The 555835-nt window shown below is 43.1% G+C and overlaps 2 long non-coding RNA genes and 1 other non-coding gene across 3 annotated transcripts; 2 read left to right on the top strand and 1 right to left on the bottom strand.

Moving 5' to 3' along the window:
- Positions 1-6456: 6456 nt before the first annotated feature.
- TRNAP-UGG (transfer RNA proline (anticodon UGG)) lies at positions 6457-6530 on the bottom strand. Its single transcript has one exon. It is a non-coding gene; the product is annotated as a tRNA-Pro (tRNA).
- A 189080-nt stretch (positions 6531-195610) lies between these two features.
- On the top strand, positions 195611-301177 carry LOC143630618 (uncharacterized). The gene is made up of 2 exons (XR_013153206.1): positions 195611-195733; positions 301079-301177. It is a non-coding gene; the product is annotated as an uncharacterized LOC143630618 (long non-coding RNA).
- A 10734-nt stretch (positions 301178-311911) lies between these two features.
- LOC143630619 (uncharacterized) lies at positions 311912-487224 on the top strand. Its single transcript, XR_013153207.1, has 3 exons — positions 311912-312011; positions 444473-444610; positions 487181-487224. It is a non-coding gene; the product is annotated as an uncharacterized LOC143630619 (long non-coding RNA).
- Positions 487225-555835: the final 68611 nt, after the last annotated feature.

Raw genomic sequence — 555835 nt, forward strand, 5'->3', positions numbered from 1 at the left:
GGCTATAGGGTATAATTATGGATACAATTCTTTCGTAGGATCTTAAAATATTGTATGGAGGTCATCAAGATCAAAAATCTGATCTGATTCAATGGTTCGACCCATAGTCATTTTTTTCTCCTGATCGGTGAACATATCCTTTTGGCAATACTGGCAAAAATTCGAACGGGCCGCGGGGTGGCTATAGAGCATAATTGTGGATCCGATTCTTTCGTAGGATCATAAAATATTGTATGGAGGTCACCAAGACCGAATTTCTGATCCGATTCAGTGGTTCGACCCATACTCAGTTTTTTCTCCGGATCAGTGAACATACCCCTATGGCAATACTGGCAAAATTTCGAACGGCCCGCGGTGTGGCTATAGGATATAATTATGGATACAATTCTTTCGTAGGATCTTAAAATATTGATTGGAGGTCATCAAGATCGAAAATCTGATCTTATTCAATGGTTCGACCCATAGTCATTTTTTTTTCCTGATCGGTGAACATATCCCTTTGGCAATACTGGCAAAATTTCGAACGGGCCGCGGGGTGGCTGTAGGGCATAATTGTGGATCCGAATCTTTCGTAGGATCATAAAATATTGTATGGAGGTCACCAAGACCGAATTTCTGATCCGATTCAGTGGTTCGACCCATACTCAGTTTTTTCTCCGGATCAGTGAACATACCCGTTTTGAAATACTGGCAAAATTTCGAATAGCCCGCGGTGTGGCTATTGGTTATAATTATGGATACAATTCTTTCGTAGGATCTTAAAATATTGTATGGAGGTCATCAAGATCGAAAATCTGATCTGATTCAATGGTTCGACCCATTGTCATTTTTTTCTCCTGATCGGTGAACATACCCCTTTAGCAATACTGGCAAAATTTGAACGGGCCGCGGGGTGGCTATAGGGCATAATTGTGGATCCGATTCTTTCGTAGGATCATAAAATATTGTATGGAGGTCACAAAGACCGAATTTCTGATCCGATTCAGTGGTTCGACCCATACTCAGTTTTTTCTCCGGATCGGTGAACATACCCCTTTGGCAATACTGGCAAAATTTCGAATGGGCCGCGGTGTGGCTATAGGGCATAATTATGGATCCGATTCTTTCGTAGGATCTTAAAATATTGTATGGAGGTCACCAAGACCGAAAATCTGATCCGATTCAGTGGTTCGACCCATACTCAGTTTTTTCTCCGGATCGGTGAACATACCCCTTTGGCAATACTGGCAAAATTTCGAACGGGCCGCGGGATGGTTATAGGACATAATTGTGGATCCGATTCTTTCGTAAGATCATAAAATATTGTATGGAGGTCACCAAGACAGAATTTCTGATCCGATTCAGTGGTTCGACCCATACTCAGTTTTTTCTCCGGATCAGTGAACATACCCCTTTGGCAATACTGGCAAAATTTCGAACGGGCCGCGGGGTGGCTATAGGGCATAATAGTGGATCCGATTCTTTCGTAGGATCATAAAATTTTGTATGGAGGTCACCAAGATCGAATTTCTGATCCGATTCAGTGGTTCGAACCATACTCAGTTTTTTCTCCTGATCGGTGAACATACCCTTTGGCAATACTGGCAAAATTTCGAACGGGCCGCGGGGTGGCTATAGGGCATAATTGTGGATCCGATTCTTTCGTAGGACCATAAAATATTGTATGGAGGTCACCAAGACCGAATTTCTGATCTGATTCAGTGGTTCGACCCATACTCAGTTTTTTCTCCGAATCAGTAAACATACGCTTTTGGCAATACTGGCAAAATTTCGAACGGCCCGCGGTGTGGCTATAGGGCATAATTATGGATACGATTCTTTCGTAGGATCTTAAAATATTGTATGGAGGTCATCAAGATCGAAAATCTGATCTGATTCAATGGTTCGACCCATTGTCATTTTTTTCTCCTGATCGGTGAACATACCCCTTTAGCAATACTGGCAAAATTTGAACGGGCCGCGGGGTGGCTATAGGGCATAATTGTGGATCCGATTCTTTCGTAGGATCATAAAATATTGTATGGAGGTCACAAAGACCGAATTTCTGATCCGATTCAGTGGTTCGACCCATACTCAGTTTTTTCTCCGGATCGGTGAACATACCCCTTTGGCAATACTGGCAAAATTTCGAAGGGCCGCGGTGTGGCTATAGGGCATAATTATGGATCCGATTCTTTCGTAGGATCTTAAAATATTGTATGGAGGTCACCAAGACCGAAAATCTGATCCGATTCAGTGGTTCGACCCATACTCAGTTTTTTCTCCGGATCGGTGAACATACCCCTTTGGCAATACTGGCAAAATTTCGAACGGGCCGCGGGGTGGTTATAGGACATAATTGTGGATCCGATTCTTTCGTAAGATCATAAAATATTGTATGGAGGTCACCAAGACAGAATTTCTGATCCGATTCAGTGGTTCGACCCATACTCAGTTTTTTCTCCGGATCAGTGAACATACCCCTTTGGCAATACTGGCAAAATTTCGAACGGGCCGCGGGGTGGCTATAGGGCATAATAGTGGATCCGATTCTTTCGTAGGATCATAAAATTTTGTATGGAGGTCACCAAGATCGAATTTCTGATCCGATTCAGTGGTTCGAACCATACTCAGTTTTTTCTCCTGATCGGTGAACATACCCTTTGGCAATACTGGCAAAATTTCGAACGGGCCGCGGGGTGGCTATAGGGCATAATTGTGGATCCGATTCTTTCGTAGGATCATAAAATATTGTATGGAGGTCACCAAGACCGAATTTCTGATCTGATTCAGTGGTTCGACCCATACTCAGTTTTTTCTCCGAATCAGTAAACATACGCTTTTGGCAATACTGGCAAAATTTCGAACGGCCCGCGGTGTGGATATAGGGCATAATTATGGATACGATTCTTTCGTAGGATCTTAAAATATTGTATGGAGGTCATCAAGATCGAAAATCTGATCCGATTCAGTGGTTCGACCAATACTCAGTTTTTTTTCCGGATCAGTGAACATACCCCTTTGGCAATACTGGCAAAATTTTGAACGGGCCGCGGGGTGGCTATAGGGCATAATTGTGGATCCGATTCTTTCGTAGGATTATAAATATTGTTTGGAGGTCACCAAGACCGAATTTCTGATCCGATTCAGTGGTTCGACTCATACTCAGTTTTTTCTTCAGATCAGTGAACATACCCCTTTGGCAATACTGGCAAAATTTCGAACGGGCCGCGCGGTGGCTATAGGGCATAATTGTGGATCCGATTCTTTCTTAGGATCATAAAATATTGTATAGAGGTCACCAAGATCTAATTTCTGATCCGATTCAGTGGTTCGACCCATACTCAGTTTTTTCTCCGGATCAGTGAACATACCCCTTTGGCAATACTGGCAAAATTTCGAACGGCCCGCGGTGTGGCTATAGGGTATAATTATGGATACAATTCTTTCGTAGGATCTTAAAATATTGTATGGAGGTCATCAAGATCGAAAATCTGATCTGATTCAATGGTTCGACCCATAGTCATTTTTTTCTCCTGATCGGTGAACATATCTCTTTGGCAATACTGGCAAAATTTCGAACGGGCTGCTGGGTGGCTATAGGGCATAATTGTGGATCCGATTCTTTCGTAGGATCATAAAATATTGTATGGAGGTCACCAAGATCGAATTTCTGATCCGATTCAGTGATTCGACCCATTCTCAGTTTTTTCTCCGGATCAGTGAACATACCCCTTTGGCAATACTGGCAAAATTTCAAACGGCCCGCGGTGTGGCTATAGGGCATAATTATGGATACGATTCTTTCGTAGGATCTTAAAATATTGTATGGAGGTCATCAAGATCGAAAATCTGATCCGATTCAGTGGTTCGACCCATACTCAGTTTTTTCTCCGGATCGGTGAACATACCCCTTTGGCAATACTGGCAAAATTTCGAACGGGCCGCGGGGTGGCTATAGGGCATAATTGTGGATCCGATTCTTTCGTAGGATTATAATTATTTTTTGGAGGTCACCAAGACCGAATTTCTGATCCGATTCAGTGGTTCGACTCATACTCAGTTTTTTCTTCAGATCAGTGAACATACCCCTTTGGCAATACTGGCAAAATTTCGAACGGGCCGCGGGGTGGCTATAGGGCATAATTGTGAATCCGATTCTTTCGTAGGATCATAAAATATTGTATGGAGGTCACCAAGATCGAATTTCTGATCCGATTCAATGGTTCGACCCATAATCAGTTTTTTCTCCGGATCAGTGAACATACCCCTTTGGCAATACTGGCAAAATTTCGAACGGCCCGTGGTGTGGCTATAGGGTATAATTATGGATACAATTCTTTCGTAGGATCTTAAAATATTGTATGGAGGTCATCAAGATCGAAAATCTGATCTGATTCAATGGTTCGACCCACAGTCATTTTTTTCTCCTGATCGGTGAACATACCCCTTTGGCAATACTGGAAAAATTTCGAACGGGCCGCGGGGTGGCTATTGGGCATAATTGTGGATCCGATTCTTTCGTATGATCATAAAATATTGTATGGAGGTCACCAAGGCCGAATTTCTGATCCGATTCAGTGGTTCGACCCATACTCAGTTTTTTCTCCGGATCAGTGAACATACCCCTTTCGCAATACTGGCAAAATTTCGAACGGCCCGCGGTGTGGCTATAGGGCATAATTATGGATACGATTCTTTCGTAGGATCTTAAAATATTGTATGGAGGTCATCAAGATCGAAAATCTGATCCGATTCAGTGGTTCGACCCATACTCAGTTTTTTCTCCGGATCGGTGAACATACCCCTTTGGCAATTCTGGCAAAATTTCGAACGGGCCGCGGGGTGGCTATAGGGCATAATTGTGGATCCGATTCTTTCTAAGGATTATAAATATTGTTTGGAGGTCACCAAGACCGAATTTCTGATCCGATTCAGTGGTTCGACTCATACTCAGTTTTTTCTTCAGATCAGTGAACATACCCCTTTGGCAATACGGGCAAAATTTCGAACGGGCCGCGGGGTGGCAATAGGGCATAATTGTGGATCCAATTCTTTCGTAGGATCATAATATATTGTATGGAGGTCACCAAGATCGAATTTCTGATCCGATTCAGTGGTTCGACCCATACTCAGTTTTTTCTCCGGATCAGTGAACATACCCCTTTGGCAATACTGGCAAAATTTCGAACGGCCCGCGGTGTGGCTATAGGTTATAATTATGGATACGATTCTTTCGTAGGATCTTAAAATATTGTATGGAGGTCATCAAGATCGAAAATCTGATCTGATTCAATGGTTCGACCCATAGTCATTTTTTTCTCCTGATCGGTGAACATACCCATTTGGCAATACTGGCAAAATTTCGAACGGGCCGCGGGGTGGCTGTAGGGCATAATTGTGGATCCGATTCTTTCGTAGGATCATAAAATATTGTATGGAGGTCACCAAGACCGAATTTCTGATCCGATTCAATGGTTCGACCCATACTCAGTTTTTTCTCCGGATCAGTGAACATACCCCTTTGGCAATACTGGCAAAATTTCGAACGGCCCGCGGTGTGGCTATAGTGCATAATTATGGATACGATTCTTTCGTAGGATCTTAAAATATTGTATGGAGGTCATCAAGATCGAAAATCTGATCCGATTCAGTGGTTCGACCCATACTCAGTTTTTTCTCCGGATCGGTGAACATACCCCTTTGGCAATTCTGGCAAAATTTCGAACGGGCCGCAGGGTGGCTATAGGGCATAATTGTGGATCCGATTCTTTCTTAGGATTATAAATATTGTTTGGAGGTCACCATGACCGAATTTCTGATCTGATTCAGTGGTTCGACTCATACTCAGTTTTTTCTTCAGATCAGTGAACATACCCCTTTGGCAATACTGGCAAAATTTCGAACGGGCCGCGGGATGGCAATAGGGCATAATTGTGGATCCGATTCTTTTGTAGGATCATAAAATATTGTATGGAGGTCACCAAGATCGAATTTCTGATCCGATTCAGTGGTTCGACCCATACTCAGTGTTTTCTCCGGATCAGTGAACATACCCCTTTGGCAATACTGGCAAAATTTCGAAAGGCCCGCGGTGTGGCTATAGGGTATAATTATGGATACGATTCTTTCGTAGGATCTTAAAATATTGTATGGAGGTCATCAAGATCGAAAATCTGATCTGATTCAATGGTTCGACCCATAGTCATTTTTTTCTCCTGATCGGTGAACATACCCATTTGGCAATACTGGCAAAATTTCGAACGGAACTGAACTAAGAGCGCTTTCTTATCATAAAAGAGAATACTGTAAAGAAAAAAGAAAAGAATTGGCCCCAATACATCTTGTATGCATACTATATAGTGTCATTGTATGCATACTATATAGTGTCATAAGAATGAAAGATTCTATATGATATGTCCATTGTGAATTGATCTTAAAAAATACCTCATTACTGCTCAAAGGAGAAGTAATAGGTAGGGATGACAGGATTTGAACCCGTGACATTTTGTACCCAAAACAAACGCGCTACCAAGCTGCGCTACATCCCTTCCGTTGGTCTACAGTGTCATTGTAGAGAATTCCTGTCTTGTTTTCCACATCGTTATCTCCTCTATTAAAACCTAGAATTTTTCTTTTCATTTCGTATTTTTGGTCTCATTTAACATATAATAATAGCAAAGACTTCTATCTATATGAAATATGGAACGGAACCCGAAGGAAAAATAACTGAGTCTTTTTGGGGAATATTGGAGAAGAAAAGGACGTTTTTTCTGTATTTAACAAAAAGTAAATCTTTTTTACTAGATAATTGTACATTTAAATATGTATTATCTTATTGATTACAATAAAATGAAAAAATAAAGGAGGTTTTTCAATGCGAGATCTAAAAACATATCTTTCCGTGGCACCGGTACTAAGTACTCTATGGTTCGGTTCTTTGGCTGGTTTATTGATAGAGATTAATCGTTTTTTCCCGGATGCGTTGACGTTCCCATTCTAGTTATTGGCGCGGGACGGAATAAAGAATATTAGAGATACAATTAAATATCAGCCCCCTCTTTTCTCTTTTTTCCCTTTTTTAGAAGAAGGGAGGAAAGAGAAAGAATAAAAGTGCATTCAACAGCTGTGAGACTCGGGTTCTGGTTGGAATGAAATGAATATTTCATTCTATGGAAGTCGAATACAAATAGTGGTTCTAGGGAAAGAGTATTATACAAGATACTTATATAAAATATAAAATGCTGTACTGTGATTTGAAAGTTTAGAAATCTTTCTATCTTATTTCCGATATTGAGTGTAGTGAAATCTTGCATAAGAGGATAGCAAGTTACAAATTCTATTTTGTTTTTTCCTTCCTTTCTTCTTTTTCGTTTCGGATTGAAAGAGGAAGAGTTGAGTAAATGAAAAATCCAAAGGAGGTTGATGGCCAAGGGTAAAGATGTGCGAATACCGGTTCTTTTGGAATGTACCGCTTGTGTTCGAAACGGTGTTAATAAGGAATCAACGGGCATTTCCAGATATATTACTCAAAAGAACCGGCACAATACGCCAAATCGATTGGAGTTACGAAAATTCTGTCCATATTTTTTCAAACATATGGACAGAATCGTTCTCAACAGTTTGTGTAGCCATAAATCCTATTTTATTCATTGAAATATATTGACTTTGTATACCATCCCATTGTAAATAAACGATCTTATCATAGATCCATTGTGGTCTTGAAAAAATCCTTTGGCAATACTGGTAAAATTTTGAACGGGCCACGGGGTGGCGTGAGGACATTATTATTGATCTGATACTTTCTTAGGGTCATAAAATATTGTATGGCAGTCTCATTGACCGAATTTATGATCCGATTCAGTGGTTCGACCCATCCTCAGTTTTTCCTCCGGCTCGTGTACTACTCACTTTGGCAATACTGGCAAAATTTCGAACGGGCCACGAGGTGGCGTGAGGGCATAATAATTAATCCGATTCTTTCTTAGGGTCATAATATATTGTATGGCAGTCTGCTAGACCCAATTTATGATCCGATTCAGTGGTTCGACCCATACTCAGTTTTTTTCCACCGACTCGTGTACTACCCCATTTGGCAATACTGGAAAAATTTCGAACGGACCACGGGGTGGCGTGAGAGCATAATTATTGATCCGATTATTTCTTAGGGTCATAATATATTGTATGGAAGTTTCCTAGACCGAATTTATGATCCGATTCATTGGTTATACCCATCCTCAGTTTTTCCTCCGACTAGTGTACTACCCCCTTTGGCAATACTGGCAAAATTTTGAACGGGCCACGGGGTGGCGTAAGGGCATTATTATTGATCTGATTCTTTCTTAAGGTCATAAAATATTGTATCGTAGTCTCATTGACCGAATTTATGATCCGATTCAGTGGTTCGACCCATCCTCAGTTTTTCCTCCGGCTCGTGTACTACCCCCTTTGGCAATACTGGCAAAATTTCGAACGGGCCACGGGGTGGCGTGAGGGCATAATAATTGATCCGATTCTTTCTTAGGGTCATAATATATTATATGGCAGTCTCCTAGACCCAATTTATGATCCGACTTATTGGTTCGGCGCATTTTAAGTTTTTCCTCCGGCTCGTGTAGTACCCCCTTTAGCAATACTTGCAAAATTTCGAACGGGCCACGGGGTGGCGTGAGAGCATAATTATTGATCCGATTATTTCTTAGGGTCATAATATATTGTATGGAAGTCTCCTAGACCGAATTTATGATCCGATTCATTGTTTCTACCCATCCTCAGTTTTTCCTCCGACTCGTGTACTACCACCTTTGGCAATACTGGCAAAATTTTGAACGGGCCACGGGGTGGCGTGAAGGCATAATAATTGATCCGATTCTTTTTTAGGGTCATAATATATTGTATGGCAGTCTCCTAGACCCAATTTATGATCCGATTTATTGGTTCGACGCATTCTCAGTTTTTCATCCGGCTCGTGTACAACCCCCTTTAGCAATACTGGCAAAATTTCGAACGGGCCACGGGGTGGCGTGAGGGCATAATAATTGATCCGATTCTTTCTTAGGGTCATAATATATTGTATGGCAGTCTCCTAGACCCAATTTATGATCCGATTCATTGGTTCGACTCATCCTCAGTTTTTCCTCCGACTCGTGTACTACCCCCTTTGGCAATACTGGCAAAATTTCAAACGCGCCACGGGGTGGCGTGAGGGCATATTAATTGATCCGATTCTTTCTTAGGGTCATAATATATTGTATGGCAGTCTCCTAGACCCAATTTATTATCCGACTTATTGGTTCGCGCATTCTAAGTTTTTCCTCCGGCTCGTGTACTACCCCCTTTAGCAATACTGGCAAAATTTCGAACGGGCCACGGGGTGGCGTGAGGGCATAATAATTGATCCGATTCTTTCTTAGGGTCATAATATATTGTATGGCAGTCTACTAGACCCAATTTATGATCCGATTCAGTGGTTCGACCCATACTCTGTTTTTTTCCTCCGACTCGTGTACTACCCCCTTTGGCAATACTTGCAAAAATTCGAACAGGCCACGGGGTGGCGTGAGAGAATAATTATTGATCCGATTATTTATTAGGGTCATAATATATTGTATGTAAGTCTCCTAAACCGAATTTATGATCCGATTCAGTGGTTCTTCCCATCCTCAGTTTTTCCTCCAGCAAGTGTACTACCCACTTTGGCAATACTGGCAAAATTTCGAACGGGACACAGGGTGGCGTGAGGGCATAATTGTTGATCTGATTCCTTCTTAGGGTCATAATATATTTTATGGAAGTCTCCTTGACCGAATTTATGATCCGATTCATTGGTTCGACCCATCCTCAGTTATTCCTCCGACTCGTGTACTACCCCCATTGGCAATACAGGCAAAATTTTGAACGGGCCACGGGGTGGCGTGAGGGCATAATTATTGATCCGATTCTTTCTTAGGGTCATAATATATTGTATGGCTGTCTCCTAGACCCAATTTATGATCCGATTTATTGGTTCGACGCATTCTAAATTTTTCCTCCGGCTCGTGTACTACCCCCTTTGGCAATACTGGCAAAATTTCAAACAGGCCACGGGGTGGCGTGAGGGTATAATAATTGATCCGATTCTTTCTTAGGGTCATAATATATTGTATGGCAGTCTCCTAGACCGAATTTATGATCCGATTCAGTGGTTCGACCCATACTCAGTTTTATTCCTCCGACTCGTGTACTCCCCCCTTTGGCAATACTGGCAAAATTTCGAACGGGCCACGGGGTGGCGTGAGGGCATAATAATTGATCCGATTCTTTCTTAGGGTTATAATATATTGTATGGCAGTCTACTAGACCCAATTTATGATCCGATTCAGTGGTTTGACCCATCCTCAGTTTTTCCTCCGGCTCGTGTACTACCCCCTTTGGCAATACTGGCAAAATTTCGAACGGGACACGGGGTGGCGTGAGGGCATAATTGTTGATCTGATTGCTTCTTAGGGTCAAAATATATTGTATGGAAGTCTCCTTGACCGAATTTATAATCTGATTCATTGGTTCGACCCATTCTCAGTTATTCCTCCGACTCGTGTGCTACCCACTTTGGCAATACTGGTAAAATTTTGAACGAGCCACGGGGTGACGTGAGGGCATAATAATTGATCCGATTCTTTCTTAGGGTCATAATTTATTGTATGGCAGTCTCCTAGACCGAATTTATGATCCGATTCAGTTGTTCGACCCATACTCAGTTTTTTTCCTCCGACTCGTATACTACCCCCTGTGGCAATACTGGCAAAATTTCGAACGGGCCACGGGGTGGCGTGAGAGCATAATTATTGATCCGATTATTTCTTTGGGTCATAATATATTGTATGGAAGTCTTCTAGACCGAATTTATGATCCGATTCAGTGGTTCGACCCATTCTCAGTTTTTCCTCCGGCTCGTGTACTACTCCCTTTGGCAATACTGGCAAAATTTCGAACGGGCCACGGGGTGGCGTGAGGGCATAATAATTGATCCGATTCTTTCTTAGGGTCAAAATATTTTGTATGGCAGTCTCCTAGACCGAACTTATGATCCGATTCAGTGGTTCGACCCATACTCAGTTTTTTTCCTCCGACTCGTGTACTACCCCCTTTTGCAATACTGCCAAAATTTCGAACGGGCCACGAGGTGGCGTGAGAGCATAATTATTGATCCGATTATTTCTTAGGGTCATAATATATTGTATGGAAGTCTCCTAGACCGAATTTATGATCAGATTCAGTGGTTCTACCCATCCTCAGTTTTTCCTCCGGCTCGTTACTTCCCCCTTTAGCAATACTTGCAAAATTTTGAACGGGCCACGGGGTGGCGTGAGGGCATTATTATTGATCTGATTCTTTCTTAGGGTCATAAAATATTGTATGGTAGTCTCATTGACCGAATTTATGATCCGATTCAGTGGTTCGACCCATCCTCAGTTTTTCCTCCGGCTCGTGTACTACCCCCTTTAGCAATACTGGAAAAATTTCGAACGGGCCACGGGGTGGCGTGAGGGAATAATTATTGATCCGATTATTTATTAGGGTCATAATATATTGTATGGAAGTCTCCTAGACCGAATTTATGATCCGATTCAGTTGTTCGACCCATACTCAGTTTTTTTCCTCCGACTCGTGTACTACCCACTTTGGCAATACTGGCAAAATTTCGAACGGGACACGGGGTGGCGTGAGGGCATAATTGTTGATCTGATTCTTTCTTAGGGTCATAATATATTGTATGGCAGTCTCCTAGATCCAATTTATGATCCGATTCATTGGTTCGACTCATCCTCAGTTTTTCCTCCGACTCGTGTACTACCCCCTTTGGCAATACTGGCAAAATTTCAAACGCGCCACGGGGTGGCGTGAGGGCATATTAATTGATCCGATACTTTCTTAGGGTCATAATATATTGTATGGCAGTCTCCTAGACCCAATTTATGATCCGACTTATTGGTTCGCGCATTCTAAGTTTTTCCTCCGGCTCGTGTACTACCCCCTTTAGCAATACTGGCAAAATTTCGAACGGGCCACGGGGTGGCGTGAGGGCATAATAATTGATCCGATTCTTTTTTAGGGTCATAATATATTGTATGGCAGTCTACTAGACACAATTTATGATCCGATTCAGTGGTTCGACCCATACTCTGTTTTTTTCCTCCGACTCGTGTACTACCCCCTTGGGTAATATTTGCAAAATTTCGAACGGGCCACGGGGTGGCGTGAGAGAATAATTATTGATCCGATTATTTATTAGGGTCATAATATATTGTATGGAAGTCTCCTAAACCGATTTTATGATCCGATTCAGTGGTTCTACCCATCCTCAGTTTTTCCTCCGGCTCGTGTACTACCCACTTTGTCAATACTGGCAAAATTTCGAATGGGACACAGGGTGGCGTGAGGGCATAATTGTTGATCTGATTCCTTCTTAGGGTCAAAATATATTGTATGGAAGTCTCCTTGACCGAATTTATGATCCGATTCATTGGTTCGACCCATCCTCAGTTATTCCTCCGACTCGTGTACTACCCCCATTGGCAATACTGGCAAAATTTTAAACGGGCCACGGGGTGGCGTGAGGGCATAATTATTGATCCGATTCTTTCTTAGGGTCATAATATATTGTATGGCTGTCTCCTAGACCCAATTTATGATCCGATTTATTGGTTCGACGCATTCTAAATTTTTCCTCCGGCTCGTGTACTACCCCCTTTGGCAATACTGGCAAAATTTCAAACGGGCCACGGGGTGGCGTGAGGGTATAATAATTGATCCGATTCTTTCTTAGGGTCATAATATATTGTATGGCAGTCTCCTAGACCGAATTTATGATCCGATTCAGTGGTTCGACCCATACTCAGTTTTTTTCCTCCGACTCGTGTACTCCCCCCTTTGGCAATACTGGCAAAATTTTGAACGGGCCACGGGGTGGCGTGAGGGCATAATAATTGATCCGATTCTTTCTTAGGATCATAATATATTGTATGGCAGTCTACTAGACCCAATTTATGATCCGATTCAGTGGTTCGACCCATCCTCAGTTTTTCCTCCGGCTCGTGTACTACCCCCTTTGGCAATACTGGCAAAATTTTGAACGGGCCACGGGGTGGCGTGAGGGAATAATTATTGATCCGATTATTTATTAGGGTCATAATATATTGTATGGAAGTCTCCTAGACCGAATTTATGATCCGATTCAGTGGTTCGACCCATACTCAGTTTTTTTCCTCCGACTCGTGTACGACCCCCTTTGGCAATACTGGCAAAATTTCGAACGGGACACGGGGTGGCGTGAGGGCATAATTGTTGATCTGATTCCTTCTTAGGGTCATAATATATTGTATGGAAGTCTCCTTGACCGAATTTATGATCTGATTCATTGGTTCGACCCATCCTCAGTTATTCCTCCGACTCGTGTACAACCCACTTTGGCAATACTGGTAAAATTTTGAACGAGCCACGGGGTGACGTGAGGGCATAATAATTGATCCGATTCTTTCTTAGGGTCTTAATATATTGTATGGCAGTCTCCTAGACCGAATTTATGATCCGATTCAGTGGTTCGACCCATACTCAGTTTTTTTCCTCCGACTCGTATACTACCCCCTATGGCAATACTGGCAAAATTTCGAAAGGGCCACGGGGTGGCGTGAGAGCATAATTATTGATCCGATTATTTCTTAGGGTCATAATATATTGTATGGAAGTCTTCTAGACCAAATTTATGATCCGATTCAGTGGTTCGACCCATCCTCAGTTTTTCCTCCGGCTCGTGTACTACTCCCTTTGGCAATACTGGCAAAATTTCGAACGGGCCACGGGGTGGCGTGAGGGCATAATAATTGATCCGATTCTTTCTTAGGGTCAAAATATATTGTGTGGCAGTCTCCTAGACCGAATTTATGATCCGATTCAGTGGTTCGACCCATACTCAGTTTTTTTCCTCCGACTCGTGTACTACCCCCTTTTGCAATACAGGCAAAATTTCGAACGGGCCACGAGGTGGCGTGAGAGCATAATTATTGATCCGATTATTTCTTTGGGTCATAATATATTGTATGGAAGTCTCCTAGACCGAATTTATGATCCGATTCAGTGGTTCTACCCATCCTCAGTTTTTCCTCCGGCTCGTTACTTCCCTCTTTAGCAATACTGGCAAAATTTTGAACGGGCCACGGGGTGGCGTGAGGGCATTATTATTGATCTGATTCTTTCTTAGGGTCATAAAATATTGTATGGTAGTCTCTTTGATCGAATTTATGATCCGATTCAGTGGTTCGACATATCCTCAGTTTTTCCTCCGGCTCGTGTACTACCCCCATTGGCAATACTGGCAAAATTTCGAACGGGCCACGGGGTGGCGTGAGGGCATAATAATTGATCCGATTCTTTCTTAGGGTCACAATATATTGTATGGAAGTCTCCTAGACCCAATTTATGATCCGACTTATTTGTTCGGCGCATTTTAAGTTTATCCCCCGGCTCGTGTACTACCCCCTTTAGCAATACTTGCAAAATTTAGAACGGGCCACGGGGTGGCGTGAGGGCATAATAATAGATCTGATTCTTTCTTAGGGTCATAATATATTGTATGGCAGTCTCCAAGACCCAATTTATGATCCGATTCAGTGGTTCGACCCATACTCAGTTTTTTTCCACCGACTCGTGTACTACCCCCTTTGGCAATACTGGAAAAATTTCGAACATGCCACGGGGTGGCGTGAGAGAATAATTATTGATCTGATTATTTCTTAGGGTCATAATATATTGTATGGAAGTCTCCTATACCGAATTTATGATCCGATTCAGTGGTTCTACCCATCCTCAGTTTTTCCTCCGGCTCGTGTACTACCCACTTTGGCAATACTGGCAAAATTTCGAACGGGACACGGGGTGGCGTGAGGGCATAATTGTTGATCTGATTTTTTCTTAGGGTCATAATATATTGTATGGCAGTCTCCATGACCGAATTTATGATCCGATTCATTGGTTCGACCAATCCTCAGTTATTCCTCCGACTCGTGTACTACCCCCATTGGCAATACTGACAAAATTTTGAACGGGCCACGGGGTGGCGTGAGGGCATAATTATTGATCCGATTCTTTCTTAGGGTCATAATATATTGTATGGCTGTCTCCTAGACCCAATTTATGATCCGATTTATTGGTTCGACGCATTTTAAATTTTTCCTCCAGCTCGTGTACTACCCCTTTTGGCAATACTGGCAAAATTTCGAACGGGCCACGGGGTGGCGTGAGGGCATAATAATTGATCCGATTCTTTCTTTGGGTCATAATATATTGTATGGCAGTCTCCTAGACCGAATTTAAGATCCGATTCAGTGGTTCGACCCATACTCAGTTTTTTTTCTCCGACTCGTGTACTACCCCCTTTGGCAATACTGGCAAAATTTCGAATGGGCCACGGGGTGGCGTGAGAGCATAATTATTGATCCGATTATTTCTTAGGGTCATAATATATTGCATGGAAGACTCTTAGACCGAATTTATGATCCGATTCAGTGGTTGTACCAATCCTCAGTTTTTCCTCCGGCTCGTGTACTACCCCCTTTGTCAATACAGGCAAAATTTTGAACGGGCCACGGGGTGGCGTGAGGGCATTATTATTGATCTGATTCTTTCATAGGGTCATAAAATATTATATGGCAGTCTCATTGGCCTAATTTATGATCCGATTCAGTGGTTCGACCCATCCTCAGTTTTTCCTCCGGCTAGTGTACTACTCCCTTCGGCAATACAGGCAAAATTTCGAACGGGCCACGGGGTGGCGTGAGGGCATAATAATTGATCCGATTCTTTCTTAGGGTCATAATATATTGTATGGCAGTCTACTAGACCCAATTTATGATCCGATTCAGTGGTTCGACCCATACTCAGTTTTTTTACTCCGACTCGTGTACGACCCCCTTTGGCAATACTAGCAAAATTTAGAACGGGACACGGGGTGGCGTGAGGGCATAATAATTGATCCGATTTTTCTTAGGGTCATAATATATTGTAAGGCAGTCTCCTAGACCCAATTTATGATCCGATTCAGGGGTTCGACGCATTCTCAGTTTTTCCTCCGGCTCGTGTACTACCCCCTTTAGCAATACTGGCAAAATTTCGAACGGGCCACGGGGTGGAGTGAGGGCATAATTATTGATCTGATTCATTCTTAGGGTCATAATATATTGTATGGAAGTCTACTAGACCAAATTTATGATCTGATTCAGTGGTTCTACCCATTCTCAGTTTTTCCTCCGGCTCGTGTACTACCCCCTTTGGCAATACTGGCAAAATTTCGAACGGGACACGGGGTGGCGTGAGGGCATAATTGTTGATCTGATTCCTTCTTAAGGTCATAATATATTGTATGGCAGTCTCCATGACCGAATTTATGATCCGATTCATTGGTTCGACCCATCCTCAGTTTTTCCTCCGACTCGTGTACTACCCCTTTTGGCAATACTGGCAAAATTTCGAACGGGCCACGGGGTGGCGTGAGGGCATAATAATTGATCTGATTCTTTCTAAGGGACATAATATATTGTATGGAAGTCGACTCAATTTAGGATCCGATTCAGTGGTTCGACGCATTCTCAGTTTTTCCTCCGGCTCGTGTACTACCCCCTTTAGCAATACTGGCAAAATTTCGAACGGGCCACGGGGTGGAGTGAGGGCATAATTATTGATCTGATTCTTTCTTAGTGTCATAATATATTGTATGGAAGTCTCCTAGACCAAATTTATGATCCGATTCAGTGGTTCTACCCATCCTCAGTTTTTCTCCGGCTCGTGTACTACCCCCTTTGGCAATACGGGCAAAATTTCGAACAGGACAGGGGGTGGCGTGAGGGAATAATTGTTGATCTGATTCCTTCTTAGGGTCATAATATATTGTATGGCAGTCTCCATGACCGAATTTATGATCCGATTCATTGGTTCGACCCATCCTCAGTTTTTCCTCCGACTCGTGTACTACCCCCTTTGGCAATACTGGCAAAATTTTGAACGGGACGCGGGGTGGCGTGAGGGCATAATTATTGATCCGATCCTTTCTTAGGGTCATAATATATAGTATGGCTGTCTCTTAGACCCAATTTATGATCCGATTTATTGGTTCGACGCATTTTAAATTTTTCCTCCGACTCGTGTACTACCCCCTTTGGCAATACTGGCAAAATTTCGAACGGGCCATGGGGTGGCGTGAGTGCATAATAATTGATCCGATTCTTTCTTAGGGTCATAATATATTATATGGCAGTCTCCTAGACACAATTTATGATCTGATTTATTGGTTCGACGCATTCTCAGTTTTTCCTCCGGCTCGTGTACTACCCCCATTAGCAATACTGGCAAAATTTCGAACGGGCCAAGGGGTGGCGTGAGGGCATAATTATTGATTTGATTCTTTCTTAGGGTCATAAAATATTGTATGGCAGTCTCCATGACCGAATTTATGATCCGATTCAGTGGTTCGACGCAACGTCAGTTTTTCCTCAGGCTCATGTTCTACCCCCTTTGGCAATACTGGCAAAATTTTGAACGGGCTCCGGGGTGGCGTGAGGGCATAATTATTGATCAGATTCTTTCTTAGGGTCATAATATATTGTATGGTTGTCTCCTAGACCCAATTTATGATCTGATTTATTGGTTCGACACATTCTCAATTTTTCCTCCGGCTCGTGTACTACCACCTTTATCAATACTGGCAAAATTTCGAACGGGCCACGGGGTGGCGTGAGGGGCATAATAATTGATCCGATTCTTTCTTAGGGTCATAAAATATTGTATGGCAGTCTCCTAGTCCGATTTTATGATCCGATTCAGTTGTTCGACCCATACTTAGTTTTTTTTCCTCCGGCTCGTGTACTACCCCTTTGGCAATACTGTCAAAATTTCGAACGGGCCACGGGGTGGCGTGAGAGCATAATTATTGATCCGATTATTTCTTAGGGTCATAATATATTGTATGGAAGTCTCCTAAACCGAATTTATGATCCGATTCAATGGTTCTACCCATCTTCAGTTTTTCCTCCGGCTCGTGTACTACCCCCTTTAGCAATACTGGCAAAATTTCAAACGGGACACGGGGTGGCGTGAGGGCATTATAATTGATCCGATTCTTTCTTAGGGTCATAATATATTGAATGGCAGTCTCCTATACCAAATTTATGATCTGATTATGTGGTTAGACCCATCCTCAGTTTTTCCTCCGATCCGTGTACTACTCCCTTTGGCAATACTGGCAAAATTTCGAACGGGCCACGGGGTGGCGTGAGGGCATAATAATTGATCCGATTCTTTCTTAGGGTCATAATATATTGTATGGCAGTCCCCTAGACCCAATTTATGATCTGATTTATTGGTTCGACGCATTCTCAGTTTTTCCTCCGGCTCGTGTAATACCCCCTTTAGCAATACTGGCAAAATTTCGAACGGGCCACGTGGTGGCGTGAGGACATAATTATTGATCTGATTCTTTCTTAGGGTCACAAAATATTGTATGGCAGTCTCCATGACCGAATTTATGATCCGATTCATTGGTTCGACCCATCCTCAGTTTTTCCTCCGACTCGTGTACTACCCCCTTTGGCAATACTGGCAAAATTTTGAACGGGCCACGGGGTGGCGTGAGGGCATAATTATTGATCCGTTTCTTTCTTAGGGTCATAATATATTGTATGGCTGTCTCCTAGACCCCAATTATGTTCCGATTTATTAGTTCGACGCATTCTCAGTTTTTCCTCCGACTCGTGTACTACCCCCTTTAGCAATACTGGAAAAATTTTAAACGGGCCACGGGGTGGCCTGAGGGCATAATAATTGATCCGATTCTTTCTTAGGGCATAATATATTGTATGGCAGTCTCCAATACCGAATTTATGATCCGATTCAGTGGTTCGACCTATACTCAGTTTTTTTCCTCCGACTCGTGTACGACCCCCTTTGGCAATACTGGCAAAATTTCGAACGGGCCACGGGGTGGCGTGAGAGAATAATTATTGATCCGATTATTTCTTAGGGTCATAACATATTGTATGGAAGTCTCATAAACAGAATTTATGATCCGATTCAGTGGTTCTATCCTTCCTTAGTTTTTCCTCCGGCTCGTGTACTACCCCCTTTGGCAATACTGGTAAAATTTTGAACGGGCCACGGGGTGGCGTGAGGGCATTATTATTGATCTGATTCTTTCTTAGGGTCATAAAATATTGTATGGCAGTCTCATAGACTGAATTTATGATCCGATTCAGTGGTTCGACCCATCCTCAGTTTTTCTTCCGGCTCGTGTACTACTCACTTTGGCAATACTGGCAAAAGTTTGAACGGGCCACGGGGTGGCGTGAGGGCATAATAATTGATCCGATTGTTTCTTAGGGTCATAATATATTGTATGGCAGTCTCCTAGACCCAATTTATGATCCGATTCATTGGTTCGACCCATCCTCAGTTTTTCCTCCGACTCGTGTACTACCCCCTTTGGCAATACTGGCAAAATTTTGAACGGGCCACGGGGTGGCGTGAGGGCATAATTATTGATCCGATTCTTTCTTAGAGTCATAAAATATTGTATGGCTGTCTCCTAGATCCAATTTGTGATCCGATTTATTGGTTCGACGCATTCTCAGTTTTTCCTCCGGCTCGTGTACTACCCCCTTTAGCAATACTGGCAATATTTCGAACGGGCCACGGGGTGGCGTGAGGGCATAATAATTGATCCGTTTCTTTCTTAGGGTCATAATATATTGTATGGCAGTCTCCTAGACCGAATTTATGATCCAATTCAGTGGTTCGACCCATACTCAGTTTTTTTCCTCCGACTCGTGTACTACCCCCTTTGGCAATACTGGCAAAATTTCGAACGGGCCACGGGGTTGCATGAGAGCATAATTATTGATCCGATTATTTGTTAGGGTCATAATATATTGTATGGAATTCTCCTAGACCGAATTTATGATCCGATTCAGTGGTTCTACTCATCCTCAGTTTTTCATTCGGCTCGTGTACTACCCCCTTTGGCAATACTGGCAAAATTTTGAACGGGCAACGCGGTGGCGTGAGGGCATAATAATTGATCCGATTCTTTCTTAGGGTCATAAAATATTGTATGGCAGTCTCTTAGACCGAATTTATGATCCGATTCAGTGGTTCGACCCATCCTCGGTTTTTCTTCCGGCTCGTGTAATACTCACTTTGGCATTACTGGCAAAATTTTGAACGGGACACGGGGTGGCGTGAGGGCATAATAATTGATCCGATTGTTTCTTAGGGTCATAATATATTGTATGGCAGTCTCCGGGACCCAATTTATGATCCGATTCATTGGTTCGACCCATCCTCAGTTTTTCCTCCGACTCGTGTACTACCCCCTTTGGCAATACTGGCAAAATTTTGAACGGGCCACGGGGTGGCGTGAGGGCATAATTATTGATCCGATTCTTTCTTAGGGTCATAAAATATTGTATGGCTGTCTCCTAGACCCAATTTATGATCCGATTTATTGGTTCGACGCATTCTCAGTTTTTCCTCCGGCTCGTGTACTACCCCCTTTAGCAATACTGGAAATATTTCGAACGGGCCACGGGGTGGCGTGAGGGCATAATAATTGATCCGTTTCTTTCTTAGGGTCATAATATATTGTATGGCAGTCTCCTAGACCGAATTTATGATCCAATTCAGTGGTTCGACCCATACTCAGTTTTTTTTCCTCCGACTCGTGTACTACCCCCTTTGGCAATACTGGCAAAATTTCGAACGGGCCACGGGGTTGCGTGAGAGCATAATTATTGATCCGATTATTTGTTAGGGTTATAATATATTGTATTTAATTCTCCTAGACCGAATTTATGATCCGATTCAGTGGTTCTACTCATCCTCAGTTTTTCATTCGGCTCGTGTACTACCCCCTTTGGCAATACTGGCAAAATTTTGAACGGGCAACGAGGTGGCGTGAGGGCATAATAATTGATCCGATTCTTTCTTAGGGTCATAAAATATTGTATGGCAGTCTCTTAGACCGAATTTATGATCCGATTCAGTGGTTCGACCCATACTTAGTTTTTTTTCCTCCGGCTCGTGTACTACCCCCTTTGGCAATACTGGCAAAATTTCGAACGGGACACGGGGTGGCGTGAGGGCATAATTGTTGATCTGATTCCTTCTTAGGGTCATAATATATTGTATGGCAGTCTCCATGACCGAATTTATGAACCTATTCATTGGTTTGACCCATCCTCAGTTTTTCCTCCGACTCGTGTACTACCCCCTTTGGCAATAATGGCAAAATTTCAAACGGACCACGGGGTGGCGTGAGGGCATAATAATTGATCCGATTCTTTCTTAAGGTCATAATATATTATATGGCAGTCTCCTAGACCCAATTTATGATCTGATTTATTGGTTCGACGCATTCTCAGTTTTTCCTCCGGCTCGTGTACTACCCCCTTTTGCAATACTGGCAATATTTCGAACGGGCCACGGGGTGGCGTGAGGACATAATAATTGATCCGTTTCTTTCTTAGGGTCATAATATATTGTATGGCAGTCTCCTAGACCGAATTTATGATCCAATTCAGTGGTTCGACCCATACTCAGATTTTTTTCATCCGATTCGTGTACTACCCCCTTTGGCAATACTGGCAAAATTTCGAACGAGCCACGGGGTTGCGTGAGAGCATATTTATTGATTTGATTATTTGTTAGGGTCATAATATATTGTATGGCAGTCTCCTAGACCGAATTTATGATCCGATTCAGTGGTTCTACTCATCCTCAGTTTTTCATTCGGCTCGTGTACTACCCCCTTTGGCAATACTGGCAAAATTTTGAACGGGCAATGGGGTGGCGTGAGGGCATAATAATTGATCCGATTCTTTCTTAGGGTCATAAAATATTGTATGGCAGTCTCCTAGACCGAATTTATGATCCGATTCAGTGGTTCGACCCATACTTAGTTTTTTTTCCTCCGGCTCGTGTACTACCCCCTTTGGCAATACTGGCAAAATTTCGAACGGGACACGGGGTGGCGTGAGGGCATAATTGTTGATCTGATTCCTTCTTAGGGTCATAATATATTATATGGCAGTCTCCATGACCAAATTTATGATCCGATTAATTGGTTTGACCCATCCTCCGTTTTTCCTCCGACTCGTGTACTACCCCCTTTGGCAATACTGGCAAAATTTCGAACGGGCCACGGGGTGGCGTGAGGGCATAATAATTGATCCGATTCTTTCTTAGGGTCATAATATATTATATGGCAGTCACCTAGACCCAATTTATGATCTGATTTATTGGTTCGACTCATTTTCAGTTTTTCCTCCGGCTCGTGTACTACCCCCTATAGCAATACCTGCAAAATTTCGAACGGGCCATGGGGTGGCGTGAGAGCATAATTATTGATCCGATTATTTCTTAGGGTCATAATATAATGTATGGAAGTCTCCTAGACCGAATTTATGATCCGATTCAATGGTTCTACCCATCTTCAGTTTTTCCTCCGGCACGTGTACTACCCCCTTTAGCAATACTGGCAAAATTTCGAACGGGCCACGTGGTGGCGTGAGGGCATAATTATTGATCTGATTCTTTCTTAAGGTCATAATATATTGTATGGCTGTCTCCATGACCGAATTTATGATCCGATTCATTGGTTCGACCCATCCTCAGTTTTTCCACCGACTCGTGTACTACCCCATTGGCAATACTGGCAAAATTTCGAACGGGCCGCGGGGTGGCGTGAGGGCATAATAATTAATCCGATTCTTTTTTAGGGTCATAATATATTGTATGTCAGTCTCCTAGACCCAATTTATGATCCGATTTATTGGTTCGATGCATTCTCAGTTTTTCCTCCGGCTCATGTACTACCCCCTTTAGCAATACTGGCAAAATTTGGAACGGGCCACCGGGTGGCGTGAGGGCATAATAATTGATCCGATTCTTTCTTAGGGTCATAATATATTGTATGGCAGTCTCCTTGACCGAATTTATGATCCCATTCAGTGGTTAGACCCATACTCAGTTTTTTCCTCCGACTCGTGTACTACCCCCTTTGGCAACACTGGCAAAATTTCGAACGGGCCAAGGGGTGGCGTGAGAGCATAATTATTGATCCGATTATTTGTTAGGGTCATAATATATTGTATGGAAGTCTCCTAGACCGAATTTATGATCCGATTCAGTGGTTCTACTCATCCTCAGTTTTTCTTTCGGCTCGTGTACTACCCCCTTTGGCAATACTGGCAAAATTTTGAACGGGCAACGGGGTGGCGTGAGGGCATAATAATTGATCCGATTCTTTCTTAGGGTCATAAAATATTGTATGGCAGTCTCCTAGACCGAATTTATGATCCGATTCAGTGGTTCGACCCATACTTAGTTTTTTTTCCTCCGGCTCGTGTACTACCCCTTTGGCAATACTGGCAAAATTTCGAACGGGCCACGGGGTGGCGTGAGAGCATAATTATTGATCCGATTATTTCTTAGGGTCATAATATATTGTATGGAAGTCTCATAGACCGAATTTATGATCCGATTCAATGGTTCTTCCCATCTTCAGTTTTTCCTCCGGCTCGTGTACTACCCACTTTGGCAATACTGGCAAAATTTCGAACGGCCCACGGGGTGGCGTGAGGGCATTATAATTGATCCGATTCTTTCTTAGGGTCATAATATATTGTATGGCAGTCTTTTAGACCGAATTTATGATCCGATTCAGTGGTTCGTCTCATCCTCAGTATTTCCTCCGGCTCGTATATTACTCCCTTTGGCAATACTGGCAAAATTTCGAACGGGCCACGGGGTGGCGTGAGGGCATAATAATTGATCCGATTCTTTCTTAGGGTCATAATATATTGTATGGAAGTCTCCTAGACACAATTTATGATCCGATTCAGTGGTTAGACGCATCCTCAGTTTTTCCTCCGGCTCGTGTACTACCCCCTTTGGCAATACTGGCAAAATTTCGAACTGGCCACGTGGTGGCGTGAGGGCATAATAATTGATTTGATTCTTTCTAAGGGTCATAATATATTGTATGGCAGTCTCCTAGACCCAATTTATGATCCGATTTATTGGTTCGACGCATTCTCAGTTTTTCCTCCGGTTCGTGTACTACTCACTTTGGCAATACTGGCAAAATTTCGAACGGGCCACGGGGTGACGTGAGGGCATAATAATTGATCCGATTATTTCTTAGGGTCATAATATATTGTGTGGAAGTCTCCTAAACCCAATTTATGATCCGATTTATTGGTTCGACGAATTCTCAGTTTTTCCTCCGGGTCGTGTACTACCCCCTTTAGCAATATCGGCAAAATTTCGAACGGGCCACGGGGAGGCGTGAGGGCATAATTATTGATCCGATTATTTCATAGGGTAATAATATATTGTATGGAAGTCTCCTAGACCGAATTTATGATTCGATTCAGTTGTTCTACCCATCCTCAGTTTTTCCTCCGGCTCGTGTACTACCCTCTTTGGCAATACTGGCAAAATTTCGAACGGGCCACGGGGTGGCGTGAGGGCATAATAATTGATCCGATTCTTTCTTAGGGTCATATTATATTGTATGGCAGTCTCCTAGACCGAATTTATGATCCGATTCAGTGGTTCGACCCATCCTCAGTTTTTCCTCCGGCTCGTGTACTACTCCCTTTGGCAATACTGGCAAAATTTCGAACGGGCCACGGGGTGGCGTGAGGGCATAATAATTGATCCGATTCATTCTTAGGGTCATAATATATTGTATGGCAGTCTCCTAGACCCAATTTATGATCCGATTTATTGGTTCGACGCATTCTCAGTTTTTCCTGCGGCTCGTGTACTACCCCCTTTAGCAATACTGGCAAAATTTCGAACGGGCCACGAGGTGGCGTGAGGGCATAATAATTGATCCGATTCTTTCTTAGGGTCATAATATATTGAATGGCAGTCTCCTAGACCGAATTTATGATCCGATTCAGTGGTTCGACCCATACTTAGTTTTTTTTCCTCCGGCTCGTGTACTACCCCTTTGGCAATACTGGCAAAATTTCGAACGGGCCACGGGGTGGCGTGAGAGCATAATTATTGATCCGATTATTTCTTAGGGTCATAATATATTGTATGGAAGTCTCATAGACCGAATTTATGATCCGATTCAATGGTTCTTCCCATCTTCAGTTTTTCCTCCGGCTCGTGTACTACCCACTTTGGCAATACTGGCAAAATTTCGAACGGCCCACGGGGTGGCGTGAGGGCATTATAATTGATCCGATTCTTTCTTAGGGTCATAATATATTGTATGGCAGTCTTTTAGACCGAATTTATGATCCGATTCAGTGGTTCGTCTCATCCTCAGTATTTCCTCCGGCTCGTATATTACTCCCTTTGGCAATACTGGCAAAATTTCGAACGGGCCACGGGGTGGCGTGAGGGCATAATAATTGATCCGATTCTTTCTTAGGGTCATAATATATTGTATGGAAGTCTCCTAGACACAATTTATGATCCGATTCAGTGGTTAGACGCATCCTCAGTTTTTCCTCCGGCTCGTGTACTACCCCCTTTGGCAATACTGGCAAAATTTCGAACTGGCCACGTGGTGGCGTGAGGGCATAATAATTGATTTGATTCTTTCTAAGGGTCATAATATATTGTATGGCAGTCTCCTAGACCCAATTTATGATCCGATTTATTGGTTCGACGCATTCTCAGTTTTTCCTCCGGTTCGTGTACTACTCACTTTGGCAATACTGGCAAAATTTCGAACGGGCCACGGGGTGGCGTGAGGGCATAATAATTGATCCGATTATTTCTTAGGGTCATAATATATTGTGTGGAAGTCTCCTAAACCCAATTTATGATCCGATTTATTGGTTCGACGAATTCTCAGTTTTTCCTCCGGCTCGTGTACTACCCCCTTTAGCAATATCGGCAAAATTTCGAACGGGCCACGGGGAGGCGTGAGGGCATAATTATTGATCCGATTATTTCATAGGGTAATAATATATTGTATGGAAGTCTCCTAGACCGAATTTATGATTCGATTCAGTTGTTCTACCCATCCTCAGTTTTTCTTCCGGCTCGTGTACTACCCTCTTTGGCAATACTGGCAAAATTTCGAACGGGCCACGGGGTGGCGTGAGGGCATAATAATTGATCCGATTCTTTCTTAGGGTCATATTATATTGTATGGCAGTCTCCTAGACCGAATTTATGATCCGATTCAGTGGTTCGACCCATCCTCAGTTTTTCCTCCGGCTCGTGTACTACTCCCTTTGGCAATACTGGCAAAATTTCGAACGGGCCACGGGGTGGCGTGAGGGCATAATAATTGATCCGATTCATTCTTAGGGTCATAATATATTGTATGGCAGTCTCCTAGACCCAATTTATGATCCGATTTATTGGTTCGACGCATTCTCAGTTTTTCCTGCGGCTCGTGTACTACCCCCTTTAGCAATACTGGCAAAATTTCGAACGGGCCACGAGGTGGCGTGAGGGCATAATAATTGATCCGATTCTTTCTTAGGGTCATAATATATTGAATGGCAGTCTCCTAGACCGAATTTATGATCCGATTCAGTGGTTCGACCCATACTTAGTTTTTTTTCCTCCGGCTCGTGTACTACCCCTTTGGCAATACTGGCAAAATTTCGAACGGGCCACGGGGTGGCGTGAGAGCATAATTATTGATCCGATTATTTCTTAGGGTCATAATATATTGTATGGAAGTCTCATAGACCGAATTTATGATCCGATTCAATGGTTCTTCCCATCTTCAGTTTTTCCTCCGGCACGTGTACTACCCCCTTTAGCAATACTGGCAAAATTTCGAACGGGCCACGTGGTGGCGTGAGGGCATAATAATTGATCCGATTCTTTCTTAGGGTCATAATATATTGAATGGCAGTCTCCTAGACCGAATTTATGATCCGATTCAGTGGTTCGACCCATACTTAGTTTTTTTTCCTCCGGCTCGTGTACTACCCCTTTGGCAATACTGGCAAAATTTCGAACGGGCCACGGGGTGGCGTGAGAGCATAATTATTGATCCGATTATTTCTTAGGGTCATAATATATTGTATGGAAGTCTCATAGACCGAATTTATGATCCGATTCAATGGTTCTTCCCATCTTCAGTTTTTCCTCCGGCACGTGTACTACCCTCTTTGGCAATACTGGCAAAATTTCGAACGGGCCACGGGGTGGCGTGAGGGCATAATAATTGATCCGATTCTTTCTTAGGGTCATATTATATTGTATGGCAGTCTCCTAGACCGAATTTATGATCCGATTCAGTGGTTCGACCCATCCTCAGTTTTTCTTCCGGCTCGTGTACTACTCCCTTTGGCAATACTGGCAAAATTTCGAACGGGCCACGGGGTGGCGTGAGGGCATAATAATTGATCCGATTCATTCTTAGGGTCATAATATATTGTATGGCAGTCTCCTAGACCCAATTTATGATCCGATTTATTGGTTCGACGCATTCTCAGTTTTTCCTGCGGCTCGTGTACTACCCCCTTTAGCAATACTGGCAAAATTTCGAACGGGCCACGAGGTGGCGTGAGGGCATAATAATTGATCCGATTCTTTCTTAGGGTCATAATATATTGAATGGCAGTCTCCTAGACCGAATTTATGATCCGATTCAGTGGTTCGACCCATACTTAGTTTTTTTTCCTCCGGCTCGTGTACTACCCCTTTGGCAATACTGGCAAAATTTCGAACGGGCCACGGGGTGGCGTGAGAGCATAATTATTGATCCGATTATTTCTTAGGGTCATAATATAATGTATGGAAGTCTCCTAGACCGAATTTATGATCCGATTCAATGGTTCTACCCATCTTCAGTTTTTCCTCCGGCACGTGTACTACCCCCTTTAGCAATACTGGCAAAATTTCGAACGGGCCACGTGGTGGCGTGAGGGCATAATTATTGATCTGATTCTTTCTTAAGGTCATAATATATTGTATGGCTGTCTCCATGACCGAATTTATGATCCGATTCATTGGTTCGACCCATCCTCAGTTTTTCCTCCGACTCGTGTACTACCCCATTGGCAATACTGGAAAAATTTCGAACGGGCCGCGGGGTGGCGTGAGGGCATAATAATTAATCCGATTCTTTTTTAGGGTCATAATATATTGTATGTCAGTCTCCTAGACCCAATTTATGATCCGATTTATTGGTTCGATGCATTCTCAGTTTTTCCTCCGGCTCATGTACTACCCCCTTTAGCAATACTGGCAAAATTTGGAACGGGCCACCGGGTGGCGTGAGGGCATAATAATTGATCCGATTCTTTCTTAGGGTCATAATATATTGTATGGCAGTCTCCTTGACCGAATTTATGATCCCATTCAGTGGTTAGACCCATACTCAGTTTTTTCCTCCGACTCGTGTACTACCCCCTTTGGCAACACTGGCAAAATTTCGAACGGGCCAAGGGGTGGCGTGAGAGCATAATTATTGATCCGATTATTTGTTAGGGTCATAATATATTGTATGGAAGTCTCCTAGACCGAATTTATGATCCGATTCAGTGGTTCTACTCATCCTCAGTTTTTCCTTCGGCTCGTGTACTACCCCCTTTGGCAATACTGGCAAAATTTTGAACGGGCAACGGGGTGGCGTGAGGGCATAATAATTGATCCGATTCTTTCTTAGGGTCATAAAATATTGTATGGCAGTCTCCTAGACCGAATTTATGATCCGATTCAGTGGTTCGACCCATACTTAGTTTTTTTTCCTCCGGCTCGTGTACTACCCCTTTGGCAATACTGGCAAAATTTCGAACGGGCCACGGGGTGGCGTGAGAGCATAATTATTGATCCGATTATTTCTTAGGGTCATAATATATTGTATGGAAGTCTCATAGACCGAATTTATGATCCGATTCAATGGTTCTTCCCATCTTCAGTTTTTCCTCCGGCTCGTGTACTACCCACTTTGGCAATACTGGCAAAATTTCGAACGGCCCACGGGGTGGCGTGAGGGCATTATAATTGATCCGATTCTTTCTTAGGGTCATAATATATTGTATGGCAGTCTTTTAGACCGAATTTATGATCCGATTCAGTGGTTCGTCTCATCCTCAGTATTTCCTCCGGCTCGTATATTACTCCCTTTGGCAATACTGGCAAAATTTCGAACGGGCCACGGGGTGGCGTGAGGGCATAATAATTGATCCGATTCTTTCTTAGGGTCATAATATATTGTATGGAAGTCTCCTAGACACAATTTATGATCCGATTCAGTGGTTAGACGCATCCTCAGTTTTTCCTCCGGCTCGTGTACTACCCCCTTTGGCAATACTGGCAAAATTTCGAACTGGCCACGTGGTGGCGTGAGGGCATAATAATTGATTTGATTCTTTCTAAGGGTCATAATATATTGTATGGCAGTCTCCTAGACCCAATTTATGATCCGATTTATTGGTTCGACGCATTCTCAGTTTTTCCTCCGGTTCGTGTACTACTCACTTTGGCAATACTGGCAAAATTTCGAACGGGCCACGGGGTGACGTGAGGGCATAATAATTGATCCGATTATTTCTTAGGGTCATAATATATTGTGTGGAAGTCTCCTAAACCCAATTTATGATCCGATTTATTGGTTCGACGAATTCTCAGTTTTTCCTCCGGCTCGTGTACTACCCCCTTTAGCAATATCGGCAAAATTTCGAACGGGCCACGGGGAGGCGTGAGGGCATAATTATTGATCCGATTATTTCATAGGGTAATAATATATTGTATGGAAGTCTCCTAGACCGAATTTATGATTCGATTCAGTTGTTCTACCCATCCTCAGTTTTTCCTCCGGCTCGTGTACTACCCTCTTTGGCAATACTGGCAAAATTTCGAACGGGCCACGGGGTGGCGTGAGGGCATAATAATTGATCCGATTCTTTCTTAGGGTCATATTATATTGTATGGCAGTCTCCTAGACCGAATTTATGATCCGATTCAGTGGTTCGACCCATCCTCAGTTTTTCCTCCGGCTCGTGTACTACTCCCTTTGGCAATACTGGCAAAATTTCGAACGGGCCACGGGGTGGCGTGAGGGCATAATAATTGATCCGATTCATTCTTAGGGTCATAATATATTGTATGGCAGTCTCCTAGACCCAATTTATGATCCGATTTATTGGTTCGACGCATTCTCAGTTTTTCCTGCGGCTCGTGTACTACCCCCTTTAGCAATACTGGCAAAATTTCGAACGGGCCACGAGGTGGCGTGAGGGCATAATAATTGATCCGATTCTTTCTTAGGGTCATAATATATTGAATGGCAGTCTCCTAGACCGAATTTATGATCCGATTCAGTGGTTCGACCCATACTTAGTTTTTTTTCCTCCGGCTCGTGTACTACCCCTTTGGCAATACTGGCAAAATTTCGAACGGGCCACGGGGTGGCGTGAGAGCATAATTATTGATCCGATTATTTCTTAGGGTCATAATATAATGTATGGAAGTCTCCTAGACCGAATTTATGATCCGATTCAATGGTTCTACCCATCCTCAGTTTTTCCTCCGGCACGTGTACTACCCCCTTTAGCAATACTGGCAAAATTTCGAACGGGCCACGTGGTGGCGTGAGGGCATAATTATTGATCTGATTCTTTCTTAAGGTCATAATATATTGTATGGCTGTCTCCATGACCGAATTTATGATCCGATTCATTGGTTCGACCCATCCTCAGTTTTTCCTCCGACTCGTGTACTACCCCATTGGCAATACTGGCAAAATTTCGAACGGGCCGCGGGGTGGCGTGAGGGCATAATAATTAATCCGATTCTTTTTTAGGGTCATAATATATTGTATGTCAGTCTCCTAGACCCAATTTATGATCCGATTTATTGGTTCGATGCATTCTCAGTTTTTCCTCCGGCTCATGTACTACCCCCTTTAGCAATACTGGCAAAATTTGGAACGGGCCACCGGGTGGCGTGAGGGCATAATAATTGATCCGATTCTTTCTTAGGGTCATAATATATTGTATGGCAGTCTCCTTGACCGAATTTATGATCCCATTCAGTGGTTAGACCCATACTCAGTTTTTTCCTCCGACTCGTGTACTACCCCCTTTGGCAACACTGGCAAAATTTCGAACGGGCCAAGGGGTGGCGTGAGAGCATAATTATTGATCCGATTATTTGTTAGGGTCATAATATATTGTATGGAAGTCTCCTAGACCGAATTTATGATCCGATTCAGTGGTTCTACTCATCCTCAGTTTTTCCTTCGGCTCGTGTACTACCCCCTTTGGCAATACTGGCAAAATTTTGAACGGGCAACGGGGTGGCGTGAGGGCATAATAATTGATCCGATTCTTTCTTAGGGTCATAAAATATTGTATGGCAGTCTCCTAGACCGAATTTATGATCCGATTCAGTGGTTCGACCCATACTTAGTTTTTTTTCCTCCGGCTCGTGTACTACCCCTTTGGCAATACTGGCAAAATTTCGAACGGGCCACGGGGTGGCGTGAGAGCATAATTATTGATCCGATTATTTCTTAGGGTCATAATATATTGTATGGAAGTCTCATAGACCGAATTTATGATCCGATTCAATGGTTCTTCCCATCTTCAGTTTTTCCTCCGGCTCGTGTACTACCCACTTTGGCAATACTGGCAAAATTTCGAACGGCCCACGGGGTGGCGTGAGGGCATTATAATTGATCCGATTCTTTCTTAGGGTCATAATATATTGTATGGCAGTCTTTTAGACCGAATTTATGATCCGATTCAGTGGTTCGTCTCATCCTCAGTATTTCCTCCGGCTCGTATATTACTCCCTTTGGCAATACTGGCAAAATTTCGAACGGGCCACGGGGTGGCGTGAGGGCATAATAATTGATCCGATTCTTTCTTAGGGTCATAATATATTGTATGGAAGTCTCCTAGACACAATTTATGATCCGATTCAGTGGTTAGACGCATCCTCAGTTTTTCCTCCGGCTCGTGTACTACCCCCTTTGGCAATACTGGCAAAATTTCGAACTGGCCACGTGGTGGCGTGAGGGCATAATAATTGATTTGATTCTTTCTAAGGGTCATAATATATTGTATGGCAGTCTCCTAGACCCAATTTATGATCCGATTTATTGGTTCGACGCATTCTCAGTTTTTCCTCCGGTTCGTGTACTACTCATTTTGGCAATACTGGCAAAATTTCGAACGGGCCACGGGGTGACGTGAGGGCATAATAATTGATCCGATTATTTCTTAGGGTCATAATATATTGTGTGGAAGTCTCCTAAACCCAATTTATGATCCGATTTATTGGTTCGACGAATTCTCAGTTTTTCCTCCGGGTCGTGTACTACCCCCTTTAGCAATATCGGCAAAATTTCGAACGGGCCACGGGGAGGCGTGAGGGCATAATTATTGATCCGATTATTTCATAGGGTAATAATATATTGTATGGAAGTCTCCTAGACCGAATTTATGATTCGATTCAGTTGTTCTACCCATCCTCAGTTTTTCCTCCGGCTCGTGTACTACCCTCTTTGGCAATACTGGCAAAATTTCGAACGGGCCACGGGGTGGCGTGAGGGCATAATAATTGATCCGATTCTTTCTTAGGGTCATATTATATTGTATGGCAGTCTCCTAGACCGAATTTATGATCCGATTCAGTGGTTCGACCCATCCTCAGTTTTTCCTCCGGCTCGTGTACTACTCCCTTTGGCAATACTGGCAAAATTTCGAACGGGCCACGGGGTGGCGTGAGGGCATAATAATTGATCCGATTCATTCTTAGGGTCATAATATATTGTATGGCAGTCTCCTAGACCCAATTTATGATCCGATTTATTGGTTCGACGCATTCTCAGTTTTTCCTGCGGCTCGTGTACTACCCCCTTTAGCAATACTGGCAAAATTTCGAACGGGCCACGAGGTGGCGTGAGGGCATAATAATTGATCCGATTCTTTCTTAGGGTCATAATATATTGAATGGCAGTCTCCTAGACCGAATTTATGATCCGATTCAGTGGTTCGACCCATACTTAGTTTTTTTTCCTCCGGCTCGTGTACTACCCCTTTGGCAATACTGGCAAAATTTCGAACGGGCCACGGGGTGGCGTGAGAGCATAATTATTGATCCGATTATTTCTTAGGGTCATAATATATTGTATGGAAGTCTCATAGACCGAATTTATGATCCGATTCAATGGTTCTTCCCATCTTCAGTTTTTCCTCCGGCTCGTGTACTACCCACTTTGGCAATACTGGCAAAATTTCGAACGGCCCACGGGGTGGCGTGAGGGCATTATAATTGATCCGATTCTTTCTTAGGGTCATAATATATTGTATGGCAGTCTTTTAGACCGAATTTATGATCCGATTCAGTGGTTCGTCTCATCCTCAGTATTTCCTCCGGCTCGTATATTACTCCCTTTGGCAATACTGGCAAAATTTCGAACGGGCCACGAGGTGGCGTGAGGGCATAATAATTGATCCGATTCTTTCTTAGGGTCATAATATATTGTATGGAAGTCTCCTAGACACAATTTATGATCCGATTCAGTGGTTAGACGCATCCTCAGTTTTTCCTCCGGCTCGTGTACTACCCCCTTTGGCAATACTGGCAAAATTTCGAACTGGCCACGTGGTGGCGTGAGGGCATAATAATTGATTTGATTCTTTCTAAGGGTCATAATATATTGTATGGCAGTCTCCTAGACCCAATTTATGATCCGATTTATTGGTTCGACGCATTCTCAGTTTTTCCTCCGGTTCGTGTACTACTCACTTTGGCAATACTGGCAAAATTTCGAACGGGCCACGGGGTGGCGTGAGGGCATAATAATTGATCCGATTATTTCTTAGGGTCATAATATATTGTGTGGAAGTCTCCTAAACCCAATTTATGATCCGATTTATTGGTTCGACGAATTCTCAGTTTTTCCTCCGGCTCGTGTACTACCCCCTTTAGCAATATCGGCAAAATTTCGAACGGGCCACGGGGAGGCGTGAGGGCATAATTATTGATCCGATTATTTCATAGGGTAATAATATATTGTATGGAAGTCTCCTAGACCGAATTTATGATTCGATTCAGTTGTTCTACCCATCCTCAGTTTTTCCTCCGGCTCGTGTACTACCCTCTTTGGCAATACTGGCAAAATTTCGAACGGGCCACGGGGTGGCGTGAGGGCATAATAATTGATCCGATTCTTTCTTAGGGTCATATTATATTGTATGGCAGTCTCCTAGACCGAATTTATGATCCGATTCAGTGGTTCGACCCATCCTCAGTTTTTCCTCCGGCTCGTGTACTACTCCCTTTGGCAATACTGGCAAAATTTCGAACGGGCCACGGGGTGGCGTGAGGGCATAATAATTGATCCGATTCATTCTTAGGGTCATAATATATTGTATGGCAGTCTCCTAGACCCAATTTATGATCCGATTTATTGGTTCGACGCATTCTCAGTTTTTCCTGCGGCTCGTGTACTACCCCCTTTAGCAATACTGGCAAAATTTCGAACGGGCCACGAGGTGGCGTGAGGGCATAATAATTGATCCGATTCTTTCTTAGGGTCATAATATATTGAATGGCAGTCTCCTAGACCCAATTTATGATCTGATTTATTGGTTCGACGCATTCTCGGTTTTTCCTCCGGCTCGTGAACTACTCCCTTTGGCAATACTGGCAAAATTTTGAACGGGCCACGGGGTGGCGTGAGGGTATAATAATTGATCCGATTCTTTCTTAGGGTCATAATATATTATATGGCAGTCTCCTAGACCCAATTTATGATCCGATTTATTGGTTCGTCGCATTCTCAGTTTTTCCTCCGGCTCGTGTACTACCCCCTTTAGCAATACTGGCAAAATTTCGAACGGGCCACGGGGTGGCGTGAGGGCATAATGTAAGGCCCCGAACCCGGTGCCCTACTTTAGCGTCGGATTTACTCATAAACACAGTTCTTACAAATCAGAGTTTATTAAAACCTTTCGCGGAATATAAAACGTCAATCATTTGTCACAAAACATTAAATCTTTTCTTTGATACCATAACACAAAACTTTATATTTAAAACATCTTTACTTCTTTCTTCAGATGCCAGCCGTTCAATCCATGCCGTGTGTCATCCTCATGCTAACTCTGTAATCAGCTCACCTGCGTGCATACTAAAAGTCAGCTACGCTGAGTGAGTTCTAGTTAATCAAGCAACTTATCATACAGCCACTTCATACAATATTTACGTATCCGAAGACACATAGTCCACTGTCTAACATGCCACTGTTTAACCACTTAACTACCCCTATAGCTTAACCTCTTAATTACCCCTACCGCTTAGCCACTTGTGCCACTTTATGCCACTTATGCCACTTATGCCACTTTATGCCACTTTGCCACTTGTGCCACTTATGCCACTTGTGCCACTTTAATAACGTATAACGTTATGCCACTTTAATAACGAAAGCACGTATAGGCTTACCCTACCACGTACTGTCGTTATGCCCCTAACACTCTTACTAAACTTGCCACTTCTAACACGTTCTACCTCTACTTGTCTACAACACACTTCCTAGCATTTACATAATAAGCATGTCACATTAACAATCATACACACATAATAACGAGATATTATAAGGGTCTGGTCCCTAACATCACAGATATTATAAGGGTCTGGTCCCTAGTTTTCGAATATTAGAAGGGTTCGATTCCCTCTTCATTACTATACAACCATACATCATACCTCGAGTATTATTAGGGCTCGGTACCCTTTTCGTAACCATACAACCATACGTTATCATTTCTTTCTTTTATCATCACTATCGTGTTCATACACATAAACATACATAACATACTTACCTTATTCTTAGCGCTGCAAACTGACAGCACGTGCAATATCCGAAGATCGTTCACGCACCATCAAGCAATCATTCATACATAACATTCCTACCTTATACATAGCTTTACAACCTGACAGCACGTGCAATATCCGTAGGTCGTTCACGTACCATCAAGCAATCATTCATACAGTTCACATTATCCATATAAGGCATACACTTATCTCTTAGGATAAGTGTATTAACTATCACATTGAGTATGCACACAGCCCCGAAAACATAACACATAAGTGGGGCTAGAAACTCACCTGGATCCTGTTACGCTCGCCGTTGATCGTAATGCCTTTCTTTAACTGGGCTCGGCTAACTGTATAATATTTACACATATCAATTAACTACTACTACTCGTTTTGTATTTCTATCTATAAATGACCCACAATGAACGGGGGTCCGGGGGCAGCGCCCCTGGCAGCGGGGTTCTAGGGGCGGCAGCCCCTAGCGGGGTCCAAGGGGCAGAGCCCCTGGCTGGGGTTAAGCTGCCAGGTCAGCTTGGAAAAATTTTATTTACATTAACTGTCTTAACACATTTTCCATTAGGTTTTTAATTTATTTTCTAAACGAACTTCACTTCAGGCGAAGTTAAACCTTAGGCGAACTTGGCTTCAGGCGAAGTTAATCCTCAGGCGAAGTTAAACCTCAGGCGAACTTAGCTTTTAGGCGAAGTTATCCTTAGGCGAACTTGGCTTCAGGCGAAGTTATCCTCAGGCGAACTTGGCTTTTAGGCGAAGTTATCCTCAGGCGAACTTGGCTTTTAGGCGAAGTTATCCTCAGGCGAACTTGGCTTCAGGCGAAGTTAAACCTCAGGCGAACTTAGCTTTTAGGCGAAGTTATCCTTAGGCGAACTTGGCTTCAGGCGAAGTTATCCTCAGGCGAACTTGGCTTTTAGGCGAAGTTATCCTCAGGCGAACTTGGCTTTTAGGCGAAGTTACGCTTGAAGGCGAAGTTACGCTTGAAGGCGAAGTTCATCAGGCGAACTTAATCTTGCAGGCGAAGTTATCGCGCTGCAGATCTGTTTTGCCCATAACTCCTTCGTTTCTTAGCCAAATAACTCGATTTTGGTACCCACGGAATCGTATGATCAGCGCCTACAAACCCCAACCATCAAATCGGCCTAAAATCGACGTTTTAGGGGTCCGATTTGGGCAGTAAGGTTTCGGGTCCGGTTAACCCGTCAAATCCTAACCATTTTCAGTAAAATTAGCTTTGCGGGATTAGTTCTTACCTTACCAACTCAGATCTATCAACAAATCTCGGGTCTCGGCTTCGAATCTTGATCGGTTAGAATGTGTGTGTTTTGAGTGTGTATGGAGTGTGTGTTGGGGAGTTGGTGAGAAATGAAGATATTTTGGGATTTTGGGGGTATTTATATCCCTGAAATCCCATTCTCATTTAACCCATCTCAATTAACCCAAGTCCACAACCCGCATCCATTACCCAACACTAGCCCGACCCATACCAACTCCTATTATATTATTTATTTCCCGATAACCCGAGTAAACTTTCCATCTATTAATAAGTAATATAACTAATATTACCTTAGAAATTTCGGGATGTTACAAGTCTTCCCTCCTTAAAGAGGTTTCGTCCCCGAAACCTAACTTATTCCCTATAAAAGGAAAACTTCTTACATTTACACGCTATATGCCTTCGCTTTTGAGTTATCCCTCTTACTCCTGACTTGTAGTCATCGAGCGGTGATCATGTGTTTTAGCTATTACGGTAGCTTGTCCATGAAGCCCTCGATGTACATAGTCTCGTATCGCCTTCCCGAGGAACCTTGTTTTATATAATAACGCTAACCCCTAAAGCGACGCTTTACCCTCACACAACTAATTTTCATAACTAACATGCGTTTAAGATAAATCCATAGATCGTTCATACAAAAGCACAAGAGATCACAAGTACATCATAACATAAAAGGAAATCATTCAAACTTGCTAAACGAACATAGGTTCAACTGTAACATAAAACACTCTTTAACTACTAAACATAAAACAACTGTGACATGCCATTTATTCTCCTGCAACCTCCTCAGCAGCTAATAGACCATCCCTTCACGCGTTTCCTCTTCCTTCCCCCACTGCCACGGCTTCTCTACACTCTCTAGCTATGTGACCCGACTTACCACACTTGTAACACTTCTGGTCCTCGGTGCATTCACGGGAGATGTGCCCATTCCTCCCACATCGGTAGCACTGATTCGGACCAGCCTTGCATTCCCCCAAGTGCATTTTTCCGCACACCTTGCATGCTTCCCTTCCTGCCATCTTAGGTGTCTTTCCCCCTGCACGCCCCACGACGTATCCAGCTCTTTTAGTTCCTTTCCCCTTTTCCTCATCTTCCACTCTCACATCATCCGCCGCCAGATCATCATAGACCATCTCCGCCAACTCGACCGCAGACTCAAAGGTGACAGGTTTGCTTGTCCTGACTAACATGCGGACTCTCTGTGGTAATCCCCTCACGTAACACTTGATTCTCTTAGCCTCAGTGTTCACCATGTCAGGTACCAACCTAGACATGCGGTTGAATTCAGTAGTATACTCACGATGTGTCAAAGTCCCAGCTTTCAAGTTTAGGAACTTCATCTCCGCCCTTTCAACCTCGGCGTCAGCACAGAACTTCTTCATCACCAGGTCCTTTAGGTCATTCCATTCCATTGCCTTGATCTCTTCACGGGTCTTCCTCTGCTCCACACTCTCCCACCAATACATAGCCTCATCTTCAAATGATTGGGTGGCATAACCGACAGCTTGGTCAGGACGGCACTCGCTAATGCGGATAACCTTATCCATAGTGGTTATCCATTGGAGAGTAGCGATTGCGTCTCCCAACCCAGTCAGCTTCGGCGGGTCGCATCCTTTGAAGGACTTATAGCTGCACCCACCTTGTCCTCTTCTCCTATCATCGACTTTCACAGACTTATCCTCGCTCGAGGCCCCTCTTTCTCCTTCCCCAACCTCCTTACCATCACCCCCTGCCCCTTCAGCAGTTCGCTCTCGGCTTCCAGCAGATCCTTCGGGATTCAGGTTCTTCACTGCAGCAACTACAGCTTGAACAATGGCTGCTTGAACTGCAGGGCTAAGTTGAACTTCTTCGTTGTTGTTCTGGTCTCCTCCAGCTGCGCTTCCTTCATCATCGGTGTGGGAAGCTTCTTCTACCGAGGGTTGCCGGACAACACGAGGCCTGCCACGACGTCCAGTGCGACCCCCAGTTTCAACAAATTCTCCAGCTCCAGCCATTAGTATTCTAAAGGGGAAAACACAAACATCGTCACTCAAGGAACCGTTTAGTACAAGGATGGTAAGGCTAACAGGTAATAACAGTGGCCAGTTGTGATTAGCTGATCACGTTACTTTCTGTGTCCTATACACTTCCTTTTATGAGTCTATTCGTGCTGGTTCTACTTAAGCAGTTAGTCAAAGTAAACAATCAATTATTCCTATCCCTGCCGTTCACATATCTTTCCTTTCTCATTAACATATATCATTTAATCATACACCTTACCTTTACTGATCTTGCTTGAGCGACACATGGCATTCTTGAACTGGCATCTTCTTTCCTTTCTTACTTAAATCCCATTTTCTGTTCGAGTCTAAGCATGTAGGATGCTTAAATCTCTCGAACTTATGCTCTGATACCAACTTGTAAGGCCCCGAACCCGGTGCCCTACTTTAGCGTCGGATTTACTCATAAACACAGTTCTTACAAATCAGAGTTTATTAAAACCTTTCGCGGAATATAAAACGTCAATCATTTGTCACAAAACATTAAATCTTTTCTTTGATACCATAACACAAAACTTTATATTTAAAACATCTTTACTTCTTTCTTCAGATGCCAGCCGTTCAATCCATGCCGTGTGTCATCCTCATGCTAACTCTGTAATCAGCTCACCTGCGTGCATACTAAAAGTCAGCTACGCTGAGTGAGTTCTAGTTAATCAAGCAACTTATCATACAGCCACTTCATACAATATTTACGTATCCGAAGACACATAGTCCACTGTCTAACATGCCACTGTTTAACCACTTAACTACCCCTATAGCTTAACCTCTTAATTACCCCTACCGCTTAGCCACTTGTGCCACTTTATGCCACTTATGCCACTTATGCCACTTTATGCCACTTTGCCACTTGTGCCACTTATGCCACTTGTGCCACTTTAATAACGTATAACGTTATGCCACTTTAATAACGAAAGCACGTATAGGCTTACCCTACCACGTACTGTCGTTATGCCCCTAACACTCTTACTAAACTTGCCACTTCTAACACGTTCTACCTCTACTTGTCTACAACACACTTCCTAGCATTTACATAATAAGCATGTCACATTAACAATCATACACACATAATAACGAGATATTATAAGGGTCTGGTCCCTAACATCACAGATATTATAAGGGTCTGGTCCCTAGTTTTCGAATATTAGAAGGGTTCGATTCCCTCTTCATTACTATACAACCATACATCATACCTCGAGTATTATTAGGGCTCGGTACCCTTTTCGTAACCATACAACCATACGTTATCATTTCTTTCTTTTATCATCACTATCGTGTTCATACACATAAACATACATAACATACTTACCTTATTCTTAGCGCTGCAAACTGACAGCACGTGCAATATCCGAAGATCGTTCACGCACCATCAAGCAATCATTCATACATAACATTCCTACCTTATACATAGCTTTACAACCTGACAGCACGTGCAATATCCGTAGGTCGTTCACGTACCATCAAGCAATCATTCATACAGTTCACATTATCCATATAAGGCATACACTTATCTCTTAGGATAAGTGTATTAACTATCACATTGAGTATGCACACAGCCCCGAAAACATAACACATAAGTGGGGCTAGAAACTCACCTGGATCCTGTTACGCTCGCCGTTGATCGTAATGCCTTTCTTTAACTGGGCTCGGCTAACTGTATAATATTTACACATATCAATTAACTACTACTACTCGTTTTGTATTTCTATCTATAAATGACCCACAATGAACGGGGGTCCGGGGGCAGCGCCCCTGGCAGCGGGGTTCTAGGGGCGGCAGCCCCTAGCGGGGTCCAAGGGGCAGAGCCCCTGGCTGGGGTTAAGCTGCCAGGTCAGCTTGGAAAAATTTTATTTACATTAACTGTCTTAACACATTTTCCATTAGGTTTTTAATTTATTTTCTAAACGAACTTCACTTCAGGCGAAGTTAAACCTTAGGCGAACTTGGCTTCAGGCGAAGTTAATCCTCAGGCGAAGTTAAACCTCAGGCGAACTTAGCTTTTAGGCGAAGTTATCCTTAGGCGAACTTGGCTTCAGGCGAAGTTATCCTCAGGCGAACTTGGCTTTTAGGCGAAGTTATCCTCAGGCGAACTTGGCTTTTAGGCGAAGTTATCCTCAGGCGAACTTGGCTTCAGGCGAAGTTAAACCTCAGGCGAACTTAGCTTTTAGGCGAAGTTATCCTTAGGCGAACTTGGCTTCAGGCGAAGTTATCCTCAGGCGAACTTGGCTTTTAGGCGAAGTTATCCTCAGGCGAACTTGGCTTTTAGGCGAAGTTACGCTTGAAGGCGAAGTTACGCTTGAAGGCGAAGTTCATCAGGCGAACTTAATCTTGCAGGCGAAGTTATCGCGCTGCAGATCTGTTTTGCCCATAACTCCTTCGTTTCTTAGCCAAATAACTCGATTTTGGTACCCACGGAATCGTATGATCAGCGCCTACAAACCCCAACCATCAAATCGGCCTAAAATCGACGTTTTAGGGGTCCGATTTGGGCAGTAAGGTTTCGGGTCCGGTTAACCCGTCAAATCCTAACCATTTTCAGTAAAATTAGCTTTGCGGGATTAGTTCTTACCTTACCAACTCAGATCTATCAACAAATCTCGGGTCTCGGCTTCGAATCTTGATCGGTTAGAATGTGTGTGTTTTGAGTGTGTATGGAGTGTGTGTTGGGGAGTTGGTGAGAAATGAAGATATTTTGGGATTTTGGGGGTATTTATATCCCTGAAATCCCATTCTCATTTAACCCATCTCAATTAACCCAAGTCCACAACCCGCATCCATTACCCAACACTAGCCCGACCCATACCAACTCCTATTATATTATTTATTTCCCGATAACCCGAGTAAACTTTCCATCTATTAATAAGTAATATAACTAATATTACCTTAGAAATTTCGGGATGTTACACATAATTATTTATCTGATTCTTTCTTAGGGTCATAAAATATTGTATGGCAGTCTCCATGACCGAATTTATGATCCTATTCAGTGGTTCGACGCAACCTCAGTATTTCCTCTGGCTCATGTACTACCCCATTTGGCAATACTGGCAAAATTTTGAACGGGCCACGGGGTGGCGTGAGGGCATAATTATTGATCTGATTCTTTCTTAGGGTCATAATATAATGTATGTTGTCTCCTAGCCCAATTTATGATCCGATTTATTGGTTCGACACATTCTCAGTTTTTCCTCCGGCTCGTATACTACCCCCATTAGCAATACTGGCAAAATTTGGAACGGGCCACGGGGTGGCGTGAGGGCATAATTATTGATCTGATTTTTTCTTAGGGTCATAATATATTGTATGGCAGTCTTCATGACCGAATTTATGATCAGATTAAGTGGTTCGACCCATCCTCAGTTTTTCCTCCGGCTCATGTACTACCCTCTTTTGCAATGCTGGCAAAATTTCGAACGGGTCACGGGGTGGCGTGAGGGCAAAATAATTGATCCGATTCTTTCTTAGGGTCATAATAAATTGTATGGCAGTCTCCTAGACCGAATTTACGATCAGATTCAGTGGTTCGGCCCATCCTCAGTTTTTCCTCCGGCTCGTGTACTACTCCCTTTGGCAATACTGGCAAAATTTCGAACGGGCCACGTGGTGGCGTGAGGGCATAATAATTGATCCGATTCTTTCTTAGGGTTATAATATATTGTATGGCAGTCTCCTAGACCCAATTTATGATCCGATTTATTGGTTCAACGCATTCTCAGTTTTTCCTCCGGCTCGTGTACTACTCCCTTTGGCTATACTGGCAAAATTTCGAACGGGCCACGGGTTGGTGTGAGGGCATAATAATTGTTCCGATACTTTCTTAGGGTCATAATATATTGTATGGCAGTCTCCTAGACCCAATTTATGATCCGATTTATTGGTTCTACGCATTCTCAGTTTTTCCTCCGGCTCGTGTACTACCCCCTTTTGCAATACTGGCAAAATTTCGAACGGGCCACGGGGTGGCGTGAGGGCATAATTGTTGATCTGATTATTTCTTAGGGTCATAAAATATTGTATGGCAGTCTCCATGACCGAATTTATGATCCGATTCATTGGTTCGACCCATCCTCAGTTTTTCCTCCGACTCGTGTACTACCCCCTTTGGCAATACTGGCAAAATTTTGAACGGGCCACGGGGTGGCGTGAGGGCATAATAATTGATTCGATTCATTCTTAGGGTCATAATATATTGTATGGCAGTCTCCTAGACCCAATTTATGATCCGATTTATTGGTTCGACGCATTCTCAGTTTTTCCTCAGGCTCGTGTACTACCCCCTTTAGCAATACTGGCAAAATTTCGAACGGGCCACGGGGTGGCGTGAGGGCATAATTATTGATCCGATTATTTCATAGGGTCATAATATATTGTATGGATGTCTCCTAGACCGAATTTATGATCCGATTCAGTGGTTCTACCCATCCTCAGTTTTTCCTCCGGCTCGTGTACTACCCCCTTTGGCAATACTGGCAAAATTTCGAACGGGCCACGGGGTGGCGCGAGGGCATAATAATTGATCCGTGTAGGTTCCCAGCCGGATCTACATGGAATATCTCGTTCTACGTAGGTGCGGAATCCCTACGTAAGACGTTACGAGTGTAGAAGACGATATACGTTAACACGATTAAACACACGTTACAATAAACAAAGACACGTTGTATTGCAACTGGAAACACGTGATATCAATCCCAAACTCTGGACAACTCATTACAACTCGATCTATCAATTTATTTCTAAACAAGCCGTAACCTAGCAGCTTATAAACACGACAACTTCGCCTAGCATGTTTAGGCGAAGTTGTCCACAACTTCGCTTACTCATCAAGTTCGCCTATATCAGCGAACTTGTGAGCTAACTTCGCTTAATACAAAATACTAATCCAACTAACTCGATTACAGACACTATATACTGAACTACTGACATCATGTACCAACAGACTCCCCCTTGGCAGTAGCTTCATATCTTTATCTTCACACACGTGTCTTGTAATCTTGAACAATCTTGGATCTTTCGTCTTCAAGCATGAACTCCTTCTCGTACACATACCAAAACAACTCTTTGATATTTCTTCGCTTCGTCTTTCCAAGCAGGAATATAAAATATCTTCTTCTCATTCAGCACCTGCAGATCAGCTTGAGACAAGTTCACTAGATGCATCGGATCATATACTCTCAGCAGCTCTTGTTCATCTTCGTCCTCCATTACTGCTTCAGCTGTTTCACAATCTACATACCACCACTTCAGATCTTGTTGGTGCATGTTTTGTAACAGATGATCTTTTGTGTTTGTTAGAATTGAGAGCAACGGTCAAAGGGGAGTCTGTTGGTGCATTTTGTGACCGTCGCTATGCAATTCTGATCAGCGGATACGATGTACGAAGTTAGGACAACTTCGCCATAGGCGAAGTTAGAACAACTTCGCCATTGGCGAAGTTGTAACAACTTCTGCCATAGGCGAAGTTCGAAAAACTTCGCCATAGGCGAAGTTGTAACAACTTCGCTTACAGGCCCAAGCCCATGAAGTTTTATATATATATATATATATGTGTCTTGGTTAGGTTTGTAAATCCAGAAATTAAGAGTTTTGTGTGTTAAGTTCAAGTAGATAAAGAGAAACCGAGAGAGAGAGTCGTGTGGGACGACCCGAGGTAGAGCTCACCTCGGGTCGGCCGTCATTTGTTTTCATGTTTGGTTTGTAAGTGTTTCAGTTATTATAAAAGATTTGCAGATTTTTTTATCCCATTCGTGTGTTTGTTCGTGTATGTGTATGTGTGTAATCGTGTTCTTCGTCTTCTACACCATTAAACGAATCTAGGAGGATTCCGCACTCCTAGACATCGTGCGGATCTCGTATCGATCGGCGACGCCCCGCGGGGGACCTACAAGTGGTATCAGAGCCTTAGGCTCTTACGCTATGGTTCGAGATCTGCGTTATGGTGTTTCTGGCACGTTTCTGATGCGTTTCTGGCCAATCAGCGCCGCAGGCGAAGTTATGGGGATCAGGCGAAGTTGTCGCTTAAATTTTAGGGTTTAGGCGAAGATATAAGGTTAAGCGAAGTTATTCAGAACTTCGCCTACCTCACAAGTTCGCTTATCTCAGGCGAAGTTATCTGTCAGGCGAAGTTTTGGTCAGGCGAAGTTATGGACATGCGAAGTTAAGGAGGAGCGAAGTTGACTTTAGGCGAAGTTAAAAAAAAAATGTTTGGAGTTTTCGTCTGTATGGCCAGGTGTACACGATTATTGTGAGACCGGAGATGTTGTTCCGTCAACGAGTGAAACTTGTTATCTCTTGGTCTTACGTGTGAACAAATACGTGTCAACTCTGGATATGGAGTTGAGGTTGTGAATGGGATATTGATTGAAACTGGATATTGACACATATTTGGGTGTTTGTGGGCAATGAAATTGTTGTTGTTCGAGGTTGACCAACTGAAGAAAGTCAAATTGAACTGAAGGTTTTCGTCATTACTGGATTGCGGTCAGAGCATATTATTTATGTTATTTTCAAGGCGTTCGAGAATTGGATCCTGAAACGTGATGCTTATTTATTAAAGTGAAAATTCTGGAACAAGTTGGATTTAATCGGGAATTAAAGTGTTTATGTTCTTGATCGTTATCCCTGGTGATTGAAGATGCTTCGGATTAATTAATGGTCATGTGTGTTAGATTCTGTCAAGGTGGTTTTGTGATGAAATTGATCACTTGATGTTGAGTAGTTGAAGATTAAACCTTATCGTATGCGGACTTGTTGGTGAAGTTGTGGAGGGAGCCCAACTTCACGTGTTGGTGAAGTTAGAAGAACTTCACGTGTTGTGAAGTCAGAAGGACTCACGTGTTTGGTTGAGATGATTAATTAGGCACGGGGATGCATGCATTTCAAAGACCTCAATCTATATAGTCGGAGAAGCTTACACTGAAGGGGAGATCGGATATGGAAGACGCTGGGTGATTGGTAGATTTGTGAAGCTACAAGACAGTTTCAGACACGGCTGGTTGAAGAGCAAACAGAAGATCAACAGTTAAGAGGGAGTCAGCCACCGACTTTGCCTACCTTCTCAAGTTCGCTTATCTCAAGCGAAGTTACCATTAACTTCGCCTACTTCACAAGTTCGCTTACCTAAAGCGAAGTTATCTACAACTTCACCGAATCAGGCGAATTTAAAAAGGAAGCGAAGTTCAGAATCAGCGAAGTTCAGACTTAAGCGAAGTTATCCACAACTTCGCCTACTGTACTGCTTAAAATAAAATTTTTATTTTTTGAGTTTCTTTGGGTTTCGTGAAAGATGTCTTCAATAAACATTACGGAACTGGTGAAGATGGAAGTGGAAGCAGGTTCGGCCACAAAGGCACCAAAGATGCTTAAGAAAACCGATTATGTAGCGTGGAAAGATCGTTTTGAACAATATGTTAAGTACCAAGATGCTAAAATGTGGGTATGCATACAAGATGGTTACATTCCACCTACTGCTGAGTATGAGGGTCGTGATTAGATAAAGAAATACAAAGAGATGGAAGAAGAAGAGAAGAAAATGTATGAGGCTGAAAGCAAAGCTCATGCAGCAATAACAATGGCTCTTCCACAAGAGATTCTACACACCTTCAGAAAGTATAAGACTGCTAGAGAGCTTTGGGAAGCTCTTGAAAACCGTTTTGAGGGTAATGTGGGAATTCGTGCTTCAAAGATTAAACTACTTAAAACCCAATTCTCGGTCTTCAAGTACTTGAAGAATGAATCACTGGATGATATCATCACTAGATATTATCATCTGATGACCGAACTCAACAATTATTCAATTGCTTACAAAGAAGATGAAATTGTTGAAAAGCTTCTTGATGCTCTCCCACCGAAATGGGAGATGCACACTGTGTTGATGAGAGAAGACAAAGACTTTGCTTACTATGACCTGGAAACAGCAGTTAACAAGCTACGAACTTTTGAACTAAACATGGTTCGAAAAGAGACACCTACTGATCAGGTTCAAGATCCAGGAATGTATGGTGCAAAGGTTAATACAAGTTCAAGTTCGAAGTCTGATTCGTCTGCTTACTACTCAAAGGGAGAGTCGGGCGCTAACTCAACACATGAAGGTCATGTATCTCTCAACATGAATGGTGATGTGTGCTTTGTAGCTGGAGGATCAAATGCTTCTAACCCTCAAGCAACCAAGAGTAGTTTTACCCCAAGTGTTTCGAACAACAACTACTCAAGGATGCCCATGAGTGTTAAATCTGCTGAATAGCAGTTTGCTCTCTATGCATCTTTCATTGCCTCGTATGAAAATTACATTCAGGGTAAGATTGTTGATCCTGCAACAATGGATGAAGACTATGATCAGATCGATGCTGATGATCTGGAAGAGATGGATCTGCAGTGGCAGATGGCTATGATTGTGAGAAGGGTTAAGAGGTTTATGAAGAAGACAGGAAGGAAGTTTGTTGGTGAGAGACCTGGTTTTGACAAGTCAAAGGTGCGCTGTTACAACTGTCAACAGAATGGCCACTTTGCGAAGGAGTGCGCGAATGAGAGAGTTGAACGTAGTCAGAACAGGTCGACACACCAGAATGGGGGTGGTAATGATAATAGAGCCATGATTTCCAGACAGAATGGGGAGTATAACTGGAATCTGCATGTTGAAGATGTGTTCGAACAGGCCAATTTGGCGAACATCGAAACTGAAGATTGTGAGAAAGTGACTGGCGAAAGTGAGGCTTACATGGCAGAAACTCAAAATGAAGCTTACATGGCAGATGTGAAAGACCGGCTCACCGAGGTAAGTACTAAACCCCCTTGCACTAAATGTGAAAATATGTCTGAACAATTGACAACTATAACTGATCAGTATGTTAGTTTGGATGCTCAATTTAAAACCTTAAAAGAAGAACATCATTTCACTAAATCTAGAGAAAATAGTTATAAAGTAAAAATAAAAGCTAGTGAAAAAGATATTAGAAGTCTTAAAGCAAATCTAGCTAAAAAAATTAAAGTAATTGATCTGAGCTATGAAGTGTTAGAAGAAAAAACCAAACTAATAGCTGAAAGGGATAAACAGATAGTTGATCACCAGGTGAAAGTGGTGGAACTAAACAGGAAACTTGAGAAATTCAGAAATTCCACCGCTATACTTGATCACCTCGTTAGTGATCAAGGTTCCCCAGTTAAAAGGGGAGGAATTGGTTATCATGAAGTTCCACCACCTTACAATCATAATTACACTTATGATCCTAGTAATCAGAAATCTGTTGATGTTGATTATAGTCAGACAGTTCCGGTTAAGGTAACTAGTAAAGAACCAGAAGTTACTAAAGGCGAAACAAGTAAGCCTGTTTCGAGTGTTAAAATTTCTGCTCCTAGTCCTGTCTCATCAAACTCGGACAAGTCATCAGAGTCGAGTGAGACAAAAGAAAAGGCAGTGTTACCAAAAAGTGGAGAGAAAAATAAAACAACTGGAAAGAAATCTCCACTAAACCCGTATGTCCTACCATATGTGAGACAAACGGGCAGTAATGCAGCCTCATCATCTAAAACAACTGTTGAAAAGAAAGTTGAACACAGGAGTTGTTTCAGATGTAATCAATTAGGACACCTAATTGCTGATTGCCCTCTGAAGCGGAGATTCAGAGGTGTGAGGCCTTCAAAAACTGAAAACAGAACTAACAGTAACTACAATAGTGGTAAAACTAAATCAGGTTTTCAAAGAAAAAGATCTCAGTTTTTCACTGCTAACAACCAAACCATAAGTAATAGTTCATTTAATTCTCGAAGGTTTGGATGGCCTCATAATCAAACTCCAAGAAGGTATCCTTTTAGGACTTACAGGAATTATTCTGAAACTAACTTTGGACAGCCAAGGTACGGGATGTATCGACCCAAGACCAATAGGTCTTGGGTCCCCAGATTTTAATCATCTGCTTTGAGTGTGCAGGAACAGTCTGAAAGGACTGTGAACAACAGGTGGGTTGTCAACAGTGGCCGTTCCCTGCACTTGTTTGGTAACAAGAAATTGTTACGTGATTGGAAAGTTATACAAAAAGAAAGAGTAAGTGTTGAAAGTAAAAGTGAAAAGAGTACTTCAGACGTTGATATGAGAGAAAGGATGAACACTCAGACGCCAACTATCGAAGAAGAGAGCTTCACGCATAACTCAAGGGTTGATTCTCTGATTAAATTTGCCGACTTGTTTACTAAAGGGTTTGACAAAAATCGTTTTCAAAACCTTGTTGAGCTGAATGGGATGATCAATCCCGAGTAACCATGTTTTGTGATTTTATCTTTATTAAAAAAAAAAAAAATGTCACTATCGCTTAGAATTATGTCGGTTGCCTCAGTTTGAAGGACATATCTTCGGATATGTTTGGTCCTCATTTCTACTTGTTGAATATAAGGATAGCCATTAACCAGATGACTGAAAGTGACCGGGGCGGTTTATGATGTGTTTTTATTCTTTCGCTGAAAATTAGTCGATCATACTTAGTTAGAAGGACACATACTTGTATGTGGTCGGTCCAGCTGACCAGCTGATCCATTGGATCTTCGGGATAGCCGTTTACCTGAAAACTTCAATTTGATCGGGGCGATTGAAGTTAAAAAATTTTACGGGAGATGAAATTATTTTTCAAGTCTACTACTTCGTAAGAAGTTCCTTTACTATGTTTAACAGAAAATTGATCCAACCTTGAAAAGTGATAGATATACTGATTCTGTGTGCTTAACTAGTGAAGTTATTAGGCCTAAAAGACTTTAGAACAGTCATTGTATGTCAAGGTAGCTTTTTATGGTGCGTAAAAGTAGAAGTGATACTAACTAAATCTACTCGATTTTACGTGGAAACTTCTTAACAGTTATGCATGTCTCCATATATATCTTTCCGAATGATAGGCAGAAAAGCGATTACCCAGTCATACACGAGCCCGTGAGTGTTCTGATTTCCGTGAAGATAGCGTGTCAAGATACTGCAGTGATCCAGATTCGGGACTTGCAGTAGTTTACTACTCTGAAGTCTGTGTAAATACTTAAAATAAAAAAAAAATTGAGTTATTGAGACATTATAGAGTTCATAATGATAAGACTTCTCAATCAAGATGCAAGATAGAGAACGGGAAGCAGAGTCCAAAGATCGAAGAGTTCCTACTATTTAATCAGACACTACGGGTCGAGGTCAACTCGGGGTGACTTGGGGAAAGCCAAATACGCTTTGAGAATAGATAGGAGGCATCATAATCTCTGAGTTGTTGCCCACTTAAGTTTTGAGCTTAATTGAACCTAACCCGTATCACAGAAACGATGAAAACCATTTTATGTTAATTACCTGCTTACAACCTGTTTCTTTATGTCATAATACAGCTGAACACGGATCTATGTGACAGTCACGTAGTTAGTAGGATTCCTGTTCGGATCTTTTCTAAAACATGGTAGTCCCTATCGAGACTGAAATTTGATCCCGTGTACTTTATTTTTAAACTTTTTTCTGCTTATGTAGTTGTATGCTTTTATACCTGGTTACTTGGTCTTGATCGTATCATTTAACACTTTAAAGGTTGTTTTTAAAACTTAATTGTAAATTGTTCAAATTATAGGGGTTTGTTTTGAAAATTTTAATATCGGCGAAGTTGCCCATAACTTCGCCTGCAATAGGCGAAGTTATCCACAACTTCGCCTGTATAATTTTGACCCTATATAAAAGAAATTAAAGGTCAAACTGGTTCATTATTTTCAAAACCCAGCGAACTTAACCTCTAAACCCACAGCGAACTTATCGATCTTCATCTGTGTTCTTATTCCAGTTTCTAATCCGTGCTTAAAGGTGTGTAGGGTAATCGAATCGATTAATCATGTTCATTAACGTTTATCATCGGTCGATTCGACCCGTTTCACGTCCTCGTTTTTCGAACCCTTAACAACCGACGTATCTTTACGTGTTCATAATCAATCTAATCGTCCAAATCGTCATTAAATCAAGTTTTACGAGATCCGCAAGCTCAAAATTGACCAAATCAAGTCGTTCGATAAACCTAACTGATGCCGTTTCATATTCGGCGAAGTTACAGTTTAGGCGAAGTTGTCCGTAACTTCGCCTGAGGTTTAACTTCGCCTGATAATTACATTTGAAACAGTTTATGAGGCGATGTTGTGGTTAGGCGAAGTTACCATTAACTTCGCCTGGACCTTTTTACTTAACAGTTAACAGACGAAGTTAAAGTTGAAGCGAAGTTGTTTCCCAACTTCGCCCCACCTTTAACTTTGCCTATACAGAAAAGATCACAACTTCGCTCATGGTAACAGGCGAACTTGTGATTTGCTTTGTCGCTTATCTAACTTAGTCTGTTTGGTGCAGATATGGCTGCTATAGGTGGTGCAGGCGGTGATGACGGTGGTGATAACCAAAGACAGTTCTTCCCGGGTCACAACATGTATATAACATTAGACCCGGAGGCGAGCGGAGTTGATGATTTCCTAGAAATCATCACATTCCTACTACGCTCGCGTATATTCCACGCTATTACGACAACATTTCCAATATCCTTGCCAAACATTGAGGATTTTTGGTAGGCCGTGGAATATGATTGTAGGGTCGAGCCCCCGGTGATGCGAGCAACAGTCAACAATCACATTGTTCAGTTCTCATCTGAACAAATCCGGGCGGCTTTACGTTTTGGAGATGAGACAAGAGATGACCCGACAGATTTTGTAGCTCCTTTCCGTGATGGAGCGTTTTTGAGGATGGGATACTCAGGTCCCTTGGGAGATACGCAGAGAAGAAAGGGGTTTCGGCTTGACCAGTGGCGCTTTCTCATGCATGTCATGATTGTTTGCATGTCAGGGAGAAAGGCGGGCACTGATGGCATGCAGTCGGCTATGACTGCTCTGACTTATAACAAGCGTTACAGCTTTAGTCAGATGGTCTTCTACGAGATCGATCGACAACGAAGAGCGGTGGCGCGTGAGAGATTTATCATGTATCCAAGATTTCTCCAAATGATCTTGAATCATGTTGCTCCAACGCTACCTCAGCGCCGCCCAATCCGATACGTAGAAAGTGTGAGCAAAAGGATCTTTGCCCAATGCAGATCCTCCAGTGCGAGGAGCAAACCTGAGCTCCGTCCTCGACATACTCCACTATTCGGGTACTTAATCAACCCGGGGTATGTGCCTGCTCGTGGGGACGAGTTTCGGGACCCGGCACCACAATAGGCAGGAGCACCTCAAGCTATACCTGCTGCTCCTGTTGTGTCACCGGAGGAGAACATAGACCTTGACGCAGAGTTTGGCGGTCAGGGATTTTTTGACATGGAGATGGTTGATCCAGAGGAGAATGTACAGGTCTCAGTTGAACGAGCTTCGGGTGTGAATGTTACTAGGGCAGCTACAACGGTGGCTGACTCAGATTCTGATGATGAATTGGCCGAAGCGAGACGGATTTTGGTAACACATGAACGGACTCATGGGAAAAGAAAGAGAACTGATGATGATAGCGAGTCAGACTATGAAGAAGAGGTACAACAGTTGATTCGGAGATCAAGAAGGGAACGGGCAGGTGCAGGATCGGGAGCCGGTGAGAGCTCGAGGGTGGAATGTCTCACTCAACCAGCACTGTCCGGTATGACAATGGTTCCCTCATCATTACAGGTTACAAGGCCAAGCGCCACGGACATTCCCGTGGTGGCTACCTCATCCTCATTTGGCCTGCCACTCACTTCATTTCAACTATCGGCTCCGGAGATTGTCTCGTTGCCACCTCCAACTCTTACTCCAACGGAGGTCGTGGCACATTATATTGAGTCGATGGTTGTGGCCACTGCAGGGTTATCGGTGACGATACCACCTGCGGTTACGTCTACTTCTGAGGTCCCGGATACATCGGCAATCCCTCCTCAGTACACTCACGATATATCTCATATGAGGTTTGATTTTGATGCAACCCTATCAGACTCTGAACGAATAGCAGCACTTGAACGGGTCGTGGCAGAGCCGTCAAGGATTAATCTTATCCAGACCCAGGCTATTCAACGCCTAGTTGCAGTGAATCAGATGCAGTCGTCCCTGCTGGTAGAACATGGAAAAATCATAGATGCTCTGAAGAAGTTCTTGGCATCTCAGGGGGAGACGAGCTGTAAAGGCGATGAGTTGAGGACCAAGAGGAGAAATGATCGAGACGATGATCCCAATGCATCGAAAGGTGCAGGTGGTGAGTTGCCAAGAACTGTACAAGCTCTTGGGACTTCCACAACTCAGGGGGAGTCGACAACTGCAGCTGGTGGTGATGATGTGGTGGTAGTGGAGGTTGAGGAGATGGATGATGACTTTATGTGTGATGATGATGTATTACCGAGTGATGAGATAGAGAAGATTGGTGAACAGATTGTGATTGATGATGAGATAGAAGAGGGAGAGATAGTAGAAGAGAATGTAGAGCATGAGATTCCAGAAGTCGATAACGCAGATATGAGTAAAGAGATGGGAAATGATGAGACTGAATGGGAAGAGCAGCCTAGATGGAAAGAAGGCTATGCTCAGTGGTTCGTCAAAACGAAGAAACCAGCGGTCCCTACTATGTTTAAGAAGACTTACAACATTAGAGGCTATGCTGAAGTGAGAAAAGGGATTATTTGCTGGATATACGATGAGCAGTTGAGGCTCTTCGTGATTAAAAGATATGATGGTATTCAGTACTTCAAAAGAATGTTGAGATCATTGAACACACTGCCAGAATGTGAAGTGAAAGACTTAGCCAGATTGGGATTGATAAATCGAAGTGATGATAATATGGCTAGAGTCATCGGGAAGATAGTATGGAAGGAGAATATAAAGGAAAAGAAGTTTGAGCTGTTGAAACCTCAAAAGGGTAAACTTATCGAAGACAAAGATAGAGGGTTGAGAGCAGATGGCAAGCCTTGGATGATTATGAAGTATAAACCGATCCGGTGCTTGAAAGAAGTGTCGATGAAACAAATGCCCAAGGATGTGCTCAAAGAGTTGAAGTGGTGGTATGTAGATTGTGAGACAGCTGAAGCAGTGATGGAAGACGAAGATGAACAAGAGCTGCTGAGAGTCTATGATCCGATGCATCTAGTGAACCTGTCTCGAGCTGATCTGCAGGTGCTGAATGAGAAGAAAATCTTTTATATTCCTGCTTGGAAAGACGAAGCGAGGAAATATCAATGAGTTGTGTCGGTATGTGTACGAGAAGGAGTGAGTGCTTAAAGATGAAGATTCAGGATTGTTGAAGATTACAAGACACGTGCTTGAAGATAAAGATATGAAGCTACTGCCAAGGGGGAGTCTGTTGGTACATGATGTCAGTAGTTCAGTGTCTAGTGTCTGTAATCGAGTCGTTTGGATTTGTGTTTGTATGTAAGCGAAGTTAGCTCACAAGTTCGCTGATACAGGCGAACTTGTGAACTAAGCGAAGTTAGTGACAACTTCGCCTGAACATGCCAGGCGAAGTTGTCGTGATATATATGTCCTAGGTTACGGCTTAAGAAGGAGGGATTCAATCAGTGTATTCAGTTTACGTGTAACGAGTCCAGTATTAGTGATTGATATCACGTGTTTTCCGGTTGCAATATAACGTGTTTGTGTTTATTGTAACGTGTGTTTAATCGTATCGTCTTCTACGCTCGTAACATCTTACGTAGGGATTCCGCACCTACGTAGAACGAGATATCTCGTGTAGATCCGGTTGGGAACCTACAGATCTTTCAGCACATCCTTGGGCATTTGTTTCATCGGCACTTCTTTTAAACACCGGATCGGCTTATACTTCATGATCATCCAAGGCTTGCCATCTGCTCTCATTCCTCTATCTTTGTCTTCAATAAGTTTTCCCTTTTGTGGTTTCAACAGCTCGAACTTCTTCTCTTTTATACTTTCCTTCCAAACAATCTTCCCGATGACTCTAGCCATGTTATCATCACTCCTGTTTATTAACCCCAATCTGGCTAAGTCTTTCACTTCACATTCTGGCAATGTATTCAATGATCTCAACAGCCTCTTGAAGTACTGAACACCATCATATCTTTTAATCACAAAGAGCCTCAACTGCTCATCATATATCAAGCATATAATCCCCTTTCTCGATTCAGCATAACCTCTAATGTTGTAACTCTTCTTGAACATAGTAGGGACCGCCGGTTTCTTCGTTTTTACGAACCACTGAGCGTAGCCTTCTTTCCATCTTGGCTGCTCTTCCCATTCCGTCTCATCACTTCCCATATCTTTACTCATATCTGCCTTATCAACATCCGGAATCTCATGCTCAATATTCTCCTCTACTATCTCTCCCTCTTCAATATCATTATCAATAACAATCTCTGCACCAATCTTCTCTATCTCTTCAACCGGCAATACATCATCATCACCTATAAACTCATCATCCATCTCCTCAACATCCACGACCACCACCTCATCACCTGTACCGCCCGCTGCACTTGTTGACTCCCCCTGAGATGTGGAAGTCCCAAGAGCTTGTTCAGTTCTTGGCAACTCTCCACCTGCACCTTTCGATGCATTGGGATCATCGTCTCGATCATTTTGCTTCTTAGTCCTCAGCTCATCGCCTTTACAGCTCGTCTCCCCCTGAGATGCCAAGAACTACTTCAAAGCATCAATGATTTTGCCATGTTCTATCAGCAGGGACGACTGTATCTGATTCTCTGCAACGAGGTGCTGAATAGCATGGGTCTGGATAAGATTTACCCTTGTTTGTTCTGCCATGACCCGTTCAAGCGCTGCTATTCGTTCTGAGTCGGATAAGGTTGCATCGAAATCAAACCTCAGATGTGATATATCTTGAGTGTACTGAGGAGGGATTTCCAATGTAACCGGGACCTCAGAAGTAGGCATAAACGTAACTGCAGGTGGCAACGTAACTGACAACCCTGCAGTGGCTACAACCATCGACTCAATAAATCTTGCCACGACCTCCGTTGGAGTAAGAGTTGGAGGTGGCAAGGATACAATCTCCGGAGTCGATAGTTGGAATGTAGTGGGTGGGAGGCCGAATGAGGATGAGGTAGCCACCACGGGAACGTCCGTGGCGCTTGGCCTTGTAATAGGTAACGATGAAGGGACCATAGTCATACCGAACAGTGCGGGTGGAGTGAAACGTACCACCCTTGAGCTCTCACCAGCTCCCGAACCTGCACCTGCCCGTTCCCTTCTTGATCTGCGAACCAACTGATGTACTTCTTCCTCATAATCTAACTCGCTGTCATCATCGGTTCTCTTTCTTTTCCCATGAATTCGTTCTTGAGTTACCAAAATTCGTCTCGCTTCAGCCACATCATCATCAGAATCAGAATCAGCCACCGTTGTAGCTGCCCTAGTCACATTCACACTCAAAACCTGTTCAACCGAGACCTGTATATTTTCTTCAGGGTCAACCCTCTCCATATCAAAGAATCCTTGACCGCCAAACGCAGCATCAAGGTCTACATTGTCCTCCGGTGACACAACAGGAGCAGCAGGTATAGCTTGAGGTGCTCTAGCCTGTTGTGGTTGAGGATCCCGAAACTCGTCCCCACGAGCTGGAACATACTCTGGGTTGATCAAGTACCCAAATAGTGGAGTATGTCGAGGACGGAGCTCAGGTTTACTCCTCGCACTGGATGATCTGCATTGAGCGAAGATCCTTTTACTTACACTTTCCACGTATCGAATCGGGCGACGCTGAGGTAACGTGGGAGCAACATGATTCAAGATCATTTGGAGGAATCTTGGATACATGAGAAATCTCTCACGCGCCATCGCTCTTCTTTGACGATCAATCTCATAGAATACCATCTGACTAAAGCTGTAACGCTTATTATAAGTCAGAGCAGTCATCGCCGACTGCATGGTCGCGCCCATCCCATCAGTACCAGCCTTTCTCCCTGACATGCACACGATCATCACATGCATGAGAAAGCGCCACTGGTCTAGCAAGAACCCCTTGCGTCTCTGAGTATCCCCCAAGGGACCAGAGTATCCCATTCTCAGCAACGCTCCATCTCGGAATGGAGCCACAAAATCTGTCGGATCATCTCTCGTTTCATCTCCAAACCGCAAAGCCGCCCGGATCTGTTCAAATGAGAACTGAACAATCTGATTGTTGGCCGTTGCTCGCATAACCGGGGGCTCGACGCGACAGTCATACTCCACTGTCTGCCAAAAATCCTCAATGTTTGGCAAGGATATCGGCAGTGTTGTGGTAATCGCGTGGAATATACGCGAGCGGAGTAAGAACGTGATGATCTCGTGGAAATCATCAACACCGCTCGCATCCGGGTCTAATGTTATGTACATGTTATGCCCCGGGAAAAACTGTCGTTGGTTATCTCCACCTTCATCACCACCTGCACCACCTGCTCCAGCTACAGCAACCATTTCTGCAACAAAAACAGACTAAGTTAGAGAAACGTCGAGGCAAATCACAAGTTCGCCTGTTACCATGAGCGAAGTTATGATTTATTCTGTATAGGCGAAGTTAGAGGTGGGGCGAAGTTGGGAACAACTTCGCCTCAACTTGAACTTCGCCTGATAAATGTTAAGTAAAAAGGGCCAGGCGAAGTTAATGATAACTTCGCCTAACCACAACTTCGCCTCATAAACTGTTACATAATTAATTTTCAGGCGAAGTTACGGATAACTTTGCCTAAACTGTAACTTCGCCGAATATGAATCAGCAACAGTTTAGTCTGTTCAATCGACGTGTAGTTGGTGAATTTGGAGATTGCAGATCTCGTAACACATGTTTTTAACACGATCTAGACGATTAATATGTTTACGACCACATGAAAAAAATTTGAAAATCGGGTGTTAAGGTTTCGAATAAACGAGGTCGTGAATTGGGTCGAAACGACCGATGATTAACGTCAATGATAGCAAATATTTGATACTACAAGCCTACACACCTTTAATCACGGATTAGAACTGAGAAAAAAAATAACACAGATGATCGATGCTTATAAGTTCGCTTAGGGTTACGGAGGTAAGTTCGCTGGTTTATGAAAATAATAAACTGTTTGACCTTAAAAATCCTTTATATAGGGTCAAGGTTAGACAGACGAAGTTATGGATAACTTCGCCTATTGCATGCGATGTTATGGATAAGTTCGCCGGAATAAAAATTTACAAAACAAACCCCTATAATTTGAACAATTTGCAATTAAGTTATAAAACATCCTTTAAAGAATTAAATGATACGATCAAGACCAAGTAACCAGGTATAAAATCAAACAACTACATAAGTAGAAAAATATTTTAACTATCAAGTACACGGGATCAAATTTCAGTCTCGACAGGGACTACCATGTTTTAGAAAAGATCCGAACATGAATCATACTAATTAAGTGACTGTCACACAGATCCGTGTTCAGCTGTATTATGACATAAAGAAACAGGTTGTAAGCAGGTAAATAACTTAAAATGGTTTTCATTGTTTCTGTGATACGGGTTAGGTTCAATTAAGCTCAAAACTTAAGTGGGCAACAAATCAGAGATTATGATGTCTCCTATCTATTCTCAAGGCGTATTTGGCTTTCCCCAAGTCACCCCGAGTTGACCTCGACCCGTAGTGTCTGATTAAATAGTAAGTACTCTTCGATCTTTAGACTTTTCATCCCGTTCTCTTTCTTACATCTTGATTGAGAAGTGTTAACATTATAACCTCTAGAATGTCTCAATAACACACATTTTTTTTTTAAGTATTTACACAACTTCAGAGTAGTAAACAACTGCAAGTCCCGAATCTGGATCACTGCAGTTTCTTGACACGCCATCTTCACGGGAATCAGAACACTCACGGGCTCGTGTATGACTGGGTAATCGCTTTTCTGCCTATCATTCGGAAAGATATATATGGAGACATGCACAACTCTTAAGGAGTTTCCACGTAAAATCGAGGAGATTTAGTTAGTATCACTTCTACTTTTACGCACCATAAAAAGCTACCATGACATACAATGACTGGTCTAAAGTCTTTTAGGCCTAATAACTTCACTAGTTAAGCACACAGAATCAGTATATCTATCACTTTCCAAGGTTGGATCAATTTTCTGTTAAACATAGTAAAGGAACTTCTTACGAAGTAGTAGACTTGAAAAATAATTTCATCTCCCTTAAAAAAAAATTTTAACTTCTATCGCCCCGATCTAGTCAAAGTCTTCAGGTAAACGGCTATCCTGAAGATCCAATGGATCAGCTGGACCGACCACATACGAGTATGTGTTCTTCTAACTAAGTTTGAACGACTAATTTTCAGCGAAAGAATAAAAACACATCATAAACCGCCCCGGTCACTTTCAGTTATCTGGTTAATGGCTATCCTCATATTCTACAAGTAGAAATGAGGACCAAACATATCCGAAGATATGTCCTTCAAACTGAGGCAACCGACATAATTCTAAGCGATAGTGACGTTTTTTTTTTTTTCAATAAACACGAAAAACACGGTTACTCGGGATTGATCATCCCATTCAGCTCAACAAGGTTTTGAAAATGAGTTTTGTCAAACGCTTTAGTGAACAAATCAGCGAAATTATCTAACGTATCAACCTTTTCGAGCACAATCAGTTTCTTCTCAGCACAATCCCGTATAAAATGATGACGGATGTCAATATGTTTAGTTTTGCTATGCTTTACGGGATTGTTAGTTACTGAGATAGCAGCAATGTTATCTATGCAAATAGGAGTATGAGTGAAATTCAGACCATAATCGCGCAATTGTTGTTGTATCCAAAGAACCTGGGAGCAGCAGTTGGATGTTGCCATGTATTCTGCTTCACAGGCTGAAATGGCGACTGAGGTCTGCTTCTTGCATTGCCATGACACTAATCTGCCTCCAAGAAACTGACATCCACCTGTTGTTGACTTCCGATTCTGATTGCACCCTCCATAATCAGAATCCGTGTAGGCGACCAACTCCAAGTCTCCTCCTTTCGTGTACCACAACCCCAGCTTAGGTTTGCCTTTGAGATAGCGCAATATCCTCTTCGCACCCTTCAAGTGAGATTCCTTTGGGTTTGCCTGAAAGCTTGCACAAAGACAAACTGCAAACATAATATCAGGTCTAGAAGCAGTTAAGTACATTAAAGAACCTATTATTGCCCGATATTGGGTTGGGTCCACGTCTGCATCATTGTCTGAATTAGCACCCAATTTATGGTTGACGCAGACTGGAGTATCAAATGGAGTGCTGTCCTCCATCTTGAAGCGTTTGAGTACATCATGGACATACTTAGTCTGATGAATGAACATCCCATCTTTCTTCTGATCAACCTGCAGTCCTAAAAAGAAAGTTAGTTCACCCATAGCACTCATTTCAAACCTCTTTTTCATGATGGCCTCAAACTCCTGACACATGGCGACTTTTGATGCAGCAAAGATGATGTCGTCCACGTAGACTTGCACCAGAAGAAAGTCGCTTCCTTTTCTCTTAAAGAACAGTATGCTATCGATGATTCCCCTTTCAAACTCATTCTCAAGCAAGTAGTCGGATAGTGTTGAGTACCAGGCACGAGGGGCCTGATGTAGCCCATACAGTGCTTTACTTAGCATGTATACGTGATCAGGAAAGTCTGGGTCAGGAAAACCCGGAGGTTGCTCAACGTACACAACCTCATCGACTTTACCGTTAAGGAACGCACTCTTCACGTCTAACTAAAATACCTTCATCTCCTTGTGTGCAGCAAATGCCAAAAACAATCGAAAGGCTTCCAATCTCGCCACTGGAGCAAACACCTCATTGTAATCGATCCCCTCTTGCTGATTAAAACCTTTTACAACCAGCCTCGCCTTGTTCCTGATAATTATCCCTTTCTTATCTCTCTTGCATTTGAAAACCCATTTGGTGCCAATCGCATGCACATTCTTCGGTTTTGTAACCAAGTTCCATACCTCCATATTTTTGAACTGGTCTAAATCTTCTTGCATGGCTTCGACCCACGAGCTGTCCTTGAGAGCCGTTTGATAGTTCTTTGGTTCAATCTGGCTGATGAAGCAGGTGTACAAGCATTCGTTAATTATGCCTGTATCTTTAATGCTTGTATAAACACAGGTGTGCTCATTCAAGCTTTGTCTTGTTTGTACACCGTCGAACAGATCACCTATCACGTTCTCCAAAGGGTGATTTTTGTGAACTCTCGTAGTCGGAACCGAACTGACTTGCAGATTGTCTTCCAGGTTCGAAGGTAGCTCATCAATGGGTGATTGTTGTTGAGAGTGAAACGGATTGAAGAATTCCTCTTCTGTAGAGGCAGCAGGGGTATCGACAGCATTTGACGAGGAAGGCTGACATTCATCGTACTGCAGTCGTTGCACAAAATTGTCTTCCTCATCGTAAAGCATCTTCGTAGCAATTCTCTCATCAACTTCTGCACAATCCAAGTAAGGCATATTAAAAGATTTAAAAAGCCTATCATAGTCGAAAACCCCAGCGGGTCCCGTGCTTGGTTTTGGTGATTTGTAACTTGTGATATCAGTGTTACACACCACCTCAACCTTGTTGGTCGATGTATTAAAGACTCGTCTGTTGGGAGTCCCAACAACATATCCGACTAAAATACCTTCGTCGGCTATTTCACCAAATTTAGAATTTGTCTTTAATATCGAACACGGGGACCCGAATGGTTCGAGACCACTCAAGTTGGGCTTTCTCCCATGCATAAGTTCATAACATGTTTTATTCAATCTTTTAACAGTTAACACTCTATTAAGGATATAGCAGGTTGTAGCAACAGCTTCAGCCCAGAACACCACAGGAAGTTTCGAATCAGCCAGCATGGTTCTGGCTCCTTCAATTAACGTTCTGTTCTTCCTCTCAGCCACTCCATTTTGTTGCGGAGTATACGGAGCGCTGTACTGGTGTTCTATCCCTTTCTGTAAGCAGAAGATCTCCATCTGATAGTTCTTGAACTCAGTCCCATTGTCACTCCTGATGTATTTAACTCTTTTCCCCATAATATTCTCAACCTTGGTAATCAAATTTATTACCATCTGAACCGTTTCATCCTTTGATTTCAGGAAATATACCCAAGAATATCGAGAGAAATCATCAGTTATCACCAAGCAGTATGATGTTCCTCCTAGGCTTTTTACATTCACAGGACCGAAGAGATCCATGTGAAGTAGATCTAGGGTACTGACTATTGAATTAACCTTCTTGGTGTGATGGGATTTCTTGTGTTGCTTTCCCTTTTTGCACGATAAGCATTGGTCTTCAAAGTTGAAATTCTTCAAGGGAACACCCAGCACCAGCCCATTCTTGACAACGTAGTTCATTTTTCGAAGATGAATATGCCCCATTCTTCGATGCCATAACTCGGACTCCGATTCAGTTGCTTTTGACAGAAGACACGATTCTTCTGTTGCCATCTCCGTCGACCTCATGTCCATAACATACGTATTCTTTTCTCTTGGAGCCTTCATTACTATCCAATCCTCTGGTATCTTGAAACCAGGATATAGCACGATCGCTTCATTCTTGGTAAAGTGCACAGTGTAATCTTTGTCACAGATCTGCGATACACTCAGCATATTATGCTTCAGTTCTTCAACGAAATTCACTTTCTCTAAAGTCATTTTTCCATTAGTCACCGTCCCAATTCCTGTAATCCTTCCTCCACTCTCTCCAGCAAAACTCACTCTTCCTCTCTGAACAGGTTTCCATTCGTGTAACAAACTCTTGTTACCCGTCATGTGCTGGGAAAAGCCGCTATCCACAACCCATAGATTGTTTGCAGCCCTGTTCAACTGTTCCTGCACGATTAAAGCAGAGGATTAAAATCTGGGGACCCAAGACCTATTGGTCTTGGGTCGATACATCCCGTACTTTGGCTTTCCAAAGTTAGTATCAGTATGATTTCTGTAAGTCCTAAAAGGATACCTTCTTGTAGATTGACTATGAGGCCATCCAAACCTTCGTGAATTAAATGAATTATTACTTATGGTTTGGTTGTTAGCAGTGAAAAACTGAGATCGATTTCTTTGAAAACCTGGATTAGTCCAATGTCTGAACTTTGATGAGTTTTCATTTTTACCATTATAGTGATTACCGTTAGTTCTATTCTCAGTTTTTGAAGACCTCATACCTCTGAATCTCTGCTTCGGAGGGCAATCAGCAATTAGGTGTCCTAATTGATTGCATCTGAAACAACTCCTGTGTTCAACTTTCTTCTCAATAGTTGTTTTAGACGTTGAGGCTGCATTACTGCCCGTTTGTCTCACATAAGGTGGGACATACGGGTTTAGTGGAGAATTCTTTTAAGTTGTTTTATGTTTCTCTCCACTTTTTGGTAACACTGCCTCTTCTTTTGTCTCACTAGACTCGGATGTCTTGTCCGAATTTGATGAGACAGGACTAGGAGCAGAAATCTTAACATTAGAAACAGGCTTACATGTTTCGCCTTTACTAAATTCTGGATTTTTAATCGTAACCTTAACCGGAACTGTCTGACCAAAATCAACATCAACAGATTTCTGATTACTAGGATCATAAGTATAGTTATGATTGTAAGGTGGTGGAACTTCATGATATCCAATTCCTCCCCTTTTAACTGGGGAACCTTGATCACTAACGAGGTAATCAAGTATAGCAAAGGAATTTCTAAATTGCTCAAGTTTTCTGTTTAGTTCCACCACTTTCACCTGGTGATCAGCTATCTGTTTATCCCTTTCAGCTATTAGTTTGGTTTTCACTTCTAACACATCATAGCTAAGATCAATTACTTGTATTTTCTCAGCTAGACTGGCTTTAAGACTTCTAATATCTTTCTCACTAGCTTTTATTTTTACCTTATAACTGTTTTCTCTAGCTTTAGTGAAATGATGATCTTCTTTTAATGTTTTAAATTGAGCATCCAAACTAACAAACTGATCAGTTATAGTTGTCAGTTGTTCAGACAGATTTTCACATTTTGTACAAGGGAGTCTAGTACTTACCTCGGTGAGCTGGTCTGTCACTTCTGCCATGTAAGCTTCATTTTCTCCAGTTACTTTCTCACTTCCTGCAGTTTCGATGTTCGCTAAATTGGCCTGTTCGAACACTTCCTCAACATGCAGATTCCAGTTGTATTCCCCGTTCTGTCTGGATATCATAGCCCTATTCTCACTACCACCCCCACTCTGTTGTGTAGACCTGTTTTGACTGCGTTCTACACGTTCATTTGTGCACTCCTTCGCAAAGTGGCCATTCTGTTGACAGTTGTAACACCGCACCTTTGACTTATCAAAACCTGGTCTCTCACCAACAAACTTTCTACCTGTCTTCTTCATAAACCTTTTAACCCTTCTCACAATCATCGCCATCTGCCACTGCAGATCCATCTCTTCCAGATCATCAGCATCGATCTGATCATAGTCTTCGTCCAAAGTTGCAGGATCAACAATCTTGCCTTTAATGTAATTTTCATACGAAGCAATGAAAGATGCATAGAGGGCAAACTACTGTTCAGCAGATTTAACACTCATGGGCATCTTAGAGTAGTTGTTGTTAGGAACACTTGTGGAAAAACTACCCTTGGTTGCTTGAGGTTTAGAAGTATTTGATCCACCAGCTACAAAACACACATCACCATTCATGTTGAGAGATACATGACCTTCATGTGTTGAGTTAGCGCCCGAGTCTCCCTTAGAGTAGTAAGCAGTTGATTCAGACTTCGAACTTGAACTTGGGTTAACTTTTGCACCATACATTCCCGGATCTTGAACCTGATCAGTTGGTGTCTCTTTTCGAACCATGTTAAGTTCAAAAGTTCGTAGTTTGTTGACTGCTGTTTCCAAGTCATAGTCGGCAAACTCTTTGTCTTCTCTCATCAAGACAGTGTACATCTCCCATTTTGGTGGGAGAGCATCAAGAAGCTTTTCAACGATCTCATCTTCTTTGTAAGCAATGGAATAATTGCTGAGTTCGGTCATCAGATGATAATATCTCGTGATGATATCATCAAGTGATTCATTCTTCAGATACTTGAACACCGAGAATTGGGTATTAAGTAGTTTAATCTTGGATGCACGTATCCCCACATTACCCTCAAAACGGTTTTCAAGTGCTTCCCATAGCTCTCTAGCAGTTTTATACTTCCTGAAGGTGTGAAGAATTTCTTGTGGAAGAGCCATAGTTATCGCAGCATGAGCTTTGCTTTCAGCCTCATACATTTTCTTTTCTTCTTCTTCCATCTTATTGCATTTCTTTATCTGTTCACGACCCTCATACAAAGCAGTTGGTGGAATGTATCCATCTTGTATGCACACCCACATCTTAGCATCTTGGTACTTAACATACTGTTCAAAACGATCCTTCCACGCCACAAAATCGGTTCCCTTAAGCATCTTCGGTGCCTTAGTAGCTGAACCCGCTTCCACTTCCATCTTCACCAGTTCCGTAATATTTATTGAAGTCATCTTTCACGAAACACAAAGAAACCCGAAAAACAAAAATTTTATTCTTAACAGTACTGTAGGCGAAGTTAAAGTTAACTTCGCTTAAGTCTTATCTTCGCTTGAATTCGTAACTTCGCTCCCCTTTTTAAATTCGCCTGATTCGGCGAAGTTGTAGATAACTTAGCTTGAAATAAGCGAACTTGAGAGGTAGGCGAAGTTGTGGATAACTTCGCTTAACCTTATATCTTCGCCTAAACCCTACAAACAGTAGCGGCAACTTCGCCTGATGAACACGATGATTTTGCAGGTTTGATTTCTGGATTTTGCGAGGTATACGAAAGTGTAATGGGTTGTTTATGATGGTGGGAGGTGAGTAGGACACAAAAACTCGGTAAACTCGTCCCGCGAATAGTCGAACGGAACGATTTCTACACCCGAGTGATAATCCCGAGCCACACAATCACGAGCAAAAGCTCTGATACCAATTGTAGGTTACCAGCCGGATCTACACGGAATATCTCGTTCTACGTAGGTGCGGAATCCCTACGTAAGACGTTACGAGCGTAGAAGACGATATACGTTAACGAGATTAAACACACGTTACAATAAACAAAGACACGTTGTATTGCAACTGGAAAAACGTGATATCAATCACAAACTCTGGACAACTCGTTACAACTCGATCTATCAATTTATTTCTAAACAAGCCGTAACCTAGCAGCTTATAAACACGACAACTTCGCCTAGCATGTTTAGGCGAAGTTGTCCACAACTTCGCTTACTCATCAAGTTAGCCTATATCAGCGAACTTGTGAGCTAACTTCGCTTAATACAAAATACTAATCCAACTAACTCGATTACAGACACTATATACTGAACTACTGACATCATGTACCAACAATCCGATTCTTTCTTAGGGTCATAATATATTGTATGGCAGTCTCCTAGACCGAATTTATGATCCGATTCAGTGGTTCGACCCATCCTCAGTTTTTCCTCCGGCTCGTGTACTACTCCCTTTGGCAATACTGACAAAATTTCGAACGGGCCACGGGGTAGCGTGATGGCATAATAATTTATCCGATTATTTCTTAGGGTCATAATATATTATATGGCAGTCTCCTAGACCCAATTTATGATCCGATTTATTGGTTCGACGCATTCTCAGTTTTTCCTCCGGCTCGTGTACTACCCCCTTTAGCAATACTGACAAAATTTCGAACGGGCCACGGGGTGGCGTGAGGGCATAATTATTGATCTAATTCATTCTTAGGGTCATAAAATATTGTATGGCAGTCTCCATGACCGAATTTATGATCCGATTCAGTGGTTCGACGAAACCACAGTTTTTCATCCGGCTCATGTACTACCCCCTTTGGCAATACAGGCAAAATTTTGAACGGGCCACGGGGTGGCGTGAGGGCATAATTATTGATCTGATTCTTTCTTAGGGTCATAATATATTGTATGGCAGTCTTCATGACCGAATTTATGATCCGATTCATTGGTTCGACCCATCCCCAGTTTTTCCTCCGACTCGTGTACTACCCCCTTTGGCAATACTGGCAAAATTTCGAACGGGCCACGGGGTGGCGTGAGGGCATAATAATTGATCCGATTCTTTCTTGAGGTCATAATATATTGTATGGCAGTCTCCAAGACCCAATTTATGATCCGATTTATTGGTTCGACGCATTCTCAGTTTTTCCTCCGGCTCGTGTACTACCCCCTTTAGCAATACTGGCAAAATTTCGAACGGGCCACGGGGTGGCTTGAGGGCATAATTATTGATCCGATTATTTCATAGGGTCATAATATATTGTGTGGAAGTCTCCTAGACCGAATTTATGATCCGATTCAGTGGTTCTACCCATACTCAGTTTTTACTCCGGCTCGTGTACTACCCTCTTTGGCAATACTGGCAAAATTTCGAACGGGCCACGGGGTGGCGTGAGGGCATAATAATTGATCCGATTCTTTCTTAGGGTCATAATATATTGTATGGCAGTCTCCTAGACCGAATTTATGATCCGATTCAGTGGTTCAACCCATCCTCAGTTTTTCCTCCGGCTCGTGTACTACTCCCTTTGGCAATACTGGCAAAATTTCGAACGGGCCACGGGGTGGTGTGAGGGCATAATAATTGATCTGATTCTTTCTTAGGGTCATAATATATTGTATGGCAGTCTCCTAGGCCCAATTTATGATCCGATTTATTGGTTCGACGCATTCTCAGTTTTTCCTCCGGCTCGTGTACTACCCCCTTTAACAATACTGGCAAAATTTCGACCGGGCCACGGGGTGGCGTGAGGGCATAATTGTTGATCTGATTCTTTCCTAGGGTCATAAAATATTGTATGGCAGTCTCCATGACCGAATTTATGATCCGATTCATTGGTTCGACCCATCCTCAGTTTTTCCTCCGACTCGTGTACTACCCCCTTTGGCAACACTGGCAAAATTTCGAACGGGCCACAGGTGGCGTGAGGGCATAATAATTGATCCGATTCATTCTTAGAGTCATAATATATTGTATGGCAGTCTCATAGACCCAATTTATGATCCGATTTATTGGTTCGACGCATTCTCAGTTTTTCCTCCGGCTCGTGTACTATCCCCTTTAGCAATACTGGCAAAATTTCGAACGGGCCACGGGGTGGCGTGAGGGCATAATTATTGATCCGATTATTTCATAGCGTCATAATATATTGTATGGAAGTCTCTTAGACCGAATTTATGATCCGATTTAGTGGTTCTACCCATCCTCAGTTTTTCCTCCGGCTCGTGTACTACCCCCTTTGACAATACAGGCAAAATTTCGAACGGGCCACGGGGTGGCGTGAGGGCATAATAATTGATCCGATTCTTTCTTAGGGTCATAATATATTGTATGGCAGTCTCCTAGACCGAATTTATGATCCGATTCAGTGGTTCGACCCATCCTCAGTTTTTCCTCCGGCTCGTGTACTACCTCCTTTGGCAATACTAGCAAAATTTCGAACGAGCCACGGGGTGGCGTGAGGGAATAATAATTGATCTGATTCTTTCTTAGGGTCATAATATATTGTATGGCAGTCTCCATGACCGAATTTATGATCCGATTCATTGGTTCGACCCATCCTCAGTTTTTCCTCCGACTCGTGTACTACCCCCTTTGGCAATACTCGCAAAATTTCGAACGGGCCACGGGGTGGCGTGAGGGCATTATTATTGATTTGATTCTTTCATAGGGTCATAAAATATTGTATGGCAGTCTCCATGACCGAATTTATGATCCAATTCAGTGGTTCGACGCAACCTCAGTTTTTCCTCCGGCTCATGTACGACCCCCTTTGGCAATACTGGCAAAATTTTAAACGGGCAACGGGGTGGCGTGAGGGCATAATTATTCATCCGATTCTTTCTTAGGGTCATAATATATTGTCTGGTTGTCTCCTAGACCCAATTTATGATCCGATTTATTGGTTCGACACATTCTCAGTTTTTCCTACGGCTCGTGTACTACCCCATTTAGCAATACTGGCAAAATTTCGACGGGCCACGGGGTGGCGTGAGGGCATAATTATTGATCTGATTCTTAATTAGGGTCATAATATATTGTATGGCAGTCTCCATGACCGAATTTATGATCCGATTCATTGATTCGACCCATCCTCAGTTTTTCCTCCGACTCGTGTACTACCCCCTTTGGCAATACTGGCAAAATTTCAAACGGGCCACGGGGTGGCGTGAGGGCATAATAATTTATCCGATTCTTTCTTAGGGTCATAATATATTGTATGGCAGTCTCCTAGACCCAATTTATGATCCGATTTATTGGTTCGACGTATTCTCAGTTTTTCCTCCGGCTCGTGTACCACCCCCTTTAGCAATACTGGCAAAATTTCGAACGGGCCACGGGGTGGCGTGAGGGCATAATTATTGATCCGATTATTTCATAGGGTCATGATATATTGTATGGAAGTCTCCTTGACCGAATTTATGATCCGATTCAGTAGTTCTACCCATCCTCAGTTTTTCCTCCGGCTCGTGTACTACCCCCTTTGGCAATACTGGCAAAATTTCGAACGGGACACGGGAAGGCGTGAGGGTATAATAATTGATCCGATTCTTTCTTAGGGTCATAATATATTGTATGGCAGTCTCCTAGACCGAATTTATGAGCCGATTCAGTGGTTCGACCCATCCTCAGTTTTTCCTCCGGCTCGTGTACTACTCCCTTTGGCAATACTGGAAAAATTTTGAACGGGCCACGGGGTGGCGTGAGGGCATAATAATTTATCCGATTCTTTCTTAGGGTAATAATATATTGTATGGCAGTCTCTTAGACCCAATTTATGATCCGATTTATTGGTTCGACGCATTCTCAGTTTTTCCTCCGGGTCGTGTACTACTCCCGTTGGCAATACTGGAAAAATTTCGAACGGGCCACGGGGTGGCGTGAGGGCATAATAATTGATCCGATTCTTTCTAAGGGTCATAATATACTATATGGCAGTCTCCTAGACCCAATTTATGATCCGATTTATTGGTTCGACGCATTCTCAGTTTTTCCTCCGGCTCGTGTACTACCCCCTTTAGCAATACTGGCAAAATTTCGAACGGGCCACGGGGTGGCATGAGGGCATAATTATTGATCTGATTCTTTTTTAGGGTCATAAAATACTGTATGGCAGTCTCCATGACCGAATTTATGATCCGATTCAGTGGTTCGACGCAACCTCAGTTTTTCCTCCGGCTTATGTACTACCCCCTTTGGCAATACAGGAAAAATTTTGAACGGGCCACGGGGTGGCGTGAGGGCATAATAATTGATCCGATTCTTTCTTAGGGTCATAATATATTGTATAGCAGTCTCCTAGACCCAATTTATGATCCGATTTATTGGTTCGACGCATTCTCAGTTTTTCCTCCGGCTCGTGTACTACCCCCTTTAGCAATACTGGCAAAATTTCGAACGGGCCACGGGGTGGCGTGAGGGCATAATTATTGATCCGATTATTTCTTAGGGTCATAAAATAATGTATGGCAGTCTCCATGACCGAATTTATGATCCGATTCATTGGTTCGACCCATCCTCAGTTTTTCCTCCGACTCGTGTACTACCCCCTTTGGCAATACTGGCAAAATTTCGAACGGGCCACGGGGTGTCGTGAGGGCATAATAATTGATCCGATTCTTTCTTAGGGTCATAATATATTGTATGGCAGTCTCCTAGACCGAATTTATGATCCGATTCAGTGGTTCGACCCATCCTCAGTTTTACCTCCGGCTCGTGTACTACACCCTTTGGCAATACTGGCCAAATTTCGAACGGGCCACGGGGTGGCGTGAGGGCATAATAATTGATCCGATTCTTTCTTAGGGTCATAATATATTGTATGGCAGTCTCCTAGACCCAATTTATGATCCGATTCAGTGGTTCGACCCATCCTCTGTTTTTCCTCCGGCTCGTGTACTACTCCCTTTGGCAATACTGGCAAAATTTCGACGGGCCACGTGGTGGCGTGAGGGCATAATAATTGATCCGATTCTTTCTTAGGGTCATAATATATTGTATGGCAGTCTTCTAGACCCAATTTATGATCCGATTTATTGGTTCGACGCATTCTCAGTTTTTCCTCCGGCTCGTGTACTACTCCCTTTGGCAATACTGGCAAAATTTCGAACGGGCCATGGGGTGGCGTGAGGGCATAATAATTGATCCGATTCTTTCTTAGGGTCATAATATACTCTATGGCAGTCTCCTAGACCCAATTTATGATCCGATTTATTGGTTCGACGCATTCTCAGTTTTTCCTCCGGCTCGTGTACTACCCCCTTTAGTAATACTGGCAAAATTTCGAACGGGCCACGGGGTGGGGTGAGGGCATAATTATTGATCTGATTCTTTTTTAGGGTCATAAAATACTGTATGGCAGTCTCCATGATCGAATTTATGATCCGATTCAGTGGTTTGACGCAACCTCAGTTTTTCCTCCGGCTCATGTACCACCCCCTTTGGCAATACTGGCAAAATATTGAACGGGCCACGGGGTGGCGTGAGGGCTTAATAATTGATCCGATTCTTTCTTAGGGTCATAATATATTATATGGCGGTCTCTTAGACCTAATTTATGATCCGATTCAGTGGTTCGACCCATCCTCAGTTTTTCCTCCGGCTCGTGTACTACTCCATTTGGCAATACTGGCAAAATTTCGAACGGGCCACGGGGTGGCGTGTGGGCATAATAATGGATCCGATTCTTTCTTAGGGTCATAATATATTGTATGGCAATCTCCTAGACCCAATTTATGATCCGATTTGTTGGTTCGACGCATTCTCAGTTTTTCCTCCGGCTCGTGTACTACCCCCGTTAGCAATACTGGCAAAATTTCGAACGGGCCACGGGGTGGCGTGAGGGCATAATTATTGATCTGATTCTCTCTTAGGGTCATAATATATTGTATGGCAGTCTCCATGACCGAATTTATAAACATTTTCAGTGGTTCGACGCAACCTCAGTTTTTCCTCCGGTTCATGTACCACCCCTTTGGCAATACTGGCAAAATTTTGAACGGGCCACGGGGTGGCGTGAGGGCATAATAATTGATCCGATTCTTTCTTAGGGTCATAATATATTGTATGGCAGTCTCCTAGACCCAATTTATGATCTGATTTATTGGTTCGACGCATTTTCAGTTTTTCCTCCGGCTCGTGTACTACCCCCTTTTGCAATACTGGCAAAATTTCGAACAGGCCACGGGGTGGCGTGAGGGCATAATTTTTGATCCGATTATTTTTTAGGGTCATAAAATATTGTATGGCAGTCTCCATGAACGAATTTATGATCCGATTCATTGGTTCGACCCATCCTCAGTTTTTCCTCCGACTCGTGTACTACCCCCTTTGGCAATACTGGCAAAATTTCGAACGGGCCACGGGGTGGCGTGAGGGCATAATAATTGATCCGATTCTTTCTTAGGGTCATAATATATTGTTTGGCAGTCTCCTAGACCGAATTTATGATCCGATTCAGTGGTTCGACCCATCCTCAGTTTTTCCTCCGGCTCGTGTACTACTCTCTTTGGCAATACTGGCAAAATTTCGAACGGGCCACGGGGTTGCGTGAGGGCATAATAATTGGTCCGATTCTTTCTTAGGGTCATAATATATTGTATGGCAGTCTCCTAGACCCAATTTATGATCCGATTTATTGGTTCGACGCATTCTCAGTTTTTCCTCCGGGTCGTGTACTACTCCCTCTGGCAATACCGGAAAAATTTCGATCGGGCCACGGGGTGGCGTGAGGGCATAATAATTGATCCGATTCTTTCTTAGGGTCATAATATACTATATGGCAGTCTCCATGACCGAATTTATGATCCGATTCAGTAGTTCGACGCAACCTCAGTTTTTCCTCCGGCTCATGTACCACCCCCTTTGGCAATACTGGCAAAATTTCGAACGGGCCACGGGGTGGCGTGAGGGCATAATAATTGATCCGATTCTTTCTTAGGGTCATAATATACTGTATGGCAGTCTCCATGACCGAATTTATGATCCGATTCAGTGGTTCGACGCAACCTCAGTTTTTCCTCCGGCTCGTGTACTACCGCCTTTAGCAATAATGGCAAAATTTCGAACGGGCCACGGGGTGGCGTGAGGGCTTAATAATTGATCCGATTCTTTCTTAGGGTCATAATATATTGTATGGCAGTCTCCTAGAACGAATTTATGATCCGATTCAGTGGTTCGACCCATCCTCAGTTTTTCCTCCGGCTCGTGTACTACTCCATTTGGCCATACTGGCAAAATTTCGAACGGGCCACGGGTTGGCGTGAGGGCATAATAATTGATCCGATTATTTCTTAGGGTCATAAAATAATGTATGGCAGTCTCCATGACCGAATTTATGATCCGATTCATTGGTTCGACCCATCCTCAGTTTTTCCTCCGACTCGTGTACTACCCCCTTTGGCAATACTGGCAAAATTTCGAACGGGCCACGGGGTGTCGTAAGGGCATAATAATTGATCCGATTCTTTCATAGGGTCATAATATATTGTATGGCAGTCTCCTAGACCGAATTTATGATCCGATTCAGTGGTTCGACCCATCCTCAGTTTTTCCTCCGGCTCGTGTACTACTCCCTTTGGCAATACTGGCAAAATTTCGAACGGGCCACGGGGTGGCGTGAGGGCATAATAATTGATCCGATTCTTTCTTAGGGTCATAATATATTGTATGGCAGTCTCCTAAACCCAATTTATGATCCGATTTATTGGTTCGACGCATTCTCAGTTTTTCCTCCGGCTCGTGTACTTACTCCCTTTGGCAATACTGGCAAAATTTCGAACGGACCACGGGGTGGCGTGAGGGCTTAATAATTGATCCGATTCTTTCTTAGGGTCATAATATATTGTATGGCAGTCTCTTAGACCGAATTTATGATCCGATTCAGTGGTTCGACCCGTCCTCAGTTTTTCCTCCGGCTCGTGAACTACTCCATTTGGCAATACTGGCAAAATTTTGAACGGGCCACGGGGTGGCGTGAGAGCATAATAATTGATCCGATTCTTTCTTAGGGTCATAATATATTGTATGGAAGTCTCCTAGACCCAATTTATGATCCGATTTGTTGGTTCGACGCATTCTCAGTTTTTCCTCCGGCTCGTGTACTACCCCCGTTAGCAATACTGGCAAAATTTCGAACTGGCCACGGGGTGGCGTGAGGGCATAATTATTGATCTGATTCTCTCTTAGGGTCATAATATATTGTATGGCAGTCTCCATGACCGAATTTATGATCCGATTCATTGGTTCGACCCATCCTCAGTTTTTCCTCCTACTCGTGTACTACCCCCTTTGGCAATACTGGCAAAATTTCGAACGGGCCACGGGGTGGCGTGAGGGCATAATAATTGATCCGATTCTTTCTTAGGGTCATAATATATTGTATGGCAGTCTCCTAGACCCAATTTATGATCCGATTTATTGGTTCGACTTATTCTCATTTTATCCTCCGGCTCGTGTACTACCCCCTTTAGCAATACTGGCAAAATTTCGAACGGGCAACGGGGTGGCGTGAGGGCATAATTATTGATCTGATTCTTTTTTAGGGTCATAAAATACTGTATGGCAGTCTCCATGACTGAATTTATGATCCGATTCAGTGGTTCGACGCAACCTCAGTTTTTCCTCCGGCTCATGTACGACCCCCTTTGGCAAGACTGGCAAAATTTTGAACGGGCCACGAAGTGGCGTGAGGGCATAATAATTGATCCAATTCTTTCTTAGGGTCATAATATATTGTATGGCAGTCTCCTAGACCCAATTTATGATCCGATTTATTGGTTCGACGCATTCTCAGTTTTTCTCCGGCTCGTGTACTACCCCCTTTAGCAATACTGGAAAAATTTCGAACGGGCCACGGGGTGGCGTGAGGGCATAATTATTGATCCGATTATTTCTTAGGGTCATAAAATAATGTATGGCAGTCTCCATGACCGAATTTATGATCCGATTCATTGGTTCGACCCATCCTCAGTTTTTCCTCCGACTCGTGTACTACCCACTTTGGCAATACTGGCAAAATTTCGAACAGGCCACGGGGTGGCGTGAGGGCATAATAATTGATCAGATTCTTTCTTAGGGTCATAATATATTGTATGGAAGTCTCTTAGACCGAATTTATGATCCGATTCAGTGGTTCGACCCATCCTCAGTTTTTCCTCCGGCTCGTGTACTACTCCCTTTGGCAATACTGGCAAAATTTCGAACGGGCCACGAGGTGGCGTGAGGGCATAATAATTGATCCGTTTCTTTCTTAGGGTCATAATATATTGTATGGCAGTCTCCTAGACCCAATTTATGATCCGATTTATTGGTTCGACGCATTCTCGGTTTTTCCTCCGGCTCGTGTACTACTCCCTTTGGCAATACTGGCAAAATTTAGAACGGGCCATGGGGTGGCGTGAGAGCATAATAATTGATCCGATTCTTTCTTATGGTCATAATATACTCTATGGCAGTCTCCTAGACCCAATTTATGATCCGATTTAATGGTTCGACGCATTCTCAGTTTTTCCTCCGGCTCGTGTACTACCCCCTTTGGCAATTCTGGTAAAATTTCGAACGGGCCACGGGGTGGCGTGAGGGCATAATTATTGATCTGATTCTTTTTTAGGGTCATAAAATACTGTATGGCAGTCTCCATGACCGAATTTATGATCCGATTCAGTGGTTCGACGCAACCTCAGTTTTTCCTCCGGCTCATGTACCACCCCCTTTGGCAAGACTGGCAAAATTTTGAACGGGCCACGACGTGGCGTGAGGGCATAATAATTGATCCAATTCTTTCTTTGGGTCATAATATATAGTATGGCAGTCTCCTAGACCCAATTTATGATCTGATTTATTGGTTCGACGCATTCTCAGTTTTTCCTCCGGCTCGTGTACTACCCCCTTTAGCAATACTGGCAAAATTTCGAACAGGCCACGGGGTGGCGTGAGGGCATAATTATTGATCCGATTATTTCTTAAGGTCATAAAATATTGTATGGCAGTCTCCATGAACGAATTTATGATCCGATTCATTGGTTCGACCCATCCTCAGTTTTTCCTCCGACTCGTGTACTACCCCCTTTTGCAATACTGGCAAAATTTCGAACGGGCCACGGGGTGGCGTGAGGGCATAATAATTGATCCGATTCTTTCTTAGGGTCATAATATATTGTATGGCAGTCTCCTAGACCCAATTTATGATCCGATTTATTGGTTCGACGCATACTCAGTTTTTCCTCCGGCTCGTGTACTACTCCCTTTGGCAATACTGGCAAAATTTCGAACGGGCCACGGGGTGGCGTGAGGGCATAATAATTGATCCGTTTCTTTCTTAGGGTCATAATATATTGTATGGCAGTCTCCTAGACCCAATTTATGATCCGATTTATTGGTTCGACGCATTCTCGGTTTTTCCTCCGGCTCGTGTACTACTCCCTTTGGCAATACTGGCAAAATTTAGAACGGGCCATGGGGTGGCGTGAGAGCATAATAATTGATCCGATTCTTTCTTATGGTCATAATATACTCTATGGCAGTCTCCTAGACCCAATTTATGATCCGATTTAATGGTTCGACGCATTCTCAGTTTTTCCTCTGGCTCGTGTACTACCCCCTTTGGCAATTCTGGTAAAATTTCGAACGGGCCACGGGGTGGCGTGAGGGCATAATTATTGATCTGATTCTTTTTTAGGGTCATAAAATACTGTATGGCAGTCTCCATGACCGAATTTATGATCCGATTCAGTGGTTCGACGCAACCTCAGTTTTTCCTCCGGCTCATGTACCACCCCCTTTGGCAAGACTGGCAAAATTTTGAACGGGCCACGACGTGGCGTGAGGGCATAATAATTGATCCAATTCTTTCTTTGGGTCATCATATATTGTATGGCAGTCTCCTAGACCCAATTTATGATCTGATTTATTGGTTCGACGCATTCTCAGTTTTTCCTCCGGCTCGTGTACTACCCCCTTTAGCAATACTGGCAAAATTTCGAACAGGCCACTGGGTGGCGTGAGGGCATAATTATTGATCCGATTATTTCTTAAGGTCATAAAATATTGTATGGCAGTCTCCTTGAACGAATTTATGATCCGATTCATTGGTTCGACCCATCCTCAGTTTTTCCTCCGACTCGTGTACTACCCCCTTTTGCAATACTGGCAAAATTTCGAACGGGCCACGGGGTGTCGTAAGGGCATAATAATTGATCCGATTCTTTCTTAGGGTCATAATATATTGTATGGCAGTCTCCTAGACCGAATTTATGATCCGATTCAGTGGTTCGACCCATCCTCAGTTTTTCCTCCGGCTCGTGTACTACTCCCTTTGGCAATACTGGCAAAATTTCGAACGGGCCACGGGGTGGCGTGAGTGCATAATAATTGATCCGATTCTTTCTTAGGGTCATAATATATTGTATGGCAGTCTCCTAGACCCAATTTATGATCCGATTTATTGGTTCGACGCATTCTCAGTTTTTCCTCCGGCTCGTGTACTTACTCCCTTTGGCAATACTGGCAAAATTTCGAACGGACCACGGGGTGGCGTGAGGGCTTAATAATTGATCCGATTCTTTCTTAGGGTCATAATATATTGTATGGCAGTCTCTTAGACCGAATTTATGATCCGATTCAGTGGTTCGACCCGTCCTCAGTTTTTCCTCCGGCTCGTGTACTACTCCATTTGGCAATACTGGCAAAATTTTGAACGGGCCACGGGGTGGCGTGAGGGCATAATAATTGATCCGATTCTTTCTTAGGGTCATAATATATTGTATGGAAGTCTCCTAGACCCAATTTATGATCCGATTTGTTGGTTCGACGCATTCTCAGTTTTTCCTCCGGCTCGTGTACTACCCCCGTTAGCAATACTGGCAAAATTTCGAACTGGCCACGGGGTGGCGTGAGGGCATAATTATTGATCTGATTCTCTCTTAGGGTCATAATATATTGTATGGCAGTCTCCATGACCGAATTTATGATCCGATTCATTGGTTCGACCCATCCTCAGTTTTTCCTCCGACTCGTGTACTACCCCCTTTGGCAATACTGGCAAAATTTCGAACGGGCCACGGGGTGGCGTGAGGGCATAATAATTGATCCGATTCTTTCTTAGGGTCATAATATATTGTATGGCAGTCTCCTAGACCCAATTTATGATCCGATTTATTGGTTCGACGCATTCTCAGTTTTTCCTCCGGCTCGTGTACTACCCCCTTTGGCAATTCTGGTAAAATTTCGAACGGGCCATGGGGTGGCGTGAGGGCATAATAATTGATCCGATTCTTTCTTATGGTCATAATATACTCTATGGCAGTCTCCTAGACCCAATTTATGATCCGATTTAATGGTTCGACGCATTCTCAGTTTTTCCTCCGGCTCGTGTACTACCCCCTTTGGCAATTCTGGTAAAATTTCGAACGGGCCACGGGGTGGCGTGAGGGCATAATTATTGATCTGATTCTTTTTTAGGGTCATAAAATACTGTATGGCAGTCTCCATGACCGAATTTATGATCCGATTCAGTGGTTCGACGCAACCTCAGTTTTTCCTCCGGCTCATGTACCACCCCCTTTGGCAAGACTGGCAAAATTTTGAACGGGCCACGACGTGGCGTGAGGGCATAATAATTGATCCAATTCTTTCTTAGGGTCATAATATATAGTATGGCAGTCTCCTAGACCCAATTTATGATCTGATTTATTGGTTCGACGCATTCTCAGTTTTTCCTCCGGCTCGTGTACTACCCCCTTTAGCAATACTGGCAAAATTTCGAACAGGCCACGGGGTGGCGTGAGGGCATAATTATTGATCCGATTATTTCTTAAGGTCATAAAATATTGTATGGCAGTCTCCATGAACGAATTTATGATCCGATTCATTGGTTCGACCCATCCTCAGTTTTTCCTCCGACTCGTGTACTACCCCCTTTTGCAATACTGGCAAAATTTCGAACGGGCCACGGGGTGGCGTGAGGGCATAATAATTGATCCGATTCTTTCTTAGGGTCATAATATATTGTATGGCAGTCTCCTAGACCCAATTTATGATCCGATTTATTGGTTCGACGCATACTCAGTTTTTCCTCCGGCTCGTGTACTACTCCCTTTGGCAATACTGGCAAAATTTAGAACGAGCCATGGGGTGGCGTGAGGGCATAATAATTGATCCGATTCTTTCTTAGGGTCATAATATACTCTATGGCAGTCTCCTAGACCCAATTTATGATCCGATTTATTGGTTCGACGCATTCTCAGTTTTTCCTCCGGGTCGTGTACTACTCCCTTTGGTAATACTGGAAAAATTTCGAACGGGCAACGGGATGGCGTGAGGGCATAATAATTGATCCGATTCTTTCTTAGGGTCATAATATATTGTATGGCAGTCTCCTAAACCCAATTTATGATCCGATTTATTGGTTCGACGCATTCTCAGTTTTTCCTCCGGCTCGTGTACCCCCGTTAGCAATACTGGCAAAATTTCGAACGGGCCACGGAGTGGTGTGAGGGCATAATTATTGATCCGATTATTTCATAGGGTCATAATATATTGTATGGAAGTCTCCTAGCCGAATTTATGATCCGATTCTGTGGTTCTACCCATCCTCAGTTTTTCCTCCGGCTCGTGTACTACCTGTTAGCAATACTGGCAAAATTTCGAACGGGCCACGGGGTGGCGTGAGGGCTTAATAATTGATCAGATTCTTTCTTAGGGTCATAATATATTGTATGGCAGTCTCTTAGACCGAATTTATGATCCGATTCTGTGGTTCGACCCATCCTCAGTTTTTCCTCCGGCTCGTGTACTACTCCCTTTGGCAATACTGGCAAAATTTCGAACGGGCCACGGGGTGGCTTGAGGGCATAATAATTGATCCGTTTCTTTCTTAGGGTCATAATATATTGTATGGCAGTCTCCTAGACCCAATTTATGATCCGATTTATTGGTTCGACGCATTCTCGGTTTTTCCTCCGGCTCGTGTACTACTCCCTTTGGCAATACTGGCAAAATTTAGAACAGGCCATGGGGTGGCGTGAGGGCATAATAATTGATCCGATTCTTTCTTATGGTCATAATATACTCTATGGCAGTCTCCTAGACCCAATTTATGATCCGATTTAATGGTTCGACGCATTCTCAGTTTTTCCTCCGGCTCGTGTACTACCCCCTTTGGCAATTCTGGTAAAATTTCGAACGGGCCACGGGGTGGCGTGAGGGCATAATTATTGATCTGATTCTTTTTTAGGGTCATAAAATACTGTATGGCAGTCTCCATGACCGAATTTATGATCCGATTCAGTGGTTCGACGCAACCTCAGTTTTTCCTCCGGCTCATGTACCACCCCCTTCGGCAAGACAGGCAAAATTTTGAACGGGCCACGACGTGGCGTGAGGGCATAATAATTGATCCAATTCTTTCTTAGGGTCATAATATATTGTATGGCAGTCTCCTAGACCCAATTTATGATCTGATTTATTGGTTCGACGCATTCTCAGTTTTTCCTCCGGCTCGTGTACTACCCCCTTTAGCAATACTGGCAAAATTTCGAACAGGCCACGGGGTGGCGTGAGGGCATAATTATTGATCCGATTATTTCTTAAGGTCATAAAATATTGTATGGCAGTCTCCATGAACGAATTTATGATCCGATTCATTGGTTCGACCCATCCTCAGTTTTTCCTCCGACTCGTGTACTACCCCCTTTTGCAATACTGGCAAAATTTCGAACGGGCCACGGGGTGGCGTGAGGGCATAATAATTGATCCGATTCTTTCTTAGGGTCATAATATATTGTATGGCAGTCTCCTAGACCCAATTTATGTTCCGATTTATTGGTTCGAATCATACTCAGTTTTTCCTCCGGCTCGTGTACTACTCCCTTTGGCAATACTGGCAAAATTTAGAACGGGCCATGGGGTGGCGTGAGGGCATAATAATTGATCCGATTCTTTCTTAGGGTCATAATATACTCTATGGCAGTCTCCTAGACCCAATTTATGATCCGATTTATTGGTTCGACGCATTCTCAGTTTTTCCTCCGGGTCGTGTACTACTCCCTTTGGCAATACTGGAAAAATTTCGAACGGGCCACGGGGTGGCGTGAGGGCATAATAATTGATCAGATTCTTTCTTAGGGTCATAATATATTGTATGGCAGTCTCCTAAACCCAATTTATGATCCGATTTATTGGTTCGACGCATTCTCAGTTTTTCCTCCGGCTCGTGTACCCCTGTTAGCAATACTGGCAAAATTTCGAACGGGCCACGGAGTGGTGTGAGGGCATAATTATTGATCCGATTATTTCATAGGGTCATAATATATTGTACGGCAGTCTCCTAAACCGAATTTATGATCCGATTCAGTGGTTCGACCCATCCTCAGTTTTTCCTCCGGCTCGTGTACTACTCCCTTTGGCAATACTGGCAAAATTTCGAACGGGCCACGGGTTGGCGTGAGGGCATAATAATTGATCCGATTCTTTCTTAGGGTCATAATATATTGTATGGCAGTCTCCTAGACCCAATTTATGATCCGATTTATTGGTTCGACGCATTCTCAGTTTTTCCTCCGGCTCGTGTACTACCCCCTTTAGTAATATTGGCAAAATTTCGAACGGGCCACGGGTTAGCGTGAGGGCATAATTATTTATCTGATTCTTTTTTAGGGTCATAAAATACTGTATGGCAGTCTCCATGACCGAATTTATGATCCGATTCAGTGGTTCGACCCATCCTCAGTTTTTCCACCGGCATATGTACTACCCCCTTTTGCAATACTGGAAAAATTTTGAACGGGCCACGGGGTGGCGTGAGGGCATAATAATTGATCTGATTCGTTCTTAGGGTCATAATATTTTGTATGGCAGTCTCTTAGACCCAATTTATGATCCGATTTATTGGTTCGACGCATTCTCAGTTTTTCATCCGGCTCGTGTACTACCCCCTTAAGCAATACTGGCAAAATTTCGAACGGGCCACGTGGTGGCGTGAGGGCATAATTATTGATCCGATTATTTCTTAGGGTCATAAAATAATGTATGGCAGTCTCCATGACCGAATTTATGATCCGATTCATTGGTTCGACCCATCCTCAGTTTTTCCTCCGACTCGTGTACTACCCGCTTTGGCAATACTGGCAAAATTTCGAACGGGCCACGGGGTGTCGTGAGGGCATAATAATTGATCCGATTCTTTCTTAGGGTCATAATATATTGTATGGCAGTCTCCTAGACCCAATTTATGATCCGATTCATTGGTTCGACCCATCCTAAGTTTTTCCTCCGACTCGTGGTCTACCCCCTTTGGCAATACTGGCAAAATTTTGAACGGGCCACGGGGTGGCGTGAGGCATAATTATTGATCCGATTCTTTCTTAGGGTCATAATATATTGTATGGCAGTCTCCTAGACCCAATTTATGATCCGATTTATTTGTTCGACGCATTCTCAGTTTTTCCTCCGGCTCGTGTACTACTCCCTTTGGCAATACTGGCAAAATTTCGAACGGGCCACGGGGTGGCGTGAGGGCATAATAATTGATCCGATTCTGTCTTAGGGTCATAATATATTGGATGGCAGTCTCCTAAACCCAATTTATGATCTGGTTTATTGGTTCGACGCATTCTCAGTTTTTCCTCCGGCTCGTGTACTACCCCCTTTAGCAATACTGGTAAAATTTCGAACGGGCCACGGGGTGGCGTGAGGGCATAATTATTGATCTGATTCTTTTTTAGGGTCATAAAATACTGTATGACAGTCTCCATGACCGAATTTATGATCCGATTCAGTGGTTCGACGCAACCTCAGTTTTTCCTACGGCTCATGTACTACCCCTTTTGGCAATACTGGCAAAATTTTGAACGGGCCACGGGGTGGCGTGAGGGCATAATAATTGATCCGATTCTTTCTTAGGGTCATAATATATTGTATGGCAGTCTCATAGACCCAGTTTATAATCCGATTTATTTGTTCGACGCATTCTCAGTTTTTCCTCCGGCTCGTGTACTACCCCCTTTAGCAATACTGCCAAAATTTCGAACGGGCCACGGGGTGGCGTGAGGGCATAATTATTGATACGATTATTTCTTAGGGTCATAATATAATGTATGGAAGTCTCTTAGACCGAATTTATGATCCGATTCAGTGGTTCGATCCATACTCAGTTTTTCCTCCGGCTCGTGTACTACCCCCTTTGGCAATACTGGCAAAATTTCTAACGGGCCACGGGGTGGCGTGAGGGCATAATAATTGATCCGATTATTTCTTAGGGTCATAAAATATTGTATGGCAGTCTTCATTACCGAATTTATGATCCGATTCATTGGTTCGACCATCCTCAGTTTTTCCTCCGACTCGTGTACTAACCCCTTTGGCAATACTGGCAAAATTTCGAACGGGCCACGGGTTGGCGTGAAGGCATAATAATTGATCCGATTCTTTCTTAGGGTCATAATATATTGTATGGCAGTCTCCTAGACCGAATTTATGATCCGATTCAGTGGTTCGACTCATCCTCAGTTTTTATTCCGGCTCGTGTACTACTCCATTTGGCAATACTGGCAAAATTTCGAACGGGCCACGGGGTGGCGTGAGGGCATAATAATTGATCCGATTCTTTCTTATGGTCATAATATATTGTATGGCGGTCTCTTAGACCGAATTTATGTTCCGATTCTACGGTTCGACCTATCCTCAGTTTTTCCTCCGATCCGTGTACTACTCCCTTTGGCAATACTGGCAAAATTTCGAACGGGCCACAGGGTGGCGTGAGGGCATAATAATTGATCCGATTATTTCTTAGGGTCATAAAATATTGTATGGCAGTCTCTATGACCGAATTTATGATCCGATTCATTGATTCGACCCATCCTCAGTTTTTCCTCTGACTCGTGTACTACCCCCTTTGGCAATACTGGCAAAATTTGGAACGGGCCACGGTTTGGCGTGAAGGCATAATAATTGATCCGATTATTTCTTAGGGTCATAATATATTGTATGGCAGTCTCCTAGACCCAATTTATGATCTGATTTATTGGTTCGACGCATTCTCAGTTTTTCCTCCGGCTCGTGTACTACCCCCTTTAGCAATACTGGCAAAATTTCGAACGGGCCACGTGGTGGCATGAGGGCATAATTATTGATCTGATTCTTTCTTAGGGTCATAAAATATTGTATGGCAGTCTCCATGACCGAATTTTTGATCCGATTCATTGGTTCGACCCATTCTCTGTTTTTCCTCCGACTCGTGTACTACCACCCCCTTTGGCAATACTGGCAAAATTTTGAACGGGCCACGGGGTGGCGTAAAGGCATAATTATTGATCCGTTTCTATCTTAGGGTCATAATATATTGTATGGTTGTCTCCTAGACCCCATTTATGATCCGATTTATTAGTTCGACGCATTCTCAGTTTTCCTCCGGCTCGTGTACTACCCACTTTAGCAATACTGGCAAAATTTTGAACGGGCCAAGGGGTGGCGTGAGGGCAAAATAATTGATCTGATTCTTTCTTAGGGTCATAATATATAGTATGGCAGTCTCCTAGACCGAATTTATGATCCGATTCAGTGGTTCGACCCATACTCAGTTTTTTTCCTCCGACTCGTGTACGACCCCCTTTGGCAATACTGGCAAAATTTCGAACAGGCCACGGGGTGGCGTGAGAGCATAATTATTGTTCCGATTATTTTTTAGGGTCATAATATATTGTATGGAAGTCTCCTAGACCGAATTTATGATCCGATTCAGTGGTTCTACCCATCCTCAGTTTTTCCTTCGGCTCGTGTACTAACCCCTTTGGCAATACTGGTAAAATTTTGAACGTGCCACGAGGTGGCGTGAGGGCATTATTATTGATCTGATTCTTTCTTAGGGTCATAAAATATTGTATTGCAGTCTCATTGACCGAATTTATGATCCGATTCAGTGGTTCGACCCATCATCAGTTTTTCCTCCGGCTCGTGTACTACTCACTTTGGCAATACTGGCAAAATTTTGAACGGCCCACGGGGTGGCGTGAGGGCATAATAATTGATCCGATTCTTTCTTAGGGTCATAATATATTGTATGGCAGTCTCCTAGACCCAATTTATGATCCGATTTATTGGTTCGACGCATTCTCAGTTTTTCCTCCGGGTCGTGTACTACTCCAAGTGGCAATACTGGAAAAATTTCGAACGGGCCACGGGGTGGCGTGAGGGCATAATAATTGATCCGATTCTTTCTTTGGGTCATAATATATTGTATGGCAGTCTCCTAGACCCAATTTATGATCCGATTTAATGGTTCGACGCATCCTAAGTTTTTCCTACGACTCGTGTACTACCCCCTTTGGCAATACTGGCAAAATTTTGAACGGGCCACGGGGTGGCGTGAGGCATAATTATTGATCCGATTCTTTCTTAGGGTCATAATATATTGTATGGATGTCTCCTAGACCCAATTTATGATCCGATTTATTGGTTCGACGCATTCTCAGTTTTTCCTCCGGCTCGTGTACTGCTCCCTTTGGCAATACTGGCAAAATTTCGAACGGGCCACGGGGTGGCGTGAGGGCATAATAATTGATCCGATTCTTTCTTAGGGTCATAATTTACTATATGGCAGTCTCCTAGACCCAATTTATGATCCGATTTATTGATTCGACGCATTCTCAGTTTTTCCTCCGCCTCGTGTACTACCCCCTTTAGCAATACTGGCAAAATTTTGAACGGGCCACGGGGTGGCGTGAGGGCATAATTATTGATCTGATTCTTTTTTAGGGTCATAAAATACTGTATGGCAGTCTCCATGACCGAATTTATGATCCGATTCAGTGGTTCGACCCATCCTCAGTTTTTTCTCTGGCTCGTGTACTACTCCCTTTGGCAATACTGGCAAAATTTCGAACGGGCCACGGGGTGGCGTGAGGGCATAATAATTGATTCGATTCTTTCTTAGGGTCATAATATATTGTGTGGCAGTCTCCTAGACCCAATTTATGATCCGATTTATAGGTTCGACGCATTCTCAGTTTTTCCCCCGGCTCGTGTACTGCTCCCTTTGGCAATACTGGCAAAATTTCGAACGGGCCACGGGGTGGCGTGAGGGCATAATAATTGATCCGATTCTTTCTTAGGGTCATAATATACAATATGGCAGTCTCCTAGACCCAATTTATGATCCGATTTATTGGTTCGACACATTCTCAGTTTTTCCTCCGGCTCGTGTACTACCCCCTTTAGCAATACTGGCAAAATTTCGAACGGGCCACGGGGTGGCGTGAGGGCATAATTATTGATCTGATTCTTTTTTAGGGTCATAAAATACTGTATGGCAGTCTCCATGACCGAATTTATGATCCGATTCAGTGGTTCGACGCAACCTCAGTTTTTCCTCCGGCTTATGTACTACCCCCTTTGGCAATACTGGAAAAATTTTGAACGGGCCACGGGGTGGCGTGAGGGCATAATAATTGATCCGATTCTTTCTTAGGGTCATAATATATTGTATGGCAGTCTCCTAGACCCAATTTATGATCCGATTTATTGGTTCGACGCATTCTCAGTTTTTCCTCCGGCTCGTGTACTACCCCCTTTAGCAATACTGGCAAAATTTCGAACGGGCCACGGGGTGGCGTGAGGGCATAATTATTGATCCGATTATTTCTTAGGGTCATAAAATAATGTATGGCAGTCTCCATGACCGAATTTATGATCCGATTCATTGGTTCGACCCATCCTCAGTTTTTCCTCAGACTCGTGTACTACCCCATTTGGCAATACTGGCAAAATTTCGAACGGGCCACGGGGTGGCGTGAGGGCATAATAATTGATCCGATTCTTTCTTAGGGTCATAATATATTGTATGGCAATCTCCTAGACCGAATTTATGATCCGATTCAGTGGTTCGACGCAACCTCAGTTTTTCCTCCGGCTTATGTACTACCCCCTTTGGCAATACTGGAAAAATTTTGAACGGGCCACGGGGTGGCGTGAGGGCATAATAATTGATCCGATTCTTTCTTAGGGTCATAATATATTGTATGGCAGTCTCCTAGACCCAATTTATGATCTGATTTATTGGTTCGACGCATTCTCAGTTTTTCCTCCGGCTCGTGTACTACCCCCTTTAGCAATACTGGCAAAATTTCGAACGGGCCACGGGGTGGCGTAAGGGCATAATTATTGATCCGATTATTTCTTAGGGTCATAAAATAATGTATGGCAGTCTCCATGACCGAATTTATGATCCGATTCATTGGTTCGACCCATCCTCAGTTTTTCCTCCGACTCGTGTACTACCCCCTTTGGCAATACTGGCAAAATTTTGAACGGGCCACGGGGTGGCGTGAGGGCATAATAATTGATCCGATTCTTTCTTAGGGTCATAATATACTATATGGCAGTCTCCTAGACCCAATTTATGATCCGATTTATTGGTTCGACGCATTCTCAGTTTTTCCTCCGGCTCGGGTACACCCCCTTTAGCAATACTGGCAAAATTTTGAACGGGCCACGGGGTGGCGTGAGGGCATAATTATTGATCTGATTCTTTTTTAGGTTCATAAAATACTGTATGGCAGTCTCCATGACCGAATTTATGATCCGAAACAGTGGTTCGACCCATCCTCAGTTTTTCCTCCGGCTCGTGTACTACTCCCTTTGGCAATACTGGCAAAATTTCGAACGGGCCACGGGGTGGCGTGAGGGCATAATAATTGATCCGATTCTTTCTTAGGGTCATAATATATTGTGTGGCAGTCTCCTAGACCCAATTTATGATACGATTTATTGGTTCGACGCATTCTCAGTTTTTCCTCCGGCTCGTGTACTGCTCCCTTTGGCAATACTGGCAAAATTTCGAACGGGCCACGGGGTGGCGTGAGGGCATAATAATTGATCCGATTCTGTCTTAGGGTCATAATATATTGGATGGCAGTCTCCTAAACCCAATTTATGATCTGGTTTATTGGTTCGACGCATTCTCAGTTTTTCCTCCGGCTCGTGTACTACCCCCTTTAGCAATACAGGTAAAATTTCGAACGGGCCACGGGGTGGCGTGAGGGCATAATTATTGATCTGATTCTTTTTTAGGGTCATAAAATACTGTATGACAGTCTCCATGACCGAATTTATGATCCGATTCAGTGGTTCGACGCAACCTCAGTTTTTCCTACGGCTCATGTACTACCCCTTTTGGCAATACTGGCAAAATTTTGAACGGGCCACGGGGTGGCGTGAGGGCATAATAATTGATCCGATTCTTTCTTAGGGTCATAATATATTGTATGGCAGTCTCATAGACCCAATTTATAATCCGATTTATTTGTTCGACGCATTCTCAGTTTTTCCTCCGGCTCGTGTACTACCCCCTTTAGCAATACTGCCAAAATTTCGAACGGGCCACGGGGTGGCGTGAGGGCATAATTATTGATACGATTATTTCTTAGGGTCATAATATAATGTATGGAAGTCTCCTAGACCGAATTTATGATCCGATTCAGTGGTTCGATTAATACTCAGTTTTTCCTCCGGCTCGTGTACTACCCCCTTTGGCAATACTGGCAAAATTTCTAACGGGCCACGGGGTGGCGTGAGGGCATAATAATTGATCCGATTATTTCTTAGGGTCATAAAATATTGTATGGCAGTCTTCATTACCGAATTTATGATCCGATTCATTGGTTCGACCATCCTCAGTTTTTCCTCCGACTCGTGTACTAACCCCTTTGGCAATACTGGCAAAATTTCGAACGGGCCACGGGTTGGCGTGAAGGCATAATAATTGATCCGATTCTTTCTTAGGGTCATAATATATTGTATGGCAGTCTCCTAGACCGAATTTATGATCCGATTCAGTGGTTCGACTCATCCTCAGTTTTTATTCCGGCTCGTGTACTACTCCATTTGGCAATACTGGCAAAATTTCGAACGGGCCACGGGGTGGCGTGAGGGCATAATAATTGATCCGATTCTTTCTTATGGTCATAATATATTGTATGGCGGTCTCCTAGACCGAATTTATGTTCCGATTCTGCGGTTCGACCTATCCTCAGTTTTTCCTCCGATCCGTGTACTACTCCCTTTGGCAATACAGGCAAAATTTCGAACGGGCCACAGGGTGGCGTGAGGGCATAATAATTGATCCGATTATTTCTTAGGGTCATAAAATATTGTATGGCAGTCTCTATGACCGAATTTATGATCCGATTCATTGATTCGACCCATCCTCAGTTTTTCCTCTGACTCGTGTACTACCCCCTTTGGCAATACTGGCAAAATTTGGAACGGGCCACGGGTTGGCGTGAAGGCATAATAATTGATCCGATTATTTCTTAGAGTCATAATATATTGTATGGCAGTCTCCTAGACCCAATTTATGATCCGATTTATTGGTTCGACGCATTCTCAGTTTTTCCTCCGGCTCGTGTACTACCCCCTTTAGCAATACTGGCAAAATTTCGAACGGGCCACGTGGTGGCATGAGGGCATAATTATTGATCTGATTCTTTCTTAGGGTCATAAAATATTGTATGGCAGTCTCCATGACCGAATTTTTGATCCGATTCATTGGTTCGACCCATTCTCTGTTTTTCCTCCGACTCGTGTACTACCACCCCCTTTGGCAATACTGGCAAAATTTTGAACGGGCCACGGGGTGGCGTAAAGGCATAATTATTGATCCGTTTCTATCTTAGGGTCATAATATATTGTATGGTTGTCTCCTAGACCCCATTTATGATCCGATTTATTAGTTCGACGCATTCTCAGTTTTCCTCCGGCTCGTGTACTACCCACTTTAGCAATACTGGCAAAATTTTGAACGGGCCAAGGGGTGGCGTGAGGGCATAATAATTGATCTGATTCTTTCTTAGGGTCATAATATATAGTATGGCAGTCTCCTAGACCGAATTTATGATCCGATTCAGTGGTTCGACCCATACTCAGTTTTTTTCCTCCGACTCGTGTACGACCCCCTTTGGCAATACTGGCAAAATTTCGAACAGGCCACGGGGTGGCGTGAGAGCATAATTATTGTTCCGATTATTTTTTAGGGTCATAATATATTGTATGGAAGTCTCCTAGACCGAATTTATGATCCGATTCAGTGGTTCTACCCGTCCTCAGTTTTTCCTTCGGCTCGTGTACTAACCCCTTTGGCAATACTGGTAAAATTTTGAACGTGCCACGAGGTGGCGTGAGGGCATTATTATTGATCTGATTCTTTCTTAGGGTCATAAAATATTGTATTGCAGTCTCATTGACCGAATTTATGATCCGATTCAGTGGTTCGACCCATCATCAGTTTTTCCTCCGGCTCGTGTACTACTCACTTTGGCAATACTGGCAAAATTTTGAACGGCCCACGGGGTGGCGTGAGGGCATAATAATTGATCCGATTCTTTCTTAGGGTCATAATATATTGTATGGCAGTCTCCTAGACCCAATTTATGATCCGATTTATTGGTTCGACGCATTCTCAGTTTTTCCTCCGGGTCGTGTACTACTCCAATTGGCAATACTGGAAAAATTTCGAACGGGCCACGGGGTGGCGTGAGGGCATAATAATTGATCCGATTCTTTCTTTGGGTCATAATATATTGTATGGCAGTCTCCTAGACCCAATTTATGATCCGATTTATTGGTTCGACGCATCCAAAGTTTTTCCTACGACTCGTGTACTACCCCCTTTGGCAATACTGGCAAAATTTTGAACGGGCCACGGGGTGGCGTGAGGCATAATTATTGATCCGATTCTTTCTTAGGGTCATAATATATTGTATGGATGTCTCCTAGACCCAATTTATGATCCGATTTATTGGTTCGACGCATTCTCAGTTTTTCCTCCGGCTCGTGTACTGCTCCCTTTGGCAATGCTGGCAAAATTTCGAACGGGCCACGGGGTGGCGTGAGGGCATAATAATTGATCCGATTCTTTCTTAGGGTCATAATTTACTATATGGCAGTCTCCTAGACCCAATTTATGATCCGATTTATTGGTTCGACGCATTCTCAGTTTTTCCTCCGGCTCGTGTACTACCCCCTTTAGCAATACTGGCAAAATTTTGAACGGGCCACGGGGTGGCGTGAGGGCATAATTATTGATCTGATTCTTTTTTAGGGTCATAAAATACTGTATGGCAGTCTCCATGACCGAATTTATGATCCGATTCAGTGGTTCGACCCATCCTCAGTTTTTCCTCCGGCTCGTGTACTACTCCCTTTGGCAATACTGGCAAAATTTCGAACGGGCCACGGGGTGGCGTGAGGGCATAATAATTGATCCGATTCTTTCTTAGGGTCATAATATATTGTGTGGCAGTCTCCTAGACCCAATTTATGATCCGATTTATTGGTTCGACGCATTCTCAGTTTTTCCTCCGGCTCGTGTACTGCTCCCTTTGGCAATACTGGCAAAATTTCGAACGGGCCACGGGGTGGCGTGAGGGCATAATAATTGATCCGATTCTTTCTTAGGGTCATAATATACAATATGGCAGTCTCCTAGACCCAATTTATGATCCGATTTATTGGTTCGACACATTCTCAGTTTTTCCTCCGGCTCGTGTACTACCCCCTTTAACAATACTGGCAAAATTTCGAACGGGCCACGGGGTGGCGTGAGGGCATAATTATTGATCTGATTCTTTTTTAGGGTCATAAAATACTGTATGGCAGTCTCCATGACCGAATTTATGATCCGATTTAGTGGTTCGACCCATCCTCAGTTTTTTCTCCGGCTCGTGTACTACTCCCTTTGGCAATACTGGCAAAATTTCGAACGGGCCACGGGGTGGCGTGAGGGCATAATAATTGATCCGATTCTTTCTTAGGGTCATAATATATTGTGTGGCAGTCTCCTAGACCCAATTTATGATCCGATTTATTGGTTCGACGCATTCTCAGTTTTTCCTCCGGCTCGTGTACTGCTCCCTTTGGCAATACTGGCAAAATTTCGAACAGGCCACGGGGTGGCGTGAGGGCATAATAATAGATCCGATTATTTCTTAGGGTCATAATATACAATATGGCAGTCTCCTAGACCCAATTTATGATCCGATTTATTGGTTCGACGCATTCTCAGTTTTTCCTCCGGCTCGTGTACTACCCCCTTTAGCAATACTGGCAAAATTTCGAACGGGCCACGGGGTGGCGTGAGGGCATAATTATTGATCCGATTATTTCTTAGGGTCATAAAATAATGTATGGCAGTCTCCATGACCGAATTTATGATCCGATTCATTGGTTCGACCCATCCTCAGTTTTTCCTCCGACTCGTGTACTACCCCATTTGGCAATACTGGCAAAATTTTGAACGGGCCACGGGGTGGCGTGAGGGCATAATAATTGATCCGATTCTTTCTTAAGGTCATAATATATTGTATGGCAATCTCCTAGACCGAATTTATGATCCGATTCAGTGGTTCGACGCAACCTCAGTTTTTCCTCCGGCTTATGTACTACCCCCTTTGGCAATACTGGAAAAATTTTGAACGGGCCACGGGGTGGCGTGAGGGCATAATAATTGATCCGATTCTTTCTTAGGGTCATAATATATTGTATGGCAGTCTCCTAGACCCAATTTATGATCTGATTTATTGGTTCGACGCATTCTTAGTTTTGCCTCCGGCTCGTGTACTACCCCCTTTAGCAATACTGGCAAAATTTCGAATGGGCCACGGGGTGGCGTAAGGTCATAATTATTGATCCGATTATTTCTTAGGGTCATAAAATAATGTATGGCAGTCTCCATGACCGAATTTATGATCCTATTCATTGGTTCGACCCATCCACAGTTTTTCCTCCGACTCGTGTACTACCCCCTTTGGCAATACTGGCAAAATTTCGAACGGGCCACGAGGTGGCGTGAGGGCATAATAATTGATCCGATTCTTTCTTAGGGTCATAATATACTATATGGCAGTCTCCTAGACCCAATTTATGATCCGATTTATCGGTTCGACGCATTCGCAGTTTTTCCTCCGGCTCGTGTACACCCCCTTTAGCAATACTGGCAAAATTTTGAACGGGCCACGGGGTGGCGTGAGGGCATAATTATTGATCTGATTCTTTTTTAGGGTCATAAAATACTGTATGGCAGTCTCCATGACCGAATTTATGATCCGATTCAGTGGTTCGACCCATCCTCAGTTTTTCCTCCGGCTCGTGTACTACTCCCTTTGGCAATACTGGCAAAATTTCGAACGGGCCACGGGGTGGCGTGAGGGCATAATAATTGATCCGATTCTTTCTTAGGGTCATAATATATTGTGTGGCAGTCTCCTAGACCCAATTTATGATACGATTTATTGGTTCGACGCATTCTCAGTTTTTCCTCCGGCTCGTGTACTGCTCCCTTTGGCAATACTGGCAAAATTTCGAACGGGCCACGGGGTGGCGTGAGGGCATAATAATTGATCCGATTCTTTCTTAGGGTCATAATATACAATATGGCAGTCTCCTAGACCCAATTTATGATCCGATTTATTGGTTCGACGCATTCTCAGTTTTTCCTCCGGCTCGTGTACTACCCCCTTTAACAATACTGGCAAAATTTCGAACGGGCCACGGGGTGGCGTGAGGGCATAATTATTGATCTGATTCTTTTTTAGGGTCATAAAATACTGTATGGCAGTCTACATGACCGAATTTATGATCCGATTCAGTGGTTCGACGCAACCTCAGTTTTTCCTCTGGCTTATGTACTACCCCCTTTGGCAATACTGGAAAAATTTTGAACGGGCCACGGGGTGGCGTGAGGGCATAATAATTGATCCGATTCTTTCTTAGGGTCATAATATATTGTATGGCAGTCTCCTAGACCCAATTTATGATCCGATTTATTGGTTCGACGCATTCTCAGTTTTTCCTCCGGCTCGTGTACTACCCCCTTTAGCAATACTGGCAAAATTTCGAACGGGCCACGGGGTGGCGTGAGGGCATAATTATTGATCCGATTCTTTCTTAGGGTCATAAAATAATGTATGGCAGTCTCCATGACCGAATTTACGATCCGATTCAGTGGTTCGACGCAACCTCAGTTTTTCCTCCGGCTTATGTACTACCCCCTTTGGCAATACTGGAAAAATTTTGAACGGGCCACGGGGTGGCGTGAGGGCATAGTAATTGATCCGATTCTTTCTTAGGGTCATAATATACTATATGGCAGTCTCCTAGACCCAATTTATGATCCGATTTATTGGTTCGACGCATTCGCAGTTTTTCCTCCGGCTCGTGTACACCCCCTTTAGCAATACTGGCAAAATTTTGAACGGGCCACGGGGTGGCGTGAGGGCATAATTATTGATCTGATTCTTTTTTAGGGTCATAAAATACTGTATGGCAGTCTCCATGACCGAATTTATGATCCGATTCAGTGGTTCGACCCATCCTCAGTTTTTCCTCCGGCTCGTGTACTACTCCCTTTGGCAATACTGGCAAAATTTCGAACGGGCCACGGGGTGGCGTGAGGGCATAATAATTGATCCGATTCTTTCTTAGGGTCATAATATATTGTGTGGCAGTCTCCTAGACCCAATTTATGATACGATTTATTGGTTCGACGCATTCTCAGTTTTTCCTCCGGCTCGTGTACTGCTCCCTTTGGCAATACTGGCAAAATTTCGAACGGGCCACGGGGTGGCGTGAGGGCATAATAATTGATCCGATTCTTTCTTAGGGTCATAATATACAATATGGCAGTCTCCTAGACCCAATTTATGATCCGATTTATTGGTTCGACGCATTCTCAGTTTTTCCTCCGGCTCGTGTACTACCCCCTTTAACAATACTGGCAAAATTTCGAACGGGCCACGGGGTGGCGTGAGGGCATAATTATTGATCTGATTCTTTTTTAGGGTCATAAAATACTGTATGGCAGTCTCCATGACCGAATTTATGATCCGATTCAGTGGTTCGACCCATCCTCAGTTTTTCCTCCGGCTCGTGTACTACTCCCTTTGGCAATACTGGCAAAATTTCGAACGGGCCACGGGGTGGCGTGAGGGCATAATAATTGATCCGATTCTTTCTTAGGGTCATAATATATTGTGTGGCAGTCTCCTAGACCCAATTTATGATACGATTTATTGGTTCGACGCATTCTCAGTTTTTCCTCCGGCTCGTGTACTGCTCCCTTTGGCAATACTGGCAAAATTTCGAACGGGCCACGGGGTGGCGTGAGGGCATAATAATTGATCCGATTCTTTCTTAGGGTCATAATATACAATATGGCAGTCTCCTAGACCCAATTTATGATCCGATTTATTGGTTCGACGCATTCTCAGTTTTCCTCCGGCTCGTGTACTACCCCCTTTAACAATACTGGCAAAATTTCGAACGGGCCACGGGGTGGCGTGAGGGCATAATTATTGATCTGATTCTTTTTTAGGGTCATAAAATACTGTATGGCAGTCTACATGACCGAATTTATGATCCGATTCAGTGGTTCGACGCAACCTCAGTTTTTCCTCTGGCTTATGTACTACCCCCTTTGGTGTTAGGACCGATCGGGAGACGGTTTCCCAACGATTCTCGGGGGCAACGTGTTAGAGTGCGGAATCCTACTAACACGGCGACTCGGTGGTAATCAACGACACAAACGGTAGCAATTCCTAGGATGATATGACGACCAGGTGCGGAGGAAAGGACCGAAGGGGTTGACGGGCAGAGAGGATTTCCGGGGAACAGGTCGGCTGTGTATGTGTGTTATGTGTGCTCTTTTTTCTGAAAATCCCTAAGTAACGTTTATATATCGAAGACTCATTCGATCGGATGAGTCTCTCATTCGATCGAGTGAAGCTTTGTTCGATCGAATGAGCCTGGTTCGATCGAATCAACCTTTTGTTCGATCGAACCAGTTTTCGTTTGACATTTACAATACGTTAACTAGGTTTCACTATCTTTAGTCTCACGCCGACCTACCCTGATAGAACTGGGGACATATATATGACATTTCATGTCCTAACAAACTCCCCCTTGGAGCCAGTTCTATTTATGTTTTAACCAATCGAGATTTCTTGCTCGACTGCAACTCCCCCTTGGAGTTATCTCTCCCTCTCTGTCCTCAAAGCTAGTGGTGCCCTCATTGCATCCACCAAACTCCTGTCTTCATGGAGTTATCTCACGATCCAATGGTGCAGTCCGTCAGACTTACCATAGGTTCCACATATCATGAGATGCTGTCAAATGGAATATAAGATTAACATTTAAGCACAGTTGTAGTAGATTATCAAACATGAAAGTAAAGCATAATCTAGCACAATATTCCAAAGTATATTAAAATCACTCCAAAAACAATTACAACCAGAAGATAAAACTTTGAATTACAAAGAAACCAAATAAACAAAACATATAACAATTAATCACTGGTTCCCTGTGTATATTTCTTCTGTTGTTCCTTCCAGTTAGATCCTGCATGTATGTCATAGGCAAAACAGATCCTAATGACATTTCTGTACTTTAGCGCTTGCTCCATGTCATCGGGGGCATAAAGAATTTCTGTCTTGTATAGAGTAAAAACATCCTCCCTTGACAAGTTGGTGAGCCACATAGGATCAAAAATGCGGATTGTGCTCCAATTACCATTGTCGTTGAGCACTATAACTGCTTCATGTAGTCTTCCGTCGTAGTACCAATGCCTGAACGATTTGTAGAAGTCCTGCTTCATCTTTCGTAGCGGAATCTTCTTCATTGTAAGTGGTGGCATGTACTTCAAAATGACTTTCGGCCTGTTGGTGATCGGATCGATCTCCTTTTTACTTGTATAACGCTTTGGCCTTTGCGGTGTAATCAATCTCCATTTTGAGTTGTATTCCTTTCGTAATACACTCTGATAGTACGATGCGAATGGAGATGAGCTTGCGTATAGCATGTCCAGGTAATTAAGACGATTAAGATCGTAAGTTGGAAGAGTCTTCAAGTCTGTGATTCGTTGATAGTACTCAACCCCCTTTTCCCTTTTGACAGCTACGCAGTTCAGGTCTTTCAGACACGCCCAAGCTAGGATTTCTCCAGAGGTTCTCCGACCCTTAGTATCATATGACTTTGTGTGAGGAATGGTCGGTTTCGCTTGGCGTTTAGACCTGATCTTTTCAAGAATAGCATTGAACGCTTTCTTGCATTCTTCTGTTTTGTCTTTAAATTCGGCTTGATCGGCTTCAGACGGCTGTTTCATAGCATTTGACCTTTCGTCAGCCTTCTTCTGCACTTCCTCCTCGTTTACGTTTTGAAAGAAGCTTGATGAGTTGGGAATATCGTCAGTTTGCGACGTGTAGTATTCAGGATATTCTTCCCTTGTCAAGTCTTCTATTTCGACATCTTCGAAGTGAGGAGGATCGACTTGTGTCGGATCAGCGGCCGTCGGTGATGGTGAGTCGGTTGAAGCAGCTGCAGCAGATGTGGATTCTGTTGAAGGCAAGGCCAGAACTTTGCCTGTTTCTTCGTTTGAAAACTCGAACATTTGCTCTAGCTCTTCTTCCGTGAAGTTGTGCGAAATCTCACCTTCTTCCAAGTCTCCACTTGAGAAGATTTGCTGTTCATCTGGGTTGTCCAAGAGATACGTGAAAAACTCCGCTGCTGTTTTTGACTGCAGCGGTTGGACATTTGATGTATCAGCATCACCTGCTTGATTAATAATCACAACACAGTAACAAAAAAAATTTTTTTTAAATAAACATATGTAATATCATAAACGTTAAGTACAAAACAATTACATATGACAATGGAATATAAATAAGGATTACAAGATTTAAACATTAAAATCCTCACTACATTCACTCAAAAATCACTCAGTTACCTTCACCTTCATCATCATCTGAGTTCAGCTCGTCGGTGTCCACATCAACATTAGCTGGACCTTCCAGACGAAGAACGTCTCCTTTAAGCTCAGTCACCTTAGCTTCAAGGTTTCTGTTTGACTCCACAAGGCTTTTATTGGACTCTACCAGGCTTTGATTTGACTCTTTGAGCTCTGTGATAGCAGATCCCTGTTCAGCAACAGTAGCAGTGAGCTGAGTGTTCTCAATCTTCAACCTGTCGTTGTCAGCTTGAAGTTGAACCATTTGTTCATCTCTGATTCTGTTATGCTCTTCCTGCTGTGTCCTGAACATGAACATCTGCATCATCGCCTTGTGCAGGTCGGCAATTTCAGAAGCGACCTTGGGAGGGAGGGAGATCTCCTGTTGAGGTTGAGGAGGAGGTGGCGGTGCGGACTGAGGTGTTGGAGGAGGAGCTTGTTGTGCTGGAGGAGCAGTAGAAGAGGTCCCAACTGATGGTAACATTGCGGGACGAGGTTGGCTGGGAAATAAATTCCTGTACTTTCGAGTAACCTTCCTCTTTTGTCTCTTCGCCGGCCTTTCTTCACCTGTCGGTTGATCAGCAGGCTGCTCCTCAAACACTACTTCTTCACCGGTTTCCAAATCTTCAACATTTAAGTAGGTATCAACTTCCTTCTCTGCATCAGTCCTGGTGTCCTCAGGGACTACTTCGTCTTCAGTGTCTGATTCATCACTGGTTTTCTGATACGGAAGGTCCTCGACATCTGAGTCACTTGAGGTGTTCCTCCACTTCCTCTTTGGTGGAGCCTGATAAAACGGATTCGCCACATGCCCAAAACAACGTTTGTGTGGGGGCCTTGTTGGACGATCCTTGTACGACTTGAGACGGTTCAAAGTCTCATTCTTCATGTGGTCTAGCTTTACCACATCTCCGTCATTCTCTTTCAACAGCCCCGGTGCCTGGTCATCAACTATCATCTGCACAAACCTCGGGTACCGTAGAAACTTCTCACCCGCCCCTTGTTTTATGGTGATGTTTTCCACCATGTGACTGAATGTCATTTGAGAGAAATTGAAGGGGCGGTTCATCACGAGTGCTGCCACGGTGAATTGCATGCTCTCCCTTATCTTATCAAAACTTGTACGTTGAGGACCCAGACAGTGCATCACCACGTGCGCCAGATATTTGAATTCTGGGCACAAATTTGCTTTGAGAAGCAGACCGGCATTGAGATCGCCGTCATACTTCATGCGTGCGAAACATCCTCTCGTTGCTGCAGGATGTAATGTGGTCGGGTCAGAGTCTGTATCTGCAAACCCGCAGACATCTCTAAGAATCTGGGCAGAAACAACAATTTGATGCCCTCGGACTGTGGAGCGTATCACCGACGGCTCGACGGACTTGTCGTGCGTGGCGTTTCTCCAAAACTCCTGTTGAACCGACATTATCGGCTCAACGATCCTTGAGATAGGAATGAAGATCCTTGACCTCTTTAAAAACTTAATCATCTGCGCAAAGTCCTTGCCGTGACTTGATTTTTCATCTAAAAATGCCACAATGTTGTGTTTGATCGACGTTTTGTACGGAGCAATAACCTGTGCAGCTTCAGCCATTGAATCTGTATACATAGACATGTTAAAACAGACAGATATCTAAAAGACTGAATTTGTTAAAAAATTTTTTTTTTTTTTTTTTTTTTTTTTTTTTTTTTTTTTTTTTTTTTTTTTTTTTAACTTCTGGACTGGTTCGATCGAATTATAAAGGATTCGATCGAATGAACTAATCATCCGATCGAGTGAGACATATATTCGATCGATTTAGACTGGTTCGATCGAATGGACTCATTCGATTCCTTCAACCAGAACCCAGATTTCAACGAGACCCGAATCGGTTTTTCGACCGATTAACCACAATCAACATGTGCGAAACATTGAAAGATGTTGTTTACATGTTTTCCAATGACCCTCATGACCCGAAAACTAAAAAAAAACTCAGTTTTATTGTCGGGACCGTTTCCGACACCAAAAACGGCCCGAAAACCTATCGAAACGCGGACGAAAATCAATAAAACTTACATTTTTGAAATCTACGCGAAAAAGTGAATAAACTGGTCGGATCAAAAAGAGGTTTTAGCACGATCGATTTTGAGAGGGAAATTTCAAATTCTTTTCGGATGAAAATGTCCGATCGAATGACTTCTGCTATTTATACAGATTTTTTGACTCATCCGATCGAATAAACTTGTTCGCTTGACTCATCCGATCGAATGAGACACACTATTCGATCGGATGGATTTCTTCCCTCAAACTGATTTTTCACAATAACTTATCCGATCGATTTGGCACATTCGATTGACTGACTCGATCGAATGGCTACATGTTCGATCGAATGAGGAAAAGTTTTAGAAAAATTTGACTTTTAAACTTCTTATTCCCCGTCATCGATCACGGTGCTTTTGAACCTGCAAGAAAACTTAAACTTTTGACATTTGGTTAGTTAGCATAGAAATTTTCCGATTTTGTGAGCTCAGTTCCTGTAGAACATAAAGATCATAAAACGTTAGTAAACACACAGAAAATATCAGGTCCAACCAACTTCGGTTTTATTGCAACTTCTTCCTTCTCTCATTACACACTTGGTTGCGCAGATAAACGTTTAGCAACCTGCATGAGTTTTTCTTTCATTCCTACACACTGAATAAACATTTAGTAGGAACAGACAGGAATCAGACTACCTGTCACAATGATTTCTCATCGACTTTCAAACATTAAGAATAAAATAAAATAACCAAAAATAAAATCTTAATTATTTATTTACAGGGAGGGACAGGGATCAGACTACCTGTCACAATGATTTCTCATCGACATTAAAGCAGAATAAAATTAAAGAAAAATTAATTCAAATTAAAAATGTTTTTGAATTTTTGTCTTGTTTCTTTTTATAATATTCAAACTGAAATAAACATCTGTACAAAAATTTAAAACACATTATTTTTGGTTGAGAAGGATCTATAATAAGAAATCATACAGACGTATATGACTATCTACTGAGACTTTTTGAGATTTTTTTTTTTTTTAATATACGAAGTTGAACAAGACATAATGAATATTCTTTTTGTGAGAAAGATCCGAACAGGAATCATACTAATTAAGTGACTGTCACATAGATCCGTGTTGAGCTGTATTATGACATAAAGAAACAGGTTATGAGCATGAAAATAACTTAAAATGGTTTTCATCGTTTCTGTGATACGAGTTAGGTTCAATTATGTCTCAAAATTTAAGTGAATAACAACTCAGAGATTATGATGCCTCCTATCTATTCTCAAAGCGTATTTGGCTTTCCCCAAGTCACCCCGAATTGACTTTGACCCATAGTGTCTGATTAAGGTTGTAAGTGTCTTCATCTGCTTCCCGTTTTCTTTCTTACTCCATGATTGAGAAGTCTTGACATTGTTAACTCTAGAATGTTTCAATAACTCATAAAGAATCATTTTTTTTTTTTTTTTTTTTTTTTTTTTTTTTTTTTTGTGAATGTTACATAGACTTCAGAGTAGTAAAACAATTGCAAGTCCCGAATCATGCACTATCTTTACGGGAATCAGAACACTTATGGGCTCGTGTATGACTGGGTAATCGCTTTTCTGCCTATCATTCGGAAAGATATATATGAAGACAAACAAAACTCTTAAGGAGTTTCCACGTAAAATCGAGTAGATTTAGTTTGTATCACATCTACTTTTACGCACCATAAAAAGCTACCATGACACACAATGACTGTTCTAAAGCCTTTTAAGCCTAATAACTTCACTAGTTAAGCACACAGAATCAGTATATCTATCATTTTCCAAGGTTGGATCAATTTCTCATTTTCTGAATATAAATGAATGTCTTTAAAAAAACGTTTAAATTATTTCGCCCCGATCAAGTCAAAGTCTTCAGGTAAACGGCTATCCTGAAGATCCAATGGATCAACTGGACCGACCACATACGAGTATGTGTCCTTCTAACTAAGTATAACCGACTATTTTTCAGCGAAAGAATAAAAACCATCAAAACCCGCCCCGATCACTTTCAGTCATCTGGTTAATGGCTATCCTCATAATCTACTAGTAGAAATAAGGACCAAAACACATCCGAAAATGTGTCCATCAAACTGAGGTAACCGACATAATTTTAAGCGATAGTGATGTATAAAAATTTAATATAAGAAAAATGAAAATAAGCTGTACAGAAATAGCAAATCTTTTTGATGTCTCAGTATGATAGCGTCTGTGTACTATCACCTTTCTTGTAACAAGATCAACTTCTCAAAATTTTGAAAAATTTTTTAATGTTTTTGGGTTTTTGTATTTTATATTGTTTTTGGTTTTTCTTGAACCTTTTCTCCCCCTAGAATTTATAAAAAACAAAATCTTTTTGGATTTTTTTTTTAAATTTTTAAGAAAAGAAAAATGAAAACAATTTAAATGATATCTTCAGGAACATCATCTGATATACGTTTAACGCCGTTGATCTCTAGTAAATATAAAAACCGTGGTTTATCAAATGCTTTAGTGAAGAGATCAGCGCGTTGTTCCTGAGTGGGGATTTTTATCACATCGATTAACTTCTTTTCGTAGCAGTCACGAAGGAAGTGATATCGAATTTCGATGTGCTTCGTTTTGCTAAAATGAACCGGATTTTTGGTAATTGAAATTGCAGCAGAATTATCAATATATATGGGAGTAGTAGAGCATTCAATACCGTAGTCACGCATTTGTTGCTGAATCCAAATAACTTGAGAACAGCAACTGGCAGCCGCAATATATTCCGCCTCAGCTGTTGAAGTGGAGACTGACGTCTGCTTTTTGCATTGCCACGTTACTAAACGACTTCCAAAGAACTGACATCCTGCTGTTGTTGATTTGTAATCGAGTTTACAACCACCATAATCCGAATCACTATACGCATGAAGATCAAAGTTGTCATCATAAGGATACCAAAGACCCCAATCTGGAGTACCCTTCAGATAACGCAAAATTCTTTTGACTGCAATCAGATGGGAGACCTTCGGCTTTGACTGGTAACGTGCACAGAGACACGTAGCAAACATTATGTCTGGCCGAGAAGCAGTCAGGTACATTAGAGATCCGATGATCCCTCTATAGTGAGTTGGATTGATCAATTCACCCTTCTCGTCAGGATTAATCCCGTGATTAACCTCTAAAGGAGTTCTCTGTGAAGAAGAACTCAACATCTCAAACCGTTTCAAGATGTCATTGACGTATTTTGTCTGGTGAATGAAGATACCGGAATCTTTTTGATCAACTTGAAGTCCTAAGAAGAACTTCATCTCACCCATGGAGCTCATTTCAAATTTTTCTTTCATCACTTGTTCGAACTCCTTACAAAGTGTTTTATTCGTGGACCCGAAGATGATGTCGTCCACGTACACTTGTACCATAATTAGATCTCCTTCTTTTTCTTTTGTGAATAGCGTGCAGTCAATGGTTCCCCTTCTAAACCCGTTGTTCAGAAGGTGTTTGGATAGTTCTTTATACCAAGCTCTCGGGGCTTGGTGAAGACCGTACAAAGCCTTGTTGAGCAGATAGGCTTTGTCCTTGTGATATGGGTCTTCAAAACCTGGAGGTTGTGCCACATATACGGTCTCTTCGATGTGACCGTACAAAAAGGCACTCTTGACGTCCATCTGATATACTTTGAATTTCTTGAAAGATGCATACGCCAAGAACATCCGGATTGCCTCCAAACGAGCAACCGGAGCATATACCTCATTGTAGTCTAGGCCTTCGATTTGCCTAAACCCTTGGACCACCAGCCGGGCTTTGTTGCGAACAATCACTCCACGATCGTCACGTTTACATTTTAGTACCCACTTAGTGCCAATTTTCTTCTGACCTTTGGGGAGATCCACCAGCTTCCACACACCAAGTCTTTTAAACTGCAATAATTCCTCTTGCATGGCTGTGACCCAGTTGGGATCTTTCAGCGCATCGGTGGTGCTGTGTGGTTCTTCTTGTGCTAAGAAGCATTCATGGGCATTAAGAGCAACTAATCCTGACTCCATCATTTCTGTGTAGAGACCAAAATTCAGCTGTCGACGAGTTTTGACACCCTGTTGAATGTCCCCTATAATGTTGTCTTGTGGATGATCACGTTCAGTCCTAACAACCGGATTGTCAGGAACGACAACATTTTGTTCCAAGTTAGTTAAGTTCGGCTCAGGAACTGGAGCGGTTTGTTCCATGTTGTTTGTGTTCAGCTCAGGAACTGGAGCGAGTTGTGGTGCTGCCTCTGAAGTAGACGTTAGAGGCGGATCTGTGATAGACACATCTTGATTTGACGAGGACGGTTGTGAAATAACATGTGTCGGTGCCGGTCGTACAAAGTCTGTTGGTGTTTCATCTTCAGATTCGGAATCAGATGACTCAAGAACTTGTTCTGTTGACTCTGTGGAAGAAGACGTTGACGGACCAGGATGAGATGAGCGTTGCTGTGATTCATCAGGAGGTGCATTTTGCGCCTCATACATCATTTGAATAGCAACATCATTCAGATTGAATGACTTGACCCATTTGTCAAAGTCAAACAACCAGTCTTCACCTGTCCCTTTGGCTGGTTCTGTGTAGCGTTGAACATCGACGTGGTACCATTCTTCAACCAATTTTGTTGATCGGTTGTAGACCCTTTTGAGAGGAACGCTATAACCCAGAAAGTAACCCTTAATAATCTTCTCCTCGAACTTGTTATCAACTTGCCTTTTGAGTAACGTGCAAAGAGCCCCAAATGGTTCCAGGTGCTCTAAGTTAGGCCTTCGACGTTGAAGAAGCTCGAAACTAGTCTTGCCGTGGCGCTTGACAATGCCAACCCGATTCAGTGTGAAACAGGCGTTGGCAATTGCCTCATTCCAAAACGTGACTGGCAACACTGAGTCAGCTAACATGGTTCTTGCTGTCTCGATTAACGTACGGTTTTTCCTTTCAGCAACCCCGTTCATTTGTGGAACATACGGAGCACTGAATTCTTGAACGATGCCTTTTTCTTTGCAGTAAGTATCAACGTTTGCGTTCTTAAACTCTGTACCGTTATCTGACCGAATTCTTCGAACCTTCAGCTTGTATTGCGACTCAAGAGTCGTGACTAGCAGACTAATACACCCAAAAGTTTCAGACTTCGCTTTTAGGAAAAACACCCATGAGAATCTTGAATATTCATCAGTGACCACTAGACATTATGAGTGCCCAGCAATACTTTTGACGCTGATTGGGCCAAAAAGATCCATATGTAGAAGTTCCAACGGCATATCAATGGAGTGGAAACTCTTAGACTTGTGGGACCTTTTTCGTTGTTTTCCGGCTTTACACTGAACGCATGAATCAGGGAGATGAAAACTTCTTAGATTGACTCCCTCAACCATTCTATTGTGCACCAGCTTGTTCATGTTCCTGACGTTTATGTGTCCCATCCGTTTATGCCAAATGACAGTATCACGTTCGGATGCCTTGGACACAAAACATGTTGCAGTTGGAGATGATGACCCTGCCTTAGCCATATCCAGAATGTAGAGATCACTCTGGCGTGCGGCTGACATTAGAACTTTGTCTTCAGGAAAGTTGACGTCCTTAGACAAGATGTGGCAGTCTCGTTCATCAAACATTACTTTGAAACCTTTGTCGCAGATTTGACTTATGGACAACAGGTTGTTCTCCAACTCTTTGATGAAATTAACTTTCTCAAACGAAACTCGCCCATTAGACACAATTCCTTGGGCCGTGATAAAACCTCCTTGATTTCCTGCAAAGGAAACTGCACCTCCTTTTATTTGTCTGACATTTGAAAGAAGATTCATGTTTCCAGTCATGTGCCTGGAAGCTCCTGAGTCTATGATCCACATGTTGAATCTTGGATCATATAGAGCAACCTGCACACAAAGACAAAAGGTTTAAATATCATTGGAAACCCAAGCCCTTAAGGTCTTGGGTTTTCCATCTTCATCACGAATGAACAATTCAATCCATTTACCCTCATTAACACTGTTTTCAGATTTGACGTTGTTATCAACAGTGTTAGTTTTCTTTGGTTTCCAAAAGTCAGTCTTCTTCTCAGCATGTTTGAGATAGCTGGTTGAAGACTGAGTTTCACTTGTCGAAGTGGAAACACTTGGATCTGAGGGGTTTGGGAATTGGTGTGGTGAGGTTGGCTGAGGTTTCCGAGGAGAAACCGACCTCGGTGTGTGAAACCGTTCTTGACCTTGAATGTCAATGGTCGGTCTCCTCCTAGGAGGTGACTTGACATACCTCGGATCCGGAGTCGATATGTACTGCTTAGGATCCGTGTACTTATAGCAAAATCTTGCTATATGCCCTACCTCTCCACACGAAAAACAGTAGTTTCTCCCCCTTTGACTTGGTGGAGAGAAATAACTCTGGTTTTGTCTGTTATCATAGTACCCCCTGGATTTGACATTTTGGGGTGGAGTTTGTCTAGGAGGGTGTTTTGGGAAATTATGTTTTTCATTAACGTTACCCTCCTTTACAAACTGGGTACTATGTTCCACATAGACTTTCTCAGATTTAGGATTAAACTTTTTCTTCTGAGAACTTCTTGTTGTTGTTGCCTTTGACATAGATGGTGGTGGGCCCGATTTAGTTGTAGAACCTAAGTCTGTGGCATCAACATTTTGTTTGGACTCAGGAGCCGGGTCAATGACTTCTTTACCCTTAGACTTAGAAATTTGGTTTGTGTCCTCGGGTATATAATCATTTGATTCATCATCCGGCACAGCTCCTGGTGTGCTTGCAAATTGATTCAGGATCGGGGGTGGGACATTGTTGTATCCCACTCCTTTTTCCTTTTTGCCTCGGAACTCGGGAATAATGTGATCTAATAAATAAGATGAATTTGAATAACTTTTTAATTTGAAATTTAATGATTCAAAATCAGCTTTCAAGTTTTCCAATTCTTTTTTCAAAACATTATTCTTATTTATGTGAAAATTGATAGAATCTTGTTGATTAAGAACACATATTTCAAGTTCCTTGTTCTGACGCTTAAGGCCATCAATCTTTTCTTTAAAAACAGACTCTTTCTGCTTCCAAGCCTTATTCTGTGCAAGCGCGTCAGTCAGTTCCATTAAAGATCTTGAGGCTGCTTGTTTGTAAGCCTCGAGATCTTCAATTCTCTCTTTTAGAGATTGAATTTCTTGTTCATACAACTCACATTTTAAGCATTTAACATTTACAGATTTAGGAGTTGAAGGGTTAGAACTTACCTTGGCATTTGATGAAGTGTCTGCCATGAACGCGGAGCATAGTTTCCCCGCTCTACCCAAAAACGATGGAGAAGTTACTTTAATTTCTGCTTCTTTGACTTCTTCATCCTTAGCAGTCTCCTTGTGAATTGTTGAACTTTGAGATGTTTGAGGAGTGTTTGACTCGTTCTCATGATCCTCTTTCATCTCCGTAACTACCACTTCAGCCTCTGCATCTACTACTTGAACTTCAGTAGCTGGTTCCTCGACTATATATGCTTCGTTTTTCGAGGAAACCACAGACCCAGAATCTGAGTCTCCATCTAGATCAGCCATATTTATGTTGAAGTTCCAAGTTTCACCCTCATCTCCTTGAACTGCAAGAGCAGTTTCATTGTTGATGTTGTTGGTTGCTGTTGGGTTTTGAGGGACCAGTTGTCTCTCAAGATTGACATTTGCAGCAGCAGCCGTAGGAGTGGATGTTGAAGAAGTGGTTCGGAAAGGGTATTGATGACCTTCCCGTCTGGGCTTCGAACACTCCTTGGCGAAGTGACCAAGTTCACCACAGTTGTAACATTTGACTTTGTTTTTGTCAAAGCCGAACTTGGATTTGTTGTTGATAGTGAGGGCCTGACCGGTTTTCTTTGTCCATTTCTTGGCCCTTCGGAACGCACTGCCAAGTGCCCACATAATATCTATGCGTTCCATGTCGTCTTCATCCAATTGTTCGTAGTCATCGCTGTCCAGATGACTATTTCCCAACTTTCCAGCTACCATCAAACTGTATGACTCTATAATCGTACCCAGAGTTGCCATGTGTTCTTTGGCAACCTCAACAGTTACAGCTCCCAAGCCCTCTGTATTTAACGTTGCTTTTTCCATGGGCTTGGTTCCGGAGTTTGTACTTGCATTACCGGGAGTTGACGGTGGTGGAACAGACGATCTTGTTTCAGTCCCCTTTGAATTCGACACTGAGGAGACGAAAGCAGTCTTGATCGGTGCATGATCATTTACATCTGACAACGGAGATTTTGACATGTATAACGATTTGTCAGGTGTTGATCTTGGCTTTCTTGAGGAGGCTCTCAGTTCAGCATCCTCTTGTCTGATCTCTTTAATGAAATCAGAGAGAAGAATTGTTTCGAGTTGGTGACTTCTTCTCATCACCGTTAGAAAGGTGCTCCAACTGGGTGGGAGACCTTGTGCTAGACATCTCACTTTCTCAGTGCCAGTAGTTCTAACGTTGTAGGCCTTGAGCTCAGACATGAGATGATAAAATCTCGACAGCAGTGACTCGATATCTTCTCCTGATTCCGGACCAAACAAATCGAATTCACGCTTTAGTTCCCTAGCGTGAATATCTCTCAGTGAATCCGACCCTTCACATCTTTCAACCAAGGCGTTCCATAGTGTTGACGCTGTAGTGAATTGGTTGAACTGGTGAAACAAATCGCTGGAAAGGGCTTGTGATAGTAGTGAGAAAGCCTTCTTTTCAGCTTCAAATGCTGTCTTCTGTTCATCAGACAGCCTGAAATAGCTTAAAGCTTCACCATCGTCGTTGGTCGGATGAACCCAAGCTGTTTGAACAGCTTCCCATAATCCAGGATTCACACCGGTTATGTGAATCTGGAATCTAGTCTTCCAAGTGTTGAACTCGTTTAACGCCATTAGCTTAGGAGGCTTGTTATAGCTTCCCGATTCCGAGTCACTTTCGAGGATTGACTGGATCCTCTTGGTTGTGCTTGTACTTGAAGACATGTTTGCTTAACTCCGAGAAGACTGAAAAACACTTAAAATTTGCTAAGTGTTGAAAAAACAGTCTGCTGATCGAATGTGTTGTATTCGATCGGATGAGTGGTCTATTCGATCGGGTGTGAGCTGACTCGATCGAATGTCTGTTTGGGTTAAGGTTCTGGTGTTATGAGGCTGATTCGATCGAATGGGAACTTTTTCGATCGAATAGGGTGTTAGGTTCGGTCGGATAAGTATCTGGTTCGAACGAAACGGGTTGTGTATCTTGTTCGATCGATTGGGAACTAGTTCGATCGAATGGGGTCTTGGTTCGGTTCTGATGTTGACTTAGTCGATCGGATGGGTTATGACAATCGAATTTGACACTGATCGAATGGGTTGATCAAATGGGTGACTAAGTCGATCGGTTGGGTACTGGTTCGATCGAATGATTGGGACTTATTCGATCGAACGAAGGGAGCGTATGTTGAGGCGGGAAAAGCTGGTTCGGTCAACGTTTAAACTTGTTCGATCGAATAGGAGGGCTATTCGATCGAATGGGTTCCAAAAATAGACTGATTCGATCGGGAAATCTGGATTTTCCAAAATTAGAAGATTTTGACGAAAATTCGGATTTTGAAACAAAAACAAGAAATCTTGACGATCGAGGACCACTTTATGACTATTTTTAAACTTATAACATAAACACAACTTAATTCCAACCCAAAAACGGATCAAAACAACCAAAAACTCGAAGAACACGAAGAACGCGAAGAACGTTCTTGACGAAAACCCGAATTTTAACACGAAATCCTTTGATCAAAAACCAAAATATGACAATATTAACTGTTTTTGACACAAAACCGATGAACACAAGACCAAAAACCAAGATTTTACCGGAAATTTTACGTAAAAATAACGAATTTGACTCTAAAAACGCAATTTTTACCACGAATCTACCGAGAATCAAGAACCAAAGGCTCTGATACCACTTTGTTAGGACCGATCGGGAGACGGTTTCCCAACGATTCTCGGGGGCAACGTGTTAGAGTGCGGAATCCTACTAACACGGCGACTCGGTGGTAATCAACGACACAAACGGTAGCAATTCCTAGGATGATATGACGACCAGGTGCGGAGGAAAGGACCGAAGGGGTTGACGGGCAGAGAGGATTTCCGGGGAACAGGTCGGCTGTGTATGTGTGTTATGTGTGCTCTTTTTTCTGAAAATCCCTAAGTAACGTTTATATATCGAAGACTCATTCGATCGGATGAGTCTCTCATTCGATCGAGTGAAGCTTTGTTCGATCGAATGAGCCTGGTTCGATCGAATCAACCTTTTGTTCGATCGAACCAGTTTTCGTTTGACATTTACAATACGTTAACTAGGTTTCACTATCTTTAGTCTCACGCCGACCTACCCTGATAGAACTGGGGACATATATATGACATTTCATGTCCTAACATTTGGCAATACTGGAAAAATTTTGAACGGGCCACGGGGTGGCGTGAGGGCATAATAATTGATCCGATTCTTTCTTAGGGTCATAATATATTGTATGGCAGTCTCCTAGACCCAATTTATGATCCGATTTATTGGTTCGACGCATTCTCAGTTTTTCCTCCGGCTCGTGTACTACCCCCTTTAGCAATACTGGCAAAATTTCGAACGGGCCACGGGGTGGCGTGAGGGCATAATTATTGATCCGATTCTTTCTTAGGGTCATAAAATAATGTATGGCAGTCTCCATGACCGAATTTACGATCCGATTCAGTGGTTCGACGCAACCTCAGTTTTTCCTCCGGCTTATGTACTACCCCCTTTGGCAATACTGGAAAAATTTTGAACGGGCCACGGGGTGGCGTGAGGGCATAGTAATTGATCCGATTCTTTCTTAGGGTCATAATATATTGTATGGCAGTCTCCTAGACCCAATTTATGATCCGATTTATTGGTTCGACGCATTCTCAGTTTTTCCTCCGGCTCGTGTACTACCCCCTTTAGCAATACTGGCAAAATTTCGAACGGGCCACGGGGTGGCGTGAGGGCATAATTATTGATCCGATTATTTCTTAGGGTCATAAAATAATGTATGGCAGTCTCCATGACCGAATTTATGATCCGATTCATTTGTTCGACCCATCCTCAGTTTTTCCTCCGACTCGTGTACTACTCCTTTTGGCAATAATGGCAAAATTTCGAACGGGCCACGGGTTGGCGTGAAGGCATAATAATTGATCCGATTCTTTCTTAGGGTCATAATATATTGTATGGCAGTCTCCTAAACCGAATTTATGATCCGATTTATTGGTTCGACGCATTCTCAGTTTTTCCTCCGGCTCGTGTACTACCCCCTTTAGCAATACTGGCAAAATTTCGAACGGGCCACGGGGTGGCGTGAGGGCATAATTATTGATCCGATTATTTCTTAGGGTCATAAAATATTGTATGGCAGTCTCCATGACCGAATTTATGATCCGATTCATTGTTTCGACCCATCCTCAGTTTTTCCTCCGACTCGTGTACTTCCCCCTTTGGCAATACTGGCAAAATTTCGAACGGGCCACGGGGTGGCGTGAGGGCATAATAATTGATCCGATTCTTTCTTAGGGTCATAATATATTGTATGGCAGTCTCCTAGACCGAATTTATGATCCGATTCAGTGGTTCGACCCATCCTCAGTTTTTCCTCCGGCTCGTGTACTACTCCCTTTGGCAATACTGGCAAAATTTCGAACGGGCCACGGGGTGGCGTGAGGGCATAATAATTGATCCGATTCTTTCTTAGGGTCATAATATATTGTATGGCAGTCTCCTAGACCCAATTTATGATCCGATTTATTGGTTCGACGCATTCTCAGTTTTTCCTCCGGCTCGTGTACTGCTCCCTTTGGCAATACTGGCAAAATTTCGAACGGGCCACGGGGTGGCGTGATGGCATAATAATTGATCCGATTCTTTCTTAGGGTCATAATATACAATATGGCAGTCTCCTAGACCCAATTTATGATCCGATTTTGGTTCGACGCATTCTCAGTTTTTCCTCCGGCTCATGTACTACCCCCTTTAACAATACTGGCAAAATTTCGAACGGGCCACGGGGTGGCGTGAGTGCATAATTATTGATCTGATTCTTTTTTAGGGTCATAAAATACTGTATGGCAGTCTCCATGACCGAATTTATGATCCGATTCAGTGGTTCGACGCAACCTCAGTTTTTCCTCCGGCTTATGTACTACCCCCTTTGGCAATACTGGAGAAATTTTGAACGGGCCACGGGGTGGCGTGAGGGCATAATAATTGATCCGATTCTTTCTTAGGGTCATAATATATTGTATGGAAGTCTCCTAGACCGAATTTATGATCCGATTCAGTGGTTCAACCCATCCTCAGTTTTTCCTTCGGCTCGTGTACTAACCCCTTTGGCAATACTGGTAAAATTTTGAACGTGCCACGAGGTGGCGTAAGGGCATTATTATTGATCTGATTCTTTCTTAGGGTCATAAAATATTGTATTGCAGTCTCATTGACCGAATTTATGATCCGATTCAGTGGTTCGACCCATCATCAGTTTTTCCTCCGGCTCGTGTACTACTCACTTTGGCAATACTGGCAAAATTTTGAACGGGCCACGGGGTGGCATGAGGGCATAATAATTGATCCGATTCTTTCTTAGGGTCATAATATATTGTATGGCAGTCTCCTAGACCCAATTTATGATCCGATTTATTGGTTCGACGCATTCTCAGTTTTTCCTCCGGCTCGTGTACTACCCCCTTTAGCAATACTGGCAAAATTTCGAACGGGCCACGGGGTGGCGTGAGGGCATAATTATTGATCCGATTATTTCTTAGGGTCATAAAATATTGTATGGCAGTCTCCATGACCGAATTTATGATCCGATTCATTGTTTCGACCCATCCTCAGTTTTTCCTCCGACTCGTGTACTTCCCCCTTTGGCAATACTGGCAAAATTTCGAACGGGCCACGGGGTGGCGTGAGGGCATAATAATTGATCCGATTCTTTCTTAGGGTCATAATATATTGTATGGCAGTCTCCTAAACCGAATTTATGATCCGATTTATTGGTTCGACGCATTCTCAGTTTTTCCTCCGGCTCGTGTACTACCCCCTTTAGCAATACTGGCAAAATTTCGAACGGGCCACGGGGTGGCGTGAGGGCATAATTATTGATCCGATTATTTCTTAGGGTCATAAAATATTGTATGGCAGTCTCCATGACCGAATTTATGATCCGATTCATTGTTTCGACCCATCCTCAGTTTTTCCTCCGACTCGTGTACTTCCCCCTTTGGCAATACTGGCAAAATTTCGAACGGGCCACGGGGTGGCGTGAGGGCATAATAATTGATCCGATTCTTTCTTAGGGTCATAATATATTGTATGGCAGTCTCCTAGACCGAATTTATGATCCGATTCAGTGGTTCGACCCATCCTCAGTTTTTCCTCCGGCTCGTGTACTACTCCCTTTGGCAATACTGGCAAAATTTCGAACGGGCCACGGGGTGGCGTGAGGGCATAATAATTGATCCGATTCTTTCTTAGGGTCATAATATATTGTATGGCAGTCTCCTAGACCCAATTTATGATCCGATTTATTGGTTCGACGCATTCTCAGTTTTTCCTCCGGCTCATGTACTGCTCCCTTTGGCAATACTGGCAAAATTTCGAACGGGCCACGGGGTGGCGTGAGGGCATAATAATTGATCCGATTCTTTCTTAGGGTCATAATATACAATATGGCAGTCTCCTAGACCCAATTTATGATCCGATTTTGGTTCGACGCATTCTCAGTTTTTCCTCCGGCTCGTGTACTACCCCCTTTGTCAATACTGGCAAAATTTCGAACGGGCCACGGGGTGCCGTGAGGGCATAATTATTGATCTGATTCTTTTTTAGGGTCATAAAATACTGTATGGCAGTCTCCATGACCGAATTTATGATCCGATTCAGTGGTTCGACGCAACCTCAGTTTTTCCTCCGGCTTATGTACAACCCCCTTTGGCAATACTGGAAAAATTTTGAACGGGCCACGGGGTGGCGTGAGGGCATAATAATTGATCCGATTCTTTCTTAGGGTCATAATATATTGTATGGAAGTCTCCTAGACCGAATTTATGATCCGATTCAGTGGTTCAACCCATCCTCAGTTTTTCCTTCGGCTCGTGTACTAACCCCTTTGGCAATACTGGTAAAATTTTGAACGTGCCACGAGGTGGCGTAAGGGCATTATTATTGATCTGATTCTTTCTTAGGGTCATAAAATATTGTATTGCAGTCTCATTGACCGAATTTATGATCCGATTCAGTGGTTCGACCCATCATCAGTTTTTCCTCCGGCTCGTGTACTACTCACTTTGGCAATACTGGCAAAATTTTGAACGGCCCACGGGGTGGCGTGAGGGCATAATAATTGATCCGATTCTTTCTTAGGGTCATAATATATTGTATGGCAGTCTCCTAGACCCAATTTATGATCCGATTCATTGGTTCGACCCATCCTAAGTTTTTCCTCCGACTCGTGTACTACCCCCTTTGGCAATACTGGCAAAATTTTGAACGGGCCACGGGGTGGCGTGAGGCATAATTATTGATCCGATTCTTTCTTAGGGTCATAATATATTGTATGGATGTCTCATAGACCCAATTTATGATCCGATTTATTGGTTCGACGCATTCTCCGTTTTTCCTCCGGCTCGTGTACTGCTCCCTTTGGCAATACTGGCAAAATTTCGAACGGGCCACGGGGTGGCGTGAGGGCATAATAATTGATCCGATTCTTTCTTAGGGTCATAATATACTATATGGCAGTCTCCTAGACCCAATTTATGATCCGATTTATTGGTTCGACGCATTCTCAGTTTTTCCTCCGGCTCGTGTACTACCCCCTTTAGCAATACTGGCAAAATTTTGAACGGGCCACGGGGTGGCGTGAGGGCATAATTATTGATCTGATTCTTTTTTAGGGTCATAAAATACTGTATGGCAGTCTCCATGACCGAATTTATGATCCGATTCAGTGGTTCGACCCATCCTCAGTTTTTCCTCCGGCTCGTGTACTACTCCCTTTGGCAATACTGGCAAAATTTCGAACGGGCCACGGGGTGGCGTGAGGGCATAATAATTGATCCGATTCTTTCTTAGGGTCATAATATATTGTGTGGCAGTCTCCTAGACCCAATTTATGATCCGATTTATTGGTTAGACGCATTCTCAGTTTTTCCTCCGGCTCGTGTACTGCTCCCTTTGGCAATACTGGCAAAATTTCGAACGGGCCACGGGGTGGCGTGAGGGCATAATAATTGATCCGATTCTTTCTTAGGGTCATAATATACAATATGGCAGTCTCCTAGACCCAATTTATGATCCGATTTATTGGTTCGACGCATTCTCAGTTTTTCCTCCGGCTCGTGTACTACCCCCTTTGTCAATACTGGCAAAATTTCGAACGGGCCATGGGGTGGCGTGAGGGCATAATTATTGATCTGATTCTTTTTTAGGGTCATAAAATACTGTATGGCAGTCTCCATGACCGAATTTATGATCCGATTCAGTGGTTCGACGCAACCTCAGTTTTTCCTCCGGCTTATGTACTACCCCCTTTGGCAATACTGGAAAAATTTTGAACGGGCCACGGGGTGGCGTGAGGGCATAATAATTGATCCGATTCTTTCTTAGGGTCATAATATATTGTATGGCAGTCTCCTAGACCCAATTTATGATCTGATTTATTGGTTCGACGCATTCTCAGTTTTTCCTCCGGCTCGTGTACTACCCTCTTTAGCAATACTGGCAGAATTTCGAACGGGCCACGGGGTGGCGTGAGGGCATAATTATTGATCCGATTATTTCTTAGGGTCATAAAATAATGTATGGCAGTCTCCATGACCGAATTTATGATCCGATTCATTGGTTCGACCCATCCTCAGTTTTTCCTCCGACTCGTGTACTACCCCCTTTGACAATACTGGCAAAATTTCGAACGGGCCACGGGGTGGCGTGAGGGCATAATAATTGATCCGATTCTTTCTTAGGGTCATAATATATTGTATGGCAATCTCCTATACCGAATTTATGATCCGATTCAGTGGTTCGACGCAACCTCAGTTTTTCCTCCGGCTTATGTACTACCCCCTTTTGCAATACTGGAAAAATTTTGAACGGGCCACGGGGTGGCGTGAGGGCATAATAATTGATCCGATTCTTTCTTAGGGTCATAATATATTGTATGGCAGTCTCCTAGACCCAATTTATGATCCGATTTATTGGTTCGACGCATTCTCAGTTTTTCCTCCGGCTCGTGTACTACCCCCTTTAGCAATACTGGCAAAATTTCGAACGTGCCACGGGGTGGCGTGAGGGCATAATTATTGATCCGATTATTTCTTAGGGTCATAAAATAATGTATGGCAGTCTCCATGACCGAATTTATGATCCGATTCATTGGTTCGACCCATCCTCAGTTTTTCCTCCGACTCGTGTACTACCCCCTTTGGCAATACTGGCAAAATTTCGAACGGGCCACGGGGTGGCGTGAGGGCATAATAATTGATCCGATTCTTTCTTAGGGTCATAATATACTATATGGCAGTCTCCTAGACCCAATTTATGATCCGATTTATTGGTTCGACGCATTCTCAGTTTTTCCTCCGGCTCGTGGCTTTAGCAATACTGGCAAAATTTTGAACGGGCCACGGGGTGGCGTGAGGGCATAATTATTGATCTGATTCTTTTTTAGGGTCATAAAATACTGTATGGCAGTCTCCATGACCGAATTTATGATCTGATTCAGTGGTTCGACCCATCCTCAGTTTTTCCTCCGGCTCGTGTACTACTCCCTTTGGCAATACTGGCAAAATTTCGAACGGGCCACGGGGTGGCGTGAGGGCATAATAATTGATCCGATTCTTTCTTAGGGTCATAATATATTGTGTGGCAGTCTCCTAGACCCAATTTATGATCCGATTTATTGGTTCGACGCATTCTCAGTTTTTCCTCCGGCTCGTGTACTGCTCCCTTTGGCAATACTGGCAAAATTTCGAACGGGCCACGGGGTGGCGTGAGGGCATAATAATTGATCCGATTCTTTCTTAGGGTTATAATATACAATATGGCAGTCTCCTAGACCCAATTTATGATCCGATTTATTGGTTCGACGCATTCTCAGTTTTTCCTCCGGCTCGTGTACTACCCCCTTTAACAATACTGGCAAAATTTCGAACGGGCCACGGGGTGGCGTGAGGGCATAATTATTGATCTGATTCTTTTTTAGGGTCATAAAATACTGTATGGCAGTCTCCATGACCGAATTTATGATCCGATTCAGTGGTTCGACGCAACCTCAGTTTTTCCTCCGGCTTATGTACTACCCCCTTTGGCAATACTGGAAAATTTTGAACGGGCCACGGGGTGGCGTGAGGGCATAATAATTGATCCGATTCTTTCTTAGGGTCATAATATATTGTATGGCAGTCTCCTAGACCCAATTTATGATCCGATTTATTGGTTCGACGCATTCTCAGTTTTTCCTCCGGCTCGTGTACTACCCCCTTTAGCAATACTGGCAAAATTTCGAACGGGCCACGGGGTGGCGTGAGGGCATAATTATTGATCCGATTATTTCTTAGGGTCATAAAATAATGTATGGCAGTCTCCATGACCGAATTTATGATCCGATTCATTGGTTCGACCCATCCTCAGTTTTTCCTCCGACTCGTGTACTACCCCCTTTGGCAATACTGGCAAAATTTCGAACGGGCCAAGGGGTGGCGTGAGGGCATAATAATTGATCCGATTCTTTCTTAGGGTCATAATATATTGTATGGCAATCTCCTAGACCGAATTTATGATCCGATTCAGTGGTTCGACGCAACCTCAGTTTTTCCTCCGGCTTATGTACTACCCCCTTTGGCAATACTGGAAAAATTTTGAACGGGCCACGGGGTGGCGTGAGGGCATAATAATTGATCCGATTCTTTCTTAGGGTCATAATATATTGTATGGCAGTCTCCTAGACCCAATTTATGATCCGATTTATTGGTTCGACGCATTCTCAGTTTTTCCTCCGGCTCGTGTACTACCCCCTTTAGCAATACTGGCAAAATTTCGAACTGGCCACGGGGTGGCGTGAGGGCATAATTATTGATCCGATTATTTCTTAGGGTCATAAAATAATGTATGGCAGTCTCCATGACCGAATTTATGATCCGATTCATTGGTTCGACCCATCCTCAGTTTTTCCTCCGACTCGTGTACTAACTCCCTTTGGCAATAATGGCAAAATTTCGAACGGGCCACGGGTTGGCGTGAAGGCATAATAATTGATCCGATTCTTTCTTAGGGTCATAATATATTGTATGGCAGTCTCCTAAACCGAATTTATGATCCGATTTATTGGTTCGACGCATTCTCAGTTTTTCCTCCGGCTCGTGTACTACCCCCTTTAGCAATACTGATAAAATTTCGAACGGGCCACGGGGTGGCGTGAGGGCATAACTATTGATCCGATTATTTCTTAGGGTCATAAAATATTGTATGGCTGTCTCCATGACCGAATTTATGATCCGATTCATTGGTTCGACCCATCCTCAGTTTTTCCTCCGACTCGTGTACTTCCCCCTTTGGCAATACTGGCAAAATTTCGAACGGGCCACGGGGTGGCGTGAGGGCATAATAATTGATCCGATTCTTTCTTAGGGTCATAATATATTGTATGGCAGTCTCCTAGACCGAATTTATGATCCGATTCAGTGGTTCGACCCATCCTCAGTTTTTCCTCCGGCTCGTGTACTACTCCCTTAGGCAATACTGGCAAAATTTCGAACGGGCCACGGGGTGGCGTGAGGGCATAATAATTGATCCGATTCTTTCTTAGGGTCATAATATATTGTATGGCAATCTCCTAGACCCAATTTATGATCCGATTTATTGGTTCGACGCATTCTCAGTTTTTCCTCCGGCTCGTGTACTGCTCCCTTTGGCAATACTAGCAAAATTTCGAACGGGCCACGGGGTGGCGTGATGGCATAATAATTGATCCGATTCTTTCTTAGGGTCATAATATACAATATGGCAGTCTCCTAGACCCAATTTATGATCCGATTTTGGTTCGACGCATTCTCAGTTTTTCCTCCGGCTCGTGTACTACCCCCTTTAGCAATACTGGAAAAATTTCGAACGGGCCACGGGGTGGCGTGAGGGCATAATTATTGATCTGATTCTTTTTTAGGGTAATAAAATACTGTATGGCAGTCTCCATGACCGAATTTATGATCCGATTTAGTGGTTCGACGCAACCTCAGTTTTTCCTCCGGCTTATGTACTACCCCCTTTGGCAATACTGGAAAAATTTTGAACGGGCCACGGGGTGGCGTGAGGGCATAATAATTGATCCGATTCTTTCTTAGGGTCATAATATATTGTATGGCAGTCTCCTAGACCCAATTTATGATCCGATTTATTGGTTCGACGCATTCTCAGTTTTTCCTCCGGCTCGTGTACTACCCCCTTTTGCAATACTGGCAAAATTTCGAACGGGCCACGGGGTGGCGTGAGGGCATAATTATTGATCCGATTATTTCTTAGGGTCATAAAATATTGTATGGCAGTCTCCATGACCGAATTTATGATCCGATTCATTGGTTCGACCCATCCTTAGTTTTTCCTCCGACTCGTGTACTACCCCCTTTGGCAATACTGGCAAAATTTCGAACGGGCCACGGGGTGGCGTGAGGGCATAATAATTGATCCGATTCTTTCTTAGGGTCATAATATATTGTATGGCAATCTCCTAGACAGAATTTATGATCCGATTCAGTGGTTCGACCCATCCTCAGTTTTTCCTCCGGCTCGTGTACTACTCCCTTTGGCAATACTGGCAAAATTTCGAACGGGCCACGGGGTGGCGTGAGGGCATAATAATTGATCCGATTCTTTCTTAGGGTCATAATATATTGTATGGCAGTCTCGTAGACCCAATTTATGATCCGATTTATTGGTTCGACACATTCTCAGTTTTTCCTCCGGCTCGTGTACTACTCTCTTTGGCAATACTGGCAAAATTTCGAACGGGCCACGGGGTGGCGTGAGGGCATAATAATTGATCCGATTCTTTCTTAGGGTCATAATATATTGTATGGCAGTCTCCTAGACCCAATTTATGATCCGATTTATTGGTTCGACGCATTCTCAGTTTTTCCTCCGACTCGTGTACTACCCCCTTTAGCAATACTGGCAAAATTTCGAACGGGCCACGGGGTGGCGTGAGGGCATAATTATTGATCCGATTATTTCTTAGGGTCATAAAATAATGTATGGCAGTCTCCATGACCGAATTTATGATCCGATTCATTGGTTCGACCCATCCTCAGTTTTTCCTCCGACTCGTGTACTACCCCCTTTGGCAATACTGGCAAAATTTCGAACGGGCCACGGGGTGGCGTGAGGGCATAATAATTGATCCGATTCTTTTTTAGGGTCATAATGTATTGTATGGCAGTCTCCTAGACCGAATTTATGATCCGAATCAGTGGTTCGACCCATCCTCAGTTTTTCCTCCGGCTCGTGTACTACTCCCTTAGGCAATACTGGCAAAATTTCGAACGGGCCACGGGGTGGCGTGAGGGCATAATAATTGATCCGATTCTTTCTTAGGGTCATAATATATTGTATGGCAGTCTCCTAGACCCAATTTATGATCCGATTTATTGGTTCGACGCATTCTCAGTTTTTCCTGCGGCTCGTGTACTACCCCCTTTAGCAATACTGGCAAAATTTCAAACGGGCCACGGGGTGGCGTGAGGGCATAATTATTGATCCGATTATTTCTTAGGGTCATAAAATAATGTATGGCAGTCTCCATGACCGAATTTATGATCCGATTCATTGGTTCGACCCATCCTCAGTTTTTCCTCCGACTCGTGTACTACCCCCTTTGACAATACTGGCAAAATTTCGAACGGGCCACGGGGTGGCGTGAGGGCATAATAATTGATCCGATTCTTTCTTAGGGTCATAATATATTGTATGGCAATCTCCTATACCGAATTTATGATCCGATTCAGTGGTTCGACGCAACCTCAGTTTTTCCTCCGGCTTATGTACTACCCCCTTTGGCAATACTGGAAAAATTTTGAACGGGCCACGGGGTGGCGTGAGGGCATAATAATTGATCCGATTCTTTCTTAGGGTCATAATATATTGTATGGCAGTCTCCTAGACCCAATTTATGATCCGATTTATTGGTTCGACGCATTCTCAGTTTTTCCTCCGGCTCGTGTACTACCCCCTTTTGCAATACTGGCAAAATTTCGAACGGGCCACGGGGTGGCGTGAGGGCATAATTATTGATCCGATTATTTCTTAGGGTCATAAAATATTGTATGGCAGTCTCCATGACCGAATTTATGATCCGATTCATTGGTTCGACCCATCCTTAGTTTTTCCTCCGACTCGTGTACTACCCCCTTTAGCAATACTGGCAAAATTTCGAACGGGCCACGGGGTGGCGTGAGGGCATAATAATTGATCCGATTCTTTCTTAGGGTCATAATATATTGTATGGCAATCTCCTAGACAGAATTTATGATCCGATTCAGTGGTTCGACCCATCCTCAGTTTTTCCTCCGGCTCGTGTACTACTCCCTTTGGCAATACTGGCAAAATTTCGAACGGGCCACGGGGTGGCGTGAGGGCATAATAATTGATCCGATTCTTTCTTAGGGTCATAATATATTGTATGGCAGTCTCGTAGACCCAATTTATGATCCGATTTATTGGTTCGACACATTCTCAGTTTTTCCTCCGGCTCGTGTACTACTCTCTTTGGCAATACTGGCAAAATTTCGAACGGGCCACGGGGTGGCGTGAGGGCATAATAATTGATCCGATTCTTTCTTAGGGTCATAATATATTGTATGGCAGTCTCCTAGACCCAATTTATGATCCGATTTATTGGTTCGACGCATTCTCAGTTTTTCCTCCGGCTCGTGTACTACCCCCTTTAGCAATACTGGCAAAATTTCGAACAGGCCACGGGGTGGCGTGAGGGCATAATTATTGATCCGATTATTTCTTAGGGTCATAAAATAATGTATGGCAGTCTCCATGACCGAATTTATGATCCGATTCATTGGTTCGACCCATCCTCAGTTTTTCCTCCGACTCGTGTACTAACTCCCTTTGGCAATAATGGCAAAATTTCGAACGGGCCACGGGTTGGCGTGAAGGCATAATAATTGATCCGATTCTTTCTTAGGGTCATAATATATTGTATGGCAGTCTCCTAAACCGAATTTATGATCCGATTTATTGGTTCGACGCATTCTCAGTTTTTCCTCCGGCTCGTGTACTACCCCTTTAGCAATACTGATAAAATTTCGAACGGGCCACGGGGTGGCGTGAGGGCATAACTATTGATCCGATTATTTCTTAGGGTCATAAAATATTGTATGGCAGTCTCCATGACCGAATTTATGATCCGATTCATTGGTTCGACCCATCCTCAGTTTTTCCTCCGACTCGTGTACTACCCCCTTTGGCAATACTGGCAAAATTTCGAACGGGCCACGGGGTGGCGTGAGGGCATAATAATTGATCCGATTCTTTCTTAGGGTCATAATATATTGTATGGCAGTCTCCTAGACCCAATTTATGATCCGATTTATTGGTTCGACGCATTCTCAGTTTTTCCTCCGGCTCGTGTACTACCCCCTTTTGCAATACTGGCAAAATTTCGAACGGGCCACGGGGTGGCGTGAGGGCATAATTATTGATCCGATTATTTCTTAGGGTCATAAAATATTGTATGGCAGTCTCCATGACCGAATTTATGATCCGATTCATTGGTTCGACCCATCCTTAGTTTTTCCTCCGACTCGTGTACTACCCCCTTTGGCAATACTGGCAAAATTTCGAACGGGCCACGGGGTGGCGTGAGGGCATAATAATTGATCCGATTCTTTCTTAGGGTCATAATATATTGTATGGCAATCTCCTAGACAGAATTTATGATCCGATTCAGTGGTTCGACCCATCCTCAGTTTTTCCTCCGGCTCGTGTACTACTCCCTTTGGCAATACTGGCAAAATTTCGAACGGGCCACGGGGTGGCGTGAGGGCATAATAATTGATCCGATTCTTTCTTAGGGTCATAATATATTGTATGGCAGTCTCGTAGACCCAATTTATGATCCGATTTATTGGTTCGACACATTCTCAGTTTTTCCTCCGGCTCGTGTACTACTCTCTTTGGCAATACTGGCAAAATTTCGAACGGGCCACGGGGTGGCGTGAGGGCATAATAATTGATCCGATTCTTTCTTAGGGTCATAATATATTGTATGGCAGTCTCCTAGACCCAATTTATGATCCGATTTATTGGTTCGACGCATTCTCAGTTTTTCCTCCGGCTCGTGTACTACCCCCTTTAGCAATACTGGCAAAATTTCGAACGGGCCACGGGGTGGCGTGAGGGCATAATTATTGATCCGATTATTTCTTAGGGTCATAAAATAATGTATGGCAGTCTCCATGACCGAATTTATGATCCGATTCATTGGTTCGACCCATCCTCAGTTTTTCCTCCGACTCGTGTACTACCCCCTTTGGCAATACTGGCAAAATTTCGAACGGGCCACGGGGTGGCGTGAGGGCATAATAATTGATCCGATTCTTTTTTAGGGTCATAATGTATTGTATGGCAGTCTCCTAGACCGAATTTATGATCCGAATCAGTGGTTCGACCCATCCTCAGTTTTTCCTCCGGCTCGTGTACTACTCCCTTAGGCAATACTGGCAAAATTTCGAACGGGCCACGGGGTGGCGTGAGGGCATAATAATTGATCCGATTCTTTCTTAGGGTCATAATATATTGTATGGCAGTCTCCTAGACCCAATTTATGATCCGATTTATTGGTTCGACGCATTCTCAGTTTTTCCTCCGGCTCGTGTACTACCCCCTTTAGCAATACTGGCAAAATTTCGAACGGGCCACGGGGTGGCGTGAGGGCATAATTATTGATCCGATTATTTCTTAGGGTAATAAAATAATGTATGGCAGTCTCCATGACCGAATTTATGATCCGATTCATTGGTTCGACCCATCCTCAGTTTTTCCTCCGACTCGTGTACTACCCCCTTTGACAATACTGGCAAAATTTCGAACGGGCCACGGGGTGGCGTGAGGGCATAATAATTGATCCGATTCTTTCTTAGGGTCATAATATATTGTATGGCAATCTCCTATACCGAATTTATGATCCGATTCAGTGGTTCGACGCAACCTCAGTTTTTCCTCCGGCTTATGTACTACCCCCTTTGGCAATACTGGAAAAATTTTGAACGGGCCACGGGGTGGCGTGAGGGCATAATAATTGATCCGATTCTTTCTTAGGGTCATAATATATTGTATGGCAGTCTCCTAGACCCAATTTATGATCCGATTTATTGGTTCGACGCATTCTCAGTTTTTCCTCCGGCTCGTGTACTACCCCCTTTTGCAATACTGGCAAAATTTCGAACGGGCCACGGGGTGGCGTGAGGGCATAATTATTGATCCGATTATTTCTTAGGGTCATAAAATATTGTATGGCAGTCTCCATGACCGAATTTATGATCCGATTCATTGGTTCGACCCATCCTTAGTTTTTCCTCCGACTCGTGTACTACCCCCTTTAGCAATACTGGCAAAATTTCGAACGGGCCACGGGGTGGCGTGAGGGCATAATAATTGATCCGATTCTTTCTTAGGGTCATAATATATTGTATGGCAATATCCTAGACAGAATTTATGATCCGATTCAGTGGTTCGACCCATCCTCAGTTTTTCCTCCGGCTCGTGTACTACTCCCTTTGGCAATACTGGCAAAATTTCGAACGGGCCACGGGGTGGCGTGAGGGCATAATAATTGATCCGATTCTTTCTTAGGGTCATAATATATTGTATGGCAGTCTCGTAGACCCAATTTATGATCCGATTTATTGGTTCGACACATTCTCAGTTTTTCCTCCGGCTCGTGTACTACTCTCTTTGGCAATACTGGCAAAATTTCGAACGGGCCACGGGGTGGCGTGAGGGCATAATAATTGATCCGATTCTTTCTTAGGGTCATAATATATTGTATGGCAGTCTCCTAGACCCAATTTATGATCCGATTTATTGGTTCGACGCATTCTCAGTTTTTCCTCCGGCTCGTGTACTACCCCCTTTAGCAATACTGGCAAAATTTCGAACAGGCCACGGGGTGGCGTGAGGGCATAATTATTGATCCGATTATTTCTTAGGGTCATAAAATAATGTATGGCAGTCTCCATGACCGAATTTATGATCCGATTCATTGGTTCGACCCATCCTCAGTTTTTCCTCCGACTCGTGTACTAACTCCCTTTGGCAATAATGGCAAAATTTCGAACGGGCCACGGGTTGGCGTGAAGGCATAATAATTGATCCGATTCTTTCTTAGGGTCATAATATATTGTATGGCAGTCTCCTAAACCGAATTTATGATCCGATTTATTGGTTCGACGCATTCTCAGTTTTTCCTCCGGCTCGTGTACTACCCCTTTAGCAATACTGATAAAATTTCGAACGGGCCACGGGGTGGCGTGAGGGCATAACTATTGATCCGATTATTTCTTAGGGTCATAAAATATTGTATGGCAGTCTCCATGACCGAATTTATGATCCGATTCATTGGTTCGACCCATCCTCAGTTTTTCCTCCGACTCGTGTACTACCCCCTTTGGCAATACTGGCAAAATTTCGAACGGGCCACGGGGTGGCGTGAGGGCATAATAATTGATCCGATTCTTTCTTAGGGTCATAATATATTGTATGGCAGTCTCCTAGACCCAATTTATGATCCGATTTATTGGTTCGACGCATTCTCAGTTTTTCCTCCGGCTCGTGTACTACCCCCTTTTGCAATACTGGCAAAATTTCGAACGGGCCACGGGGTGGCGTGAGGGCATAATTATTGATCCGATTATTTCTTAGGGTCATAAAATATTGTATGGCAGTCTCCATGACCGAATTTATGATCCGATTCATTGGTTCGACCCATCCTTAGTTTTTCCTCCGACTCGTGTACTACCCCCTTTGGCAATACTGGCAAAATTTCGAACGGGCCACGGGGTAGCGTGAGGGCATAATAATTGATCCGATTCTTTCTTAGGGTCATAATATATTGTATGGCAATCTCCTAGACAGAATTTATGATCCGATTCAGTGGTTCGACCCATCCTCAGTTTTTCCTCCGGCTCGTGTACTACTCCCTTTGGCAATACTGGCAAAATTTCGAACGGGCCACGGGGTGGCGTGAGGGCATAATAATTGATCCGATTCTTTCTTAGGGTCATAATATATTGTATGGCAGTCTCGTAGACCCAATTTATGATCCGATTTATTGGTTCGACACATTCTCAGTTTTTCCTCCGGCTCGTGTACTACTCTCTTTGGCAATACTGGCAAAATTTCGAACGGGCCACGGGGTGGCGTGAGGGCATAATAATTGATCCGATTCTTTCTTAGGGTCATAATATATTGTATGGCAGTCTCCTAGACCCAATTTATGATCCGATTTATTGGTTCGACGCATTCTCAGTTTTTCCTCCGGCTCGTGTACTACCCCCTTTAGCAATACTGGCAAAATTTCGAACGGGCCACGGGGTGGCGTGAGGGCATAATTATTGATCCGATTATTTCTTAGGGTCATAAAATAATGTATGGCAGTCTCCATGACCGAATTTATGATCCGATTCATTGGTTCGACCCATCCTCAGTTTTTCCTCCGACTCGTGTACTACCCCCTTTGGCAATACTGGCAAAATTTCGAACGGGCCACGGGGTGGCGTGAGGGCATAATAATTGATCCGATTCTTTTTTAGGGTCATAATGTATTGTATGGCAGTCTCCTAGACCGAATTTATGATCCGAATCAGTGGTTCGACCCATCCTCAGTTTTTCCTCCGGCTCGTGTACTACTCCCTTAGGCAATACTGGCAAAATTTCGAACGGGCCACGGGGTGGCGTGAGGGCATAATAATTGATCCGATTCTTTCTTAGGGTCATAATATATTGTATGGCAGTCTCCTAGACCCAATTTATGATCCGATTTATTGGTTCGACGCATTCTCAGTTTTTCCTCCGGCTCGTGTACTACCCCCTTTAGCAATACTGGCAAAATTTCGAACGGGCCACGGGGTGGCGTGAGGGCATAATTATTGATCCGATTATTTCTTAGGGTAATAAAATAATGTATGGCAGTCTCCATGACCGAATTTATGATCCGATTCATTGGTTCGACCCATCCTCAGTTTTTCCTCCGACTCGTGTACTACCCCCTTTGACAATACTGGCAAAATTTCGAACGGGCCACGGGGTGGCGTGAGGGCATAATAATTGATCCGATTCTTTCTTAGGGTCATAATATATTGTATGGCAATCTCCTATACCGAATTTATGATCCGATTCAGTGGTTCGACGCAACCTCAGTTTTTCCTCCGGCTTATGTACTACCCCCTTTGGCAATACTGGAAAAATTTTGAACGGGCCACGGGGTGGCGTGAGGGCATAATAATTGATCCGATTCTTTCTTAGGGTCATAATATATTGTATGGCAGTCTCCTAGACCCAATTTATGATCCGATTTATTGGTTCGACGCATTCTCAGTTTTTCCTCCGGCTCGTGTACTACCCCCTTTAGCAATACTGGCAAAATTTCGAACGTGCCACGGGGTGGCGTGAGGGCATAATTATTGATCCGATTATTTCTTAGGGTCATAAAATAATGTATGGCAGTCTCCATGACCGAATTTATGATCCGATTCATTGGTTCGACCCATCCTCAGTTTTTCCTCCGACTCGTGTACTACCCCCTTTGGCAATACTGGCAAAATTTCGAACGGGCCACGGGGTGGCGTGAGGGCATAATAATTGATCCGATTCTTTCTTAGGGTCATAATATACTATATGGCAGTCTCCTAGACCCAATTTATGATCCGATTTATTGGTTCGACGCATTCTCAGTTTTTCCTCCGGCTCGTGGCTTTAGCAATACTGGCAAAATTTTGAACGGGCCACGGGGTGGCGTGAGGGCATAATTATTGATCTGATTCTTTTTTAGGGTCATAAAATACTGTATGGCAGTCTCCATGACCGAATTTATGATCTGATTCAGTGGTTCGACCCATCCTCAGTTTTTCCTCCGACTCGTGTACTAACTCCCTTTGGCAATAATGGCAAAATTTCGAACGGGCCACGGGTTGGCGTGAAGGCATAATAATTGATCCGATTCTTTCTTAGGGTCATAATATATTGTATGGCAGTCTCCTAAACCGAATTTATGATCCGATTTATTGGTTCGACGCATTCTCAGTTTTTCCTCCGGCTCGTGTACTACCCCTTTAGCAATACTGATAAAATTTCGAACGGGCCACGGGGTGGCGTGAGGGCATAACTATTGATCCGATTATTTCTTAGGGTCATAAAATATTGTATGGCAGTCTCCATGACCGAATTTATGATCCGATTCATTGGTTCGACCCATCCTCAGTTTTTCCTCCGACTCGTGTACTACCCCCTTTGGCAATACTGGCAAAATTTCGAACGGGCCACGGGGTGGCGTGAGGGCATAATAATTGATCCGATTCTTTTTTAGGGTCATAATGTATTGTATGGCAGTCTCCTAGACCGAATTTATGATCCGATTCAATGGTTCGACCCATCCTCAGTTTTTCCTCCGGCTCGTGTACTACTCCCTTAGGCAATACTGGCAAAATTTCGAACGGGCCACGGGGTGGCGTGAGGGCATAATAATTGATCCGATTCTTTCTTAGGGTCATAATATATTGTATGGCAGTCTCCTAGACCCAATTTATGATCCGATTTATTGGTTCGACGCATTCTCAAATTTTCCTCCGGCTCGTGTACTGCTCCCTTTGGCAATACTAGCAAAATTTCGAACGGGCCACGGGGTGGCGTGATGGCATAATAATTGATCCGATTCTTTCTTAGGGTCATAATATACAATATGGCAGTCTCCTAGACCCAATTTATGATCCGATTTTGGTTCGTCGCATTCTCAGTTTTTCCTCCGGCTCATGTACTACCCCCTTTATCAATACTGGCAAAATTTCGAACGGGCCACGGGGTGGCGTGAGGGCATAATTATTGATCTGATTCTTTTTTAGGGTAATAAAATACTGTATGGCAGTCTCCATGACCGAATTTATGATCCGATTCAGTGGTTCGACGCAACCTCAGTTTTTCCTCCGGCTTATGTACTACCCCCTTTGGCAATACTGGAAAAATTTTGAACGGGCCACGGGGTGGCGTGAGGGCATAATAATTGATCCGATTCTTTCTTAGGGTCATAATATATTGTATGGCAGTCTCTTAGACCCAATTTATGATCCGATTTATTGGTTCGACGCATTCTCAGTTTTTCCTCCGGCTCGTGTACTACCCCCTTTTGCAATACTGGCAAAATTTCGAACGGGCCACGGGGTGGCGTGAGGGCATAATTATTGATCCGATTATTTCTTAGGGTCATAAAATATTGTATGGCAGTCTCCATGACCGAATTTATGATCCGATTCATTGGTTCGACCCATCCTTAGTTTTTCCTCCGACTCGTGTACTACCCCCTTTGGCAATACTGGCAAAATTTCGAACGGGCCACGGGGTGGCGTGAGGGCATAATAATTGATCCGATTCTTTCTTAGGGTCATAATATATTGTATGGCAATCTCCTAGACAGAATTTATGATCCGATTCAGTGGTTCGACCCATCCTCAGTTTTTCCTCCGGCTCGTGTACTACTCCCTTTGGCAATACTGGCAAAATTTCGAACGGGCCACGGGGTGGCGTGAGGGCATAATAATTGATCCGATTCTTTCTTAGGGTCATAATATATTGTATGGCAGTCTCGTAGACCCAATTTATGATCCGATTTATTGGTTCGACACATTCTCAGTTTTTCCTCCGGCTCGTGTACTACTCTCTTTGGCAATACTGGCAAAATTTCGAACGGGCCACGGGGTGGCGTGAGGGCATAATAATTGATCCGATTCTTTCTTAGGGTCATAATATATTGTATGGCAGTCTCCTAGACCCAATTTATGATCCGATTTATTGGTTCGACGCATTCTCAGTTTTTCCTCCGGCTCGTGTACTACCCCCTTTAGCAATACTGGCAAAATTTCGAACGGGCCACGGGGTGGCGTGAGGGCATAATTATTGATCCGATTATTTCTTAGGGTCATAAAATAATGTATGGCAGTCTCCATGACCGAATTTATGATCCGATTCATTGGTTCGACCCATCCTCAGTTTTTCCTCCGACTCGTGTACTACCCCCTTTGGCAATACTGGCAAAATTTCGAACGGGCCACGGGGTGGCGTGAGGGCATAATAATTGATCCGATTCTTTTTTAGGGTCATAATGTATTGTATGGCAGTCTCCTAGACCGAATTTATGATCCGAATCAGTGGTTCGACCCATCCTCAGTTTTTCCTCCGGCTCGTGTACTACTCCCTTAGGCAATACTGGCAAAATTTCGAACGGGCCACGGGGTGGCGTGAGGGCATAATAATTGATCCGATTCTTTCTTAGGGTCATAATATATTGTATGGCAGTCTCCTAGACCCAATTTATGATCCGATTTATTGGTTCGACGCATTCTCAAATTTTCCTCCGGCTCGTGTACTGCTCCCTTTGGCAATACTAGCAAAATTTCGAACGGGCCACGGGGTGGCGTGATGGCATAATAATTGATCCGATTCTTTCTTAGGGTCATAATATACAATATGGCAGTCTCCTAGACCCAATTTATGATCCGATTTTGGTTCGTCGCATTCTCAGTTTTTCCTCCGGCTCATGTACTACCCCCTTTATCAATACTGGCAAAATTTCGAACGGGCCACGGGGTGGCGTGAGGGCATAATTATTGATCTGATTCTTTTTTAGGGTAATAAAATACTGTATGGCAGTCTCCATGACCGAATTTATGATCCGATTCAGTGGTTCGACGCAACCTCAGTTTTTCCTCCGGCTTATGTACTACCCCCTTTGGCAATACTGGAAAAATTTTGAACGGGCCACGGGGTGGCGTGAGGGCATAATAATTGATCCGATTCTTTCTTAGGGTCATAATATATTGTATGGCAGTCTCTTAGACCCAATTTATGATCCGATTTATTGGTTCGACGCATTCTCAGTTTTTCCTCCGGCTCGTGTACTACCCCCTTTTGCAATACTGGCAAAATTTCGAACGGGCCACGGGGTGGCGTGAGGGCATAATTATTGATCCGATTATTTCTTAGGGTCATAAAATATTGTATGGCAGTCTCCATGACCGAATTTATGATCCGATTCATTGGTTCGACCCATCCTTAGTTTTTCCTCCGACTCGTGTACTACCCCCTTTGGCAATACTGGCAAAATTTCGAACGGGCCACGGGGTGGCGTGAGGGCATAATAATTGATCCGATTCTTTCTTAGGGTCATAATATATTGTATGGCAATCTCCTAGACAGAATTTATGATCCGATTCAGTGGTTCGACCCATCCTCAGTTTTTCCTCCGGCTCGTGTACTACTCCCTTTGGCAATACTGGCAAAATTTCGAACGGGCCACGGGGTGGCGTGAGGGCATAATAATTGATCCGATTCTTTCTTAGGGTCATAATATATTGTATGGCAGTCTCGTAGACCCAATTTATGATCCGATTTATTGGTTCGACACATTCTCAGTTTTTCCTCCGGCTCGTGTACTACTCTCTTTGGCAATACTGGCAAAATTTCGAACGGGCCACGGGGTGGCGTGAGGGCATAATAATTGATCCGATTCTTTCTTAGGGTCATAATATATTGTATGGCAGTCTCCTAGACCCAATTTATGATCCGATTTATTGGTTCGACGCATTCTCAGTTTTTCCTCCGGCTCGTGTACTACCCCCTTTAGCAATACTGGCAAAATTTCGAACGGGCCACGGGGTGGCGTGAGGGCATAATTATTGATCCGATTATTTCTTAGGGTCATAAAATAATGTATGGCAGTCTCCATGACCGAATTTATGATCCGATTCATTGGTTCGACCCATCCTCAGTTTTTCCTCCGACTCGTGTACTAACTCCCTTTGGCAATAATGGCAAAATTTCGAACGGGCCACGGGTTGGCGTGAAGGCATAATAATTGATCCGATTCTTTCTTAGGGTCATAATATATTGTATGGCAGTCTCCTAAACCGAATTTATGATCCGATTTATTGGTTCGACGCATTCTCAGTTTTTCCTCCGGCTCGTGTACTACCCCTTTAGCAATACTGATAAAATTTCGAACGGGCCACGGGGTGGCGTGAGGGCATAACTATTGATCCGATTATTTCTTAGGGTCATAAAATATTGTATGGCAGTCTCCATGACCGAATTTATGATCCGATTCATTGGTTCGACCCATCCTCAGTTTTTCCTCCGACTCGTGTACTACCCCCTTTGGCAATACTGGCAAAATTTCGAACGGGCCACGGGGTGGCGTGAGGGCATAATAATTGATCCGATTCTTTTTTAGGGTCATAATGTATTGTATGGCAGTCTCCTAGACCGAATTTATGATCCGATTCAGTGGTTCGACCCATCCTCAGTTTTTCCTCCGGCTCGTGTACTACTCCCTTAGGCAATACTGGCAAAATTTCGAACGGGCCACGGGGTGGCGTGAGGGCATAATAATTGATCCGATTCTTTCTTAGGGTCATAATATATTGTATGGCAGTCTCCTAGACCCAATTTATGATCCGATTTATTGGTTCGACGCATTCTCAAATTTTCCTCCGGCTCGTGTACTGCTCCCTTTGGCAATACTAGCAAAATTTCGAACGGGCCACGGGGTGGCGTGATGGCATAATAATTGATCCGATTCTTTCTTAGGGTCATAATATACAATATGGCAGTCTCCTAGACCCAATTTATGATCCGATTTTGGTTCGTCGCATTCTCAGTTTTTCCTCCGGCTCATGTACTACCCCCTTTATCAATACTGGCAAAATTTCGAACGGGCCACGGGGTGGCGTGAGGGCATAATTATTGATCTGATTCTTTTTTAGGGTAATAAAATACTGTATGGCAGTCTCCATGACCGAATTTATGATCCGATTCAGTGGTTCGACGCAACCTCAGTTTTTCCTCCGGCTTATGTACTACCCCCTTTGGCAATACTGGAAAAATTTTGAACGGGCCACGGGGTGGCGTGAGGGCATAATAATTGATCCGATTCTTTCTTAGGGTCATAATATATTGTATGGCAGTCTCTTAGACCCAATTTATGATCCGATTTATTGGTTCGACGCATTCTCAGTTTTTCCTCCGGCTCGTGTACTACCCCCTTTTGCAATACTGGCAAAATTTCGAACGGGCCACGGGGTGGCGTGAGGGCATAATTATTGATCCGATTATTTCTTAGGGTCATAAAATATTGTATGGCAGTCTCCATGACCGAATTTATGATCCGATTCATTGGTTCGACCCATCCTTAGTTTTTCCTCCGACTCGTGTACTACCCCCTTTGGCAATACTGGCAAAATTTCGAACGGGCCACGGGGTGGCGTGAGGGCATAATAATTGATCCGATTCTTTCTTAGGGTCATAATATATTGTATGGCAATCTCCTAGACAGAATTTATGATCCGATTCAGTGGTTCGACCCATCCTCAGTTTTTCCTCCGGCTCGTGTACTACTCCCTTTGGCAATACTGGCAAAATTTCGAACGGGCCACGGGGTGGCGTGAGGGCATAATAATTGATCCGATTCTTTCTTAGGGTCATAATATATTGTATGGCAGTCTCGTAGACCCAATTTATGATCCGATTTATTGGTTCGACACATTCTCAGTTTTTCCTCCGGCTCGTGTACTACTCTCTTTGGCAATACTGGCAAAATTTCGAACGGGCCACGGGGTGGCGTGAGGGCATAATAATTGATCCGATTCTTTCTTAGGGTCATAATATATTGTATGGCAGTCTCCTAGACCCAATTTATGATCCGATTTATTGGTTCGACGCATTCTCAGTTTTTCCTCCGGCTCGTGTACTACCCCCTTTAGCAATACTGGCAAAATTTCGAACGGGCCACGGGGTGGCGTGAGGGCATAATTATTGATCCGATTATTTCTTAGGGTCATAAAATAATGTATGGCAGTCTCCATGACCGAATTTATGATCCGATTCATTGGTTCGACCCATCCTCAGTTTTTCCTCCGACTCGTGTACTAACTCCCTTTGGCAATAATGGCAAAATTTCGAACGGGCCACGGGTTGGCGTGAAGGCATAATAATTGATCCGATTCTTTCTTAGGGTCATAATATATTGTATGGCAGTCTCCTAAACCGAATTTATGATCCGATTTATTGGTTCGACGCATTCTCAGTTTTTCCTCCGGCTCGTGTACTACCCCTTTAGCAATACTGATAAAATTTCGAACGGGCCACGGGGTGGCGTGAGGGCATAACTATTGATCCGATTATTTCTTAGGGTCATAAAATATTGTATGGCAGTCTCCATGACCGAATTTATGATCCGATTCATTGGTTCGACCCATCCTCAGTTTTTCCTCCGACTCGTGTACTACCCCCTTTGGCAATACTGGCAAAATTTCGAACGGGCCACGGGGTGGCGTGAGGGCATAATAATTGATCCGATTCTTTTTTAGGGTCATAATGTATTGTATGGCAGTCTCCTAGACCGAATTTATGATCCGATTCAGTGGTTCGACCCATCCTCAGTTTTTCCTCCGGCTCGTGTACTACTCCCTTAGGCAATACTGGCAAAATTTCGAACGGGCCACGGGGTGGCGTGAGGGCATAATAATTGATCCGATTCTTTCTTAGGGTCATAATATATTGTATGGCAGTCTCCTAGACCCAATTTATGATCCGATTTATTGGTTCGACGCATTCTCAAATTTTCCTCCGGCTCGTGTACTGCTCCCTTTGGCAATACTAGCAAAATTTCGAACGGGCCACGGGGTGGCGTGATGGCATAATAATTGATCCGATTCTTTCTTAGGGTCATAATATACAATATGGCAGTCTCCTAGACCCAATTTATGATCCGATTTTGGTTCGTCGCATTCTCAGTTTTTCCTCCGGCTCATGTACTACCCCCTTTATCAATACTGGCAAAATTTCGAACAGGCCACGGGGTGGCGTGAGGGCATAATTATTGATCTGATTCTTTTTTAGGGTAATAAAATACTGTATGGCAGTCTCCATGACCGAATTTATGATCCGATTCAGTGGTTCGACGCAACCTCAGTTTTTCCTCCGGCTTATGTACTACCCCCTTTGGCAATACTGGAAAAATTTTGAACGGGCCACGGGGTGGCGTGAGGGCATAATAATTGATCCGATTCTTTCTTAGGGTCATAATATATTGTATGGCAGTCTCTTAGACCCAATTTATGATCCGATTTATTGGTTCGACGCATTCTCAGTTTTTCCTCCGGCTCGTGTACTACCCCCTTTTGCAATACTGGCAAAATTTCGAACGGGCCACGGGGTGGCGTGAGGGCATAATTATTGATCCGATTATTTCTTAGGGTCATAAAATATTGTATGGCAGTCTCCATGACCGAATTTATGATCCGATTCATTGGTTCGACCCATCCTTAGTTTTTCCTCCGACTCGTGTACTACCCCCTTTGGCAATACTGGCAAAATTTCGAACGGGCCACGGGGTGGCGTGAGGGCATAATAATTGATCCGATTCTTTCTTAGGGTCATAATATATTGTATGGCAATCTCCTAGACAGAATTTATGATCCGATTCAGTGGTTCGACCCATCCTCAGTTTTTCCTCCGGCTCGTGTACTACTCCCTTTGGCAATACTGGCAAAATTTCGAACGGGCCACGGGGTGGCGTGAGGGCATAATAATTGATCCGATTCTTTCTTAGGGTCATAATATATTGTATGGCAGTCTCGTAGACCCAATTTATGATCCGATTTATTGGTTCGACGCATTTTCAGTTTTTCCTCCGGCTCGTGTACTACCCCCTTTAGCAATACTGGTAAAATTTCGAACAGGCCACGGGGTGGCGCGAGGGCATAATTATTGATCCGATTATTTCTTAGGGTCATAAAATATTGTATGGCAGTCTCCATGAACGAATTTATGATCCGATTCATTGGTTCGACCCATCCTCAGTTTTTCCTCCGACACGTGTACTACCCCCTTTGGCAATACTGGCAAAATTTCGAACGGGCCACGGGGTGGCGTGAGAGCATAATAATTGATCCGTTTCTTTCTTAGGGTCATAATATATTGTTTGGCAGTCTCCTAGACCCAATTTATGATCCGATTTATTGGTTCGACGCATTCTCAGTTTTTCCTCCGACTCGTGTACTACCCCCTTTAGCAATACTGGTAAAATTTCGAACGGGCCACGGGTGGCGTGAGGGCATAATTATTGATCTGATTCTTTTTTAGGGTCATAAAATACTGTATGGCAGTCTCCATGACCGAATTTAAGATCCGATTCAGTGGTTCGACGCAACCTCAGTTTTTCCTCCGGCTCATGTACCACCCCCTTTGGCAATACTGGCAAAATTTTGAACGGGCCACGGAGTGGCGTGAGGGCATAATAATTGATCCGATTCTTTCTTAGGGTCATAATATATTTTATGGCAGTCTCCTAGACCCAATTTATGATCTGATTTATTGGTTCGACGCATTTTCAGTTTTTCCTCCGGCTCGTGTACTACCCCCTTTAGCAATACAGGTAAAATTTCGAACAGGCCACGGGGTGGCGTGAGGGCATAATAATTGATCCGATTCTTTCTTAGGGTCATAATATATTGTATGGCAGTCTCCTAGACCCAATTTATGATCCGATTTATTGGTTCGACGCATTCTCAGTTTTTCCTCCGGCTCGTGTACTACCCCCTTTTGCAATACTGGCAAAATTTCGAACGGGCCACGGGGTGGCGTGAGGGCATAATTATTGATCCGATTATTTCTTAGGGTCATAAAATATTGTATGGCAGTCTCCATGACCGAATTTATGATCCGATTCATTGGTTCGACCCATCCTTAGTTTTTCCTCCGACTCGTGTACTACCCCCTTTGGCAATACTGGCAAAATTTCGAACGGGCCACGGGGTGGCGTGAGGGCATAATAATTGATCCGATTCTTTCTTAGGGTCATAATATATTGTATGGCAATCTCCTAGACCGAATTTATGATCCGATTCAGTGGTTCGACCCATCCTCAGTTTTTCCTCCGGCTCGTGTACTACTCCCTTTGGCAATACTGGCAAAATTTCGAACGGGCCACGGGGTGGCGTGAGGGCATAATAATTGATCCGATTCTTTCTTAGGGTCATAATATATTGTATGGCAGTCTCGTAGACCCAATTTATGATCCGATTTATTGGTTCGACACATTCTCAGTTTTTCCTCCGGCTCGTGTACTACTCTCTTTGGCAATACTGGCAAAATTTCGAACGGGCCACGGGGTGGCGTGAGGGCATAATAATTGATCCGATTCTTTCTTAGGGTCATAATATACTATATGGCAGTCTCCTAGACCCAATTTATGATCCGATTTATTGGTTCGACGCATTCTCAGTTTTTCCTCCGGCTCGTGTACTACCCCTTTAGCAATACTGGTAAAATTTCGAACGGGCCACGGGTGGCGTGAGGGCATAATTATTGATCTGATTCTTTTTTAGGGTCATAAAATTCTGTATGGCAGTCTCCATGACCGAATTTATGATCTGATTCAGTGGTTCGACGCAACCTCAGTTTTTCCTCCGGCTCATGTACCACCCCCTTTGGCAATACTGGCAAAATTTTGAACGGGCCACGGGGTGGCGTGAGGGCATAATAATTGATCCGATTCTTTCTTAGTGTCATAATATATTGTATGGCAGTCTCCTAGACCCAATTTATGATCTGATTTATTGGTTCGACGCATTTTCAGTTTTTCCTCCGGCTCGTGTACTACCCCCTTTAGCAATACTGGTAAAATTTCGAACAGGCCACGGGGTGGCGCGAGGGCATAATTATTGATCCGATTATTTCTTAGGGTCATAAAATATTGTATGGCAGTCTCCATGAACGAATTTATGATCCGATTCATTGGTTCGACCCATCCTCAGTTTTTCCTCCGACACGTGTACTACCCCCTTTGGCAATACTGGCAAAATTTCGAACGGGCCACGGGGTGGCGTGAGGGCATAATAATTGATCCGATTCTTTCTTAGGGTCATAATATATTGTTTGGCAGTCTCCTAGACCCAATTTATAATCCGATTTATTGGTTCGACGCATTCTCAGTTTTTCCTCCGGCTCGTGTACTACCCCCTTTAGCAATACTGGTAAAATTTCGAACGGGCCACGGGTGGCGTGAGGGCATAATTATTGATCTGATTCTTTTTTAGGGTCATAAAATACTGTATGGCAGTCTCCATGACCGAATTTAAGATCCGATTCAGTGGTTCGACGCAACCTCAGTTTTTCCTCCGGCTCATGTACCACCCCCTTTGGCAATACTGGCAAAATTTTGAACGGGCCACGGAGTGGCGTGAGGGCATAATAATTGATCCAATTCTTTCTTAGGGTCATAATATATTGTATGGCAGTCTCCTAGACCCAATTTATGATCTGATTTATTGGTTCGACGCATTTTCAGTTTTTCCTCCGGCTCGTGTACTACCCCCTTTAGCAATACTGGTAAAATTTCGAACAGGCCACGGGGTGGCGCGAGGGCATAATTATTGATCCGATTATTTCTTAGGGTCATAAAATATTGTATGGCAGTCTCCATGAACGAATTTATGATCCGATTCATTGGTTCGACCCATCCTCAGTTTTTCCTCCGACACGTGTACTACCCCCTTTGGCAATACTGGCAAAATTTCGAACGGGCCACGGGGTGGCGTGAGGGCATAATAATTGATCCGATTCTTTCTTAGGGTCATAATATATTGTTTGGCAGTCTCCTAGACCCAATTTATGATCCGATTTATTGGTTCGACGCATTCTCAGTTTTTCCTCCGGCTCGTGTACTACCCCCTTTAGCAATACTGGTAAAATTTCGAACGGGCCACGGGTGGCGTGAGGGCATAATTATTGATCTGATTCTTTTTTAGGGTCATAAAATACTGTATGGCAGTCTCCATGACCGAATTTAAGATCCGATTCAGTGGTTCGACGCAACCTCAGTTTTTCCTCCGGCTCATGTACCACCCCCTTTGGCAATACTGGCAAAATTTTGAACGGGCCACGGAGTGGCGTGAGGGCATAATAATTGATCCAATTCTTTCTTAGGGTCATAATATATTGTATGGCAGTCTCCTAGACCCAATTTATGATCTGATTTATTGGTTCGACGCATTTTCAGTTTTTCCTCCGGCTCGTGTACTACCCCCTTTAGCAATACTGGTAAAATTTCGAACAGGCCACGGGGTGGCGCGAGGGCATAATTATTGATCCGATTATTTCTTAGGGTCATAAAATATTGTATGGCAGTCTCCATGAACGAATTTATGATCCGATTCATTGGTTCGACCCATCCTCAGTTTTTCCTCCGACACGTGTACTACCCCCTTTGGCAATACTGGCAAAATTTCGAACGGGCCACGGGGTGGCGTGAGGGCATAATAATTGATCCGATTCTTTCTTAGGGTCATAATATATTGTTTGGCAGTCTCCTAGACCCAATTTATGATCCGATTTATTGGTTCGACGCATTCTCAGTTTTTCCTCCGGCTCGTGTACTACCCCCTTTTGCAATACTGGTAAAATTTCGAACGGGCCACGGGTGGCGTGAGGGCATAATTATTGATCTGATTCTTTTTTAGGGTCATAAAATACTGTATGGCAGTCTCCATGACCGAATTTATGATTCGATTCAGTGGTTCGACGCAACCTCAGTTTTTCCTCCGGCTCATGTACCACCCCCTTTGGCAATACTGGCAAAATTTTGAACGGGCCACGGAGTGGCGTGAGGGCATAATAATTGATCCGATTCTTTCTTAGGGTCATAATATATTGTATGGCAGTCTCCTAGACCCAATTTATGATCTGATTTATTGGTTCGACGCATTTTCAGTTTTTCCTCCGGCTCGTGTACTACCCCCTTTAGCAATACTGGTAAAATTTCGAACAGGCCACGGTGTGGCGCGAGGGCATAATTATTGATCCGATTATTTCTTAGGGTCATAAAATATTGTATGGCAGTCTCCATGAACGAATTTATGATCCGATTCATTGGTTCGACCCATCCTCAGTTTTTCCTCCGACTCGTGTACTACCCCCTTTGGCAATACTGGCAAAATTTCGAACGGGCCACGGGGTGGCGTGAGGGCATAATAATTGATCCGATTCTTTCTTAGGGTCATAATATATTGTTTGGCAGTCTCCTAGACCGAATTTATGATCCGATTCAGTGGTTCGACCCATCCTCAGTTTTTCCTCCGGCTCGTGTACTACTTCCTTTGGCAATACTGGCAAAATTTCGAACGGGCCACGGGGTGGCGTGAGGGCATAATAATTGATCCGATTCTTTCTTAGGGTCATAATATATTGTATGGCAGTGTCCTAGACCCAATTTATGATCCGATTTATTGGTTCGACGCATTCTCAGTTTTTCCTGCGGGTCGTGTACTACTCCCTTTGGCAATACTGGAAAATTTTCGAACGGGCCACGGGGTGGCGTGAGGGCATAATAATTGATCCGATTCTTTCTTAGGGTCATAATATACTATATGGCAGTCTCCTAGACCCAATTTATGATCCGATTTATTGGTTCGACGCATTCTAAGTTTTTCCTCCGGCTCGTGTACTACTCCCTTTGGCAATACTAGCAAAATTTCGAACGGGCCACGGGGTGGCGTGAGGGCATAATAATTGATCCGACTCTTTCTTAGGGTCATAATATACTATATGGCAGTCTCCTAGACCCAATTTATGATCCGATTCAGTGGTTCGATCCATCATCAGTTTTTCCTCCGGCTCGTGTACTACTCACTTTGGCAATACTGGCAAAATTTTGAACGGCCCACGGGGTGGCGTGAGGGCATAATAATTGATCCGATTCTTTCTTAGGGTCATAATATATTGTATGGCGGTCTCCTAGACCCAATTTATGATCCGATTCATTGGTTCGACCCATCCTTAGTTTTTCCTCCGGCTCATGTACCACCCCCTTTGGCAATACTGGCAAAATTTTGAACGGGCCACGGAGTGGCGTGAGGGCATAATAATTGATCCGATTCTTTCTTAGGGTCATAATATATTGTATGGCAGTCTCCTAGACCCAATTTATGATCTGATTTATTGGTTCGACGCATTTTCAGTTTTTCCTCCGGCTCGTGTATTACCCCTTTAGCAATACTGGTAAAATTTCGAACAGGCCACGGGGTGGCGCGAGGGCATAATTATTGATCCGATTATTTCTTAGGGTCATAAAATATTGTATGGCAGTCTCCATGAACGAATTTATGATCCGATTCATTGGTTCGACCCATCCTCAGTTTTTCCTCCGACTCGTGTACTACCCCCTTTGGCAATACCGGCAAAATTTCGAACGGGCCACAAGGTGGCGTGAGGGCATAATAATTGATCCGATTCTTTCTTAGGGTCATAATATATTGTTTGGCAGTCTCCTAGACCCAATTTATGATCTGATTTATTGGTTCGACGCATTTTCAGTTTTTCCTCCGGCTCGTGTACTACCCCCTTTAGCAATACTGGCAAAATTTCGCACGGGCCACGGGGTGGCGTGAGGGCATAATAATTGATCCGATTCTTTCTTAGGGTCATAATATACTCTATGGCAGTCTCCTTGACCCAATTTATGATCCGATTTATTGGTTCGACGCATTCTCAGTTTTTCTCCGGCTCGTGTACTACCCCCTTTAGCAATACTGGCAAAATTTCGAACGGGCCACGGGGTGGCGTGAGGGCATAATAATTGATCCGATTCTTTCTTAGGGTCATAATATACTCTATGGCAGTCTCCTAGACCCAATTTATGATCCGATTTATTGGTTCGACGCATTCTCAGTTTTTCCTCCGGCTCGTGTACTACCCCCTTTAGCAATACTGGCAAAATTTCGAACGGGCCACGGGGTGGCGTGAAGGCATAATTATTTATCTGATTCTTTTTTAGGGTCATAAAATACTGTATGGCAGTCTCCATGACCGAATTTATGATCCGATTCAGTGGTTCGACGCAACCTCAGTTTTTCCTCCTGCTCATGTACCACCCCTTTGGCAATACTGGCAAAATTTTGAACGGGCCACGGGGTGGCGTGAGGGCATAATAATTGATCCGATTCTTTCTTAGGGTCATAATATATTGTATGGCAGTCTCCTAGACCCAATTTATGATCTGATTTATTGGTTCGACGCATTTTCAGTTTTTCCTCCGGCTCGTGTACTACCCCCTTTAGCAATACTGGCAAAATTTCGAACAGGCCACGGGGTGGCGTGAGGGCATAATTATTGATCCGATTATTTCTTAGGGTCATAAAATATTGTATGGCAGTCTCCATGAACGAATTTATGATCCGATTCATTGGTTCGACCCATCCTCAGTTTTTCCTCCGACTCGTGTACTACCCCCTTTGGCAATACTGGCAAAATTTCGAACGGGCCACGGGGTGGCGTGTGGGCATAATAATTGATCCGATTCTTTCTTAGGGTCATAATATATTGTATGGCAGTCTCCTAGACCCAATTTATGATCTGATTTATTGGTTCGACGCATTCTCAGTTTTTCCTCCGGCTCGTGTACTACTCCCTTTGGCAGTACTGGCAAAATTTCGAACGGGCCACGGGGTGGCGTGAGGGCATAATAATTGATCCGATTCTTTCTTAGGGTCATAATATATTGTATGGCAGTCTCCTAGACCCAATTTATGATCCGATTTATTGGTTCGACGCATTCTCAGTTTTTCCTCAGGGTCGTGTACTACTCCCTTTGGCAATACTGGAAAAATTTCGAACGGGCCACGGGGTGGCGTGAGGGCATAATAATTGATCCGATTCTTTCTTAGGGTCATAATATACTAAATGGCAGTCTCCTAGACCCAATTTATGATCCGGTTTATTGGTTCGACGCATTCTCAGTTTTTCCTCCGGCTCGTGTACTACCCCCTTTAGCAATACTGGCAAAATTTCGAACGGGCCACGGGGTGGCGTGAGGGCATAATTATTGATCTGATTCTTTTTTAGGGTCATAAAATACTGTATGGCAGTCTCCATGACCTAATTTATGATCCGATTCAGTGGTTCGACGCAACCTCAGTTTTTCCTCTGGCTTATGTACTACCCCCTTTGGCAATACTGGAAAAATTTTGAACGGGCCATGGGGTGGCGTGAGGGCATAATAATTGATCCGATTCTTTCTTAGGGTCATAATATATTGTATGGCAGTCTCCTAGACCCAATTTATGATCCGATTTATTGGTTCGACGCATTCTCAGTTTTTCCTCCGGCTCGTGTACTACTCCCTTTGGCAATACTGGCAAAATTTCGAACGGGCCACGGGGTGGCGTGAGGGCATAATAATTGATCTGATTCTTTCTTAGCGTCATAATATACTATATGGCAGTCTCCTAGACCCAATTTATGATCTGGTTTATTGGTTCGACGCATTCTCAGTTTTTCCTCCGGCTCGTGTACTACCCCCTTTAGCAATACTGGTTAAATTTTGAACGGGCCACGGGGTGGCGTGAGGGCATAATTATTGATCTGTTTCTTTTTTAGGGTCATAAAATACTGTATGGCAGTCTCCATGACCGAATTTATGATCCGATTCAGTGGTTCGACGCAACCTCAGTTTTTCCTCCGGCTCATGTACTACCCCTTTTGGCAATACTGGCAAAATTTTGAACGGGACACGGGGTGGCGTGAGTGCATAATAATTGATCCGATTCTTTCTTAGGGTCATAATATATTGTATGGCAGTCTCATAGCCCCAATTTATAATACGATTTATTTGTTCGATGCATTCTCAGTTTTTCCTCCGGCTCGTGTACCCTTTTAGCAATACTGCCAAATTTTCGAACGGGCCACGGGGTGGCGTGAGGGCATAATTATTGATACGATTATTTCTTAGGGTCATAATATAATGTATGGAAGTCTCCTAGACCGAATTTATGATCCGATTCAGTGGTTCGATCCATACTCAGTTTTTCCTCCGGTTCGTGTACTACCCCCTTTGGCAATACTAGCAAAATTTCGAACGGGCCACGGGGTGGCGTGAGGGCATAATAATTGATCCGATTATTTCTTAGGGTCATAAAATATTGTATGGCAGTCTCCATGACCGAATTTATGATCCGAATCATTGGTTCGACTCATCCTCAGTTTTTCCTCCGGCTCGTGTAGTACTCCATTTGGCAATACTGGCAAAATTTCGAACGGGCCACGGGGTGGCTTGAGGGCATAATAATTGATCCGATTCTTTCTTATGGTCATAATATATTGTATGGCGGTCTCCTAGACCGAATTTATGTTCCGATTATGTGGTTCGACCTATCCTCAGTTTTTCCTCCGATCCGTGTACTACTCCCTTTGGCAATACTGACAAAATTTCGAACGGGCCACAGGGTGGCGTGAGGGCATAATAATTGATCCGATTATTTCTTAGGGTCATAAAATATTGTATGGCAGTCTCCATGACCGAATTTATGATCCGATTCATTGATTCGACCCATCCTCAGTTTTTCCTCCGACTCGTGTACTTCCCCCTTTGGCAATACTGGCAAAATTTCGAACGGGCCACGGGTTGGCGTGAAGGCATAATAATTGATCCGATTCTTTCTTAGGGTCATAATATATTGTATGGCAGTCTCCTAGACCCAATTTATGATCCGATTTATTGGTTTGACGCATTCTCAGTTTTTCCTCCGGCTCGTGTACTACCCCCTTTAGCAATACTAGCAAAATTTCGAACGGGCCACGGGGTGGCGTGAGGGCATAATTATTTATCTGATTCTTTTTTAGGGTCATAAAATACTGTATGGCAGTCTCCATGACCGAATTTATGATCCGATTCAGTGGTTCGACGCAAACTCAGTTTTTCCTCCGGCTCATGTACCACCCCTTTGGCAATACTGGCAAAATTTTGAACGGGCCACGGAGTGGCGTGAGGGCATAATAATTGATCCGATTCTTTCTTAGGGTCATAATATATTGTATGGCAGTCTTCTAGACCCAATTTATGATCTGATTTATTGGTTCGACGCATTTTCAGTTTTTCCTCCGGCTCGTGTACTACCCCCTTTAGCAATACTGGCAAAATTTCGAACAGGCCACGGGGTGGCGTGAGGGCATAATTATTGATCCGATTATTTCTTAGGGTCATAAAATATTGTATGGCAGTCTCCATGAACGAATTTATGATCCGATTCATTGGTTCGACCCATCCTCAGTTTTTCCTCCGACTCGTGTACTACCCCCTTTGGCAATACTGGCAAAATTTCGAACGGGCCACGGGGTGGCGTGAGGGAATAATAATTGATCCGATTCTTTCTTAGGGTCATAATATATTGTTTGGCAGTCTCCTAGACCGAATTTATGATCCGATTAAGTGGTTCGACCCATCCTCAGTTTTTCCTCCGGCTCGTGTACTACTCCCTTTGGCAATACTGGCAAAATTTCGAACGGGCCACGGGGTGGCGTGAGGGCATAATAATTGATCCGATTCTTTCTTAGGGTCATAATATATTGTATGGCAGTCTCCTAGACCCAATTTAAGATCCGATTTATTGGTTCGACGCATTCTCAGTTTTTCCTCCGGGTCGTGTACTACTCCCTTTGGCAATACTGGAAAAATTTCGAACGGGCCACGGGGTGGCGTGAGGGCATAATAATTGATCCGATTCTTTCTTTGGGTCATAATATATTGTATGGCAGTCTCCTAGACCCAATTTATGATCTGATTTATTGGTTCGACGCATTCTCAGATTTTCCTCCGGGTCGTGTACTACTCCAATTGGCAATACTGGAAAAATTTCGAACGGGCCACGGGGTGGCGTGAGGGCATAATAATTGATCCGATTCTTTCTTAGGGTCATAATATACTATATGGCAGTCTCCTAGACCCAATTTATGATCCGATTTATTGGTTTGACGCATTCTCAGTTTTTCCTCCGGCTCGTGTACTACCCCCTTTAGCAATACAGGCAAAATTTCGAACGGGCCACGGGGTGGCGTGAGGGCATAATTATTGATCTGATTCTTTTTTAGGGTCATAAAATACTGTATGGCAGTCTCCATGACCGAATTTATGATCCGATTCAGTGGTTCGACGCAACCTCAGTTTTTCCTCCGGCTTATGTACTACCCCCTTTGGCAATACTGGAAAAATTTTGAACGGGCCACGGGGTGGCGTGAGGGCATAATAATTGATCCGATTCTTTCTTAGGGTCATAATATATTGTATGGCAGTCTCCTAGACCCAATTTATGATCCGATTTATTGGTTCGACGCATTCTCAGTTTTTCCTCCGGCTCGTGTACTACCCCCTTTAGCAATAGTGGCAAAATTTCGAACGGGCCACGGGGTGGAGTGAGGGCATAATTATTGATCCGATTATTTCTTAGGGTCATAAAATAATGTATGGCAGTCTCCATGACCGAATTTATGATCCGATTCATTGGTTCGACCCATCCTCAGTTTTTCCTCCGACTCGTGTACTACCCACTTTGGCAATACTGGCAAAATTTCGAACGGGCCACGGGGTGTCGTGAGGGCATAATAATTGATCCGATTCTTTCTTAGGGTCATAATATATTGTATGGCAGTCTCCTAGACCGAATTTATGATCCGATTCAGTGGTTCGACCCATCCTCAGTTTTTCCTCCGGCTCGTGTACTTCTCCCTTTGGCAATACTGGCAAAATTTCAAACGGGCCACGGGGTGGCGTGAGGGCATAATAATTGATCCGATTCTTTCTTAGGGTCATAATATATTGTATGGCAGTCTCCTAGACCCAATTTATGATCCGATTTATTGGTTCGACGCATTCTCAGTTTTTCCTCCGGCTCGTGTACTACTTCCTTTGGCAATACTGGCAAAATTTCGAACGGGCCACGGGGTGGCGTGAGGGCATAATAATTGATCCGATTCTTTCTTAGGGTCATAATATACTATATGGCAGTCTCCTAGACCCAATTTATGATCTGGTTTATTGGTTCGACGCATTCTTAGCTTTTCCTCCGGCTCGTGTACTACCCCCTTTAGCAATACTGGTAAAATTTCGAACGGGCCACGGGGTGGCGTGAGGGCATAATTATTGATCTGATTCTTTTTTAGGGTCATAAAATACTGTATGGCAGTCTCCATGACCGAATTTATGATCCGATTCAGTGGTTCGACGCAACCTCAGTTTTTCCTCCGGCTCATGTACTACCCCTTTTGGCAATACTGGCAAAATTTTGAACGGGCCACGGGGTGGCGTGAGGGCATAATAATTGATCCGATTCTTTCTTAGGGTCATAATATATTGTATGGCAGTCTCATAGACCCAATTTATAATCCGATTTATTTGTTCGACGCATTCTCAGTTTTTCCTCCGGCTCATGTACCCTTTTAGCGATACTGCCAAAATTTCGAACGGGCCACGGGGTGGCGTCAGGGCATAATTATTGATACGATTATTTCTTAGGGTCATAATATAATGTATGGAAGTCTCCTAGACCGAATTTATGATCCGATTCAGTGGTTCGATCCATACTCAGTTTTTCCTCCGGCTCGTGTACTACCCCCTTTGGCAATACTTGCAAAATTTCGAACGGGCCACGGGGTGGCGTGAGGGCATAATAACTGATCCGATTATTTCTTAAGGTCATAAAATATTGTATGGCAGTCTCCATGACCGAATTTATGATCCGATTCATTGGTTCGACCCATCCTCAGTTTTTCCTCCGACTCGTGTACTACCCCCTTTGGCAATACTGGCAAAATTTCGAACGGGCCACGGGTTGGCGTGAAGGCATAATAATTGATCCGATTCTTTCTTAGGGTCATAATATATTGTATGGCAGTCTCCTAGACCGAATTTATGATCCGATTCAGTGGTTCGACTCATCCTCAGTTTTTCCTCCGGCTCGTGTACTACTCCATTTGGCAATACTGGCAAAATTTCGAACGGGCCACGGGGTGGCGTGAGGGCATAATAATTGATCCGATTCTTTCTTATGGTCATAATATATTGTATGGCGGTCTCCTAGACCGAATTTATGTTCCGATTCTGTGGTTCGACCTATCCTCAGTTTTTCCTCCGATCCGTGTACTACTCCCTTTGGCAATACTGGCAAAATTTCGAACGGGCCACAGGGTGGCGTGAGGGCTTAATAATTGATCCGATTATTTCTTAGGGTCATAAAATATTGTATGGCAGTCTCCATGACCGAATTTATGATCCGATTCATTGATTCGACCCATCCTCAGTTTTTCCTCCGATTCGTGTACTACCCCCTTTGGCAATACTGGCAAAATTTCGAACGGGCCACGGGTTGGCGTGAAGGCATAATAATTGATCCGATTCTGTCTTAGGGTCATAAAATATTGTATGGCAGTCTCCATGACCGAATTTATGATCCGATTCATTGGTTCGACCCATCCTCAGTTTTTCCTCCGACTCGTGTACTACCCCCTTTGGCAATACTGGCAAAATTTCGAACGGGCCACGGGTTGGCGTGAAGGCATAATAATTGATCCGATTCTTTCTTAGGGTCATAATATATTGTATGGCAGTCTCCTAGACCGAATTTATGATCCGATTCAGTGGTTCGACCCATCCTCAGTTTTTCCTCCGGCTCGTGTACTTCTCCCTTTGGCAATACTGGCAAAATTTCGAATGGGCCACGGGGTGGCGTGAGGGCATAATAATTGATCCGATTCTGTCTTAGGGTCATAATATACTATATGGCAGTCTCCTAGACCCAATTTATGATCTGGTTTATTGGTTCGACGCATTCTCAGTTTTTCCTCCGGCTCGTGTACTACCCCCTTTAGCAATACTGGTAAAATTTCGAACGGGCCACGGGGTGGCGTGAGGGTATAATTATTGATCTGATTCTTTTTTAGGGTCATAAAATACTGTTTGACAGTCTCCATGACCGAATTTATGATCCGATTCAGTGGTTCGACGCAACCTCAGTTTTTCCTCCGGCTCATGTACCACCCCTTTTGGCAATACTGGCATAATTTTGAACGGGCCACGGGGTGGCGTGAGGGCATAATAATTGATCCGATTCTTTCTTAGGGTCATAATATATTGTATGGCAGTCTCATAGACCCAATTTATAATCCGATTTATTTGTTCGACGCATTCTCAGTTTTTCCTCCGGCTCGTGTACTACCCCCTTTAGCAATACTGCCAAAATTTCGAACGGGCCACGGGGTGGCGTGAGGGCATAATTATTGATACGATTATTTCTTAGGGTCATAATATAATGTATGGAAGTCTCCTAGACCGAATTTATGATCCGATTCAGTGGTTCGATCCATACTCAGTTTTTCCTCCGGCTCGTGTACTACCCCCTTTGGCAATACAAGCAAAATTTCGAACGGGCCACGGGGTGGCGTGAGGGCATAATAATTGATCCGATTATTTCTTAGGGTCATAAAATATTGTATGGCAGTCTTCATTACCGAATTTATGATCCGATTCATTGGTTCGACCATCCTCAATTTTTCCTCCGACTCGTGTACTACCCCCTTTGGCAATACTGGCAAAATTTCGAACGGGCCACGGGTTGGCGTGAAGGCATAATAATTGATCCGATTCTTTCTTAGGGTCATAATATATTGTATGGCAGTCTCCTAGACCGAATTTATGATCCGATTCAGTGGTTCGACTCATCCTCAGTTTTTATTCCGGCTCGTGTACTACTCCATTTGGCAATACTGGCAAAATTTCGAACGGGCCACGGGGTGACGTGAGGGCATAATAATTGATCTGATTCTTTCTTATGGTCATAATATATTGTATGGCGGTCTCCTAGACCGAATTTATGTTCCGATTCTGCGGTTCGACCTATCCTCAGTTTTTCCTCCGATCCGTGTACTACTCCCTTTGGCAATACTGGCAAAATTTCGAACGGGCCACAGGGTGGCGTGAGGGCATAATAATTGATCCGATTATTTCTTAGGGTCATAAAATATTGTATGGCAGTCTCCATGACCGAATTTATGATCCGATTCATTGATTCGACCCATCCTCAGTTTTTCCTCTGACTCGTGTACTACCCCCTTTGGCAATACTGGCAAAATTTCGAACGGGCCACGGGTTGGCGTGAAGGCATATTAATTGATCCGATTATTTCTTAGGGTCATAATATATTGTATGGCAGTCTCCTAGACCCAATTTATGATCCGATTTATTGGTTCGACGCATTCTCAGTTTTTCCTCCGGCTCGTGTACTACCCCCTTTAGCAATACTGGCAAAATTTCGAACGGGCCACGGGGTGGCGTGAGGGCATAATTATTGATCTGATTCTTTTTAGGGTCATAAAATACTGTATGGCAGTCTCCATGACCGAATTTATGATCCGATTCAGTGGTTCGACGCAACCTCAGTTTTTCCTCCGGCTTATGTACTACCCCCTTTTGCAATACTAGAAAAATTTTGAACGGGCCACGGGGTGGCGTGAGGGCATAATAATTGATCTGATTCTTTCTTAGGGTCATAATATATTGTATGGTAGTCTCTTAGACCCAATTTATGATCCGATTTATTGGTTCGACGCATTCTCAGTTTTTCCTCCGGCACGTGTACTACCCCCTTTAGCAATACTGGCAAAATTTCGAACGGGCCACGGGGTGGCGTGAGGGCATAATTATTGATCCGATTATTTCTTAGGGTCATAAAATAATGTATGGCAGTCTCCATGACCGAATTTATGATCCGATTCGTTGGTTCGACCCATCCTCAGTTTTTTCTCCGACTCGTGTACTACCCACTTTGGCAATACTGGCAAAATTTCGAACGGGCCACGGGGTGTCGTGAGGGCATAATAATTGATCCGATTCTTTCTTAGGGTCATAATATATTGTATGGCAGTCTCCTAGACCGAATTTATGATCCGATTCAGTGGTTCGACCCATCCTCAGTTTTTCCTCCGGCTCGTGTACTTCTCCCTTTGGCAATACTGGCAAAATTTCGAATGGGCCACGGGGTGGCGTGAAGGCATAATAATTGATCCGATTCTTTCTTAGGGTCATAATATATTATATGGCAGTCTCCTAGACCCAATTTATGATCCGATTTATTTGTTCGACGCATTCTCAGTTTTTCCTCCGGCTCGTGTACTACTCCCTTTGGCAATACTGGCAAAATTTCGAACGGGCCACGGGGTGGCGTGAGGGCATAATAATTGATCCGATTCTTTCTTAGGGTCATAATATATTGTATGGCAGTCTCCTAGACCGAATTTATAATCCGATTCAGTGGTTCGACCCATCCTCAGTTTTTCCTCCGGCTCGTGTACTTCTCCCTTTGGCAATACTGGCAAAATTTCGAATGGGCCACGGGGTGGCGTGAAGGCATAATAATTGATCCGATTCTTTCTTAGGGTCATAATATATTATATGGCAGTCTCCTAGACCCAATTTATGATCCGATTTATTTGTTCGACGCATTCTCAGTTTTTCCTCCGGCTCGTGTACTACTCCCTTTGGCAATACTGGAAAAATTTCGAACGGGCCACAGGGTGGCGTGAGGGCATAATAATTGATCCGATTATTTCTTAGGGTCATAAAATATTGTATGGCAGTCTCCATGACCGAATTTATGATCCGATTCATTGATTCGACCCATCCTCAGTTTTTCCTCCGACTCGTGTACTACCCACTTTGGCAATACTGGCAAAATTTCGAACGGGCCACGGGGTGTCGTGAGGGCATAATAATTGATCCGATTCTTTCTTAGGGTCATAATATATTGTATGGCAGTCTCCTAGACCGAATTTATGATCCGATTCAGTGGTTCGACCCATCCTCAGTTTTTCCTCCGGCTCGTGTACTTCTCCCTTTGGCAATACTGGCAAAATTTCGAATGAGCCACGGGGTGGCGTGAAGGCATAATAATTGATCCGATTCTTTCTTAGGGTCATAATATATTATATGGCAGTCTCCTAGACCCAATTTATGATCCGATTTATTTGTTCGACGCATTCTCAGTTTTTCCTCCGGCTCGTGTACTACTCCCTTTGGCAATACTGGCAAAATTTCGAACGGGCCACGGGGTGGCGTGAGGGCATAATAATTGATCCGATTCTTTCTTAGGGTCATAATATATTGTATGGCAGTCTCCTAGACCGAATTTGTGATCCGATTCAGTGGTTCGACCCATCCTCAGTTTTTCCTCCGGCTCGTGTACTTCTCCCTTTGGCAATACTGGCAAAATTTCGAATGGGCCACGGGGTGGCGTGAAGGCATAATAATTGATCCGATTCTTTCTTAGGGTCATAATATATTGTATGGTAGTCTCTTAGACCCAATTTATGATCCGATTTATTGGTTCGACGCATTCTCAGTTTTTCCTCCGATCCGTGTACTACTCCCTTTGGCAATACTGGCAAAATTTCGAACGGGCCACAGGGTGGCGTGAGGGCATAATAATTGATCCGATTATTTCTTAGGGTCATAAAATATTGTATGGCAGTCTCCATGACCGAATTTATGATCCGATTCATTGATTCGACCCATCCTCAGTTTTTCCTCTGACTCGTGTACTACCCCCTTTGGCAATACTGGCAAAATTTCGAACGGGCCACGGGTTGGCGTGAAGGCATATTAATTGATCCGATTATTTCTTAGGGTCATAATATATTGTATGGCAGTCTCCTAGACCCAATTTATGATCCGATTTATTGGTTCGACGCATTCTCAGTTTTTCCTCCGGCTCGTGTACTACCCCCTTTAGCAATACTGGCAAAATTTCGAACGGGCCACGGGGTGGCGTGAGGGCATAATTATTGATCTGATTCTTTTTAGGGTCATAAAATACTGTATGGCAGTCTCCATGACCGAATTTATGATCCGATTCAGTGGTTCGACGCAACCTCAGTTTTTCCTCCGGCTTATGTACTACCCCCTTTTGCAATACTAGAAAAATTTTGAACGGGCCACGGGGTGGCGTGAGGGCATAATAATTGATCTGATTCTTTCTTAGGGTCATAATATATTGTATGGTAGTCTCTTAGACCCAATTTATGATCCGATTTATTGGTTCGACGCATTCTCAGTTTTTCCTCCGGCACGTGTACTACCCCCTTTAGCAATACTGGCAAAATTTCGAACGGGCCACGGGGTGGCGTGAGGGCATAATTATTGATCCGATTATTTCTTAGGGTCATAAAATAATGTATGGCAGTCTCCATGACCGAATTTATGATCCGATTCGTTGGTTCGACCCATCCTCAGTTTTTCCTCCGACTTGTGTACTACCCACTTTGGCAATACTGGCAAAATTTCGAACGGGCCACGGGGTGTCGTGAGGGCATAATAATTGATCCGATTATTTCTTAAGGTCATAAAATATTGTATGGCAGTCTCCATGACCGAATTTATGATCCGATTCATTGGTTCGACCCATCCTCAGTTTTTCCTCCGACTCGTGTACTACCCCCTTTGGCAATACTGGCAAAATTTCGAACGGGCCACGGGTTGGCGTGAAGGCATAATAATTGATCCGATTCTTTCTTAGGGTCATAATATATTGTATGGCAGTCTCCTAGACCGAATTTATGATCCGATTCAGTGGTTCGACCCATCCTCAGTTTTTCCTCCGACTCGTGTACTACCCCCTTTGGCAATACTGGCAAAATTTCGAACGGGCCACGGGTTGGCGTGAAGGCATAATAATTGATCCGATTCTTTCTTAGGGTCATAATATATTGTATGGCAGTCTCCTAGACCGAATTTATGATCCGATTCAGTGGTTCGACCCATCCTCAGTTTTTCCTCCGGCTCGTGTACTTCTCCCTTTGGCAATACTGGCAAAATTTCGAATGGGCCACGGGGTGGCGTGAAGGCATAATAATTGATCCGATTCTTTCTTAGGGTCATAATATATTATATGGCAGTCTCCTAGACCCAATTTATGATCCGATTTATTTGTTCGACGCATTCTCAGTTTTTCCTCCGGCTCGTGTACTACTCCCTTTGGCAATACTGGCAAAATTTCGAACGGGCCACGGGGTGGCGTGAGGGCATAATAATTGATCCGATTCTTTCTTAGGGTCATAATATATTGTATGGCAGTCTCCTAGACCGAATTTATGATCCGATTCAGTGGTTCGACCCATCCTCAGTTTTTCCTCCGGCTCGTGTACTTCTCCCTTTGGCAATACTGGCAAAATTTCGAATGGGCCACGGGGTGGCGTGAAGGCATAATAATTGATCCGATTCTTTCTTAGGGTCATAATATATTATATGGCAGTTTCCTAGACCCAATTTATGATCCGATTTATTTGTTCGACGCATTCTCAGTTTTTCCTCCGGCTCGTGTACTACCCCCTTTAGCAATACTGGTAAAATTTCGAACGGGCCACGGGGTGGCGTGAGGGCATAATAATTGATCCGATTCTTTCTTAGGGTCATAATATATTGTATGGCAGTCTCCTAGACCGAATTTATGATCCGATTCAGTGGTTCGACCCATCCTCAGTTTTTCCTCCGGCTCGTGTACTTCTCCCTTTGGCAATACTGGCAAAATTTCGAATGGGCCACGGGGTGGCGTGAAGGCATAATAATTGATCCGATTCTTTCTTAGGGTCATAATATATTATATGGCAGTTTCCTAGACCCAATTTATGATCCGATTTATTTGTTCGACGCATTCTCAGTTTTTCCTCCGGCTCGTGTACTACTCCCTTTGGCAATACTGGCAAAATTTCGAAGGGGCCACGGGGTGGCGTGAGGGCATAATAATTGATCCGATTCTGTCTTAGGGTCATAATATACTATAAGGCAGTCTCCTAGACCCAATTTATGATCTGGTTTATTGGTTCGACGCATTCTCAGTTTTTCCTCCGGCTCGTGTACTACCCCCTTTAGCAATACTGGTAAAATTTCGAACGGGCCACGGGGTGGCGTGAGGGCATAATTATTGATCTGATTCTTTTTTAGGGTCATAAAATACTGTATGACAGTCTCCATGACCGAATTTATGATCCGATTCAGTGGTTCGACGCAACCTCAGTTTTTCCTACGGCTCATGTACTACCCCTTTTGGCAATACTGGCAAAATTTTGAACGGGCCACGGGGTGGCGTGAGGGCATAATAATTGATCCGATTCTTTCTTAGGGTCATAATATATTGTATGGCAGTCTCATAGACCCAATTTATAATCCGATTTATTTGTTCGACGCATTCTCAGTTTTTCCTCCGGCTCGTGTACTACCTCCTTTAACAATACTGCCAAAATTTCGAACGGGCCACGGGGTGGCGTGAGGGCATAATTATTGATACGATTATTTCTTAGGGTCATAATATAATGTATGGAAGTCTCCTAGACCGAATTTATGATCCGATTCAGTGGTTCGATCCATTCTAAGTTTTTCCTCCGGCTCGTGTACTACCCCCTTTGGCAATACTGGCAAAATTTCGAACGGGCCACGGGGTGGCGTGAGGGCATAATAATTGATCCGATTATTTCTTAGGGTCATAAAATATTTTATGGCAGTCTTCATTACCGAATTTATGATCCGATTCATTGGTTCGACCATCCTCAGTTTTTCCTCCGACTCGTGTACTACCCCCTTTGGCAATACTGGCAAAATTTCGAACGAGCCACGGGTTGGCGTGAAGGCATAATAATTGATCCGATTCTTTCTTAGGGTCATAATATCTTGTATGGCAGTCTCCTAGACCGAATTTATGATCCGATTCAGTGGTTCGACTCATCCTTAGTTTTTATTCCGGCTCGTGTACTACTCCATTTGGCAATACTGGCAAAATTTCGAACGGGCCACGGGGTGGCGTGAGGGCATAATAATTGATCCGATTCTTTCTTATGGTCATAATATATTGTATGGCGGTCTCCTAGACCGAATTTATGTTCCGATTCTGCGGTTCGACCTATCCTCAGTTTTTCCTCCGATCCGTGTACTACTCCCTTTGGCAATACTGGCAAAATTTCGAACGGGCCACAGGGTGGTGTGAGGGCATAATAATTGATCCGATTATTTCTTAGGGTCATAAAATATTGTATGGCAGTCTCCATGACCGAATTTATGATCCGATTCATTGATTCGACCCATCCTCAGTTTTTCCTCTGACTCGTGTACTACCCCCTTTGGCAATACTGGCAAAATTTGGAACGGGCCACGGGTTGGCGTGAAGGCATAATAATTGATCCGATTATTTCTTAGGGTCATAATATATTGTATGGCAGTCTCCTAGACCCAATTTATGATCCGATTTATTGGTTCGACGCATTCTCAGTTTTTCCTCCGGCTCGTGTACTACCCCCTTTAGCAATACTGGCAAAATTTCGAACTGGCCACGTGATGGCATGAGGGCATAATTATTGATCTGATTCTTTCTTAGGGTCATAAAATATTGTATGGCAGTCTCCATGACCGAATTTTTGATCCGATTCATTGGTTCGACCCATTCTCTGTTTTTCCTCCGACTCGTGTACTACCACCCCCTTTGGCAATACTGGCAAAATTTTGAACGGGCCACGGGGTGGCGTAAGGGCATAATTATTGATCCGTTTCTTTCTTAGGGTCATAATATATTGTATGGTTGTCTCCTAGACCCCATTTATGATCCGATTTATTAGTTCGACGCATTCTCAGTTTTCCTCCGGCTCGTGTACTACCCACTTTAGCAATACTGGCAAAATTTTGAACGGGCCACGGGGTGGCGTGAGGGCATAATAATTGATCCGATTCTTTCTTAGGGTCATAATATATTAAATGGCAGTCTCCTAGACCGAATTTATGATCCGATTTAGTGGTTCGACCCATACTCAGTTTTTTTCCTCCGACTCGTGTACGACCCCCTTTGGCAATACTGGCAAAATTTCGAACAGGCCACGGGGTGGCGTGAGAGCATAATTATTGTTCCGATTATTTTTTAGGGTTATAATATATTGTATGGAAGTCTCCTAGACCGAATTTATGATCCGATTCAGTGGTTCTACCCATCCTCAGTTTTTCCTTCGGCTCGTGTACTAACCCCTTTGGCAATACTGGTAAAATTTTGAACGTGCCACGAGGTGGCGTGAGGGCATTATTATTGATCTGATTCTTTCTTTGGGTCATAAAATATTGTATTGCAGTCTCATTGACCGAATTTATGATCCGATTCAGTGGTTCGACCCATCATCAGTTTTTCCTCCGGCTCGTGTACTACTCACTTTGGCAATACTGGCAAAATTTTGAACGGCCCACGGGGTGGCGTGAGGGCATAATAATTGATCCGATTCTTTCTTAGGGTCATAATATATTGTATGGCAGTCTCCTAGACCCAATTTATGATCCGATTCATTGGTTCGACCCATCCTAAGTTTTTCCTCCGACTCGTGTACCCCTTTGGCAATACTAGCAAAATTTTGAACGGGCCACGGGGTGGCGTGAGGCATAATTATTGATCCGATTCTTTTTTAGGGTCATAATATATTGTATGGATGTCTCCTAGACCCAATTTATGATCCGATTTATTGGTTCGACGCATTCTCAGTTTTTCCTCCGGCTCGTGTACTGCTCCCTTTGGCAATACTGGCAAAATTTCGAACGGGCCACGGGGTGGCGTGAGGGCATAATAATTGATCCGATTCTTTCTTAGGGTCATAATATACTATATGGCAGTCTCCTAGACCCAATTTATGATCCGATTTATTGGTTCGACGCATTCTCAGTTTTTCCTCCGGCTCGTGTACTACCCCCTTTAGCAATACTGGCAAAATTTTGAACGGGCCACGGGGTGGCGTGAGGGCATAATTATTGATCTGATTCTTTTTTAGGGTCATAAAATACTTTATGGCAGTCTCCATGACCGAATTTATGATCCGATTCAGTGGTTCGACCCATCCTCAGTTTTTCCTCCGGCTCGTGTACTACTCCCTTTGGCAATACTGGCAAAATTTCGAACGGGCCACGGGGAGGCGTGAGGGCATAATAATTGATCCGATTCTTTCTTAGGGTCATAATATACAATATGGCAGTCTTCTAGACCCAATTTATGATCCGATTCATTGGTTCGACGCATTCTCAGTTTTTCCTCCGGCTCGTGTACTACCCCCTTTAACAATACTGGCAAAATTTCGAACGGGCCACGGGGTGGCGTGAGGGCATAGTTATTGATCTGATTCTTTTTTAGGGTCATAAAATACTGTATGACAGTCTCCATGACCGAATTTATAATCCGATTCAGTGGTTCGACCCATCCTCAGTTTTTCCTCCGGCTCGTGTACTACTCCCTTTGGCAATACTGGCAAAATTTCGAACGGGCCACGGGGTGGCGTGAGGGCATAATAATTGATCCGATTCTTTCTTAGGGTCATAATATATTGTGTGGCAGTCTCCTAGACCCAATTTATGATCCGATTTATTGGTTCGACGCAATCTCAGTTTTTCCTCCGGCTCATGTACTGCTCCCTTTGGCAATACTGGCAAAATTTCGAACGGGCCACGGGGTGGCGTCAGGGCATAATAATTGATCCGATTCTTTCTTAGGGTCATAATATACAATATGGCAGTCTCCTAGACCCAATTTATGATCCGATTTATTGGTTCAACGCATTCTCAGTTTTTCCTCCGGCTCGTGTACTACCCCTTTTAACAATACTGGCAAAATTTCGAACGGGCCACGGGGTGGCGTGAGGGCATAATTATTGATCTGATTCTTTTTTAGGGTCATAAAATACTGTATGGCAGTCTCCATGACCGAATTTATGATCCGATTCAGTGGTTCGACGCAACCTCAGTTTTTCCTCCGGCTTATGTACTACCCCCTTTGGCAATACTGGAAAAATTTTGAACGTGCCACGGGGTGGCGTGAGGGCATAATAATTGATCCGATTCTTTCTTAGGGTCATAATATATTGTATGGCAGTCTCCTAGACCCAATTTATGATCCGATTTATTGGTTCGACGCATTCTCAGTTTTTCCTCCGGCTCGTGTACTACCCCCTTTAGCAATACTGGCAAAATTTCGAACGGGCCATGGGTGGCGTGAGGGCATAATTATTGATCCGATTATTTCTTAGGGTCATAAAATAATGTATGGCAGTCTCCATGACCGAATTTATGATCCGATTCATTGGTTCGACCCATCCTCAGTTTTTCCTCCGACTCGTGTACTACCCCATTTGGCAATACTGGCAAAATTTTGAACGGCCCACGGGGTGGCGTGAGGGCATAATAATTGATCCGATTCTTTCTTAGGGTCATAATATATTGTATGGCAGTCTCCTAGACCCAATTTATGATCCGATTTATTGGTTCGACGCATTCTCAGTTTTTCCTCCGGCTCGTGTACTACCCCCTTTAGCAATACTGGCAAAATTTTGAACGGGCCACGGGGTGGCGTGAGGGCATAATTATTGATCTGATTCTTTTTTAGGGTCATAAAATACTGTATGGCAGTCTCCATGACCGAATTTATGATCCGATTCAGTGGTTCGACCCATCCTCAGTTTTTCCTCCGGCTCGTGTACTACTCCCTTTGGCAATACTGGCAAAATTTCGAACGGGCCACGGGGTGGCGTGAGGGCATAATAATTGATCCGATTCTTTCTTAGGGTCATAATATATTGTGTGGCAGTCTCCTAGACAAAATTTATGATCCGATTTATTGGTTCGATGCATTCTCAGTTTTTCCTCCGGCTCGTGTACTGCTCCCTTTGGCAATACTGGCAAAATTTCGAACGGGCCACGGGGTGGCGTGAGGGCATAATAATTGATCCGATTCTTTCTTAGGGTCATAATATACAATATGGCAGTCTTCTAGACCCAATTTATGATCCGATTTATTGGTTCGACGCATTCTCAGTTTTTCCTCCGGCTCGTGTACTACCCCTTTAACAATACTGGCAAAATTTCGAACGGGCCACGGGGTGGCGTTAGGGCATAGTTATTGATCTGATTCTTTTTTAGGGTCATAAAATACTGTATGGCAGTCTCCATGACCGAATTTATAATCCGATTCAGTGGTTCGACCCATCCTCAGTTTTTCCTCCGGCTCGTGTACTACTCCCTTTGGCAATACTGGCAAAATTTCGAACGGGCCACGGGGTGGCGTGAGGGCATAATAATTGATCCGATTCTTTCTTAGGGTCATAATATATTGTGTGGCAGTCTCCTAGACCCAATTTATGATCCGATTTATTGGTTCGACGCATTCTCAGTTTTTCCTCCGGCTCATGTACTGCTCCCTTTGGCAATACTGGCAAAATTTCGAACGGGCCACGGGGTGGCGTGAGGGCATAATAATTGATCCGATTCTTTCTTAGGGTCATAATATACAATATGGCAGTCTCCTAGACCCAATTTATGATCCGATTTATTGGTTCAACGCATTCTCAGTTTTTCCTCCGGCTCGTGTACTACCCCCTTTAACAATACTGGCAAAATTTCGAACGGGCCACGGGGTGGCGTGAGGGCATAATTATTGATCTGATTCTTTTTTAGGGTCATAAAATACTGTATGGCAGTCTCCATGACCGAATTTATGATCCGATTCAGTGGTTCGACGCAACCTCAGTTTTTCCTCCGGCTTATGTACTACCCCCTTTGGCAATACTGGAAAAATTTTGAACGGGCCACGGGGTGGCGTGAGGGCATAATAATTGATCCGATTCTTTCTTAGTGTCATAATATATTGTATGGCAGTCTCCTAGACCCAATTTATGATCCGATTTATTGGTTCGACGCATTCTCAGTTTTTCCTCCGGCTCGTGTACTACCCCCTTTAGCAATACTGGCAAAATTTCGAACGGGCCACTGGGTGGCGTGAGGGCATAATTATTGATCCGATTATTTCTTAGGGTCATAAAATAATGTATGGCAGTCTCCATGACCGAATTTATGATCCGATTCATTGGTTCGACCCATCCCCAGTTTTTCCTCCGACTCGTGTACTACCCCCTTTGGCAATACTGGCAAAATTTCGAACGGGCCACGGGGTGGCGTGAGGGCATAATAATTGATCCGATTCTTTCTTAGGGTCATAATATATTGTATGGCAATCTCCTAGACCGAATTTATGATCCGATTCAGTGGTTCGACGCAACCTCAGTTTTTCCTCCGGCTTATGTACTACCACCTTTGGCAATACTGGAAAAATTTTGAACGGGCCACGGGGTGGCGTGAGGGCATAATTATTGATCTGATTCTTTTTTAGGGTCATAAAATACTGTATGGCAGTCTCCATGACCGAATTTATGATCCGATTTAGTGGTTCGACGCAACCTCAGTTTTTCCTCCGGCTTATGTACTACCCCCTTTGGCAATACTGGCAAAATTTCGAACGGGCCACGGGGTGGCGTGAGGGCATAATAATTGATCCGATTCTTTCTTAGGGTCATAATATATTGTATGGCAGTGTCCTAGACCCAATTTATGATCCGATTTATTGGTTCGACGCATTCTCAGTTTTTCCTCCGGCTCGTGTACTACTCCCTTTGGCAATACTGGCAAAATTTCGAACGGGCCACGGGGTGGCGTGAGGGCATAATAATTGATCCGATTCTTTCTTAGGGTCATAATATATTGTGTGGCAGTCTCCTAGACCCAATTTATGATCCGATTTATTGGTTCGACGCATTCTCAGTTTTTCCTCCGGCTCGTGTACTGCTCCCTTTGGCAATACTGGCAAAATTTCGAACGGGCCACTGGGTGGCGTGAGGGCATAATAATTGATCTGATTCTTTCTTAGGGTCATAATATACAATACGGCAGTCTCCTAGACCCAATTTATGATCCGATTTATTGGTTCGACGCATTCTCAGTTTTTCCTCCGGCTCGTGTACTACCCCCTTTAGCAATACAGGCAAAATTTCGAACGGGCCACGGGGTGGCGTGAGGGCATAATTATTGATCCGATTATTTCTTTGGGTCATAAAATAATGTATGGCAGTCTCCATGACCGAATTTATGATCCGATTCATTGGTTCGACCCATCCTCAGTTTTTCCTCCGACTCGTGTACTACCCCCTTTGGCAATACTGGCAAAATTTCGAACGGGCCACGGGGTGACGTGAGGGCATAATAATTGATCCGATTCTTTCTTAGGGTCATAATATATTGTATGGCAATCTCTTAGACCGAATTTATGATCCGATTCAGTGGTTCGACGCAACCTCAGTTTTTCCTCCGGCTTATGTACTACCCCCTTTGGCAATACTGGAAAAATTTTGAACGGGCCACGGGGTGGCGTGAGGGCATAATAATTGATCCGATTCTTTCTTAGAGTCATAATATATTGTATGGCAGTCTCCTAGACCCAATTTATGATCCGATTTATTGGTTCGACGCATTCTCAGTTTTTCCTCCGGCTCGTGTACTACCCCCTTTAGCAATACTGGCAAAATTTCGAACGGGCCACGGGGTGGCGTGAGGGCATAATTATTGATCCGATTATTTCTTAGGGTCATAAAATAATGTATGGCAGTCTCCATGACCGAATTTATGATCCGATTCATTGGTTCGACCCATCCTCAGTTTTTCCTCCGACTCGTGTACTACTCCCTTTGGCAATAATGGCAAAATTTCGAACGGGCCACGGGTTGGCGTGAAGGCATAATAATTGATCCGATTCTTTCTTAGGGTCATAATATAATGTATGGCAGTCTCCTAAACCGAATTTATGATCCGATTTATTGGTTCGACGCATTCTCAGTTTTTCCTCCGGCTCGTGTACTACCCCCTTTAGCAATACAGGCAAAATTTCGAACGGGCCACGGGGTGGCGTGAGGGCATAATTATTGATCCGATTATTTCTTAGGGTCATAAAATATTGTATGGCAGTCTCCATGACCGAATTTATGATCCGATTCATTGGTTCGACCCATCCTCAGTTTTTCCTCCGACTCGTGTACTACCCCCTTTGGCAATACTGGCAAAATTTCGAACGGGCCACTGGGTGGCGTGAGGGCATAATAATTGATCCGATTCTTTCTTAGGGTCATAATATATTGTATGGCAGTCTCCTAGACCGAATTTATGATCCGATTCAGTGGTTCGACCCATCCTCAGTTTTTCCTCCGGCTCGTGTACTACTCCCTTTGGCAATACTGGCAAAATTTCGAACGGGCCACGGGGTGGCGTGAGGGCATAATAATTGATCCGATTCTTTCTTAGGGTCATAATATATTGTATGGCAGTCTCCTAGACCCAATTTATGATCCGATTTATTGGTTCGACGCATTCTCAGTTTTTCCTCCGGCTCGTGTACTGCTCCCTTTGGCAATACTGGCAAAATTTCGAACGGGCCACGGGGTGGCGTGATGGCATAATAATTGATCCGATTCTTTCTTAGGGTCATAATATACAATATGGCAGTCTCCTAGACCCAATTTATGATCCGATTTTGGTTCGACGCATTCTCAGTTTTTCCTCCGGCTCATGTACTACCCCCTTTAACAATACTGGCAAAATTTCGAACGGGCCACGGGGTGGTGTGAGGGCATAATTATTGATCTGATTCTTTTTTAGGGTCATAAAATACTGTATGGCAGTCTCCATGACCGAATTTATGATCCGATTCAGTGGTTCGACGCAACCTCAGTTTTTCCTCCGGCTTATGTACTACCCCCTTTGGCAATACTGGAAAAATTTTGAACGGGCCACGGGGTGGCGTGAGGGCATAATAATTGATCCGATTCTTTCTTAGGGTCATAATATATTGTATGGCAGTCTCCTAGACCCAATTTATGATCTGATTTATTGGTTCGACGCATTCTCAGTTTTTCCTCCGGCTCGTGTACTACCCCCTTTAGCAATACTGGCAAAATTTCGAACGGGCCACGGGGTGGCGTGAGGGCATAATTATTGATCCGATTATTTCTTAGGGTTATAAAATATTGTATGGCAGTCTCCATGACCGAATTTGTGATCCGATTCATTGGTTCGACCCATCCTCATTTTTTCCTCCGACTCGTGTACTACCCCCTTTGGCAATACTGGCAAAATTTCGAACGGGCCACGGGGTGGCGTGAGGGCATAATAATTGATCCGATTCTTTCTTAGGGTCATAATATACTATACGGCAGTCTCCTAGACCCAATTTATGATCCGATTTATTGGTTCGACGCATTCTCAGTTTTTCCTCCGGCTCGTGTACTACCCCCTTTAGCAATACTGGCAAAATTTTGAACGGGCCACGGGGTGGCGTGAGGGCATAATTATTGATCTGATTCTTTTTTAGGGTCATAAAATACTGTATGGCAGTCTCCATGACCGAATTTATGATCCGATTCAGTGGTTCGACCCATCCTCAGTTTTTCCTCCGGCTCGTGTACTACTCCCTTTGGCAATACTGGCAAAATTTCGAACGGGCCACGGGGTGGCGTGAGGGCATAATAATTGATCCGATTCTTTCTTAGGGTCATAATATATTGTGTGGCAGTCTCCTAGACCCAATTTATGATCCGATTTACTGGTTCGACGCATTCTCAGTTTTTCCTCCGGCTCGTGTACTGCTCCCTTTGGCAATACTGGCAAAATTTCGAACGGGCCACGGGGTGGCGTGAGGGCATAATAATAGATCCGATTCTTTCTTAGGGTCATAATATACAACACGGCAGTCTCCTAGACCCAATTTATGATCCGATTTATTGGTTCGACGCATTCTCAGTTTTTCCTCCGGCTCGTGTACTACCCCCTTTAACAATACTGGCAAAATTTCGAACGGGCCACGGGGTGGCGTGAGGGCATAATTATTGATCTGATTCTTTTTTAGGGTCATAAAATACTGTATGGCAGTCTCCATGACCGAATTTATGATCCGATTCAGTGGTTCGACGCAACCTCAGTTTTTCCTCCGGCTTATGTACTACCCCTTTGGCAATACTGGAAAAATTTTGAACGGGCCACGGGGTGGCGTGAGGGCATAATAATTGATCCGATTCTTTCTTAGGGTCATAATATATTGTATGGCAGTCTCCTAGACCCAATTTATGATCCGATTTATTGGTTCGACGCATTCTCAGTTTTTCCTCCGGCTCGTGTACTACCCCCTTTAGCAATACTGGCAAAATTTCGAACGGGCCACGGGGTGGCGTGAGGGCATAATAATTGATCCGATTCTTTCTTAGGGTCATAATATATTGTATGGCAGTCTCCTAGACCGAATTTATGATCCGATTCAGTGGTTCGACCCATCCTCAGTTTTTCCTCCGGCTCGTGTACTACTCCCTTTGGCAATACTGGCAAAATTTCGAACGGGCCACGGGGTGGCGTGAGGGCATAATAATTGATCCGATTCTTTCTTAGGGTCATAATATATTGTATGGCAGTCTCCTAGACCCAATTTATGATCCGATTCAGTGGTTCGACGCAACCTCAGTTTTTCCTCCGGCTCGTGTACTGCTCCCTTTGGCAATACAGGCAAAATTTTGAACGGGCCACGGGGTGGCGTGATGGCATAATAATTGATCCGATTCTTTCTTAGGGTCATAATATACAATATGGCAGTCTCCTAGACCCAATTTATGATCCGATTTTGGTTCGACGCATTCTCAGTTTTTCATCCGGCTCGTGTACTACCCCCTTTAACAATACTGGCAAAATTTCGAACGGGCCACGGGGTGGCGTGAGGGCATAATTATTGATCTGATTCTTTTTTAGGGTCATAAAATTCTGTATGGCAGTCTCCATGACCGAATTTATGATCCGATTCAGTGGTTCGACGCAACCTCAGTTTTTCCTCCGGCTCATGTACCACCCCCTTTGGCAATACAGGCAAAATTTTGAACGAGCCACGGGGTGGCGTGAGGGCATAATAATTGATCCGATTCTTTCTTAGTGTCATAATATATTGTATGGCAGTCTCCTAGACCCAATTTATGATCTGATTTATTGGTTCGACGCATTCTCAGTTTTTCCTCCGGCTCGTGTACTACCCCCTTTAGCAATACTGGCAAAATTTCGAACGGGCCACGGGGTTGCGTGAGGGCATAATTATTGATCTGATTCTTTTTTAGGGTCATAAAATACTGTATGGCAGTCTCCATGACCGAATTTATGATCCGATTCAGTGGTTCGACGCAACCTCAGTTTTTCCTCCGGCTTATGTACTACCCCCTTTGGCAATACTGGAAAAATTTTGAACGGGCCACGGGGTGGCGTGAGGGCATAATAATTGATCCGATTCTTTCTTAGGGTCATAATATATTGTATGGCAGTCTCCTAGACCCAATTTATGATCCGATTTATTGGTTCGACGCATTCTCAGTTTTTCCTCCGGCTCGTGTACTACCCCCTTTAGCAATACTGGCAAAATTTCGAACGGGCCACGGGGTGGCGTGAGGGCATAATTATTGATCCGATTATTTCTTAGGGTCATAAAATATTGTATGGCAGTCTCCATGACCGAATTTATGATCCGATTCATTGGTTCGACCCTTCCTCAGTTTTTCCTCCGACTCGTGTACTACCCCCTTTGGCAATACTGGCAAAATTTCGAACGGGCCACGGGGTGGCGTGAGGGCATAATAATTGATCCGATTCTTTCTTAGGGTCATAATATATTGTATGGCAGTCTCCTAGACCGAATTTATGATCCGATTCAGTGGTTCGACCCATCCTCAGTTTTTCCTCCGGCTCGTGTACTACTCCCTTTGGCAATACTGGCAAAATTTCGAACGGGCCACGGGGTGGCGTGAGGGCATAATAATTGATCCGATTCTTTCTTAGGGTCATAATATATTGTATGGCAGTCTCCTAGACCCAATTTATGATCCGATTTATTGGTTCGACGCATTCTCAGTTTTTCCTCCGGCTCGTGTACTGCTCCCTTTGGCAATACTGGCAAAATTTCGAACGGGCCACGGGGTGGCGTGATGGCATAATAATTGATCCGATTCTTTCTTAGGGTCATAATATACAATATGGCAGTCTCCATGACCGAATTTATGATCCGATTCATTGGTTCGACCCATCCTTAGTTTTTCCTCCGACTCGTGTACTACCCCCTCTGGCAATACTGGCAAAATTTCGAACGGGCCACGGGGTGGCGTGAGGGCATAATAATTGATCCGATTCTTTCTTAGGGTCATAATATATTGTATGGCAATCTCCTAGACCGAATTTATGATCCGATTCAGTGGTTCGACCCATCCTCAGTTTTTCCTCCGGCTCGTGTACTACTCCCTTTGGCAATACTGGCAAAATTTCGAACGGGCCACGTGGTGGCGTGAGGGCATAATAATTGATCCGATTCTTTCTTAGGGTCATAATATATTGTATGGCAGTCTCGTAGACCCAATTTATGATCCGATTTATTGGTTCGACGCATTCTCAGTTTTTCCTCCGGCTCGTGTACTACTCTCTTTGGCAATACTGGCAAAATTTCGAACGGGCCACGGGGTGGCGTGAGGGCATAATAATTGATCCGATTCTTTCTTAGGGTCATAATATACTATATGGCAGTCTCCTAGACCCAATTTATGATCCGATTTATTGGTTCGACGCATTCTCAGTTTTTCCTCCGGCTCGTGTACTACCCCCTTTAGCAATACTGGTAAAATTTCGAACGGGCCACGGGTGGCGTGAGGGCATAATTATTGATCTGATTCTTTTTTAGGGTCATAAAATTCTGTATGGCAGTCTCCATGACCGAATTTATGATCCGATTCAGTGGTTCGACGCAACCTCAGTTTTTCCTCCGGCTCATGTACCACCCCCTTTGGCAATACTGGCAAAATTTTGAACGAGCCACGGGGTGGCGTGAGGGCATAATAATTGATCCGATTCTTTCTTAGTGTCATAATATATTGTATGGCAGTCTCCTAGACCCAATTTATGATCTGATTTATTGGTTCGACGCATATTCAGTTTTTCCTCCGGCTCGTGTACTACCCCCTTTAGCAATACTGGTAAAATTTCGAACAGGCCACGGGGTGGCGCGAGGGCATAATTATTGATCCGATTATTTCTTAGGGTCATAAAATATTGTATGGCAGTCTCCATGAACGAATTTAAGATCCGATTCATTGGTTCGACCCATCCTCAGTTTTTCCTTCGACTCGTGTACTACCCCCTTTGGCAATACTGGCAAAATTTCGAACGGGCCACGGGGTGGCGTGAGGGCATAATAATTGATCCGATTCTTTCTTAGGGTCATAATATATTGTTTGGCAGTCTCCTAGACCCAATTTATGATCCGATTTATTGGTTCGACGCATTCTCAGTTTTTCCTCCGGCTCGTGTACTACCCCCTTTAGCAATACTGGTAAAATTTCGAACGGGCCACGGGTGGCGTGAGGGCACAATTATTGATCTGATTCTTTTTTAGGGTCATAAAATACTGTATGGCAGTCTCCATGACCGAATTTATGATCCGATTCAGTAGTTTGACGCAACCTCAGTTTTTCCTCCGGCTCATGTACCACCCCCTTTGGCAATACTGGCAAAATTTTGAACGGGCCACGGAGTGGCGTGAGGGCATAATAATTGATCCGATTCTTTCTTAGGGTCATAATATATTGTATGGCAGTCTCCTAGACCCAATTTATGATCTGATTTATTGGTTCGACGCATTTTCAGTTTTTCCTCCAGCTCGTGTACTGCTCCCTTTGGCAATACTGGCAAAATTTCGAACGGGCCACGGGGTGGCGTGATGGCATAATAATTGATCCGATTCTTTCTTAGGGTCATAATATACAATATGGTAGTCTCCTAGACCCAATTTATGATCCGATTTTGGTTCGACGCATTCTCAGTTTTTCCTCCGGCTCATGTACTAACCCCTTTAACAATACTGGCAAAATTTCGAACGGGCCACGGGGTGGCGTGAGGGCATAATTATTGATCTGATTTTTTTTAGGGTCATAAAATACTGTATGGCAGTCTCCATGACCGAATTTATGATCCGATTCAGTGGTTCGACGCAACCTCAGTTTTTCCTCCGGCTTATGTACTACCCCCTTTGGCAATACTGGAAAAATTTTAAACGGGCCACGGGGTGGCGTGAGGGCATAATAATTGATCCGATTCTTTCTTAGGGTCATAATATATTGTATGGCAGTCTCCTAGACCCAATTTATGATCCGATTTATTGGTTCGACGCATTCTCAGTTTTTCCTCCGGCTCGTGTACTACCCCCTTTAGCAATACTTGCAAAATTTCGAACGGGCCACGGGGTGGCGTGAGGGCATAATTATTGATCCGATTATTTCTTAGGGTCATAAAATATTGTACGGCAGTCTCCATGACCGAATTTATGATCCGATTCATTGGTTCGACCCATCCTTAGTTTTTCCTCCGACTCGTGTACTACCACCTCTGGCAATACTGGCAAAATTTCGAACGGGCCACGGGGTGGCGTGAGGGCATAATAATTGATCCGATTCTTTCTTAGGGTCATAATATATTGTATGGCAATCTCCTAGACCGAATTTATGATCCGATTCAGTGGTTCGACCCATCCTCAGTTTTTCCTCTGGCTCGTGTACTACTCCCTTTGGCAATACTGGCAAAATTTCGAACGGGCCACGGGGTGGCGTGAGGGCATAATAATTGATCCGATTCTTTCTTAGGGTCATAATATATTGTATGGCAGTCTCGTAGACCCAATTTATGATCCGATTTATTGGTTCGACGCATTTTTAGTTTTTCCTCCGGCTCGTGTACTACTCTCTTTGGCAATACTGGCAAAATTTCGAACGGGCCACGGGGTGGCGTGAGGGCATAATAATTGATCCGATTCTTTCTTAGGGTCATAATATACTATATGGCAGTCTCCTAGACCCAATTTATGATCCGATTTATTGGTTCGACGCATTCTCAGTTTTTCCTCCGGCTCGTGTACTACCCCCTTTAGCAATACTGGTAAAATTTCGAACGGGCCACGGGTGGCGTGAGGGCATAATTATTGATCCGATTCTTTTTTAGGTTCATAAAATTCTGTATGGCAGTCTCCATGACCGAATTTATGATCCGATTCAGTGGTTCGACGCAACCTCAGTTTTTCCTCCGGCTCATGTACCACCCCCTTTGGCAATACTGGCAAAATTTTGAACGAGCCACGGGGTGGCGTGAGGGCATAATAATTGATCCGATTCTTTCTTAGTGTCATAATATATTGTATGGCAGTCTCCTAGACCCAATTTATGATCTGATTTATTGGTTCGACGCATATTCAGTTTTTCCTCCGGCTCGTGTACTACCCCCTTTAGCAATACTGGTAAAATTTCGAACAGGCCACGGGGTGGCGCGAGGGCATAATTATTGATCCGATTATTTCTTAGGGTCATAAAATATTGTATGGCAGTCTCCATGAACTAATTTAAGATCCGATTCATTGGTTCGACCCATCCTCAGTTTTTCCTTCGACTCGTGTACTACCCCCTTTGGCAATACTGGCAAAATTTCGAACGGGCCACGGGGTGGCGTGAGGGCATAATAATTGATCCGATTCTTTCTTAGGGTCATAATATATTATTTGGCAGTCTCCTAGACCCAATTTATGATCCGATTTATTGGTTCGACGCATTCTCAGTTTTTCCGCCGGCTCGTGTACTACCCCCTTTAGCAATACTGGTAAAATTTCGAACGGGCCACGGGTGGCGTGAGGGCATAATTATTGATCTGATTCTTTTTTAGAGTCATAAAATACTGTATGGCAGTCTCCATGACCGAATTTATGATCCGATTCAGTAGTTTGACGCAACCTCAGTTTTTCCTCCGGCTCATGTACCACCCCCTTTGGCAATACTGGCAAAATTTTGAACGGGCCACGGAGTGGCGTGAGAGCATAATAATTGATCCGATTCTTTCTTAGGGTCATAATATATTGTATGGCAGTCTCCTAGACCCAATTTATGATCTGATTTATTGGTTCGACGCATTTTCAGTTTTTCCTCCGGCTCGTGTACTACCCCCTTTAGCAATACTGGTAAAATTTTGAACAGGCCACGGGGTGGCGCGAGGGCATAATTATTGATCCGATTATTTCTTAGGGTCATAAAATATTGTATGGCAGTCTCCATGAACGAATTTATGATCCGATTCATTGGTTCGACCCATCCTCAGTTTTTCCTCCGACTCGTGTACTACCCCCTTTGGCAATACTGGAAAAATTTCGAACGGGCCACGGGGTGGCGTGAGGGCATAATAATTGATCCGATTCTTTCTTAGGGTCATAATATATTGTTTGGCAGTCTCCTAGACCGAATTTATGATCCGATTCAGTGGTTCGACTCATCCTCAGTTTTTCCTCCGGCTCGTGTACTACTCCCTTTGGCAATACTGGCAAAATTTCGAACGGGCCACGGGGTGGCGTGAGGGCATAATAATTGATCCGATTCTTTCTTAGGGTCATAATATATTGTATGGCAGTGTCCTAGACCCAATTTATAATCCGATTTATTGGTTCGACGCATTCTCAGTTTTTCCTCCGGGTCGTGTACTACTCCCTTTGGCAATACTGGAAAATTTTCGAACGGGCCACGGGGTGGCGTGAGGGCATAATAATTGATCCGATTCTTTCTTAGGGTCATAATATACTATATGACAGTCTCCTAGACCCAATTTATGATCCGATTTATTGGTTCGACGCATTCTAAGTTTTTCCTCCGGCTCGTGTACTACTCCCTTTGGCAATACTGGCAAAATTTCGAACGGGCCACGGGGTGGCGTGAGGGCATAATAATTGATCCGACTCTTTCTTAGGGTCATAATATACTATATGGCAGTCTCCTAGACCCAATTTATGATCCGATTCAGTGGTTCGACCCATCATCAGTTTTTCCTCCGGCTCGTGTACTACTCACTTTGGCAATACTGGCAAAATTTTGAACGGCCCACGGGGTGGCGTGAGGGCATAATAATTGATCCGATTCTTTCTTAGGGTCATAACATATTGTATGGCGGTCTCCTAGACCCAATTTATGATCCGATTCATTGGTTCGACCCATCCTTAGTTTTTCCTCCGGCTCATGTACCACCCCCTTTGGCAATACTGGCAAAATTTTTAACGGGCCACGGAGTGGCGTGAGGGCATAATAATTGATCCGATTCTTTCTTAGGGTCATAATATATTGTATGGCAGTCTCCTAGACCCAATTTATGATCTGATTTATTGGTTCGACGCATTTTCAGTTTTTCCTCCGGCTCGTGTACTACCCCCTTTAGCAATACTGGTAAAATTTCGAACAGGCCACGGGGTGGCGCGAGGGCATAATTATTGATCAGATTATTTCTTAGGGTCATAAAATATTGTATGGAAGTCTCCATGAACGAATTTATGATCCGATTCATTGGTTCGACCCATCCTCAGTTTTTCCTCCGACTCGTGTACTACCCCCTTTGGCAATACTGGGAAAATTTCGAACGAGCCACGGGGTGTCGTGAGGGCATAATAATTGATTCGATTCTTTCTTAGGGTTATAATATATTGTATGGCAGTCTCCTAGACCAAATTTATGATCCGATTTATTGGTTCGACGTATTCTCAGTTTTTCCTCCGGCTCGTGTACCATTTGGCAATACAGACAAAATTTCGAACGGGCCACGGGGTGGCGTGAGGGCATAATAATTGATCCGATTCTTTCTTAGGGTCATAATATATTGTTTGGCAGTCTCCTAGACCCAATTTATGATCCGATTTATTGGTTCGACGCATTCTCAGTTTTTCCTCCGGCTCGTGTACTACCCCTTTTAGCAATACTAGTAAAATTTCGAACGGGCCACGGGTGGCGTGAGGGCATAATTATTGATCTGATTCGTTTTTAGGGTCATAAAATACTGTATGGCAGTCTCCATGACCGAATTTATGATCCGATTCAGTGGTTTGACGCAACCTCAGTTTTTCCTCCGGCTCATGTACCACCCCCTTTGGCAATACTGGCAAAATTTTGAACGGGCCACAGAGTGGCGTGAGGGCATAATAATTTATCCGATTCTTTCTTAGGGTCATAATATATTGTATGGCAGTCTCCTAGACCCAATTTATGATCTGATTTATTGGTTCGACGAATTTTCAGTTTTTCCTCCGGCTCGTGTACTACCCCCTTTAGCAATACTGGTAAAATTTCGAACAGGCCACGGGGTGGCGCGAGGGCATAATTATTGATCCGATTATTTCTTAGGGTCATAAAATATTGTATGGCAGTCTCCATGAACGAATTTATGATCCGATTCATTGGTTCGACCCATCCTCAGTTTTTCCTCCGACTCGTGTACTACCCCCTTTGGCAATACTGGCAAAATTTCGAACGGGCCACGGGGTGGCGTGAGGGCATAATAATTGATCCGATTCTTTCTTAGGGTCATAATATATTGTTTGGCAGTCTCCTAGACCGAATTTGTGATCCGATTCAGTGGTTCGACCCATCCTCAGTTTTTCCTCCGGCTCGTGTACTACTCCCTTTGGCAATACTGGCAAAATTTCGAACGGGCCACGGGGTGGCGTGAGGGCATAATAATTGATCTGATTCTTTCTTAGGGTCATAATATATTGTATGGCAGTGTCCTAAACCCAATTTATGATCCGATTTATTGGTTCGACGCATTCTCAGTTTTTCCACCGGGTCGTGTACTACTCCCTTTGGCAATACTGGAAAATTTTCGAACGGGCCACGGGGTGGCGTGAGGGCATAATAATTGATCCGATTCTTTCTTAGGGTCATAATATACTATATGGCAGTCTCCTAGACCCAATTTATGATCCGATTTATTGGTTCGACGCATTCTAAGTTTTTCCTCCGGCTCGTGTACTACTCCCTTTGGCAATACTGGAAAATTTTCGAACGGGCCACGGGGTGGCGTGAGGGCATAATAATTGATCCGATTCTTTCTTAGGGTCATAATATACTATATGGCAGTCTCCTAGACCCAATTTATGATCCGATTTATTGGTTCGACGCATTCTAAGTTTTTCCTCCGGCTCGTGTACTACTCCCTTTGGCAATACTGGCAAAATTTCGAACGGGCCACGGGGTGGCGTGAGGGCATAATAATTGATCCGACTCTTTCTTAGGGTCATAATATACTATATGGCAGTCTCCTAGACCCAATTTATGATCCGATTCAGTGGTTCGACCCATCATCAGTTTTTCCTCCGGCTCGTGTACTACTCACTTTGGCAATACTAGCAAAATTTTGAACGGCCCACGGGGTGGCGTCAGGGCATAATAATTGATCCGATTCTTTCTTAGGGTCATAATATATTGTATGGCGGTCTCCTAGACCCAATTTATGATCCGATTCATTGGTTCGACCCATCCTTAGTTTTTCCTCCGGCTCATGTACCACCCCCTTTGGCAATACTGGCAAAATTTTGAACGAGCCACGGAGTGGCGTGAGGGCATAATAATTGATCCGATTCTTTCTTAGGGTCATAATATATTGTATGGCAGTCTCCTAGACCCAATTTATGATCTGATTTATTGGTTCGACGCATTTTCAGTTTTTCCTCCGGCTCGTGTACTACCCCCTTTAGCAATACTGGTAAAATTTCGAACAGGCCACGGGGTGGCGCGAGGGCATAATTATTGATCAGATTATTTCTTAGGGTCATAAAATATTGTATGGAAGTCTCCATGAACGAATTTATGATCCGATTCATTGGTTCGACCCATCCTCAGTTTTTCCTCCGACTCGTGTACTACCCCCTTTGGCAATACTGGCAAAATTTCGAACGGGCCACGGGGTGGCGTGAGGGCATAATAATTGATCCGATTCTTTCTTAGGGTCATAATATATTGTTAGGCAGTCTCCTAGACCGAATTTATGATCCGATTCAGTGGTTCGACCCATCCTCAGTTTTTCCTCCGGCTCGTGTACTACTCCCTTTGGCAATACTGGCAAAATTTCGAACGGGCCACGGGGTGGCGTGAGGGCATAATAATTGATCCGATTCTTTCTTAGGGTCATAATATACTATATGGCAGTCTCCTAGACCCAATTTATGATCCGATTTATTGGTTCGACGCATTCTCAGTTTTTCCTCCGGCTCGTGTACTACCCCCTTTAGCAATACTGGTAAAATTTCGAACGAGCCACGGGTGGCGTGAGGGCATAATTATTGATCTGATTCTTTTTTAGGGTCATAAAATTCTGTATGGCAGTCTCCATGACCGAATTTATGATCCGATTCAGTGGTTCGACGCAACCTCAGTTTTTCCTCCGGCTCATGTACCACCCCCTTTGGCAATACTGGCAAAATTTTGAACGAGCCACGGGGTGGCGTGAGGGCATAATAATTGATCCGATTCTTTCTTAGTGTCATAATATATTGTATGGCAGTCTCCTAGACCCAATTTATGATCTGATTTATTGGTTCGACGCATTTTCAGTTTTTCCTCCGGCTCGTGTACTACCCCCTTTAGCAATACTGGTAAAATTTCGAACAGGCCACGGGGTGGCGCGAGGGCATAATTATTGATACGATTATTTCTTAGGGTCATAAAATATTGTATGGCAGTCTCCATGAACGAATTTATGATCCGATTCATTGGTTCGACCCATCCTCAGTTTTTCCTCCGACTCGTGTACTACCCCCTTTGGCAATACTGGCAAAATTTCGAACGGGCCACGGGGTGGCGTGAGGGCATAATAATTGATCCGATTCTTTCTTAGGGTCATAATATATTGTTTGGCAGTCTCCTAGACCCAATTTATGATCTGATTTATTGGTTCGACGTATTCTCAGTTTTTCCTCCGGCTCGTGTACTACCCCCTTTAGCAATACTAGTAAAATTTCGAACGGGCCACGGGTGGCGTGAGGGCATAATTATTGATCTGATTCGTTTTTAGGGTCATAAAATACTGTATGGCAGTCTCCATGACCGAATTTATGATCCGATTCAGTGGTTTGACGCAACCTCAGTTTTTCCTCCGGCTCATGTACCACCCCCTTTGGCAATACTGGCAAAATTTTGAACGGGCCACAGAGTGGCGTGAGGGCATAATAATTTATCCGATTCTTTCTTAGGGTCATAATATATTGTATGGCAGTCTCCTAGACCCAATTTATGATCTGATTTATTGGTTCGACGAATTTTCAGTTTTTCCTCCGGCTCGTGTACTACCCCCTTTTGCAATACTGGTAAAATTTCGAACAGGCCACGGGGTGGCGCGAGGGCATAATTATTGATCCGATTATTTCTTAGGGTCATAAAATATTGTATGGCAGTCTCCATGAACGAATTTATGATCCGATTCATTGGTTCGACCCATCCTCAGTTTTTCCTCCGACTCGTGTACTACCCCCTTTGGCAATACTGGCAAAATTTCGAACGGGCCACGGGGTGGCGTGAGGGCATAATAATTGATCCGATTCTTTCTTAGGGTCATAATATATTGTTTGGCAGTCTCCTAGACCGAATTTATGATCCGATTCAGTGGTTCGACCCATCCTCAGTTTTTCCTCCGGCTCGTGTACTACTCCCTTTGGCAATACTGGCAAAATTTCGAACGGGCCACGGGGTGGCGTGAGTGCATAATAATTGATCCGATTCTTTCTTAGGGTCATAATATATTGTATGGCAGTGTCCTAAACCCAATTTATGATCCGATTTATTGGTTCGACGCATTCTCAGTTTTTCCTCCGGGTCGTGTACTACTCCCTTTGGCAATACTGGAAAATTTTCGAACGGGCCACGGGGTGGCGTGAGGGCATAATAATTGATCCGATTCTTTCTTAGGGTCATAATATACTATATGGCAGTCTCCTAGACCCAATTTATGATCCGATTTATTGGTTCGACGCATTCTAAGTTTTTCCTCCGGCTCGTGTACTACTCCCTTTGGCAATACTGGAAAATTTTCGAACGGGCCACGGGGTGGCGTGAGGGCATAATAATTGATCCGATTCTTTCTTAGGGTCATAATATACTATATGGCAGTCTCCTAGACCCAATTTATGATCCGATTTATTGGTTCAACGCATTCTAAGTTTTTCCTCCGGCTCGTGTACTACTCCCTTTGGCAATACTGGCAAAATTTCGAACGGGCCACGGGGTGGCGTGAGGGCATAATAATTGATCCGACTCTTTCTTAGGGTCATAATATACTATATGGCAGTCTCCTAGACCCAATTTATGATCCGATTCGGTGGTTCGACCCATCATCAGTTTTTCCTCCGGCTCGTGTACTACTCACTTTGGCAATACTGGCAAAATTTTGAACGGCCCACGGGGTGGCGTGAGGGCATAATAATTGATCCGATTCTTTCTTAGGGTCATAATATATTGTATGGCGGTCTCCTAGACCCAATTTATGATCCGATTCATTGGTTCAACCCATCCTTAGTTTTTCCTCCCGCTCATGTACCACCCCCTTTGGCAATACTGGCAAAATTTCGAACTGGCCAAGGGGTGGCGTGAGAGCATATTTATTGATCCGATTATTTTTTAGGGTCATAATATATTGTATGGAAGTCTCCTAGACCGAATTTATGATCCGATTCAGTGGTTCTACTCATCCTCAGTTTTTCCTCCGGCTCGTGTACTGCCCCCTTTGGCAATACTGGCAAAATTTCGAACGGGCCACGGGGTGGCGTGAGGGCATAATAATTGATTCGATTCTTTCTTAGGGTCATAATATATTGTATGGCAGTCTCTTAGACCGAATTTATGATCCGATTCAGTGGTTCGACCCATCCTCAGTTTTTCCTCCGGCTCGTGTACTACTCCCTTTGGCAATACTGGCAAAATTTTGAACGGGCCACGGGGTGGCGTGAGGGCATTATTATTGATCTGATTCTTTCTTAGGGTCATAAAATATTGTATGGCAGTCTCATTGATCGAATTTATGATCCGATTCAGTGGTTCGACCCATCCTCAGTTTTTCCTCCGGCTCGTGTACTACCCCCTTTGGCAATACTTGTTAGTCCCGGTGCTGATCGATACGAGATCCGCACGAGGTCTAGGAGTGCGGAATCCTCCTAGACTCGTATATGGTGTATAGACGAAGAACACAAACACGTACACGATCAAATACACAAACAAATACAAGAATGGATAATCAAATCTGCAGATTCATATAATAATAAAACACGTTACATACCGTAACATAAACAGAAACACGACTGACCCGAGGTGAGCTCTACCTCGGGTCGTCTCACACGACTCTCACTCTCTTGCTCTCTCTTGACACTCAAACTGTAACACACACTCTCTGAATTACTGGATTCACTCTACATAACCTAACACGACACATGTATATATAGACAATCTTCACGGGCTTGGGCTTCAGTAGGCGAAGTTGTTCATAACTTCGCCTAGGGCGAAGTTGTGATAACTTCGCCTAAGGCAGAAGTTGTTACAACTTCGCCGTTGGCGAAGTTGTTAGAATTGAGAGCAACGGTCAAAGGGGAGACTGTTGGTGCATTCTGTGACCGTCGCTATGCAATTCTGACCAGCGGATCGTCACAGGCGAAGTTAGCACAACTTCGCCTAGGCGAAGTTATAACAACTTCGCCAACGGCGAAGTTGTAACAACTTCTGCCTTAGGCGAAGTTATCACAACTTCGCCCTAGGCGAAGTTGTTCATAACTTCGCCTAGGGCGAAGTTGTGATAACTTCGCCTAAGGCAGAAGTTGTTACAACTTCGCCGTTGGCGAAGTTGTTATAACTTCGCCTAGGCGTAGTTGTGCTAACTTCGCCTGTGACGATCCGCTGGTCAGAATTGCATAGCGACGGTCACAGAATGCACCAACAGTCTCCCCTTTGACCGTTGCTCTCAATTCTAACAAACACGAAAGATCATCTGTTACAAAACATGCACTAACAGACTCCCTCTTAACTGATGATCTTCTGTTTTGTTCATCAACCAGCCGTGTCTGAATCTGTCCTGTAGCTTCACAAATCTACCAATCACCCAGCGTCTTCCATATCAGATCTCCCCTTCAGTGTAAGCTTCTCCGACTATAACGATTGAGGTCTTTGAAATGCATGCATCCTCGTGCCAATAGATCATCTCAACCAATCACGTGAGTCCATCTGACTTCACCAACACATGAAGTTGGGCTTCCTCCACAACTTCACCAACTCGTCGGCATACGATAAGGTTTAATCTTCAACTACTCAACATCAGGTGATCAATTTCATCACAAAACCACCTTGACAGAATCTAACACATGACCATTAATTAATCCGAAGCATCTTCAATCACCAGGGATAACAATCAAGAACATAGACACTTTAATTCCCGGTTAAATCCAACTTGTTCCAGAATCTTCACTCGTATAAATAAGCATCACGTTTCAGGATCCAATTCTCGAACGCCTTGAAAATAACATAAATAATATGCTCTGACCGCAATCCAGTAATGACGAAAACCTTCAGTTCAATTTGACTTTCTTCGGTTGGTCAACCACGAACAACAACAATTTCATTGCCCACAAACACCCGAATATGTGTCAATATCCAGTTTCAAACAATATCCCATTCACAACCTCAACTCCAAATCCAGAGTTGACACGTATTTGTTCACACGTAAGACCAAGAGATAACAAGATCACTCGTTGACGGAACAACATCTTTGGTCTCACAATAATCGTGTACACCCGGCCATACAGACGAAAACTCCAAACAATAATTTTTTTTTTTTTTTTTTTTTTTTTTTTTTTTTTTTTAACTTCACCTGGCCATAACTTCGCCTGGCCATAACTTCGCCTGTTCATAACTTCGCCTGGCCATAACTTCGCCTGTTCATAACTTCGCCTGTTCATAACTTCGCCTGTTCATAACTTCGCCTGGCCATAACTTCGCCTGGCCATAACTTCGCCTAAACCCTAAAATTTAAGCGACAACTTCGCCTGAACCCAATAACTTCGCCTGCGGCGGCTGTTCGGCCGAAAACGCACAGAAACGTGCCAGAAACACCAAAAACGCAGATCTCGAACCATAGCGTAAGAGCCTAAGGCTCTGATACCACTTGTTAGTCCCGGTGCTGATCGATACGAGATCCGCACGAGGTCTAGGAGTGCGGAATCCTCCTAGACTCGTATATGGTGTATAGACGAAGAACACAAACACGTACACGATCAAATACACAAACAAATACAAGAATGGATAATCAAATCTGCAGATTCATATAATAATAAAACACGTTACATACCGTAACATAAACAGAAACACGACTGACCCGAGGTGAGCTCTACCTCGGGTCGTCTCACACGACTCTCACTCTCTTGCTCTCTCTTGACACTCAAACTGTAACACACACTCTCTGAATTACTGGATTCACTCTACATAACCTAACACGACACATGTATATATAGACAATCTTCACGGGCTTGGGCTTCAGTAGGCGAAGTTGTTCATAACTTCGCCTAGGGCGAAGTTGTGATAACTTCGCCTAAGGCAGAAGTTGTTACAACTTCGCCGTTGGCGAAGTTGTTATAACTTCGCCTAGGCGAAGTTGTGCTAACTTCGCCTGTGACGATCCGCTGGTCAGAATTGCATAGCGACGGTCACAGAATGCACCAACAATACTGGCAAAATTTCGAACGGGCCACGGGGTGGCGTGAGGGCATAATAATTGATTCGATTCTTTCTTAGGGTTATAATATATTGTATGGCAGTCTCTTAGACCGAATTTATGATCCGATTCAGTGGTTCGACCCATCCTCAGTTTTTCCTCCGGCTCGTGTACTACTCCCTTTGGCAATACTGGCAAAATTTCGAACGGGCCACGGGGTGGCGTGAGGGCATAATAATTGATCCGATTCTTTCTTAGGGTCATAATATATTGTATGGAAGTCTCCTAGACCCAATTTATGATCCGATTCAGTGGTTCGACCCGTCCTCAGTTTTTCCTCCGGCTCGTGTACTACCCCATTTAGCAATACTGGTAAAATTTCGAACGGGCCACGGGGTGGCGTGAGGGCATAATTATTGATCTGATTATGTCTTAGGGTCATAATATATTGTATGGCAGTCTCCTAGACCGAATTTATGATCCGATTCAGTGGTTCGACCCGTCCTCAGTTTTTCCTCCGGCTCGTGTACTACTCCCTTTGGCAATACTGGCAAAATTTCGAACGGGCCACGGGGTGGCGTGAGGGCATAATAATTTATCCGATTTTTTCTTAGGGTCATAATATATTGTATGGCAGTCTCCTAGACCCAATTTATGATCCGATTTATTGGTTCGACGCATTCTCAGTTTTTCCTCCGGCTCGTGTACTACCCCATTGGCAATACTGGCAAAATTTCGAACGGGCACGGGGTGGCGTGAGAGCATAATTATTTATCCGATTATTTCATAGTGTCATAATATATTGTATTGAAGTCTCCTAGACCGAATTTATGATCTGATTCAGTGGTTCTACCCATCCTCAGTTTTTCCTCCGTCTCGTGTACTACCCCTTTGGCAATACTGGCAAAATTTCGAACGGGCCACGGGGTGGCGTGAGGGCATAATAATTTATCCGATTCTTTCTTAGGGTCATAATATATTGTATGGCAGTCTCCTAGACCGAATTTATGATCCGATTCAGTGGTTCAACCCATTCTCAGTTTTTCCTCCGGCTCGTGTACTACTCCCTTTGGCAACACTGGCAAAATTTCGAACGGGCCACGGGGTGGCGTGAGGGCATAATAATTGATCCGATTCTTTCTTAGGGTCATAATATATTGTATGGCAGTCTCCTAGACCCAATTTATCATCCGATTTATTGGTTCGACCAATCCTCAGTTTTTCCTCCAGCTCGTGTACTACTCCCTTTGGCAATACTGGCAAAATTTCGAACGGGCCACGGGGTGGCGTGAGGGCATAATAATTTATCCGATTCTTTCTTAGGGTCATAATATATTGTATGGCAGTCTCCTAGACCCAATTTATGATCTGATTTATTGGTTCGACGCATTTTCAGTTTTTCCTCCGGCTGGTAAAATTTCGAACAGGCCACGGGGTGGCGCGAGGGCATAATTATTGATCCGATTATTTCTTAGGGTCATAAATTATTGTATGGCAGTCTCCATGAACGAATTTATGATCCGATTCATTGGTTCGACCCATCCTCAGTTTTTCCTCCGACTCGTGTACTACCCCCTTTGGCAATACTGGCAAAATTTCGAACGGGCCACGGGGTGGCGTGAGGGCATAATAATTGATCCGATTCTTTCTTAGGGTCATAATATATTGTTTGGCAGTCTCCTAGACCGAATTTATGATCCGATTCAGTGGTTCGACCCATCCTCAGTTTTTCCTCCGGCTCGTGTACTACTCCCTTTGGCAATACTGGCAAAATTTCGAACGGGCCACGGGGTGGCGTGAGGGCATAATAATTGATCCGATTCTTTCTTAGGGTCATAATATATTGTATGGCAGTGTCCTAGACCCAATTTATGATCCGATTTATTGGTTCGACGCATTCTCAGTTTTTCCTCCGGGTCGTGTACTACTCCCTTTGGCAATACTGGAAAATTTTCGAACGGGCCACGGGGTGGCGTGAGGGCATAATATTTGATCCGATTCTTTCTTAGGGTCATAATATACTATATGGCAGTCTCCTAGACCCAATTTATGATCCGATTTATTGGTTCGACGCATTCTAAGTTTTTCCTCCGGCTCGTGTACTACTCCCTTTGGCAATACTGGCAAAATTTCGAACGGGCCACGGGGTGGCGTGAGGGCATAATAATTGATCCGACTCTTTCTTAGGGTCATAATATACTATATGGCAGTCTCCTAGACCCAATTTATGATCCGATTCTGTGGTTCGACCCATCATCAGTTTTTCCTCCGGCTCGTGTACTACTCACTTTGGCAATACTGGCAAAATTTTGAACGGCCCACGGGGTGGCGTGAGGGCATAATAATTGATCCGATTCTTTCTTAGGGTCATAATATATTGTATGGCGGTCTCCTAGACCCAATTTATGATCCGATTCATTGGTTCGACCCATCCTTAGTTTTTCCTCCGACTCGTGTACTACCCCCTTTGGCAATACTGGCAAAATTTTGAACGTGCCACGAGGTGGCGTGAGGGCATTATTATTGATCTGATTCTTTTTTAGGGTCATAAAATATTGTATGGCAGTCTCATTGACCGAATTTATGATCCGATTCAGTGGTTCGACCCATTATCAGTTTTTTCTCCGGCACGTGTACTACTCACTTTGGCAATACTGGCAAAATTTTGAACGGCCCACGGGGTGGCGTGAGGGCATAATAATTGATCCGATTCTTTCTTAGGGTCATAATATATTGTATGGCAGTCTCCTAGACCCAATTTATGATCCGATTCATTGGTTCGACCCATCCTTAGTTTTTCCTCCGACTCGTGTACTACCCCCTTTTGCAATACTGGCAAAATTTTGAACGGTCCACGGGGTGGCGTGAGGGCATAATTATTGATCCGATTCTTTCTTAGGGACATAATATATTGTATGGCTGTCTCCTAGACCCAATTTATGATCCGATTTATTGGTTCGACGCATTCTCAGTTTTTCCTCCGACTCGTGTACTGCCCCCTTTAGCAATACTGGCAAAATTTCGATCGGGCCACGTGGTGGCGTGAGGGCATAATAATTGATCCGATTCTTTCTTAGGGTCATAATATATTGTATGGCAGTCTCTTAGACCGAATTTATGATCCGATTCAGTGGTTCTACCCATACTAAGTTTTTTTCCTCCGACTCGTGTACTACCCCCTTTGGCAATACTGGCAAAATTTCGAACAGGCCAAGGGGTGGCGTGAGAGCATATTTATTGATCCGATTATTTTTTAGGGTCATAATATATTGTATGGAAGTCTCCTAGACCGAATTTATGATCCGATTCAGTGGTTCTACTCATCCTCAGTTTTTCCTCCGGCTCGTGTACTACCCCATTTAGCAATACTGGTAAAATTTCGAACGGGCCACGGGGTGGCGTGAGGGCATAATAATTGATTCGATTCTTTCTTAGGGTCATAATATATTGTATGGCAGTCTCTTAGACCGAATTTATGATCCGATTCAGTGGTTCGACCCATCCTCAGTTTTTCCTCCGGCTCGTGTACTACTCCCTTTGGCAATACTGGCAAAATTTTGAACGGGCCACGGGGTGCCGTGAGGGCATTATTATTGATCTGATTCTTTCTTAGGGTCATAAAATATTGTATGGCAGTCTCATTGATCGAATTTATGATCCGATTCAGTGGTTCGACCCATCCTCAGTTTTTCCTCCGGCTCGTGTACTACCCCCTTTGGCAATACTGGCAAAATTTCGAACGGGCCACGGGGTGGCGTGAGGGCATAATAATTGATTCGATTCTTTCTTAGGGTTATAATATATTGTATGGCAGTCTGTTAGACCGAATTTATGATCTGATTCAGTGGTTCGACCCATCCTCAGTTTTTCCTCCGGCTCGTGTACTACTCCCTTTGGCAATACTGGCAAAATTTCGAACGGGCCACGGGGTGGCGTGAGGGCATAATAATTGATCCGATTCTTTCTTAGGGTCATAATATATTGTATGGAAGTCTCCTACACCCAATTTATGATCCGATTCAGTGGTTCGACCCGTCCTCAGTTTTTCCTCCGGCTCGTGTACTACCCCATTTAGCAATACTGGTAAAATTTCGAACGGGCCACGGGGTGGCGTGAGGGCATAATTATTGATCTGATTCTTTCTTAGGGTCATAATATATTGTATGGCAGTCTCCTAGACCGAATTTATGATCCGATTCAGTGGTTCGACCCGTCCTCAGTTTTTCCTCCGGCTCGTGTACTACTCCCTTTGGCAATACTGGCAAAATTTCGAACGGGCCACGGGGTGGCGTGAGGGCATAATAATTTATCCGATTTTTTCTTAGGGTCATAATATATTGTATGGCAGTCTCCTAGACCCAATTTATGATCCGATTTATTGGTTCGACGCATTCTCAGTTTTTCCTCCGGCTCGTGTACTACCCCATTGGCAATACTGGCAAAATTTCGAACGGGCACGGGGTGGCGTGAGAGCATAATTATTGATCCGATTATTTCATAGTGTCATAATATATTGTATGGAAGTCTCCTAGACCGAATTTATGATCTGATTCAGTGGTTCTACCCATCCTCAGTTTTTCCTCCGTCTCGTGTACTACCCCTTTGGCAATACTGGCAAAATTTCGAACGGGCCACGGGGTGGCGTGACGGCATAATAATTTATCCGATTCTTTCTTAGGGTCATAATATATTGTATGGCAGTCTCCTAGACCGAATTTATGATCCGATTCAGTGGTTCAACCCATTCTCAGTTTTTCCTCCGGCTCGTGTACTACTCCATTTGGCAATACTGGCAAAATTTCGAACGGGCCACGGGGTGGCGTGAGGGCATAATAATTGATCCGATTCTTTCTTAGGGTCATAATATATTGTATGGCAGTCTCCTAGACCCAATTTATCATCCGATTTATTGGTTCGACCAATCCTCAGTTTTTCCTCCAGCTCGTGTACTACTCCCTTTGGCAATACTGGCAAAATTTCGAACGGGCCACGGGGTGGCGTGAGGGCATAATAATTTATCCGATTCTTTCTTAGGGTCATAATATATTGTATGGCAGTCTCCTAGACCGAATTTATGATCCGATTCAGTGGTTCGACCCATACTCAGTTTTTTTCCTCCGGCTCGTGTACGACACCCTTTGGCAATACTAGCAAAATTTCGAACGGGCCACGCGGTGGCGTGAGAGCATAATTATTGATCCGATTATTTCTTAGGGTCATAATATGTTGTATGGAAGTCCCCTAGACCGAATTTATGATCCGATTCAGTGGTTCTACCCATCCTCACTTTTTCCTCCGGCTCGTGTACTACCCCTTTTGGCAATACTGGTAAAATTTTGAACGGGCCACGGGGTGGCGTGAGGGCATTATTATTGATCCGATTATTTATTAGGGTCATAATATATTGTATGGAAGTCTCATAGACCGAATTTATGATCCGATTCAGTGGTTCGACCCATCCTCAGTTTTTCCTCCGGCTCGTGTATTACACACTTTGGCAATACTGGTAAAATTTTGAACGGGCCACGGGGTGGCGTGAGGGCATATTAATTGATCCGATTCTTTCTTAGGGTCATAATATATTGTATGGCAGTCTCCTAGACCCAATTTATGATCCGATTTATTGGTTCGACGCATTCTCAATTTTTACTCCGGCTCGTGTACTACCCCTTCGGCAATACTGGCAAAATTTTGAACGGGCCACGGGGTGGCGTGAGGGAATAATTGTTGATCCGATTATTTATTAGGGTCATAATATATTGTATGGAATTCTCCTAGACCGAATTTATGATCCGATTCAGTGGTTCGACCCATACTCAGTTTTTTTCCTCTGACTCGTGTACGACTCTCTTTGGCAATACTGGCAAAATTTCGAATGGGACACGGGGTGGCGTGAGGGCATAATTGTTGATCTGATTCCTTCTTAGGGTCATAATATATTGTATGGAAGTCTCCTTGACCGAATTTATGATCCGATTCAATGGTTCGACCCATAGTCAGTTATTCCTCCGACTCGTGTACTACCCACTTTGGCAATACTGGTAAAATTTTGAACGAGCCACGGGGTGGCGTGAGGGCATAATAATTGATCCGATTATTTCTTAGGGTCATAATATATTGTATGGAAGTCTCCTAGACCCAATTTATGATCCGATTCAGTGGTTCGACCCGTCCTCAATTTTTCCTCCGGCTCGTGTACTACCCCATTTAGCAATACTGGTAAAATTTCGAACGGGCCACGGGGTGGCGTGAGGGCATAATTATTGATCTGATTCTTTCTTAGGGTCATAATATATTGTATGGCAGTCTCCTAGACCGAATTTATGATCCGATTCAGTGGTTCGACCCGTCCTCAGTTTTTCCTCCGGCTCGTGTACTACTCCCTTTGGCAATACTGGCAAAATTTCGAATGGGACACGGGGTGGCGTGAGGGCATAATTGTTGATCTGATTCCTTCTTAGGGTCATAATATATTGTATGGAAGTCTCCTTGACCGAATTTATGATCCGATTCTATGGTTCGACCCATACTCAGTTATTCCTCTGACTCGTGTACTACCCACTTTGGCAATACTGGTAAAATTTTGAACGAGCCACGGGGTGGCGTGAGGGCATAATAATTGATCCGATTATTTCTTAGGGTCATAATATATTGTATGGAAGTCTCCTAGACCCAATTTATGATCCGATTCAGTGGTTCGACCCGTCCTCAGTTTTTCCTCCGGCTCGTGTACTACCCCATTTAGCAATACTGGTAAAATTTCGAACGGGCCACGGGGTGGCGTGAGGGCATAATTATTGATCTGATTCTTTCTTAGGGTCATAATATATTGTATGGCAGTCTCCTAGACCGAATTTATGATCCGATTCAGTGGTTCGACCCGTCCTCAGTTTTTCCTCCGGCTCGTGTACCCTTAGGCAATACTGGCAAAATTTCGAATGGGACACGGGGTGGCGTGAGGGCATAATTGTTGATCTGATTCCTTCTTAGGGTCATAATATATTGTATGGAAGTCTCCTTGACCAAATTTATGATCCGATTCAATGGTTCGATCCATCCTCAGTTATTCCTCCGACTCGTGTACTACCCACTTTGGCAATACTGGTAAAATTTTGAACGAGCCACGGGGTGGCGTGAGGGCATAATAATTGATCCGATTCTTTCTTAGGGTCATAATATATTGTATGGAAGTCTCCTAGACCCAATTTATGATCCGATTCAGTGGTTCGACCCGTCCTCAGTTTTTCCTCCGACTCGTGTACTACCCACTTTGGCAATACGGGTAAAATTTTGAACGAGCCACGGGGTGGCGTGAGGGCATAATAATTGATCCGATTCTTTCTTAGGGTCATAATATATTGTATGGAAGTCTCCTAGACCCAATTTATGATCCGATTCAGTGGTTCTACCCATCCTCACTTTTTCCTCCGGCTCGTGTACTACCCCTTTTGGCAATACTGGTAAAATTTTGAACGGGCCACGGGGTGGCGTGAGGGCATTATTATTGATCCGATTATTTATTAGGGTCATAATATATTGTATGGAAGTCTCATAGACCGAATTTATGATCCGATTCAGTGGTTCGACCCATCCTCAGTTTTTCCTCCGGCTCGTGTACTACACACTTTGGCAATACTGGTAAAATTTTGAACGGGCCACGGGGTGGCGTGAGGGCATATTAATTGATCCGATTCTTTCTTAGGGTCATAATATATTGTATGGCAGTCTCCTAGACCCAATTTATGATCCGATTTATTGGTTCGACGCATTCTCAGTTTTTACTCCGGCTCGTGTACAACCCCTTTGGCAATACTGGCAAAATTTTGAACGGGCCACGGGGTGGCGTGAGGGAATAATTATTGATCCGATTATTTATTAGGGTCATAATATATTGTATGGAAGTCTCCTAGACCGAATTTATGATCCGATTTAGTGGTTCGACCCATACTCAGTTTTTTACCTCCGACTCGTGTACGACCCTCTTTGGCAATACTGGCAAAATTTCGAATGGGACACGGGGTGGCGTGAGGGCATAATTGTTGATCTGATTCCTTCTTAGGGTCATAATATATTGTATGGAAGTCTCCTTGACCGAATTTATGATCCGATTCAGTGGTTCGACCCATACTCAGTTATTCCTCCGACTCGTGTACTACCCACTTTGGCAATACTGGTAAAATTTTGAACGAGCCACGGGGTGGCGTGAGGGCATAATAATTGATCCGATCCTTTCTTAGGGTCATAATATATTGTATGGAAGTCTCCTAGACCCAATTTATGATCCGATTCAGTGGTTCGACCCGTCCTCAGTTTTTCCTCCGGCTCGTGTACTACTCCCTTTGGCAATACTTGCAAAATTTCGAACGGGCCACGGGGTGGCGTGAGGGCATAATAATTTATCCGATTCTTTCTTAGGGTCATAATATATTGTATGGCAGTCTCCTAGACCCAATTTATGATCCGATTTATTGGTTCGACGCATTCTCAGTTTTTCCTCCGGCTCGTGTACAACCCCATTGGCAATACTGGCAAAATTTCGAACGGGCACGGGGTGGCGTGAGAGCATAATTATTGATCCGATTATTTCATAGTGTCATAATATATTGTATGGAAGTCTCCTAGACCGAATTTATGATCTGATTCAGTGGTTCTACCCATCCTCAGTTTTTCCTCCGTCTCGTGTACTACCCCTTTGGCAATACAGGCAAAATTTCGAACGGGCCACGGGGTGGCGTGAGGGCATAATAATTTATCCGATTCTTTCTTAGGGTCATAATATATTGTATGGCAGTCTCCTAGACCGAATTTATGATCCGATTCAGTGGTTCAACCCATCCTCACTTTTTCCTCCGGCTCGTGTACTACCCCTTTTGGCAATACTGGTAAAATTTTGAACGGGCCACGTGGTGGCGTGAGGGCATTATTATTGATCCGATTATTTATTAGGGTCATAATATATTGTATGGAAGTCTCATAGACCGAATTTATGATCCGATTCAGTGGTTCGACCCATCCTCAGTTTTTCCTCCGGCTCGTGTACTACACACTTTGGCAATACTGGTAAAATTTTGAGCGGGCCACGGGGTGGCGTGAGGGCATATTAATTGATCCGATTCTTTCTTAGGGTCATAATATATTGTATGGCAGTCTCCTAGACCCAATTTATGATCCGATTTATTGGTTCGACGCATTCTCAGTTTTTACTCCGGCTCGTGTAATACCCCTTTGGCAATACTGGCAAAATTTTGAACGGGCCACGGGTTGGCGTGAGGGAATAATTATTGATCCGATTATTTATTAGGGTCATAATATATTGTATGGAAGTCTCCTAGACCGAATTTATGATCCGATTCAGTGGTTCGACCCATACTCAGTTTTTTTCCTCCGACTCGTGTACGACCCTCTTTGGCAATACTGGCAAAATTTCGAATGGGACACGGGGTGGCGTGAGGGCATAATTGTTGATCTGATTCCTTCTTAGGGAAATAATATATTGTATGGAAGTCTCCATGACCGAATTTATGATCCGATTCAATGGTTCGACCCATCCTCAGTTATTCCTCCGACTCGTGTACTACCCACTTTGGCAATACTGGTAAAATTTTGAACGAGCCACGGGGTGGCGTGAGGGCATAATAATTAATCCGATTCTTTCTTAGGGTCATAATATATTGTATTGCAGTCTCCTGGACCGAATTTATGATCCGATTCAGTGGTTCGACCCATACTCAGTTTTTTTCCTCCGACTCGTGTACTACCCCCTTTTGCAATACTGGCATAATTTCGAACGGGCCACGGGGTGGCGTGAGAGCATAATTATTGATCCGATTATTTCTTAGGGTCATAATATATTATATGGAAGTCTTCTAGACCGAATTTATGATCCGATTTATTGGTTCGACGCATTCTCAGTTTATCCTCCGGCTCGTGTGCTACTCCCTTTGGCAATACTGGCAAAATTTTGAACGGGCCACGGGGTGGCGTGAGGGCATACTAATTGATCCGATTTTTCTTAGGGTCATAATATATTGTATGGCAGTCTCCTAGACCGAATTTATGATCCGATTTATTGGTTCGACGCATTCTCAGTTTTTACTCCGGCTCGTGTACTACCCCTTTGGCAATACTGGCAAAATTTCGAACGGGCCACGGGGTGGCGTGGGAGCATAATTATTGATCCGATTATTTCTTAGGGTCATAATATATTGTACGGAAGTCTCCTAGACCGAATTTATGATCCGATTCAGTGGTTCTACCCATACTCAGTTTTTTTCCTCCGACTCGTGTACGACTCTCTTTGGCAATACTGGCAAAATTTCGAACGGGACACGGGGTGGCGTGAGGGCAATATTATTGATCTGATTCCTTCTTAGGGTCATAATATATTGTATGGAAGTCTCCTTGACCGAATTTACGATCCGATTCATTGGTTCGACCCATCCTCAGTTATTCCTCCGTCTCGTGTACTACCCACTTTGGCAATACTGGTAAATTTTGAACGAGCCACGGGGTGGCGTGAGGGCATAATAATTGATCCGATTCTTTCTTAGGGTCATAATATATTGTATGGCAGTCTCCTAGACCGAATTTATGATCCGATTCAGTGGTTCGACCCATACTCAGTTTTTTTCCTCCGACTCATGTACTACCCCCTTTGGCAATACTGGCAAAATTTCGAACGGGCCACGGGGTGGCGTGAGAGCATAATTACTGATCCGATTATTTCTTAGTGTCATAATATATTGTATGGAAGTCTCCTAGACCGAATTTATTATCCGATTCAGTGGTTCGACCCATCCTCAGTTTTTCCTCCGGCTCGTGTACTACACACTTTGGCAATACTGGTAAAATTTTGAACGGGCCACGGGGTGGCGTGAGGGCATATTAATTGATCCGATTCTTACTTAGGGTCATAATATATTGTATGGCAGTCTCCTAGACCCAATTTATGATCCGATTTATTGGTTCGACGCATTCTCAGTTTTTACTCCGGCTCGTGTACTACCCCTTTGGCAATACTGGCAAAATTTTGAACGGGCCACGGGGTGGCGTGAGGGAATAATTATTGATCCGATTATTTATTAGGGTCATAATATATTGTATGGAAGTCTCCTAGACCGAATTTATGATCCGATTCAGTGGTTCGACCCATACTCAGTTTTTTTCCTCCGACTCGTCTACGACCCTTTTTGGCAATACTGGCAAAATTTCGAATGGGACACGGGGTGGCGTGAGGGCATAATTGTTGATCTGATTCCTTCTTAGGGATCATAATATATTGTATGGAAGTCTCCTTGACCGAATTTATGATCCGATTCAATGGTTCGACCCATCCTCAGTTATTCCTCCGACTCGTGTACTACCCACTTTGGCAATACTGGTAAAATTTTGAACGAGCCACGGGGTGGCGTGAGGGCATAATAATTAATCCGATTCTTTCTTAGGGTCATAATATATTGTATTGCAGTCTCCTAGACCGAATTTATGATCCGATTCAGTGGTTCGACCCATACTCAGTTTTTTTCCTCCGACTCGTGTACTACCCCCTTTTGCAATACTGGCATAATTTCGAACGGGCCACGGGGTGGCGTGAGAGCATAATTATTGATCCGATTACTTCTTAGGGTCATAATATATTATATGGAAGTCTTCTAGACCGAATTTATGATCCGATTTATTGGTTCGACGCATTCTCAGTTTTTCCTCCGGCTCGTGTACTACTCCCTTTGGCAATACTGGCAAAATTTTGAACGGGCCACGGGGTGGCGTGAGGGCATACTAATTGATCCGATTTTTCTTAGGGTCATAATATATTGTATGGCAGTCTCCTAGACCGAATTTATGATCCGATTTATTGGTACGACGCATTCTCAGTTTTTACTCCGGCCCGTGTACTACCCCTTTGGCAATACAGGCAAAATTTCGAACGGGCCACGGGGTGGCGTGGGAGCATAATTATTGATCCGATTATTTCTTAGGGTCATAATATATTGTATGGAAGTCTCCTAGACCGAATTTATGATCCGATTCAGTGGTTCTACCCATACTCAGTTTTTTCCCTCGACTCGTGTACGACTCTCTTTGGCAATACTGGCAAAATTTCGAACGGGACACGGGGTGGCGTGAGGGCATTATTATTGATCTGATTCCTTCTTAGGGTCATAATATATTGTATGGAAGTCTCCTTGACCGAATTTATGATCCGATTCATTGGTTCGACCCATCCTCAGTTATTCCTCCGTCTCGTGTACTACCCACTTTGGCAATACTGGTAAATTTTGAACGAGCCACGGGGTGGCGTGAGGGCATAATAATTGATCCGATTCTTTCTTAGGGTCATAATATATTGTACGGCAGTCTCCTAGACCGAATTTATGATCCGATTCAGTGGTTCGACCCATACTCAGTTTTTTTCCTCCGACTCGTGTACTACCCCCTTTGGCAATACTGGCAAAATTTCGAACGGGCCACGGGGTGGCGTGAGAGCATAATTATTGATCCGATTATTTCTTAGGGTCATAATATATTGTATGGAAGTCTTCTAGACCGAATTTATGATCCGATTTATTGGTTCGACGCATTCTCAGTTTTTCCTCCGGCTCGTGTACTACTCCCTTTGGCAATACTGGCAAAATTTTGAACGGGCCACGGGGTGGCGTGAGGGCATAATAATTGATCCGATTTTTCTTAGGGTCATAAAATATTATATGGCAGTCTCTTAGACCGAATTTATGATCCGATTCAGTGGTTCGACGCATTCTTAGTTTTTACTCCGGCTCGTGTACTACCCCTTTGGCAATACTGGCAAAATTTTGAACGGGCCACGGGGTGGCGTGAGGGAATAATTATTGATCCGATTATTTATTAGGGTCATAATATATTGTATGGAAGTCTCCTAGACCGAATTTATGATCCGATTCAGTGGTTCGACCCATACTCAGTTTTTTTCCTCCGACTCGTTCTTTGGCAATACTGGCAAAATTTCGAACGGGCCACGGGGTGGCGTGATGTCATAATAATTGATCCGATTCTTTCTTAGGGTCATAATATATTGTACGGCAGTCTCCTAGACCCAATTTATGATCCGATTCAGTGGTTAGACCCATCCTCAGGTTTTCCTCCGGCTCGTGTACTACTCCCTTTGGCAATACTGGCAAAATTTCTATCGGGCCACGAGGTGGCGTGAGGGCTTAATAATTGATCCTATTCTTTCTTAGGGTCATAATATATTGTATGGCAGTCTCCTAGACCCAATTTATGATCCGATTTATTGGTGCGACGCATTTTCAGTTTTTCCTCCGGCTCTTTGGCAATACTGGCAAAATTTCGAACTGGTCACGGGGTGGCGTGAGAGCATAATTATTGATCCGATTATTTCGTAGGATCATAATATATTGTATAGAAGTCTCCTAGACCGAATTGATGATCCGATTCAGTGGTTCTACCCATCCTCAGTTTTTCCTCCGGCTCGTGTACTACTACCTTTGGCAATACTGGCAAAATTTCGAACGGGCCACGGGGTGGCGTGAGGGCATAATAATTGACCCGATTCTTTCTTAGGGTCATAATATATTGTATGGAAGTTTCCTAGACCGAATTTATGATCAGATTCAGTGGTTCGACCCATCCTCAGTTTTTCCTCCGGCTCGTGAACTACTCTCTTTAGCAATACAGGTAAAATTTCGAACGTGCCACTGGGTGTAGTGAGGGCATAATAATTGATCCGATTCTTTCATAGGGTCATAATATATTGTATTGCAGTCTCCTAGACCGAATTTATGATACAATTCAGTGGTTCGACCCATACTCAGTTTTTTTCCTCCGACTCGTGTACGACCCCCTTTGGCAATACTGGCAAAATTTCGAACGGGCCACGGGGTGGTGTGAGAGCATAATTATTGATCCGATTATTTCTTAGGTTCATTATATATTGTATGGAAGTCTCATAGACCGAATTTATGATCCGATTCAGTGGTTCTACCCATCCTCATTTTTTCCTCCGGCTCGTGTACTACCCCCGTTGGCAATACTGGCAAAATTTCGAACGGGCCACGGGGTGGCATGAGAGCATTATTATTGATCTGATTCTTTCTTAGGTTCATAATATATTGTACGGCAGTCTCATTGACCGAATTTATGATCTGATTCAGTGGTTCGACCCATCCTCAGTTTTTCCTCCGGCTCGTGTACTACTCACTTTGGCAATACTGGCAAAATTTCGAACGGGCCACGGGGTGGCGTGAGGGCATAATAATTGCTCCGATTCTTTCTTTGGGTCATAATATATTGTATGGCAGTCTCCTAGAACCAATTTATGATCCGATTTATTGGTTCGACGCATTCTCAGTTTTTCCTCCGGCTCGTGTACTACCCCCTTTAGCAATAATGGCAAAATTTCGAACGGGCCACGGGGTGGCGTGAGGGCATAATAATTGATCCGATTCTTTCTTAGGGTTATAATATATTGTATGGCAGTCTCTTAGACCGAATTTATGATCCGATTCAGTGGTTCGACCCATCCTAAGTTTTTCCTCCGGCTCGTGTACTACTTCCTTTGGCAATACTGGCAAAATTTCGAACGGGCCACGGGGTGGCGTGATGGCGTAATAATTGATCCGATTCTTTCTTAGGGTCATAATATATTGTATGGAAGTCTCCTAGACCCAATTTATGATCCGATTCAGTGGTTCGACGCATTCTCAGTTTTTCGTCCGGCTCGTGTACTACCCCCTTTAGCAATGCTGGCAAAATTTCGAACGGGCCACGGGGTGGCGTGAAGGCATAGTTATTTATCTGATTCTTTCTTAGGGTCATAATATATTGTAAGACATTCTCCTAGACCGAATTTATGATCCGATTCAGTGGTTCGACCCATCCACAGTTTTTCCTCCGGCTCGTGTACTACTCCCTTTGGCAATACTGGCAAAATTTCTAACGGGCCACGGAGTGGCGTGAGGGCAAAATAATTGATCCGATTCTTTCTTTGGGTCATAATATATTGTACGGCAGTCTCCTAGACCCAATTTATGATCCGATTTATTGGTTCGACGCATTCTCAGTTTTTCCTCCGGCTCGTGTACTACCTCTTTGGCAATACTGGCAAAATTTCGAACTGGCCACGGGGTGGCGTGAGAGCATAATTATTGATCCGATTATTTCATAGGGTCATAATATATTGTATGGAAGTCTCCTAGACCGAATTGATGATCCGATTCAGTGGTTCTAACCATCCTCAGTTTTTCCTCCGGCTCGTGTACTACTCCCTTTGGCAATACTGGCAAAATTTCGAACGGGCCACGGGGTGGCGTGAGGGCATAATAATTGATCCGATTCTTTCTAAGGGTCATAATATATTGTATGGAAGTCTCCTAGACCCAATTTATGATCCGATTCAGTGGTTCGACGCATTCTCAGTTTTTCCTCCGGCTCGTGTACTACCCTCTTTAGCAATACTGGCAAAATTTCGAACGGGCCACGGGGTGGCGTGAGGGCATAATTATTGATCTGATTCTTTCTTAGGATCATAATATATTGTAAGACAGTCTCCTAGACCGAATTTATGATCTGATTCAGTGGTTCGACCCATCCTAAGTTTTTCCTCCGGCTCGTGTACTATTTCCTTTGGCAATACTGGCAAAATTTCGAACGGGCCACGGGGTGGCGTGATGGCATAATAATTGATCCGATTTTTCTTAGGGTCATAATATATTGTATGGAAGTCTCCTAGACCCAATTTATGATCCGATTCAGTGGTTCGACGCATTCTCAGTTTTTCCTCCGGCTCGTGTACTACCCCCTTTAGCAATGCTGGCAAAATTTCGAACGGGCCACGGGGTGGCGTGAGGTCATAGTTATTTATCTGATTCTTTCTTAGGGTCATAATATATTGTAAGACAGTCTCCTAGACAGAATTTATGATCCGATTCAGTGGTTCGACCCATCCTCAGTTTTTCCTCCGGCTCGTGTACTACTTCCTTAGGCAATACTGGCAAAATTTCTAACGGGCCACGGAGTGGCGTGAGGGCATAATAATTGATCCGATTCTTTCTTTGGGTCATAATATATTATATGGCAGTCTCCTAGACCCATATTATGATCCGATTTATTGGTTCGACGCATTCTCAGTTTTTCTTCCGGCTCGTGTACTACCTCTTTGGCAATACGGGCAAAATTTCGAACTGGCCACGGGGTGGCGTGAGAGCATAATTATTGATCCGATTATTTCATAGGGTCATAATATATTGTATGGAAGTCTAATAGACCGAATTGATGATCCGATTCAGTGGTTCTACCCATCCTCAGTTTTTCCTCCGGCTCGTGTACTACTCCCTTTGGCAATACGGGCAAAATTTCGAACGGGCCACGGGGTGGCGTGAGGGCATAATAATTGATCCGATTCTTTCTTAGGGTCATAATATATTGTATGGAAGTCTCCTAGACCCAATTTATGATCCGATTCAGTGGTTCGACGCATTCTCAGTTTTTCCTCCGGCTCGTGTACTACCCTCTTTAGCAATACTGGCAAAATTTCGAACGGTCCACGGGGTGGCGTGAGGGCATAATTATTGATCTGATTCTTTCTTAGGATCATAATATATTGTAAGACATTCTCCTAGACCGAATTTATGATCCGATTCAGTGGTTCGACCCATCCTCAGTTTTTCCTCCGGCTCGTGTACTACCCCCTTTGGCAATACTGGCAAAATTTCGAACGGGCCACGGGGTGTCGTGAGGGCATAATAATTGATTCGATTCTTTCTTAGGGTTATAATATATTGTATGGCAGTCTCCTAGACCCAATTTATGATCCGATTTATTGGTTCGACGTATTCTCAGTTTTTCCTCCGACTCGTGTACTATTTGGCAATACAGACAAAATTTCGAACAGGCCACGGGGTGGCGTGAGGGCATAATAATTGATCCGATTCTTTCTTAGGGTCATAATATATTGTATGGCAGTCTCCTAGACCCAATTTATGATCCGATTTATTGGTTCGACGAATTCTCAGTTTTTCCTCCGGCTCGTGACTACCCTTTTGGCAATACTGGCAAAATTTCGAACGGGCTACGGGTTGGCGTGAGAGCATAATTATTGATCCGATTATTTCTTAGGGTCATAATATATTGTCTGGAGGTCTCCTAGACCGAATTTATGATCCGATTTAGTGGTTCTACCCATCCTCAGTTTTTCCTCCGGCTCGTGTACTACCCCCAATGGCAATACTGGTAAAATTTTGAACGGGCCACGGGGTGGCGTGAGGGCATTATTATTGATCTGAATCTTTCTAAGGGTCATAAAATATTGTATGGCAGTCTCATTGACCGAATTTATGATCCGATTCAGTGGTTCGACCCATCCTCAGTTTTTACTCCGGCTCGTGTACTACTCACTTTGGCAATACTGGCAAAATTTCGAACGGGCCACGGGGTGGCGTGAGGGCATAATAATTGATCCGATTCTTTCTTAGGGTCATAATATATTGTATGGCAGTCTCCTAGACCCAATTTATGATCCGATTCATTGGTTCGACCCATCCTTAGTTTTTCCTCCGACTCGTGTCCTACCCCCTTTGCAATACTGGCAAAATTTTGAACGGGCCACGAGGTGGCGTGAGAGCATAATTTTTGATCCGATTCTTTCTTAGGGTCATAATATATTGTATGGCTGTCTCCTAGACCCAATTTATGATCCGATTTATTGGTTCGACGCATTCTCAGTTTTTCCTCCGGCTCGTGTACAACCCCCTTTAGCAATACTGGCAAAATTTCGAACGTGCCACTGGGTGTAGTGAGGGCATAATAATTGATCCGATTCTTTCATAGGGTCATAATATATTGTATGGCAGTCTCCTAGACCGAATTTAAGATACAATTCAGTGGTTCGACCCATACTCAGTTTTTTTCCTCCGACTCGTGTACGACCCCTTTGGCAATACTGGCGAAATTTCGAACGGGCCACGGGGTGGCGTGAGAGCATAATTATTGATCCGATTATTTCTTAGGTTCATTATATATTGTATGGAAGTCTCCTAGACCGAATTTATGATCCGATTCCGTGGTTCTACCCATCCTCATTTTTTCCTCCGGCTCATGTACTACCCCCGTTGGCAATACTGGCAAAATTTCGAACGTGCCTCGGGGTGGCGTGAGAGCATTATTATTGATTTGATTCTTTCTTAGGTTCATAATATATTGTACGGCAGTCTCATTGACCGAATTTATGATCCGATTCAGTGGTTCGACCCATTCTCAGTTTTTCCTCCGGCTAATAATTGATCCGATTCTTTCTTAGGGTCATAATATATTGTATGGCAGTCTCCTAGAACCAATTTATGATCCGATTTATTGGTTCGAGGCATTCTCAGTTTTTCCTCCGGCTCGTGTACTACCCCCTTTAGCAATAATGGCAAAATTTAGAACGGGCCACGGGGTGGCGTGAGGGCATAATAATTGATCCGATTCTTTCTTAGGGTTATAATATATTGTATGGAAGTCTCTTAGACCGAATTTATGATCCGATTCAGTGGTTCGACCCATCCTAAGTTTTTCCTCCGGCTCGTGTACTACTTCCTTTGGCAATACCGGCAAAATTTCGAACGGCCCACGGGGTGGCGTGATGGCATAATAATTGATCCGATTCTTTCTTAGGGTCATAATATATTGTATGGAAGTCTCCTAGACCCAATTTATGATCCGATTCAGTGGTTCGACGCATTCTCAGTTTTTCCACCGGCTCGTGTACTACCCCCTTTAGCAATGCTGGCAAAATTTCGAACGGGCCACGGGGTGGCGTGAGGGCATAATTATTTATCTGATTCTTTCTTAGGGTCATAATATATTGTAAGACAGTATCCTAGACCGAATTTATGATCCGATTCAGTGGTTCGACCCATCCACAGTTTTTCCTCCGGCTCGTGTACTACTCTCTTTGGCAATACTGGCAAAATTTCTAACGGGCCACGGGGTGGCGTGAGGGCATAATAATTGATCCGATTCTTTCTTTGGGTCATAATATATTGTATGGCAGTCTCCTAGACGCAATTTATGATCCGATTTATTGGTTCGACGCATTCTCAGTTTTTCCTCCGGCTCGTGTACTACCTCTTTGGCAATACTGGCAAAATTTCGAACTGGCCACGGGGTGGCGTGAGAGCATAATTATTGATCCGATTATTTCATAAGGTCATAATATATTGTATGGAAGTCTCCTAGACCGAATTGATGATCCGATTCAATGGTTCTACCCATCCTCAGTTTTTCCTCCGGCTCGTGTACTACTCCCTTTGGCAATATTGCCAAATTTCGAACGGGCCACGGGGTGGCGTGAGGGCATAATAATTGATCCGATTCTTTCTTAGGGTCATAATATATTGTATGGAAGTCTCCTAGACCCAATTTATGATCCGATTCAGTGGTTCGACGCATTTTCAGTTTTTCCTCCGGCTCGTGTACTACCCTCTTTAGCAATACTGGCAAAATTTCGAACGGGACACGGGGTGGCGTGAGGGCATAATTATTGATCTGATTCTTTCTTAGGATCATAATATATTGTAAGACAGTCTCCTAGACCGAATTTATGATCCGATTCAGTGGTTCGACCCATCCTCAGTTTTTCCTCCGGCTCGTGTACTACCCCCTTTGGCAATACAGGCAAAATTTCGAACGGGCCACGGGGTGTCGTGAGGGCATAATAATTGATTCGATTCTTTCTTAGGGTTATAATATATTGTATGGCAGTCTCCTAGACCAAATTTATGATCCGATTTATTGGTTCGACGTATTCTCAGTTTTTCCTCCGGCTCGTGTACTATTTGGCAATACAGACAAAATTTCGAACAGGCCACGGGGTGGCGTGAGGGCATAATAATTGATCCGATTCTTTCTTAGGGTCATAATATATTGTATGGCAGTCTCCTAGACCCAATTTTTGATCCGACTTATTGGTTCGACGAATTCTCAGTTTTTCCTCCGGCTCGTGTACTACCCTTTTGGCAATACTGGCAAAATTTCGAACAGGCCACGGGGTGGCGTGAGAGCATAATTATTGATCCGATTATTTCTTAGGGTCATAATATATTGTCTGGAAGTCTCCTAGACCGAATTTATGATCCGATTTAGTGGTTCTACCCATCCTCAGTTTTTCCTCCGGCTCGTGTACTACCCCCTTTGGCAATACTGGTAAAATTTTGAACGGGCCACGGGGTGGCGTGAGGGCATTATTATTGATCTGAATCTTTCTAAGGGTCATAAAATATTGTATGGCAGTCTCATTGACCGAATTTATGATCCGATTCAGTGGTTCGACCCATCCTCAGTTTTTACTCCGGCTCGTGTACTACTCACTTTGGCAATACTGGCAAAATTTCGAACTGGCCACCGGGTGGCGTGAGAGCACAATTATTGATCCGATTATTTCATAGGGTCATAATATTTTGTATGGCAGTCTCCTAGACCCAATTTATGATCCGATTCATTGGTTCGACCCATCCTCAGTTTTTCCTCCGGCTCGTGTACTACTCACTTTGGCAATACTGGCAAAATTTCGAACGGGCCATGGGGTGGCGTGAGGGCATAATAATTGATCCGATTCTTTCATAGGGTCATAATATATTGTATGGCAGTCTCCTAGAACCAATTTATGATCCGATTTATTGGTTCGACGCATTCTCAGTTTTTCCTCCGGCTCGTGTACTACCCCCTTTAGCAATACTGGCAAAATTTCGAACGGGCCACGGGGTGGCGTGAGAGCATAATTATTGATCCGATTATTTCTTAGGTTCATAATATATTGTATGGAAGTCTCCTAGACAGAATTTATGATCCGATTCAGTGGTTCGACCCATCCTCAGTTTTTCCACCGGCTCGTGTACTACACACTTTGGCAATACTGGCAAAATTTCGAACGGGCCACGGGGTGGCGTGAGGGCATAATAATTGATCCGATTCTTTCTTAGGGTCATAATATATTGTATGGCAGTCTCCTAGACCCAATTTATGATCTGATTCATTGGTTCGACCATACTCAGTTTTTCCTCCGACTTGTGTACTACTCCCTTTGGCAATACCGGCAAAATTTTGAACAGGCCACGGGGTGGCGTGAGGGCATAATAATTGATCCGATTCTTTCTTAGAGTCATAATATATTGTATGGAAGTCTCCTAGACCCAATTTATGATCCGATTCAGTGGTTCGACGCATTCTCAGTTTTTCCTCCGGCTCGTGTACTACCCTCTTTAGCAATACTGGCAAAATTTCGAACGGGCCACGGGGTGGCGTGAGGGCATAATTATTGATCTGATTCTTTCTTAGGATCATAATATATTGTAAGACAGTCTCCTAGACCGAATTTATGATCAGATTCAGTGGTTCGACCCATCCTCAGTTTTTCCTCCGGCTCGTGTACTACCCCCTTTGGCAATACTGGCAAAATTTCGAACGGGCCACGGGGTGTCGTGAGGGCATAATAATTGATTCGATTCTTTCTTAGGGTTATAATATATTGTATGGCAGTCTCCTAGACCCAATTTATGATCTGATTTATTGGTTCGACGTATTCTCAGTTTTTCCTCCGGCTCGTGTACTATTTGGCAATACAGACAAAATTTCGAACAGGCCACGGGGTGGCGTGAGGGCATAATAATTGATCCGATTCTTTCTTAGGGTCATAATATATTGTATGGCAGTCTCCTAGACCCAATTTATGATCCGATTTACTGGTTCGACGAATTCTCAGTTTTTCCTCCGGCTCGTGTACTACCCTTTTGGCAATACTGGCAAAATTTCGAACGGGCCACGGGGTGGCGTGAGAGCATAATTATTGATCCGATTATTTCTTAGGGTCATAATATATTGTCTGGAAGTCTCCTAGACCGAATTTATGATCCGATTTAGTGGTTCTACCCATCCTCAGTTTTTCCTCCGGCTCGTGTACTACCCCTTTGGCAATACTGGTAAAATTTTGAACGGGCCACGAGGTGGCGTGAGGGCATTATTATTGATCTGAATCTTTCTAAGGGTCATAAAATATTGTATGGCAGTCTCATTGACCGAATTTATGATCCGATTCAGTGGTTCGACCCATCCTCAGTTTTTACTCCGGCTCGTGTACTACTCACTTTGGCAATACTGGCAAAATTTCGAACGGGCCACGGGGTGGCGTGAGGGCATAATAATTGATCCGATTCTTTCTTAGGGTCATAATATATTGTATGGCAGTCTCCTAGACCCAATTTATGATCCGATTTACTGGTTCGACGAATTCTCAGTTTTTCCTCCGGCTCGTGTATTACCCTTTTGGCAATACTGGCAAAATTTCGAACGGGCCACGGGGTGGCGTGAGAGCATAATTATTGATCCGATTATTTCTTAGGGTCATAATATATTGTCTGGAAGTCTCCTAGACCGAATTTATGATCCGATTTAGTGGTTCTACCCATCCTCAGTTTTTCCTCCGGCTCGTGTACTACCCCTTTGGCAATACTGGTAAAATTTTGAACGGGCCACGGGGTGGCGTGAGGGCATTATTATTGATCTGAATCTTTCTAAGGGTCATAAAATATTGTATGGCAGTCTCATTGACCGAATTTATGATCCGATTCAGTGGTTCGACCCATCCTCAGTTTTTACTCCGGCTCGTGTACTACTCACTTTGGCAATACTGGCAAAATTTCGAACGGGCCAAGGGGTGGCGTGAGGGCATAATAATTGATCCGATTCTTTCTTAGGGTCATAATATATTGTAGGGCAGTCTCCTAGACCCAATTTATGATCCGATTCAGTGGTTCGACGCATTCTCAGTTTTTCCTCCGGCTCGTGTACTACCCTCTTTAGCAATACTGGCAAAATTTCGAACGGGCCACGGGGTGGCGTGAGGGCATAATTATTGATCTGATTCTTTCTTAGGATCATAATATTTTGTAGGACAGTCTCCTAGACCGAATTTATGATCCGATTCAGTGGTTCGACCCATCCTCAGTTTTTCCTCCGGCTCGTGTACTACCCCCTTTGGCAATACTAGCAAAATTTCTAACGGGCCACGGGGTGTCGTGAGGGCATAATAATTGATTCGATTCTTTCTTAGGGTTATAATATATTGTATGGCAGTCTCCTAGACCCAATTTATGATCCGATTTATTGGTTCGACGTATTCTCAGTTTTTCCTCCGGCTCGTGTACTATTTGGCAATACAGACAAAATTTCGAACAGGCCACGGGGTGGCGTGAGGGCATAATAATTGATCCGATTCTTTCTTAGGGTCATAATATATTGTATGGCAGTCTCCTAGACCCAATTTATGATCCGATTTATTAGTTCGACGAATTCTCAGTTTTTCCTCCGGCTCGTGTACTACCCTTTTGGCAATACTGGCAAAATTTAGAACGGGCCACGGGGTGGCGTGAGAGCATAATTATTGATCCGATTATTTCTTAGGGTCATAATATATTGTCTGGAAGTCTCCTAGACCGAATTTATGATCCGATTTAGTGGTTCTACCCATCCTCAGTTTTTCCTCCGGCTCGTGTACTACCCCCTTTGGCAATACTGGTAAAATTTTGAACGGGCCACGGTGTGGCGTGAGGGCATTATTATTGATCTGAATCTTTCTAAGGGTCATAAAATATTGTATGGCAGTCTCATTGACCGAATTTATGATCCGATTCAGTGGTTCGACCCATCCTCAGTTTTTACTCCGGCTCGTGTACTACTCACTTTGGCAATACAGGCAAAATTTCGAACGGGCCACGGGGTGGCGTGAGGGCATAATAATTGATCCGATTCTTTCTTAGGGTCATAATATATTGTATGGTAGTCTCCTAGACCCAATTTATGATCCGATTCATTGGTTCGACCCATCCTTAGTTTTTCCTCCGACTCGTGTCCTACCCCCTTTGGCAATACTGGCAAAATTTTGAACGGGCCACGGGGTGGCGTGAGAGCATAATTATTGATCCGATTCTTTCTTAGGGTCATTATATATTGTATGGCTGTCTCCTAGACCCAATTTATGATCCAATTTATTGGTTCGACGCATTCTCAGTTTTTCCTCCGGCTCGTGTACTACTCCCTTTAGCAATACTGGCAAAATTTCGAACGTGTCACTAGGTGTAGTGAGGGCATAATAATTGATCCGATTCTTTCTTAGGGTCATAATATATTGTATGGCAGTCTCTTAGACCGAATTTATGATCCAATTCAGTGGTTCGACCCATACTCAGTTTTTTTCCTCCGACTGTTGTACGACCCCCTTTGGCAATACTGGCAAAATTTCGAACGGGCCACGGGGTGGCGTGAGAGCATAATTATTGATCCGATTATATCTTAAGTTCATAATATATTGTATGGAAGTATCCTAGACCGAATTTATGATCCGATTCAGTGGTTCGACCCATCCACAGTTTTTCCTCCGGCTCGTGTACTACTCACTTTGGCAATACTGGCAAAATTTCGAACGGGCCACGGGGTGGCGTGAGGGCATAATAATTAATCCGATTCTTTCTTAGGGTCATAATATATTGTATGGCAGTCTCCTAGACCCAATTTATGATCTGATTCATTGGTTCGACCCATACTCAGTTTTTTTCCTCCGACTCGTGTACGACCCTCTTTGGCAATACTGGCAAAATTTCGAACGGGCCACGGGGTGGCGTGATGTCATAATAATTGATCCGATTCTTTCTTAGGGTCATAATATATTGTACGGCAGTCTCCTAGACCCAATTTATGTTCCGATTCAGTGGTTAGACCCATCCTCAGGTTTTCCTCCGGCTCGTGTACTACTCCCTTTGGCAATACTGGCAAAATTTCTATCGGGCTACGAGGTGGCGTGAGGGCTTAATAATTGATCCGATTCTTTCTTAGGGTCATAATATATTGTATGGCAGTCTCCTAGACCCAATTTATGATCCGATTTATTGGTTCGACGCATTTTCAGTTTTTCCTCCGGCTCGTGTACTACCCCTTTGGCAATACTGGCAAAATTTCGAACGGGCCACGGGGTGGCGTGAGGGCATAATAATTGATCCGATTCTTTCTTAGGGTCATAATATATTGTATGGAAGTCTCCTAGACCGAATTTATGATCAGATTCAGTGGTTCGACCCATCCTCAGTTTTTACTCCGGCTCGTGTACTACCCCCTTTAGCAATACTGGAAAAATTTCGAACGGGCCACGGGGTGGCGTGAGGGCTTAATAATTGATCCGATTCTTTCTTAGGGTCATAATATATTGTATGGCAGTCTCCTAGACCCAATTTATGATCCGATTCATTGGTTCGACCCATCCTTAGTTTTTCCTCCGACTCGTGTCCTACCCCTTTGGCAATACTGGCAAAATTTTGAACGAGCCACGGGGTGGCGTGAGGGCATAATTATTGATCCGATTCTTTCTTAGGGTCATAATATATTGTATGGCTGTCTCCTAAACCCAATTTATGATCCGATTTGTTGGTTCGACGCATTCTCAGTTTTTCCTCCGGCTCGTGTACAACCCCCTTTAGCAATACTGGCAAAATTTCGAACGTGCCACTGGGTGTAGTGAGAGCATAATAATTGATCTGATTCTTTCATAGGGTCATAATATATTGTATGGCAGTCTCCTAGACCGAATTTATGATACAATTCAGTGGTTCGACCCATCCTCATTTTTTCCTCCGGCTCGTGTACTACCCCCGTTGGCAATACTGGCAAAATTTCGAACGGGCCACGGGGTGGCGTGAGAGCATTATTATTGATCTGATTCTTTCTTAGGTTCATAATATATTGTACGGCAGTCTAATTGACCGAATTTATGATCCGATTCAGTGGTTCGACCCATCCTCAGTTTTTCCTCCGGCTCGTGTACTACTCACTTTGGCAATACTGGCCAAATTTCGAACGGGCCACGGGGTGGCGTGAGGGCATAATAATTGATCCGATTCTTTCTTAGGGTCATAATATATTGTATGGCAGTCTCCTAGAACCAATTTATGATCCGATTTATTGGTTCGACGCATTTTCAGTTTTTCCTCCGGCTCGTGTACTACCCCCATTAGCAATAATGGCAAAATTTCGAACGGGCCACGGGGTGGCGTGAGGGCATAATAATTGATCCGATTCTTTCTTAGGGTTATAATATATTGTATGGCAGTCTCTTAGACCGAATTTATGATCCGATTCAGTGGTTCGACCCATCCTAAGTTTTTCCTCCGGCTCGTGTACTACTTCCTTTGGCAATACTGGCAAAATTTCGAACGGGCCACGGGTGGCGTGATGGCATAATAATTGATCCGATTCTTTCTTAGGGTCATAATATATTGTATGGAAGTCTCCTAGACCGAATTTATGATCCGATTCAGTGGTTCGACGCATTCTCAGTTTTTCCTCCGGCTCGTGTACTACCCCCTTTAGCAATGCTGGCAAAATTTCGAACGGGCCACGGGGTGGCGTGAGGGCATAATTATTTATCTGATTCTTTCTTAGGGTCATAATATATTCTAAGACAGTCTCCTAGACCGAATTTGTGATCCGATTCAGTGGTTCGACCCATCCTCAGTTTTTCCTCCGGCTCGTGTACTACTCCCTTTGGCAATACTGGCAAAATTTCTAACGGGCCACGGGGTGGCGTGAGGGCATAATAATTGATCCGATTCTTTCTTTGGGTCATAATATATTGTATGGCAGTCTCCTAGACCCAATTTATGATCCGATTTATTGGTTCGACGCATTCTCAGTTTTTCCTCCGGCTCGTGTACTACCTCTTTGGCAATACTGGCAAAATTTCGAACTGGCCACGGGGTGGCGTGAGAGCATAATTATTGATCCGATTATTTCATAGGGTCATAATATATTGTATGGAAGTCTCCTAGACCGAATTGATAATCCGATTCAGTGGTTCTACCCATCCTCAGTTTTTCCTCCGGCTCGTGTACTACTCCCCTTGGCAATACTGGCAAAATTTCGAACGGGCCACGGGGTGGCGTGAGGGCATAATAATTGATCCGATTCTTTCTTAGGGTCATAATATATTGTATGGAAGTCTCCTAGACCCAATTTATGATCTGATTCATTGGTTCGACCCATACTCAGTTTTTCCTCCGACTTGTGTACTACCCCCTTTGGCAATACCGGCAAAATTTCGAACGGGCCACGGGGTGGCGTGATGGCATAATAATTGATCCGATTCTTTCTTAGGGTCATAATATATTCTAAGACAGTCTCCTAGACCGAATTTGTGATCCGATTCAGTGGTTCGACCCATCCTCAGTTTTTCCTCCGGCTCGTGTACTACTCCCTTTGGCAATACTGGCAAAATTTCTAACGGGCCACGGGGTGGCGTGAGGGCATAATAATTGATCCGATTCTTTCTTTGGGTCATAATATATTGTATGGCAGTCTCCTAGACCCAATTTATGATCCGATTTATTGGTTCGACGCATTCTCAGTTTTTCCTCCGGCTCGTGTACTACCTCTTTGGCAATACTGGCAAAATTTCGAACTGGCCACGGGGTGGCGTGAGGGCATAATAATTGATCCGATTATTTCATAGGGTCATAATATATTGTATGGAAGTCTCCTAGACCGAATTGATGATCCGATTCAGTGGTACGACGCATTCTCAGTTTTTCCTCCGGCTCGTGTACTACCCCCTTTAGCAATGCTGGAAAAATTTCGAACGGGCCACGGGGTGGCGTGAGGGCATAATTATTTATCTGATTCTTTCTTAGGGTCATAATATATTGTAAGACAGTCTCCTAAACCGAATTTATGATCCGATTCAGTGGTTCGACCCATCCTCAGTTTTTCCTCCGGCTCGTGTAGTACTCCCTTTGGCAATACTGGCAAAATTTCTAACGTGCCACGGGGTGGCGTGAGGGCGTAATAATTGATCCGATTCTTTCTTTGGGTCATAATATATTGTATGGCAGTCTCCTAGACCCAATTTATGATCCGATTTATTGGTTCGACGCATTCTCAGTTTTTCCTCCGGCTCGTGTACTACCTCTTTGGCAATACTGGCAAAATTTCGAACTGGCCACGGGGTGGCGTGAGAGCATAATTATTGATCCGATTATTTCATAGGGTCATAATATATTGTATGGAAGTCTCCTAGACCGAATTGATAATCCGATTCAGTGGTTCTACCCATCCTCAGTTTTTCCTCCGGCTCGTGTACTACTCCCCTTGGCAATACTGGCAAAATTTCGAACGGGCCACGGGGTGGCGTGAGGGCATAATAATTGATCCGATTCTTTCTTAGGGTCATAATATATTGTATGGAAGTCTCCTAGACCCAATTTATGATCTGATTCATTGGTTCGACCCATACTCAGTTTTTCCTCCGACTTGTGTACTACCCCCTTTGGCAATACCGGCAAAATTTCGAACGGGCCACGGGGTGGCGTGATGGCATAATAATTGATCCGATTCTTTCTTAGGGTCATAATATATTGTATGGAAGTCTCCTAGACCGAATTTATGATCAGATTCAGTGGTTCGACCCATCCTCAGTTTTTACTCCGGCTCGTGTACTACCCCCTTTAGCAATACTGGCAAAATTTCGAACGGGCCACGGGGTGGCGTGAGGGCATAAGAATTGATCCGATTCTTTATTAGGGTCATAATATATTGTATGGCAGTCTCCTAGACCCAATTTATGTTCCGATTCATTGGTTCGACCCATCCTTAGTTTTTCCTCCGACTCGTGTCCTACCCCTTTGGCAATACTGGCAAAATTTTGAACGAGCCACGGGATGGCGTGAGGGCATAATTATTGATCCGATTCTTTCTTAGGGTCATAATATATTGTATGGCTGTCTCCTAAACCCAATTTATGATCCGATTTATTGGTTCGACGCATTCTCAGTTTTTTCTCCGGCTCGTGTACAACCCTCTTTAGCAATACTGGCAAAATTTCGAACGTGCCACTGAGTGTAGTGAGGGCATAATAATTGATCCGATTCTTTCATAGGGTCATAATATATTGTATGGCAGTCTCCTAGACCGAATTTAGGATACAATTCAGTGGTTCGACCCATACTCAGTTTTTTTCCTCCGACTCGTGTACGACCCACTTTGGCAATACTGGCAAAATTTCGAACGGGCCACGGGGTGGCGTGAGAGCATAATTATTGATCCGATTATTTCTTAGGTTCGTTATATATTGTATGGAAGTCTCCTAGACCGAATTTATGATCCGATTCAGTGGTTCAACCCATCCTCATTTTTTCCTCCGGCTCGTGTACTACCCCCGTTGGCAATACTGGCAAAATTTCGAACGGGCCACGGGGTGGCGTGAGAGCATTATTATTGATCTGATTCTTTCTTAGGTTCATAATATATTGTACGGCAGTCTCATTGACCGAATTTATGATCCGATTCAGTGGTTCGACCCATCCTCAGTTTTTCCTCCGGCTCGTGTACTACTCACTTTGGCAATACTGGCAAAATTTCGAACGGGCCACGGGGTGGCGTGAGGGCATAATAATTGATCCGATTCTTTCTTAGGGTCATAATATATTGTATGGCAGTCTCCTAGAACCAATTTATGATCCGATTTATTGGTTCGACGCATTCTCAGTTTTTCCTCCGGCTCGTGTACTACCCCCATTAGCAATAATGGCAAAATTTCGAACGGGCCACGGGGTGGCGTGAGGGCATAATAATTGATCCGATTCTTTCTTAGGGTTATAATATATTGTATGGCAGTCTCTTAGACCGAATTTATGATCCGATTCAGTGGTTCGACCCATCCTAAGTTTTTCCTCTGGCTCGTGTACTACTTCCTTTGGCAATACTGGCAAAATTTCGAACGGGCCACGGGGTGGCGTGATGGCATAATAATTGATCCGATTCTTTCTTAGGGTCATAATATATTGTATGGAAGTCTCCTAGACCGAATTTATGATCCGATTCAGTGGTTCGACGCATTCTCAGTTTTTCTTCCGGCTCGTGTACTACCCTCTTTAGCAATACTGGCAAAATTTCGAACGGGCCACGGGGTTGCGTGAGGGCATAATTATTGATCCGATTCTTTCTTAGGATCATAATATATTGTAAGACAGTCTCCTAGACCGAATTTATGATCCGATTCAGTGGTTCGACCCATCATCAGTTTTTCCTCCGGCTCGTGCACTACCCCCTTTGGCAATACTGGCAAAATTTCGAACGGGCCACATGGTGTCGTGAGGGCATAATAATTGATTCGATTCTTTCTTAGGGTTATAATATATTGTATGGCAGTCTCCTAGACCCAATTTATGATCCGATTTATTGGTTCGACGTATTCTCAGTTTTTCCTCCGGCTCGTGTACTATTTGGCAATACAGACAAAATTTCGAACAGGCCACGGGGTGGCGTTAGGGCATAATAATTGATCCGATTCTTTCTTAGGGTCATAATATATTGTATGGCAGTCTCCTTGACCCAATTTATGATCTGATTTATTGGTTCGACGAATTCTCTGTTTTTCCTCCGGCTCGTGTACTACCCTTTTGGCAATACTGGCAAAATTTCGAACGGGCCACGGGGTGGCGTGAGAGCATAATTATTGATCCGATTATTTCTGAGGGTCATAATATATTGTCTGGAAGTCTCCTAGACCGAATTTATGATCCGATTTAGTGGTTCTACCCATCCTCAGTTATTCCTCTGGCTCGTGTACTACCCACTTTGGCAATACTGGTAAAATTTTGAACGGGCCACGGGGTGGCGTGAGGGCATTATTATTGATCTGAATCTTTCTAAGGGTTATAAAATATTGTATGGCAGTCTCATTGACCGAATTTATGATCCGATTCAGTGGTTCGACCCATCCTCAGTTTTTCCTCCGGCTCGTGTACTACTCCCTTTGGCAATACTGGCAAAATTTCTAACGGGCCACGGGGTGGCGTGAGGGCATAATAATTTATCCGATTCTTTCTTTGGGTCATAATATATTGTGTGGCAGTCTCCTAGACCCAATTTATGATCCGATTTATTGGTTCGACGCATTCTCAGTTTTTCCTCCGGCTCGTGTACTACCTCTTTGGCAATACTGGCAAAATTTCGAACTAGCCACGGGGTGGCGTGAGAGCATAATTATTGATCCGATTATTTCATAGGGTCATAATATATTGTATGGAAGTCTCCTAGACCGATTTGATGATCCGATTCAGTGGTTCTACCCATTCTCAGTTTTTCCTCCGGCTCGTGTACTACTCCCTTTGGCAATACTGGCAAAATTTCGAACGGGCCACGGGGTGGCGTGAGGGCATAATAATTGATCCGATTCTTTCTTAGGGTCATAATATATTGTATGGAAGTCTCCTAGACCCAATTTATGATCCGATTCAGTGGTTCGACGCATTCTCAGTTTTTCCTCCGGCTCGTGTACTACCCTCTTTAGCAATACTGGCAAAATTTCGAACGGGCCACGGGGTGGCGTGAGGGCATAATTATTGATCCGATTCTTTCTTAGGGTCATTATATATTGTATGGCTGTCTCCTAGACCCAATTTATGATCCAATTTATTGGTTCGACGCATTCTCAGTTTTTCCTCCGGCTCGTGTACTACTCCCTTTAGCAATACTGGCAAAATTTCGAACGTGTCACTAGGTGTAGTGAGGGCATAATAATTGATCCGATTCTTTCTTAAGGTCATAATATATTGTATGGCAGTCTCTTAGACCCAATTTATGATCCAATTCAGTGGTTCGACCCATACTCAGTTTTTTTCCTCCGACTGTTGTACGACCCCCTTTGGCAATACTGGCAAAATTTCGAACGGGCCACGGGGTGGCGTGAGAGCATAATTATTGATCCGATTATATCTTAAGTTCATAATATATTGTATGGAAGTCTCCAAGACCGAATTTATGATCCGATTCAGTGGTTCGACCCATCCACAGTTTTTCCTCCGGCTCGTGTACTACTCACTTTGGCAATACTGGCAAAATTTCGAACGGGCCACGGGGTGGCGTGAGGGCATAATAATTAATCCGATTCTTTCTTAGGGTCATAATATATTGTATGGCAGTCTCCTAGACCCAATTTATGATCTGATTCATTGGTTCGACCCATACTCAGTTTTTCCTCCGACTTGTGTACGGTACCCTTTGGCAATACCGGCAAAATTTCGAACGGGCCACGGGGTGGCGTGAGGGCATAATATTTGATCCGATTCTTTCTTAGGGTCATAATATATTGTATGGAAGTCTCCTAGACCGAATTTATGATCAGATTCAGTGGTTCGACCCATCCTCAGTTTTTACTCCGGCTCGTGTACTACCCCCTTTAGCAATACTGGCAAAATTTCGAACGGGCCACGGGGTGGCGTGAGGGCATAATAATTGATCCGATTCTTTCTTAGGGTCATAATATATTGTATGGCAGTCTCCTAGACCCAATTTATGATCCGATTCATTGGTTCGACCCATCCTTAGTTTTTCCTCCGACTCGTGTCCTACCCCTTTGGCAATACTGGCAAAATTTTGAACGAGCCACGGGGTGGCGTGAGGGCATAATTATTGATCCGATTCTTTCTTAGGGTCATAATATATTGTATGGCTGTCTCCTAAACCCAATTTATGATCCGATTTGTTGGTTCGACGAATTCTCAGTTTTTCCTCCGGCTCGTGTACAACCCCCTTTAGCAATACTGGCAAAATTTCGAACGTGCCACTGGGTGTAGTGAGGGCATAATAATTGATCTGATTCTTTCATAGGGTCATAATATATTGTATGGCAGTCTCCTAGACCGAATTTATGATACAATTCAGTGGTTCGACACATCCTCATTTTTTCCTCCGGCTCGTGTACTACCCCCGTTGGCAATACTGGCAAAATTTCGAACGGGCCACGGGGTGGCGTGAGAGCATTATTATTGATCTGATTCTTTCTTAGGTTCATAATATATTGTACGGCAGTCTCATTGACCGAATTTATGATCCGATTCAGTGGTTCGACCCATCCTCAGTTTTTCCTCCGGCTCGTGTACTACTCACTTTGGCAATACTGGCAAAATTTCGAACGGGCCACGGGGTGGCGTGAGGGCATAATAATTGATCCGATTCTTTCTTAGGGTCATAATATATTGTATGGCAGTCTCCTAGAACCAATTTATGATCCGATTTATTGGTTCGACGCATTCTCAGTTTTTCCTCCGGCTCGTGTACTACCCCCATTAGCAATAATGGCAAAATTTCGAACGGGCCACGGGGTGGCGTGAGGGCATAATAATTGATCTGATTCTTTCTTAGGGTTATAATATATTGTATGGCAGTCTCTTAGACCGAATTTATGATCCGATTCAGTGGTTCGACCCATCCTAAGTTTTTCCTCCGGCTCGTGTACTACTTCCTTTGGCAATACTGGCAAAATTTCGAACGGGCCACGGGGTGGCGTGATGGCATAATAATTGATCCGATTCTTTCTTAGGGTCATAATATATTGTATGGAAGTCTCCTAGACCGAATTTATGATCCGATTCAGTGGTTCGACGCATTCTCAGTTTTTCCTCCGGCTCGTGTACTACCCCCTTTAGCAATGCTGGCAAAATTTCGAACGGGCCACGGGGTGGCGTGAGGGCATAATTATTTATCTGATTCTTTCTTAGGGTCATAATATATTCTAAGACAGTCTCCTAGACCGAATTTATGATCCGATTCAGTGGTTCGACCCATCCTCAGTTTTTCCTCCGGCTCGTGTACTACTCCCTTTGGCAATACTGGCAAAATTTCTAACGGGCCACGGGGTGGCGTGAGGGCGTAATAATTGATCCGATTCTTTCTTTGGGTCATAATATATTGTATGGCAGTCTCCTAGACCCAATTTATGATCCGATTTATTGGTTCGACGCATTCTCAGTTTTTCCTCCGGCTCGTGTACTACCTCTTTGGCAATACTGGCAAAATTTCGAACTGGCCACGGGGTGGCGTGAGGGCATAATTATTGATCCGATTATTTCATAGGGTCATAATATATTGTATGGAAGTCTCCTAGACCGAATTGATGTCCGATTCAGTGGTTCGACGCATTCTCAGTTTTTCCTCCGGCTCGTGTACTACCCCCTTTAGCAATGCTGGCAAAATTTCGAACGGGCCACGGGGTGGCGTGAGGGCATAATTATTTATCTGATTCATTCTTAGGGTCATAATATATTGTAAGACAGTCTCCTAAACCGAATTTGTGATCCGATTCAGTGGTTCGACCCATCCTCAGTTTTTCCTCCGGCTCGTGTACTACTCCCTTTGGCAATACTGGCAAAATTTCTAACGGGCCACGGGGTGGCGTGAGGGCGTAATAATTGATCCGATTCTTTCTTTGGGTCATAATATATTGTATGGCAGTCACCTAGACCCAATTTATGATCCGATTTATTGGTTCGACGCATTCTCAGTTTTTCCTCCGGCTCGTGTACTACCTCTTTGGCAATACTGGGAAAATTTCGAACTGGCCACGGGGTGGCGTGAGAGCATAATTATTGATCCGATTATTTCATAGGGTCATAATATATTGTATGGAAGTCTCCTAGACCGAATTGATAATCCGATTCAGTGGTTCTACCCATCCTCAGTTTTTCCTCCGGCTCGTGTACTACTCCCTTTGGCAATACTGGCAAAATTTCAAACGGGCCACGGGGTGGCGTGAGGGCATAATAATTGATCCGATTCTTTCTTAGGGTCATAATATATTGTATGGAAGTCTCCTAGACCCAATTTATGATCTGATTCATTGGTTCGACCCATACTCAGTTTTTCCTCCGACTTGTGTACTACCCCCTTTGGCAATACCGGCAAAATTTCGAACGGGCCACGGGGTGGCGTGAGGGCATAATAATTGATCCGATTCTTTCTTAGGGTCATAATATATTGTATGGAAGTCTCCTAGACCGAATTTATGATCAGATTCAGTGGTTCGACCCATCCTCAGTTTTTACTCCGGCTCGTGTACTACCCCCTTTAGCAATACTGGCAAAATTTCGAACGGGCCACGGGGTGGCGTGAGGGCATAATAATTGATCCGATTCTTTCTTAGGATCATAATATATTGTATGGCAGTCTCCTAGACCCAATTTATGTTCCGATTCATTGGTTCGACCCATCCTTAGTTTTTCCTCCGACTCGTGTCCTACCCCTTTGGCAATACTGGCAAAATTTTGAACGAGCCACGGGATGGCGTGAGGGCATAATTATTGATCCGATTCTTTCTTAGGGTCATAATATATTGTATGGCTGTCTCCTAAACCCAATTTATGATCCGATTTATTGGTTCGACGCATTCTCAGTTTTTTCTCCGGCTCGTGTACAACCCTCTTTAGCAATACTGGCAAAATTTCGAACGTGCCACTGAGTGTAGTGAGGGCATAATAATTGATCCGATTCTTTCATAGGGTCATAATATATTGTATGGCAGTCTCCTAGACCGAATTTAGGATACAATTCAGTGGTTCGACCCATACTCAGTTTTTTTCCTCCGACTCGTGTACGACCCACTTTGGCAATACTGGCAAAATTTCGAACGGGCCACGGGGTGGCGTGAGAGCATAATTATTGATCCGATTATTTCTTAGGTTCGTTATATATTGTATGGAAGTCTCCTAGACCGAATTTATGATCCGATTCAGTGGTTCAACCCATCCTCATTTTTTCCACCGGCTCGTGTACTACCCCCGTTGGCAATACAGGCAAAATTTCGAACGGGCCACGGGGTGGCGTGAGAGCATTATTATTGATCTGATTCTTTCTTAGGTTCATAATATATTGTACGGCAGTCTCATTGACCGAATTTATGATCCGATTCAGTGGTTCGACCCATCCTCAGTTTTTCCTCTGGCTCGTGTACTACTCACTTTGGCAATACTGGCAAAATTTCGAACGGGCCACGGGGTGGCGTGAGGGCATAATAATTGATCCGATTCTTTCTTAGGGTCATAATATATTGTATGGCAGTCTCCTAGAACCAATTTATGATCCGATTTATTGGTTCGACGCATTCTCAGTTTTTCCTCCGGCTCGTGTACTACCCCCATTAGCAATAATGGCAAAATTTCGAACGGGCCACGGGGTGGCGTGAGGGCATAATAATTGATCCGATTCTTTCTTAGGGTTATAATATATTGTATGGCAGTCTCTTAGACCGAATTTATGATCCGATTCAGTGGTTCGACCCATCCTAAGTTTTTCCTCTGGCTCGTGTACTACTTCCTTTGGCAATACTGGCAAAATTTCGAACGGGCCACGGGGTGGCGTGATGGCATAATAATTGATCCGATTCTTTCTTAGGGTCATAATATATTGTATGGAAGTCTCCTAGACCGAATTTATGATCCGATTCAGTGGTTCGACGCATTCTCAGTTTTTCCTCCGGCTCGTGTACTACCCCCTTTAGCAATGCTGGCAAAATTTCGAACGGGCCACGGGGTGGCGTGAGGGCATAATTATTTATCTGATTCTTTCTTAGGGTCATAATATATTCTAAGACAGTCTCCTAGACCGAATTTATGATCCGATTCAGTGGTTCGACGCATTCTCAGTTTTTCTTCCGGCTCGTGTACTACCCTCTTTAGCAATACTGGCAAAATTTCGAACGGGCCACGGGGTTGCGTGAGGGCATAATTATTGATCTGATTCTTTCTTAGGATCATAATATATTGTAAGACAGTCTCCTAGACCGAATTTATGATCCGATTCAGTGGTTCGACCCATCATCAGTTTTTCCTCCGGCTCGTGCACTACCCCCTTTGGCAATACTGGCAAAATTTCGAACGGGCCACGGGGTGTCGTGAGGGCATAATAATTGATTCGATTCTTTCATAGGGTTATAATATATTGTATGGCAGTCTCCTAGACCCAATTTATGATCCGATTTATTGGTTCGACGTATTCTCAGTTTTTCCTCCGGCTCGTGTACTATTTGGCAATACAGACAAAATTTCGAACAGGCCACGGGGTGGCGTGAGGGCATAACAATTGATCCGATTCTTTCTTAGGGTCATAATATATTGTATGGCAGTCTCCTAGACCCAATTTATGATCCGATTTATTGGTTCGACGAATTCTCAGTTTTTCCTCTGGCTCGTGTACTACCCTTTTGGCAATACCGGCAAAATTTCGAACGGGCCACGGGGTGGCGTGAGAGCATAATTATTGATCCGATTATTTCTTAGGGTCAAAATATATTGTCTGGAAGTCTCCTAGACCGAATTTATGATCCGATTTAGTGGTTCTACCCATCCTCAGTTATTCCTCCGGCTCGTGTACTACCTCCTTTGGCAATACGGGTAAAATTTTGAACGGGCCACGGGGTGGCGTGAGGGCATAATAATTGATCCGATTCTTTCTTAGGGTCATAATATATTGTATGGCAGTCTCTTAGGTCGAATTTATGATCCAATTCAGTGGTTCGACCCATACTCAGTTTTTTTCCTCCGACTCGTGTACGACCACCTTTGGCAATACTGCCAAAATTTCGAACGGGCCACGGGGTGGCGTGAGAGCATAATTATTGATCCGATTATTTCTTAGGTTCATAATATATTGTATGGAAGTCTCCTAGACCGAATTTATGATCCGATTCAGTGGTTCGACCCATCCTCAGTTTTTCCTCCGGCTCGTGTACTACTCACTTTGGCAATACTGGCAAAATTTCGAACGGGCCACGGGGTGGCGTGAGGGCATAATAATTGATCCGATTCTTTCTTAGGGTCATAATATATTGTATGGCAGTCTCCTAGACCCAATTTATGATCTGATTCATTGGTTCGACCCATACTCAGTTTTTCCTCCGACTTGTGTACTACCCCCTTTGGCAATACCGGCAAAATTTTCAACGGGCCACGGGGTGGCGTGAGGGCATAATAATTGATCCGATTCTTTCTTAGGGTCATAATATATTGTATGGCAGTCTCCTAGACCGAATTTATGATCCAATTCAGTGGTTTGACCCATACTCAGTTTTTTTCCTCCGACTCGTGTATTACCCCCTTTGGCAATAATGGCAAAATTTCGAACGGGCCACGGAGTGGCGTAAGGGCATAATAATTGATCTGATTCTTTCTTAGGGTCATAATATATTTTATGGCAGTCTCCTAGACCCAATTTATGATCCGATTCATTGGTTCGACGCATCCTCAGTTTTTCCTCCGGCTCGTGTACTACCCTTTTGGCAATACTGGCAAAATTTCGAACGGGCCACGGGGTGGCGTGAGAGCATAATTATTGATCCGATTATTTCTTAGGTTCATAATATATTGTATGGAAGTCTCCTAGACCGAATTTATGATCCGATTCAGTGGTTCGACCCATCCTCAGTTATTCCTCCGGCTCGTGTACTACTCACTTTGGCAATACTGGCAAAATTTCGAACGGGCCACGGGGTGGCGTGAGGGCATAATAATTGATCCGATTCTTTCTTAGGGTCATAATATATTTTATGGCAGTCTCCTAGACCCAATTTATGATCTGGTTCATTGGTTCGACCCATACTCAGTTTTTCCTCCGACTTGTGTACTACCCCCATTGGCAATACCGGCAAAATTTTGAACGGGCCACGGGGTGGCGTGAGGGCATAATAATTGATCCGATTCTTTCTTAGGGTCATAATATATTGTATGGCAGTCTCCTAGACCGAATTTATGATCCAATTCAGTGGTTTGACCCATACTCAGTTTTTTTCCTCCGACTCGTGTATTACCCCCTTTGGCAATAATGGCAAAACTTCGAACGGGCCACGGAGTGGCGTGAGGGCATAATAATTGATCTGATTCTTTCTTAGGGTCATAATATATTTTATGGCAGTCTCCTAGACCCAATTTATGATCCGATTCATTGGTTCGACCCATCCTCAGTTTTTCCTCCGGCTCGTGTACTACCCTTTTGGCAATACTGGCAAAATTTCGAACGGGCCACGGGGTGGCGTGAGAGCATAATTATTGATCCGATTATTTCTTAGGGTCATAATATATTGTGTGGAAGTCTCCTAGACCGAATTTATGATCCGATTTAGTGGTTCTACCCATCCTCAGTTATTCATCCGGCTCGTGTACTACCCCCTTTGGCAATACTGGTAAAATTTTGAACGGGCCACGGGGTGGCGTGAGTGCATTATTATTGATCTGAATCTTTCTAAGGGTCATAAAATATTGTATGGCAGTCTCATTGACCGAATTTATGATCCGATTCAGTGGTTCGACCCATCCTTAGTTTTTACTCCGGCTCGTGTACTACTCACTTTGGCAATACTGGCAAAATTTCGAACGGGCCACGGGGTGGCGTGAGGGCATAATAATTGATCCGATTCTTTCTTAGGGTCATAATATATTGTATGGCAGTCTCCTAGACCCAATTTATGATCCGATTCATTGGTTCGACCCATCCTTAGTTTTTCCTCCAACTCGTGTCCTACCCCCTTTGACAATACTGGCAAAATTTTGAACGGGCCACGGGGTGGCGTGAGAGCATAATTATTGATCCGATTCTTTCTTAGGGTCATAATATATTGTATGGCTGTCTCCTAGACCCAATTTATGATCCAATTTATTGGTTCGACGCATTCTCAGTTTTTCCTCCGGCTCGTGTACTACCCCCTTTAGCAATACTGGCAAAATTTCGAACGTGTCACTGGGTGTAGTGAGGGCATAATAATTGATCCGATTCTTTCTTAGGGTCATAATATATTGTATGGCAGTCTCTTAGGTCGAATTTATGATCCAATCATTGGTTCGACCCATACTCAGTTTTTTTCCTCCGACTCGTGTACCCCCTTTGGCAATACTGCCAAAATTTCGAACGGGCCACGGGGTGGCGTGAGAGCATAATTATTAATCCGATTATTTCTTAGGTTCATAATATATTGTATGGAAGTCTCCTAGACCTAATTTATGATCCGATTCAGTGGTTCGACCCATCCTCAGTTTTTCCTCCGGCTCGTGTACTACTCACTTTGGCAATACTGGCAAAATTTCGAACGGGCCACGGGGTGGCGTGAGGGCATAATAATTGATCCGATTCTTTCTTAGGGTCATAATATATTGTATGGCAGTCTCCTAGACCCAATTTATGATCTGATTCATTTGTTCGACCCATACTCAGTTTTTCCTCCGACTTGTGTACTACCCCCTTTGGCAATACCGGCAAAATTTTGAACGGGCCACGGGGTGGCGTGAGGGCATAATAATTGATCCGATTCTTTCTTAGGGTCATAATATATTGTATGGCAGTCTCCTAGACCGAATTTATGATCCAATTCAGTGGTTTGACCCATACTCAGTTTTTTTCCTCCGACTCGTGTATTACCCCCTTTGGCAATAATGGCAAAATTTCGAACGGGCCACGGAGTGGCGTGAGGGCATAATAATTGATCTGATTCTTTCTTAGGGTCATAATATATTTTATGGCAGTCTCCTAGACCCAATTTATGATCCGATTCATTGGTTCGACCCATCCTCAGTTTTTCCTCCGGCTCGTGTACTACCCTTTTGGCAATACTGGCAAAATTTCGAACGGGCCACGGGGTGGCGTGAGAGCATAATTATTGATCCGATAATTTCTTAGGGTCATAATATATTGTCTGGAAGTCTCCTAGACCGAATTTATGATCCGATTTAGTGGTTCTACCCATCCTCAGTTATTCATCCAGCTCGTGTACTACCCCCTTTGGCTATACTGGTAAAATTTTGAACGGGCCACGGGGTGGCGTGAGGGCATTATTATTGATCTGAATCTTTCTAAGGGTCATAAAATATTGTATGGCAGTCTCATTGACCGAATTTATGATCCGATTCAGTGGTTCGACCCATCCTTAGTTTTTACTCCGGCTCGTGTACTACTCACTTTGGCAATACTGGCAAAATTTCGAACGGGCCACGGGGTGGCGTGAGGGTATAATAATTGATCCGATTCTTTCTTAGGGTCATAATATATTGTATGGCAGTCTCCTAGACCCAATTTATGATCCGATTCATTGGTTCGACCCATCCTTAGTTTTTCCTCCGAATCGTGTCCTACCCCCTTTGGCAATACTTGCAAAATTTTGAACGGGCCACGGGGTGGCGTGAGAGCGTAATTATTGATCCGATTCTTTCTTAGGGTCATAATATATTGTATGGCTGTCTCCTAGACCCAATTTATGATCCAATTTATTGGTTCGACGCATTCTCAGTTTTTCCTCCGGCTCGTGTACTACCCCCTTTAGCAATACTGGCAAAATTTCGAACGTGTCACTGGGTGTAGTGAGGGCATAATAATTGATCCGATTCTTTCTTAGGGTCATAATATATTGTATGGCAGTCTCTTAGATCGAATTTATGATCCAATTCAGTGGTTCGACCCATACTCAGTTTTTTTCCTCCGACTCGTGTACGACCCCCTTTGGCAATACAGGCAAAATTTCGAACGGGCCACGGGGTGGCGTGAGAGCATAAATATTGATCCGATTATTTCTTAGGTTCATAATATATTGTATGGAAGTCTCCTAGACCGAATTTATGATTCGATTCAGTGGTTCGACCCATCCTCAGTTTTTCCTCCGGCTCGTGTACTACTCACTTTGGCAATACTGGCAAAATTTCGAACGGGCCACGGTGTGGCGTGAGGGCATAATAATTGATCCGATTCTTTCTTAGGGTCATAATATATTGTATGGCAGTCTCCTAGACCCAATTTATGATTTGATTCATTGGTTCGACCCATACTCAGTTTTTCCTCCGACTTGTGTACTACCCCCTTTGGCAATACCGGAAAAATTTTGAACGGGCCACGGGGTGGCGTGAGGGCATAATAATTGATCCGATTCTCTCTTAGGGTCATAATATATTGTATGGCAGTCTCCTAGACCGAATTTATGATCCAATTCAGTGGTTTGACCCATACTCAGTTTTTTTTCCTCCGACTCGTGTATTACCCCCTTTGGAAATAATGGCAAAATTTCGAACGGGCCACGGAGTGGCGTGAGGGCATAATAATTGATCTGATTCTTTCTTAGGGTCATAATATATTTTATGGCAGTCTCCTAGACCCAATTTATGATCCGATTCATTGGTTCGACCCATCCTCAGTTTTTCCTCCGGCTCGTGTACTACCCTTTTGGCAATACTGGCAAAATTTCGAACGGGCCACGGGGTGGCGTGAGAGCATAATTATTGATCCGATTATTTCTTAGGGTCATAATATATTGTCTGGAAGTCTCCTAGACCGAATTTATGATCCGATTTAGTGGTTCTACCCATCCTCAGTTATTCCTCCGGCTCGTGTACTACCTCCTTTGGCAATACTGGTAAAATTTTGAACGGACCACGGGGTGGCGTGAGGGCATTATTATTGATCTGAATCTTTCTAAGGGTCATAAAATATTGTATGGCAGTCTCATTGACCGAATTTATGATCCGATTCAGTGGTTCGACCCATCCATAGTTTTTACTCTGGCTCGTGTACTACTCACTTTGGCAATACTGGCAAAATTTCGAACGGGCCACGGGGTGGCGTGAGGGCATAATAATTGATCCGATTCTTTCTTAGGGTCATAATATATTGTATGGCAGTCTCCTAGACCCAATTTATGATCCGATTCATTGGTTCGACCCATCCTTAGTTTTTCCTCCGAATCGTGTCCTACCCCCTTTGGCAATACTGGCAAAATTTTAAACGGGCCACGGGGTGGCGTGAGAGCATAATTATTGATCCGATTCTTTCTTAGGGTCATAATATATTGTATGGCTGTCTCCTAGACCCAATTTATGATCCAATTTATTGGTTCGACGCATTCTCAGTTTTTCCTCCGGCTCGTGTACTACCCCTTTAGCAATACTGGCAAAATTTCGAACGGGCCACGGGGTGGCGTGAGAGCATAATTATTGATCCCATTATTTCTTAGGTTCATAATATATTGTATGGAAGTCTCCTAGACCGAATTTATGATCCGATTCAGTGGTTCGACCCATCCACAGTTTTTCCTCCGGCTCGTGTACTACTCACTTTGGCAATACTGGCAAAATTTCGAACGGGCCACAGGGTGGCGTGAGGGCATAATAATTGATCCGATTCTTTCTTAGGGTCATAATATATTGTATGGCAGTCTCCTAGACCCAATTTATGATCTGATTCATTGGTTCGACCCATACTCAGTTTTTCCTCCGACTTGTGTACTACACCCTTTGGCAATACCGGCAAAATTTTGAACGGGCCACGGGGTGGCGTGAGGGCATAATAATTGATCCGATTCTTTCTTAGGGACATAATATATTGTATGGCAGTCTCCTAGACCGAATTTATGATCCAATTCAGTGGTTTGACCCATACTCAGTTTTTTTCCTCCGACTCGTGTATTACCCCCTTTGGCAATAATGGCAAAATTTCGAACGGGCCACGGAGTGGCGTGAGGGCATAATAATTGATCTGATTCTTTCTTAGGGTCATAATATATTTTATGGCAGTCTCCTAGACCCAATTTATGATCCGATTCATTGGTTCGACCCATCCTCAGTTTTTCCTCCGACTCGTGTACTACCCCCTTTGGCAAGTACAGGCAAAATTTTGAACGGACCACGGGGTGGCGTGAGGGCATAATTATTGATCCGATTCTTTCTTAGGGTCATAATATATTGTATGGTTGTCTCCTAGACCCAATTTATGATCCGATTTATTGGTTCGACGCATTCTAAGTTTTTCCTTCGGCTCGTGTACTACCCCCTTTAGCAATACTGGCAAAATTTTGAACGGGCCACGGGGTGGCGTGAGGGCATAATAATTGATCCGATTCTTTCTTAGGGTCATAATATATTGTATGGCAGTCTCTTAGACCGAATTTATGATCCAATTCAGTGGTTCGACCCATACTCAGTTTTTTTCCTCCGACTCGTGTACTACCCCCTTTGGCAATACTGGCAAAATTTCGAACGGGCCACGGGGTGGCGTGAGGGCGTTATTATTGATCTGATTCTTTCTTAGGGTCATAAAATATTGTATGGCAGTCTCATTGATTGAATTTATGATCTGATTAAGTGGTTCGACCCATCCTCAGGTTTTCCTCCGGCTCGTGTACTACCCCCTTTGGCAATACTGGCAAAATTTCGAACGGGCCACGGGGTGGCGTGAGGGCATAATAATTGATCTGATTCTTTCTTAGGGTCATAATATATTGTATGGCAGTCTCCTAGACCCAATTTATGATCCGATTTATTGGTTTGACGCATTCTCAGTTTTTCCTCCGGCTCGTGTACTACCCCCTTTAGCAATACTGGCAAAATTTCGAACGGGCCACGGGGTGGCGTGAGGGCTTAATAATTGATCCGATTATTTCTTAGGGTCATAATATATTGTATGGCAGTCTCTTAGACCGAATTTATGATCCGATTCAGTGGTTCGACCCATCCTCAGTTTTTCATCCGGCTCGTGTACTACTCCATTTGGCAATACTGGCAAAATTTCGAACGGGCCACGGGGTGGCGTGAGGGCATAATAATTGATCCGATTCTTTCTTAGGGTCATAATACATTGTATGGATGTCTCCTAGACCCAATTTATGATCTGATTTATTGGTTCGACGCATTCTCAGGTTTTCCTACGGCTCGTGTACTACTCCCTTTAGCAATAATGGCAAAATTTCGAACGGGCCACGGGGTGGCGTGAGGGCTTAATAATTGATCCGATTCTTTCTTAGGGTCATAATATATTGTATGGCTGTCTCCTAGACCGAATTTATGATCCAATTCAGTGGTTCGACCCATACTCAGTTTTTTTCCTCCGACTCGTGTACAACCCCCTTTGGCAATACTGACAAAATTTCGAACGGGCCACGGGGTGGCGTGAGAGCATAATTATTGATCCGATTATTTCTCAGGATCATAATATATTGTATGGAAGTATCCTAGACCGAATTTATGATCCGATTCAGTGGTTCTACCCATCCTCACTTTTTCCTCCGGCTCGTGTACTACCCCCTTTGGCAATACTGGTAAAATTTTGAACGGGCCACGGAGTGGCGTGAGGGCATTATAATTGATCTGATTCTTTCTTAGGGTCATAAAATATTGTATGGCAGTCTCTTAGACCGAATTTATGATCCGATTCAGTGGTTCGACCCATCCTCAGTTTTTTCTCCGGCTCGTGTACTACTCACTTTGGCAATACTGGCAAAATTTCGAACGGGCCACGGGGTGGCGTGAGGGCATAATAATTGATCCGATTCTTTCTTAGGGTCATAATATATTGTATGGCAGTCTCTTAGACCGAATTTATGATCCGATTCAGTGGTTTGACCCATACTCAGTTTTTTTCCTCTGACTCGTGTATTACCCAATTTGGCAATAATGGCAAAATTTCGAACGGGCCACGGGGTGGCGTGAGGGCTAAATAATTGATCTGATTCTTTGTTAGGGTCATAATATATTGTATGGCTGTATCTTATACCGAATTTATGATCCGATTCAGTGGTTCGACCCATCCTCAGGTTTTCCTCCGGCTCGTGTACTACTCCATTTGGCAATACTGGCAAAATTTCGAACGGGCCACGGGGTGGCGTGAGGGCATAATAATTGATCCGATTCTTTCTAAGGGTCATAATATATTGTATGGTTGTTTCCTAGACCCAATTTATGATCCGATTTATTGGTTCGACGCATTCTCAGTTTTTCCTCCGGCTCGTGTACTACTCCCTTTAGCAATAATGGCAAAATTTCGAACGGGCCACGGGGTGGCGTGAGGGCTTAATAATTGATCCGATTCTTTCTTAGGGTCTAATATATTGTATGGCAGTCTCCTAGACCGAATTTATGATCCGATTCAGTGGTTCGACCCATCCTCAGTTTTTCCTCCGGCTCGTGTACTAATCACTTTGGCAATACTGGCAAAATTTCGAACGGGCCACGGGGTGGCGTGAGGGCGTAATAATTGATCCGATTCTTTCTTAGGGTCATAATATATTGTATGGCAGTCTCCTAGACCCAATTTATGATCTGATTCATTGGTTCGACCCATACTCAGTTTTTCCTCCGACTTGTGTACTACCCCCTTTGGCAATACCGGAAAAATTTTGAACGGGCCGCGGGGTGGCGTGAGGGCATAATAATTGATCCGATTCTTTCTTAGGGTCATAATATATTGTATGGCAGTCTCATAGACCGAATTTATGATCCAATTCAGTGGTTTGTCCCATACTCAGTTTTTTTCCTCCGACTCGTGTATTACCCCCTTTGGCAATAATGGCAAAATTTCGAACGGGCCACGGGGTGGCGTGAGGGCATAATAATTGATCCGATTCTTTCTTAGGGTCTTAATATATTGTATGGCAGTCTCCTAGACCCAATTTATAATCTGATTCATTGGTTCGACCCATACTCAGTTTTTCCTCCGACTTGTGTACTACCCCCTTTGGCAATACCGGCAAAATTTTGAACGGGCCACGGGGTGGCGTGAGGGCATAATAATTGATCCGATTTTTTATTAGGGTCATAATATATTGTATGGCAGTCTCCTAGACCGAATTTATGATCCAATTCAGTGGTTTGACCCATACTCAGTTTTTTTCCTCCGACTCGTGTATTACCACCTTTGTCAATAATTGCAAAATTTCGAACGGGCCATGGGGTGGCGTGAGGGCATAATAATTGATCTGATTCTTTCTTAGGGTCATAATATATTTTATGGCAGTCTCCTAGACCCAATTTATGATCCGATTCATTGGTTCGACCCATCCTTAGTTTTTCCTCCAACTCGTGTACTACCCCCTTTGGCAATACAGGCAAAATTTTGAACGGGCCACGGGGTGGCGTGAGGGCATAATTATTGATCCGATTCTTTCTTAGGGTCATAATATATTGTATGGCTGTCTCCTAGACCCAATTTATGATCCGATTTATTGGTTCGACGCATTCTCAGTTTTTCCTCCGGCTCGTGTACTACCCCCTTTAGCAATACTGGCAAAATTTTGAACGGGCCACGAGGTGGCGTGAGGGCATAATAATTGATCCGATTCTTTCTTAGGGTCATAATATATTGTATGGCAGTCTCCTAGACCGAATTTATGATCCAATTCAGTGGTTCGACCCATACTCAGTTTTTTTCCTCCGACTCGTGTACTACCCCCTTTGGCAATACTGGCAAAATTTTGAACGGGCCACGGGGTGGCGTGAGAGCATAATTATTGATCCGATTATTGTTAGGGTCATAATATATTGTATGGAAGTCTGCTAGACCGAATTTATGATCCGATTCAGTGGTTCTACTCATCCTCAGTTTTTACTCCGGCTCGTGTACTACCCCCTTTTGCAATACTGGCAAAATTTTGAACGGGCCACGGGGTGGCGTGAGGGCATTATTATTGATCTGATTCTTTCTTAGGGTCATAAAATATTGTATGGCAGTCTCATTGATCGAATTTATGATTCGATTAAGTGGTACGACCCATCCTCAGTTTTTCCTCCGGCTCGTGTACTACCCCCTTTGGCAATACTGGCAAAATTTCGAACGGGCCACGGGGTGGCGTGAGGGCTTAATAATTGATCCGATTCTTTCTTAGGGTCATAATATATTGTATGGCTGTCTCCTAGACCGAATTTATGATCCAATTCAGTGGTTCGACCCATACTCAGTTTTTTTCCTCCGACTCGTGTACGACCCCCTTTGGCAATACTGACAAAATTTCGAACGGGCCACGGGGTGGCGTGAGAGCATAATTATTGATCCGATTATTTCTCAGGGTCATAATATATTGTATGGAAGTATCCTAAACCAAATTTATGATCCGATTCAGTGGTTCTACCCATCTTCACTTTTTCCTCCGGCTCGTGTACTAGCCCCTTTGGCAATACTGGTAAAATTTTGAACGGGCCACGGGGTGGCGTGAGGGCATTATAATTGATCTGATTCTTTCTTAGGGTCATAAAATATTGTATGGCAGTCTCTTAGACCGAATTTATGATCCGATTCAGTGGTTTGACCCATCCTCAGTTTTTCCTCCGGCTCGTGTACTACTCCCTTTGGCAATACTGGCAAAATTTCGAACAGGCCACGGGGTGGCGTGAGGGCATAATAATTGATCCGATTCTTTCTTAGGGTCATAATATATTGTATTGTTGTCTCCTAGACCCAATTTATGATCCGATTTATTGGTTCGACGCATTCTCAGTTTTTCCTCCGGCTCGTGTACTACCCCCTTTAGCAATACTGGCAAAATTTCGAACGGGCCACGGGGTGGCGTGAGGGCATAATAATTGATCCGATTCTTTCTTAGGGTCATAATATATTGTATGGCAGTCTCTTAGACCGAATTTATGATCCGATTCAGTGGTTTGACCCATACTCAGTTTTTTTCCTCCGACTCGTGTATTACCCCCTTTGGCAATAATGGCAAAATTTCGAACGGGCCACGGGGTGGCGTGAGGGCTTAATAATTGATCCGATTCTTTGTTAGGGTCATAATATATTGTATGGCTGTCTCTTATACCGAATTTATAATCCGATTCAGTGGTTTGACCCACCCTCAGTTTTTCCTCCGGCTCGTGTACTACTCCATTTGGCAATACTGGCAAAATTTCGAACGGGCCACGGGGTGGCGTGAGGGCATAATAATTGATCCGATTCTTTCTAAGGGTCATAATATATTTTATGGCTGTTTCCTAGACCCAATTTATGATCCGATTTGTTGGTTCGACGCATTCTCAGTTTTTCCTCCGGCTCGTGTACTACTCCCTTTAGCAATAATGGCAAAATTTCGAACGGGCCACGGGGTGGCGTGATGGCTTAATAATTGATCCGATTCTTTCTTAGGGTCTAATATATTGTATGGCAGTCTCCTAGACCGAATTTATGATCCGATTCAGTGGTTCGACCCATCCTCAGTTTTTCCTCCGGCTCGTGTACTAATCACTTTGGCAATACTGGCAAAATTTCGAACGGGCCACGGGGTGGCGTGAGGGCATAATAATTGATCTGATTCTTTCTTAGGGTCATAATATATTGTATGGCTGTCTCCTAGACCCAATTTATGATCTGATTCATTGGTTCGACCCATACTCAGTTTTTCCTCCGACTTGTGTACTACCCCCTTTGGCAATACCGGCAAAATTTTGAACGGGCCACGGGGTGGCGTGAGGGCATAATAATTGATCCGATTCTTTCTTAGGGTCATAATATATTGTATGGCAGTCTCCTAGACCGAATTTATGATCCAATTCAGTGGTTTGTCCCATACTCAGTTTTTTTCCTCCGACTCGTGTATTACCCCCTTTGGCAATAATGGCAAAATTTCGAACGGGCCACGGGGTGGCGTGAGGGCATAATAATTGATCCGATTCTTTCTTAGGGTCTTAATATATTGTATGGCAGTCTCCTAAACCCAATTTATAATCTGATTCATTGGTTCGACCCATACTCAGTTTTTCCTCCGACTTGTGTACTACCCCCTTTGGCAATACCGGCAAAATTTTGAACGGGCCACGGCGTGGCGTGAGGGCATAATAATTGATCCGATTCTTTATTAGGGTCATAATATATTGTATGGCAGTCTCCTAGACCGAATTTATGATCCAATTCAGTGGTTTGACCCATACTCAGTTTTTTTCCTCCGACTCGTGTATTACCCTATTTGGCAATAATGGCAAAATTTCGAACGGGCCACGGGGTGGCGTGAGGGCATAATAATTGATCTGATTCTTTCTTAGGGTCATAATATATTTTATGGCAGTCTCCTAGACCCAATTTATGATCCGATTCATTGGTTCGACCCATCCTTAGTTTTTCCTCCGACTCGTGTACTACCCCCTTTGGCAATACAGGCAAAATTTTGAACGGGCCACGGGGTGGCGTGAGGGCATAATTATTGATCCGATTCTTTCTTAGGGTCATAATATATTGTATGGCTGTCTCCTAGACCCAATTTATGATCCGATTTATTGGTTCGACGCATTCTCAGTTTTTCCTCCGGCTCGTGTACTACACCCTTTAGCAATACTGGCAAAATTTTGAACGGGCCACGGGGTGGCGTGAGGGCATAATAATTGATCCGATTCTTTCTTAGGGTCATAATATATTGTATGGCAGTCTCCTAGACCGAATTTATGATCCAATTCAGTGGTTCGACCCATACTCAGTTTTTTTCCTCCGACTCGTGTACTACCCCCTTTGGCAATACTGGCAAAATTTTGAACGGGCCACGGGGTGGCGTGAGAGCATAATTATTGATCCGATTATTGTTAGGGTCATAATATATTGTATGGAAGTCTGCTAGACCGAATTTATGATCCGATTCAGTGGTTCTACTCATCCTCAGTTTTTACTCCGGCTCGTGTACTACCCCATTTGGCAATACTGGCAAAATTTTGAACGGGCCACGGGGTGGCGTGAGGGCATTATTATTGATCTGATTCTTTCTTAGGGTCATAAAATAATTGTATGGCAGTCTCATCGATCGAATTTATGATCCGATTAAGTGGTACGACCCATCCTCAGTTTTTCCTCCGGCTCGTGTACTACCCCCTTTGGCAATACTGGCAAAATTTCGAACGAGCCACGGGGTGGCGTGAGGGCTTAATAATTGATCCGATTCTTTCTTAGGGTCATAATATATTGTATGGCTGTCTCCTAGACCGAATTTATGATCCAATTCAGTGGTTCGACCCATACTCAGTTTTTTTCCTCCGACTCGTGTACGACCCCCTTTGGCAATACTGACAAAATTTCGAACGGGCCACGGGTTGGCGTGAGAGCATAATTATTGATCCGATTATTTCTCAGGGTCATAATATATTGTATGGAAGTATCCTCGACCGAATTTATGATCCGATTCAGTGGTTCTACCCATCCTCACTTTTTCCTCCGGCTCGTGTATTACCCCCTTTGGCAATACTGGTAAAATTTTGAATGGGCCACGGGGTGGCGTGAGGGCATTATAATTGATCTGATTCTTTCTTAGGGTCATAAAATATTGTATGGCAGTCTCTTAGACCGAATTTATGATCCGATTCAGTGGTTCGACCCATCCTCAGTTTTTCCTCCGGCTCGTGTACTACTCCCTTTGGCAATACTGGCAAAATTTCGAACGGGCCACGGGGTGGCGTGAGGGCATAATAATTGATCCGATTCTTTCTTAGGGTCATAATATATTGTATTGTTGTCTCCTAGACCCAATTTATGATCCGATTTATTGGTTCGACGCATTCTCAGTTTTTCCTCCGGCTCGTGTACTACCCCCTTTAGCAATACTGGCAAAATTTCGAACGGGCCACGGGGTGGCATGAGGGCATAATAATTAATCCGATTCTTTCTTAGGGTCATAATATATTGTATGGCAGTCTCTTAGACCGAATTTATGATCCGATTCAGTGGTTTGACCCATACTCAGTTTTTTTCCTCCGACTCGTGTATTACCCCCTTTGGCAATAATGGCAAAATTTCGAACGGGCCACGGGGTGGCGTGAGGGCTTAATAATTGATCCGATTCTTTGTTAGGGTCATAATATATTGTATGGCTGTCTCTTATACCGAATTAATGATCCGATTCAGTGGTTCGACCCATCCTCAGTTTTTCCTCCGGCTCGTGTACTACTCCATTTGGCAATACTGGCAAAATTTCGAACGGGCCACGGGGTGGCGTGAGGGTATAATAATTGATCCGATTCTTTCTAAGGGTCATAATATATTTTATGGTTGTTTCCTAGACCCAATTTATGATCCGATATATTGGTTCGACGCATTCTCAGTTTTTCCTCCGGCTCGTGTACTACTCCCTTTAGCAATAATGGCAAAATTTCGAACGGGCCACGGGGTGGCGTGAGGGCTTAATAATTGATCCGATTCTTTCTTAGGGTCTAATATATTGTATGGCAGTCTCCTAGACCAAATTTATGATCCGATTCAGTGGTTCGTCCCATCCTCAGTTTTTCCTCCGGCTCGTGTACTAATCACTTTGGCAATACTGGCAAAATTTCGAACGGGCCAAGGGGTGGCGTGAGGGCATAATAATTGATCTGATTCTTTCTTAGGGTCATAATATATTGTATGGCAGTCTCTAGACCCAATTTATGATCTGATTCATTGGTTCGACCCATACTCAGTTTTTCCTCCGACTTGTGTACTACCCCCTTTGGCAATACCGGCAAAATTTTGAACGGGCCACGGGGTTGTGTGAGGGCATAATAATTGATCCGATTTTTTCTTAGGGTCATAATATATTGTATGGCAGTCTCCTAGACCGAATTTATGATCCAATTCAGTGGTTTGTCCCATACTCAGTTTTTTTCCTCCGACTCGTGTATTACCCCCTTTGGCAATAATGGCAAAATTTCGAACGGGCCACAGGGTGGCGTGAGGCCATAATAATTGATCCGATTCTTTCTTAGGGTCTTAATATATTGTATGGCAGTCTCCTAGACCCAATTTATAATCTGATTCATTGGTTCGACCCATACTCAGTTTTTCCTCCGACTTGTGTACTACCCCCTTTGGCAATACCGGCAAAATTTTGAACGGGCCACGGGGTGGCGTGAGGGCATAATAATTGATCCGATTCTTTCTTAGGGTCATAATATATTGTATGGCAGTCTCCTAAAACGAATTTATGATCCAATTCAGTGGTTTGACCCATACTCAGTTTTTTTCCTCCGACTCGTGTATTACCCCATTTGGCAATAATGGCAAAATTTCGAACGGGCCACGGGGTGGCGTGAGGGCATAATAATTGATCTAATTCTTTCTTAGGGTCATAATATATTTTATGGCAGTCTCCTAGACCCAATTTATGTTCCGATTCATTGGTTCGACCCATCCTCAGTTTTTCCTCCGACTCGTGTACTACCCCCTTTGGCAATACATGCAAAATTTTGAACGGGCCACGGGGTGGCGTGAGGGCATAATTATTGATCCGATTCTTTCTTAGGGTCATAATATATTGTATGGCTGTCTCCTAGACCCAATTTATGATCCGATTTATTGGTTCGACGCATTCTCAGTTTTTCCTCCGGCTCGTGTACTACCCCCTTTAGCAATACTGGCAAAATTTTGAACGGGCCACGGGGTGGCGTGAGGGCATAATAATTGATCCGATTCTTTCTTAGGGTCATAATATATTGTATGGCAGTCTCCTAGACCGAATTTATGATCCAATTCAGTGGTTCGACCGATACTCAGTTTTTTTCCTCCGACTCGTGTACTACCCCTTTGGCAATACTGGCAAAATTTTGAACGGGCCACGGGGTGGCGTGAGAGCATAATTATTGATCCGATTATTGTTAGGGTAATAATATATTGTATGGAAGTCTGCTAGACCGAATTTATGATCCGATTCAGTGGTTCTACTCATCCTCAGTTTTTACTCCGGCTCGTGTACTACCCCCTTTGGCAATACTGGCAAAATTTTGAACGAGCCACGGGGTGGCGTGAGGGCATTATTATTGATCTGATTCTTTCTTAGGGTCATAAAATATTGTATGGCAGTCTCATTGATCGAATTTATGATCCGATTAAGTGGTTCGACCCATCCTCAGTTTTTCCTCCGGCTCGTGTACTACCCCCTTTGGCAATACTGGCAAAATTTCGAACGGGCCACGGGGTGGCGTGAGGGCTTAATAATTGATCCGATTCTTTCTTAGGGTCATAATATATTGTATGGCTGTCTCCTAGACCCAATTTATGATCCGATTTATTGGTTCGACGCATTCTCAGTTTTTCCTCCGGCTCGTGTACTACCCCCTTTAGCAATACTGGCAAAATTTTGAACGGGCCACGGGGTGGCGTGAGGGCAAAATAATTGATCCGATTCTTTCTTAGGGTCATAATATATTGTATGGCAGTCTCCTAGACCGAATTTATGATCCAATTCAGTGGTTCGACCCATACTCAGTTTTTTTCCTCCGACTCGTGTACTACCCCCTTTGGCAATACTGGCAAAATTTTGAACGGGCCACGGGGTGGCGTGAGAGCATAATTATTGATCCGATTATTGTTAGGGTAATAATATATTGTATGGAAGTCTGCTAGACCGAATTTATGATCCGATTATGTGGTTCTACTCATCCTCAGTTTTTACTCCGGCTCGTGTACTACCCCCTTTGGCAATACTGGCAAAATTTTGAACGGGCCACGGGGTGGCGTGAGGGCATTATTATTGATCTGATTCTTTCTTAGGGTCATAAAATATTGTATGGCAGTCTCATTGATCGAATTTATGATCCGATTAAGTGGTTCGACCCATCCTCAGTTTTTCCTTCGGCTCGTGTACTACCCCCTTTGGCAATACTGGCAAAATTTTGAACGGGCCACGGGGTGGCGTGAGGGCTTAATAATTGATCCGATTCTTTCTTAGGGTCATAATATATTGTATGGCTGTCTCCTAGACCGAATTTATGATCCAATTCAGTGGTTCGACCCATACTCAGGTTTTTTCCTCCGACTCGTGTACGACCCCCTTTGGCAATACTGACTAAATTTCGAACGGGCCACGGGGTGGCGTGAGAGCATAATTGTTGATCCGATTATTTCTCAGGGTCATAATATATTGTATGGAAGTATCTTAGACCGAATTTATGATCCGATTCAGTGGTTCTACCCATCCTCACTTTTTCCTCCGGCTCGTGTACTACCCCCTTTGGCAATACTGGTAAAATTTTGAACGGGCCACGGGGTGGCGTGAGGGCATTATAATTGATCTGATTCTTTCTTAGGGTCATAAAATATTGTATGGCAGTCTCTTAGACCGAATTTATGATCCGATTCAGTGGTTCGACCCATACTCAGTTTTTCCTCCGGCTCGTGTACTACTCCCTTTGGCAATACTGGCAAAATTTCGAACGGGCCACGGGGTGGCGTGAGGGCATAATAATTGATCCGATTCTTTCTTAGGGTCATAATATATTGTATTGTTGTCTCCTAGACCCAATTTATGATCCGATTTATTGGTTCGACGCATTCTCAGTTTTTCCTCCGGCTCGTGTACTACCCCCTTTAGCAATACTGGCAAAATTTCGAACGGGCCACGGGGTGGCGTGAGGGCATAATAATTGATCCGATTCTTTCTTAGGGTCATAATATATTGTATGGCAGTCTCTTAGACCGAATTTATGATCCGATTCAGTGGTTTGACCCATACTCAGTTTTTTTCCTCCGACTCGTGTATTACCCCCTTTGGCAATAATGGCAAAATTTCGAACGGGCCACGGGGTGGCGTGAGGGCTTAATAATTGATCCGATTATTTGTTAGGGTCATAATATATTGTATGGCTGTCTCTTATACCGAATTTATGATCCGATTCAGTGGTTCGACCCATCCTCAGTTTTTCCTCCGGCTCGTGTACTACTCCATTTGGCAATACTAGCAAAATTTCGAACGGGCCACGGGGTGGCGTGAGGGCATAATAATTGATCCGATTCTTTCTATGGGTCATAATATATTTTATGGTTGTTTCCTAGACCCAATTTATGATCCGATTTATTGGTTCGACGCATTCTCAGTTTTTCCTCCGGCTCGTGTACTACTCCCTTTAGCAATAATGGCAAAATTTCGAACGGGCCACGGGGTGGCGTGAGGGCTTAATAATTGATCCGATTCTTTCTTAGGGTCTAATATATTGTATGGCAGTCTCCTAGACCAAATTTATGATCCGATTCAGTGGTTCGACCCATCCTCAGTTTTTCCTCCGGCTCGTGTACTAATCACTTTGGCAATACTGGCAAAATTTCGAACGGGCCACGGGGTGGCGTGAGGACATAATTATTAATCCGATTATTTCTCGGGGTCATAATATATTGTATGGAAGTATCCTAGACCGAATTTATGATCCGATTCAGTGGTTCTACCCATCCTCACTTTTTCCTCCGGCTCGTGTACTACCCCCTTTGGCAATACTGGTAAAATTTTGAACGGGCCACGGGGTGGCGTGAGGGCATTATAATTGATCTGATTCTTTCTTAGGGTCATAAAATATTGTATGGCAGTCTCTTAGACCGAATTTATGATCCAATTCAGTGGTTCGACCCATCCTCAGTTTTTCCTCCGACTCGTGTACTACTCCCTTTGGCAATACTGGCAAAATTTCGAACGGGCCACGGGGTGGCGTGAGGGCATAATAATTGATCCGATTCTTTCTTAGGGTCATAATATATTGTATTGTTGTCTCCTAGACCCAATTTATGATCCGATTCATTGGTTCGACGCATTCTCAGTTTTTCCTCCGGCTCGTGTACTACCCCCTTTAGCAATACTGGCAAAATTTCGAACGGGCCACGGGGTGGCGTGAGGGCATAATAATTGATCCGATTCTTTCTTAGGGTCATAATATATTGTATGGCAGTCTCTTAGACCGAATTTATGATCCGATTCAGTGGTTTGACCCATACTCAGTTTTTTTCCTCCGACTCGTGTACTACCCCCTTTGGCAATAATGGCAAAATTTCGAACGGGCCACGGGGTGGCGTGAGGGCTTAATAATTGATCCGATTCTTTGTTAGGGTCATAATATATTGTATGGCTGTCTCTTATACCGAATTAATGATCCGATTCAGTGGTTCGACCCATCCTCAGTTTTTCCTCCGGCTCGTGTACTACTCCATTTGGCAATACTGGCAAAATTTCGAACGGGCCACGGGGTGGCGTGAGGGCATAATAATTGATCCGATTCTTTCTAAGGGTCATAATATATTTTATGGTTGTTTCCTAGACCCAATTTATGATCCGATTTATTGGTTCGACGCATTCTCAGTTTTTCCTCCGGCTCGTGTACTACTCCCTTTAGCAATAATGGCAAAATTTCGAACGGGCCACGGGGTGGCGTGAGGGCTTAATAATTGATCCGATTCTTTCTTAGGGTCTAATATATTGTATGGCAGTCTCCTAGACCAAATTTATGATCCGATTCAGTGGTTCGACCCATCCTCAGTTTTTCCTCCGGCTCGTGTACTAATCACTTTGGCAATACTGGCAAAATTTCGAACGGGCCACGGGGTGGCGTGAGGGCATAATAATTGATCTGATTCTTTCTTAGGGTCATAATATATTGTATGGCAGTCTCTAGACCCAATTTATGATCTGATTCATTGGTTCGACCCATACTCAGTTTTTCCTCCGACTTGTGTACTACCCCCTTTGGCAATACCGGCAAAATTTTGAACGGGCCACGGGGTTGCGTGAGGGCATAATAATTGATCCGATTTTTTCTTAGGGTCATAATATATTGTATGGCAGTCTCCTAGACCGAATTTATGATCCAATTCAGTGGTTTGTCCCATACTCAGTTTTTTTCCTCCGACTCGTGTATTACCCCCTTTGGCAATAATGGCAAAATTTCGAACGGGCCACGGGGTGGCGTGAGGCCATAATAATTGATCCGATTCTTTCTTAGGGTCTTAATATATTGTATGGCAGTCTCCTAGACCCAATTTATAATCTGATTCATTGGTTCGACCCACACTCAGTTTTTCCTCCGACTTGTGTACTTCCCCCTTTGGCAATACCGGCAAAATTTTGAACGGGCCACGGGGTGGCGTGAGGGCATAATAATTGATCCGATTCTTTCTTAGGGTCATAATATATTGTATGGCAGTCTCCTAGACCGAATTTATGATCCAATTCAGTGGTTTGACCCATACTCAGTTTTTTTCCTCCGACTCGTGTATTACCCCATTTGGCAATAATGGCAAAATTTCGAACGGGCCACGGGGTGGCGTGAGGGCATAATAATTGATCTGATTCTTTCTTAGGGTCATAATATATTTTATGGCAGTCTCCTAGACCCAATTTGTGATCCGATTCATTGGTTCGACCCATCCTCAGTTTTTCCTCCGACTCGTGTACTACCCCCTTTGGCAATACATGCAAAATTTTGAACGGGCCACGGGGTGGCGTGAGGGCATAATTATTGATCCGATTCTTTCTTAGGGTCATAATATATTGTATGGCTGTCTCCTAGACCCAATTTATGATCCGATTTAATTGTTCGACGCATTCTCAGTTTTTCCTCCGGCTCGTGTACTACCCCTTTAGCAATACTGGCAAAATTTTGAACGGGCCACGGGGTGGCGTGAGGGCATAATAATTGATCCGATTCTTTCTTAGGGTCATAATATGTTGTATGGCAGTCTCCTAGACCGAATTTATGATCCAATTTAGTGGTTCGACCCATACTCAGTTTTTTTCCTCCGACTCGTGTACTACCCCCTTTGGCAATACTGGCAAAATTTTGAACGGGCCACGGGGTGGCGTGAGAGCATAATTATTGATCCGATTATTGTTAGGGTAATAATATATTGTATGGAAGTCTGCTAGACCGAATTTATGATCCGATTCAGTGGTTCTACTCATCCTCAGTTTTTATCCGGCTCGTGTACTACCCCCTTTGGCAATACTGGCAAAATTTTGAACGGGCCACGGGGTGGCGTGAGGGCTTAATAATTGATCCGATTCTTTCTTAGGGTCATAATATATTGTATGGCTGTCTCCTAGACCCAATTTATGATACGATTTTTGGTTCGACGCATTCTCAGTTTTTCCTCCGGCTCGTGTACTACCCCCTTTAGCAATACTGGCAAAATTTTGAACGGGCCACGGGGTGGCGTGAGGGCATAATAATTGATCCGATTCTTTCTTAGGGTCATAATATATTGTATGGCAGTCTCCTAGACCGAATTTATGATCCAATTTAGTGGTTCGACCCATACTCAGTTTTTACTCCGGCTCGTGTACTACCCCCTTTGGCAATACTGGCAAAATTTTGAACGCGCCACGGGGTGGCGTGAGGGCATTATTATTGATCTGATTCTTTCTTAGGGTCATAAAATATTGTATGGCAGTCTCATTGATCGAATTTATGATCCGATTAAGTGGTTCGACCCATCCTCAGTTTTTCCTCCGGCTCGTGTACTACCCCCTTTGGCAATACTGGCAAAATTTCGAACGGGCCACGGGGTGGCGTGAGGGCTTAATAATTGATCCGATTCTTTCTTAGGGTCATAATATATTGTATGGCTGTCTCCTAGACCCAATTTATGATACGATTTATTGGTTCGACGCATTCTCTGTTTTTCCTCCGGCTCGTGTAGTACCCCCTTTAGCAATACTGGCAAAATTTTGAACGGGCCACGGGGTGGCGTGAGGGCATAATAATTGATCCGATTCTTTCTTAGGGTCATAATATATTGTATGGCAGTCTCCTAGACCGAATTTATGATCCAATTCAGTGGTTCGACCCATACTCAATTTTTTTCCTCCGACTCGTGTACTACCCCCTTTGGCAATACTGGCAAAATTTTGAACGGGCCACGGGGTGGCGTGAGAGCATAATTATTTGATCCGATTATTGTTAGGGTAATAACATATTGTATGGAAGTCTGCTAGACCGAATTTATGATCCGATTCAGTGGTTCTACTCATCCTCAGTTTTTATCCGGCTCGTGTACTACCCCCTTTGGCAATACTGGCAAAATTTTGAACGGGCCACGGGGTGGCGTGAGGGCATTATTATTGATCTGATTCTTTCTTAGGGTCATAAAATATTGTATGGCAGTTTCATTGATCGAATTTATGATCCGATTATGTGGTTCGACCCATCCTCAGTTTTTCCTCCGGCTCGTGTACTACCCCCTTTGGCAATACTGGCAAAATTTCGAACGGGCCACGGGGTGGCGTGAGGGCTTAATAATTGATCCGATTCTTTCTTAGGGTCATAATATATTGTATAGCTGTCTCCTAGACCGAATTTATGATCCAATTCAGTGGTTCGACCCATACTCAGTTTTTTTCCTCCGACTCGTGTACGACCCCCTTTGGCAATACTGACAAAATTTCGAACGGGCCACGGGGTGGCGTGAGAGCATAATTGTTGATCCGATTATTTCTCAGGGTCATAATATATTGTATGGAAGTATCTTAGACCGAATTTATGATCCGATTCAGTGGTTCTACCCATCCTCACTTTTTCCTCCGGCTCGTGTACTACCCCCTTTGGCAATACTGGTAAAATTTTGAACGGGCCACGGGGTGGCGTGAGGGCATTATAATTGATCTGATTCTTTCTTAGGGTCATAAAATATTGTATGGCAGTCTCTTAGACCGAATTTATGATCCGATTCAGTGGTTCGACCCATCCTCAGTTTTTCCTCCGGCTCGTGTACTACTCCCTTTGGCAATACTGGCAAAATTTCGAACGGGCCACGGGGTGGCGTGAGGGCATAATAATTGATCCTATTCTTTCTTAGGGTCATAATATATTGTATTGTTGTCTCCTAGATCCGATTTATTGGTTCGACGCATTCTCAGTTTTTCCTCCGGCTCGTGTACTACCCCCTTTAGCAATACTGGCAAAATTTCGAACGGGCCACGGGGTGGCGTGAGGGCATAATAATTGATCCGATTCTTTCTTAGGGTCATAATATATTGTATGGCAGTCTCTTAGACCGAATTTATGATCCGATTCAGTGGTTTGACCCATACTCAGTTTTTTTCCTCCGACTCGTGTATTACCCCCTTTGGCAATAATGGCAAAATTTCGAACGGGCCACGGGGTGGCGTGAGGGCTTAATAATTGATCCGATTCTTTGTTAGGGTCATAATATATTGTATGGCTGTCTCTTATACCGAATTTATGATCCGATTCAGTGGTTCGACCCATCCTCAGTTTTTCCTCCGGCTCGTGTACTACTCCATTTGGCAATACTGGCAAAATTTCGAACAGGCCACGGGGTGGCGTGAGGGCATAATAACTGATCCGATTCTTTCTAAGGGTCATAATATATTGTATGGTTGTTTCCTAGACCCAATTTATGATCCGATTTATTGGTTCGACGCATTCTCAGTTTTTCCTCCGGCTCGTGTACTACCCCCTTTAGCAATACTGGCAAAATTTCGAACGGGCCACGGGGTGGCGTGAGGGCATAATAATTGATCCGATTCTATCTTAGGGTCATAATATATTGTATGGCAGTCTCTTAGACCGAATTTATGATCCGATTCAGTGGTTTGACCCATACTCAGTTTTTTTCCTCCGACTCGTGTATTACCCCCTTTGGCAATAATGGCAAAATTTCGAACGGGCCACGGGGTGGCGTGAGGGCTTAATAATTGATCCGATTCTTTGTTAGGGTCATAATATATTGTATGGCTGTCTCTTATACCGAATTTATGATCCGATTCAGTGGTTCGACCCATCCTCAGTTTTTCCTCCGGCTCGTGTACTACTCCATTTGGCAATACTGGCAAAATTTCGAACAGGCCACGGGGTGGCGTGGGGGCATAATAATTGATCCGATTCTTTCTAAGGGTCATAATATATTGTATGGTTGTTTCCTAGACCCAATTTATGATCCGATTTATTGGTTCGACGCATTCTCAGTTTTTCCTCCGGCTCGTGTACTACTCCCTTTAGCAATAATGGCAAAATTTCGAACGGGCCACGGGGTGGCGTGAGGGCATAATAATTGATCCGATTCTTTCTTAGGGTCATAATATATTGTATGGCAGTCTCCTAGACCCAATTTATGATCTGATTCATTGGTTCGACCCATACTCAGTTTTTCCTCCGACTTGTGTACTACCCCCTTTGGCAATACCGGCAAAATTTTGAACGGGCCACGGGGTGGCGTGAGGGCATAATAATTGATCCGATTCTTTCTTAGGGTCATAATATATTGTATGGCAGTCTCCTAGACCGAATTTATGATCCAATTCAGTGGTTTGTCCCATACTCAGTTTTTTCCTCCGACTCGTGTATTACCCCCTTTGGCAATAATGGCAAAATTTCGAACGGGCCACGGGGTGGCGTGAGGGCATAATAATTGATCCGATTCTTTCATAGGGTCATAATATATTGTATGGCAGTCTCCTAGACCCAATTTATAATCTGATTCATTGGTTCGACCCATACTCAGTTTTTCCTCCGACTCGTGTACTACCCCCTTTGGCAATACTGGCAAAATTTTGAACGGGCCACGGGGTGGCGTGAGGGCATTATTATTGATCTGATTCTTTCTTAGGGTCATAAAATATTGTATGGCAGTCTCATTGATCGAATTTATGATCCGATTAAGTGGTTCGACCCATCCTCAGTTTTTCCTTCGGCTCGTGTAATACCCCCTTTGGCAATACTGGCAAAATTTCGACCGGGCCACGGGGTGGCGTGAGGGCATAATAATTGATCTGATTCTTTCTTAGGGTCATAATATATTGTATGGCAGTCTCCTAGACCCAATTTATGATCCGATTTATTGGTTCGACGCATTCTCAGTTTTTCCTCCGGCTCGTGTACTACCCCCTTTAGCAATAATGGCAAAATTTCGAACGGGCCACGGGGTGGCGTGAGGGCTTAATAATTGATCCGATTCTTTCTTAGGGTCATAATATATTGTATGGCAGTCTCTTAGAGCGAATTTATGATCCGATTCAGTGGTTCGACCCATCCTCAGTTTTTCATCCGGCACGTGTACTACTCCATTTGGCAATACCGGCAAAATTTCGAACGGCCCACGGGGTGGCGTGAGGGCATAATAATTGATCCGATTCTTTCTTAGGGTCATAATATATTGTATGGATGTCTCCTAGACGAAATTTATGATCCGATTTATTGGTTCGACGCATTCTCAGTTTTTCCTCCGACTCGTGTACTACTCCCTTTAGCAATAATGGCAAAATTTCGAACGGGCCACGGGGTGGCGTGAGGGCTTAATAATTGATCCGATTCTTTCTTAGGGTCATAATATATTGTATGGCAGTCTCCTAGACCGAATTTATGATCCAATTCAGTGGTTCGACCCATACTCAGTTTTTTTCCTCCGACTCGTGTACGACCCCCTTTGGCAATACTGACAAAATTTTGAACGGGCCACGGGGTGGTGTGAGAGCATAATTATTGATCCGATTATTTCTCAGGGTCATAATATATTGTATGGAAGTATCCTAGACCGAATTTATGATCCGATTCAGTGGTACTACCCATCCTCACTTTTTCCTCCGGCTCGTGTACTACCCCCCTTTGGCAATACTGGTAAAATTTTGAAAGGGCCACGGTGTGGCGTGAGGGCATTATAATTGATCTGATTCTTTCTTAGGGTCATAAAATATTGTATGGCAGTCTCTTAGACCGAATTTATGATCCGATTCAGTGGTTCGACCCATCCTCAGTTTTTCCTCCGGCTCATGTACTACTCCCTTTGGCAATACTGGCAAAATTTCGAACGGGCCACGGGGTGGCGTGAGGGCATAATAATTGATCCGATTCTTTCTTAGGGTCATAATATATTGTATGGTTGTCTCCTAGACCCAATTTATGATCCGATTTATTGGTTCGACGCATTCTCAGTTTTTCCTCCGGCTCGTGTACTACCCCCTTTAGCAAAACTGGCAAAATTTCAAACGGGCCACAGGGTGGCGTGAGGGCATAATAATTGATCCGATTCTTTCTTAGGGTCATAATATATGGTATGGCAGTCTCCAAGACCGAATTTATGATCCAATTCAGTGGTTCGACCCATACTTAGTTTTTTCCTCCGACTCGTGTACGACCCCCTTTGGCAATACTGGCAAAATTTCGAACGGGCCACGGGGTGGCGTGAGAGCATAATTATTGATCCGATTATTTCTTAGGGTCATAATATATTGTATGGAAGTCTTCTAGACCGAATTTATGATCCGATTCAGTCGTTCTACCCATCTTTAGTTTTTCCTCCGGCTCGTGTACTACCCCCTTTGGCAATACTGGTAAAATTTTGAACGGGCCATTGGGTGGCGTGAGGGCATTATTATTGATCTGATTCTTTCTTAGGGTCATAAAATATTGTATGGCAGTCTCATTGACCGAATTTATGATCCGATTCAGAGGTTCGACCCATCCTCAGTTTTTCCTCCGGCTCGTGTACTACTCACATTGGCAATACTTGCAAAATTTCGAACGGGCCACGGGGTGGCGTGAGAGCATAATTATTGATCCGATTATTTCTCAGGGTCATAATATATTGTATGGAAGTATCCTAGACCGAATTTATGATCCGATTCAGTGGTTCTACCCATCCTCACTTTTTTCCTCCGGCTCATGTACTACCCTCTTTGGCAATACTCGTAAAATTTTGAACGGGCCACGGGGTGGCGTGAGGGCATTATAATTGATCTGATTCTTTCTTAGGGTCATAAAATATTGTATGGCAGTCTCTTAGACCGAATTTATGATCCGATTCAGTGGTTCGACCCATCCTCAGTTTTTCCTCCGGCTCGTGTACTACTCCCTTTGGCAATACTGGCAAAATTTCGAACTGGCCACGGGGTGGCGTGAGGGCATAATAATTGATCCGATTCTATCTTAGGGTCATAATAAATTGTATGGATGTCTCCTAGACCCAATTTATGATCCGATTTATTGGTTCGACGCATTCTCAGTTTTTCCTCCGGCTCGTGTACTACCCCCTTTAGCAATACTGGCAAAATTTCGAACGGGCCACGGGGTGGAGTGAGGGCTTAATAATTGATCCGATTCTTTCTTAGGGTCATAATATATTTTATGGCAGTCTCCTAGACCGAATTTATGATCCAATTCAGTGGTTCGACCCATACTCAGTTTTTTTCCTCCGACTCGTGTACGACCCCCTTTGGCAATACTGGTAAAATTTTGAACGGGCCACGGGGTGGCTTGAGGGCATAATAGTTGATCCGATTCTATCTTAGGGTCATAATAAATTGTATGGAAGTCTCCTAGACCAATTTATGATCCGATTTATTGGTTCGACGCATTCTCAGTTTTTCCTCCGGCTCGTGTACTACCCCCTTTAGCAATACTGGCAAAATTTCGAACGGGCCACGGGGTGGCGTGAGGGCTTAATAATTGATCCGATTCTTTCTTAGGGTCATAATATATTGTATGGCAGTCTCCTAGACCGAATTTATGATCCAATTCAGTGGTTCGACCCATACTCAGTTTTTTTCCTCCGACTCGTGTACGACCCCCTTTGGCAATACTGACAAAATTTTGAACGGGCCACGGGGTGGCGTGAGAGCATAATTATTGATCCGATTATTTCTCAGGGTCATAATATATTGTATGGAAGTATCCTAGACCGAATTTATGATCCGATTCAGTGGTTCTACCCATCCTTACTTTTTCCTCCGGCTCGTGTACTACCCCCTTTGGCAATATTGGTAAAATTTTGAACGGGCCACGGGGTGGCGTGAGGGCATTATAATTGATCTGATTCTTTCTTAGGGTCATAAAATATTGTATGGCAGTCTCTTAGACCGAATTTAAGAAACCGATTCAGTGGTTCGACCCATCCTCAGTTTTTCCTCCGGCTCTTGTATTAATTCCTTTGGCAATACTGGCAAAATTTCGAACGGGCCACGGGGTGGCGTGAGGGCATAATATTTGATCCGATTCTTTCTTAGGGTCATAATAAATTGTATGGCTGTCTCCTAGACCCAATTTATGATCCGATTTATTGGTTCGACCCATCCTCAGTTTTTCCTCCGGCTCGTGTACTACCCACTTTAGCAATACTGGCAAAATTTCGAACGGGCTACGGGGTGGCTTGAGGGCGTAATAATTGATCCGATTCTTTCTTAGGGTCATAATAAATTGTATGGCAGTCTCCTAGACCGAATTTATGATCCAATTCAGTGGTTCGACCCATACTCAATTTTTTCCTCCGACTCGTGTACGACCCCCTTTGGCAATACTGGCAAAATTTCTAACGGGCCACGGGGTGGCATGAGAGCATAATTATTGATCCGATTATTTCTTAGGGTCATAATATATTGTATGGAAGTCTCCTAGACCGAATTTATGATCCGATTCAGTGGTTCTACCCATCCTCAGTTTTTCCTCCGGCTCGTGTACTACCCCCTTTGGCAATACTGGCAAAATTTTGAACGGGCCACGGGGTGGCGTGAGGGCATAATAATTGATCCGATTCTTTCTTAGGGTCATAATATATTGTATGGCAGTCTCCTAGACCGAATTTATGATCCAATTCAGTGGTTCAACCCATACTCAGTTTTTTTCCTCCGACTCGTGTACTACCCCCTTTGGCAATACTGGCAAAATTTCGAACGGGCCACGGGGTGGCGTGAGAGCATAATTATTGATCCGATTATTTCTCAGGGTCATAATATATTGTATGGAAGTATCCTAGACCGAATTTATGATCTGATTCAGTGGTTCTACCCATCCTCACTTTTTCCTTCGGCTCGTGTACTACCCCCTTTGGCAATACTGGTAAAATTTTGAACGGGCCACGGGGTGGCGTGAGGGCTTAATAATTGATCCGATTCTATCTTAGGGTCATTAAAAATTGTATGGATGTCTCCTAGACCCAATTTATGATCCGATTTATTGGTTCGACGCATTCTCAGTTTTTCCTCCGGCTCGTGTACTACCCCCTTTAGCAATACTGGCAAAATTTCGAACGGGCCACGGGGTGGCGTGAGGGTTTAATAATTGATCCGATTCTTTCTTAGGGTCATAATATATTGTATGGATGTCTCCTAGACCCAATTTATGATCCGATTTATTGGTTCGACGCATTCTCAGTTTTTCCTCCGGCTCGTGTACTACCCCCTTTAGCAATACTGGCAAAATTTCGAACGGGCCACGGGGTGGCGTGAGGGCTTAATAATTGATCCGATTCTTTCTTAGGGTCATAATATATTGTATGGCAGTCTCCTAGACCGAATTTATGATCCAATTCAGTGGTTCGACCCATACTCAGTTTTTTTCCTCCGACTCGTGTACGACCCCCTTTGGCAATACTGACAAAATTTTGAACGGGCCACGGGGTGGCGTGAGAGCATAATTATTGATCCGATTATTTCTCAGGGTCATAATATATTGTATGGAAGTATCCTAGACCGAATTTATGATCCGATTCAGTGGTTCTACCCATCCTCACTTTTTCCTCCGGCTCGTGTACTACCCCCTTTGGCAATACTGGTAAAATTTTGAACTGGCCACGGGGTGGCGTGAGGGCTTAATAATTGATCCGATTCTATCTTAGGGTCATAATAAATTGTATGGATGTCTCCTAGACCCAATTTATGATCCGATTTATTGGTTCGACGCATTCTCAGTTTTTCCTCCAGCTCGTGTACTACCCCCTTTACAATACTGGCAAAATTTCGAACGGGCCACGGGGTGGCGTGAGGGCTTAATAATTGATCCGATTCTTTCTTAGGGTCATAATATATTGTTTGGCAGTCTGCTAGACCGAATTTATGATCCAATTTCAGTGGTTCGACCCATACTCAGTTTTTTTCCTCCGACTCGTGTACGACCCTCTTTGGCAATACTGACAAAATTTTGAACGGGCCACGGGGTGGCGTGAGAGCATAATTATTGTTCCGATTATTTCTCAGGGTCATAATATATTGTATGGAAGTATCCTAGACCGAATTTATGATCTGATTCAGTGGTTCTACCCATCCTCACTTTTTCTTCCGGCTCGTGTACTACCCTCTTTGGCAATACTGGTAAAATTTTGAACGGGCCACGGGGTGGCGTGAGGGCATTATAATTGATCTGATTCTTTCTTAGGGTCATAAAATATTGTATGGCAGTCTCTTAGACCGAATTTATGATCCGATTCAGTGGTTCGACCCATCCTCAGTTTTTCCTCCGGCTCGTGTACTACTCCCTTTGGCAATACTGGCAAAATTTCGAACGGGCCACGGGGTGGCGTGAGCGCATAATATTTGATCCGATTCTTTCTTAGGGTCATAATAAATTGTATGGCTGTCTCCTAGACCCAATTTATGATCCGATTTATTGGTTCGACGCATTCTCAGTTTTTCCTCCTGCTCGTGTACTACCCAATTTAGCAATACTGGCAAAATTTCGAACGGGCTACGGGGTGGCTTGAGGGCATAATAATTGATCCGATTCTTTCTTAGGGTCATAATAAATTGTATGGCAGTCTCCTAGACCGAATTTATGATCCAATTCAGTGGTTCGACCCATACTCAGTTTTTTCCTCCGACTCGTGTACGACCCCCTTTGGCAATACTGGCAAAATTTCGAACGGGCCACGGGGTGGCATGAGAGCATAATTATTGATCCGATTATTTCTTAGGGTCATAATATATTGTATGGAAGTCTCCTAGACCGAATTTATGATCCGATTCAGTGGTTCTACCCATCCTCAGTTTTTCCTCCGGCTCGTGTACTACCCCCTTTGGCAATACTGGCAAAATTTTGAACGGGCCACGGGGTGGCGTGAGGGCATAATAATTGATCCGATTCTTTCTTAGGGTCATAATATATTGTATGGCAGTCTCCTAGACCGAATTTATGATCCAATTCAGTGGTTCAACCTATACACAGTTTTTTTCCTCCGACTCGTGTACTACCCCCTTTGGCAATACTGGCAAAATTTCGAACGGGTCTCGGGGTGGCGTGAGGGCATAATTATTGATCCGATTATTTGTTAGGGTCATAATATATTGTATGGAAGTCTCCTAGACCGAATTTATGATCCGATTCAGTGGTTCTACTCATCCTTAGTTTTTCCTCCGGCTCATGTACTACCCCCTTTGGCAATACTGGCAAAATTTTGAACGGGCCACGGGGTGGCGTGAGGGCATTATTATTGATCTGATTCTTTCTTAGGGTCATAATATATTGTATGGCTGTCTCATTGATCGAATTTATGATCCGATTCAGTGGTTCGACCCATCCTCAGTTTTTCCTCCGGCTCGTGTACTACCCCCTTTGGCAATACTGGCAAAATTTCGAACGGGGCTCGTGGTGGCGTGAGGGCATAATAATTGATCCGATTCTTTCTTAGGGTCTTAATATATTGTATGGCAGTCTCCTAGACCCAATTTATGATCCGATTTATTGGTTCGACGCATTCTCAGTTTTTCCTCCGGCTCGTGTACTACCCCCTTTAGCAATAATGGCTAAATTTCGAACGGGCCACGGGGTGGCGTGAGGGCTTAATAATTGATCCGATTCTTTCTTAGGGTCATAATATATTGTATGGCAGTCTCTTAGACCGAATTTATGATCCGATTCAGTGGTTCGACTCATCCTCAGATTTTCCTCCGGCTCGTGTACTACTCCTTTTGGCAATACTGGCAAAATTTCGAACGGGCCACGGGGTGGCGTGAGGGCATAATAATTGATACGATTTTTTCTTAGGGTCATAATATATTGTATGGAAGTCTCCTAGACCAAATTTATGATCCGATTCAGTGGTTCGACGCATTCTCAGTTTTTCCTCCGGCTCGTGTACTACCCCTTTGGCAATACTGGCAAAATTTCGAACGGGCCATGGGGTGGCGTGAGAGCATAATTATTGATCCGATTATTTCATAGGGTCATAATATATTGTATGGAAGTCTCCTAGACCGAATTAATGATCCGATTCAGTGGTTCTACTCATCCTCAGTTTTTCCTCCGGCTCGTGTACTACCCCCTTTGGCAATACTGGCAAAATTTTGAACGGGCCACGGGGTGGCTTGAGGGCATTATTATTGATCTGATTCTTTCTTAGGGTCATAAAAAATTGTATGGCAGTCTCATTGATCGAATTTATTATCTGATTCAGTGGTTCGACCCATCCTCAGTTTTTCCTCCGGCTCGTGTACTACCCCCTTTGGCAATACTGGCAAAATTTCGAACGGGCCACGGGGTGGCGTGAGGGCATAATAATTGATCCGATTCTTTGTTAGGGTCATAATATATTGTATGGCAGTCTCCTAGACCCAATTTATGATCCGATTTATTGGTTCGACGCATTCTCAGTTTTTCCACCGGCTTGTGTACTACCCCCTTTAGCAATAATGGCTAAATTTCGAACGGGCCACGGGGTGGCGTGAGGGCTTAATAATGTTGGTGCATAAATGTCAGTAGTTCATAGTCTAGTGTCTGTAATCGAGTCTGTAATGTTATTTATGTTTTTGTTTAAGCGAAGTTGTTAACAAGTTCGCCTAGGCGAACTTGTTGAACAAGCGAAGTTATGGATAACTTCGCCTGAACATATCAGGCGAAGTTGTCGTGTATTTATATATAGGTTACGGCTTGTTATGTAGGAGGTTAATCGTGGAGTTAGTCGTTTTGGTTAATCGAGTTCATTTGTAACGTGAGGACGAGAGTCTGTATCAGTGATTCATATCACGTGAGTTCAGTTATTAATATATAACGTGTTTCGGTTATTCGTGTGTGTTTGTTTGGTTTGCTTTCTACGCTCGTAACGATCCACGCAGGGATTCCGCACCTGAGTAGACCGGGATATCTCGTGTGATCCGTCAAGGGAACCTACAATTGGTATCAGAGTATTTGCTCGATTGTGTGGTTCGGGATATTCACGCGGGTGTAGAAATCGTCCCGTTTCGACTATTCGCGGGACGTGTTTTCTGTGTTTTTGATCATTCTTACCTCCTACCATCGTGTTCAAGCCTTTACACCGTCAAAAACCTCGTTAAAATCCGATTTACAGATCTGCAGAAACTTCGTGTTCATCAGGCGAAGTTGCCGTCACTGTTCGTAGGGTTTCGGCGAAGATATAAGGTTAAGCGAAGTTATCCACAACTTCGCCTACCTTCTCAAGTTCGCCTAATTCAAGCGAAGTTCTCTATAACTTCGCCTACCTCTTAAGTTCGCTTACCTCAAGCGAAGTTAAGAATCAGCGAAGTTAATCAGCAGTGTTATCAGCGAAGTTCTTCAGCGAAGTTCTCTACAATTTCGCCTACTTCAAGCGAAATTATCCGTAACTTCGCCTACAGTACTTTAATAAAAAAAAAAAAAATTCTTAATTTATCACGTTTCTTACTTTTCGGGAAAGATGTCGTCAATCAACATCTCTGAGTTAGTGAAGATGGAAGTTGAAGCAGGGTCAGCTACCAAGGCCCCAAGATTGCTGAAGGGAATCGATTTCGTTGCATGGAAGGATCGGTTCATACAATATGTCAAATACCAGGATGCAAAGATGTGGGTATGCATCCAGATGGTTATATTCCACCAGTTATGGAGTATGAAGGTCGTGATCAAATTAAAAAGTATAGTAAAATGGAAGAAGAAGAGAAAAAGATGTATGAGGCCGAGAGCAAGGCTCATGCTGCTATTACTATGGCTCTTCCACAAGAAATCCTTCATACGTTCAGAAAGTATACGTCAGCAAGAGAGCTTTGGGAAGCTCTTGAGAACAGATTTGAAGGGAATGTAGGAATCCGGGCTTCAAAGATAAAATTGCTCAAAACCCAGTTCTCAGTCTTCAAGTATTTGAAGAATGAATCCTTAGATGATATTATCACTCGATATTACCATCTGATGACTGAATTGAGCAACTATTCAATTTCCTACCGAGAAGAAGAAATAGTTGAGAAGCTTCTAGATGCTCTCCCACCAAAATGGGAGATGTACACTGTGCTGATGAGGGAAGACAAAGACTTTCCCACATATGATCTAGAAACGACAGTCAACAAGCTCAGAACCTTTGAGCTTAACATGGTCAGGAAAGAGACACCTATGGATCAGGTTCAAGATCCAGGTATGTATGGAGCTAAAGTCAACACTAGCTCAGGATCGAAGACTGAATCTGGTGCCTATTACACAAAGGGAGAGTCGGGCCCCAACTCATCACATGAGGGGCATGTGTCAGTTAACACAAATGGGGATGTTTGCTATGTAGCAGCTGGATCGAGTGGTTCTCAACCCCAGGTAAGCAAGAGTAGTTGCTCTCCAAGTTCTCCCAGCAACAACTACTCCAAGATGCCTATGAGTGTCAAGTCTGCTGAAGAGCAGTTTGGTCTCTATGCTTCTTTCATTGCTTCCTATGAGAACTACATTCAAGGGAAGATTGTTGATCCAGCTATGTTGGATGAAGATTACGATCAGATTGATGCTGACGATATGGAAGAAATGGATTTACAATGGCAAATGGCCATGATCGTGAGAAGAGTAAAGAGGTTTATGAGAAAGACCGGAAGGAAGTTTGTCGGTGGAAAGCCGGGGTTTGACAAGGCAAAGGTGAGATGCTATAATTGTCAACAAAATGGTCACTTTGCAAAAGAATGCAGGAATGAGCGTGTGGAACGAAGTCAGGGTAGGTCTCCACAGCAAAGTGAGGGTAGAAAAGATTATGGTGCCATGATGTCCAGAGAAGATGGTGAATACAACTGGAACCTGCTTTCTAAAGAAACTTTTGAGCAGGCAAATTTGGCAAAGGTAGAAACTGAAGAAAGTGAGAAGGTTACCGGAGAAGAAAAAGCGCTTATGGCAGACATTAATGACCAGCTCTCCGAGGTATGTTCTAAACCAACTTGTTCAAAATGTGAGAACTTGTCTGAGCAACTAGAAACCATAACTGATCAGTATGTTAGTTTGGATGTTGAATTTAAAACCTTAAAAGAAGATCATCACTTTATTAAATCAAGAGAAAATAATTATAAAACTAAAATAAAAGCTTGTGAAAAAGATGTTAAAAGTTTAAAAACAAAACTTGCTGAAAAAATTGAAGTGATTGATTTAAGCTATGAAGTTTTGGAAGAAAAGACCAAACTAATTGCTGAGAGAGAAAAACAGATTGCTGACCACCAGGTGAAAGTGGTGGAACTGAATCGAAAACTGGAGCAGTTCAGAAATTCTTCTGCTATTCTTGATCACCTTGTTAGTGATCAAGGTTCCTCTGCTAAGAGAGGAGGAATCGGTTATCATGAGGTTCCACCACCGTACAATCACAATTACACTTTTAACCTTAGTGTTCAGAAATCTGTTGACTTTGAGGTTGCTCAGACAGTGCCAATTAAAGTAACTGTTAAAGAACCAAATGTTAGTAGAGGCGAAACAAGTTCGCCTGTTTCTAGTGTTGAAATTTCTGATCAAAGTCCAGTCTCGTCAGTTTCGGATAAGTCATCCGAGTCTGGTAAGGCAAAAGAGGAGGTTGTGTTACCCAAGAGTGGAGAAAAAGATAAAACAAATAAAAGGAGTACTCCACTAAACCCGTACGTCCCACCATATGTGAGACGAACGGGCGGTAATATAGCCTCGACATCTAAAACACCGGTTGATAAAAAGGTTGAGCATAGGTGTTGTTTTAGATGTAATCAATTAGGACATCTTGTTGCAAATTGCCCTCTGAAGCAGCGATTCAGAGGTGTAAGGCCTACTAAAGCTGAGAATAAACCTAATAGTAATTATCATGCTTCTAAAAATGAAAACCACTTAAAATTCAAAAATGTGACTAATTCAGGTTTTCATAGAAACAAATCTCAGTTTTACACTGCTTATAACCAAACCACAAGCTATAATTCTTTCAATTCACAAAGGTTTGGTAGGCCTCACTATCAACCTAAAATGAGATATCCTAATGGGACTTACAGGAATTACCGAGATACTAACTTTGGAAAGCCAAAGTTTGGGATGTATAGATCCAAGACCAATTGGTCTTGGGTCCCTAAATTCTAATCTTTTGCTTTATTGTGCAGGAACAGTTGAACAGGGCTGCCAACAATCTTTGGGTTGTAGATAGCGGCTGTTCCCGGCACATGACGGGTAACAAATACTTGTTACACGATTTGAAACCTGTTCAAGGAGGGAGAGTGAGCTTTGCCGGTGAAAGTGGTGGCAAGATTACTGGAATGGGAACGGTGTCAAACGGAAAGATGACTTTGGAGAAGGTTAACTTTGTAGAAGAATTGAAGCACAATCTGCTGAGTGTGTCGCAGATCTGTGATAAGGAGTACACCGTTCACTTTACAAAGAATGAGGCGATCGTGTTGAAACCTGGTTTTCAGATACCAGAGGAGTGGATTGTGATGAAGGCTCCACGTGAAAGAAATACATATATTATGGATATGAGATCAACTGAAATGGCCACGGCAGAATCATGCCTTATGACAAAAGCAAGTGAATCAGAGTCCGAATTGTGGCATAGAAGAATGGGGCACATTCATCTTCGGAAGATGAACCACATTGTCAGGAATAGACTTGTGCTGGGCGTTCCCTTGAAGAATTTCAATTTTGAAGATAAATGTATAGCGTGCAAGAAGGGAAAGCAGCACAAGAAATCCCATCTCACCAAGAAAGTCAATTCAATTGCCAGTACTCTGGAGTTGCTTCACATGGATCTCTTCGGTCCCGTGAATGCAAAAAGTCTAGGAGGAACTTCTTATTGCTTGGTGATCACTGATGACTACTCACGATATTCGTGGGTGTATTTCCTGAAATCAAAAGACGAAACGGCTCAGATGGTGAAGAATTTGATTACCAAAGTTGAGAACGTTATGGATAAAAGGGTTAAGTTCATCAGGAGTGACAATGGAACGGAGTTCAAGAATTTTGAGATGGAGATCTTCTGCCTTCAGAGAGGGATTGAACACCAATACAGCGCTCCGTATACACCACAACAGAATGGAGTGGCTGAAAGGAAGAATAGAACATTAATTGAAGAAGCCAGAACTATGCTGGCTGATTCGAAGCTTCCTGTGGTGTTTTGGGCTGAAGCTGTTGCTACAGCCTGTTATGTTCTGAATAGAGTCTTAACTGTTAAAAGACTTGGTAAAACGTGTTATGAGCTTATGCATGGGAGAAAGCCCAACTTGAGTGGTCTTGAACCATTCGGGTCCCCTTGTTCGATTTTGAAGACAAATTCTAAATTTGGTGAAGTAGCCGATGAAGGAATCTTAGTCGGTTATGTTGTTGGGACTCCCAACAGACGTGTCTTCAATACATCGACCAGCAAGGTTGAGGTGGTGTGTAACACCGATATCACAAGTTACCAACCGCCAAAACCAAGCAACGGACCTGCTGAGTTTTTCGACTATGTTAAACTTTTTAAGTCTTTTAACATACCATATTTGGATATTGCTGAAGAAGAAGAGAGAGTTGCTACGAAGATGATCCTTGATGAGGAAGAAAATCTATTGCAAAGACAGCTGATCGATAAATGTCAACCGTCCTCATCAAATGCTGTCGATACCCCTACTGCCTCGACTGAAGAAGAATTTTTCAATCCATTTCACTCTCAGCATGAAACAACCATTGACGAGCTCTCTTCTAACTTGGAAGACAATTTTCATGTTGGTTCTGTTCCGACCACGAGAATTCATAAAGATCACCCTTTGGAGAATGTGATTGGTGATGTGTCCTCCAGTGTACAAACAAGACGTAGCTTGAATGAGCACACCTGTGTTTACACAAGCATCAAGGAGACAGGGATAATCAACGAATGTTTGTACACCTGCTTTATCAGCCAGATTGAGCCGAAGAATTATCAAATGGCTTTAAAGGACAGCTCGTGGGTCGAAGCCATGCAAGAAGAGTTGGCTCAGTTCAAGAAAATGGAAGTATGGACTTTGGTTGAAAAACCGAAGCATGTGCATGCGATAGGCACAAAATGGGTGTTTAAGTGCAAGAGAGATGAGAAAGGGATTATCATAAGAAACAAGGCGAGGCTAGTCGTGAAAGGATTTAATCAACAAGAGGGGATTGATTATAATGAAGTGTTCGCTCCTGTCGCAAGGTTGGAAGCCATTAGATTGTTTTTGGCGTTCGCTGCTTATAAGAAGATGAAGGTATTTCAGTTGGATGTGAAGAGTGCGTTTCTGAATGGGAAAGTTGATGAGGTAGTGTATGTTGAGCAACCTCCGGGTTTTCCTGACCCAGACTTTCCTGATCACGTGTACAAGTTGAGCAAGGCATTGTATGGACTACATCAGGCACCTCGTGCCTGGTATTCAACTTTATCAGATTACTTGCTTGAAAATGGTTTTGAAAGAGGGAAGATTGATAGCACGTTGTTCGTTAAGAGAGAAGGAAGCGACTTCCTGCTGGTGCAAGTCTACGTGGATGACATTATCTTTGCTGCATCTAAAGTCTCCATGTGTCAGGAGTTTGAGGACGTCATGAAGAAAAGGTTTGAAATGAGTGCTATGGGTGAACTAACTTTCTTTTTTGGATTGCAGGTTGATCAGAAGAAGGATGGGATGTTCATTCATCAGACCAAGTATGTCCATGATGTGCTCAAACGCTTCAAGATGGAGGACAGCACTCCATTCGACACTCCAATCTGCGTCAATCACAAATTGGGTGCTGAGTCAGACGGTGATGCAGATGTGGACCCAACTCAGTATCGGGCTATTATAGGTTCTTTAATGTACTTAACTGCTTCTAGGCCTGATATAATGTTTGCTGTTTGTCTTTGTGCTCGTTTTCAGGCAAACCCAAAAGAATCTCATCTGAAGGGTGTGAAGAGGATACTGAGGTATCTCAAGGGCAAACCGAAGCTGGGGTTGTGGTACCCGAGAGGAGGAGACTTGGAACTAGTCGCTTACACAGATTCTGATTATGGAGGGTGCAATCAGAGTCGGAAGTCAACAACTGGAGGATGTCAGTTTCTTGGTGGCAGATTGGTGTCGTGGCAATGCAAGAAACAGACTTCGGTCGCAATTTCAACCTGTGAAGCAGAATACATGGCAGCATCCAACTGCTGCTCCCAGGTTCTTTGGATTCAACAACAGTTGCGCGACTATGGTCTGAATTTCTTACTTACAACTATTTGCATTGATAACACAGCTGCTATCTCAGTAACTAACAATCCCGTGAAACATAGTAAAACTAAACATATTGACATACGTCATCATTTTATATGGGATTGTGCTGAGAAGAAACTGATTGTGCTTGAAAAGGTGGATACGCTTGATAATTTCGCTGATCTTTATACTAAAGCGTTTGACAAAACAAGATTTCAAAACCTTATCGAGCTGAATGGGATGATCAATCCCGAGTAACCATGCTTTTCTTGTTATATTTAAAAAAAAAAAACGTCACTATCGCTTAAAATATGTCGGTTACCTCAGTTTGAAGGACTTGTCTTCGGATATGTTTTGGTCCTCATTTTCTACTTGTAGATTTTGAGGATAGCCATTAACCAGATGACTGAAAGTGACCGGGGCGGTTTATGATGAGTTTTCAGTCTTTCGCTTAAAATTAGTAGATCATATTAATTAGTTAGAAGGACACATACTAGTATGTGGTCGGTCCAGCTGATCCATTGGATCTTCGGGATAGCCGTTTACCTGAAAACTTTGTTTTGGTCGGGGCGATTAATGTTAAAATTTTTTATTTTTTTTTAAAAGGGGAAATGAAATTATTTTTCAAGTCTACTACTTCGTAAGAAGTTCGTTAGCTATGTTTAACAGAAAATTGATCCAACCTTGGAAAATGATAGATATACTGATTCTGTGTGCTTAACTAGTGAAGTTATTAGGCTTAAAAGGCTTTAGGACAGTCATTGTATGTCATGGTAACTTTTTATGGTGCGTAAAAGTAGATGTGATACAAACTAAAACTACTTGATTTTACGTGGAAACTCCTTACGAGTTTTGCATGTCTTCATATATATCTTTCCGAATGATAGGCAGAAAAGCGATTACCCAGTCATACACGAGCCCGTAAGTGTTCTGATTCCCGTGAAGATAGCGTTTCAAGAAACTGCAGTGATCCAGATTCGGGACTTGCAGTTGGTCACTACTCTGAAGTCTATGTAAATGTTTATCATAAAAAAAAAACAAAAAAAAAAAAAAAAAAACTTATGAGTTATTGAAACATTCTAGAGTTCAACATATCAAGACTTCTTAATCATGGAATAAGAAAGAGAACGGGAAGGAGATGAAGAGTAATTACAAACTTAATCAGACACTAAGGGTCGAAGTCAATTCGGGGTGACTTGGGGAAAGCCAAATACGCTTTGAGAATAGATAGGAGGCATCATAATCTCTGAGTTGCTGCCCACTTAATTTTTGAGCTTAATTGAACTTAACTCGTATCACAGAAACGATGAAAACCATCTTAAGTTATTTACCTGCTTACAACCTGTCTCTATATGTCATAATACAGCTAAACACGGATCTATGTGACAGTCACGTAATTAGTATGATTCCTGTTCGGATCTTTTCTAAAACGTAGCAGTCCCTATCGAGACTGAAATTTATCCCTTGTACTTTAATTTTTTAAAAAAGTTTTTTCGTACTTAGGTAGTTTATGATTTTATAACTGGTTACTTGGACTTGATCATGTTATTTAATTCTTAAAGGGAAGTTTTAAAAGTTAATTGCAAAATGTTCAAATTATAAGGGTTGATTTTGTAAATATAGGCGATGTTGTTAAACAGGCGAACTTGTGAATAACTTCGCCTAGGCGAAGTTAACCGTAACTTCGCCTGTATAACTTCACCCCTATATAAGGATTATCAAAGGTCATCAGTTCATTATTTGAAATATCAGCGAACTTATCCTCGAACTTCACAGCGAACTTATCTCCGATTTTCATCCGATTATCTTTTTTCCGATTTCAATCAGTATTCAAGGTGTGTTTGGGTTCTATATCTTATACTCGATGTTCGATGTTGTTAATCCTAGGTTGTTTCGACACCCGGTTAACGACCTCGGACGTTCGAAACCTATACCCGATTTCAAAACTTGTTTTACGTGTTCATGAGCAAACTGATCGTCCGGATTACTTTCCTATCATGTGTTTTAGTCTCCTTAATCGTCTAAATTGGCCGAAACACCTGATTTTCGATGTTTGAATCGATCTCACTGTCGCCGATTCAGATTCAGGCGAACTTAAGGTTTAGGCGAAGTTATCCGTAACTTCGCCTGAGGCTCAACTTCGCCTGAGGCGATGTTGTGGTGAGGCGAAGTTGTCATTAACTTCGCCTGGACCTTTTAAATTTTTAAATTATTAGACGAACTTAAAGATGAAGCGAAGTTGTTCTCAACTTCGCCTCAACTTTAACTTCGCCTATACAGAAGTTATCACAACTTCGCTCATGGTGATAAGCGAACTTGTGTTAAACCTTAACGTGTATCTAACTTGGTTCGTTTGTTGCAGATATGGCTGCTGTTGCCGGTGCTGGAGGTGCTGGAGGCGATGACGGAGATAACCAGAGGCAATTTTTTCCGGGTCACAATATGTACATTACCTTAGACCCGGAAGCGAGCGGAATTGAAGACTACCGGGAGATAATCACATTCCTCCTTCGCTCGAGGATATTCCACGCTATCACGACGACACTGCCGATATCCTTTCCCAATATCGAGGACTTCTGGCAGACTGTGGAGTACGATTGCCGCGTTGAGCCCCCGGTTATGCGAGCAACCGTCAACAACCACGAAGTTCAGTTCTCGTCTGAACAAATACGGGTGGCGTTACGTTTTGGAGAGGAGACTCGGGACGACCCAACTGACTTTGTGGCTCCGTTTCGTGATAGAGCATTCCTACGAATGGGCTACTCTGGTCCATTAGGTGATACCCAGAGGAGGAAGGGTTTCCTTCCAGATCAGTGGCGCTTCCTCATGCACGTCATGATTGTGTGTATGTCTGGGAGGAAGGCGGGTACTGACGGAATGGGTGCGACCATGCAGTCAGCAATGACTGCTCTGACTTATAACAAACGTTATAGCTTTAGTCAGATGGTCTTTTATGAGATCGACAGACAGAGGAGGGCGATAGCTCGTGAGCGGTTCATAATGTATCCAAGATTCATCCAGATGATCTTGAACCATGTGGCTCCAAATTTGCCTCGACGACGCCCAATAAGATACGTGGAGAGTGTGAGCAAACGTATCTTTGCTCAATGCCGTACTTCGAGTGCGAGGAGCAAGCCTGAACTTCGTCCAAGGCATACTCCACTCTTTGGGTTCTTAATAAACCCGGGGTATGTGCCAGCTCGGGGGGATGAGTTCAGAGACCCTCAACCACAACAGGCAGGAGCAACTCGAGATGTACCTACTGTGCCTGTGGTGGCGGCTGAGGAGGATTTAGACCTTGATGCTGCATTTGGCGGCCAAGGATTCTTCGACATGGACCGTTTTGATCCACAAGAAGAGGTGCAGGTCTCTGCTGCACAGGTTCGGGAAGTGCGTGTTACTAGAGTAGCTACGACGGTGGCTGACTCAGATCTTGATGACGTTATGGATGAGGCGAGGAGGATGTTGGTGACTAGAGAGAGGACGTTAGGGAAGAGAAAGAGAACGGTGGATGACAGTGAATCAGAAGAAGAGGAAGAAGATATCCACAAGTTGATTAGACGTTCAAGACGGGAGAGGACAGGTGCAAGTATGGGAGCTGGAGAGACTTCAAGGGTTGTACGTTTCGCTCCATCCGCACTGTCAGGTATGTCGATTATTCCTACGTCTGTACAGGTTACAAGCGCCGCGGATGTTCCCGTGGTGGCTATATCAGCTGTCGGCATCCCATCCATCACACTACAGACGATGACTCCGGAGATTGTGTCGTTACCACCTCCAACGCTTACTCCTTCAGAGGTGGTGGCACAATTTGTAGAGTCTACCGTTGTTGCAACTGCAGGGTTGTCGGTCACGATACCACCTGCGGTTACGTCCACAACTGCTTCTGATGTCCCGGTTACATTCGAGATCCCTCCTCAGTATACTCAAGATACATCTAACATGAGGTTTGATTTCGATGCAACCCTCTCAGACTCGGAGAGAATAGCTGCACTTGAACGGGTCGTGGCAGAGCAATCAAGGATAAACTTTATCCAGACCCAGGCTATTCAGCGCCTTGTGGCAGAGAATCAATTACAGTCGTCCCTCCTGGTTGAACATGGGCGAATTATAGATGCTATGAAGGAGTTCTTGGCATCTTTGGGGGAGACAGGCTGTAGAGGCGATGAGTTAAGGACGAAGAAGCGTTTTGATAGAGACGATGATCCCAATGCACCGAAAGGTGCAGGTGGTGAGTTGCTGTAGGTTCCCTGGACGGACCACACGAGATATCCCGATACACACAGGTGCGGAATCCCTGTGTAGATCGTTACGGACGTAGAACACAAACACACGAACACACTGTTGGGTTTTATACAAGTTTATCAAAGTCAAGTTAACCACATTTAACTAGAAAACGCAACGGAAGCTTATATTTTAAAACTTGTTATTGAACATACCATTATGTAAAACTAAAACCCAAAGCCAAAGATCAATATTACAAGAACAAAATGCTCACATAATGTAAATGTACCTCTTTTTACCTTTTGAAGAAGATGTAGATGGATGAAGAAGATGATGTCTTCAAATGGCAAGGTTGCAAAGGAGAAACCCTCAAGCTTTGTATACCCCAAGCTTATGTAGCAACAACACCAATTTGTGCTAGGATTTGAACACCAATTTGAAGCTCACAAAACTCCCAATTTGAGCCAATATGGCCGTGAGTTTTTGAGAGAGAAAGGAGAGTGTTTTTGACTTGATTCAACTCTTGAATAATAACAAAACCCAAGACCCAAAATGCATGTATGGGAAAATGGAGGATTAAAAGGAACCAAAGAGTTTGATTGGGTAAAACCACCACCCCACATGGGTGGCCGGTTTTGTTTGTTTTCCTTTTTTTTTTTTTTTTTTTTTTTTTTTGTTTTGTGTTTTAACATTTAAAACATCTCCATCTCATATTTTATAAAACTAATTTTATAAAACATACATGCTATCTTAATTATTTAACCAATTAAATAATTAATTTATATAAACAAATTATCCAAATAATTTATTTAAATCCTCAAGTGTGTTTGTTTAGAAAACCAATTTTCTAAACGCGTAGTGTTCGGTATTCGTTCAAATGATCAAATCATTAAAAGAATACATTTGGTGTTGTCTAGCTTGTTATTGGGTATGACCCGACTTGGATCAAACACAGTTAGCCACATTAATATAAATATGTGTCTCGGGCATACGTAATTCCAACAATCTCCCACTTGCACGAGATACATAGAAAATTAATGCAAGTGGTGAATACCGCCTAACAACAGTTCACCACCCCTAATGTGTTTGACGAAGTGCCATTCAATAACATCATCCCTTCAAGTCCCTTACTTGATATGATTTAGGTGAATCTATCATTATATCCCTTTGTTACTAGATGTCATGTTGGATCTAAGAGACATAGGCGATCATTCTCTTTACAATTCAACTTTATCAGGCCTTAGACATCTAAACTCTCAACACATAAGAGGAACAAATTCCTTCTTGACTGTATACGCCTCTCACTATCACTTTTATACTCCACCTGAGCTCATCCTTATGTACCATCTTTTACGAATAGCGAAGGGGAGAGTCAAAGTGTAATACTCGGTGAAAATCAAGACCCAATATACATCTCAGGTCTAAGGATAATATGAAATTCTCCTTTACTCAAGATTACTAATGATCAAGTCAATCGACTCCATGTAGTAATATTGAGAGCGGGTCAGTCCAATATTTGTATCCCACAAATATCTATGAACTTTGGCAGCAAACCTATGCTCCATATTCATTTCTTATGAATATCCACCAAACCTAGTTCATAATAGTCTTGCTTCATATTTGTTCCCACAAATGTGATCGACTACGGACTTTTAGAATAAGATAACTTATTCATGGATTAAACATGCAAAATTAGAATTTAACTCAAGATTCCATAATCATATAAAAGAGTTAAATTACAAAAGTCTTTTAAACTTTAATACAAAATAGATCAAATCCAATTACTAGAATATCGAAGTCCTAAGCCACTCGCATGACGCTCATGTTTAGGTCTTTCTAGGAGCTTCGTGAATGGATCCGCAAGATTTTGATCAGTTCCAACTTTGCGAATACATATCTTTCCCTTTTCAACTTCATCCCTTATGTAGTTGAATCTCCGCTCTATGTGCCTTGTCTTTTGGTGCGAACGAGGTTCCTTGATTTGTGCAATCGCACCCTCGTTGTCACAAAAGATTTCTAGGGGGTCTTGAATGGAAGAGACCACCCCTAGATCGGTAATGAATTTCTTCAACCATGCAGCTTCTTGAGCTGCCAATGAAGCGGCGATGTATTCTGATTCTGTAGTGGACAATGCTACCACTTCCTGTTTTGAGCTCTTCCAAGAGACAGCTCCTCCATTAAGAGTGAACACATACCCAGATTGTGATCGAGAATCATCTCGATCAGTTTGGAAGCTCGCATCCGTGTAACCTTTTATAGCGAGTTCCTCCTCACCAGATCCATATATCAGAAACATATCCTTAGTTCTCCTAAGGTATTTCAATATGCTCTTAACAGCCATCCAATGACTGTCTCCTGGATTCTGTTGGTATCTGCTTGTCATGCTCAAAGCGCATGACACATCCGGTCTAGTACATATCATCGCATACATGATGGATCCTATAGCAGAAGCATATGGGATTTGTTTCATCGTCTCTTGCTCACCCTTTGAGCTTGGACATTGAGCTGAACTCAATATGGTCCCTCTTTGAATAGGTACAAAACCTTTCTTGGAGTTTTCCATCTTGAACCTTTTCAAGATCTTATCAATGTATGTACTTTGGTTCAAACCTATCAAGCGCCTTGACCTATCCCTATAGATCTTTATTCCCAAAATATAGGCAGCTTCACCAAGATCCTTGATGGAAAATCTGCTTCCAAGCCAAGCCTTAACGCTTTCCATGGTTGGAATGTCATTTCCAAATAGTAGAATGTCATCGACATACAATACTAAGAAGGTAATTATACTCCCACTAGCCTTTTTATACACACAAGCATCATCAGCGTTCTTGATGAATCCAAAATTTTTGATTTCTTCATCGAAACGATGATTCCAAGTTCTAGATGCTTGTTTCAATCCATAGATTGATTTCTTTAACTTGCATACTTTATTAGGATGTTTCGGATCGACAAAACCTTCAGGCTGAACCATATAGACATCTTCCTCAAGATATCCATTTAGGAAAGCGGTCTTGACATCCATTTGCCAAATTTCATAATCATAATGTGCAGCTATGGCAAATAATATCCTAATAGACTTAAGCATTGCCACAGGCGAAAAAGTTTCATCATAATCAACCCCTTGAGTTTGAGTGAAACCCTTAGCTACAAGTCTTGCTTTATAAGTATCCAAGTTTCCATGCATATCAGTTTTCCTTTTGAAAACCCACTTACTTCCAACAGCTTTGGAGTTGAGTGGTGGTTCAACCAATTCCCAAACTTGGTTGTCATACATGGATTGCATCTCAACGTTCATGGCTTCAAGCCATTTGTCACAATCATTCTTGGACATTGCATCACGGTATGTGGTCGGTTCATCCGAATCTACCACGTAGCAACCTTCTACAAAAAATCCATATTTTTCAGGTGGATTGCTAATTCTACCAGATCTGCGAACGTTTTGTGTGTTTTGATCAACCACTTGATCACTTTCAACAACCTCTTGTTGAGTGCTAGTATCAACCAATTGTGTATCATCTTGTGATTCTTGATCCTCATCAAATTTCACTGTTCTACTATTAGTTCCTTCCTCAAGGAACTTAGTTTCCAAGAACTTACCCTTTCGAGCAATAATAACATTTTGCTCACTAGGATCGTAAAAGTAATATCCTAAATCATCTTTAGGATAACCTATAAAGATACACTTAGTGGATCGGACTTCTAATTTGTTTGGGGTGTATTGCTTTACATAAGCTTTACAACCCCAAACTCTTAAGAATGATAGCGATGGAGCCTTTCCATGCCATACTTCAAAAGGTGTCTTCTCCACTTTCTTGGTTGGAGCCATATTCAATATGCGAACAGCGGAAAGTAAAGCATAGCCCCAAAATGATAGAGGTAAAGTGCTTCTAGCCATCATCGATCGAACCATATCTAATAGGGTACGATTTCTCCTTTCAGACACACCATTATGTTGTGGTGTTCCAGGTGGAGTAAGTTGTGAAATAATTCCACAACTCTTAAGATGATCTTGAAAAACACCACTTAGGTATTCACCTCCTCTATCACTACGAAGTACTTTGATTGTTGTCTTAAGTTGTCTTTCTACTTCAGTTTTGAAGTCTTTGAACATTTCAAAAGCTTCATCTTTGTGTTTCATTAAGTACACATAACCATATCGACTATAATCGTCAATAAAGGTAATGAAGTATCTTTCACCATTCCTAGTCATTGGTCTAAAAGGACCACATACATCCGAATGTATGATACCCAATAATTCTTTTGACCTTTCAAAAGTTTTATTAAAGGGTTGCTTTGTCATTTTGCCTTGTAAACAAGATTCACATACATCAAATGAATCAAACTCATTGGTTTCTAGAATACCACTCTTGCGAAGAGTTTGCATGCGATTCTTGCTTATATGTCCAAGGCGACAATGCCAAAGATAGGAATCACCCAAGTCCTTCTTGAGTTTCTTGGTGTTGACATTATACATTGAACTATTATGTGACATACCACTTTGATCTATTTCATATATACCATTCATGGGTATAGCTTTAAAATAAAATATGCCATTCATCAAAACATGAATATCATAATCAATAAACTTAAGATCAAAGCCACATTGTTTTAAAAGAGACACGGAAATAATGTTTCTCCTTAACTTAGGAGCATACAAAACATTCTTCAAAATTACTTCCAAACCACTTGGAAGCTTTAATATGTAGTCTCCTTGGGCTTGGACTTCAACTCTTGCTCCATTGCCCATAAAGAGACTAATGTCCCCTTTGTTGAGTTGTTTACTTCTTTTGAACCCCTGCAACAAATTGCAAATGTGAGTTCCACATCCGGTATCAAGTACCCATGTATTTGAAGAAATAACATTTAGTTCAATATGTATAGTAAAGATAATACCTGAGGTATGCCCCGCATCCCTCTTATCTTTTAACGCATTGAGATAGGTCGGACAATTCCTTTTCCAATGACCTATCTCTCCACACTCAAAGCATGGATCTTGCGCCGCAACCTTTTGCTTCTTTTCCTTCGGTTTGATGGGCGTGATGGCTTTCCTCTTTCCCTTTCCTTGGACGTGGCCCTTGCCCTTAGCAACACTTGCTTTGGGGTTGGAGTTATGTCCCCTTTTCCCTTCATTGATTGTTAGAACGGGTAAAACCCTTTTACCCATTCCCGCTTCGGCCGTTCTTAGCATTGCGTGAAGCTCACCAATGCTTTTGTCCCACCCGTTCATGTTATAGTTCATGACAAAGGTTTCAAACCTTTTGGTCAAAGAGTTGAGAATCAAATCCGTAGCCAACTCATTAGAGACGGGACAATTCAACCTACGAAGCTTTTCAATGTAGCTTTTCATTTTTAGGACATAAGATGAGACGCTTTGGGTTTCCTCCATACGACATGCATGAAACGCTCGAACCGTTTCGAAACGTTCCGCTCTAGCTTGTTGAAGGAACATTTCCTTCAATTGAGTTATCATGTCGTATGCCCCATGATGCTCGAAATCCTTTTGGATTTCGGGAATCATAGTCCCTAACATGAGGCAAGAGGCTTGCACCGAATCTTTGGTGTACTTGACCCAATCGTTATACGCCTCCTCATCTTCCACGTTAGGCTCATCGGGAATGGGATCGTCTAAGACATATGATATCTCTTCTTGTTTGAGAACTATTCTCAAGTTGCGATACCAATCCATAAAGTTATTATGGTTTAGACGATCCTTTTCAAGGATGGTTCTTAAGGATAGGTTACGGGTGTTATGGGTAGAGGTGTTTGCATTGTTAGCGGCCATCTACAAAATTTAACAAAGTTTTATTTTAGTATTATAAACAATTTAATTATTAATACCCTTTTATTCCAAATTTTAAAATAATAATTAAATTCTAGAATCCAACGATAAATCAAATTTCGGTTAGGTGACCTTTATCCCGTTATTTGATTTAACAAGGTAGTCAACCTTGACAATTGCAACCCTTTGCAACTTCTAGAGGTATGGGACCATTCGAAATCCTTATTTCGTGTTGGCATGTTTATCCCATCAACACCATTGGACCCCATGCTTAGGTGACCTTTATCACATGGTTTCCAATTCAAGTCGTCCTACTTGTATAAACATGTAAGATTAACATACAAGTGGTTAGGTGACCTTTATCCCACAAATATGTTAATATTACCTTAAGTATATTAGTTTGCTCTAAAATGGTTAGGTGACCTTTATCCCATTTAAAGTTTCCTAATACGTTAAGTGTCTTACAAAAGGATGGTGTTAGACTTGTTTCCTTGGTAATTATGAAAAAGGGATTTTTAAGTTTTCCAATATTCTAGTATGAAAAACATTATGCCATATCCTAACATGCATTTAGAAATATGGCGATTTTGAAAACCAATTTTCAAGGTTCTAGTTATAATAAAACCAATTTTATTATATGTGAGTAATCGCTTAGTTTTAATAAACCCATTTAATTAAACTAATTGACGCGATATTACCAAATATATATTAGAACCCGTTTTATGCTTGTTGTCGTTCCTATGTGACGGTTTGGATATCCTAATATCTATCAACCACACATTACATAAAGTAAAACAAACAACCAAGCATACACATGCAAAATATAGTCATAACCGAAAACCGCTAAATTTGACCATACTTGTTAGCCGAAACAAGTATAGGTCATAGGTCACACCTAAGGGATAAAACATGACACAAGGATGGAATGTTGACTCCCACTTGATCTTGCATCCAAATGCTTCAAGTATCCTTTCCAAGTTGTTGTGTTCTTGTTGGGCTTGTTAATGGGCTCCAAACTTCCAAAAGTCTTCTTGGGCCCAAGAGTGAAATTTATGGGCCTAATGGGCTTGAATCCCATGATGGGCCGGTGAGGCCCAACAAGCCCAAAATTTCGGTCCAAGGCCCAAATCCACTAATTCTTGCATCTTCAATTTTTACAAAATGTATCCTAATACATATTTTTCTAAAAAAAGAAAATGCAACTAATCTATTTATTACAAACCAACTTATGAATAAATAAATTACACAAGACTAAGATTATGAATTATTACAACCATATTGAATAATAAACATAATCAACATACACAAACAACAATCAACACATCCAAGGTCTAGGTTTCGGTTATGACACATCCAAACATACCAAATGTTCTAAGCATGCAACCTAAGCAACCAATGCCCAAAATCACCAAATAAAATCAGCCCCCCCCCCCCCCCAAGAGGCTACGGCCCAAATTATTATTATTATTTTTTTTTATTTTCAACATCCAAATGTTATTAATGGTTTCCTAAGATCTTTCATGCATGTCAAGATCTTATAAATCCATGAGGGGTAAAATCCACCAAAATTTCGGACCCCTTTTTCACCCATGAAAAAACCGAAATCTATGAACATGTAAGAAGCATAAGTCCTTGTAACCGGCTCTTGATGCCATTGTTGGGTTTTATACAAGTTTATCAAAGTCAAGTTAACCACATTTAACTAGAAAACGCAACGGAAGCTTATATTTTAAAACTTGTTATTGAACATACCATTATGTAAAACTAAAACCCAAAGCCAAAGATCAATATTACAAGAACAAAATGCTCACATAATGTAAATGTACCTCTTTTTACCTTTTGAAGAAGATGTAGATGGATGAAGAAGATGATGTCTTCAAATGGCAAGGTTGCAAAGGAGAAACCCTCAAGCTTTGTATACCCCAAGCTTATGTAGCAACAACACCAATTTGTGCTAGGATTTGAACACCAATTTGAAGCTCACAAAACTCCCAATTTGAGCCAATATGGCCGTGAGTTTTTGAGAGAGAAAGGAGAGTGTTTTTGACTTGATTCAACTCTTGAATAATAACAAAACCCAAGACCCAAAATGCATGTATGGGAAAATGGAGGATTAAAAGGAACCAAAGAGTTTGATTGGGTAAAACCACCACCCCACATGGGTGGCCGGTTTTGTTTGTTTTCCTTTTTTTTTTTTTTTTTTTTTTTTTTTGTTTTGTGTTTTAACATTTAAAACATCTCCATCTCATATTTTATAAAACTAATTTTATAAAACATACATGCTATCTTAATTATTTAACCAATTAAATAATTAATTTATATAAACAAATTATCCAAATAATTTATTTAAATCCTCAAGTGTGTTTGTTTAGAAAACCAATTTTCTAAACGCGTAGTGTTCGGTATTCGTTCAAATGATCAAATCATTAAAAGAATACATTTGGTGTTGTCTAGCTTGTTATTGGGTATGACCCGACTTGGATCAAACACAGTTAGCCACATTAATATAAATATGTGTCTCGGGCATACGTAATTCCAACACACACGACAACTCAAGCTACAATAAATCTCGTGTGATCCGTCCAGGGAACCTATATAAATACACGACAACTTCGCCTCAGGCGAAGTTGTCCATAACTTCACGTGTGATCCGTAGGGACCGTTGAACAGGGTGGGGCGAAGTTAAAGGTGGGGCGAAGTTGTGATAACCCGTCACCTGTTTATAATCTTTTTACCTAGATTCTAATCCTTTGCTTTATTGTGCAGGAACAGTTGAACAGGGCTGCCAAATCTGATATCTCGTGTGATCCGTAGATATCAGAGCGTCAAATCTGATATCTCGTGTGATCCGTCCAGGGAACCTATATAAATACACGACAACTTCGCCTCAGGCGAAGTTGTCCATAACTTCGCTTGGTTAACAAGTTCGCCTAAGCGAACTTGTCAACAACTTCGCTTAGTTAACAAGTTCGCCTAGGCGAACTTGTCAACAACTTCGCTTTAAACAAAAAAATACATAAACAATATTACAGACTCGATTACAGACACTAGACATATGAACTACTGACATTTATGCACCAACAGTTGCCAAGAACTACTCAAGCTCTTGGGACTTCCACAGCTCAGGGGGAGTCTGCGGGTGCAGTTGGTGGTGATGAGGTGGTGATGGTTGATGATGATGATGATGTGATCGATGGGTTGAAAGAATTGGATGATGATATGCTAGAGGATGATGTGATGTTTGATGATGATGTGCTGCCTATTGAGGAGATTGAGAAGATTGGAGCACAGATTGTGATTGAAGATGAGATTGAAGAAGGTGAAATAATTGAAGAAAATGTTGAACATGAGATCCCAGATGTTGAGAAAGCCGATATGGGTACTGAGATGGAAAATGATGAGACTGAGTGGGAGGAGCAGCCTAGGTGGAAGGAAGGCTGTGCTCATTGGTTTATTAAAACTAAGAAGCCTGCTGTTCCAACCATGTTCAAGAAGAGTTATAATATCAAAGGCTATGCTGAGTCGAAGAAAGGAATTATTTGTTGGCTATATGATGAACAGATAAAGTTGTTTGTGGTGAAACGTTTTGATGGGATTCAGTATTTTAAAAGAACGTTGAGATCTTTCAATACATTGCCGGAATGTGAGGTGAAGGATTTGGCTAGATTGGGGCTGATCAATAGAAGCGACGATAACATGGCAAGGGTTATTGGGAAGATCGTGTGGAAAGAAAGCATAAAAGTGAAGAAGTTTGAGTTATTAAAGCCACAGAAGGGAAAGCTAGTGGAAGATAAAGAAAGGGGGATGAGAGCAGATGGCAAGCCATGGATGGTAATGAAGTATAAACCGATTCGATGCATTAAGGAGGTTCCAATGAAGATTATGCCTCAAGATGTGTTGAAGAATCTTAAATGGTGGTATGTTGATTGCCAGACTGCTGAAGCCGTGATGGAAGACGAAGACGAACAAGAGTGCTGAGGGTGTATGATCCGATGCATCTTGTTAACTTATCGAAAGCTGATCTGCAAGTGTTGAATGAAAAGAAGATATTCTATATTCCTGCTTGGAAAGACGAAGCGAGGAAGTATCAGCGAGTAGTCACAGTATGTGTTAGAGAAGGAGTTCATGCGTGAAGATTACAAGACAAGTGCTTAAAGATCAAGATATGAAACTACTGCCAAGGGGGAGTCTGTTGGTGCATAAATGTCAGTAGTTCATAGTCTAGTGTCTGTAATCGAGTCTGTAATGTTATTTATGTTTTTGTTTAAGCGAAGTTGTTAACAAGTTCGCCTAGGCGAACTTGTTGAACAAGCGAAGTTATGGATAACTTCGCCTGAACATATCAGGCGAAGTTGTCGTGTATTTATATATAGGTTACGGCTTGTTATGTAGGAGGTTAATCGTGGAGTTAGTCGTTTTGGTTAATCGAGTTCATTTGTAACGTGAGGACGAGAGTCTGTATCAGTGATTCATATCACGTGAGTTCAGTTATTAATATATAACGTGTTTCGGTTATTCGTGTGTGTTTGTTTGGTTTGCTTTCTACGCTCGTAACGATCTACGCAGAGATTCCGCACCTGAGTAGACCGGGATATCTCGTGTGATCCGTCCAGGGAACCTACAAATAATTGATCCGATTCTTTCTTAGGGTCATAATATATTGTATGGCAGTCTCTTAAACCGAATTTATGATCCGATTCAGTGGTTCGACCCAACCTCAGTTTTTCCTCCGGCTCGTTTACTACTCCCTTTGGCAATACTGGCAAAATTTCGAACGGGCCATGGGGTGGCGTGAGGGCATAATAATTGATCCGATTCTTTCTTAGGGTCATAATATATTGTATGGCAGTCTCCTAGACCCAATTTATGATCCGATTTATTGGTTTGACGCATTCTCAGTTTTTCCTCCGGCTCGTGTACTACCCCCTTTAGCAATACTCGCAAAATTTCGAACGGGCCACGGGGTGGCGTGAGGGCATAATTATTGATCTGATTCTTTGTTAGGGTAATAATATATTGTATGGCAGTCTCCTAGACCGAATTTATGATCCGATTCAGTGGTTCGACCCATCCTCAGTTTTTCCTCCGGCTAGTGTACTACTCCCTTTGGCAATACTGGCAAAATTTCGAACGGGCCACGGGGTGGCGAGAGGGCATAATAATTGATCCGATTCTTTCTTAGGCTCATAATATATTGTATGGCAGTCTCCTAGACCCAATTTATGATACAATTTATTGGTTCGAAGCATTCTCAGTTTTTCCTCCGGCTCGTGTACTACCCCTTTGGCGATACTGGCAAAATTTCGAACGGGCCACGGGGTGGCGTGAGTGCATAATTATTGATCCGATTATTTCATAGGGTCATAATATATTGTATGGAAGTCTCCCAGACAGAATTAATGATTCGATTCAGTGGTTCTACCCATCCTTAGTTTTTCCTCCGGCTCGTGTACTACCCCCTTTGGCAATACTGGCAAAATTTTGAATAGGCCACGGGGTGGCGTGAGGGGATTATTATTGATCTGATTCTTTCTTAGGGTCATAAAAAATTGTATGGCAGTCTCATTGATCGAATTTATGATCCGATTCAGTGGTTCGACCCATCCTCAGTTTTTCCTCCGGCTCGTGTACTACTCCCTTTGCCAATACTGGCAAAATTTCGAACGGGCCACGGGGTGGCGTGAGGGCATAATAATTGATCCGATTCTTTCTTAGGGTCATAATATATTGTATGGCAGCCTCCTAGACCCAATTTATGATCCGATTTATTGGTTCGATGCATTCTCAGTTTTTCCTCCGGCTCGTGTACTACCCCCTTTAACAATACTGGCAAAATTTCGAACGGGCCACGGGGTGGCGTGAGGGCATAATTATTGATCTGATTCTTTGTTAGGGTCATAATATATTGTATGGAAGTCTCCTAGACAGAATTTATGATCCGATTCAGTGGTTCTACCTATCCTCAGTTTTTTCTCCGGCTCGTGTACTACCCCCTTTGGCAATACAGGCAAAATTTCGAACGGGCCACGGGGTGGCGTGAGGGCATAGTAATTGATCCGATTCTTTCTTAGGGTCATAATATATTGTATGGCAGTCTCCTAGACCCAATTTATGATCTGATTTATTGGTTTGACGCATTCTCAGTTTTTCCTCCGGCTCGTGTACTACCTCCTTTAACAATACAGGCAAAATTTCGAACGGGCCACGGGGTGGCGTGAGGGCATAATTATTGATCTGATTCTTTGTTAGGGTCATAATATATTGTATGGCAGTCTCCTAGACTGAATTTATGATCCGATTCGGTGGTTCGACCTATCCTCAGTTTTTCCTCCGGCTCGTGTACTACTCCCTTTGGCAATACTGGCAAAATTTCGAACGGGCCACGAGGTGGCGAGAGGGCATAATAATTGATCCGATTCTTTCTTAGGGTCATAATATATTGTATGGCAGTCTCCTAGACCCAATTTATGATCCGATTTATTGGTTCGACGCATTCTCAGTTTTTCCTCCGGCTCGTGTACTACCCCTTTGGCAATACTGGCAAAATTTCGAACGGGCCACGGGGTGGCGTGAGAGCATAATTATTGATCCGATTATTTCATAGGGTCATAATATATTGTATGGAAGTCTCCTAGACAGAATTTATGATCCGATTCATTGGTTCTACCCATCCTCAGTTTTTCCTCCGGCTCGTGTACTACCCCCTTTGGCAATACCGGCAAAATTTCGAAGAGAGCATAATTATTGATCCGATTATTTCTTAGGGTCATAATATATTGCATGGAAGTCTCCTAGACCGAATTTATGATCCGATTCAGTGGTTCTACCCATCCTCAGTTTTTCCTCCGGCTCGTGTACTCCTCCTTTGGGAATACTAACAAAATTTCGAACGGGCCACGGGGTGGCGTGAGGGCATAATAATTGATCCAATTCTTTCTTAGGGTCATAATATATTGTATGACAGTCTCCTAGACCCAATTTATGATCCTATTTATTGGTTCGACGCATTCTCAGTTTTTCCTCAGGCTCGTGTACCCTTTTGCAATACTGGCAAAATTTCGAACGGGCCACGAGGTGGCGTGAGGCCATAATTATTGATCTGATTCTTTCTTAGGGTCATAACATATTATATGGCAGTCTCCATGACCGAATTTATGATCCGATTCATTGGTTCGACCCATCCTCAGTTAGTCCTCAGACTCGTGTACTACCCCCTTTTGCAATACTGGCAAAATTTTGAACGGGCCACGGGGTGGCGTGAGGGCATAATTATTGATCCGATTCTTTCTTAGGGTCATAATATATTGTATGGAAGTCTCCTAGACCGAATTTATGATCCGATTCAGTGGTTCGACCCATCCTCAGTTTTTCCTCCGGCTCGTATACTACTCACTTTGGCAATACTGGCAAAATTTCGAACGGGCCACGGGGTGGCGTGAGGGCATTATTATTGATCTGATTCTTTCTTAGGGTCATAAAATATTGTATGGCAGTCTGATTGATCGAATTTATGATCCGATTCATTGGTTCGACCCATCCTCAGTTTTTCCTCCGGCTCGTGTACAACCCCCTTTGGCAATACTGGCAAATTTTCGAACGGGCCACAGGGTTGCGTGAGGGCATTATTATTGATCTGATTCTTTCTTAGGGTCATAAAATATTGTATGGCAGTCTCCTAGACCGAATTTATGATCCGATTCAGTGGTTAGACCCATACTCAGTTTTTTTCCTCCGACTCGTGTACGACCCCATTTGCCAATACGGGCAAAATTTCGAACGGGCCACGGGGTGGCGTGAGAGCATAATTATTGATCCGATTATTTCATAGGGTCATAATATATTGTACGGAAGTCTCCTAGACAGAATTTATGATCCGATTTAGTGGTTCTACCCATCCTCAGTTTTTCCTCCGGCTCGTGTACTACCCCCTTTGGCAATACTGGCAAAATTTCTAACGGGCCACGGGGTGGCGTGAGGGCATAATAATTGATCCGATTCTTTCTTAGGGTCATAATATATTGTATGGCAGTCTCCTAGACCCAATTTATGATCCGATTTATTGGTTCGACGCATTCTCAGTTTTTCCTCCGGCTCGTGTACTACCCCTTTGGCAATACTGGCAAAATTTCGAACGGGCCACGGGGTGGCGTGAGAGCATAATTATTGATCCGATTATTTCATAGGGTCATAATATATTGTATGGAAGTCTCCTAGACAGAATTTATGATCCGATTCAGTGGTTCTACCCATCCTCAGTTTTTCCTCCGGCTCGTGTACTACCCCCTTTGGCAATACTGGCAAAATTTCGAACGGGCCACGGGGTGGCGTGAGAGCATAATTATTGATCCGATTATTTCATAGGGTCATAATATATTGTATGGAAGTCTCCTAGACAGAATTTATGATCCGATTCAGTGGTTCTACCCATCCTCAGTTTTTCCTCCGGCTCGTGTACTACCCCCTTTGGCTATACCGGCAAAATTTCGAAGAGAGCATAATTATTGATCCGATTATTTCTTAGGGTCATAATATATTGCATGGAAGTCTCCTAGATCGAATTTATGATCCGATTCAATGGTTCTACCCATCCTCAGTTTTTCCTCCGGCTCGTGTACTCCCCCTTTGGGAATACTAGCAAAATTTCGAACGGGCCACGGGGTGGCGTGAGGGCATAATAATTGATCCGATTCTTTCTTAGGGTCATAATATATTGTATGACAGTCTCCTAGACCCAATTTATGATCCGATTTATTCTTCGACGCATTCTCAGTTTTTCCTCCGGCTCGCGTACTACCCCCTTTTGCAATACTGGCAAAATTTCGAACGCGCCACGAGGTGGCGTGAGGCCATAATTATTGATCTGATTCTTTCTTAGGGTCATAACATATTATATGGCAGTCTCCATGACCGAATTTATGATCCGATTCATTGGTTCGACCCATCCTCAGTTAGTCCTCAGACTCGTGTACTACCCCCTTTTGCAATACTGGCAAAATTTTGAACGGGCCACGGGGTGGCGTGAGGGCATAATTATTGATCCGATTCTTTCTTAGGGTCATAATATATTGTATGGAAGTCACCTAGACCGAATTTATGATCCGATTCAGTGGTTCGACCCATCCTCAGTTTTTCCTCCGGCTCGTATACTACTCACTTTGGCAATACTGGCAAAATTTCGAACGGGCCACGGGGTGGCGTGAGGGCATTATTATTGATCTGATTCTTTCTTAGGATCATAAAATATTGTATGGCAGTCTGATTGATCGAATTTATGATCCGATTCATTGGTTCGACCCATCCTCAGTTTTTCCTCCGGCTCGTGTACAACCCCCTTTGGCAATACTGGCAAATTTTCGAACGGGCCACAGGGTTGCGTGAGGGCATTATTATTGATCTGATTCTTTCTTAGGGTCATAAAATATTGTATGGCAGTCTCCTAGACCGAATTTATGATCCGATTCAGTGGTTAGACCCATACTCAGTTTTTTTCCTCCGACTCGTGTACGACCCCATTTGCCAATACTGGCAAAATTTCGAACGGGCCACGGGGTGGCGTGAGAGCATAATTATTGATCCGATTAATTCATAGGGTCATAATATATTGTACGGAAGTCTCCTAGACAGAATTTATGATCCGATTCAGTGGTTCTACCCATCCTCAGTTTTTCCTCCGGCTCGTGTACTACCCCCTTTGGCAATACTGGCAAAATTTCTAACGGGCCACGAGGTGGCGTGAGGGCATAATAATTGATCTGATTCTTTCTTAGGGTCATAATATGTTGTATGGCAGTCTCCTAGACCCAATTTATGATCCGATTTATTGGTTTGACGCATTCTCAGTTTTTCCTCCGGCTCGTGTACTTCCCCCTTTGGCAATACTGGCAAAATTTCGAACGGGCCACGGGGTGGCGTGAGGGCATAATAATTGATCCGATTCTTTCTTAGGGTCATAATATATTGTAAGGTAGTCTCCTAGACCCAATTTATGATCCGATTTATTGGTTTGATGCATTCTCAGTTTTTCCTCCGGCTCGTGTACTACTCACTTTGGCAATACTGGCAAAATTTCGAACAGGCCACGGGGTGGCGTGAGGGCATAATAATTGATCCGATTTTTTCTTAGGGTCATAATATATTGTATGGCAGTCTCCTAGACCCAATTTATGATCCGATTTATTGGTTCAACGCATTCTCAGCTTTTCCTCCGGCTCGTGTACCCTTTAGCAATACTGGCAAAATTTCGAACCGGCCACGGGGTGGCGAGAAGGCATAATTATTGATCTGATTTTTTCTTAGGGTCATAAAATATTGTATGGCAGTCTCCATGACCGAATTTATGATCCAATTCATTGGTTCGACCCATCCTCAGTTTTTCCACCGACTCGTGTACTACCCCCTTTGGCAATACAGGCAAAATTTTGAACGGGCCACGGGGTGTCGTCAGGGCATAATTATTGATCCGATTCTTTCATAGGGTCAAAATATATTGTATGGTTGTCTCCTGGACCCCATTTATGATCCGATTTATTAGTTCGACGCATTCTCAGTTTTTCCTCCGGCTCGTGTACTACCCCCTTTATCAATTCTGGCAAAATTTTGAACGGGCCACGGGGTGGTGTGAGGGCATAATAATTGATCCGATTCTTTCTTATGGTCATAATATATTGTATGGCAGTCTCCTAGACCCAATTTATGATCCGATTCAGTGGTTCGACCCATACTCAGTTTTTTTCCTCCGACTCGTGTACGACCCCATTTGCCAATACTGGCAAAATTTCGAACGGGCCACGAGGTGGCGTGAGAGCATAATTATTGATCCGATTATTTCGTAGGGTCATAATATATTGTGCGGAAGTCTCCTAGACAGAATTTATGATCCGATTCAGTGGTTCTACCCATCCTCAGTTTTTCCTCCGGCTCGTGTACTACCCCCTTGGCAATACTGGCAAAATTTCTAACGGGCCACGGGGTGGCGTGAGGGCATAATAATTGATCCGATTCTTTCTTAGGGTCATAATATATTGTATGGCAGTCTCCTAGACCCAATTTATGATCCGATTTATTGGTTTGACGCATTCTCAGTTTTCCTCCGGCTCGTGTACTTCCCCCTTTGGCAATACTGGCAAAATTTCGAACGGGCCACGGGGTGGCGTGAGGGCATAATAATTGATCCGATTCTTTCTTAGGGTCATAATATATTGTATGGTAGTCTCCTAGACCCAATTTATGATCCGATTTATTGGTTTGACGCATTCTCAGTTTTTCCTCCGGCTCGTGTACTACTCACTTTGGCAATACTGGCAAAATTTCGAACGGGCCACGGGGTGGCGTGAGGGCATAATAATTGATCCGATTTTTTCTTAGGGTCATAATATATTGTATGGCAGTCTCCTAGACCCAATTTATGATCCGATTTATTGGTTCGACGCATTCTCAACTTTTCCTCCGGCTCGTGTACCCTTTAGCAATACTGGCAAAATTTCGAACCGGCCACGGGGTGGCGTGAAGGCATAATTATTGATCTGATTTTTTCTTAGGGTTATAAAATATTGTATGGCCGTCTCCATGACCGAATTTATGATCAAATTCATTGGTTCGACCCATCCTCAGTTTTTCCACCGACTCGTGTACTACCCCCTTTTGCAATACTGGCAAAATTTTGAACGGGCCACGGGGTGTCGTCAGGGCATAATTATTGATCCGATTCTTTCATAGGGTCATAATATATTGTATGGCTGTCTCCTAGACCCCATTTATGATCCGATTTATTAGTTCGACGCATTCTCAGTTTTTCCTCCGGCTCGTGTACTACCCCCTTTATCAATTCTGGCAAAATTTTGAACGGGCCACGGGGTGGTGTGAGGGCATAATAATTGATCCGATTCTTTCTTATGGTCATAATATATTGTATGGCAGTCTCCTAGACCGAATTTATGATCCGATTCAGTGGTTCGACCAATACTCAGTTTTTTTCCTCCGACTCGTGTACTACCCCCTTTGGCAATACTGGCAAAATTTCGAACGACCACGGGGTGGCGTGAGAGCATAATTATTGATCCGATTATTTCTTAGGGTCATAATATATTGTATGGAAGTCTCCTAGACCGAATTTATGATCCGATTCAGTGGTTCTACCCATCCTCAGTTTTTCCTCCGGCTCATGTACTACCCACTTTGGCAATTTTGGTAAAATTTTGAACGGGCCACGGGGTGGCGTGAGGGCATTATTATTGATCTCATTTTTTCTTAGGGTCATAAAATATTGTATGGCAGTATCATTGACCGAATTTATGATCCGATTCAGTGTTTCAACCCATCCTCAGTTTTTCCTCCGGCTCGTGTACTACTCAGTTTGGCAATACTGGCAAAATTTCGAACGGGCCACGGGGTGGCGTGAGGGCATAATAATTGATCCGATTCTTTCTTAGGGTCATAATATATTGTATGGTAGTCTCCTAGACCCAATTTATGATCCGATTTAATGGTTCGACGCATTCTCAGTTTTTCCTCCGGCTCGTGTACTACCCCTTTAGCAATACTGGCAAAATTTCGAACGAGCCACGGGGTGGCGTGAGGGCATAATAATTGATCCGATTCTTTCTTTGAGTCATAATATATTGTATGTCAGTCTCCTAGACCCAATTTATGATCCGATTCAGTTGTTCGACCCATACTCAGTTTTTTTCCTCCGACTCGTGTACTACCCACTTTGGCAATACTGGCAAAATTTTTAACGGGCCACGGGGTGGCGTGAGGGCATAATTATCGATCCGATTCTTTCTTAAGGTCATCATATATTGTATGGCTGTCTCCTAGACCCAATTTATGATCCGATTTATTGGTTCGACGCATTCTCAATTTTTCCTCCGGATCGTGTACTACCCCCTTTAGCAATACTGGCAAAATTTCGAACGGGCCACGAGGTGGCGTGAGGGCATAATAATTGATCCGATTCTTTCTTAGGGTCATAATATATTGTATGGTAGTCTCCTAGACCGAATTTATGATCCAATTCAGTGGTTCAACCCATACTCAGTTTTTTTCCTCCGACTCGTGTACTACCCCCTTTGGCAATACTGGCAAAATTTCGAACGGGCCACGGGGTGGCGTGAGAGCATAATTATTGATCCGATTATTTGTTAGGGTCATTATATATTGTATGGAAGTCTCCTAGACCGAATTTATGATCCGATTCAGTGGTTCTACTCATCCTCAGTTTTTCCTCCGGCTCGTGTACTACCCCCTTTTGCAATACTGGCAAAATTTTGAACGGGTCACCGGGTGGCGTGAGGGCATTATTATTGATCTGATTCTTTCTTAGGGTCATAAAATATTGTATGGCAGTCTCATAGACCGAATTTATGATCCGATTCAGTGGTTCGACCCATCCTCAGTTTTTCCTCCGGCTCGTGTACTACTCCCTTTGTCAATACTGGCAAAATTTCGAACGGGCCACGGGGTGGCGTGAGGGCATAATAATTGATCCGATTCTTTCTTAGAGTCATAATATATTGTATGGCAGTCTCCTAGACCCAATTTATGATCCGATTCAGTGGTTCGACCCATACTCAGTTTTTTTCCTCCGACTCGTGTACTACCCCCTTTGGCAATACTGGCAAAATTTCGAACGGGCCACGGGGTGGCGTGAGAGAATAATTATTGATCCGATTATTTCTTATGGTCATAATATATTGTATGGAAGTCTCCTAGACCGAAGTTATTATCCGATTCAGTGGTTCTACCCATCCTCAGTTTTTCCTCCGGCTCGTGTACTACCCACTTTGGCAATACTGGCAAAATTTCGAACGGGACACGGGGTGGCGTGAGGGCACAATTGTTGATCTGATTCCTTCTTAGGGTTATAATATATTGTATGGCAGTCTCCCTAACCGAATTTATTATCCGATTCATTGGTTCGACCCATCCTCAGTTTTTCCTCCGACTCGTGTACTACCCCAATTGGCAATACTGGCAAAATTTTGAACGGGCCACGGGGTGGCGTGAGGGCGTAATTATTGATCCGATTCTTTCTTAGGGTCATAATATATTGTATGGCTGTCTCCTAGACCCAATTTATGATCCGATTTATTGGTTCGACGCATTCTCAGTTTTTCCTCCGGATCGTGTACTACCCCCTTTTGCAATACTGGCAAAATTTCGAACGGGCCACAGGGTGGCGTGAGGGCATAATAATTGATCCGATTATTTCTAAGGGTCATAGTATATTGTATGGCAGTCTCCTTGACCCAATTTATGATCTGATTCAGTGGTTCGACCCATACTCTGTTTTTTCCTCCGACTCGTATACTACCCCCATTGGCAATACTGGCAAAATTTCGAACGGGCTACGGGGTGGCGTGAGAGCATAATTATTGATCCGATTATTTCTTAGGGTTATAATATATTACATGGAAGTCTCCTAGACCGAATTTATGATCCGATTCAGTGGGTCTACCCATCCTCAGTTTTTCCTCCGGCTCGTGTACTACTCCCTTTGTCAATACTGGCAAAATTTTGAACGGGCCACGGGGTGGCGTGAGGGCATTATTATTGATCTGATTCTTTCTTAGGGTTATAAAATATTGTATGACAGTCTCATTGACCGAATTTATGATCCGATTCAGTGGTTTGACCCATCCTCTGTTTTTCCTCTGGCTCGTGTACTACTCCCTTTGGCAATACTGGCAAAATTTCGAACGGGCCACGGTTTGCGTGAGGGAATAATAATTTATGCGATTCTTTCTTAGGGTCATAATATATTGTTTGGCAGTCTCCTAGACCCAATTTATGATCCAATTCAGTGGTTCGACCCATACTCAGTTTTTTTCCTCCGACTCGTGTACTACCCTCTTTGGAAATACTGGCAAACTTTCGAACGCGCCACGGGGTGGCGTGAGAGAATAAATATTGATCCGATTATTTCTAAGGGTCATAATATATTGTATGGAAGTCTCCTAGACCGAATTTATGATCTGATTAAGTGGTTCTACCCATCCTCAGTTTTTACTCCGTCTCGTGTACTACCCCCTTTGGCAATACTGGCAAAATTCCGAACGGGACAAGGTGTGGCGTGAGGGCATAATTGTTGATCTGATTCCTTCTTAGGGTCATAATATATTGTATGGCAGTCTCCATGACCGAATTTATGATCCGATTCATTGGTTTGACCCATCCTCAGTTTTTCCTCCGACTCGTGTACTACCCCCTTTGGCAATACTGGCAAAATTTTTGAACGGGCCACGGGGTGGTGTGAGGGCATAATTATTGATCCGATTCTTTCTTAGGGTCATAATATATTGTATGGCTGTCTCCTAGACCCAATTTATGATCCGATTTATTGGTTCGACCCATTCTCAATTTTTCCTCCGGCTAGTGTACTACCCCCTTTTGCAATACTGGCAAATTTCGAACGGCCATGGGGTGGCGTGAGGGCATAATAATTGATCCGATTCTTTCTTTGGGTTATAATATATTGAATGGCAGTCTCCTAGACCTAATTTATGATCCGATTCAGTGGTTCGACCCATACTCAGTTTTTTTCCTCCGACTCGTGTCCTACCCCCTTTGGCAATACTGGCAAAATTTTGAATAGGCCACGGGGTGGCGTGAGAGCATAATTATTGATCCGATTATTTCTTAGGGTCATAATATATTGTATGGAAGTCTCCTAGACCGAATTTATGATCCGATTTAGTGGTTCTACCCATCGTAAGTTTTTCCTCCGGCTCGTGTACTTCCCCCTTTGGCAATACTGGCAAAATTTTGAACGGGCCACGGGGTGGCGTGAGGGTATTATTATTGATCTGATTCGTTCTTAGGGTCATAAAATATTGTATGGCAGTCTCATTGACCAAATTTATGATCCAATTCAGTGGTTCGATGTTGGTACATGATGTCAGTAGTTCAGTATATAGTGTCTGTAATCGTGTTAGTTGGTTTTGTTATGTATTAGCGAAGGTGTCTCACAAGTTCTCCTGATATAAGCGAACTTGTGGAACAAGCGAAGTTATCAACAACTTCGCCTAGTCTGTTAGGCGAAGTTGTCGATAATTATATATTCTATGTTACGGCTTGTTTTGTAACATGAGTCTAGTACGTGTAATTGTGATTTGGCTATAACGTGTTAAAGGAGTTGCAATACAACGTGTCTATTGAGTATTGTAACATGTCTTTGTACTTGGGTTTAACGTATATCGCATCTAACACTCGTATCGCCTTACGTAGGGACTCCGCACCTATGTAATACGAGATATTTCCGTGTAGATCCGGCTAGGAACCTACAATTGGTATCAGAGCTTTTGCTCGTGATTGTGTGGTTCGGGATTATCACACGAGTGTAGAAATCATTCCGTTCGACTATTCGCGAGACGAGTTTACGTTGAAATATCGAGTTTTTGAGTCCTAACCATCTCCCTCTATCAAATACAACCCATTACATCTCCACATACCTCACAATACGTCAAATTAAAACCTGCAAAAACCGTTTGTTCATCAGGCGAAGTTGCCGCCACTGTTCGTAGGGTTTAGGCGAAGATATAAGTTTAAGCGAAGTTATCTTTAACTTCGCCTATCTCACAAGTTCGCTTAAATTAAGCGAAGTTGTCATCAAGCGAAGTTAACATCTGGCGAACCTAAGAAGAAAGCGAAGTTAAGAGTTTTAGCGAAGTTAAGTATTCAAGCAAAGTTAATCTTAAGCGAAGTTAAGAATAACTTCGCCTACTGGGCACTGTTCAAAATAATAAAAAATTATTTTATACTTTCCTCGTGTTTTGAGTTGTGTTTCTTTCAGCGATGACTTCGATAAACATTACGGAACTAGTGAAAATGGAAGTTGAGGCCGGTTTAGCAACTAAGGCCCCAAAAATGCTAAAGGGTACCGATTTCGTGGCTTGGAAAGATCGGTTTGAACAGTATGTTAAATATCAAGATGCTAAGATGTGGGTGTGCATTCAAGATGGATACATTCCACCAACGGCCTTGTTTGAGGGTCGTGATCAAATTAAGAAGTACAATAAGATGGAAGAGGAAGAAAAGAAGATGTATGAGGCAGAGAGTAAGGCTCATGCAGCAATCACCATGGCTCTTCCACAAGAAATTCTACACACCTTCAAGAAATACAAAACTGCTAGAGAGCTTTGGGAAGCTCTAGAAAACCGATATGAAGGTAATGTGGGGATACGTGCATCCAAGATTAAGCTACTAAAAACCCAATTCTCGGTGTTCAATATTTGAAAAATGAATCACTTGATGATATCATCACAAGATATTATCACCTGATGACCGAACTCAGCAATTACTCCATTGTGTACAAAGAAGAAGAGATAGTCAAGAAACTTCTTGATGCTCTTCCACCGAAATGGGAAATGTACACGGTTTTGATGAGAGAAGATAAAGAGTTTGCCGATATTGATTTGGAAACAGCAGTCAATAAATTACGAACTTTTGAACTAAACATGGTTCGGAAAGAGACACCAACTGATCAGGTTCAGGATCCGGGAATGTACGGTGCAAAAGTTAGTTCAAGTTCAAGTTCAAGATCAGAATCATCTGCTTACTACTCAAAGGGAGACTCAAGCTCAAACTCAACTCATGATGGTCATGTGACTCTCAACATGGATGGTGATGTATGTTTTGTAGCTGGAGGAAGTAATTCTTCAAAACCTCAAGCCACAACTGGTAACTTTTCATCAAACGCTCAAACCAACAAATACTCACAGATGCCCATGAGTGTTAAATCAGCTGAACAGCAGTTTGCCCTCTATGCATCTTTCATTGCATCTTATGAAAATTACATCAAAGGTAAAATAGTCGATCCCGCAACTTTGGATGAAGACCATGATCAGATTGATGCTGATGATCTGGAAGAGATGGATATGCAGTGGCAGATGGTGATGATAGTAAGAAGAGTTAAAAGGTTCATGAAGAAAACAGGTAGAAAGTTCATTGGTGAAAGACCAGGGTTTGACAAGTCAAAGGTTCGATGCTATAACTGTCAACAAAATGGTCACTTTGCCAAGGACTGTACAAATGAGAGAGTCGAACGCAGCCAGACCAGGCCTGCACAACAGAATGGGGGAGATAGTGAGAATAAGGCTATGGTATCTAGACACAATAGTGGGTATAACTGTAACCTACAGGTTGAGGAAGTCTTCGAACATGCAAATTTGGTGAACATCGAAACTGCAGGAAGTGAGAAAGAGACAGGAGAAATTCAAGCTTACATGGCAGAAGTGAACGATCAGCTTTCTGAGGTAAGTCCTGAACTCCCATGTATGCAATGTGAAAATCTGTCTGAACAATTGAAAACCGTAACTGATCAGTTTATTAGTTTGGACGCTCAATTTAAAACATTAAAAGAAGATCATCATTACACTAAAACTAGAGAAAACAGTTACAAGGTAAAAATAAAAGCTAATGAAAAAGATATCAGGAGTCTTAAAGCCAGTCTAGCTGAGAAAATACAAGTAATTGATCTTAGTTATGAAGTCGTAGAAGAGAAAACCAAACTAATTGCTGAGAGGGATAAACAGATAGCTGATTACCAGGTAAAAGTGGTGGAACTGAACAGAAGAATTGAACAGTTTAGAAATTCCTCTGCAATGCTTGATCACATCGTAAGTGTTCAACATTCCCCAGTTAAAAAAGGGGGAATTGGATATTCTGAAGTTCCACCACCATATAATCATAACTATACGTATAATCCTAGTAATCAGAAATCTGTTGATGATGAGATTAGTCAGGCAGTTCCTGTCAAAGTTTCGATTAAAGAACCTGAAGTTAGTCAAAGCGAAACAAGTACGCCTGTTTCGGATGTTAAGATTTCTGTTCCTAGTTCTGTCTCATCAAATTCGGACAAGACATCCGAATCTAGTAAGATAAAAGAAGAGGTAGTATTACTAAAACGTGGGGAGGAATATAAGCCAGCTGAAAAGATTTCTCCCCTAAACCCGTTTGTCCCACCATATGTTAGACAAACGAATAGTAATGCAATCTCAACATCTGAAAAAACTGTTGAGACGAAGGTTGAACACAGGAGTTGTTTCAGATGCAATCAAATCGAACACCTAATTGCTAATTGCCCTATGAATCAGAGATTCAGAGGTATGAGGCCTCCGAAAACTGAGAATAAAACTAATAGTAATTACTATAATGTTAAGAATGTTAACGCTCCAAAATTCAGACATTGGACTAATCCAAGATTTCAAAGAAATCGATCTCAGTTTTTCCCAGTAAACAACTAAACCAACAATTATAACTCAGTTAATTCACTAAGGTTTGGATGGCCTCATAGTCAATTCTCAAGTAGGTATCCTTACATAACTTACAGAAATCATTCTCAAACTAACTTTGGACAACCAAGGTATGGGATGCCAGTTAACAGATTTAATCGACCCAAGACCAATAGGTCTTGGGTCCCCAGATTTTAATCCTTTGCTTTAATCGTGCAGGAACAGTTGAACAGGACTGTAAACAATCTGTGGGTTGTAGAGAGTGGCTGTTCCCGGCACATGACTGGTAACAAGAATTTGTTACATGAATGGAAACCTGTTCAAGGAGGAAGAGTTAGTTTCGCTGGAGAGAGCGGAGGTAGAATTACTGGTATTGGAACCGTAAAAAATGAAATTGGAAAAGGTGAATTTTGTTGAGGAATTGAAGCATAATTTGTTGAGCGTATCTCAGATTTGTGACAAAGAGTACACAGTGCACTTTACCAAAAATGAAGCAATTGTTCTGTATCTTGGTTTCAAGATACCAGAGGCATGGGTGGTGATGAAGGCTCCAAGAGAAAAGAACACATACGTCATGGATATGAGGTCAACTGAGATGACATCAGAAGAATCATGTCTTCTGTCAAAGGCAACTGAATCTTAGTCCGAGTTATGGCATCGAAGAATGGGGCATATACATCTTCGAAAAATGAACTACATTGTCAAGAATGGGCTGGTGCATGGTGTTCCTATAAAGAATTTCAACTTTGAAGATCAATGCTTATCGTGCAAGAAGGGAAAACAACACAAGAAACCTCATCACTCCAAGATGGTTAACTCAATTGTCAGTACACTAGACCTACTTCACATGGTTCTCTTTGGTCCTGTGAATGTAAAGAGTCTTGGTGGAACTTCATACTGCTTGGTAGTAACTGATGATTACTCGCGATACTCTTGGGTGTATTTTCTAAAGACAAAGGATGAGACGGTTCAGTTGGTAATTAACTTGATTACCAAGGTTGAGAATATTATGGGGAGAAAGGTTAAGTACATCAGGAGTGATAATGGGACAGAGTTCAAAAACTACCAGATGGAGCTGTTCTGCTTACAGAAAGGGATAGAACACCAGTACAGCGCCCCGTATACTCCGCAACAAAATGGGGTGGTTGAGAGGAAGAACAGGACGCTAATTGAAGGAGCCAGAACCATGCTGGCTGATGCTAAGCTTCCCGGGGCGTTCTGGGCTGAAGCAATTGCCACAGCCTGTTATATCCTTAATCGTGTTTTAACTGTTAAAAGGCTAAATAAAACTTGTTATGAACTTATGCATGGTCGAAAGCCAAACTTGAATGGTCTCGAACCATTCGGGTCCCCATGTACGATATTAAAGACAAACTCCAAATTTGGTGAGAAACCGACGAAGGTATTTTAGTCGGATATGTTGTTGGGACACCCAACAGAAGAGTCTTTAATTTATCGAACAACAAGGTTGAAGTGGTATGTAACACCGACATCACGAGTTACAAACCACCAATGCCCAGCACGGGACCCGCTGAAGCTTTTGACTATGATAGACTGTTTAAATCTTTTAATGTGCCTTACTTGGATTGTGCAGAAGTTGATGAGAAAATTGCTTCACAGATCATGTATGACGAGGAGGAAAATATTGTGCAACGTCCACGATACAATGAAAGTCAACCTTCCACACCAAGTACAGTTAATGCTGCTGCCGCCTCTACTGAAGAAGAATTCTACAACCCTTTTCACTCTCAACAACAATTGCCCATTGATGAACTCTCTTCGAACCTGGAAGATAATCTTCAAGTCAGTTCGATTCCGACTACTGGAGTTCACAAAAATCACCCTTTAGAGAACGTGATAGGTGATCTGTCTGATGGTGTACAAACAAGACGAAGCTTGAATGAGCACACATGTGTTTACGCAAGCATTAAAGAAACAGGTATCATTAACGAGTGGTTGTACACCTGCTTCATTAGCCAGATTGAACCAAAGAACTATCAAATGGCTCTAAAAGGCAGCTCGTGGGTCGAAGCCATTCAAGAAGAGTTAGCCCAGTTCGAGAAGATGGAGGTATGGAAATTGGTTGCAAAACCGAATAATGTGCATGCGATTGGCACAAAATGGGTTTTCAAATGCAAGAGAGATGAGAAAGGGATAATTATCAGGAACAAGGCGAGACTGGTCGTTAAAGGGTTTAATCAGCAAGAAGAAATCGACTACAATGAAGTGTTTGCTCCTGTGGCAAGATTGGAAGCGATTCATTTGTTTTTGGCATTTGCTGCACACAATGAGTTGAAGGTGTTCCAGTTAGATGTGAAAAGTGCGTTTCTTAACGGTAAAGTCGATGAGGTTGTGTACGTTGAGCAGCCTCCAGGTTTTCCTGACCCAAACTTTCCTGATCACATGTACAAGTTAAGTAAAGCGCTATATGGACTACATCAGGCCCCTCGTGCCTGGTACGCAACCTTGTCTGATTACTTACTTGAGAATGGGTTCGAAAGAGGAAAGATCGACAGCACGCTGTTTGTCAAGAGAAAGGAGGGAGATTTTCTTCTTGTTCAAGTCTACGTTGACGACATCATCTTTGCTGCATCAAAAGTCGCCATGTGTCAGGAATTTGAAGAAGTCATGAAAAGGAGGTTTGAAATGAGCGCAATGGGTGAATTAACGTTCTTTTTAGGATTGCAGGTCGATCAGAAGAAAGATGGGATGTTCATCCATCAAACTAAATATGTCCAAGACGTTCTCAAACGCTTCAAGATGGAGGACAGCACTCCATTTGATACTCCGGTTTGCGTCAACCCCAAGCTGGGTGCTGATTCAGACAGTGACGCAGATGTGGACCCCACCCAATATCGAGCAATCATAGGTTCTTTAATGTATTTAACTGCATCTAGCCCTGACATTATGTTTGCAGTTTGTCTCTGTGCTCGATTTCAGGCAATCCCAAAGGAATCTCACATGAAGGGAGTGAAGAGAATACTGCGGTATCTCAAAGGCAAGCCTAAGCTGGGATTGTGGTACACGAAAGGGGGAGACCTGGACTTGGTTGCTTACACGGATTCTGACTATGGAGGTTGCAATCAGAATCGGAAGTCGACAATCAGTGGATGCTAGTTTCTGGGAGGAAGATTGGGTGTCTTGGCAATGCAAAAAGCAGACCTCTGTAGCCATTTCTACCTGTGAAGCAGAGTACATGGCAGCATCAAACTGCTGCTCCCAGGTTCTTTGGATACAACAGCAATTGCGCGATTACGGTCAGAATTTCACTCAAACTCCTATTTGCATTGATAACACTGCAGCGATCTCAGTAACTAACAATCCCGTAAAGCACAGCAAAACTAAACACATTGACATTCGTCATCATTTTATACGGGATTGTGCTGAGAAGAAATTAATAGTGCTCGAAAAGGTTGATTCGTTAGATAATTTCGCTGATCTTTTTACTAAAGCGTTTGACAGAACTCGTTTTCAAAACCTTGTTGAGTTTAATGGGATGATCAATACCGAGTAACCGTTTTTTTCGTTTTTACTTAAAAAAAATAAAAAAAAATAAAAAAAAGAAAAGAAAAGAAACGTCACTAACGCTTAGAAGTATGTCGGTTGCTTCAGTTTGAAGGACATATCTTCGGATGTGTTTGGTCCTCACTTCTACCAGTAGATTATGAGGATAGCCATTAACCAGATGACTGAAAGCGACTGGGGCGGTTTATGTTGTGTTTTTATTCCGTCGCTGAAAAATAGTCGTTCATACTTAGTTAAAAGGACGCATATTCGTATGTGGTCGGTCCGGCTGATCCATTGGATCTTCAGGATAGCCGTTTACCTGATGACTTTGACTTGATCGGGGCGATAGAATTTAAATTTTTTTAGAGAGATGATATAATTTTTCAAGTCTACTACTTCATAAGAAGTTTCTATACAATGTTTATATGAAAATTGATCCAACCTTGGAAAGTGATACACAAACTATTTCTGTGTGCTTAACTAGTGAAGTTATTAGGCCTAAAAGACTCTAGAACAGTCATTGTATGTTATGGTAGCTTTTTATGGTGCGTAAAAGTAGAAGTGATACTAACTAAATCTTCTCGATTTAAAAGGACAACTCATTATAAGTTGTGTATGTCTCCATATATATCTTTCCGAATGATAGGCAGAAAAGTGATTACCCAGTCATACACGAGCCCGTGAGTGTTCTGATTCGCGAGAAAATGGTGTGTCAAGAAACTGCAGTGATCCAGATTCGGGACTTGCAGTAGTCTACTGTTTGAGGCTATGTAAATCATTAAAAAAAAATATTATTAAAGCCTTTTGAAGTCTATTATGTAATACTTATCAATCAAGAGGCAAGAACGAGAACGAGACGAAGACTCTAAAAGATCAAGATGTATTTACAGCTTAATCAGACACTACGGGTCGAGGTCAACTCGGAGTGACGTGGGGAAAGCCAAATACGCTTTGAGAATAGATAGGAGGCATCACAATCTCTGATGTGGTGTCCATTTATATTTTGAGCTTAATTGAACCTAACCCGTATCACAGAAGCGATGAAAACCATACTAAGTTGTTTACCTGCTTACAACCTGTTTATCTATGTCATAATACAGCTGAACATGGATCTATGTGACAGCCATCTAATTAGTATGATTCCTGTTCGGATCTTTTCTAGAACATGCTAGTCCCTATCAAGACTGAAATTTGATCCCGTATACTTTATTTCTAACTTTTTCATTGTATACTTTGTTTTATGGTTTAATACCTGGTTACTTGGTCTTTGATCGTAACATGTAACTCTTTAAAGGAAGTTTTTAAAGGAAAATTGAATAATGTTCAAACTTATAAGGGTCTGTTTTGCAAGTTTAAGAATAAGCGAAGTTGTGAAAGGGCGAACTTGTTACTAGGCGAAGTTAAGGGGTAAGCAAAGTTAACCCTAACTTCGCCTGTATAATGTTCAGCCAAAACTTGTAAATATTTACAAAACCCAGCGAAGTTATATTAAGCGAACTTGTGATATTAAACCCTCGGCGAAGTTAAATCTCGATTCAAACTTGTTGTTTATCTCCGTTTTTAATCCGTGATAAAGGTGTGTAAGGTCGAGTGACTTATACTTCGCATTAATGGTGTTAATCAAATGTCGTTTCGGTCCGATTCGAGATCTTGTTCTTGCAAACTTTTAAACACCTACTTTTCAAACTTATTTTAACGTGTTCGTAAATAATGTGATCGTCTAGATCTCTTTAGTATCATGTCTTTATTGTCCACAATCACCAATCTCACCAAATTCACTTCGTTTGGCCGTCTAAACCTTTGCCGTTTCAGTTCAGGCGAAGTTATAGTTTAGGCGAAGTTGTTCTCAACTTCGCCTATGGCTTAACTTCGCCTGTTACTTTATATTTTAATTAATCAGGGGCGAAGTTATGATTAGGCGAAGTTATCCTTAACTTCGCCTTGGGCTTAACTTCGCCTGAAGCCTTACTTTATTTAAAAGATTAATCTGTTGTCAGGCGAAGTTATTGTATAGGCGAAGTTGTGCTCAACTTCGCCCAATATCTAACTTCGCCTGTACACTAAAGTTTATCTTAACTTCGCTCATGGTAATAGGCGAAGTTATGCTCGGCTTTGACGATTCTCTAACTTAGACCGTTTGTGGTGCAGATATGGCAGCTGTAGCGGGAGCCGGTGGTGCTGGTGGTGACGAAGGAGGAGATAACAATCGTCAGTTTTTCCCGGGGCATAATATGTACATCACTTTGGACCCGGATGCTACCGGTGTTGATGATTATCGCGAGATCATCACTTTTCTTATCCGCTCACGTATCTTCCATGCTATTACTACAACTCTGCCCATCTCTTTACCAAACATAGAAGATTTCTGGCAGACGGTTGAATATGATTGCAGAGTCGAGCCCCCAGTTATGCGTGCAACGGTTAACAATCAGGAAGTGCAGTTCTCATCAGAACAGATACAGGTTGCTTTGCAGTTTGGGGATGAAACGAGAGATGATCCTACAGACTTCGTGGCTCCATTCAGAGATGGTGCTTTTTTAAGAATGGGCTATTCTGGTCCATTGGGGGATACTCAGAGACGCAAGGGGTTTTTGTTAGATCAATGGCGCTTTCTCATGCACGTGATGATCGTGTGCTTGTCTGGTAGAAAGGCTGGTACGGATGGGATGGGTGCGACGATGTAGTCGGCAATGACATCACTGACTTACAACAAGCGTTATAGCTTCAGTCAGATGGTGTTCTATGAGATAGACCGTCAGAGACGAGCGGTGGCGCGTGAGAGATTCTTGATGTATCCAAGATTTTTACAAATGATCTTGAATCACGTGGCTCCTACGCTACCTCAGCGCCGTCTGATTCGGTATGTGGAGAGTGTCAGCAAGAGAATCTTCGCCCAATGGAGATCATCAAATGCTAGAAGTAAACCAGAGCTCCGTCCTCGACATACTCCGTTATTTGGGTACTTGATCAACCCGGAGTATGTTGCAGCTCGTGGGGACGAGTTTCGGGATCCGGCACCGCAACAGGCTGGAGCACCTCAACCACCACCTGTGGTACAGCAATCTCTTCCTGCTGCTCCTGTTGTGGCACCGGAGGAACACGTCGACCTTGAGGCTGCTTTCGGCGGTCAAGGATTTTTCGATATGGAACGTGTTGATCCAGAGGAAGAGGTACAGGTCTCGGCTGCACAGGTTTCTAGTGTGGATGTGTCGATGGCAGCTACGACTGTGGCTGATTCTGAAAGAACTGATTCTGATTCCTCAGATGATGATGTTGCTGAAGCAAGTCAGATTCTGATTACTCAAGAAAGAATTCATGGGAAGAGAAAGAAAGACACAGATGACAGTGAATCAGACTTTGAGGAGGATTTACATCGGTTGGTTCGTCGAGCGAGAAGGGCAAGAACGGGTGAAGGATCGGGAGCTGGTGAGAGCTCGAGGGTGGTTCGTTTTTCTCCACCCGCACTGTCTGGTATGACTATGGTCCCTACATAGTTGACAGTTACAGGACCAATCACCTCGGGTGTTGCCGTGTTGACTACCTCATCCTCCTTTGGCATACCACCCACTACATTTCAGCTCTCGGCTCCAGAAATTGTGTCCTTGCCACCTCCAACTCTTACTCCATCGGAGGTCGTTGCCAGATTTGTTGAGTCGACACTGGTTGCCACTGCAGGGTTGTCTGTTACGATACCACCTGCGGTTACTTTTACGCCTGTTTCCGATGTGCCGGTTACCTTGGGAATCCCTCCTCCGTACGCTAAAGACATTTCACATATGAGGTTTGATTTTGATGCAACCTTATCTGACTCGGAAAGAATAGCAGCTCTTGAAAGGGTCGTGGCAGAACAGTCGAGAATAAATCTGATCCAGACTCACGCTATTCAGCGCCTTGTTGCAGAGAATCAGATTCAGTCATCTCTCCTGATTTAGCACGGTAAACTTTTTGATGCCTTGAAACAGTTCTTGGCATCTCAGGGGGAGACGAGCTGTAAGGGTGATGAGCTAAGGACGAAGAAGAGTAACGATCGAGACGATGATCCCAATGCATCTAAAGGTGCAGGTGGTGAGTTGCCAAGAACTGAACAAGCTCTTGGGACTTCCACATCTTAGGGGGAGTCTACTGGTGCAACTGGTGAATCGGGGGGTGATGATGTGGTGGTAGTGGATGCTGAGGAGGTGTTGGATGTTGAGGACGAAGGTGATGATGATGTGTTACCGAGTGAAGAGATTGAGAAGATAGGGGATGATATTGTAATTGATAGTGAGATTGAAGAGGGAGAGATTGTGGAAGAAAACGTTGAGCATGAAATTCCCGAAGTTGATAAGTCAGATATGGGTCAAGATATGGGAAGCGATGAGACGGAATGGGAAGAGCAGCCAAGATGGAAAGAAGGCTACGCTCAATGGTTCGTAAAGATAAAGAAACCAGCGGTTCCTACTATGTTCAAGAAGAGTTACAACATCAGAGGATATGCTGAATCGAAGAAGGGGATTATTTGCTGGTTATATGATGAGCAGTTGAGGCTGTTTGTGATTAAACGTTTTGACGGAGTTCAGTATTTCAAGAGGTTGTTGAGATCGTTGAATACCTTGCCGGAGTGTGAGGTGAAGAACTTAGCCAAGTTGGGGTTGATAAACAGGAGTGATGATAATATGGCTAGGATTATTGGAAAGATCGTGTGGAAAGAAAGCCTAAAAGAGAAAAGGTTCGAGTTATTAAAGCCGCAGAAAGGAAAGCTCGTTGAAGATAAAGATAGAGGTATGAGAGCTGATGGCAAACCTTGGATGATAATGAAGTATAAGTCAATCCGGTGTTTAAAAGAAGTGCCGATGAAACAAATGCCCAAGGATGTCTTAAAGAATCTGAAATGGTGGTATGTTGATAGTGAAACAGCTGAAGCGGTGATGGAGGATGAAGATGAACAAGAGTTGTTGAGAGTGTATGATCCTATGCACTTGGTGAATTTGTCTCAAGCTGACTTGCAGGTGCTGAACGAGAAAAAGATATTCTATATTCCGGCATGGAAAGAAGAAGCCAGGAAATACCAGAGAGTCGTCTCTGTCTGTGTAAGACAGGGAGTTCATGCTTGAAGACGAGAGAGACTCGAGTTTTGGGATTACAAGACACGTGATTGAAATTAGAGATATGAAGCTACTGCCAAGGGGGAGTCTTTTGGTACATGATGTCAGTAGTTCAGTATATAGTGTCTGTAATCGTGTTAGTTGGTTTTGTTATGTTTTAGCGAAGTTGTCTCACAAGTTCGCCTGATATAAGCGAACTTGTGGAACAAGCAAAGTTATCAACAACTTCGCCTAGTCTGTTAGGCGAAGTTGTCGATAACTATATATTCTATGTTACGGATTGTTTTGTAACATGAGTCTAGTACATGTAATTGTGATTTGGCTATCACGTGTTAAAGGAGTTGCAATACAACGTGTCTATTGAGTATTGTAACGTGTCTTTTTACATGGGTTTAACGTATATCGCGTCTAACACTTGTATCGCCATACGTAGGGATTCCGCACCTACGTAATACGAGATATTTCTGTGTAGATCAGGCTAGGAACCTACATTCGACCCATCCTCAGTTTTTCCTCCGGCTCGTGTACTACTCCCTTTGACAATACTGGCAAAATTTCGAACGTACCACGGGGTGGCGTGAGGGCAAAATAATTGATCCGATTCTTCCTTAGGGTCATAATATATTGTATGGAAATCTCCTAAACCCAATTTATGATCCGATTTATTGGTTCGACGCATTCTCAGTTTTTCCTCCGGCAAGTGTACTACCCCCTTTAGCAATACTAACAAAATTTCGAACGGGCCACGGGGTGGCGTGAGCGCATAATTATTGATCTGATTCTTTCTTAGGGTCATAAAATATTGTATGGCAGTCTCCATGACCGAATTTATGATCCGATTCATTGATCCGACCCATCCTCAGTTTTTCCTCCGACTCGTGTACTACCCCCTTTGGCAAATACTGGCAAAATTTTGAACGGGCCACGGGGTGGCGTGAGGGCATAATTATTGATCTGATTCTTTCTTAGGGTCATAATATATTGTATGGCTGTCCCCTAGACCCAATTTATGATCCGATATATTGGTTCGGCGCATTCTCAGTTTTTCCTCCGGCTCGTGTACTACCCCCATTAGCAATACAGGCAAAATTTCGAACGGGCCACGGGGTGGCGTAAGGGCATAATAATTGATCTGATTCTTTCTTAGGGTTATAATATATTGTATGGGAGTCTCCTAAACCGAATTTATGATCCGATTCAGTGGTTCGACCCATACTCAGTTTTTTTCCTCCGACTCGTGTACTACTCCCTTTGGCAATACTAGCAAAATTTCGAACGGGCCACGGGGTAGTGTGAGAGCATAATTATTGATCCGATTATTTATTAGGGTCATAATATATTGTATGGAAGTCTCCTAGACCGAATTTATGATCCGATTCAGTGGTTCTACCCATCCTCAGTTTTTCCTCCGGCTCGTGTACTACCCCCTTTGGCAATACAGGCAAAATTTTGAACGGGCCACGTTGAGGCGTGAGGGCATTATTATTGATCTGATTCTTTCTTAGGGTCATAAAATATTGTATGGCAGTCTCTTTGACCGAATTTATGATCCTATTAAGTGGTTCGACCCATCCTCAGTTTTTCCTCTGGCTCGTGTACTACCCCTTTTGGCAATACTGGCAAAATTTTGAACTGGCCACGAGGTGGCGTGAGGGCATAATAATTGATCCGATTCTTTCTTAGGGTCATAATATATTGTATGGCAGTCTCCTAGACCCAATTTATGATCCGATTTATTGGTTCGACGCATTCTTAGTTTTTCCTCCGGCTCGTGTACTACCCCCGTTAGCAATACTGGCAAAATTTCGAACGGGCCATGGGGTAGCGTGAGGGCATAAATATTGATCTGATTCTTTCTTAGGTCATAAAATATTGTATGGCAGTCTCCATGATCGAATTTATGATCCGATTCATTGATCCGACCCATCCTCAGTTTTTCCTCCGACTCGTGTACTACCCCCTTTGGCAATACTTGCAAAATTTTGAACGGGCCACGGGGTGGCGTGAGGGCATAATTATTGATCTGATTCTTTCTTAGGGTCATAATATATTTTATGGCTGTCCCCTAGACCCAATTTATGATCCGATTTATTGGTTCGGCGCATTCTCAGTTTTTCCTCCGACTCGTGTACTACCCCCATTAGCAATACTGGCAAAATTTCGAACGGGCCACGGGGTGGCGTAAGGGCATAATAATTGATCTGATTCTTTCTTAGGGTTATAATATATTGTATGGGAGTCTCCTAAACCGAATTTATGATCCGATTCAGTGGTTCGACCCATACTCAGTTTTTTTCCTCCGACTCGTGTACTACTCCCTTTGGCAATACTGGCAAAATTTCGAACGAGCCACGGGGTAGTGTGAGAGCATAATTATTGATCCGATTATTTATTAGGGTCATAATATATTGTATGGAAGTCTCCTAGACCGAATTTATGATCCGATTCAGTGGTTCTACCCATCCTCAGTTTTTCCTCCGGCTCGTGAACTACCCCTTTTGACAATACTGGCAAAATTTTGAACGGGCCACGTTGAGGCGTGAGGGCATTATTATTGATCTGATTCTTTCTTAGGGTCATAAAATATTGTATGGCAGTCTCTTTGACCGAATTTATGATCCTATTCAGTGGTTCGACCCATCCTCAGTTTTTCCTCCGGCTCGTGTACTACCCCTTTTGGCAATACTTGCAAAATTTTGAACTGGCCACGAGGTGGCGTGAGGGCATAATAATTGATCCGATTCTTTCTTAGGGTCATAATATATTGTATGGCAGTCTCCTAGACCCAATTTATGATCCGATTTATTGGTTCGACGCAATCTCAGTTTTTCCTCCGGCTCGTGTACTACCCCCGTTAGCAATACTGGCAAAATTTCGAACGGGCCACGGGGTAGCGTGAGGGCATAAATATTGATCTGATTCTTTCTTAGGGTCATAAAATATTGTATGGCAGTCTCCATGACCGAATTTATGATCCGATTCATTGGTTTGACCCATCCTCAGTTTTTCCTCCGACTCGTGTACTACCCCCTTTGGCAATACTGGCAAAATTTTAAACGGGCCACGGGGTAGCGTGAGGGCATAATTATTAATCGGATTCTTTCTTAGGGTCATAATATATTGTATGGCTGTCCCCTAGACCCAATTTATGATCCGATTTATTGGTTCGACGCATACTCAGTTTTTCCTCTGGCCCGTGTACTACCCCCTTTAGCGATACTGTCAAAATTTCGAACGGGCCACGGGGTGGCGTGAGGGCATATTAATTGATCTGATTCTTTTTTAGGCTTATAATATATTGTATGGCAGTCTCCTAAACCGAATTTATGGTCTGATTCAGTGGTTCGACCCATACTCAGTTTTTTTCCTCCGACTCGTGTACTACTCCATTTGGCAATACTGGCAAAATTTCGAACGGGCCACGGGGTGGCGTGAGAGCATAATTATTGATCCGATTATTTCGTAGGGTCATAATATATTGAATGGAAGTCTCCTAGACCGAATTTATGATCCGATTCAGTGGTTCTACCCATCCTCAATTTTTCCTCCGGCTCGTGTACTACCCCCTTTGGCAATACTGGAAAAATTTTGAACGGGCCACGGGGTGGCGTGAGGGCATTATTATTGATCTGATTCTTTCTTAGGGTCATAAAATATTGCATGGCAGTCTCATTGACCTAATTTATGATCCGATTCAGTGGTTCGACCCATCCTCAGTTTTTCCTCCGGCTCGTGTACTACCCCATTTGGCAATACTGTCAAAATTTCGAACGGGCCACAGGGTGGCGTGAGGGCATAATAATTGATCCGATTCTTTCTTAGGGTCATAATATATTGTATGGCAGTCTCCTAGACCCAATTTATGATCCGATTTATTGGTTCGACGCATTCTAAGTTTTTCCTCCGGCTCGTGTACTACCCCCGTCAGCAATACAGGCAAAATTTCGAACGGGCCATGGGGTAGCGTGAGGGCATAAATATTGATCTGATTCTTTCTTAGGTCATAAAATATTGTATGGCAGTCTCCATGACCGAATTTATGATCCGATTCATTGATCCGACCCATCCTCAGTTTTTCCTCCGACTCGTGTACTACCCCCTTTGGCAAATACTGGCAAAATTTTGAACGGGCCACGGGGTGGCGTGAGGGCATAATTATTGATCTGATTCTTTCTTAGGGTCATAATATATTGTATGGCTGTCCCCTAGACCCAATTTATGATCCGATTTATTGGTTCGGCGCATTCTCAGTTTTTCCTCCGGCTCGTGTACTACCCCCATTAGCAATACTGGCAAAATTTCGAACGGGCCACGGGGTGGCGTAAGGGCATAATAATTGATCTGATTCTTTCTTAGGGTTATAATATATTGTATGGGAGTCTCCTAAACCGAATTTATGATCCGATTCAGTGGTTCGACCCATACTCAGTTTTTTTCCTCCGACTCGTGTACTACTCCCTTTGGCAATACTGACAAAATTTCGAACGAGCCACGGGGTAGTGTGAGAGCATAATTATTGATCCGATTATTTATTAGGGTCATAATATATTGTATGGAAGTCTCTTAGACCGAATTATGATCCGATTCAGTGGTTCTACCCATCCTCAGTTTTTCCTCCGGCTCGTGTACTACCCCTTTTGGCAATACTGGCAAAATTTTGAACGGGCCACGTTGAGGCGTGAGGGCATTATTATTGATCTGATTCTTTCTTAGGGTCATAAAATATTGTATGGCAGTCTCTTTGACCGAATTTATGATCCTATTCAGTGGTTCGACCCATCCTCAGTTTTTCCTCCGGCTCGTGTACTACCCCTTTTGGCAATACTGGCAAAATTTTGAACTGGCCACGAGGTGGCGTGAGGGCATAATAATTGATCCGATTCTTTCTTAGGGTCATAATATATTGTATGGCAGTCTCCTACACCCAATTTATGATCCGATTTATTGGTTCGACGCATTCTCAGTTTTTCCTCCGGCTCGTGTACTGCCCCCGTTAGCAATACTGGCAAAATTTCGAACGGGCCACGGGGTAGCGTGAGGGCATAAATATTGATCTGATTCTTTCTTAGGGTCATAAAATATTGTATGGCAGTCTCCATGACTGAATTTATGATCCGATTCATTGGTTTGACCCATCCTCAGTTTTTCCTCCGACTCGTGTACTACCCCCTTTGGCAATACTGGCAAAATTTTAAACGGGCCACGGGGTAGCGTGAGGGCATAATTATTGATCCGATTCTTTCTTAGGGTCATAATATATTGTATGGCTGTCCCCTAGACCCAATTTATGATCCGATTTATTGGTTCGACGCATACTCAGTTTTTCCTCTGGCCCGTGTACTACCCCCTTTAGCGATACTGTCAAAATTTCGAACGGGCCACGGGGTGGCGTGATGGCATATTAATTGATCTGATTCTTTTTTAGGGTTATAATATATTGTATGGCAGTCTCCTAGACCGAATTTATGGTCTGATTCAGTGGTTCGACCCATACTCAGTTTTTTTCCTCCGACTCGTGTACTACTCCATTTGGCAATACAGGCAAAATTTCGAACGGGCCACGGGGTGGCGTGAGAGCATAATTATTGATCCGATTATTTCGTAGGGTCATAATATATTGAATGGAAGTCTCCTAGACCGAATTTATGATCCGATTCAGTGGTTCTACGCATCCTCAATTTTTCCTCCGGCTCGTGTACTACCCCCTTTGGCAATACTGGAAAAATTTTGAACGGGCCACGGGGTGGCGTGAGGGCATTATTATTGATCTGATTCTTTCTTAGGGTCATAAAATATTGCATGGCAGTCTCATTGACCTAATTTATGATCCGATTCAGTGGTTCGACCCATCCTCAGTTTTTCCTCCGGCTCGTGTACTACCCCATTTGGCAATACTGTCAAAATTTCGAACGGGCCACAGGGTGGCGTGAGGGCATAATAATTGATCCGATTCTTTCTTAGGGTCATAATATATTGTATGGCAGTCTCCTAGACCCAATTTATGATCCGATTTACTGTTTCGACACATTCTCAGTTTTTCCTCCGGCTCGTGTACTACCCACCTTTAGCAATACTGGCAAAATTTCGAACGGGCCACGGGGTGGCGTGAGGGCATAATTATTGATCTGATTCTTTCTTAGGGTAATAAAATATTGTATGGCAGTCTCCATGACCGAATTTATGATCCGATTCAGTGGTTCGACGCATTCTCAGTTTTTCCTCCGACTCTTGTACTACCCCCTTTGGCAATACTGGCAAATTTTCGAACGGGCCACGGGGTGGCGTGAGAGCATAATTATTGATCCGATTATTTCTTAGGGTCATAATATATTGTATGGAAGTCTCCTAGACCGAATTTATGATCCGATTCAGTGGTTCAACCCATCCTCAGTTTTTCCTCCGGCTCGTGTACCCCCTTTGGCAATACTAGCAAAATTTCGAACAGGACACGGAGTGGCGTGAGGGCATAATTATCGATCTAATTCCTTCTTAGCGTCATAATATATTGTATGGCAGTCTCCATGACCGAATTTATGATCCGATTCAGTGGTTCGACCCATCCTCAGTTTTTCCTCCGACTCGTGTACTACCCCCTTTGTCAATACCGGCAAAATTTCGAACGGGCCACGGGGTGGCTTGAGAGCATAATTATTGATCCGATTATTTCTTAGGGTCATGATATATTGTATGGAAGTATCCTAGACCGAATTTATGATCCGATTCAGTGGTTCTACCCATCCTCAGTTTTTCCTCCAGCTCGTGTACTACCCCTTTTGGCAATACTGGCAAAATTTTGAACGGGCCACGGGGTGGCGTGAGGGCATTATTATTGATCTGATTCTTTCTTAGGGTCATAAAATATTGTATGGCAGTCTCATTGACCTAATTTTTGATCCGATTGAGTGGTTCGACCCATCCTCCGTTTTTCCTCCGGCTCGTGTACTACCCCCTTAGGCAATACTGGCAAAATTTCGAACGGGCCACGGGGTGGCGTGAGGGCATAATAATCGATCCGATTCTTTCTTAGGGTCATTATATATTGTATGGCAGTCTCCTAGACCCAATTTATGATCCGATTTATTGATTCGACGCATTCTCAGTTTTTCCTCCGGCTCGTGTACTACCCCCTTTAGCAATACTGGCAAAATTTCGAACGGGCCACGGGGTAGAGTGAGGGCATAATTATTGATCTGATTCTTTCTTAGGGTCATAAAATATTGTATGGCAGTCTCCATGACCGAATTTATGATCCGATTCATTGGTTCGACCCATCCTCAGTTTTTCCTCCGACTCGTGTACTACCCCCTTTGGCAATACTGGCAAAATTTTGAACGGGCCACGGGGTGGCGTGAGGGCATAATTACTGATCCGATTCTTTCTTAGGGTCATAATATATTGAATGGCAGTCTCCTAGACCGAATTTATGATCCGATTCAGTGGTTCGACCCATACTTAGTTTTTTTTCCTTCGGCTCGTGTACTACCCCCTTTGGCAATACTGGCAAAATTTCGAACGGGCCACGGGGTGGCGTGAGGGCATAATAATTGATCCGATTATTTCTTAGGGTCATAATATATTGTATGGCAGTCTCCTAGACCGAATTTATGATCCGATTCAGTGGTTCTACCCATCCTCAGTTTTTCCTCCGGCTCGTGTACTACCCCCTTTGGCAATACTGGTAAAATTTCGAACGTGCCACGGAGTGGCGTGAGGGCATAATAATTGATCCGATTCTTTCTTAGGGTCATAATATATTGTATGGCAGTCTCCTAGACCTAATTTATGATCCGATTCAGTGGTTCGACCCATACTTAGTTTTTTTTCCTCCGGCTCGTGTACTACCCCCTTTGGCAATACTGGCAAAATTTCGAACGGCCACGGGGTGGCGTGAGGGCATAATTATTGATTCGATTCTTTCTTAGGGTCATAATATATTGTATGGTTGTCTCCTAAACCCAATTTATCATCCGATTTATTGGTTCGACACATTCTCAGTTTTTCCTCCGGCTCGTGTACTACCTCCTTTAGCAATACTGGCAAAATTTCGAATGGGCCACGGGTTGGCGTGAGGGCATAATAATTGATCCAATTCTTTCTTAGGGTCATAATATATTGTACGGCAGTCTCCTAGACCGAATTTATGATCCGATTCAGTGGTTCGACCCATACTCAGTTTTTTTCCTCCTACTCGTGTACTACCCCCTTTAGCAATACTGGCAAAAATTCGAACGGGCCACGGGGTAAATTGAGAGCATAATTATGGATCCGATTATTTCTTAGGGTCATAATATATTGTATGGCAGTCTCCTAGACAAAATTTATGATCCGATTCAGTGGTTCTACCCATCCTCAGTTTTTCCTCCGGCTCGTGTACTACCCCCTTTGGCAATACTGGCAAAATTTAAAACGAGCCATGGGGTGGCGTGAGGGCATAATTATTGATCTGATTCGTTCTTAGGGTCATAAAATATTGTATGGAAGTCTCCATGACCGAATTTATGATCCGATTCAGTGGTTCGACGCATCATCAGTTTTTCCTCCGGCTCGTGTACTACCCCCTTTGCCAATACTGCAAAATTTCGAACTGGCCACGGGGTGGCGTGAGGGTATAATTATTGATCCGATTCTTTCTTAGGTAATAATATATTGTATGGTTGTCTCCTAAACCCAATTTTTGATCCGATTTATTGGTTCGACACATTCACAGTTTTTCCTTCGGCTCGTGTAATACCACCTTTAGCAATACTGGCAAAATTTCGAACGGGCCACGAGGTAGCGTGAGGGCATAATAATTGATCCGATTCGTTCTTAGAGTCATAATATATTGTATGGCAGTATCCTAGACCGAATTTATGATCCGATTCAGTGGTTCGACCAATACTTAGTTTTTTTTCCTCCGGCTCGTGTACTACCCCCTTTGGCATTACTGGAAAAATTTTGAACGGTCCATGGTGTGGCGTGAGGGCATAATTATTTATCCGATTCTTTCTTAGGGTCATAATATATTGTATGGCTGTCTCCTAGACCCAATTTATGATCCGATTTATTGGTTCGACACATTCTCAGTTTTTCCTCCGGCTCGTGTACTACCCCCTTTGGCAATACTAGCAAAATTTTGAACGGGCCACGGGGTGGCGTTAGGGCATAATAATTGATCCGATTCTTTCTTAGGGTCATAATATATTGTATGGCAGTATCCTAGACGGAATTTATGATCCGATTCAGTGGTTCGACCTATACTTAGTTTTTTTTCCTGCGGCTCGTGTACTACCCCCTTTGCCAATACTGGCAAAATTTCGAACGGGCCACGGGGTGGCGTGAGGGCATAATTATTGATCCGATTCTTTCTTACGGTCATAATATATTGGATGGCTGTCTCCTAGACCCAATTTATGATCCGATTTATTGGTTCGACACATTCTCAGTTTTTTTTCCTCCGGCTCGTGTACTACCCCCTTTGGCAATACTGGCTTAATTTCGAACGGGCCACGGGGTGGCGTGAGGGCATAATTATTGATCCGATTCTTTCTTACGGTCATAATATATTGTATGGCAGTCTCCTAGACCCAATTTATGATCCGATTTATTGGTTCGACACATTCTCAGTTTTTCCTCCGGCTCGTGTACTACCCGTTTGGAAATACTGGCAAAATTTCGAACGGGCCACGGGGTGGCGCGAGAGCATAATTATTGATCCGATTATTTCATAGGGTCATAATATATTGTATGGAAGTCTCCTTGACTGAATTTATGATCCGATTCAGTGGTTCTACCCATCCTCAGTTTTTCTTCCGGCTCGTGTACTACCCCCTTTGGCAATACTGGCTAAATTTCGAACGGCCACGGGGTGGCGTGAGGGCGTCATAATTAATCCGATTCTTTCGTAGGGTCATAATATATTGTATGGCAGTCTCCTAGACCGAATTTATGATCCGATTCAGTGGTTCGACCCATACTTAGTTTTTTTTTCCTCCGGCTCGTGTACTACCCCCTTTGGCAATACTGGCAAAATTTCGAACGGGCCACGGGGTGGCGTGAGGGCGTAATAATTAGTCTGATTCTTTCGTAGGGTCATAATATATTGTATGGCAGTCTTCTAGACCGAATTTATGATCCGATTCAGTGGTTCGACCATCCTCACTTTTTCCTCCGGCTCGTGTACTACCCCCTTGGCAATACTGGCAAAATTTCGAACGAGCCACGGGGTGGCGTGAGGGCATAATAATTGATCTGATTCTTTCTTAGGGTCATAATATATTGTATGGCAGTCTCCTAGACCCAATTTATGATCCGATTTATTGGTTCTACGCATTCTCAGTTTTTCCTCCGGCTCGTGTACTACCCCCTTTAGCAATACTGGCAAAATTTCGAACGGGCCACGGGGTAGAGTGAGGGCATAATTATTGATCTGATTCTTTCTTAGGGTCATAAAATATTGTATGGCAGTCTCCATGACCGAATTTATGATCCGATTCATTGGTTCGACCCATCCTCAGTTTTTCCTCCGACTCGTGTACTACCCCCTTTGGCAATAATGGCAAAATTTTGAACGGGCCACGGGGTGGCGTGAGGGCATAATTACTGATCCGATTCTTTCTTAGGGTCATAATATATTGGATGGCAGTCTCCTAGACCGAATTTATGATCCGATTCAGTGGTTCGACCCATACTTAGTTTTTTTTCTTTCGGCTCGTGTACTACCCCCTTTGCCAATACTGGCAAAATTTCGAACGGGACACGGGGTGGCGTGAGATCATAATTATCGATCTGATTCCTTCATAGGGTCATAATATATTGTATGGCAGTCTCCTAGACCGAATTTACGATCCGATTCAGTGGTTCGACCCATCCTCAGTTTTTCCTCCGGCTCGTGTACTACTCCCTTTGGCGATACTGGCAAAATTTAGAACGGGCCACGGGGTGGCGTGAGGGCATAATAATTGATCCGATTCTTTCTTAGGGTCGTAATATATTGTATGGCAGTCTCCTAGACCCAATTTATGATCCGATTTATTGGTTCGACACATTCTCAGTTTTTCCTCCGGCTCGTGTACTACCCGATTGGCAATACTGGCAAAATTTCTAACGGGCCACGGGGTGGCGCGAGAGCATAATTATTGATCCGATTATTTCATAGGGTCATAATATATTGTATGGAAGTCTCCTTGACTGAATTTATGATCCGATTCAGTGGTTCTACCCATCCTCAGTTTTTCCTCCGGCTCGTGTACTACCCCCTTTGGCAATACTGGCTAAATTTCGAACGGGCCACGGGGTGGCGTGAGGGCGTAATAATTAATTCGATTCTTTCGTAGGGTCATAATATATTGTATGGCAGTCTCCTAGACCGAATTTAAGATCCGATTCAGTGGTTCGACCCATACTTAGTTTTTTTTCCTCCGGCTCATGTACTACCCCCTTTGGCAATACTGGCAAAATTTCGAACGGGCCACGGGGTGGCGTGAGGGCGTAATAATTAATCCGATTCTTTCGTAGGGTCATAATATATTGTATGGCAGTCTCCTAGACCGAATTTATGATCCGATTCAGTGGTTCGACCCATCCTCAGTTTTTCCTCCGGCTCGTGTACTACCCCCTTGGCAATACTGGCAAAATTTCGAACGAGCCACGGGGTGGCGTGAGGGTATAATAATTGATCTGATTCTTTCTTAGGGTCATAATATATTGTATGGCAGTCTCCTAGACCCAATTTATGATCCGATTTATTGGTTCTACGCATTCTAAGTTTTTCCTCCGGCTCGTGTACTACCCCCTTTAGCAATACTAGCAAAATTTTGAACGGGCCACGGGGTAGAGTGAGGGCATAATTATTGATCTGATTCTTTCTTAGGGTCATAAAATATTGTATGGCAGTCTCCATGACCGAATTTATGATCCGATTCATTGGTTCGACCCATCCTCAGTTTATCCTCCGACTCGTGTACTACCCCCTTTGGCAATACTGGCAAAATTTTGAACGGGCCACGGGGTGGCGTGAGGGCATAATTACTGATCCGATTCTTTCTTAGGGTCATAATATATTGAATGGCAGTCTCCTAGACCGAATTTATGATCCGATTCAGTGGTTCGACCCATACTTAGTTTTTTTCCTTCGGCTCGTGTACTACCCCCTTTGGCAATACTGGCAAAATTTCGAACGGGACACGGGGTGGCGTGAGGGCATAATAATTGATCCGATTATTTCTTAGGGTCATAATATATTGTATGGCAGTCTCCTAGACCGAATTTATGATCCGATTCAGTGGTTCTACCCATCCTCAGTTTTTCCTCCGGCTAGTGTACTACCCCCTTTGGCAATACTGGTAAAATTTCGAACGGGCCACGGAGTGGCGTGAGGGCATAATAATTGATCCGATTCTTTCTTAGGGTCATAATATATTGTATGGCAGTCTCCTAGACCCAATTTATGATCCGATTCAGTGGTTCGACCCATACTTAGTTTTTTTTCCTCCGGCTCGTGTACTACCCCCTTTGGCAATACGGGCAAAATTTCGTACGGCCACGGGGTGGCGTGAGGGCATAATTATTGATTCGATTCTTTCTTAGGGTCATAATATATTGTATGGTTGTCTCCTAAACCCAATTTATCATCCGATTTATTGGTTCGACACATTCTCAGTTTTTCCTCCGGCTCGTGTACTACCTCCTTTAGCAATACTGACAAAATTTCGAACGGGCCACGGGTTGGCGTGAGGGCATAATAATTGATCCAATTCTTTCTTAGGGTCATAATATATTGTACGGCAGTCTCCTAGACCGAATTTATGATCCGATTCAGTGGTTCGACCCATACTCAGTTTTTTTCCTCCGACTCGTGTACTACCCCCTTTAGCAATACTGGCAAAAATTCGAACGGGCCACGGGGTGGCGTGAGGGCATAATAATTGATCCGATTCTTTCTTAGGGTCATAATATATTGTATGGCAGTCTCCTAGACCGAATTTATGATCCGATTCAGTGGTTCGACCCATACTCAGTTTTTTTCCTCCGACTCGTGTACTACCCCCTTTGGCAATAATGGCAAAATTTCGAACGGGCCACGGGGTAACGTGAGAGCATAATTATTGATCCGATTATTTCTTAGGGTCATAATATATTGTATGGCAGTCTCCTAGACCAAATTTATGATCCGATTCAGTAGTTCTACCCATCCTCAGTTTTTCCTCCGGCTCGTGTACTACCCCCTTTGGCAATACTGGCAAAATTTCGAACGAGCCATGGGGTGGCGTGAGGGCATAATTATTAATCTGATTCGTTCTTAGGGTCATAAAATATTGTATGGAAGTCTCCATGACCGAATTTATGATCCGATTCAGTGGTTCGACGCATACTCAGTTTTTCCTCCGGCTCGTGTACTAACCCCTTTGCCAATACTGCAAAATTTCGAACTGGCCACGGGGTGGCGTGAGGGCATAATTATTGATCCGATTCTTTCTTAGGTAATAATATATTGTATGGTTGTCTCCTAAACGCAATTTGTGATCCGATTTATTGGTTCGACACATTCACACTTTTTCCTTCGGCTCGTGTACTACCCCCTTTGGCAATACTGGCAAAATTTCGAACGGGCCACGGGGTGGCGTGAGGGCATAATAATTGATCCGATTATTTCTTAGGGTCATAATATATTGTATGGCAGTCTCCTAGACCGAATTTATGATCCGATTCAGTGGTTCTACCCATCCTCAGTTTTTCCTCCGGCTCGTGTACTACCCCCTTTGGCAATACTGGTAAAATTTCGAACGGGCCACGGAGTGGCGTGAGGGCATAATAATTGATCCGATTCTTTCTTAGGGTCATAATATATTGTATGGCAGTCTCCTAGACCCAATTTATGATCCGATTCAGTGGTTCGACCCATACTTAGTTTTTTTTCCTCCGGCTCGTGTACTACCCCCTTTGGCAATACGGGCAAAATTTCGTACGGCCACGGGGTGGCGTGAGGGCATAATTATTGATTCGATTCTTTCTTAGGGTCATAATATATTGTATGGTTGTCTCCTAAACCCAATTTATCATCCGATTTATTGGTTCGACACATTCTCAGTTTTTCCTCCGGCTCGTGTACTACCTCCTTTAGCAATACTGACAAAATTTCGAACGGGCCACGGGTTGGCGTGAGGGCATAATAATTGATCCAATTCTTTCTTAGGGTCATAATATATTGTACGGCAGTCTCCTAGACCGAATTTATGATCCGATTCAGTGGTTCGACCCATACTCAGTTTTTTTCCTCCGACTCGTGTACTACCCCCTTTAGCAATACTGGCAAAAATTCGAACGGGCCACGGGGTGGCGTGAGGGCATAATAATTGATCCGATTCTTTCTTAGGGTCATAATATATTGTATGGCAGTCTCCTAGACCGAATTTATGATCCGATTCAGTGGTTCGACCCATACTCAGTTTTTTTCCTCCGACTCGTGTACTACCCCCTTTGGCAATAATGGCAAAATTTCGAACGGGCCACGGGGTAACGTGAGAGCATAATTATTGATCCGATTATTTCTTAGGGTCATAATATATTGTATGGCAGTCTCCTAGACCAAATTTATGATCCGATTCAGTAGTTCTACCCATCCTCAGTTTTTCCTCCGGCTCGTGTACTACCCCCTTTGGCAATACTGGCAAAATTTCGAACGAGCCATGGGGTGGCGTGAGGGCATAATTATTGATCTGATTCGTTCTTAGGGTCATAAAATATTGTATGGAAGTCTCCATGACCGAATTTATGATCCGATTCAGTGGTTCGACGCATACTCAGTTTTTCCTCCGGCTCGTGTACTAACCCCTTTGCCAATACTGCAAAAATTCGAACGGGCCACGGGGTGGCGTGAGGGCATAATAATTGATCCGATTCTTTCTTAGGGTCATAATATATTGTATGGCAGTCTCCTAGACCGAATTTATGATCCGATTCAGTGGTTCGACCCATACTCAGTTTTTTTCCTCCGACTCGTGTACTACCCCCTTTGGCAATAATGGCAAAATTTCGAACGGGCCACGGGGTAACGTGAGAGCATAATTATTGATCCGATTATTTCTTAGGGTCATAATATATTGTATGGCAGTCTCCTAGACCAAATTTATGATCCGATTCAGTAGTTCTACCCATCCTCAGTTTTTCCTCCGGCTCGTGTACTACCCCCTTTGGCAATACTGGCAAAATTTCGAACGAGCCATGGGGTGGCGTGAGGGCATAATTATTAATCTGATTCGTTCTTAGGGTCATAAAATATTGTATGGAAGTCTCCATGACCGAATTTATGATCCGATTCAGTGGTTCGACGCATACTCAGTTTTTCCTCCGGCTCGTGTACTAACCCCTTTGCCAATACTGCAAAATTTCGAACTGGCCACGGGGTGGCGTGAGGGCATAATTATTGATCCGATTCTTTCTTAGGTAATAATATATTGTATGGTTGTCTCCTAAACGCAATTTGTGATCCGATTTATTGGTTCGACACATTCACACTTTTTCCTTCGGCTCGTGTACTACCCCCTTTGGCAATACTGGCAAAATTTCGAACGGGCCACGGGGTGGCGTGAGGGCATAATAATTGATCCGATTATTTCTTAGGGTCATAATATATTGTATGGCAGTCTCCTAGACCGAATTTATGATCCGATTCAGTGGTTCTACCCATCCTCAGTTTTTCCTCCGGCTCGTGTACTACCCCCTTTGGCAATACTGGTAAAATTTCGAACGGGCCACGGAGTGGCGTGAGGGCATAATAATTGATCCGATTCTTTCTTAGGGTCATAATATATTGTATGGCAGTCTCCTAGACCCAATTTATGATCCGATTCAGTGGTTCGACCCATACTTAGTTTTTTTTCCTCCGGCTCGTGTACTACCCCCTTTGGCAATACGGGCAAAATTTCGTACGGCCACGGGGTGGCGTGAGGGCATAATTATTGATTCGATTCTTTCTTAGGGTCATAATATATTGTATGGTTGTCTCCTAAACCCAATTTATCATCCGATTTATTGGTTCGACACATTCTCAGTTTTTCCTCCGGCTCGTGTACTACCTCCTTTAGCAATACTGACAAAATTTCGAACGGGCCACGGGTTGGCGTGAGGGCATAATAATTGATCCAATTCTTTCTTAGGGTCATAATATATTGTACGGCAGTCTCCTAGACCGAATTTATGATCCGATTCAGTGGTTCGACCCATACTCAGTTTTTTTCCTCCGACTCGTGTACTACCCCCTTTAGCAATACTGGCAAAAATTCGAACGGGCCACGGGGTGGCGTGAGGGCATAATAATTGATCCGATTCTTTCTTAGGGTCATAATATATTGTATGGCAGTCTCCTAGACCGAATTTATGATCCGATTCAGTGGTTCGACCCATACTCAGTTTTTTTCCTCCGACTCGTGTACTACCCCCTTTGGCAATAATGGCAAAATTTCGAACGGGCCACGGGGTAACGTGAGAGCATAATTATTGATCCGATTATTTCTTAGGGTCATAATATATTGTATGGCAGTCTCCTAGACCAAATTTATGATCCGATTCAGTAGTTCTACCCATCCTCAGTTTTTCCTCCGGCTCGTGTACTACCCCCTTTGGCAATACTGGCAAAATTTCGAACGAGCCATGGGGTGGCGTGAGGGCATAATTATTGATCTGATTCGTTCTTAGGGTCATAAAATATTGTATGGAAGTCTCCATGACCGAATTTATGATCCGATTCAGTGGTTCGACGCATACTCAGTTTTTCCTCCGGCTCGTGTACTAACCCCTTTGCCAATACTGCAAAATTTCGAACTGGCCACGGGGTGGCGTGAGGGCATAATTATTGATCCGATTCTTTCTTAGGTAATAATATATTGTATGGTTGTCTCCTAAACGCAATTTGTGATCCGATTTATTGGTTCGACACATTCACAGTTTTTCCTTCAGCTCGTGTACTACCCCCTTTGGCAATACTGGCAAAATTTCGAACGGGCCACGGGGTGGCGTGAGGGCATAATAATTGATCCGATTATTTCTTAGGGTCATAATATATTGTATGGCAGTCTCCTAGACCGAATTTATGATCCAATTCAGTGGTTCTACCCATCCTCAGTTTTTCCTCCGGCTCGTGTACTACCCCCTTTGGCAATACTGGTAAAATTTCGAACGGGCCACGGAGTGGCGTGAGGGCATAATAATTGATCCGATTCTTTCTTAGGGTCATAATATATTGTATGGCAGTCTCCTAGACCCAATTTATGATCCGATTCAGTGGTTCGACCCATACTTAGTTTTTTTTCCTCCGGCTCGTGTACTACCCCCTTTGGCAATACGGGCAAAATTTCGTACGGCCACGGGGTGGCGTGAGGGCATAATTATTGATTCGATTCTTTCTTAGGGTCATAATATATTGTATGGTTGTCTCCTAAACCCAATTTATCATCCGATTTATTGGTTCGACACATTCTCAGTTTTTCCTCCGGCTCGTGTACTACCTCCTTTAGCAATACTGACAAAATTTCGAACGGGCCACGGGTTGGCGTGAGGGCATAATAATTGATCCAATTCTTTCTTAGGGTCATAATATATTGTACGGCAGTCTCCTAGACCGAATTTATGATCCGATTCAGTGGTTCGACCCATACTCAGTTTTTTTCCTCCGACTCGTGTACTACCCCCTTTAGCAATACTGGCAAAAATTCGAACGGGCCACGGGGTGGCGTGAGGGCATAATAATTGATCCGATTCTTTCTTAGGGTCATAATATATTGTATGGCAGTCTCCTAGACCGAATTTATGATCCGATTCAGTGGTTCGACCCATACTCAGTTTTTTTCCTCCGACTCGTGTACTACCCCCTTTGGCAATAATGGCAAAATTTCGAACGGGCCACGGGGTAACGTGAGAGCATAATTATTGATCCGATTATTTCTTAGGGTCATAATATATTGTATGGCAGTCTCCTAGACCAAATTTATGATCCGATTCAGTAGTTCTACCCATCCTCAGTTTTTCCTCCGGCTCGTGTACTACCCCCTTTGGCAATACTGGCAAAATTTCGAACGAGCCATGGGGTGGCGTGAGGGCATAATTATTGATCTGATTCGTTCTTAGGGTCATAAAATATTGTATGGAAGTCTCCATGACCGAATTTATGATCCGATTCAGTGGTTCGACGCATACTCAGTTTTTCCTCCGGCTCGTGTACTAACCCCTTTGCCAATACTGCAAAATTTCGAACTGGCCACGGGGTGGCGTGAGGGCATAATTATTGATCCGATTCTTTCTTAGGTAATAATATATTGTATGGTTGTCTCCTAAACGCAATTTGTGATCCGATTTATTGGTTCGACACATTCACAGTTTTTCCTTCGGCTCGTGTACTACCCCCTTTGGCAATACTGGCAAAATTTCGAACGGGCCACGGGGTGGCGTGAGGGCATAATAATTGATCCGATTATTTCTTAGGGTCATAATATATTGTATGGCAGTCTCCTAGACCGAATTTATGATCCGATTCAGTGGTTCTACCCATCCTCAGTTTTTCCTCCGGCTCGTGTACTACCCCCTTTGGCAATACTGGTAAAATTTCGAACGGGCCACGGAGTGGCGTGAGGGCATAATAATTGATCCGATTCTTTCTTAGGGTCATAATATATTGTATGGCAGTCTCCTAGACCCAATTTATGATCCGATTCAGTGGTTCGACCCATACTTAGTTTTTTTTCCTCCGGCTCGTGTACTACCCCATTTGGCAATACGGGCAAAATTTCGTACGGCCACGGGGTGGCGTGAGGGCATAATTATTGATTCGATTCTTTCTTAGGGTCATAATATATTGTATGGTTGTCTCCTAAACCCAATTTATCATCCGATTTATTGGTTCGACACATTCTCAGTTTTTCCTCCGGCTCGTGTACTACCTCCTTTAGCAATACTGACAAAATTTCGAATGGGCCACGGGTTGGCGTGAGGGCATAATAATTGATCCAATTCTTTCTTAGGGTCATAATATATTGTACGGCAGTCTCCTAGACCGAATTTATGATCCGATTCAGTGGTTCGACCCATACTCAGTTTTTTTCCTCCGACTCGTGTACTACCCCCTTTAGCAATACTGGCAAAAATTCGAACGGGCCACGGGGTGGCGTGAGGGCATAATAATTGATCCGATTCTTTCTTAGGGTCATAATATATTGTATGGCAGTCTCCTAGACCGAATTTATGATCCGATTCAGTGGTTCGACCCATACTCAGTTTTTTTCCTCCGACTCGTGTACTACCCCCTTTGGCAATAATGGCAAAATTTCGAACGGGCCACGGGGTAACGTGAGAGCATAATTATTGATCCGATTATTTCTTAGGGTCATAATATATTGTATGGCAGTCTCCTAGACCAAATTTATGATCCGATTCAGTAGTTCTACCCATCCTCAGTTTTTCCTCCGGCTCGTGTACTACCCCCTTTGGCAATACTGGCAAAATTTCGAACGAGCCATGGGGTGGCGTGAGGGCATAATTATTGATCTGATTCGTTCTTAGGGTCATAAAATATTGTATGGAAGTCTCCATGACCGAATTTATTATCCGATTCAGTGGTTCGACGTATACTCAGTTTTTCCTCCGGCTCGTGTACTAACCCCTTTGCCAATACTGCAAAATTTCGAACTGGCCACAGGGTGGCGTGAGGTCATAATTATTGATTCGATTCTTTCTTAGGTAATAATATATTGTATGGTTGTCTCCTAAACGCAATTTGTGATCCGATTTATTGGTTCGACACATTCACAGTTTTTCCTTCGGCTCGTGTACTACCACCTTTAGCAATACTGGCAAAATTTCGAACGGGCCACGAGGTAGCGTGAGGGCATAATAATTGATCCGATTCGTTCTTAGGGTCATAATATATTGTATGGAAGTCTCCTAGACCGAATTTATGATCCGATTCAGTGGTTCTACCCATCCTCAGTTTTTCCTCCGGCTCGTGTACTACCCCCTTTGGCAATACTGGTAAAATTTCGAACAGGCCACGGAGTGGCGTGAGGGCATAATAATTGATCCGATTCTTTCTTAGGGTCATAATATATTGTATGGCAGTCTCCTAGACCCAATTTATGATCCGATTCAGTGGTTCGACCCATACTTAGTTTTTTTTCCTCCGGCTCGTGTACTACCCCCTTTTGCAATACGGGCAAAATTTCGTACGGCCACGGGGTGGCGTGAGGGCATAATTATTGATTCGATTCTTTCTTAGGGTCATAATATATTGTATGGTTGTCTCCTAAACCCAATTTATCATCCGATTTATTGGTTCGACACATTCTCAGTTTTTCCTCCGGCTCGTGTACTACCTCCTTTAGCAATACTGACAAAATTTCGAACGGGCCACGGGTTGGCGTGAGGGCATAATAATTGATCCAATTCTTTCTTAGGGTCATAATATATTGTACGGCAGTCTCCTAGACCGAATTTATGATCCGATTCAGTGGTTCGACCCATACTCAGTTTTTTTCCTCCGACTCGTGTACTACCCCCTTTAGCAATACTGGCAAAAATTCGAACGGGCCACGGGGTGGCGTGAGGGCATAATAATTGATCCGATTCTTTCTTAGGGTCATAATATATTGTATGGCAGTCTCCTAGACCGAATTTATGATCCGATTCAGTGGTTCGACCCATACTCAGTTTTTTTCCTCCGACTCGTGTACTACCCCCTTTGGCAATAATGGCAAAATTTCGAACGGGCCACGGGGTAACGTGATAGCATAATTATTGATCCGATTATTTCTTAGGGTCATAATATATTGTATGGCAGTCTCCTAGACCAAATTTATGATCCGATTCAGTAGTTCTACCCATCCTCAGTTTTTCCTCCGGCTCGTGTACTACCCCCTTTGGCAATACTGGCAAAATTTCGAACGAGCCATGGGGTGGCGTGAGGGCATAATTATTGATCTGATTCGTTCTTAGGGTCATAAAATATTGTATGGAAGTCTCCATGACCGAATTTATTATCCGATTCAGTGGTTCGACGTATACTCAGTTTTTCCTCCGGCTCGTGTACTAACCCCTTTGCCAATACTGCAAAATTTCGAACTGGCCACGGGGTGGCGTGAGGGCATAATTATTGATTCGATTCTTTCTTAGGTAATAATATATTGTATGGTTGTCTCCTAAACGCAATTTGTGATCCGATTTATTGGTTCGACACATTCACAGTTTTTCCTTCGGCTCGTGTACTACCACCTTTAGCAATACTGGCAAAATTTCGAACGGGCCACGAGGTAGCGTGAGGGCATAATAATTGATCCGATTCGTTCTTAGGGTCATAATATATTGTATGGAAGTCTCCTAGACCGAATTTATGATCCGATTCAGTGGTTCTACCCATCCTCAGTTTTTTTTCCTCCGGCTCGTGTACTACCCCCTTTGGCATTACAGGAAAAATTTTGAACGGTCCATGGTGTGGCGTGAGGGCATAATTATTTATCTGATTCTTTCTTAGGGTCATTAAATATTGTATGGCAGTCTCCTAGACCCAATTTATGATCTGATTTATTGGTACGACACATCCTCAGTTTTTCCTCCGGCTCGTGTGCTACCCCCTTTGGCAATATTGGCAAAATTTCGAACGGGCCACGGGGTGGCGTTAGGGCATAATAATTGATCCGATTCTTTCTTAGGGTCATAATATATTGTATGGCAGTATCCTAGACGGAATTTATGATCCGATTCAGTGGTTCGACCTATACTTAGTTTTTTTTCCTCCGGCTCGTGTACTACCCCCTTTGCCAATACTGGCAAAATTTCGAACAGGCCACGGGGTGGCGTGAGGGCATAATTATTGATCCGATTCTTTCTTACGGTCATAATATATTGGATGGCTGTCTCCTAGACCCAATTTATGATCCGATTTATTGGTTCGACACATTCTCAGTTTTTTTTCCTCCGGCTCGTGTACTACCCCCTTTGCCAATACTGGCGAAATTTCGAACGGGCCACGGGGTGGCGTGAGGGCATAATTATTGATCCGATTCTTTCTTACGGTCATAATATATTGGATGGCTGTCTCCTAGACCCAATTTATGATCCGATTTATTGGTTCGACACATTCTCAGTTTTTCCTCCGGCTCGTGTACTATCCCCTTTGGCAATACTGGCAAAATTTTGAACGGGCCATGGGATGGCGTGAGGGCATAATTATTGATCTGATTCTTTTTTAGGGTCATAAATATTGTATGGCAGTCTCCATGACCGAATTTATGATCCGATTCAGTGGTTCGACGCATCCTCAGTTTTTCCTCCGGCTCGTGTACTACCCCCTTTGGCAACACTGGCAAAATTTTGAACGGGAGACGGTGTGGCATGAGGGCATAATTGTTGATCCGATTCCTTCTTAGGGTCATAATATATTGTATGAAAGTCACCTAGACCGAATTCATGATCCGATTCAGTGGTTCTACCCATCCTCAGTTTTTCCTCCGACTCGTGTACTACCCCCTTTGGCAATACTTGCAAAATTTCGAACGGGACACGGGGTGGCATGAGGGCATAATTATTGGTCTGATTCCATCTTAGGGTCATAATATATTGAATGGCAGTCTCCATGACCGAATTTATGATCCGATTTAGTGGTTCGATCCATCCTCAGTTTTTCCTCCGACTCGTGTACTACCCCCTTTGGAAATACAGGCAAAATTTTGAACGGGCCACGGGGTGGCGTGAGGGCATAATTATTGATCCTATTCTTTCTTATGGTCATAATATATTGTATGGCTGTCTCCTAGACCCAATTTATGATCCGATTCAGTGGTTCGACCCATACTCAGTTTTTTTCCTCCGACTCGTGTACTACCCCCTTAAGCAATACTGGCAAAATTTCGAACGGGCCACGGTCTGGCGTGAGAGCATAATTATTGATCCGATTATTTCTTCGGTTCATAATATATTGTATGGAAGTCTCCTAGACCGAATTTATGATCCGATTCAGTGGTTCTACCCATCCTCAGTTTTTCCTCCGGTTCGTGTACTACCCACTTTGGCAATACTGGCAAAATTTTGAACGGGCCACGGTGTGGCGCGAGGGTATTATTATTGATCTGATTCTTTCTTAGGGTCATTAAATATTGTATGGCAGTCTCATTGACCGAATTTATGATCCGATTCAGTGGTTCGACCCATCCTCAGTTTTTCCACCGGCTCGTGTGCTACTCCCTTTGGCAATATTGGCAAAATTTCGAACGGGCCACGGGGTGGCGTTAGGGCATAATAATTGATCCGATTCTTTCTTAGGGTCATAATATATTGTATGGCAGTATCCTAGACGGAATTTATGATCCGATTCAGTGGTTCGACCTATACTTAGTTTTTTTTCCTCCGGCTCGTGTACTACCCCCTTTGCCAATACTGGCAAAATTTCGAACGGGCCACGGGGTGGCGTGAGGGCATAATTATTGATCCGATTCTTTCTTACGGTCATAATATATTGGATGGCTGTCTCCTAGACATAATTTATGATCCGATTTATTGGTTCGAAACATTCTCAGTTTTTTTTCCTCCGTCTCGTGTACTACCCCCTTTGCCAATACTGGCGAAATTTCGAACGGGCCACGGGGTGGCGTGAGGGCATAATTATTGATCCGATTCTTTCTTACGGTCATAATATATTGGATGGCTGTCTCCTAGACCCAATTTATGATCCGATTTATTGGTTCGACACATTCTCAGTTTTTCCTCCGGCTCGTGTACTATCCCCTTTGGCAATACTGGCAAAATTTTGAACGGGCCACGGGATGGCGTGAGGGCATAATTATTGATCTGGTTCTTTCTTAGGGTCATAAAATATTGTATGGCAGTCTCCATGACCGAATTTATGATCCGATTCAGTGGTTCGACGCATCCTCAGTTTTTCCTCCGACTTGTGTACTACCCCCTTTGGCAATACTTGCAAAATTTCGAACGGGACACGGGGTGGCATGAGGGCATAATTGTTGGTCTGATTCCATCTTAGGGTCATAATATATTGTATGGCAGTCTTCATGACCGAATTTATGATCCGATTCACTGGTTCGACCCATCCTCAGTTTTTCCTCCGACTCGTGTACCCCCTTTGGAAATACTGGCAAAATTTTGAACTGGCCACGGGGTGGCGTGAGGGCATAATTATTGATCCGATTCTTTCTTATGGTCATAATATATTGTATGGCTGTCTCCTAAACCCAATTTATGATCCGATTCAGTGGTTCGACCCATACTCAGTTTTTTTCCTCCGACTCGTGTACTACCTCCTTTGGCAATACTGGCAAAATTTCGAACGGGCCACGGTGTGGCGTGAGAGCATAATTATTGATCCGATTATTTCTTAGGGTCATAATATATTGTATGGAAGTCTCATAGACCGAATTTATGATCCGATTCAGTGGTTCTACCCATCCTCAGCTTTTCCTCCGGCTCGTGTACTACCCACTTTGGCAATACTGGCAAAATTTTGAACGGGCCACGGTGTGGCGCGAGGGCATTATTATTGATTTGATTCTTTCTTAGGGTCATTAAATATTGTATGGCAGTCTCATTGACCGAATTTATGATCCGATTCAGTGGTTCGACCCATCCTCAGTTTTTCCTCCGGCTCGTGTGCTACCCCCTTTGGCAATATTGGCAAAATTTCGAACGGGCCACGGGGTGACGTGAGGGCATAATAATTGATCCGATTCTTTCTTAGGTCATAATATATTGTATGGTTGTCTCCTAAACCCAATTTATGATCCGATTTATTGGTTCGACACATTCTCAGTTTTTCCTCCGGCTCGTGTACTACCACCTTTAGCAATACTGGCAAAATTTCTAACGGGCCACGGGGTGGCGTGTGGGCATAATAATTGATCCGATTCTTTCTTAGGGTCATAATATATTGTATGTCCGTATCATAGACCGAATTTATGATCCGATTCAGTTGTTCGACCAATACTTAGTTTTTTTTCCTCCGGCTCGTGTACTACCCCCTTTGGCAATACTGGCAAAATTTCGAACGGGCCACGGGGTGGCGTGAGAGCATAATTATTGATACGATTATTTCTTAGGGTCATTATATATCGATGGAAGTCACCTAGACCGAAATCATGATCCGATTCAGTGGTTTTACCCATCCTCAGTTTTTCCTCCGGCTCGTGTACTACCCCCTTTGGCAATACTTGCAAAATTTCGAACGGGACACGGGGTGGCATGAGGGCATATTTGTTGATCCGATTCATTCTTATTGTCATAATATATTGTATGGAAGTCTCCTAGACCGAATTTATGATCCGATTCAGTGGTTCGACCAATCCTCAGTTTTTCCTCCGACTCGTGTACTACCCCCTTTGGCAATACTAGCAAAATTTTGAACCAGCCACGGGGTGGCGTGAGGGCATAATTATTGATCCGAATTTTTTTTATGGTCATAATATAATGTATGGCTGTCTCCTAGACACAATTTATGATCCGATTTATTGGTTCGAGCATCCTCAGTTTTTTCTCTGGCTCGTGTACTACCCCCTTTGGCAATACTGGCAAGATTTTGAACGGGCCACGGGGTGGCGTGAGGGCATTATTATTGATCTGATTCTTTCTAAGGGTCATAAAACATTGTATGGTAGTCTCATTGCCGAATTTTTGTTCCGATTCAGTGGTTCGACCCATCCTCAGTTTTTCCTCCGGCTCGTGTACTACCCCCTTTGGCAATACTGGCAAAATTTCGAACGGGCCACGGGGTGGCGTGAGGGCATAATAATTGATCCGATTCTTTCTTAGGGTCAAAATATATTGTATAGCAGTCTCTATGACCGAATTTATGATCCAATTCAGTGGTTCGACGCATCCTCAGTTTTTCCTCCGGCTCGTGTACTACCCCTTTTGGCAATACTGGCAAAATTTCGAACGGGCCACGGGGTGGCGTGAGGGCATAATAATTGATCCGATTCTTTCTTAGGGTCATAATATATTGTATGGCAGTCTCCATGACCGAATTTATGATCCGATTCAGTGGTTCGACGCATCCTCAGTTTTTCCTCCGGCTCGTGTACTACCCCCTTTAGCAATACTGGCAAAATTTTGAACGGGCCACGGGGTGGCGTGAGGGCATAATTATTGATCCGATTCTTTCTTAGGGTCATAAAATATTGTATGGCAGTCTCCATGACCGAATTTATGATCCGATTCAGTGGTTCGACGCATCCTCAGTTTTTCCTCCGACTCTTGTACTACCCCCTTTGGAAATACTGGCAAAATTTTGAACGGGCCACGGTGTAGCGTGGGGGCATAATTATTGATCCGATTCTTTCTTAGGGTCATAATAAATTGTACAGTTGTCTCCTAGACTCAATTTATAATCCGATTTATTGGTTCGACACATTGTCAGTTTTTCCTCCGGCTCGTGTACTACCACCTTTAGCAATACTAGCAAAATTTCGAACGGGCCACAGGGTGGTGTGAGGGCATAATAATTGATCCGATTCTTTCTTAGGGTCATAATATATTGTATGGAAGTCTCATAGACCGAATTTATGATCCGATTCAGTGGTTCTACCCATCCTCAGTTTTTCCTCCGGCTCGTGTACTACCCACTTTGGCAATACTGGCAAAATTTTGAACGGGCCACGGTGTGGCGCGAGGGCATTATTATTGATTTGATTCTTTCTTAGGGTCATTAAATATTGTATGGCAGTCTCATTGACCGAATTTATGATCCGATTCAGTGGTTCGACCCATCCTCAGTTTTTCCTCCGGCTCGTGTGCTACCCCCTTTGGCAATATTGGCAAAATTTCGAACGGGCCACGGGGTGACGTGAGGGCATAATAATTGATCCGATTCTTTCTTAGGTCATAATATATTGTATGGTTGTCTCCTAAACCCAATTTATGATCCGATTTATTGGTTCGACACATTCTCAGTTTTTCCTCCGGCTCGTGTACTACCACCTTTAGCAATACTGGCAAAATTTCTAACGGGCCACGGGGTGGCGTGTGGGCATAATAATTGATCCGATTCTTTCTTAGGGTCATAATATATTGTATGTCCGTATCATAGACCGAATTTATGATCCGATTCAGTTGTTCGACCAATACTTAGTTTTTTTTCCTCCGGCTCGTGTACTACCCCCTTTGGCAATACTGGCAAAATTTCGAACGGGCCACGGGGTGGCGTGAGAGCATAATTATTGATACGATTATTTCTTAGGGTCATAATATATTGTATGGAAGTCACCTAGACCGAAATCATGATCCGATTCAGTGGTTTTACCCATCCTCAGTTTTTCCTCCGGCTCGTGTACTACCCCCTTTGGCAATACTTGCAAAATTTCGAACGGGACACGGGGTGGCATGAGGGCATATTTGTTGATCCGATTCATTCTTATTGTCATAATATATTGTATGGAAGTCTCCTAGACCGAATTTATGATCCGATTCAGTGGTTCGACCAATCCTCAGTTTTTCCTCCGACTCGTGTACTACCCCCTTTGGCAATACTAGCAAAATTTTGAACCAGCCACGGGGTGGCGTGAGGGCATAATTATTGATCCGAATTTTTTTTATGGTCATAATATAATGTATGGCTGTCTCCTAGACACAATTTATGATCCGATTTATTGGTTCGAGCATCCTCAGTTTTTTCTCTGGCTCGTGTACTACCCCCTTTGGCAATACTGGCAAGATTTTGAACGGGCCACGGGGTGGCGTGAGGGCATTATTATTGATCTGATTCTTTCTAAGGGTCATAAAACATTGTATGGTAGTCTCATTGCCGAATTTTTGTTCCGATTCAGTGGTTCGACCCATCCTCAGTTTTTCCTCCGGCTCGTGTACTACCCCCTTTGGCAATACTGGCAAAATTTCGAACGGGCCACGGGGTGGCGTGAGGGCATAATAATTGATCCGATTCTTTCTTAGGGTCAAAATATATTGTATAGCAGTCTCTATGACCGAATTTATGATCCAATTCAGTGGTTCGACGCATCCTCAGTTTTTCCTCCGGCTCGTGTACTACCCCTTTTGGCAATACTGGCAAAATTTCGAACGGGCCACGGGGTGGCGTGAGGGCATAATAATTGATCCGATTCTTTCTTAGGGTCATAATATATTGTATGGCAGTCTCCATGACCGAATTTATGATCCGATTCAGTGGTTCGACGCATCCTCAGTTTTTCCTCCGGCTCGTGTACTACCCCCTTTAGCAATACTGGCAAAATTTTGAACGGGCCACGGGGTGGCGTGAGGGCATAATTATTGATCCGATTCTTTCTTAGGGTCATAAAATATTGTATGGCAGTCTCCATGACCGAATTTATGATCCGATTCAGTGGTTCGACGCATCCTCAGTTTTTCCTCCGACTCTTGTACTACCCCCTTTGGAAATACTGGCAAAATTTTGAACGGGCCACGGTGTAGCGTGAGGGCATAATTATTGATCCGATTCTTTCTTAGGGTCATAATAAATTGTACAGTTGTCTCCTAGACTCAATTTATAATCCGATTTATTGGTTCGACACATTGTCAGTTTTTCCTCCGGCTCGTGTACTACCACCTTTAGCAATACTAGCAAAATTTCGAACGGGCCACAGGGTGGTGTGAGGGCATAATAATTGATCCGATTCTTTCTTAGCGTCATAATATATTGTATGGAAGTCTCCTAGACAGAATTTATGATCCGATTCAGTGGTTCTACCCTTCTTCAGTTTTTCCTCCGGCTCGCCCCCTTTGGCAATACTGGCAAAATTTCGAAAAGGCCCATGGTGTGGCGTGAGGGCATAATTATTGATCTGATTCTTTCTTAAGGTCATAAAATATTGTATGGCAGTCTCCATGACCGAATTTATGATCCTATTCAGTGGTTGGACGCATCCTCAGTTTTTCCTCCCGCTCGTGTACTACCCCCTTTGGCAATACTGGCAAAATTTTGAACGGGCCAAGGGGTGGCATGAGGGCATTATTATTGATCTGATTCTTTCTTAGGGTCATAAAATATTGAATGGCAGTCTCATTGACCGAATTTATGATCCAATTCAGTGGTTCGACCCATCCTCAGTTTTTCATCCGGCTCGTGTACTACCCCCTTTGGCAACACTGGTAAAATTTCGAACGGGCCACGGAGTGGCGTGAGGGCATAACAATTGATCCGATTCTTTCTTAGGGTCATAATATATTGTATGGCAGTCTCCTAGACAGAATTTATGATCCGATTCAGTGGTTCTACCCTTCTTCAGTTTTTCCTCCGGCTCGCCCCCTTTGGCAATACTGGCAAAATTTCGAAAAGGGCCATGGTGTGGCGTGAGGGCATAATTATTGATCTGATTCTTTCTTAAGGTCATAAAATATTGTATGGCAGTCTCCATGACCGAATTTATGATCCTATTCAGTGGTTGGACGCATCCTCAGTTTTTCCTCCCGCTCGTGTACTACCCCCTTTGGCAATACTGGCAAAATTTTGAACGGGCCAAGGGGTGGCATGAGGGCATTATTATTGATCTGATTCTTTCTTAGGGTCATAAAATATTGAATGGCAGTCTCATTGACCGAATTTATGATCCAATTCAGTGGTTCGACCCATCCTCAGTTTTTCATCCGGCTCGTGTACTACCCCCTTTGGCAACACTGGTAAAATTTCGAACGGGCCACGGAGTGGCGTGAGGGCATAACAATTGATCCGATTCTTTCTTAGGGTCATAATATATTGTATGGCAGTCTCCTAGACCGAATTTATGATCCGATTCAGTGGTTCGACCCATACTTAGTTTTTTTTTCCTCCGGCTCGTGTACTACCCCCTTTGGCAATACTGGCAAAATTTCGAACGGCCACTGGGTGGCGTGAGGGCATAATTATTAATCCGATTCTTTCTTAGGGTCATAATATATTGTATGGTTGTCTCCTAGACCCAATTAATGATCCGATTTATTGTTTCGACACATTCTCAGTTTTTCCTCCGGCTCGTGTACTACCACCTTTAGCAATACTGGTAAAATTTCGAACGGGCCACGGGGTGGCGTGAGGGCATAATAATTGATCCGATTCTTTTTTAGGGTCATAATATATTGTATGGCAGTCTCCTAGACCGAATTTATGATCCTATTCCGTGTTTCGACCCATACTTAGTTTTATTTCCTCAGACTCGTGTACTACCCCTTTGGCAATACTGGCAAAATTTTGAACGGGCCACGGGGAGGCGTGAGGGCATAATTATTGATCTGATTCTTTCTTAGGGTCATAAAATATTGTATGGCAGTCTTCATGACCGAATTTATGATCCGATTCAGTGGTTCGACGCATACTCAGTTTTTCCTCCGGCTCGTGTACTACCCCCTTTGGCAATTCTGGCAAAATTTTGAACTGGCCACGGTGTAGCGTGAGGGCATAATTATTTATCCGATTCTTTCTTAGGGTCATAATATATTGTATGGTTGTCTCCTAGACCTAATTTATGATCCGATTTATTGGTTCGACACATTGTCAGTTTTTCCTCCGGCTCGTGTATTACCACCTTTAGCAATACTAGCAAAATTTCGAACGGGCCACGGGGTGGCGTGAGTGCATAATAATTGATCTGATTCTTTCTTAGGGTCATAATATATTGTATGGAAGTCTCCTAGACCGAATTTATGATCCGATTCAATTTTTCTTTAGGTTCCCCGGACGGATCACACGAGATATCCCGATATACACAGGTGCGGAATCCATGTGTAGATCGTTACGGACGTAGAATATAAGCTTACGAACACACGAACACGATATGAACAAACCCACGTTATATTAATAACTCGAACCGTGTTACTTACAAATTCTCGACCTCACGTCAATAGACTTACTGAATTACACGTAAATAACCCACTCTATCAACATCTAAACAGTAGACCGTAGCCTATATAAATACACGACAACTTCGCCTCAGGCGAAGTTGTCCATAACTTCGCTCGTTCAACAAGTTCACCTAGGCGAACTTGTCAACAACTTCGCTTGGTTAACAAGTTCGCCTAAGCGAACTTGTCAACAACTTCGCTTTTACAAACAAATACATAAACAATATTACAGACTCGATTACAGACATTAGACATATGAACTACTGACATCTATGCACCAACAGACTCCCCCTTGGCAGTAGCTTCATATCTTGATCTTTCAGCTCTTGTCTCGTAATCCTGTATCTTCAAGCGTGCACTCCTTCTCTAACACATACCGTGACTACTCGCTGATATTTCCTTGCTTCATCCTTCCAAGCAGGAATATAGAATATCTTCTTTTCATTCAACACTTGCAAATCAGTTTTCGATAAGTTAACAAGATGCATCGGTTCATACACCCTCAGCACTTCTTGTTCATCTTCGTCTTCCATCACGGCTTCAGCAGTCTGGCAATCAACGTACCACCATTTTAGATTCTTCAACACATCTTGAGGCATATTCTTCATCGGAACCTCCTTGATGCATCGGATCGGTTTGTACTTCATCACCATCCATGGCTTGCCATCTGCTCTCAATCCCCTCTCTGTATCCTCCACGAGCTTTCCCTTCTGTGGCTTTAATAGTTCAAACTTCTTTTCTTTTATGCTTTCTTTCCACACAATCTTCTCAATCACTCTTGCCATGTTGTTGTCACTTCTATTTATCAGGCCCAACCTGGCCAAATCCTTCACCTCACATTCCGGCAACGTATTGAGAGATCTCAACATTCTCTTGAAGTATTGAATACCATCATAACGCTTCACCAAAAACAGCTTCATCTGTTCATCATAAATCCAACAGATAATTCCCTTCTTCGACTCAGCATAGCCTTTGATGTTATAAGTCTTCTTGAACATGGCTGGAACAGCAGGCTTCTTGGTCTTGATAAACCAATGAGCACAGCCTTCCTTCCACCTAGGCTGCTCCTCCCACTCAGTCTCATCCATCTCAGCACCCATGTCGGCTTTCTCAACATCAGGGATCTCGTGTTCAACTCCTTCTTCTACTATCTCCCCCTCTTCTATTCCATCTTCAATCACAATCTGCTCACCGATCTTCTCAATCATATCACTCGGCAGCACATCTTCATCAAATAACACATCATCGCTGAACATGTCATCGTCCAGTTCCTTCAGCGCATCAATCACGTCATCCTCCACCAACACCACATCATCACCACCAGCTGCGTCGGTAGACTCCCCCTCAGCTGTGGAAGTACCAAGAGCTTGAGAAGTTCTTGGCAGCTCACCACCTGCATCTTTCGATGCATTGGGATCATCGTCTCGGTCGTTTCTCTTCTTCGTTCTGAGCTCGTCGCCCTTACAGCTCATCTCCCCCTGAGATGCCAAGAACACCTTCAAGGCATCTATAACTTTCCCATGCTCAACCAGGAGGGATGCCTGTAGTTGATTAGCTTTCACTAGGCTTTGAATAGTCTTAGATTGCTCTGCCACGATCCGCTCTAGTGAAGCTATTCTTTCTGAATCTGAAGTAGGGGTACGCGAGACACCAGAAGCAGGCGTAACCGCTGGTGGTATCATACCTGATAACCCTTGTTTAGCATGAAAGAACTTGTAATATATGATAAAACAACATCTCGAACCTTTGATCGGTGTGAAAATCGGTAATAAATAACACGTGATCGGTGTAAATATCAAGTTCGCCGGAAAAATATTCGCTGTGGATATAAGTTCGCTGATAATGAACAGTTTGACTCTAAGTATTCCTTATATAGGGGCGAAGTTATACAGGCGAAGTTACGGATAACTTCGCCTAGGCGAAGTTATCCACAACTTCGCCTGTTCAACAACATCGCCTAAAATTTCAAAAATTAACCCTTAAAATTTTAACAGTTGTCAATTAAGTTATAAATTTTCCTTTAAGAGATAAATGACATGATCAATTCTAAGTAACCAGTTAAAAAATCATAAAACTATCTAAGTACAAAAACTTAAAAAATTTAAAGTATAAGGGATCAAATTTCAGTCTCGATAGGGACTGCTACGTTTTAGAAAAGATCCGAACAGGAATCATACTAACTACGTGACTGTCACATAGATCCGTGTTTAGCTGTATTATGACATATAGAGACAGGTTGTAAGCAGGTATAACTTAAAGTGGTTTTCATCGTTTCTGTGATACGAGTTAGGTTCAATTAAGCCTCAAAATTTAAGTGGGCAACAACTCAGAAATATTGATGCCTCCTATCTATCCTCAAAGCGTATTTGGCTTTCCCCATGTCACCCCGAATTTGACCTCGACCCATAGTGTCTGATTAAGTTGTAAATATTCTTGATCTGCTTCCCGTTCTTCTCTCTTACTCAATGATTGTGAAGTCTTGATATTGTCATCTCTAATATGTTTCAATAACTCCAAATATGTATATATATATATATATATATATTTTGAATAAAAATAGACTTCAAAGTAGAAATTAACTGCAGGTCCCGTATCTGGATCACTGCAGTATCTTGAGACGCTATCTACACGGGAATCAGAACACGGATGGGCTCGTGTATGACTGGGTAATCGCTTTTCTGCCTATCATTCGGAAAGATATATCTGAAGACATGCAAAACTCTTAAGGAGTTTCCACGTAAAATCAAGTAAATTTAGTTTGTATCACGTCTACTTTTACGCACCATAAAAAGTTACCATGACATACAATGACTGTCCTAAAGCCTTTTAAGCCTAATAACTTCACTAGCTAAGCACACAAAGTTAGTATATCTATCATTTTCCAAGGTTGGATCAATTTTCCGTTTAACATGGCTAACGAACTTCTTACGAAGTAACAGACTTGAAAAATAATTTCATTTCCCTCTTTTTTTCAAAAATTTAACATTTATCGCCCCGACCAAAACAAAGTCTTCAGGTAAACGGCTATCCCGAAGATCCAATGGATCAGCTGGACCGACCACATACTAGTATGTGTCCTTCTAACTAAGTATGATCGACTAATTTTAAGCGAAAGAACAAAAAACTCATCATAAACCGCCCCGGTCACTATCAGTAATCTGGTTAATGGCTATCCTCAAAATCTACAAGTAGAAAATAAGGACCAAAACATATTCGAAGACATGTCCTTCAAACTAATGTAACCGACAAAATTTTAAGCGATTAGTGACGTTTTTTTTTTTTGAACATAAGAATAGCATGGTTACTCGGGATTGATCATCCAATTCAGTTCAATAAGGTTTTGAAATCTGGATTTGTCAAACGCTTTAGTGTATAAATCAGCGAAATTATCAAGCGTATCCACCTTATCAAGAATTATCAGTTTCTTCTCAGCACAATCCCGTATGAAATGATGACGTATGTCAATGTGTTTAGTTTTACTATGTTTCACGGGATTGTTAGTTACTGAGATAGCAGCTGTGTTATCAATGCAAATAGGAGTAAGTAAGAAATTCAGACCATAGTCGCGCAATTGTTGTTGTATCCAAAGAACCTGAGAGCAGCAGTTGGATGCTGCCATGTATTCTGCCTCACAGGTTGAAATTGCGACTGAAGTCTGCTTCTTGTATTGCCACGACACCAATCTGCCACCAAGAAACTGACATCCTCCAGTTGTTGACTTCCGACTCTGATTGCACCCTCCATAATCAGAATCTGTGTAAGCGACCAGCTCCAAGTCTCCTCCTCTCGGGTACCACAACCCCAGCTTCGGCTTGCCCTTGAGATACCACAGTATCCTCTTTGCACCTTTCAAATGAGATTCTTTTGGATTTGCCTGAAAACGTGCACAAAGACAAACAGCAAACATTATATCAGGCCTAGATGCAGTTAAGTACATTAAAGAACCTATTATTGCCTGATATTGAGTTGGGTCCACATCTGCATCACCGTCTACTTCAGCACCCAATTTGTGATTGACGCAGATTGGAGTATCATATGGAGAACTGTCCTCCATCTTGAAGCGCTTGAGCACATCATGAACATACTTCGTCTGATGAATGAACATCCCGTCCTTCCTCTGATCAACCTGCAATCCTATAAAGAAAGTTAGTTCACCCATAGCACTCATTTCAAACCTTTTCTTCATGACGGCTTCAAACTCCTGACACATGGAGACTTTTGATGCAGCAAATATAATGTCATCCACGTAGACTTGTACCAGCAGGAAGTCGCTTCCATCTCTTTTGAAGAACAACGTGCTATCAATTTTCCCTCTTTCAAAACCATTCTCGAGCAAGTAATCCGATAAAGTTGCATACCAGGCACGAGGTGCCTGATGTAATCCATACAACGCCTTGCTCAACCTGTACACGTGATCTGGATAGTCTGGGTCAGGAAAACCCGGAGGTTGCTCAACATACACAACCTCATCAACTTTCCCATTCAAGAACGCACTCTTCACATCTAGCTGAAACACCTTCATCTTTTCATGAGCAGCAAACGCCAAAAACAATCTTATGGCTTCCAACCTGGCGACAGGTGCGAACACTTCGTTATAATCAATCCCCTCTTGTTGATTAAAACCTTTAACAACCAGCCTCGCCTTGTTTCTGATAATAATCCCCTTATTATCTCTCTTGCACTTAAATACCCATTTTGTGCCTATCGCATGCACATTCTTTGGTTTTTCAACCAAAGTCCAAACTTCCATCTTCTCGAATTGAGCCAACTCTTCTTGCATGGCTTCGACCCACGAGCTGTCCTTTAAAGCCATTTGATAATTCTTCGGTTCAATCTGGCTTATAAAGCAGGTATACAGGCATTCATTGATTATTCATGTCTCCTTAATGCTTGTATAAACACAGGTGTGTTCATTTAAGCTGCTTCTCGTTTGTACACCTGAGGACACATCACCAATCACATTATCCAAAGGGTGATCTTTATGAATTCTCGTGGTCGGAACAGAACCGACATGCAAATTATCTTCCAAATTAGAAGAGATCTCATCAATGGTTGTTTCTGGCTGAGAGTGAAAGGGATTGATAAATTCTTCTTCAGCAGAGGCAGCAGGGGTACCAATAGTGTTTGATGAGGAAGGTTGGCACTTATCAATCAGCTGTCTTTGCAATAGATTTTCTTCCTCATCGAGTATCATCTTCGTCGCAGCTCTTTCTTCTTCTTCTTCAGAAATCTCCAAATCCGGTACGTTAAACGACTTAAAAAGCTTAACATAGTCGAAAAGCTCAGCAGGTCCATTGCTAGGTTTTGGCGGTTGGTAACTTGTGATGTCAGTGTTACACACCACCTCCACCTTGCAAGTCGAAGTATTGAAGACACGCCTGTTGGGTGTACCAACAACATAACCGACTAAGATTCCTTCATCGGCTACTTCACCAAATTTAGAGTTTGTCTTCAAGATCGAACAAGGGGACCCGAATGGTTCAAGACCACTCAAGTTGGGCTTCCTTCCATGCATAAGCTCGTAACAAGTTTTACCAAGTCTATTAACGGTTAACACTCTATTCAGAACATAGCAGGCTGTAGCAACTGCTTCAGCCCAGAACATCACAGGAAGCTTCGAATCTGCCAGCATAGTCCTGGCTCCTTCAATTAAAGTTCGGTTCTTCCTTTCAGCCACTCCATTCTGTTGCGGAGTATACGGAGCGCTGTATTGATGTTCAATTCCTTTCTGAAGCCAGAAGATCTCAATTTCAAAATTCTTGAACTCCGTCCCATTGTCACTTCTGATGAACTTAACTGTTTTACTCATGACGTTCTCAACTTTAGTAATCAAATTCTTCACCATTTGAGCCGTCTCATCTTTCGATTTCAGAAAATATACCCACGAATATCGCGAGTTGTCATCAGTGATCACCAAGCAGTAAGAAGTACCTCCTAGACTTTTTACATTCACAGGACCGAAGAGATCCATGTGAAGCAGTTCTAGAGTACTGGCAATTGAGTTGACCTTCTTGGTGAGATGGGATTTCTTGTGTTGCTTTCCCTTCTTGCATGCAATACATTTGTCTTCAAAGTTAAAACTTTTCAAGGGAACGCCCATCACAAGCCCATTCCTGACAATGTGGTTCATCTTTCGAAGATGAATGTGCCCCATCCTCCTGTGCCATAGTTCGGATTCTGATTCGCTTGCTTTCGTCATTAAACATGATTCCCCATGGCCATTTCAGTAGACCTCATATCCATCACATAAGTATTTGTATCACGTGGAGCTGTCATCACTATCCACTCGTCTAGTATCTGAAAACCAGGCTTCAACACGATCGCCTCATTCTTCGTGAAATGAACAGTATACTCCTTATCACAAATCTGCGACACACTCAGCAGATTGTGCTTCAGCTCTTCTACAAAATTCACATTCTCAAGTGTCATTTTCCCATTGGACACCGTTCCTTTTCCAGTAATTCTTCCTCCACTTTCACCAGCAAAACTAACTCTCGCTTCTTGAACAGGTTTTAAGTCGTGTAACAAATATTTGTTACCCGTCATGTGCCGGGAACAGCCGCTATCTACAATCCAAAGACTGTGGGCAGCCCTGTTCAACTGTTCCTGCACAATAAAGCAAAGGATTAGAATCGAGGGACCCAAGACCAATTGGTCTTGGATCTATACATCCCGTACTTCTGCTTTCCAAAGTTAGCATTTGGATAATTTCTGTCAGTCCTATCAGGAAATCTCCTTGGAAATTGAGTGTGAGGCCTTCCAAACCTATGTGTATTGAAAGTATTATATCTAGCAGTTTGGTTATTAGCATTGTTAAACTGAGGTTTGTTTCTGTGAAAACCTGAATTAGTTACATTTCGGAACTTTGAAGTGTTTTCATTTTTAGCAGTATTAAAATTACCATTAGCCTTATGGTCAGTTTTAATAGGCCGCACGCCTCTGAATTTCGGCGTCAGAGGACAATCTGCAACAAGATGTCCTAACTTATTACACCTAAAACAACACCTATACTCCATTTTCTTTTCAAATGTTGTTTTGGATGTAGAGGATGTGTTACCGGCCGTTCGTCTCACATAAGGTGGGACGTACGGGTTGAGTGGAGTATTCTTTTTAGAAGTTTTATCTTTTTCTCCACCAGTGGGTAACACTACCTTCTCTTTTGTCTTACCCGATTCGGACAACTTATCCGAATCCGATGAGACTGGACTCGTAACAGAAATATTCACACTTGAAACAGGCGAACTCGTTTCGCCACTACTAACACTTGGTTCTTTACTCGTAACCTTTATTGGAACTGTCTGAGGAACTTCAAAATCAACAGATTTCTGAACACTAGGGTTAAAAGTGTAATTGTGGTTATACGGTGGTGGAACCTCGTGATAACCAATTCCTCCTCTCTTTGTAGAGGTACCTTGATCACTAACAATGTGATCAAGAATAGCTGAGGAATTTCTGAACTGTTCTAGTTTTCGGTTCAGTTCCACCACTTTCACCTGGTGGTCAGCAATCTGCTTTTCTCGTTCAGCAATCAGTTTAGTTTTTTCTTCTAAAACCTCATAACTTAGATCAATTACTTCAATTTTTTCAGCAAGTTTACTCTTTAAGCTTTTAACATCTTTTTCACACGCTTTTATTTTAACTTTGTAACTGTTTTCTCTTGCTTTCGTAAAGTGATGATCTTCTTTAAGAGTTTTAAATTCAGCATCTAAACGAACATACTGATCAGTTATGGTAGCAAGTTGCTCAGACAAATTCTCACATTTAGTACACAAAGATTTAGAACTTACCTCGGAGATTTGATCATTGTTATCTGCCATGAAAGCTTTTTCCTTACCAGTAGCTTTCTCTTCTCCGTTAATCTTCTCACAATCTTCATTCTCAACCTTAGCCATATTTGCCTGTTCACTAGTTTCATTCAAATGCAGGTTCCAGTTGTATTCACCTGCTTCTCTGGACAGCATGGCATTGACTTCTTTAGTACTCCCAGTGTGCTGTGCAGACCGGCCCTGACCACGTTCAACTCGCTCGTTTCTGCAATCTTTGGCAAAATGCCCGTTTTGTTGACAGTTATAGCACCTCACCTTAGACTTGTCGAACCCTGGCCTGCCACCAACAAACTTTCTCCCCGTCTTTCTCATAAACTTCTTCACTCTCCTCACTATCATGGCCATCTGCCATTGTAAATCCATTTCCTCCAAATCATCAGCATCGATCTGGTCATAGTCTTCATCTAGCATCGCTGGATCAACCACCTTTCCTTGAATATAGTTCATATGAAGCAATAAATGAAGCATAGAGGCCAAACTGCTCTTCAGCAGATTTGACGCTCATTGGCATCTTAGAGTAGTTATTGCTTGAGGAACTTGAAGATCCACTACTCTTGCTTGCTGTCTGTTGAGTACCACTTGATCCACCCGCAACAAAGCAAACATCCCCATTTGAGTTTACTGACACATGCCCCTCCTGTGAAGAATTTGCTCCCGACTCACCTTTCTAGTAGTAGGCGGCAGAATCAGTCTTTGAACTTGTATTGGAGTTTACTTTAGCACCGTACATGCCCGGATCTTGAACCTGATCCATAGATGTTTCTTTTCTTACCATATTAAGCTCAAAAGTTCTGAGCTTGTTGACAGTGGTTTCAAGATCATAAGTAGGGAAGTCCTTGTCTTCCCTCATCAGTACAGTATACATCTCCCATTTTGGTGGGAGAGCATCGAGAAGTTTTTCTACAATCTCTTCTTCTCGGTAGGAAATGGAGTAGTTACTCAATTCAGTCATTAGATGATAATATCGAGTGATAATGTCATCCAGAGATTCGTTCTTTAAGTACTTAAAGACTGAAAATTGAGTCTTGAGCAACTTTATCTTTGAAGCCCGAATGCCTACATTTCCTTCGAATCTGCTCTCAAGAGCTTCCCAAAGCTCTCTAGCTGATGTATACTTTCTGAAAGTATGGAGGATCTCCTGTGGAAGAGCCATTGTGATTGCAGCATGAGCCTTGCTTTCGGCTTCATACATCTTCTTCTCCTCCTCTTCCATTTTACTGTATTTCTTAATTTGGTCTCGACCCTCATACTCCATGATTGGTGGAATATATCCATCTTGGATGCATACCCACATTTTCGCATCCTGGTACTTAACATATTGTATGAACCGATCCTTCCACGCGACAAAATCGGTTCCCTTCAGCAACCTTGGGGCCTTTGTAGCTGACCCCGCTTCAACTTCCATCTTTACAAGCTCCGAAATGTTGATCGACGACATCCTTCTTGAAGACTAAGAAACCTGAAAAATTCTGAAAAGGGCGAAGTTAAGAAATTTCCTCTGAACAGTACTGTAGGCGAAGTTAAGGATAACTTCGCTTAAGTAATAACTTTGCTGGATCCTTCTTAAATTCGCGTGACTGGGCGAAGTTGAGAATAACTTCGCTTAGGATAAGCGAACTTAGAAAGTAAGCGAACTTGAAGAGAACTTCGCTGAACTAGGCGAACTTGATGAGAACTTCGCTGAGTTAGGCGAAGTTAAGGAGGTAGGCGAAGTTGTGAATAACTTCGCTTCTCCTTATATCTTCGCTGAAACCCTACGAATCCTGACGGCAACTTCGCCTGATGAACAGCAACTTCGCCTGACGAACTGAAACTTTCTGCAGATCTGAAAAACGAATTTTAACGACGATTTTGACAGTTTGAAGGCTTGAACACACTGGTAGGAGGCTAGAATGAGCAAAAACACCACAAACTCGTCCCGTGAATACCCGAAATGGAACGAATTCTACACCCGCGTGAATATCCCGAACCACACAATCGAGCAAAAGCTCTGATACCAATTGTTGGTTCCCTGGACGGATCACACGAGATATCCCGATATACACAGGTGCGGAATCCCTGTGTAGATCGTTACGGACGTAGAATATTAGCTCACGAACACACGAACATGATACGAACAAAACCACGTTATATTAATAACTCGAACCGAGATACTTGCAGACTCTCGACCTCACGTCAATAGACTTACTGAATTACACGTAAATAACCAACTCGATCAACATCTAAACAGTAGACCGTAGCCTATATAAATACACGACAACTTCGCCTCAGGTGAAGTTGTCCATAACTTCGCTCGTTCAACAAGTTCGCCTAGGCGAACTTGTCAACAACTTCGCTTGGTTAACAAGTTCGCCTAAGCGAACTTGTCAACAACTTCGCTTTTACAAACAAATACACAAACAATATTACAGACTCGATTACAGACATTAGACATATGAACTACTGACATCTATGCACCAACAGGTTCTACCCATCCTCAGTTTTTCCTCCGGCTCGTGTACTACCCCCTTTGGCAATACTAGCAAAATTTCGAACGGGCCACGGGGTGGCGTGAGGGCATAATTATTGATCTGATTCTTTCTTAGGGTCATAAAATATTATATGGCAGTCTCCATTACCGAATTTATGATCCGATTCAGTGGTTCGACGCATCCTCAGTTTTTCCTCCGGCTCGTGTACTACCCCTTTTGGCAATACTGGCAAAATTTTGAACGGGCCACGGGGTGGCGTGAGGGCATTATTATTGACCTGATTCTTTCTTAGGGTCATAAAATATTGTATGGCAGTCTCATTGACCGAATTTATGATCCGATTCAGTGGTTCGACCCATCCTCAGTTTTTCCTCCGGCTCGTGTACTACCCCTTTTGGCAATACTGGTAAAATTTCAAACGGGCCACGGAGTGGCGTGAGGGCAAAATAATTGATCCGATTCTTTCTTAGGGTCATAATATATTGTATGGAAGTCTCCTTGACCGAATTTATGATCCGATTCAGTGGTTCGACCCATACTTAGTTTTTTTCCTCCGGCTCGTGTACTACCCCCTTTGGCAATACAGGCAAAATTTCGAACGGCCACGGGGTGGCGTGAGGGCATAATTATTGATCCGATTCTTTCTTAGGGTCATAATATATTGTATGGTTGTCTCCTTGACCCAATTTATGATCCAATTTATTGGTTCGACACATTCTCAGTTTTTCCTCCGGCTCATGGTAACCTTTAGCAATACTGGCAAAATTTCGAACGGGCCACGGGGTGGCGTGTGGAAATAATAATTGATCCGATTCTTTCTTAGGGTCATAATATATTGTATGGCAGTCTATTAGACCGAATTTATGATCCGATTCAGTGGTTCGACCAATACTTAGTTTTTTTTTCTCCGGCTCGTGTACTACCCCCTTTGGCAATACTGTCAAAATTTCGAACGGGCCAAGGGGTGACGTGAGAGCATAATTATTGATCCGATTCTTTCTTAGGGTCATAATATATTGTATGGAAGTCTCCTAAACCGAATTTATGATCCGATTCAGTGGTTCTTCTCGTCCTTAGTTTTTCCTCCGGCTCGTGTACTACCCCCTTTGGCAATACTGGCAAAATTTCGAACGGGCCACGGGGTGGCGTGAGGGCATAATAATTGATTCGATTCTTTCTTAGGGTCTCAATATTTTGTATGGCAGTCTCCTAGACCCAATTTATGATCCGATTTATTGGTTCGACATATTCTTAGTTTTTCCTTCGGCTCGTGTACTACCACATTTAGCAATACTGGCAAACTTTCGAACGGGCCACGGGGTGGCGTGAGGGCATTATTATTGATTTGATTCTTTCTTAGGGTCATAAAATATTGTATGGCAGTCTTATTGACCGAATTTATGATCCGATTCAGTGGTTCGACCATCCTCACTTTTTCCTCCAGCTCGTGTACAACTCCCTTTTTCAATACTGGCTAAATTTCGAACGGGCTACGGGGTGGCGTGAGGGCATAATAATTGATCCGATTCTTTCTTAGGGTCATAATATTTTGTATGGCAGTCTCCTAGTCCCAATTTATGATCCGATTTATTGGTTCGACACATTCTTAGTTTTTCCTCCGGCTCGTGTACTACCACATTTAGCAATACTGGCAAACTTTCTAACGGGCCACGGGGTGGCGTGAGGGCATAATAATTGATCTGATTCTTTCTTAGGGTCATAATATATTGTATGGAAGTCTCCTAGACCGAATTTATGATCCGATTCAGTGGTTCTACCCATCCTCAGTTTTTCCTCCGGCTCGTGTACTACCCCCTTTGTCAATACTGGCAAAATTTTGAACGGGCCACGGGGTGGCGTGAGGGCATAATAATTGATCCAATTCTTTCTTAGGCTCATAATATATTGTATGGCAGTCTCCTAGACCGAATTTATGATCTGATTCAATGGTTCGACCCATACTCAGTTTTTTTCCTCCGACTCGTGTACTACCCCCTTTGGCAATACTGGTAAAATTTCGTACGGGCCACGGTGTGGCGTGAGAGCATAATTATTGATCCGATTATTTCTTAGGGTCATAATATATTGTATGGAAGTCTCCTAGACCGAATTTATGATCTGATTCAGTGGTTCTACCCATCCTCAGTTTTTCCTCCGGCTCGTGTACTACCCTCTTTGGCAATACTGGCAAAATTTTGAACGGGCCACGGGGTGGCGTGAGGGCATAATAATTGATCCGATTCTTTCTTAGGGTCATAAAATATTGTATGGAAGTCTCCTAGACCGAATTTATGATCCAATTCAGTGGTTCTACCCATCCTCAGTTTTTCCTCCGGCTCGTCTTCTACCCCCTTTGGCAATACAGACAAAATTTTGAATGGGCCACGGGGTGGCGTGAGGGCATTATTATTGATCTGATTCTTTCTTAGGGTCATAAAACATTATATGGCAGTCTCATTGACCGAATTTATGATCCGATTCAGTGGTTCGACCCATCCTCAGTTTTTCCTCCGGCTCGTGTACTACCCCCTTTTACAATACTGGTAAAATTTCGAACGGACCACGGAGTGGCGTGAGGGCATAATTATTGATCTGATTCTTTCTTAGGGTCAAAAAATATTGTATGGCAGTCTCCATGACCGAATTTATGATCCGATTCAGTGGTTAGACGCATCCTCAGTTTTTACTCCGGCTCGTGTACTTTGGCAATACTGGCAAAATTTTGAACGAGCCACGGGGTGGCGTAAGGGCATAATTATTCATCCGATTCTTTCTTAGGTTCATAATATATTGTATGTCTGTCTCCTAGACCCAATTTATGATCCGATTTATTGTTTCGACGCATTCTCAGTTTTATCTCCGGCTCGTGTACTACCGCCTTTAGCGATACTGGCAAAATTTCGAACGGGCCACGGGGTGGCGTGAGGGCATAATAATTGATCCAATTCTTTCTTAGGGTCATAATATATTCTATGGCAGTCTCCTAGACCGAATTTATGATCCGATTCAGTGGTTCGACCCATACTCAGTTTTTTTCCTCCGACTAGTGTACTACCCCCTTTGGCAATACTGGTAAAATTTCGAACGGGCCACATTGTGGCGTGAGAGCATAATTATTGATCCGATTATTTCTTAGGGTCATAATATGTTGTATGGAAGTCTCCTAGACCGAATTTATGATCCGATTCAGTGGTTCTACCCATCCTCAGTTTTTCCTCCGGCTCGTGTACTACCCTCTTTAGCAATACTGGCAAAATTTTGAATGGGCCACGAGGTGGCGTGAGGGCATTATTATTGATCTGATTCTTTCTTAGGGTCATAAAATATTGTATGGCAGTCTCATTGACCGAATTTATGATCCGATTCAGTGGTTCGACCCATCCTCAGTTTTTCTTCCGGCTCGTGTACTACCCCCTTTGGCAATACTGGTAAAATTTCAAACTGGCCACGGAGTGGCGTGAGGGCATAATTATTAATCCGATTCTTTCTTTGGGTCATAATATATTGTATGGCTGTCTCCTAGACCGAATTTATGATCCCATTCAGTGGTTCGACCCATACTTAGTTTTTTTTCCTCCGGCTCGTGTACTACCCCCTTTAGCAATACTGGCAAAATTTCGAACGGGCCACGGGGTGGCGTGAGGGCATACTTACTGATCTGATTCTCTCTTAGGGTCATATAATATTGTATGGCAGTCTCCATAACCGAATTTATGATCCGATTCAGTGGTTCGAAGCATCTTCAGTTTTTCCTCCGGCACGTGTACTACCCCCTTTGGCAATACTGGCAAAATTTTGAACGGGCCACGGGGTGGCGTGAAGGCATTATTATTGATCTGATTCTTTCTTAGGGTCATAAAATATTGTATGGCAGTCTCATTAACCGAATTTATGATCCGATTCAGTTGTTAGACCCATCCTCAGTTTTTCCTCCGGCTCGTGTACTACCCCCTTTGACAATACTGGTAAAATTTTGAACGGACCACGTAGTGGCGTGAGGGCATAATTATTGATCTGATTCTTTCTTAGGGTCATTAAATATTGTATGGCAGTCTCCATGACCGAATTTATGATCCGATTCAGTGGTTCGACGCATCCTCAGTTTTTCCTCCGGCTCGTGTACTTTGGCAATACTGGCAAAATTTTGAACGGGCCACGGGGTGGCGTGAGGGCATAATTAATAATCCGATTCTTTCTAAGGGTAATAATATATTGAATGGTTGTCTCCTAGACCCAATTTATGATCCGATTTGTTGGTTCGACAAATTCTCAGTTTTTCCTCCTGCTCGAGTACTACCACCTTTAGCAATACTTGCAAAATTTCGAACGGGCCACGGGATGGCGAGAGGGCATAATAATTTAACCGATTCTTTCTTAGGGTCATAATATATTGTATGGCAGTCTCCTAGATCGAATTTATGATCTGATTCAGTGGTTCGACCAATACTTAGTTTATTTTCCTCCGGCTCGTGTACTACCCTCTTTGGCAATACTTGCAAAATTTCGAACGGGCCACGGGGTGGCGTGAGAGCATAATTATTGATCCGATTATTTCTTAGGGTCATAATATATTGTATGGTAGTCTCGTAGACCGAATTTATGATCCGATTCAGTGGTTCTACCCATCCTCAGTTTTTCCTCCGGCTCGTGTACTACCCCATTTGGCAATACTGGCAAAATTTTGAACGGGCCACGGGGTGGCGTGAGGGCATAATAATTGATCCGATTCTTTCTTAGGGTCATAAAATATTGTATGGAAGTCTCCTAGACCGAATTTATGATCCGATTCAGTGGTTCTACCCATCCTCAGTTTTTCCTCCGGCTCGTCTTCTACCCCCTTTGGCAATACAGACAAAATTTTGAATGGGCCACGGGGTGGCGTGAGGGCATTATTATTGATCTGATTCTTTCTTAGGGTCATAAAACATTTTATGGCAGTCTCATTGACCGAATTTATGATCCGATTCAGTGGTTCGACCCATCCTCAGTTTTTCCTCCGGCTCGTGTACTACCCCCTTTTACAATACTGGTAAAATTTCGAACGGACCACGGAGTGGCGTGAGGGCATAATTATTGATCTGATTCTTTCTTAGGGTCAAAAAATATTGTATGGCAGTCTCCATGACCGAATTTATGATCCGATTCAGTGGTTAGACGCATCCTCAGTTTTTACTCCGGCTCGTGTACTTTGGCAATACTGGCAAAATTTTGAACGGGCCACGGGGTGGCGTAAGGGCATAATTATTCATCCGATTCTTTCTTAGGTTCATAATATATTGTATGTCTGTCTCCTAGACCCAATTTATGATCCGATTTATTGTTTCGACGCATTCTCAGTTTTATCTCCGGCTCGTGTACTACCGCCTTTAGCGATACTGGCAAAATTTCGAACGGGCCACGGGGTGGCGTGAGGGCATAATAATTGATCCCATTCTTTCTTAGGGTCATAATATATTCTATGGCAGTCTCCTAGACCGAATTTATGATCCGATTCAGTGGTTCGACCCATACTCAGTTTTTTTCCTCCGACTAGTGTACTACCCCCTTTGGCAATACTGGTAAAATTTCGAACGGGCCACATTGTGGCGTGAGAGCATAATTATTGATCCGATTATTTCTTAAGGTCATAATATGTTGTATGGAAGTCTCCTAGACCGAATTTATGATCCGATTCAGTGGTTCTACCCATCCTCAGTTTTTCCTCCGGCTCGTCTTCTACCCCCTTTGGCAATACAGACAAAATTTTGAATGGGCCACGGGGTGGCGTGAGGGCATTATTATTGATCTGATTCTTTCTTAGGGTCATAAAACATTTTATGGCAGTCTCATTGACCGAATTTATGATCCGATTCAGTGGTTCGACCCATCCTCAGTTTTTCCTCCGGCTCGTGTACTACCCCCTTTTACAATACTGGTAAAATTTCGAACGGACCACGGAGTGGCGTGAGGGCATAATTATTGATCCGATTCTTTCTTTGGGTCATAATATATTGTATGGCAGTCTCCTAGACCGAATTTATGATCCGATTCAGTGGTTCGACCCATACTTAGTTTTTTTTCCTCCGGCTCGTGTACTACCCCCTTTGGCAATACTGGCAAAATTTCGAACGGGCCACGGGGTGGCGTGAGGGCATACTTATTGATCTGATTCTCTCTTAGGGTCATATAATATTGTATGGCAGTCTCCATAACCGAATTTATGATCCGATTCAGTGGTTCGAAGCATCTTCAGTTTTTCCTCCGGCACGTGTACTACCCCCTTTGGCAATACTGGCAAAATTTTGAACGGGCCACGGGGTGGCGTGAAGGCATTATTATTGATCTGATTCTTTCTTAGGGTCATAAAATATTGTATGGCAGTCTCATTAACCGAATTTATGATCCGATTCAGTTGTTAGACCCATCCTCAGTTTTTCCTCCGGCTCGTGTACTACCCCCTTTGACAATACTGGTAAAATTTTGAACGGACCACGTAGTGGCGTGAGGGCATAATTATTGATCTGATTCTTTCTTAGGGTCATTAAATATTGTATGGCAGTCTCCATGACCGAATTTATGATCCGATTCAGTGGTTCGACGCATCCTCAGTTTTTCCTCCGGCTCGTGTACTTTGGCAATACTGGCAAAATTTTGAACGGGCCACGGGGTGGCGTGAGGGCATAATTATTAATCCGATTCTTCCTAAGGGTAATAATATATTGAATGGTTGTCTCCTAGACCCAATTTATGATCCGATTTGTTGGTTCGACAAATTCTCAGTTTTTCCTCCTGCTCGAGTACTACCACCTTTAGCAATACTTGCAAAATTTCGAACGGGCCACGGGATGGCGAGAGGGCATAATAATTTAACCGATTCTTTCTTAGGGTCATAATATATTGTATGGCAGTCTCCTAGATCGAATTTATGATCTGATTCAGTGGTTCGACCAATACTTAGTTTATTTTCCTCCGGCTCGTGTACTACCCTCTTTGGCAATACTTGCAAAATTTCGAACGGGCCACGGGGTGGCGTGAGAGCATAATTATTGATCCGATTATTTCTTAGGGTCATAATATATTGTATGGTAGTCTCGTAGACCGAATTTATGATCCGATTCAGTGGTTCTACCCATCCTCAGTTTTTCCTCCGGCTCGTGTACTACCCCATTTGGCAATACTGGCAAAATTTTGAACGGGCCACGGGGTGGCGTGAGGGCATAATAATTGATCCGATTCTTTCTTAGGGTCATAAAATATTGTATGGAAGTCTCCTAGACCGAATTTATGATCCGATTCAGTGGTTCTACCCATCCTCAGTTTTTCCTCCGGCTCGTCTTCTACCCCCTTTGGCAATACAGACAAAATTTTGAATGGGCCACGGGGTGGCGTGAGGGCATTATTATTGATCTGATTCTTTCTTAGGGTCATAAAACATTTTATGGCAGTCTCATTGACCGAATTTATGATCCGATTCAGTGGTTCGACCCATCCTCAGTTTTTCCTCCGGCTCGTGTACTACCCCCTTTTACAATACTGGTAAAATTTCGAACGGACCACGGAGTGGCGTGAGGGCATAATTATTGATCTGATTCTTTCTTAGGGTCAAAAAATATTGTATGGCAGTCTCCATGACCGAATTTATGATCCGATTCAGTGGTTAGACGCATCCTCAGTTTTTACTCCGGCTCGTGTACTTTGGCAATACTGGCAAAATTTTGAACGGGCCACGGGGTGGCGTAAGGGCATAATTATTCATCCGATTCTTTCTTAGGTTCATAATATATTGTATGTCTGTCTCCTAGACCCAATTTATGATCCGATTTATTGTTTCGACGCATTCTCAGTTTTATCTCCGGCTCGTGTACTACCGCCTTTAGCGATACTGGCAAAATTTCGAACGGGCCACGGGGTGGCGTGAGGGCATAATAATTGATCCAATTCTTTCTTAGGGTCATAATATATTCTATGGCAGTCTCCTAGACCGAATTTATGATCCGATTCAGTGGTTCGACCCATACTCAGTTTTTTTCCTCCGACTAGTGTACTACCCCCTTTGGCAATACTGGTAAAATTTCGAACGGGCCACATTGTGGCGTGAGAGCATAATTATTGATCCGATTATTTCTTAGGGTCATAATATGTTGTATGGAAGTCTCCTAGACCGAATTTATGATCCGATTCAGTGGTTCTACCCATCCTCAGTTTTTCCTCCGGCTCGTCTTCTACCCCCTTTGGCAATACAGACAAAATTTTGAATGGGCCACGGGGTGGCGTGAGGGCATTATTATTGATCTGATTCTTTCTTAGGGTCATAAAACATTTTATGGCAGTCTCATTGACCGAATTTATGATCCGATTCAGTGGTTCGACCCATCCTCAGTTTTTCCTCCGGCTCGTGTACTACCCCCTTTTACAATACTGGTAAAATTTCGAACGGACCACGGAGTGGCGTGAGGGCATAATTATTGATCCGATTCTTTCTTTGGGTCATAATATATTGTATGGCAGTCTCCTAGACCGAATTTATGATCCGATTCAGTGGTTCGACCCATACTTAGTTTTTTTTCCTCCGGCTCGTGTACTACCCCCTTTGGCAATACTGGCAAAATTTCGAACGGGCCACGGGGTGGCGTGAGGGCATACTTATTGATCTGATTCTCTCTTAGGGTCATATAATATTGTATGGCAGTCTCCATAACCGAATTTATGATCCGATTCAGTGGTTCGAAGCATCTTCAGTTTTTCCTCCGGCACGTGTACTACCCCCTTTGGCAATACTGGCAAAATTTTGAACGGGCCACGGGGTGGCGTGAAGGCATTATTATTGATCTGATTCTTTCTTAGGGTCATAAAATATTGTATGGCAGTCTCATTAACCGAATTTATGATCCGATTCAGTTGTTAGACCCATCCTCAGTTTTTCCTCCGGCTCGTGTACTACCCCCTTTGACAATACTCGTAAAATTTTGAACGGACCACGTAGTGGCGTGAGGGCATAATTATTGATCTGATTCTTTCTTAGGGTCATTAAATATTGTATGGCAGTCTCCATGACCGAATTTATGATCCGATTCAGTGGTTCGACGCATCCTCAGTTTTTCCTCCGGCTCGTGTACTTTGGCAATACTGGCAAAATTTTGAACGGGCCACGGGGTGGCGTGAGGGCATAATTATTAATCCGATTCTTCCTAAGGGTAATAATATATTGAATGGTTGTCTCCTAGACCCAATTTATGATCCGATTTGTTGGTTCGACAAATTCTCAGTTTTTCCTCCTGCTCGAGTACTACCACCTTTAGCAATACTTGCAAAATTTCGAACGGGCCACGGGATGGCGAGAGGGCATAATAATTTAACCGATTCTTTCTTAGGGTCATAATATATTGTATGGCAGTCTCCTAGATCGAATTTATGATCTGATTCAGTGGTTCGACCAATACTTAGTTTATTTTCCTCCGGCTCGTGTACTACCCTCTTTGGCAATACTGGCAAAATTTCGAACGGGCCACGGGGTGGCGTGAGAGCATAATTATTGATCCGATTATTTCTTAGGGATAATATATTGTATGGTAGTCTCCTAGACCGAATTTATGATCCGATTCAGTGGTTCTACCCATCCTCAGTTTTTCCTCCGGCTCGTGTACTACCCCATTTGGCAATACTGGCAAAATTTCGAACGGGACACGGGGTGGCGTGAGGGCATAATTGTTGATCTGATTCCTTCTTAGGGTCATAATATAATGTATGGCAGTCTCCATGACCGAATTTATGATCTGATTCAGTGGTTCGACCCATCCTCAGTTTTTCCTCCGACTCGTGTACTACCCTCTTTGGCAATACTGGCAAAATTTTGAACGGGCCACGGGGTGGCGTGAGGCCATAATTATTGATCCTATTCTTTCTTAGGTTCATAATATATTGTATGGCTATCTCCTAGACCCAATTTATAATCCGATTTCTTGGTTCGACGCATTCTCAGTTTTATCTCCGGCTCGTGTACTACCCCCTTTAGCAATACTGGCAAAATTTCGAACGGGCCACGGGGTGGCGTGAGGGCATAATAATTGATCCAATTATTTCTTAGGGTCATAATATATTGTATGACAGTCTCCTAGACCGAATTTATGATCCGATTCAGTGGTTCGACCCATACTCAGTTTTTTTCCTCCGACTCGTGTACAACCCCCTTTGGCAATACTGGCAAAATTTCGAACGGGCCACGGGGTGTCGTGAGAGCATAATTATTGATCCGATTATTTCTTAGGGTCATAATATATTGTATGGTAGTCTCCTAGACCGAATTTAGGATCCGATTCAGTGGTTCTACCCATCCTCAGTTTTTCCTCCCGCTCGTGTACTACCCCTTTGGCAATACTGGCAAAATTTTGAATGGGCCACGGGGTGGCGTGAGGGCATTATTATTGATCTGATTCTTTCTTAGGGTCATAAAATACTGTATGGCAGTCTCATTGACCGAATTTATGATCCGATTCAATGGTTCGACCCATCCTCAGTTTTTCCTCCGGCTCGTGAACTAACCCCTTTGGCAATACCGGTAAAATTTCGAATGGGCCACGGAGTGGCGTGAGGGCATAATTATTGATCTGATTCTTTCTTAGGGTCATAAAATATTGTATGGCAGTCTCCATGACCGAATTTATGATCCGATTCAGTGGTTCGACGCATCCTCAGTTTTTCCTCCGGCTTGTGTACTTTGGCAATATAGTTGCAAAATTTTGAACGGGCAACAGGGTGGCGTGAGGGCATAATTATTAATTCGATTCTTTCTTAGGGTAATAATATATTGTATGGTTGTCTCCTAGACCCAACTTATGATCCGATTTATTGGTTCGACACATTCTCAGTTTTTCCTCCGGTTCGTGTACTACCACCTTTAGCAATACTTGCAAAATTTCGAACGGACCATGGGGTGGCGTGAGGGCATAATAATTTATCCGATTCTTTCTTAGGGTCATAATATATTGTATGGCAGTCTCCTAGATCGAATTTATGATCCGATTCAGTGGTTCGACCTATACTTAGTTTATTTTCCTCCGGCTCGTGTACTACCCCCTTTGGCAATACTGGCAAAATTTCGAACGGGCCACGGGGTGGCGTGAGAGCATAATTATGGATCAGATTATTTCTTAGGGTCATAATATATTGTATGGTAGTCTCCTAGACCGAATTTATGATCCGATTCAGTGGTTCTACCCATCCTCAGTTTTTCCTCCGGCTCGTGTACTACCCCCTTTGGCAATACTAGCAAAATTTCGAACGGGACATGGGGTGGCGTGAGGGCATAATTGTTGATCTGATTCCTTCTTATGGTCATAATATATTTTATGGCAGTCTCCATGACCGAATTTTTGATCCGATTCAGTGGGTCGACCCATCCTCAGTTTTTCCTCCGACTCGTTTACTACCACCTTTAGCAATACTTGCAAAATTTCGAACGGACCTCGGGGTGGCGTGAGGGCATAGTAATTTATCCGATTCTTTCTTAGGGTCATAATATATTGTATGGCAGTCTCCTAGATCGAATTTATGATCCGATTCAGTGGTTCGACCTATACTTAGTTTATTTTCCTCCGGCTTGTGTACTACCCTCTTTGGCAATACTGGCAAAATTTCGAACGAGCCACGGGGTGGCGTGAGAGCATAATTATTGATCAGATTATTTCTTAGGGTCATAATATATTGTATGGTAGTCTCCTAGACCGAATTTATGATCCGATTCAGTGGTTATACCCATCCTCAGTTTTTCCTCCGGCTCGTGTACTACCCCCTTTGGCAATACTGGCAAAATTTTGAATGGGCCACGGGGTGGCGTGAGGGCATTATTATTGAACTGATTCTTTCATAGGGTCATAAAATATTGTATGGCAGTCTCATTGACCGAATTTATGATCCGATTCAGTGGTTCGACCCATCCTCAGTTTTTCCTCCGGCTCGTGAACTACCCCCTTTGGCAGTACTGATAAAATTTCGAACGGGCCACGGAGTGGCGTGAGGGCATAATTATTGATCTGATTCTTTCTTAGGGTCATAAAATATTGTATGGCAGTCTCCATGACCGAATTTTTGTTCCGATTCAGTGGTTCGACGCATCCTCATTTTTTCCTCCGGCTCGTGTACTTTGGCAATATAGTTGCAAAATTTTGAACGGGCAACAAGGTAGCGTGAGGGCATAATTATTAATCCGATTCTTTCTTAGGGTAATAATATATTGTATGGTTGTCTCCTAGACCCAATTTATGATCCGATTTATTGGTTCGACACATTCTCAGTTTTTCCTCTGGCTCGTGTACTACCAACTTTAGCATTACTTGCAAAATTTCGAACGGACCACGGGGTGGCGTGAGGGCATAATAATTTATCCGATTCTTTCTTAGGGTCATAATATATTGTATGGCAGTCTCCTAGATCGAATTTATGATCCGATTCAGTGGTTCGACCTATACTTAGTTTATTTTCCTCCGGCTCGTGTACTACCCCCTTTGGCAATACTGGCGAAATTTCGAACGGGCCACGGGGTGGCGTGAGAGCATAATTATTGATCAGATTATTTCTTAGGGTCATAATATATTGTATGGTAGTCTCCTAGACTGAATTTATGATCCGATTCAGTGGTTCTACCCATCCTCAGTTTTTCCTCCGGCTCGTGTACTACCCCCTTTGGCAATACTGGCAAAATTTCGAACGGGACATGGGGTGGCGTGAGGGCAAAATTGTTGATCTGATTCCTTCTTATGGTCATAATATATTTTATGGCAGTCTCCATGACCGAATTTTTGATCCGATTCAGTGGTTCGACCCATCCTCAGTTTTTCCTCCGACTCGTGTACTACCACCTTTAGCAATACTTGCAAAATTTCGAACGGACCTCGGGGTGGCGTGAGGGCATAGTAATTTATCCGATTCTTTCTTAGGGTCATAATATATTGTATGGCAGTCTCCTAGATCGAATTTATGATCTGATTCAGTGGTTCGACCAATACTTAGTTTATTTTCCTCCGGCTCGTGTACTACCCTCTTTGGCAATACTGGCAAAATTTCGAACGGGCCACGGGGTGGCGTGAGAGCATAATTATTGATCAGATTATTTCTTAGGGTCATAATATATTGTATGGTAGTCTCCTAGACCGAATTTATGATCCGATTCAGTGGTTATACCCATCCTCAGTTTTTCCTCCGGCTCGTGTACTACCCCCTTTGGCAATACTGGCAAAATTTTGAATGGGCCACGGGGTGGCGTGAGGGCATTATTATTGATCTGATTCTTTCATAGGGTCATAAAATATTGTATGGCAGTCTCATTGACCGAATTTATGATCCTATTCAGTGGTTCGACCCATCCTCAGTTTTTCCTCCGGCTCGTGAACTACCCCCTTTGGCAGTACTGATAAAATTTCGAACGGGCCACGGAGTGGCGTGAGGGCATAATTATTGAACTGATTCTTTCTTAGGGTCATAAAATATTGTATGGCAGTCTCCATGACCGAATTTTTGATCCGATTCAGTGGTTCGACGCATCCTCATTTTTTCCTCCGGCTCGTGTACTTTGGCAATATAGTTGCAAAATTTTGAACGGGCAACAAGGTGGCGTGAGGGCATAATTATTAATCCGATTCTTTCTTAGGGTAATAATATATTGTATGGTTGTCTCCTAGACCCAATTTATGATCCGATTTATTGGTTCGACACATTCTCAGTTTTTCCTCCGGCTCGTGTACTACCAACTTTAGCATTACTTGCAAAATTTCGAACGGACCACGGGGTGGCGTGAGGGCATAATAATTTATCCGATTCTTTCTTAGGGTCATAATATATTGTATGGCAGTCTCCTAGATCGAATTTATGATCCGATTCAGTGGTTCGACCTATACTTAGTTTATTTTCCTCCGGCTCGTGTACTACCCCCTTTGGCAATACTGGCGAAATTTCGAACGGGCCACGGGGTGGCGTGAGAGCATAATTATTGATCAGATTATTTCTTAGGGTCATAATATATTGTATGGTAGTCTCCTAGACTGAATTTATGATCCGATTCAGTGGTTCTACCCATCCTCAGTTTTTCCTCCGGCTCCTGTACTACCCCCTTTGGCAATACTGGCAAAATTTCGAACGGGACATGGGGTGGCGTGAGGGCAAAATTGTTGATCTGATTCCTTCTTATGGTCATAATATATTTTATGGCAGTCTCCATGACCGAATTTTTGATCCGATTCAGTGGTTCGACCCATCCTCAGTTTTTCCTCCGACTCGTGTTCTACCACCTTTAGCAATACTTGCAAAATTTCGAACGGACCTCGGGGTGGCGTGAGGGCATAGTAATTTATCCGATTCTTTCTTAGGGTCATAATATATTGTATGGCAGTCTCCTAGATCGAATTTATGATCCGATTCAGTGGTTCGACCTATACTTAGTTTATTTTCCTCCGGCTCGTGTACTACCCCCTTTGGCAATACTGGCAAAATTTCGAACGGGCCACGGGGTGGCGTGAGAGCATAATTATTGATCAGATTATTTCTTAGGGTCATAATATATTGTATGGTAGTCTCCTAGACCGAATTTATGATCCGATTCAGTGGTTATACCCATCCTCAGTTTTTCCTCCGGCTCGTGTACTACCCCCTTTGGCAATACTGGCAAAATTTTGAATGGGCCACGGGGTGGCGTGAGGGCATTATTATTGATCTGATTCTTTCATAGGGTCATAAAATATTGTATGGCAGTCTCATTGACCGAATTTATGATCCGATTCAGTGGTTCGACCCATCCTCAGTTTTTCCTCCGGCTCGTGAACTACCCCCTTTGGCAGTACTGATAAAATTTCGAACGGGCCACGGAGTGGCGTGAGGGCATAATTATTGATCTGATTCTTTCTTAGGGTCATAAAATATTGTATGGCAGTCTCCATGACCGAATTTTTGTTCCGATTCAGTGGTTCGACGCATCCTCATTTTTTCCTCCGGCTCGTGTACTTTGGCAATATAGTTGCAAAATTTTGAACGGGCAACAAGGTAGCGTGAGGGCATAATTATTAATCCGATTCTTTCTTAGGGTAATAATATATTGTATGGTTGTCTCCTAGACCCAATTTATGATCCGATTTATTGGTTCGACACATTCTCAGTTTTTCCTCTGGCTCGTGTACTACCAACTTTAGCATTACTTGCAAAATTTCGAACGGACCACGGGGTGGCGTGAGGGCATAATAATTTATCCGATTCTTTCTTAGGGTCATAATATATTGTATGGCAGTCTCCTAGATCGAATTTATGATCCGATTCAGTGGTTCGACCTATACTTAGTTTATTTTCCTCCGGCTCGTGTACTACCCCCTTTGGCAATACTGGCGAAATTTCGAACGGGCCACGGGGTGGCGTGAGAGCATAATTATTGATCAGATTATTTCTTAGGGTCATAATATATTGTATGGTAGTCTCCTAGACTGAATTTATGATCCGATTCAGTGGTTCTACCCATCCTCAGTTTTTCCTCCGGCTCGTGTACTACCCCCTTTGGCAATACTGGCAAAATTTCGAACGGGACATGGGGTGGCGTGAGGGCAAAATTGTTGATCTGATTCCTTCTTATGGTCATAATATATTTTATGGCAGTCTCCATGACCGAATTTTTGATCCGATTCAGTGGTTCGACCCATCCTCAGTTTTTCCTCCGACTCGTGTACTACCACCTTTAGCAATACTTGCAAAATTTCGAACGGACCTCGGGGTGGCGTGAGGGCATAGTAATTTATCCGATTCTTTCTTAGGGTCATAATATATTGTATGGCAGTCTCCTAGATCGAATTTATGATCTGATTCAGTGGTTCGACCAATACTTAGTTTATTTTCCTCCGGCTCGTGTACTACCCTCTTTGGCAATACTGGCAAAATTTCGAACGGGCCACGGGGTGGCGTGAGAGCATAATTATTGATCAGATTATTTCTTAGGGTCATAATATATTGTATGGTAGTCTCCTAGACCGAATTTATGATCCGATTCAGTGGTTATACCCATCCTCAGTTTTTCCTCCGGCTCGTGTACTACCCCCTTTGGCAATACTGGCAAAATTTTGAATGGGCCACGGGGTGGCGTGAGGGCATTATTATTGATCTGATTCTTTCATAGGGTCATAAAATATTGTATGGCAGTCTCATTGACCGAATTTATGATCCTATTCAGTGGTTCGACCCATCCTCAGTTTTTCCTCCGGCTCGTGAACTACCCCCTTTGGCAGTACTGATAAAATTTCGAACGGGCCACGGAGTGGCGTGAGGGCATAATTATTGAACTGATTCTTTCTTAGGGTCATAAAATATTGTATGGCAGTCTCCATGACCGAATTTTTGATCCGATTCAGTGGTTCGACGCATCCTCATTTTTTCCTCCGGCTCGTGTACTTTGGCAATATAGTTGCAAAATTTTGAACGGGCAACAAGGTGGCGTGAGGGCATAATTATTAATCCGATTCTTTCTTAGGGTAATAATATATTGTATGGTTGTCTCCTAGACCCAATTTATGATCCGATTTATTGGTTCGACACATTCTCAGTTTTTCCTCCGGCTCGTGTACTACCAACTTTAGCATTACTTGCAAAATTTCGAACGGACCACGGGGTGGCGTGAGGGCATAATAATTTATCCGATTCTTTCTTAGGGTCATAATATATTGTATGGCAGTCTCCTAGATCGAATTTATGATCCGATTCAGTGGTTCGACCTATACTTAGTTTATTTTCCTCCGGCTCGTGTACTACCCCCTTTGGCAATACTGGCGAAATTTCGAACGGGCCACGGGGTGGCGTGAGAGCATAATTATTGATCAGATTATTTCTTAGGGTCATAATATATTGTATGGTAGTCTCCTAGACTGAATTTATGATCCGATTCAGTGGTTCTACCCATCCTCAGTTTTTCCTCCGGCTCCTGTACTACCCCCTTTGGCAATACTGGCAAAATTTCGAACGGGACATGGGGTGGCGTGAGGGCAAAATTGTTGATCTGATTCCTTCTTATGGTCATAATATATTTTATGGCAGTCTCCATGACCGAATTTTTGATCCGATTCAGTGGTTCGACCCATCCTCAGTTTTTCCTCCGACTCGTGTTCTACCACCTTTAGCAATACTTGCAAAATTTCGAACGGACCTCGGGGTGGCGTGAGGGCATAGTAATTTATCCGATTCTTTCTTAGGGTCATAATATATTGTATGGCAGTCTCCTAGATCGAATTTATGATCCGATTCAGTGGTTCGACCTATACTTAGTTTATTTTCCTCCGGCTCGTGTACTACCCCCTTTGGCAATACTGGCAAAATTTCGAACGGGCCACGGGGTGGCGTGAGAGCATAATTATTGATCAGATTATTTCTTAGGGTCATAATATATTGTATGGTAGTCTCCTAGACCGAATTTATGATCCGATTCAGTGGTTATACCCATCCTCAGTTTTTCCTCCGGCTCGTGTACTACCCCCTTTGGCAATACTGGCAAAATTTTGAATGGGCCACGGGGTGGCGTGAGGGCATTATTATTGATCTGATTCTTTCATAGGGTCATAAAATATTGTATGGCAGTCTCATTGACCGAATTTATGATCCGATTCAGTGGTTCGACCCATCCTCAGTTTTTCCTCCGGCTCGTGAACTACCCCCTTTGGCAGTACTGATAAAATTTCGAACGGGCCACGGAGTGGCGTGAGGGCATAATTATTGATCTGATTCTTTCTTAGGGTCATAAAATATTATATGGCAGTCTCCATGACCGAATTTTTGATCCGATTCAGTGGTTCGACGCATCCTAATTTTTTCCTCCGGCTCGTGTACTTTGGCAATATATTTGCAAAATTTTGAACGGGCAACAAGGTGGCGTGAGGGCATAATTATTATTCCGATTCTTTCTTAGGGTAATAATATATTGTATGGTTGTCTCCTAGACCCAATTTATGATCCGATTTATTGGTTCGACACATTCTCAGTTTTTCCTCCGGCTCGTGTACTACCAACTTTAGCATTACTTGCAAAATTTCGAACGGACACGGGGTGGCGTGAGGGCATAATAATTTATCCTATTCTTTCTTAGGGTCATAATATATTGTATGGCAGTCTCCTTGATCGAATTTATGATCCGATTCAGTGGTTCGACCTATACTTAGTTTATTTTCCTCCGGCTCGTGTACTACCCCCTTTGGCAATACTGGCAAAATTTCGAACGGGCCACGGGGTGGCGTGAGAGCATAATTATTGATCAGATTATTTCTTAGGGTCATAATATATTGTATGGTAGTCTCCTAGACCGAATTTATGATCCGATTCAGTGGTTCTACCCATCCTCAGTTTTTCCTCCGGCTCGTGTACTACCCTCTTTGGCAAAATTTCGAACGGGACATGGGGTGGCGTGAGGGCATAATTGCTGATCTGATTCCTTCTTATGGTCATAATATATTTTATGGCAGTCTCCATGACCGAATTTATGATCCGATTCAGTGGTTCGACCCATCCTCAGTTTTTCCTCCGACTCGTTTACTACCACCTTTAGCAATACTTGCAAAATTTCGAACGGACCACGGGGTGGCGTGAGGGCATAGTAATTTATCCGATTCTTTCTTAGGGTCATAATATATTGTATGGCAGTCTCCTAGATCGAATTTATGATCCGATTCAGTGGTTCGCCCTATACTTAGTTTATTTTCCTCCGGCTCGTGTACTACCACCTTTGGCAATACTGGCAAAATTTCGAACGGGCCACGGGGTGGCGTGAGAGCATAATTATAGATTAGATTATTTCTTAGGGTCAAAATATATTGTATGGTAGTCTCCTAGACCGAATTTATGATCCGATTCAGTGGTTCTACCCATCCTCAGTTTTTCCTCCGGCTCATGAACTACCCCCTTTGGCAATACTGGCAAAATTTCGAACGGGACATGGGGTGGCGTGAGGGCATAATTGTTGATCTGATTCCTTCTTATGGTCATAATATATTTTATGGCAGTCTCCATGACCGAATTTATGATCCGATTCAGTGGTTCGACCCATCCTCAGTTTTTCCTCCGACTCGTGTACTACCCTCTTTGGCAATACTGGCAAAATTTTGAACGGGCCACGGGGTGGTGTTACGGCATAATTATTGATCCGATTCTTTCTTTGGTTCATAATATATTGTATGGCTGTCTCCTAGACCCAATTTATGATCCGATTTATTGGTTCGACGCATTCTCAGTTTTATCTCCGGCTCGTGTACTCCCCCCTTTAGCAATTCTGGCAAAATTTCGAACGGGCCACGGGGTGGCGTGAGGGTATAATAATTGATCCAATTCTTTCATAGGGTCATAATATATTGTATTGCAGTCACCTAAACCGAATTTATGATCCGATTCAATGGTTCGACCCATACTCAGTTTTTTTTCCTCCGACTCGTGTACTACCCCCTTTGGCAATACTGGTAAAATTTCGAACGGGCCACGGTGTGGCGTGAGAGCATAATTATTGATCCGATTATTTCATAGGGTCATAAAATATTGTATGGCAGTCTCCATGACCGAACTTATGATCCGATTCAGTGGTTCGACGCATCTTTGGCAATACTGGCAAATTTTTGAACGGGCCATGGGGTGGCGTGAGGGCATAATTATTGATCAGATTATATCTTACGGTCATAATATATTGTATGGCAGTCTCCTAGATCGAATTTATGACCCGATTCAGTGGTTCGACCTATACTTAGTTTATTTTCCTCCGGCTCGTGTACTACCCCCTTTGGCAATACTGGCAAAATTTCGAACGGGACATGGGGTGGCGTGAGGGCATAAATGTTGATCTGATTCCTTCTTATGGTCATAATATATTTTATGGCAGTCTCCATGACCGAATTTGTGATCCGATTCAGTGGTTATACCCATCCTCAGTTTTTCCTCCGGCTCGTGTACTACCCCCTTTGGCAATACTGGCAAAATTTTGAATGGGCCACGGGGTGGCGTGAGGGCATTATTATTGATCTGATTCTTTCATAGGGTCATAAAATATTGTATGGCAGTCTCATTGACCGAATTTATGATCCTATTCAGTGGTTCGACCCATCCTCAGTTTTTCCTCCGGCTCGTGAACTACCCCCTTTGGCAGTACTGATAAAATTTCGAACGGGCCACGGAGTGGCGTGAGGGCATAATTATTGAACTGATTCTTTCTTAGGGTCATAAAATATTGTATGGCAGTCTCCATGACCGAATTTTTGATCCGATTCAGTGGTTCGACGCATCCTCATTTTTTCCTCCGGCTCGTGTACTTTGGCAATATAGTTGCAAAATTTTGAACGGGCAACAAGGTGGCGTGAGGGCATAATTATTAATCCGATTCTTTCTTAGGGTAATAATATATTGTATGGTTGTCTCCTAGACCCAATTTATGATCCGATTTATTGGTTCGACACATTCTCAGTTTTTCCTCCGGCTCGTGTACTACCAACTTTAGCATTACTTGCAAAATTTCGAACGGACCACGGGGTGGCGTGAGGGCATAATAATTTATCCGATTCTTTCTTAGGGTCATAATATATTGTATGGCAGTCTCCTAGATCGAATTTATGATCCGATTCAGTGGTTCGACCTATACTTAGTTTATTTTCCTCCGGCTCGTGTACTACCCCCTTTGGCAATACTGGCGAAATTTCGAACGGGCCACGGGGTGGCGTGAGAGCATAATTATTGATCAGATTATTTCTTAGGGTCATAATATATTGTATGGTAGTCTCCTAGACTGAATTTATGATCCGATTCAGTGGTTCTACCCATCCTCAGTTTTTCCTCCGGCTCCTGTACTACCCCCTTTGGCAATACTGGCAAAATTTCGAACGGGACATGGGGTGGCGTGAGGGCAAAATTGTTGATCTGATTCCTTCTTATGGTCATAATATATTTTATGGCAGTCTCCATGACCGAATTTTTGATCCGATTCAGTGGTTCGACCCATCCTCAGTTTTTCCTCCGACTCGTGTTCTACCACCTTTAGCAATACTTGCAAAATTTCGAACGGACCTCGGGGTGGCGTGAGGGCATAGTAATTTATCCGATTCTTTCTTAGGGTCATAATATATTGTATGGCAGTCTCCTAGATCGAATTTATGATCCGATTCAGTGGTTCGACCTATACTTAGTTTATTTTCCTCCGGCTCGTGTACTACCCCCTTTGGCAATACTGGCAAAATTTCGAACGGGCCACGGGGTGGCGTGAGAGCATAATTATTGATCAGATTATTTCTTAGGGTCATAATATATTGTATGGTAGTCTCCTAGACCGAATTTATGATCCGATTCAGTGGTTATACCCATCCTCAGTTTTTCCTCCGGCTCGTGTACTACCCCCTTTGGCAATACTGGCAAAATTTTGAATGGGCCACGGGGTGGCGTGAGGGCATTATTATTGATCTGATTCTTTCATAGGGTCATAAAATATTGTATGGCAGTCTCATTGACCGAATTTATGATCCGATTCAGTGGTTCGACCCATCCTCAGTTTTTCCTCCGGCTCGTGAACTACCCCCTTTGGCAGTACTGATAAAATTTCGAACGGGCCACGGAGTGGCGTGAGGGCATAATTATTGATCTGATTCTTTCTTAGGGTCATAAAATATTATATGGCAGTCTCCATGACCGAATTTTTGATCCGATTCAGTGGTTCGACGCATCCTAATTTTTTCCTCCGGCTCGTGTACTTTGGCAATATATTTGCAAAATTTTGAACGGGCAACAAGGTGGCGTGAGGGCATAATTATTATTCCGATTCTTTCTTAGGGTAATAATATATTGTATGGTTGTCTCCTAGACCCAATTTATGATCCGATTTATTGGTTCGACACATTCTCAGTTTTTCCTCCGGCTCGTGTACTACCAACTTTAGCATTACTTGCAAAATTTCGAACGGACACGGGGTGGCGTGAGGGCATAATAATTTATCCTATTCTTTCTTAGGGTCATAATATATTGTATGGCAGTCTCCTTGATCGAATTTATGATCCGATTCAGTGGTTCGACCTATACTTAGTTTATTTTCCTCCGGCTCGTGTACTACCCCCTTTGGCAATACTGGCAAAATTTCGAACGGGCCACGGGGTGGCGTGAGAGCATAATTATTGATCAGATTATTTCTTAGGGTCATAATATATTGTATGGTAGTCTCCTAGACCGAATTTATGATCCGATTCAGTGGTTCTACCCATCCTCAGTTTTTCCTCCGGCTCGTGTACTACCCTCTTTGGCAAAATTTCGAACGGGACATGGGGTGGCGTGAGGGCATAATTGCTGATCTGATTCCTTCTTATGGTCATAATATATTTTATGGCAGTCTCCATGACCGAATTTATGATCCGATTCAGTGGTTCGACCCATCCTCAGTTTTTCCTCCGACTCGTTTACTACCACCTTTAGCAATACTTGCAAAATTTCGAACGGACCACGGGGTGGCGTGAGGGCATAGTAATTTATCCGATTCTTTCTTAGGGTCATAATATATTGTATGGCAGTCTCCTAGATCGAATTTATGATCCGATTCAGTGGTTCGCCCTATACTTAGTTTATTTTCCTCCGGCTCGTGTACTACCACCTTTGGCAATACTGGCAAAATTTCGAACGGGCCACGGGGTGGCGTGAGAGCATAATTATAGATTAGATTATTTCTTAGGGTCAAAATATATTGTATGGTAGTCTCCTAGACCGAATTTATGATCCGATTCAGTGGTTCTACCCATCCTCAGTTTTTCCTCCGGCTCATGAACTACCCCCTTTGGCAATACTGGCAAAATTTCGAACGGGACATGGGGTGGCGTGAGGGCATAATTGTTGATCTGATTCCTTCTTATGGTCATAATATATTTTATGGCAGTCTCCATGACCGAATTTATGATCCGATTCAGTGGTTCGACCCATCCTCAGTTTTTCCTCCGACTCGTGTACTACCCTCTTTGGCAATACTGGCAAAATTTTGAACGGGCCACGGGGTGGTGTTACGGCATAATTATTGATCCGATTCTTTCTTTGGTTCATAATATATTGTATGGCTGTCTCCTAGACCCAATTTATGATCCGATTTATTGGTTCGACGCATTCTCAGTTTTATCTCCGGCTCGTGTACTCCCCCCTTTAGCAATTCTGGCAAAATTTCGAACGGGCCACGGGGTGGCGTGAGGGTATAATAATTGATCCAATTCTTTCATAGGGTCATAATATATTGTATTGCAGTCACCTAAACCGAATTTATGATCCGATTCAATGGTTCGACCCATACTCAGTTTTTTTTCCTCCGACTCGTGTACTACCCCCTTTGGCAATACTGGTAAAATTTCGAACGGGCCACGGTGTGGCGTGAGAGCATAATTATTGATCCGATTATTTCATAGGGTCATAAAATATTGTATGGCAGTCTCCATGACCGAACTTATGATCCGATTCAGTGGTTCGACGCATCTTTGGCAATACTGGCAAATTTTTGAACGGGCCATGGGGTGGCGTGAGGGCATAATTATTGATCAGATTATATCTTACGGTCATAATATATTGTATGGCAGTCTCCTAGATCGAATTTATGACCCGATTCAGTGGTTCGACCTATACTTAGTTTATTTTCCTCCGGCTCGTGTACTACCCCCTTTGGCAATACTGGCAAAATTTCGAACGGGACATGGGGTGGCGTGAGGGCATAAATGTTGATCTGATTCCTTCTTATGGTCATAATATATTTTATGGCAGTCTCCATGACCGAATTTGTGATCCGATTCAGTGGTTCGACCCATCCTCAGTTTTTCCTCCGACTCGTGTACTTACCACCTTTAGCAATACTTGCAAAATTTCGAACGGACCACGGGGTGTCGTGAGGGCATAATAATTGATCCTATTCTTTCTTAGAGTCATAATATATTGTATGGCAGTCTCCTAGACCGAATTTATGATCCGATTCAGTGGTTCTACCCATCCTCAGTTTTTCCTTCGGCTCGTGTACTACCCCCTTTGGCAATACCGGCAAAATTTCGAACGGGCCACGGGGTGGCGTGAGGGCATAATTATTGATCTGATTCTTTCTTAGGGTCATAAAATATTATATGGCAGTCTCAATGACCGAATTTATGATCCGATTCAGTGGTTCGACGCATCCTAAGTTTTTCCTCCGGCTCGTGTACTTTGGCAATACTGCCAAAATTTTGAAGGGGCCACGGGGTGGCGTGAGGGCATAATTATTGATCCGATTCTTTCTTAGGGTAATAATATATTGTATGGTTGTCTCCTAGACCCAATTTATGATCCGATTTATAGGTTCGACAAATTCTCAGTTTTTCCTCCGGCTCGAGTACTACCACCTTTAGCAATACTTGCAAAATTTCGAACGGGCCACGGGGTGGCGTGACGGCATAATAATTTATCCGATTCTTTCTTAGGGTCATAATATATTGTATGTCAGACTCCTAGATCGTATTTATGATCCGATTAAGTGGTTCGACCAATACTTAGTTTATTTTCCTCCGGCTCGTGTACTACCCCCTTTGGCAATACTGGCAAAATTTTGAACGGGGCACGGGGGTGGCGTGGGAGCATAATTATTGATCTGATTATTTCTTAGGATCATAATATATTGTATGGTAGTCTCCTAGACCGAATTTATGATCCGATTCAGTGGTTCTACCCATCCTCAGTTTTTCCTCCGGCTCTTGTACTACCCCCTTTGGCAATACTGGCAAAATTTCAAACGGGACACGGGGTGGCGTGAGGGCATAATTGTTGATCTGATTCCTTCTTAGGGTCATAATATATTATATGGCAGTCTCCTTGACCGAAATTATGATCCGATTCAGTGGTTCGACGCATTCTCAGTTTTATATCCGGCTCGTGTACTACCCCCTTTAGCAATACTGGTAAAATTTCGATCGGGCCACGGGGTGGCGTGAGGGCATAATAATTGATCCAATTCTTTCTTAGGGTCATAATATATTGTATGGCAGTGTCCATGACCGAACTTATGATCCGATTCAGTGGTTCGACGCATCCTTAGTTTTTCCTCCGGCTCGTGTACTTTGGCAATACTGGCAAAATTTTGAACGGGCCATGGGGTGGCGTGAGGGCATAATTATTGATCTGATTCTTTCTTAGGGTAATAATATATTGTATGGTTGTCTCCTAAACCCAATTTATGATCCGATTTAATGGTTCGAAACATTCTCAGTTTTTCCTCCGGCTCGTGTACGGTACCTTTAGCAATACTTGCAAAATTTTGAACGGACCACGGGGTGGCGTGAGGGCATAATTATTTATCCGATTCTTTCTTAGGGTCATAATATATTGTATGGCAGTCTCCTGGATCGAACTTATGATCCGATTCAGTGGTTCGACCAAAACTTAGTTTATTTTCCTCCGGCTCGTGTAATACCCCCTTTGGCAATACTGGCAAAATTTCGAACGGGCCACGGGGTGGCGTGAGAGCATAAATATTGATCCGATTATTTCTTAGGATTATAATATATTGTATGGTAGTCTCCTAAAACGAATTTATGATCCGATTCAGTGGTTCTACCCATCCTCAGTTTTTCCTCCGGCTCTTGTACTACCCCCTTTGGCAATACTGGCAAAATTTCAAACGGGACACGGGGTGGCGTGAGGGCATAATTGTTGATCTGATTCCTTCTTAGGGTCATAATATATTGTATGGCAGTCTCCTTGACCGAAATTATGATCCGATTCAGTGGTTCGACGCATTCTCAGTTTTATATCCGGCTCGTGTACTACCCCCTTTAGCAATACTGGCAAAATTTCGATCGGGCCACGGGGTGGCGTGAGGGCATAATAATTGATCCAATTCTTTCTTAGGGTCATAATATATTGTATGGCAGTCTCCTAGACCGAATTTATGATCCGATTCAGTGGTTCGACCCATACTCAGTTTTTTTCCTCCGACTCGTGTACTACCCCTTTTGGCAATACTGGCAAAATTTCGAACGGGCCACGGTGTAGCGTGAGAGCATAATTATTGATCCGATTATTTCTTAGGGTCATAATATATTGTATGGAAGTCTCCTAAACCGAATTTATGATCCGATTCAGTGGTTCTACCCATCCTCAGTTTTTCCTCCGGCTCGTGTATTACCCTTTGGCAATACTGGCAAAATTTTGAATGGGGCACGGGGTGGCGTGAGGGCAATATTATTGATCTGATTCTTTCGTAGGGTCATAAAATATTTTATAGCAGTCTCATTGACCGAATTTATGATCCGATTCAGTGGTTCGACCCATCCTCAGTTTTTCTTACGGCTCATGTACTAACCCCTTTGGCAATACTGCTAAAATTTCGAACAAGCCACGGAGTGGCGTGAGGGCATAATAATTGATCCGATTCTTTCTTAGGGTCATAATATATTGTATGGCAGTCTTCTAAACCGAATTTATGATCCGATTCAGTGGTTCGACCCATACTTATTTTTTTTCCTCGGGCTCGTGTACTACCCCCTTTGGCAATACTAGCAAAATTTCGAACGGGCCACGGGGTGGCGTGAGGGCATAATTATTGATCTGATTCTCTCGTAAGGTCATAAAATATTGTACGGCAGTCTCCATGACCGAATTTATGATCCGATACAGTGGTTCGACGCATCCTCAGTTTTTCCTCCGGCTCGTGTACTACCCCCTTTGGCAATACTGGAAAATTTTGAATGGGCCACGGGGTGGCGTGAGGGCATTATTATTGGTCTGATTCTTTCTTAGGGTCATAAAATATTGTATGGCAGTCTCATTGACCGAATTTATGATCCGATTCAGTGGTTCGAAACATCCTCAGTTTTTCTTCCGGCTCGTGTACTACTCCCTTTGGCAATACTGGTAAAATTTTGAACGGGAAACGGAGTGGCGTGAGGGCATAATAATTGATCTGATTCTTTCTTAGGGTCATAATATATTGTATTGCAATCTCCTAGACCGAATTTATGATCCGATTCAGTGGTTCGACCCATACTCAGTTTTTTTCCTCCGACTCGTGTACTACCCCCTTTGGCAATACTGGCAAAATTTCGAACGGGCCACGGTGTAGCGTGAGAGCATAATTATTGATCCGATTATTTCTTAGGGTCATAATATATTGTATGGAAGTCTCCTAGACCGAATTTATGATCCGATTCAGTGGTTCTACCCGTCCTCAGTTTTTCCTCCGGCTCGTGTATTACCCCCTTTGGCAATACAGGCAAAATTTTGAATTGGGCACGGGGTGGCGTGAGGGCAAGATTATTGATCTGATTCTTTCGTAGGGTCATAAAATATTTTATGGCAGTCTCATTGACCGAATTTATGATCCGATTCAGTGGTTCGACCCATCCTCAGTTTTTCTTCCGGCTCGTGTACTACCCCCTTTGGCAATACTGGTAAAATTTCGATCGGGCCACGGAGTGGCGTGAGGGCATAATAATTTATCCGATTCTTTCTTAGGGTCATAATATATTGTATGGCAGTCTCCTAGACCGAATTTATGATCCGATTCAGTGGTTCGACCCATACTTATTTTTTTTCCTCGGGCTCGTGTACTACCCCCTTTGGCAATACTAGCAAAATTTCGAACGGGCCAAGGGGTGGCGTGAGGGCATAATTATTGATCTGATTCTCTCGTAAGGTCATAAAATATTGTACGGCAGTCTCCATGACCGAATTTATGATCCGATACAGTGGTTCGACGCATCCTCAGTTTTTCCTCCGGCTCGTGTACTACCCCCTTTGGCAATACTGGCAAAATTTTGAATGGGCCACGGGGTGGCGTGAGGGCATTATTATTGATCTGATTCTTTCTTAGGGTCATAAAATATTGTATGGCAGTCTCATTGACCGAATTTATGATCCGATTCAGTGGTTCGACACATCCTCAGTTTTTCTTCCGGCTCGTGTACCACTCCCTTTGGCAATACTGGTAAAATTTTGAACGGGCCACGGAGTGGCGTGAGGGCATAATAATTGATCTGATTCTTTCTTAGGGTCATAATATATTGTATGGCAGTCTCCTAGTTCGAATTTATGATCCGATTCAGTGGTTCGACCCATACTCAGTTTTTTTCCTCCGACTCGTGTACTACCCCCTTTGGCAATACTGGCAAAATTTCGAACGGGCCACGGTGTAGCGTGAGAGCATAATTATAGATCCGATTATTTCTTAGGGTCATAATATATTGTATGGAAGTCTCCTAGACCGAATTTATGATCCGATTCAGTGGTTCTACCCATTCTCAGTTTTTCCTCCGGCTCGTGTATTACCCCCTTTGGCAATACTGGCAAAATTTTGAACCGGGCACGGGGTGGCGTGAGGGTAATATTATTGATCTGATTCTTTCGTAGGGTCATAAAATATTTTATGGCAGTCTCATTGACCGAATTTATGATCCGATTCAGTGGTTCGACCCATCCTCAGTTTTTCTTCCGGCTCGTGTACTACCCCCTTTGGCAATACTGGTAAAATTTCGAACAAGCCACGGAGTGGCGTGAGGGCATATTAATTGATCCGATTCTTTCTTAGGGTCATAATATATTGTATGGCAGTCTCTTAGACCGAATTTATGATCCGATTCAGTGGTTCGACCCATACTTATTTTTTTTTCCTCGGGCTCGTGTACTACCCCCTTTGGCAATACTAGCAAAATTTCGAACGGGCCACGGGTGGCGTGAGGGCATAATTATTGATCTGATTCTCTCGTAAGGTCATAAAATATTGTACGGCAGTCTCCATTACCGAATTTATGATCCGATACAGTGGTTCGACGCATCCTCAGTTTTTCCTCCGGGTCGTGTACCACCCCCTTTGGCAATACTGGCAAAATTTTGAATAGGCCACGGGGTGGCGTGAGGGCATTATTATTGATCTGATTCTTTCTTAGGGTCATAAAATATTGTATGGCAGTCTCATTGACCGAATTTATGATACGATTCAGTGGTTCGACACATCCTCAGTTTTTCTTCCGGCTCGTGTACTACTCCCTTTGGCAATACTGGTAAAATTTTGAACGGGCCACGGAGTGGCGTGAGGGCATAATAATTGATCTGATTCTTTCTTAGGGTCATAATATATTGTATGGCAGTCTCCTAGTTCGAATTTATGATCCGATTCAGTGGTTCGACCCATACTTAGTTTTTTTTCCTCCAGCTCGTGTACTACCCCCTTTGGCATTACTAGCAAAATTTAGAACGGGCCACGGGGTGGCGCGAGGGCATTATTATTGATCTGATTCTTTCTTAGGGTCATAAAATATTGTATAGCAGTCTCATTGACCGAATTTATGATCCGATTAAGTGGTTCGACCAATCCTCAGTTTTTCTTCCGGCTCGTGTACTACCCCCTTTGGCAATACTGGTAAAATTTCGAACGGGCCATGGAGTGGCGTGAGGGCATAATAATTGATCCGATTCTTTCTTAGGGTCATAATATATTGTATGGCACTCTCCTAGACCGAATTTATAATCCGATTCAGTGGTTCGACCCATACTTAGTTTTTTTTCCTCGAGCTCATGTACTACCCCCTTTGGCAATACTAGCAAAATTTCGAACGGGCCACGGGGTGGCGTGAGAGCAATATTATTGATCTGATTCTTTCTTAGGGTCATAAAATATTGTATGGCAGTCTCATTGACCGAATTTGTGATCCGATTCAGTGGTTCGACCCATCCTCAGTTTTTCTTCCGGCTCGTGTACTACCCCCTTTGGCAATACTGGTAAAATTTCGAACAAGCCACGGAGTGGCGTGAGGGCATAATAATTGATCCGATTCTTTCTTAGGGTCATAATATATTGTATGGCAGTCTCCTAGACCGAATTTATGATCCGATTCAGTGGTTCGACCCATACTTATTTTTTTTTCCTCGGGCTCGTGTACTACCCCCTTTGGCAATACTAGCAAAATTTCGAACGGGCCACGGGGTGGCGTGAGGGCATAATTATTGATCTGATTCTCTCGTAAGGTCATAAAATATTGTACGGCAGTCTCCATGACCGAATTTATGATCCGATACAGTAGTTCGACGCATCCTCAGTTTTTCCTCCGGGTCGTGTACTACCCCCTTTGGCAATACTGGCAAAATTTTGAATGGGCCACGGGGTGGCGTGAGGGCATTATTATTGATCTGATTCTTTCTTAGGGTCATAAAATATTGTATGGCAGTCTCATTGACCGAATTTATGATCCGATTCAGTGGTTCGACACATCCTCAGTTTTTCTTCCGGCTCGTGTACTACTCCCTTTGGCAATACTGGTAAAATTTTGAACGGGCCACGGAGTGGCGTGAGGGCATAATAATTGATCTGATTCTTTCTTAGGGTCATAATATATTGTATGGCAGTCTCCTATACCGAATTTATGATCCGATTCAGTGGTTCGACCCATACTTAGTTTTTTTTCCTCCGGCTCGTGTACTACCCCCTTTGGCAATACTAGCAAAATTTTGAACGGGCCACGAGGTGGCGCGAGGGCATTATTAATGATCTGATTCTTTCTTAGGGTCATAAAATATTGTATAGCAGTCTCATTGACCGAATTTATGATCCGATTCAGTGGTTCGACCCATCCTCAGTTTTTCTTCAGGCTCGTGTACTACCCCCTTTGGCAATACAGGTAAAATTTCGAACGGGCCATGGAGTGGCGTGAGGGCATAATAATTGATCCGATTCTTTCTTAGGGTCATAATATAATGTATGGCAGTCTCCTAGACCGAATTTATGATCTGATTCAGTGGTTCGACCCATACTTAGTTTTTTTTCCTCGGGCTCGTGTACTACCCCCTTTGGCAATACTAGCAAAATTTCGAACGGGCCACGGGGTGGCGTGAGGGCATAATTATTGATCTGATTCTCTCGTAAGGTCATAAAATATTGTACGGCAGTCTCCATGACCGAATTTATGATCCGATACAGTGGTTCGACGCATCCTCAGTTTTTCCTCCGGCTCGTGTATTACCCCCTTTGGCAATACTGGCAAAATTTTGAACGGGCCACGGGGTGGCGTGAGGGCATTATTATTGATCTGATTCTTTTTTAGGGTCATAAAATATTGTATGGCAGTATCATTAACCGAATTTGTGATCCGATTCAGTGGTTCGACACATCCTCAGTTTTTCTTCCGGCTCGTGTACTACTCCCTTTGGCAATACTGGTAAAATTTTGAACGGGCTACGGAGTGGCGTGAGGGCATAATAATTGATCTGATTCTTTCTTAGGGTCATAATATATTTTATGGCAGTCTCCTAGACCGAATTTATGATCCGATTCAGTGGTTCGACCAATACTTAGTTTTTTTTTCCTCCGACTCGTGTACTACCCCCTTTGGCAATACTAGCAAAATTTCGAACGGGCCACGGGGTGGCGTGGGGGCATTATTATTGATTTGATTCTTTATTAGGGTCATAAAGTATTGTATGGCTGTCTCATTGACCGAATTTATGATCCGATTCAGTCGTTCGACCCATCCTCAGTTTTTCTTCCGGCTCGTGTACTACCCCCTTTGGCAATACTGGTAAAATTTCGATCGGGCCACGGAGTGGCGTGAGGGCATAATAATTGATCCGATTCTTTCTTAGGGTCATAATATATTGTATGGCAGTCTCCTAGACCGAATTTATGATCCGATTCAGTGGTTCGACCCATACTTATTTTTTTTCCTCGGGCTCGTGTACTACCCCCTTTGGCAATACTAGCAAAATTTCGAACGGGCCAAGGGGTGGCGTGAGGGCATAATTATTGATCTGATTCTCTCGTAAGGTCATAAAATATTGTACGGCAGTCTCCATGGCCGAATTTATGATCCGATACAGTGGTTCGACGCATCCTCAGTTTTTCCTCCGGCTCGTGTACTACCCCCTTTGGCAAAACTGGCAAAATTTTGAATGGGCCACGGGGTGGCGTGAGGGCATTATTATTGATCTGATTCTTTCTTAGGGTCATAAAATATTGTATGGCAGTCTCATTGACCGAATTTATGATCCGATTCAGTGGTTCGACACATCCTCAGTTTTTCTTCCGGCTCGTGTACCACTCCCTTTGGCAATACTGGTAAAATTTTGAACGGGCCACGGAGTGGCGTGAGGGCATAATAATTGATCTGATTCTTTCTTAGGGTCATAATATATTGTATGGCAGTCTCCTAGTTCGAATTTATGATCCGATTCAGTGGTTCGACCCATACTCAGTTTTTTTCCTCCGACTCGTGTACTACCCCCTTTGGCAATACTGGCAAAATTTCGAACGGGCCACGGTGTAGCGTGAGAGCATAATTATTGATCCGATTATTTCTTAGGGTCATAATATATTGTATGGAAGTCTCCTAGACCGAATTTATGATCCGATTCAGTGGTTCTACCCATTCTCAGTTTTTCCTCCGGCTCGTGTATTACCCCCTTTGGCAATACTGGCAAAATTTTGAACGGGGCACGGGGTGGCGTGAGGGTAATATTATTGATCTGATTCTTTCGTAGGGTCATAAAATATTTTATGGCAGTCTCATTAACCGAATTTATGATCCGATTCAGTGGTTCGACCCATCCTCAGTTTTTCTTCCGGCTCGTGTACTACCCCCTTTGGCAATACTGGTAAAATTTCGAACAAGCCACGGAGTGGCGTGAGGGCATAATAATTGATCCGATTCTTTCTTAGGGTCATAATATATTGTATGGCAGTCTCATAGACCGAATTTATGATCCGATTCAGTGGTTCGACCCATACTTATTTTTTTTTCCTCGGGCTCGTGTACTACCCCCTTTGGCAATACTAGCAAAATTTCGAACGGGCCACGGGTGGCGTGAGGGCATAATTATTGATCTGATTCTCTCGTAAGGTCATAAAATATTGTACGGCAGTCTCCATTACCGAATTTATGATCCGATACAGTGGTTCGACGCATCCTCAGTTTTTCCTCCGGGTCGTGTACCACCCCCTTTGGCAATACTGGCAAAATTTTGAATAGGCCACGGGGTGGCGTGAGGGCATTATTATTGATCTGATTCTTTCTTAGGGTCATATAATATTGTATGGCAGTCTCATTGACCGAATTTATGATACGATTCAGTGGTTCGACACATCCTCAGTTTTTCTTCCGGCTCGTGTACTACTCCCTTTGGCAATACTGGTAAAATTTTGAACGGGCCACGGAGTGGCGTGAGGGCATAATAATTGATCTGATTCTTTCTTAGGGTCATAATATATTGTATGGCAGTCTCCTAGTTCGAATTTATGATCCGATTCAGTGGTTCGACCCATACTTAGTTTTTTTTCCTCCAGCTCGTGTACTACCCCCTTTGGCATTACTAGCAAAATTTAGAAAGGGCCACGGGGTGGCGCGAGGGCATTATTATTGATCTGATTCTTTCGTAGGGTCATAAAATATTTTATGGCAGTCTCATTAACCGAATTTATGATCCGATTCAGTGGTTCGACCCATCCTCAGTTTTTCTTCCGGCTCGTGTACTACCCCCTTTGGCAATACTGGTAAAATTTCGAACAAGCCACGGAGTGGCGTGAGGGCATAATAATTGATCCGATTCTTTCTTAGGGTCATAATATATTGTATGGCAGTCTCTTAGACCGAATTTATGATCCGATTCAGTGGTTCGACCCATACTTATTTTTTTTTCCTCGGGCTCGTGTACTACCCCCTTTGGCAATACTAGCAAAATTTCGAACGGGCCACGGGTGGCGTGAGGGCATAATTATTGATCTGATTCTCTCGTAAGGTCATAAAATATTGTACGGCAGTCTCCATTACCGAATTTATGATCCGATACAGTGGTTCGACGCATCCTCAGTTTTTCCTCCGGGTCGTGTACCACCCCCTTTGGCAATACTGGCAAAATTTTGAATAGGCCACGGGGTGGCGTGAGGGCATTATTATTGATCTGATTCTTTCTTAGGGTCATATAATATTGTATGTCAGTCTCATTGACCGAATTTATTATACGATTCAGTGGTTCGACACATCCTCAGTTTTTCTTCCGGCTCGTGTACTACTCCCTTTGGCAATACTGGTAAAATTTTGAACGGGCCACGGAGTGGCGTGAGGGCATAATAATTGATCTGATTCTTTCTTAGGGTCATAATATATTGTATGGCAGTCTCCTAGTTCGAATTTATGATCCGATTCAGTGGTTCGACCCATACTTAGTTTTTTTTCCTCCAGCTCGTGTACTACCCCCTTTGGCATTACTAGCAAAATTTAGAACGGGCCACGGGGTGGCGCGAGGGCATTATTATTGATCTGATTCTTTCTTAGGGTCATAAAATATTGTATAGCAGTCTCATTGACCGAATTTATGATCCGATTAAGTGGTTCGACCAATCCTCAGTTTTTCTTCCGGCTCGTGTACTACCCCCTTTGGCAATACTGGTAAAATTTCGAACGGGCCATGGAGTGGCGTGAGGGCATAATAATTGATCCGATTCTTTCTTAGGGTCATAATATATTGTATGGCAGTCTCCTTGACCGAATTTATGATCCGATTCAGTGGTTCGACCCATACTTAGTTATTTTTCCTCGGGCTCATGTACTACCCCCTTTGGCAATACTAGCAAAATTTCGAACGGGCCACGGGGTGGCGTGAGAGCAATATTATTGATCTGATTCTTTGTTAGGGTCATAAAATATTGTATGGCAGTCTCATTGACCGAATTTGTGATCCGATTCAGTGGTTCGACCCATCCTCAGTTTTTCATCCGGCTCGTGTACTACCCCCTTTGGCAATACTGGTAAACTTTCGAACAAGCCACGGAGTGGCGTGAGGGCATAATAATTGATCCGATTCTTTCTTAGGGTCATAATATATTGTATGGCAGTCTCCTAGACCGAATTTATGATCCGATTCAGTGGTTCGACCCATACTTATTTTTTTTTTCCTCGGGCTCGTGTACTACCCCCTTTGGCAATACTAGCAAAATTTCGAACGGGCCACGGGGTGGCGTGAGGGCATAATTATTGATCTGATTCTCTCGTAAGGTCATAAAATATTGTACGGCAGTCTCCATGACCGAATTTATGATCCGATACAGTAGTTCGACGCATCCTCAGTTTTTCCTCCGGGTCGTGTACTACCCCCTTTGGCAATACTGGCAAAATTTTGAATGGGCCACGGGGTGGCGTGAGGGCATTATTATTGATCTGATTCTTTCTTAGGGTCATAAAATATTGTATGGCAGTCTCATTGACCGAATTTATGATCCGATTCAGTTGTTCGACACATCCTCAGTTTTTCTTCCGGCTCGTGTACTACTCCCTTTGGCAATACTGGTAAAATTTTGAACGGGCCACGGAGTGGCGTGAGGGCATAATAATTGATCTGATTCTTTCTTAGGGTCATAATATATTGTATGGCAGTCTCCTATACCGAATTTATGATCCGATTCAGTGGTTCGACCCATACTTAGTTTTTTTTCCTCCGGCTCGTGTACTACCCCCTTTGGCAATACTAGCAAAATTTTGAACGGGCCACGGGGTGGCGCGAGGGCATTATTAATGATCTGATTCTTTCTTAGGGTCATAAAATATTGTATAGCAGTCTCATTGACCGAATTTATGATCCAATTCAGTGGTTCGACCCATCCTCAGTTTTTCTTCAGGCTCGTGTACTACCCCCTTTGGCAATACTGGTAAAATTTCGAACGGGCCATGGAGTGGCGTGAGGGCATAATAATTGATCCGATTCTTTCTTAGGGTCATAATATAATGTATGGCAATCTCCTAGACCGAATTTATGATCTGATTCAGTGGTTCGACCCATACTTAGTTTTTTTTCCTCGGGCTCGTGTGCTACCCCCTTTGGCAATACTAGCAAAATTTCGAACGGGCCACGGGGTGGCGTGAGGGCATAATTATTGATCTGATTCTCTCGTAAGGTCATAAAATATTGTACGGCAGTCTCCATGACCGAATTTATGATCCGATACAGTGGTTCGACGCATCCTCAGTTTTTCCTCCGGCTCGTGTACTACCCCCTTTGGCAATACTGGCAAAATTTTGAACGGGCCACGGGGTGGCGTGAGGGCATTATTATTGATCTGATTCTTTTTTAGGGTCATAAAATATTGTATGGCAGTATCATTAACCGAATTTGTGATCCGATTCAGTGGTTCGACACATACTCAGTTTTTCTTCCGGCTCGTGTACTACTCCCTTTGGCAATACTGGTAAAATTTTGAACGGGCCACGGAGTGGCGTGAGGGCATAATAATTGATCTGATTCTTTCTTAGGGTCATAATATATTGTATGGCAGTCTCCTAGACCGAATTTATGATCCGATTCAGTGGTTCGACCCATACTTAGTTTTTTTTTCCTCCGACTCGTGTACTACCCCCTTTGGCAATACTAGCAAAATTTCGAACGGGCCACGGGGTGGCGTGGGGGCATTATTATTGATTTGATTCTTTATTAGGGTCATAAAGTATTGTATGGCTGTCTCATTGACCGAATTTATGATCCGATTCAGTCGTTCGACCCATCCTCAGTTTTTCTTCCGACTCGTGTACTACCCCCTTTGGCAATACTGGTAAAATTTCGATCGGGCCACGGAGTGGCGTGAGGGCATAATAATTGATCCGATTCTTTCTTAGGGTCATAATATATTGTATGGCAGTCTCCTAGACCGAATTTATGATCCGATTCAGTGGTTCGACCCGTACTTAGTTTTTTTTCCTCCGGCTCGTGTACTACCCCCTTTGGCAATACTAGCAAAATTTCGAACGGGCCACGGGGTGGCGTGAGGGCATAATTATTGATCTGATTCTCTCGTAAGGTCATAAAATATTGTACGGCAGTCTCCATAACCGAATTTATGATCCGATACAGTGGTTCGACGCATCCTCAGTTTTTCCTCCGGCTCGTGTACTACCCCCTTTTGCAATACTGGCAAAATTTTGAATGGGCCACGGGGTGGCGTGAGGGCATTATTATTGATCTGATTCTTTCTTAGGGTCAATAAATGTTGTATGGCAGTCTCATTGACCGAATTTATGATCCGATTTAGTGGTTCGACGCATCCTCAGTTTTTCCTCCGGCTCGTGTACTACCCCCTTTGGCAATACTGGAAAAATTTTGAACAAGCCACGGGGTGGCGTGAGGGCATTATTATTGATCTGATTCTTTTTTAGGGTCATAAAATATTGTATGGCAGTATCATTAACCGAATTTATGATCCGATTCAGTGGTTCGACCCATCCTCAGTTTTTCCTCCAGCTCGTGTACTACCCCCTTTGGCAATACTGGTAAAATTTCGAACAGGCCACGGAGTGGCGTGAGGGCATAATATTTGATCCGATTCTTTCTTAGGGTCATAATATATTATATAGCAGTCTCCTAAACCGAATTTATGATCCGATTAAGTGGTTCGACCCATACTTAGTTTTTTTTCCTCCGGCTCGTGTACTACCCCCTTTGGCAATACTAGCAAAATTTTGAACGGGCCACGGGGTGGCGCGAGGGCATTATTAATGATCTGATTCTTTCTTAGGGTTATAAAATATTGTATAGCAGTCTCATTGACCGAATTTATGATCCGATTCAGTGGTTCGACCCATCCTCAGTTTTTCTTCAGGCTCGTGTGCTACCCCCTTTGGCAATACTGGTAAAATTTCGAACGGGCCATGGAGTGGCGTGAGGGCATAATAATTGATCTGATTCTTTCTTAGGGTCATAATATATTGTATGGCAGTCTCCTAGACCGAATTTATGATCTGATTCAGTGGTTCGACCCATACTTAGTTTTTTTTCCTCGGGCTCGTGTACTACCCCGTTTGGCAATACTAGCAAAATTTCGAACGGGCCACGGGGTGGCGTGAGGGCATAATTATTGATCTGATTCTCTCGTAAGGTCATAAAATATTGTACGGAAGTCTCCATGACCGAATTTATGATCCGATACAGTGGTTCGACGCATCCTCAGTTTTTCCTCCGGCTCGTGTATTACCCCCTTTGGCAATACTGGCAAAATTTTGAACGGTCCACGGGGTGGCGTGAGGGCATTATTATTGATCTGATTCTTTTTTAGGGTCATAAAATATTGTATGGCAGTATCATTAACCGAATTTGTGATCCGATTCAGTGGTTCGACACATCCTCAGTTTTTCTTCCGGCTCGTGTACTACTCCCTTTGGCAATACTGGTAAAATTTTGAACGGGCCACGGAGTGGCGTGAGGGCATAATAATTGATCTGATTCTTTCTTAGGGTCATAATATATTGTATGGCAGTCTCCTAGACCGAATTTATGATCCGATTCAGTGGTTCGACCCATACTTAGATTTTTTTTCCTCCGACTCGTGTACTACCCCCTTTGGCAATACTAGCAAAATTTCGAACGGGCCACGGGGTGGCGTGGGGGCATTATTATTGATTTGATTCTTTATTAGGGTCATAAAGTATTGTATGGCTGTCTCATTGACCGAATTTATGATCCGATTCAGTCGTTCGACCCATCCTCAGTTTTTCTTCTGGCTCGTGTACTACCCCCTTTGGCAATACTGGTAAAATTTCTATCGGGCCACGGAGTGGCGTGAGGGCATAATAATTGATCCGATTCTTTCTTAGGGTCATAATATATTGTATGGCAGTCTCCTAGACCGAATTTATGATCCGATTCAGTGGTTCGACCCATACTTAGTTTTTTTTCCTCCGGCTCGTGTACTACCACCTTTGGCAATACTAGCAAAATTTCGAACGGGCCTCGGGGTGGCGTGAGGGCATAATTATTGATCTGATTCTCTCGTAAGGTCATAAAATATTGTACGGCAGTCTCCATGACCAAATTTATGATCCGATACAGTGGTTCGACGCATCCTCAGTTTTTCCTCCGGCTCGTGTACTACCCCCTTTTGCAATACTGGCTAAATTTTGAATGGGCCACGGGGTGGCGTGAGGGCATTATTATTGATCTGATTCTTTCTTAGGGTCAATAAATGTTGTATGGCAGTCTCATTGACCGAATTTATGATCCGATTTAGTGGTTCGACGCATCCTCAGTTTTTCCTCCGGCTCGTGTACTACCCCCTTTGGCAATACTGGAAAAATTTTGAACAAGCCACGTAGTGGCGTGAGTGCATAATAATTGATCTTATTCTTTCTTAGGGTCATAAAATATTTTATGGCAGTCTCCTAGACCGAATTTATGTTCCGATTCAGTGGTTCGACCCATACTTAGTTTTTTTTCCTCCGGCTCGTGTACTACCCCCTTTGGCAATACTTGCAAAATTTCGAACGGGCCACGGGGTGGCGTGAGGGCATTATTATTGATCTGATTCTTTCTTAGGGTCATAAAATATTGTATGGCAGTCTCATTGACCGAATTTATGATCCGATTCAGAGGTTCGACCCATTCTCAGTTTTTCTTCCGGCTCGTGTACTACCCCCTTTGGCAATACTGGTAAAATTTCGATCGGGCCACGAAGTGGCGTAAGGGCATAATAATTGATCCGATTCTTTCTTAGGGTCATAATATATTGTATGGCAGTCTCCTAGACCGAATTTATGATCCGATTCAGTGGTTCGACCCATACTTAGTTTTTTTTCCTCCGGCTCGTGTACTACCCCCTTTGGCAATACTTGCAAAATTTCGAACGGGCCACGGGGTGGCGTGAGGGCATAATTATTGATCTGATTCTCTCTTAGGGTCATAAAATATTGTACGGTAGTCTCCATGACCAAATTTATGATCCGATTCAGTAGTTCGACGCATCCTCAGTTTTTCCTCCGGTTCGTGTACTACCCCCTTTGGCAATACTGGCAAAATTTTGAACGGGCCACGAGGTGGCGTGAGGGCATTATTATTGATCTGATTCTTTCTTAGGGTCATAAAATATTGAATGGCAGTCTCATTAATAGAATTTATTATCCGATTTAGTGGTTCGACCCATCCTTAGTTTTTCCTCCGGCTCGTGTACTACCCCCTTTGGCAATACTGGTAAAATTTCGAACGGGCCACGGAGTGGCGTGAGGGCATAATAATTTATCCGATTATTTCTCAGTGTCATAATATAGTGTATGGCAGTCTCCTAAACCGAATTTATGATCCGATTAAGTGGTTCGACCCATACTTAGTTTTTTTTCCTCCGGCCCGTGTACTACCCCTTTTGGCAACACGGGCAAAATTTCGAACGAGCCACGGGGTGGCGTGAGGGCATAATTATTGATCTGATTCTTTCTTAGGGTCATAAATTATTGTATGGTAGTCTCCATGACCGAATTTATGATCCGATTCAGTGGTTCGACCAATCCTCAGTTTTTCCTCTGACTCGTGTACTACCCCCTTTGGCAATACTGGCAAAATTTTGAACGGGCCACGGGGTGGCGTGAGGGCGTAATTATTGATCCGATTCTTTTTTATGGTCATAATATATTAAATGGTTGTCTCCTAGACCCAATTAATGATCCGATTTATTGGTTCGACACATTCTCAGTTTTTCCTCCGGCTCGTGTACTACCACCTTTGGCAATACTCGTAAAATTTCGAACGGGCCATGGAGTGGCGTGAGGGCATAATAATTGATCCGATTCTTTCTTAGGGTCATAATATATTGTATGGCAGTCTCCTAGACCGAATTTATGATCTGATTCAGTGGTTCGACCCATACTTAGTTTTTTTTCCTCGGGCTCGTGTACTATCCCCTTTGGCAATACTAGAAAAATTTCGAACGGGCCACGGGGTGGCGTGAGGGCATAATTATTGATCTGATTCTCTCGTAAGGTCATAAAATATTGTACGGCAGTCTCCATGACCGAATTTATGATCCGATACAGTGGTTCGACGCATCCTCAGTTTTTCCTCCGGCTCGTGTACTACCCCCTTTGGCAATACTGGCAAAATTTTGAACGGGCCACGGGGTGGCGTGAGGGCATTATTATTGATCTGATTCTTTTTTAGGGTCATAAAATAATGTATGGCAGTATCATTAACCGAATTTATGATCCGATTCAGTGGTTCGACACATCCTCAGTTTTTCTTCCGGCTCGTGTACTATTCCCTTTGGCAATACTGGTAAAATTTTGAACGAGCCACGGAGTGCCGTGAGGGCATAATAATTGATCTGATTCTTTCTTAGGGTCATAATATATTGTATGGCAGTCTCCTAGACCGAATTTATTATCCGATTCAGTGGTTCGACCCATACTTAGTTTTTTTTCCTCCGGCTCGTGTACTACCCCCTTTGGCAATACTAGCAAAATTTCGAACGGGCCACTGGGTGGCGTGAGGGCATTATTATTGATCTGATTCTTTCTTAGGGTTATAAAGTATTGTATGGCAGTCTCATTGACCGAATTTATGATCCGATTCAGCGGTTCGACCCATCCTCAGTTTTTCTTCCGGCTCGTGTACTACCCCCTTTGGCAATACTGGTAAAATTTCGATCGGGCCACGGAGTGGCGTGAGGGCATAATAATTGATCCGATTCTTTCTTAGGGTCATAATATATTGTATGGCAGTCTCCTAGACCGAATTTAAAATCCGATTCAGTGGTTCGACCCATCCTCAGTTTTTCCTCCGGCTTGTGTACTAACCCCTTTGGCAATACTAGAAAAATTTCGAACGGGCCACGGGGTGGCGTGAGGGCATAATTATTGATCTGATTCTCTCGTAAGGTCATAAAATATTGTACGGCAGTCTCCATGACCGAATTTATGATCCGATTCAGTGGTTCGACCCATCCTCAGTTTTTCTTCCGGCTCGTGTACTACTCCCTTTGGCAATACTGGTAAAATTTTGAACGGGCCACGGAGTGGCGTGAGGGCATAATAATTGATCTGATTCTTTCTTAGGGTCATAATATATTGTGGGGCAGTCTCCTAGACCGAATTTATGATCCGATTCAGTGGTTCGACCCATACTCAGTTTTTTTCCTCCGACTCGTGTACTACCCCCTTTGGCAATACTGGCAAAATTTCGAACGGGCCACGGTGTAGCGTGAGAGCATAATTATTGATCCGATTATTTCTTAGGGTCATAATATATTGTATGGAAGTCTCCTAGACCGAATTTATGATCCGATTCAGTGGTTCTACCCATCCTCAGTTTTTCCTTCGGCTCGTGTATTACCCCCTTTGGCAATACTTGCAAAATTTTGAATGGGGCACGGGGTGGCGTGAGGGCAATATTATTGATCTGATTCTTTCGTAGGGTCATAAAATATTTTATGGCAGTCTCATTGACCGAATTTTTGATCCGATTCAGTGGTTCGACCCATCCTCAGTTTTTCTTCCGGCTCGTGTACTACCCCCTTTGGCAATACTGGTAAAATTTCGAACATGCCACGGAGTGGCGTGAGGGCATAATAATTGATCCGATTCTTTCTTAGGGTCATAATATATTGTATGGCAGTCTCCTAGACCGAATTTATGATCCGATTCAGTGGTTCGACCCATACTTATTTTTTTTTCCTCGGGCTCGTGTACTACCCCCTTTGGCAATACTAGCAAAATTTCGAACGGGCCACGGGGTGGCGTGAGGGCATAATTATTGATCTGATTCTCTCGTAAGGTCATAAAATATTGTACGGCAGTCTCAATGACCGAATTTATGATCCGATACAGTGGTTCGACGCATCCTCAGTTTTTCCTCCGGCTCGTGTACAACCCCCTTTGGCAATACTGGCAAAATTTTGAACGGGCCACGGGGTGGCGTGAGGGCATTATTATTGATCTGATTCTTTTTTAGGGTCATAAAATATTGTATGGCAGTATCATTAACCGAATTTATGATCCGATTCAGTGGTTCGACACATCCTCAGTTTTTCTTCCGGCTCGTGTACTTCTCCCTTTGGCAATACTGGTAAAATTTTGAACGGGCCACGGAGTGGCGTGAGGGCATAATAATTGATCAGATTTTTTCTTAGGATCATAATATATTGTATGGCAGTCTCCTAGACCGAATTTATGATCCGATTTAGTGGTTCAACCCATACTTAGTTTTTTTTTCCTCCGGCTCGTGTACTACCCCCTTTGGCAATACTAGCAAAATTTCGAACGGGCCACGGGGTGGCGTGGGGGCATTATTATTGATCTGATTCTTTCTTAGGGTCATAAAGTATTGTATAGCAGTCTCATTGACCGAATTTATGATCCGATTCAGTGGTTCGACCCATCCTCAGTTTTTCTTCCGGCTCGTGTACTACCCCCTTTGGCAATACTGGTAAAATTTCGAACGTGCCATGGAGTGGCGTGAGGGCATAATAATTGATCCGATTCTTTCTTAGGGTCATAATATGTTGTATGGCAGTCTCCTAGACCGAATTTATGATCCGATTCAGTGGTTCGACCCATACTAAGTTTTTTTTCCTCGGGCTCGTGTACTACCCCCTTTGGCAATACTAGCAAAATTTCGAACGGGCCATGGGGTGGCGTGAGGGCATAATTATTGATCTGATTCTCTCGTATGGTCATAAAATATTGTACGGCAGTCTCCATGACCGAATTTATGATCCGATACAGTGGTTCGACGCATCCTCAGTTTTTCCTCCGGTTCGTGTATTACCCCCTTTGGCAATACTGGCAAATTTTGAACGGGCAACGGGGTGGCGTGAGGGCATTATTATTGATCTGATTCTTTTTTAGGGTCATAAAATATTGTATGGCAGTATCATTAACCGAATTTTTGATCCGATTCAGTGGTTCGACACATCCTCAGTTTTTCTTCCGGCTCGTGTACTTCTCCCTTTGGCAATACTGGTAAAATTTTGAACGGGCCACGGAGTGGCGTGAGGGCATAATAATTGATCTGATTTTTTCTTAGGGTCATAATATATTTATGGCAGTCTCCTAGACCGAATTTATGATCCGATTCAGTGGTTCGACCCATACTTAGTTTTTTTTCCTCCGGCTCGTGTACTACCCCCTTTGGCAATACTAGCAAAATTTCGAACGGGCCACGGGGTGGCGTGGGGGCATTATTATTGATCTGATTCTTTCTTAGGGTCATAAAGTATTGTATGGCAGTCTCATTGACCGAATTTATGATCCGATTCAGTGGTTCGACCCATCCTCAGTTTTTCTTCCGGCTCGTGTACCACCCCCTTTGGCAATACTGGTAAAATTTCGATCGGGCCACGGAGTGGCGTGAGGGCATAATAATTGATCCGATTCTTTCTTAGGGTCATAATATATTGTATGGCAGTCTCCTAGACCGAATTTATGATCCGATTCAGTGGTTCGACCCATAGTTAGTTTTTTTACCTCCGGCTCGTGTACTACCCCCTTTGGCAATACTAGCAAAATTTCGAACGGGCCACGGGGTGGCGTGAGGGCATAATTATTGATCTGATTCTCACGTAAGGTAATAAAATATTGTACGGCAGTCTCCATGACCGAATTTATGATCTGATACAGTGGTTCGACGCATCCTCAGTTTTTCCTCCGGCTCGTGTACTACCCCCTTTTGCAATACTGGCAAAATTTTGAATGGGCCACGGGGTGGCGTGAGGGCATTATTATTGATCTGATTCTTTCTTAGGGTCAATAAATGTTGTATGGCTGTCTCATTGACCGAATTTATGATCCGATTCAGTGGTTCGACTCATCCTCAGTTTTTCTTCCGGCTCGTGTACTACTCCCTTTGGCAATACTGGTAAAATTTTGAACGGGCTACGGGGTGGCGTGAGGGCATAATTATTGATCCGATTCTTTCTTAGGGTCATAATATATTAAATGGTTGTCTCCTAGACCCAATTTATAAACCGATTTATTGGTTCGACACATTCTCAGTTTTTCCTCCGGCTCCTGTACTACCCTCTTTAGCAATACTGGCAAAATTTCGAACGGGCAACGGGGTGGCGTGAGGGCATAATAATTGATCCGATTCTTTCTTAGGGTCATAATATATTGTATGGGAGTCTCCTAGACCGAATTTATGATCCTATTCAGTGTTTCGACCCATACTTAGTTTTTTTTCCTCCGGCTCGTGTACTACCCCCTTTGGCAATACCGGTAAAATTTCGAACGGGCCACGGGGTGGCGTGAGGGCATAATTATTAATCTGATTCTTTCTTAGGGTAATAAAATATTGTATGGCAGTCTCCAAGACCGAATTTATGATATGATTCAGTGGTTCGACGCATCCTCAGTTTTTCCTCCGGCTCGTGTACTTTGGCAATACTGGCAAAATTTTGAACGGGCCACGGGGTGGCGTGAGGGCATAATTAATGATCCGATTCTTTCTTAGGGTGATAATATATTGTATGGTTGTCTCCTAGACCGAATTTATGATCCGATTCAGTGGTTCGACACATCCTCAGTTTTTCATCCGACTCGTGTACTACCCCCTTTGGCAATACTGGCAAAATTTTGAACGGGACACGGGGTGGCGTGAGGGCATAATTAATGATCCGATTCTTTCTTAGGGTCATAATATATTAAATGGTTGTCCCCTAGACTCAATTTATGATCCGATTTATTGGTTCGACACATTCTCAGTTTTTCCTCCGGCTCGTGTACTACCACCTTTAGCAATACTGGCAAAATTTCGAACGGGCCACGGGGTGGCGTGAGGGCATAATAATTGATCCGATTCTTTCTTAGGGTCATAATATATTGTATGGCAGTCTCCTAGACCGAATTTATGATCCGATTCAGTGGTTCGACCCATACTTAGTTTTTTTCCTCCGGCTCGTGTACTACCCCCTTTGGCAATACTAGCAATATTTCGCACGGGCCACGAGATGGCGTGAGGGCATAATTATTGATCTGATTCTCTCTTAGGGTCATAAAATATTGTATGGCAGTCTCCGTGACCGAATTTATGCTCCGATTCAGTGGTTCGACGCATCCTCAGTTTTTCCTCCGGCTCGTGTACTACCCCCTTTGGCAATACTGGCAAAATTTTGAACGGGCCACGGGGTGGCGTGAGGTCATTATTATTGATCTAATTCTTTCTTAGAGTCATAAAATATTATATGGCAGTCTCATTAACCGAATTTATGATCCGATTCAGTGGTTCGACCCATCTTCAGTTTTTCCTCCGGCTCGTGTACTACCCCCTTTGGCAATACTGGTAAAATTTTGAACGGGCCACTGAGGGCATAATAATTGATCCGATTCTTTCTTAGGGTCATAATATATTGTATGGCAGTCTCCTAAACCGAATTTATGATCCGATTAAGTAGTTCGACCCATACTTAGGTTTTTTTTCCTCCGGCTCGTGTACTACCCCTTTTGGCAATACTGGCAAAATTTCGAACGGGACACGGGGTGGCGTGAGGGCATAATTATTGATCTGATTCTTTCTTAGGGTTATAAAATATTGTATAGAATTCTCCATGACCGAATTAATGATCTGATTCAGTGGTTCGACCCATCCTCAGTTTTTCCTCCGACTCGTGTACTACCCCCTTTAGCAATACAAGCAAAATTTTGAACGGGCCACGGGGTGGCGTGAGGGCATAATTATTGATCCGATTCTTTCTTAGGGTCATAATATATTAACTGGTTGTCTCCTAGACCCAATTGATGATCCTATTCAGTGGTTCGACCCGTACTTAGTTTTTCCTCCGGCTCGTGTACTACCCCCTTTGGCAATACTAGCAAAATTTCGAACGGGCCACGGGGTGGCGTGAGGGCATAATTATTGATCTGATTCTCTCTTGGGGTCATAAAATATTTTATGGCAGTCTCCATGACCGAATTTATGATCCGATTCAGTGGTTCGATGCAACCTCAGTTTTTCCTCCGGCTCGTGTACTACCCCCTTTGGCAATACTGGTAAAATTTTGAACGGGCCACGGTGTGGCGTGAGGGCATTATTATTGATCTGATTCTTTCTTAGGGTCATAAAATATTGTATGGCAGTCTCATTAACCTAATTTATGATCCGATTCAGTGGTTCGACCCATCTTCAGTTTTTCCTCCAGCTCGTGTACTACCCCCTTTGGCAATACTGGTAAAATTTTGAACGGGCCACGGAGTGGCCTGAGGGCATAATATTTGATCCGATTCTTTCTTAGGGTCATAATATATTGTATGGCAGTCTCCTAAACCGAATTTATGATCCGATTAAGTAGTTCGACCCATACTTAGGTTTTTTTTCCTCCGGCTCGTGTACTACCCCTTTTGGCAATACTGGCAAAATTTCGAACGGGCCACGGGGTGGCGTGAGGGCATAATTATTGATCTGATTCTTTCTTAGGGTTATAAAATATTGTATAGAAGTCTCCATGACCGAATTAATGATCCGATTCAGTGGTTCGACCCATCCTCAGTTTTTCCTCCGACTCGTGTACTACCCCCTTTAGCAATACTGGCAAAATTTTGAACGGGCCACGAGGTGGCGTGAGGGCATAATTATTGATCCGATTCTTTCTTAGGGTCATAATATATTAAATGGTTCTTTCCTAGACCCAATTTATGATCCGATTCAGTGGTTCGACCCGTACTTAGTTTTTTTTCCTCCGGCTCGTGTACTACCCCCTTTGGCAATACTAGCAAAATTTCGAACGGGCCACGGGGTGGCGTGAGGGCATAATTATTGATCAGATTCTCTCTTAGGGTCATAAAATATTTTATGGCAGTCTCCATTACCGAATTTATGATCCGATTCAGTGGTTCGATGCAACCTCAGTTTTTCCTCCGGCTCGTGTACTACCCCCTTTGGCAATACTGGTAAAATTTTGAACGGGCCACGGTGTGGCGTGAGGGCATTATTATTGATCTGATTCTTTCTTAGGGTCATAAAATATTGTATGGCAGTCTCATTAACCGAATTTATGATCCGATTCAGTGGTTCGACCCATCTTCAGTTTTTCCTCCGGCTCGTGTACTACCCCCTTTGGCAATACTGGTAAAATTTTGAACGGGCCACGGAGTGGCTAGAGGGCATAATAATTGATCCGATTCTTTCTTAGGTTCATAATATATTGTATGGCAGTCTCCTAAACCGAATTTATGATCCGATTAAGTAGTTCGACCCATACTTAGGTTTTTTTTCCTCCGGCTCGTGTACTACCCCTTTTGGCAATACTGGCAAAATTTCGAACGGGCCACGGGGTGGCGTGAGGGCATAAATATTGATCTGATTCTTTCTTAGGGTTATAAAATATTGTATAGAAGTCTCCATGACCGAATTAATGATCCGATTCAGTGGTTCGACCCATCCTCAGTTTTTCCTCCGACTCGTGTACTACCCCCTTTAGCAATACTGGCAAAATTTTGAACGGGCCACGGGGTGGATTGAGGGCATAATTATTGATCCGATTCTTTCTTAGGATCATAATATATTAAATGGTTGTCTCCTAGACCCAATTTATGATCCGATTCAGTGGTTCGACCCGTACTTAGTTTTTTTTCCTCCGGCTCGTGTACTACCCCCTTTGGTAATACTAGCAAAATTTCGAACGGGCCACGGGGTGGCGTGAGGGCATAATTATTGATCTGATTCTCTCTTAGGGTCATAAAATATTTTATGGCAGTCTCCATGACCGAATTTATGATCCGATTCAGTGGTTCGATGCATCCTCAGTTTTTCCTCCGGCTCGAGTACTACCCCCTTTGGCAATACTGGTAAAATTTTGAACGGGCCACGGTGTGGCGTGAGGGCATTATTATTGATCTGATTCTTTCTTAGGGTCATAAAATATTGTATGGCAGTCTCATTAACCGAATTTATGATCCGATTCAGTGGTTCGACCCATCTTCAGTTTTTCCTCCGGCTCGTGTACTACCCCCTTTGGCAATACTGGTAAAATTTTGAACGGGCCACGGAGTGGCCTGAGGGCATAATAATTGATCCGATTCTTCCTTAGGGTCATAATATATTATATGGCAGTCTCCTAAATCGAATTTATGATTCGATTAAGTAGTTCGACCCATACTTAGGTTTTTTTTCCTCCGGCTCGTGTACTACCCCTTTTGGCAATACTGGCAAAATTTCGAACGGGCCACGGGGTGACGTGAGGGCATAATTATTGATCTAATTCTTACTCAGGGTGATAAAATATTGTATAGAAGTCTCCATGACCGAATTAATGATCCGATTCAGTGGTTCGACCCATCCTCAGTTTTTCCTCCGGCTCGTGTACTACCCCATTTGGCAATACTGGTAAAATTTCGAACGGGTCACGGAGTGGCGTGAGGGCATAATAATTGATCCGATTCTTTCTCAGGGTCATAATATATTGTATGGCAGTCTCCTAAACCGAATTTATGATCCGATTAAGTGATTCGACCCATACTTAGTTTTTTTTCCTCCGGCTCGTGTACTACCCCTTTTGGCAATACTGGCAAAATTTCGAACGGGCCACGGGGTGGCATGAGGGCATAATTATTGATCTGATTCTTTCTTAGGGTCATAAAATATTGTATGGCAGTCTCCATGACCGAATTTATGATCCGATTCAGTGGTTCGACCCATCCTCAGTTTTTCCTCCGACTCGTGTACTTCCCCCTTTGGCAATACTGGCAAAATTTTGAACGGGCCACGGGTTGGCGTGAGGGCATAATTATTGATCTGATTCTTTTTTAGGGTCATAATATATTAAATGGTTGTCTCATAGACCCAATTTATGATCCGATTTATTGGTTCGACACATTCTCAGTTTTTCCTCCGGCTCGTGTACTACCACCTTTAGCAATACTGGCAAAATTTCGAACGGGCCACGGGGTGGCGTGAGGGCATAATAATTGATCCGATTCTTTCTTAGGTTCATAATATATTGTATGGCAGTCTCTTAGACCGAATTTATGATCCTATTCAGTGTTTCGACCCATACTTAGTTTTTTTCCTCCGGCTCGTGTACTACACCCTTTGGCAATACTGGCAAAATTTCGAACGGTCCACGGGGTGGCGTGAGGGCATAATTATTGATCTGATTCTTTCAAAAGGTCATAAAATATTGTATGGCAGTCTCCATGACCGAATTAATGATCCGATTCAGTGGTTCGACCCATCCTCAGTTTTTCCTCCAGCTCGTGTACTACCCCCTTTGTCAATACTAGCAAAATTTTGAACAGGCCACGGGGTGGCGTGAGGGCATAATTATTGATATGATTCTCTCTTAGGGTCATAAAATATTTTATGGCAGTCTCCATGACCGAATTTATGATCCGATTCAGTGGTTCGATGCATCCTCAGTTTTTCCTCCGGCTCGTGTACTACCCCCTTTGGCAATACTGGTAAAATTTTGAACGGGCCACGGTGTGGCGTGAGGGCATTATTATTGATCTGATTCTTTCTTAGGGTCATAAAATATTGTATGGCAGTCTCATTAACCGAATTTAAGATCCGATTCAGTGGTTCGACCCATCTTCAGTTTTTCCTCCGGCTCGTGTACTACCCCCTTTGGCAATACTGGTAAAATTTTGAACGAGCCACGGAGTGGCCTGAGGGCATAATAATTGATCCGATTCTTTCTTAGGGTCATAATATATTGTATGGCAGTCTCTTAAACCGAATTTAGGATCCGATTAAGTAGTTCGACCCATACTTAGGTTTTATTTCCTCCGGCTCGTGTACTACCCCTTTTGGCAATACGGGCAAAATTTCGAACGGGCCACGGGGAGGCGTGAGGGCATAATTATTGATGTGATTCTTTCTTAGGGTTATAAAATATTGTATAGAAGTCTCCATGACCGAATTAATGATCCGATTCAGTGGTTCGACCCATCCTCAGTTTTTCCTCCGACTCGTGTACTACCCCCTTTAGCAATACTGGCAAAATTTTGAACGGGCCACGGGGTGGCGTGAGGGCATAATTATTGATCCGATTCTTTCTTAGGGTCATAATATATTAAATGGTTGTCTCCTAGACCCAATTTATGATCCGATTCAGTGGTTCGACCCGTACTTAGTTTTTTTTCCTCCGGCTCGTGTACTACCCCCTTTGGCAATACTAGCAAAATTTCGAACGGGCCACGGGGTGGCGTGAGGGCATAATTATTGATCTGATTCTCTCTTAGGGTCATAAAATATTTTATGGCAGTCTCCATGACCGAATTTATGATCCGATTCAGTGGTTCGATGCATCCTCAGTTTTTCCTCCGGCTCGTGTACTACCCCCTTTGGCGATACTGGTAAAATTTTGAACGGGCCACGGTGTGGCGTGAGGGCATTATTATTGATCTGATTCTTTCTTAGGGTCATAAAATATTGTATGGCAGTCTCATTAACCGAATTTATGATCCGATTCAGTGGTTCGACCCATCTTCAGTTTTTCCTCCGGCTCGTGTACTACCCCCTTTGGCAATACTGGTAAAATTTTGAACGGACCACGGAGTGGCTGAGGGCATAATAATTGATCCGATTCTTTCTTACGGTCATAATATATTGTATGGCAGTCTCCTAAACCGAATTTATGATCCGATTAAGTAGTTCGACCCATATTTACGTTTTTTTTCCTCCGGCTCGTGTACTACCCCTTTTGGCAATACTGGCAAAATTTCGAACGGGCCACAGGGTGGCGTGAGGGCATAATTATTGATCGGATTCTTTCATAGGGTTATAAAATATTGTATAGAATTCTCCATGACCGAATTAATGATCCTATTCAGTGGTTCGACCCATCCTCAGTTTTTCCTCCGACTCGTGTACTACCCCCTTTAGCAATACTGGCAAAATTTTGAACGGGCCACGGGGTGGCGTGAGGGCATAATTATTGATCCGATTCTTTCTTAGGGTCATAATATATTAAATGGTTGTCTCCTAGACCCAATTTATGATCCGATTCAGTGGTTCGACCAGTACTTAGTTTTTTTTCCTCCGGCTCGTGTACTACCCCCTTTGGCAATACTAGCAAAATTTCGAAAGTGCCACGGGGTGGCGTGAGGGCATAATTATTGATCTGATTCTCTCTTAGGGTCATAAAATAATTTATGGCAGTCTCCATGACCGAATTTATGATCCGATTCAGTGGTTCGATGCATCCTCAGTTTTTCCTCCGGCTCGTGTACTACCCCCTTTGGCAATACTGGTAAAATTTTGAACGGGCCACGGTGTGGCGTGAGGGCATTATTATTGATATGATTCTTTCTTAGGGTCATAAAATATTGTATGGCAGTCTCATTAAGCGAATTTATGATCCGATTCAGTGGTTCGACCCATCTTCAGTTTTTCCTCCGGCTCGTGTACTACCCCCTTTGGCAATACTGGTAAAATTTTGAACGGGCCACGGAGTGGCCTGAGGGCATAATAATTGATCCGATTCTTTCATAGGGTCATAATATATTGTATGGCAGTCTTCTAAACCGAATTTATGATCCGATTAAGTAGTTCGACCCATACTTAGGTTTTTTTTCCTCCGGCTCGTGTACTACCCCTTTTGACAATACTGGCAAAATTTCGAACGGGCCACGGGGTGGCGTGAGGGCATAATTATTGATCTGATTCTTTCTTAGGGTTATTAAATATTGTATAGAAGTCTCCATGACCGAATTAATGATCCGATTCAGTGGTTCGACCCATCCTCAGTTTTTCCTCCGACTCGTGTACTACCCCCTTTAGCAATACAGGCAAAATTTTGAACGGGCCACGGGGTGGCGTGAGGGCATAATTATTGATCCGATTCTTTCTTAGGGTCATAATATATTAAATGGTTGTCTCCTAGACCCAATTTATGATCCGATTCAGTGGTTCGACCCGTACTTAGTTTTTTTTCCTCCGGCTCGTGTACTACCCCCTTTGGCAATACTAGCAAAATTTCGAACGGGCCACGGGGTGGCGTGAGGGCATAATTATTGATCTGATTCTCTCTTAGGGTCATAAAATATTTTATGGCAGTCTCCATGACCGAATTTATGATCCGATTCAGTGGTTCGTCGCATCCTCAGTTTTTCCTCCGGCTCGTGTACTACCCCCTTTGGCAATACTGGCAAAATTTTGAACGTGCCACGGTGTAGCGTGAGGGCATTATTATTGATCTGATTCTTTCTTAGGTTCATAAAATATTGTATGGCAGTCTTATTAACCCAATTTATGATCCGATTCAGTGGTTCGACCCATCCTCAGTTTTTCCTCCGGCTCGTGTACTACCCCATTTGGCAATACTGGTAAAATTTCGAACGGGTCACGGAGTGGCGTGAGGGCATAATAATTGATCCGATTCTTTCTCAGGGTCATAATATATTGTATGGCAGTCTCCTAAACCGAATTTATGATCCGATTAAGTGATTCGACCCATACTTAGTTTTTTTTCCTCCGGCTCGTGTACTACCCCTTTTGGCAATACTGGCAAAATTTCGAACGGGCCACGGGGTAGCGTGAGGGCATAATTATTGATCTGATTCTTTCTTAGGGTCATAAAATATTGTATGGCAGTCTCCATGACCGAATTTATGATCCGATTCAGTGGTTCGACCCATCCTCAGTTTTTCCTCCGACTCGTGTACTTCCCCCTTTGGCAATACTGGCAAAATTTTGAACGGGCCACGGGGTGGCGTGAGGGCATAATTATTGATCCGATTCTTTTTTAGGGTCATAATATATTAAATGGTTGTCCCATAGACCCAATTTATGATCCGATTTATTGGTTCGACACATTCTCAGTTTTTCCTCCGGCTCGTGTACTACCACCTTTAGCAATACAGGCAAAATTTCGAACGGGCCACGGGGTGGCATGAGGGCATAATTATTGATCTGATTCTTTCTTAGGGTCATAAAATATTGTATGGCAGTCTCCATGACCGAATTTATGATCCGATTCAGTGGTTCGACCCATCCTCAGTTTTTCCTCCGACTCGTGTACTTCCCCCTTTGGCAATACTGGCAAAATTTTGAACGTGCCACGGGTTGGCGTGAGGGCATAATTATTGATCCGATTCTTTTTTAGGGTCATAATATATTAAATGGTTGTCTCATAGACCCAATTTATGATCCGATTTATTGGTTCGACACATTCTCAGTTTTTCCTCCGGCTCGTGTACTACCACCTTTAGCAATACTGGCAAAATTTCGAACGGGCCACGGGGTGGCGTGAGGGCATAATAATTGATCCGATTCTTTCTTAGGGTCATAATATATTGTATGGCAGTCTCCTAGACCGAATTTATGATCCTATTCAGTGTTTCGACCCATACTTAGTTTTTTTCCTCCGGCTCGTGTACTACACCCTTTGGCAATACTGGCAAAATTTCGAACGGGCCACGGGGTGCGTGAGGGCATAATTATTGATCTGATTCTTTCAAAAGGTCATAAAATATTGTATGGCAGTCTCCATGACCAAATTAATGATCCGATTCAGTGGTTCGACCCATCCTCAGTTTTTCCTCCGGCTCGTGTACTACCCCCTTTGGAAATACTGGCAAAATTTTGAACAGGCCACGGGGTGCCGTGAGGGCATAATTATTGATCTGATTCTCTCTTAGGGTCATAAAATATATTATGGCAGTCTCCATGACCGAATTTATGATCCGATTCAGTGGTTCGATGCATCCTCAGTTTTTCCTCGGGCTCGTGTACTACCCCCTTTGGCAATACTGGTAAAATTTTGAACGGGCCATGGTTTGGCGTGAGGGCATTATTATTGATCTGATTCTTTCTTAGGGTCATAAAATATTGTATGGCAGTCTCATTAACCGAATTTATGATCCGATTCAGTGGTTCGACCCATCTTCAGTTTTTCCTCCGGCTCGTGTACTACCCCCTTTGGCAATACTGGTAAAATTTTGAACGGGCCACGGAGTGGCCTGAGGGCATAATAATTGATCCGATTCTTTCTTAGGGTCATAATATATTGTATGGCAGTCTCCTAAACCGAATTTAGGATCCGATTAAGTAGTTCGACCCATACTTAGGTTTTTTTTCCTCCGGCTCGTGTACTACCCCTTTTGGCAATACGGGCAAAATTTCGAACGGGCCACGGGGAGGCGTGAGGGCATAATTATTGATCTGATTCTTTCTTAGGGTTATAAAATATTGTATAGAAGTCTCCATGACCGAATTAATGATCCGATTCAGTGGTTCGACCCATCCTCAGTTTTTCCTCCGACTCGTGTACTACCCCCTTTAGCAATACTGGCAAAATTTTGAACGGGCCACGGGGTGGCGTGAGGGCATAATTATTGATCCGATTCTTTCTTAGGGTCATAATATATTAAATGGTTGTCTCCTAGACCCAATTTATGATACGATTCAGTGGTTCGACCCGTACTTAGTTTTTTTTCCTCCGGCTCGTGTATTACCCCCTTTGGCAATACTAGCAAAATTTCGAACGGGCCACGGGGTGGCGTGAGGGCATAATTATTGATCTGATTCTCTCTTAGGGTCATAAAATATTTTATGGCAGTCTCCATGACCGAATTTATGATCCGATTCAGTGGTTCGATGCATCCTCAGTTTTTCCTCCGGCTCGTGTACTACCCCCTTTGGCGATACTGGTAAAATTTTGAACGGGCCACGGTGTGGCGTGAGGGCATTATTATTGATCTGATTCTTTCTTAGGGTCATAAAATATTGTATGGCAGTCTCATTAACCGAATTTATGATCCGATTCAGTGGTTCGACCCATCTTCAGTTTTTCCTCCGGCACGTGTACTACCCCCTTTGGCAATACTGGTAATGTTAGGACATGAAATGTCATATGTATGTCCCCAGTTCTATCAGGTTGGTTCAACATGAAACCAACGATCGTGAAACCAAGTTAACGTACTGAAAATGTCAAACGAAGCTGATTCGATCGAATCAGTCACTGATTCGATCGAACCAGATCTAATTCGATCGAATGGGTATCTCATTCGATCGAACCAGTTTTCGATATATAAACGTTACTTAGGAAATTTCACACAAGGTTGGACAGAACACACACTCACGTAAATCACAGAACCAGCAGCCTCCAGAATCTCTCTCAAGCGTTCTTCGTGTTCTTGGTCGTTTCCTCCAATCCTAGGCGTCAAACCCCTTTAGGAATCGTACCTACGTGCCCGTTGATCACCACCGAATCGCCGTGTTAGAGGATTCCGCACTCTAACACGTTGCCCCGTGAATCGTTGGGAAACCGAGTCCCGAATCGGTCCTACAAAGTGGTATCAGAGCCTAAGGTTCTTTATTCACGAAAGATTCGTGGTGATATTCGTGTTTTTCTTGTCAAAAACATATATTTTGCTTGAAAAATTTTCGAAAACAAGTGTTTTTGTTCTTGGTGTTCTTAGTGTTCTTATCAAAAACTCATAAAAAGTCATATATTTTGGTTTTTGATCTTAAAATTTGATGTTAAAAGTGTTGGTTTATTGATTTTCAATCAATTCTAATCATTTGTGTTCGGTTTACACGTCTATATCATCAAATTTTTGTTCTTAAAATTTCGGGTTTTATCAAGAACATTCAAAGTGTTCTTCGTTTTTTAAATGTTTGATCCATATTTATGTGTTTGCTTGTTTGTTTAAGTGTTAAAACACTTAAAAGAGTCCTATTTTGCTTCTAAATCAATTAGGATTCGTGTTAGTGATTTTAAAACCGAAAATCTGGTCAAATCTTCTAAGTTTGGGAATTCCGAAAATCCCGATCGAACAAGTCGTATTTTTGGAACTCATTCGATCGAATAAGCCTTCTATTCGATCGAACCAGTTTGAATTTTGACCAAATTAGTTTTTCCCGCCGTGATTTGCGCCAAGTCCATTCGATCGAATCAAATTCATCCTTTCGATCGAACCTGCATCCAGTCGATCAAACAAGTCTCATATTCGATCCACCCATTCAATCTCTTTCTTATTCGACTGCCAGAACCCTTTCGATCGAACCGGACACTCATTCGATCGAACCTGTCACCTCATTCGCTCGAACAAGATCATATTCGATCGGATAAGCTTCAGAAGACCAGAACAGTGAATCAGTCAGACATTCGATTGAATCAGGACACATTCGATTGAATAAAGAACACATTCGATCGAATCAGAACACATTCGATTAAAAGGCTGATTTCTCAATACTTAGCAAATTTTCAATTATTTTTCAGTCTTTTCAAGTGAACTTTTTCACTAGAATTGACTGACACTTTTGTTACTAACGTTATTTGTTAAGTGTTTACAGATCAAAGTGTAAAACAAAGAAGCAAACATGTCTGCCAGTTCAAGTACAAACAAAAGGATCCAATCGATCCTTGAGAGTGATTCAGAATCTGGAAGCTTCAACAAGCCTCCAAAGTTGATGGCACTCAATGAGTTTACTACCTGGAAGACAAGATTCCAGATTCATATCACAGGTGTGAATCCTGGACTATGGGAAGCGGTTCAGACAACGTGGGTGCATCCTACAAACGATGATGGTGAAAGCCTGAGCTACTTTAGGCTGTCAGAAGAACAAAAGATAGCCTTTGATGCTGAGAAGAAAGCCTTCTCTTTACTGTCTCAAGCTCTCTCCAGCGATCTCTTCCATCAATTTAACCAGTTCACAACAGCGTCAACTCTTTGGAACGCACTGGTAGAACGATGCGAAGGATCTGAGTCACTTAAAGAAATTCACGCACGGGAGCTAAAGCGTGAATTTGATTTGTTTGGTCCAGAATCCGGCGAAGACATTGAATCGTTGCTGTCAAGATTCTATCATCTTATGTCAGAGCTAAAGTCCTATAATGTCAAAACAACAGGGACTGAAAAGGTTAGATGTCTCGCTCAAGGACTCCCAACAAGCTGGAACACCTTCCTGACTGTGATGAGAAGAAGTCATCAATTGGAGACGATTCTTCTTTCTGACTTTATAAAAGAAATCAGACAGGAAGATGCTGAACTAAGAGCATCCTCCAGGAAACCCAGAGCAACATCTGACAAGTCGCTGTACATGTCAAAATCACCAATGTCAGATTCAAATGACCATGCTCCAATGAAGACTGCGTTTGTCTCCTCAATGTCAAATCAATCTAAGGGGACCGAAACGAGATCTTCTGCACCACCAACATCAAATTCCGGAAATTCAAGTTCTAACTCCGGAACCAAGTCAACTGAAAAGGCAACGTTAAACACCGAAGGCTTGGGAAAGGTAACGGTGGAAGTTGCCAAAGAACATATGGCAACTTTAGGCACAATAATTGAATCATACAGCTTAGTGATGGCTGGTAAACTTGGCAACAGTCATCTGGACAACGATGACTATGAACAGCTAGATGAAGACGATATGGAAAGCATCGACATAATGTGGGCACTTGGCAGCGCGTTCCGTAGGGCTAGAAAGTGGGCTAAGAAAACAGGCCAAGCCCTTTCAATCAATAATAAATCCAAGTTTGGTTTTGATAAAACCAAAGTTAAATGCTACAACTGTGGCGAACTTGGTCATTTTGCCAAGGAGTGCTCTAAACCAAAGAGGGAAGGTCACCAATATCCCTTCCGAACTACTTCAACTTCATCTACTCCTGCTGCAGCCGCTGCAAATGTCAACAATGAGAGACAACTGGTCCCTCAGAATCAAACAGCAGCAAACAACGCCAACATCAACAATGAAACTGCTCTTGCTGTTCAAGGTGATGAAGGCGAGTCCTGGAACTTCAGCATTAACATGGCTGACATCACCATTGTGGATGGAGACTCAGAATCTGGGTCTGATGATTCCTCAACTGATGAAGAATACATTGTTGAGGAGCCAGCTACTGAAATAAATGAAGGAGAGCATGAAGCTGAAGTGTCATCAGTGGAGATTAAGGAGGATCAAGCAAAAGAGTCAAATGTTCCTCAATCATCTCCAAGTTCAACAATTCCTGCAGAAGCTGCTACTGTTGAAGAAGTCAACAAGGTACTGTCGAAAGCAACGTCTGCATCTTTTCTGGAAAGAGCAGGGAATCTTTACTTTGCGTTCATGGCAGAGACGTCAAATGATGCCAAGGTAAGTTCTAACCCTACTACTCCCAAACCAGAAAATACCAAATGTTTAAAATGTGAAATGTCTGAACAAGAAATTCATTCTCTGAAAGAGAGAATTGAAGATCTCGAGGCTTATAAACAAGCAGCCTCAAGATCTTTAATTGAACTGACTGACGCTCTTGCTCAAAACAAGGCTTGGAAGCAGAAAGAGTCTGCTTTTAAAGAAAAAGTTGATAGCCTTAAGTGTCAGAACAAGGAATTGGAGATATGTGTTCTAAATCAACAAGACTCTATAAACTTTCATATCAATAAAAATAATGTCTTGAAAAAGGAAATGGAGAACACAAAAGCTGATCTTGAATCATTGACTTTCAAGTTAAAAAGTTACTCCAATTCCTCTTATTTGCTAGAACACATTATCCCTGAGTTCCGGTGCAAAAAGGAAAGAGGTGTGGGATATCACAATGTCCCACCCCCAGTGCTGAACCAATTTGTGAGCACACCAGGAGCTGTGCCAGAAGATGACTCAAATGTTAAAACACCCGAGGACACAAAACAAATTTCAAAGTCCAAGGGTAAAGAAGTCATTGACCCGGCTCCTGAGACCAAACCAAATGTTGTTGCCACAGACTTAGGTTCCACAACTAAGTCAGGCCCATCCACATTTAAATCAAAGGCAACAACAAGCAATTCTCAGAAGAACAAGTTTAATCATAAATCTGAGAAAGTGCATGTGGAACATGGTACCCAGTTTGTCAAGGAGGGTAACTTTAATGAAAAACATAATTTCTCAAAACCCCCTCCCAGACAAACTTCACCCCAAAATGTCAAATCCAAGGGGTACTATGGAAACCAACAACAACAAAGTCATTACTCTCCACCACGTCAAAGGGGGAGAAACTACTGTTTCTCATGTGGAGAGGTTGGCCATGTAGCAAGATTCTGCTACAAGTACACGGATCCTAAGCAATACATATCAACTCCGGATCCTAGATATGTCAAGTCAACTCCTATGAGGCGACCGACCGTTGACATTCAAAGTCAAACTCGGTCTCACACACCGCGGTCGGTTTCTCCTAGGAAACCTCAGCCAACCTCACCACACAGATCACCGAACCAACAACAACATCAAAATGTTAAAACAAAAGTTGTTGATCCCTCAAACCCAAGTATTTCCACTTCAACAAGTGAAAGTCAGTCTTCAACCAGCTATGTCAAACATGCTAAGAAGAAGACTGACAGTTGGAATCAAAAGAAAAACAACACTGTTGATAACAATGTCAAACCAGAAAACAGTGTTAATGAGGGTAAATGGATTGAACTGTTAATTCGTGACGATAATGGAAAACCCAAGACCATAAAGGCTTGGGTTTCCAATGATGTTTAAACCTTTTGCTTTTTGTGTGCAGGTTGCTCTTTATGATCCAAGATTCAACATGTGGATCATCGACTCAGGAGCTTCCAGGCACATGACTGGAAACATGAATCTCCTATCCAGTGTCAGACAGATAAAAGGAGGTGCAGTTTCCTTTGCAGGAACTCAAGGTGGTTACATCACGGCCCAAGGAATTGTTTCAAATGGGCGAATTTCGTTTGATAAGGTTAATTTCATCAAGGAGTTGGAGAACAACCTGTTGTCGATAAGTCAAATCTGCGACAAGGGTTTCAAAGTTATGTTTGATGACCGAGACTGCCACATCTTGGCTAAGGAATTCACCATTCCTGAAGACAAGGTTTTAATGTCAGCCGCACGCCAGAGTGATCTCTACATTCTGGATATGGCTAAGGCAGGGTCATCGTCTCCAACGGCGACATGTTTTGTGTCCAAGGCATCCGAACGTGATACTGTCATATGGCATAAACGGATGGGACACATTAATGTCAGGAACATGAATAAGCTTGTGCACAACAGGCTAGTTGAGGGAGTTAATCTGAGAAGTTTCCGTCTCCCTGATTCGTGTGTGCAGTGCAAAGCGGGAAAGCAAGTAAAAAGGTCCCACAAGTCTAAGAGTTTCCACTCGATTGATATACCATTGGAACTCCTTCATATGGATCTTTTTGGCCCAATAAGCGTCAAGAGTATCTCTGGGCACTCATACTGCCTAGTGGTTACTGATGAATATTCGAGATTCTCTTGGGTGTTTTTCTTGAAAGCAAAGTCCGAGACATTTGGGTGTATAAATCTGCTAGTTACAACCCTTGAGTCACAGTACAATCTGAAGGTTCGGAGAATGCGTTCAGATAACGGGACAGAGTTTAAGAATGCGAATGTTGAAAACTTTTGCAAAGAAAGAGGCATTGTTCAGGAGTTCAGTGCCCCGTACGTTCCACAAATGAACGGGGTTGCTGAAAGGAAAAATCGAACGTTAATCGAGACAGCTAGAACAATGTTAGCAGACTCAGTGTTGCCTGTCACGTTTTGGAGTGAGGCAATTGCCAACGCCTGTTTCACATTGAATCGGGTAGGCATTGTCAAGCGCCACGGCAAGACAAGCTTCGAGCTTCTTCAACGACGGAGGCCTAATTTAGAGCACCTGGAACCATTTGGAGCTCTTTGCACGTTACTTAAAAGGCAAGTCGATAATAAGTTCGAGGAGAAGATCATCAACGGCTATTTTCTGGGTTACAGTGTACCTCTCAAAAGGGTCTTCAACAGATCAACAAAATTAGTTGAAGAATGGTACCATGTCGACGTTCAACGCTATACAGAACCTGCCAAGGGGTCAGGAGAAGACTGGTTGTTTGATTTTGACAAATTCTTCAAGTCATTCAATCTGTATGAGGTTGCTATTCAGATGATGTATGAGGCGCAAAATGCACCTCCTGATGAATCACAGCAATCTTCACCTCATCCAGGTCCATCATCGTCTTCCTCCACAGAGTCTAGCGAGCAAGTTCAAGAGTCATCCGAATCTGACTCTGAAGATGAATCAGCAGCAGATGATGTACATTTGGCGCCGACACAGGTTACTCCACAACCTTCATCGTCAAATCAAGAAGCACCAAATGCAGAACAGCCTCTAACGTCTACTTCAGAGGCACCAACCGCTCCAGTTCCTGAGCCGAACTTAACTAACTTGGAACAAAATGTTGTCGTTCCTGACAATCCGGTGGTTAGGACTGAACGTGATCATCCACAAGACAACATTATAGGGGACGTTCAACAGGGTGTCAAAACACGTCGACAGCTGAATTTTGGCCTCTACACTGAAATGATGGAGTCAGGATCAGTTGCGCTAAATGCCCATGAATGCTTCTTAGCACAAGAAGAACCAAGCTGCATCACCGATGCGTTGAAAGACGCTAACTGGGTCTCAGCCATGCAAGAAGAATTATTGCAGTTCAAGAGACTTGGTGTGTGGAAGCTGGTGGATCTCCCCAAAGGACAGAAGAAAATTGGCACTAAGTGGGTACTCAAATGTAAACGCGACGATCGTGGAGTGATTGTTCGCAACAAAGCCCGCCTGGTGGTCCAAGGGTTTAGGCAAATCGAAGGCCTAGACTACAATGAGGTATATGCTCCGGTTGCGCGTTTGGAGGCAATCCGGATGTTCTTGGCGTATGCGTCTTTCAAGAGATTCAAAGTATATCAGATGGACGTCAAGAGTGCCTTTTTGTACGGTCACATCGAAGAGACCGTATATGTGGCACAACCTCCAGGTTTTGAAGACCCAAATCACAAGGACAAAGCCTACCTGCTCAACAAGGCTTTGTACGGTCTTCACCAAGCCCCGAGAGCTTGGTACAAGGAACTATCCAAACACCTTCTGAACAACGGGTTCAGAAGAGGAACGATCGACTGCACGTTATTTACAAAGGAGAAAGAAGGAGATCTCATTATGGTACAAGTGTACGTGGACGACATCATCTTCGGGTCCACGAATAAAACACTATGTAAGGAGTTTGAACAAGTGATGCAAGAAAAATTTGAAATGAGCTCCATGGGTGAGATGAAGTTCTTCTTAGGACTTCAGGTTGATCAAACAGACTCCGGTGTCTTCATTCACCAGACAAAATATGTCAATGACATCTTGAAACGGTTCGAGATGTTGAGTTCCTCTTCACAGGGAACTCCGTTAGCGGTTAATCACGGGATTAATCCTGACGAGAAGGGTGAATTGATCAATCCAACTCACTATAGAGGGATCATCGGATCTCTAATGTACCTGACTGCTTCTCGGCCGGACATAATGTTTGCTACGTGTCTCTGTGCACGTTACCAGTCAAAGCCGAAGGTCTCCCATCTTATTGCAGTCAAAAGAATTTTGCGTTATCTGAAGGGTACTCCAGATTGGGGTCTTTGGTATCCTCATGATGATAACTTTGATCTACATGCGTATAGTGATTCGGACTATGGTGGTTGTAAACTCGATTACAAATCAACAACAGCAGGATGTCAGTTCTTTGGAAGTCGTTTAGTAACGTGGCAATGCAAAAAGCAGACGTCAGTTTCCACTTCAACAGCTGAGGCGGAATATATAGCGGCTGCCAGTTGCTGTTCTCAAGTTATTTGGATTCAGCAACAGATGCGTGACTACGGTATTGAATGTTCTACTACTCCCATATATCTTGATAATTCTGCTGCAATTTCAATTACCAAAAATCCTGTCCAATTTAGCAAAACGAAGCACATCGAAATTCGATATCACTTCCTTCGTGACTGTTACGAAAAGAAGTTAATCGATGTGGTAAAAATCCCCACTCAGGAACAACGCGCTGATCTCTTCACTAAATCATTTGACAAACCACGGTTTTTATATTTGCTAGAGATCAACGGCGTTAAACGTCAATCAGATGATGTTCCTGAAGATATCATTTAAATTGTTTTTCATTTTTTCTTTTCTTAAAAATTTAAAAAAAAAAAACCAAAAAGATTTTGTTTTTATAATTTTTAGGGGGATAAAGGTTTCAAGAAAAACCAAAAACAATATAAAATACAAAAACCCAAAAACATCAAAAATTTTAAAATTTTGAGAAGTTGATCTTGTTACAAGAAAGATGATAGTACACAGACGCTATCATACTGAGACATCTTAAAGATTTTTATTTCTGTATAGCTTATTTTCATTTTCCTATTATTAAAAAAAAAAAAAAAACACATCACTATCGCTTAGAATTATGTCGGTTGCTTCGGTTTGAAGGACACATCTTCGGATATGTTTGGTCCTTACTTCTACTAGTAGATTATGAGGATAACCATTAACTAGATGACTGAAAGTGACCGGGGCGGTTTATGATGGGTTTTTATTCTTTCGCTGAAAAATAGTCGTTCATACTTAGTTAGAAGGACACATACTCGTATGTGGTCGGTCCAGCTGATCCATTGGATCTTCAGGATAGCCGTTTACCTGAAGACTTCGACTTGATCGGGGCGAAAGTCTATAAAATTTTTTTTTTTGGGAGATGATATAATTTTTCAAGTCTATAACTTCGAAAGAAGTTTCAATATAATGTTTAAAAAAAAAAAAAAAAAAATCCAAAAACATTCATATAATCAGAAAATGAGAAATTGTATCCAACCTTTGGGAAGTGATGGCACACTGACAGTAGCATGATGTTAAAAAGATATAAAGTGAAAAATTGGTCATGCATAGTACTAATGTGATATATTGGTAGGCTTATCTTACGGAATTGAGTCTGGATTTGACCTATCTAAATCATTTAGATTGTCAGCTATGGGTGTACATCTAAGATAAATTGACGAGACGTCACTGTCTAAAGACCAATATCAATTGAGGATATGTCTTATCACGCGTACACGAATTACCATCGGCCCAAATTGGTTCCCCCAAAACCTAAATTCTTAAAGAATGTTAGATCTTCGTGTTGCAGGTCTGCTTTCATCGAAAGTCCCTTCTAAATCATATGCTTTAAACGTTGATTAAGGAGGGGTATTAAATATTTTATACTTCACCGGCTTTGGAATGATCTCCCTCTGTGATACGTAAGTATCGACCTGGACAGCGCTCTTCCATGCTGGGATATCGAAAGTTATTATCTCCCTCTGTGATACGTAAGTATCGACCTGGACAGCGCTGATAACTTGGATATCTGTATTAAATATCTTATGCTCCACCGTTTTTGTAATGATCTCCCTCTGTGATACGTAAGTATCGACCTGGACAGCGCTCTTCCATGCTGGTATATCTAAAGTTATTATCTCCCTCTGTGATACGTAAGTATCGACCTGGACAGCGCTGATAACTTGGATATCTCCTGAAAAAAAATAAAATAAATGATTTTGGGACAAGTAGATGAATACCGAACACGTATGTGAAAACATGATAAAATCATCAAGTTGCTAATTAAATTCGCAAGAATGTGAAAAGCAACAAAATTTGATGAAAAGCGAACAAAGGGGATCCTATAAGCTTATGGTCGTTTGTCAAAAATAAGATGCGCCGATTTGACTGTTCAATATGTTGTGAGGTCCTACATGAGTCAATCAAAAATATGGTGGGACACATAGCTGTGATCACAAGCAATTATCATAGAAATATGATTAAAGCAATTATCAAATGGTCATTGACAGACGAGAGGATGTTTGTTTAAGTTTAAATGGACAAATATACCCATAATCGCATCGGTAATATGTATCGACCAAAAGAAATTATATTGAACTTACTGAGTGCTACAATGTCAGTACTGATCCCATGTTCGGATCTTTCTCACAAAAAGAATGTCCACGGGGTGTCTAGATTAATATTGTATATTCTTTTATTCAGAAAAATCAAAAACATGTGAAAAATCACGATAAGTCTCAGTAGATAGTCAAATAAGTCTGTATGATTTCTTATTATAGATCATTCTCAACCAAAAATATTGTACTTTAAATTTTGTACAGTTGCTTATTTCAGTTTGAATATTATAAAAATTCAAAAAGATTTTTATTCTGAATTATTTTTATTTTTTTTTATTCTGCTTTAATGTTGATGAGAAATTATCCAGTGACAGGTAGTCTGATCCATGTCCCTCCCTGTAAATACTTAAAAAAAAAAAAAAAAAAAAAAAAAAATCAAAAAGATTTTATTTCTATTTATTTTTCATTTTATTTAGTTCTGTTTGTTTGAAAATCGATGAGAAATCATCGTGACAGGTAGTCTGATCCCTGTCTATTCCTACTAAATGTTTATCCAGTGTGTAGGAATGAAAGAAAACTTCATGCAGGTTGCTAAATGTTTATCTGCGCAACCGGCTGTGCATGAAAGAAAGAAGAAGTGGCAAGAAAACCCAAAGATGATTGTGCCTGATATTTTTCCGTGTGTTTACTAATGTTTTATGGTCTATATGTTCTGTAGGAACTAAGCTCTCATTATCGGAAAATGTCTAAGAAAACTAACCAAGTGTCAAAAGTTTATGTTTTCTTGCAGGTTCAAAGGCACCACGATCGATGGCGGGGAATAAAAAGTTTAAAAGTTTATTTTTTTTCAAAGTTTTTCCCTCATTCGATCGAATATGTGACTATTCGATCGAGTAAATCGATCGAATGAGCCGATTCGATCGAGTCAGTTGTTGCGAGAATGAGAGTGTTGCGAAGAGACTTATTAGATCGAATAGACTCACATTCGATCGATTGGTCCAATCGAACAAGTCCATTCGATCGAATGAGTCCAGAAACAGTATAAATACTCAGACTCATTCGATCGGTCAGAATAGTTTGAAAAATTTTACAGAAAATTTCTCTCAAAATCGTTTTCGCGAATCCCTCGTTTTGATCCATTCATCTTACTCGGTTTTTCACGTACATCACAAAAATGTAAGAATTTTTGGATTATGACCATGATTTGATCAAGTTTTTGGTCGTTTTGTTCTCGGAATCGGACATTTGAAAGAAACACACATTAAACTGTTTTTAACTGTTTAAGACTTGTAGTTTAATGTTGATACATGTTCACAAACCTCAACCGATGCTATCTGTGTGTTGTGTATCGTTTAAACGATCGAAAATGTCGATCGGGATTCTTCACATTCTGGGCTGATGTTTGAAGGAGTCGAATCAGTCTATTCGGTCGAACGAGTCTCTTGTTCGATCGAATGAGACTTATTCGGTAAGTAGTTCGATCGAATCAGATGTCAAAGGTGAAATCTATCTCACTCGATCGAATGAGTAGCTCATTCGATCGAATCAAAACTCATTCGATTGAACCAGTCCAGAAAGTTTGAAAATGTTAAGCGCATTCAGTCTTTTCGATATCTGTTCGTTCTAACACGTTTATGTTTGCAGATAAAATGGCTGAATTTGCAGAAGTTTTTGTGCCTTTCAAAACATCAATCAAGCACAACATTGTAGCCTTTCTTGACGAAAAGGCAAGCCATGGGAAAGACTTTGCAACTATGATCAAATTTCTGAAACGGTCCAGGATTCACGGACCTATCTCTAGGATAGTCGAACCCGTCATGCCATTTCAACAGGAATTCTGGAGGAATGCCACGCACGACAAAACAGTTGTGCCGTCGGTAATTCTTTCTTAGGGTCATAAAATATTGTATGGCAGTCTCCATGACCGAATTTATGATCCAATTCAGTGGTTCGACCCATCCTCAGTTTTTCCTCCGACTCGTGTACTTCCCCCTTTGGCAATACTGGCAAAATTTTGAACGGGCCACGGGGTGGCGTGAGGGCATAATTATTGATCCGATTCTTTTTTAGGGTCATAATATATTAAATGGTTGTCTCATAGACCCAATTTATGATCCGATTTATTGGTTCGACACATTCTCAGTTTTTCCTCCGGCTCGTGTACTACCACCTTTAGCAATACTGGCAAAATTTCGAACGGGCCACAGGGTGGCGTGAGGGCATAATAATTGATCCGATTCTTTCTTAGGGTCATAATATATTTGTTGGTACATGTGTGTCAGTAGTTCATAGTCTAGCATTTGTAATCGAGTCTGTAATGTAATTATGTTTTGTTTATGATTGTTTTGTAATACGCGAAGTTGTCAACAAGTTCGCTATGGCGAACTTGTTGAATCAGCGAAGTTATGGACAACTTCGCCAATGGCGAAGTTGTCGTGTATAAAACTGTTTCGCTGAAACAGTTTGAGTGTTGGTCGTTTAGAAAACGTCTCGTTTGACCTTAGGGTCATAATATATTGAGTATTGGTATCAGAGCCGATTGGCTCGATTGTGAGGTTCGGGATTTCACGCGGGTGTAGAAAACGTCTCGTTTGACCTATTCGCGGGACGTGTTTTTGTTGGGATTGAGTTTTGCTAGTGCTTGACAGTCTTTTTCAAGCCTTTGCATTGATCGGGAGCTGCTGGATTGACGAAAACAGATCTGAACAAACTTCCCTGTTCATCGGGCGAAGTTACCGTTCATCGGGCGAAGTTACCATTCTTCAGGCGAAGTTGCCGTCGCTGGAATTAGGGTTTTTGGCGAAGATATAAGGATTAGCGAAGTTAACCACAACTTCGCTCACTTCATAAGTTCGCCTTAGCGAAGTTATCCGCAACTTCGCTTCATACCCAAGTTCGCTCAACTCATAAGTTCGCCAGAGCTAAGCGAAGTTATTTTTTAACTTCGCCAAATCTAGCGAATTTAAGAACTCAGCGAAGTTCTCTTTTCAGCGAAGTTAACTTTCAAGCGAAGTTATTCTTAACTTCGCCTACTGAGCTGTTTTAATATTTTTTTGTTTTTTCCAGGTTTTTCAGGTTTTTGCAAGGATGTCGTCGATCAACATCTCCGATTTGGTCAAGATGGAAGTAGAAGCGGGGTCTGCCACTAAGGCCCCGAGGCTGATGAAAGGAACTGACTTCGTGGCATGGAAGGACAGATTCATCCAATATATTAAATATCAGGATGCAAAGATGTGGGTGTGCATCCAGGATGGATATATCCCACCAACCATGGTGTACGAAGGTCGTGATGTGGTTAAGAAGTACAGCAAGATGGAGGAAGAGGAGAGGAAGATGTACGAAGCCGAAAGCAAGGCTCACGCAGCTATCACTATGGCTCTTCCACAGGAGATCCTTCATACTTTCAGAAAGTATACATCGGCTCGAGAGCTTTGGGATGCTCTTGAAAATAGATTCGAAGGAAATGTGGGCATTCGTGCCTCGAAGATTAAACTGTTGAAGACTCAGTTCTCTGTCTTCAAATTTTTGAAGAACGAATCTCTGGATGATATTATCACTCGATATTATCATCTAATGATAGAGCTAAACAACTATTCGATTGCTTACAGAGAAGAGGAGATAGTTGAAAAGCTTCTCGATGCTCTCCCGCCGAAGTGGGAAATGTACACAGTTCTGATGAGGGAAGACAGAGACTTTCCTAATTGTGATTTGGAGACAGCAGTAAACAAGCTCAGAACCTTTGAGCTTAATATGGTACGTAAAGAGACACCAACAGATCAGATTCAAGACCCTGGTATGTATGGTGCCAAACTTAACTCAGGCTCAAGTTCGAAGCCTGAATCTGCTGCTTACTACTCCAAAGGAGAGTCAGGTTCTAGCTCTTCTCATGAAGGAAACGTTTCAGTGAACATGAACGGTGATGTTTGCTTTGCTGCTGGAGGTTCAAGTGCTTCGAAACCTCAAACATCCAACAGTAGTTTCTCTCCTAGTGCCTCAAGCAATAACTATTCCAAGATGCCAATGAGTGTCAAATCTGCTGAAGAGCAGTTTGCAGTCTATGCATCTTTTATTGCTTCATATGAGAACTACATACAAGGGAAGATTGTGGACCCTGCTGCTTTGGATGAGGATTATGACCAGATCGATGCTGATGATCTGGAGGAGATGGATTTGCAATGGCAAATGGCCATGATAGTGAGGCGAGTCAAGCATTTCATGAATAAGACGGGGAGAAAGTTTGTTGGTGGTAGGCCCGGATTCGACAAGTCTAAAGTGAGGTGCTATAACTGTCAACAGTATGGGCACTTTGCTAAAGAATGCAGAAACGAGAGAGTTGAACGGGGTCAAGGCCGGTCAGCACAGCCTACTGGGATTAGTAGAGAAGTCAATGCCATGTTGTCTAGAGAAGCCGGTGAATACAACTGGAACCTGCATGCGAATGAAACTGGTGAGCAGGCGAATATGGCAAAGGTAGAAAATGAAGATTGTGAGAAGATGACTGGAGAAGAGAAAGCTACTGGTGAAGAGAAAGCTTTCATGGCAGATAACGATGGTCAACCCTCCGAGGTAAGTCCTAAACCTGTTTGTACAAAATGTGAGAATTTGTCTGAGCAACTTGCGACCATAACTGATAGTATGTTCGTTTAGATGCTGAATTTAAAAATCTTAAAGAAGATCATCATTTTACTAAGGCAAGAGAAAACAGTTTTAAAGTTAAAATAAAAGCATGTGAAAAAGATGTCAAAAGCTTAAAAACTAAACTTGCTGAAAAAATTGATGTAATTGACCTAAGCTATGAGGTTTTAGAAGAAAAAACTAAACTTATTGCTGAACGTGAAAAGCAGATTGCTGACCACCAGGTGAAAGTGGTGGAACTGAACCGAAAACTCGAGCAGTTCCGAAATTCCTCAGCTATTCTTGATCACCTTGTTAGTGATCAAGGTACCTCTCCAAAGAGAGGAGGAATTGGTTATCACGAGGTTCCACCACCGTATAACCATAATTACACTTTTAACCCTAGTGTACAGAAATCTGCTGAGTTTGAAGTTCCTCAGACAGTTCCCATCAAGGTTACATTTAAAGAACCAACTGTTAGTAATGGCGAAACGAGTTCGCCTGTTTCTAGTGTAAATATTTCTGTTACGAGTCCAGTCTCATCGGATTCGGATAAGTTGTCCGAATCTGGTAAGACGAAAGAGAATGTAGTGTTACCCACCGGTGGAGATAAAAATAAATCTTCTAAAAAGTGTACTCCACTCAACCCGTATGTCCCACCTTATGTGAGACGAACGGCTGGTAACACTGCCTCTACATCTAAACCAACATTTGACAAGAAATTGGAGAGTCGGTGTTGCTTTAGATGTAACAAATTAGGGCATTTAGTTGCAGATTGCCCTCTGGAGCCGAGATTCAGAGGTGTGAAGCCAAATAAAAATGAGAATAAGCGTCATTTTGTTCCTGCTAAAAATGAAAACTTTAAAAAATGCCAAAATGTAACGAATTCAAGTTTTCATAAAAACCAACCTCATTTTTACAACCAAACCTCAAGATATAACACTTTCAATTCTCAAAGGTTTGGAAGGCATTACACCCAATCTGCAAGGAGATTCCCTAACAGGACTTACAGAAATTATCCTGACGCTAACTTGAGAAAGCCAGGGTACGGGACGTATCGATCCAAGACCAATTGGTCTTGGGTCCCAAGATTCTAACTCTTTGTTTTATTGTGCAGGAACAGTTGAACAGGGCTGCAAACAATCTTTGGATTGTAGATAGCGGCTGTTCCAGGCACATGACAGGCAACAAACACTTGTTGCAAGCCTTAAAACCTGTTCAGGGAGCTAGAGTAAGTTTTGCTGGTGAAAGCGGTGGAAGGATTACCGGTAGAGGAACTGTGTCGAATGGGAGAATGACACTTGAAAATGTAAACTTTGTGGAGGAATTAAAGCACAATCTGCTGAGTGTGTCACAGATTTGTGATAAAGAATACACTGTCCATTTCACTAAGAATGAAGCGATTGTATTGAAGCCTGGTTTTCATATACCAGAAGAATGGATAGTAATGAAAGCTCCACGTGAAACGAATACATACGTGATGGATATGAGGTCTACTGAAATGGCCACCGGAGAATCCTGTTTAATGACAAAGGCAAGCGAATCAGAATCAGAATTATGGCACAGGAGAATGGGACATATTCATCTTCGTAAGATGAACTTCATTGTCAAAAATGGGCTTGTGATGGGCGTTCCCTTAAAGAGTTTTAACTTTGAAGATAAATGCATAGCGTGCAAGAAGGGAAAACAACACAAGAAAAGCCATCTCATCAAGACGATCAACTCAATTGCTGGTACTCTAGAACTACTTCATATGGATCTCTTCGGTCCGGTGAATGTACAAAGTCTAGGCGGTACTTCTTACTGCTTGGTGATAACTGATGATTACTCGCGATACTCGTGGGTATATTTTCTGAAAACGAAAGACGAGACGACTCAGATGGTGAAGAATCTAATTACAAAAGTCGAGAACGTCATGAGTAAATCAGTTAAATTCATCAGAAGCGACAATGGGACAGAGTTCAAGAACTTTGAGATGAAAATCTTTTGTCTTCAGAAGGGTATTGAGCATCAATACAGCGCTCCGTATACTCCACAACAGAACGGAGTAGCTGAAAGGAAGAACCGAACGTTGATTGAAGGAGCCAGAACTATGCTGGCAGACTCAAAGCTTCCTGTGATGTTCTGGGCTGAAGCAGTTGCTACAGCCTGCTATGTTCTGAATCGGGTGTTAACCGTTAAGAGACTTGGAAAAACTTGTTACGAGCTTATGCACGGAAGGAAGCCCAACTTGTGCGGTCTTGAACCTTTTGGGTCTCCTTGTTCGATTTTGAAGACTAATTCGAAATTTGGTGAAGTAGCTGATGAGGGAATCCTAGTCGGTTATGTTGTTGGGACTCCCAACAGACGGGTCTTCAATACGACAACTTGCAAGGTGGAGGTGGTTTGTAACACCGACATTACTAGTTACCAACCGCCAAAACCAAGCAATGGACCTGCTGAGCTGTTTGACTATGTTAAACTTTTTAAGTCGTTTAACGTACCTACTTTGGAAATTTCTGAAGAAGACGAAAGAGCAGTGACGAAGATGATATTTGATGAGGAAGAGGAGGTAGTGCAACATCAGATGACAGAAAAATCTCATCCTTCCACATCAAACCCTATCGATACCCCTGCGGCCTCAACTGAAGATGAGTTTATTAATCCTTTTCACTCTCAGCCTGAAACTACCATAGATGAGATCTCTTCAAACTTGGAAGACAATTTGCATGTCGGTGCTGTTCCGACCACGAGAATTCACAAAGATCACCCATTGGAGAATGTTATAGGTGATGTGTCCTCTAGTGTACAAACCAGAAGTAGCTTGAATGAGCACACCTGTGTTTATACAAGCATTAAAGATACAGGTATCATGAACGAATGTTTGTACTCTTGCTTCATAAGCCAAGTTGAACCGAAGAATTATCAAATGGCTTTAAAGGACAGCTCGTGGGTCGAAGCCATGCAAGAAGAGTTGGCTCAGTTCGAAAAAATGGAAGTTTGGACGTTGGTTGAAAAACCAAAGAATGTGCATGCTATAGGCACGAAATGGGTGTACAAGTGCAAGAGAGATGAAAAGGGGATTATCGTGAGAAATAAGGCGAGGCTGGTTGTTAAAGGTTTTAATCAGCAAGAGGGTATTGACTACAATGAGGTTTTCGCTCCTGTTGCCCGGTTAGAAGCGATTAGATTGTTTTTGGCGTTTGCTGCATCTAAAAAGATGAAGGTGTTTCAGTTGGATGTGAAGAGCGCGTTTCTTAACGGGAAAGTTGATGAGGTTGTGTTTGTTGAGCAACCTCCGGGTTTTCCTGACCCAGACTTTCCGGATCACGTATACAGGTTGAGCAAGGCGTTATATGGGTTACATCAGGCACCTCGTGCCTGGTATTCAACGTTATCAGACTACTTGCTGGAAAATGGTTTTGAAAGAGGATTGATTGACAGTACGTTGTTTGTGAAGAGAGAAGGATGTGACTTCCTACTGGTTCAAGTCTACGTGGATGATATCATTTTTGCTGCATCAAGAGTATCCATGTGTCAGGATTTTGAAGCTGTCATGAAGAAACGATTCGAGATGAGTGCTATGGGTGAACTAACCTTCTTTCTAGGATTGCAGGTTGATCAGAAGAAGGATGGGATGTTCATTCATCAAACAAAGTATGTTCATGATGTGCTGAAGAGATTCAAGATGGAGGACAGTTCTCCATATGACACCCCAATCTGCGTCAATCACAAATTGGGCGCTGAATCAGATGGTGACGCAGATGTGGACCCTACTCTGTATCGGGCGATAATAGGTTCATTAATGTATTTAACTGCTTCTAGGCCCGATATAATGTTTTCTGTTTGTCTTTGTGCTCGTTTTCAGGCAAACCCAAAGGAATCTCACATGAAAGGTGTGAAGAGGATTTTGCGGTATCTTAAGGGCAAGCCGAAACTAGGGTTGTGGTACCCAAAGGGAGGAGACGTTGAACTGGTGGCATATACAGATTCTGATTATGGTGGATGTAATCAGAGTCGGAAGTCAACAACAGGAGGCTGTCAGTTTCTTGGAGGAAGATTAGTTTCCTGGCAGTGCAAGAAACAGACATCAGTTGCAATTTCAACATGCGAAGCTGAATACATGGCAGCATCCAACTGCTGCTCTCAGGTTTTGTGGATTCAGCAACAATTGCGCGACTATGGTCTGAATTTCTTACTTACTCCTATTTTAATTGATAACACTGCCGCCATCTCAGTAATTAACAATCCCGTGAAGCACAGTAAAACTAAGCATATTGACATTCGTCATCACTTCATACGGGATTGTGCTGAGAAGAAACTGATAAAGATCGAAAAAGTTGATACACTTGAAAATTTTGCTGACTTGTTTACAAAAGCGTTTGATAAATCCAGATTTCAAAACCTAATTGAGCTAAACGGGATGATCAATCCCGAGTAACCATGTCTTTGTTTTTTAAAAAAAAAAAAAAAAAAAAAAAAAAAAAAAAAAAAACAAGGGTCATTTTTTGCTTAAAATTAGTCGGTTACCTCAGTTTGATGGACATATCCTCGGATATGTTTTGGTCCTCGTTTTTCGACTTAGAAAATAAGGATAGCCATTAACCGGAAGACTGAAAGTAACCGGGGCAGCTATGACGTGTGTTCTTTCAGTTGCTGAAAATTAGTCGGTCATTCTTAGTAAGAAGGACACATACTTGTATGTGGTCGGTCCAGTTGATCCATTGGATCTTCAGGATAGCCGTTTACCTGACGACTTTGACGTGATCGGGGCGATTGAAATCAAATTTTTTTTAAATGGGAAATGAAATTACTTTTCAAGTCTGTTACTTCGTAAGAAGTTCTATGCTGTGTTTAACAGAAAATTGATCCAACCTTGGAAAATGATATATATACTGATTGTGTGTGCTTAACTAGTGAAGTTATTAGGCTTAAAAGGCTTTAGAACAGTCATTGTATGTCATGGTAATTTTTATGGTGCGTAAAAGTGTATGTGATACTAACTTAAATTTACTCGAATTTACGTGGAAACTCCTTAAGAGTTTTGTATGTCTTCATACATATCTTTTCGAAGGATAGGCAGAAAAGCGACTACCCAGTCATACACGAGCCCGTGAGTGTTCTGATTCCCGTGAAGAAAGCATTTCAAGATACTGCAGTGATCCAGATTCGGGACTTGCAGTGGTTTAATGCTCCGAAGTCAATAAGAATGTTTGGTTAAAAAAAAAAAAAAAAAAAAAAAAAAAAAAAAAAAAAAAACATGTATATTTTTAGTACTTATGAGACATAGTAACAATCAAGACTTCTCATGTCTGGAGTAAGAAGAGAACGGGATGCAGTCAACGAGTATATACAAATTAATCAGACACTATGGGTCGAAGTCAACTCGGGGTGACTTGGGTATAGCCAAATACGCTTTGAGAATAGATAGAAGACATCATTATCTCTGAGTTGTTGCCAACTTAAAATTTTGAGCTTAACTGAACCTTAATCCGTATCACAGAAACGATGAAAACCATTTAAGTTATTTACATGCTTGCAACCTGTTTCTCTATGTCATAATACAGCTAAACACGGATCCAAGTGACAGTCACATAGTTAGTATGATTCCTGTTGGGATCTTTTCTAAAACGTAGTGGTCCCTGACTAGACTGAAATTTGATCCCTTATTTCGTTAAAATTTTTTATAAGTTGTGTTATTGTAAAACTGGTTACTTGGACATGATCATTTTTGTTTAACTCTTTTTGGAAACTTCTAATGTTAAGTGCAAGATTATTCAAACTTAAAGGGCTGATTTTGAAAATACGGGCGAAGTTGTTGAATTTGGCGAAGTTGTGCTTAACTTCGCCTAGGCGAAGTTAAGCGTAACTTCGCCTGAACCAACTCAGCCCTATATAAGGACTTTCAAACGGAAACAGTAACATATATTGCAAATTTTTCCGGCGAACATAATATCAAATCCATATTATCCGATATCGTGTTTTCATTCCGTTTTCGATCCTTGATTTCAGTTTCTTGTGCTCATTGACGGTATGTGTGGTCAATATCATTCACATACTTACTCGTTCGGTATAGTTTTACCCGGTTCGAGACCTCGGGTCGTCGAACCTTCAAAACCATGATTTTCACCGTTGTGTTACGTGTTCATGGACGTCCTTTACGTCTCAATATCATTAATCCATGCCGTTATTCACTGATGGATCGTCAAATCGGTCCGAAAACATCGGATCTAACCCTTTGAATCTGAACAGTCGCCGTTTCAGATTCAGGCGAAGTTAAGGTTTAGGCGAAGTTATCCACAACTTCGCCAAGAGATTAATTTCGCCTGTGGCGAAGTTATCCGTAACTTCGCCTTGAAGCTTAAGTTCGCCAGTGGCGAAGTTATCCGTAACTTCGCCTTGTAGTCAAGTTCGCCTATGCCATTTTACTTAACAGTTTTTAGACGAAATTATAGTTGAAGCGAAGTTGTTCCCAACTTCGCCTCACCTATAAGTTCGCCTGTACAGGTTTAATCACAACTTCGCTCGTGGTACTTAGCGAACTTGTGAGCTGCTTACACACTGTCTAACTTGTTTTGTTTGGTGCAGATATGGCTGCTATTGGTGGTGCTGGTGGTGATGATGGTGATGAGCAACGACAATTCTTTCCAGCCCATAACCAGTACATCACGTTAGATCCAGACGCACGAGGCGTCGAAGACTACAGGGAGATTATCACGTTTCTCCTGCGATCAAGAGTCTTTCACGCACTGACAAATACACTGCCTATTTCTCTGCCTAACATTGAAGACTTTTGGCAGACAGTGTACTACGATTGCAGGCCTGAGCCTCCGGTGATGCGAGCAACCGTAAATGGTCACAACATACAGTTTTCCTCGGAAGACATACGGTTGGCTCTGCAGTTCGGTGAAGAAACTAGAGATGACCCAACGGAGTTCGTAGCTCCTTTCCGGGATGGAGCTTATTTGAGGATGGGTTATTCGGGTCCGCTGGGGGACTCGCAGAGGAGGAAAGGGTTTCTGCTAGATCAGTGGCGCTTCCTGATGCATGTTTTAATAGTATGCATGTCCGGCAGGAAGGCAGGAACAGACGGGATGGGCGCGACGATGCAGTCGGCCATGATAGCGCTGACTTACAACCGCAGATATTCATTCAGTCAGCTAATCTTTTACGAGATTGATCGTCAGCGAAGGGCTGTGGCGCGCGAGCGATTCACTATGTATCCTCGTTTCTTACAGATGATTTTAAATCATGTCGCTCCGTCGCTGCCACAGAGACGCCCAATAAGATACGTAGAATGCGTGACGAAACGTATCTTTGCTCAGTGCCGCACCTCGAGCACTCGTAGCAAGCCTGAGCTGCGTCCCAGGCATACTCCTTTATTCAGGTATCTCATCAACCCGGAGTATGTTCCTGCAGGAGGGGACGAGTTCAGAGACCCCCAACCACATCAGGCGGCAGCACCTCATGCTGTATCAGCTGCGCCTGTGGTTTCTACTGTTGCCTCTGCTGCTGTGCCAGCTACTGTATCTCATGCTGTGTCTACTGCTGAAGACGTTGATCTTAATGCTGCCTTTGGCGTACATGGTGTGTTTGATATGGATGTCTCGGGTCCTCAATTTATGGATGTTACCAGAGCAGCTACTTCGGTAGCTGACTCTGATCTAGACGAGACGTTTGCTGAGGCAAGAAGACTTATGGTGTCTCGGGAACGGACTACGGGAAAGAGACTGAGAACGGAAAACGAGGATGAGGAAGAAGTTGATGAAGAGGAGGCAGTGCAGATTGTGCTTAGACGTTCAAGAAGAGAACAGAGAGGTATAGGTTCGGGAGCTGGAGAATCTTCAAGACTAGTACGTTTTGCTCCACCTGCCTTGTCTGGTATGTCTCTTATTACTACTACAGCACAGGTTACAGCGGTCGAGACGTCGGCCCCAGCAATTGTGTCCCTACCACCCCAACCGCTTAATCCACCGGTGGTAGTTGCACGATTTGTGGAGTCGACAATCACTTCTACTGCAGTGTTACCAAGTGTACCACCTGCGGTCACTTCTGCTGATGTCCCGCCAACTCCAACGCCTACTTCAGATTCCGAGAGGATTACATCACTCGAGCGGATTGTTGCTGATCAGACAAAGACCATTCAAAGCCTAGTGGAATCCAATCGACTACAAGCTGCCCTCCTGGTTGAACATGGAAGAATAATAGATGCCTTCAAGGATTACTTGGCATCTCAGGGGGAGAATACTTGTAGGGGCGATGAGTTGAGAACGAAAAGACGAGAAGATCATGACGATGATCCCAATGCACTTTCCGGTGCAGGTGATGAGCTGCCAAGAACCTCTCAGGCTCTTGGGGCTTCCACAACTGAGGGGGAGTCTACAAATGCAGCTGGTGATGATGTTGTAGTTGTGGATGACGACGCTGATGTTGAAGACGTTATCGATGCTTTGAAGGAGTTGGATGAGGAGGAGGACGATGAGTTGATGGATGATGACGACGTGTTGCCTATGGATGAGATTGAGAGGATTGGAGAACAGATTAATGTGGAAGATGTATTAGAAGAAGGTGAGATTGTGGATGATTCAGTGGAACATGAGATTCCAGCTGTTGAGAGATCAGAATTGGGGGATGAGAGCGTGATAGAAGATACAGTATGGGAGGAGCAGCCGAACTGGAAAGAAGGCTGTGCTCAGTGGTTTGTTAAAACCAAGAAGCCTGCAGTGCCAACGATGTTCAGAAAGACTTATAATATAATGGGCTATGCAGAGTCAAAGAAGGGAATCATATGCTGGTTGTACGACAAAGAGCTGAAACTATTTGTGATCAAACGGTACGACGGCATTCAGTACTTTAAGAGATTGTTGAGATCTCTGAATTCCTTACCAGAATGTGAGGTGAAAGATTTAGCGAGATTGGGGCTGATCAATAGAAGCAATGATGATATGGCAAGAATCATTGAGAAGATCGTATGGAAAGAAGCCATTAAAGACAAAAAGTTTGAACTGCTAAAGCCTCAAAAAGGAAAGTTGATAGAAGACAAAGATCGTGGAATGAGGGCTGACGGCAAACCATGGATGGTTATGAAGTATAAACCAGTCCGTCATTTGAAAAAAGTACCGATGAAAGTTATGCCCAAGAACGTCCTAAAAGATTTAAAATGGTGGTACGTAGATTGCAAGACAGCTGAGGCAGTAATGGAAGATGAGGATGAACAAGAAGTACTTCGGGTTTACGACCCGATGCATCTTGTTAATCTATCGAAGGCTGATCTGAAGGCGCTCAACGAGAAGAAGATCTTCTACATTCCTGCTTGGAAGGATCAAGCTAGGAAATATCAAGGGGTAGTGTCGGTATGTGTGAGAGAAGGGGCGCACGCGTAGAGGTGAAGATTACAAGACTCAAGATTTGAAGATCAAGATATGAAGCTACTGCCAAGGGGGAGTCTGTTGGTACATGTGTGTCAGTAGTTCATAGTCTAGCATTTGTAATCGAGTCTGTAATGTAATTATGTTTTGTTTATGATTGTTTTGTAATACGCGAAGTTGTCAACAAGTTCGCTATGGCGAACTTGTTGAATCAGCGAAGTTATGGACAACTTCGCCAATGGCGAAGTTGTCGTGTATAAAACTGTTTCGCTGAAACAGTTTGAGTGTTGGTCGTTTAGGGTTTGTTTCAGTGTGTTTCATATTGGAGTTACGTGTTATTTTCAGTAATAGTGACCGTGAGTCACGTGTTCGGTTATCAATATAACGTGGTTGATTTATTGCTCGTGTGATTCTATCTCTACACTCGTAACTACCTGCGCAGGGATTCCGCACCTGCGTTGTTAGCGATATCCCGTGTACGATCCATCCAGGAACCTACAATATTGTATGGCAGTCTCCTACACCGAATTTATGATCCTATTCAGTGTTTCGACCCATACTTAGTTTTTTTCCTCCGGCTCGTGTACTACACCCTTTGGCAATACTGGCAAAATTTCTAACGGGCCACGGGGTGGCGTGAGGGCATAATTATTGATCTGATTCTTTCAAAAGGTCATAAAATATTGTATGGCAGTCTCCATGACCGAATTAATGATCCGATTCAGCGGTTCGACCCATCCTCAGTTTTTCCTCCGGCTCGTGTACTACCCCCTTTGGCAATACTGGCAAAATTTTGAACGGGCCACGGGGTGGCGTGAGGGCATAATTATTGATCTGATTCTCTCTTAGGGTCATAAAATATTTTATGGTAGTCTCCATGACCGAATTTATGATCCGATTCAGTGGTTCGATGCATCCTCAGTTTTTCCTCCGGCTCGTGTACTACCCCCGTTGGCAATACTGGTAAAATTTTGAACGGGCCACGGTGTGGCGTGAGGGCATTATTATTGATCTGATTCTTTCTTAGGGTCATAAAATATTGTATGGCAGTCTCATTAACCGAATTTATGATCCGATTCAGTGGTTCGACCCATCTTCAGTTTTTCCTCCGGCTCGTGTACTACCCCCTTTGGCAATACTGGTAAAATTTTGAACGGGCCACGGAGTGGCCTGAGGGCATAATAATTGATCCGATTCTTTCTTAGGGTCATAATATATTGTATGGCAGTCTCCTAAACCGAATTTATGGTCCGATTAAGTAGTTCGACCCGTACTTAGTTTTTTTCCTCCGGCTCGTGTACTACCCCTTTTGGCAATACTGGCAAAATTTCGAACGGGCCACGGGGAGGCGTGAGGGCATAATTATTGATCTGTTCTTTCATAGGGTTATAAAATATTGTATAGAAGTCTCCATGACCGAATTAATGATCCGATTCAGTGGTTCGTCCCATCCTCAGTTTTTCCTCCGACTCGTGTACTACCCCCTTTAGCAATACTGGCAAAATTTTGAACGGGCCACGGGGTGGCGTGAGGGCATAATTATTGATCCGATTCTTTCTCAGGGTCATAATATATTAAATGGTTGTCTCCTAGACCCAATTTATGATCCGATTCAGTGGTTCAACCCGTACTTAGTTTTTTTTTCCTCCGGCTCGTGTACTACCCCCTTTGGCAATACTAGCAAAATTTCGAACGGGCCACGGGGTGGCGTGAGGGCATAATTATTGATCTGATTCTCTTTTAGGGTCATAAAATATTTTATGGCAGTCTCCATGACCGAATTTATGATCCGATTCAGTGGTTCGATGCATCCTCAGTTTTTCCTCCGGCTCGTGTACTACCCCCTTTGGCAATACTGGCAAAATTTTGAACGGGCCACGGTGTGGCGTGAGTGCATTATTATTGATCTGATTCTTTCTTAGGGTCATAAAATATTGTATGGCAGTCTCATTAACCGAATTTATGATCCGATTCAGTGGTTCGACCCATCTTCAGTTTTTCCTCCGGCTCGTGTACTACCCCCTTTGGCAATACTGGTAAAATTTTGAACGGGCCACGGAGTGGCCTGAGGGCATAATAATTGATCCGATTCTTTCTTAGGGTCATAATATATTGTATGACAGTCTCCTAAACCGAATTTATGATCCGATTAAGTAGTTCGACCCATACTTAAGTTTTTTTTCCTCCGGCTCGTGTACTACCCCTTTTGGCAATACTGGCAAAATTTCGAACGAGCCACGGGGTGGCGTGAGGGCATAATTATTGATCTGATTCTTTCTTAGGGTTATAAAATATTGTATAGAAGTATCCATGACCGAATTAATGATCCGATTCAGTGGTTCGACCCATCCTCAGTTTTTCCTCCGACTCATGTACTACCCCCTTTAGCAATACTGTCAAAATTTTGAACGGGCCACGGGGTGGCGTGAGGGCATAATTATTGATCCGATTCTTTCTTAGGGTCATAATATATTAAATGGTTGTCTCCTAGACCCAATTTATGATCCGATTCAGTGGTTCGTCCCGTACTTAGTTTTTTTTCCTCCGGCTCGTGTACTACCCCCTTTGGCAATACTAGCAAAATCTCGAACGGGCCACGGGGTGGCGTGAGGGCATAATTATTGATCTGATTCTCTCTTAGGGTCATAAAATATTTTATGGCAGTCTCCATGACCGAATTTATGATCCGATTCAGTGGTTCGTCGCATCCTCAGTTTTTCCTCCGGTTCGTGTACTACCCCCTTTGGCAAAACTGGCAAAATTTTGAACGTGCCACGGTGTGGCGTGAGGGCATTATTATTGATCTGATTCTTTCTTAGGGTCATAAAATATTGTATGGCAGTCTTATTAACCGAATTTATGATCCGATTCAGTGGTTCGACCCTTCCTCAGTTTTTCCTCCGGCTCGTGTACTACCCCCTTTGGCAATACTGGTAAAATTTCGAACGAGTCACGGAGTGGCGTGAGGGCATAATAATTGATCCGATTCTTTCTCAGGGTCATAATATATTGTATGGCAGTCTCTTAAACCGAATTTATGATCCGATTAAGTGGTTCGACCCATACTTAGTTTTTTTTTTCCTCCGGCTCGTGTACTACCCCTTTTGGCATTCCTGGCAAAATTTCGAACGGGCCACGGGGTGGCGTGAGGGCATAATTATTGATCTGATTCTTTCTTAGGGTCATAAAATATTGTATGGCAGTCTCCATGACCGAATTTATGATCCGATTCAGTGGTTCGACCCATCATCAGTTTTTCCTCCGACTCGTGTACTTCCCCCTTTGGCAATACTGGCAAAATTTTGAACGGGCCACGGGGTGGCGTGAGGGCATAATTATTGATCCGATTCTTTTTTAGGGTCATAATATATTAAATGGTTGTCTCCTAGACCCAATTTATGATCCGATTTATTGGTTCGACACATTCTCAGTTTTTCCACCGGCTCGTGTACTACCACCTTTAGCAATACAGGCAAAATTTCGAACGGGCCACGAGGTGACGTGAGGGCATAATAATTGATCCGATTCTTTCTTAGGGTCATAATATATTGTATGGGAGTCTCCTAGACCGAATTTATGATCCTATTCAGTGTTTCGACCCATACTTAGTTTTTTTCCTCCGGCTCGTGTACTACACCCTTTGGCAATACTGGCAAAATTTCGAACGGGCCACGGAGTGGCGTGAGGGCATAATTATTGATCTGATTCTTTCAAAAGGTCATAAAATATTGTATGGCAGTCTCCATGACCGAATTTATGATCCGATTCAGTGGTTCGACGCATCCTCAGTTTTTCCTCCGGCTCGTGTACTACCCTCTTTGGCAATACTGGCAAAATTTTGAACGGGCCACGGGGTGGCGTGAGGCCATTATTATTGATCTGATTCTTTCTTAGGGTCATAAAATAATGTATGGCAGTCTCATTAACCGAATTTATGATCCGATTCAGTGGTTCGACCCATCCTCAGTTTTTTCCTCCGGCTCGTGTACTACCCCCTTTGGCAATACTGGTAAAATTTCGAACCGGCCACGGAGTGGCGTGAGGGCATAATAATTTATCCGATTCTTTCTTAGGGTCATAATATATTGTATGGCAATCTCCTAAATCGAATTTATGATATGATTAAGTGGTTCGACCCATACTTAGTTTTTTTCCTCCGGCTCGTGTCCTACCCCTTTTGGCAATACTGGCAAAATTTCGAACGGGCCACGGGGTGGCGTGAGGGCATAATTATTAATCTGATTCTTTCTTAGGGTCATAAAATATTGTATGGCAGTCTCCATAACCGAATTTATGATCCGATTCAGTGGTTCGACCCATCCTCAGTTTTTCCTCCGACTCGTGTACCACCCCTTTTGGCAATACTGGCAAAATTTTGAACGGGCCACGGGGTGGCGTGAGGGCATAATTATTGATCCGATTCTTTCTTAGGGTAATAATATATTAAATGGTTGTCTCCTAGACCCAATTTATAAACCGATTTATTGGTTCAACACATTCTCAGTTTTTCCTCCGGCTCCTGTACTACCCTCTTTAGCAATACTGGCAAAATTTCGAACGGGCCACGGGGTGGCGAGAGGGCATAATAATTAATCCAATTCTTTCTTAGGGTCATAATATATTGTATGGGAGTCTCCTAGACCGAATTTATGATCCTATTCAGTGTTTCGACCCATACTTAGTTTTATTTCCTCCGGCTCGTGTACTACCCCTTTGGCAATACTGGCAAAATTTCAAACGGGCCACGGGATGGCGTGAGGGCATAATTATTAATCTGATTCTTTCTTAGGGTAATAAAATATTGTATGGCAGTCTCCAAGACCGAATTTATGATCCGATTCAGTGGTTCGACGCATCCTCAGTTTTTCCTCCGGCTCGTGTACTTTGGCAATACTGGCAAAATTTTGAACGGGCCACGGGGTGGCGTGAGGGCATAATTATTGATCCGATTCTTTCTTAGGGTCATAATATATTAAATGGTTGTCTCCTAGACCCAATTTATGATCCGATTTATTGGTTCGACACATTCTCAGTTTTTTCCTCCGGCTCGTGTACTACGACCTTTAGCAATACTGGCAAAATTTCGAACGGGCCACGGGGTGGCGTGAGGGCATAATAATTGATCCGATTCTTTCTTAGGGTCATAATATATTGTATGGTTGTCTCCTAGACCGAATTTATGATCCGATTCAGTGGTTCGACACATCCTCAGTTTTTCTTCCGACTTGTGTACTAGCCCCTTTGGCAATACTGGCAAAATTTTGAACGGGACACGGGGTGGCGTGAGGGAATAATTATTGATCCGATTCTTTCTTAGGGTCATAATATATTAAATGGTTGTCTCCTAGACCCAATTTATGATCCGATTTATTGGTTCGACACATTCTCAGTTTTTCCTCCGGCTCGTGTACTAACACCTTTAGCAATACTGGCAAAATTTTGAACGGGCCACGGGGTGGCGTGAGGGCATAATAATTGATCCGATTCTTTCTTAGGGTCATAATATATTGTATGGCAGTCTCCTAGACCGAATTTATGATCCGATTCAGTGGTTCGACCCATACTTTGTTTTTTTTCCTCCGGCTCGTGTACTACCCCCTTTGGCAATACTAGCAAAATTTCGAACGGGCCACTGGGTGGCGTGAGGGCATAATTATTGATCTGATTCTCTCTTAGGGTCATAAAATATTGTATGGCAGTCTCCATGACCGAATTTATGATCCGATTCAGTGGTTCGACGCATCCTCAGTTTTTCCTCCGGCTCGTGTACTACCCCCTTTGGCAATACGGGCAAAATTTTGAACAGGCCACGGGGTGGCGTGAGGGCATTATTATTGATCTGATTCTTTCTTAGGGTCATAAAATATTGTATGGCAGTCTCATTAACCGAATTTATGATCCGATTCAGTGGTTCGACCCATCTTCAGTTTTTCCCCCGGCTCGTGTACTACCCAATTTGGCAATACTGGTAAAATTTTAAACAGACCACGGAGTGGCGTGAGGACATAATAATTGATCCGATTCTTTCTTAGGGTCATAATATGTTGTATGGCAGTCTCCTAAACCGAATTTATGATCCGATTAAGTGGTTCGACCCATACTTAGTTTTTTTTCCTCCGGCTCGTGTACTTCCCCTTTTGGCTATACTGACAAAATTTCGAACGGGCCACGGGGTGGCGTGAGGGCATAATTATTGATCTGATTCTTTCTTAGGGTTATAAAATATTGTATGGCAGTCTCCATGACCGAATTAATGATCCGATTCAGTGGTTCGACCCATCCTCAGTTTTTCCTCCGACTCGTGTACTACCCCCTTTAGTAATACTGGCAAAATTTCGAATGGGCCACGGGGTGTCGTGAGGGCATAATAATTGATCCGATTCTTTCTTAGGGTCATAATATATTGTATGGGAGTCTCCTAGACCGAATTTATGATCCTATTTAGTGTTTCGACCCATACTTAGTTTTTTTCCTCCGGCTCGTGTACTACCCCATTTGGCAATACTGGCAAAATTTCGAACGGGCCACGGGGTGGCGTGAGGGAATAATTATTGATCTGATTCTTTCTTAAGGTCATAAAATATTGTATGGCAGTCTCCATGACCGAATTTATGATTCGATTCAGTGGTTCGACGCATCCTCAGTTTTTCCTCCGGCTCGTGTACTTTGACAATACTGTCAAAATTTTGAACGGGCCACGGGGTGGCGTGAGGGCATAATTATTGATCTGATTCTTTCTTAGGGTCATAATATATTGTATGGTTGTCTCCTACACCCAATTTATGATCCGATTTATTGGTTCGACACATTCTCAGTTTTTCCTCCGGCTCGTGTACTACCACCTTTAGTAATACTTGCAAAATTTCGAACGGGCCACGGGGTGGCGTGAGGGCATAATAATTTATCCGATTATTTCTTAGGGTCATAATATATTGTATGGCTGTCTCCTAGATCGAATTTATGATCCGATTCAGTGGTTCGACCAATACTTAGTTTATTTTCCTCCGGCTCGTGTACTACCCCATTTGGCAATACTGGCAAAATTTCGAACGGGCCACGGGGTGGCGTGAGGGAATAATTATTGATCTGATTCTTTCTTAAGGTCATAAAATATTGTATGGCAGTCTCCATGACCGAATTTATGATTCGATTCAGTGGTTCAACGCATCCTCAGTTTTCCTCCGGCTCGTGTACTTTGACAATACTGGCAAAATTTTGAACGGGCCACGGGGTGGCGTGAGGGCATAATGTAGGTTCCCTGGACGGATCACACGAGATATCCCGATATACACAGGTGCGGAATCCCTGTGTAGATCGTTACGGACGTAGAATATAATCACACAAACACACGTACACACGATACGAACAAAACTCACGTTATATTGATAACTCGAATCGTGTTACTTACAGACTCACGTCAATAGACTCACGTAAACTGAACTCGATCAACCAAAACGCTAATTGACCAACCGATTATCTGATTTTCCTTAAACAGTAAACCCGTAAACTATTTAAATACACGACAACTTCGCCTCAAGCGAAGTTGTCTATAACTTCGCTCGTTCAACAAGTTCGCCTAAGCGAACTTGTCAACAACTTCGCTTGGTTAACAAGTTCGCCTAAGCGAACTTGTCAACAACTTCTCTGTTACACAAACAGTTACATAAACAATATTACAGACTCGATTACAGACTTTAGACATATGAACTACTGACATCTATGCACCAACAGACTCCCCCTTGGAAGTAGCTTCATATCTTGATCTTTCAGCTCTTGTCTCGTAATCCTGTATCTTCATGCATGCACTCCTTCTCTAACACATACCGTCACAACTCGTTGATACTTTCTTGCTTCATCCTTCCAAGCTGGAATATAAAAGATCTTTTTCTCGTTGAGCATCTTCAGATCAGCTTGCGATAAGTTTACAAGATGCATCGGATCGTAAACTCTAAGGATCTCTTGTTCATCCTCATCTTCCATCACAGCTTCAGCAGTCTGGCAATCAACGTACCACCATTCTAGATTCTTCAACACATCTTGAGGCATATTCTTCATCGGAACCTCCTTGATGCATCGGATCGGCTTGTACTTCATCACCATCCATGGCTTGCCATCTGCTCTCAATCCCCTCTCTGTATCCTCCACGAGCTTTCCCTTTTGTGGCTTTAATAGTTCAAACTTCTTTTCTTTTATGCCTTCTTTCCACATAATCTTCTCAATCATTCTCGCCATATTGTTTTCACTTCTGTTTATCAGGCCCAACCTGGCCAAATCCTTCACCTCGCTTTCCGGCAACGTGTTGAAAGATCTCAACATTCTCTTGAAGTATTGAATGCCATCATAACGCTTCACCACAAACAACTTGATCTGTTCATCATAAATCCAACAGATGATTCCCTTCTTAGACTCAGCATAGCCTTTAATGTTATAGCTCTTCTTGAACATGGCTGGAACAGCAGGCTTCTTGGTCTTGATAAACCAATGAGCACATCCTTCCTTCCACCTAGGCTGCTCCTCCCACTCAGTCTCATCCATCTCAACACTCACGTCAGCTTTCTCAACTTCAGGATCTCGTGTTCAACGTTTTCTTCTACTATCTCCCCCTCTTCTATTCCATCTTCAATCTCAATCTGCTCACCGATCTTCTCAATCATATCATTTGGCAGCACATCTTCATCAAACAGAACATCGTCACTGAACATGTCATCATCAAGCTCTTTCAGCGCATCGATCACGTCATCCTCAACTAACACCACATCATCACCAGAACCACCAGCCACGTCAGTAGACTCCCCCTCAGCTGTGGAAGTACCAAGAGCTTCAGAAGTTCTTGGCAGCTCACCACCTGCATCTTTCGATGCATTGGGATCATCGTCACGGTCATTCCTCTTCTTCGTTCTGAGCTCGTCGCCTTTACAGCTCATCTCCCCCTGAGATGCCAAGAACTCCTTCAAGGCATCTATGATTTTCCCATGCTCAACCAGGAGGGATGCCTGTAGTTGATTTGCTTCCACTAGGCTTTGAATAGTCTTCGATTGTTCTGCCACGATCCGCTCTAGTGAAGCTATTCTTTCTGAATCTGACATTGGCGAAGGCGAGACTCCAGAAGCAGGCGTAACCGCAGGTGGTATCATACCTGATAACCCTGCAGCAGTAATAACCGTTGACTCTACAAATCGAGCAGCTACCACCGATTGAGTAAGCGTTGGCGGTGGTAGTGACACGATCTCCGGAGTCGACGTCTGGATGGTAGTGGTGGATGGAATGCCAGCCGTTGATGTAGCCACCACGGGAACATCCGCAGCGCTTGTACTCGTCACCTGTACAGAAGAAGGAACAATGGTAATACCAGACAGTGCGGCCGGAGCAAATCGTACAGTCCTTGAAGTCTCTCCAGCTCCCATGCCAGCACCTGTCCTCTCCCGTCTTGATCTTCTAATCAGCTTATGTATGTCTTCTTCTTCTTCCGACTCATCATCATCCTCTGTTCTCTTCCTCTTCCCAATCGTTCTCTTTCGAGACACCATCAACCGTCTCCCCTCATTCATAATCTCGTCCAAATCGGAGTCAGCCATCGACGTAGCTGCTCTAGTCATGCTCACACCCAAACTTTGTGCAGCCGAGACCTGCACCTCTTCCACATGATCCATGTCAAAATAGCCTTGACCTCCAAAAACAGCGTCAAGGTCTATATCCTCAGCAGTAGACACAACAGGCACAGCAGGAGCAGGAACAGCTTGAGTTGCTCTTGCCTGTCGTGGTTGAGGATCTCTGAACTCGTCCCCACCAGCAGGAACATACTCTGGGTTAATTAAAAACCCAAATAGAGGAGTATGCCTGGGACGACGTTCAGGGTTGCTCCTCGCACTTGACGTGCGGCATTGAGCAAAGATACGTTTGCTCACTGATTCGACGTATCTGATCGGGCGTCTCTGAGGTAGACTCGGAGCCACATGGTTCAATATCATCTGTAAAAAGCGTGGGTACATGATGAACCGCTCCCGAGACATCGCCCGTCTTTGTCTATCAATCTCGTAGAAGACCATTTGACTGAAACTATAACGCTTGTTATAGGTCAGTGCAGTCATGGCAGACTGCATGGTCGCACCCATACCATCTGTGCCCGCCTTCCTCCCCGACATGCACACGATCATGACGTGCATAAGGAAGCGCCACTGATCAAGAAGGAAACCCTTCCTCCTCTGGGTATCTCCTAATGGACCAGAGTAGCCCATTCGAAGAAACGCTCCATCATGAAAAGGAGCTACGAACTCTGTAGGATCGTCTCGAGTCTCCTCACCAAACCTTAATGCCACCCGGATCTGTTCAGAATTGAACTGAACCTGTTGATTGTTCACCGTAGCTCTCATCACCGGGGGCTCAACACGGCAATCATATTCTACCGTCTCCCAGAAGTCTTCGATGTTCGGTAGAGATATCGGCAGCGTGTTGGTGATGGCATGAAAAATCCTCGAGCGCAGGAGGAAAGTGATAATCTCGCGGTAGTCGTCCACACCGCTCGCCTCCGGGTCAAGAGTGATGTACATATTGTGACCCGGGAAAAACTGTCTCTGATTTTCACCATCATCGCCTCCTGCACCTCCAGCACCCGCTACCGCAGCCATATCTGCAACAAACTAACCAAGTTAGAACGACACAAAGACATAGCACAAGTTCGCTTTGTTACCATGAGCGAAGTTGTGATAAACTCTGTATAGGCGAAGTTAAAGTTGAGGCGAAGTTGGGAACAACTTCGCTTCAGCTTTAAGTTCGTCTAATCAATATTAAGTAAAATGATCTTAGGCGAAGTTAAAGTTAACTTCGCCTCATCACAACATCGCCTCAGGCGAACTTAAGCTTCGGGCGAAGTTACGGATAACTTCGCCTCAGGCGAACTTAAGCTCCAAGCGAAGTTACAGATAACTTCGCCTAAACCCTAACTTCGCCTGAATCTGAATCGGCGACAGTGAGATTCATGGAACAACGTGTAGTTGATGATTCGGCTAGTTTGGACGATTAAGAATTCTTAAACACGAGTTTTAAGGACATGTTGACGATCAGTATAGTGTTTAACACGTAAAAACACAAGTTAAGAGAATCGGTTTCAAAACCGATGGTTCGAGGTTAATAGCCGGGTCGAAACGACCCTTGATTAGCATCAAAGAACTTGTAACATATGAGAAAACAACATCTCAAACCTTTGATCGGTGAGAAAATCGGAATAAATAACACGTAATCGAGGTTTAATCAAGTTCGCCGGAAAAGATATATGTTCGCCGGATATTTTTGAATAAGTTCGCTGGATAAAGTTATGAACAGTTTTGACCCTTAAAATCCTTTATATAGAGGCTCTGTTATACAGGCGAAGTTACGGATAACTTCGCCTAGGCGAAGTTATTCACAACTTCGCCTGTTCAACAACATCGCCTAAAATTTCAAAATTTAACCCTTAAAATTTTAACAGTTGTCAATTAAGTTATAAATTGTCCTTTAAGAAATAAATAACATGATCAATTCTAAGTAACCAGTTAAAAAATCATAAAACTATCTAAGTACAAAAACTTAAAAATACAAAGCATAAGGGATCAAATTTCAGTCTCGATAGGGACTGCTACGTTTTAGAAAAGATCCGAACAGGAATCATACTAACTACGTGACTGTCACATAGATCCGTGTTTAGCTGTATTATGACATATAGAGACAGGTTGTAAGCAGATATAACTTAAAGTGGTTTTCATCGTTTCTGTGATACGAGTTAGGTTCAATTAATCCTTAAAATTTAAGTGGGCAACAACTCAGAAATATTGATGCCTCCTATCTATCCTCAAAGCGTATTTGGCTTTCCCCAAGTCACCCCGAATTGACTTCGACCCATAGTGTCTGATTAAACATGTATGTACTCTTCTTCTGGTTCCCGGTTTTCTTCTTACCCAACGATTGTGAAGTCTTGATATTGTCATCTCTAATATATTTCAATAACTCCAAATATATATATATATATATATATATATATATATATATATATATTTTTAACATAGACTTCAAAGTAGAAATTTACTGCAAGTCCCGAATCTGGATCACTGCAGTATCTTGAAACGCTATCTTCACGGGAATCAGAACACACATGGGCTCGTGTATGACTGGGTAATCGCTTTTCTGCCTATCATTTGGAAAGATATATTATGAAGACACGCAAAACTCTGAAGGAGTTTCCACGTAAAATCAAGTAAAATTAGTTTGTATCACCTCTACTTTTACGCACCATAAAAAGTTACCTTGACATACAATGATTGTCCTAAAGCCTTTTAAGCCTAATAACTTCACTAGTTAAGCACACAAAGTTAGTATATCTATCATTTTCCAAGGTTGGATCAATTTTCCGTTTAACATAGCTAACGAACTTCTTACGAAGTAACAGACTTGAAAAGTAATTTCATTTCCCTCGGCAAAATTTAAACAAAAATCGCCCCGACCAAAACAAAGTCTTCAGGTAAACGGCTATCCCGAAGATCCAATGGATCAGCTGGACCGACCACATACTAGTATGTGTCCTTCTAACTAAGTATGATCGACTAATTTTAAGCGAAAGAAAGAAAAACTCATCATAAACCGCCCCGGTCACTATCAGTAATCTGGTTAATGGCTATCCTCAAAATCTACAAGTAGAAAATGAGGACCAAAACATATCCGAAGACAAGTCCTTCAAACTAATGTAACCGACATAAATTTAAGCGATTAGTGACGTTTTTTTTTTTTTTTAAATAACACAAGAAAAGCATGGTTACTCGGGATTGATCATCCCATTCAGTTCAATAAGGTTTTGAAATCTGGATTTGTCAAACGCTTTAGTGTATAAATCAGCGAAATTATCAAGCGTATCCACCTTTTCCAGAATTATCAGTTTCTTCTCAGCACAATCCCGTATGAAATGATGACGTATGTCAATGTGTTTAGTTTTACTATGTTTCACGGGATTGTTAGTTACTGAGATAGCAGCTGTGTTATCAATGCAAATAGGAGTAAGTAAGAAATTCAGACCATAGTCGCGCAATTGTTGCTGAATCCAAAGAACCTGAGAGCAGCAGTTGGATGCTGCCATGTATTCTGCCTCACAGGTTGAGATTGCGACTGAAGTCTGCTTCTTGCATTGCCACGACACCAATCTGCCACCAAGAAACTGACAACCTCCAGTTGTTGACTTCCGACTCTGATTGCACCCTCCATAATCAGAGTCTGTGTAAGCGACCAGCTCCAAGTCACCTCCTCTCGGGTACCACAACCCCAGCTTCGGCTTGCCCTTGAGATACCGCAGTATCCTCTTTGCACCTTTCAAATGAGATTCTTTTGGATTTGCCTGAAAACGTGCACAAAGACAAACAGCAAACATCATATCAGGCCTAGATGCAGTTAAGTACATTAAAGAACCTATTATCGCCCGATATTGAGTTGGGTCCTCATCTGCATCACCGTCTACTTCAGCACCCAATTTGTGATTGACGCAGATTGGAGTATCATATGGAGAACTGTCCTCCATCTTGAAGCGCTTGAGCACATCATGAACATACTTCGTTTGATGAATGAACATCCCGTCCTTCCTCTAATCAACCTGCAATCCTAGAAAGAAAGTTAGTTCACCCATAGCACTCATTTCAAACCTTTTCTTCATGACGGCTTCAAACTCCTGACACATGGAGACTTTTGATGCAGCAAATATTATGTCATCCACGTAGACTTAAACCAGCAGGATGTCGCTTCCATCTCTTTTGAAGAACAACGTGCTATCAATTTTCCCTCTTTCAAAACCATTCTCGAGCAAGTAATCCGATAAAGTTGCATACCAGGCACGAGGTGCCTGATGTAATCCATACAACGCCTTGCTCAACCTGTACACGTGATCTGGATAGTCTGGGTCAGGAAAACCCGGAGGTTGCTCAACATACACAACCTCATCAACTATCCCATTTAAAAACGCACTCTTCACATCTAGCTGAAACACCTTCATCTTTTCATAAGCAGCAAACGCCAGAAACAATCTTACGGCTTCCAATCTGGCGACAGGAGCGAACACTTCGTTATAATCAATCCCCTCTTGTTGATTAAAACCCTTCACGACAAGCCTTACCTTGTTTCTTATAATGATCCCCTTATCATCTCTCTTGCACTTGAACACCCATTTTGTGCCTATCGCATGCACATTCTTTGGTTTTTCAACCAAAGTCCAAACTTCTATCTTCTCGAATTGAACCAACTCTTCTTGCATGGCCTCGACCCACGAGCTGTCCTTTAAAGCCATTTGATAATTTTTCGGTTCAATCTGGCTTATAAAGCAGGTATACAGGCATTCATCGATTATTCCTGTCTCCTTAATGCTTGTATAAACACAGGTGTGTTCATTCAAGCTGCTTCTCGTTTGTACACCTGAGGACACATCACCAATCACATTATCCAGAGGGTGATCTTTATGAATTCTCGTGGTCGGAACAGCACCGACATGCAAATTATCTTCCAAATTAGAAGAGATCTCATCAATGGTTGTTTCATGCTGAGAGTGAAAAGGATTGATAAATTCTTCTTCAGTTGAGGCAGCAGGGGTACCGATAGTGTTTGATGAGGAAGGTTGACATTTTTCAATCAGCTGTCTTTGCAATAGATTTTCTTCCTCATCAAGTATCATCTTCGTCGCAGCTCTTTCTTCTTCTTCAGAAATCTCCAAATCCGGTACGTTAAACGACTTAAAAAGCTTAACATAGTCGAAAAGCTCAGCAGGTCCATTGCTTGGTTTTGGCGGTTGGTAACTTTTGATGTCAGTGTTACACACCACCTCCACCTTGCAGGTCGAAGTATTGAAGACACGCCTGTTGGGAGTACCAACCACATAACCGACTAATATTCCTTCATCGGCTACTTCTCCAAATTTCGAATTTGTCTTCAAGATCGAACAAGGGGACCCGAATGGTTCAAGACCACTCAAGTTGGGCTTCCTTCCATGCATAAGCTCGTAGCAAGTTTTACCAAGTCTCTTAACGGTTAACACCCTATTCAGAACATAGCAGGCTGTAGCAACCACTTCAGCCCAGAACATCACAGGAAGCTTCGAATCTGCCAGCATGGTCCTGGCTCCTTCAATTAAAGTTCGGTTCTTCCTTTCAGCCACTCCATTCTGTTGCGGAGTATACGGAGCGATGTATTGATGCTCAATTCCTTTCTGAAGACAGAAGATCTCCATTTCTAAGTTCTTGAACTCCGTACCATTGTCACTTCTGATGAACTTAACTGTTTTACTCATGACGTTCTCAACTTTAGTAATCAAATTCTTCACCATTTGAGCCGTCTCATCTTTCGATTTCAGAAAATATACCCACGAATATCACGAGTAGTCATCAGTGATCACCAAGCAGTATGAAGTACCTCCTAGACTTTTTACATTCACTGGACCGAAGAGATCCATGTGAAGCAGTTCAAGAGTACTGGCAATTGAGTTGACCTTCTTGGTGAAATGGGATTTCTTTTGTTGTTTTCCCTTCTTGCATGCAATACATTTGTCTTCAAAGTTAAAACTTTTCAAGGGAACGCCCATCACAAGCCCATTTTTGACAATGTGGTTCATCTTTCGAAGATGAATGTGCCCCATTCTCCTGTGCCATAGTTCGGATTCTGATTCGCTTGCTTTTGTCATTAAACATGATTCTCCCAAGGCCATTTCAGTAGACCTCATATCCATCACATACGTATTTGTATCACGTGGAGCTGTCATGACTATCCACTCGTCTGGTATCTGAAAACCAGGCTTCAACACGATCGCCTCATTCTTCGTGAAGTGAACAGTATACTCCTTATCACAAATCTGCGACACACTCAGCAGATTGTGCTTCAGCTCTTCCACAAAGTTCACATTCTCAAGTGTCATCTTCCCATTGGACACCGTACCTTTTCCAGTTATTCTTCCTCCACTTTCACCAGCAAAACTAACTCTCGCTCCCTGAACAGGTTTTAAGTCGTGCAACAAGTATTTGTTGCCCGTCATATGCCGGGAACAGCCGCTATCTACAATCCAAAGACTGTGGGCAGCCCTGTTCAACTGTTCCTGCACAATAAAGCAAATGATTAGAATCTAGGGACCCAAGACCAATTGGTCTTGGATCTATACATCCCGTACTTCTGCTTTCCGAAGTTAGCATTTGAATAATTCCTGTCAGTCCTAGTAGGAAATCTCATTGGAGATTGAGTGTGAGGCCTTCCAAACCTATGCGTATTGAAAGTATTATATCTTACGGTTTGGTGATTAGCATTGTAAAACTGAGGTTTGTTTCTTTGAAAACCTGAATTATTTACATTTTGAAACTTTGAAGGGTTTTCATTTTTAGCATTATTAAAATTTCCATTAATCTTATGCTCAGTTTTAATAGGCCTTACGCCTCTGAATTTCGGCGTCAGAGGACAATCTGCAACAAGATGTCCTAACTTATTACACCTAAAACAACACCTATACTCCATTTTCTTTTCAAATGTTGTTTTGGATGTAGAGGCAGTGTTACCAGCCGTTCGTCTCACATAAGGTGGGACGTACGGATTGAGTGGAGTATTCTTTTTAGGAGATTTATCTTTTTCTCCACCAGTGGGTAACACTACCTTCTCTTTTGTCTTACCCGATTCGGACAACTTATCCGAATCCGATGAGACTGGACTCGTAACAGAAATATTTACACTTGAAACAGGCGAACTCGTTTCGCCACTACTAACACTTGGTTCTAAACTTGTAACCTTGATAGGAACTGTCGGAGGAACTTCAAAATCAGCAGATTTCTGTACACTAGGGTTAAAAGTGTAATTGTGGTTATACGGTGGTGGAACCTCGTGATAACCAATTCCTCCTCTCTTTGTAGAGGTACCTTGATCACTAACAAGGTGATCAAGAATAGCTGAGGAATTTCGGAACTGCACCAGTTTTCGGTTTAGTTCCTCCAGTTTTCGGTTTAGTTCCACCAATTTCGGTTTAGTTCCACCAACACATAATTATTGATCTGATTCTTTCTTAGGGTCATAATATATTGTATGGTTGTCTCCTACACCCAATTTATGATCCGATTTATTGGTTCGACACATTCTCAGTTTTTCCTCCGGCTCGTGTACTACCACCTTTAGCAATACTTGCAAAATTTCGAACGGGCCACGGGGTGGCGTGAGGGCATAATAATTTATCCGATTATTTCTTAGGGTCATAATATATAGTATGGCAGTCTCCTAGATCGAATTTATGATCCGATTCAGTGGTTCGACCAATACTTAGTTTATTTTCCTCCGGCTCGTGTACTACCCCCTTTGGCAATACTGGCAAAATTTCGAACGGGCCACGGGGTGGCGTGAGAGCATAATTATTGATCCGATTAATTTCTTAGAGTCATAATATATTGTATCGTAGTCTCCTATACCGAATTTATGATCCGATTCAGTGGTTCTACCCATCCTCAGTTTTTCCTCCGGCTCGTGTACTACCCCCTTTGGCAATACAGTCAAAATTTCGAACGGGCCACGGGGTGGCGTGAGGGCATAATTATTGATCTGATTCTTTCTTAGGGTCATAATATATTGTATGGTTGTCTCCTACACCCAATTTATGATCCTATTTATTGGTTCGACACATTCTCAGTTTTCCTTCGGCTCGTGTACTACCACCTTTAGCAATACTTGCAAAATTTTGAACGGGCCACGGGGTGGCGTGAGGGCATAATAATTTATCCGATTATTTCTTAGGGTCATATTATATTGTATGGGAGTCTCCTAGACCGAATTTATGATCCTATTCAGTGTTTCGACCAATACTTAGTTTTTTTCCTCCGGCTCGTGTACTACCCCATTTGGCAATACAGGCAAAATTTCGAACGGGCCACGGGGTGGCGTGAGGGAATAATTATTGATCTGATTCTTTCTTAGGGTCATAAAATATTGTATGGCAGTCTCCATGACCGAATTTATGATTCGATTCAGTGGTTCGACGCATCCTCAGCTTTTCCTCCGGCTCGTGTACTTTGACAATACTGGCAAAATTTTGAACGGGCCACGGGGTGGCGTGATGGCATAATTATTGATCTGATTCTTTCTTAGGGTCATAATATATTGTATGGTTGTCTCCTAAACCCAATTTATGATCCGATTTATTGGTTCGACACATTCTCAGTTTTTCCTCCGGCTCGTGTACTACCACCTTTAGCAATACTTGCAAAATTTCGAACGGGCCACGGGGAGGCGTGAGGGCATAATAATTTATCCGATTATTTCTTAGGGTCATAATATATTGTATTGCAGTCTCCTAGACCGAATTTATGATCCGATTCAGTGGTTCGACCAATACTTAGTTTATTTTCCTCCGGCTCGTGTACTACCCCCTTTGGCAATACTGGCAAAATTTCGAACGGGCCACGGGGTGGCGTGAGAGCATAATTATTGATCCGATTATTTTCTTAGAGTCATAATATATTGTATGGTAGTCTCCTAGACCGAATTTATGATTCGATTCAGTTGTTCTACCCATCCTCAGTTTTTCCTCCGGCTCGTGTACTACCCCCTTTGGCAATACAGTCAAAATTTCGAACGGGCCACGGGGTGGCGTGAGGGCATAATTATTGATCTGATTCTTTCTTAGGGTCATAATATATTGTATGGTTGTCTCCTACACCAAATTTATGATCCTATTTATTGGTTCGACACATTCTCAGTTTTTCCTCCGGCTCGTGTACTACCACCTTTAGAAATACTTGCAAAATTTTGAACGGGCCACGGGGTGGCGTGAGGGCATAATAATTTATCCGATTATTTCTTAGGGTCATAATATATTGAATGGCAGTCTCATAGAGCGAATTTATTATTCGATTCAGTGGTTCGACCAATACTTAGTTTATTTTCCTCTGGCTCGTGTACTACCCCTTTTGGCAATACTGGCAAAATTTCGAACGGACCACGGGGTGGCGTGAGAGCATAATTATTGATCCGTTTATTTTCTTAGAGTCATAATATATTGTATGGTAGTCTCTTAGACCGAATTTATGATCCGATTCAGTGGTTCTACCCATCCTCAGTTTTTCCTCTGGCTCGTGTACTACCCCCTTTGGCAATACTGTCAAAATTTCGAACGGGCCACGGGGTGGCGTGAGGGCATAATTATTGATCTGATTCTTTCTTAGGGTCATAAAATATTGTATGGCAGTCTCCATGACCGAATTTATGATCCGATTCAGTGGTTCGACGCATACTCAGTTTTTCCACCGGCTCGTGTACTTTGACAACACTGGCAAAATTTTGAACGGGCCACGGGGTGGCGTGAGGGCATAATTATTGATCCGATTCTTTTATAGGGTAATAATATATTGTATGGTTGTCTCCAAGAGCGAATTTATTATTCGATTCAGTGGTTCGACCAACACTTAGTTTACTTTCCTCCGGCTCGTGTACTACCCCCTTTGGCAATACTGGCAAAATTTCGAACAGGCCACGGGGTGGCGTGAGAGCATAATTATTGATCCGATTATGTCTTAGGATCATAATATATTGTATGGTAGTCTCCTAGACCGAATTTATGATCCGATTCAGTGGTTCTACCCATCCTCTGTTTTTCCTCTGGCTCGTGTACTACCCCCTTTGGCAATACTGGCAAAATTTCGAACGGGCCACGGGGTGGTGTGAGGGAATAATTATTGATCTGATTCTTTCTTAGGGTCATAAAATATTGTATGGCAGTCTCCATGACCGAATTTATGATTCGATTCAGAGGTTCGACGCATCCTCAGTTTTTCCTCAGGCTCGTGTACTTTGACTATACTGGCAAAATTTTAAACGGGCCACGGGGTGGCGTGAGGGTATAATTATTGATCTGATTCTTTCTTAGGGTCATAATATATTGTATGGTTGTCTCCTACACCAAATTTATGATCCGATTTATTGGTTCGACACATTCTCAGTTTTTCCTCCGGCTCGTGTACTACCACCTTTAGCAATACTTGCAAAATTTCGAACGGGCCACGGGGTGGCGTCAGGGCATAATAATTTATCCGATTATTTCTTAGGGTCATAATATATTGAATGGTAGTCTCCTAGAGCGAATTTATTATTCGATTCAGTGGTTCGACCAATACTTAGTTTATTTTCCTCCGGCTCGTGTACTACCCCCTTTGGCAATACCGGCAAAATTTCGAACGGGCCACGGGGTGGCGTGAGAGCATAATTATTGATCCGATTATGTCTTAGGATCATAATATATTGTATGGTAGTCTCCTAGACCGAATTTATGATCCGATTCAGTGGTTCTACCCATCCTCAGTTTTTCCTCTGGCTCGTGTACTACCCCCTTTGGCAATACTGGCAAAATTTCGAACGGGCCACGGGGTGGTGTGAGGGAATAATTATTGATCTGATTCTTTCTTAGGGTCATAAAATATTGTATGGCAGTCTCCATGACCGAATTTATGATTCGATTCAGTGGTTCGACGCATCCTCAGTTTTTCCTCAGGTTCGTGAACTTTGACAATACTGGCAAAATTTTAAACGGGCCACGGGGTGGCGTGAGGGCATAATTATTGATCTGATTCTTTCTTAGGGTCATAATATATTGTATGGTTGTCTCCTACACCAAATTTATGATCCGATTTATTGGTTCGACACATTCTCAGTTTTTCCTCCGGCTCGTGTACTACCACCTTTAGCAATTCTTGCAAAATTTCGAAAGGGCCACGAGGTGGCGTGAGGGCATAATAATTTATCCGATTATTTCTTAGGGTCATAATATATTGTATGGCAGTCTCCTAGATCGAATTTATGATCCGATTCAGTGGTTCGACCAATACTTAGTTTATTTTCCTCCGGCTCGTGTACTACCCTCTTTGGCAATACTGGCAAAATTTCGAACGGGCCACGGGGTGGCGTGAGAGCATAATTATTGATCCGATTATTTTCTTAGAGTCATAATATATTGTATGGTAGTCTCCTAGACCGAATTTATGATTCGATTCAGTTGTTCTACCCATCCTCAGTTTTTCCTCCGGCTCGTGTACTACCCCCTTTGGCAATACTGGCAAAATTTCGAACGGGCCACGGGGTGGCGTGAGGGCATAATTATTGATCTGATTCTTTCTTAGGGTCATAATATATTGTATGGTTGTCTCCTACACCAAATTTATGATCCTATTTATTGGTTCGACACATTCTCAGTTTTTCCTCCGGCTCGTGTACTACCACCTTTAGAAATACTTGCAAAATTTTGAACGGGCCACGGGGTGGCGTGAGGGCATAATAATTTATCCGATTATTTCTTAGGGTCATAATATATTGAATGGCAGTCTCATAGAGCGAATTTATTATTCGATTCAGTGGTTCGACCAATACTTAGTTTATTTTCCTCTGGCTCGTGTACTACCCCTTTTGGCAATACTGGCAAAATTTCGAACGGACCACGGGGTGGCGTGAGAGCATAATTATTGATCCGTTTATTTTCTTAGAGTCATAATATATTGTATGGTAGTCTCTTAGACCGAATTTATGATCCGTTTCAGTGGTTCTACCCATCCTCAGTTTTTCCTCTGGCTCGTGTACTACCCCCTTTGGCAATACTGTCAAAATTTCGAACGGGCCACGGGGTGGCGTGAGGGCATAATTATTGATCTGATTCTTTCTTAGGGTCATAAAATATTGTATGGCAGTCTCCATGACCGAATTTATGATCCGATTCAGTGGTTCGACGCATACTCAGTTTTTCCACCGGCTCGTGTACTTTGACAACACTGGCAAAATTTTGAACGGGCCACGGGGTGGCGTGAGGGCATAATTATTGATCCGATTCTTTTATAGGGTAATAATATATTGTATGGTTGTCTCCAAGAGCGAATTTATTATTCGATTCAGTGGTTCGACCAACACTTAGTTTACTTTCCTCCGGCTCGTGTACTACCCCCTTTGGCAATACTGGCAAAATTTCGAACAGGCCACGGGGTGGCGTGAGAGCATAATTATTGATCCGATTATGTCTTAGGATCATAATATATTGTATGGTAGTCTCCTAGACCGAATTTATGATCCGATTCAGTGGTTCTACCCATCCTCTGTTTTTCCTCTGGCTCGTGTACTACCCCCTTTGGCAATACTGGCAAAATTTCGAACGGGCCACGGGGTGGTGTGAGGGAATAATTATTGATCTGATTATTTCTTAGGGTCATAAAATATTGTATGGCAGTCTCCATGACCGAATTTATGATTCGATTCAGAGGTTCGACGCATCCTCAGTTTTTCCTCAGGCTCGTGTACTTTGACTATACTGGCAAAATTTTAAACGGGCCACGGGGTGGCGTGAGGGTATAATTATTGATCTGATTCTTTCTTAGGGTCATAATATATTGTATGGTTGTCTCCTACACCAAATTTATGATCCGATTTATTGGTTCGACACATTCTCAGTTTTTCCTCCGGCTCGTGTACTACCACCTTTAGCAATACTTGCAAAATTTCGAACGGGCCACGGGGTGGCGTCAGGGCATAATAATTTATCCGATTATTTCTTAGGGTCATAATATATTGAATGGTAGTCTCCTAGAGCGAATTTATTATTCGATTCAGTGGTTCGACCAATACTTAGTTTATTTTCCTCCGGCTCGTGTACTACCCCCTTTGGCAATACCGGCAAAATTTCGAACGGGCCACGGGGTGGCGTGAGAGCATAATTATTGATCCGATTATGTCTTAGGATCATAATATATTGTATGGTAGTCTCCTAGACCGAATTTATGATCCGATTCAGTGGTTCTACCCATCCTCAGTTTTTCCTCTGGCTCGTGTACTACCCCCTTTGGCAATACTGGCAAAATTTCGAACGGGCCACGGGGTGGTGTGAGGGAATAATTATTGATCTGATTCTTTCTTAGGGTCATAAAATATTGTATGGCAGTCTCCATGACCGAATTTATGATTCGATTCAGTGGTTCGACGCATCCTCAGTTTTTCCTCAGGTTCGTGAACTTTGACAATACTGGCAAAATTTTAAACGGGCCACGGGGTGGCGTGAGGGCATAATTATTGATCTGATTCTTTCTTAGGGTCATAATATATTGTATGGTTGTCTCCTACACCAAATTTATGATCCGATTTATTGGTTCGACACATTCTCAGTTTTTCCTCCAGCTCGTGTACTACCACCTTTAGCAATTCTTGCAAAATTTCGAAAGGGCCACGAGGTGGCGTGAGGGCATAATAATTTATCCGATTATTTCTTAGGGTCATAATATATTGTATGGCAGTCTCCTAGATCGAATTTATGATCCGATTCAGTGGTTCGACCAATACTTAGTTTATTTTCCTCCGGCTCGTGTACTACCCTCTTTGGCAATACTGGCAAAATTTCGAACGGGCCACGGGGTGGCGTGAGAGCATAATTATTGATCCGATTATTTTCTTAGAGTCATAATATATTGTATGGTAGTCTCCTAGACCGAATTTATGATTCGATTCAGTTGTTCTACCCATCCTCAGTTTTTCCTCCGGCTCGTGTACTACCCCCTTTGGCAATACTGGCAAAATTTCGAACGGGCCACGGGGTGGCGTGAGGGCATAATTATTGATCTGATTCTTTCTTAGGGTCATAATATATTGTATGGTTGTCTCCTACACCCAATTTATGATCCTATTTATTGGTTCAACACATTCTCAGTTTTTCCTCCGGCTCGTGTACTACCACCTTTAGCAATACTTGCAAAATTTTGAACGGGCCACGGGGTGGCGTGAGGGCATAATAATTTATCCGATTATTTCTTAGGGTCATAATATATTGAATGGCAGTCTCATAGAGCGAATTTATTATTCGATTCAGTGGTTCGACCAATACTTAGTTTATTTTCCTCTGGCTCGTGTACTACCCCCTTTGGCAATACCGGCAAAATTTCGAACGGGCCACGGGGTGGCGTGAGAGCATAATTATTGATCCCATTATTTTCTTAGAGTCATAATATATTGTATGGTAGTCTCCTAGACCGAATTTATGATCCGATTCAGTGGTTTTACCCATCCTCAGTTTTTCCTCCGGCTCGTGTACTACCCCCTTTGGCAATACTGTCAAAATTTCAAACGGGCCACGGGGTGGCGTGAGGGCATAATTATTGATCTGATTCTTTTTTAGGGTCATAAAATATTGTATGGCAGTCTCCATGACCGAATTTATGATCCGATTCAGTGGTTCGACGCATCCTCAGTTTTTCCACCGGCTCGTGTACTTTGACAACACTGGCAAAATTTTGAACGGGCCACGGGGTGGCGTGAGGGCATAATTATTGATCCGATTCTTTTTTAGGGTAATAATATATTGTATGGTTGTCTCCTAGACCCAATTTATGATCCAATTTATTGGTTCGACACATTCTCAGTTTTTCTTCCGGCTCGTGTACCACCTTTAGCAATACTTGCAAAATTTCGAACGGGCCACGGGGTGGCGTGAGGGCATAATAATTTATCCGATTCTTTCTTAGGGTCATAATATATTGTATGGCAGTCTCCTAGATCGAATTTATGATCCGATTCAGTGGTTCGAACAATACTTAGTTTATTTTCCTCCGGCTCGTGTACTACCCCCTTTGGCAATACTGGCAAAATTTCGAACGGGCCACGGGGTGGCGTGAGAGCATAATTATTGATCCGATTATGTCTTAGGATCATAATATATTGTATGGTAGTCTCCTAGACCGAATTTATGATCCGATTCAGTGGTTCTACCCATCCTCAGTTTTTCCTCCGGCTCGTGTACTACCCCCTTTGGCAATACTGGCAAAATTTTGAATGGGCCACGGGGTGGCGTGATGGCATTACTATTGATCTGATTCTTTCTTAGGGTCATAAAATATTGTATGGTACTCTCATTGACCGAATTTATGATCCGATTCAGTGGTTCGACCCATCCTCAGTTTTTCTTCCGGCTCGTGTACTATCCCCTTTGGCAATACCGGTAAAATTTCGAACGGGCCACGGGGTGGCGTGAGGGCAAAATAATTGATCCGATTCTTTCTTAGGGTCATAATATATTGTATGGCAGTCTCCTAGACCGAATTTATGATCCGATTCAGTGGTTCGACCCATACTTACTTTTTTTTCCTCCGCTCGTGTACTACCCCTTTTGGCAATACTGGCAAAATTTCGAACGGGCCACGGGGCGGCGTGAGGGCATAATTATTGATCTGATTCTCTCCTAGGGTCATAAAATATTGTATGGCAGTCTCCATGACCGAATTTATGATCCGATTCAGTGGTTCGACGCATCCTCAGTTTTTCCTCCGGCTCGTGTACTACCCCCTTTGGCAATACTGGAAAAATTTTGAACGGGCCACGGGGTGGCGTGAGGCCATTATTATTGATCTGATTCTTTCTTAGGGTCATAAAATAATGTATGGCAGTCTCATTAACCGAATTTATGATCCGATTCAGTGGTTCGACCCATCCTCAGTTTTTTCCTCCGGCTCGTGTACTATCCCCTTTGGCAATACCGGTAAAATTTCGAACGGGCCACGGGGTGGCGTGAGGGCAAAATAATTGATCCGATTCTTTCTTAGGGTCATAATATATTGTATGGCAGTCTCCTAGACCGAATTTATGATCCTATTCATTGTTTCGACCCATACTTAGTTTTTTTCCTCCGGCTCGTGTACTACACCCTTTGGCAATACTGGCAAAATTTCGAACGGGCCACGGGGTGGCGTGAGGGCATAATTATTGATCTGATTCTTTCAAAAGGTCATAAAATATTGTATGGCAGTCTCCATGACCGAATTTATGATCCGATTCAGTGGTTCGACGCATCCTCAGTTTTTCCTCCGGCTCGTGTACTACCCTCTTTGGCAATACTGGCAAAATTTTGAACGGGCCACGGGGTGGCGTGAGGCCATTATTATTGATCTGATTCTTTCTTAGGGTCATAAAATAATGTATGGCAGTCTCATTAACCGAATTTATGATCCGATTCAGTGGTTCGACCCATCCTCAGTTTTTTCCTCCGGCTCGTGTACTACCCCCTTTGGCAATACTGGTAAAATTTCGAACCGGCCACGGAGTGGCGTGAGGGCATAATAATTGATCCGATTCTTTCTTAGGGTCATAATATATTGTATGGCAGTCTCCTAAACCGAATTTATGATCCGATTTATTGGTTCGACCCATACTTAGTTTTTTTTCCTCCGGCTCGTGTACTACCCCTTTTGGCAATACTGGCAAAATTTCGAACGGGCCACGGGGTGGCGTGAGGGCATATTATTGATCTGATTCTTTCTTAGGGTCATAAAATATTGTATGGCAGTCTCCATAACCGAATTTATGATCCGATTCAGTGGTTCGACACATTCTCAGTTTTTTCCTCCGGCTCGTGTACTACGACCTTTAGCAATACTGGTAAAATTTCGAACGGGCCACGGGGTGGCGTGAGGGCATAATAATTGATCCGATTCTTTCTTAGGGTCATAATATATTGTATGGTTGTCTCCATGACCGAATTTATGATTCGATTCAGTGGTTCGACGCATCCTCAGTTTTTCCTCCGGCTCGTGTACTAGCCCCTTTGGCAATACAGGCAAAATTTTGAACGGGACACGGGGTGGCGTGAGGGCATAATTATTGATCCGATTCTTTCTTTGGGTCATAATATATTAAATGGTTGTCTCCTAGACCCAATTTATGATCCGATTTATTGGTTCGACACATTCTCAGTTTTTCATCCGGCTCGTGTACTACCACCTTTAGCAATACTGGCAAAATTTCGAACGGGCCACGGGGTGGCGTGAGGGCAAAATAATTGATCCGATTCTTTCTTAGGGTCATAATATATTGTATGGCGGTCTCCTAGACCGAATTTATGATCCGATTCAGTGGTTCGACCCATACTTTGTTTTTTTTCCTCCAGCTCGTGTACTACCCCCTTTGGCAATACTAGCAAAATTTCGAATGGGCCACGGGGTGGCGTGAGGGCATAATTATTGATCTGATTCTCTCTTAGGGTCATTAAATATTGTATGGCAGTCTCCATGACCGAATTTATGATCCCATTCAGTAGTTCGACGCATTCTCAGTTTTTCCTCCGGCTCGTGTACTACCCCCTTTGGCAATACTGGCAAAATTTTGAACGGGCCACGGGGTGGCGTGAGGGCATTAATATTGATCTGATTCTTTCTTAGGGTCATAAAATATTGTATGGCAGTCTCATTAACCGAATTTATGATCCGATTCAGTGGTTCGGCCCATCTTCAGTTTTTCCCCCAGCTCGTGTACTACCCCCTTTGGCAATACAGGTAAAATTTTGAACAGACCACGGAGTGGCGTGAGGACATAATAATTGATCCGATTCTTTTTTAGGGTCATAATATATTGTATGGCAGTCTCCTAAACCGAATTTATGATCCGATTAAGTTGTTCGACCCATACTTAGTTTTTTTTCCTCCGGCTCGCGTACTACCCCTTTTGGCAATACTGGCAAAATTTCGAACGGGCCACGGGATAGCGTGAGGGCATAATTATTGATCTGATTCTTTCTTAGGGTTATAAAATATTGTATGGCAGTCTCCATGACCGAATTAATGATCCGATTCAGTGGTTCGACCCATCCTCAGATTTTCCTCCGACTCGTGTACTACCCCCTTTAGCAATACTGGCAAAATTTTGAACGGGCCACGGGGTGGCGTGAGGGCATAATTATTGATTCGATTCTTTCTTAGGGTCATAATATATTAAATGATTGTCTCCTAGACCCAATTTATGATCCTATTTATTGGTTCGACACATTCTCAATTTTTCGTCCGGCTCGTGTACTAACACCTTCAGCAATACTGGCAAAATTTCGAATGGGCCACGGGGTGTCGTGAGGGCATAATAATTGAACCGATTCTTTCTTAGGGTCATAATATATAGTATGGGAGTCTCCTAGACCGAATTTATGATCCTATTCAGTGTTTCGACCCATACTTAGTTTTTTTCCTCCGGCTCGTGTACTACCCCATTTGGCAATACTGGCAAAATTTCGAACGGGCCACGGGGGTGGCGTGAAGGAATAATTATTGATCTGATTCCTTCTTCGGGTCATAAAATATTGTATGGCAGTCTCCATGACCGAATTTATGATTCGATTCAGTGGTTCGACGCATCCTCAGTTTTTCCTCCGGCTCGTGTACTTTGACAATACTGGCAAAATTTTGAACGGGCCATGGGGTGGCGTGAGGGCATAATAATTGATCTGATTCTTTCTTAGGGTCATAATATATTGTATGGTTGTCTCCTACACCCAATTTATGATCCGATTTATTGGTTCGACACATTCTCAGTTTTTCCTCCGGCTCGTGTACTACCCCCTTTGGCAATACTAGCAAAATTTCGAACGGGCCACGGGGTGGCGTGAGAGCATAATTATTGATCCGATTATGTCTTAGGATCATAATATATTGTATGGTAGTCTCCTAGACCGAATTTATGATCCGATTCAATGGTTCTACCCATCCTCAGTTTTTCCTCCGGCTCGTGTACTACCCCCTTTGGCAATACAGGCAAAATTTTGAATGGGCCACGGGGTGACGTGAGGGCATTATTATTGATCTGATTCTTTCTTAGGGTCATAAAATATTGTATGGCACTCTCATTGACCAAATTTATGATCCGATTCAGTGGTTCGACCCATCCTCAGTTTTTCTTCCGGCTCGTGTACTATCCCCTTTGGCAATACTGGTAAAATTTCGAACGGGCCACGGAATGGCGTGAGGGCAAAATAATTGATCCGATTCTTTCTTAGGGTCATAATATATTGTATGGCAGTCTCGTAGACCGAATTTATGATCCGATTCAGTGGTTCGACCCATACTTACTTTTTTTTCCTCCGCTCGTGTACTACCCCCTTTGGCAATACTGGCAAAATTTCGAACGGGCCACGGGGCGGCGTGAGGGCATAATTATTGATCTGATTCTCTCCTAGGGTCATAAAATATTGTATGGCAGTCTCCATGACCGAATTTATGATCCGATTCAGTGGTTCGACGCATCCTCAGTTTTTCCTCCGGCTCGTGTACTACCCCCTTTGGCAATACTGGCAAAATTTTGAACGGGCCACGGGGTGGCGTGAGACCATTATTATTGATCTGATTCTTTCTTAGGGTCATAAAATAATGTATGGCAGTCTCATTAACCGAATTTATGATCCGATTCAGTGGTTCGACCCATCCTCAGTTTTTTCCTCCGGCTCGTGTACTACCCCCTTTGGCAACACTGGTAAAATTTCGAACCGGCCACCGAGTGGCGTGAGGGCATAATAATTGATCCGATTCTTTCTTAGGGTCATAATATATTGTATGGCAGTCTCCTAAACCGAATTTATGATCCGATTAAGTGGTTCGACCCATACTTAGTTTTTTTTCCTCCGGCTCGTGTACTACCCCTTTTGGCAATACTGGCAAAATTTCGAACGGGCCACGGGGTGGTGTGAGGGCATATTATTGATCTGATTCTTTCTTAGGGTCATAAAATATTGTATGGCAGTCTCCATAACCGAATTTATGATGCGATTCAGTGGTTCGACCCATCCTCAGTTTTTCCTCCGACTCGTGTACTACCCCTTTTGGCAATACTGGCAAAATTTTGAACGGGCCACGGGGTGGCGTGAGGGCATAATTATTGATCCGATTCTTTCTTAGGGTCATAATATATTAAATGGTTGTCTCCTAGACCCAATTTATAAACCGATTTATTGGTTCGACACATTCTCAGTTTTTCCTTCGGCTCCTGTACTACCCTCTTTAGCAATACTGGCAAAATTTCGAAAGGGCCACGGGGGTGGCGTGAGGGCATAATAATTAATCCGATTCTTTCTTAGGGTCATAATATATTGTATGGGAGTCTCCTAGACCGAATTTATGATCCTATTCAGTGTTTCGACCCATACTTAGTTTTTTTTTCCTCCGGCTCGTGTACTACCCCCTTTGGCAATATTGGCAAAATTTCGAACGGGCCACGGGGTGGCGTGAGGGCATAATTATTAATCTGATTCTTTCTTAGGGTAATAAAATATTGTATGGCAGTCTCCATGACCGAATTAATGATCCGATTCAGTGGTTCGACCCATCCTCAGTTTTTCCTCCGACTCGTGTACTACCCCCTTTAGCAATACTGGCAAAATTTTGAACGGGCCACGGGGTGGCGTGAGGGCATAATTATTGATCCGATTCTTTCTTAGGGTCATAATATATTAAATGATTGTCTCCTAGACCCAATTTATGATCCTATTTATTGGTTCGACACATTCTCAGTTTTTCGTCCGGCTCGTGTACTAACACCTTTAGCAATACTGGCAAAATTTCGAATGGGCCACGGGGTGTCGTGAGGACATAATAATTGATCCGATTCTTTCTTAGGGTCATAATATATAGTATGGGAGTCTCCTAGACCGAATTTATGATCCTATTCAGTGTTTCGACCCATACTTAGTTTTTTTCCTCCGGCTCGTGTACTACCCCATTTGGCAATACAGGCAAAATTTCGAACGGGCCACGGGGTGGCGTGAAGGAATAATTATTGATCTGACTCTTTTTTAGGGTCATAAAATATTGTATGGCAGTCTCCATGACCGAATTTATGATTCGATTCAGTGGTTCGACGCATCCTCAGTTTTTCCTCCGGCTCGTGTACTTTGACAATACTGGCAAAATTTTGAATGGGCCACGGGGTGGCGTGAGGGCATAATTATTGATCTGATTCTTTCTTAGGGTCATAATATATTGTATGGTTGTCTCCTACACCCAATTTATGATCCGATTTATTGGTTCGACACATTCTCAGTTTTTCCTCCGGCTCGTGTACTACCACCTTTAGCAATACTTGCAAAATTTCGAACGGGCAACGGGGTGGCGTGAGGGCATAATAATTTATCTGATTATTTCTTAGGGTCATAATATATTTTATAGCAGTCTCCTAGATCGAATTTATGATCCGATTCAGTTGTTCGACCAATACTTAGTTTATTTTCCTCCGGCTCGTGTACTACCCCCTTTGGCAATACTGGCAAAATTTCGAACGGGCCACGGGGTGGCGTGAGAGCATAATTATTGATCCGATTATTTTCTTAGAGTCATAATATATTGTATGGTAGTCTCCTAGACCGAATTTATGATCCGATTCAGTGGTTCTACCCATCCTCAGTTTTTCCTCCGGCTTGTGTACTACCCCCTTTTGCAATACAGTCAAAATTTCGAACGGGCCACGGTGTGGCGTGAGGGCATAATTATTGATCTGATTCTTTCTTAGGGTCATAATATATTGTATGGTTGTCTCCTACACCCAGATCCTATTTATTGGTTTGACACATTCTCAGTTTTTCCTCCGGCTCGTGTACTACCACCTTTAGCAGTACTTGCAAAATTTTGAACGGGCCACGGGGTGGCGTGAGGGCATAATAATTTATCCGATTATTTCTTAGGGTCATAATATATTGAATGGCAGTCTCATAGAGCGAATTTATTATTCGATTCAGTGGTTCGACCAATACTTAGTTTATTTTCCTCTAGCTCGTGTACTACCCCCTTTGGCAATACTGGCAAAATTTCGAACGGGCCACGGGGTGGCGTGAGAGCATAATTATTGATCCGATTATTTTCTTAGAGTCATAATATATTGTATGTTGTTTCCTAGACCGAATTTATGATCCGATTCAGTGGTTCTACCCATCCTCAGTTTTTCCTCTGGCTCGTGTACTACCCCCTTTGGCAATACTGTCAAAATTTCGAACGGGCCACGGGGTGGCGTGAGGGCATAATTATTGATCTGATTCTTTCTTAGGGTCATAAAATATTGTATGGCAGTCTCCATGACCGAATTTATGATCCGATTCAGTGGTTCGATGCATCCTCAGTTTTTCCACCGGCTCGTGTACTTTGACAACACTGGCAAAATTTTGAACGGGCCACGGGGTGGCGTGAGGGCATAATTATTGATCCGATTCTTTTTTAGGGTAATAATATATTGTATGGATGTCTCCTAGACCCAATTTATGACCCAATTTATTGGTTCGACACATTCTCAGTTTTTCCTCCGGCTCGTGTACCACCTTTAGCAATTCTTGCAAAATTTCGAACGGGCCACGGGGTGGCGTGAGGGCATAATAATTTATCCGATTCTTTCTTTGGGTCATAATATATTGTATGGCAGTCTCCTAAATCGAATTTATGATCCGATTCAGTGGTTCGAACAATACTTAGTTTATTTTCCTCCGGCTCGTGTACTACCCCCTTTGGCAATACTGGCAAAATTTCGAACGGGCCACGGGGTGGCGTGAGAGCATAATTATTGATCCGATTATTTTCTTAGAGTCATAATATATTGTATGGTAGTCTCCTAGGCCGAATTTATGATCCAATTCAGTGGTTCTACCTATCCTCAGTTTTTCCTCCGGCTCGTGTACTTTGACAACACTGGCAAAATTTTGAACGGGCCACGGGGTGGCGTGAGGGCATAATTATTGATCCGATTCTTTTTTAGGGTAATAATATATTGTATGGATGTCTCCTAGACCCAATTTATGACCCAATTTATTGGTTCGACACATTCTCAGTTTTTCCTCCGGCTCGTGTACCACCTTTAGCAATTCTTGCAAAATTTCGAACGGGCCACGGGGTGGCGTGAGGGCATAATAATTTATCCGATTCTTTCTTTGGGTCATAATATATTGTATGGCAGTCTCCTAGATCGAATTTATGATCCGATTCAGTGGTTCGAACAATACTTAGTTTATTTTCCTCCGGCTCGTGTACTACCCCCTTTGGCAATACTGGCAAAATTTCGAACGGGCCACGGGGTGGCGTGAGAGCATAATTATTGATCCGATTATTTTCTTAGAGTCATAATATATTGTATGGTAGTCTCCTAGACCGAATTTATGATCCGATTCAGTGGTTCTTCCCATCCTCAGTTTTTCCTCCGGCTCGTGTACTACCCCCTTTGGCAATACTTGCAAAATTTTGAACGGGCCACGGGGTGGCGTGAGGGAATAATTATTGATCTAATTCTTTCTTAGGGTCATAAAATATTGTATGGCAGTCTCCATGACCGAATTTATGATTCGATTCAGTGGTTCGACGCATCATCAGTTTTTCCTCAGGCTCGTGTACTTTGACAATACTGGCAAAATTTTGAACGGGCCACGGGGTGGCGTGAGGGCATAATTATTGATCTGATTCTTTCTTAGGGTCATAATATATTGTATGGTTGTCTCCTACACCCAATTTATGGTCCGATTTATTGGTAACCTTTAGCAATACTTGCAAAATTTCGAACGGGCCACGGGGTGGCGTGAGGACATAATAATTTATCCGATTATTTCTTAGGGTCATAATATATTGTATGGCAGTCTCCTAGATCGAATTTATGATCCGATTCAGTGGTTCGACCAATACTTAGTTTATTTTCCTCCGGCTCGTGTACTACCCCCTTTGGCAATACTGGCAAAATTTCGAACGGGCCACGGGGTGGCGTGAGAGCATAATTATTGATCCGATTATTTTCTTAGAGTCATAATATATTGTATGGTAGTCTCCTAGACCGAATTTATGATCCGATTCAGTGGTTCTACCCATCCTCAGTTTTTCCTCCGGCTCGTGTACTACCCCCCTTGGCAATACTGTCAAAATTTCGAACGGGCCATGGGGTGGCGTGAGGGCATAATTATTGATCTGATTCTTTCTTAGGGTCATAAAATATTGTATGGCAGTCTCCATGACCGAATTTATGATCCGATTCAGTGGTTCGACGCATCCTCAGTTTTTCCACCGGCTCGTGTACTTTGACAACACTGGCAAAATTTTGAACGGGCCACGGGGTGGCGTGAGGGCATAATTATTGATCCGATTCTTTTTTAGGGTAATAATATATTGTATGGATGTCTCCTAGACCCAATTTATGACCCAATTTATTGGTTCGACACATTCTCAGTTTTTCCTCCGGCTCGTGTACCACCTTTAGCAATTCTTGCAAAATTTCGAACGGGCCACGGGGTGGCGTGAGGGCATAATAATTTATCCGATTCTTTCTTTGGGTCATAATATATTGTATGGCAGTCTCCTAAATCGAATTTATGATCCGATTCAGTGGTTCGAACAATACTTAGTTTATTTTCCTCCGGCTCGTGTACTACCCCCTTTGGCAATACTGGCAAAATTTCGAACGGGCCACGGGGTGGCGTGAGAGCATAATTATTGATCCGATTATTTTCTTAGAGTCATAATATATTGTATGGTAGTCTCCTAGGCCGAATTTATGATCCAATTCAGTGGTTCTACCTATCCTCAGTTTTTCCTCCGGCTCGTGTACTACCCCCTTTGGCAATACTGGCAAAATTTTGAACGGGCCACGGGGTGGCGTGAGGTAATAATTATTGATCTAATTCTTTCTTAGGGTCATAAAATATTGTATGGCAGTCTCCATGACCGAATTTATGATTCGATTCAGTGGTTCGACGCATCATCAGTTTTTCCTCAGGCTCGTGTACTTTGACAATACTGGCAAAATTTTGAACGGGCCACGGGGTGGCGTGAGGGCATAATTATTGATCTGATTCTTTCTTAGGGTCATAATATATTGTATGGTTGTCTCCTACACCCAATTTATGATCCGATTTATTGGTAACCTTTAGCAATACTTGCAAAATTTCGAACGGGCCACGGGGTGGCGTGAGGACATAATAATTTATCCGATTATTTGTTAGGGTCATAATATATTGTATGGCAGTCTCCTAGATCGAATTTATGATCCGATTCAGTGGTTCGACCAATACTTAGTTTATTTTCCTCCGGCTCGTGTACTACCCCCTTTGGCAATACTGGCAAAATTTCGAACGGGCCACGGGGTGGCGTGAGAGCATAATTATTGATCCGATTGTTTTCTTAGAGTCATAATATATTGTATGGTAGTCTCCTAGACCGAATTTATGATCCGATTCAGTGGTTCTACCCATCCTCAGTTTTTCCTCCGGCTCGTGTACTACCCCATTTGGCAATACAGTCAAAATTTCGAACGGGCCACGGGGTGGCGTGAGGGCATAATTATTGATCTGATTCTTTCTTAGGGTCATAATATATTGTATGGTTGTCTCCTACACCAAATTTATGATCCTATTTATTGGTTCGACACATTCTCAGTTTTTCCTCCGGCTCGTGTACTACCACCTTTAGCAATACTTGCAAAATTTTGAACGGGCCACGGGGTGGCGTGAGGGCATAATAATTTATCCGATTATTTCTTTGGGTCATAATATATTGAATGGCAGTCTCCTAGAGCGAATTTATTATTCGATTCAGGGGTTCGACCAATACTTAGTTTATTTTCCTCTGGCTCGTGTACTACCCCCTTTGGCAATACTGGCAAAATTTCGAACGGGCCACGGGGTGGCGTGAGAGCATAATTATTGATCCGATTATTTTCTTAGAGTCATAATATATTGTATGGTAGTCTCCTAGACCGAATTTATGATCCGATTCAGTGGTTCTACCCATCCTCAGTTTTTCCTCCGGCTCGTGTACTACCCCCTTTGGCAATACTGTCAAAATTTCGAACGGGCCACGGGGTGGCGTGAGGGCATAATTATTGATCTGATTCTTTCTTAGGGTCATAAAATATTGTATGGCAGTCTCCATGACCGAATTTATGATCCGATTCAGTGGTTCGACGCATCCTCATATTTTCCACCGGCTCGTGTACTTTGACAACACTGGCAAAATTTTGAACGGGGCACGGGGTGGCGTGAGGGCATAATTATTGATCTGATTCTTTTTTAGGGTAATAATATATTGTATGGTTGTCTCCTAGACCCAATTTATGATCCAATTTATTGGTTCGACACATTCTCAGTTTTTCCTCCGGCTCGTGAACCACCTTTAGCAATACTTGCAAAATTTCGAACGGGCCACGGGGTGGCGTGAGGGCATAATAATTTATCCGATTCTTTCTTAGGGTCATAATATATTGTATGGCAGACTCCTAGATCGAATTTATGATCCGATTCAGTGGTTCGAACAATACTTAGTTTATTTTCCTCCGGCTCGTGTACTACCCACTTTGGCAATACTGGCAAAATTTCGAACGGGTCACGGGGTGGCGTGAGAGCATAATTATTGATCCGATTATGTCTTAGGATCATAATATATTGTATGGTAGTCTCCTAGACCGAATTTATGATCCGATTCAGTGGTTCTACCCATCCTCAGTTTTTCCTCCGGCTCGTGTACTACCCCCTTTGGCAATACTGGCAAAATTTTGAATGGGCCACGGGGTGGCGTGAGGGCATTATTATTGATCTGATTCTTTCTTAGGGTCATAAAATATTGTATGGCACTCTAATTGACCGAATTTATGATCCGATTCAGTGGTTCGACCCATCCTCAGTTTTTCTTCCGGCTCGTGTACTATCCCCTTTGGCAATACTGGTAAAATTTCGAACGGGCCACGGAATGGCGTGAGGGCAAAATAATTGATCCGATTCTTTCTTAGGGTCATAATATATTGTATGGCACACTCCTAGACCGAATTTATGATCCGATTCAGTGGTTCGACCCATACTTACTTTTTTTTCCTCCGCTCGTGTACTACCCCCTTTGGCAATACTGGCAAAATTTCGAACGGGCCACGGGGCGGCGTGAGGGCATAATTATTGATCTGATTCTCTCCTAGGGTCATAAAATATTGTATGGCAGTCTCCATGACCGAATTTATGATCCGATTCAGTGGTTCGACGCATCCTCAGTTTTTCCTCCGGCTCGTGTACTACCCCCTTTGGCAATACTGGCAAAATTTGAACATGCCACGGGGTGACGTGAGGGCATTATTATTGATCTGATTCTTTCTTAGGGTAATAAAATATTGTATGGCAGTCTCATTAACCGAATTTATGATCCGATTCAGTGGTTCGACCAATCCTCAGTTTTTCCTCCGGCTCGTGTACTACCCCTTTTGGCAATACTGGCAAAATTTCGAACGGGCCACGGGGTGGCGTGAGAGCATAATTATTGATCCGATTATTTCTTAGGGTCTTAATATATTGTATGGCAGTCTCCTATACTGAATTATGATCCGATTCAGTGGTTCTACCCATCCTCAGTTTTTCCTCCGGCTCGTGTACTACCCCTTTTGGCAATACTGGCGAAATTTCGAACGGGCCACGGAGTGGCGTGAGGGCATAATAGTGTATCCGATTCTTTCTTAGGGAAATAATATATTGTATGGCAGTCTCCTAAACCGAATTTATGATCCGATTAAGTGGTTCGACCCATACTTACTTTTTTTCCCTCCTGCTTGTGTACTACCCTTTTTGGCAATATTGGCAAAATTTCAAACGGGCCACGGGGTGGTGTGAGGGCATAATTTTTTATCTGATTCTTTCTTAGGGTCATAAAATATTGTATGGCAGTCTCCATGACCGAATTTATGATCCGATTCAGTGGTTCGACCCATCCTCAGTTTTTCCTCCGACTCGTGTACTATCCCCTTTGGCAATACTGGCAAAATTTTGAACGGGTGACGGGGTGGCGTGATGGCATAATTATTGATCCGATTCTTTCTTAGGGTCATAATATATTAAATGGTTGTCTCCTAGACCCAATTTATGATCCGATTTATTGGTTCGACACATTCTCAGTTTTTTCCACCGGCTCGTGTACTACGACCTTTAGCAATACTGGCAAAATTTCGAACGGGCCACGGGGTGGCGTGAGGGCATAATAATTGATCCGATTCTTTCTTAGGGTCATAATATATTGTATGGCAGTCTCCTAGACCCAATTTATGATCCGATTCAGTGGTTCGACCCATCCTCAGTTTTTCCTCCGGCTCGTGTACTACCCCCATTGGTAATACTGGCAAAATTTTGAATGGGCCACGGGGTGGCGTGAGGGCATTATTATTGATCTGATTCCTTCTTAGGGTTATAAAATATTGTATGGCAGTCTCATTAACCGAATTTATGATCCGATTCCGTGGTTCGACCCATCCTCAGTTTTTCCTCCGGCTCGTGTACCTTTGGCAATACTGGTAAAATTTCGAACGGGCCACGGAGTGGCGTGAGGGCATAATAATTTATCCGATTCTTTCTAAGGGTCATAATATATTATATGGCAGTCTCCTAAACCGAATTTATGATCCGATTAAGTGGTTCGACCCATACTTAGTTTTTTTTCCTCCGGCTCGTGTACTACCACCTTTAGCAATACTGGCAAAATTTGGAACGGGCCACGGGGTGGCGTGAGGGCATAATTATTGATCTGATTCTTAATTTGGGTCATAAAATATTGTATGGCAGTCTCCATGACCGAATTTATGATCCGATTCAGTGGTTCGACCCATCTTAAGTTTTTCCTCCGACTCGTGTACTACCTCTTTGGAAATACTGGCAAAATTTTGAACGGGCCACGGGGTGGCGTGAGGGCATAATTATTGATCCGATTCTTTCTTAGGGTCATAATATATTAAATGGTTGTCTCCTAGACCCAATTTATGATCCGATTTATTGGTTCGACACATTCTCTGTTTTTCCTCCGGCTCGTGTACTACCACCTTTAGCAATACTGGCAAAATTTCGAACCGGCCACGGGGTGGCGTAAGAGCATAATAATTGATCCGATTCTTTCTTAGGGTCATAATATATTGTATGGGAGTCTCCTAGACCGAATTTATGATCCTATTCAGTGTTTCGACCCATACTTAGTTTTTTTCCTCCGGCTCGGGTACTACCCCCTTTGGCAAAACTGACAAAATTTCGAACGGGCCACGGGGTGGCGTGAGGGCATAATTATTGATTTGATTCTTTCTTAGGGTCATAAGATATTGTATGGCAGTCTCCAAGACCGAATTTATGATCCAATTCAGTGGTTCGACGCATCCTCAGTTTTTCCTCCGGCTCGTGTACTTTGGCAATACTGGCAAAATTTTGAACGGGCCACGGGGTGGCGTGAGGGCATAATTATTGATCCGATTCTTTCTTAGGGTCATAATATAATGTATGGTTGACTCCTAGACCCAATTTATGATCCGATTTATTGGTTCGACACATTCTCAGTTTTTCCTCCGGCTCGTGTACTACCACCTTTTGCAATACTTGCAAAATTTCGAACGGGCCACGGGGTGGCGTGAGGGCATAATAATTTATCCGATTCTTTCTTAGGGTCATAATATATTGTATGGCAGTCTCCTAGATCGAATTTATGATCCGATTCAGTGGTTCGACCAATACTTAGTTTATTTTCCTCCGGCTCGAGTACTACACCCTATGGCAATACCGGCAAAATTTCGAACGGGCCACGGGGTGGCGTGAGAGCATAATTATTGATCCGATTATTTTCTTAGGGTCATAATATATTGTATGGTTGTCTCCTAAACCTAATTTATGATCCGATTCAGTGGTTCTACCCATCCTCAGTTTTTCTTCCTGCTCGTGTACTACCCCCTTTGGCAATACTGGCAAAATTTCGAACGGGCCACGGGGTGGCGTGAGGGCATAATTATTGATCTGATTATTTCTTAGGGTCATAAAATATTGTATGGCAGTCTCCATGACCGAATTTATGATCCGATTCAGTGGTTCGACGCATCCTCAGTTTTTCCTCCGGCTCGTGTACATTGGCAATACTGGCAAAATTTTGAAAGGGCCACGGGGTGGCGTGAGGGCATAATTATTGATCCGATTCTTTCTTAGGGTAATAATATATTATGTGGTTGTCTCCTAGACCCAATTTATGATCCTATTTATTGGTTCGACACATTCTCAGTTTTTCCTCCGGCTCGTGTACTACCACCTTTAGCAATACTTGCAAAATTTCCAACGGGCCACGGGGTGGCGTCAGGGCATAATAATTTATCCGATTCTTTCGTAGGGTCATAATATATTGTATGAAAGTCTCCTAGATCGAATTTATGATCCGATTCAGTGGTTCGAACAATACTTAGTTTAATTTCCTCCGGCTCGTGTACTACCCCCTTTGGCAATACTGGCAAAATTTCGAACGGGACACGGGGTGGCGTGAGAGCATAATTATTGATATGATTATGTCTTAGGATCATAATATATTGTATGGTAGTCTCCTAGACCAAATTTATGATCCGATTCAGTGGTTCTACCCATCCTCAGTTTTTCCTCCGGCTCTTGTACTACCCCTTTTGGCAACACTGGCAAAATTTTGAACGGGACACGGGGTGGCATGAGGGCATAATTGTTGATCTGATTCCTTCTTAGGGTCATAATATATTGTATGGCAGTCTCCATGACCGAATTTATGATCCGATTTAGTGGTTCGACCCATCCTCAGTTTTTCCTCCGACTCGTATACTACCCACTTTGGCAATACTGGCAAAATTTCGAACGGGCCACGGTGTGGCGTGAGAGCATAATTATTGATCCGATTATTTCCTAGGGTCATAATATATTGTATGGAAGTCTCCTAGACCGAATTTATGATCCGATTCAGTGGTTCTACCCATCCTCAGTTTTTCCTCCGGCTCGTGTACTACCCCCTTTGGCAATACTGGCAAAATTTTGAATGGGCCACGGGGTGGCGTGAGGGCATTATTATTGATCTGATTCTTTCTTAGGGTCATAGAATATTGTATGGCAGTCTCATTGACCGAATTTATGATCTGATTCAGTGGTTCGACCCATCCTCAGTTTTTCTTCCGGCTCGTGTACTACCTCCTTTGGCAATACTGGTAAAATTTCAATCGGGCCACGGAGTGGCGTGAGGGCATAATAATTGATCCGATTTTTTCTTAGGGTCATAATATATTGTATGGCAGTCTCCTAGACCGAATTTATGATCCGATTCAGTGGTTCGACCCATACTTAGTTTTTTTTCCTCCGGCTCGTGTACTACCCCCTTTGGCAATACTGGCAAAATTTCGTACGGGCCACGGGGTGACGTGAAGGCATAATTATTGATCTGATTCTCTCTTAGGGTCATAAAATATTGTATGGCAGTCTCCATGACCGAATTTATGATCCGATTCAGTGGTTCGACGCATCCTCAGTTTTTCCTCCTGCTCGTGTACTACCCCCTTTGGCAATACTGGCAAAATTTTGAACGGGCCACAAGGTGGCGTGAGGGCATTATTATTGATCTGATTCTTTCTTAGGGTCATAAAATACTGTATGGCAGTCTCATTAACCGAATTTATGATCCGATTCAGTGGTTCGACCCATCCTCAGTTTTTCCTCCGGCTCGTGTACTACCCCCTTTGGCAATACTGGTAAAATTTCGAACGGGCCACGGAGTGGCGTGAGGGCATAATAATTTATCCGATTCTTTCTTAGGGTCATAATATATTGTATGGTAGTCTCCTAAACCGAATTTATGATCCGATTAAGTGGTTCGACCCATACGTAGTTTTTTTTCCTCCGGCTCGTGTACTACCCCTTTTGGCAATACTGGCAAAATTTTGAACGGGCCACGGGGTGGCGTGAGGGCATAATTATTGATCTGATTCTTTCTTAGGGTCATAAAATATTGTATGGCAGTCTCCATGACCGAATTTATGATCCGATTCAGTGGTTCGACCCATCCTCAGTTTTTCCTCCGACTCATGTACTACCCCCTTTGGCAATACTGGCAAAATTTTGAACGGGCCACGGGGTGGCGTGAGGCATAATTATTGATCCGATTCTTTCTTTGGGTGCGCGCATATAATGTATATATGTGTGAACCCTCGGGTGGGCAAAAGTAAATTTGCACTAATTTTGACGTTATTTTACTAATCTCGTGAAAATAACGTTAAAAGTGGCGGAAGGTTAATCAGGCATCATGTGGTGGCGTTGATAGCCGAAAGACAAGGGCACATGCACCGATCAGCCGGTGTCCCGATGATTGAGTGCTATGTGCCTTATGTCAAAGGCTTGATGCAAAACTACTATCGAGCCGGGGGTCTCACCGGAAGCAGCCTCTCTATCCCTATGGGATAGAGGTAAGGCTGTCTACATCTTACCCTCCTCAGACCCTACCATAGCATTACTATTGGTGGGATATACTGAGTACGATGATGATGATGATGATTCTTTCTTAGGGTCATAATATATTAAATGGTTGTCTCCTAGACCCAATTTATGATCCGATTTATTGGTTCGACACATTCTCATTTTTTCCTCCGGCTCGTGTACTACCACCTTTAGCAATACTGGCAATATTTCGAACGGGCCACGGGGTGGCGTGAGGGCATAATTATTGATCTGATTCTTTCTTCGGGTCATAAAATATTGTATGGCAGTCTCCATGACCGAATTTATGATCCGATTCAGTGGTTCGACCCATCCTCAGTTTTTCCTCCGACTCGTGTACTACCCCCTTTGGTAATACTGGCAAAATTTTGAACGGGCCACGGGGTGGTGTGAGGGCATAATTATTGATCCGATTCTTTCTTAGGGTCATAATATATTAAATGGTTGTCTCCTAGACCCAATTTATGATCCGATTTATTGGTTCGACACATTCTCAGTTTTTCCTCCGGCTCGTGTACTACCCCATTTGGCAATACTGGCAAAATTTCGAACGGGCCACGGGGTGGCGTGAGAGCATAACTATTGATCCGATTATTTCTTAAGGTCATAATATATTGTATGGAAGTCTCCTAGACCGAATTTCTGATCCGATTCAGTGGTTCTACCCATCCTCAGTTTTTCCTCCGGCTCGTGTACTACCCCTTTTGGCAATACTGGCAAACTTTCGAACGGGACACGGGGTGGCGTGAGGGCATAATTGTTGATCTAATTCCTTCTTAGGGTCATAATATATTGTATGGCAGTCTCCATGACCAAATTTATGATCCGATTCAGTGGTTCGACCCATCCTCAGTTTTTCCTCCGACTCGTTTACTACCCCTTTTGGCAATACTGGCAAAATTTTGAACGGGCCACGAGGTGGCGTGAGGGCGTAATTATTGATCCGATTCTTTCTTAGGGTCATAATATATTGTATGGATGTCTCCTAGACCCAATTTATGATCCGATTTATTGGTTCGACGCATTCTCAGTTTTATCTCTGGCTCGTGTACTACCCCCTTTAGCAATACTGGCAAAATTTCGAACGGGCCACGGGGTGGCGTGAGGGCATAATAATTAATCCAATTCTTTCTTAGGGTCATAATATATTGTATGGCAGTCTCCTAGACCAAATTTATGATCCGATTAAGTGGTTCGACTCATACTTAGTTTTTTTCCTCCGGCTCGTTTACTACCCCCTTTGACAACACAGGCAAAATTTCGAACGGGCCACGGTGTGGCGTGAGAGCATAATTATTGATCCGATTATTTCTTAGGGTCATAATATATTGTATGGAAGTCTCCTAAACAGAATTTATGATCCGATTCAGCGGTTCTACCCATCCATAGTTTTTCCTCCAGCTCGTGTACTTTGGCAATTACTGGCAAAATTTTGAACGGGCCACGGGGTGGCGTGAGGGCATAATTATTGATCCGATTCTTTCTTAGGGTCATAATATATTGTATGGTTGTCTCCTAGACCTAATTTATGATCCGATTTATTGGTTCAACACATTCTCAGTTTTTCCTCCGGCTCTTGTACTACCACCTTTAACAATACTGTCAAAATTTCGAACGGGCCACGGGGTGGCGTGAGGGCATAATTATTGATCTGATTCTTTCTTTGAGTCATAAAATATTGTATGGCAGTCTCCATGACCGAATTTATGATCCGATTCAGTGGTTCGACCCATCCTTAGTTTTTCCTCCGACTCGTGTACTACCCCCTTTGGCAATACTGGCAAAATTTTGAACGGGCCACGGGGTGGCGTGAGGGCATAATTATTGATCCGATTCTTTCTTAGGGTCATAATATATTAAATGGTGTCTCCTAGACCTAATTTATGATCCGATTTATTGGTTCGACACATTCTTAGTTTTTCCTCCGGCTCATGTACTACCCCTTTTGGCAATACTGGCAAACTTTCGAACGGGACACGGGGTGGCGTGAGGGCATAATTGTTGATCTGATTCCTTCTTAGGGTCATAATATATTGTATGGCAGTCTCCATGACCGAATTTATGATCCGATTCAGTGGTTCGACCCATCCTCAGTTTTTCCTCCGACTCGTGTACTACCCATTTGGCAATACTGGCAAAATTTTGAACGGGCCACGGGGTGGCGTGAGGGCATAATTATTGATCCGATTATTTGTTAGGGTCAAAATATAATGTATGGGTGTCTCCTAGACCCAATTTATGATCCGATTTATTGGTTCGACGCATTCTCAGTTTTATCTCCGGCTCGTGTACTACACCCTTTAGCAATACCGGCAAAATTTCGAACGGGCCACGGGGTGGCGTGAGGGCATAATAATTGATCCAATTCTTTCTTAGGGTCATAATATATTGTATGGCAGTCTCCTAGACCGAATTTATTATCCGATTCAGTGGTTCGACCCATACTTAGTTTTTTTCCTCCGGCTCGTTTACTACCCCCTTTGACAACACAGGCAAAATTTCGAACGGGCCACGGTGTGGCGTGAGAGCATAATTATTGATCCGATTATTTCTTAGGGTCATAATATATTGTATGGAAGTCTCCTAAACAGAATTTATGATCCGATTCAGCGGTTCTACCCATCCATAGTTTTTCCTCCAGCTCGTGTACTTTGGCAATTACTGGCAAAATTTTGAACGGGCCACGGGGTGGCGTGAGGGCATAATTATTGATCCGATTCTTTCTTAGGGTCATAATATATTGTATGGTTGTCTCCTAGACCTAATTTATGATCCGATTTATTGGTTCAACACATTCTCAGTTTTTCCTCCGGCTCTTGTACTACCACCTTTAACAATACTGTCAAAATTTCGAACGGGCCACGGGGTGGCGTGAGGGCATAATTATTGATCTGATTCTTTCTTTGAGTCATAAAATATTGTATGGCAGTCTCCATGACCGAATTTATGATCCGATTCAGTGGTTCGACCCATCCTTAGTTTTTCCTCCGACTCGTGTACTACCCCCTTTGGCAATACTGGCAAAATTTTGAACGGGCCACGGGGTGGCGTGAGGGCATAATTATTGATCCGATTCTTTCTTAGGGTCATAATATATTAAATGGTGTCTCCTAGACCTAATTTATGATCCGATTTATTGGTTCGACACATTCTTAGTTTTTCCTCCGGCTCATGTACTACCCCTTTTGGCAATACTGGCAAACTTTCGAACGGGACACGGGGTGGCGTGAGGGCATAATTGTTGATCTGATTCCTTCTTAGGGTCATAATATATTGTATGGCAGTCTCCATGACCGAATTTATGATCCGATTCAGTGGTTCGACCCATCCTCAGTTTTTCCTCCGACTCGTGTACTACCCATTTGGCAATACTGGCAAAATTTTGAACGGGCCACGGGGTGGCGTGAGGGCATAATTATTGATCCGATTATTTGTTAGGGTCAAAATATAATGTATGGGTGTCTCCTAGACCCAATTTATGATCCGATTTATTGGTTCGACGCATTCTCAGTTTTATCTCCGGCTCGTGTACTACCCCCTTTAGCAATACCGGCAAAATTTCGAACGGGCCACGGGGTGGCGTGAGGGCATAATAATTGATCCAATTCTTTCTTAGGGTCATAATATATTGTATGGCAGTCTCCTAGACCGAATTTATTATCCGATTCAGTGGTTCGACCCATACTTAGTTTTTTTCCTCCGGCTCGTTTACTACCCCCTTTGACAACACAGGCAAAATTTCGAACGGGCCACGGTGTGGCGTGAGAGCATAATTATTGATCCGATTATTTCTTAGGGTCATAATATATTGTATGGAAGTCTCCTAAACAGAATTTATGATCCGATTCAGCGGTTCTACCCATCCATAGTTTTTCCTCCAGCTCGTGTACTTTGGCAATTACTGGCAAAATTTTGAACGGGCCACGGGGTGGCGTGAGGGCATAATTATTGATCCGATTCTTTCTTAGGGTCATAATATATTGTATGGTTGTCTCCTAGACCTAATTTATGATCCGATTTATTGGTTCAACACATTCTCAGTTTTTCCTCCGGCTCTTGTACTACCACCTTTAACAATACTGTCAAAATTTCGAACGGGCCACGGGGTGGCGTGAGGGCATAATTATTGATCTGATTCTTTCTTTGAGTCATAAAATATTGTATGGCAGTCTCCATGACCGAATTTATGATCCGATTCAGTGGTTCGACCCATCCTTAGTTTTTCCTCCGACTCGTGTACTACCCCCTTTGGCAATACTGGCAAAATTTTGAACGGGCCACGGGGTGGCGTGAGGGCATAATTATTGATCCGATTCTTTCTTAGGGTCATAATATATTAAATGGTGTCTCCTAGACCTAATTTATGATCCGATTTATTGGTTCGACACATTCTTAGTTTTTCCTCCGGCTCATGTACTACCCCTTTTGGCAATACTGGCAAACTTTCGAACGGGACACGGGGTGGCGTGAGGGCATAATTGTTGATCTGATTCCTTCTTAGGGTCATAATATATTGTATGGCAGTCTCCATGACCGAATTTATGATCCGATTCAGTGGTTCGACCCATCCTCAGTTTTTCCTCCGACTCGTGTACTACCCATTTGGCAATACTGGCAAAATTTTGAACGGGCCACGGGGTGGCGTGAGGGCATAATTATTGATCCGATTATTTGTTAGGGTCAAAATATAATGTATGGGTGTCTCCTAGACCCAATTTATGATCCGATTTATTGGTTCGACGCATTCTCAGTTTTATCTCCGGCTCGTGTACTACCCCCTTTAGCAATACCGGCAAAATTTCGAACGGGCCACGGGGTGGCGTGAGGGCATAATAATTGATCCAATTCTTTCTTAGGGTCATAATATATTGTATGGCAGTCTCCTAGACCGAATTTATTATCCGATTCAGTGGTTCGACCCATACTTAGTTTTTTTCCTCCGGCTCGTGTACTACCCCCTTTGACAATACTGGCAAAATTTCGAACGGGCCACGGTGTGGCATGAGAGCATAATTATTGATCCGATTATTTCTTAGGGTCATAATATATTTTATGGAAGTCTCCTAGACCGAATTTATGATCCGATTCAGTGGTTCTACCCAACCTCAGTTTTTCCTCCGGCTCGTGTACTTTGGCAATACTGGCAAAATTTTGAACGGGCCACGGGGTGGCATAAGGGCATAATTATTGATCCGATTCTTTCTTATGGTCATAATATATTGTATAGTTGTCTCCTAGACCCAATTTATGATCTGATTTATTGGTTCGACCCATCCTCAGTTTTTCCTCCGGCTCGTGTAATACCACCTTTAGCAATACTGGCAAAATTTCGAACGGGCCACGGGGTGGCGTGAGGGCATAATTATTGATCTGATTTTTTCTTTGGGTCATAAAATATTATATGACAGTCTCCATGACCGAATTTATGATCCGATTCAGTGGTTCGACCCATCCTTAGTTTTTCCTCCGACTCGTGTACTACCCCCTTTGGCAATACTGGCAAAATTTTGAACGGGCCACGGGGTGGCGTGAGGGCATAATTATTGATCCGATTCTTTCTTAGGGTCATAATATATTAAATGGTGTCTCCTAGACCCAATTTATGATCCGATTTATTGGTTTGACACATTCTTAGTTTTTCCTCCGGCTCGTGTAATACCCTCTTTGGCAATACTGGCAAAATTTCGAACGGGCCACGGGGTGGTGTGAGATCATAATTATTGATCCGATTATTTCTTAGGGTCATAATATATTGTATGGAAGTCTCCTAGACCAAATTTCTGATCCGATTCAGTGGTTCTACCCATCCTCAGTTTTTCCTCCAGCTCGTGTACTACCTCTTTTGGCAATACTGGCAAACTTTCGATCGGGACACGGGGTGGCGTGAGGGCATAATTGTTGATCTGATTCCTTCTTAGGGATAATATATTGTATGGCAGTCTCCATGACCGAATTTATGATCCGATTCAGTGGTTCGACCTATCCTCAGTTTTTCCTCCAACTCGTGTACTACCCCTTTGGCAATACTGGCAAAATTTTGAATGGGCCACGGGGTGGCGTGAGGGCATAATTATTGATCCGATTCTTTCTTAGGGTCATAATATATTGTATGGCAGTCTCCTAGACCGAGTTTATGATCCGATTCAGTGGTTCGACCCATGCTTAGTTTTTTTCCTCCGGCTCGTGTACTACCCCCTTTGACAATACTGGCAAAATTTCGAACGGTCCACGGTGTGGCGTGAGAGCATAATTATTGATCCGATTATTTCTTAGGGTCAAAATATATTGTATGGAAGTCTCCTAAACCGAATTTATGATCCGATTCAGTGGTTCTACCCATCCTCAGTTTTTCCTCCGACTCGTGTACTTTGGCAATACTGGCAAAATTTTGAACGGGCCACGGGGTGGCGTGAGGGCATAATTATTGATCCGATTCTTTCTTAGGGTCATAATATATTAAATTGTTGTCTCCTAGACCCAATTTATGATCCGATTTATTAGTTCGACACATTCTCAGTTTTTCCTCCGGCTCGTGTACTACCCTTTTTGGCAATACTGGCAAACTTTCGAACGGGACACGGGGTGGCGTGAGGGCATAATTGTTGATCTGATTCCTTCTTAGGGTCATAATATATTGTATGGCAGTCTCCATGACCGAATTTATGATCCGATTCAGTGGTTCGACCAATACTTAGTTTTTTTTCCTCCGGCTCGTGTACTACCCCCTTTGGTAATACTGGCAAAATTTTGAACGGGTCACGGGGTGGCGTGAGGGCATAATTATTGATTTGATTATTTCTTAGGGTCATAATATATTGTATGGCTGTCTCCTAGACCCAATTTATGATCCGATTTATTGGTTCGACACATTCCCAGTTTTTCCTCCGGCTCGTGTACTACCCCCTTTAGCAATACTGGAAAAATTTCGAACGGGCCACGGGGTGGCGTGAGGGCATAATTATTGATCCGATTATTTTTTAGGGTCATAATATATTGTATGGAAGTATCCTAGACCGAACTTCAGATCCGATTCAGTGGTTCTAACCATCCTAAGTTTTTCCTCCGGCTCGTGTACTACCCACTTTGGCAATACTGGCAAACTTTCGAACGGGACACGGGGTGGCGTGAGAGCATAATTGTTGATCTGATTCCTTCTTAGGGTCATAATATATTGTATGGCAGTCTCCATGACCGAATTTATGATCCGATTCAGTGGTTCGACCAATACTTAGTTTTTTTTCCTCCGGCTCGTGTACTACCCCCTTTGGTAATACTGGCAAAATTTTGAACGGGTCACGGGGTGGCGTGAGGGCATAATTATTAATTTGATTATTTCTTAGGGTCATAATATATTGTATGGCTGTCTCCTAGACCCAATTTATGATCCGATTTATTGGTTCGACACATTCCCAGTTTTTCCTCCGGCTCGTGTATTACCCTTTTAGCAATACTGGCAAAATTTTGAACGAGCCACGGGGTGGCGTGAGGGCATAATTGTTGATCTGATTCCTTCTTAGGGCCAAAATATATTGTATTGAAGTCTCCTAGACCCAATTTATGATCCGATTTAGTGGTCGACTCATTCTCAGTTTTTCCTCCGGCTCGTGTACTACCCCCTTTGGGAATACTGGCAAAATTTTGAACCGGCCACGGGGTGGCGTGAGGGCATTATTATTGATCTGATTTTTTCTTAGGGTCATAAAATATTGTATGGCAGTCTCCATGACCGAATTTATGATCCGATTCAGTGGTTCGACGCATCCTCAGTTTTTCCTCCGGCTCGTGTACTACCACCTTTGGCAATACTAGATAAAATTTCGAACGGGCCACGGGGTGTCGTGAGGGCATAATTATTGATCCGATTCTTTCTTAGGGCCAAAATATATTGTATGGAAGTCCCCTGACCCAATTTATGATCCGATTTAGTGGTCGACTCATTCTCAGTTTTTCCTCCGGCTCGTGTACTACCTCCTTTGGCAATACTGGCAAAATTTTGAACGGGCCACGGTGTGGCGTGAGGGCATAATTATTGATTTGATTCTTTCTTAGGGTCATAAAATATTGTATGGCAGTCTCCATGACCGAATTTATGATCCGATTCAGTGGTTCGACGCATCCTCAGTTTTTCCTCCGGCTCGTGTACTACCCCCTTTGGCAATATTGGCAAAATCTTGAACTGACCACGGGGTGGCGTGAGGGCATTATTATTTATCTGATTCTTTCTTAGGGTCATAAAATATTGTATGGCAGTCTCATTGACCGAATTTATGATCCGATTCAGTGGTTCGACCCATCCTCAGTTTTTCCTCGGCTCGTGTACTACCCCAATTGGCAATACTGGTAAAATTTCGAACGGGCCACGTGGTGGCGTGAGGGCATAATTATTGATCTGATTCTTTCTTAGGGTCATAAAATATTGTATGGCAGTCTCCATGACCGAATTTATGATCCGATTAAGTGGTTCGACGCATCCTCAGTTTTTCCTCCGGCTCGTGTACTACCCCCTTTGGCAATACTGGCAAAATTTCGAATGGGCCACGGGGTGGCGTGAGGGCATAATTATTGATCTGATTCTTTCTTAGGGTCATAAAATATTGTATGGCAGTCTCCATGACCGAATTTATGATCCAATTCAGTGGTTCGACTCATCCTCAGTTTTTCCTCCAGCTCGTGTACTACCCCATTTGGCAATACTGGCAAAATTTTGAACGGGCCACGGGATGGCGTGATGGCATTATGTAGGTTCCCAGCCGGATCTACACAAGATATCGCGTTCTACGTAGGTGCGGAATCCCAACATAAGACGTTACGAGTATAGAAAACAATACGAGCTAACACACGATACGATAACCAAACACACGTTGTATTCCAACCGTAAACTCGTGATACTATGATCACTGAATACAAAACTCTCTGACTCGAATACACGACTATTAATCTCTATTCTCATGAATAAGCCGTATACAAGATAGCTTATATAGACACGACAACTTCGCCTGGTATGTTCAGGCGAAGTTGTCCCTAACTTCGCTTGTCTAACAAGTTCGCCTATATAAGCGAACTTGTTAGTAACTTCGCTTACATACAAAACTCAAATCTAACTAACACGATTACAGACACTCGACACTGAACTACTGACATCATGCACCAACAGACTCCCCCTTGGCAGTAGCTTCATCTCTTTAGCTTCAAACACGTGTCTAGTAATCTTCAATCTTCTATCTTCAAGCATGCACTCCTTCTCGAACACAAACCGAGACAACTCTTTGATATTTCCTCGCTTCGTCTTTCCAAGCAGGAATATAAAATATCTTCTTGTCATTCAACACCTGCAAATCAGCTTGCGATAAGTTTACCAAGTGCATCGGATCGTACACTCTAAGCAGCTCTTGTTCATCTTCGTCTTCCATCACTGCCTCAGCTGTCTCACAATCTACAAACCACCACTTCAGGTCTTTAAGCACATCCTTGAACGGGCCACGGGGTGGTGTGAGGGCATTATTATTGATCAGATTCTTTCTTAGGGTCACAAAATATTGTATGGCAGTCTCATTGACCGAATTTATGATCCGATTCAGTGGTTCGACCCATCCTCAGTTTTTCCTCCGGCTCGTGTACTACCCCCATTGGCAATACTGCTAAAATTTCGAACGGGCCACGGAGTGGCGTGAGGGCATAATAATTGATCCGATTCTTTCTTAGGGTCATAATATATTGTATGGCAGTCTCCTAGACCGAATTTATGATCCGATTCAGTGGTTCGACCCATCCTCAGTTTTTCCTCCGGCTCGTGTACTACCCCCTTTGGCAATACTGGTAAAATTTCGAACAGGCCACGGAGTGGCGTGAGGGTATAATAATTGATCAGATTTTTTCTTTGGGTCATAATATATTGTATGGTAGTCTCCTAGACCGAATTTATGATTCGATTCAGTGGTTCGACCCATACTCAGTTTTTTTACCTCCGGCTCTGTACTACCAATACTGGAAAAATTTCGAACGGGCCACGGGGTGGCGTGAGGGCATAATTATTGATCCGATTATTTCTTAGGGTCATAATATATTGTATGGAAGTATCCTAGACCGAACTTCAGATCCGATTCAGTGGTTCTACCCATCCTCAGTTTTTCCTCCGGCTCGTGTACTACCCCCTTTGGCAATACTGGCAAAATTTCGAACGGGCCACGGGGTGGCGTGAGGGCATAATTATTGATCTGATTCTTTCTTAGGGTCATAAAATATTGTATGGCAGTCTCCATGACCGAATTTATGATCCTATTCAGTGGATCGACTCATCCTCAGTTTTTCCTCCAGCTCGTGTACTACCCCCTTTGGCAATACTGGCAAAATTTTGAACGGGCCACGGGATTGCGTGATGGCATTATGTAGGTTCCCAGCCGGATCTACACAAGATATCGCGTTCTACGTAGCTGTGGAATCCCTACGTAAGACGTTACGAGTATAGAAAACAATACGAGCTAACACACGATACGATAACCAAACACACGTTGTATTCCAACCGTAAACACGTGATACTATGATCACTGAATACAAAACTCTCTGGCTCGAATACACGACTGTTAATCTCTATTCTCATGAATAAGCCGTATACAAGATAGCTTATATAGACACGACAACTTCGCCTGGTATGTTCAGGCGAAGTTGTCCCTAACTTCGCTTTTCTAACAAGTTCGCCCATATAAGCGAACTTGTTAGTAACTTCGCTTACATACAAACCTCAAATCTAACGAACACGATTACAGACACTCGACACTGAACTACTGACATCATGCACCAACAGACTCCCCCTTGGCAGTAGCTTCATCTCTTTAGCTTCAAACACGTGTCTAGTAATCTTCAATCTTCTATCTTCAAGCATGCACTCCTTCTCGAACACAAACCGAGACAACTCTTTGATATTTCCTCGCTTCGTCTTTCCAAGCAGGAATATAAAATATCTTCTTGTCATTCAACACCTGCAAATCAGCTTGCGATAAGTTTACCAAGTGCATCGGATCGTACACTCTAAGCAGCTCTTGTTCATCTTCGTCTTCCATCACTGCCTCAGCTGTCTCACAATCTACAAACCACCACTTCAGGTCTTTAAGCACATCCTTGAACGGGCCACGGGGTGGTGTGAGGGCATTATTATTGATCAGATTCTTTCTTAGGGTCATAAAATATTGTATGGCAGTCTCATTGACCGAATTTATGATCCGATTCAGTGGTTCGACCCATCCTCAGTTTTTCCTCCGGCTCGTGTAGTACCCCCATTGGCAATACTGCTATAATTTCGAACGGGCCACGGAGTGGCGTGAGGGCATAATAATTGATCCGATTCTTTCTTAGGGTCATAATATATTGTATGGCAGTCTCCTAGACCGAATTTATGATCCGATTCAGTGGTTCGACCCATCCTCAGTTTTTCCTCCGGCTCGTGTACTACCCCCTTTGGCAATACTGGTAAAATTTCGAACAGGCCACGGAGTGGCGTGAGGGTATAATAATTGATCAGATTTTTTCTTTGGGTCATAATATATTGTATAGTAGTCTCCTAGACCGAATTTATGATTCGATTCAGTGGTTCGACCCATACTCAGTTTTTTTACCTCCGGCTCTGTACTACCAATACTGGAAAAATTTCGAACGGGCCACGGGGTGGCGTGAGGGCATAATTATTGATCCGATTATTTCTTAGGGTCATAATATATTGTATGGAAGTATCCTAGACCGAACTTCAGATCCGATTCAGTGGTTCTACCCATCCTCAGTTTTTCCTCCGGCTCGTGTACTACCCCCTTTGGCAATACTGGCCAAATGTAGATGAGGTAGCCACCACGGGAACAACCGTAGCGCTTGGCCTTGTAACCTGTAGTGATGAGGGAACCATTGTCATACCGGATAGTGCTGGTGGAGTGAAACATACCACCCTAGAGCCCTCACCGGCTCCCGATCCTGCACCTATCCGTTCCCTTCTTGACCTCCGGATCAACTGTTGTACCTCTTCCTCATAATCTGACTCGCTGTCATCATCTGTTCTCTTTCTTTTCCCATGTAGTCTTTCTCGAGTTACCATAATCCTTCTTGCCTCTGCCACTTCATCATCAGAATCAGAACCAGCCACCGTAGCAGCTGTCCTAGTAACATTCACAGTCGAAGCACGTTCAACCGGGACCTGTACGTTCTCCTCTGGATCCACCCGATCCATATCAAAGAAGCCTTGACCACCAAATTCTGCATCAAGGTCCACATTCTCCTCCGGTGACACAACAGGAGCAGCAGGTATAGCTTGAGGTGCTCCTGCCTATTGTGGTGCCGGGTCCCTAAACTCGTCCCCTCGAGCAGGTACATACCCCGGGTTGATTAAGTACCCAAACAGTGGAGTATGCCGAGGACGGAGCTCAGGTTTGCTCCTCGCACTGGAGGATCTACATTGGGCGAAGATCCGTTTGTTCACACTCTCTACATATCGGATCGGACGGCGCTGAGGAAGCGTTGGAGCAACATGATTCAAGATCATTTGAAAAAATCTTGGATACATGATAAATCGCTCACGCGCCATCGCTCTTCTTTGACGATCAATCTCATAAAAGACCATCTGACTAAAGCTGAATCGCTTGTTGTAAGTCAGAGCAGTCATCGCTGACTGCATGGTCGCGCCCATGCCATCAGTGCCCGCCTTTCTCCCTGACATTCAAACGATCATCACATGCATGAGAAAGCGCCACTGGTCAAGTAAGAATCCTTTCCTCCTCTGCGTATCCCCCAAGGGACCAGAGTATCCCATTCTCAAAAACGCTCCATCACGGAAATGAGCTACGAACTCTGTTGGGTCATCCCTTGTCTCATTCCCAAATCGTAAAGCCGCCCGGATTTGTTCAGAGGAGAACTGAACAATCTGATTGTTGACTGTTGCGCGCATCACCGGGGGCTCGACTCTACAGTCGTATTCCACTGTCTGCCAAAAATCCTCAATATTGGGCAAGGATATTGGCGGAGTTGTTGTAATGGCGTGGAATATCCTCGAGCGTAAAAGAAATGTGATGATTTCGCGGAAATCATCAACTCCGCTCGCCTCCGGGTCTAATGTTATGTACATGTTGTGACCCGGAAAGAACTGTCTCTGGTGATCACCTCCGTCATCACCGCCTGCACCACCTGCTCCAGCAACAGCAGCCATATCTGCAACAAACAAGCTAAGTTAGATAAACGTCAAAGCGAATCACAAGTTCGCCTGTTACCATGAGCGAAGTTGTGATCAATTCTGTATAGGCGAAGTTAAAGGTGGGGCGAAGTTGGGAAACAACTTCGCTTCAACTTGAACTTCGTCTGATAACAGTTAAGTAAAATGGTCCAGGCGAAGTTAATGATAACTTCGCCTAATTACAACATCGCCTCATAAACTGTTTCAAAATCTATAATCAGGCGAAGTTAAACCTCAGGCGAAGTTACGGATAACTTCGCCTAAACTGTAACTTCGCCGAATTTGAATCGGCAACAGTTAGGGATGTCGAACGACGTGTAGATGATGATTTTGTAGATCGAGGACTCCGAAATACATGATTTTATGAAGTTTTAGACGTTCAAGTAGTTTACTATCATGTAATAACAAGTTTGAAATCGGGTGTTTAAGGTTTCGAAAGACGAGGTCGATAATCGAGTAGAAACGACCTATGATCAACCTCAAAAACATTGATTATACGATACTATAAACCCTACACACCTTTAATCGACTTTGAATAGAAAAAGAAAGAACACAGAAGATTCGATTGAGAACTTCGCTTAGGGTTACGGAAAGAATAAGTTCGCTGGATTGAAAAATAATGAACAGTCTGACCTTTAAAACTTCTTTATATAGGGTCAAAATTTTACAGGCGAAGTTATGGATAACTTCGCCTATTGCAGGCGAAGTTAAGAATAAGTTCGCCGGTATATTAAACTTTTCAAAGCAAACCCCTATAATTTGAACAATTTGAAATTAAGTTTTAAAACATCCTTTAAAGCGTTAAATGATACGATCAAGACCAAGTAACCAGGTATAAAATCAAACAATTACAAAAGTAACAAAAATTTGAAAAATTAAAGTACACGGGATCAAATTTCAGTCTTGACAAGGACTACCATGTTTTAGAAAAGATCCGAACAGGAATCATACTAATTACGTGACTGTCACACAGATCCGTGTTCAGCTGTATTATGACATAAAGAAACAGATTGTAAGCAGGTAAATGACTTAGAATGGTTTTCATTGTTTCTGTGATACGGGTTAGGTTCAATTAAGCTCAAAACTTAAGTGGGCAACAACTCAGAGATTATGATGCCTCCTATCTATTCTCAAAGCGTATTTGGCTTTCCCCAAGTCACCCCGAATTAACCTCGACCCGTAGTGTCTGATTAAGTAGTAATTACTCTTCGATCTTAGACTCTGCTTCCCGTTCCCCTTCTTGCGTCTTGATTGATAATCATTAACATTATGAACTCTATAATACATTTTTTTATTTATTTTTTTATTTTTTTTTTATTTTTTTTTATTTTTTTTTATTCAAATATATACACAATTTCAAGTAAAAAACAACTGCAAGTCCCGAATCTGGATCACTGCAGCGTCTTGACACGCTATCTTCACGGGAATCAGAACACTCACGGGCTAGTGTATGACTGGGTAATCGCTTTTCTGCCTATCATTTAGAAAGATATGTATGAAGACATGCACAACTCTTAAGGAGTTTCCACGTAAAATCGAGTCGATTTAGTTAGTATCACTTCTACTTTTACGCACCATAAAAAGCTACCATGACATACAATGACTGTTCTAAAGTCTTTTAGGCCTAATAACTTTACTAGTTAAGCACACAGAATCAGTATATTTATCACTTTCCAAGGTTGGATCAATTTTCTGTTAAACATAGTAAAATAACTTCTTACGAAGTAGTAGACTTGAAAAATAATTTCATCTCCCATAAAGAAAAATTTTAACATCAATCGCCCCGACCAAATCAAAGTCTTCAGGGAAATGGCTATCCCGAAGATCCAATGGATCAGCTGGACCGACCACATACTAGTATGTGTCCTTCTAACTAAGTATGATCGACTAATTTTCAGTGAAAGAATGAAAACACATCATAAACCGCCCCCGGCCACTTTCAGTCATCTGGTTAATGGCTATCCTCATATTCTACAAGTAGAAATGAGGACCAAACATATCCGAAGACATGTCCTTCAAATTGAGGCAACCGACATAATTCTAAGCGATAGTGACGTTTTTTTTTTTTTTTTTTTTTTAATTCAAACACAAACATATGACATGGTTACTCGGGATTGATCATCCCATTCAGCTCAACAAGGTTTTGAAATCTAGTTTTGTCAAACGCTTTCGTGAACAAGTCAGCGAAATTATCTAACGTGTCAACCTTTTCGAGCTCAATCAGTTTCTTCTCAGCACAATCCCGTATAAAATGATGACGTATGTCAATATGTTTAGTTTTACTGTGCTTCACGGGATTGTTAGTTACTGAGATAGCAGCAGTGTTATCAATGCAAATAGGAGTAAGTGAGAAATTCAGACCATAATCGCGCAACTGTTGTTGAATCCAAAGAACCTGGGAGCAGCAGTTGGATGCTGCCATGTATTCTGCTTCACATGTTGAAATTGCGACTGAGGTCTGCTTCTTGCATTGCCACGACACTAGTCTGCCACCAAGAAACTGACATCCACCAGTTGTAGACTTCCGACTCTGATTGCACCCTCCATAATCAGAATCTGTGTAAGCGACTAGCTCCAAGTCTCCTCCTCTCGAGTACCACAACCCCAGCTTCGGCTTGCCTTTGAGATACCGAAGTATCCTCTTCGCACCCTTCAAATGAGATTCTTTTGGGTTTGCCTGAAAGCGTGCACAAAGACAAACAGCAAACATTATATCAGGCCTAGAAGCAGTTTAGTACATTAAAGAACCTATAATAGCCCGATATTGGGTTGGGTCCACGTCTGCATCATTGTCTGAATCAGCACCCAATTTGTGATTGACGCAGACTGGAGTATCATATGGAGTGCTGTCCTCCATCTTGAAGCGTTTGAGAACATCATGGACATACTTCGTCTGATGAATGAACATCTCGTCTTTCTTCTGATCAACCTGCAATCCTAAAAAGAAAGTTAGTTCACCCATAGCACTCATTTCAAATCTCTTCTTCATGACGACCTCAAACTCCTGACACATGGCGACCTTTGATGCAGCAAAGATAATGTCGTCCACGTAGACTTGCACCAGTAGGAAGTCGCTCCCTTTTCTCTTGAAGAACAATGTGCTATCAATTTTACCTCTTTCAAACTCATTCTCAAGCAAGTAATCTGATAAGGTTGAATACCAGGCACGAGGTGCCTGATGTAGTCCATACAGCGCTTTACTTAGCTTGTACACGTGATTGGGAAAGTCAGGGTCAGGAAAACCCGGAGGTTGCTCAACATACACAACCTCGTCGACTTTACCGTTTAGGAACGCACTCTTCACATCCAACTGAAAGACCTTCATCTCCTTATGAGCAGCAAATGCCAAAAACATCCGAATGGCTTCCAATCTTGCCACAGGAGCAAACACCTCATTGTAATCAATCCCCTCTTGCTGATTAAAGCCTTTAACAACCAGCCTCGCCTTGTTTCTGATAACAATCCCTTTCTCATCTCTCTTACATTTGAAGACCCATTTCGTGCCAATCGCATGCACATTCCTTGGTTTTGCAACCAAGTCCCATACTTCCATTTTCTTAAACTGAGCTAACTCTTCTTGCATGGCTTCGACCCACGAGCTGTCCTTAAGAGCCATTTGATAGTTCTTTGGTTCAATCTGGCTGATAAAGCAGGTGTACAGGCACTCGTTGATTATGCATGATTCTTTAATGCTTGTGTAAACACAGGTGTGCTCATTCAAGCTTTGTCTTGTTTGTACACCGGCGGACAGATCACCTATCACGTTCTCCAAAGGATGATCTTTGTGAATTCTCGTAGTCGGAACCGAACTGACATTCAGATTATCTTCCAAGTTCGAAGATAGCTCATCAATGGGTGATTGATGTTGAGAGTGAAACGGATTGATGAATTCCTCTTCAGTAGAGGCAGCAGGGGTATTGACAGCATTTGACGAGGAAGGCTGACATTCATCATACTGTGGTCGTTGCACCAAAGTGTCTTCCTCATCGCATATCATCTTCGTAGCAATTCTTTCTTCAACTTCTGCAAAATCCAGATAAGGTATGTTAAAAGATTTAAAAAGTCTATCATAGTCGAAAACCCCAGCGGGTCCCGAGCTTGGTTTTGGTGATTTGTAACTTGTGATATCAGTGTTACACACCACCTCAACCTTGCTGTTCGATGTATTAAAGACCCGTCTGTTGGGAGTCCCAACAACGTATCCGACTAAGATTCCTTCGTCGGCTACTTCACCAAATTTAGAATTGGTCTTTAATATCGAACATGGGGACCCGAATGGTTCAAGACCACTCAAGTTGGGCTTTCTCCCATGCATAAGTTCATAACAGGTTTTATTTAATCTTTTAACAGTTAACACTCTATTAAGGATATAACAGGCTGTTGCAACAGCTTCAGCCCAGAACACCACGGGAAGTTTCGAATCAGCCAGCATGGTTCTGGCTCCTTCAATTAAGGTTCTGTTCTTCCTCTCAGCCACTCCATTTTGTTGCGGAGTATACGGTGCGCTGTATTGGTGTTCTATCCCCTTCTGTAAGCAGAAGATCTCCATCTCATAGTTCTTGAACTCAGTTCCATTGTCACTCCTGATGAATTTAACCCGTTTCCCCATGATATTCTCAACCTTGGTAATCAAATTCTTTACCATCTGCACTGTTTCATCCTTTGACTTCAGGAAATATACCCAGGAATATCGAGAGAAATCATCAGTGATCACCAAGCAGTAAGATGTTCCTCCTAGACTTTTTACATTCACGGGACCGAAGAGATCCATGTGAAGTAATTCTAGGGTACTGACAATTGAATTGACCTTCTTGGTGTGATGGGATATCTTGTGTTGCTTTCCCTTTTTGCATGATAAACATTTGTCTTCAAAGTTGAAATTCTTCAAGGGAACACCCAGCACAAGCCCATTTTTGACAAGGTAGTTCATTTTCCGAAGATGAATGTGCCCCATTCTCCTATGCCACAACTCGGACTCCGATTCAGTTGCTTTTGACAGAAGACACGATTCTTCTGTGGCCATCTCAGTCGATCTCATATCCATGATATACGTATTCTTCACTCTTGGAGCCTTCATAACAATCCAATCCTCTGGTATCTTAAAACCAGGATACAACACAGTCGCTTCATTCTTTGTAAAATGTACGGTGTAGTCTTTGTCACAAATCTGCGAAACACTCAGCAGATTGTGCTTCAGTTCTTCAACAAAATTTACTTTCTCCAAAGTCATCTTTTCATTCGACACCGTCCCTATTCCTGTAATCCTTCCACCGCTCTCTCCTGCGAAACTCACTCTTCCTCCTTGAACAGGTTTCAAGTCGTGTAACAATTTCTTGTTACCCGTCATGTGCCGGGAACAGCCGCTATCCACAACCCATTGATTGTTGGCAGCCCTGTTCAATTGTTCCTGCACGATTAAAGCAGATGATTAAAATCTAGGGACCCAAGACCGATTGGTCTTGGGTCGATACATTCCGTACCTTGGCTGTCCAAAGTTAGTATCATAATAATTTCTGTGAGTCCTAACAGGATATCTTCTTGTGGATTGACTATGAGGCCATCCAAACCTTCGTGAATTAAAAGAATTATTACTTAAGGTTTGGTTGTTAGCAGTGAAAAACTGAGATCTATTTCTTTGAAAACCTGGATTAGTCCATTTTCTGAAATTTGATGGGTTTTCATTTTTACCATTATATTGATTACCATTAGTTCTTTTCTCAGATTTTGAAGTCCTCACACCTCTGAATTTCTGCTTCAGAGGGCAATCAGCAACAAGGTGTCCTAATTGATTACATCTAAAACAACTCCTGTGTCCAACTTTCTTATCAAAAGTTGTCTTAGATGTTGAGGCTGTATTACTGCCCGTTTGTCTCACATATGGTGGGACATACGGGTTTAGTGGAGACTTCTTTTCAGGTGTTTTATTTTTCTCTCCACTTTTTGGTAACACTTCCTCTTGTTTTGTCTCACTCGACTCAGAGGACTTGTCTGAGTTAGATGAGACTGGACTCGGAGCAGAAATCTTAACACTTGCAACAGGCTTACTAACTTCTGGTTCTTTAATAGTAACTTGAACTGGAACTGTCTGACCATAGTCAACATCAACAGATTTCTGATTACTAGGGTCATAAGTGTAATTATGATTGAAAGGTGGTGGAACTTCATGATAACCAATTCCTCCCCTTTTTGGAGAACCTTGATCACTAACGAGGTGATCAAGTATAGCGGAGGAATTTCCGAATTGCTCAAGTTTCCTGTTAAGTTCCACCACTTTTACCTGGTGATCAGCTATCTGTTTTTCCCTTTCAGCTATTAGTTTGGTTTTCTCTTCTAGAACCTCATAGCTAAGATCAATCACTTGAATTTTTTCAGCAAGCTTTGCTTTAAGACTTTTAATATCCTTCTCACTAGCTTTAATTTTTACTTTGTAACTATTTTCTCTAGCTTTAGTGAAATGATGATCTTCTTTTAAAGTTTTAAATTGCGCATCCAAACTAACAAACTGATCAGTTATAGTTGTCAGTTGTTCAGACAGATGTTCACACTTAGTACAAGGGAGTTCGGTACTTACCTCGGAGAGCTAGTCTGCCACATCTGCCATGTAAGCTTCATTTTCGCCAGTTCCCTTCTCATTATCTGCAGTTTCGATTTTTACCAAATTGGCCTGTTCAAATACTTCTTCAACATGCAGATTCCAGTTGTACTCCTCGTTCTGTCTGGAAATCATGGCTCTATAGTCATTACCACTACCACTCTGCTGTGTAGATCTGTTTTGACTGCGTTCTACACGTTCATTTTTGCATTCTTTTGCAAAGTGGCCATTCTGCTGACAGTTGTAACAGCGTACCTTCGACTTATCAAACCCTGGCCACTCTCCGACAAACTTCCTGCCAGTCTTCTTCATGAACCTCTTAACTCATCTGACAATCATAGCCATCTGCCACTAGGGATGGCAAAAAAAACCAAACCCGATGGGGAAAACCGAAACCCGCCCCGAACGGGGCGGGTTCGGGGACACTTAATCGGGGACGGGTCCGGGTTCGGGGTTTCCCCGTTTAAGTTAATCGGGTTCGGGGCGGGTATGGTATAGCCTGTACCCGCCCCGTATACCCGCCCCGTATACCCGTTTAAAACCCGTTTAATTAAATATAATTTTTATATTTATAAAAATGGTGTCAAGTACCCAAGGTTGCAAAAGATTGCTCGAGATATATTGGCGATTCCAATATCTACCGTTGCTTCCGAGTCCGCTTTTAGTACAAGTGGTAGATTGGTAAGTCCACATCGTAGCCGTCTTCATCCAAAAACATTGGAAGCGTTAATGTGCGCCCAAAGTTGGTTGTTGAATGAAATCAAAGGTAAACAAACATTTTATTTTTTATTTTTAACTTAGCTACTATATAAACTTTTGACTTTTGTGATATGAATATAGCAACTTGTTCAGAAGAATCCGAGGCATATTGCCAAACTATTGAATATGATTGTGACGATGGTATTGAGGTAATACATATATATATGGTTTATCGTTTACATTTTAATATGGTTTAACATTGATTCTTATATAGTTTCCAATTAATATGTTAATGTTTGATTATCATAGCAATCCGGCGTGACAAGTGTTTGAATGGTTGAATGGGTGCGGTATGGACGTGTAAGAAGGATCAATCATGAAGTTAATTTCCGTTGTGATGGGAGAAATAAACATTTTTATGTATTAATAATGTCTTTTGTATGTGTAATGTGTTTGGATATTGAACTTTTTGTGTATTAATATTGTATTGTAATTTTGTATCATTTTCTTACAATCGGGTTTTAAACGGTGAACCCGACGGTTAAATTGGGATCCCCACGGGGAATTTAGCCCGTTTAAAAACCATTTATGCTAGACGGGTTCCCCGAATACACGCGGTTTTCCCCGAATCCCCGATGGGGATTCCCCGTTTAGTCCCCGCGGGTTTTTAGACGGTTTTGGTAATGGGTTTTATAAACCGGGGCGGGTATGGGATTGGCATTCCCCGCCTCGAAACCGCCCCGTTGCCATCCCTATCTGCCACTGCAGATCCATCTCCTCCAGATCATCAGCATCAATCTGATCATAGTCTTCATCCAAAATTGCAGGATCAACAATCTTACCCTGAATGTAGTTCTCATACGAAGCAATAAAAGATGCATAGAGAGCAAACTGCTGTTCAGCAGATTTAACACTCATGGGCATCTTCGAGTAGTTGTTGTTTGAAACACTTGGGGTAACACTACTTTTGGTCGCTTGAGGTTGAGAAGCACTTGATCCTCCAGCTACAAAGCACACATCACCGTTCATGTTGAGAGATACATGTCCTTCGTGTGTTGAGTTAGCGCCTGACTCTCCCTTAGAGTAATAAGCAGATGATTCAGTTTTTGAACTTGATCCTGAGTTAACCTTTGCACCATACATACCCGGATCTTGAACCTGATCGGTAGGTGTCTCCTTTCGTACCATGTTCAGTTCAAACGTTCTTAGCTTGTTAACTGCTGTCTCCAGGTCATAGTCAGCAAAGTCTTTGTCTTCTCTCATCAACACAGTATACATCTCCCATTTCGGTGGGAGAGCATCAAGAAGCTTTTCAACTATCTCATCTTCTTTGTAAACAATTGAATAGTTGCTGAGTTCAGTCATCAGATGATAATATCTAGTGATGATATCATCAAGTGATTCATTCTTCAGATACTTGAAGACCGAGAATTGGGTTTTTAGAAGTTTAATTTTCGAGGCACGAATTCCCACATTGCCCTCAAACCGGTTCTCAAGTGCTTCCCAAAGCTCTCTAGCAGTTTTATACTTTCGGAAGGTGTGAAGTATCTCTTGTGGAAGAGCCATTGTAATTGCTGCATGAGCTTTGCTTTCTGCCTCATACATTTTCTTCTCTTCTTCTTCCATCTCTTTGTATTTCTTGATCTGATCACGACCCTCATACTCAGCAGTAGGTGGAATGTAACCATCTTGTATGCACACCCACATCTTGGCATCTTGATACTTGACATATTGTTCAAAACGATCTTTCCACGCTACATAATCAGTTTTCTTAAGCATCTTAGGTGCCTTTGTAGCCGAACCCGCTTCTACTTCTATCTTTACCAGTTCGGTAATGTTTATCGAAGACATCTTTCAAAAAAACTCAAAGAAATCCGAAAATCAAAAATTTTATTTTCAAACAGCACTGTAGGCGAAGTTGTGGATAACTTCGCTTAAAACTTAACTTCGCGTGAATTTGTAACTTCGCTCACTTTCTTAAATTCGCCGGATTGGCGAACTTAAGAATAACTTCGCTTAAGTTGAGCGAACTTGGGAGGTAGGCGAAGTTGTGGGTAACTTCGCTTGAGGTAAGCGAACTTGAAGAGGTAGGCGAAGTTGTGGATAACTTCGCTTAACCTTATATCTTCGCCGAAACCTACTAACAGTGACGGCAACTTCGCCTGATGAACACGAACTTTCTGCAGATTAGATTTCTGGGTGTTTCGAGGTTTGTGAAGGTGTTATGGGTTGTTTATGATTGTAGGAGGTGAGTATAGCACAAAAACTCAGAAAACTCGTCCCGCGAATAGTCGAACGGAACGATTTTTACACCCGCGTGATAATCCCGAACCACACAATCGAGCAAAAGCTCTGATACCAATTGTAGGTTCCCAGCCGGATCTACACGAGATATCGCGTTCTACGTAGGTGCGGAATCCCTACGTAAGACGTTACGAGTATAGAAAACAATACGAGCTAACACACGATACGATAACCAAACACACGTTGTATTCCAACCGTAAACACGTGATACTATGATCACTGAATACAAAACTCTCTGACTCGAATACACGACTGTTAATCTCTATTCTCATGAATAAGCCATATACAAGATAGCTTACATAGACACGAAAACTTCGCCTGGTATGTTCAGGCGAAGTTGTCCCTAACTTCGCTTGTCTAACAAGTTCGCCCATATAAGCGAACTTGTTAGTAACTTCGCTTACATACAAAACTCAAATCTAACTAACACGATTACAGACACTCGACACTGAACTACTGACATCATGCACCAACAGTGGTTCCCAGCCGGATCTACACGAGATATCGCGTTCTACGTAGGTGCGGAATCCCTACGTAAGACGTTACGAGTATAGAAAACAATACGAGCTAACACACGATACGATAACCAAACACACGTTGTATTCCAACCGTAAACACGTGATACTATGATCACTGAATATAAAACTCTCTGACTCGAATACACGACTGTTAATCTCTATTCTCATGAATAAGCCGTATACAAGATAGCTTATATAGACACGACAACTTCGCCTGGTATGTTCAGGCGAAGTTGTCCCTAACTTCGCTTGTCTAACAAGTTCGCCCATATAAGCGAACTTGTTAGTAACTTCGCTTACATACAAAACTCAAATCTAACTAACACGATTACAGACACTCGACACTGAACTACTGACATCATGCACCAACAGACTCCCCCTTGGCAGTAGCTTCATCTCTTTAGCTTCAAACACGTGTCTAGTAATCTTCAATCTTCTATCTTCAAGCATGCACTTCTTCTCGAACACAAACCGAGACAACTCTTTGATATTTCCTCGCTTCGTCTTTCCAAGCAGGAATATAAAATATCTTCTTGTCATTCAACACCTGCAAATCAGCTTGCGATAAGTTTACCAAGTGCATCGGATCGTACACTCTAAGCAGCTCTTGTTCATCTTCGTCTTCCATCACTGCCTCAGCTGTCTCACAATCTACAAACCACCACTTCAGGTCTTTAAGCACATCTTTGGGCATTAGCTTCATCGGTACTTCTTTCAAACACCGGATCGGTTTATACTTCATAATCATCCAAGGCTTTCCGTCTGCTCTCAAACCTCTATCCTTGTCTTCAACAAGCTTTCCCTTTTGTGGTTTCAACAGCTTAAATTTCTTCTCTTTTATACTCTCTTTCCACACAATCTTCCCAATGACTCTAGCCATATTATCCTCACTTCTGTTTATCAATCCCAATCTGGCTAAGTCTTTCACTTCACATTCAGGCAGTGTATTCAACGATCTCAACATCCTTCTAAAGTACTGAACACCGTCATACCTTTTAATCACGAAGAGCCTCAACTGCTCATCATATATCCGGCATATAATCCCTTTCTTCGCTTCAGCATAGCCTTTAATGTTGTAACTCTTCTTAAACATTGTAGGGACCGCCGGTTTCTTCGTTTTGACGAACCACTGAGCATAGCCTTCTTTCCATCTAGGCTGCTCTTCCCATTCAGACTCATCACTTGCCATCTCTTTACCCATTTCTGCTTTCTCAACATCTGGAATGTCATGCTCAATATTTTCCTCAACTATCTCTCCCTCTTCTATCTCTGTATCAATCACAATCTCTTCTCCAATCTTCTCTATCACATCACTCGGTAGTACATCATCATCACCAACCAAACCATCATCCATCTCCTCTACGTCCACCACCACCACATCATCACCACCAGCTGCAGTTGTCGACTCCCCCTGAGTTGTGGAAGTTCCAAGAGCTTGATCAGTTCTTGGCAACTCACCACCTGCATCTTTCGATGAATTGGGATCATCGTCTCTATCATTTCGTCTCTTGGTCCTCAACTCATCGCCTTTACAGCTCGTCTCCCCCTGAGATGGGCGAAGTTACTAACAAGTTCGCTTATATGGGCGAACTTGTTAGACAAGCGAAATTAGGGACAACTTCGCTTAAAACTTAACTTCGCGTGAATTTGTAACTTCGCTCACTTTCTTAAATTCGCCGGATTGGCGAACTTGAGAATAACTTCGCTTAAGTTGAGCGAACTTGGGAGGTAGGCGAAGTTGTGGGTAACTTCGCTTGAGGTAAGCGAACTTGAAGAGGTAGGCGAAGTTGTGGATAACTTCGCTTAACCTTATATCTTCGCCGAAACCCTACTAACAGTGACGGCAACTTCGCCTGATGAACACGAACTTTCTGCAGATTAGATTTCTGGGTTTTTCGAGGTTTGTGAAGTTGTTATGGGTTGTTTATGATTGTAGGAGGTGAGTATAGCACAAAAACTCAGAAAACTCGTCCCGCGAATAGTCGAACGGAACGATTTCTACACCCGCGTGATAATCCCGAACCACACAATCGAGCAAAAGCTCTGATACCAATTGTAGGTTCCCAGCCGGATCTACACGAGATATCGCGTTCTACGTAGGTGCGGAATCCCTACGTAAGACGTTACGAGTATTGAAAACAATACGAGCTAACACACGATACGATAACCAAACACACGTTGTATTCCAACCGTAAACACGTGATACTATGATCACTGAATACAAAACTCTCTGACTCGAATACACGACTGTAATCTCTATTCTCATGAATAAGCCGTATACAAGATAGCTTATATAGACACGACAACTTCGCCTGGTATGTTCAGGCGAAGTTGTCCCTAACTTCGCTTGTCTAACAAGTTCGCCCATATAAGCGAACTTGTTAGTAACTTCGCTTACATACAAAATTCAAATCTAACTAACACGATTACAGACACTCGACACTGAACTACTGACATCATGCACCAACACATTATTATTGATCTGATTCTTTCATAGGGTCATAAAATATTGTATGGCAGTCTCATTGACCGAATTTATGATCCGATTCAGTGGTTCGACCCATCCATAGTTTTCCTCCGGCTCATGTACTACCCCCTTTGGCAATACTGGTAAAATTTCGAACGAGCCACGGAGTGGCGTGAGGGCATAATAATTGATCCGATTCTTTCTTTGGGTCATAATATATTGTATGTCAGTCTCCTAGACCGAATTTATGATCCGATTTAGTGGTACGACCCATACTTAGTTTTTTTTCCTCCGGCTCGTGTACAACCCCCTTTGGCAATACTGGCAAAATTTCGAACGGGCCACGGGGGGGCGTGAGGGCATAACTATTGATATGATTCTTTCTTAGGGTCATAAAATATTGTATGGCAGTCTCCATGACCGAATTTATGATACGATTCAGTGGTTCGACCCATCCTCAGTTTTTTCCTCCGACTCGTGTACTACCCCCTTTGGCAATACTGGCCAAATTTTGAACGGGCCACGGGGTGGCGTGAGGGCATAATTATTGATCCGATTCTTTCTTAGGGTCATAATATATTGTATGGCTGTCTCCTAGACCCAATTTATGATCCGATTTATTGGTTCGACGCATTCTCGGTTTTTCCTCCGGCTCGTTTACTACCCCCTTTAGCAATACTGGCAAAATTTCGAACGGGCCACGGAGTGGCGTGAGGGCATAATAATTGATCCGATTCTTTCTTAGGGTCATAAAATATTGTATGGCAGTCTCCATGACCGAATTTATGATCCGATTCAGTGGTTCGACGCATCCTCAGTTTTTCCTCCGGCTCATGTACTACCCCCTTTGGCAATACTGGCAAAATTTTGAACGGGCCACGGGGTGGCTTGAGGGCATTATTATTGATCTGATTCTTTCTTAGGGTCATAAGATATTGTATGGCAGTCTCCATGATCGAATTTATGATCCGATTCAGTGATTCGACCCATCCTTAGTTTTTTCTCCGACTCGTGTACTACCCCATTTGGCAATACTGGCAAAATTTCGAACCGGCCACGAATTGGCGTGAGGGCATAATATTTGATCCGATTTTTTCTTAGGGTCATAAAATATTGTATGGCAGTCTCCATGACCGAATTTATGATCCGATTCAGTGGTTCGACCCATCCATAGTTTTTCTCCGACTCGTGTACTACCCCATTTGGCAATAATGGCAAAATTTTGAACGGGCCACGGGGTGGAGTGAGGGCATAATTATTGATCCGATTCTTTCTTAGGTTCTTAATATATTGTATGGCTATCTCCTAGACCCAATTTATGATCCGATTTATTGGTTCGACGCATTCTCAGTTTTTCCTCCGGCTCGTGTACTACCCCCTTTGGCAATACAGGCAAAATTTTGAACGGGCCACCCTGAGGGCATAATTATTGATCTGATTCTTTCTTATGGTCATAAAATATTGTATGGCAGTCTGCATGACCGAATTTATGATCCGATTCAGTGGTTCGACGCATCCTCAGTTTTTTTTCCGACTCGTGTATTACCCCCTTTGGCAATACTGGCAAAATTTTGAATGGGCCACGGGGTGGCGTGAGGGCATTATTATTGATTTGATTCTTTCTTAGGGTCATAAAATATTGTATGGAAGTCTCATTGACCGATTTTATGATCCGATTCAGTGGTTCGACCCATCCTCAGTTTTTCCTCCGGCTCGTGTACTACCCCATTTGGCAATACAGGCAAAATTTCGAACCGGCCACGAATTGGCGTGAGGGCATAATATTTGATCCGATTCTTTTTTAGGGTCATAAAATATTGTATGGCAGTCTCCATGACCGAATTTATGATCCGATTCAGTGGTTCGACGCATCCTCAGTTTTTCCTCAGGCTCGTGTACTACCTCCTTGGGCAATACTGGGAAAATTTCGAACGGGCCACGGGGTGGCGTGAGAGCATAATTATTGATCCGATTATTTCTTAGGGTCCTAATATATTGTATGGAAGTCTCCTAGACCCAATTTATGATCCGATTTATTGGTTCGACGCATTCTCAGTTTTTCCTCCGGCTCGTGTACTACCCCCTTTAGCAATACTGGCAAAATTTTGAACGGGTCACGGGGTGGCGTGAGGGCATAATAATTGATCCGATTCTTTCTTAGGGTCATAAAATATTGTATGGCAGTCTCTATGACCGAATTTATGATCCGATTCAGTGGTTCGACGCATCCTCAGTATTTCCTCCGGCTCGTGTACTACCCCATTTGGCAATACTGGCAAAATTTCGAACCGGCCACGAATTGGCGTGAGGGCATAATATTTGATCCGATTCTTTCTTAGGGTCATAAAATATTGTATGGAAGTCTCATTGACCGAATTTATGATTTGATTTAGTGGTTCGACCCATCCTCAGTTTTTCCTCCGGCTCGTGTACTACCCCCTTGGGCAATACTGGTAAAATTTAGAACGGGCAATGGAGTGGCGTGAGGGCATAATAGTTGATCCGATTCTTCTTAGGGTCCTAATATATTGTATGGAAGTCTCCTAGACCCAATTTATGATCCGATTTATTGGTTCGACGCATTCTCAGTTTTTCCTCCGGCTCGTGTACTACCCCCTTTAGCAATACGGGCAAAATTTTGAACGGGTCACGGGGTGGCGTGAGGGCATAATAATTGATCCGATTCTTTCTTAGGGTCATAAAATATTGTATGGCAGTCTCCATGACCGAATTTATGATCCGATTCAGTGGTTCGACGCATCCTCAGTTTTTCCTCCGGCTCGTGTACTACCCCCTTGGCAATACAGGCAAAATTTTGAACGGGCCACGGGGTGGCGTGAAGGCATTATTATTGATCTGATTCTTTCTTAAGGTCATAAAATATTGTATGTAAGTCTCATTGACCGAATTTATGATCCGATTCAGTGGTTCGACCCATCCTCAGTTTTTCCTCCGGCTCGTGTACTACCCCCTTTGGCAATACTGGTAAAATTTAGAACGGGCCATGGAGTGGCGTGAGGGCATAATAGTTGATCCGATTCTTTCTTAGGGGTCATAAAATATTGTATGGCAGTCTCATTGACCGATTTTATGATCCGATTCAGTGGTTCGACCCATCCTCAGTTTTTTCTCCGACTCGTGTATTACCCCATTTAGCAATACTGGCAAAATTTTGAACGGGCCACGGGGTGGCGTGAGGGCATAATTATTGATCCGATTCATTCTTAGGGTCATAAAATATTGTATGGCAGTATCATTGACCGATTTTATGATCCGATTCAGTGGTTCGGCCCATCCTAAGTTTTTCATCCGGCTCATGTACTACCCCTTTTGGCAATACTGCTAAAATTTCGAACGGGCCACGGAGTGGCGTGAGGGCATAATAATTGATCCGATTCTTTCTTAGGGTCATAATATATTGTATGGCAGTCTCCTAGACCGAATTAATGATCCGATTCAGTGGTTCGACCCATACTTAGTTTTTTTTTCCTCCGGCTCGTGTACTACCCCCTTTGGCAATACTGGTAAAATTTCGAACGGGCCACGGGGTGGCGTGAGGGTATAATTATTGATCTGATTCTTTCTTAGGATCATAAAATATTGTATGGCAGTCTCCATGACCGAATTTATGATCCGATTCAGTGGTTCGACCCATCCTTAGTTTTTTCTCTGACTCGGGTACTACCGCCTTTGGCAGTACTGGCAAAATTTTGAACGGGCCACGGGGTGGCGTGAGGGCATTATTATTGATCTGATTCTTTCTTAGGGTCATAAAATATTGTATGGAAGTCTCATTGACCGAATTTATGATCCGATTCAGTGGTTCGACCCATCCTCAGTTTTTCCTCCGGCTCGTGTACTGCCCACTTTAGCAATACTGGCAAAAATTTCGAACGGGTCACGGGGTGGCGTGAGGGCATAATAATTGATCCAATTCTTTCTTAGGGTCATAATATATTGTATGGCAGTCTCCAAGACCGAAGTTATCAACCGATTTTGCGGTTCTACCCATCCTCAGTTTTTTTCCTCCTACTCGTGTAGTACCCCCTTTGGCAATACTGGCAAAATTTAGAACGGGGAGCATAATTATTGATACTATTATTTCTTAGGGTCATAATATATTGTATGGAAGTCTCCTAGATCGAATTTATGATCCGATTCAGTGGTTCTACCCATCCTCAGTTTTTCCACCGGCTCGTGTACTACCCCCTTTGGCAACACTGGCAAAATTTTGAACGGGCCACGGGGTGGCGTGAGGGCAGTATTATTGATCTGATTCTTTCTTAGGGTTATAAAATTTTGTATGGCTGTCTCATTGACCGAATTTATGATCCGATTCCGTGGTTCGACCCATCCTCAGTTTTTCCTCCGTCTCGTGTACTACCCCCTTTGGCAATACTGCTAAAATTTCGAACGGGCCACGGAGTGGCGTGACGGCATAATAATTGATCCGATTCTTTCTCAGGGTCATAATATATTGTATGGCAGTCTCCTAGACCGAATTTATGATCCGATTCAGTGGTTCGACCCATACTTAGTTTTTTTCCTCCGGCTCGTGTACTACCCCCTTTGGCAATACTGGCAAAATTTTGAATGGGCCACGGGGTGGCTTGAGGGCATAATTATTGATCTGATTCTTTCTTAGGGTCATAAAATATTGTATGGCAGTCTCCATGACCGAGTTTATGATCCGATTCAGTGATTCAACACATCCTTAGTTTTTTCTCCGACTCGTGTACTACCCCATTTGGCAATACTGGCAAAATTTCGAACCGGCCACGAATTGGCGTGAGGGCATAATATTTGATCCGATTTTTTCTTAGGGTCATAAAATATTGTATGGCAGTCTCCATGACCGAATTTATGATCCGATTCAGTGGTTCGACCCATCCATAGTTTTTCTCCGACTCGTGTACTACCCCATTTGGCAATACTGGAAAAATTTTGAACGGGCCACGGGGTGGCGTGAGGGCAAAATTATTGATCCGATTCTTTCTTAGGTTCATAATATATTGTATAGCTGTCTCCTAGACCCAATTTATGATCCGATTTATTGGTTCGACGCATTCTCAGTTTTTCCTCCGGCTCGTGTACTACCCCTTTTGGCAATACTGGCAAAATTTCGAACGGGCCACGGGGTGGCGTGAAGGCATAATTATTGATCTGATTCTTTCTTAGTGTCATAAAATATTGTATGGCAGTCTCCATTACCGAATTTATGATCCGATTCAGTGGTTCGACGCATACTTAGTTTTTTTTCCTCCGGCTCGTGTACTACCCCTTTGGCAATACTGGAAAAATTTTGAATGGGCCACGGGGTGGCTTGAGGGCATAATTATTGATCTGATTCTTTCTTTGGGTCATAAAATATTGTATGGCAGTCTCCATGACCGAATTTATGATCCGATTCAGTGATTCGACCCATCCTTAGTTTTTTCTCCGACTCGTGTACTACCCCATTTGGCAATACTGGCAAAATTTCGAACCGGCCACGAATTGGCGTGAGGGCATAATATTTGATCCGATTTTTTCTTAGGGTCATAAAATATTATATGGCAGTCTCCATGACCGAATTTATGATCCGATTCAGTGGTTCGACCCATCCATAGTTTTTCTCCGACTCGTGTACTACCGCATTTGGCAATACTGGAAAAATTTTGAACGGGCCACGGGGTGGCGTGAGGGCATAATTATTGATCCGATTCTTTCTTAGGTTCATAATATATTGTATAGCTGTCTCCTAGACCAATTTATGATCCGATTTATTGGTTCGACGCATTCTCAGTTTTTCCTCCGGCTCGTGTACTACCCCCTTTGGCAATACTGGCAAAATTTCGAACGGGCCACGGGGTGGCGTGAGGGCATAATTATTGATCTGATTCTTTCTTAGGGTCATAAAATATTGTATGGCAGTCTCCATGACCGAATTTATGATCCGATTCAGTGGTTCGACGCATACTTAGTTTTTTTTCCTCCGGCTCGTGTACTACCCCTTTGGCAATACTGGAAAAATTTTTAATGGGCCACGGGGTGGCTTGAGGGCATAATTATTGATCTGATTCTTTCTTTGGGTCATAAAATATTGTATGGCAGTCTCCATGACCGAATTTATGATCCGATTCAGTGATTCGACCCATCCTTAATTTTTTCTCCGACTCGTGTACTACCCCATTTGGCAATACTGGCAAAATTTCGAACCGGCCACGAATTGGCATGAGGGCATAATATTTGATCCGATTTTTTCTTAGGGTCATAAAATATTGTATGGCAGTCTCCATGACCGAATTTATGATCCGATTCAGTGGTTCGACCCATCCATAGTTTTTCTCCGACTCGTGTACTACCCCATTTGGCAATACTGGCAAAATTTTGAACGGGCCACGGGGTGGCGTGAGGGCATAATTATTGATCTGATTCTTTCTTAGGTTCATAATATATTGTATGGCTGTCTCCTAGACCCAATTTATGATCCGATTTATTGGTTCGACGCATTCTCAGTTTTTCCTCCGGCTCGTGTACTACCCCCTTTGGCAATACTGGCAAAATTTTGAATGAGCCACGGGGTGGCTTGAGGGCATAATTATTGATCTGATTCTTTCTTAGGGTCATAAAATATTGTATGGCAGTCTCCATGACCGAATTTATGATCCGATTCAGTGATTCGACCCATCCTTAGTTTTTTCTCCGACTCGTGTACTACCCCATTTGGCAATACTGGCAAAATTTTGAACCGGCCACGAATTGGCGTGAGGGCATAATATTTGATCCGATTTTTTCTTAGGGTCATAAAATATTGTATGGCAGTCTCCATGACCGAATTTATGATCCGATTCAGTGGTTCGACCCATCCATAGTATTTCTCCGACTCGTGTACTACCCCATTTGGCAATACTGGCAAAATTTTGAACGGGCCACGGGGTGGCATGAGGGCATAATTATTGATCCGATTCTTTCTTAGGTTCATAATATATTGTATGGCTGTCTCCTAGACCCAATTTATGATCCGATTTATTGGTTCGACGCATCCTCAGTTTTTCCTCCGGCTCGTGTACTACCCCCTTTGGCAATACTGGCAAAATTTCGAACGGGCCACGGGGTGGCGTGAGGGCATAATTATTGATCTGATTCTTTCTTAGGGTCATAAAATATTGTATGTCAGTCTCCATGACCGAATTTATGATCTGATTCAGTGGTTCGACGCATCCTCAGTTTTTTCTCCGACTCGTGTATTACCCCCTTTGGCAATACTGGCAAAATTTTGAATGGGCCACGGGGTGGCGTGAGGGCTTTATTATTGAATTGATTCTTTCTTAGGGTCATAAAATATTGTATGGAAGTCTCATTGACGACCCATCCTCAGTTTTTCCTCCGGCTCGTGTACTACCCCATTTGGCAATACTGGCAAAATTTAGAACCGGCCACGAATTGGCGTGAGGGCATAATATTTGATCCGACTCTTTCTTACGGTCATAAAATATTGTATGGGAGTCTCCATGACCGAATTTATGATCTGATTCAGTGGTTCGACGCATCCTCAGTTTTTCCTCAGGCTCGTGTACTACCTCCTTGGGCAATACTGGCAAAATTTCGAACGGGCCACGGGGTGGCGTGAGAGCATAATTATTGATCCGATTATTTCTTAGGGTCCTAATATATTGTATGGAAGTCTCCTAGACCCAATTTATGATCCGATTTATTGGTTCGACGCATTCTCAGTTTTTCCTCCGGCTCGTGTACTACCCCTTTAGCAATACTGGTAAAATTTTGAACGGGCCACGGGGTGGCGTGAGGGCATAATTATTGATCTGATTCTTTCTTAGGGTCATAAAATATTGTATGTCAGTCTCCATGACCAAATTTATGATCTGATTCAGTGGTTCGACGCATCCTCAGTTTTTCCTCAGGCTAGTGTACTACCTCCTTGGGCAATACTGGCAAAATTTCGAACGGGCCACGGGGTGGCGTGAGAGCATAATTATTGATCCGATTATTTCTTAGGGTCCTAATATATTGTATGGAAGTCTCCTAGACCCAATTTATGATCCGATTTATTGGTTCGACGCATTCTCAGTTTTTCCTCCGGCTCGTGTACTACCCCTTTAGCAATACTGGCAAAATTTCGAACGGGCCACGGGGTGGCGTGAGGGCATAATTATTGATCTGATTCTTTCTTAGGGTCATAAAATATTGTATGTCAGTCTCCATGACCGAATTTATGATCTGATTCAGTGGTTCGACGCATCCTCAGTTTTTTCTCCGACTCGTGTATTACCCCCTTTGGCAATACTGGCAAAATTTTGAATGGGCCACGGGGTGGCGTGAGGGCATTATTATTGATTTGATTCTTTCTTAGGGTCATAAAATATTGTATGGAAGTCTCATTGACGACCCATCCTCAGTTTTTCCTCCGGCTCGTGTACTACCCCATTTGGCAATACTGGCAAAATTTAGAACCGGCCACGAATTGGCGTGAGGGCATAATATTTGATCCGACTCTTTCTTAGGGTCATAAAATATTGTATGGCAGTCTCCATGACCGAATTTATGATCTGATTCAGTGGTTCGACGCATCCTCAGTTTTTCCTCAGGCTCGTGTACTACCTCCTTGGGCAATACTGGCAAAATTTCGAACTGGCCACGGGGTAGCGTTAGGGCATAATAATTGATCCGATTCTTTCTTAGGGTCATAAAATATTGTATGGCAGTCTCCATGACCGAATTTATGATCCGATTCAATGGTTCGACGCATCCTCAGTTTTTCCTCCGGCTCGTGTACTACCCCCTTGGCAATACTGGCAAAATTTTGAACGGGCCACGGGGTGGCGTGAGGGCATTATTATTGATCTGATTCTTTCTTAGGGTCATAAAATATTGTATGGAAGTCTCATTGACCGAATTTATGATCTGATTCAGTGGTTCGACCCATCCTCAGTTTTTCCTCCGGCTCGTATGCTACCCCCTTTGGCAATACTGGAAAAATTTCGAACGGGCCACGGAGTGGCGTGAGGGCAAAATAGTTGATCCGATTCTTTCTTAGGGGTAATAAAATATTGTATGGCAGTCTCCATGACCGAATTTAAAATCCGATTCAGTGGTTCGACGCATCCTTAGTTTTTTCTCCGACTCGTGTATTACCCCCTTTGGCAATACTGGCAAAATTTTGAACGGGCCACGGGGTGGCGTGAGGACATAATTATGGATCCGATTCTTTCTTAGGGTCATAAAATATTATATGGCAGTCTCATTGACCGAATTTATGATCTGATTCAGTGGTTCGACCCATCCTCAGTTTTTCCTACGGCTCGTGTACTACCCCCTTTGGCAATACTGGCAAAATTTTGAACGGGCCACGGGGTGGCGTGAGGGCATTATTATTGATCTGATTCTTTCTTAGGGTCATAAAATATTGTATGGCAGTCTGATTGACCGAATTTATGATCCGATTCAGTGGTTCGACCTATCCTTAGTTTTTCCTCCGGCTCGTGTACTACCCCCTTTGGCAACACTGGCAATATTTCGAACGGGCCACGGAGTGGCGTGAGGGCATATTAATTAATCCGATTCTTTATTAGGTTCATAATATATTGTATGGCTGTCTCCTAGACCCAATTTATGATCCGATTTATTGGTTCGACGCGTTCTCAGTTTTTCCTCCGGCTCGTGTACTACCCCCTTCGGCAATACTAGCAAAATTTCGAACGGGCCACGGGGTGGCGAGAGGGCTTAATTATTGATCTGATTCTTTCTTAGGGTCATAAAATATTGTATGGCAGTCTCCATGACCGAATTTATGATCCGATTCAGTGGTTCGACGCATCCTCAGTTTTTTCTCCTAATCGTGTATTACCCCCTTTGGCAATACTGGCAAAATTTTGAACGGGCCACGCGGTGGCGAGAGGGCATTATTATTGATTTGATTCTTTCTTAGGGTCATAAAATATTGTTTGGAAGTCTCATTGACCGAATTTATGATCCGATTCAGTGGTTCGACCCTTCCTCAGTTTTTCCTCCGGCTCGTGTACTACCCCCTTTGGCAATACTGGTAAAATTCCAACAGGCCACGGATTGGCGTGAGGGCATAATAATTGATCCGATTCTTTCTTAGGGTCATAAAATATTGTATAGCAGTCTCCATGACCGAATTTATGATCCGATTCAGTGGTTCGACGCATCCTCAGTTTTTCCTCCGGCACTTGTACTTCCCCTTTTGGCAATACTGGTAAAATTTCGAACGAGCCACGGAGTGGCGTGAGGGCATAATAATTGTAGGTTCCCGCGGGGCGTCGCTGATAGATACGAGATCCGCACGAGGTCTAGGAGTGCGAAATCCTCCTAGACTCGTTTAATGGTGTAGAAGTCGAAGAACACGATTACACTCATACAAACACACGAACAAACACACGAATGGGATAAACACATATGCAGATCTTTTATATAATAACCGAAAAACATTACATACCAAACATGAAAACAAATGACGGCCGACCCGAGGTGAGCTCTACCTCGGGTCGTCCCACATGACTCTGCCTCTCTGTTTCTCTCTAGCTACTTGAACTGAACACACAATACTCTAATTTTCTGAATTCAAAAACCTAAACAAGACACACACATATATATATAAACTTCGCGGGCTTGGGCTAACTTCGCCTAAGGCGAAGTTGTTATAACTTCGCCTATGGCAGAAGTTGTTACAACTTCGCCTATGGCAGAAGTTGTTACAACTTCGCCTATGGCGAAGTTGTTCTAACTTCGTACTTCGTTTCCGCTTATCAGAATTGCATACCGATGGTCACAAAATGCTCCAACAATAATTGATCCGATTCTTTCTTAGGGTCATAATATATTGTATGGCAGTCTCCTAGACCGAATTTATAATCCGATTCAGTGGTACGACCCATACTCTGTTATTTTCTTCCGGCTCGTGTACTACACCCTTTGGCAATACTGGCAAAATTTCGAACGGGCCACGGGGTGGCGTGAGGGCATAACTATTGATATGTTACTTTCTTAGGGTCATAAAATATTGTATGGCAGTCTCCATGACCGAATTTATGATCCGATTCAGTGGTTCGACCCGTCCTCAGTTTTTTCCTCCGACTCGTGTATTACCCCCTTTGGCAATACTGGAAAAATTTTGAACGGGCCACGGGGTGGCGTGAGGGCATTATTATTGATCTGATTCTTTCTTAAGGTCATAAAATATTGTATGGCAGTCTGATTGACCGAATTTATGATCCGATTCAGTGGTTCGACCCATCCTTAGTTTTTCCTCCGGCTCGTGTACTACCCCCTTTGGCAACACTGGCAATATTTCGAACGGGCCACGGAGTGGCGTGAGGGCATATTAATTAATCCGATTCTTTCTTAGGGTCATAATATATTGAATGGAAGTCTCTTAGACCGAATTTATGATCCGATTCAGTGGTTCGACCCATACATAGTTTTTTTTCCTCCGGCTCGTGTAATACCCCCTTTGGCAATACTGGTATAATTTCGAACGGGCCACGGGGTGGCGTGAGGGCATAATTATTGATCTGATTCTTTCTTATGGTCATAAAATATTGTATGGCAGTCTCCATGACCGAATTTATGATCCGATTCAGGGTTCGACCCATCCATAGTTTTTCTCCGACTCGTGTACTACCCCATTTGGCAATACAGGCAAAATTTTGAACGGGCCACGGTGTGGCGTGAGGGCATAATTATTGATCCGATTCTTTATTAGGTTCATAATATATTGTATGGCTGTCTCCTAGACCCAATTTATGATCCGATTTATTGGTTCGACGCGTTCTCAGTTTTTCCTCCGGCTCGTGTACTACCCCCTTTGGCAATACAGGCAAAATTTCGAAAGGGCCACGGGGTGGCGTGAGGGCTTAATTATTGATCTGATTCATTCTTAGGGTCATAAAATATTGTATGGCAGTCTCCATGACCGAATTTATGATCCGATTCAGTGGTTCGACGCATACTCAGTTTTTTCTCCTAATCGTGTATTACCCCCTTTGGCAATACTGGCAAAATTTTGAACGGGCCACGGGGTGGCGAGAGGGCATTATTATTGATTTGATTCTTTCTTAGGGTCATAAAATATTGTTTGGCAGTCTCCTAGACCGAATTTATGATGCGATTCAGTGGTTCGACCCATACTTAGTTTTTTTTCCTCCGGCTCGTTTACAACCCCCTTTGGCAATACTGGTAAAATTCCAACAGGCCACGGATTGGCGTGAGGGCATAATAATTGATCCGATTCTTTCTTAGGGTCATAAAATATTGTATGGCAGTCTCCATGACCGAATTTATGATCCGATTCAGTGGTTCGACGCATCCTCAGTTTTTCCTCCGGCACTTGTACTACCCCTTTTGGCAATACTGGTAAAATTTCGAACGAGCCACGGAGTGGCGTGAGGGCATAATATTTGTAGGTTCCCGCGGGGCGTCGCTGATAGATACGAGATCCGCACGAGGTCTAGGAGTGCGAAATCCTCCTAGACTCGTTTAATGGTGTAGAAGTCGAAGAACACGATTACACTCATACAAACACACGAACAAACACACGAATGGGATAAACACATATGCAGATCTTTTATATAATAACCGAAAAACATTACATACCAAACATGAAAACAAATGACGGCCGACCCGAGGTGAGCTCTACCTCGGGTCGTCCCACACGACTCTGCCTCTCTGTTTCTCTCTAGCTACTTGAACTGAACACACAATACTCTAATTTTCTGAATTCAAAAACCTAAACAAGACACACATATATATATATAAACTTCGCGGGCTTGGGCTAACTTCGCCTAAGGCGAAGTTGTTACAACTTCGCCTATGGCAGAAGTTGTTACAACTTCGCCTATGGCAGAAGTTGTTACAACTTCGCCTATGGCGAAGTTGTTCTAACTTCGTACTTCGTTTCCGCTGATCAGAATTGCATACCGATGGTCACAAAATGCACCAACAATAATTGATCCGATTCTTTCTTAGGGTCATAATATATTGTATGGCAGTCTCCTAGACCGAATTTATAATCCGATTCAGTGGTACGACCCATACTCTGTTATTTTCCTCCGGCTCGTGTACTACCCCCTTTGGCAATACTGGCAAAATTTCGAACGGGCCACGGGGTGGCGTGAGGGCATAACTATTGATATGTTACTTTCTTAGGGTCATAAAATATTGTATGGCAGTCTCCATGACCGAATTTATGATCCGATTCAGTGGTTCGACCCATCCTCAGTTTTTTCCTCCGACTCGTGTATTACCCCCTTTGGCAATACTGGAAAAATTTTGAACGGGCCACGGGGTGGCGTGAGGGCATAATTATTGATCCGATTCTTTCTTAGGGTCATAAAATATTGTATGGCAGTCTCATTGACCGAATTTATGATCTGATTCAGTGGTTCGACCCATCCTCAGTTTTTTCTCCTAATCGTGTATTACCCCCTTTGGCAATACTGGCAAAATTTTGAACGGGCAACGGGGTGGCGAGAGGGCATTATTATTGATTTGATTCTTTCTTAGGGTCATAAAATATTGTTTGGAAGTCTCATTGACCGAATTTATGATCCGATTCAGTGGTTCGACCCATCCTCAGTTTTTCCTCCGGCTCGTGTACTATCCCCTTTGGCAATACTGGTAAAATTCCAACAGGCCACGGATTGGCGTGAGGGCATAATAATTGATCCGATTCTTTCTTAGGGTCATAAAATATTGTATGGCAGTCTCCATGACCGAATTTATGATCCGATTCAGTGGTTCGACGCATACTCAGTTTTTTCTCCTAATCGTGTATTACCCCCTTTGGCAATACTGGCAAAATTTTGAACGGGCCACGGGGTGGCGAGAGGGCATTATTATTGATTTGATTCTTTCTTAGGGTCATAAAATATTGTTTGGAAGTCTCATTGACCGAATTTATGATCCGATTCAGTGGTTCGACCCATCCTCAGTTTTTCCTCCGGCTCGTGTACTATCCCCTTTGGCAATACTGGTAAAATTCCAACAGGCCACGGATTGGCGTGAGGGCATAATAATTGATCCGATTCTTTCTTAGGGTCATAAAATATTGTATGGCAGTCTCCATGACCGAATTTATGATCCGATTCAGTGGTTCGACGCATACTCAGTTTTTTCTCCTAATCGTGTATTACCCCCTTTGGCAATACTGGCAAAATTTTGAACGGGCCACGGGGTGGCGAGAGGGCATTATTATTGATTTGATTCTTTCTTAGGGTCATAAAATATTGTTTGGAAGTCTCATTGACCGAATTTATGATCCGGTTCAGTGGTTCGACCCATCCTCAGTTTTTCCTCCGGCTCGTGTACTATCCCCTTTGGCAATACTGGTAAAATTCCAACAGGCCACGGATTGGCGTGAGGGCATAATAATTGATCCGATTCTTTCTTAGGGTCATAAAATATTGTATGGCAGTCTCCATGACCGAATTTATGATCCGATTCAGTGGTTCGACCCATACTTAGTTTTTTTTCCTCCGACTCGTGTACTACCCCCTTTGGCAATACTGGCAAAATTTCGAATGGGCCACGGGGTGGCGTGAGGGTATATTAATTTATCCGATTCTTTCTTAGGGTCATAATATATTGTATGGCAGTCTCCAAGACCGAATTTATCATCCGATTCAGTGGTTCGGCCCATACTTAGTTTTTTTTCCTCCAGCTCGTGTACTACCCCCTTTGGCAATACTGGCAAAATTTCGAACGGGCCACAGGGTGGCGTGAGGGCATAATTATTGATCCGATTATTTCTTAGGGTCATAATATATTGTGTGGAAGTCTCCTAGACCGAATTTATGATCTGATTCAGTGGTTCTAACCATCCTCAGTTTTTCCTCCGGTTCGTGTACTACCCCCCTTTGGCAATACTGGCAAAATTTCGAACGGGACACGGGGTGGCGTGAGGGCATAATTGTTGATCTGATTCCATCTTAGGGTCATAATATATTGTATGGCAGTCTCCATGACCGAATTTATGATCCGATTCAGAGGTTCGACCCATCCTCAGTTTTTCCTCCGACTCGTGTACTACCCCCTTTGGCAATACTGGCAAAATTTCGAACGGGCCACGGGGTGGCGTGAGGGCATAATAATTGATCCAGTTCTTTCTTAGGGTCATAATATATTGTATGGCAGTCTCCTATACCGAATTTATCATCCGATTCACCGGTTCAGCCCATACTCAGTTTTTTTCCTCCTACTCGTGTACTACCCCCTTTGGCAATACTGGAAAAATTTCGAACGGGCCACGGTTTGGCGTGAGAGCATAATTATTGATACGATTATTTCTTAGAGTCATAATATATTTTATGGAAGTCTCCTAGACCGAATAATATATTTTGATCGGGGCACGGGGTGACGTGAGGGCATATTTATTGATCCGATTCTTTTTTAGGGTCATAATATATTGTATGGCTGTCTCCTAGACCCAATTTATGATCCGATTTATTGGTTCGACGCATTCTCAGTTTTATCTCCGGCTCATGTACTACCCCCTTTAGCTATACTGGCAAATTTTCGAACGGGCCACGGGGTGGCGTGAGGGCATAATAATTGATCTAATTCTTTCTTAGGGTCATAATATATTGTATGGCAGTCTCCAAGACCGAATTTATCATCCGATTCAGCGGTTCGGGCCATCCTCAGTTTTTTTCCTCCTACTCGTGTAGTACCCCCTTTGGCAATACTGGCAAAACTTCGAACGGGCCACGGTGTGGCGTGAGAGCATAATTATTGATACTATTATTTCTTAGGGTCATAATATATTGTATGGAAGTCTCCTAGACCGAATTTATGATCCGATTCAGTGGTTCTACCCATCCTCAGTTTTTCCACCGGCTCGTGTACTACCCCCTTTGGTAACACTGGCAAAATTTTGAACGGGCCACGGGGTGGCGTGGGGGCATTATTATTGATCTGATTCTTTCTTAGGGTCATAAAATATTGTATGGCAGTCTCATTGACCGAATTTATTATCCGATTCAGTGGTTCGACCCATCATCAGTTTTTCCTCCGTCTCGTGTACTACCCCCTTTGGCAATACTGCTAAAATTTCGAACGGGCCACGGAGTGGCGTGAGGGCATAATAATTGATCCGATTCTTTCTTAGGGTCATAATATATTGTATGGCAGTCTCCTAGACCGAATTTATGATCCGATTCAGTGGTTCGACCCATACTTAGTTTTTTTTCCTAAGGCTCGTGTACTACCCTCTTTGGCAATACTGGCAAAATTTCGAACGGGCCACGGTGTGGCGTGAGGGCATAATTATTGATCTGATTCTTTCTTAGGATCATAAAATATTGTATGGCAGTCTCAATGACCGAATTTATGATCCGATTCAGTGGTTCGACGCATCCTCAGTTTTTCCTCCGGCTCGTGTACTACCCCCTTTGGCAATACTGGCAAAATTCCACGGGGTGGCGTGAGGGCATTATTATTGATCTGATTCTTTCTTAGGGTCATAAAATATTGCATAGCAGTCTGATTGACCGAATTTATGATCCGATTCAGTGGTTCGACCCATCCTCAGTTTTTCCTCCGGCTCGTGAACTACCCCTTTTGGCAATACTGGCAATATTTCGAACGGGCCACGGAGTGGCTTGAGGGCATAATAATTGATCCGATCCTCTCTTAGGGTCATAATATATTGTATGGCAGTCTCCAAGACCAAATTTATGATCTGATTCAGTGGTTCGACCCATACTTAGTTTTTTTTCCTCCGGCTCGTGTACCACCCCGTTTGGCAATACTGGCAAAATTTCGAACGGGCCCCGTGGTGGCGTGAGGGCATAATTATTGATCTGATTCTTTCTTAGGGTCATAAAATATTGTATGGTAGTCTCCATGACCGAATTTTTGATCCGATTCAGTGGTTCGATCCATCCTCAGTTTTTTCTCTGACTCGTGTACTACCCCATTTGGCAATACTGGCAAAATTTTGAACGGGCCTCGGGGTGGCGTGAGGGCAAAAATTATTGATCCGATTCTTTCTTAGGGTCATAATATATTGTATGGCTGTCTCCTAGACCCAATTTAGGATCCGATTTATTGGTTCGACGCATTCTCAGTTTTTTCTCCGGCTCGTGTACTACGCCCTTTGGCAATACTGGCAAAATTTCGAACGGGCCACGGGGTGGCGTGAGGGCATAATTATTGATCTGATTCTTTCTTAGGGTCATAAAATATTGTATGGCAGTCTCCATGACCGAATTTATGATCCGATTCAGAGGTTCGACCAATCCTCAGTTTTTCCTCCGACTCGTGTACTACCCCCTTTGGCAATACTGGCAAAATTTCGAACGGGCCACGGGGTGGCGTGAGGGCATAATAATTGATCCAGTTCTTTCTTAGGGTCATAATATATTGTATGGCAGTCTCCTATACCGAATTTATCATCCGATTCACCGGTTCAGCCCATACTCAGTTTTTTTCCTCCTACTCGTGTACTACCCCCTTTGGCAATACTGGAAAAATTTCGAACGGGCCACGGTTTGGCGTGAGAGCATAATTATTGATACGATTATTTCTTAGAGTCATAATATATTTTATGGAAGTCTCCTAGACCGAATTTATGATCCGATTCAGTGGTTCTACCCATCCTCAGTTTTTCCTCCGGCTCGTGTACTACCCCCCTTTGGCAATAGTGAAAAAATTTTGAACGGGCCACGGGGTGGGGTGAGGGCATAATAATTTATCCGATTCTTTCTTAGGGTCATAATATATTTTATGGCAGTCTCCTAGATCGAATTTATGATCCGATTCAGTGGTTCGACCAATACTTAGTTTTTATCCTCCAGCTCGTGTACTACCCCCTTTAGCAATACTGGCAAAATTTTGAACGGGCCACGGTGTGGCGTGAGAGCATAATTATTGATCAGATTATTTCATAGGGTCATAATATATTATATGGAAGTCTCCTAGACCGAATTTATGATCTGATTCAGTGGTTCTACCCATCCTCAATTTTTCCTCCGGCTCGTGTACTACCCTTTGGCAATACTGACAAAATTTCGAACGGGACACGGGGTGGCGTGAGGGCATAATTGTTGATCCGATTCCTTCTTAGGGTCATAATATATTGTATGGCAGTCTCCATGACCGAATTTATGATCCGATTTATTGGTTCGTCCCATTCTCATTTTTATCTCCGGCTCGTGTACTACCCCCTTTGGCAATACTGGCAAAATTTCGAACGTGACACGGGGTGGCGTGAGGGCATGATTGTTGAACTGATTCCTTCTTAGGGTCATAATATATTGTATGGCAGTCTCCATGACCGAATTTATGATCCGATTCAGAGGTTCGACCAATCCTCAGTTTTTCCTCCGACTCGTGTACTACCCCATCTGGCAATACTGGCAAAATTTCGAACGGGCCACGGGGTGGCGTGAGGGCATAATTATTGATCTGATTCTTTCTTAGGGTCATAAAATATTGTATGTCAGTCTCCATGACCGAATTTATGATCTGATTCAGTGGTTCGACGCATCCTCAGTTTTTTTCCTCCTACTCGTGTACTACCCCCTTTGGCAATACTGGCAAAATTTCGAACGGGCCACGGTGTGGCGTGAAAGCATAATTATTGATACGATTATTTCTTAGAGTCATAATATATTTTATGGAAGTCTCCTAGACCGAATTTATGATCCGATTCAGTGGTTCGACGCATCCTCAGTTTTTCCTCCGGCTCGTGTACTACCCCCTTTGGCAATACTGGCAAAATTTCGAACGGGCCACGGGGTGGCGTGAGGGCATAATTATTGATCTGATTCTTTCTTATGGTCATAAAATATTGTATGGCAGTCTCCATGACCGAATTTATGATCCGATTCAGAGGTTCGACCCATCCTCAGTTTTTCCTCCGACTCGTGTACTACCCCCTTTGGCAATAATGGCAAAATTTTGATCGGGGCACGGGGTGACGTGAGGGCATATTTATTGATCCGATTCTTTTTTAGGGTCATAATATATTGTATGGCTGTCTCCTAGACCCAATTTATGATCCGATTTATTGGTTCGACGCATTCTCAGTTTTATCTCCGGCTCATGTACTACCCCCTTTAGCTATACTGGCAAATTTTCGAACGGGCCACGGGGTGGCGTGAGGGCATAATAATTGATCTAATTCTTTCTTAGGGTCATAATATATTGTATGGCAGTCTCCAAGACCGAATTTATCATCCGATTCAGCGGTTGGGGCCATCCTCAGTTTTTTTCCTCCTACTCGTGTAGTACCCCCTTTGGCAATACTGGCAAAACTTCGAACGGGCCACGGTGTGGCGTGAGAGCATAATTATTGATACTATTATTTCTTAGGGTCATAATATATTGTATGGAAGTCTCCTAGACCGAATTTATGATCCGATTCAGTGGTTCTACCCATCCTCAGTTTTTCCACCGGCTCGTGTACTACCCCCTTTGGTAACACTGGCAAAATTTTGAACGGGCCACGGGGTGGCGTGAGGGCATTATTATTGATCTGATTCTTTCTTAGGGTCATAAAATATTGTATGGCAGTCTCATTGACCGAATTTATTATCCGATTCAGTGGTTCGACCCATCATCAGTTTTTCCTCCGTCTCGTGTACTACCCCCTTTGGCAATACTGCTAAAATTTCGAACGGGCCACGGAGTGGTGTGAGGGCATAATAATTGATCCGATTCTTTCTTAGGGTCATAATATATTGTATGGCAGTCTCCTAGACCAAATTTATGATCCGATTCAGTGGTTCGACCCATACTTAGTTTTTTTTCCTAAGGCTCGTGTACTACCCTCTTTGGCAATACTGGCAAAATTTCGAACGGGCCACGGGGTGGCGTGAGGGCATAATTATTGATCTGATTCTTTCTTAGGATCATAAAATATTGTATGGCAGTCTCAATGACCGAATTTATGATCCGATTCAGTGGTTCGACGCATCCTCAGTTTTTCCTCCGGCTCGTGTACTACCTCCTTTGGCAATACTGGCAAAATTCCACGGGGTGGCGTGAGGGCATTATTATTGATCTGATTCTTTCTTAGGGTCATAAAATATTGCATAGCAGTCTGATTGACCGAATTTATGATCCGATTCAGTGGTTCGACCCATCCTCAGTTTTTCCTCCGGCTCGTGAACTACCCCTTTTGGCAATACTGGCAATATTTCGAACGGGCCACGGAGTGCTTGAGGGCATAATAATTGATCCGATCCTCTCTTAGGGTCATAATATATTGTATGGCAGTCTCCAAGACCAAATTTATGATCTGATTCAGTGGTTCGACCCATACTTAGTTTTTTTTCCTCCGGCTCGTGTACTACCCCGTTTGGCAATACTGGCAAAATTTCGAACGGGCCCCGTGGTGGCGTGAGGGCATAATTATTGATCTGATTCTTTCTTAGGGTCATAAAATATTGTATGGTAGTCTCCATGACCGAATTTTTGATCCGATTCAGTGGTTCGACCCATCCTCAGTTTTTTCTCCGACTCGTGTACTACCCCATTTGGCAATACTGGCAAAATTTTGAACGGGCCTCGGGGTGGCGCGAGGGCAAAAATTATTGATCCGATTCTTTCTTAAGGTCATAATATATTGTATGGCTGTCTCCTAGACCCAATTTAGGATCCGATTTATTGGTTCGACGCATTCTCAGTTTTTTCTCCGGCTCGTGTACTACGCCCTTTGGCAATACTGGCAAAATTTCGAACGGGCCACGGGGTGGCGTGAGGGCATAATTATTGATCTGATTCTTTCTTAGGGTCATAAAATATTGTATGGCAGTCTCCATGACCGAATTTATGATCCGATTCAGAGGTTCGACCAATCCTCAGTTTTTCCTCCGACTCGTGTACTACCCCCTTTGGCAATACTGGCAAAATTTCGAACGGGCCACGAGGTGGCGTGAGGGCATAATAATTGATCCAGTTCTTTCTTAGGGTCATAATATATTGTATGGCAGTCTCCTATACCGAATTTATCATCCGATTCACCGGTTCAGCCCATACTCAGTTTTTTTCCTCCTACTCGTGTACTACCCCCTTTGGCAATACTGGAAAAATTTCGAACGGGCCACGGTTTGGCGTGAGAGCATAATTATTGATACGATTATTTCTTAGAGTCATAATATATTTTATGGAAGTCTCCTAGACCGAATTTATGATCCGATTCAGTGGTTCTACCCATCCTCAGTTTTTCCTCCGGCTCGTGTACTACCCCCCTTTGGCAAAAGTGACAAAATTTTGAACGGGCCACGGGGTGGGGTGAGGGCATAATAATTTATCCGATTCTTTCTTAGGGTCATAATATATTTTATGGCAGTCTCCTAGATCGAATTTATGATCCGATTCAGTGGTTCGACCAATACTTAGTTTTTATCCTCCAGCTCGTGTACTACCCCCTTTAGCAATACTGGCAAAATTTTGAACGGGCCACGGTGTGGCGTGAGAGCATAATTATTGATCCGATTATTTCATAGGGTCATAATATATTATATGGAAGTCTCCTAGACCGAATTTATGATCTGATTCAGTGGTTCTACCCATCCTCAATTTTTCCTCCGGCTCGTGTACTACCATTTGACAATACTGACAAAATTTCGAACGGGACACGGGGTGGCGTGAGGGCATAATTGTTGATCCGATTCCTTCTTAGGGTCATAATATATTGTATGGCAGTCTCCATGACCGAATTTATGATCCGATTTATTGGTTCGACCCATTCTCATTTTTATCTCCGGCTCGTGTACTACCCCCTTTGGCAATACTGGCAAAATTTCGAACGTGACACGGGGTGGCGTGAGGGCATAATTGTTGAACTGATTCCTTCTTAGGGTCATAATATATTGTATGGCAGTCTCCATGACCGAATTTATGATCCGATTCAGAGGTTCGACCAATCCTCAGTTTTTCCTCCGACTCGTGTACTACCCCATCTGGCAATACTGGCAAAATTTCGAACGGGCCACGGAGTGGCGTGAGGGCATAATTATTGATCTGATTCTTTCTTAGGGTCATAAAATATTGTATGTCAGTCTCCATGACCGAATTTATGATCTGATTCAGTGGTTCGACGCATCCTCAGTTTTTTTCCTCCTACTCGTGTACTACCCCCTTTGGCAATACTGGAAAAATTTCGAACGGGCCACGGTTTGGCGTGAGAGCATAATTATTGATACGATTATTTCTTAGAGTCATAATATATTTTATGGAAGTCTCCTAGACCGAATTTATGATCCGATTCAGTGGTTCTACCCATCCTCAGTTTTTCCTCCGGCTCGTGTACTACCCCCCTTTGGCAATAGTGACAAAATTTTGAACGGGCCACGGGGTGGGGTGAGGGCATAATAATTTATCCGATTCTTTCTTAGGGTCATAATATATTTTATGGCAGTCTCCTAGATCGAATTTATGATCCGATTCAGTGGTTCGACCAATACTTAGTTTTTATCCTCCAGCTCGTGTACTACCCCCTTTAGCAATACTGGCAAAATTTTGAACGGGCCACGGTGTGGCGTGAGAGCATAATTATTGATCCGATTATTTCATAGGGTCATAATATATTATATGGAAGTCTCCTAGACCGAATTTATGATCTGATTCAGTGGTTCTACCCATCCTCAATTTTTCCTCCGGCTCGTGTACTACCATTTGACAATACTGACAAAATTTCGAACGGGACACGGGGTGGCGTGAGGGCATAATTGTTGATCTGATTCCTTCTTAGGGTCATAATATATTGTATGGCAGTCTCCATGACCGAATTTATGATCCGATTTATTGGTTCGACCCATTCTCATTTTTATCTCCGGCTCGTGTACTACCCCCTTTGGCAATACTGGCAAAATTTCGAACGTGACACGGGGTGGCGTGAGGGCATAATTGTTGAACTGATTCCTTCTTAGGGTCATAATATATTGTATGGCAGTCTCCATGACCGAATTTATGATCCGATTCAGAGGTTCGACCAATCCTCAGTTTTTCCTCCGACTCGTGTACTACCCCATCTGGCAATACTGGCAAAATTTCGAACGGGCCACGGAGTGGCGTGAGGGCATAATTATTGATCTGATTCTTTCTTAGGGTCATAAAATATTGTATGTCAGTCTCCATGACCGAATTTATGATCTGATTCAGTGGTTCGACGCATCCTCAGTTTTTTTCCTCCGACTCGTGTACTACCCCCTTTGGCAATACTGGCAAAATTTCGAACGGGCCACGGTGTGGCGTGAAAGCATAATTATTGATACGATTATTTCTTAGAGTCATAATATATTTTATGGAAGTCTCCTAGACCGAATTTATGATCCGATTCAGTGGTTCTACCCATCCTCAGTTTTTCCTCCGGCTCGTGTACTACCTCTTTTGGCAACAGTGGCAAAATTTTGAACGGGCCACGGGGTGGCGTGAGGGCATTATTATTGATCTGATTCTTTCTTAGGGTCATAAAATATTGTATGGCAGTCTCATTAACCGAATTTATGATCCGATTCAGTGGTTCGACCCATCCAGAAATTTTTCCTCCGGCTCGTACACTACCCCCTTTGGCAATACTGGTATAATTTCGAACGGGCAATGGAGTGGCGTGAGGGCATAATAATTGATCTGATTCTTTCTTAGGGTCATAATATATTGTAGGGCAGTCTCCTAGACCGAATTTATGATGCGATTCAGTGGTTCGACCCATACTTAGTTTTTTTTCCTCCGGCTCGTTTACAACCCCCTTTGGCAATACTGGCAAAATTACGAACGGGCCACGGGTTGGCGTGAGGGTATTATTATTTATCTGATTCTTTCTTAGGGTCATAAAATATTGTATGGCAGTCTCCATGACCGAATTTATGATCCGATTCAGAGGTTCGACCAATCCTCAGTTTTTCCTCCGACTCGTGTACTACCCCCTTTAGCAATACTGGCAAAATTTCAAACGGGCCACGGGGTGGCGTGAGGGCATAATATTTGATCCAATTCTTTCTTAGGGTCATAATATATTGTATGGCAGTCTCCTAGACCGAATTTATCATCCGTTTCAGCGGTTCGGCCCATACTCAGTTTTTTTCCTCCTACTCGTGTACTACCTCCTTTGGCAATACTGGCAAAATTTCGAACGGGCCACGGTGTGGCATGAGAGCATAATTATTGATACGATTATTTCTTAGAGTTATAATATATTTTATGGAAGTCTACTAGACCGAATTTATGATCCGATTCAGTGGTTCTACCCATCCTCAGTTTTTCCTGAATCGCCCACGGGGTGGCGTGAGGGCATTATTTTTGATCTGATTCTTTCTTAGGGTCATAAAATATTGCATGGCAGTCTCATTGACCGAATTTATTATCCGATTCAGTGGTTCGACCCATCCCCAGTTTTTCCTCCGGCTCATGTACTACCCCCTTTGGCAATACTGGTATAATTTCGAACGGGCAACGGGGTGGGGTGAGGGCATAATAATTGATCCGATTCTTTCTTAGGGTCATAATATATTATAGGGCAGTCTCCTAGACCGAATTTATGATCCGATTCAGTGGTTCGACCCATACTTAGTTTTTTTTCCTCCGGCTCGTGTACTACCCCCTTTGGCAATACTGGCAAAATTTCGAACGGGCCACGGTGTGGCATGAGAGCATAATTATTGATACGATTATTTCTTAGAGTTATAATATATTTTATGGAAGTCTCCTAGACCGAATTTATGATCCGATTCCGTGGTTCTACCCATCCTCAGTTTTTCCTGAATCGCCCAAGGGGTGGCGTTAGGGCATTATTGTTGATCTGATTCTTTCTTAGGGTCATAAAATATTGCATGGCAGTCTCATTGACCGAATTTATTATCCGATTTAGTGGTTCGACCCATCCTCAATTTTTCCTCCGGCTCGTGTACTACCCCCTTTGGCAATACTGGTATAATTTCGAACGGGCAACGGAGTGGCGTGAGGGCATAACAATTGATCCGATTCTTTCTTAGGGTCATAATATAATATAGGGCAGTCTCCTAGACCGAATTTATGATCCGATTCAGTGGTTCTACCCATCCTCAGTTTTTCCTCCGGCTCGTGTACTACCTCTTTTGGCAACAGTGGCAAAATTTTGAACGGGCCACGGGGTGGCGTGAGGGCATTATTATTGATCTGATTCTTTCTTAGGGTCATAAAATATTGTATGGCAGTCTCATTAACCGAATTTATGATCCGATTCAGTGGTTCGACCCATCCTCAATTTTTCCTCCGGCTCGTACACTACCCCCTTTGGCAATACTGGTATAATTTCGAACGGGCAATGGAGTGGCGTGAGGGCATAATAATTGATCTGATTCTTTCTTAGGGTCATAATATATTGTAGGGCAGTCTCCTAGACCGAATTTATGATGCGATTCAGTGGTTCGACCCATACTTAGTTTTTTTTCCTCCGGCTCGTTTACAACCCCCTTTGGCAATACTGGCAAAATTACGAACGGGCCACGGGTTGGCGTGAGGGTATTATTATTTATCTGATTCTTTCTTAGGGTCATAAAATATTGTATGGCAGTCTCCATGACCGAATTTATGATCCGATTCAGAGGTTCGACCAATCCTCAGTTTTTCCTCCGACTCGTGTACTACCCCCTTTGGCAATACTGGCAAAATTTCAAACGGGCCACGGGGTGGCGTGAGGGCATAATATTTGATCCAATTCTTTCTTAGGGTCATAATATATTGTATGGCAGTCTCCTAGACCGAATTTATCATCCGTTTCAGCGGTTCGGCCCATACTCAGTTTTTTTCCTCCTACTCGTGTACTACCTCCTTTGGCAATACTGGCAAAATTTCGAACGGGCCACGGTGTGGCATGAGAGCATAATTATTGATACGATTATTTCTTAGAGTTATAATATATTTTATGGAAGTCTACTAGACCGAATTTATGATCCGATTCAGTGGTTCTACCCATCCTCAGTTTTTCCTGAATCGCCCACGGGGTGGCGTGAGGGCATTATTTTTGATCTGATTCTTTCTTAGGGTCATAAAATATTGCATGGCAGTCTCATTGACCGAATTTATTATCCGATTCAGTGGTTCGACCCATCCTCAATTTTTCCTTCGGCTCGTGTACTACCCCCTTTGGCAATACTGGCAAAATTTCGAACGGGCCACGGGGTGGCGTGAGGGCATTATTATTGATCTGATTCTTTCTTAGGGTCATAAAATATTGTATGGCAGTCTCCATGACCGAATTTATGATCCGATTCAGTGGTTCGACGCATCCTCAGTTTTTCCTCCGGCTCGTGTACTACCCCCTTTGGTAATACTGGCAAAATTTTGAATGGGCCACGGTGTGGCGTGAGGGCATTATTATTGATCTGATTCTTTCTTAGGGTCATAAAATATTGTATGGCAGTCTCATTGACCGAATTTATGATCCGATTCAGTAGTTCGACCCATCCTCAGTTTTTCCTCCGGCTCGTGTACTACCCCATTTGGCAATACTGGCAAAATTTCGAACGGGCCACGGGGTGGCGTGAGGGCATAATAATTGATCCGATTCTTTCTTAGGGTTATAATATATTGTATGGCAGTCTCCTAGACCGAATTTATGATCCGATTCAGTGGTTCGACCCATACTTAGTTTTTTTTCCTCCGGCTCGTGTACTACCCCCTTTGGCAATACTGGCAAAATTTCGAACGGGCCATGGGGTGGCGTGAGGGCATAATTATTGATCTGATTCTTTCTTACGGTCATAAAATATTGTATGGCAGTCTCCATGACCGAATTTATGATCCGATTCAGTGGTTCGACGCATCCTCAGTTTTTCCTCCGGCTCGTGTACTACCCCCTTTAGCAAAACTGGAAAAATTCCACGGGATGGCATGAGGGCATTATTATTGATCTGATTCTTTCTTATGGTCATAAAATATTGTATGGCAGTCTGATTGACCGAATTTATGATCCGATTCAGTGGTTCGACCCATCCTCAGTTTTTCCTCCGGCTCGTGTACTACCCCCTTTGGCAATACTGGCAAAATTTTGAACGGGCCACGGGGTAGCGTGAGAGCATAATAATTGATCCGATTCTTTCTTAGGGTCATAATATATTGTAGGGCAGTCTCCTAGACCGAATTTATGATCCGATTCAGTAGTTCGACCCATACTTAGTTTTTTTTCCTCCGGCTCGTGTACTACCCCGTTTGGCAATACTGGCAAAATTTCGAACGGGCCACGGGGTGGCGTGAGGGCATTATTATTGATCTGATTCTTTCTTAGGGTCATAAAATATTGTATGGCAGTCTCCATGACCGAATTTAGGATCCGATTCAGTGGTTCGACGCATCCTCAGGTTTTCCTCCGGCTCGTGTACTACCCCCTTTGGTAATACTGGCAAAATTTTGAATGAGCCACGGGGTGGCGTGAGGGCATTATTATTGATCTGATTCTTTCTTAGGGTCATAAAATATTGTATGGCAGTCTCATTGACCGAATTTATGATCCGATTCTGTAGTTCGACCCATCCTCAGTTTTTCCTCCGGCTCGTGTACTACCCCCTTTAGCAATACTGGCAAAATTTCAAACGGCCAACGGTTTGGCGTGAGGGCATAATAGTTTATCCGATTCTTTCTTAGAGTTATAATATATTTTATGGAAGTCTCCTAGACCGAATTTATGATCCGATTCAGTGGTTCTACCCATCCTCAGTTTTTCCTCCGGCTCATGTACTACCCCCTTTGGCAATACTGGTATAATTTCGAACGGGCAACGGGGTGGGGTGAGGGCATAATAATTGATCCGATTCTTTCTTAGGGTCATAATATATTATAGGGCAGTCTCCTAGACCGAATTTATGATCCGATTCAGTGGTTCGACCCATACTTAGTTTTTTTTCCTCCGGCTCGTGTACTACCCCCTTTGGCAATACTGGCAAAATTTCGAACGGGCCACGGTGTGGCATGAGAGCATAATTATTGATACGATTATTTCTTAGAGTTATAATATATTTTATGGAAGTCTCCTAGACCGAATTTATGATCCGATTCAGTGGTTCTACCCATCCTCAGTTTTTCCTGAATCGCCCAAGGGGTGGCGTTAGGGCATTATTGTTGATCTGATTCTTTCTTAGGGTCATAAAATATTGCATGGCAGTCTCATTGACCGAATTTATTATCCGATTTAGTGGTTCGACCCATCCTCAATTTTTCCTCCGGCTCGTGTACTACCCCCTTTGGCAATACTGGTATAATTTCGAACGGGCAACGGAGTGGCGTGAGGGCATAACAATTGATCCGATTCTTTCTTAGGGTCATAATATAATATAGGGCAGTCTCCTAGACCGAATTTATGATCCGATTCAGTGGTTCTACCCATCCTCAGTTTTTCCTCCGGCTCGTGTACTACCTCTTTTGGCAACAGTGGCAAAATTTTGAACGGGCCACGGGGTGGCGTGAGGGCATTATTATTGATCTGATTCTTTCTTAGGGTCATAAAATATTGTATGGCAGTCTCATTAACCGAATTTATGATCCGATTCAGTGGTTCGACCCATCCTCAATTTTTCCTCCGGCTCGTACACTACCCCCTTTGGCAATACTGGTATAATTTCGAACGGGCAATGGAGTGGCGTGAGGGCATAATAATTGATCTGATTCTTTCTTAGGGTCATAATATATTGTAGGGCAGTCTCCTAGACCGAATTTATGATGCGATTCAGTGGTTCGACCCATACTTAGTTTTTTTTCCTCCGGCTCGTTTACAACCCCCTTTGGCAATACTGGCAAAATTACGAACGGGCCACGGGTTGGCGTGAGGGTATTATTATTTATCTGATTCTTTCTTAGGGTCATAAAATATTGTATGGCAGTCTCCATGACCGAATTTATGATCCGATTCAGAGGTTCGACCAATCCTCAGTTTTTCCTCCGACTCGTGTACTACCCCCTTTGGCAATACTGGCAAAATTTCAAACGGGCCACGGGGTGGCGTGAGGGCATAATATTTGATCCAATTCTTTCTTAGGGTCATAATATATTGTATGGCAGTCTCCTAGACCGAATTTATCATCCGTTTCAGCGGTTCGGCCCATACTCAGTTTTTTTCCTCCTACTCGTGTACTACCTCCTTTGGCAATACTGGCAAAATTTCGAACGGGCCACGGTGTGGCATGAGAGCATAATTATTGATACGATTATTTCTTAGAGTTATAATATATTTTATGGAAGTCTACTAGACCGAATTTATGATCCGATTCAGTGGTTCTACCCATCCTCAGTTTTTCCTGAATCGCCCACGGGGTGGCGTGAGGGCATTATTTTTGATCTGATTCTTTCTTAGGGTCATAAAATATTGCATGGCAGTCTCATTGACCGAATTTATTATCCGATTCAGTGGTTCGACCCATCCTCAATTTTTCCTTCGGCTCGTGTACTACCCCCTTTGGCAATACTGGCAAAATTTCGAACGGGCCACGGGGTGGCGTGAGGGCATTATTATTGATCTGATTCTTTCTTAGGGTCATAAAATATTGTATGGCAGTCTCCATGACCGAATTTATGATCCGATTCAGTGGTTCGACGCATCCTCAGTTTTTCCTCCGGCTCGTGTACTACCCCCTTTGGTAATACTGGCAAAATTTTGAATGGGCCACGGTGTGGCGTGAGGGCATTATTATTGATCTGATTCTTTCTTAGGGTCATAAAATATTGTATGGCAGTCTCATTGACCGAATTTATGATCCGATTCAGTAGTTCGACCCATCCTCAGTTTTTCCTCCGGCTCGTGTACTACCCCATTTGGCAATACTGGCAAAATTTCGAACGGGCCACGGGGTGGCGTGAGGGCATAATAATTGATCCGATTCTTTCTTAGGGTTATAATATATTGTATGGCAGTCTCCTAGACCGAATTTATGATCCGATTCAGTGGTTCGACCCATACTTAGTTTTTTTTCCTCCGGCTCGTGTACTACCCCCTTTGGCAATACTGGCAAAATTTCGAACGGGCCATGGGGTGGCGTGAGGGCATAATTATTGATCTGATTCTTTCTTACGGTCATAAAATATTGTATGGCAGTCTCCATGACCGAATTTATGATCCGATTCAGTGGTTCGACGCATCCTCAGTTTTTCCTCCGGCTCGTGTACTACCCCCTTTAGCAAAACTGGAAAAATTCCACGGGATGGCATGAGGGCATTATTATTGATCTGATTCTTTCTTATGGTCATAAAATATTGTATGGCAGTCTGATTGACCGAATTTATGATCCGATTCAGTGGTTCGACCCATCCTCAGTTTTTCCTCCGGCTCGTGTACTACCCCCTTTGGCAATACTGGCAAAATTTTGAACGGGCCACGGGGTAGCGTGAGAGCATAATAATTGATCCGATTCTTTCTTAGGGTCATAATATATTGTAGGGCAGTCTCCTAGACCGAATTTATGATCCGATTCAGTAGTTCGACCCATACTTAGTTTTTTTTCCTCCGGCTCGTGTACTACCCCGTTTGGCAATACTGGCAAAATTTCGAACGGGCCACGGGGTGGCGTGAGGGCATTATTATTGATCTGATTCTTTCTTAGGGTCATAAAATATTGTATGGCAGTCTCCATGACCGAATTTAGGATCCGATTCAGTGGTTCGACGCATCCTCAGGTTTTCCTCCGGCTCGTGTACTACCCCCTTTGGTAATACTGGCAAAATTTTGAATGAGCCACGGGGTGGCGTGAGGGCATTATTATTGATCTGATTCTTTCTTAGGGTCATAAAATATTGTATGGCAGTCTCATTGACCGAATTTATGATCCGATTCTGTAGTTCGACCCATCCTCAGTTTTTCCTCCGGCTCGTGTACTACCCCCTTTAGCAATACTGGCAAAATTTCAAACGGCCAACGGTTTGGCGTGAGGGCATAATAGTTTATCCGATTCTTTCTTAGAGTTATAATATATTTTATGGAAGTCTCCTAGACCGAATTTATGATCCGATTCAGTGGTTCTACCCATCCTCAGTTTTTCCTCCGGCTCATGTACTACCCCCTTTGGCAATACTGGTATAATTTCGAACGGGCAACGGGGTGGGGTGAGGGCATAATAATTGATCCGATTCTTTCTTAGGGTCATAATATATTATAGGGCAGTCTCCTAGACCGAATTTATGATCCGATTCAGTGGTTCGACCCATACTTAGTTTTTTTTCCTCCGGCTCGTGTACTACCCCCTTTGGCAATACTGGCAAAATTTCGAACGGGCCACGGTGTGGCATGAGAGCATAATTATTGATACGATTATTTCTTAGAGTTATAATATATTTTATGGAAGTCTCCTAGACCGAATTTATGATCCGATTCAGTGGTTCTACCCATCCTCAGTTTTTCCTGAATCGCCCAAGGGGTGGCGTTAGGGCATTATTGTTGATCTGATTCTTTCTTAGGGTCATAAAATATTGCATGGCAGTCTCATTGACCGAATTTATTATCCGATTTAGTGGTTCGACCCATCCTCAATTTTTCCTCCGGCTCGTGTACTACCCCCTTTGGCAATACTGGTATAATTTCGAACGGGCAACGGAGTGGCGTGAGGGCATAACAATTGATCCGATTCTTTCTTAGGGTCATAATATAATATAGGGCAGTCTCCTAGACCGAATTTATGATCCGATTCAGTGGTTCTACCCATCCTCAGTTTTTCCTCCGGCTCGTGTACTACCTCTTTTGGCAACAGTGGCAAAATTTTGAACGGGCCACGGGGTGGCGTGAGGGCATTATTATTGATCTGATTCTTTCTTAGGGTCATAAAATATTGTATGGCAGTCTCATTAACCGAATTTATGATCCGATTCAGTGGTTCGACCCATCCTCAATTTTTCCTCCGGCTCGTACAGGTACCCTTTGGCAATACTGGTATAATTTCGAACGGGCAATGGAGTGGCGTGAGGGCATAATAATTGATCTGATTCTTTCTTAGGGTCATAATATATTGTAGGGCAGTCTCCTAGACCGAATTTATGATGCGATTCAGTGGTTCGACCCATACTTAGTTTTTTTTCCTCCGGCTCGTTTACAACCCCCTTTGGCAATACTGGCAAAATTTCGAACGGGCCACGGGGTGGCGTGAGGGCATAATAATTGATCCGATTCTTTCTTAGGGTCATAATATATTGTATGGCAGTCTCCTAGACCGAATTTATGATCCGATTCAGTAGTTCGACCCATACTTAGTTTTTTTTCCTCCGGCTCGTGTACTACCCCCTTTGGCAATACTGACAAAATTTCGAACGGGCCACGGGGTGGCGTGAGGGCATAATTATTGATCTGATTCTTTCTTATGGTCATAAAAAATTGTATGGCAGTCTCCATGACCGAATTTATGATCCGATTCAGTGGTTCGACGCATCCTCAGTTTTTCCTCCGGCTCGTGTACTACCCCCTTTAGCAAAACTGGAAAAATTCCACGGGGTGGCATGAGGGCATTATTATTGATCTGATTCTTTCTTATGGTCATAAAATATTGTATGGCAGTCTGATTGACCGAATTTATGATCCGATTCAGTGGTTCGACCCATCCTCAATTTTTCCTCCGGCTCGTGTACTACCCCCTTTGGCAATACTGGCAAAATTTTGAACGGGCAACGGGGTAGCGTGAGAGCATAATAATTGATCCGATTCTTTCTTAGGGTCATAATATATTGTAGGGCAGTCTCCTAGACCGAATTTATGATCCGATTCAGTAGTTCGACCCATACTTAGTTTTTTTTCCTCCGGCTCGTGTACTACCCCCTTTGGCAATACTGGCAAAATTTCGAACGGGCCACGGGGTGGCGTGAGGGCATTATTATTGATCTGATTCTTTCTTAGGGTCATAAAATATTGTATGGCAGTCTCCATGACCGAATTTAGGATCCGATTCAGTGGTTCGACGCATCCTCAGGTTTTCCTCCGGCTCGTGTACTACCCCCTTTGGTAATACTGGCAAAATTTTGAATGAGCCACGGGGTGGCGTGAGGGCATTATTATTGATCTGATTCTTTCTTAGGGTCATAAAATATTGTATGGCAGTCTCATTGACCGAATTTATGATCCGATTCTGTAGTTCGACCCATCCTCAGTTTTTCCTCCGGCTCGTGTACTACCCCCTTTAGCAATACTGGCAAAATTTCAAACGGCCAACGGTTTGGCGTGAGGGCATAATAGTTTATCCGATTCTTTCTTAGAGTTATAATATATTTTATGGAAGTCTCCTAGACCGAATTTATGATCCGATTCAGTGGTTCTACCCATCCTCAGTTTTTCCTCCGGCTCATGTACTACCCCCTTTGGCAATACTGGTATAATTTCGAACGGGCAACGGGGTGGGGTGAGGGCATAATAATTGATCCGATTCTTTCTTAGGGTCATAATATATTATAGGGCAGTCTCCTAGACCGAATTTATGATCCGATTCAGTGGTTCGACCCATACTTAGTTTTTTTTCCTCCGGCTCGTGTACTACCCCCTTTGGCAATACTGGCAAAATTTCGAACGGGCCACGGTGTGGCATGAGAGCATAATTATTGATACGATTATTTCTTAGAGTTATAATATATTTTATGGAAGTCTCCTAGACCGAATTTATGATCCGATTCAGTGGTTCTACCCATCCTCAGTTTTTCCTGAATCGCCCAAGGGGTGGCGTTAGGGCATTATTGTTGATCTGATTCTTTCTTAGGGTCATAAAATATTGCATGGCAGTCTCATTGACCGAATTTATTATCCGATTCAGTGGTTCGACCCATCCTCAATTTTTCCTCCGGCTCGTGTACTACCCCCTTTGGCAATACTGGTATAATTTCGAACGGGCAACGGAGTGGCGTGAGGGCATAACAATTGATCCGATTCTTTCTTAGGGTCATAATATAATATAGGGCAGTCTCCTAGACCGAATTTATGATCCGATTCAGTGGTTCGACCCATACTTAGTTTTTTTTCCTCCGGCTCGTGTAGTACCCCCTTTGGCAATACTGGCAAAATTTCGAACGGGCCACGGGGTGGTGTGAGGGCATTATTATTGATCTGATTCTTTCTTAGGGTCATAAAATATTGTATGGCAGTCTCCATGACCGAATTTAGGATCCGATTCAGTGGTTCGACGCATCCTCAGTTTTTCCTCCGGCTCGTGTACTACCCCCTTTGGTAATACTGGCAAAATTTTGAATGGGCCACGGTGTGGCGTGAGGGCATTATTATTGATCTGATTCTTTCTTAGGGTCATAAAATATTGTATGGCAGTCTCATTGACCGAATTTATGATCCGATTCAGTAGTTCGACCCATCCTCAGTTTTTCCTCCGGCTCGTGTACTACCCCATTTGGCAATACATGCAAAATTTCGAACGGGCCACGGGGTGGCGTGAGGGCATAATAATTGATCCGATTCTTTCTTAGGGTCATAATATATTGTATGGCAGTCTCCTAGACCGAATTTATGATCCGATTCAGTAGTTCGACCCATACTTAGTTTTTTTTCCTCCGGCTCGTGTACTACCCCCTTTGGCAATACTGACAAAATTTCGAACGGGCCACGGGGTGGCGTGAGGGCATAATTATTGATCTGATTCTTTCTTATGGTCATAAAAAATTGTATGGCAGTCTCCATGACCGAATTTATGATCCGATTCAGTGGTTCGACGCATCCTCAGTTTTTCCTCCGGCTCGTGTACTACCCCCTTTAGCAAAACTGGAAAAATTCCACGGGGTGGCATGAGGGCATTATTATTGATCTGATTCTTTCTTATGGTCATAAAATATTGTATGGCAGTCTGATTGACCGAATTTATGATCCGATTCAGTGGTTCGACCCATCCTCAATTTTTCCTCCGGCTCGTGTACTACCCCCTTTGGCAATACTGGCAAAATTTTGAACGGGCAACGGGGTAGCGTGAGAGCATAATAATTGATCCGATTCTTTCTTAGGGTCATAATATATTGTAGGGCAGTCTCCATGACCGAATTTAGGATCCGATTCAGTGGTTCGACCAATACTTAGTTTTTTTTCCTCCGGCTCGTGTACTACCCCCTTTGGCAATACTGGCAAAATTTCGAACGGGCCACGGGGTGGCGTGAGGACATTATTATTGATCTGATTCTTTCTTAGGGTCATAAAATATTGTATGGCAGTCTCCATGACCGAATTTAGGATCCGGTTCAGTGGTTCGACGCATCCTCAGGTTTTCCTCCGGCTCGTGTACCACCCCTTTTGGTAATACTGGCAAAATTTTGAATGGGCCACGGGGTGGCGTGAGGGCATTATTATTGATCTGATTCTTTCTTAGGGTCATAAAATATTGTATGGCAGTCTCATTGACCGAATTTATGATCCGATTCTGTAGTTCGACTCATCCTCAGTTTTTCCTCCGGCTCGTGTACTACCCCATTTGGCAATACTGGCAAAATTTCGAACGGGCCACGGGGTGGCGTGAGGGCATAATAATTGATCCGATTCTTTCTTAGGGTCATAATATATTATATGGCAGTCTCCTAGACCGAATTTATGATCCGATTCAGTGGTTCGACCCATACTTAGTTTTTTTTCCTCCGGCACGTGTACTACCCCCTTTGGCAATACTGGCAAAATTTCGATCGGGCCACGGGGTGGCGTGAGGGCATAATTATTGATCCAATTCTTTCTTAGGGTCATAATATATTGTATGGCAGTCTCCTAGACCGAATTTATCATCCGATTCAGCGGTTCGGCCCATACTCAGTTTTTTTCCTCCTACTCGTGTACTACCCCCTTTGGCAATACTGGCAAAATTTTGAACGGGCCACGGTGTGGCGTAAGAGCATAATTATTGATATGATTATTTCTTAGAGACATAATATATTTTATGGAAGTCTCCTAGACCGAATTTATGATCCGATTCAGTGGTTCTACGCATAATTTTTGATCTGCTTCCTTCTTAGGATCATAATATATTGTATGGCAGTCTCCATGACCGAATTTATGATCCGATTCAGAGGTTCGACCAATCCTCAGTTTTTCGACCGACTCGTGTACTATCCCCTTTGGCAATACTGGCAAAATTTCGAACGGGCCACGGGGTGGTGTGAGGGCATAATAATTGATCCAATTCTTTCTTAGGGTCATAATATATTGTATGGCAGTCTCCTAGACCGAATTTATCATCCGATTCAGCGGTTCGGCCCATACTCAGTTTTTTTCCTCCTACTCGTGTACTACCCCCTTTGGCAATACTGGCAAAATTTTGAACGGGCCACGGCGTGGCGTAAGAGCATAATTATTGATATGATTATTTCTTAGAGACATAATATATTTTATGGAAGTCTCCTAGACCGAATACTGGCTCAATTTTGCCAGTATTCCCTTTGGCAATACTGGCAAAATTTTGAACGGGCCACGGGGTTGCATGGGGGCATAATAATTTATCCGATTCTTTCTTAGGGTCATAATATATTTTATGGCAGTCTCCTTGATCGAATTTATGTTCCGATTCAGTGGTTCGACCAATACTTAGTTTTTTTTCCTCCGGCTCGTGTACTACCCCCTTTAGCAATACCGGCAAAATTTCGAACGGGCCACGGTGTGGCGTGAGAGCATAATTATAGATCCGATAATTTCTTAGGATCATAATATATTGTACGGAAGTCTCCTATACCGAATTTATGATCTGATTCAGTGGTTCTACCCATCCTCAGTTTTTCCTCCGGCTCGTGTACTACCTCCTTTGGCAATACTGGCAAAATTTCGAACGGGCCACGGGGTGGCGTGAGGGCATTATTATTGATCTGATTCTTTCTTAGGGTCATTAAATATTGTATGGCAGTCTCCATGACCGAATTTAGGATCCGATTCAGTGGTTCGACGCATCCTCAGTTTTTCCTCCGGCTCGTGTACTACCCCCTTTGGTAATACTGGCAAAATTTTGAATGGGCCACGTGGTGGCGTGAGGGCATTATTATTGATCTGATTCTTTCTTAGGGTCATAAAATATTGTATGGCAGTCTCATTGACCGAATTTATGATCCGATTCAGTAGTTCGACCCATCCTCAACTTTTCCTCCGGCTCGTGTACTACCCCATTTGGAATACTGGCAAAATTTCGAACGGGCCACGGGGTGGCGTGAGAGCATAATAATTGATCCGATTCTTTCTTAGGGTCATAATATATTATATGGCAGTCTCCTAGACCGAATTTATGATCTGATTCAGTGGTTCGACCCATACTTAGTTTTTTTTCCTCCGGCTCGTGTACTACCCCCTTTGGTAATACTTGCAAAATTTCGAACGGGCCACGGGGTGGCGTGAGGGCATTATTATTGATCTGATTCTTTCTTAGGGTCATAAAATATTGTATGGCAGTCTCCATGACCGAATTTAGGATCCGATTCAGTGGTTCGACGCATCCTCAGGTTTTCCTCCGGCTCGTGTACTACCCCCTTTGGTAATACTGGCAAAATTTTGAATGGGCCACGGGGTGGCGTGAGGGCATTATTATTGATCTGATTCTTTCTTAGGGTCATAAAATATTGTATGGCAGTCTCATTGACCGAATTTATGATCCGATTCTGTAGTTCGACCCATCCTCAGTTTTTCCTCCGGCTCGTGTACTACCCCATTTGGCAATACAGGCAAAAATTCGAACGGGCCACGGGGTGGCGTGAGGGCATAATAATTGATCCGATTCTTTCTTTGGGTCATAATATATTATACTGCAGTCTCCTAGACCGAATTTATGATCCGATTCAGTGGTTCGACCCATACTTAGTTTTTTTTCCTCCGGCACGTGTACTACCCCCTTTGGCAATACTGGCAAAATTTCGAACGGGCCACGGGGTGGCGTGAGGGCATAATTATTGATCTGATTCTTTCTTATGGTCATAAAATATTGTATGGCAGTCTCCATGACCGAATTTATGATCCGATTCAGTGGTTCGACGCATCCTCAGTTTTTCCTCCGGCTCGTGTACTACCCCCTTTAGCAAAACTGGAAAAATTCCACGGGGTGGCGTGAGGGCATTATTATTGATCAGATTCTTTCTTAGGGTCATAAAATATTGTATGGCAGTCTGATTGACCGAATTTATGATCCGATTCAGTGGTTCGACCCATCCTCAGTTTTTCCTCCGGCTTGTGTACTACCTCCTTTTGCAATACTGGCAAAATTTTGAACGGGCCACGGGGTAGCGTGAGAGCATAATAATTGATCCGATTCTTTCTTAGGGTCATAATATATTGTATGGCAGTCTCCTAGACCGAATTTATGATCCGATTCAGTGGTTCGACCCATACTTAGTTTTTTTCCTCCGGCTCGTGTACTACCCCCTTTGGCAATACTGGCAAAATTTCGAACGGGTCAGGGGGTGGCGTGATGGCATAATTGTTGATCTGATTCCTTCTTAGGGTCATAATATATTGTATGGCAGTTTCCATGACCGAATTTATGATCCGATTCAGTGGTTCGACCAATACTCAGTTTTTACTCCGACTCGTGTACTACCCCCTTTAGCAATACTGGCAAAATTTTGAAAGGGCCACGGGGTGGCGTGAGGGCATTATTATTGATCTGATTCTTTCTTAGGGTCATAAAACATTGTATGGCAGTCTCATTGACCGAATTTATGATCCGATTCAGTGGTTAGACCCATCCTCAGTTTTTCCTCCGGCTCGTGTACTACCCCCTTTGGCAATACTGGCAAAATTTAGAACGGGACACGGGGTGGCGTGAGGGCATAATTGTTGATCTGATTCCTTCTTAGGGTCATAATATATTGTATGGCAGTCTCCATGACCGAATTTATGATCCGATTCAGAGGTTCGACCAATCCTCAGTTTTTCCTCCGACTCGTGTACTATCCCCTTTGGCAATACTGGCAAAATTTCGAACGGGCCACGGGGTGGTGTGAGGGCATAATAATTGATCCAATTCTTTCTTAGGGTCATAATATATTGTATGGCAGTCTCCTAGACCGAATTTATCATCCGATTCAGCGGTTCGGCCCATACTCAGTTTTTTTCCTCCTACTTGTGTACTACCCCCTTTGGCAATACTGGCAAAATTTTGAACGGGCAACGGTGTGGCGTGAGAGCATAATTATTGATACGATTATTTCTTAGAGACATAATATATTTTATGGAAGTCTCCTAGACCGAATTTATGATCCGATTCAGTGGTTCTACGCATCCTCAGTTTTTCCTCCGGCTCGTGTACTACCTCCTTTGGCAATACTGGCAAAATTTCGAACGGGCCACGGGGTGGCGTGAGGGCATTATTATTGATCTGATTCTTTCTTAGGGTCATTAAATATTGTATGGCAGTCTCCATGACCGAATTTAGGATCCGATTCAGTGGTTCGACGCATCCTCAGTTTTTCCTCCGGCTCGTGTACTACCCCCTTTGGTAATACTGGCAAAATTTTGAATGGGCCACGTGGTGGCGTGAGGGCATTATTATTGATCTGATTCTTTCTTAGGGTCATAAAATATTGTATGGCAGTCTCATTGACCGAATTTATGATCCGATTCAGTAGTTCGACCCATCCTCAACTTTTCCTCCGGCTCGTGTACTACCCCATTTGGCAATACTGGCAAAATTTCGAACGGGCCACGGGGTGGCGTGAGAGCATAATAATTGATCCGATTCTTTCTTAGGGTCATAATATATTATATGGCAGTCTCCTAGACCGAATTTATGATCCGATTCAGTGGTTCGACCCATACTTAGTTTTTTTTCCTCCGGCTCGTGTACTACCCCCTTTGGCAATACTAGCAAAATTTCTAACGGGCCACGGGGTGGCGTGAGGGCATTATTATTGATCTGATTCTTTCTTAGGGTCATAAAATATTGTATGGCAGTCTCCATGACCGAATTTAGGATCCGATTCAGTGGTTCGACGCATCCTCAGGTTTTCCTCCGGCTCGTGTACTACCCCCTTTGGTAATACTGGTAAAATTTTGAATGGGCCACGGGGTGGCGTGAGGGCATTATTATTGATCTGATTCTTTCTTAGGGTCATAAAATATTGTATGGCAGTCTCATTGACCGAATTTATGATCCGATTCTGTAGTTCGACCCATCCTCAGTTTTTCCTCCGGCTCGTGTACTACCCCATTTGGCAATACTGGCAAAATTTCGAACGGGCCACGGGGTGGCGTGAGGGCATAATAATTGATCCGATTCTTTCTTAGGGTCATAATATATTATATGGCAGTCTCCTAGACCGAATTTATGATCCGATTCAGTGGTTCGACCCATACTTAGTTTTTTTTTCCTCCGGCACGTGTACTACCCCCTTTGGCAATACTGGCAAAATTTCGAACGGGCCACGGGGTGGCGTGAGGGCATAATTATTGATCTAATTCTTTCTTATGGTCATAAAATATTGTATGGCAGTCTCCATGACCGAATTTATGATCCGATTCAGTGGTTCGACGCATCCTCAGTTTTTCCTCCGGCTCGTGTACTACCCCCTTTAGCAAAACTGGAAAAATTCCACGGGGTGGCGTGAGGGCATTATTATTGATCTGATTCTTTCTTAGGGTCATAAAATATTGTATGGCAGTCTCATTGACCGAATTTATGATCCGATTCAGTAGTTCGACCCATCCTCAGTTTTTCCTCCGGCTCGTGTACTACCCCATTTGGCAATACTGGCAAAATTTCGAACGGGCCACGGGGTGGCGTGAGGGCATAATAATTGATCCGATTCTTTCTTAGGGTCATAATATATTGTATGGCAGTCTCCTAGACCGAATTTATGATCAGATTCAGTAGTTCGACCCATACTTAGTTTTTTTTCCTCCGGCTCGTGTACTACCCCCTTTGGCAATACTGACAAAATTTCGAACGGGCCATGGGGTGGCGTGAGGGCATAATTATTGATCTGATTCTTTCTTATGGTCATAAAAAATTGTATGGCAGTCTCCATGACCGAATTTATGATCCGATTCAGTGGTTCGACGCATCCTCAGTTTTTCCTCCGGCTCGTGTACTACCCCATTTAGCAAAACTGGAAAAATTCCACGGGGTGGCATGAGGGCATTATTATTGATCTGATTCTTTCTTATGGTCATAAAATATTGTATGGCAGTCTGATTGACCGAATTTATGATCCGATTCAGTGGTTCGACCCATCCTCAATTTTTCCTCCGGCTCGTGTACTACCCCCTTTGGCAATACTGGCAAAATTTTGAACGGGCAACGGGGTAGCGTGAGAGCATAATAATTGATCCGATTCTTTCTTAGGGTCATAATATATTGTAGGGCAGTCTCCTAGACCGAATTTATGATCCGATTCAGTAGTTCGACCCATACCTAGTTTTTTTTCCTCCGGCTTGTGTACTACCCCCTTTGGCAATACTGGCAAAATTTCGAACGGGCCACGGGGTGGCGTGAGGACATTATTATTGATCTGATTCTTTCTTAGGGTCATAAAATATTGTATGGCAGTCTCCATGACCGAATTTAGGATCCGGTTCAGTGGTTCGACGCATCCTCAGGTTTTCCTCCGGCTCGTGTACTACCCCTTTTGGTAATACTGGCAAAATTTTGAACGGGCCACGGGGTGGCGTGAGGGCATAATTATTGATCTGATTCTTTCTTATGGTCATAAAATATTGTATGGCAGTCTCCATGACCGAATTTATGATCCGATTCAGTGGTTCGACGCATCCTCAGTTTTTCCTCCGGCTCGTGTACTACCCCCTTTAGCAAAACTGGAAAAATTCCACGGGGTGGCGTGAGGGCATTATTATTGATCTGATTCTTTCTTAGGGTCATAAAATATTGTATGGCAGTCTCATTGACCGAATTTATGATCCGATTCAGTAGTTCGACCCATCCTCAGTTTTTCCTCCGGCTCGTGTACTACCCCATTTGGCAATACTGGCAAAATTTCGAACGGGCCACGGGGTGGCGTGAGGGCATAATAATTGATCCGATTCTTTCTTAGGGTCATAATATATTATATGGCAGTCTCCTAGACCGAATTTATGATCCGATTCAGTGGTTCGACCCATACTTAGTTTTTTTTTCCTCCGGCACGTGTACTACCCCCTTTGGCAATACTGGCAAAATTTCGAACGGGCCACGGGGTGGCGTGAGGGCATAATTATTGATCTGATTCTTTCTTATGGTCATAAAATATTGTATGGCAGTCTCCATGACCGAATTTATGATCCGATTCAGTGGTTCGACGCATCCTCAGTTTTTCCTCCGGCTCGTGTACTACCCCCTTTAGCAAAACTGGAAAAATTCCACGGGGTGGCGTGAGGGCATTATTATTGATCTGATTCTTTCTTAGGGTCATAAAATATTGTATGGCAGTCTCATTGACCGAATTTATGATCCGATTCAGTAGTTCGACCCATCCTCAGTTTTTCCTCCGGCTCGTGTACTACCCCATTTGGCAATACTGGCAAAATTTCGAACGGGCCACGGGGTGGCGTGAGGGCATAATAATTGATCCGATTCTTTCTTAGGGTCATAATATATTGTATGGCAGTCTCCTAGACCGAATTTATGATCCGATTCAGTAGTTCGACCCATACTTAGTTTTTTTTCCTCCGGCTCGTGTACTACCCCCTTTGGCAATACTGACAAAATTTCGAACGGGCCATGGGGTGGCGTGAGGGCATAATTATTGATCTGATTCTTTCTTATGGTCATAAAAAATTGTATGGCAGTCTCCATGACCGAATTTATGATCCGATTCAGTGGTTCGACGCATCCTCAGTTTTTCCTCCGGCTCGTGTACTACCCCCTTTAGCAAAACTGGAAAAATTCCACGGGGTGGCATGAGGGCATTATTATTGATCTGATTCTTTCTTATGGTCATAAAATATTGTATGGCAGTCTGATTGACCGAATTTATGATCCGATTCAGTGGTTCGACCCATCCTCAATTTTTCCTCCGGCTCGTGTACTACCCCCTTTGGCAATACTGGCAAAATTTTGAACGGGCAACGGGGTAGCGTGAGAGCATAATAATTGATCCGATTCTTTCTTAGGGTCATAATATATTGTAGGGCAGTCTCCTAGACCGAATTTATGATCCGATTCAGTAGTTCGACCCATACCTAGTTTTTTTTCCTCCGGCTTGTGTACTACCCCCTTTGGCAATACTGGCAAAATTTCGAACGGGCCACGGGGTGGCGTGAGGACATTATTATTGATCTGATTCTTTCTTAGGGTCATAAAATATTGTATGGCAGTCTCCATGACCGAATTTAGGATCCGGTTCAGTGGTTCGACGCATCCTCAGGTTTTCCTCCGGCTCGTGTACTACCCCTTTTGGTAATACTGGCAAAATTTTGAACGGGCCACGGGGTGGCGTGAGGGCATAATTATTGATCTGATTCTTTCTTATGGTCATAAAATATTGTATGGCAGTCTCCATGACCGAATTTATGATCCGATTCAGTGGTTCGACGCATCCTCAGTTTTTCCTCCGGCTCGTGTACTACCCCCTTTAGCAAAACTGGAAAAATTCCACGGGGTGGCGTGAGGGCATTATTATTGATCTGATTCTTTCTTAGGGTCATAAAATATTGTATGGCAGTCTCATTGACCGAACTTATGATCCGATTCAGTAGTTCGACCCATCCTCAGTTTTTCTTCCGGCTCGTGTACTACCCCATTTGGCAATACTGGCAAAATTTCGAACGGGCCACGGGGTGGCGTGAGGGCATAATAATTGATCCGATTCTTTCTTAGGGTCATAATATATTATATGGCAGTCTCCTAGACCGAATTTATGATCCGATTCAGTGGTTCGACCCATACTTAGTTTTTTTTTCCTCCGGCACGTGTACTACCCCCTTTGGCAATACTGGCAAAATTTCGAACGGGCCACGGGGTGGCGTGAGGGCATAATTATTGATCTGATTCTTTCTTATGGTCATAAAATATTGTATGGCAGTCTCCATGACCGAATTTATGATCCGATTCAGTGGTTCGACGCATCCTCAGTTTTTCCTCCGGCTCGTGTACTACCCCCTTTAGCAAAACTGGAAAAATTCCACGGGGTGGCGTGAGGGCATTATTATTGATCTGATTCCTTCTTAGGGTCATAAAATATTGTATGGCAGTCTCATTGACCGAATTTATGATCCGATTCAGTAGTTCGACCCATCCTCAGTTTTTCCTCCGGCTCGTGTACTACCCCATTTGGCAATACTGGCAAAATTTCGAACGGGCCACGGGGTGGCGTGAGGGCATAATAATTGATCCGATTCTTTCTTAGGGTCATAATATATTGTATGGCAGTCTCCTAGACCGAATTTATGATCCGATTCAGTGGTTCGACCCATACTTAGTTTTTTTTCCTCCGGCTCGTGTACTACCCCCTTTGGCAATACTAGCAAAATTTCGAACGGGCCACGGGGTGGCGTGAGGGCATTATTATTGATCTGATTCTTTCTTAGGGTCATAAAATATTGTATGGCAGTCTCCATGACCGAATTTAGGATCCGATTCAGTGGTTCGACGCATCCTCAGGTTTTCCACCGGCTCGTGTACTACCCCCTTTGGTAATACTGGCAAAATTTTGAATGGGCCACGGGGTGGCGTGAGGGCATTATTATTGATCTGATTCTTTCTTAGGGTCATAAAATATTGTATGGCAGTCTCATTGACCGAATTTATGATCCGATTCTGTAGTTCGACCCATCCTCAGTTTTTCCTCCGGCTCGTGTACTACCCCATTTGGCAATACTGGCAAAATTTCGAACGGGCCACGGGGTGGCGTGAGGGCATAATAATTGATCCGATTCTTTCTTAGGGTCATAATATATTATATGGCAGTCTCCTAGACCGAATTTATGATCCGATTCAGTGGTTCGACCCATACTTAGTTTTTTTTTCCTCCGGCACGTGTACTACCCCCTTTGGCAATACTGGCAAAATTTCGAACGGGCCACGGGGTTGCGTGAGGGCATAATTATTGATCTGATTCTTTCTTATGGTCATAAAATATTGTATGGCAGTCTCCATGACCGAATTTATGATCCGATTCAGTGGTTCGACGCATCCTCAGTTTTTCCTCCGGCTCGTGTACTACCCCCTTTAGCAAAACTGGAAAAATTCCACGGGGTGGCGTGAGGGCATTATTATTGATCTGATTCTTTCTTAGGGTCATAAAATATTGTATGGCAGTCTGATTGACTGAATTTATGATCCGATTCAGTGGTTCGACCCATCCTCAGTTTTTCCTCCGGCTTGTGTACTACCTCCTTTGGCAATACTGGCAAAATTTTGAACGGGCCACGGGGTAGCGTGAGAGCATAATAATTGATCCGATTCTTTCTTAGGGTCATAATATATTGTATGGCAGTCTCCTAGACCGAATTTATGATTCGATTCAGTGGTTCGACCCATACTTAGTTTTTTTCCTCCGGCTCGTGTAGTACCCCCTTTGGCAATACTGGCAAAATTTCGAACGGGACAGGGGGTGGCGTGATGGCATAATTGTTGATCTGATTCCTTCTTAGGGTCATAATATATTGTATGGCAGTCTCCATGACCGAATTTATGATCCGATTCAGTGGTTCGACCAATCCTCAGTTTTTGCTCCGACTCGTGTACTACCCCCTTTAGCAATACTGGCAAAATTTTGAAAGGGCCACGGGGTGGCGTGAGGGCATTATTATTGATCTGATTCTTTCTTAGGGTCATAAAACATTGTATGGCAGTCTCATTGTCCGAATTTATGATCCGATTCAGTGGTTCGACCCATCCTCAGTTTTTCCTCCGGCTCGTGTACTACCCCCTTTGGCAATACTGGCAAAATTTAAAACGGGACACGGGGTGGCGTGAGGGCATAATTATTGATCTGATTCCTTCTTAGGGTCATAATATATTGTATGGCAGTCTGCATGACCGAATTTATGATCCGATTCAGAGGTTCGACCAATCCTCAGTTTTTCCTCCGACTCGTGTACTATCCCCTTTGGCAATACAGGCAAAATTTCGAACGGGCCACGGGGTGGTGTGAGGGCATAATAATTGATCCAATTCTTTCTTAGGGTCATAATATATTGTATGACAGTCTCCTAGACCGAATTTATCATCCGATTCAGCGGTTCGGCCCATACTCAGTTTTTTTTGCTCCTACTCGTGTACTACCCCCTTTGGAAATACTGGCAAAATTTTGAACGGGCCACGGTGTGGCGTGAGAGTATAATTATTGATACGATTATTTCTTAGAGACATAATATATTTTATGGAAGTCTCCTAGACCGAATTTATGATCCGATTCAGTGGTTCTACGCATCCTCAGTTTTTCCTCCGGCTCGTGTACTACCCCCTTTGGCAATACTGGCAAAATTTCGAACGGGCCACGGGGTTGCGTGGGGGCATAATAATTTATCCGATTCTTTCTTAGGGTCATAATATATTTTATGGCAGTCTCCTAGATCGAATTTATGATCCGATTCAGTGGTTCGACCAATACTTAGTTTTTTTTCCTCCGGCTCGTGTACTACCCCCTTTAGCAATACTGGCAAAATTTCGAACGGGCCACGGTGTGGCGTGAGAGCATAATTATAGATCCGATAATTTCTTAGGATCATAATATATTGTATGGAAGTCTCCTATACCGAATTTATGATCTGATTCAGTGGTTCTACGCGTCCTCAGTTTTTCCTCCGGCTCGTGTACTACCTCCTTTGGCAATACTGGCAAAATTTCGAACGGGCCACGGGGTGGCGTGAGGGCATTATTATTGATCTGATTCTTTCTTAGGGTCATAAAATATTGTATGGCAGTCTCCATGACCGAATTTAGGATCCGATTCAGTGGTTCGACGCATCCTCAGTTTTTCCTCCGGCTCGTGTACTACCCCCTTTGGTAATACTGGCAAAATTTTGAATGGGCCACGTGGTGGCGTGAGGGCATTATTATTGATCTGATTCTTTCTTAGGGTCATAAAATATTGTATGGCAGTCTCATTGACCGAATTTATGATCCGATTCAGTAGTTTGACCCATCCTCAGTTTTTCCTCCGGCTCGTGTACTACCCCATTTGGCAATACTGGCAAAATTTCGAACGGGCCACGGGGTGGCGTGAGGGCATAATAATTGATCTGATTCTTTCTTAGGGTCATAATATATTGTATGGCAGTCTCCTAGACCGAATTTATAATCCGATTCAGTGGTTCGACCCATACTTAGTTTTTTTTCCTCTGGCACGTGTACTACCCCCTTTGGCAATACTGGCAAAATTTCGAACGGGCCACGGGGTGGCGTGAGGGCATAATTATTGATCTGATTCTTTCTTATGGTCATAAAATATTGTATGGCAGTCTCCATGACCGAATTTATGATCCGATTCTGTGGTTCGACGCATCCTCAGTTTTTCCTCCGGCTCGTGTACTACCCCCTTTAGCAAAACTGGAAAAATTCCACGGGGTGGCGTGAGGGCATTATTATTGATCTGATTCTTTCTTAGGGTCATAAAATATTGTATGGCAGTCTGATTGACCGAATTTATGATCCGATTCAGTGGTTCGACCCATCCTCAGTTTTTCCTCCGGCTTGTGTACTACCTCCTTTGGCAATACTGGCAAAATTTTGAACGGGCCACGGGGTAGCGTGAGAGCATAATAATTGATCCGATTCTTTCTTAGGGTCATAATATATTGTATGGCAGTCTCCTAGACCGAATTTATGATCCGATTCAGTGGTTCGACCCATACTTAGTTTTTTTCCTCCGGCTCGTGTACTACCCCCTTTGGCAATACTAGCAAAATTTCGAACGGGACAGGGGGTGGCGTGATGGCATAATTTGTAGGTTCCCGGACGGATCTTACACGGGATATCGCTATCTGCGCAGGTGCGGAATCCCTGCGTAGGTAGTTACGAGCGTAGAATACGTAAAACACGAACACACGATACAAACGAAACCACGTTATATTATAACTCGAACCACGTCTATTACAGACACTTGACACGTGAAATGATCACACACTATCACTAACACTCAAACAGACTCTCGAAAAACCAACAACGAAACAGTAACCCGTAGGTTACTTAAATACACGACAACTTCGCCTCAGGCGAAGTTGTCAATAACTTCGCTCGTTGAACAAGTTCGCCTAGGCGAACTTGTCAACAACTTCGCTTGGTTAACAAGTTCGCCTAAGCGAACTTGTCAACAACTTCGCTGTTACACAAAAAATTACATAAACAATATTACAGACTCGATTACAGACTTTATACATATGAACTACTGACATCTATGTACCAACAGACTCCCCCTTGGCAGTAGCTTCATATCTCGATCTTTCTGCTCTTGTCTTGTAATCCTGTATCTTCATGCGTGCACTCCTTCTCTAACACACACCGTGACTACTCGCTGATATTTCCTTGCTTCATCCTTCCAAGCAGGAATATAGAATATCTTCTTTTCGTTCAACGCTTGCAAATCAGCTTTCGATAAGTTAACAAGATGCATCGGGTCATACACCCTCAGCACTTCTTGTTCATCTTCGTCTTCCATCACGGCTTCAGCAGTCTGGCAATCAACGTACCACCATTTTAGATTCTTCAACACATCTTGAGGCATATTCTTCATTGGAACCTCCTTGATGCATCGGATCGGCTTGTACTTCATCACCATCCATGGCTTGCCATCTGCTCTCAATCCCCTCTCTGTATCCTCCACGAGCTTTCCCTTCTGTGGCGTTAATAGTTCAAACTTCTTTTCTTTTACGCCTTCTTTCCACACAATCTTCTCAATCATTCTTGCCATATTGTTGTCACTTCTGTTTATCAGGCCCAATCTGCCCAAATCTTTCACCTCGCATTCCGGCAACGTGTTGAAAGATCTCAACATTCTCTTGAAGTATTGAATGCCATCATAACGTTTTACCACAAATAACTTGATCTGTTCATCATAAATCCAACAGATGATTCCCTTCTTCGCCTCAGCATAGCCTTTAATGTTATAGCTTTTCTTGAACATGGCTGGAACCGCAGGCTTCTTGGTCTTGATAAACCAATGAGCACAGCCTTCCTTCCACCTAGGCTGCTCCTCCCACTCAGTAGTCTCATCCATCTCAGCCCTCACATCGGCTTTCTCAACCTCAGGGATCTCGTGCTCGACATTTTCATCAACAATCTCTCCTTCCTCTATCACATTTTCAACCATAATTTCTGCACCAATCTTTTCAATCTCACTGATTGGCAGAACATCTTCATCAAATAATACATCGTCGCTGAACATGTCATCATCAAGTTCCTTCAGCGCATCGATCACGTCATCCTCCACCATCACTACATCATCACCACCATCCGCTTCGACAGACTCCCCCTCAGCTGTGGAAGCCCCAAGAGCTTGTGAGGTTCTTGGCAGCTCACCACCTGCACCTTCCGGTGCATTGGGATCATCGTCTCGGTCTTCTCTACGCTTGGTCCTCAACTCATCTCCTCTACAGCTCATCTCCCCCTGAGATGCCAAGAACACCTTCAAGGCATCTATTATTTTCCCGTGCTCAGCCAGGAGGGATGCCTGCAGTTGATTTGCTTCCACTAGGCTTTGAATAGTCTTTGACTGCTCAGCTACAATCCGCTCTAGTGAAGCTATCCGTTCCGAGTCTGAGGTGGGCGTGTCCGCAGGTGGTACCGTACCCGATACTCCTGCAGTAGTGGTGACCGTAGACTCAACAAATCGTGCTACTACCACTTGTGGAGTACGCGTTTGAGGTGGTAGAGACACAATTTCTGGAGCCGACGTCTGGATGGCTGTGATCTGTGGAATGTCAGCCGACGATGTAGCCACTACGGGAACAACCGTAGCGCTTGTACTTGATACCTGCACAGAGGTAGGAACAAGGGACATACCAGACAAGGCAGGTGGAGCAAATCGTGCAAACCTTGAAGTCTCTCCGGCTCCTACACCCATACCTGTCGTTTCCCTTCTTGAGCGCTTTCGCACCAGCTGCACAGCCTCTTCTTCATCATCTTCCTCATCATCGTCATCAACAATTCTCTTCTGCTTACCCACCGTTCTCTCATGTCTCACCATCATCTGTCTGGCCTCTTCCATCACCTCATCAAAATCAGCTTGTGGACCCGAGACTTGAATATTCTCATGTGGATCAACTCAGTCCATATCAAACAACCCTTGCCCGCCGAACATGGCGTCAAGATCAATCTCAGAAGCTGGCACAGCAGCAGATACAGCAGTAGATACAGCAGACGCAGCTGATACAGCCTGGGGTGCTGCCGCCTGTTGTGGTCTTGGGTCTCTGAACTCGTCCCCCGCCGCAGGCACATACTCCGGGTTTATAAGATACCCAAAGAGCAGAGTATGCCTGGGACGCAGTTCAGGCTTGCTTCGTGCGCTGGAAGTGCGACACTGAGCAAAAATACGTTTCGTCACACATTCCACGTATCGAATAGGGCGTCTTTGAGGTAGCGACGGAGCCACATGATTTAAAATCATCTGTAGGAATCGTGGATACATTGTAAACCGCTCACGCGCCACAGCCCTCCTCTGACGATCGATCTCGTAAAAGATCATCTGACTAAAAGAATATCTTTTATTGTAAGTCAGGGCAGTCATAGCAGACTGCATCGTCGCACCCATTCCATCAGTGCCCGCCTTCCGTCCCGACATACAGACTATCATGACATGCATTAGGAAGCGCCACTGATCTAATAAGAATCCTTTCCTTCGTTGTGTATCCCCTAAGAGACCTGAGTACCCCATCCTTAGGAACGCGCCATCACGAAAAGGAGCAACAAACTCCGTGGGGTCATCTCTTGTTTCTTCTCCAAATTGCAACGCCGCCCGTATGTGTTCAGAGGAAAACTGAACAACTTGACCATTAACGGTGGCTCGCATCACCGGGGGCTCAACCCGGCAATCATACTCTACCGTCTGCCAAAAGTCTTCTATATTCGGTAGTGAAATAGGCAGGGTAGTTGTGATAGCGTGAAATATTCTTGAGCGCAGTAGAAAGGTAATAATCTCCCTGTAGTCTTCCACGCCTTTTGCATCTGGATCTAGAGTGATGAACTGATTATGAGCTGGAAAGAATTGCCTCTAATCGTCACCGTCATCACCCCCAGCTCCTCCAACAGCAGCCATATCTGCACTAAACGAACCAAGTTAGATAACCGTTAAGCAACTCACAAGTTCGCTTTATACCATGAGCGAAGTTGTGATTAAAACATGTATAGGCGAAGTTAAAGGTGAGGCGAAGTTGGGAACAACTTCGCTTCATCTGTAAGTTCGTCTAATTAATCTTAAGTAAAATGATCTAGGCGAAGTTGATGTTAACTTCGCCTTATCACAACATCGCCTCAGGCGAAGATAAGTGTTAGGCGAAATTAAGCTTCAGGCGAAGTTGCGGATAACTTCGCCTCAAGCGAAATTAAGCCCCAGGCGAAGTTGCGGATAACTTCGCCTAAACACTAACTTCGCCTACATCTGAATCGGCGACTGTTCAGATTCAAACGGCCAAAAATCCGATGATTTCGCACGATTTGACGATCCAGGAGAGAAGAACACAACATATTAATGTTATAAAGACGAAAAGTTCGTCCATGAACATGTAACACAAGTTTGAAAAACTCGGTTTTGTAGGTCCGACGACCCGAGGTCTCGAACCGGGTAAAAACGACCATGAAAAGAACATGTTTGTGAGGTATATCGACAACACGTACCCTCAACCGATAATAGAAACTGAGAAAAGAAGATCGAAAACGAATAGGAATCAAGTTCGCCGGATAATTCTTAAGTTCGCCGGAAAACTCGGAGCTTATGTTCGCTGATAATTTTGAAAATAATGAAATTTACTGTTTGAAAAACCTTATATAGGGTCAGAGTTGGTCAGGCGAAGTTACGGATAACTTCGCCTAGGTGAAGTTAAGCACAAGTTCGCCTGATTCAACAACTTCGCCTATAATTTCAAAATCAAACCTTTAAGTTTGAAGAATTTTGCAATTAACATTTGAAACTTCCAAAAAGAGTTAAACAAATATGATCATGTCTAAGTAACCAGTTACAAAATAATACAACTACAAAAATAGGAAAAACTTATAAAAATTTAACAAATAAGGGATCAAATTTCAGTCTAGTTAGGGACACCACGTTTCAGAAAAGATCCTAACAGGAATCATACTAATTACGTGACTATTACATAGATCCATGTTTAGCTGTATTATGACATATAGAGGCAGGTTGTAAGCAGGTAATATACTTAAGATGGTTTTCATCGTTTCTGTGATACGAGTTAGGTTCAATTAATTCTTAAAATTTAAGTGGGCAACAACTCAGAAATATTGATGCCTCCTATCTATCCTCAAAACGTATTTGGCTTTCCCCAAGTCACCCCGAATTGACTTCGACCCATAGTGTCTGATTAACTTGTAAGTATTCTATGTCTGGATCCTGTATTCATTCTTACTCCATGATTGAGAAGTCTCGATATCTTGAACACTCGAATGTTACAATAACTTGATAAGTACTAAATAATTTTTTTTTTTTTCAAACGTACTTATAGACTTCATAGTAATAATCAACTGCAAGTCCCGAATCTGGATCACTGCAGTGTCTTGAAACGCATTCTTCACGGGAATCAGAACACTTACGGGTTTGTGTATGACTGGGTAATCACTTTTCTGCCTATCATTCGGAAAGATATACATGAAGACACGCAAAACCCTTAAGGAGTTTCCACATAAAATCAAGTAAACTTTAATTTGTATCACATTTACTTTTACGCACCATAAAAAGTTACCATGACATACAATGATTGTCCTAAAGCCTTTTAAGCCTAATAACTTCACCAGTTAAGCACACAAAGTTAGTATATATCATTTTCCAAGGTAGGATCAATTTTCTGTTAAACATAGCAAAGAACTTCTTTACGAAGTGTTAGACTTGAAAAGTAAATTCATTTCCCTTAAAAAAAATTTTGACTTTAGTCACCCCGATCACGTCAAAGTCTTCAGGTAAACGGCAATCCCGAAGATCCAATGGATCAACTGGACCGACCACATACAAGTATGTGTCCTTCTCACTAAGAATGACCGACTAATTTTTAGTGACAGAAAGAAAACACATCTTAACTGCCCCGGTCACTTTCAGTCATCTGGTTAATGGCGACCCTCATTCTCTAAGTAGAAACGAGGACCAAAACATATCCGAGGATATGTCCATCAAACTGAGGTAACCGACTAATTTTAAGCAATAGTGATGTTTTTTTTTTTTTTTTAAATAAACACAAAAACATGGTTACTCGGGATTGATCATCCCGTTCAGCTCAATTAGGTTTTGAAATCTGGATTTATCAAACGCTTTTGTAAATAAATCAGCGAAATTTTCCAGCGTATCGACCTTTTAGACCTTGATCAGTTTCTTCTCAGCACAATCCTGTATGAAGTGATGACGAATGTCAATATGTTTAGTTTTACTATGCTTCACGGGATTGTTAATTACTGAGATGGCAGCAGTGTTATCAATTAAAATAGGAGTGAGTCAGAAATTCAGACCATAGTCGCGCAATTGTTGCTGAATCCACAAAACCTGAGAACAGCAGTTGGATGCTGCCATATATTCAGCTTCGCACGTTGAGATTGCGACTGACGTCTGTTTCTTGCACTGCCATGAAACTAATCTTCCACCGAGAAACTGACATCCTCCTGTTGTCGACTTCCGACTCTGATTGCATCCTCCATAATCAGAATCTGTATATGCTACCAGTTCTACGTCTCCTCCCTTCGGGTACCACAACCCTAGCTTCGGCTTGCCTTTGAGATACCGCAAAATCCTCTTCACACCTTTCATGTGAGATTCCTTTGGGTTTGCCTGAAAACGAGCACAAAGACAAACAGCAAACATTATATCAGGCCTAGAAGCAGTTAAATACATCAAAGAACCTATTATAGCCCGATACTGAGTTGGGTCCACATCTGCGTCACCGTCAATTTCAGCTCCCAACTTGTGGTTGACGCAAATTGGAGTGTCAAATGGAGAAGAGTCCTCCATCTTGAAACGCATGAGGACATCATGAACATATTTTGTTTGATGAATGAACATCCCATCCTTCTTTTGATCAACCTGCAATCCTAAAAAGAACGTTAGTTCACCCATAGCACTCATCTCGAATCTTTTCTTCATAACGGCCTCAAATTCCTGACACATGGAGACTCTTGATGCAGCAAATATGATGTCATCCACGTAGACTTGAACTAGCAGGAAGTCACTTCCCTCTCTCTTCACAAACAAAGTACTGTCGATCAAACCCCTTTCAAAACCATTTTCTAGCAAGTAGTCCGATAACGTTGAATACCAGGCACGAGGTGCCTGATGTAATCCATACAGCGCCTTGCTCAACTTGTATACGTGATCAGGAAAGTCTGGGTCAGGAAAACCCGGAGGTTGCTCAACATACACAACCTCATCCACTTTCCCATTGAGGAACGCACTCTTCACGTCCAACTGAAACACTTTCATCTTTTTAAAAGCAGCAAACGCCAAAAACAATCGTGTCGCTTCCAACCTGGCCACCGGAGCGAACACTTCATTATAGTCTATCCCCTCTTGCTGATTAAATCCTTTAACGACCAGCCTCGCCTTGTTTCTTATAATGATCCCCTTTTCATCTCTCTTGCACTAAAACACCCATTTTGTGCCTATCGCATGCACATTCCTTGGTTTTTCAACCAAAGTCCAAACTTCCATCTTCTTAAATTGAGCCAAATCTTCTTGCATGGCCTCGACCCACGAGCTGTCCTTAAGAGCCATTTGATAATTTTTCGGTTCAATCTGGCTAATAAAGCATGAGTACAAACATTCGTTCATTATACCCGTTTCTTTAAAGCTTGTATAAACACAGGTGTGCTCATTCAAGCTGCTTCTGGTTTGTACACCGGAGGACACATCACCTATAACATTCTCCAAAGGGTGATCTATGTGAATTCTCGTGGTCGGCACAGCACCGACATGCAGATTATCTTCTAAATTAGTAGAGAGCTCATCAATGGTTGTTTCTGGCTGAGAGTGAAAAGGATTGATAAACTCATCTTCAGGAGAGACAGCAGGTGAACCAATAGAATTTGATGAGGAAGGTTGACAATCATCAAATAGTTGTCTATGTGCCAAATTTTCCTCCTCATCTAGAATCATCTTCGTAGCAACACGTTCTTCTTCTTCTGTACGAACCAAATCAGGTATGTTAAAAGACTTGAAGAGCCTATCATAGTCGAAAATCCCAGGAGGTCCGATGCTCGGTCTTGGCGATCTGTAACTCGTAATGTCGGTGTTACATACCACTTCAACCTTGCCGTTCGTTGTATTAAAGACACGCCTGTTGGGAGTCCCAACTTCGTAGCCGACTAAGATTCCTTCATCGGCTGCTTCACCAAACTTTGAATGTGCCTTTAAAATTGAACACGGAGACCCGAAAGCTTCAAGTCCACACAAATTGGGCTTTCATCCATGCATCAGCTCGTAGCATGTTTTATTAAGTCTTTTTACCGTTAACACTCTATTCAGGACATAGCAAGCTGTAGAAACAGCTTCAGCCCAGAACACCACCGGAAGCTTCGAATCAGCCAGCATTGTTCTGGCTCCTTCAATTAAAGTTCTATTCTTCCTTTCAGCCACTCCATTCTGTTGCGGAGTATACGGAGCGCTGAATTGGTGTTCAATCCCTCTTGACAGACAGAAAATCTCCATTTCAAAATTTTTAAACTCAGAACCGTTGTCACTTCTGATGAACTTCACTCGTTTATCCATAATGTTCTCAACTTTGGTAATCAGATTCTTCACCAGTTGAGCCGTTTCGTCCTTTGATTTCAGGAAGTATACCCACGAGTATCGTGAGTAGTCATCAGTAATCACCAAGCAATAAGTTGTACCACCTAGACTTCTTACATTCACAGGACCGAAGAGATCCATGTGGAGCAGCTCTAGTGTACTAGCAATTGAGTTTACTTTCTTGGTGAGAGGGGACTTCTTGTGCTGCTTTCCCTTTTTGCACGCAAGACATTTGTCTTCAAAATTGAAACTTTTTAAGGGAACACCCAACACAAGCCCATGTCTGACAATATGGTTCATCTTCCGAAGATGAATGTGCCCCATTCTCCTGTGCCACAGTTCAGATTCCGATTCGCTTGCTTTCGTCAAAAGGCACGATTCTTCCGTTGACATTTCAGTTGAACTTAAATCCATCATATACGTATTTCGATCACGTGAAGCCTTCATTACTATCCACTCCTCTGGTATTTGAAAACCAGGCTTCAACACAATAGCATCAGTCTTCGTGAAGTGTACGGTATAATCTTTATCACAAATCTGCGACACACTCAGCAGATTGTGCTTCAGTTCTTCAACAAAGTTCACATTTTCTAACGTCATCTTCCCGTTAGTTACCGTACCCCTTCCTGTTATTCTGCCACCACTCTCACCGGCAAAACTGACTCTTGCTCCCTGAACAGGTTTTAAATCTTGTAACAAATTCTTGTTACCAGTCATGTGCCGGGAACAGCCGCTGTCCACAACCCAAAGATTATTGGAAGCCCTGTTCAACTGTTCCTGCACAAACAAAAAAGATTATTAAAATTTGGGGACCCAAGACCTCTTGGTCTTGGGTCGACTAACCTTCTTATCAGAATTCACACACCTTGACTGACCATAGTTAGCATTAGGAAAATTTTCACGAGTCCTAACAGGATACCTCCTTGGAGACTGATAGTGAGGCCAACCAAACTGACGAACATTAAGAGAATTAAAAGAATTATAGCAGTTGGTTTGGTTATTAGTAGTGTGAAAACGAGATGTGTTTCTTTGAAAACCGGTATTATATCTCAAATTTGAATGGTTTTCATTTTTAACATTTAAACGATTACTAAAAACCTTAGTCTCAGTTTTCGAGGGCCTCACCTCTCTGAAACGCTGCTTCAGAGGGCAATCAGCAACAAGGTGCCCTGTTTGATTACATCTAAAACAACATCTATATTCAGCTTTCTTTTCAGCAGATGTTTTAGATGTGGAGGCAGTATTACCACCCGTACGTCTCACATAAGGTGGGACATATGGGTTGAGTGGAGTACTCTTTTGAGTAGATTTAACCTTTTCTTCACTAGTGTGTAATACTTCCTTCTCTTTTGTCTTACCCGACTCGGATGACTTATCCGAATCAGATGAGACTGGACTTGAAATTTTAATTTTTAAGACAGGCGAACTTGTTTCGCCTTTACTAACTTCCGGTACTTTACCAGTTTCCTTAGCAGTACCTGTCTGATCAGCTACAAAATTAACAGATTCATGAACACTAGGATTGAAAGTATAATTATGGTTATATGGTGGTGGAACCTCATGATAACCAATTCCTCCCCTCTTAGGTGAGGAACCTTGATCACTGACGAGGTGATCAAGAATAGCGGAGGAATTCCGGAATTGCTCCAGTTTCCTATTAAGTTCCACCACTTTTACCTGGTGATCAGCAATCTGCTTTTCTTTCTCAGCAATTAACTTGGTTTTCTCTTCTAAAACCTCGTAGCTTAGATCGATCACATCAATTTTTTCAGCTAATTTTGTTTTTAAACTTTTAACGTCCTTTTCACACTCTTTAATTTTTATTCTATAATTATTTTCTCTTGTCTTTGTAAAATGATGATCTTCTTTCAAGGTTTTAAATTCGGCATCCAATTTAACATACTGATCAGTAATTGTTGCAAGCTGTTCAGACAAGTTCTCACACTTAGTACAGATAGGTCTAGTACATACCTCGGTGTTCTGATCATCAGCCATGAAGGCTTCTTCATTTTCAGCAGCTTTCACACATTCTTCAGCTGCAACTTTCGCCATGTGAGCTTGCTCAAAGAGTTCTCCAGAGAACATATTCCAGTTGTATTCTCCAGCATCAGACATCATGGCTCTATTCCCATTGTTATTTCCACTTTGCTGTGTAGTCCTCCCCTGACTACGTTCTACCCGTGCATTAGTGCACTCTTTTGCAAAGTGTCCATTCTGTTGGCAATTGTAACACCTCACCCTTGACTTGTCAAATCCTGGCTTTCCACCTACGAACTTTCTGCCAGTCTTCTTCATGAAACGCTTCACTCTTCTGACTATCATCGCCATCTGCCACTGCAGATCCATCTCCTCCAGATCATCAGGATCGATCTGGTCATAGTCTTCTTCCAAAACAGCAGGGTCCACAATCTTCCCTTGTATGTAGTTCTCGTAAGAAGCAATAAAAGATGCATAGACTGCAAACTGCTCTTCAGCAGATTTGACACTCATTGGCATCTTAGTGTAGTTATTGCTTGAAGTACTGGGAGAGAAACTACTTGTGGATGCTTGAGGTTTTGAAGCACTTGATCCTCCTGCAACGAAGCAAACATCACCGTTCATGTTTACAGACATATTTCCTTCATGAGAAGAGTCAGAACCTGACTCTCCTTTGGAGTAGTAAGCAGCAGAGTCAGGCTTCGAACTTGAGCCTGAGTTAACTTTGGCACCATACATACCAGGGTCTTGAATCTGATCTGTTGGTGTCTCTTTACGAACCATATTAAGCTCAAAGGTTCTGAGCTTGTTTACTGCTGTCTCCAAATCACAATTAGGAAAGTCTCTGTCTTCCCTCATTAGAACAGTGTACATTTCCCACTTCGGTGGGAGAGCATCGAGAAGCTTCTCAACTATTTCCTCTTCTCTGTAAGCAATCGAATAGTTGTTCAGCTCTGTCATTAGATGATAATATCGGGTGATAATATCATCGAGTGATTCGTTCTTCAAATGCTTGAATACAGAGAACTGGGTCTTTAACAGCTTGATCTTCGAGGCACGAATACCCACGTTCCCTTCGAATCTATTCTCAAGAGCATCCCAAAGCTCTCGTGCAGAAGTGTACTTCCTGAAAGTATGGAGAATCTCTTGAGGAAGAGCCATAGTAATTGCAGCATGAGCCTTGCTCTCGGCCTCATACATTTTCTTCTCTTCTTCCTCCATCTTGCTGTACTTCTTAACCACATCACGACCTTCGTACACCATTGTCGGTGGGATATATCCATCCTGGATGCACACCCACATCTTTGCATCCTGGTATTTAATATATTGAATGAATCTATCCTTCCACGCCACAAAGTCTGTTCCTTTCATCAACCTTGGGGCCTTAGTAGCCGACCCCGCTTCTACTTCCATTTTGACAAAGTCAGAGATGTTAATTGGCGACATCTTCGCGAAAACAAGAAAAACCCGAAAATTAAAAAAAATCTTCCAAACAGTACTATAGACGAAGTTAAGGCTAACTTCGATTAAGTGTTAACTTCGCTGGAAAATTCTTAAATTCGCGTGACTTGGTGAAGTTGAGAATAACTTCGCTTAAGGTAAGCGAACTTAGGAGGTAAGCGAAGTTGAGGATAACTTCGCTTAGGCGAACTTATGAGGTAGGTGAAGTTGTGGATAACTTCGCTTAGCCTTATATCTTCGCCGAAACCCTACTTCCAGTGGCGGCAACTTCGCCTGAAGATCAGTAACTTCGCCCGAAGAACACTGAAAATATTCAGATCTGTTTTCGACGATTTAGCAGTTTCCGGTCAGTGTAACGGCTTGAATATGACTGTATAAGGTGAGTATAACACAATCCCAACGAAAACGCGTCCCGCGAATAGGTCAAACGAGACGTTTTCTACACCCGCGTGAAATCCCGAACCTCACAATCGAGCCTAAGCTCTGATACCAATTGTAGTGTGCTCTGATACCGATTGTAGGTTCCCGGACGGATCTTACACGGGATATCGCTATCTGCGCAGGTGCGGAATCCCTGCGTAGGTAGTTACGAGCGTAGAATACGTAAAACACGAACACACGATACAAACGAAACCACGTTATATTATAACTCGAACCACGTCTATTACAGACACTTGACACGTGAAATGATCACACACTATCACTAACACTCAAACAGACTCTCGAAAAACCAACAACGAAACAGTAACCCGTAGGTTACTTAAATACACGACAACTTCGCCTCAGGCGAAGTTGTCAATAACTTCGCTCGTTGAACAAGTTCGCCTAGGCGAACTTGTCAACAACTTCGCTTGGTTAACAAGTTCGCCTAAGCGAACTTGTCAACAACTTCGCTGTTACACAAACAATTACATAAACAATATTACAGACTCGATTACAGACTTTATACATATGAACTACTGACATCTATGTACCAACATAATTGTTGATCTGATTCCTTCTTAGGGTCATAATATATTGTATGGCAGTCTCCATGACCGAATTTATGATCCGATTCAGTGGTTCGACCAATCCTCAGTTTTTGCTCCGACTCGTGTACACCCCCTTTGGCAATACTGGCAAAATTTTGAACGGTGTGGCGTGAGAGCATACTTATTGATACGATTATTTCTTAGAGACATAATATATTTTATGGAAGTCTCCTAGACCGAATTTATGATCCGATTCAGTGGTTCTACGCATCCTCAGTTTTTCCTCCGGCTCGTGTACTACCCCCCTTTGGCAATACTGGCAAAATTTCGAACGGGCCACGGGGTTGCGTGGGGGCATAATAATTTATCCGATTCTTTCTTAGGGTCATAATATATTTTATGGCAGTCTTCTAGATCGAATTTATGATCCGATTCAGTGGTTCGACCAATACTTAGTTTTTTTTCCTCCGGCTCGTGTACTACCCCCTTTAGCAATACTGGCAAAATTTCGAACGGGCCACGGTGTGGCGTGAGAGCATAATTATAGATCCGATAATTTCTTAATATCATAATATATTGTATGGAAGTCTCCTATACCGAATTTATGATCTGACTCAGTGGTTCTACCCATCCTTAGTTTTTCCTCCGGCTCGTGTACTACCTCCTTTGGCAATACTGGCAAAATTTCGAACGGTCCACGGGGTGGCGTGAGGGCATTATTATTGATCTGATTCTTTCTTAGGGTCATAAAATATTGTATGGCAGTCTCCATGACCGAATTTAGGATCCGATTCAGTGGTTCGACGCATCCTCAGTTTTTCCTCCGGCTCGTGTACTACCCCCTTTGGTAATACTGGCAAAATTTTGAATGGGCCACGGGGTGGCGTGAGGGCATTATTATTGATCTGATTCTTTCTTAGGGTCATAAAATATTGTATGGCAGTCTCATTGACCGAATTTATGATCCGATTCAGTAGTTCGACCCATCCTCAGTTTTTCCTCCGGCTCGTGTACTACCCCATTTCGCAATACTGGCAAAATTTCGAACGGGCCACGGGGTGGCGTGAGGGCATAATAATTGATCCGATTCTTTCTTAGGGTCATAATATATTGTATGGCAGTCTCCTAGACCGAATTTATGATCCGATTCAGTGGTTCGACCCATACTTAGTTTTTTTTCCTCCGGCACGTGTACTCCCCTTTGGCAATACTGGCAAAATTTCGAACGGGCCACGGGGTGGCGTGATGGCATAATTATTGATCTGATTCTTTCTTATGGTCATAAAATATTGTATGGCAGTCTCCATGACCGAATTTAAGATCCGATTCAGTAGTTCGACGCATCCTCAGTTTTTCCTCCGGCTCGTGTACTACCCCCTTTAGCAAAACTGGAAAAATTCCACGGGGTGGCGTGAGGGCATTATTATTGATCTGATTCTTTCTTAGGGTCAGAAAATATTGTATGGCAGTCTGATTGACCGAATTTATGATCCGATTTAGTGGTTCGACCCATCCTCAGTTTTTCCTCCGGCTTGTGTACTACCTCCTTTGGCAATACTGGCAAAATTTTGAACGGGCCACGGGGTAGCGTGAGAGCATAATAATTGATCCGATTATTTATTAGGTTCATAATATATTGTATGGCAGTCTCCTAGACCGAATTTATGATCCGATTCAGTGGTTCGACCCATACTTAGTTTTTTTCCTCCGGCTCGTGTACTACCCCCTTTGGCAATACTGGCAAAATTTCGAACGGGACAGGGGGTGGCGTGATGGCATAATTGTTGATCTGATTCCTTCTTAGGGTCATAATATATTGTATGGCAGTCTCCATGACCGAATTTATGATCCGATTCATTGGTTCGACCAATCCTCAGTTTTTGCTCCGACTCGTGTACTACCCCCTTTGGCAATACTGGCAAAATTTTGAAAGGGCCACGGGGTGGCGTGAGGGCATTATTATTGATCTGATTCTTTCTTAGGGTCATAAAATATTGTATGGCAGTCTCATTGACCGAATTTATGATCCGATTCAGTGGTTCGATCCATCCTCAGTTTTTCCTCCGGCTCATGTACTACCCCCTTTGGCAATACTGGCAAAATTTAGAACGGGACACGGGGTGGCGTGAGGGCATAATTGTTGATCTGATTCCTTCTTAGGGTCATAATATATTGTATGGCAGTCTCCATGACCGAATTTATGATCCGATTCAGAGGTTCGACCAATCCTCAGTTTTTCCTCCGACTCGTGTACTATCCCCTTTGGCAATACTGGCAAAATTTCGAACGGGCCACGGGGTGGTGTGAGGGCATAATAATTGATCCAATTCTTTCTTAGGGTCATAATATATTGTATGGCAGTCTCCTAGACCGAATTTATCATCCGATTCAGCGGTTCGGCCCATACTCAGTTTTTTTCCTCCTACTCGTGTACTACCCCCTTTGGCAATACTGGCAAAATTTTGAACGGGCCACGGTGTGGCGTGAGAGCATAATTATTGATACGATTATTTCTTAGAGACATAATATATTTTATGGAAGTCTCCTAGACCGAATTTATGATCCGATTCAGTGGTTCTACGCATCCTCAGTTTTTCCTCCGGCTCGTGTACTACCCCCTTTGGCAATACTGGCAAAATTTCGAACGGGCCACGGGGTTGCGTGGGGGCATAATAATTTATCCGATTTTTTCTTAGGGTCATAATATATTTTATGGCAGTCTCCTAGATCGAATTTATGATCCGATTCAGTGGTTCGACCAATACTTTGTTTTTTTTCCTCCGGCTCGTGTACTACCCCCTTTAGCAATACTGGCAAAATTTCGAACGGGCCACGGTGTGACGTGAGAGCATAATTATAGATCCGATAATTTCTTAGGATCATAATATATTGTATGGAAGTCTCCTATACCGAATTTATGATCTGATTCAGTGGTTCTACCCATCCTCAGTTTTTCCTCCGGCTCGTGTACTACCTCCTTTGGCAATACTGGCAAAATTTCGAACGGGACACGGGTTGGCGTGAGGGCATAATTGTTGATCTGATTCTTTCTTAGGGTCATAAAATATTGTATGGCAGTCTCCATGACCGAATTTAGGATCCGATTCAGTGGTTCGACGCATCCTCAGTTTTTCCTCCGGCTCGTGTACTACCCCTTTGGTAATACTGGCAAAATTTTGAATGGGCCACGGGGTGGCGTGAGGGCATTATTATTGATCTGATTCTTTCTTAGGGTCATAAAATATTGTATGGCAGTCTCATTGACCGAATTTATGATCCGATTCAGTAGTTCGACCCATCCTCAGTTTTTCCTCCGGCTCGTGTACTACCCCATTTGGCAATACTGGCAAAATTTCGAATGGGCCACGGGGTGGCATGAGGGCATAATAATTGATCCGATTCTTTCTTAGGGTCATAATATATTGTATGGCAATCTCCTAGACCGAATTTAAGATCCGATTCAGTGGTTCGACCCATACTTAGTTTTTTTTCCTCCGGCACGTGTACTACCCCCTTTGGCAATACTGGCAAAATTTCGAACGGGCCACGGGGTGGCGTGAGGGCATAATTATTGTTCTGATTCTTTCTTATGGTCATAAAATATTGTATGGCAGTCTCCATGACCGAATTTATGATCCGATTCAGTGGTTCGACGCATCCTCAGTTTTTCCTCCGGCTCGTGTACTACCCCCTTTAGCAAAACTGGAAAAATTCCACGGGGTGGCGTGAGGACATTATTATTGATCTGATTCTTTCTTAGGGTCATAAAATATTGTATGGCAGTCTGATTGACCGAATTTATGATCCGATTCAGTGGTTCGACCCATCCTCAGTTTTTCCTCCGGCTTGTGTACTACCTCCTTTGGCAATACTGGCAAAATTTTGAACGGGCCACGGGGTAGCGTGAGGGCATTATTATTGATCTGATTCTTTCTTAGGGTCATAAAATATTGTATGGCAGTCTCATTGACCGAATTTATGATCCGATTCAGTGGTTCGACCCATCCTCAGTTTTTCCTCCGGCTCGGGTACTACCCCCTTTGGCAATACTGGCAAAATTTAGAACTGGACAGGGGGTGGCGTGAGGGCATAATTGTTGATCTGATTCCTTCTTAGGGTCATAATATATTGTATGGCAGTCTCCATGACCGAATTTATGATCCGATTCAGTGGTTCGACCAATCCTCAGTTTTTGCTCCGACTCGTGTACTACCCCCTTTGGCAATACTGGCAAAATTTTGAAAGGGCCACGGGGTGGCGTGAGGGCATTATTATTGATCTGATTCTTTCTTAGGGTCATAAAATATTGTATGGCAGTCTCATTGACCGAATTTATGATCCGATTCAGTGGTTCGACCCATCCTCAGTTTTTCCTCCGGCTCGGGTACTACCCCCTTTGGCAATACTGGCAAAATTTAGAACGGGACACGGGGTGGCGTGAGGGCATAATTGTTGATCTGATTCCTTCTTAGGGTCATAATATATTGTATGGCAGTCTCCATGACCGAATTTATGATCCGATTCAGAGGTTCGACCAATCCTCAGTTTTTACTCCGACTAAAGTACTATCCCCTTTGGCAATACTGGCAAAATTTCGAACGGGCCACGGGGTGGTGTGAGGGCATAATAATTGATCCAATTCTTTCTTAGGGTCATAATATATTGTATGGCAGTCTCCTAGACCGAATTTATCATCCGATTCAGCGGTTCGGCCCATACTCAGTTTTTTTCCTCCTACTCGTGTACTACCCCCTTTGGCAATACTGGCAAAATTTTGAACGGGCCACGGTGTGGCGTGAGAGCATAATTATTGATACGATTATTTCTTAGAGACATAATATATTTTATGGAAGTCTCCTAGACCGAATTTATGATCCGATTCAGTGGTTCTACGCATCCTCAGTTTTTCCTCCGGCTCGTGTACTACCCCCTTTGGCAATACTGGCAAAATTTCGAACGGGCCACGGGGTTGCGTGGGGGCATAATAATTTATCCGATTCTTTCTTAGGGTCATAATATATTTTATGGCAGTCTCCTAGATCGAATTTATGATCCGATTCAGTGGTTCGACCAATACTTTGTTTTTTTTTCCTCCGGCTCGTGTACTACCCCCTTTAGCAATACTGGCAAAATTTCGAACGGGCCACGGTGTGGCGTGAGAGCATAATTATAGTTCCGATAATTTCTTAGGATCATAATATATTGTATGGAAGTCTCCTATACCGAATTTATGATCTGATTCAGTGGTTCTACCCATCCTCAGTTTTTCCTCCGGCTCGTGTACTACCTCCTTTGGCAATACTGGCAAAATTTTGAACGGGACACGGGTTGGCGTGAGGGCATAATTGTTGATCTGATTCTTTCTTAGGGTCATAAAATATTGTATGGCAGTCTCCATGACCGAATTTAGGATCCGATTCAGTGGTTCGACGCATCCTCAGTTTTTCCTCCGGCTCGTGTACTACCCCCTTTGGTAATACTGGCAAAATTTTGAATGGGCCACGGGGTGGCGTGAGGGCATTATTATTGATCTGATTCTTTCTTAGGGTCATAAAATATTGTATGGCAGTCTCATTGACCGAATTTATGATCCGATTCAGTAGTTCGACCCATCCTCAGTTTTTCCTCCGGCTCGTGTACTACCCCATTTGGCAATACTGGCAAAATTTCGAATGGGCCACGGGGTGGCATGAGGGCATAATAATTGATCCGATTCTTTCTTAGGGTCATAATATATTGTATGGCAGTCTCCTAGACCGAATTTATCATCCGATTCAACGGTTCGGCCCATACTCAGTTTTTTTCCTACTACTCGTGTACTAACCCCTTTGGCAATACTGGCAAAATTTCGAACGGGCCACGGTATGGCGTGAGAGCATAATTATTGATACGATTATTTCTTAGGTTCATAATATATTTTATGGAATTCTCCTAGACCGAATTTATGATCCGATTCAGTGGTCCTACCCATCCTCAATTTTTCCTCCGGCTCGTGTACTACCCCCTTTGGCAATACTGGCAAAATTTCGAACGGGCCACGGGGTTGCGTGGGGGCATAATAATTTATCCGATTCTTTCTTAGGGTCATAATATATTTTATGGCAGTCTCCTAGATCGAATTTATGATCCGATTCAGTGGTTCGACCAATACTTAGTTTTTTTTCCTCCGGCTCGTGTACTACCCCCTTTAGCAATACTGGCAAAATTTCGAACGGGCCACGGTGTGGCGTGAGAGCATAATTATAGATCCGATAATTTCTTAGGATCATAATATATTGTATGGAAGTCTCCTATACCGAATTTATGATCTGATTCAGTGGTTCTACCCATCCTCAGTTTTTCCTCCGGCTCGTGTACTACCTCCTTTGGCAATACTGGCAAAATTTCGAACGAGACACGGGTTGGCGTGAGGGAATAATTGTTGATCTGGTTCCTTCTTAGGGTCATAATATATTGTATGGAAGTCTCCATGGCCGAATTTATGATCCGATTCAGAGGTTTGACCCATCCTCAGTTTTTCCTCTGACTCGTGTACTACCCCCTTTGGCAATACTGGCAAAATTTTGAACGGGGCACGGGGTGGCATGAGGGCATAATTATTGATCCGATTCTTTCTAAGGGTCATAATATATTTTATGGATGTCTCCTAGACCCAATTTATGATCCGATTTATTGGTTCGACGCATTCTCAGTTTTATCTCCGGCTCGTGTACTACCCCCTTTAGCAATACTGGCAAAATTTCGAACGGGCCACGGGGTGGCGTGAGGGCATAATAATTGATCCAATTCTTTCTTAGGGTCATAATATATTGTATGGCAGTCTCCTAGACCGAATTTATCATCCGATTCAACGGTTCGGCCCATACTCAGTTTTTTTCCTACTACTCGTGTACTAACCCCTTTGGCAATACTGGCAAAATTTCGAACGGGCCACGGTATGGCGTGAGAGCATAATTATTGATACGATTATTTCTTAGAGACATAATATATTTTATGGAATTCTCCTAGACCGAATTTATGATCCGATTCAGTGGTTCTACGCATCCTCAGTTTTTCCTCCGGCTCGTGTACTACCCCCTTTGGCAATACTGGCAAAATTTTGAACGGGCCACGGGGTGGCGTGAGGGCATTATTATTGATCTGAATCTTTCTTATGTTCAGAAAATATTATATGGCAGTCTCCTTGACCGAATATATGATCCGATTCAGTGGTTCGACCCATCCTCAGTTTTTCCTCCGGCTCGTGTACTACCCCCTTTGGCAATACTGGCAAAATTTTGAACGGGCCACGGGGTGGCGTGAGGGCATTATTATTGATCTGATTCTTTCTTAGTGTTATAAAATATTGTATGGCAGTCTCATTGATCGAATTTATGATCCGATTCAGTGGTTCGACCCATCCTCAGTTTTTCCTCCGGCTCGTGTACTACCCCCTTTGGCAATACTGGTAAAATTTCGAACGGGCCACGGAGTGGCGTGAGGGCATAATAATTGATCCGATTCTTTCTTAGGGTTATAATATATTGTACGGCAGTCTCCTAGACCGAATTTATCATCCGATTCAGCGGTTCGGCCCATACTTAGTTTTTTTTTCCTCCGGCTCGTGTACTACCCCCTTTGGCAATACTGGCAAAATTTTGAACGGGCCACGGGGTGGCGTGAGGGCATTATTATTGATCTGAATCATTCTTATTGTCATAAAATATTGTATGGCAGTCTCGTTGACCGAATTTATGATCCGATTCAGTGGTTCGACCCATCCTCAGTTTTTCCCCCGGCTCGTGTACTACCCCCATTGGCAATACTGGCAAAATTTTGAAATGGCCATGGGGTGGCGTGAGGGCATTATTATTGATCTGATTCTTTCTTAGGGTCATAAAATATTGTATGGCAGTCTCATTGACCGAATTTATGATCCGATTCAGTGGTTCGACCCATCCTCAGTTTTTCCTCCGGCTCGTGTACTACCCCCTTTGGCAATACTGGCAAAATTTAGAACGGGACACGGGGTGGCGTCAGGGCATAATTGTTGATCTTATTCCTTCTTAGGGTCATAATATATTGTATGGCAGTCTCCATGACCGAATTTATGATCCGATTCAGAGGTTCGACCAATCCTCAATTTTTCCTCCGACACGTGTACTATCCCCTTTGGCAATACTGGCAAAATTTCGAACGGGCCATGGGGTGGTGTGAGGGCATAATAATTGATCCAATTCTTTCTTAGGGTCATAATATATTGTATGGCAGTCTTCTAGACCGAATTTATCATCCGATTCAGCGGTTCAGCCCATACTTAGTTTTTTTCCTCCTACTCGTGTACTACCCCCTTTGGCAATAATGGCTAAATTTCGAACGGGCCACGGTGTGGCGTGAGAGCATAATTATTGATACGATTATTTCTTAGAGACATAATATATTTTATGGAAGTCTCCTAGACCGAATTTATGATCCGATTCAGTGGTTCTACCCATCCTGAGTTTTTCCTCCGGCTCGTGTACTACCCCCTTTGGCAATACTGGCAAAATTTCAAACGGGCCACGGGGTTGCGTGGGGGCATAATAATTTATCCGATTCTTTCTTAGGGTCATAATATATTTTATGGCAGTCTCCTATATCGAATTTATGATCCGATTCAGTGGTTCGACCAATACTTAGTTTTTTTTCCTCCGGCTCGTGTACTACCCCCTTTAGCAATACTGGCAAAATTTCGAACGGGCCACGTGGTGGCGTGAGAGCATAATTATAGATCCGATAATTTCTTAGGATCATAATATATTGTATGGAAGTCTCCTATACCGAATTTATGATCTGATTCAGTGGTTCTACCCATCCTCAGTTTTTCCTCCGGCTCGTGTACTACCCCCTTTGGCAATACTGGCAAAATTTTGAACGGGGCACGGGGTGGTGAGAGGGCATAATTATTGATCCGATTCTTTCTAAGGGTCATAATATATTTTATGGCTGTCTCCTAGACCCAATTTATGATCCGATTTATTGGTTCGACGCATTCTCAGTTTTATCTCCGGCTCGTGTACTACCCCCTTTAGCAATACTGGCAAAATTTCGAACGGGCCACGGGGTGGCGTGAGGGAATAATAATTAATCCAATTCTTTCTTAGGGTCTTAATATATTGTCTGGCAGTCTCCTAGACCGAATTTATCATCCGATTCAATGGTTCGGCCCATACTCAGTTTTTTTCCTCCTACTCGTGTACTACCCCCTTGGCAATACAGGCAAAATTTCGAACGGGCCACGGTGTGGCGTGAGAGCATAATTATTGATACGATTATTTCTTAGGTTCATAATATATTTTATGGAAGTCTCCTAGACCGAATTTATGATCCGATTCAGTGGTTCTACCCATCCTCAGTTTTTCCTCCGGCTCGTGTACTACCCCCTTTCGCAATATTGGCAAAATTTTGAACGGACCACGGGGTGGCGTGAGGGCATTATTATTGATCTGATCTTTCATAGGTTCATAAAATATTGTATGGCAGTCTCATTGACCGAATTTATGATCCGATTCAGTGGTTCGACTCATCCTCAGTTTTTCCTCCGGCTCGTGTACTACCCCCTTTGGCAATACTGGCAAAATTTTGAATGGGACACGGGGTGGCGTGAGGGCATTATTATTGATCTGATTCTTTCTTAGGGTCATAAAATATTGTATGGCAGTCTGATTGACCGAATTTATGATCCGATTCAGTGGTTCGACCCATCCTCAGTTTTTCATCCGGCTTGTGTACTACCCTCTTTGGCAATACTAGCAAAATATTGAACGGGCGACGGGGTGGCGTGAGGGCATAATAATTGATCCGATTATTTCTTAGGGTCATAATATATTGTATGGCAGTCTCCTAGACCGAATTTATGATCCGATTCAGTGGTTCGACCCATACTTAGTTTTTTTCCTCCGGCTCGTGTACTACCCCCTTTGGCAATACTGGCAAAATTTCGAACGGGCCACGGGGTGGCGTGAGGGCATAATTATTGATCTGATTCTTTCTTATGGTCATAAAATATTGTATGGCAGTCTCCGTGACCGAATTTATAATCCGATTCAGTGGTTCAACCCATCCTCAGTTTTTCCTCCGGCTCGTGTACTACCCCCTTTGGCAATACCGGAAAATTTTTGAACGGGCCACGGGGTGGCGTGAGGGCGTAATTATTGATCTGATTCTTTCTTAGGGTTATAATATATTGTATGGCAATCTCCAAGAACGAATTTATGATCTGATTCAGTGGTTCGACCTATCCTCTGTTTTTTTTCCTCCGGCTCGTGTACTACCCCTTTTGGCAATACTGGCAAAATTTCGAACGGGCCGCGTGATGGCTTGAGGGCATTATTATTGATCTGATTCTTTCTTAGGGTCATAAAATATTGTATGGCATTCTCCATGACCGAATTTAAGATCCGATTCAGTGGTTCGACCCATCCTCAGTTTTTTTCCTCTGGTTCGTGTACTACCCCCCTTTGGCAATACTGGCAAAATTTCGAACGGGCCACGGGGTGGCGTGAGAGCATAATTATTGATCCGATTATTTCTTAGGGTCATAATATATTGTATGGAAGTCTCCTAGACAGAATTTATGGTCCGATTAAGTGGTTCTACCCATCCTCAGTTTTTCCTCCGGCTCGTGTACTACCCCCTTTGGCAATACTGGCAAAATTTCGAACGGGCCACGGGGTGGCGTGAGAGCATAATTATTGATCTGATTCTTTCTTATGGTTATAATATATTGTATGGCAGTCTCCAAGAACGAATTTATGATCTAATTCAGTGGTTCGTCCCATCCTCCGTTTTTTTTCCTCCGACTCGTGTACTACCCCCTTTGGCAATACTGGCAAAATTTCGAACGGGCCACGTGATGGCGTGAGGGCATTATTATTGGTCTGATTCTTTCTTAGGGTTATAAAATATTGCATGGCATTCTCCAAGACCGAATTTATGATCCGATTCAGTGGTTCGTCCCATCCTTAGTTTTTTTCCTCTGGCTCGTGTACTACCCCCTTTTGGCAATACTGGCAAAATTTCGAACGGGCCACGGGGTGGCGTGAGGGCATAATTATTGAACCGATTCTTTCTTAGAGTCATAATATATTGAATGGCAGTCTTCTAGACCTAATTTATGATCCGATTCAGTGGTTTGACGAATCCTCTGTTTTTTTTCTTCCGGCTCGTGTACTACCCCTTTTGGCAATACTGGCAAAATTTCGAACGGGCCACGTGATGGCTTGAGGGCATTATTATTGATCTGATTCTTTCTTATGGTCATAAAATATTGTATGGCATTCTCCATGACCGAATTTATGATCCGATTCAGTGGTTCGACCCATCCTCAGTTTTTTTCCTCTGGCTCGTGTACTACCCCCTTTGGCAATACTGGCAAAATTTCGAACGGGCCACGGGGTGGCGTGACAGCCTAATTATTGATCCGATTATTTCATAAGGTCATAATATATTGTATGGAAGTCTCCTAGACAGAATTTATGATCCGATTATTTCTTAGGGTTATAACATATTGTATGGCAGTCTACATGACCGAATTTATGATCCGATTCAGTGGTTCGACCCATACTCAGTTTTTTTCCTCCGGCTCGTGTACTACCCCCTCTGGCAATACCGGAATATTTTCGATCGGGCCACGGGGTGGCGTGAGTGCATAATTATTGATCCAATTATTTCTTAGGGTCATAAAATATTGTATGGCAGTCTCCATTACCGAATTTATGATCCGATTCATTGGTTCGACCCATCCTCAATTTTTCCTCCGGCTCGTGTACTACCCCCTTTGACAATACTGGCAAAATCTCGAATGGGGCACAGGGTGGCGTGAGGGCATAATTATTGATCCGATTCTTTCTTAGGGTCATAATATATTGTATTGCAGTCTCTAAGAATGAATTTATGATCCGATTCAGTGGTTCAACCCATCCTCAGTTTTTCCCTCCGGCTCGTGTACTACCCCCTTTGGCAATACTGGCAAATTTTCGAACGGGCCACGAGGTGGCGTGAGGGCATAATTATTGATCAGATTCTTTCTTAGGGTTATAAAATATTGTATGGCATTCTCCATGACAGAATTTATGATCCGATTAAGTGGTTCTAACCATCCTCAGTTTTTCCTCCGGCTCGTGTACTACTCCCTTTGGCAATACTGGCAAAATTTCGAACGGGGCACAGGGTGGCGTGAGTGCATATATGTTGATCCGATTCTTTCTTAGGGTCATAATATATTGTATGGCAGTCTCCATGAATGAATTTATGATCCAATTCAGTGGTTCGACCCATCCTCAGTTTTTCCTCCGGCTCGTGTAATACCCCCTTTGGCAATACTGGCAAAATTTCGAATGGGTCACGGGGGTGGCGTGAAGGCATAACTATTGATCCAATCTTTCTTAGGGTCATAATATATTGTTTGGAAATTCTCCTCGACCCAATTTATGATCTGATTCAGTGGTTCGACCTATCCTCAGTTTTTACTCCGGCTCCTGTACTACCCCTTTGGCAATACTGGAAAATTTTCGAACGGGCCACGGGGTGTCGTGAGGGCATAATTATTGATTTGATTCTTTCTAAGGGTCATAAAATATTGTATGGCATTCTCCATGACCGAATTTATGTTTAGGGTTTAAGGTTTGGGTTTAGGGTTTAGGGCTTAGGGTTTAGGGCTTAGGGTTTAGGGTTTAGGGTTTAGGGTTGAGGGTTTGAGGGTTGAGGGTTGAGGGTTTAGGGTTGAGGGTTTAGGGTTGAGGGTTGAGGGTTGAGGGTTAGGGTTGAGGGTTTTTTAGGGTTTAGGGTTTAGGGTTTAGGGTTTAGGGTTTTAGGTTTAGGGTTTAGGGTTTAGGGTTTAGGGTTTAGGGTTTTAGGGTTTAGGGGTTTAGGGTTTAGGTTTGGGTTTAGGGTTTTAGGGGTTTAGGGTTAGGGGTTTAGGGTTTAGGGTTGGGGTTTAG

Source organism: Bidens hawaiensis, unplaced genomic scaffold, assembly GCF_021521415.1.
Source record: "Bidens hawaiensis isolate Kalapana, Puna unplaced genomic scaffold, B.hawaiensis_p1.1 tig00005770_1, whole genome shotgun sequence".
Lineage (NCBI taxonomy): Eukaryota > Viridiplantae > Streptophyta > Magnoliopsida > Asterales > Asteraceae > Bidens > Bidens hawaiensis.